Below are 458,365 nucleotides of genomic sequence, written 5' to 3' on the forward strand. Positions count from 1 at the left end.
CAAAAGAAGGAAGAGATGCTCTTGAGTTTACCGACAGTGCAAGCAAGAGAAAGGATCCCTCCTCCCCCCCCCCCAAGTTATCTACACTGGTGCCTTCAGGCACCACTCTGGGAGGACGCAATTTAGGATGAATGGATGCTGGATTGATTGGGAGATAAGACTACTATTGTCACAGAACAAGTGCGTTGAGATTCTGAAGAAAAGTAAAAAAATAAAATTTCGAGCAGATGGATTTCTACTATTTAAAGAAATTTTTTGTCAAAAAGTTTTTTCTGAGCCAAGTGTGAGAAACATATCCACTCGAATTTTTTGGGGGGGGGGGCGAGCCAGCTCTTCTAAAATGTTGGGGGTGGGGGCCTCGGGCCCACGGGCCGGATACAAGTTTACGCCTATATTCTACCCCCACCCCCAGTCAAATTTTGTTGTAAAGGGGCTCGAAAAATGTTTCGACATCGATCCTCAAGATCTGTTATGAATGGGCATTTAGAATGTGCTTTTTTCCCCAATATTTTTCAAAAAAACATTGGGGGGGGGCCTAAATGTTATTGGTCCTCCCGCATATACGGGACTCATGCGTGTACGAAGGAGAGGGAGAATGCATTGCACAATGGTTTTTTTCAGTAATTACTGGGAGGCTCAGTCCCCTTACAAAATTTATTGCGGGGGGGGGGGGCTCAGCCTCTAGGTTCTGGCCCCTATTCTTTATAGAGTGTAATTTATTTCGGTTTCAATATCATTGCTTCCCAATTTTCAACCTCCCCCCTCCCCCCCACCATGCATCTTTGGGCTTATTTTCATGTCGGCGCCATGGCCGTCCTCCGGTCGCAGTGAACAAAAGAAGAGACACTCCATCGAGAGACACTCAGTTTTTGCCACAGGCAAAGAAGAAAGAGCCCCCTCAACACCTCAAAGAATCTTCCTCTCAGCCGTGCCTTCTGGCAGTAAGGATTGCAACCGATGGAGGGTGCAATTGGGGATTGAACGGCAGGGAAGAAATGAGATAAACGTATTGTCATGGAACAAGAAAGCCAAAGACCATCCAGATTTTTTAAAAGAACTAAAATTTTGAGCAGATTGTTTCCATTAACTAATTCATAATTAGGACAACTTTTGGTTAAAAAAAAATTTTCATCATTGCAAAATGAATAAGCCATATTCATACGAATTTTTGGGGGGGCTGAGCCGCGTCTTCAAAAATGTTGGGGAGGCTCGGGCCCATGGGCCCTATAGAAGTTTACGCCTATGCACCTTTTAACTGCTCCTTCTACATTACACGGAGGCACAGAAATGTGAGCTTGTCCTGGCTCAAAAGGTATCTACAGTAGTTACTGCTCTGCATTGGGGTGGGAGTACCAAGATGCTCTCAAAACGGCCCTGCTCTTCACCTCGGATTTGTTTCCCCTCTTAGAGAACTGACAGAAATCGTTTTCCCTAATTTTTCTCTTGATCAATATAATTTTTTTTCGCTCTTTCACCTCTGATTTGGCGTCCTCTTAGAGCGGCACCTCCTGTGGTCGTACGGTTGTGCAACCCAGCGGCCCTTGCATAATTTTTAATTGAAATTTGAATCGTGATTTTTTAATTGAAATTTCACATGTATATATATAATTTGTATTATAATTTCATACTCATAATTTTTTTAGTCGCAATTCCACATATAATTTTCATTGAAATTTCTGTCATTGTCTTCAACTTTCATGCTTAATTATACTTATATTTCACTCAAAATTTTTAAAATTACAGTTTTACACAATATCCCATTTCACCCCTACAATATCTCACATATTTGTTTTTTTTCTATTGAAATTTCCCTCATAACTTGAATTTTACTCCATTTTACAAGTCGTCGAATCATTCAGAATTTGTTTTTACAGTGGATCCCGCTTATAACGTTTTTCAAAAAACCGTCATGAGAAAACGTTGTAAGTGAAGAAACGCTTTAAACAGAAAAAATCTTCACGAGAATTACTTAATGTTGATACCACGAAAATAAGTCGTACGAAGCGGTAGAAAATTGTTGGAATGATATAAGTGGGATCGACTGCACTTTTTTATTTTTCAGGAATTTTTCCGCAGATTCATTCTATGTTTTTATATTCTTATTTTTGTTGGCATTTTTGACCAGTTTCTCCATGAGTGGGTGATATCCCCTTCCCATGAAGTGATGGGGGGGGGGGGTTATGAAACGTATCAGTGGGGCGTTCATAGCTACGAAAACAATATAGCAGTATTTCTCAACCTCTGGTCCGCGATGATGGCATAAGTGGTTAGCATGGACACTCGATAAAATTATTCACCCTTTGAAATAGACGTTAATAATAACAATACGGCTTCAAATAAAATTATACTTTCGTACCGAGGTTCCCCCACATCATCGAGGGAGAATGCAAAAAAATTGCAATCATGAACACGGGATATCACTACATTTAGTCGAAAATTCCAATTCATTGCTTCAAAATGTCGGCTGGTCGGCTGAAGTTGGTTTTCTGTGGTTCCCAACTTCAAGGCGCAAATGCGAGCCGATCTCCCCGTTAAAAAGTCTCGCCACAGAGAGCAACAGTCCTACAACGGTAAATCATTCAACCATAACACTTCACTCATAGTTAGTAAAACTGGGGGCAGATGACAGCACTACACATAACAAGCATTACACAGAAACAAACTTTACGTCAGGTTGCACTACACGTACACGCACATTCCCGCATGTACCGATTCGTTGGGGGGTTCCGCGGGGGGGGGGTGCATGTGTGGTGTAGCAGTAGTAGGTAGGGGCTCGGGGATCCATGATGTTCTTAAGTCAGCCACCTCGTTGGGCAATTTGCCTGTTGTGGCGTTGTATTTGTATTTGTCTTTATTTGTATTTGTATAAATGTAATTTGCTAATTACTGCTAAAATTGCTGAATCGTGTGGAAATAAAGGGCTGCTACAAATCACAGTAAACAAAAATGTATTTCACGAAAAAAATATTCAAATATGACCTGATGATCATATTTCATTGAGAAAAATAAAATTCGGTATAAACTGGCATCTTAAATAATAATCTGTACAAAACGGGACATCATCAATTGCCATCAGAAACATTGTCCGAAGTAGGCATAATCATCGATCGTAATTAAAATTCCAAAAAAATTGCTACAAAAAATTAAACCTGATTTATGTCGGCATTACACTATAAACGTTTTGTAAAAGTGCTTGTATAAAACTTGAAAAATACAACGAATAAGCTGATCGATTACATTCGAGCAAATGCAATCGATCAGTTTATTGGTTGTATGTTTCCAAAAGCACTTTTACAAAACTTTTATAGTGTAATACTGGCCTTTTATGTATAAACCTGACAAATATGTCAGACATGGCCCCCTCAGGGGGGGGGGGGCTGGCAAGGCTCCAGCCCTGGGGCCCGGGATGATTTTCATTATTTTTTTTTGTTTCTCACGCTATAAATCCACCATGAAAGTCTGGTCGGGGGGCCCGCAAAAGATCCCAGCCTAGGGCCCTACTCCAGGATGTGGGGGCCACGATGTCAGAAGATAAATATTTACAAGTTTTTTCCATAATTATCGTAATATAGTTTAATATAATGAAAACACTGTGCGCGTGCGTCCACGACTTCAGTAAATATTAAAAATTCAAATTAGTATCGTTGACAAAAACGGGACAAATGTTTAACGAAAAATCGAAACAAAGAGAATTACAGAGATGTCCCGTAATACGGGACACAATTGGTCCGTAAATTTGTTTCGGACATTTTACTGGTCCTTGTTTTCAGAAAGGTTTAAAAAAACTGCGATGGAGAATATTTTCTGTGGGATCGTTCCAAACGTTTCAGACCTAACCAGAATGAAATTTTGCCTCCCGGTACTGGCCCTTACGGGTCAACTGTGGGCTTACAAATTGTAGCTTCGTGGAGACTACGTGTGAGGAGAAAGGCAAGTGAGTATTTGCGTGTGTGTGTGTGTATTATGTGAGTGCGGTTGTGTAAATGAGAAAAATTTTGTCAAATCCGGGTAACTGTCTGGTACTGTCACTTTTTACACACTTTTGCAGATAAAACGCTCCACAACCTTCTGTTAAAAATGTTTACACTTGGAAGAGAATAAAGAAAAAAATCTGTCGAAAAGACAATTGGAGACAGTTTCCATCATTTACTCACTAATGCGAGCTTCAACAAGTTTTTTTTCTGGTCATTTTCAGGAAATAGAAGAAAAAGTGGGTGGTGGGTGGATATATAGGAGGAAAATTTGGTTAGTTATTGTTAGTGGGGGAAGATGATGTCAAGGGAGGGGGTGAAAATTTTGACAGTGACAAATCAAAAGTAACAAAAAATTATGCGCTTTTGCTTCAAAAATATTTAATGAAGTAGCAATTTATGATATCATGGTTCAATGATGTCGGCCTTTTGGGGCAATATTGTTGTTGACACAATAAAAATTTTTATATACATGTTGAGCAAAGTTCAACAAATTCCTGGGTAAAATAATTTCAATCTTGATTAAGCATATATTTACAATAGGAGAGAACTGTTTCTCATTCTGCAGCGCCCTCTGACGCGGAAGAGTGCTTGAATTGTTGGTCTCGGTGGGACAGCCATCCACGGATGACAACATTACAACTTAAGCCTTTTTACTTAAGCTTTTTTTGGTGCACCGAGGGAAAGCCATCGATACTATTGTTGTACTGTAAACTAAATAATGTTGTATTGTAAACTAATAATAATAAATTTGTCTCTGCGATACGATCATCCGCGCCCTTTGTTGAGAAAGAATTCATGGGCGATGATCCGCTGACAACGAGTGAAGTGTTATATTCTCACAGAGTAATAATACTATAGAGTGCGCGCGAGGGGTTACAATGTGAAGCAAAGATCCGGAGTCAAAGGCTGGTCAGGGAATCTCGCTTGCAATGCTTTCCTTATGGCTACTCGTATGACGATCTACACGCGCTGTCTTATTTTTTGATTAGAATGGTCAACACTTGCGCAGCTTTCGGATGTTCTGAGCGGTTTAGGAAAGGGGGACCAGTATCCTTTCACAACGGAATACTTTTTTGCTTATTCCTCTTCTTATAAATTAAAAATTGGAATATTAAATTGACGATGCAATGGATTTCTGACGTAATCTCAGTTTTTAACGACTCCATTTTGGATTTAATTCAATTAAAGTTCCAAGTTTTGGTAAAATTCAAATGTCATAAATCATTATTAAATGTTTTAATAGAATTTTTGGCAATAAATGATTGAAATTGTGAGTTTTATGAAGTTTTAACTGAAATATACGTCTCCGCAAGATTTGGCGAGATTTGGCGAGCTAATGAGTTCATTCGAGTTTTGCTCAACTTGGAAGAAAATATGCTTTTCAGAAGGAGAAATTTATGAAAAATATTCTATTTAAATAGAATGTGAGGAAAACTCCCCCCCCCCCCTAGACAATTGCAGTTTTGCATAAAAATGCATAACAACCTCTAAAAATAATAGTATTTTTACCCCTCTTCACACCTGAGATGTTTTATCTCAGGTGTGAAGAGGGGTAAAAATACCTCACTTATTACAGAAAAGAAATTTTTTTATTCATTAATTTATGTTTGTTGTATGTGAAATTGCCGCTTCAAACAAGAAAATTAATTATTCAATTGATTTTTTGAGTCAATATCTGTACTAAGACCTGAAGTCATATATTGTGTACCTCAGATGTTATCTTGAAAAAGAATCATTCTAAAAACGATTTAATACCTTAAATTAAGATTAACATATGCATACTTTTGGAGCGAAGAGATTACATATTATATTGTAAATATTATATTATATATATGAAATATTATATCCTAAAATATTATATATATATATATATATACACACACTTTAAATTATTACATATATACTCTACATGGAATTTTAATTCTTATAATTTAGAGAAATTGATGATGAGATTCTGTAATTTTCTTGAGTAAAATCTATTTTAATCCTGAAATATTATGTAAGTGTTTACAGTTTTGTGTGATGAGTTTTGCTCAACTCATCAGGAATGTTTTTCAGGAATGTTAGAAATGAAACTTTTTCTTATTGTTTGAATATTATTTCATGACTGAATATGGTATGAGTGTGAATGTGTTACATTACATAACATAATATGATGCATTATAATTAATTATACATTAATTATGAGTATATAGAGTAATTGTAATGTTCTGGAAAGATATATTTTTGTTTTAATAACCTCTAGTATAAATAAATTTTCGAAATTAAAAGCGACAAAGTGAATGAAGAGAATATTTAAAAATATAAATGAATTAGGCTTTACAACATATACGTTGTTCCGTTTTCCAATATTTGTTTATTTTATAGAATTTATTTTTTCAAATCTGATACTCCCTAAATATTTCACATAAAAATGAGTGAAATTCATTGAAAAAATGAAGAAAAGTTTTCATCAACTTGATCGAATTGAGTCAAATTTCGTTACAGCAACATCCTAGCTTCTGCGAAAACGCGCCAAATGTAATAGCGCAGAACCTGTTCTTTCCCCGACAATACTGCTCATCTTTTCTTCACGTTCGACAAGTTTTATGAATAGCGTGCGCGGTCTATTTATATCTTAAGTCTATGGTTATTCTCCTGTTGTCAGCAAGTGCGTTACTTTTTTGTTATTATTATTTCTTTTAAATGGATTTTTTTTTCAAACATTTCGTATCTTCAGTTGGGGCTTTTTACTTATATATGTAGACAGCTGTTTTTGTTGGCCACCCTCTTTTTGTTAGAGCAGCGTTTCTCAACCGGTGCTCCGCGGTGACTCAAAGAAAATAAAAGAAATCAGTAAATTAGATTGATACATGAAAAAAAGAGGCATAAAGGGTTCCGCCATAAAAAATTATTTATAAATCTGGCTCCTCAAGTCATACAGGGCTTCGCAATAAAAATTATATACTGAGAAGGGCTCCGCAAGTCAAAAAAGGCTGAGCACCCCCTGTGTTAGAGGGTGTGCGATTAAAATAATTGTTTTTGTTTGATTAAAAATGTATTTCTTGGTTGAACACATTTATTTGCAATTTTGTGTTCAGTGGAACTGAATTAGAGTTCGTTCCAAGGGAGGTCCAAAATTTGTTTGGGCCTTCGAAATTTCCAAATCTCATCATGTCGTAGTCCACAACGTCTCTTGAGTTGAAGGCCCGTTCATATGTTGATGTAACGAAGGAACCAAAGTGCTTTTGTTAGCTCTCGAAGGATTTTATTTTGTCTCACTTGCAGGGTTTTTATATTTAGTTTGCATTCGTGGGCGAACACCGATGAGACGTAAAGCATTGTGGGTCGAAAAAATGGAATTGTATAGAATTATTTTTTCGAATAGTGAATTTCGCTCTGTGAGAAGTTTCAGGATCAGTGAGGAAAGTTTTCTCTCTGAGACGAGGGCGGTAAAAGAAAAAACGTGGGGAGACTATGCTGAAGCAATTGACAATCGTACCAACTTACCACGGAAGGAAGTGTAATGTGCGTCACTTATTTTTGATTTTTCAGGTGACTAAAAGAAAAACGAATCATTTGCTTAAGGCAGTGGTTCTCAAAGTGGCCGCCGCGGAAAGCTGGTGTGCTATTGATGTGTACTTGTTAAGTGCTTCGAAGCGATTCTCAGGCTGCTTTGAGAAGTCGCGGATAGACACTGAGTCTAAGGGAGTCGAAGGTGAAAAAAAGCTTTGGAGAACCACTGGCTTAAGGGTTTTATATAGGCGTTGCTTGGATCGCAAAAAGAAATTCTTCAGAAGTTTTCTTTACTGTTTAATTCCACCTTCCCCCCACAAGAATTTCATTGATGACTCCCTTTTAGTCCCCCCCCCCCATGGTCTTTGCCTCCTGCTAAAATCTACTTCGAAATGAAACAGTGACTCACTTGCCACTGTTGCCTACTAGTTGCTTAATATTTTGATTATTTCTAAGTATGCGTGTACTGAGTTGTATTGATTGTATTGATTGTTGTTGATGTAGAATTCTAATATATTCCATCCGTGCTAAATATGAACGTTTAAAGTTAAAATATTACAGTATGTATGTGTTACGGTGAATGTGATAAATTCGCAATAAATGTTTGAACGAAATTTATCAAACTTATCAAAATAGTCGGCGATTATGCATAATCAACGGATAGATGAAATTTACCCTAATAGACACTACATATTGGTTTAATGCATTTTTTTTTACGTAGGGACAGATGAGCTTAAATTTCTGATCAAGACGTTTATATTTTGGGAATTCTCTCGCGACAAGTTAATCGACGCAACCCCTTGGGGAACCGACCAGACTTCAAACTCGAAGCCTTTTTTAAAAATCAAAAACTGGCTTCAAAGAGGGAAAGAGCATAGGAATGGTCCCTGGTACGGAGCCATTGTAAATATTTTCTTTTGTCCTACCTTCAGTAGTTCTTTATCTATCCTATCGAGGTTTTAACATGGGGTGCTTGTCTAGATGCCGACTGAGGGACGCTAGTCTAGACTAATGAAAGGTTCCCAGGGATTTGTTAACTATTGTGATGAGATACTTGACACAGTATATTTAACTACTTATGTGGGGACGAAGAAAATGACATGAAAGCTCTCCGGCTTATTGTGGGAATGTGACGACGCAAAGAAGATGCATATTCATATGGCGAATGAGTGCACAAAAACACGGGTGGCAGGCACAGAAGAGCGGTTTTTTTTTCTTTTTTGACACCATTCCGTTTCCATGCGTCTGGTTTTGTGTCCGAGAAATACCACAATCACATATCCCGCGGTAGATGTAGTGAACAAACAACATCGTTCGTGTATTTCGGGCAATTGAAACTGTTGTTAAGCACTGAATGGTTCTGTTGTTGTCGTGGTGAACTGTAAAAAACCTAACAAAAAACATAAAGACCTGCAAACAAAAAGCTACTCTTTCTTTCTACACTCTATAAGCTACACAAAAGAACTGGTGACGCACTTTTTGTGCGCATGTTATTATATAAAGCAGCGTTTCTCTTTCCTTTTTTTGCCCGTGGCCCCCTTTGAATATTTTTTTTCTCGTGGGTCCCCTGAGTCTTCGACCCTCATCTAGAAGCAAGATCCTTTATACGTATTAAATTGATTTTTTCAGTGAATTTATACTGAATGAAAATTTTTGCAAATGAAATTGGCCTCCAGACCACTGGCCTAGAATTTATTGAGCTGCCCACTAATCCGAATTCTATTCAGGACCGTCTCAACATCATGGGCCCCTCAGGCAAAGTGATGCTATGGTAGTCCTATACTTAGTAGGAAATAAACAGCCTACATATTTCCTACTTATTTTAAAAATTTATTGCACTATACAAAATATCATAATACTTGTGGACATGAGACCCCCGGGCATGACCCCTCACAAGAGTGGGACTGACAGAGCTGCATCCCAGGGCCTGATATGGTTTTCATAATGTTTTGTTTTTCCCACTAAATTTAATATAGACGAGGGGGTCTGTGAAAAATCTAGCCGGGGGCCTGCGAAAAACCCCATCCTAGGGAACCTGCTGCAAAATGTGGGCGGTGAGGCCCGGGTGAGTCCATGCCCTAAGACGGAACTGGTTTCGTTGGATTCTGCAAGTGTATAGTCAATATAAAAGCATTATTTCTTCACCTTAATTTTTCTTCTCAGCTCTCTGCAGCCCTCCAAACCACCTGTCACGGCCCCTTTCTAAATTTATTGCATCTCCGTGATTCCTAAATTTCTACACAAATATTGAGTTTTGAACACCCCTCCCCAACCACTATTTACTGCTCCCGACATTTCCTATTATTTTACGCCTATGATGATGTCGTACTGACTTAAATTCTTCACGGTTGCAATCGCAACAAAATGTATAATGAATAACATGATTCTATTCCGCACACATTATTCGACCTCACTTGGTAATGCATAATTTCTCAAATTATAATATTTTGTTTCGAAATTCATGGGTAAATTTTTTTCAAGTGAGCCAGATTAGTTCGCAAGCAGGGGTTTGTTCCTCCATGTATTTCATTTCATTGTTATGTATTTTTTATTTATGAATTATGTGAAAAAAGTTTGCCGATTGCTCACAACTTCTGTAAATAAATGTATAGAAAAAAAAGGCTATGGAGTGTGTGTGTGTGTTGTGTTTTCGTTCGTGTTCACATTTTTCTAATGATTGACCAATTTTTCATGTACCAAAACAAGACTCAACTTGAAAGATAGAATTGCCGAAAATGTCAAAAAAGTAATAATAATAATGCAGCATAGTATGCAAGGGCGTAGCGAGGGGGGGACTTGGGGGTCTGGTCCCCCCTCCCCGAAATGTGAGAAAATGACCGAAAAAAGGGAAAAAGATGGCCAAATCCATTGTTCTGTCACTTTGGTCCCCTCCCCACGAACGAAATTTCTGGCTACGCCCCTGATAGTATGCTTATTATCTTGGTTTTAACAATGGCTTTCCGCACATTTTATGTCAGTTACATGGTTTTCACATGGTCGTCGCGTTATTGATTTTAAAATTATTATTATTATATATTATAAAAATGATAGCATGATATATTAGGAATTATAAAGGCGTGGTTCATTAAAAACTTTGGCTATTGTAACTTTCCAGGATGCCTGTACTCGTTAACAGGGCCGGCCGTCTTAAGAGCTTCATGGGACCCTGGGCCAAGTGGTTTTTCTGAGGCCCAACATAATTAAGGGGCTCTGGGCAAACCCTCTCGTCAATGCAGAAATCGGCCCAGACCAATAGAAGTTTCACACACGAATTATACGTATTCATCAAATGGGATTCAAAACTGGGAGATTGTAAGTATGAAAAGATTGGGGAAAAAAGGGTGTCAAAAACCATTAATCTGTCTGTCATCATAACCCCCCACCCCAAGGGCGTAGCGAGGGGGGGACTTGGGGGTCTGCCCCCCCCCCCCCGCAATGTGAGAAAATTACCGAAAAAAGGGAAAAAGATAGTCAAACCCATTGTTCTGTCACTTTGGTCCCCCCCCCACGAACGAAATTTCTGGCTACGCCCCCCCCCATCTTGTAGCAAGTCCCCCCCCCCGACCGGGACTTTTCAAGGCCCCTCTATAGTTAATTTATAGTGTTAGAAAGTAGAAAACTAAGAATCAGGGCCGTAACTAGGATTTATGCCGTCCGGGGCAAACATCATTTTCGGTGCCCCACAACGATTTATAATGATAAAATTCGACTATCTTGTAATGATGTTCTTTGTACCCCCGCCTAAAACTACTGCCCCCTAAATTCTGCCGCCCGGGACCGTCACCCTCCACCCTGCCCCCCTCTAGTTACGGTCCTGGTAAGAATAACTGAGAACTCAGCCCTCCCCCAGTGGGGGACTATCGCTCTGATTTTAAATATTTGTTAAACTGATGTGTGACTGCTCATGAGCGGAATACGAACTTTTCGCTCGTATTGCAGGCTCCTTTCAGCTACAAATGAACCGTGACAAGCCGAGAGCCGCAGAAATGAAAGTGAACCGTTGCCTCCTGTAATTGGTCGGAAATGAGCCGTGAATCGCTTCTTTTTTTCGCTTGTGTTGCCTGCTCCTATTGGCTACAAATGAACCGTGAAGAGCCGTGAGCCGCAGAAATGAAAGTGAACCGTTGCCTGTTAAAACGCCTCCTGTAATTGGTCGAAAATGAGCCGTGAATCGCTTCTTTTTTCGTTTGTGTTGCCTGCTCCTATTGGCTACAAATGAACCGTGACGAGCCGCGAGCTGCAGAAATTCAAGTGAGCCGTGTCCTTTTAAAAGGCCTCTGGGAGCCGCTTCGCTTGCCACTGTTCTGGAGAACTTAACAACTAGTCTCTTCCCAAGTTCCCACCCTCCCCTCTAAGAAGACGTTGGCCACGCTTTCTTTTTTTCCCCTTTTGCAAGGTTTTTTTTTGCACAAAAGGCTTTTACAATCCCCCTTTCGCTGCGTTCTTTTTTATTTACTATTATTTTTTGCTCTTTTACCTCGGATTGAATGCATCTCTTGAAGGGGAAGGAATCTCATTCTCGGTGTTATTATTATTGTTATTTGGTCTACTCACCAGTGCAGTGTTACGCATGGGCACGTCCGCGGGGAGGGGAGGTGTAGAAGAGGCAGATCTCCTGAAAATAAGATGTTCAAATTTCCAAGATTCGGAGTACTTTGAATTGATAGGCAGTAATTTTTTGCCAGATAGAGAAAAGCCGCAACTAGGGGGGGGGGGGGGTCTGGGGCTCGGGCGCTAGGGGGGAGGCGAATGCACCTCTTTTAACTGCTCCTTCTACATTATACGGGGCACAGAAATGCAAGTTTGTTCCGGCTTAAAAAGTATCTAGGTGCGTTTCCCTGGATTGGGGTTGGGGGGGGGGGAGGTGCTCTCATTACGGTTCTGCTCTTCAGCTCGGATTTGTTGCTCCTCCTAGAGATGACAGAAATCGTTTTCCCGGATTTTTCTTTTCTTGACCAGTATAAATTTGTTTTAGCTCTTCAACGTCGGATTTGGCTTCCAGCAAAAATCATTTTCCCATATTTTCATAATTTCAGTCGTTATTATAATGAATAAAAGAAGGGGGGGGGGACGATTGTCCACCTCTTCCTTTGCGACTATAACAGTGATTCCCAACGTGGGCGATGGAATGTTCCGGGGGCGGTAGAAGCTACGGGTATAACATAGGATCCTATGGCTTGGATTGCATTGGGGGGGGGGGGGGATGGGAGAACAAAATTTCTGAAGAAGGGGCCGTTGCAGGGGCGTAGCCAGAAATTTCGTTCGGGGGGGGGACCAAAGTGACAGAACAATGGATTTGGCCATCTTTTTCCCTTTTTTCGGTCATTTTCTCACATTTCGGGGGGGGGACCAGACCCCCAAGTCCCCCCCCCCCTGGCTACGCCCTTGGGCCGTTGGGACACAAAAAGGTTGGGAACAGTGGCCTATACCAATACATTTTTTTTGTGAACTGGAGGGGTACTTGTTATCACTCAAGTTTATCAACGTAACCCCTTGGGAACCCAACCCGCACTCTCGAAGTATTTTTTCCTAATGTGTCGTAGTCTACACCTTTATACCTAGCTAGGTATAAAGGTGCTGTATAAAGGCTACATTCCGTACGAGAACCTTTCGCGACTCCTTACAAAATGACTTTAGTGCGAGAGAAAAAAAACGGTGATTGTTTACTTTTATGTGAGATGTCTCGAAAATCTACATCAAAAGCTGTCCGGCGTATCAAAAAAGACGACCATAGGCAGAGATGGACTTGGAAGTCTGGGGGGTGGGCACGATGATGATGATGTCAATTCACATATACATTTATACATTAGATCAGTCGACTCTATCTTTGATGCTGGGGGGCAATGCCCCCCCCCCACACCTCCCGTATCTTCGCCCATGAAGACGACACAGAAGATGAATACAAATCGTTTATCGATTGTTACGTAAATGAGAACATGGATGTTCATGGAAATACAGTAATATGGAGATTTTTTCCTCACCATCTTCAGGGCCATCTTAAGAGCAATATGGGCCCGCGGGCCAAATGACTTTTCTGAGGCCCTTTTTTTCCTGAGACCCCCCCGGGCCATGCCTTAAGACGGCCCTGACCATCTTACGTGTCTGGTTTAGTGCACAAAACCATCTTCTATAAGGGGCCATTCAAGTATTACGTAAGCAGATTTTCGGCCATTTTTGACCCCTCCCCCCCATTTGTCAGCAAAAGTCGCAAAACACTAACCCCCCCCCCCCATATCTTTAGAAACGGGTGGTTGATGACGTAAGCAACCTTCAAAACCCCCTTCCCCCCCCCCTTGTCATCAAAAGTCAGCAAATCCGAACCCCCCCCCCCCCCCCCCCGATGCTTATGTTATACTTGAATGACCCCTAAGGGAAAAAGTTTATTTTTATTATTTTTGGAATGAGAGAGAGAGAGAGAGAGAGAAAAAAGCTTGATTTTTTGCATATTTCTCTGGTTGATTTTTTAATTGAAATGCAACGTATGTCCATCAACTAAAGCGTAAACGCAGTGTGCTGTAATTTGAAAAAAAAAATCTAGATATTGTTTGTGGGGAAGGAGGGGGTAAATCTCACAAGAGTTTACAAAACTCTTCGCTAGATGGCGCTCTTGATCAACTCTTCAAAAGAGCGGAAGAGCCGTGAAAGAGCTGCGGTTCATTTTGGTGAGCGAGCGGTTCAGAGCCGCTCACGGAAAAGAACCGTTTTGCCCATCACTAATGTACAGTCTATTTTCACCATGCGCCGTTGCAGGAGTTGGTCGTAGCTGCTGCATCTGGTCTCTTAGAATGGAGACAAATTCTGTGGGACACGGTATGTTGCTACTACTGTTGGTGATCAGATCGCCAGGCAATCTGAGCTCTGTGCCGTATACGAGTTGTGCTGGTGTGGCTTTGAGGTCTTTCTTCTTTGTAGCAGGATCGTAGCCCTAACAGGACTGTTGGAAGTGTGTTCACCCAGTTCATGTTTGACCTAGCTATCAGAGCTGCTTTCAGTTGTCGATAAACTCTTTCTATCATCCCGTTAGCTTGAGGATGGTAAGGTGTCGTCCTGATGCGCTGAATGTCAAGGATTTTGGTGAGGAAACGGTATGTTTGTGCACCTTTGACTTTTGGCAAGGCACACAACATCGAGTCCAGGTGGTGCAGTCTTTCCGAATTGAAGGCCATACAAAGCGATCGCAGACAAGACGTGTTGGGGCTTTGATGCCTGGGTGACGTAGATTGTGAAGAACATCGAAAACGTATCTTCGAAGAGTATTCAGTATATATGGACGTACTCGATTGCAGGATGTGTCACACCAGAGTGGTTTGTCAATACCAACTAAATTGCAGATATTGAGTTTTAATGAGGAGGAATGCTTGAGAGAATCAAGTTCGCTGTTGGTCGCTTGAGCTTCTGCGATCTTGGAATAGTCTATTGATGGAGGACATGCAATGGCTTGTATTCTAGAAAGAGCATCAGAGACTAGGTTCTGTACGCCTGATACGTGTCGTATGTCGGTGGTATGCTGTCCGATGAAGTCAAGATGTCGTGTTTGTCTGGGAGATGTCTTGTGAGGCTTTTGACGAAACGCAAACGTCAAGGATTTATGGTCGGTGTAGAGGATGAAATGTTTTCCTTCGATCATGTGTTAAAACTGCTTCACTGCCGCATACGCTGCTAATAGCTCTCTGTCGTACGCGCTATAATTCATCTCAGCTTTGATAAGCTTCCTGGAGTAGGAAGCGAGAGGTTGCCAGTGCGAGTTTGAATGAGTTTTTTCTTGCAATCTACGAAAGCTTGATTTGATGTTTCCGTCCACTCGATCTTCGCGTTGCTTTTGGCTTTTTTTTTGAAGATATAAACATAGTGGATCTTGTGTTTCTGCTAACCCGGGAAGGAATCTCCGATAAAAATTCAACATTCCTAGAAAACGTCGAAGTTTTTGGAGGGTTGCCGGTCTTGGGAAATCTTTTATCGCCTTCACTTTATCATGAAGAGGAGAAATTCCCTTTGATGATATCCTGTATCCGAGAAATGTGACTTCATCTTGAAAGAATTTGCACTTCAGAGAGTTGATCTTTAGACCATGTTCGGCCAGTCGTTTGAAAACTATGTCCAGGTGCTGTTTATGCTGTTCAGAGTTCGCTGATGCGATGAGGATGTCATCTATGTATCCTGCTGAAAAACTGAGACCAGCCAACACTTGGTCGATGTACCTCTGGAATGTTTGGGCGGCATTGCAAAGTCCGTAGGGCATGAAAGGAAATTCATAAAGCCCGAAAGGCGTGATGACGGCAGTCTTGGGCCCGTCAGCTTCTGCCACTGGAATTTGTTGATACGCGGAGACGAGGTCGATGGTCGAGTAGATTGCAGTCCTATGAAGCATGTGGGTTAGGTCATGGATATGAGGAATGGGATATCTGTCTGGTGTGGTGATCTTATTTAGCTGACGGTAATTACCGCAGATACGCCACGCACCATTAAGTTTCTTGACCATATGAATTGGACTGGCCCATGCACTGTTTGATGGCCGACATAATCCTTGTTTTTACATGTCCAGAAATTGCTTTTTGGCGCAAGATAACTTTTCTGGAGAGAGACGGCGAGCTTTAGCAAAAATTGGCCTACCTGTTGTCTCGATGATATGCTCACAGCATGGTTTGGAGTTCAGCGAAGATTTGTGCTGAGCAGGCTTTGATAAGTTGCATCACCGTCAAAAAGTTTGATTGAGTGCACTTCTGACTTCTTTAGTTGACAGTTTGCAGTGAGTTTCGTCCTCATGTCGAGGAGACATAGTCGTCGTAAGTCCGGATGCAAATTGAAGTTGTACAAGAAATCAGCTCCAAGAGTCAGTTTCGGTACCGAGGCCAAGAGAAAAGTCCACCGGAAAACTCTGCTGAGTTGAAAATCTAAAGTGACTGTTCGCTCACCATAGACGTTTATTGGAGACGAATTTGCAGCGGAAAGTTGGAGAAGTGGTTGACGTTTGTCAGTGCTGCATGCTGGGAGTATTGAAACGTCAGATCCAGTGTCTACAAGGAATGAAATGTTGGTGCTTCGATCAACTACAAATAAGCGAAGAGATGTCGTTGGCAGGGAGCATGTCGCGACTACTCTCCACCCTCGTCGTTTTTTGTAAACCTGCATGGTGAAGTGCACCTTCTGGCTTGATTGTCAAATGTCTTATGGTACCAACAAAATTGCCTATCCGGCAACGTAGGTGGTGATGTTGATCTCTTTGAACGGGAGAAACGCGAGCGCGAACCACTACGGGAACGCACACGCAAAACTGTTTTCAGTTCGCGGAGTAGTTGGGCAATCTCTTCTTGGAGTTGTGCGATCGTGTCCGACTGTTGACTTTTGTTCACGGCGTCTACATGAGGTGGGCTTGCTTCTTGGATCTTGTCGGCCAGCTCTGCCGTTTTGTCAAGGGTTAGTGGGCTCACGACAGCGAGTATAGATCGAGTAGATTTGGGCAGTTGTTGCAGGAAGAATTCTGTCAATAGTTCGTCCGAAACGCTGAGAGATTCCCCTCTTCGTTTTAATTCACGAAGAATGTCAGACAGTTTCCAATCTCCAATTGGCTCACAAGCGAGAAGTTTCCTAAGCTGTGTAGACGAGGATTCACTACAACGTGTGACTAGTTCGTGCTTTAGTTTTTCGTATGGCTCCGAAGTTGGCGGGTTCATGAGAATGTCTCGTTCTAGAGATGCGTTATCTGGAGGAAGATTTGCAACGATGTAGTTGCATTTTGTTTTTGACTCTGTTATCGGTTTCGGAGCGGCTAACTCAAAAGTGCTTTCACACATCACGAACCATAACGATACATCACGCACGTTGAATGGCGGTGTAACTACGGCACTCACATCTGCCATGGTGTTTTCTTTTGCTTTACGTCCGATGTCGCCAATCTTTCGTTGATCTATGAAATGATTTCGTTCATATATTTACACTTTATTTACAACGGATAATATTTACACAATACAAACGGGACTGCTGGTAGAGGAAAATGTGGCCCGTGCATGGTGAGACACAGACACGCGCGTCGGTGAGTAGGACAACATCAACCATCAACAAACCGAGCCAGCCGCCTTTGACTCCCGATTTCTGTTGTGATGCCACCAGCAGAAAATAGACTAATTAAGCTGAGAAGATACGCCAGCGCCATCGTGTAGGCAGCACTGTCAAGGTGGAAAAGTCATAGCACACTTTTCCCCCTCTTTTGACATATGACAGAGTTTTTGTAATCAAGAGTTATTCATATCATATTTATGTGTAATATTTTTGTGTCAAATAGTAGATATATGACATATGTTTTGTGTTGTAAGAAAATTAGTTTGTTGTCCTTTTTCAGTTGGGAAAACGAGTAGGTTACACACCTATTTTTTTGTACACATAGTATGTGTTTTCAAAATTTTTGATTTTCGATACGATCCCGATATCGTAGATTTTGACCGATTATTCTAAATTAATCCCCTGGAATTTTTGCTCCTTGGTGTCAAGTGTGAGATGATTTTGAGGCATCTTAGTTGGAGAAATTAAGAGTTTGTAAAAATTTAAATTTGCTCCAGGATAGTAAGGCAGGACATGGCCATTTTTTGAACTTTCGTTTCCGATCTCGAAGGTGACGCGGAGAGAATATTTTTTTTTTGTTTATTTTTGCGGATGGACACACAGAAAATTACCGCTTTCCGTGTTTGAAACTTTCTGCCATGTCATCAGAATTTTTCTGGACGATGAGACATACATGCTGAACTATTTTGTGGAGTCATTAATTAAGTAATTCACTAATAATTTCATTTTTATTTAAAGGAAACTTAAACACGTGCCGTTGATATTTGTTAACGTTGAATTTGGATAATAATTCTGATTGGAAAATATTTAGATAATTCAAGAAAGTGTATTCTAAGTGTCATCTTGAATTTAAAATCATGTGTTAATTAATTTTTTTAATTTTCTTTGTCATGTGACGAAATTCTTCCTGTATCATTAATTATGCGTCGAAGTATGTCATGTGACCTATCATTGGAACACGGAATTAATTTCCCATCTAATGGTAAAATTTGATTTGTATTTTTTTAATGATGTGTGTGCGTAACTAAGCGTTTTCCTTTTTGTATAACATTTAGTGCATTGTCCTTGGGATCAGAAGAGTCTCCCCGTAGGAAGAAAGTTTCGTTCAGGGCGTTATTTTTGTCCAGATTTCAGACTTGCCCTTTCTCCTTAATTGGTCAAAAGTGATGTCGTAAAAATTTACGCCACGAATCAAAGTGTGCGCATTTCGAAGCCACGCCCACTTTTCAATTTACTTATATCCTCGAAACATCGGTGGGTTGGTTCAGTCTGGGTTCAGTCTTCCATTTTCTCTCGTTGGAAAAAAAAACGCGGTCCATTCGATGTTAGTAATGTGAAATCGGAAATCGTTCTCGTGAGATGTTGCTGTTCGCTATCGCAGTAGTTTTCCCATGTTTGTTGCCGAGGCGATCCTGAAGCCTGTCACCATGTCCAGAGCAGAGTCTGAGAGCACTCCATGCCAGCTGAGAAGGATCCGGAGAGTTTTGTCCTATCTTGGATAAGCCGCCTGTTTCCCGATGTCCCTCGAACGTGACTCGAGATCCAAGAACTGTGGCAGTTACCTTTAGAGGATATGGAACACTGACCCCTGGGTGGCAGAACGTCAAGTCACTCGGAATTTGTAAGTATGTGGAAGTATTCTCTTAGTTTTCTCTCTCATTCACCATTTCTTTTGAGTTCGTGGCGGTGATCTGGGAATTTGTAAATTTTTTGTTAATATCATGATTCATTGAGGTTAGATCAAACTCCCCCCTGTTGAATTTTTCGGTTAAGTAGAAATTTCTTTAATGTGTCTTAATTCTAATGATCGCTATGACAATGCACATTTTCGGGTTTATTTTGATATGTTTGTTTCGCTGTTTAAGGTAAAGGGTTGTTGATGTTGGAAAAACATTTTTTTTCCGAATGAGAGACTTTTGAATTTGCTCAATGTCAGTTTTGAAGTATTTTAAATGATGCTGCTGTATTGTTAAACTATCTCGTTGAGGAAGAAAAGTAATTAAAATTTAATTATCTTAACTATTATAAATGTGTATGTGTGACTTGTAGTAATTTGGTTCTTTTTACTTGTTTTCATGTGGTAAATCTTAATTAAGATGAAACTTTAGCACTCCCCATTGATAAGGGTTATTTCGTGGTCAAGGTAACCACGCTCTGTATGCCCTATTCGAATCACTGGCCTAGGTGTTTAAAGATAATCATATAAGGAGGAAAATGGTCATAGTTCTGATTTGGTGAAATAGTGTCTCTTTGGGAACTAACATGATATAATATATTGGTGCTGTGATTGTGCAAGTTAAAATTTTCAGAGACTAACTCATGTAAGAGAACATATAACGTATTGATGCGTGTGACGTGTAAAATATAATTTTTTTTTGTGAAGATATAAAAGCGACATAACAGCACTACAAACACTTCAAAATATCAAATCTATCCTTTAGTGCATGAGAGTTTTACAAAATTTAATATTTAACATTACTGCCAATTTTTACGATGCTTTACTTCGATTTCACCATTACTCATCACAAAAAAATAATTAAAATTTTTGTCATTTAGGTGCTATAATTTATTATCAATGAATTGTAGCTTATTAGTTACTTTGTGCATTGAAGAGAGGTTGATCTAAAACACAAATTTTCAATTTTCTTATTTATAAGCGATTATTTATAGCATAGTCATCTCCAAGCACAATTTTTATTGTTCCAACAATATTCAAATTATTTATTTACACATATGTTCAATTTATTTAGACATGATTTTTCTTTTAAAATAATTTATATAGCAAAAAACATAGAATGTAAAATTTCAATTTGATATTATCGTAATTGCAGATTCATGTTTCGTTTGCCACGTAAATATTTTCAATACAATCCAAAATATATATGGCTATTTGATATTTTTCAGCATTATCAAGTGGGATCCACTGCCCTATTGATTGCGTGACATTATGTCCATTTATATTTTTAAACTAGCTGATACCCGGCGACGTTGCCCGCCCCGTAAAAAATTTATATATGTATAGCTTATTAGTTACTTCTTAATCAAAAAAATTTCTGCATCAAGTAAGAGAAAATTACTTTTATATTTAAATATTTTAATTAAAATCTTCAGGCAATCGCTTGAGGATACACTATATTCTTTCTTTTTCCATCTGGTGTGTAGATGTACAAATTTTTGCTATTACCAACACGCGAACAGGTGACGAAAAGGTGTCCGCGTGAAAAACAGGGCTCAAGTAGCTTGATACCTGCCACTGCTAACAACTGGCCTTGCACTTTGTTGATTGTCATGGCAAAAGCTAAACGAATCGGGAACTGTAACCGCTTGAAAGTGAATGGCATTTCTTCGGTGATGAGTGGGATACGTGGAATGAAGACTTCTTTTTCTTTGTAACATCCAGTTAGAATCGTTGCTTCAATGATGCAATTGTGAAATTTCTTCACGCAGAGTCTGTTGCCATAGCAGAGTATCGGTGTCTCCAAATTTCTTAAAAGCATTACAGGTGCTCCGACTTTGAGGGTCAAATTGTGTGGTGGCACACCCGGAATATCCAAAGAGTTCAGAAATTCTGCAGGATACAGAACTGTCTGCGCTGTGTCTGTGACAGTGTCAACCGATTTGTAAGATGTGGAGTCTCCCGGAATAATTTTTAGGATTTTTTCGTTGATCTTGTTCACACTTATTTTTCGGTGCCAGAATCACACTCTCACAAAGCCACTCATGGTTTCGGTGATTTTGTTGAATGTTTGGGAAGACTTTGTCTGCAAGTTCTTGAACTGAGTTTATATATATAATAACTGGCAAAATCCATTTGGGAACGTTATCAGTCCAGTGCTTGGGTCTACGGGAATTCTTCCATTGCCAAGTTTGATCAACTGATGTGAAAATGATAGCAGTGCTGAGTCATTTTGCAGTTGAACTCGCATGTTGGTGGATAATGATAATTTTTTAGCTTCGTGCCAGAGTGTTGATGTCCTAACAAACTCGAGGCGACCACCAATAGACAGAACCTTCACTTCCAACCCATCTCACTAATGGCAGTAAATTGCAATGTAGCGATATGGCCGGAGTTGGTGTTTGGTGAAGTAGAGTGCTGATGATTTGAGGCAAGCATTGAGTTCATCAGCTGGCGTAGAACATTTTTATTCCCTGTTTTATCGTCGTAGTTGTTGTTCTCTGTTGTTAGTGACGTCAGATATCCAGCTTCTGCAGCGAATATTATTCAAACTCCTTTTAAGCACTTTTTAAATTAAAACTATACCTCAACGATGGGTGGTTGATGAGATAAAGGCCACATTATCACTTACAGGACACCCTGTATATAGGCTAGCAGAAATACCCGGCGCTCCCCGGGTTTTCTTGGATTACTGGGAGGATTGGAAAAGTGACAAACCGTTATAAAGGAATAAACTGTTATAATAACAGAATTAAAGGTGTGACAAACCATTTTAAAGGCATATATTCCCGTCTGAAACGCATTGTTGGAAACCACGGTAACCAAAGTAAACGTTCCGAAAGTGATTGTTGAGGCCCCCAAAACCATTGTTGCCCGACAGTTTTTTTGCCCATTTCGGGCATTTGCCCAGCTCTGACGAACTTTTAAAGTAGCCTACGGTTCAATCCCGGACCTGTTTGGTATATATGCAAAATCTGGCGACGATCGGTCTAAAACTGTAGATTTGTATAAAGAGCATGCATACATACATACATACATACATACTTTCACATTTATATATAAGACTAGCTGATACCCGGCGACGTTGCCCGCCCTGTAAAATATTTACATATATATAGCTTATTAATTATTTCTTAATCAAATATTTCTGCATTAAGTAAAAAAAAATTACTTTAATTTTTAAATATTTTAATTAAAAACTTCAGGCAATCGCTTGTGGATACACAATATTTTTGTTTGTCCATCTGGTGTATACATGTACAAATTTTTGAGATTACCAACACGCGAACAGGCGACGTAAAACTGTCCGTGTGAAAAACAGGGCTCATGTAGGTTGATACCTGCCACTACTAACAACTGGCCTTGCGCTTTGTTGATTGTCATGGCAAAAGCTAAACGAATCGGGAACTGTAATCGCTTTAAAGTGAATGGCATTTCTTCAGTGATAATTGGGGTACGTGGAATGAAGACGTCTTCTCCTTTGGCACATCCAGTTAGAATCGTTGCTTCAATGATGTAATTGTGCAATTTCTTCACGCAGAGTCTGTTGCCATTGCAGAGTATCGGTATCTCCAAATTTCTTAAAATCATTATAGGTGCTCCGACTTTGAGGGTCAAATTGTGTGGTGGCACACCCGGAATATCCAAAGAGTTCAGAAATTCTGCAGGATACAGAACTGTCTGCGCTGTGTCTGTGACAGTGTCAACCGATTTGTAAGATGTGGAGTCTCCCGGAATAATTTTTAGGATTTTTCCGTTGATCTTGTTCACACTGTCATTTTTCGGTGCCAGAATCACACTCTCACAAAGCCACTCATGGTTTCAGTGATTTTGTTGAATGTTTGGGAAGACGTGGTCTGCAAGCTCTTGAACTGAGTTTATATATATAATAACTGGCAAAATACATTTGGGAACGTTATCAGTCCAGTGCTTGGGTCTACGAGAATTCTTCCATTGCCAAGTTTGATCAACTGATGTGAAAATGATAGCAGTGCTGAGTCATTTTGCAGTTGAACTCGCATGTTGGTGGATAATGATAATTTTTTAGCTTCGTGCCAGAGTGTTGATGTCCTAACAAACTCGAGGCGACCACCAATAGACAGAACCTTCACTTCCAACCCATCTCACTAATGGCAGTAAATTGCAATGTAGCGATATGGCCGGAGTTGGTGTTTGGTGAAGTAGAGTGCTGATGATTTGAGGCAAGCATTGAGTTCATCAGCTGGCGTAGAACATTTTTATTCCCTGTTTTATCGTCGTAGTTGTTGTTCTCTGTTGTTAGTGACGTCAGATATCCAGCTTCTGCAGCGAATATTATTCAAACTCCTTTTAAGCACTTTTTAAATTGAAACTATACCTCAACGATGGGTGGTTGATGAGATAAAGGCCACATTAGCACTTACAGGACACCCTGTATACATGCAAGCAAAAATATCTGGCGCTTCCCGGGTTTTTTTTTAATTACTGGGAGTATTGGAAAAGAGCCAAACCATTATAAAGGGATAAACTGTAATGATGGCAGCGTTAAAGATGTGACAAACCATTGTAAAGACATATACACGTCTGAAATGCATTGTTGGGAACCACGGTAACCAAAGTAAACGTTCCGAAAGTGATTGTTGAGGCCCCCAAAACCATTGTTGCCCGACAGTTTTTTGCCCATTTCGGGCATTTGCCCAGCTCTGACGAACTTTTAAAGTAGCCTACGGTTCAATCCCGGACCTGTTTGGTATATATGCAAAATCTGGCGACGATCGGTCTAAAACTGTAGATTTGTATAAAGAGCATACATACATACATACATACTTTCACATTTATATATAAGATTAGCTATAATACCCGGCGTTGCCCGGGTTTTCTTCAATGAGGCTTTTTTGGATCACGTGATATCCCCCTCTTTCTTTGAGGGACATGCAAACCGTGTCTAAGTTAACCAATATGGCGACTTCCTGCGCGACTTCATGATATAAACAAATCTAGATTTAAAGGAACATAGAAACGAATAAATATTTTTTTCTTTTTTAAGGGGTGCTAGGTATTTCGATCCCCCCCCCCCCGAACTTTAAGTTCTCCATCTGCCTGTTTCATCTTTCAAAAATGCTTAATTGAAGCTGTGGAATTTCTTCGATGTACTTTACGGGCCCATAATTAATTTTAAAACATCCTAAACTATGAATTTATGCAGTTGAATATCAAAAGACAATACGGAGACATTAATTTTTGCTTGAGAAGATATAAATAAAAAGTTGAAATCAATGTTATTGCATGAATGTCCAACTCAAAAGTAGGTCCGGCTAATCACTTCATATTTGATCTCCTGGGCTTCGTATATCTCTAATCGAACTCAATATTTCAGAAATCTAGAATTCAACACGATTTTTAAAATTATGTATGTGACAGAAAACTCCACAAAATTTCAGCATTTCTACAGTAATATCGGAAATTTTAACACTGATTTCTATGGGGCATCATCCTTTGCCTTACCCTCAAAGTGATGCTGATGATGGTGTCTATTCAAAAAGCTCTCATTACTGGGAGGATTGAATAAAGTGGCAAACCATTATAAAGGCATAAATATTATACATATACGTACAGCATTAAAGAAACGGCAAACCATTGTAAAGGCATATACACGTCTTAAGCATTGCTAGGGAACCACGGTAACCAAAGTAAACGTTCGGAAAGTGATTGTTGAGGCCCAAAAGCCATTGTTGCCCTACGGTTTTTTGCCCATTTGGGGCATTTGCCCTGGTCTGACGAAATTTTAAAGTAGCCTATCGTTCAAGTCGGGTCCCATTTGGTATATATTTTTGGTATATAGATTTGTATAGAGAACATACACACACACACACACAGAAAATCAATTTTATATATATAGATAGATAACGCACATTTACAGAGCAAAAAAATATTAATAATATCTCTAAACACTTTTCTTATATAGTTCGATAGCAATAAAATAATTCTTACCTCAGTAATGAACATGCTAGCACTTCGTCGCGGCTTCGATCACCAATGTCAACATACACGTATACCACATGTTTTGGAGGATATAACGATGAATCACTTCAACTTTGATGACACCGAAGATATATATATATTCTAAGTTTTATCTGTCATTATTATCGTAAAAAAATTTTTAATTCGAAAAAAAAACAGCATATTTCATCGCTAAATATCACAGCGAGAGCTCGCGGCCAGAGGCGAAATTTCCTCTTTTCCAAGATGGCCGCCGTGAACTACTTTTCTTGCTGCTTTAGTCCTTGCAGCGGTCCTAAGTAACTACTAAAAAAAGTCCTTAGCTTAGAGATAGTACCGAAAAGCCGAACTACTGGCCAGCTAAGGACAAACCGGCACTTAACTACTTTTTTTCGGCTAAGGACCGCAGAGATAGTTCACCCCCTGATTACTTGAAAAAGTAAGCAAGACCTAGAAAAATTATGCAATGAAGTGAATACCAATCTGAAAGAACTAGACGCGACTCCCAACAAAAAATATTTACCTCAACTTATTTTTTATAACATTCCTGAGGAAATTGATATGGATTATGCGGAACAAATAATCAAAACTCAAAATTCAGATGTAATTGAAGACAAGACGGGACTTTCAAAGTCAAATATATAAGAACGGTTAGGAAAAGCACCGCTCGGAATCTGGTAGCCGAGGTATCGCCCAACATTAGAAATATTCTGTTAGAAATGGACATCGAACTGAAATGGGGAATATGCAGGTGCACTGACTGTGTGTCGGTCAAGAGATTCTTAGCGGTCGTAATGCACGCGTTGAGCCGCAAGACCGCGTTGTCATTATCCCTTAGCGTGTTCCCATCATTCTGAGATGACAAGTATAATAAATTCAATCATTACGCAAGTGTATGCAATTTTCAAATCAGCTGCCCCTTATGTTCAGGAAACCGCTCGCTGAATGAGTGTAATCAAGAGACAAGCTATGTTGCTCAAACTGCACTAACAACAACATATACATGAGACGGTAGAAAGCACGACACAAAACACGCTGTCCAACTTACATTTTGCGCTTAGAAAGAAAAAGACAAAATATTGACTATGGATATTAGAGATGATTATCCTCACATTAGGTGTCTCCAAATTAATCTCCAGAAATCTCGTAAGGCAACCATCAATATAACTGAGATCATTAGAAAAAATCAGGTGGATATGACAGGATAAAACAGCCCCATTTTCATTCAAAATCCTTACTGTTTGAAAAACAAAGTGGCAGGTTTCCCCAAAAATACAAGGACCTATCAATCAGGGAAAGAACTGAAACGCGCTGCTATTACTGTTCTTAACCAAAACGCTGTATTAATTAGTCAACATTCAAATGAAGATATGGTTTCAGTAGAATTTGTTCACAATAACACACAATTTTATGCTGCTAGCATTTACATGGACCACTCTAGAGATTTAAGTTTCAATATTACAAAAACAGACGCTATTTGTGATTTCTGTAGTAGGAAGCAACTTTTGTTCGCTATGGACACAAATGCGAGATAAACATCTTGGTACGATACCAAAACAAACGCTCGTGAAAGAATTCTTGACTCATTCCTGTTGTTATATGATTTATTTAGATTAACTCTTAGTGCATTAAGTTTACCATTACCTAATTTAAATAGAGGAATGCCGTGATAAGAGGGGGAAAGGGGGTGAATATCCACCCAGCTTCTTTTATAGTTTCTGAGATTATATTATTACCAAAAATAAAAAGGAAAAGCCATCTAAAAAAATGACAGGATACAGTGAATCAAGCAAGACAACATTTCAATAATTAAGAATTTAATTTAAAAAAATGAAACATTGGTTCTAGGGGCCCCTTATGGAACGAATAATATGAATATTACAAAGAGATATTAATTGCTGTACATGGACATACCGCGAACGGCGGCATCCCTGAGAGAAGATCCAGGATTTTGGGCGTTATCCTCAGATGACGGAGCCAACAAAAAGGGGGGGGGGGGATATCCGAAAGATAGGTAAATTTAGGGTACTTTACCGAACTGTCCCTCGGAGGATGAAGACCTCAGCTCGTTCTCGGGTGGAATGCGAATTGTCTCAGGAAGACGGAAGGCACGTGTCACTCACTGGAGCAAACATATAATAATTAATAAGAGTAATTAGTGACTGTTAGTTTGTTTTTACGTGTGGGCCACATATGAATAGGGAGTATTTACGTGTGTGCGTGTGTGTATGAAGAATGAGTATAATAAATAATAATCACAAAAAATAATAACACTACACCTTCCATTTTTCCCATTCTCCATAACACTATCTTCTAGATGTCTATGGATTATTAATGATAATTTAAACACGCCTTCTTTCTGCCCTCCAGACGGACAAAGCCACATAGATTTATTTGACAGTAACGTCATATTCTTCTTGCCTAATATCAATTCCTGGTCGATTGCAGAAGAAAGTTGCTCCGACCCCATAGAAAAATTATCAGTTTCTCAATCTCTATGAAAAGCAGACGTTCCGTTTATCCTTACTTACAGAACCTTCAAATACAATTTTGAAAAAGCAAATTGGACGTTCCACGTGTCGTTACAAAAGAATTTTACGATATTTTGATTCGTTTCAAACCCCATATATCTTTGGAAAATATTCATAATTTAAATCACGATCAAGAGCTAGAAAAAGTAGTCAAAGGGGTTGAGGATCTGAATAATTTTGTCTGTAGCTACATCACGGGCATACAAAACAATCAATGTCTGTCGTAAAACCAAAATATGTTCGACAAAACAAATCAAGAACAGTCGCGTGGTGGAGCAATGAGCTCACCGAAGCTTGCCACCTGAAAACGGCGAATATATCAAAGAACTTACAATAATGTTGAACTCAGAGAGAGCAGGAAAAATTACTATTTCGAATGTAAACGGAATTAAAGCAATAGACTAAAATTCTTTAAGTTTCAATCGTGGAAAGAATATTGCACAGACGCAGGCTCGCAGCCATGGACTATTTTGTATACAATTTCAGCGGGAAAATATAAAGACAACAAGTTTGACAACAGGTAAAACCCTGAACGGGGACTTCACAACAGATTTTAATGAAACTCTTGATACTCTGGCTAACCAGTTTGTACCTTTCGACTACAGCAACAATGATATTTCATATCATAAAAATTTAAGACGACTTCTGGAAACTCCGTTAGACACAGAGAATGATTTGAATTTCTTAGAAAAATAAATTCGTTCTATATGGGGACGTCGACTAGGAGGATGCGACTCTTTTCCGGGAGGTGGCGGAATATCCCTAAACCCTTGATATTGGAGGGGTGTCCAATTAAAGCACGAAACTGAGGAACTTAAAGAAGAAGCCTTTATTTCGAAGCACACTCAAAACAGACAACCTTCCAGGACGGAAGCCACATTCCAACTCGCGTTCTCTTCTCTTGGAAGATAGATTTTCTCTTCTCACCTTATTTTAACAACGTATAAACAAACAAAGCATACTATGTGGTATAAGGCCACAGAGTTAGTAAAAATGTCTATACTGGAAAAATAGATTCGTTACAATCTCCCCCTCTGGCTCCGACGACGTCTCGGCGAGGAGCCAGTAACAGCCATCTTTCCTTTGGGAGTAGTTCCTGACGAACAGAACGGGAAGCTCCGGGCAACTGCTGACACTCTTGTGTCAGGTCGAAGTTCAGTTCTCGAGTCACACCGGTTCTGGAGACGTCGACTAGGGTTCGGATGCACTTTTGAAGAACGCAACTCTCTTGGGGTCCGGGTAATCACGGTTGTGGTCTCAGCATCTCGTAATGGAGGCAACTTCCTTTGGAATCGGTACTGCTTTACGGGATTCAAGACGAGTTCTTGTTTCCTCCCGTTCAGGAAATCTTCAGCTTCCCGAGTAGATTCAACTTTTTCACTTATCTTATCCAAAATATCATTCCCACTTTGGGACTCGCGGAGAGTCCGTGAACTTTTCTCCACTACAATGAAGTTCAACAGCTCACACTGCTTGGCTCCCTCACCAATTGGGCTGGATAGTTTATTAGCGTGGCTGCCTGGACAGTTACGGGCAATATGACCACGATTTTCACACTGATAACACACTATTTGATCCCAACATCTTCGGGCAACGTGTCCACGTCGACCGCAGTTATAGCAAGCATGCCTTCCTCGCAAGGTCGAGCGAGAATTTGAAACACGACACTTTTCGTAGCCTTCTCCAGGACCACCTTTACAGCGGTATACCCTGTCATCACCACTCTTGTTGATCTGGTGCTTGAGGAAAGGTCTTCCTCCCCCTAACTTGGAACATTTATGGGATTCTTCTGAGAAGGAATAAAGTTTTCGCTGCTCGATGAAAGGTATCGGGCCTCCCCCTGGCTTGAAGCATCGCTTAAACTCCGCCGGGGATGAATCAAGATCTCGTTTCTGAGAAATAAGGTGGGTAACTTCATCAGTATGACGTCGATATGGGGATGACTTAGCAGGTAGTGCCAGGAGGGCACTGCTTTCAGATGGGCTTTCGACGAACGGATGTCGCTTCTCAGGAGCTTCAGAGAAGTGCCACTTCCCTTGCTGTGCATCCAGGAAGATTCCAGCATCTCTGAGAAAATTGGTACCGAGAAGGGTTCGGTTTTCTCTGACCTGTGGTAGCACCATCATCTCTGTGGGAATCACTTTACCTTGGACGTTGATGTCCACAGTCGTTGTTAGGACTTCGGCTCTACAAGCATATCCATCGGCTAGTCTCATAACGATAGTCTTGCGGGAAAAGGGCAAACAATGTTCTTGTAAGAGATGATATAGCTTCTCCCCTGCCACCGAATGTGTGGCCCCAGTGTCAGCACACACTGCTCCACGCTTATGACAGATCATGACTTCGATAGCATTTCTTTGACGTCTCTCAGTTGAGAAACTGTAAAAGTCCAAGGTGTCGACACTAACTTCTGGGGTGTTCGTGGCAGGATTGCACGTCCGACATCGGGACTTGACGACACCAGGTTCTCCGCACCCGTAACATCTTAGGACATGACTGCTACTGGCATCTTTCGATTCCGTATTAGGATGGGATGATAAACTGTATAAGTCCAAAGCGTTGACACTGGGTCCTGGTCTATCTGTTGGAGGATTACACGTTCGGCATCGGGACTTGGTAACACCAGGTTCCCCACAACCATAACATCTTAAGACAGGATGACGTCCTGCATCTTCCGATTCCGGATTCGCACGTTTATTAGAATGAAAGTCTCTTTGTCGCACTGGGGACCTAAGGGGTTCATGTTGCTTTGACTGCAACCTCTTCCTCTCACATTGGATCTCGCTCTTTTTGTTTCGAAGGTTATGATAAGCATCCAGCTTCTCCACGATCTCTTCAGGGGTCAGTCCACTCACTCCAAACATCCAGAAAATGTTCTTTAACTTCAGGTGGGATCCTCTTCTTCATCTGATCCGAAATCATCAGATCGTCAAAGTTTCCAATGTTCAGTTCGGACAGCCAGCCTTCAAAGTAACTTTGGATCTCAAAGTGATAGTCCTTCCAGGTACTTCCAGGTGCTTTTCTGTGAGTAGAAAAGAGCTGCCGGAACCTTTCCGCACTCAGCTTGAAACGGCGTAAGAGAACCTCCGGGATGTGGTCGTTATCATGGGCCTTATCTTCAGGTTCTCGAGCAATGAGTTTAGCAACTTCATTCGGCAAAGCTCCCAGCAGATACGCAACCCAGTTCACCTTCTCCACTTTCAAGAATTTTAGCTGTCTTTCAAACAACTTTAGGAATAGCGACATATCATCTTCACACGGATTGAAATTCGGGATCAACCTCTTCACGTCGAACTTGGGCTGATCGATGAGAGCAACGGATGGCTCTTCTGCCGGTTGCGAGAGTCGTTGAAACTCAAGCTGCAACCACATCTTTTCAAGTACAAACGAACGTTCTCTCGTTCCTTTTCTTCGGCGATTCTAGATCGTTCTTTTTCTCTTCCCTCAACTATTCTAGCTCGTTCTTCTTCTCTTTCCTCAACTATTCTAGCTCGTTCTTCTTCTCTTTCCTCAACTATTCTAGCTCGTTCTTCTTCTCTTTCCTCAACTATTCTAGCTCGTTCTTCTTCTCCCTCTCTTTCTGCGATAATAGTAGCCAGCAGGGCTTTCACGAATTCTTCCTCATAACCGGAGGACTTTGTTATTATATGCTTGAGATCTACTACACGCGAATCATTCGGAACTTCCTCTCCTAATTCTAGAGCGAGTAGGATCAAATCACGTTTCTTACCTTTGGCCAAGTACGCCATTTCGATTTTAAGCGGTATCAGGAACCTCACAGTTGAGATCGAATGTCCGTTTCGTACTGCCTTGAGTTCCAGCCACGACGTTGGGCGCCACTTTTATAAGGGGACGTCGACTAGGAGATGCGACTCTTTTCCGGGAGGTGGCGGAATATCCCTAAACCCTTGATACTGGAGGGGTGTCCAATTAAAGCACGAAACTGCGGAACTTAAATAAGAAGCCTTTATTTCGAAGCACACTCAAAACAGACAACCTTCCAGGGCGGAAGCCACATTCCAACTCACGTTCTCTTCTCTTGGAAGATAGATTTTCTCTTCTCACCTTCTTTTAACAACGTATAAACAAACAAAGCATACTATGTGGTATAAGGCCACAGTGTTAGTAAAAATGTCCATACTGGAAAAATAGATTCGTTACAGTTCTATAATCTAGTGTTTCTTAACCTATTTTTGCCCGTGGCTCCTTTTGAAATACATTTTTTTCTCGTGGCTTCCCTGTCTTACCAAGAGTTTTCAACTCTCATCTGGAAGCAAGACACTTTATACGTATTGAAATGATTTTTTTCAGTGAATTTATACTGAACGAAAATTTTGCAAAGAAAATTGGCCTCCAGACCACTAGTCTAGAATTTATTGATCTCCCAGCTAGTCCGAGTTCTATCAGGACCGTCTCAATATCATGGGGCCCTCCCTCCTTAGGCAAAGTGATGCTATGGTAGTCCTATACTTTAGCTGGAAATAAACTGCCTACATATTTCCTATTTATTTTCAAAATTAATTGTACTATACAAAATATCATAAGGTGGAGTGACTTATGGGCATGAGACCCCTCACAAGAGTGGGACTGACAGGGCCTAATACGGTTTTCATCCTTTTTTTTTGTTTTCATACAATAAATTTCATATAGGGAAGGGGGTCTTAAAAGTTTAGCCGGGGACTTGAGAAAAACCCCATCCTAGGGAACTTGTTCATATTCACATACTGTCATATTCTCGTCTATGAACTTGTCATATTCTCGTCTTCGCCGTCGTTGGGAACGGACGTGCTTTTATCGCGCTCCGCTCACCGACGAATAGAAGAAGTTTTATCCGAAACCGTTGCCGGGGGATTACCGAAGGATTATCTGTCACGTCAGCGCGCCATTTTGTGTCTTTGTGTTTTACTTCGTTCTCGTTTTACTTAGCGTGTTGTCTATTTTTGGGTCATATTCTGCGGTGTTCTCTTTTTTTTCTAGCACACGTTGGATTGCGAGATAAGTGGGTTTTTTTTACTATATTGTTTTCAATTTTTTTTAATTTTCGTTGTGTATTTTCGATCCACTTAACTTTTTTTTTTCTCGTTCGCATTTCATTTTCATTGAATTTTTGCCAGGTTTGTGTTTTCTCGCTTCTCTGATATAAATTCGTAGGATTTTTGGACGTTAGGGTTAACAAACAGTGTATACTTTTTCCCAGGTTCCCTCAAGAACTTTGTTTTTCCTTCCACTAGGGCCTATAGTTGTAGTGTAAGTGTGATTTGAGATAGTTTGCTAATTCTAATAAGTAAAAATTGTACTTACAAATACAAATACAACGTCACAACAGGCAAACTGCCCAACGAGGTGGCTGACTTAAGAACATCATGGATCCCCGAGCCCCTACCTACTACACCACACATGCACCCCCCTCCCGCGGAACCCCCCAACGAATCGGTACATGCGGGAATGTGCGTGTACGTGTAGTGCAACCTGACGTAAAGTTTGTTTCGGTGTAATGCTTGTTATGTGTAGTGCTGTCATCTGCCCCCAGTTTTACTAGCTATGAGTGAAGTGTTATGGTTGAATGATTTACCGTTGTAGGACTGTTGCTCTCTGCGGCGAGACTTTTTAACGGGGAGATCGGCTCGCATTTGCGCCTTGAAGTTGGGAACCACAGAAAACCAACTTCAGCCGACCACCACTGTGGGGTTCGAACCCGGATCCTCGCATCACGAGTCCGGCACTATAACCACTCGACCACCACAGCGGCAAATTGTAGCTTAATACTTTTTTTTACAGTGTGTTCTATTCTTTATATACATATTTATTTTATTCTTCGTGATTTAGTGTTGAGCATTCTATTTTACGTAATTTTTTCGTACATTCTATTTTACGTAATTTTTTCGTACAATCTCTTATGTACATTTTGCATAGTAATGTATTTTACATTATTTTAATTTCCTGTTAACGTTTTTCATTTTCCTATTTTTAATTATTATTATTATCTAGCTTTAGCAATAGTGTTAGTATGCCTCGACCTCGACTAGTGTTGTGTAGAGCTTGCGACGGGAGGTTTCCCTGGTCTAGGGGTATAGTAGCTGATAGTTTCAATTGTAAAGGGTGCTTGGATAGGAAAAGGCTAGAACTCGAGGTCGAAGCTTTACGGGAAAAAGTTAGGGTACTAGAGTGCCCGGTTATAACGGAGCCTCTGGTCGTCGAGCCACCTGTTGATGAAGAAGCAATCTCCACGAACAACGAAAGTTTAGAGGGCGAATGGGTGGTCGTGGATGAGGTAGAGGGGGATAGTGATAGGGGTTTAATCATCGGCGATTCTATGGTTAGGGAGCTTGGGAACCGAGTGTGTAGGGATTTTCGGGGTTTCGAGCGCTGTTGTCTTCCTGGGGGGAAGATTGGCAACGTTCGAGACGTTTTTCATCGCCGAAAGTTGCCCTTGCGGGTGATTCGGTGGGTGGGCACAAATCAGGTAGGAGCGAATATTAGTGAGTCTCTATCAGAGTACCGGGATTTACTATTATCCGCTAGGGAGGGGGGTTCAGATGTGGCAGTGATTCCAGTGCTGCCAAGGGGTAGTAGGAGGTATAGAAATAGGATCCACCAATTCAATATAGGCCTGAAGGACATTTGCTTCTCACTTAGGGGTCATGTTCTTGGAGCTTCCCGCATTTACCGATAGGTGGCTTCGTTCGGATGGGATCCATCTAAATAAGAGGGGGTCTGGGAGGTTTACGATAGTCTTAGGTCAGGTTTTTTACTCCCAGACCACGTAGTCAGGAATGCGGGTTAGTTAATGATAATCACAACAGTACTGACGGGGAATTACCCACCTCTGACTTGGATGGCTTCTCGATTGACACTAAATCACCGGGCAAATTAAAATGTGTGTTAATAAATGCCAGGAGCTTGGGTAATAAGAAAGAGTTTTTAGAAACTATAATAGTTGTGGAGGGCTTGGATCTTATAGCTATTACAGAATCTTGGGCAAACGATAGGGATGAATCTTTCTTACACATCTCTGGATACGATACTTTTTTGAGAAATAGATCTGATAGGAAAGGGGGTGGAGTGTTGAACTACGTGAAATCCTGTTTGAAGGCTAGAGAGTGTAACGTGCAGAGAAGTGATATTGAAACCATATGGGTTGAACTTGAGAACAAAAGACGTCATAAACTTATAGTTGGGGTTTGTTACAATCCACCGAATAGGGATCAAAACTGCATCGCCAAATTGCATGATGAAATTTCCTACATGAGTAAGCGAAAGAGGGTTCTCATACTAGGGGATTTCAATTACTCAGGTATTGATTAGGAGAACCTTTCATCTGGAAATCAGTATGAAAGAGACTTTATTATGTTGGTGCTCGAACATTTTTTGTATCAGCATGTATCAGAAGCCACTAGGGGTACTGCTATTTTAGATTTAGTTCTTACTAGTTCTGAGGATCTAGTTGAACATGTTTCGGTGGGGGAAGAGTTTTCTTCCAGTGATCATCGTATCGTCAGATTTCACTGTAACTTTTCCTCGGGTAAGGTTGATAACAAAAGAATGGTTCCTTGTTTTCGGAGAACTAACTTTGATGTTTTGAGAAGAAGGTTAGCGTAAGTTTTCAAAGACCGGTTAGAATCAGTAGGGGTGGTAAGTCAATGGGAAGAATTTAGTACGAAACTGTCCTCTGTTTTGCACGACGTCATACCCTTTGTTCGAAAAAAGCGTGTTTGTACATCGCACCCTCTATGGTTCACGGATAGCGTGCGGAACCTTTATCTTGAAAAGAAAAGAGCATTCAGAGAGTATAAAAGTGGACGAGGTGACCTATCATTGTTTACTGATAAAAGAAGACTGTTGAAGAAAGCGATAAGGGATAGTAAAAAGGAAGTTGAATCTGGGTTGGCAGATAACATTGGCTCTGACCCAAAATCATTTTTTCGATACGTCAATAATGGATGTAAAGGGACAGTTGGCCCCCTCTCGATAGGAGGCTCTAGGGTGGAGAGCAATGTAGGCATGTGTAGTGCTTTCAATGACTTTTTCACATCGGTTTTCAATGTAGATAATGATATTCGATATACGTGTGTTGCATGTGGTAATAAAACCTTCAACGATATTCAAGTAGAAGCCGTGGAGGTCCTAAATCTTCTAAAAAATTTATGTGCAAGCAAAGCACCAGGACCAGATGATATCTATCCCAGGGTCCTCAGGGAATGTGCTAATGAATTGTTGGGGCCAGTCGCACAGATATACAGGAGTAGTGTTGATGAGGGTATCGTCCCAAGAGATTGGAAACTTGCAAACGTTGTTCCGATATTTAAGAAGGGTAGTAGAGAAGCGGGGTCAAATTATCGTCCAGTGAGTTTGACGAGTTCCTTCTCGAAAATTTTGGAAATTATCATCAAAAGGCAGTTTGTGAAATGGATAGGCGAGAATAATGTATTGTCGGATAATCAGCATGGGTTCAGGAAGGGGAAGTCATGTGTAACTAACCTCCTTTGCTTCTATGATCACGTGACTAATGCTTTGGGTAAGAGTAAAAATGTCGACGTTGTTTACCTTGATTTCCAGAAGGCATTCGATCGGGTCCAACATGGCAAACTCTTGAAGCGTTTACACGACATTGGAATTGGGGGCAACTTGCTGAATTGGATAGAATCGGGGTTAAGAGATAGGTCGCAACGAGTTATGGTGAACGGGGAATGTGTTGGACAGATGTCACAAGTGGAGTTCCTCAGCGAAGTGTCCTTGGCCCATACTTTTTTCACTTTTTATCGATAAACTTGATCAGGGTTTCGATGGGATTACTAGCAAATTCGCAGATGATGTGAAGCTAATGGGGGTAATCGATAAGGAAAGCGATAGGGAGTTGCTCCAGACCAACTTAAACAGGATTTCAGCATGGGCAAATGAATGGAGCATGACGTTTAGCGTTGATAAGTGCATGGTCGCTCATTTTGGTTGGAACAACCCACGGTTCTCTTACGAGTTGAATGGTGTCACTATCCGGGATGCAACTAGGGTCACCGATTTGGGAATTCTCATTGACGAGCGACTTGGGTTTTCTGATCATTGTTCAGCGGTGGTCAAAAAAGCGAATAGAATGCTTGGTCTCATTTTCAACAAGGTCTCTTCGCGTTCTCCTAAAGTCATTCTTCCGCTTTTTCGAGGTTTAGTTCGTCCTGGACTGGAGTATGCTGTAAGGTTTTGGAGACCATACCTACAAAGGGACATAGACTTGGTTGAAGGGGTGCAGAGAAGATCTACGCGTGTCCTTATTGGCACACAGGGCTTGAGTTATGAAGAGAGACTTCATTTTTTGAATATTTTTACATTGGATGAACGCAGGCGTCGAGGAGATATGATCGAAGTGTTCAAAATTTTCCATGGGATGGATAGGATGGACCATGAACTTTTAGTACACCGCCAATCGACTGCTTTTACAAGGGGACACCAGTATCGATTAGTGAGAGACAATGCAAGGTTATGGTGTCGCAGGGAATTTTTCTCTGATAGGGTTGTTAGTAAATGGAATAGCTTGCCCCCGGAGGTAGTAAATTGTAACACAATTGACACGTTTAAAAAGAAATACGATAAACATGTTGGGGTAAATCGAGAAGCTACCCATTCTTAGAATAAGACAACCATAAGTATTCTTTATGGGCGTTGTATAATATTTTATCATGTGTATATATTGTTTTAATTTATTGTTTATAATTTGTGTTAATTGCATTTTTAATTGGGTTGCTGTATTTTCGAAATATTTTGGGTTTTGATTTGGAAAATTTGAGCAAAATGCCCTCGTTGGGCATTTTGCCTGTTGTGGCGTTGTATTTGTATTTGTTGCAAAATGTAGGCGGTGAGGCCTGGGTGGGTCCATGCCCTAAAAAAGGGTCCTGTGGTTTTATGGGTGGTTTCGTTGGATTCTCTCTCTCACTGTAAGTGTTAGTCACTAATATAAAATCTTTATTACTTCACACCTTAATTTTTCTTCTCAGCTCTCCAAACCACCTGTCATGGCCCCTTTCTCCATTTTCTTCCGAGGCCACCTTGAAGTATCCCAGTACCACAAGAGGGCCGGTTGAGAACCACTGCTATAATCTACAATATGAACCCAAAAAAGTCGCCAGGAGAAGACGGAATTTCTAGTAAAATAATTCCAGTTGTCTTAAATCAATTCCCAAATTTTGTTACTTGGCACTATACAACGAGTGTCTAACAAGAGGACTGTTTCCACGCGTTTGGAAACACTCGTGTCTTCGTTTCTTCACTAAGTCTGGTAAGGAAACATCATTGGAACCATCAAAATTTCGTCCAATCAGTTTGATTTCAGTAAGTGGAAAGGTGCTCGAAAAATTGTTGATCGAAAGAATAATGCAAGCTGATCCCTCATCAATCTGGATTCTCTTCAGGCAAAAGTACCACACCAAAGTCTCAAACTTCGTGAAAAACAGCTTTTGGAAAAATTCCCAGGTTTTAGCTATAGCTTTGTATGTAAAGGGAGCATTCGATGCTGCCTGGTGGCCAGGTATTGAGTATTATATAGCAACTAAGAGATTTTCATTGTCTAAAGAATCTATTTTATTTAGCAAAGAACTATTTTCGGAGCGGTCAGCTTGTCTATGAATCTTGTCAACTGCATCCAAAAAGAAGTAATGATGGGCTGTCCACAGGGATCTTGCTGTGGTCCAGGATTTTGGAAAATATTTTATGACTCTTCAGTGAGGATAGATCTACCTCCAAATATCGAGATTATGGCTTTTGCAGATGATCTTCTCTTGCTAATCAGAGCTAAAACTGAATTCGAGTTGGAAAAATGTATGGCAACAACTGTATTTTTTGAGAGTTTTAGGTCAAACAGAAACAAAGTACGAATCAACCCTGAAAAATCAAGCGTTTTACTATACCTATACTCCAATAAAAGAAGAGAAGCAATCAATATTTATATGGATGATTATATTTTAGATAATGTGTCTGAACTGCGTTATCTTGGTGTAACGTTTGACCGCAAATCAAACTGGAAAACTCATATTAGCACTTTATGTACGAAAGTCAGCATCGCACTGAACACACTGTCCAAAATGGCAAAAGTCACCTGGGGTATCGGCCCGAAAGCACTGAAAACTATTTACGAAAGAGCAACTCAACCTCTAATGACACATGCCGCGCCAGTTTGGAATGAAGGTTTGGATTATAAGATAAATAGGAGGAAGCTGCAGGCAGCCCAGAGATTAATAGCCTTGCGTATTATAAAGGGTTTTTGCACGATATCCTACGATGCTTCATGTGTTCTTGCAGGCATCACCACCATCTGTCTGAAGATACAAGAAATCGAGATAATATTTTTGAGTAGCAGAGGTGATACCTATAACATTGATCTGGAGCTTTCACCTAAACATTGGTTACATCCAGGGTAACATGTGCGGATAGAAAAATAAATCACAACAGATAATTACCTACAGATATTTACTGACGGCAGTTAGATTGGGAACAATACTGGTTGTGCTTTGGTGGTTTTCCAAAACGATACCGTAATCCTCGAAAAAATGTTCAAACTACATTCCAACTGCTCCAATAACCAGGCAGAGGCTTTCGCAATTTTGCAAGCTTTAACATGGATCTCTTCTGAACTCGATCAGTCAACACATGGTGTCACTATTCATACAGACAGTCAAATTACGATACACAAGATTTTAAATAATAAATGTCATCACGAAATAATAGAAACAATCCGTTTCATGCTGTGTGAACTTTCAACAGATGACATAGAAATCAACATCAAGTGGATCAAGGGCCATTCTGGTATTACCGGAAATGAAAAGGCGGATGAACTGGCTGCCCTGTCAACTCTTCCTTTGAGGTATGGAAAGATCTCCAAATTTTACATCAAGAAAACGAAGCAAGAGGAAACGATGGTAACATGGCAAAATTTGTGGTGTACAACCTCCAAGGGGTAAACAATCAAATTTTTCTTCCCAAATGTGCAACAGAGACTCAAACGGAAGTTCAACCATTCATAAAAACTTACTCACATCCTATCAGGACAAGCCAGAATCAACGAATATTTTTTCAGGTTCAAGCATGCCTCTTCTCCTCTGTGTATCTGTGACTTTAACAAATACAAACTGTGGAGCATATTATTTTCTTCTGGTCTAATTTGGACTCAAACAGATACGAACTTTACAGACATATTACTAAAGGCGATCAGTGGCCGACAGAACTAAGAACTTTCATTTCAGATGAATATTTTTCTGTATTCAATCGTTTTGTGGTGACGCTAGTGCTGGTGGATGTGTGATTATTGAGAAAACATACAGAGTCATGACTCCTTTTCTTTTTTAAGTTGTTTAATAGAAGAGAGAGAGATTTTTACGACATGTTAGATCGACAGTTGGAGCCAGACTGAACACCAACAAGAACTGGTGAGTGGCATAAAAAACATAATAAAAATTGCGCAAGACAAGCAGCGCCACAGTACTCCCCCACGAGTCTGAAGGACGGCATATGGCACAATGTAAAAAAAAAGACAATATAGGTATGACGATTTGACAATATAGTTACGGCAACTAATATCGCATTGACATGTGCAAAAAAAAAATTTGTTCGAAAAATTCAAAAAATACGTAATACGAAAATTTTTTTTCAAAAGTAATGAAATATTCATATGCACAATTGATAGTCGAGCAAAAAATAAATTACAAATGGTTAAAAAAAATTAGTAAATGTACATATATGCAAAAACAATTACTAATATAGATAATAGACATATATGAAAATTGAAAAATTAAAATTTTGCTAAACATAATATTAATTTTCAAAAAACAATAATATTATTCATTTCAAAGAATATGCAAATAAGAATAATATCAAGAAATTCTTATACTAACCGTACGCCCTGATCGAGTTACATAAGGCTGTTTTGGTTCAGTGAACGGTGATTACTCATTCACAGTGCAATCAAGCAAAAATGCTGGTTTCAATCTGTCTATTGAGATTTTCGTTAGTTTGCCTTTCATGTTCACTGTATATATATTTTTGGAGATCGTTCAATCACTTCATATGGCCCCAAATATGGTTGTTGAAGGGGCTTTCGTATCAAGCCGCACGAACACATGGGAAGAAACAGCAAGCCCTTTATGAACGAAAACGTTGTGAGTCCCATGCCTTGAAGTTTGGATCGGACGTAAATTGTTTATGTGATCTCCATAAAGTCCGAATGGGGTAATAACGGCATTTTATTCAACAGATTCAGGATCTAAAAGTATCTGATGATAAGCCTTAACCAAGTCCAATTTAGAAAAAATGCTTTTTCCCTGCAGACCGTAACTGAAATCATGAACATGTGGTATAGGATATCTGTCTGGACACGTTATAGAATTAAGTTTTCTGTAATCCCCACATAAACGGTATTCTCCATTACGTTTAGGAACAATGTGTATCGGGCTTGCCCATGGATTTTTTGAAGGTCTCAGTATGCCCTGATCCATTAGCGTTTGAACTTCAAGCTTTGCAATAGCAAGTTTCTCTGGAGAAAGTCTGCGGGCTTTGGTAAAGATAGGAGAACCTTTAGTAGTAATGCAATGTGTAAAGCAGTGTTTTTTAGAAGTAGCCCCAAGCATAGAAAGATTCGTTAGATTAGAAAATTTAGATAAAAATTTCAAGTAGGGCGAATCTCCACAAATGGTCTTTAAGCCTAATGTAGTGCAACTGGCATTGCTACATTTGATTGAAAGTGAAGTCAAACTGTCAATCAAACGAGACTTTTTTACGTCAACTAATAGACCATAATGTTCTAAGAAATCAGCACCTAATATCGGGCGATTAACATCAGCTATAACGGAGGACCATCTAAACAGTCTGCGTAACCCTAAATCCACTGATAAAGATTTGCAACCATACGTAGAAATTTTAGTATCATTAGCTGCGTATAGCGAAAAGTTTGTATCTGCTGCTCTATGTAACTGTGTATCTTCTGCCTCTTTTGAGGTAACGGAAGTAAGGTGCTTTGCATCAGTCCGGGGCTGTGAGCGGTTCTATCTATCTAACTGTGTATCTCGTGGGAAAACCGGAATGCTAGCACCTGTGTCCACTAAAAAACCAGTACCGGATTTTCGATCATGAACAAAAAGGCGAACTAAACGCCGGTCATCACCTGCTGTCGCCAAAACAGGTGGGCCAGTTAGTTTTCCAACCAATCACAGGGTTTAATGCATTTTGATGCTTTTCTACCGAATTTGAAATGTTACCAACAATAAGGTTTACGTTTGGGTGTACCATCACCACTAGACCTCTCTCTAGACAGAGAATTTGAACGTGCTCTTCCCTTCTTGGTAACATTTTTTCTTTATAACGGGATAAGCGGTCAACAGCAACGATCAAAGTCGAAATTTGACTTTGAAGTGACTGCAAGTTAATGGTTTCGTTACGGCTGACTTCAGAAATAGTCGGTGTGTGCCCAGTGACTTCGGTAATTTTATCTGCCATTTCTGCTAAATCCGGCAATGTATCCTTACTAACAGAAAGTATCTGCTGTGTATAGATAGGCAAACATTGTAACCAAAGGGTTTTAAGCACTTCATCTGAAATTTTCTTGTCAGCTAATGTATGCATCTCATGCAACAACTGAGAAGGTCTCTTATCCCCAAGAGTGAGCTCTTGGAGTAGAACTCGTAAGCGGGAAGTTTCCGACAGTGAAAACTGTCGACAAATGCGTGTTTTTAACTGGTTGTAAGAATCATCTGTAACAGGAGCTCTGATCAAATCGCTAACATATGATAACACTTCGACATCGAGAGCTGTCACAACACAGTGAAATTGCGTTTTAGGATCAGTAATTCCGGCTATTTTAAAGTTCGATTCAATCTGAAGGAACCAAAGATCGACATCGGATTTCCAAATCGAAGGCGCGCGAAGAGAAACACGCGAAAGTTCTAATTCAGAAGACATACCTGTTTCTTCTGTAGCGTTCGGCATATCCAAAAAGAGTTCAGCACAATCCAGGAAGAGAATTGAGGAGATGCCCCCTCAATCAGTCAGCAAACGCACCACACACAGGGGGGGGGGGAAGAAGAAGGCAGCAAGTCACATTACGAAGCGAGAAAGGGTAGCGAGTCAAAATCGGACGGGACATATGCGGACAACATGGAAATAGGGTCAAAATCGGACAAATTTTGCCGCGCCCTCAATGTTGGCACTGTATCTCCCATTTGTTTCTCCAATGTTCTTAAATGGCGTAAAAATGGATACAACAAGAAACTGGGTCAAAATCGGACAAATTTTGCCGAGCCGGCGATGCTGGCGGTTTATCCCTAATTTTTTCACCAAGCTGCTAAGTACCGATTTTTTCTTTGATGGACATTACAAAGACATGTAGAGAAACTTTTGGTTAAATTTGAACAATGAAAGACGTGAGTCGTCTACCAGTCGCCAGAACAAGTTAAAAAAAACCCGTCCTTCTTGAACCACTGACAAGTGATGGATTACTACACGTAAAAAAAAACGAACCGACATAACCAACACTATAATAATATATAGCTTCAGTAGAACTATTGTCATTATTATTACCGGACTCGGCGCGGAGGTGATCATAAGTCTTATCCCGAGGGATTTCTATCCTAGGAAGGGTCTCTACAACTAATCTCGCCTGAGTATTATCAGCACAGTGCATGGACTACGGCATTGTCAAACCAAAGGAAGTTGATTGTTTCATAAGAGGGAAAATTAGTAAAATCATACATAAATTAATGAGCACTTATACGATCATATACATAAACGATATCGATTGATCGTACATGCAAGATATATCGTGGGAAAAGAAAAATAACTACATCAACTGAACTAAATTTAATCAATAAAAATCACGGCAACTTACAGATGCCACACGTGGATAGAAATATGATAATATAGAAAACATGTGAACTAGTTCGACAGAAACATTAAAAAAAGATTTTATTCTAATGAAGTGATCTAAAACTATGCACACACACACTTATTCCGATTACAGTCAATCCCGTTTTTAACGTTCCCGCTTAGTACGACTTATTTCTGTGGTCTCAACTCTAAGTACAGTGGATCCCGCTTATAACATTTTTTCAAAAACCTGTCACAAAAACATTGTAGGCGGGGAAATGCTTTAAATGGAAAATCTAAGAGCGAATTAGTGAGTTGTAAACACCAGAATAAGTCGTACTAAGCGGGAAAACTATATAAGCAGGATCGACTGTAATTGTCATTAAGATCTCCCATTTAAAGCGGTTCTCGCTTACAACGTTTTCCATGACAGTTTTTTGGAAAACGTTATAAGCGGGATCCACTGTATTATTTAATATTTATGCATTTGCATATAATAGGTGGTCTACTAAAAAATCTTTGAGTTGAGCATAATGAATCGAAATGATAGATATCAAGTAGATACATGCGATCTTCATGCTTAATTGATTCAGAATTGAAATTCTATTACTGTCTTATTAAGGATGGGACGAATAGTGATTTGAGCGAATAACCGAATACTCGGCGGCCAAATATGTATTTTCTTAAAATTCAACACAATCATAAATAAAATTTGTGTTTTTAATTGAAAATAAAATTATTTGTAATTTCAAATGATTGACATTGAATTTTAATTATGCAATTTATTTAAATAAATATTGAAAAACTGGTAATTGAAAGATTTTTATTGCCAAGATAATGACAATCAAATTTAACGATGATGTATTGTATTGCAGAATTACTTATGGAATCAATTTTCTTTTCAACACTCGTTACCAGTTTTACGTCTTTAATAAAGAAAATGTCTCAGCCATTATTTACTCCGAACTATATAGTAATGTATCACAAAATTTACGACTTATTTTCTTATTTTTCCTCTCTAGGTGTTCTTTGTCTCATTCAGGAGCTCAAAACGTATCTGGTCTAGGTACAACCTTCAGTTAGTGGAACTTGCGTAATTCATGCTAGCTGGAAACACCTAACTTTTTATCTTTTGCTCCCAACACAAGATGGTGTTGATGTCAACTTTCGCTTTTCTTTTCTTGTGTATTTCTTATTATTATTATGTCTCTCTCCCTCTCGAAGGGGAGAAATGTATAACAGTGTATGTAACAATCCTCCAGTGGGAGGTTGTCTTATGTAATCCCCCAGCGTTTTTCAGTCACGCATTATTGAATCACCCTTCTCACAGAATTAAAATTTGTTGAGTTTAAAAACACAGGTGTGTGTTTGAGTTCATGGTAATGACCACTGGCTTCCACCTTATTGAAGAAAAAAATAAGCGTGACCATACGTCCCACGTTTAACTAAACTTATCCGTTTTGTGGTCCAGGATATTTTTATTGTTCTTGATTATGCTTGATAACTTGATCCACATTGCAGCTCTTATTGATGAACCATCATTAGTTACACTTGTCCGAAAATGGGTAAAGAGCACTAATAGCTACATTTAGAGAGAAATTTATTTAAAATGCTCCAGAGGAGTATGGACCGGAGGAGGAGGCCGGACAAGTGAGAAGCCGAATTTTTCCTTTCCTTATATTCAATCGTTCGAGAAAAATTACTGGGGTTACTGGTCGAAAATCTGGGGTGAATGGCACCGAGACTACCTCAAATTACCAAGGACTAAGATCAGGAGTTTCGGAAGTGTTTCGAACCAGTAGGTACTCATCTTTGTTTTAAACAAATAAATTTGCTTTCTGGTCGATTCTGCAGGTATCGGATGCATGCCAAAAATTACCATGGGTGCTCAGCACCCACAGCACCGACTCGGATTATCCGAAAAACGATAGAAAACGACTCTCGAGGGGGGGGGGCATATTGATTTAAGGGTAAATATAATAAAAAATGTTAAAAAAATACTAGGTTTATCCTGGGTCACAATGCTGGAGCCCCTTCCGCGTTCTACTTGTGTAGCGGCAGTTGAAACATGAGCAGTTAACGGCCATAAGGAACTTACTTCCATTTGATGACATACTGTATAACAATTACATTAAAACAATTATTTTTCTAGTTTCTCTTCTTTGGACCTGCCTATTCAGACCCAATCTCCTCTGCTTTGCTATTAATTTAATAACTTAATTCGTTACAGATCAGGACTGCGAAGACCCATGACACCTTTATAAGGAAGACTGACATGGTTTCCAGATGTATGAATGCTATAGTTTTTTGTTTGATGGCACAGTAAATTAACTATAAAGATGCTTATGAAAAATTTTAGCTAATCATTATAGGTACACGGAAGACCCCAGTTCAGGAGAAGACTCCTTCTGTCCCAGTCCCAGTTCAAACGGGAATTGTAAGTACATTGTGTGTGCAGTGAATTCCATTCAGTAGTGTACGGAAAATTTTCTCATGAGGGCGGGGGGGGGGATAAACCTTTTCTTCGTAGGGTAGATAGGTCTGTTGGTTTCACATGACAGTCTCTGTTTTTGTCCAATTAGGACCCCGCTTATAACGTTTTTGAAAAAGTCATAGAACTTTGAATAAACTGAAAACGAATTCCCTTAGAGAGAGTCAGACTGGGGCAGAGACAAGGAATGTCTAATTTCGTTAGCAGTGTTAAAATATCCTCTGTAACACTACTGAAAACCAAAAAAAAATTCGGTTTACCGAAGAAACTTCAACGGTTTTAGGGTAAAGGTTTTAGGTTTTAGTGGGCTGCTGATTCCAAAACTGGTATTGGTTTTGACGAAAGACTCTAGTTTTGAGATAGTGTGACGGTTGGTGAGGTGTTTACGAAGCGACGAACGTGAAGCATTCCTTTATTTTCCATTAACCTGTGAAACACACAACCCTTCGTCATGAAGGTTAAAATCGAACTTTTAAGCGAAAATAGGTTGTGATTTTGCTGAGCAAAATGCTTTTGAATTCTAACTCGTGAATTAAGAGTTCAGTTGCCTTCCGTTTCTGAGTTCTGTCCGAAAATTATGGATCTTATTGACTATTTAGAAGGACCAAACTATATATCCATTCGCGCACGTTTTGCGCATCAAGTTAAATTTTCTCATGAACGCAAAAGTCAGAGCCATATTTTTCGAATAGGCAGAAAAAAGTTTGACAGCAGCAGAAGAGTTTAAATACATTTATTTTACACGACATTCGATGCAACAAATCAAACTCTGCAGCATATACAGTGGTTTTATGCTGGGCCTATCTGACGCCGTGACAACACTTACATCAATTTTGCACCCAAATTTTGTACTTTGGAAAGCCTCTCCAAGATAATATTTTTTGCAACGTTATGGCATGGTATGAAGTCATTGATAAATAGAATCATACTACTTTCAGTAGTCATCTAAAAGACTTCTGTTGATGGCCATTCACATGTTAAATATAATGAAATTCTACTACCTACTTTGCAAAGGCAGTTATTCAAAGTCTTCACAGTCCCGCTAATAGCAAGAATGCTGACACAGTCAACCTTCGGTTTGCGTAAAATTCGGTTTACCAACAACAAAAATTGATTCGGTTTACGAACACGCAAGCCAGAAAATATTTGACTAAATTCGAAATGATAATGGAGAAATTGAGGTGTCTACGGCCGCATTTCGATTTTTTCAAATGCATTCCTCCGACTTCGACTCCTTTTATACAGCTCATAGATCAGCTTTTCATTTCAAATTTTGGGACGGTTTTCATCAAAGAAATTTTTGAAACACGTTTTGCAATAACCTGTGACACATATATAATTACTACTATCTGATTTCTAGAAACATTTTAATGCCCCACATAAAGTGCTCGTAGAGTTTATTAATGAAGTTTGGCAGCAAGTGACTTATAAAACCATGAATTCGGTTTGGAACGCATTGTAGCCAGATTGCTTTGCAGGCAGAAGTTTCGAGAACTTTGACACTGAGATTAATAGATGAAATTAATCAGACTAGACATGAGTACGGCTCTGCCCTGGTATAGCATATATGCCCGTTTTCTCGTAAAGTCTGGATTTTCTCTGGAAAAAAAGTATTTTTAGTGTCAGTATGATTATTTCAATAGGTTTCGAGTTATTCACTTGAGCGTGAAAAAGTGTAAAAGTTGACACTTTTCGGGGTCTTAGAAACGAATGAATTTATTTTTACATTAATTCCTATGGGCAAATGTGTTTCGGTTTGCCAACCTACCTCAGAAACGAATTTACTTCGTAAACCGAGGATCGAATGTATTATGTACCTATAACGCCGTTACTATTCACAGAGGGAAGTACTATTAAAGAAGGAGATATGGAGAGACTACTGAAATATTAGCTTTTAATTAAGTATTTTATTACTTCGCTTAAAAATGAAACCTGAAAGAAAAATGTATCGTTAGTTTTGTTAATTTTTGCGAATAAATGTAAAATCTCCAATATAGAAAATCATCAGACATTCGTTATTTGTCATGATCTTGAGCTGATGAACCTCTTACTGGGACAACAAAGAAAATATTTTTAGAGAGCCAGCGGTTCATAGACAAAATACATCTCCCAACACTTCATATAAAACTCGGCTTAGTGAAACAATTCGATAAAGGTACTCAATAAATAAAGTGGCGAGTGCTTCCAATTAAATTGTAAAACGTTTCCTGGACTGAACAATGAAAAGCTGTGAGCAGGGATTTTTGATGGTTCTCAAATTCATACATTTCTTAAAGATTCGAAATTTTCATCATTTTTGACGGATATTAAATCTTCAGTTTGATCATGTTTCGTATCGGTTGTTGAGAATTTTTTGAATGATTACAAAGCAGAGAACGATGAAGAATTGCAGTAAAATACGATTAATTTGTAATTTGAATTTAAAAATTTTCAAACGTTTGAAAAATAGGCTGTTAATATGAGCACAAAGGCGCGTTTTCTTCTTGGTTACTTGGTCCAATTTCACAGACAATCTAAGTCATTTTAATGACAAGAGAGGCGGTTAGTTAGTTTTAATCATCAAGATATGAAAGTAATGGAACAGAAGTATCAAGGCAAGCTCGAGCCTCGCGTATGATGGCTGATTACTCTACCGAAGCCTCCTATGAAAGACATTCAAAACCCATAACAGAAAATCATGCAAGTGCTTCTCCTTGAATTAATTTAATATCATTTTGTGTTCATTTTAGTGGACAAAATGCAATATTATAGAGCATATCATTACTGCATTGATCTATTCTGATATCCTAAATATATTCCTTTATTTTCATTCCATATATTATACGATATATAAATGTATACACGATATGTATAATGTATATTGTTTTACTTTTATTCTGAACATAAATGTACCACAAATTTCATGTGACGTGCATTGCTTGCATATTGAAATCGGATAATTGAGTGGTGTGTTTTTAAAGATGTGCATTTATTGATTTACAAATACGCATTACTTCATTATCAACGACGGGCTTAAACATTTTGTGGCCCTCGAAAACTGAGTTTCCTAATCCCTGAGTAACCATGAACACCCTGGAGCAAGCCAGGTTTACATGGGCAGAATGAACATCGAACTACTATTTCATGGTCATAGAAAAAAATCATTCGACAATAAATTTAAACGATATTACCGGCTGCTTCCAGACATTTAAAGGTTTGAGAGCTGTCGGAAAAATCGAACCGATTACCTACCCAGGACCTCAACTTCATACTCTTTCAGCCGGGCAAGTATGTCTGCCTCGTGTAATTTTTTAAATTTTAAAAGAAGAATTTAGCAACCCATCGTCCGAGCACTCTAGATCCATCTCCATCCTTTACTTGACTTGGAGGAAGGGGTTTTGTGAAAACCCTAGGCAAGAGGAATAGGGTTCGATGTCTGAATTTTAAAGATTTTAGACAAAATTTTAAGCTACAGTAAAACCTCGATACAACGACTCTGCAGACCAAGAAAAAATGTCGTTGTAGATTATGTAGGGATTATATATCGTTATGTCGAGAGGTAACAGTTTAACATTAGAGTATAGGCATTTTCAAACAAGGCTTGAAAAAATATCGTTGTAGAGTAATTTATCGTTATATTGAGTATCGTTGTAGCGAGGTTTAAATGCATTCGCTTTGTTGAAAACGAAGTTTTTAAATTAAAATGCAATCAAAGTATTTTCATTCATCACGTTTTTGCGGCTCTAACATTTAACGCCCCGGTTACGGCCAACCTTCATACTTACCCAAGTCCAGCCCTAAGTATTGACTTATCTTCCGATTTATGTATTGATTACTTTTCATGATTAAATTAATTACTTTTCATGATTAAATTAATTACTTTTCATGATTAAATTAATTACTTTTCATGATTAAATTAATTACTTTTCATGATTAAATTAATTACTTTTCATGATTAAATTAATTACTTTTCATGATTAAATTAATTACTTTTCATGATTAAATTAATTACTTTTCATGATTAAATTAATTACTTTTCACAATTAAATTGATTCATTCCATTGATTCAAGCTTTCTAGTGATGTAAACTCCGCTCGCAGATTTAAATGTGATTTGTGTGCTGCTTATGTAGTACTACTGAAATTTAGTTTTCACTTTATGTTAAAAATTAGAGCGTTTGAAGAAAAAATAATGCCAGATTCACACACAGAATCAGCACTCAAAATTACCCTGAAATCACTAAAAAGTTTTTGGCAATAAAATTAGTGTTGAGCAGTCTACGTGTCAAAACATTCGAAATTTCTGCCTGAAAAGCAATCGCTACAATGCGTCCCAAACGGAATTCATGGTTCTGTATGTCTAAAGCCGCCCTTAGAGGTGTGCAGCAGGTGCGGTTGCACCGGGCCCCGCACTCACGGTAACTTATTGGAGGCTTACAAGAATTCTTAAATTATTTCTTGCATTAATTCAGAATTTTCATCAAGTCTAGAATTTTTTCTTCAGTTCATTCTAAAAAAAATCAATTCTGTTATTATTTTTCTAATTAATTCTGAATTTTCATTGGTGTTGAATCCATTTCTTACAGTTATTTTTAATTCCTCAATTCTAAAATTTTCATCAGTTTCTGGAATATAGTTTCCTCTCATTACTTTAAAATTACCTTTAAGTACTGAATTATCATTAATTTTTTTTTTATTTACATTTTATTGTGTATTCAAAATTTTTTGTTAGGATATTTCTCAGCATTCCTGCATATTCTGAAATAATAGCTGATGATCCCCCCCTCCCCACAAAGTATATAAAATCGGGGCTAAGGGGGTCCTAAACATTTTTGATGCCTCGAAATTTTTGAGATGCATTTGACCCCGTGTCTGATAGCGGCATCCCTGTGTAAGCCACTTGCTGCAAAGCTTCATGGATAAAAATTATGAGGAATGTAGTGTATTAGTTTATTAAATTATGTTTGCAGAAGTCAGCGATTGTTAATTCTGAGACAGAGATTATTGCAAAACACCTTCTTAAAAGTCCTTTGATTTAAACCATCTCAAAGTTTTAAAACTACTTTTTTATCCATGGGCTGGATAAGAGTCGTATTTGAAGGTACGGACGGCAATGTTAGAAAACGACGTTTCTCAGAAGAAAACAAGGCGACAATTGACTTTAATCCTCCCAGCTCTCAATCAATTCATTCTTCTGCATAGTACAATCTCCCATGGGGTCGGCAGCCGACATACATTGATTCTTCTTCAAACTTTCCAGGAACTTCTTATTCTCTCCCCCCCCCCCCCTCCCCATTCAACACATTCAGAAAATGTAGCTCGAAAAATCGCCAGAATCATTCGCCAATAAGTGTTAAATTATCGGTAAACATAAAATGCCCGATCGTGACCAGAGAACGTACCTTACAAATCGCCAGAATTACTCGCCATTAATGGTTGATTATTGGTAAACATAAAATGTCCGCATATGTCCGGATTTCCGACATGTCCGCATATGTCTCGTCCGCTTTTAACCCCCAATTCGCGAGAGAAAGAGTACTTTTTTTCGTCTTCTTTCGAGTTCGTGGTCGTCAAACATCTGCTTTATGCGCGTCACCAGTACTGTGGTGACGCTAGTGCTGGTGGATGTCTGATTATTGAGGAAACATACAGAGTCATGACTCCTTTTCTTTTTTAAATTGTTTAATAGAAGAGAGAGAGATTTTTACGACATGTTAGATCGACAGTTGGAGCCAGACTGAACTCCAATACAAGAACTAGTGAGTGGCATAAAAAACATAATAAAAATTGCGCAAGACAAGCAGCGCCACAGTTTCATTGACAGAATATCGCACCTGTGTATGTGTGTGTGTGAGTAACTTTTTCTCCCTAAATATATGTATTTTAATTGTTTTTGTATCTACTTAAATGTTGTTTTCTTTTTTGAGGAAAAAGAAATTCGCACATCTTCTTTTTATTTATTTATTTTTTGTTTTCTTCTGTTAATTTTTTTTTCGTATTCTTAAATGTTTGATTGCTTTTTTTTTGTATATTTATTTATTTATTTTTCATTTTTGTTTTTTTCTTTAATTTGTTTCTTAAATTTTTTTTCCCTTTACTTTTTTATTATTTTTCCGTATCTTCTCTCAGCTTTCTTTTGTATCTTCTTAAATTTTGTTTCCTTTTTTTTTTAATTTTTCGTACCATAGAATTTTCGATAGCACTTTTCTCGCGCTTCAACTGATTGTTCGCACATACAATTTTATTTTTTATTTTTTGTAAATATTGTATATATTTTTATTAATTTCTCATATGTTATATAATCACTATTAATTTTTTCACATATTATATTCAATATATATGTTTACTCGTACTTTATACACTCTATTTGCCAGAGAAAAATATTGTATTTCAATCCGCACAATACATCTTGTCATGGAGCATGTAGAAATAATGATTTTTGTTTAAAAAAAAAACACACACACACACACACACACTCTTCTTTGCAGATACAAGTGGTTTCATTATGTTCTAGAAATACATTTACGGATGAAGAGAAAACGATTTATACGATTTATGGGCAGCAAGCATATAAGCCAACATAGAATTTTAAATACACAATGAATTTTTTTTTTTAACCAGTACTTTCGAATAAATAGGGAGGAAATATCTTCAGTCCGACATTTTACCTGAGTTCTCGATCAATCGATACATCCATTTTTCCGTGAGGTGATTTCAGTATAAGAAGAGGACAATGGAAAAATGTCAATTGGTCATGCGCCTTGCCTGTTTCCTGCTCCTGTTGAGTACAGATTGCGCTTGCGCGGGGATTCTTAGGGAGGCTGCGCAAAAAAATAAGAAGAAAAAAAAATCCAAGGGACGAGAGATGCAGTTGGGATTCGCGAAGCTAAAGAAATAATGATATCAAAACCTCCTAATTAGTGTTACTATTTCGGCCAATTGTTTTTGGATATCTCGGCTTTTCGTTTGAGAATCGTGGTTGGTGGCTCTGAATCTCAGGTAAAAAACAATTTTTTTAAATCGTTTGAATCTCTGAAAGGTGTTTCGTAAATATCCTTCCCCTTTGATAAATTCAAAGTTGCTATTTAGGGAACGTAAAATATTCTTGAAAAATCGTAAAAATCAATAAATGAAGAAAAAACGACTTATCTTTCTCAACAAATTAAAATCAAATAATAAGATAAAACTTTATGATCCTTTCGAAAATCTACAGGTTTTGTTATCAAAGGATAAAAATTGAATAAAACATTCCAGCAATTACAATATATTCTAGTGACTGTAACCAATAGGTTGTTTTTTTTCAAGTTTGCAAAAAAGACCTATTATCAAACTCTTTTGTACTATAATCCCGGCCTAAGATGGAAAAGACCCCAAAAAGCCAGCTATCATGACGAACGCCACAAAAGATTGAAAGATATAAACCAGAGCTGAGACCAAATTCTTTCTGTTCGAGGGCCAACATAATGGTGAGAAGCAGTGTCGCGGGTCGCACCAGGGACAAAGGGACAACACTTTGGTTATAAGCCGCACACACTCACATTATGATTGCTTGCTGTGGCACAGCGGGCCTCAAACATTATGACGGAATTTAACTTAACTAAAATTTTCATTTAATTAAATACTAATTATAAATAATTATTGTTGAATTATTGTTAAGACGTTGTTCATCTCTTACCTTTCAGCAAAATTTTAAATGTTAGCGCTCTCACCAGAGTGGATATTACTAACGCAATATTTTAGTTTATATCAAACGAAAAATAATTTGATATTTTAGAATTTGTTCTTCTGAATTTTATGCAATGCTTTTCTAGTGTGCTTTTTTTTTCTTGCTAAATAAATACTTGAATTATGTTTACCAAAATACGGCAGCATATTACTTTTGAATTTTTATCGAAAAACTTGAAAGGAAAACGTTTGGGGAAATGTTTCTCCTCGAGATTAACATCACTGACCTCCGATGATTGCGCAAGAAAATCTGCTACTGCTACTTCCATAACTGGTTCCTAAAATCAATTATGTGACCTGTGTGTTTAAAGAGGTTTTGTGTTTGTGTGTTGAAAATACAATTGTTTTAGTCAAATCAGAAATAAGTTTTTCTCTACGTTAACCACAATTTCGAAAATCGAAGCTAATATCAAAAGCATAAATTTTTTTTATTTTCTGTTGCTGCTGGCCAAGCAACTATAATCGCTCTACAGGGATGTTTTTTCTAGGTCCCAAAAGTATCGTTATATTGAGATTTCACTGTATATGACAGATTACGATATTTTTATATCGCCTTAGGATCCTCTTAGAGGTGGAAATTTGTTAAGTCCCTCCTTAGTGAGTCTTCACATCATAAAATAAAACAACTGACTAAATTTCATATTTATAGCTTCAGTGATTTCGGCTCGAAGGTGATTGTTCCATGTATATAATCTTTGAAACCCCCCCCCACAGGGGTTGAATTTTGAAAAATCTCTTTTCAGTGAGTATCTGCATCACAAAATAAATATACTAACCAAATTTCAAGAAATTTCATATTTTTCACTTCAGTGGTTTCGGCTTAACGTGATTTCTCTATATAACCTTTAAACCCTCCTTGTGACTCTTTTGTGGATGGAATTTCGTAAATCTCTCTACAGCGAGTCTTTACGTCATGAAATAAAACTACTGACCAAATTTCATATTTGCAGCTTCGGCGATTTCGGCTCGGTGTAATTTCCCTATGTAACCTTTGAATCCCCATACGACATCCTTAGGGATCGAATTTCGAAAACTCCCTCTTAAGTCCCGTTCACATGTGCAAATATTACTGTAGGATTGGGAGTGCACCCGCACCTAGCACCCGCTTGACGACTTTTTTCCTTCATAAGAAAAGAAATTGAGAGCAGTCATTGGTGAAAATTCTTGAAGCGGGTTTTAAACCCGCTTTTTCTATTTCCCATGTGAACGGGGCTTTTGTCTTTATATCATGGAATAAAACTACTGACCAAATTTCATGCTTATAGCTTCAGTGGTATCGGCTTGGCAATGATAAATCAGTTAGAACATGTTATCTTATATGTGTAGATCATGCCCCCCTCCAACAAAGGTAGGGCTGACAGGGCGCGAAATGATTCTCATATTTTTTTTCTTGGTACAAATTCCCTATAAAGGGGCCCATGAAAGTTGGGTTTGATCTTCTAGGTTGGTAACTATACAGTCCGTCTGTAATCCCACCATCAGCCCTCAGGGCTAGGCATATTTTCAGTTAATAATTCATTAAGTTGTTCATTAAAAATAATTTATTCATAATTCATTCATAATTCATTCTAGTTCAATTTATAATTCATTAATAACTATTTATAATTAGTATTTAATTAAATTTCAGTTAATAAATCCATTCAAAATGTAATCAAAATCCAATCCAAAAGATCCCAGCTTAGGGGGCCCTGCTTTAGTATGTGGAGGCCATGGGATAGAGATCAGGGGCAGCCAACTTCTGCCTGTTCGAGGGCCGAAATAATTGTTAGACGCAGTGTCGCGGGCCGTACCAGGAACAAAACTCCGGCATATAAGCCGTATCCAGTTGATTGCTTGCAATGGCATCAGAGACCGCAAACATTTTTAAGGGATTTATTAACTGAAATTTAATTCAATACTAATTATAAATGATTAGTAATGAATTATAAATTGAACTAGAGAATGAATTATAAATTGAACTAGAGAATGAATTATAAATTGAACTAGAGAATGAATTATAAATTGAACTAGAGAATGAATTATAAATTGAACTAGAGAATGAATTATAAATTGAACTAGAGAATGAATTATAAATTGAACTAGAGAATGAATTATAAATTGAACTAGAGAATGAATTATAAATTGAACTAGAGAATGAATTATAAATTGAACTAGAGAATGAATTATAAATTGAACTAGAGAATGAATTATGAATGAACTATTTTTAATGAACAACTTAACTCTTTAACGCCCAGATAGAAAACCTGGGAGGGTCGTGAAAATACCAAGTTTTTTGTGTTCGAAGTGGACTCGTCTCAATTTCGGCCACTTTCCCTCTCCTCACCCTTTCTCCATGAGTTTTTATTCATGCCACCCTTTGCATTGACGTTCACCCTTTCATTTCAATGGATTTTCGGGAGATAATTTGTCTATATATATATATATATCAGGGTTGGCAGGTTTTTGACACTGTCACGTCAAAAACCCTCCGTCAAAAACCTTTGTCAAAAACTGTCAAAAACCTCAAATATTGCTTTTCGATATAAAAATTCCCATTGAAAATGCACACGTTAATTGCATGTAATGTTTAAAGTGACTATGTTATACAAAGAATAAATATTTAATAAGATTCTAAAATAATTTTCTACTCCCGACAGAATTATTTTGGACAATATATGTTTTTTTTTTCTTATAAAATTTGAATAAAGCATAACATGAACATTGAATGGAAAACTGTGGAACGATTCGACATTCTTTGATTCAAGATGATTCTTGACCTTCCAAAATTTCTTCAACTGCTTATATATATGCATTGATATAAACTGTCTGCTGTACTATTTTTACAACAGATAAGTGTTTAAAAAAGTTTATTACATCATGTATGTAATGTTGATTTCTGTTATTATTAAATTATCTAGATAACCACTGATACTTAAAACAATACTCTTATTGCACATAACATTGAAATATATCTAGCGATCAAAATACTAAATTGTAGGACTAAAATGTCATTTAATTTGGTAATGCTAGCTTGTATATGTCAAACTTGGTTTATTCTTACTTTTGCACTATGATATGGTACATTTACTAGTATTTATAATGCAATGGTTTTCCAATTGAAGCTGTATTCAAACGTGCAAAACAAATGCTTTGGGTATCAAGTCTTGTCAGCTCTGCTTTGGTTGAAAATACTCTTTAAAGCTGTGTGAATTTATACACACTGATCTAAGAAATTTTCAGGCGAAAATAAATGAGTTTAGTTAGTGCATTAACAGATGCTGCGTCAGAAATTTTATATGGAATAAAATTTTGGGCAGATCAGAAAATTTAAAATATCAAAATATATATTTTTCCTCAGTAATTATAATTCTGAATATAAAACCCTTTAATCTAAATAAAAGTAAGTATTTTGTTATTTAACATATCTATCAAGTTAACAAAAACTATTTGACATCATTGACAGTAAGATTTTGATAGTTTTAATACCGAGTTAGTTTCTGGGGTCAAAAACCTAACCCTGATGCCCTATCATACATATTTTGAATAAGCAGCTCTAATCCCCTTAACAAATTGAACACAGGTAATGAGTAGCTTAGATAAATAAACCATAAAATTATATTTTATATGTTCTAGACTAGATATGTTGAAAAATTCAAAAGTGCAAATTATAATTAATATTTTGTTTTAATTATTGTAATAAATTAATGTTTAAAAATAAAACATTGTAATATGCCAAAAAGTAAGTTTTTCATCATGTTGTACACCTGTTATGTTCAAAACATTATCAAAAGGCATTCATTTAGGTTTTTGACGGTTTTCGACAGTTTTTGACGGTTTAAACCAGTTTTTGACAGTTTAAACCAGTTTTTGACACTTGTCATGTGGCTTTGTCGTGTGGTCAAACTGGTTTTTGACATGACACTTGTCATGTCAAAAACCCAACCCTGATATATATATATATATATATATATATATATACTGAAAACACCCCTTTCCTCACAGTATTATCTCTTTGTAAAATGCATTGAGTACCCTTAGTCCATTCTCAAGGAACATTCTAGTACATCAGCTTTTAAAATCCCATTGATAAGACGTTGCAGTTGTCTTTTCCGTTCCCGCCTCTGACAAGAGCTTTCATCTTCTTCCCCGTTGGTGACAAAAGCCCACCAAAACATACCCATACCCCCTAGCTGGGCATTATAGAGTTAATGAATTATTAACTGAAAATATGCCTAGCCCTCAGGGCTGATGGTGGGATTACAGATGGACTAGTTGTATATAGTTAACAACCTAGGAAGGCGTATTTACATCAGTATGTATGTATTTGTGCATGAGAAATAATGTCAAAATCAGGAAATTAAAAATTATCAGAATTCCAAAAATAATGAGAAGAAACAATTCTGGGACCCTTTTTAGAAAGGAAAAAGTTCAAGAGTTCAAAGAAACCTGACGAGAATATTCTCGGCTTCAGTGAGGAATTTGTGCAGGACTGTTTTTTTTTATCCCTTTTTGAGTAGCACTTCATAATATCCTTCAGGCAGGACTTTACAAACTCGATCATGTGATGTCGGAATCATCATCCGGCTCTCGGCAACTCACCAGATTCAGGGAAGTCAGTATGAAATAGATCCTTTATGTCGGTCTTAGAAAAATTTCCACTGATGGCTGGATTTTGGACTTGGCTTTCTTCATGGTTGCCAAACTTTTCCCAAGCATTTCACGGTAGAAATGTGGTGTTGGTGATCTTTTCCCTGATTTTTAAAACGTTGGGAACTTAATCTCCTGAAATTTTTGTGGATGAGGGTTTTAATCCTCGAGTTGATTAATCCCCAGTTGTTCGCAGCTCAGCCAAATTTTTTTTATGTGCCTCGCGTATTTGTTTTCAGTTTCAGCCACTGTGGTGGTCGAATGGTTATAGTGACGGACTCGCGATGCGAGGATCCGGGTTCGAACCCCACAGTGGTGGTCGGCTGATGTTGGTTTTCTGTGGTTCCCAACTTCAAGGCGCAAATGCGAGCCGATCTCCCCGTTAAAAAGTCTCGCCACAGAGAGCAACAGTCCTACAACGATAAATCATTCAATCATAACACTTCACCCATAGTTAGAAAAACTGGTGGCAGATAGCAGCACTACACATAACAAGCATTACAGAGAAACAAAAAAACTTCACGTCAGGTTTCACTACACGTACACGCACATTCCCGCATGTACCGATTCGTTGGGGGGGGGGGTGCATGTGTGGTGTAGCAGTAGTAGGTAGGGCCTCCAAAAAATGGCTCGGGGATCCATGATGTTCTTAAGTCAGCCACCTCGTTGGGCAGTTTGCCTGTTGTGGCGTTGTATTTGTATTGTATTTGTTGACTGCAATTTCTTAGTCATCAAGAAAATCTTAATCATCTTTCTTTCAGCAAATTATGAATATTAATGCTCTATGTAACTAGAGTGGAGAATGTTACTTCATGAAAAGTTGAAAGTTTTTCAAAAAAAAAAAATTAATAATTTGATATTTTGAAATTTTTGTTTTCTTTGACTTTCTTGCAATGCTTTTATTCCAGCGAAATACTTGACTGAATGTTTTTATCAATAGGCAACACCACATTAGTTTTGAATTTTTATCGAGAAAAAACTTTATTTTTTGAAAAAAAAGAAGTGTTTTAGGGATATTTTGCTCGTCGAAACATCACGTCGAGATCATCAATGACCTCTGATGATTGCGCAAGAAAATCTGCTACTTCTAGTTCCATAACTCACAGAAGGTTCTGGAAATTGATCATGTGACCTGTGTATTTAAGATATTTTTTCGTTTGTGTGTTGAAAATACAAATTTTTTTTGTCAAATCAGAAATATATTCTTTTCTACATTAGCCACAATTTCGTCATTCGAAACTAATGTAAAAATATTATAGTTTTTGATCTTGTCCCGGCCCAGCTGTTGGCCACCCCTGAGATAAACATTAAGTAAAAAACATACAATAAGGTTCTAGGCGTATATATTTATTCAAAATGTCGGGGGCCTACCCTTAGGCTGAATATAATAGAACCTTATTTATACGACACGTTGCAGAAACGAGGTTTTTGAGCGTTGAGTTGGTCAAAACATCGTATAAATGCGAAAATCGTATAACTGAAACTTTTTGAAATATTTTTTTCGATTACGGACGAAATATTTTGTCCTAACATCAATGGAATAAATTCAACCCAGTCTCTGTGTTTCATTCCTCTCTCCTCACCATCGTGTATGAACCAAAGTTGTTTTTTTTCTTACCGTTTTTTCTGTACTCCTGTTAGTGATTTTTCCCCCACATATAATATATCTATCTACAAAACAATGATACTTCGGCTTATGAATTTATTGGTTAACGAAGATGCACCCTCACTTATCTTCATGTTTTTGAATCATTTTATGTAAAATGAGAGATTCGACTAATAGAAAATGTATTAAAAAAGGGAGAAAATATTTTCAGAGCACACGTTCTTTCTGACTCACCATCGAACTTCACATTCTAGGAGTTTATATTTTCTACCTGCAGATATCAAACACAGAAATGAGCTGAATAAATCATAAATATATGGGGGCACCAACGAACTCTACTGGGTTGTTTTACCCAGCTACGGGCGCGGTAGCCCAGGTCGATAAGATACTCGCCTAAAGTACCAAAGGATGTTTAGAGGTGTCCCAAGTTCGATACCCGGTTCGTCCTTGTCAGAAAACTTTCCTGCACAGGGGTACAACAGAAACGACGACACGACCGCAGAAAAAATTGCTACCGCAGGGAGTCCCCCATCGAGGGGTTAGCGCACCAACCTTTCGATGTATAAAAAACAAGCCTGCCGTTCGGAATCGGTGATAAATTGTAGGTCCCGGTCTAATTAGCCCTCGTGTGCAGAAAATGACCGTGGTGCGACAAAAATGATCGAATGATTTACCCAGCTACAACAACAGCTTTTGTACACTAAACCTGATGATGTTGGTTGTGTGCATAGTGTAATATAAAAAGATCTGTATATCATCTTCCTTTAAATTCGTAAATTCTCATTTGTCCAATTTTGAAGCTGTTCATTTCAGCTCTCGATCAGTTTTCATCTTCTTTATAGGTGTTTTGTAAAACTTTCAAATTTTGGGCAATACCTGTAATTAATACGAATTAAACGATTTTACATAGAAACCTATGGGAAATCGACTTACGAAGATTTTGGCCACGAACGTGATTTTGGAACGCATTATCTTCGTTATCAGAGGTGCACTGTATACATGTAAGAGCTAAAGTGAACACGTAAGGGGAGGATGAAAAGAGAAATCTACTTGTATACTCTTTTATCTACATAGCTACTATATGTTTTATTTTTCTAGTTATTTTAGCTCTACTTTTTTCTTTCCCCTACTTCCTGTAACGTGCTGTTATAGTTAAGACAAGGTTACGAGATTTATCGCTGATTCGTTCAATAGAGATTTGTTGCCTCAAGCACATCGTGAAGGGGTTATAGAACTTCTTTTTTTTTTTAATTTAATGATTTTAATTCCAAAATCATTGGTTTCTATTTCTGAGAAAAAAAAGCGGATATACTGAGTTTATTACCACCGTAACAGGCTTTCAACTTCCGTATCCTTTGCGATGTAGTGTCCGATGAACCGTGCGTTCAGATATCCTTTGAGTCGAGCTTATATGCTGCACTGTTACCAATGCTCTTTTTTTTTTTAGTTAGTCTGGAGACTTTCCGTTCCGCCCGAGCATTCACCAGTCGGTGATGGCCTTAAGTTGCACGTTGAGAAAAAGTTTTTTCCATGACAATCCAGTCTTTAAAGCCACTCAGTCAAGGCAGTCTTAAGAGCGTCATGGGCAACGGGCCAAGTGATTTTTCTGAGGCCGTACCTGGCGAATTCTGGAACAACTCAGCTACTTATTTTTCTGAGGCTCCTCTGCTCTTGAGACCTACGGTCAGTAGTGTATTTACAGGGGGCTAAGCGGGTTATAGCCCAGGGGGACAAATTCAGAGGGGCGGCGAATTTTGGAGTATAGAAAGAAGGGGAGAGAAAAAATATTTTTTTAAATTCACGTTTCGCGATTTTTTTTCGGCGCGATGTATCCAATAATTAATCCGATCCACACTACATTGTGAAAATCATGCTCTCAATCACGAAAAAAGATCTCATCTATCAACGGTTTTCTAAGTGCCGCGGCTATGGGGTGACGTCATTCGGAAGAAAAGAAAGGGGGAGAGAATCAATTATATGCGACAAAATGGCAGTTGGAAGTTTCAAAAAACGCGCTAGGAACAAAGGAAAACAACAATCAGCGCCATCTGACTATTTTTTATCAGAAAGAACATTCTAGACCACCGACAACCCAGCAGGCAACTGCTACGCAGAACAACACAACGTGCCGGTGCTGGCGACTTATCGTCGGAAAAAAGTCGCCAAGTTAGCGTGTTCCTTATATTCAAGCTGTTCCAAAGATTCTTATCACCAATCCGGGTTTTGGTACAAGTTTTTGTGTATATGGATAGCTATCGGCAAAAGTAAATCCCCGACAAAAGCTCTTACGAATTAAATACTGTACATATGTTGAAAACAATTATTCACTTGTTTAAGAATTAAAATCAAAGGCTTCAGGACAGTAATAAGCCTGCATAATTTTTATGATTCATGCAAAACAGGCAGGCAAAAATAGAGGAAAAATACTTGAAATAGACATTGAGGAAAGAGTATTTTTATACACTGCTCAAAACAATTAGGGGAGCATGCAAACAAGTGAAGAAAACCGTGCGAGACAGCCACGTATTGGCATACAATGGATGGTACACGCGTATCAATGCGCAATACAGAAAAAAAGACGTAAAAAAATTTGGAATTAAGCTTTAATTCTTTGAAAATATAGAAAAAACATGAAAAGATGATTTAGGGCAACAATTTGGTTACATGTAAACGATAAAAAAAAGTACTGTTTAGACATGATGCATGAGTTTTAATAGGGCGTGTGGTCTCCTCGAACAGCTAAGACTGCTGCACACCTGTTTGCCATGGATGCGATGAGGTTATCGATCAGACTTTGGGGAATACTGTTCCACTCCTCAAGAAGTGCAATCTGCAAGTCTCGGACAGTAACAGGCGGCCTTGGTCGCGCAGCAATGAGGATTCAGGTCAGGAGAGCACGCTGGCCATTCCATACGCTGTATTGTTTCAGCTTCAAGCATGTTCTCCACCAGACGAGCTCTATGTGGTCGGGCATTATCATCCTGGAAAAAAAAGAAACCTCCAATGGCTCCAGCGTAAGGGATGACATGAGGTCGCAGTATCTCGTCTGCATACCTTCGGGCCGTCAAAGTGTCATTCCGAATGATATGCAGGTCCGTACGTCCGCCTATGCTGATTCCACCCCATACCATCCAACCAGCTCGTCTGTATTGTGACCTTTCACGAACGAATGCGGGGTTATTTCGAGTGCCCCTGTCCCTCCATACCAGAACACGTCGGGTGTCACACTCCAGACTGAATCGGGACCTCGTCTGTAAACAGCACTTGGCTCCCATCATGTTGCTCCCAATCTCGATGTTCAGCAGCCCATCTTCTTCGGGCCGCCCGGTGGCGTGGGGTCAACAGAATGCAGAGCATTGGCCTACGTGCATAGAGCCCTCCCTCATGAAGCCGATTACGTACTGTTTGGCTGGACACCCTTCGTCCTGTTGCCAAGAGCAACCGTCTTTGCAGCTGCGTAGCATTCTCTGTTCTGTTTCGACGGGCTGTTAACCGTATATACCGGTCATCAGTTGCTGTAGTGGCGCGTGGCCGACCTTGCCCTGGTCGACTTCTAACATTTCCTGTTTCTTGGAATCGATTCCACAGCCTTGCAACAACACTTCTGGCGACTCCAACAGCGTCCGCGACACTACGTTGTGTTTGCCCGGATTCCAGTCTGCCTATAACACGCCATGCCATGGATTCCGGTAAATCACGTTGTTGAGACATCCTCAAGTCACCTTGCCTCAAAAAAAAAGTACTGCGCAATCGAATTTCACAGTTACGGCAGTAAAACAGACGTTTCTGCAACATCCCGATTTCTGCCCTTATCTCTTTTTTCTGGTTTTTGACGTCATGAACTTTGATTTGCATATGAAGTCTTCTTCTTCCGTTTCCTGCTAGGTTTTAAATTATGGATGATTCATTTTATGTTACTTATCGGTATACATCTTTGCGTAATTTTGTTAAAACCATGTGCTCCCCTAATTGTTTTGAGCAGTGAAATAACAGAAAAATTGGAAATAACCTAAAACTAAGGGTTTGGAAACCGACAAAAAAAAAATTATCACTCTCATGGCACCTAACTATTAGGTCCGTAGCCAAAAATTTCTTTCAGGAGGTTGCGACCTCCTGAACGGAAGAGGACGTGCAGGCCATGGCCCCCACAAGGGGTGGGCTGACAAGGCTCCAGCCCTGGGGCCCGGGAGGATTTTGATAATTTTTTTTTTCACGTTATAAATCCATCATAAAAAGGGGGCCCCGTGAAAGTATGGTCGGGGGCCGGTAAAAGATCCCAGCCTAGGGACCCTGCTTCAGGATGTGGGGGCCATGGGGCAGGCCCGTCATTTGGAGGGGGGTCAGGGGGACCGTTGCCCCCTTTCTGAAAATACACTAAAAATGGTATATATATAAGTAATTCTGTGGTGTTGATCAGAACATGATAACTCCACAATCACATTTTCGAAATATAAGCATTTTCTCTCTCTCTCTCTCATTTCAAATTCAGAAATAAAGCAAACACACAAATACAAATGAAAATATCATGCGGTTGTTTAGCCGTACACACGTATTTGTGCATTTATCTCACTTCTAATTAGTTATAATTAGCAAGACTTACTACTTGGTAAAAAAGAAATTTTTTGGAGATATGTTCTGACCAAACACCACAGAATTATCACACTTTATCTAGCCTTGCATTGACTGTGTACAACGACCCCGGCTTCAAATTTAGAGGAAACTGTTATCGTTCCCAACCTCTTAGTGATGGTGTTTTTTTCACAAGATGTAATACAATTTATGACATTCGTGATTTTGTAAATAACACACCGACGATAAAAGGAATTAATTTAAATTCCTAACAAATGTATTAACTTATCGAGCATGCGATCGATGTCTTGATATGAATAAATATTTGAACTGAATAAACTTGTAGTCTGTCTCATTTTTTGAATTACGCATGAAGGTTATCACATTTTATTTAAGAAATAAAAAACTTTTAAACGACAAATATAAAGAACTAGCTATATTACCCGGCGTTGCCCGGGTTTTCTTCAATGAGGCTTTTTGGATCACGTGATATATCCCTCTTTCTTTGAGGGACATGCAAACCGTGTTCAAGTTAACCAATATGGCGACTTCCTGCGCGACTCATGAAATAAACAAATCTAGATTTAAAGAAACGTAGAAATAAACATTTTTTTCCTTTTTTCAAGGGAGCTAGGTAGTTCGATTTCTCCCCCCCCCCCCGTCCCTTTTTGAACTTCAAGTTATCCATCTGCCTATTCCAGCCTCCAAAAATGCTTAGTTAAAGCTGTGGAATTTCTCCGATGTACTTTATGGGCCCATAATTAATTTTAAAACAGCCTAAACTATATGAATTTATGCAGTTGAATAATAAAACATTGATTTTCATGCTTGAGAAGATATAAATGAAAAGTTGAAATCAATGTTATTGCATGAATATCCAACTCAAAAGTAGATCCGGCTAATCACTTCGTATTTAATTTTCTGGGCTTCGTATATCTCTAAGCGAACTCAATATTTCAAAAATTGAGAATTCAATACATTTTTTTAAATTATTGATGTGGCGGATAACCCCACCAAATTTCGCACTTATACAGTAGAATCGGCAATTATAACACTGATTTCTATGAGGATCACCCTTTTCCTGACCCTCAAAACGATGCTGAAGATGATTATGACGTCTATTCAAAAAGCCTCATTACTGAGAGTATTGAAAAAGTGGCAAACCATTATAAAGGCATAAACTATTGTAAATATACTGGCAGTGTTAAAGAAGTGACAAACCATTCTAAAGGCATAAACACGTCTGAAATGCACTGCCAGGGAACAACGGTAACCAAAGTAAACGTTCGGAAAGTGATTGTTGAGGCCCAAAAACCATTGTTGTCCGACAGTTTTTTGCCCATTTGGGGCATCTGCCGTACTCTGACGAAATATTAAAGTAGCCTATCGTTCAAGTCGGGTCCCATTTGGTATATATGCAAAATTTGGTGACGATCCATCTAAAATTGTAGATTTGTATAGAGAACATACATACACACACACAGACAGACAGACAGAAAATCAATTTTATATATATAGATAGATAGATAGATAGATTTCAAGTGAATAGAAAAAGAATAATACAATAAACAAAAATTGAATGATTAAAAATATAATACAAATAAAATAACAAAGATAATGAAAAACGATATAGATGAAATAATAAAGAAAATAAAATGTTTACACAAAGGTAATAAAAATCAAATAGAAAAAATTATCATAAAAAAAATCACAAAGAAAAAATTAAAATTTTTGAATAAAAGTTTGAATAATTAATAAAGTAAAATAGGGAATAAGTTGGATAAAATAAAAAATAGAGTGAAATAAATACATTTTCAAGTGTTTGAAGTGAATAAAAAATGAAATTGAATAAAAGTGATAAAATAAAATAAAAGCATGAATAAAGTGACATAATGAAAAACTAAAAATAGGTTTAAATTTAAAAAAATAATATCAATGAAAATAGAATAAGTGAACTAAAAATAAAGTGAATAAGGCCGGTATTACACTATAAAAGTTTAATAAAATTTCTTTTATAAAATTTGACAAAAATCTTTTATAAATTTTATATTTCCAGTTATGTGATATGATAGGGCTTTTCAAAGAGTGCTCCGTGGCTTCTAGGGGCGTGCCGGCGAGATGAAGATATTCATTTTTGTGTCTCTTTTTTTTTTTGAATTGGTGATGTCATGCATGAACAGTCGAGCCCGGATATAACTAAGACGCCTTCATATACGAGCGGAACCATCAAGCATTCTCCTCGCCGAAGGGTTGCTGCACGAAATCGTCGCTTCGGAAATGACCGCCAAACAGAGGGGAAAAAAAATCGCGTCGGTAAATCTGGCATAGCAACCTAACAGAATTCCCCGCGCGCTAAAAATGCTTGGCAAAAGCGTATGGAAAATTCAATTTGTGGGAGAAACGAGGAATTTCAAGGAACGGATTTACTATGGGAAATAAACCATGTTTCACGAAATTATTGGTAAACAACAGGTTGAATTCGTAACAGTTCGTGTGATGACGATCAAGTAATTAATCTTAAACACAAAAGTATATAGCAAAAAAAAAAAAATAATTCTTCACTTTTTTTCAGTTTTTTGGTGAAAATAAAATATTCCTATATATCCCTTACCCCGATCCTTAGTTTCCGGATAAAAGTGGCATACAAAAATATATATAGTCAATTTAGATTACATTAAGAAAATTTCTTCTGGATATTAAATGATTGTGTGAAGTTAAGGATTTGATAAACTACTGCCTCTAGATATTGGAAATTTAGTGAAAACATTCTTAAATATTTTAGGAGCATTTATTTTATCAGAATTTTCTTCAATAAATTACAAATTCTGAATAGCGCACACAGGTTCAATAATGTAAATTGACGAGCTCAATGAGTGAATAAATTTATTTATTAAAAAAAAATTGAAACATAATGTACATAACTGATGAAAGCAAGATTTTACAAATATCATTCACAATTTCACATATTTTTCTACACCATGAAATCAATTATTACGCTGCTTTAGAGTACCAGTAAATTTTGGGAATTACAAAAAAATATGCTTAAATAATAGAAATATAAATGACTTGCAACCGGTTTCCGGGTTATTAGGCCATGGTCTAGCGAGACCATGGCCTGTATATATGTGTATATATGTATATATGTGTATATATGTATATATGTATATATGTGTATATATATGTATATATGTATATATGTGTATATATCTATTCTATAATATAAAATCACAAACAAACTCGAAAAGGGCCTGTTGCTAAGCAACCGAGTGACGGAAACTCTGTTACGGAAGTGGGTTCGATTGATATATCGATATTCACATTCATATATCGATATGATATCATATATCATATATCGATATTGGGTCGATATTCACATATCGGGACCCATTTGACCCATCGGGACCATGTTATGTGCATGTACCAAGAGGCTCCTACATCCTACAGCAGAGCCCTTAGGCTGGAATTTAGATTTCGAGCCCCCAAACCAGCTTTTCAGGGGCCCCCCTGTGATTAATTTATAGTGTGAAAAATCAAAAAGTGAAAAGAATCGTTGTGGCCCCTGTCAGCCCTTCCTTTGTGGGGGGGGGAGGTCCATGCCGAGAGGTATATATATGTGTAATATACACACACAACAGCAGTGCTCCCAACACAGGGTCGGGGTACCCGGGGAAGATTTCAGGTATAAGTAAAAAGTTTTCATTTCCAGGGGCCCTTGATGGATCTCATTGTTTTCTTGCTGCTTTAACGTTGAAAAATTTCGATAGCGGAAGCAAAAGATATATCCAGTCTGGGGCCCCACCAAAAGTATGCGAATTGGTGTCCCGGGTAATTGGTTGGGGGGTCCTGGATTTTATTCGTTGGTAAAACGAATACAAATGAAAATTTTTCATGGTACTCGCTCCGTGGGATGGCCGACAAGCTTCCAAGTCGGGGCCCCATGTTTACAGGTTTCATTTTGGGTGCCCTGGATTTTATTTGTTGGTAAAACGAATACAAATGAAAATTTTTCATAGCACTCGCACCGGGGGATGACCGACAAGCTTCCAAGTCGGGGGCCCCATGTTTACAGGTTTCATTTTGGGGCCCTGGACGAATCTCATTCTTTTCTGTTGTAGAATTCGCAACAGCGGAAGACCGAGATAAAGCCAGTCTGGGGCCCCACCAAAAGTATGCGAATTGGTGTCCCGGGTAATTGGTTGGGGGCCCTGGATTTTATTCGTTGGCAAAACGAATACAAATGGACATTTTTCATGGCACTCGCTCCGGGGGATGACCGACAAGCTTCCAAGTCGGGGACCATGTTTACGGGTTTCATTTTGGGGGCCCTGGACGAATCTCATTCTTTTCTGTTGTAGAATTCGCAACAGCGGAAGCCCGAGATAAAGCCAGTCTGGGGCCCCACCAAAAGTATGCGAATTGGTGTCCCGGGTAATTGTTTGGGGGCCCTGGATTTTATTCGTTCGTAAAACGAATACAAATGAAAATTTTTCATGGCACTCGCTCCGGGGGATGACCGACAAGCTTCCAAGTCGGGGGCCCTATGTTTACAGGTTTCATTTTGGGGGCCCTGGATGAATCTCATTCTTTTCTGTTGTAGAATTTGCAACAGCCGAAGCCCGAGATAAAGCCAGTCTGGGGCCCCACCAAAAGTATGCGAATTTGTGTCCCGGGTAATTGGTTGGGGGCCCTGGATTTTATTCATTGGTAAAACGAATACAAATGGAATTTTTCATGGCACTCGCTCCGGGGTATGACCGACAAGCTTCCAAGTCGGGGACCATGTTTACGGGTTTCATTTTGGGGGCCCTGGATGAATCTCATTCTTTTCTGTTGTAGAATTTGCCACAGCCGAAACCCGAGATATAGCCAGTCTGGGGCCCCACTAAAAATCTGCGTATTGTGTCCCCGCTACTGTATGTGGGGCCCTGGATTTTATTCGTTGTAAAATTGATAAAAATGAAAAATTCTCACAGGGGGGTGTCCGACAAGCTTGCAGGTCAGGGCTTCATGGAAATGTTGGTAGGTTGTAATTCGGTGCCCCTGAATGTATCTCATTGATTTTTGTGGTTTAACATTGTAAAATTTGCAACACATCGGTAGCCCAAGATATATCCAGTGTGGGGCCCCACTGAAATTCAGCGAATTGAATCTGGGGACCCCCATGGGGAAGTTTTCTGGGGATACTTGATGAATCTCATTTGTTTTTTGTTGCTTTATTATTATTTTCATTAAAATTCGCTTTTTCAGTAGGCTGGTGCTTTCACACGTCCCTTTCCCCTTTTCCATAGCACGCTGATGAAGTGGGACGAAATAAACAAGATATGTCCGGGAGAGAAGTGGGGGGGGGGGGGGTTGGCCGCCAAAGGCGGCAGGGGGGCAGAGCCCCCCTAGTGTATATATATATATATATATATATATATACACATATATATATATACACATATACATATATATATACATATATACACACACACACACACAGATTATATATATATATATAATGGCCAATAACAAGCTAATCTTAAAATCCTAATAAATGTATAAAAACATCACCACATTAGGATAGATAATCACCAATAAAATTCACACATTGATTCCATTTAATAAATACATTTATCTGTAGCTAGTATCCTCCGAACCAAGCTTTCTCTCCTCATCTAAAAAGTAAACAAATAAGCAATGACGAGTAAAAATGAAACACAAACTTTTCTTAAAAATATAAAGACACTGAGGCTCTATAACATTATTAGTGTAAGTGCATAATGTAATTTTTTCTGACACCACACAGTAATTCATTGTGTACAATAGATAGATGCCGATATGTGTAGCAAACTATTTTCAGAATTTTACCATTACTCATCCAATAATTTAAAAGAATAATATAGAAATTGCAGGTGACTAAAAGATGAAAAAGACAAATTTATGTAAAGATATTCAGATAAATTTCACTTAGTTTTAGAATCTTTCAAATTTCTTGTATTCAGAGGAATGAATGTGTGAAATGATGTTGGCAGAGTGATAAATAGTTACACCTGCGCACTCACTAAAGTGGGGGAGCCTATTTTATAACTTCAGTACCTAGATTGAGTATATATATAGCTTAGTTACCATATAGCAGGTATTATATTTCTTAAGATAGTTTACTAGACCCAATAATTAAGAATCTGTCTTTCATTATATATTGGTCATATCAACAAAATATGACAAAAATATAAAAAAAAAAAAAATTATCCATATATAGGAGACAGGCATTTGATAAAAACACTCCTCTTTTTTCCTGAGAATGAACCTAGTTAGTTTCTGAATTAATTTACCATTCTAACTGATTTAGAAGGAGATTCAAGTGATGGCTATATTCGTGAAAGGATGACGTCACTCTCGGCTACCATGCGAGTTTTTCTTTTCTTTTCTATCTGGCTGTTGTGAAGATGCATTTTTTTTTTTTTTTTTTTTTTGGAAAGAGAAAATTCAACTGCCTTTGTGGGGAATCTAATGCCCTAGACCACAAAAGCAAAAAAAAAAATATTAAAAAAACCTTTGTATTGTAGTGGAGAGTGACATCATCCTTGCATGTCACCATCTAGTGGCAGCAGTTGTGAGCTTTGGCCTGAATTGTGTCCGACTGTCCATGTATGGTCCCGTTCAATGCACATGAGCCCCAAGGAAAGATGGAGATATTCGTTGCCTCTGTAGTATAGTGCGTTCACCAGGAAAGTAAAAGGACGTGGGTTCGATTCCCTGCAAAGGCAGTTGAATTTTCTCTTTCCAAAATAAAATTCATCTTTGCAACTGCCAGTTGTTAAAAAAAAACACCTGCATATGGCTACATTCTTTGCAACCCTCTCTACACCAAATTTGATGGGTGGCAGCTGGTATTGCAGAACTTGAACCAATCCTTCCCAAATGTCACGATTGGGGGGAAAAAAAACTGGGAAAATTTTCATTTGACTATAAACTATTGACAACAACCATGAGTGAAGTGTGTTTGAATGATTGAATAGTTGTAGGCCTGTTGCTTTCTCTGGCAAGACTTTTTTAACGGGGAAGATGAGCCTGCCGCACCTCAAAGTTGGAAGACGCAAAAAAAAACTTCAGCTGACCACAACTGTGGCGATGGTAGGGTTCGAACCCGGGTCCTCACGATATGAGTCCGTCACAGCAGCCCCATAAGTGTTACTGCAGAATCTTTCAAGCACCAATTATTTGGTGAAGGGGGGAAAATGATTCCAGTTACGAATCCACGCAGCTGTTCATGGGTGTTTTGATCATATGAAACAAAAGAGCATCAGCAACAATCTAAACATGACACAGTGTCCAACTCACGCCACAACATCTAGTAATCATCACTAATCGTAACTAATCAAAACAGATGAACAACATGTGACATGTTAAATTTAGGAGGTCTTTCAGGTCTCAAAGATAATTTAAGGTATGTTTATTGAGCTTCAGAAGTGCAGGATAATGAATGTAGAGGAAACGGTTAAAGAACAGCAGTGTAGGGCGAGCTGTTCAGGATGGGTAATTCTGGTGCAGCATTGTATGATTAATGTTCAAGGAACTGAGGAGCAATTCAGGATTAGCAATGCAAACCAACAGATTCTGAGTAGCAGTGCAAGGCAAGCAATTTGGGTGTGGTTCTGGAAGAGCAGTGCAGGATGCTGGATTTAGAGGAAACTGTTAAAGAGCAGCAGTGCAGGGCGAGCAGTTCAGGACGAGTAATACTGGGGCAGCGTTATATGATGAATGTTGAACAAATTGAGGAGGCATCTAGAATAGCAGTGCAAGGCAAGCAGTTCAGGTGTTCTGGAACAGCAGTGCAAGGCAAGCAATTTGGGTGTGGTTCTGGAACAGCAGTGCAAGGCAAGCAATTTGGGTGTGGTACTGGAACAGCAGTGCAAAGCAAGCAATTTGGGTGTGGTTCTGGAAGAGCAGTGCAGGATGCTGGATTTAGAGGAAACTGTTATCAGCCATCTTGCCTTTTCAACTCATACTGGTTTTCTTCAAAATGTACCTAATTTAAAAAGGGGCAATAACGAAAAATTACCACACAGCTTTTTTCATACCTTAATTCAAAGTAATGTCAGGTAAGTGCATATTGCATCACACATAAGAATGATAAAACAGCATAACATACATATTTTTAAGTGATTAATATGGTACAAATATTAACGTCCAAAACAGTCAAAATTCCTTTTAAGGGATACACATCTGTTTTTCAAAGATGAAAAATTTTGCCCCAATTTCTCAGAATAGGAATTAAAATCTTCATTAACCATCATAATTAATCTCTAAATACTGGACACTCATGGAATTCTTAATACCTATCCTTAAAGTATTTTCTTCAATTACAGTAATGGGGATGTCTGAATCTGCTCTAAAATAACGCATCTGAATTTCCAGTAAACATGGTAAATAGCCTATTGATATCCTAACAGGATCTAAGAAGAAACCTAATCTAAAAGGATTAAAAGGATGCAAGCACCTTTACTTTATCACTAACAAACGTTGCATAGATTTGGACCTCCCGCAGTCTTCCGTACTCTGCCACGAAGCTGGGCTAGAAGAGATCTCATCAAAAGGATAAGTCCAGTGGCAAATTTCTGGTGCTCATTCACTAACAAAACAGTGTAGATTTGAACCTTCCGCTTACAAAATTGCCTAGATGTGTATTAAGTGAGCTGTGTAATATAGAGCTTTTCTATGAATTTGTGAAAAAGAGCTTGAGATGGACGATCTGACTGAAATCTGTAATCCCTATAAAACACTCCCTACTAATCCCTGCCATTCACAATACTTGCTCATGAGTCTTTTTCTTCATTTAGTTAAAGGAAAAAACAGTTACTTGTAGCAGGACTTGACAAATCCCACCAGGGCGCCATGGCGATGAAATGCCATTACAGATTTTATAAAGTAAATCATGTGATAAGTAAATTTGAGTCTTTTAATTTCAAGGCAGCATGTGTCTCTTAAAGTAGGAAAAAGATATAGAAAGTTGAAAAAAAAAAACCATTATTCATTACCATTTTATTTGAGATTAAGATCACCCTTGGCTCCTAAGAAGTTTGACTGGCATTAATTTTTTTTCCCTCTTGATTTGTCAAACCCTGACTTACATTTTTTTTTTGTTTGTTTACATTTTATATTTCGTATATCATTGAATCTATTGTGTACTTTTGTTTTACACATTACCAGTTTATTATTACTTCCATAATTTTTTTCATGCATGGTTATTTGTTTCTTGTTCAACGAAATTATCCTTTAATTAATCAAATTAGCAGTACATCTAAATGGTATGAACAGAGTTTTTGGAACATAACCAAGGTTGTGTGATGATAAAGGAAAAATATCAATGGGGATGTATTCCACATACTAGAAAGATAGGATGCAACAGTTCATATCTTTATCTTTAGTATATATTATCAGTGTGCTTAAAATCTGGTCAATGAACTTAAAACCATTTTCATGAAATGGGGAAAATTCCACAGATGAATAATTATAATAATATCACTTAAAACAATGGAGGCAGCACAAAATTTATATTGACGTGCAGTGTTTTGTGTGATTTGTTGTGAATTTGTGTATTGTGATAACGGACATCAGAAATAAGTGAATGAAAAAAAAAAACTGATTTTCAAAAAGGTTTTTCTTGCTATCATTATAACGTGTTTCGCAATTGCATATCTATGCAATGAGATATGGTGGTGACAATTGACGAAACTTCGTCTACGGAAAATTATGCACACATTGTTGAGCTTAATACTCATTTAAAAAAGTAATTGTTACGCATCTTTTGTATCACACTTACCAGAAAATCTGTTCATGCTAATGTCAATGTAAAAAAATATTAACATTTATAATGCGTTTTGACGGTTATAATGTCAATTTCTATTTTTTTATCTTTCTCACAGTAATTGCTAATTTGCCTCAAATATTACTCTCAGAACATGTTAAATAGATAACAGACTGCAAAATAAATTCAATTGAATTTTTACCTCATCAGTTTTTTAATCTATGGCTTTTTTTAATTTGCTGAGCATCCAGTGTTAGAAGCGGCAGGCTTTTCAAAGCATTAAAGGGATAAATAAAAGTAAGATAGCAATATAAAAAAACAATATGTTATTGAACATTGAAGTTATTTTCATGTGTCTGTATGGTGTTGGGTCTGAGAAAAAAATGTCAGCATTTCTGATTCACAATACTTAAATGCATTTTTCTCAAATTGGTTACTGGCGAATGATTTGACATTGTTATGCAATTTTTCACACTTACTAAGCTATTATAGGGATATAGATAGAATTTTTGAGATTCATTGAAAATTTTGAAAATGTTTAAATTTAAGAAAAATTATAAAAATGTCTAAAATTTAAGAAAAATTATAGAAATGTCTAAAATTAAAAAAAAATAGAAATTTTAAATTCCGAATCAAATTCAAATTTAATGGGATTAAAATTAATTTATTGTTTATTAAATTATTTATTTGATTTTCAGTGAAGATACAATTTTAGCTAATTACTCCCAATCTGCAAGCGATAAGTCGCCAAACCAGCAGAGCTCACTACAGCAAGCAAGGATGATTGAAGAACCGATTTCCAACTGATTTGAAATCACCATGTTCTCTTAGTTGAAAATGCCAAAATTAAAACATTTCTATTTTCCACAGAAATATCACATGAAATTTTGCCTCAAAACATAATAAAATAAATTAAAATTCATTATAACAGTAATTCGTCGTAGTAGCGATAAATCGCCAAACTAAGAGCCGAGAAAGTGAGCATTCCACGATAAATTCATAAATAATTTGAATTTAAATTAGTTCTCTTGGTAAAAATTATGTACCTATGCATCTTTTCTCTTAAATCAAACGGAACAAAAAACCAGGAAAATGATTGAAAATCACCATAACTTTTATATCTAAACACAACATGTGAGCAATCTCGCCAAATATCGTCTGCTACCTCCAAACGATTTATTTTTTCATATAGTTCTCATTTAAAATCATTATCACAAATACGATTTTCAAAAAATAAAATTCACACAGAATAATTAAATTTAACTCACTTCACACAGGCGAGCTCCGTTTCCTGGTATGAAATCGTCTCTCCTGGAGTTCACGATCCACTTCTCGCGTCGTTCTTTTTCCGCCGGAAATCTAAACATTCTAAAACCTTTTTTGTCGGAATTGGAACACTTTGGAGCCGAACAACAAGGCATTTCTGAAGTTATTTCACGAAAAAAATCGATAAAAACAACTAAAAACACAATAAATTTAACTAATATATAGGAGCGTTGAAAGGACCCTACAATGCGATGATAGTAAGTAGTGCTACAAAAAGGACCAGAATGCCGCATGCGCCAGCCTGTGTATTAAGGAGTTCTAGCCATGACCATCACAATGTCTTTTCTTCCTTCCTAGGAGAACGACTGCCATGAGAGCCGGGGGGGGGGGGGCCCTTGTAAAATGTTCTTTTCTTCGTTTCCGGCGGGGGGGGGGGGTGGTTTCGTTTTTTTTCGTTTACTTGTACATGTGCATAGTTAAAACAATTTCAATGAGATCTAAGGTACGTAGTTCAAGATATCCGTCCATAACAGTACAAATTGATATGATTGATATTGAAGAGTCCTGTCTATTTTCCTATGGGAACATATCCGAAAGAAAAAAAAATCAAAAAGATCTTTAAACGGGCCCCCCGACTCCCGCGCCCCAGGACTGGAGCCCTGTCAGCCCCCCCCCCCCATGTGGAGCCATGATTGGAGGGTAGGTAGCGGGTCCCTGGTTCTCTCCATATGAACGTACGGCGAGAATCGGTGCTTAGGCTGAACTCATCACTCGGCACTCATCAGTGAAGAGAACGGTCGCCCATTGATCCATATTCCAATCTCTATGCTCTCTGCACCATGATAAACGGATTCTCCTGTCCGTAGAAGTGAGCGGGACGCAAACAGCAGGTCTTCTTGCATACAACCCTCTCTCATGAAGTGTTGTGGAATCAGTCCCCCTTGATACACGGGTTCCTGTGGCTGCATACAAGTCACGAGAGAGTTGAGAAGCTGTAGCACTCCTGTTACGCCTCGCTATAATCGACAAATGGCGATCTTCTCTGGCCGTCGTGGCTCTTGGACGACCTTGCCCAGGCTTTCTCTCGATGGATCCGGTATCTTGGAACTGTTTCCATAAGTTACACACGACGCTGGGCGTTAAATTGAACTCTCTACAAATCTGGACTTGAGATTGGCCTGCTTCTAGCCTCCCCACAATTCGCCACCTCATTCCATCATCTAAACGTTGGTGGTTACTCATTTTTACTGTTACAATTTGAAATTTACCGATTGCTGCAAAATAACACCAAGAATTTCGCCGAGGTGTGCTAGCGAACGAAATGCATCTTAACTTACGCGCGCTTATAAAGCCTGTTTCTCTACTGGCTCCGCCTACACACACGTGTACGCTTACGTATTTGACGTACAAGATTTGCATTTTTGTCTAGAAGCAGTGGTTTTACATTCAGTTCAGTTCTTTTCATGAAATTCGATAAAATATGCAAATTCTTTTAATTTATTTCACCAGTGTAGTTAAAAGCTTGCTCAAAAACTGAGACCTCTGTTGTAATATGAGCTTAAAGGTTCATTACTTGCGCAGCCACTTAAACCATTTCCCCGAAAATCTAGGCGATACTAGTGAGGAACAAGGTGAGCGACTACACCAGCACATAAAAATGATGGAGGACCGCACCAGGGCAGATGGGATACTCATATGATGGCAGGTTACTGTTGGAATCTGTAAACAGACCGTGTAAACAAAACAAAATTAACTCAAGAATTTTAAACAAAAGAAGATTTCGGAATGGAAGATAATAACTTTTCCTTTTATTTTTATGATTCTTTTGATTTCTGATTTTTAATTAAGCTATTTAGATTTACAGAAGTGTTACTGTGTTTTTTGAATCAACTGAAATGATAGAAATTAATTAAGCAATTTTTTTTAATTTAACGCCTATACCCTAAACCTAATTTAGTGTGTTAGGTGAATAACGCTATTTTTATAACTCAGGAACAAGAGTTGATGGGTGAAAAGTAATTTCATAGTCGTTTTCAGCACATGAAAAACATATAAAATGTGTTAAAAAGGGGCCATTCAAGTATTACGTAAGACGATTTTTAGCCATTTTTGACCCCCCCCCCCCCTTGTCAGCAAAATTTCGTCAGCTGCTTAGAATATTTCATATCTTCAAAAAGGGTGGTTGATGACGTAAGATACCTTCAAACCCCCCCCCCCCTTGTCATCAAAAGTCAGCAAATCCGAAACCCCCTCCCCCCCCCCCCCGATGCTGACGTAATACTTGAATGACCCCAAAGACCCGGCACCAAAATCTGTGTTGCGCAGTGTTATTAATACATATTGTCAATAACTAAATCATCAAAACTACTTTTTTAAAAAAATCTTAAATTAAGTGTACCGAGGGATATGACGGTTGAAAAACGCTGCTATATGGGAATTTGCCCGTACCAAGTTTGAATGTATTTTGATTTCGAAAGTCTCAAGTATGACTTATTTTAGTTACGCTCAACTTTTCAAATCGCCATCTCGATGTACATAAGACGTATTCTTTTCAAAACGGAATAATATTAGTTTCGTTAATGTATAAGTACTTGTCAGTGTTATTATACACTGTTTTTATTCATCAAGTTGTAGTATTGTGTTACGTTGAGTTTTGCACGGTTATATCGTTATTTAACGTTTGAAATACAATTAGTGCAGCTTTTTATTTAAACGTCATACGATATAAATAAAGGTGTTACTTTATCGTGATCTTAAGTTTACGATCGAAGTCAGAGGAAACTCTACGTGCGGCATCTGTGCTAGTCTAAAGAAAGTGGAAATACAGAAGAGCCTTTCATAAAAACCCAGAATGTGTGGTGATAGAGTGACTTTCAAACAACCATGCATTTGTTGAGTAACGAATAATTTTTACGGAACAATAGTTATATTCACAGCTATAAAACAAAACTAGTGTTTTTTCCAACGCATTCGATTACAACAGCCACATACTACTGAATTTATTACGCTTCGTTCAGTTGTTTTTTTTTTTGGACTGCGTCTAGTAATCTTTTGTGAGATGGAGGTATTTCAGAAAAGCGGAAATCAGTGAGTAATTTTAATGTTGAAAATTGGATTAATCACACACACATGCACAAACATCAGATTAGTTCTATGAGTGTACGCAACAAATTATGTTTCGTTTTGATTCATTTCTACACATTAACAGTGAACTACTGCATATGAAAATATGAACAATGAAATATAAACATATAACATAAAATTATGTTTTACTGCAGCAAAATTATGTCTTCATGTGTATGAGTAATTTTTTTTCTTATTCTTCAGCTTTCGAAAAGTAGAAAAGCATTTTTCGAGGCAATGGTCCAGAAAGGTGTCCAAAAGGAGTCAACCATCGTCGAGATGCCTCATGCGTGACAGCTATCCAAAAAATACGAGAAAAATATGCAGAAGGGCAAATCACTTTTGACCTTGTGTTCCATAATAATATGTGGTTTCACGTTCATATTTTTCCACTCAGTGAACGGTAATGAAAACGGGAAAAAGGCATTGGTTACAGGCGATATCATGTTGGGAGGCCTGTTTCCGTTGCATCAAAAGGGGATCAAAACCAAGTGCGGACAGATGAACAAAGACAGGGGTGTCCAACGATTGGAAGCTATGCTTTATGCTCTCGATAAGATTAACAAGGATCCCAACATTTTAGACGGAATCAAACTAGGAGCCATAATTTTGGACACTTGCTCTAGTGAAAGTTACGCCCTGAATCAAAGCCTCGAATTCATCAGAGGCTCTATAAATAGCGCCGAAGAAACGGCTTTCGAGTGTGCGGATGGTTCTGCTCCAAAGCGGAAGTTCACCGCTCAGCCTATTGTCGGAGTTGTTGGTGGTTCGTACAGCGAAGTGTCCCTGCAAGTTGCCAATCTGCTGAGACTTTTCAAAATACCACAAATATCGCCAGCGTCGACAGGTACTTCACTCAGTGACAAAACTAGGTAAGAGAACCGTTTTCTTGATTCCAAATAATTATTTGAAATTAACAATTGTTATTATGCATTTTTTCATGTGCTTGTGTGTGTGTGACATTCATTTAATTATATTGACTCTTTTTAAAAATTTCATTTCTGACATTTTTTTAAATTGCAACGTAAATATTTTGCGGTGGAGTTGACATAAAAAAAATAGCTATAATAAGGGCGTCTTAGGCAGTATACACTGGATCGATACGATAAACGATGCGACCGCGACATCCATTGATTAGAAAACCTGAAGCCTTAATCCAGGCATCTTCCCACATTATAGTTTATTGTTTATTAAACAATAAACTAATGAGGGAGAGGGGAGTACCTTGGAGAACATTATTTTTCAACCTTCGTTTTTTAGTCAGTTTTCGCTATAAAATTTCGCTCAATTCATTTTTGATATCTGTGTTACTGTATAGATCAAATGAAATTTAAATTACCTATCTGTTCTACTATAAGGGGTCATTCAAGTATTACGTCAGCATCGATGGGGAGGAGGGGGTTTCCGATTTGCTGACTTTTTATGACAAGTGGGGAGGGGGTTTTGGATGATGCAAATGTCATCAACCACCCTTTATAAAAATATGAAATATTCTTAATAGCATCCTCAACTGTGGTTTGTGGCACCTGAACTAAACAATCTCTCTATTCATAAGTCTCCTAGAGAGCCACTTTAGTTATCTCGAAATAATTCGTGGATCCTTCAAGTGATCTAGAAATGTGTTTGGAACGCTTAAGTACTCTGGAACTGTGCCACGCATCATTCAAGTGATCCGTAATTATGCCGCGGATCACTTAAGTAATCTGGGAATGCGCCTGGGGTAACTTGAGTGATGTAGAGCTGCACTGGGTGTCGTTTAAGTGCTTTAAAACTCTGCCAACTGTCACTTAAGGGATTTCTAAATGTGCCACTGATCGCTCAAGTGTGTTCTGGAACTGTGTCGCGGGTCACTCAAGTGATCTGTGAATTTGCCACGTGATCTGAAAATGTGCCACGGGCAGCTTAAATGCTCTGGAATTATAAATGTACCGCTTAGTTCATTTTTAAAAAATTAAGATTAAGGGGGCAGGCCACATGAGGTAACCCCCGGGCCATATTTGGCCCATGGGCCAGGGATTTATCATTATATGGCTTAGAGCGTGGGTCACAATGAATTTCTTAAAAGGAAATTTTGAGTTCTTAATATTGAATAGCATTGAAATTAACAGAAATTGTTTATAACATATAAAGGTATTTCCTTTTGAAATTGGGTCGTGGTAGCCCAGGTCGATAAGCTACTCGCCTAAAGTACCTAAGGATGTTTAGAGGTGTCGCGAGTTCGATACCCGGTTCGTCCTTGTCAGAAAACTTTCCTGACACAAGGGCACAACTGAAACGGCAACATGGCCTCAGAAAAAATTGCTACCGCTGAGAGTCCCCCATCGAGGGGTTAGCTCACCAATCTCTCGATGAGTATAAAAAACAAGCCTGACGTTCGGAATCGGCAATAAATTGTAGGTCCCGGTCTAAAATTAGCCCTCGTGTGCAGAAAATGACCGTGGTGCGACAAAAATGATCAATGACCTTTCGAAATTTTGATTTTTTTAAAATATTTTTTGCATTAAAAAATTGTTTTACAGGAGCCCTCCCATTCCCCTTCACACGTACATTCTCTGCTTCCAATATGTGATAGGAAGTAGGGGGCAGAGATGCCTTTGCTGACAAGGGGGGAGGGGGTCAAAAATGGTTGAAAAATTGCTGACGTAATACTTGAATGGCCTTAACTATGAGACGTGGAATTTTATAAAAGGAATGAAAATGTTCCAAGGTGGGGAAATAATGAGTATTTTTAATGCAGTAATGTGACGATTTCTGCGTTTTTGGAGTAACGCGATTTTCTGTGAAAAATAAAAATTTTTGGAACTTGAGCAAATCACGGGATAATTGCTGAGAGCATTGATCTGATATTGATCTGACCACTGAGATAATTGATAGTAATTAATTATCAAGTAAGAATCGTTTTATTCATATACAATTTTAATGTTATTTTGGTGCCCAATATATACAATCAGGCCCGGGCTTAGGAATTTCGCGGCCCCTCTGAAAACATTTTATGTAGTCGCACCCCGACTTATAAACTTTTCGAGTTACGAACATAAGAATTAATTTTGATTAATTTGACAAAATTAATGAACAAAAATTAGCGTTGTTCACCAGCTTACACATCGTCAAGGCATTTCATCTTCATTAAACGTTGCAATTTAATAACTTTGATCATTTTTCAAATTTTTTATTGCTGTTCTTTTTAAATCAATAGAAGTAAATGAATGAAGTGCTGCAATTTACAAAAATAAGGAATAACATTCAGAAACACGTTTGAACTGTGTTTTTAAATGTAGATTAATTTAAAATTAATAGAGCTCTACAATATTATTACTTGTTTAAAAGGGGACACAAGACTTTTGAACAATAAAAAAAAAATCGATTTTTTTATAATTTTCAAAAATTCTACAGATCTTCCTGAACATTTTGATACCTCACTTTTCGTTCTACTAGCAGTAGAAATCGAGATAGATGGGGAATATGTGTGACACGAAATTCTAATTTCACAAGTTTACAGGGACTACGAGCCACGTGCCTCCATGTTTATCTCCTATGTTTCACGTTTAAATATATTTGTTATAGACTTTTTATCTGCTCTATCTACATTAAAAATATCTCATGAATCTTTTTTTCCTTTTTCTTCCTTTAAAAAAACTGTTACTCACACTATGATGTTGTTTTGTTACACTATAATTTAGTTTATAATTGTTTCACAAATATATTTCATGAGTGGTTATTTGTTAGAGTAGTTAATGTTTAGTGAAATTACTCATTAATTAATCATATTAGAATCCGAGAACAGCTTCGGTATAAGGGACAGGTTGGCGATTTTCGGCGACTTTTATTTTTCGGTGCCAAATATGTCCGACGACCATGGAGGAAAGAACAGGAAGTGATGCGACCAGCGCGTCCGTTGTGAAAGCATGGGGAATCTGGGTTGCCAGATGAAGCCAGTGATCGCTCTATTAAAGGGACCAAGTAAGCCCAAACAAATCGTGGCTTCCCATGCTTTCCTATGAGAAACATCCCCGTTTTTAAAAATCATTTAAAAATTTACTATTCACTTTAGAAACTCGTTTTTCCCCCCTCAAATTCTGTGGATATATTTATACAATTGAACGAGAGCTTTTAAAATTTTAGTTGTTATTTGTTTTCGAATAGTAACTTCAACAACATGGAACCTTTTACAAAAATAACCAAAATTTACCCATATCTTGTGACATAAAATTTCTTCTCGGCATTTTAATTTAAAAAAAATTATGCTAAAGCATATAACACCTCAGTGGTGAGAGAAAGACAATGTTTATAGACACTTGAAAAAGCGGTGTTTGAAAAAATCTGACTTTTTTTGCGAAAAACATTATATATGCAAAAAATTAGCATATATAATGCCTTTCAGCTGTTTATATTAAAATATTGTAGAAATATTTCCATTCCAGGCCAAAACTTGAACACAGACGCAATTTTAGATTTCAAATTCAATTCAAAACTTTTTTGTCAAAAATTTTCGTACACATACCACTTTAAAAGCAAAGTAATTGGTACAAAATGAAGAGAAAAAAACAGCCCAGATTATTTTTCTAAATACTATAGGCCAGAGAGATGACATAGCGGCTCGTAAAAAAAGTTTTTTATTTTTTAATATTTTTTCTCAATACTACATCTACATAGCGGAAGGTTCGGATGGGCGGCATATATTTCCAGTAATACGTATTCAAGAATATGAGAGAGTGGAACGGAAAAAGGGTGGCGAAATTTGTACAGCCTACAATCAGCAAAACCATAAATATACAGTGGAGGACGACGCTCGAACACTTCCAGTACTTTGAGGCACGGCGGCGGCAAAATGCTGTTTGGCCCACACGGCTGAATCATGTTTGCCCCGGGTGGCAAAAATCTTAGCTACGGCCCTGTCAGTAGGTGCTCGAGCAATTCAGAATTGATTCAGAACATAGGCGGAGATATATCAGTCGACTCCACATTTGACGCTGGGGGGGGGGGCAATGCCCCACGGGCCCCCCCCCCCCCCGTATCTCCGCCCATGATTCAGAAATCAAAATTGCTCGTGTAAAGCTTAGGACGAGCGCCTACGGGCCTGAAACACTTTCCAAATGTCCCGGATCTATCATAATGATGAACGAAACAAAAATTCAAGATAAACACAGTTAAAAGAAAAAAATTATGAATTTGCATTTTATTGGAGCTTCATATTATTGTAATTAATCATATTCCCATAGACATTAATGCGATGCATCAATTTTTTTAAATAAATTGAAGCACTGAACTAAAAACTTATGACGAGTCGAGAGTGAAAAGTGATCTTTCCCCTTTTTCAAAAATAAATTAAAAATATAACAACCCCTTATAAAAGGATAAGATTTTATTTTTCCCCATTATCGGATAGTGTGGATTACCTGAAGACGCATTAAACAGTCATGGTGCTTAAATTTATTTAGTTATTAATATTTTAAAAGAATTTTTTTGATCCGGCAAAACCCATGTTATGTACATATATAGGGAAAAGAGCGATTTGTTTGGGCTTACTTGTCAGCCCATAGGGTTGCCACAACGACTTCAATTTTCGTTTCTGCTGTCACCTCCTTGTTTTCTTTCCCCCATGTCCGACGACCCCATCAAAAGTCGCCAAGGCCGTTAGACACATTACGGGCGCCGAAAAAAAAAAATCGCCAGCACAGAAAATAATGAAAACAATATGAAAAATATCATGAAACAAGAGAAATGAAAACATAAATAAGATCTGGATTATAAATATGATTTCTGGGTAAATGAATATGATATGAGTCTGTGGGACGCTATTGACGCTCAAACAAGCATAAACATGCTAAAACCAACAACCATAATTATAATAATAAAAATATTTAGAAATTGAAACCGGGACTGTATATTCTATGTATTATTAATTAAAACCAGGACTCTATTTTCGGGAATCGCTAACTTCTATTATTTTTTCCAATGACATCCTCTCTAATCTTCTGGTTACAGTAACAAAGTTTTTGTTGGAAAAGCTCAAATGCAGTTCTTCCATCTACTCTAAATCGAGATATCACACTTACGAGAAGAGGTTAAATAGATGTCGAACTCGCATAAAAACTCTTGATCAGTGTAGTGCATTCTTTCTTAATAGTCAACCAGCAGGCAGACTTTCTAGCTTTCATTACAAAATAGTAATTTTTTCAGCATGCATTTGTTAATCTTAAAGAAACCCCCACGAGAGACGTTTTAGTGATCTCACAGTCAAATAGTGTGATAAGACAAAATATTTTATCCGAATTTATATGATTTCATGAAGTAATAAAAAATTAAAGGTATAATCTTTCAACGAAGAGTCGAGAATCACTTACCAAGGTGGATTCATCGTTTATTGAGACTGCAAAAAAAGTTAGCTTACATCGTTTAATACTAACTTCAACCTTTTACCTGCAAACTTGCGCATTTGTGAACATCGGGGAAAATATAACAGCGATGAAGAAGATGCTATAGAAACAATAAAATCAAAAATATAGTAATACCACAAGAGGCTATGAAATACTTTTAACATATATTTATTTTTATTGATTATTCTAGATAATTTCTTTGAATCGTATCATCTTCCACACAACTCAACATCATCACCATGATTCATTTAGTGGATCTCCACATTTGGATTTGCCCGCAACTTTCCATCCGCAAGAAGTTCTGGGTACAGCTGTGAATCTGATAATATCGGGGATGTCGCCTCTGATGGTGAACTTGAGATGTCGATTAAAAGGACTTCATTGGCTGATTCACGATTATTCGCCCAATTTCGAACACGTTGTTGAGTCTATAAAATGAAACATTTGGGGAAAAAAACCATTTAATTTTAAGAAAATAGATAAATTTAAAGAATAATTTTGCTATTTTTGAGTTATCATACAAAAAATTTCAATTTTAGTGATGAGGATTATATAGACAACCGAAGAAAAGAACTTTTATTTATTTTTTGTTCCCCTATGAGATCACAAAGCAGCTTATGAAACTGACGGTGAATTGAATAAATCATGCAGATCAAAAGACGTGTTGCACTTCGATAGTATGTTTAAAATGCTGATACTAATAGGGAAAACAAAAATATTTTTAGCATCGATTTTTATTTTTCTATTCAGCATAAAAATAGTTTAAACCAAATTAAGTGTCAGGAATATTATGTTTAGTACAACTGACTACGTTCGAGACACTTTTAAAAACAGAGCAGTCTGTACAAAACGTATGGTTTTAATCATAATTCAGAGATATTTTTGAGCTGTTACGCATTATTTCCTCGAAATTAGCTTATTTTTGTACTTACGCTGAACATTGTACACTGAAAAACTAATGTATATAGTCATTTTTATACACTACGTGGCTATAGTAGTTGTCAATGCAATGAACTAGAAGTTCTAAGATATGCTAAATATTTTCTGAAATATGTTAGTTTTTATGAAACAATACATGAACTTTGAAAGAAAAGAAGTTCAATATTTTATATTAAAACAGTTGTAAAATGTAACTGAACGTACAACCAGTTCATTGCACAGTTAGTATCATCTGAAACCACGACTAAAAATTTCATTAAAATATCGAACATACTTTTGAATAAATGAGTTTTGCACGCAGTGGAGTTACGAAAAACACGAATCTTCATGAAACACGTTTAAAAAATAGTTGAGATCTATACTCAGATTGAATTGACTCAACTAGAATTTTTTCAACACTTCATATATATAAGAATAAATTAGTTTGTATTTCTGTGAAAAAGAAAAGAATCGACAACTTCCATGAAATTCGTCATTTGAAGATAGTCTGCAATATAAAATATTGAACTTCTTTTCCTTTCAAAGTTCATGTATTGTTTCATAAAAACTAACATATTTCAGAAAATATTTAGCATATCTTAGAACTTCTAGTTCATTGCATTGACAACTACTATAGCCACGTAGTGTATAAAAATGACTATATACATTAGTTTTTCAGTGTACAATGTTCAGCGTAAGTATAAAAATAAGCTAATTTCGAGGAAATAATGCGTAACGGCTCAAAAATATCTCTGAATTATGATTAAAACCATACGTTTTGTACAGACTGCTCTGTTTTTAAAAGTGTCTCGAACGTAGTCAGTTGTACTAAACATAATATTCCTGACACTTAATTTGGTTTAAACTATTTTTATGCTGAATAGAAAAATAAAAATCGATGCTAAAAATATTTTTGTTTTCCCTATTAGTATCAGCATTTTAAACATACTATCGAAGTGCAACACGTCTTTTGATCTGCATGATTTATTCAATTCACCGTCAGTTTCATAAGCTGTTTTGTGATCTCATAGGGGAACAAAAAATAAATAAAAGTTCTTTTCTTCGGTTGTCTATATAATCCTCATCACTAAAATTGAAATCTTTTGTATGATAACTCAAAAATAGCAAAATTATTCTTTAAATTTATCTATTTTCTTAAAATTAAATGGTTTTTTTCCCCAAATGTTTCATTTTTTAGACTCAACAACGTGTTCGAAATTGGGTGAATAATCGTGAATCAGCCAATGAAGTCCTTTTAATCGACATCTCAAGGCGACCACCATCAGAGGCGACATCCCCGATATTATCAGATTCATAGCTGTACCCAGAACTTCTTGCGGATGGAAAGTTGCGGGCAAATCCAAATGTGGAGATCCACTAAATGAATCATGGTGATGATGTTGAGTTGTGTGGAAGATGATACGATTCAAAGAAATTATCTAGAATAATCAATAAAAATAAATATATGTTAAAAGTATTTCATAGCCTCTTGTGGTATTACTATATTTTTGATTTTATTGTTTCTATAGCATCTTCTTCATCGCTGTTATATTTTCCCCGATGTTCACAAATGCGCAAGTTTGCAGGTAAAAGGTTGAAGTTAGTATTAAACGATGTAAGCTAACTTTTTTTGCAGTCTCAATAAACGATGAATCCACCTTGGTAAGTGATTCTCGACTCTTCGTTGAAAGATTATACCTTTAATTTTTTATTACTTCATGAAATCATATAAATTCGGATAAAATATTTTGTCTTATCACACTATTTGATTGTGAGATCACTAAAACGTCTCTCGTGGAGGTTTCTTTAAGATTAACAAATGCATGCTGAAAAAATTACTATTTTGTAATGAAAGCTAGAAAGTCTGCCTGCTGGTTGACTATTAAGAAAGAATGAACTATACTGATCAAGAGTTTTTATGCTAGTTTGACATCTATTTAACCTCTTCTCGTAAGTGTGATATCTCGATTTAGAGTAGATGGAAGAACTGCATTTGAGCTTTTCCAACAAAAACTTTGTTACTGTAACCAGAAGATTAGAGAGGATGTCATTGGAAAAAATAATAGAAGTTAGCGAAAAAAAAAAAAAAACAATCTAAAGTGATGAACACGAGTTCTACATTACCGATGCTATAGTCGGAAGTTAAAAAAAGTTACGATTTCGTAGGGAAAACTATTTAGTCGTCATGGATGCGCCATGGGTTATCAGCTGGGCACGAATTCCTACAGTTGCATGATAACATAACATATTGCATCTATTACGATCATGTCTTGACTTTCATGACATCGCTAAAATTCCAGTGAAAATCATAACGTCGCGGAAAATTGCTTGATTAATTACGAAAATTTGAAATGCATGATTGAAGAAATTTATTTAAAACATTGAATAAATGAAAACTTGATTTATAGAAAAGACTTTGTAATTCATTTGCTGTAGCTCTTTTATTTTAAAGCTCGGAAAATTCTCTCAGTTAGGTAAAAGAACTCATATTTCAAGAGAAGTTACACGATGGTAAAAACATGTCAGAGCATGAAAAGTTTAACCCAAACGATAATTTAATGACGTGTAAACGATAATTCAAGAACGACCCTTGTGAAAACCTGACGTCATGGGTATGAAATTGATTGGATGTGACGTCAGAGTTGTGACAAATTTCACAAAAAAAAAAGTTTTCCGAGCGATACAATCCTTCTTTGAAAAAAAATCCCATTACGGAGTGTATTAGTGAAAACGATAATTTTGGAAAGACGTATACGAAAATAAAGTGGTGCTATATTCAAATAAATTGTTCCTTAAGAACTTGTTACATGCATTTTTACTACCTGATTTATAAACGAGCTTGTGGAAAATCGCATCACGTCAGATTTGAATATGGGGATAAAAAATTTTCTTTACAAACTATGATTTAGGAATGACCCCTCTTTGAAAAGAATCTCATCGCTTGGGATAGAAAAGAAAATTCCAAACGATAATCTAATGACGATCCCTTTTAGAATAACTACCTCAGAAAATGTGACTTTAAATATATTTCATTTGGGAAAGGTTCCTTGGTATCGTATTTGCTAAACTCGATAATTTTTTTATTTTAAAAAAATAATTGAAGCCCTCATCAAACCTGTTTGAAAAAAAAGTAAGTTGGAGAAAACGATAATTTAAGAACGACCCCTCTTAGAAAATGTGACATCATGCGATAATTTAATGATGTTGGAAACTTTAATTTTCGTCATTAGCTTTAATTTTCTAAAATGATTGGGAAAAAAAAGTAGGACCCAGTTGATCACGTGACTTTCGAGTGCCATAGCCCTCTCTTTCTCGTTAGCTCCGGTATACAGAGGGTGCCGTCATTGTTGAGATTGAAAAACTGACATAAAAAAAGTTTAATTTAGGAAAGGTTAGACATTAAAAGAAAGTAAGAACGGCTTGTGGCCCGATGAGAAAGTTAAAAAACCATAATTCCCTCTTAGCGTTGGAAACTTCGAGGGACTTTGAAAACTTTTTAGTCAGACTTGGGAAAACTGACATAAAAAAAAGTTTAATTTAAGAAAGATCCCTCTATGCAGTGTTGCGTGACATAAAAAAAATTAATTTTGGAAAGAAAACCGTAAAGATCACTGACGTGACATAAAAAATTTTAATTTAATAATGACCCCCTCTTAGACATAAAACAATTTAATTTAGGAAAGATCCCTGGCGTGACATAAAAAATTTTAATTTAATAATGACCCCCAATAAAAATGTGATTTTCTTGCTACAGTTGCCGTTCGAACGCTATTTAGGGTTTTTCACAATGGAGATCACATTCCAATACAAAAAACTTGGTGTTGCCATTTGATATTTTCGAAATTTTCTCACTATAACCGTAATTGTTAGTGACACTGTTGTTTTCCATATCATTTTCGAGCGCATACTTCAAAATACATTATGCCAAAATTTCATTCAGTTTCTGTGAATGGTATGATAGTTAGGGGCCCATAGGTCGGGATAGTTTTTTTTATAATAACCCTGTATATATACTTAAATTATGAGAAATTAGTTGAAAAAACACGAGTCAAAGATTATTTCAGTGGCACAATTTCATGAGGATACAACCCCCTAATAACTTCAGGCCATTTATGGTAGGGAAGAAAAGAGGAAGGTAGCGAGTCGGACGGGACATATGCGGACAACATGGAAATAGGGTCAAAATCGGACAAATTTTGCCGCGCCCTCGATGTTGGCGCTGTATCTCCCATTTGTTTCTGCAACCTGTTAAATGGCGACAAAATGGATACAACAAGAAACCGGGTCAAAATCGGACAAATTTTGCCGAGCCGGCGATGTTGGCGGTTTATCCCTAATTTTTCCACCAAGCTGCTAAGTGCGATTTTCTCTTTGATGAACATTATAAAGACATGCAGAGAAACTTTTGATGAAATTTGAACAATGAAAGACGTGAGTCGTCTACCAGTCGCTAGAACAAGTTAAAAAAAACCCGTCCTCTTTGAACCACTGACAAGTGATGGATTGCTACACGTAAAAAAAAAACGCCGACATAACCAACACTATAATAATATATAGCTTGAGTAGAACTATTGTTATCATTATTACCGGACTCGGCACGGAGGTGATCATAAGTCTTATCCCGAGGGATTTCTATCCTAGGAAGGGTCTCTACAACTAATCTCGCCTGAGTATTATCAGCACAGTGCGTGGACTACGGCATTGTCAAACCAAAGGAAGTTGATTGTTTCATAAGAGGGAAAATTAGTAAAATCATACATAAATTAATGAGCACTTATACGATCATATACATAAACGATATCGATTGATCGTACATGCAAGATATATCGTGGGAAAAGAAAAATAACTACATCAACTGAACTAAATTCAATCAATAAAAATCACGGCAACTCACAGATGCCACACGTGGATAGAAATATGATAATATAGAAAACATGTGAACTAGTTCGACAGAAACATTAAAAAAAGATTTTATTCTAATGAAGTAATCTAAAACTATGCACACACACACTTATTCCGATTACAGTCAATCCCGTTTTTAACGTTCCCGCTTAGTACGAATTATTTCTGTGGTCTCAACTCTAAGTACAGTGGATCCCGCTTATAACATTTTTTCAAAAACCTGTCACAAAAACATTGTAGGCGGGGAAATGCTTTAAATGGAAAATCTAAGAGCGAATTAGTGAGTTGTAAACACCAGAATAAGTCGTACTAAGCGGGAAAACTATATAAGCAGGATCGACTGTAATTGTCATTAAGATTTCCCATTTAAAGCGGTTCTCGCTTACAACGTTTTCCATGACAGTTTTTTGGAAAACGTTATAAGCGGGATCCACTGTATTATTTAATATTTATGCATTTGCATATAATAGGTGGTCTACTAAAAAATCTTTGAGTTGAGCATAATGAATCGGAATGATAGATATCAAGTAGATACATGCGATCTTCATGCTTAATTGATTCAGAATTGAAATTCTATTACTGTCTTATTAAGGATGGGACGAATAGTGATTTGAGCGAATAACCGAATACTCGGCGGCCAAATATGTATTTTCTTAAAATTCAACACAATCATAAATAAAATTGGTGTTTTTAATTGAAAATAAAATTATTTGTAATTTCAAATGATTGACATTGAATTTTAGTTAAACTATTTATTATTTAAATAAATATTGAAAGATTTTTATTGCCAAGATAATGACAATCAAATTTAACGATGACGTATTGTATTTCAATATTACTTATGGAATCAATTTCCTTTTCAACACTCGTTACCAGTTTTACGTCTTTAATCAAGAAAATGTCTCAGCCATTATTTACTCCGAACTATATAGTAATGTATCACAAAATTTACGACTTATTTTCTTATTTTTCCTCTCTAGATGTTCTTTGTCTCATTCGGGAGCTCAATACGTATCTGGTCTAGGTACAACCTTCAGTTAGTGGAACTTGCGTAATTCATGCTAGCTTACACCTTATTGCAGAACAAAATAAGCGTGACCATTCGTCCCACGTTTAAATAAACTTACTCGTTTTGTGGTCCAGGATTTTTTATTGTTCTTGATTATGCTTGATAACTTGATCCACATTGCAGCTCTTATTGATGAACCTATCATTAGTTACACTTGTCCGAAAATGGGTAAAGAGCACGAATAACTACATTTACTGAGAAATTTATTTCAAATGCTCCAGAGGAGTATGGACCGGAGGAGGAGGCCGGACACCCTTTGCTTATATTCAATCGTTCGAGAAAAATTACTGGGGTCACTGGTCGAAAATCTGGGGTGAACGGCACCGAGACTACCTCAAATTACCAAGGACTAAGATCAGGAGTTTCGGAAGTGTTTCGAACCAGTAGGTGTTATGAAGGGTTCATTCGAAATTTCTTTCAACTGTGCATCTCTACCCGAGAAACAAACGCAGTTGTCTTTTGACACGAAGGATGAACTGGATTAAAATATTATTTAATACACATGATACATACTGTACAAATTCTCTAGCACATTCGAAAAAAGACTGCTTCCATTCGAGCCGAAAGCATCGTTTCAACTATATCTTGTACACTACAGACAGAGAGAGAGAAAAAAGCAAAAACAAAACACAGAGGGAGAGGGGTTTCGTTAATGACGTCACAATCGTCTGGGTCAAATCTGACACCACAAAATATATGAGAAAAACATCTTCTCTCTCCCACGCACATACACTCATACACTGATTCGCGACAAGTAGGTATGTGGTGATATTGCCGATGATGTGGAAAAAAGAGATGAACGACTCGCGAACGTATTAAACATTTTAATCCATAATTAAAAACATCACAATTATTAAGGAAAAGAAACATACACAGAGAAAATTGAGAACTAACTATACATGTCGACAATCCAGAGCGAACTGACTGGGGACGCCTCAGCCTCGTGGCTGTAACATAGAAAGAAACTACTCGCTCGATTATACAGGCAAAATTGGCTCATCGGGCCAAAACATGCTTTTTACAAAAATTATAATAATAATAATCCCCACAGGTACTCATCTTTGTTTTAAACAAATAAATTTGCTTTCTGATCGATTCTGCAGGTGTCGGATGCATGCAAAAATTACCATGGGTGCTCAGAACCCACAGCACTGACTCGGATTACCGAAACACGATAGAAAACTACTCTCGAGGGGGGGGGGGTGGATAGATCTGTTGGTTTTACATGACAGTCTCGGTTTTTGTCCAATTCGGATCCCGCTTATAGCGTTTTTCAAAAAAAGTCATAGAGAACTTTGAATAAACTAAACACGAATTCCTTCGGAGAGACACAGCCAGACTGGGGCAGAGACAGGGTATGTCTAATTTCGTTAGAAGTGTTAAAATATCCTCTATAACACTGCTCAAAACAAAAAAAAATCGGTTTACCAAAGAAACTTCAACGGTTTTAGGGTAAAGGTTTTAGGTTTTAGTGGGCTGCTGATTCCAAAACTGGTGTTGGTTTTGACGAAATGACTAGTTTTGAGATAGTACATATTCTCAACATTCCAATGCAGTCTGTAATCACTATTTTTTGCGGCAGATTTTTACTTTTGTGTTTTTTTATTTATTTTCCTAACTTATTCTCAATATTATTGCATTCATATCATCATTAAGGAAGCGTAATTTTCATATTTACGGAATAAATGCGATGAAAGTGAAATTAGCCGATGTAGATGAATAAATACGAAAATTTTAATTTTAATAACTTTTCCTCAAAATTTCGAAGATTTACAATTTTAAGCGAAAATAGGTTGTGATTTTGGTGAGCAAAATGCTTTTGAATTCTAACTCGTGAATTAAAAGTTCAGTTGCTTTCCGTTTCTGAGTTCTATCCGAAAATTATGGACGTTATTGACTATTTATAGAAGGACCAAACTATATATCCATTCGCGCAAGTTTTGCGCATCAAGTTAATTTTCTCATGAACGCTAAAGTCAGAGCCATTTTTTTCGAAAAGACAGAAAAAAGTTTGACAGCAGCAGAAGAGTTTAAATACATTTATTTTACACGATATTCGACGCACAATATTAATATTGCGTCTATAGTTGCTGTATAGTTGCTATTAATATTGCGTCTAGTGTTGTCACGGCGTCAGGCCTATCTGACGCCATGACAACACTTACATCAACTTTGCACCCAAATTTTGTACTTTGGAAAGTTTCTCCAAGATAATATTTTTTGCAACGTTATGGCATGGTATGAAGTCATTGATAAATAGAATCATACTACTTTCAGTAGTCATCTAAAAGACTTCTGTTGATGGCCATGCACATGTTAAATATAATGAAATTCTACTACCTACTTTGCAAAGGCAGTTATTCAAAGTCTTCGCAGTCCCGTAAATAGCAAGAATGCTGACACAGTCAACCTTCGGTTTACGAACGTCTCGGTTTGCGTAAAATTCGGTTTACCAACAACAAAAATTTATTCGGTTTACGAACACGCAAGCCGGAAAATATTTGACTAAATTCGAAATGATAATGGAAAAATTGAGGTGTCTACGGCCGCATTTCGATTTTTTCAAATGCATTCCTCCGAATTCGACTCCTTTTATACAGCTCATAGATCAGCTTTTCATTTCAAATTTTGGGACGGTTTTCATCGGAGAAATTTTTGAAACACGTTTTGCAATAACCTCTGACACATATATAATTACTACTATCTGATTTCTAGAAACATTTTAATGTCCCACATTGCTCGTAGAGTTTATTGATGAAGTTTGGCAGCAAGTGACTTATAAAACCATGAATTCGGTTTGGAACGCATTGTAGCCAGATTGCTTTGCAGGCAGAAGTTTCGAGAACTTTGACACTGAGATTAATAGATGAAATTAATCAGACTAGACATGGGTACAGCTCTGCCCATGTATAGCATATAGTCTGGTTTTTCTCTGGAAAAAAGTGTTGTTGGTGTCAGTATGATTATTTCAATAGGTTTCGACTTATTCACTTGAGCGTGAAAAAGTGTAAAAATTGACACTGCAGGAATCTTCGGGGTCTTAGAAACGAATGAATCTAATTTTACATTAATTCCTATGGGCAAATGTGTTTCGGTTTGCCAACCTACCTCAGGAACGAATTAACTTCGTAAACCGAGAGTCGACTGTATTATGTACCTACAACGCCGTTACTACTCACAGAGGGAAGTACTATTGAAGAAGGAGATATGGAGAGACTAGTGAAGTATTAGCTTTTAAGTACTTTATTACTTCTCTTCAAAATGAAACCTGAAGGAAAAAAGTATCGTTGGTTTTGTTCTTTTTCGCGAATAAATGCAAAATCTCCGATTTAGAAAATTTTACTTTTGCGAAATTTCGAAATTTTATGCGCAAAATTTACGTATCATAAGCATCATCAGACATTCGTTATTTGTGATGATCTTGAGCTGATGAACCTCTTACTGGACAACAAAGAAAATATTTTTACGGAGCCAGCGGTTCTCTCATAGACAAAATACATCTCCCAACACATCATATAAAACTCGGCTTAGTGAAGCAATTCGATAAAGGTACTCAATAAATAAAGTGGCGAGTGCTTCCAATTAATTTGTAAAACGTTTCCTGGACTGAACAATGAAAAGCTGTGAGCAGGGATTTTTGATGGTTCTCAAATTCATAAATTTCCTAAAGATTCGAATTTTTCAGCATTTTTGACGGATATTGATTGTATTAATCAATATCCGTCCAATCCAGTCGATCTTCAGTTTGATCATGTTTCGTATCGGTTGTTGAGAATTTTTTGACAAAGCAGAGAACGATGAAGAATTGCAGTAAAATACGATTAATTTGTAAATTGAATTTAAAAATTTTCAAACGTTTGAAAAATAGACTTAATATATGAGCACAAAGGCGCATTTTTTTCTTAGTTACTTGGTCCAATTTCACAGACAATCTGAATCATTTTAATGACAAGAGAGGCGGTTTCATCAAGATAGATAGATAGATAGAACCGCTCACAACCCCGGACTGATGCAAAGAAGCCGTCTTATTTGCGACCGGAACATTTGCGACTGAAACAAAAACCGTAGTGTTTTCGACCGTAGCCACGGGGGGCATCAAAGGGAGGGTAAGTTGAAGGAAGATGTAGCAAGAGGGGTGATTTACAGCACCCAACTTGTCAGAAGTATCTCAGGGAAAGGATTGCACACTCAATTTAACGGACTAGCAGCGTATAGTTTCTCGTTAAATTCGATTTTTCTTCTGAGACTAAATAGCTGCAATTTTTTACTGTAAAAAAAATAAATATCATCGATAGTAACGGAATAGAATATTTACACTATTTTTGATGTATAGATCTTCTGTATCGTGAATTTTTTGTTCATTATTTCCTAAATTACTATTTTTTGCGTTATCACGATCAGATAGTCAAAAATTGGAAAGTTTATTTATTTTGCATTATCCGGATACAATCCATTCAGTCCGAAGTTGGGTCCGTTGAATCGGGGTGTGTTGTTTCAGATAAACTTGAGGTAGATTACAACACACCTATCGCTAAATTAAAAAGTAAAAGTAAGTTACACGTTAAGTATACGCAAAGAGAAAAGGTTAAACTAGTTTGACAAATTCTTAAAACGAAGTGTAATACTTGCTACAGTCTCTTTCGTATAAACATTTCAAGAAACTTGAATAAAATTTTGAAATGCAGTGTGGAAATAAAATTCAAAAGTCTTACAGGTGAATTAAAAAAAAAAAGGTGACTGGAAAAAAGGAAAGAAAAATGATGTCCATAACAAAAATATGGAATATCATTGAGCAAACAAACGAAGAGAAAAAATTAGTAACAGATTAATTAAAATTTCATAAGTACCCATGATGTGTTCCTGTTACGATGATAGACCGGTAACTGTTTCACGGAACACTAACCGACAACAATTTAATAGCAGTTTAAGGAGACAAATTATTATGCACATACCGAAATATTATTGATATCAAATATACATTAATTATTGAATATTAATAATACTTATTGACTAAAACAGATGCTGTCGAACTCATATGCGTGATGTACGTCAGGGAATTTTCTATCATTTTTTTGTTGTTGGTGAATTTACTAGATATATACCAGCAGACGGATTATTTACTGGATTTATATTTTACCGGATTGTTGCACGGGATTTACTAGATATATACATTCGTGTTTTTGAATGCACCTAAAATTCATCCAGAAATTCTTACTACATTTCCAGGATCCCAGAGAAAAGGAGAAAAAGTTAAAATTTTTTAAGTAATGGACCTTATTGGGCACGTCAAAGAGTTGTTTATCAATAGAAGAATGCGTCTTTTGTGGAAAGCTACAACTATTAATTTTTGAAGAAAATTTAAATGTATGAAAACAAATATTAATTTCTCATTAATGCTTACGAATGGCAGTAGCAAAGTTCGGCACAACTCTAACAACATACCGCATACCAGGCCCGTCATTTACGGGGCTGGCTTTGAAAATACACTAAAAATGGTGTATGTATATATACGAATATATATATATATATACATACATTGAATACATGTGCTTTGCCCCCCCCCCCCCCGGAAAAGGTGGAAATGACGGCTCTGCCTCATACTTACACTCTGGCCTCGTGTTCCAGCATGTACCGATTCGTTATAAATTCCACAGAGGAATGTGCACGAGATGCATGTACAGTTATGTACTAGTATTAACCAACTTCGTCAAAAAGTCAACAATTCTTCAAATTATCATCAGGCTGTAGAGATTAGCGAATTTATGGCATTCGCTGCATCCTTGGGAATGAGATCAGAACTGTCGTATCTCAAAGTGTTCTTATCCGATCTCGAGGGATCGTGGAAGTACTCGAAAATGCCCGGGAACAATGGTTGAAAATCGCAGTATGCCTATATCAATACAGTAGCACTCAATTATCCGAATCAATTGGGACCAGTCCCCATCCGCATGATTGGATAATTCACGAAATGAATGTTATTTCTTAGTGAAAAACGAATTTTGCTTTAGTATGTAAATGTAACTCGCTGACTATTAAAACATTTTTTTTTTCACATTTTATACTTGCGTAGGCCTACTGTATTAAAATGTTTCATTGCCTGAACATATCGGTTCAGTCAGTTATTTCGCTGCCTTCACCTGTTTTAGTGGAGTCGAAGCGATCCGGATAACTGAAGTCACTGCACTTTCAATAAATGCAATTTTATCTCTGAAATATATTTTTTATAAACACTATCGTAGCACTGTACGGCATGGACTTCTAACTGGTGTTTTGCGGAACCCAGAGGTTCCATGAGAATTTTTTTGGGGTTCCACGAAATCAAACGTCACTGATCCCTAAAACATTTTGGAACCCGGAGAAGTTGCAAATTAAAAAAGAAGTTCTTGTTACAGCCCCTGTTCTTTATTTTGCACTTTCACAAAAAAAGTTTCACATATTTTAACAAATTTGGATGACCAAACAACAGTGAAAACGGTAATAGTAGTTTTATCTCCCCCGATCCGGGTAAATTTTCGAGTTCAAGTATGTAAATATGTAAGCTGTTGCTTCCAGCTAAGCATGGGCCACAAAACATCACTTTGCCCAGGGAACCCATGATGAGTCACCCTTAATGTTGAAACAGCCATGCATAAAACAAAAAGAAAACTCATTGAACTCTATCCCAGGGTAGGCATGGACAGAGCCGCAACTAGGGGACGGCAGAGGAAAGGGCTCCCGAGAATAGTTTTTTAGATATTTTCCTATATAAAAGAATCACTTCAAAGCATAAATAGGGACAGAAACCAATATCTCCAGCTTGCCTCTGACAAAGTTTGGCGACGCCCCTAGGAGCCGCGACACACACGTTGCGAAACAATACCATCAAGGGTTCCACGGAAAAGTCTCATACCCATCAAAGGTTCCGCGAAAGCTTTTAGGTTAGAAACCCCTGTTCTACTGCATAAATTTCCAACTGGGGTTCCGCAAGAGCTGGCGTACCGCGGAATCAAACGTCACGGAAAAACCCTAAAAAATTCCGGGATAACAGCTCTATAAATAAAACTATTTTTTTTTTAGTTACCAATATTACAGTTGCTATTAATTTTGATGGAATAGGGGATGTCAACAAACCATTTGGATGACCTAACAACTAACTGAGAAACAGTAATTCCAGTAGCTGCTCGATCAAAAACTGTGAACATTTTAATCATGAAGAGAATTCAAGAATTACATTCTCTGCAAGTTTTTTTCTTCAAACCCTTCTTTTGTTCATTGTTTAAATCTTTTGGATTTTTTTTAAATATTGAATTTTAAAACCAGAAGCTGGTTCCAACTCCATGAGACGGTAAGACGCCATAATAGGCGATATTCCGATTGTATCTGCAAATCAACAGGGTGACCATATAACTCGTCTTTAGGGGCATTTTTCAATGATTTGAATGTTTAATTTAAATTTTTCTGTATGAATATGCATGTTTATGACGTAGATGAATGAACTTGAATTTGAATAAGTCGTAAAAAGGATTGTGTTTTTTGGAAAATTTTCTCTTGGCCAGGAGTGAGGATTCCCGAACCACAAAACTTGAGTGAACTTTACGGCACACCCTGCATGTTAGAGAAATATTAAAATTAACTTTAATATTTCTCTTTAATAGTTCTAATACATTAATTAGCTTTTACTACAAACTAATGTAGTAAAAACGTCAAGATCCATAGAAACGCTGAATGAATTGAATAGCGCACGACAATGAGCTTCTTCAAAAGTGCACCTTTAAACGGTACGAAATGGGCACTGGAAAAACGCAAACTCTATGGTCTATGGTATAACATCTATTCTTTCAGTATTATTTCAATTTTCGCTTATGAAGATTGTTTAAATCAGATTTTTTTTTGTAATCATATTAAACAGATGACCAATCTTAGTGTATTCGAATGGTAGCATAGCTTTCCGGTCAAAACGACCGCTTCCGTCGTTTTAGTGTTAAAGTGGCTTATAAATGTTCAAATAAGTATGTAAAAAATACAATTGTGAATGGAAAAAGAAAAATATATGACACTATTACAAAGTTCTTTTCTTGAGATGTTAAATTAACTTTTCTGTTGGGGAAAATAAGGCTCTTAAAAATACTACGTTATAATTGCTATACATGTCCATGATACAAGCAACTTATTCGAAAAGCACTTGAAAGTTACCTACTCAACAATATATTTGTGGTAAGATATCCAAAGGAATGATGGAAATCATAATTAACCAGAATATGACACCAATATTTGATCATTTAGGTGTTATCCATTATTTAACTTTCATTCTTGCCATCTTTACCCCTTTTTTGTCACTGGCCGAAACCCAATCCTGAAGCATTGAAACCCATCTAGAGTATATACACTAGGGTAGAACATCACTCATATTATTTCTAATTAATTAGTTCAATAATTTGACCTTTTCGTTCCAGAGTTTTAGGAGTTCTTTCTGTTTTAATTGGTTTGTAATGATTCTTTTTTCAAGTGAAGACCTAAGGCACTCATATGTCTACCTAACTCCAATGGTCCTAGTAAGGATATCGACCCCAATTAATTAATTAGGTTTTTAAAAAAAAATATATTTTTAAGGTTCATTTTGACATACAATAAACAAAAACCAAATCTTTTAATAGCCAGTTTTGGCTCACAGGTGAAGAGGTTAACTTGACTGGCGCAGTTGCTGAATATGTTTCAACGGAAATTCAGTGACTTACTCTTAAAAAGAAAAAAGGAGTAAAAAGAAAGAGTGAAAAAATTTCTAAATAAATCAAGTCGCACATCAACTTGGATTTTTTTCTTTAGTTTACATGAATAAAAACAAAAAATAAAAGTTATGAAGAAGCGCTTTAGAGAAGAATTGGACTTTTCCTTGTGAGATAAAATGTACCGTATGTTCCAGCGTATTATAATACGCAGATGCGAATTTCACTACTTTGAGAAAAGATTATAGTATTTCATAATCCACATTTGCGAAAAATAGCGAAATATTAATTTTATGAAGTTGTTATGGGCCACATTCTTGTTAAAAAAAGTCGATTTTTCAATTTGAATTTATGCGCCATCTATATATGTTTGAAAATTTATTTTTGCTAGTCAATTTTTGAAAATACCCAATTAAATCAGAAAAAAAAGCTGTACATTACACGAGAAGTGTAAAATCTGCAGTAAAAAATCAAGATAGGTTTTTTAAATTTATTTTTAGCATGTGTATCCATAAGAGGGAGAGCATCCCTCTTTCCTAGCAAACTTCCCTTTGTACTTTTTTTTAATGAATTTTTAAACTGATTTGAAATACAAAATTTTGAACTTGGGCGCTGTTACACGTTCTGTGATTAAACTTTCTTCATTTCCTGTTCTTGCTGAAAAAGAAAATTCGCAGATGGCCATAGGTCAAAGGTCAACACGAAAATGCCTGAGAACGGAAACAGATGAGAGGACCCTAGATCCCCATCATCGTCCATTAGTTGCCCCCTGTGGTGTCGGTCGCAAACGCTACGTTTTTCGATTCGGTCGCAAATGTCCCGGTCGCAAATAAGACGACACCTCTCGTACAAGAGGGAAGAGTAAGAAAAAAGAAAAAAATTAAAGTTGAAAGAGAAAAAAAAATTGCAACAGATATGAAGCCGGAATCGAACCCGTAATCTCTGGATTACGAGTCCTATGCTTTATGGGACCATAAAAGTATTACGTCAGCAGATTTTTAGTCATTTTTGACCCCCTCCCTACTTGTCAGCAAAATTTCGTCAGATCTGCCCCGTACCTCCTAACCGAGCTGAACTGAACTTTTAATGATTTGCACAATCGCGTGCTTATCAATACACCAGTGGATGGCAAGTACAAATATTAATTAGATTATTGGAGATACATATACAAAACAAACAAATGCATAAGGTTTAAACAAAAAAAAAAATTTATATAGATGTATAATATAGTCTCGGATCCGGATAGATTGAAAAATGAATAAAATGTTTTTCTTACCTGGGTGCATGGGCAGAGAGGGAAGCAAACGGAAACAAAAAGGGGGAGAGCGTCAAAACTACTGCCCCAAAAGAAATATAATTTTTGATATATCCTCGACAAATCGAAAAAAATGTTGACAAATAGAAGGAGAGGGGTTGCTAGAAATTAGATAAAAGTTTGATCGGGTGTAGATATAGCGAAGGTATTTAGAGATATGAGTATGTCTTTGAAGGGCAAAGAATGTGCATTCCTTAAGAAGGTGAAAAAGATCATTGTAGCTATTTAGTTGATTTTTTTTTTTCAAACCGAGCACAACTCAGGTCTATTGCCAGAGGCAATTTACTACCTAGTGAGTTATGCCGGAAGTGTAAGTGCGTGTACCTAACAGTCTGAGTGAGTATCTAGTGTTGTGTATGATTTTTCAGTGCTGCCATCTATATCTCAGAAGTGAAGTGAGTGGTATGCAGTGATTGAATATTTGTACTGTTTGTAGGACTGTTGCTCTCTGTGGCTAGACTTTTTAACGGGGAGATCGGCTCGCATTTGCGCCTTGAAGTTGGGAACCACAGAAAACCAACTTCAGCCGACCACCACTGTGGTGACGGTGGGGCTCGAACCCGGGTTCCCGCGATGCGAGTCCGTCATTATGACCACTCGACCACCACAGCGGTTATTTCGTTGATTGCAATACTGACAAGGTTCGTCAGGGTTAAATTTGTGCAATATAACTTTGTTAGTATAAAGTATAAAAGGGTAAAAGCGAAGCCTGGCCATATTCTTACTGCCCGCCAAGGGAAGATTGAAGAGCAGGTAAGACTGTAGGGACAGCGAAAATTCAAAATTATCGGTGAAATGAAATAATGTTGAAAACCCCCACCAAATTTCCGCATTTCTACGCAAAAATCGGCAATTTTAACACTGATTTCTATGAGGATTACTCTTTACCTGACCCTCAAAGCGATTATGATTAAGACGTCTATTCAAAAAGCCTCATTACTGAGAGCATTGAAAATGCGGCAAACCATTATAAAGGCATAAACCATTATTCATATTCTGGCAGCGTTGAAGAAGTGACAAACCATTGTAAAGGCATATGCACGTCTGAAACACATTGCTAGGGAACCACGGTAACCAAAGTAAACGTTCCGAAAGTGATTGTTGAGGTCCAAAAACCATTGTTGCCCGACAGTTTTTTGCCCGTTTGGGGCATTTGCCCTGCTCTGACGAAATTTTCAAGTAGCCTATCGTTCAAGTCGGGTCCCATTTGGTATATATGCAAAATTTGGCGACGATCGATCTAAAAATGTAGATTTGTATAGAGAACATACACACACACAGACAGACAGAAAATCAATTTTATATATATAGATTTCTCATGTAGCGGGGTTCAGTATACTCAAAAACGCTCATAAAACCACAGTACAGTGGACCACCAGTTAATACGACTTCCGTTCGTATGACTTTCTTATGTACACACGTTTAGTTTCTGTCGCAATTCATTCCTATACATTTTAATGTTAAAATATTTAATTTATTAGAAATTAGATTCACAACATCAACTACATGGAGTCACCGAGTTTCAGGGTTCAAGTCGAACCCTGAAACTCGGCAAAAATTTCATTTCTGTCAATAGAATTTCTATTTTTTTAGGTAGCATAAAGATGTCACCGAAATTAATCTTTTTATGAATACTATCACCAGAAAAGCCATAATTTTTAGTATGGTTGTCAATAGATACATATTTGCATTCAGCAAGCATGACCTTTGCCTCGACGGTCCTCCATATGCTCTTTCACTTTTTATGGGAGCAAAAGATCTAGAGAAGTCCATCTCCGAAGAACTTATCTTTTAAGTTGATCTATATCTTTCCGTTTCCTCAATCAAAAAAAGAAAATTGGTCATAAAAAATCGGCCTCGCAAATTGCGAAAACGTTTTGTTTGAGTTTCTCCTTTGACTCCCATAATATTAGTAGGGTTTGAAGTTGAAGCTGCTCCAACAAAACAAGAAAAGGGCTTTTGCCCCACCAGTGGTCATTTTTTATCTCCACTGTTGGGGCAGATAGAAAGGCCAGTGGGGCAAAATCCCCACCAGTTAACATGTAAAAAAAAGGCTTGGTATAATCTCTAAGAAAAAGGTAATACATTATAAAAGGTAATACTTCTACTATGATATTTTTCTTTGCCTACTTCTGTAGGCGAAGAAAAATATCATAGTAGAGGTATTATCATTTAATCGAAAGTCTTTGACATTAAATGCCGACCATCAGGGTCGCAACTAGATGCTTGATCAGCTGAAGTAAGCACACATTTTGGCACCCCGTTATAATGTTGAACGGGAGGTTAAACGTTTTTTTAAATTTTCACCTACCACTAGTACGGCGTCCGGTGCAAGAGAAACTCTTGTCCCCCTTCTCCTACCACAATTGCGACACTGCCGACCATGGACCACCGGTTAAACATCCGTTTGAATAGTGTCCCACAATTTTACCTGACGGTTTTCAAAACGGGAATAGCAAGAAAACGGTCACAGATATTTTGTCGTTCTTGCGGAATGTAAATGTGCGAAGTCAGGAATTTCAGCTACTTCATTCATGTTTCAAGGGATTGTATTGAAAAAAATTTCCAACATATTTGATATTTGATATATTTCCTTGCGTTTCTAAATGCAATATTCGCAGAGATATCGGAATTCAGAAAGCAGAGAAATGTTGAGAAAGAAGCGATGTCCGTTAGTTTTTGCTGCTTTTTTCAGATCTTTTTCTCCAACTTTCCTCCGAATTCAAATATCTCAGTAAATACTTAGAAACAAGGAAATTCTTATTAAACTGCTTTTGTTCCTTTAATTTTTGTTCTTTTCCCTACGCTACTTTTATATCGAAAGTTACATAATAAAAAAATATAATAACACATACAAAGATTATGCAAAACATTCTTTGAAGAGTTAATTTAGTATTTTAAAGGTTAGAATAATACATATTTTAAAGATTTTCTGTTATACCGAAATCGATTTTTGTGAAAATTTTTTTACATGATAATCAAAAATGAGCCACGTTTAAAATCAATGATGCATCACGAAACTTCATGGTTTTCAAAACTTGGTATGTTCATCAGTTTCCAGACGATTTTTCAAAATTTCAATTCCACAGGGCTAAAAATAATCAAATTTATTATATTAAATTGATTCTAAATACGAATTAATTGGGATTTACTGAGTGGTAATTAATTTTTTTATCAGAATTAAAAACGAAATGAGCAATAACTAATATATATTTTATTGTGGTCTTTTGTTTCTATATTTCAGTACGTATATTTTTTACAGTACTTTAATACAGTACGATATCTTGGAATAATCACCACATGAACATAGGCGTCGCTGTATATGTAGGAAAAAAAGAACCATCAATATATGAATGAAATTTTGTTTACGAACTTGACATAAGGCCCGCATCCACCCAGGGCTACAACTAAGGGGGAGCAGGCGGGTCTGGTGCCCTGGGCGCTGAACCAGAAGGGGGCACTGAATTCACCCTTCGATTGTGTATGATTATTCAGTGCTGCCATATCTCAGAAGTGAAGTGAGTGATGTGTAGTGACTGAATATTTGTATTGTTTGTAGGCCTGTTGCTCTGTGGCGGGACTTTTTAACGGAGAGATCGGCTCGCATTTGCGCCTCGAAGTTGGGAACCACAGAAAACCAACTTCAGCCGACCACCACCGTGGCGACGGTGGGGCTCGAACCTGGGGGGTGCGAGTCCGTCACTATGACCACTCGACCACCACAGCGGATATAACCAATACTGAAGAATGAATAAATTCGAATGTGTTAGATGCCGGGGCAAATCGAATGACGAGACTGAATTTCTGCAGTGCAAAAGGTGTAGAAGGCTCATACATCCTAAATGTCAGGGGATAAAGGAAGCGCCTTTCAGAAAAATGGCAAGTAATAAGAAGGATGAATACAGATGTAAACAATGTGAAAATAAACAAACAGGTCAAGAAATAACAACTGAAGGAACTGCAAGGTTAACTGATCATGATATCACGCTGGAAAAGATGGAAAGTATCGTCAGAAAATTGAAAAATGAGATAGAAGAAGTTTTTTTTTCAACTAACCATAAATGGATTAAATTGGATTACATATCCAAAAGCAGAATCACCTTACAACAGAAATTCAAGAAGTAGTAAGTAGTAGTAGTTCTAAACAAGACTTCGATAAAAAACTAGAAAATATGAGGGAACAGGTCAATGAAGAAAATGAAGAAATAAAGATCGAGAATATGCATCTAAAGCAGGAGATAACAGATCTGAAATACAGAATAAAGATTTGGAAACAAGAAGCAGAAAAAACTGCTGCGATTCCACTGATTTCTATATCAGTGGAATCCCAGAAATGAGGAATGAAAATATTTTTGAAATAATATGTAGAAACAGTATACGAGGCCATCTGAAGATTCAAGAAACAACCGAAATTCAGAGTGCCCACCGGATTCCCACGAGAAGTAACAACAACCCAAGGCCTATAATAGTGCGATTTCAAAAGGAAAAATCCAAGAGCATTTGGATACAAAACGCCAAAAAGCAACATATCACCGCTGAAAAATTGAATCCAGATTTTCCGAATGTCAGAATATATATTAATGAATATTTAACACCAGAAAATAAGAAAAAAAATGGCTTGCATACAAATTCGCCTTGGTGAAGGAAGGCATTCCTATTCTTCCAAAAAGATGAAAACTCCATTGAAGAACAACTCCAAAAGAGCTTGAGTTTAATGTCAACAACAACAGAAACCGAAGACTATGAGAGCTCTACACAGAGCCCGTACCCACTGGAGGAAATTGAAGAAGTAAGGAGAGAGAATTCTCAGTACTCGTAAAGCGGGAAATAAAAAACTGACTTTTCTGATTTTGAATATCCAATGCTTGAAAACTATTTTTGACAATTTTTTGATTTTCCTAAGAACTGTAAATAAACAAAGATGTGATGTGCTTAATTGAAATATGGATAGAAAATGAAGAAAAATTTAATTTTGAAATCACAAATTATAATGGCATAAGTGAATATTATTCATATATTAATTGCAGAACATACAGGTGGTGTAATGATGTATACAAATAATGATATTGTATCAAACAGAAAAGAAAAAGGAGTCAACTTAATTACGGCTGAAGAACTATATATAGTTGTATATATCTGGTTTGCTCTTGTATCGATCAATGAATGATCATTCATTCTTCAATGAATGATCTCATTCATTGAAGAACTGGAACTTGGGAACTCATTACTCAATTCAATGAAGAACTGAAATTATATTTAAAAAAGGTGAACCAAATTTATTAATTGTTGGTGATATTAGCATTGATTTGTTCAACAGAAATAGCATAACATCACAATATCTTGATACATTAGCAACAAATGGATTAGTCCCTTTACATGAAAAAATTACTAGACAAACAGACATAACAAAACATGTATTGATCATGTTTTTTATATATATAAATATGTGCTCATGAATTTACTGTTCTTAAGACCCAAATTACCGATCAGTATCCTATATTGGGATACATAGACTTTCTGCAAAAAAAAAATGAGTAGCATAAATGAGGAAAGTAATTAATAAAAGTATAAATACATAAAAACTTGAATCTCAAGAATGCCACTGAAGATGATAATACTCAAAATAAATATACGCGATTTATGGATATTTTAATGTTGAATTCAAATTTATGGACCAGGACAGTAAAACAAAATCCTAAAAACCGGATCAATGAAGATATATTAAAAAGAATAAATCATAAAGAAAAACTACAAAAAATACAAAGAGAATCCTCAAATAGTCTCGTTTAAATTGGAATGCAAGGACTATGAAGCAAATTTGAAAAAAAAAAACATATTTAAAAAATTAAACAAGAGTATATTAAAAACAGTTTAAAAAAATTGGAGTAGATAAACGCATGCAATGGAAATACATTAACGAAAATATTTTAAACAAAAATATTCGACACATAACGTACTTCCAAACTTTCAAGATCCAACGGATTTTGCCATTAAATTGAATAATATTACGAGGAATTTAAATACTAATGAACAAAATAATTTTTATACCCATTGTTTGGAAGAAAATAATGTTACTAACAATTCGATCAATTCCATTATACTGATATAAAAGAAGAACAATTAAAGCATGTTACTTATATAAGGGATTTAACGGAAAATAAAGCGAGTGGTTATGATGGATTGACACCTAAAATGATTAAAATAATTGCGAAATACCACATATAAGTACAATAAAAAATTTAATCGATCGTTCTGTATTGAACGGAATCTTCTACCATGATTTCAAATACTCTCTAGTACATCCCATTTATAAAACAGGAAAAATCACGAAATCAAGGAAAACAAGTCAAAAGGAATTAATGCATTGAAATAATAAAAGAGGTTTATTAAGTCTCATCATATTGAACATCATTCGAAAATTACGTGAATACTTTATTCATTTGAACAATTTAGTTCTGAAAAACCATTATTCATCTCAACCATACACCATAAACCAAACATCTCTGTATTTGTTTCGTCTATCCATCTTTGATATTGCAATCATTTGTATCCATACTACCTTTTTTAACTTTTCTATTGTCGCTCTTGTTTGGGGGTGGGAGAACAAATCAACTAGTTGACTAGCGTAAAGTTTAGGTTGAATCCTTTGAAACCACTGTGAAAATCTATGAAAAACTATATATATATAGAGCTGAAAAAATCATTTCATTTCGTTAAATCTTGGAGTTTTATGTGAACGTAAAATTGTCTTGTTTCTCTTGCATTTTTCATCATGAATTAAGAATTTTCTTTTATATATTGTGTTTGTATGTGTTTATTTTTTATTTGATATCAGTAATTTTGTCTTGTGTTTTTTTATATTTTTGTTAATTTTATAAATATTTTATTTATCCCTTAATAACAATGTAATTTTTTTAATCGTCGGTACAGGCATTTTTCTCTAGATGGTATATATGTTTCTCATAATTCAATTTTTTTCTGTATATATAAAAATAATACATTTAATTTCATTTGAAATAGAATATGTTAAAATTAGTAAAAGATAGTAAATTGAATGAGAGAAAACAGCTGAGAATTCGTTCATTTCGAGAAATTGAATATGTCGGAATTAAAGATTGGAAACCAAAAACTGATTTTGGAAAGCATTCACTGTGAGAACTTTTATGAAAGAAACAATGTGGATTCACACTGAATAGTTAGGGCGGAATAATGTGCTCAGTTGGTCATTCTAAGCGTGACCTTTGAAAGTAATAAGTGTCACTCACGTAGGTCACGTTCTAAGTCGCGATATAACATGCGATTTAGAAACAGTAAAAAAGGACTTTCATGTTGAAGTCTTGCTGGCTAAAAATTCCTTGTGGATTTTTTTTTTTTGAATCATTTTTATGAGTTTTAACATTTTTATCATTTTTTTATATAATGTTATTTATTCCTTTTTTTATAAAAGTATTATAATTTTATTGAATACGCACACATGCTTCTGAGAAAATTGGTGCGAGAAAGAATAAAGGTTAAAATGTCATGTCCACTCTTTAGTTGACACCCGTCATATCGGAAACAGTAGTTTATTTTTAGCCTTTTCTTATTCTCATCAATATTTAAAAAAACATGCCTCTCGTGGTAACAATGTCTGCTAAGGAACGTAAAATTCATGAGAAAAAAACTCGAATAAACATATAGATATAATATTTTATAGTACGTAAGCCGGAATAACTTCCCGAATTGATAAACATTACAAATCTTTTCAGCAGAAATGTAAGAAATATTGATATTTCATAAAACGGCAAGAAATTAATATTTTCTTAAGTTATGAAAATTTTATTCATTAAGACATGTCAGAGACACGGTTTTCATACCCAATATATATTTAACGTAAATACAATTTAACACTAGAAAGACCACGTCGATTTTTCATAATGAAGCATATTAATTGCTGAAATCCCGCTAACATTTGTCACTTCCAGTGGAGATCGTGATAAGTACAGAGTTGTGCAAGACGTGTCAAAATATAGTGCTGTGACGGCCCAGAGAAAATTTTTTAGCCGTGAAGAGACCGGCAAAGCCTTGATCGGGATCATCGTTGTGTCAGTGATTATGATTATCACTTTATCTAGCCTTGCATTGACTGTGTACGACGACTACGGCTTCAAATTTGGAGGAAACTGTTCTCGTTCCCAACCTCTTGGTGATGGTGTTTTTTTCACGAAATGTAATACAATTTATGACATTCGTGTTTTTGTCAATAACACACCGACGATAAAAGGAATTAATTTAAATTCCAGACAAATGTATAAACTTATCGAGCATGCGATCGATATCTTGATATGAATAAGTAATCGAACTGAATAAATTTGTAGTCTGTCTCATTTTTTGAACTACGCGTGAAATTTATTCACATAACATTTTAATTCATATATATATATATATATCATTTAAGAAATGTAAAATCTTCAAATGACAAAATAAACAATTTTAAGTGAATAAAAATAGAATAATACAATAAATAAAAATCGAATGATTACAAATATAATACAAATAAAATAACAAAGATAATGAAAAAACGATATATAGATGAATAGTAACGATAAAAACATAAAGAAAATAAAATATTGGCACAAAGATAATAAAAATCAAATAGATAAAATAAAGAAAAATTAAAATTTTTGAGTAAAAGTTTGAATAATTAATAAAAGTAAAATATAGAATAAGTTGGAAAGGCTTGAATTTAAAAAATAATATCATAGGAAATAAAGTGAACTAAAACAAGTGAAATAAATAATTTTTAATTGCTTGTGATTGGAATATAAAAATAAACTAAAAATGAATATATAAGCTAACACTGAAAATAAAATTATGACACTAAGATAACAAAATTAAATACAGAATAAGTTGGATAAAGCAAAATAAATTTTTAAGTGTTTGAAGTGAATAAAAAATAAAATTGTTAAAATAAAAGTATGAATAAATTGATATAATGAAAAACTAAAAGTAGGTTTAAATTTAAAAAATAATATTAATGAAAATAACAAAGATAGTGAAAAAACGATATACAGATGAAATAATAACGATAAAAAAATAAGCCACATATAGAATATATTATAAGCCATATAGAAATGAAAATAAAATGTTGACACAAAGATAATAAAATCAAATAAATAATATAATAACGATGAAACATTGAAAAATAAAATTTTGAATGATTAAAAAATAAGCGAAATGAAAACGATAATAAAATAAAGAAAATATTAAAATTTTTGAATAAAAGTTTGAACAATTAATAAAGTAAAACATATAGAATAAGGTGGATAAAATAAAATAAAGTGAAATAAATAAATTTTTAAGTGTTTGAAGTGAATAAAAAAAATAAAATAAAATAAAAGTGATAAAATAAAATAAAAGCCATGAATAAAGTGACATAATGAAAAACTAAAAATAGGTTTAAATTTCAAAAATAATATCAATTAAAATAAAACAATAAATAATTTTTTAAGTGGCTGAATGGAATATAGAAATAAAATAATAAAGTGCGGGAAGACACAATATCTTTCTTATTTATGTGGTATAAGAAGTGATGTCTAAAGAATAAGCTTTTTAAGGGTGTTGTTACAAATCTCGTTTCGTTATGGAAGGAAATATAAAAATGTTGACAAAGAAAAGTGTGTGTGATTTTTTTGTGCATATTTTTGGTGGTATCGCGTCAAATCATCGCCGTGACAAAAACATTGCACGTCAAAACATCACCGTGACAAAAACATCGCACGTCAAAACATCGCCGTGACAAAAACATCGCCGAAAATTAATATACTGTATATATGTTACGGTAAAAGCCAGAAGAAATCCTAGGTTTTACCAAATCGAGTTGGTAAAAGCCCGAAATACGCTTGAAAACGTATGCATTTCGGGCTTTTACCAAGCAGTTCGGTAAAAGCTGACATTTTGTAACTTTCATAGAAATTAGTAAAAATGAGAATTTTCTAATTTTCATAAATTTTAAAGCTTGTTATTTATTAATCACAACGATCCTGATGCTAATTAAGATAATTAATTAACTAATTAATCACTCAAATTCGTTAAAATGAGTAAAAATGAAATTTCTATGATTTTTATAAATCTTGTTAAAGCTTGTTATTCATTAATCACAGCGATCCTGATGCTAATTAAGATACTAATTAATTAACTAATTAGTCACTCAAATTCGTAAAAGTTAGTAAAAATGAAATTTCTATGATTTTCATAAATTTTAAAGCTTGTTAAAATTTATGAATTCAATCCCGATGCTGATTGAAATCATAATTAAGTAATTAGTGATTCAAATTCGTAAAAATTAGTAAAATTGCGAATTTTTTTAAATTTGAACTTGTTTTTGAATCACGTCCATAATTAATATTTGCCAGGAGACGAGCAGAGGGGAGAAGAAAACCAAATGGGAGCCCCAGGGGTAATCTGTCGATTCAGTACAGTTCTGTGGAGTGTAGAGGGTGCTCTTCAGATTACGATGGTATCCCCACTCTGCACCCAATAATCGTCTGAAATGATCCAGCGTATTGGTCGTTTCTTTAAGTAAGTAATGTGCGCGTGCTAAAAAAATTAGCTTGTTTGCGAACCATATTCCTAAAATTTTGAGACCTTTTTTGGCAAACTTATTTCGTTCCCCGTTAATTTTTATAATGGGACTCTTTTTCCTCTTGTTTTCCAGAGAAATTATGATTTGGATTGCTCCACTTGCAGATCATTTTGTTGTAACTATTCGGAGATCCTCTGCCAACGCGGCTGTAAATTCAGTGGGTTCCTTAGCAGAAACCAAGAGAAGGTAGTCATCGGCAAAGGCTTGTGCTGTGACCCTCGGGGCCCATTGGAGTCGAAGTAATGACTCGAATACAGTATTCCAAAAAGCGGTTCCACTACATGAGCTCTGGGGGCAACCTTAAACCTACGTTTTGGATGCTGGTGCTGTACTTGCGTTAAGAGTTATGGTGCGTACCGAGAAAATGTCCTACAAAATTTTTCTTAGCTGAAGAGGAATAGATATATTTCGAAAGTTATTAGCTATGGCTTCATGACGCACATAATTGAAAGCTGTTTTAATGTCGAGGGAGATAACGGCTCTGAGTAAATGTTCCTTCCCCCTATTCTCAATCTGTTCCATTACATGATGAAGGGCATCATTCGTTGAGCGACCCATACAAAAACCAAATTGAAGAGGATGAAGGAGGACGTCCCGCTCAACATAGTAGGAGAATCTTTGTATAAGAAGTTTTCCGAGCACCTTTCCCAAATTGGAAGTCAGCGTAATGGGACGAAGTACTTAAGTCAGAGGCTGCCGAATTGTGACCGAAGTCTTTAAAGTGCGTTCTATCTTTAAGAACTGAGTTTTAATCTTTAAAGAACTGAGAGTAAATTTTTTTGCCTAGAAATCTTTGTGAACCTCTTAAAGTTTCTCCCATCTTTTCTGAATAACCCGGTATTATTCTTAAGACCTCATGTTCCTCAAATAGTGGCTATGCAAGAGGGCTGTCCAGATGGTCGTTTTGGATCGGTATTGATGTACACACCGCTGGGAAAAGGCTTGCTGGATGTTGCTCTGCTATATCTTTTGGTGTGGAGCTGGACTGCACTGGAAGTTGCATCTGCGTTCACCTGGGCCGAAATACTGCCTTATAGGGCATACATATGCCGCAGTAGCTTGCGTGCAGAGCCTATTCCAGGAGCTGGATTTGGTTTGCATTACTGCTCGCTTGAAAAGTGCTCGAGCCCTTCGAAATGAGGCCATAGTGCTACGGATATACTGTCCAGTCCTCTTCATACGGTTTAGTTTTCTCTCGATGGCCCGTACTTGCCTTTTTTGTGATTTTGAGCTCCTCCGTCCTCCGTTTGATACCCTTAGGGTGTGAGTGGGTTATGTTTACAATCTGAAATAGTCTTGCAGTTAATTTTTATTATCTTTCTATTTATCTATCTATAATCTATCTATTTATTTCTTCCATCAGTCTTGTGGCATGCTGCTGTAGCTGTTTTTGATCGGTAATCTGTATCTGCTCCTCCTGAAATATCTCTGAAGTACCGCATGCATACTCCCTTGAAAACAATTTAATCTTCTTTGTGTGGTGTGAAACTTCTATGGTGTGGTTGGTAGAGAGTAAAGCAAATCCTTTCTAATATTGAGACAGATCCTTTCTAATATTGAGACAGATCCTTTCTAATATTGAGTCAGATCCTTTCTAATATTGAGACAGATCCTTTCTAATATTGAGACAGATCCTTTCTAATATTGAGACAGATCCTTTTAAATATTGAGACAGATCCTTTTAAATATTGAGACAAATCCTTTTAAATATTGAGACAGATATTTGTGCGTGCTCACTTATACATTTTAAACCGAGCACGACTCAGGTATATCGCCATGGGCAATTGGGCAATTAGTGAGTGGTGCCGGAAGCCGATCGTCGCCAAATTTTTCACATATACCAAACCGGACCGGGATTGAACCGTAGGCTACTTTAAAAGTTCGTCAGAGTTGGGCAAATACCCGAAATGGGCAAAAAAATCGTAGGGCAACAATGGTTCCTGTCCCAAAAAATGTCCCAAACAGAATTCAAGTCCATAAATTTAAGACTGGCACATTCTAGGAGGGAAAGAGGAGATTTAAAAAACATCACCTAGCTAAGCGTTTATTTTCCTACTTGCAAAGGCTTTCATAATATCGGAAGATGATGTCTTTCTCCGCTATTACTGCGAGGGTTTTGACCGGTGGAAGATAAATCCAGGAAAGAAAAATAAAGTTCGCTTGCGGGGACCCAAATCCTCTCACTTGCCGGGTGAGCGTACTAGACCACAAAGCCAAAGAATCCTGTTTGCTTAGAGCTTGTGTGTGCTGAATGGGGCCGTACATGAACAGCCAGATTTAACTCGGGTTAAAGCTAACAATTTCTGACACTGCCACCAGATGGAAATTCATCCAAAAATGATGTCTCTCTGCTACGAAAGTTTTGACAGTAGTATGGAATTATGGCTGTCCATGTACGGTCGCGTTCAGTGCACACGAGCTGCAAGGAAAGATTGAGATAGTCATTTTTTGTAGTCTACTGGTCCAGGGCGTTCACCCGGAAACTGAAAAGACGTGGGTTCGATTTCCTGCAAGGGCAGATGAATTTCCTTTCTTTCCTAAATACATATATCTTTGTATCAGCCAGCTGTGAAAAAATCCTTCGTATGAATAGCGAAAAAATAACATGATCCTCGGATAAAACAAAACTATCTCACGACGATCCCGGGCGGTGGATAAGCTCGAGCCGCCGCAGGGAGGGGGACAATGCTAATAATATAATGACTCATACGAGGCCTTTCAAAATATCTAGAAGAAAGCAAAGAGCTTCAAAACTTCCCGTGTAGTAGATGACACTGTCCGATTCCTTTTTTTGTAAAAAAGAAGTAAAAAGGTATTCATACAGGATAGTTCAGACAAGTGGTTTTGATATTGAATCTGGCAGGATTTTTTTGATCACACAGGATTTCAGTTCCAAAAATTGCAGAAAATAAAATGGAACAACTCCTACCCACTGTGCTTGGAACCCACGCTGCTTAAGCAATAACAATGATTTAGAGAATAATTATTTGAATTAACTTTGATTGAAAATTCATTTAAGATAATTAATAGGAATAAGATTTTTGGTTATATTTCGAAAAACATTACCTGGCAAAATTACTATAAATTAAATTCAATGAATTTGCCAAGACAATCATAAGCAATGATTTTGAGACTTTGTAAATTACAGTTATTACGATTAATATCACTACTGTATAATAACATATTTTTTTCAAAATTTGTCGATTGGTTTTGGTTGTTGCCGAGGTGAAAAAAACCCGACATTAGCTGTAATTACAGTTTACTGCCAATTACCATTAAAATATCCGGGACATGTGCACTCGATGGCGTGCGGGAAATTAGAAAAATTCATGAACTTGAATGAATAATTAGTTAATTAATTATGATTTTAATCAGCATCGGGATCGTAATGGTTATTAAATGACGAAGTTTCAAATTTATAAAAATAGAAAATTCGCAATTTTACTAATTTTCACAAATTTGAATGACTAATTAGCTAATTATGATTTTAATTAACATTAAGATAATATGATTAATAAATGACAAGTTTTCAAATTTTTGAAAATTTTAAAATTCGCATTTTTACTAATTTTTGCTAACTTGAATGATTAATTAATTAATTAATTATGATCTTAATTAGCATCAGTATCGTTGTGATTAATAAATAACAAGCTTTAAAATTTATGAAAATTTTATAATTTGCACTTTTACTCATTTTTACGAATTTTAGTCAATAATTAGTTGATTAATTATGATCTTAATTAGCATCAGGATCGTTGTGTTTAATGAATAACAAGCTTTAACAAGATTTATAAAAATCATAGAAATTTCATTTTTTCAAATTTTTACGAATTTGAGTGACTAATTAGCTAATTAATTATCTTAATTAGCATCAGGATCGTTGTGATTAATAAATGACAAGCTTCAAAATTTATGAAAATTGGATAATTCGCATTTTTACTAATTTTAACGAATTTTAGTCAATAATTAGCTAATTAATTATGATCTTAATTAGCATCAGGATCGTTGTGATTAATGAATAACAAGCTTTAAAAATTTATGAAAATTAGAAAACTCACATTTTTACTAATTTTAACGAATTTGAGTGACTAATTAGTTAATTAATTATGATGTTAATTAGCATCATGGTCGTTGTGATTAATAAATAACAAGCTTTAAAATTTATGAAAATCATAGAAATTTAATTTTTACTAATTTTTACGAATTTGAGTGACTTATTAGTTAATTAATTAGTATCTTCATTAGCATCAGGATCATTGTGATTAATAAATAACAAGGTTTAAAATTTATGAAAATTATAAAATTCAAATTTTTTCAAATTTTTACGAATTTGAGTGACTAATTAGTTAATTAATTATCTTAATTAGCATCAGGATCGTTGTGATTAATAAATAACAAGCTTCAAAATTTATGAAAATTGGAAAATTCGCATTTTTACGAATTTTAGTCAATAATTAGTTAATTAATTATGATCTTAATTAGCATCAGGATCGTTGTGATTAAATAACAAGCTTTAACAAGATTTATAAAAATCATAGAAATTTCATTTTTACTCATTTTTACGAATTTGAGTGACTAATTAGATAATTAATTAGTATCCTAATTAGCATCAGGATCGTTGTGAATAATAAATAATAAGCTTCAAAATTTATGAAAATTGGATAATTCGCATTGGTATCGCGTCAAAAACATCGCACGTCAAAACATCGCCGTCGAAACATCGCCGTGACAAAAACATCGCACGTTAAAACATCGCCGTGACAAAAACATCGCACGTCAAAACATCGCCGTGACAACAACTTTGAGTTTCAAAAAGACATCGGATATTTTTAATTGCGCTTCATTATTTTATTATTGCTTTATTCCTTAAGATTATACGCTATCGCATATTTTTCTGAGATTTTATTACAGAAATAATAAAGGTACAGGTGAACTTGGCTAGTTCGAACTTGGTTAATTCGAATATCAGGAATTCCCTTTGAGTTTCTTGCAAAAATTTCAATTCAATTTGAAATTACTTGTTTAATTCGATCCCCCCCCCCAAACGTTTTGGATAATTTGATGTTTGATGCAGATAATATGTCATTTGCAAAATGTCTCTTATATATGTGTGTGTTACTGCCAAAGCCCGAAGTTGTCTAGTTCTCGAACTGGCCGGCACAGTTGAAACGGTCATTGTCCGAATTTCGGGCTTTCGTTGAGCTTTGGCCGGTCCCTATATGTCGATCATCCCTCCATATATGTATCACCATAATATTGAATAATTTCTAATAAAAGAATAATTTCTTCTACGAACAATCCTCGTAATGAAAGAGTATCGACAGCTCAATTATTGTAGTAGCAACGAATATTGCAGGTTTGATGAAGAAAACTATAGTGAAAGGTTTATTAATTTAACGGTTTAGCAGAAAATTCGTACCCCTTTTTTTAGAATCTGGAAACCATATTTCCATGGGTGGTGCGAAATGTCTCCCCGGCTGAAAAAGCGTCTAATAACGGCTCTGGGTACAGATAATACAAAATCCGAGGATGATGTCACTCTCCGCTTATCCATGCAAACTTTATTAACAGCTGGCTGATGCGAAGATATATTGTGGAAAGAGAGAAACTTCAACTGCCCTTGCGGGTAATCGAACCCACGACCTTTCACACTCCGGGTAAAAGGGCGTGTTCAATGCACACGAGCTCTTAAGGAACGACTGAGATATTCGTTGCCTCTGTATAGTCTAGGGCGGTGGTTCTCAACCAGGAGCTCCAGGATATTCCAGGGGGCCATGGAGGAAAATATCGTAAAAGGGGAGCCATGACTGCTGATAAGGGGGCCATGAGGAAGAAATTTATTAAAAGAGTGGCCAAAAAAATTTAATTTCAAACAAAATGCATAGAATATTTTTTCGCAATTTTTTCCCTATTTAAGTAAATAAAGATTTAGTAATGAAGATTTGATTGATTTTTGATTGGTGGGCAGAATATTTCAATGCCGAGCATAAGGATTTGAGTAGTTGAAAGATGAAATTTAGCACTTGAAATATCAAAAATTGTATGAGTTTCACAAAAACAACACAATGATTTTTTTGCGTGTGTGTGTAACCAATTTCTCATAAGTAGGGCTCTGATTTTTACCTAAAGATGAAACGTCGTTGCTGATAAATTATTAGCTATTACGTTTCTTCTTTAGGTCATAAAAATCAAAGCCTTTGTCATAAGGTTGTGTTATCAATAATTATAAGGTTTCGAGATGAATGTACTGTATATATGCATACAGTGTCACTTTATTGACAGTAACATTTATTTGAAGACAACCAACCAAAAAACAACGTTAAATGCGGATAAAACGGGGTTTTTTTTGGCGTCAAAAGAGACGGCGCAAGAAAATTGTAATTGGGTTTTTGAGCACACGTGTCCGTATAAAAAGTTAACATTTTAATAACTTTACACCCCCTTGCAACATGAATGACATATCTGAGTACTACACATAATTTTTCTAATTGGAAGTATTCCTGTAGGGTGAACGAGGTTTGCCAGTAAAGTAAAATACCATACGTCTTGTTACCTATGCCCTCTGTACATTACGTATAGTAGTGTCTGTTATGTGAAATATTGTGTTGTGTTTAAGCCAACTCACACGTTACTTCGTTCGCCTGTGGGAGAGAGGTCACATTATGAACCAAAAAGCCACTTGGAGATAGCTTGTCATTCAGCGAGACATCAATAAACCGATAATTTTCTTTTTTGAAATCTTATTTATACTTCCTGATTTGTTTGAAATTTTGATTCACCCAAATTCAAATTTACCCAAGAAAAACTAATTTGTAAATTATTCAAACTTCATCCTGAACAGTAACTTGATGACATTATGCCGTCTTCAAGCGCAATGTTTACATTGATTGAAAATAACTTATTATACATATTTTTTTTACAGTGTTTTAATTTTCATAAATTAAAAATAAATTCAAACACATATTTATACTGCAAACAATATTTGAACAATTGTCATTTAACGGGAAAACGGGAGGGGGGAGGGGGTAGGAAATTGATCATGGCCGCAAGGGGGGCCACAGGAATGAGAAATGGTTGAAAGGGAGCCATGAGCAAAGAAAGGTTGAGAACCGCTGGTCTAGGGCGTTCACTCGATTCGTGAAAGGTAGTGTGGGTTTGATTCCCCGCACACAGGGGCAGTTAAATTTTCTCTCTTTCCAAAATATATCTTCGCATCAGCTAGCTGTTAAAAAAACATTTGTATAATACAGAATTTATAATAACTCTCTCTGTTCATTGTCCATTACTCAAAAAAAAAAGGCCGAATTCGAAGGATTGAGAGAAAATAGGTGTGGAAACAGTCGAACACAGACATACACATGACAGTTTGGCTTTGTAACAACCAAAGCCGCTTGAAAGTTTAATGCACTTTTAGTGCAGCTTTGGTTACCAGTTGAACAAAAAAAAGGGATGAGGTGATTTCCATTACAATTTTTAATTTAAAAATTTTTCATAAAGCGATCTTTTTTTCCAGGGCCATGTTCAGGCGATATTTTGACGTGCGGTATTTTGACGTGCGATGTTTTGACCTGCGATATTTTGACGTGCGATGTTTTGACGTGCGATGTTATGACGTACGATGTTTTTACGTGCGATGTTTTGACGGCGATGTTTTTGTCACAGCGATGTTTTGACAAGCGATGTTTTTGTTCGCGATGTTTTGACGTAGACCCATTCGCATTTTTACTAATTTTTACGAATTTTAGTCAATAATTAGTTAATTAATTATGATCTTAATTAGCATCAGGATCGTTATGATTAATAAATAACAAACTTTAAAATTTATGAAAATTATAAAATTCAAATTTTTTCAAATTTTTACGAATTTGAGTGACTAATTAGTTAATTAATTATGATTTTAATTAGCATCAGGATCGTTGTGATCAATAAATAACAAGCTTTAAAATTTATGAAAATTAGAAAATTCTCATTTTTACTAATTTTTATGAAAGTTACAAAATGTCAGCTTTTACCGAACTGCTTGGTAAAACCTAGGATTTACCGGTAAAACCTAGGTTTTTCCACTCTTCGGGCTTTTACCGTAACATCTTATATATAAATGTGAAAGTATGTTTGTATGTATGTATGTATGTATGTATGCTCTTTATACAAATCTACAGTTTTAGACCGATCGTCGCCAGATTTTGCATATATACTAAACAGGTCCGGGATTGAACCGTAGGCTACTTTAAAAGTTCGTCAGAGCTAGGCAAATGCCCGAAATGGGCGAAAAATTGTCGGGCAACAATGGTTTTGGGGCCCTCAACAATCACTTTCGGAACGTTTACTTTGGTTACCGTGGTTTCCAACAATGCGTTTCAGACGGGAATATATGCCTTTACAATGGTTTGTCACACCTTTATTTCTGTCATTATAACCGTTTATTCCTTTACAACGGTTTGTCACCATTCCAATCCTCCCAGTAATTAAAAAAAACCCAAGAAGCGCCGGGTATTTCTGCTAGCCTATATACAGGGTGGCCTGTAAGTGCTAATGCGGCCTTTATCTCATCAACCGCCCATAGTATAGGTATAGTTTCAATTTAGAAAATGCTTAAAAGGCGTTTGAATAATATTCGCTGGACATGGGACGTCACTAATAGCAGAGAACAACAACTAGGGTGACAAAACTGAGAATAAAAATGTTCAACTCCAGCTGCCAGTCGTTAAATAATTATTAAGGTATACATATATAATTTTTTTACGGGGCGGGCAACGTCGCCGGGTATCAGCTAGTCTTATATATAAATGTGAAAGTATGTATGTATGTATGTATGTATGTATGCTCTTTATACAAATCTACAGTTTTAGACCGATCGTCGCCAGATTTTGCATATATACCAAACAGGACCGGGATTGAGCCGTAGGCTACTTTAAAAGTTCGTCAGAGCTGGGCAAATGCCCGAAATGGGCGAAAAACTGTCGGGCAACAATGGTTTTGGGGGCCTCAACAATCACTTTCGGAACGTTTACTTTGGTTACCGTGGTTCCCAACAATGCGTTTCAGACATGTATATGCCTTTACAATAGTTTGTCACATCTTTAACGCTGCCATCATAACAGTTTATTAATTTACAACGGTTTGCCACTTTTCCAATCCTCCCAGTAATTAAAAAAAACCCGGGAAGCGCCGGGTATTTTTGCTTGCATGTATACAGGGTGTTCTGTAAGTGCGAATGTGGCCTTTATCTCATCACCCATCGTTGAGGTATAGTTTCAATTTAAAAAGTGCTTAAAAGGAGTTTGAATAATATTCGCTGCAGAAGCTGGACATATGACGTCACTAACAACAGAGAACAACAACTACGACGATAAAACAGGGAATAAAAATGTTCAACGCCAGCTGATGAACTCAATGCTTGCCTCAAATCATCAGCACTCTACTTCACCAAACACCAACTCTGGCCAAATCGCTACATTGCAATTTACTGCCATTAGTGAGATGGGTTGGAAGTGAAGGTGCTGTCTATCGGTGGTCGCCTCGAGTTTGTTAGGACATCAACACTCTGGCACGAAGCTAAAAAATTATCATTATCCACCAACATGCGAGTTCAACTGCAAAATGACTCAGCACTGCTATCATTTTCACATCAGTTGATCAAACTTGGCAATGGAAGAATTCCCGTAGACCCAAGCACTGGACTGATAACGTTCCCAAATGGATTTTGCCAGTTATTATATATATAAACTCAGTTCAAGAACTTGCAGACAAAGTCTTCCCAAACATTCAACAAAATGACCAAAACAATGAGTGGCTTTCTGAGAGCGATTCTGGCACCGAAAAATGACAGTGTGAACAAGATCACAGACATTTAGTTCTATATCCTGCAGAATTTCTGAACTCCTTTGGATATTCCGGGTGTGCCACCACACAACTTGAGCCCTGTTTTTCACACGGACAGCTTTACGTCGCCTGTTCGCGTGTTGGTAATCCTAAAAATTTGTACATCTACACACCAGATGGACAAACAAAAATATTGTGTATCCACAAGCGATTGCCTGAAGTTTTTAATTAAAATATTTAAAAATGAAAGTAATTTTCTTTTACTTAATGCAGAAATATTTTAATTAAGAAATAATTAATAAGCTACTTATATATATATATGTAAATCTTTTACAGGGCGGGCAACGTCGCCGGGTATCAGCTAGCTTTAAAATTCATGAAAATTAGAAAATTCTCATTTTTACTAATTTTTATGAAAGTTACAAAATGTCAGCTTTTACCGAACTGCTTGGTAAAACCTAGGATTTACCGGTAAAACCTAGGTTTTTCCACTCTTCGGGCTTTTACCGTAACATATATATATATATATCGTATTTACCTGCATATAATCAGCGGCTTTGAGTTTCAAAAAGACATCGGATATTTTTAATTGCGGTTCATTATTTTATTATTGCTTTATTCCTTAAGATTATACACTATCGCATATTTTTCTGAGATTTTATTACAGAAATAATAAAGGTACAGGTGAACTTGGCTAGTTCGAACTTGGTTAATTCGATTATCAGGAATTCCCGGTGTATCGACAGTTCCGCACGGTGCATTTCCGCGCATGGGGAATTTGGGGACGATTCCACACAGCCCATTCCCGCACTTGCGAAAACAAAGGTCCTTCTTGTCTTTTTTTTTCTGTTTTTATTCCTGTCTCTTCCTCTTTTCTTCCCTACCATAAATGGCCTGAAGTTATAAGGGGGTTGTATCCTCATGAAATTGTGCCACTGAAATAATCTTTGACTCGTGCTTTTTCAACTAATTTCTCATAATTTAAATATATATATATATAAATGAAAGAAAACAACCTTTAATAGGTGAATACATCATCATTGTATATGCTTGCAGAGTAGGCGCAGTAAAATATCTTACCTTTTTTCCTACGCAATGTACTACATGAAATTGATTCTTCAATAAATTCTTCAATACGCAAAAGGGCGTAGGTGAATAATCCACCCCCCCCCCTGTTCACTATATAATCCCCCCTTTCCCGTTCGAAGAGCCTTTACTCACTTACCGCAATATCCATAGCATGTTTTCAAATTTAACACATGGACACATTTCTCTTCAAATCGAGATGAGTTCTATTTGAACCTCTAAAACTGAAAATTTCACTGATATTTTAGGGGTTTTGATTGGTTTGCAAAATTTTTACAATAGACTCCGGCGGTGCGCTAGTCCAACTGGTCCAGTAATCCGGCGTTTTTAGGAGTGGTTTCTTCGTGCACAGATGAGGAAATCATGTCACTGCATGTCTTTGCAAAGAATTTTATATTATTTAAAAATGGATTTTTTCAATTAACTTTCGGTATTCGGGTGATTTCGGTAATCCTACACACTCCGGTTTGATATGTGTCGGATTAGCAAGAGTTCAATCCACAATATACAGTATATACAGGAAATATCTGCAAAAGTTTGAAATACATCCACTAACGAAACTTGAAAGGTTCGATAGTCGAAGACTTGATGCCGCGAGCACAAAGGATCGAGAACTCTTGAGCACCATGACGCTCGCGTGCAAAGATGGCTGCTGTACAGACAGTGTCGCACGCTTCTCACCATCACGCTTGTTGTAGATTTATAGTATTCGCTAGTGACAAAGGCCGAAATGGTCTTTAAAGCTTCAAGAACTTTTTCGCAGATGGGACTTTTAAAAATTGTTGTAAGCAGTTTTATCAGTTGTATACGATTCATGCAGACATAAGTAGGAATGATGAAGAAGTCACAATAGTTCCTATAGTTTTTGCTTTGCCTGAAAAAAAAACCCGGAGGATTCTTATGCAAAGCTATTTACTGTTTTAAAAGAAGCCAGATGGAATCCTCAGTCAGTGACTGTAGATTTTGAAATTGCATCAATAAAGGCTCTGGAAAGACTCTTGCCACTAACCAAAATTTTCGGATGCAATTTCCATTTCAACCAATGACTATGGCGGCAAGTACAGTCCTTAGGGCTGGTAAATTATTACAAGAGCAATGATGAAGTAAGATTACATGTGCGTATGTGTGCAGCATTAGCACATCTACCATTCGAAGATGTAGATAACGGGTGTCTATCCATCCAGGAAAACTCTTCTACAAACCCAAGAATTTTATGATTACTTTGTAAAAGAGTGGTTCGAAAATTTGGAGTTGAAAACAATATTTGGAATTGTAATAAAAAAAAACACAGAACAAACAACGTCTTAGAAGGATGGCATAAGAGATTCAAATCCATTATGGGTAAACCAAATCCAAAGATCAGAATGATGATTCTGGGTATGAAAGAGGAATCTAAATACAATGACTTCTACATGAGTCGAGCAAAAGTGGATTTAGAGGGCAAAAAAGATGCGCAAGGTACGCTAAACTGGACAGACGTATTTCATCACATTCTGCTTAATTATGCAAGCACGAAAGATATCAAAAAATGTTTGGAGTCTCTAGCTTATATTGCCAAATTGGAGTAAACTTTTGCAACAGAAGTTTAGTATGTGTTTTAACATGTATAACCGGGAAATAAAAAAATATTCAAAGAAAAAATGATCACAATACTTCATAGCTAATTAGATTTTATTAACCATGTTTCTCTTTTTCACCCGAAATATTCTTCATGCTTTTTCATTATAGCACAGAATTATTTTTGAATTAATAAATGAAATTTATTGTATATATAAATTTTTTTTCTTAATTACAAAATATAAAATAATTATAAAAATAAAAATTATTTTTATTTCTATAATAAAAAAACACAATATTTATATATATTGTGTTTTTTTTTCTCTTTCTTTCTTAATAAACTATATTTTCTACATAAAAAAATATTTTGCAGGCAAATTCGCACGCGCGCGCGCGTTTATTATTTAATAATTATTTCTTATTTGGAGCTCCGCTTTTTTTCCTGCATGATGTAAATGTGCTTTTGAAAATTTTAAAACAAGGTTTTTTCAAACAAGAAAGTAAAAATTTTGCATTTCACACTATTTTCAATTATAATATTTATGTTGAGGATTCAAATTCATTTTACACGCTAAATCAATAAGTGTGATAAATTTTAGGACGTACACCTCCGAACGATTTTTTCCAGAGGAAATGGGTGGAGGGACAAAACTGTTCATTTGAAGAAAGAAAAGGGTTTAAATATTTTGTAAACAATGATGATTCTTTATCAGCATAAATATTCAGATTTCAAATCGGTAAATTATTGATTTATTTTATGAGTTAATCCTGATGTCCTAAAATGTATATTCAACATGACTGATGTCCAGTTAGACGAAAAACTATTTTAGGAAGATTTGCTCTCTCTCTCCTGCCAACGACTGAGGCATCGTGTGGACTGGATCAAAGAAAGCATAATAATTAACACACACGTGTACAACGTATTATATCTAATATTCATACACAGGTTAAGGTAAAAGTGAAAAATTCGGTAGTTAAACATACAAAGGCCACGACAGGCAAATTGCCCGAAGAGATGGCTGAAAACATTATGCCCATAAAAAATATGGATGTCAAATATAACTAAAATACCCTATATAAAAGCATATGTCACCAAAAAAAAAAATAATAATAATACTGTATATAATATACTGCCCACATAAAAAGATCATGGTTGTCTTATTTAAGTATGAATAGCTTCTCGATCTATCCCACTATGTCTATTGTATTTCTTTTGTGTTAGAATTCGCAACCCCGGAGGCAAGCTATTCCATTGACAACCCTACTAGAGAAAAACTCCCTGTGTCACCACACAATCTGGAATTTTTCCTTAATAAACGATATTGCGTCCCCTTGCCGAAGCAGTTGACTGACGGATTATTAATAACTCAAAATCCATCCTATCCATCCCAATGAAAATTTTATATAAACACTTTGATTATATACTCCCACCAACTGCGTTTCTCCAACGTAAACATATTCAAGAAATTAAGTCTTTTTTCATAGCTCAAGCCTTGTGTGCCAACAAGAGCACGCACAGTACTTCTCTGCACTCCATCAACCAAGTCCGTCTCTCTGTAATTAACCCTGTAGTAGGGGTTAGAAAGAAAAGAAAGAAGATACTTGGGAAGGGGCTTGATTGTGCGGAAATGTGTACAAAATCTCCCCTATGCGGAAATGCACCGTGCGGATCTGCCGCCAGACCGAAATTCCCTTTGAGTTTCTTGCGAAAATTTCAATTCAATTTGAAATTACTTGTTTAATTCGATTCCCCCCACCCCCCCCCCCCAACGTTTTGGATAATTTGATGTTTGATGCAGATAATATGTCATTTGCAAAATGTCTCTTATATATGTGTGTGTGTTAATGCCAAAGCCAAAAGTTGTCTAGCTCTCGAACTGGCCGGCACAGTTGAAACGGCCATTATCCGAATTTCGGGCTTTCGTTGAGCTTTAGCCGGTCCCTATATGTCGATCATTATATATCCCTCCATATATGTATCACCATAACATTGAGTAATTTCTAATAAAATAATAATTTCTCCTACGAACAATCCTCGTAATGAAAGAGTATCGACAGCTCAATTATTGTAGTAGCAACGAATATTGCAGTTTGATGAAGAAAACTATAGTGAAAGGTTTATTAATTTAACGGTTTACCAGAAAATTCGTACCCTTTTTTTTTTGGAATCTGGAAACCATATTTCCATGATGGGATGGTGCGATATGTCTCCCTGGCTGAAAAAGCGCCTAATAACGGCTCTGGGTACAGATAATACAAAATCCGAGGATGATGTCACTCTCCGCTTATCCATACAAACTTTATTAACAGCTGGCTGATGCGAAGATATATTGTGGAAAGAGAGAAACTTCAACTGCCCTTGCGGGTAATCGAACCCACGACCTTTCACACTCCGGGTAAAAGGACGTGTTCAATGCACACGAGCTCTTAAGGAACGACTGAGATATTCGTTGCCTGTGGCGGTGTGGATTCGTAGTCTAAGGCGGTGGTTCTCAACCGGGGGCCCCCAGGATATTCCAGGGGGGGGCCATGGAAGAAAATATCACAAAAGGGGAGCCATAACTGCTGTTAAGGCGGCCATGAGGAAATTTATTAAAAGAGTGGCCAAAAAAATTTAATTTCAAACAAAATGCGTAGAATATTTTTTTTCGCAATTTTTTCCCTATTTAAGTAACCGTAACATAAAGATTTGATTGATTTTTGATTGGTGGGCAGAATATTTCAATGCCGAGCATAAGGATTTGAGTAGTTGAAAGATGAAATTTAGCACTTGAAGTATCAAAAATTTTGAGAGTTTCACAAAAACAAGCACAATGATTTTTTTGCGTGTGTGTAGCCAATTTCTAAAAAGTAGGGCTCTGATTTTTACCTAAAGATGAAACGTCGTTGCCGATGAATTATTAGCTGCTACGTTTCTTCTTTAGGTCATAAAAATTAAAGCCCTTGTCATAAGCTTGTGCTATCAATAATTATAAGGTTTCGAGATGAATGTACTGTATATATGCATACAGTGTCACTTTATTGACAGTAACATTTATTTGAAGACAACCAACCAAAACACAACATTAAATGAGGATAAAACGGTTTTTTTTTTTTTGGCGTCGAAAGAGACGGGGCAAGAACATTGTAATTTGATTTTTGAGCACACGTGTCCATATAAAAAGTTAACATTTTTATTTTAATAATTATACACCCCCTTGCAACATGAATGGCATATCTGAGTACTACACTTAATTTTTCTAATTGATAGTATTCCTGTAGGGTGAACGAGGTTTGCCAGTAAAGTAAAATACCATACGTCTTGTTACCTATGCCCTCTGTACATTACATATAGTAGTGTCTGTTATGTGAAATATTGTGTTGTGTTTAAGCCAACTCACACGTTACTTCGTTCGCCTGTGGGAGAGAGGTCACATTATGAACCAAAAAGCCACTTGGAGATAGCTTGCCATTCAGCGAGACATCAATAAACCGATAATTTTCTTTTTTGAAATCTTATTATTTATACTTCCTGATTTGTTTGAAATTCTGGTTCACCCAAATTCAAATTTACCCAAGAAAAACTAATTTGTAAATAATTCAAACTTCATCCTGAACAGTAACTTGATGACATTATTCCGTCTTCAAGCGCAATGTTTACATTGATTTAAAATAACTTATTATATATATTTTTTTACTGTGTTTTGATTTTCATAAATTAAAAATAAATTCAAACACATATTTATACTGCAAACAAAGGAGGGCCACAGGAATGAGAAATGGTTGAAAGGGAGCCATGAGCAAAAAAAGGTTGAGAACCGCTGGTCTAGGGCGTTCACTCGATTCATGAAAGGTAGTGTGGGTTTGATTCCCTGCAGGGGCAGTTAAATTTTCTCTCTTTCCAAAATATATCTTCGCATCAGCTAGCTGTTAAAAAAACCTTTTTTTTTGTATAATACAGAATTTATAAGAACTCTCTCTGTTCATTGTCCATTACTCAAAAAAAAGGCCGAATTCGAAGGATTGAGAGAAAGCTACTAGGTGTGGAAACAGTCGAACACAGACATACACATGACAGTTTGGCTTTGTCACAACCAAAGCCGCTTGAAAGTTTAATGCACTTTTAGTGCTGCTTTGGTTACCAGTTGAACAAAAAAAAAGGGATGAGGTGATTTCCATTACAATTTTTAATAAAAAAAATTTTCATAAAGCGATCTTTTTTCCAGGGCCATGTTCAAGCGATGTTTTGATCTGCGATATTTTGACGTGCGATGTTTTGACCTGTGATATTTTGACGTGCGATGTTTTGACCTGTGATATTTTGACGTGCGATGTTTTGACGTATTTGGCGATGTTTTTGTCACAGCGATGTTTTGACGTATTTGGCGATGTTTTTGTCACAGCGATGTTTTGACTAGCGATGTTTTAACAAGCGATGTTTTGATGGCGATGTTTTGACCTGTGATATTTTGACGTGCGATGTTTTGACGTATTTGGCGATGTTTTTGTCACAGCGATGTTTTGACTAGCGATGTTTTAACAAGCGATGTTTTGATGGCGATGTTTTGATGGGCGATGTTTTTGTTCGCGATGTTTTGACGTAGATCCCCTCCGTGCAAGATCCCCAAACAAAGAATTAGTTTGTTAAATAGAACCTCACCTAATCAATTTCCTTGTATTTGTCTCTTCCTATTTTTCTGGCAACCTGAGAAGAGGAGCAGTTCCTTTGTTCAGTGCATCCCAAAGGCGATCACCCTTTTCGTCAAACAACTTAGGCCGGGACCTGACTACGTCGTGGTTGCAGGCGGGTCTAGAAAAATGTGCCAGAAAAATGGGGAAGAGACAAATACAAGGAAATTGATAAGGTGAGGTTCTATTTAACAAACTAATTCTTTGTTTGGGGCTCTTGCACGGATGACCAATTAAAAAGAATCTGATAAGGAAAAAAACCTAAATTTTTCTAATATATACATTTTTTTTTGCTTTCCTACATGAGCATACAGTAAAACTCGGTTATAGTGACATTCATAAAATAACGTGATTATGTGTAGAACTTTAGGTCTCTAGGCGCCAATAAACAGGCGCGACAGTAAAGGGCCCTACACACGTTCAGTTATACCTGTGCAGGCGAAGCTTCTGGAACCGGTTCTAGGCAATCTGTGGGGATATTTTCATTCTTCGATCTCTGTCTTCGCGGTCTTTTGATCAGTTCGGATTTTTTCATAGTCTATAAAGTTCGAAATTTTCTAGTATGATTTCCACAGATGATGCTTTGGGTGTCGTTGGATTGGTTACGGCACTGAAAGTTATTAACTCAAAAAAAGAAAAAAAACGGGTAACGCGTGGTACAAAGATTGGTTAAAAAAAGGCAACAATATTCGCTCGTAAAAATTATTACATGAATTGAGATTTGCACCAAAACATTGGCACAATTTTCACAGAATGGATCAAGATACCTCTACTCAAAGCTTCTTTTTTTTCCAATTCCTTTCGGAAATTGCTTCGCAAACTGTTTATTTTTTTAACAACACTGTCTCTTTTCGCTAGAGGATCTATTTCTCTCATTTTCCACACCAATCTCTCATAACTGTCATCTTTCTTAATTTTGTTATGGCAATCTTTAGTTTTCACCTGCCACAAGCATTTCTTATTCCTATACATTTCAATGAATTCTTCCAAACATTCGCGCTGCCCGTTTCGAAGATCGCTTGTCATTATAAACCTCGAGTCGTGAAAACTAAACTCACACAGAAATTCGTACTTGTTTCATCAGAGCTAAAGTGTTTTTTTCTCCCTTTGAATGTGCGCTGTACATTCCAGATGTATTGTAACTGTAAATTGATCGGTAAAGCCTACTGTCACAGATCTCCACACCATCTGGGGTCCTGCATCCCCGGGGGCTGTTTTTACTAATGAATATTGTCATTATTCGAGCCATTTCCCCCCGAATCCCCACAAAGATGGGATTGGGATCAGGATTCTGGTTTCAGAGCCCGAGATGATTCCAATCATTCTTTTTTCCCACGTTGAAAAATTCACTATAGTGGCGGCTCGGCAAAGAGAATAGCCTCTGTGCCCTGCGGCAGGATGTGGGTGGGAAGGGGCAGGGGGGTGATGCTCAAGAGCCGCGACGCACACTTTGAGGAAGACTGCTGTAACGGAAGATGTTTGTTGAATCTACACCATAAGTACAATAATGCATTTTGATGTTACTAAAACCTCTCATAATGACCGATTTTCATGACTTCAGTAAAAGGCACTACTGCCTACTCATGTTTATCAAGAATGCTATCCATATCTACAGTGATTATGACAATACGTATAGGCAATAAAAGAGAAATTTTGGTATTACAATCGACGCCCGATATAACGACCCCTTCGTCTCGTCGAGAATGGACGTTATATTTGGAGCAAGGTCGTAGCGAGGGGGAGACTTGGGGGTGTGGTCGGGCCTGATTGGGACGGTCGTTATATAAGTAAAGCATAAAACATTTGGGACTTACCCTACCAGTCTTTGTCGCTATAACGTGAAGTTCTCATAACGAGCGTCGACTTTATCTTCGAAAACAAGCATCATTTCTCCTCTGAATATACAGATAGGGGGATACATGCTCCTTCAGCATCGTATGATAGTATTTTCTTTTCGCGATAGCGTCGATTTAAAAAAAATAATTTTTTTGACTTGAAAATTTTTACGGTAACTTACGTAGTGTTTTTCCTTGAAAGAAAACTGCATTTTCACGCGACCTCTTACAATTAATTCAACTCAATTAGAAATTGACTTATTATGGAGCATAGTATGTATATTAATAGTATTACTCAATGATATAATTGTATTATCAATTGTATATCTCTCTCAAAGAATTTTTCGATTGTTTTCTTACGTTTAACTAGCGTAATTTCATCTGAATTTTTTTCTTTCAATGTTTGAGCTGAAAGTTGAAATTCGTTGCAATCTGACGAGATGTGTCCAAAAAACAAATTCAATGAGATTCATTAAGAATTACATGTAAAAGAAAATAATAAATTGCAGTGATTTTTGTCCTGTTGATGCTTGCTGGTTTTCGGTCAAGAAAGGAGTAGGAATCCTGCGTTTGAAATTGCAAACATTAACTGACTCGTATAAACACGTGCTTGATTTCTAAAGGAAGTACATGTGAAAGAATACTAAAATAATCTGATGTCACAGGGCCCCTAAAATCTCCAAGAACCCTGGTTAAAAACCTCTTCTCTAAATAATCAATGAACAATTAATAGTTATAGCACATTATTTGAATATAGAGTTTGTGTGTTTCGGTGCATAATTTCGGGCAAATTTATTGAAAAGAGTGATTTCAGAAACAAAATTGCGAATTTTAACAATGGTCGAAATATTTCTAAAATTTTATTTCGATTTTTTTTATTCGATATGAAATTGTAAGAAAATATCGTGAAAATTACACCATTAGAAAAATTCCTTCTAATTAAATGGAATCCCTCTCCAAAACAAGTTATTCAGTTATTATTGTTCTATTACATTATCAGTGAAAAAAGAAGAGGGAAGAAAGAGAGAGAAGGGCGAATACAAGAAAGCGGAGGAAAAAAAACTGCGCAGTTATACCTGATGGCCCATACAAACGCTCAGTTATACCTGCGCAGGCATAACTGCACAGTTATACCGAATCGAAAAACCATTCCCTTCAGGTCGCCTGTGCAGGTCAACTGACGGCCCCTACACACGCTCAGTTATGCCTGCACAGTTGTCCTGTACAGGCATAACTGCGCAGGTATAACTGAGCGTGTGTAGGGGCCTTAACTGATATACTATAGTACAGCAAACAAATAATTGAATAATAGGAACGTAAATAAGAATGGTTGTCTATGGATGGTAGACATGTTTCTTGAGGATTTAAAGTACGTGGCGTCATGTCGACGAAAAAAGAAAGAAGCTTTGTCCAAGTCGGTGGGAACATAGTCCCAATTAAAAGAAATACAATCACAGACCGATGTAAGTAGATGGGTTAGTCCCCATTCAATAGGGAATCTCTTAATTACCGTCACAAAGCATCTGGGGGTCTATTACGCTCATGTCGTTATGCCCGCGTTTCAAACGTGTTTGGGGTTTGCGGTGCATTGTGGGATAGATTTACGTCACCATCGCTAAAGGTTGATTTTTCTCACATCGTTACTAGCGATTTTCGTTATCGACATCGCTACGTAAAACGTTAACTAACGAGAACCGGAGACCACTCGTTATGTTCGCGTTACGGAAATAAACATGGCCGCTCGCGCGTATATTTTTCGATGGTGAGAGCAACGGAGACAAATTAGTTAGAATTGGAAATTATTCATTCATTATTAATTTATCAAGTTGTTCATTATAATGAATAATAATTCTCTGAATTACGTTACTTAATTTAGTAACATGATTCAGAGACAGCATTATCGTTAAAATGTTATCTGCACACATACTGATTGGAAAAAATTATTCATAGTGGTAAATCATTATAAATTATTATACTCGGTACAAAGATAAATCCCCCTACAAAACGTTTTTTTTTTTAAATCTCGCATGGAAATGCCGTTATTCTAATCTTAAATTCATCTGAATATAAGAATATTATTTAACTGGTAAATCTCGATCGCGATGTTTTCAAGACATTTTGAAATTCGCTCAATATTTTTTTTACATCTCGTTCAAAATCGACGTCAATATATATTTAAACGTCTCCAGATTTTCCCCTTCTTAATTCGTTTAATAACACTGATATTTTGTGATATCAATTAAGTATTGCTACTTTCTGCGCAGTACACAGAAGTGTAATGCAGTAAACACCATTACACACACACACACTATACTCTGCGCACACTCTAAATACACTATAAAAAAATCAAAGTAAATTTTATTAATCAACAAATAAATTTTTTTTAATCTTTGAGTGCATTTTCCGATCGGAGTATAAAAGAGATGTCAACAACAGTGTAAATTTGATAGCACTTCATTTTCATGTGTGAAACAAGGAAACCAATTTTCTAATTAATGATGTAAATAAAAGGTTACTTGTTCTTGATTTTGACTTAATATCAAGACGGTAGATAAATGTGTTAAAAACATGGTAAGATATGATGATATTTTTGATAGTCGTTTTGCAAATTCATAACATCATTGAACTTCAATAGAAAATCATTTTTTAAACGTAATAATTTAGAAAATTTCCCCGCGCCAGTATCATGTGCGTGCATAGCCTACCTTTTTCTCAAATATTTGATGAAAATAAAAAGAATCCGGATGAATTTAAAAAAAATGCAGCTTAGAAAATTAGGGACAACAACGTGCACAAATAAATACAATAATAATTACGCACGTGCTGCAGCACTCGTTGATAGTGATGATGATTATCAGCAGCGGAGAAAATTATCCGATTGGTCCATCCCTTTCAGAGCTAACGCAACTGTCGGACCAGGGAGTTTTTCGTAAAATACACTGCTGGCCACCCAAATTGCAACACCGAGAAAGACAAGAGATATCGCAACAATATTTATTTTGTAGATAACATGTTGACCAAGCATCAAATGATTAAATTTATAGACTTCTGTGAAGTGTGGTTCCTGCCAAAATCAGTAGCCAGAGTAGCCGCCATTGTTGGAGATCACCGCTGCCACACGCCTCGGCATTGATTCAAAGAGACTTTGGATGTGTTCTTGGGGTACAGCAGACCAAGCAGCTTCCACGCGTTGCAAAGTTGATCTGGTGTGGCAGCTGGAGCTGGGGATGTAATCTGGGTCAATCGTTGAGCAACCATGGACCACATGTTTTCTATCGGCGAAAGATCCGGAGAGCGAGCTGGCCAGGGAAGCAATTCAATCTGGCGATTGACGAAGAACCTTTGGACAATGCGTGCCACGTGTGGTCGCGCATTATCCTGTTGAAATATGGCTGTGAGCAAGCCCTGAAGGTAAGGAAGGACAACTGGCTCCAACACCTCGGAGGTGTAGCGCTGGCTTTTTAAAGTACCGGCAATGCGTACTAGAGGAGTGCGAGAGTGATATCCAATACCGCCCCATACCATAATACCCGGTGCAGGACCAGTGTGGCGGTGCATAACGCAGCTGTTCAGCATCCTCTCTCCACGGTGTCTCCAGACTCGAATCCGACCATCGTGGTGTTGCAGACAGAAGCGTGACTCGTCAGTAAAGACAATTTCATTCCATTGTGCCGTCCACATTCTTCTTTCATCGCACCATTGGCGGCGGGGACGTCTGTGGTTCTGCGTCAAGGGTAGACGAAGCAATGGACGTCTTGCGGACAGACCGCTCTGCTGTAAACGGCGTCGAATGGTACGCGCAGACACTGGATGATGCGGTACAGACTGAATGTGCTGTGCTATGGTTCGTGATGTGGCTGAGCGATCCGTCACTGCCATACGCACAATACGCCTGTCATCACGTGAAGTGGTGCACTGAGGTGGATGCGATCGAACACGTCGGTCCGTCGTACCCTCCTGCATCCAACGATCACATATCCGCATTACAGTTGTTTGGTTTCGTCCAACACGACTACCGATTTCCCTGAAAGATAATCCACAATCTCGGTAGGCCACTATCCTTCCTCTGTCGAACTCGGATACTTGATCAAAAGATGATCGCTGTTTTCTACGTGGCATAATCGATCGTTTTTTTGAAAAAACCACAAGAAAAACACAATTGCCGTACTTCAAATCGTCGAAATCTCCAAGCCTTAGGCTGGGACCTGACTACGGCGCGGTTGCACGTGGTTGAGGTTGGGGGGGAAGGCATCATCTATAGTTTTATTCTGTCAACGCACAGATACAACTGCAACCGCTGAGCGCGGTTTTTTCAACCGAGAAAATCCACATTTTTTTGGACGGTTGGGGTAACCGGAAAGCTGCCATCATGTATTGCAAAGACTTGAGCTCCCTGATGACGGTTCGGCTGGACCTGCGGTTGCTCTCTTCCATTGTCTATTAAGTGGTTTCACAAGGAGGGTGATGGGATTTCGGATGCACTGGACAAAGGAATTGCTCCCCTTCTCAGGCTGCCATAAAAAAATGAGAGGAGAAGACAAATTCGAGGAACTATATGGTGAAGTTCCATGCGACGGAAACTAATTCTTTGTTTGGCGCTTTTGCACTGATAACAATAAAAAAAACCAATGAAGAAAAAATTAAATTTTTCTAACTAGTGAAATTTTTTTGCTTTCCTACATGAGCATACATTGAAACTCGGTTATAATGACATTCATAAACTAACGTGATTACGCTAAAACCGAGATGTATATTTTAGAACACTTGAATGAAATGCATTGGATCCCGATTATAACGTTTTAGCAAAAAACCAATTAGTTACATCACCCAAAAAAGTACAAATTGCCAAGTTATCAGAAGTAAAAATAATTGGACATCTGAAGGAATAAATTTTTATGTTTGCAAATTTTCCGTATCAAACTTTTGAAACATTTATTAAAAGCCTAAGTATGAACCGGGGAGGAAATACGTCCCTAAGAGCTGCATTGCGTGTGTTTAGCTTTCATTATTCTGTTTTTTTTGGTATTTATTTTTGTATCGTATATGAATGTGGCTGTCTATCTGTTGTTTTTGCAATTAAAAAAAAAACCATCTAGGCCAGCGGTTCTCAACCGGTGCTCCGTGTGAACTCCCAAGGGCTCCGCGGCCCTCGAGGAAAATAAAAAAAGAACCAGTAAATTTGAAAAAAATAATTATTAATATTTTTGAATAAAAATAAATCAGTAACTTTGATGAATAAATAAAAAATAGGCCTACGGGGCTCCGCCATAGAAATTATGTACTGGAAAGTCCTCCGTGGGTCAAAAAAGATTGAGAACCGCTGATTTAGACAAAACGTTGTATGCGGGTAATATCGAAGAGTGCGCTAAGACAATTTTCAAACCTACCGTTCCTTTCAAGCAGTTTTTAATTTACATACACACACAAAGTCGCAACTAGGGAGAGCGGGTCCACTGTATCGAGTGCTGAACTAGAGGGGACGCCGAATTGCCCCTTTAACACCACTCCTTCTAACCTTTCCTTATACGGGGACGCCAAAAGCTTGCTAGCTCCAGTTAAAAAAGTATCCAGCTGCGGCCCTGTATGTACCTTAAACCTTGCAACATACATACTGATGAACAGGGCCACAACGACATGCGTGGTCAGCCGGGGCAAGCACGCATTTTGGCGCCCCCTTTGAATATTGAAGGAGAGATGAAGGGTTAACATTTGCGCTCCTGTCTGGCTCGGAGTTCGGGGGCATCAGTCAGTGCCGTCTTAACGCATGGGCCCACCCGAGCACGGCCCGGGTGCCTCAAGAGAAGAGGGGCCTCCCAAAAATGAGATACGATTGAAATTTTGAAGGATTTACTATGTAGGGCCTCCTAAAAACCACTTGGCCCGGGGGGCCCATAATACTCTTAAGACGACCCTGGCACCAGTCCCACCTGCTCCTCTCTAGTTGCGGCCCTGATGCCGTATGTACAGGGTGTTGAGCGGGCCGGGGTAGCAAGTTCAGAGGGGCGGCAAATTTGAGTAATTCGTGGTCAAGAACTTTAAATTATAACGTGAATGGGGGCAGAGCAATTCGAATAGCCAGCACGTGGCGAAGCCATAAATCTGTGTCTGGAAACAGATTTAGTGTGAATCATGTAAATAATTTCGTATAAATGAATCATCCCCAAATGAAAATTTTTGGGAATTAAAAGGTCTAATGAGTATCATAATGTTTTTAAAAAAAAATTTGATTTTTTACAGTTTTTAAGACATGAAATTCAGAAATTTCATTCCGATTTCCTATCTGAATTTTTTTTTCCTGACCATCAAAAGAAATATATATTTTTTAAATTGGATAGGAATTTCCTTGACTTTTTTTTGGTCATATGGGGTTTCCCAAAATTACAATTATTGTGCTTAATTTCCATTAATTAGAAATTTAATTAATTGGAAATTTACTTTAATTACAAAGAAAAACGTGCTAAATTCATGGCCAATAATTTTCTTCAAGCCAAAACTTCAAAAATATGTTACTTAAATAGTTTTTTAATATATATGTTATTTAAATTAATTATGATGATTCTAGTCATCATATATAAAAAATTTGTGCGATTTGCTCACGAATCGTAAAAGCATCAAAAATGGGTCAACTTGTAGGCTGTCTTTCTTCAACTTTGAATTAATTTCAAATGGCAAATATTGTTATAGAAAATTAAATTTCATTACATGAATATTTTTATTAGTATATACTGTAAAACCCCTCCTTTCTGTGAACACGGACAGGACAAAAAAAATTAAATACATGTAAAATGGGTGACCGTTAAAAAGAGGTTTGAAATTCATACTTTTATATATTATACAACTGTAAATTATTATTTGTCCGTAAAAGAGGGAGTATCCGTTAAGAGGGGGTTTTACTGCAATGCAGCTTATGAGCACAAATTTGCATGCCAACTGGAGCCAACTTCAGCTTGGCGAAAATAATTTAGCCAATCCCGAGATGTCACGTGACATTAAAAAATAAAAAAACCCCGGTTGCTAACAGCAGTGTGTGTTTCACGCGAAATTCCACGGTTGCTGATAAGATCAACCGCGCCAGCCGAACCGTAGTGTGCCGGCAGCCTAAAATAGCGCTTTGAAGTGGCGCCACAGGCGCGCGTGATGTGCGTCTGCGCTGAAATTCTAATCATTTGCATATCTCACCTCCGCTAATGCATGTTGTAAATTTCATATTATTTGCATGCTTCCTTCAGGGTGTTGCATTTACGGTGGCCAGCAGTGTAGATAACGACATACCGCGGGTTGCTGAGAAAAATCAAGTTTTTGACGATGGTCGCTGATATTTGCGTTATGAGGCTCGTTGAGAATTTGCGTTAAGGGCGTGACGTCACTAACGACCTCGTTGTATAACGACGTGAGCGTAATAGACCCCCAGGTCGTTGTATTCCAAGGGTGCCACCGAGGAGTGTTTTCTTGGAGAAAGAGCGGTAAATCGTAGAAAATAAAAGGGCCCAACGAATGAAAGACAAATTTCAAGATTGAGAATAGATGACGGCCATTTAAGTAGAAATAGAATCCCTTTATTTAGGGGGTGCAATTAAAGTGTAACAGAGGATCTAAAATGCAGAGTACGTTAGCCATGGGAAGCTTCAATGAAAGAGAAAGATTGAGGAGGTTCAAGGTTAGGTAATGGTCACTGGGGTTCTTGGGGTCCTGAAGGGAGAGTCACATGGACAAAGAAATTAGGGATGGATCGGCAAGGGCCAATCTTATGAATAAACCTCCAAGAAACGAATAGAAACTTAGAGATGATGGGTAAAATATCGAATCAAATTAAATGGGTGGAGTTTTCCAAGGGATTGGGACATCCGTAATGAAATCTCAAATGGCAAGAGAAAATCTGGATAGAGGGAGTTAGAGAGAAAGATAGTAACAGAGTAGAAATGAAAAAGATGGAAGAGTGAAGACGAGAGTTGTAATCTCGGGAATCGAATGTCCTGGCAGCGATGAGTTTCTAAGGTGCTAAAGACTGCAGAGGGGGCCTCTCAATGAACTTGGTGAGTGATGCACGGATTATATTCTACCTCTCATATGTGACTTATAGGGTAGGTTCTCACCGTTAATTGTTTTGGGAGCCAACAGAAGAATTTGTTAATTATTTTTGAATAGAGTTGTATTAATTTTGTTAATAAGGATGGTAATATGAAGATACAAATGGCATTAATTCAATTAACTACAGTGTAAATATACTAATTTATTTTAGCATCTCGTGCATGATTACTTTGTGTAAACTTTGCCTGGGTTATACTTTATATATACACTACACAACGCAATGGGGGGGGGGGGGAAACGAGAACGGTCTCAAACCCGAACGGGTTAACAGCCCGATAATATTTATCTTGGTCGCACAGTGCACAATTTTTCTTTGGTCGCACAGGGCACGTAACCTCACTTATGGCAAACCTATTTTTTGCTCAAAGATGGATGATGAGTTCACTAATCCTTATAAGGGGTAGGGAGCTCTAAGACGCCTTGATGTATGCCTTGGTACATCAGGGGATTTTATGGGGCATGAATTTGCTTTGGATATGGTGACATCAAAAATTAAATACAATTAGTGCACATCGTAGCGGCTTGCATGTTGAAAATTGGGTTGTTGTGAACGTTGTCGTACCCGTGTTTCTTATAGTGGGCAGTATCAGAGGCGCGGACATGAAGTAGACATTGAGCGGGCTGAAAGTCGAAAGTCATTCAAGGTATATGGGGCTCAAACACATACGCAGGAGGGGATGGGTGCATTGCATTTTACATTCATTAATTATTTGGGAGGGCAGTAAAGCAGTGGAACTCAAACTTTTACTATCTTGTTATAATAACGTTTATCCACGGCTCCCCAAAATAGTTCAAAAATGAATCTATTTAAAGTACTAAACAGGCACACATCAATATAGTCAACTCATTACGAAACCTTTGACAAATTTTACGAATTTAACTTTAATTATTGGCAAAAAGATTTTTAGAAAGGAAGGTAGAGAACCAATACATTTCGAACACTATAATCTAGACCAGATTCTTTAGTGGCCCTGGAATATTCTAAGGAGGCTGATGGATGAAAGCAAAGTAGAAGTAAAGATACAGTAAGTGATTGGGGGGGGGGGGGGGCTCAGAGGCCTGTGAAAAAGCACACATATTAGGCATTTAAGTAAAAATATAAAGAGGAAAAGTATGACTATCTTTAGAATCCAGTCGAACAACCTGCAGAAATCCCACAAGAAGGAAGCAGACGGTCCCCTGGGGGTTCAAATCCACCCTTTCATAAAAAACTTTTGTGCACTATATGCTGATCCCTTGGGGAATACGTGAGAATCACGTTATTAAACAAAAATAATAATAAATAAATATATATATATTCAAAAATCAAGGTAAAGTTTCTTGCTTCTGGATATGGGGAAGGAGGGGGGGGGGGGGGGCAAGAAACACTGTTAAGCACACTTCCCTGGAACGCCTCTGAAATTCCCAGAGAAAAAAAAAAATCAAAACTCTTTGATATCAGCTTCTATTTAGCATTAACTTGATAAATAGATGTATCATATAAAATAGATATAATATAGAGAGATTTATCTATTTAATTTAATTAAAATATTTTATTTATTACCTGAAATTACCAACCTGAATTACACGATCCATTTTGACTCTAACCCCGAAATGAGGTAAAATTATAATTTCTGCCAATCAAATTTTACTTAATTTTTGAAGGTAGTACAAGCACGTCAATGAAATTAATCTCTTGTGAATATTAGCCATAGTTTTTAGTCCGATTGCCAACGATCACTATCAGGACCGTAACTAGGATTTTTGCAGCCCGAGGCAAACATAATTTTGTCACCCCCACAACTTTAAAATTCTGTAATTTTGTAATGGTGTCCTTTGTTCCCACCTAAAACTACTGCCCCCTGAATTTTGTCACTCTCCCTGCCCCCTCTCTAATTCCAGCCTTGGTCACCATACGGAATGTTATTAATTTCGGAGAAAGAGAAAATGCTGCTATTTTCTCTGGAACGCAGCCTGACGAATAATCGCCTGGCAGTCGAGTGGTTAGGGAACTAGCTTCTCACTGTGCAGGTCTGGGTTCGAATCCCGGTTCGGGCATGGATGTTTACTAACACTAACAAATTCCCTGGACGGATCATGCTGATCCCTTGGGAATACGTGAGGATCACGTTATTATTATAATTCTGGATCTATGAAAAAGTGGAACTCGTAACATAATTAAACATTCCCTTGGACGTAAACATGTATCCGGCTCCTGGGCCGGACCCCCCCCCCAACATTTGCCACCATCTCTATACTCTAATCCATGGTTTCCAAAGTGGGCAATATCGCCCCCTGGTGGGCGATGGAATGGTCCAGGGGGGTGATAGAAGCTACGGATTTAGCATAGGATCCTATGGGTTCACTTGAGTTGGGGGGCGATGAGAGAAAAATATTTCTGATGAAGGGGCGGATGGAATGAAAAGTTTGGGAAACTATGCTCTAACCTATGGAAATATTAAGTTTGAGCCCCTTAATAAGTCTGAGCCATCCCCCAATATTTCCAATTACTTTGTACCTATGAATATTCCACGTTATTTTTTGAGACGGTTGTAAAAAGAATCTAATGAAAATAAACCAGTAAATATAAAAGGTATTACTTGCAGAAAATTTAAGAAATTCATTTTTTTTCATTTTTGAAGAAAATATCGTAGAATCCTCAACATTGAAGTAAAGGCAAAGTCATCTTCATTATGATATTTTGAGAAATTTAATTTAATGATTTTCTTCTTAAGTATTCTTTATATTCAGATTATTCTAAAGCATAATCCGAATTCGAGGGAGTTGACTAATTTAAAAACCGATTTTGGTTATGCGTTTTCCATGTTTATGCAAAGTTTTGACTTCGCCTCTTGAAAGTCGTATAAACGGAGCTCTCTCTCTCTCTCTCTCTCTCTCTTCTTCTACTGCATTTCTTTCTTCATTTTCCTCTTTCTGGATCCTGAGACTGGTTTATAGACAGTTCTGCATGGCGCATTTCCGCACATGGGAATTTGGGGACAAATCTGCACAGTCTTTCTTTCTGTTTTTCTTCCTGTCTCGTCCTTCGTTTCTTCTCTACCATAAATGGACTGAAGTTACAAGGGGGCTGAATCCACATGAAATTGTACCTCTGAAATTATCTTTCATGCATGCCATAATTGGTAAACCAAATCCAAAGATTAGAATGCTCATCCTGGATTTGGAAGATGAATTTAAATACAGTGACTTCCTCATGAGTCGAGCAGAGGTGGATTTAGAAACCAAAAACTGATGCAAAAGGTATGCTAAACTTTCCAGACGCTTTTAAATATTCTGCTTAATTACGAAATCATGAAAGAGATTAAAAAATGTTTGGAGTCCCTAACTTATATTGCAAAATTAGAGTAAACTTTTTCAATAGAATTTTAGTATGTGTTTAAACATGTATATAATCAAAAAATGAAAAAACATTCAATGGAAAAATTATTACAATACTTCATAGCTCTAATTAGATTTTACTAACCATGTTTCCCTTTTTCAACCTAAACATTCTTTATGCTTTTTCATTATAGCACCGAATTATATTTGAATTAATAAAGGAAATATTTTGCAGGTAAATTTCTGGTTATTATTTAACCGTTATTTCTTATTTGGAGGCCTGATTTTTTTCCCCTGCATCATCAGGGCCGTCTTAAGAGTATAATGGGCCCCCGGGCCAAGTGGTTTTTCGGAGGCCCTACATGGTAAATCCTAGAAAATTTGGATCTCATTTTTGTGAAGCCTCTTTTCTCTTGAGGCCCATGCGTTAAGACGGCACTGTGCATCATATGCATATGATTTTGAAAACTTTTAAAGCGAAGTCTTTATTTTTTTCAGACGAGAAAGTAAAAATTTTTCATTCACACTGTTTTCAATTATAATATTTATGTTGAGGATTTAAATTCATGTTATACGCCAAATTAATAAGCCTGATAAATTTAAGAACGTACACCTTCAAAAGATTTATTCTATAGAAAAAGGGTGGAATGGCAAAACTGTTCATTTGAAGGAGGGGTGGGGGGAAGAGTTCAAATTTTTGTAAACAATGAAGACTTCTTATCAGCATAAATATTCAGATTTCAAATCGGTAAATTATTGGTTTATTTCATGAGTGCTAAAATGATATACTAAAATGTGCATTCAACATAGCTGGTAGACGACAAGCTAACTTAGGAAGGTGTTTTCATGTGACCTCTCTCTGTCCTGCCAACGACTGCCAACATCATGTGAGCTGTATCAAACAAAGCATTTTATTTAACACACACATGTGGCAACGTATTATATCTTATATTCATACACGAGTTAAGGTAAAAGTGAAAAATTCGATGAATTATGTGTGTGAAGAAAATCTTTTCACACTTATTTTAATTTTTATAACAAAATATGTGTCGTGAAACATGTTTTTGTTCAGCTTTGTTTCCTCAAACAAGGTCATAAAAATCTGCTTGGTATGCTTAAGTTTTATGGTTGAATCCCATCATATTACACTCATGTCCATAAATTAAGGTAATTCAGAATCACACGGAAATCGAAATATAATGTAAAAATTTCACCTGTAGAATTATCACACACATCTGCAAGAATGATATGCAAATTTCAGGAAGCCACCAGATGATGCAGATAGTACGTCACAATGACGAGAGTGTAAGAGGGGGGTATATAAGGAATGGTGGCAAAGAAGTAAAATTGTTCACAAGAGTTCTGTAAGGCGCTCAGTGTCATAAGCGAATAGTTATGACACAGAGGACGCATGTGGATGATTTTTTACGTGGTAGAATTATCGGCCGCCTGGAATGTGGGCGTACTCAGATGGAAGTATCCGAGGAACTTGGAATTGCCCAAAGTGTCATCTCTAGGCTTTGGCAACGATTCCAAGATAACGGAAATGTCAGTAGACGTTACAGTACAGGTCGCCCCCGAGTTACAACGCCGAGTGAAGACCGGTATTTGGCTGTAACTGCCAAAAGAAGCAGACGGAGCACAGCATCCGACCTGTCTCGTCAGCTATCTGCAGCCACGGGTACCACAGTTTCAAGGCAAACCGTGTACAGACGTTTGGGAGATATTGGTCTATATGCTCGCAGGCCTGTCAGATGTGTTCCGCTCACGGCACCTCACTGTCGGCAGCGATTAGACTGGAGTAGAGAACATGCAATGTGGACATCGTCACAGTGGGCTTGTGTGATGTTTTCCGACGAGTCCAGGTTTAGCTTGCAGTCTGATTCACGTCGGACTTTCATATGGAGAACGCCAGATACCCGTTACCACCAAGACAACATCATTGAACGACACCGTTACGGTGGTGCAGCATTGCTCGTTTGGGGTGGAGTTATACTGGGTTCCAGAACAGAACTGCATGTTCAAACCGGAACCATGAAAGCCCAAATTTATCGGGACATCAGTCTAGAACAGGGTCTAGGTCAATTCGTCGCGATCAACTTGTCGCGCGACAATTCGTCGCAATCAATTTGTCGCAGCGTCAATTCGTCGTGCTACAAACTCGTCGCGGTACAAATTTGTCGCAGAGTCAGTTCGTCGCGGTACAAATTTGTCGCAGAGTCAGTTCGTCGCGGTGCAAATATGTCGCAGACTCATTTCGTCGCGGTACAAATTTGTCGCAGAGTCAGTTCGTCGCGGTACAAATTTGTCGCAGAATCAGTTCGTCGCGGTACGAATTTGTCGCAGAATCAGTTCGTCGCGGTACAAATTTGTCGCAGAGTCAGTACGCCGATCAAATAAATTTTCAAAATTCAGGCTTTCTTGCGGTATCTCCATTTCTCGCAGCGAGGGGCGTTGGGCGAACACACGAAGATGATAGATAAGTTATGATAAAGTAAATTTTCAAAATTAAATTTTCACCGTATAAGCCGCACTCCCGCTTTCTGGCGGGATCTCCATTTCTCGCAGCGAGTGGCGTTGGGCGAACACACCAAGATGATAAATTACGATAGAATAAATTTTCAAAATTAAATTTTCACCGTATAAGCCGCACTCCCGCTTTCTGGCGGGAGTGCACCAAGATGATAAATTAGGATCAATGCCCATCCCAAAGCACAATTTGCCTAAGGGGTCATTCAAGTATTACGTCAGGATCGGGGAGGGAGTTTCGGATTTGTTGACTTTTGATGGCGGGGGGGGGGGGGGTTGAAGGTCGTTTACGTCATCAATCCCCCCCCCCCCCGTTTTGAAGATATGAAATATTCTAAGCTGCTGGTGAAATTTTGCTGACGGGGGAGGGGATGGGGGTCAGTGTTTTGCTGATTTTTGCTGACAAGGGGGAGGGGGTCAAAAATGGCTGAAAATCTGCTTACGTAATACTTGAATGGCCCTAATTCACTATTGAATATGTATCTGCCATGTAGGGAATACATCTTTGAGGAATTTTTTACCGACAATATATCTAAGGCTAGCATTACACTATGAAAGTGTTCTAAAAGTCCTTTTATAAAACTTGAAAAATTCAACCAATAAGATTATCGGTTGCATTTGCTCGAATGTAACCTATGAACTTTATTGGCTGGATTTTTTGAGTTTTTAACTTGAGCAACTTATCCGGTGCAAATTAAATTTTGAAAATGTATGTGATCGCAATTTATCATCTCGGTGTGCGGCCCCAACTCCCCTCGCTACGAGTAATGGAAATCTCGAGAGAAAGCGACAAGTGTGGCTTATCCGGTGAAAATGAAATATTAATTAAATTAAATTATTAATTATTTCAGGTTCTTGTGGAGATACTGTAGTGGTTAATGTTGGTGGGAGTCTCGATTCCACATGGGACAGATACAAGTTTACACTTAAAGAGAGCCTCCGCTGTACTGTAATTTGGGGAATATCATAAACACCGACATTTTTTTACAGAATTTTAAAATTTTATCATAGAAAAAATGATTTTTTTAACATTTACAATAATTAAATAATAAAACATTAATATCAATTGTAATTTTAATTTCGATGATTTTTTTCGAAATGACAAAAAAAAAAAAATTTAGTAAACTGTGTGCATTTCTTGATGGAAAAAAACTTTTCTTCATGTTTATTTTTTCACGTATGAGACAAAAAACCTACATACAGATCGCGTGACGAGTTGACTCTGCGATAAATTGACGTCCCGACGAATTGGTTACACGACAAATTGTCACTGCGACGAATTTGTACCGCGACGAATTGGCTCTGCGACGAATTTGTACCGCGACGAATTGGCTCTGCAACGAATTTATACCGCGACGAATTGGCTCTGCGACGAATTTGTATCGCGACGAATTGGCTCTGCGACGAATTTGTACCGCGACGAATTTGTACCGCGTCGAATTTGTATCGCGACGAATTGGCTCTGCGACGAATTTGTACCGCGACGAATTGGCACTGCGACAAATTGATGCGCGACGAGTTGAGCGCGACAAGTTGATTGCGACAAATTGACCGGCTACGGTCTGGAACAACATGTACGTTTGTTTAGGGGTGCCATGGGCGCAAAATTTGTGTTTATGGGTGACAACGCCCGCCCTCACCGAGCAAACATCGTAAACGAATGCCTTGAATCTGAGGATATAACCCGTATGGAATGGCCAGCATTCTCACCTGACTTGAATCCGACAGAGCATGTGTGGGACATGCTTGGCTGACGAGTTGCAGCCCGTCAACCACCTCCTACATGTGTACCGGAACTTCGGAGAGCATTGCTTGCTGAGTGGAGTGATCTTCCCCAAGATCAGATCGATAATTTGATACTCAGCATGTCTAGGCGTTGTACGGACTGTATTTCATCGCATGGGAGACATACAGTGTATTAACCACCATATCAACCATGTAATAGTAAGTTTTTGTAAAGGAGATATTTTTTACAATTGCTCCAGGGAGCAAAAATCGTAGTTTTTATGAATGGTATCATACATACACCATCGTTTTTGTTCTTTATCTTTTGTTTAATAAATGGGCTTTTTGAATAAGTAACGTTTGTTTTGATAAAAATTGTTTTTTCGGGTTCGAAGACCGTCGTCCGTTTGAGTTTGTTCTCAACGTTTCCCCAACACTAGTGGTTGGCATCATCAGGAGAATTGATGATGCATCAATTCTCCTGATGATGCCAACCACTAGTGTTGGGGAAACGTTGAGAACAAACTCAAACGGACGACGGTCTTCGAACCCGAAAAAACAATTTTTATCAAATGATGGCCGCGAAAACCTTATAGACTATTAACGTTTGTTTTGTTTCTGAACCTTTATTTGCCGGAGCTGGCCTTATCCTTAATTTATGGACATGAGTGTAGTAGGGTTTAAAATTGCAGCTGTTTCAGAGAAACAGAAAAAGGGCGTTGCCCCACCAGTGGCCACTTTTTATCTTCACTGGGGGGGGGGGGCAAATAGAAAGGCTAGTGGGGCAAAATCCCCACCGGTTAACATGTAAAAAAAAGGTTTGCTTTTGACACACTTCGCATCGCTAAAACAGTTTCTGGGTTCCATTCCATGCTTGACAGTGGAAGTATTAAGTGTATCTCTTATAACCGAGGCGCATATTTCGCAAGTGCACCGCTATTCCGCGATTGTACGATTTTTTTCATAACTTTTCCATTCAGCCAATCAGCCTCTACGATAATTCGCGTAATAATTTGATAGGTTTTTTTTCGTATCTAATCGCCGAATAGCGGTCCAAAGAAGATATTTCTACCGCTGTTCCGCGACACATTTCAAAAATGAGCAATCACGCCATTTTTTCAATAAAATATAAACTATTTTATTTTTCAAACCAGCATTTATATAAGAGCACAAAGTGGAATATTCAAACAGCTAAAGATCACGATTTAAAGTTTCTGAAAATGTGACATTTTAGTAAAACATTTCTCCAATTTATCAGCGTATTTTTCGATGTCAAATCAAACTGAAATTAAACAGAAGCATTATAGTAGAGATGCCAATGACGCGCAATTCCACGTCAAATACCCGGAATTCCCAGAAGAAAAAAGTAGAGAGGAAAAAACCCTCAACTTTCCCCCCCCCCTTCTTTTTACCGTCTATCATGATCGCGCGACCTTAAAAAAAATGTTTTATTACCGTGTTGCACTGTATTGTATTGATATACATGCAGGTTGTTGAAGAATAAGATAACGGGGTCTCGCCACGTTCGTGGTTGGGGAACGACCCAATTACTGGGGTGAACTGTCTTTGCTGTCCTTCATTGATCATTTTTGCCGCACCACGGTCATTTTCTGCACACGGGGGCTAATTAGACCGGGACCTACAATTTGTTGCCGATTCCGAACGGCTGGCTAGTTTTTTATACTCATCGGGAGGTTGGTGCGTTAACCCCTCGATGGGGGACTCCCGGCGGTAGCAATTTTTTGCTGCGATCAAGTCGCCGTTTTTTTTTATTGTACCCCTGTCTCAGGAAAGTTTTCTGACAAGGATGAACCGGGTATCGAACTTGCGACACCTCTAAACATCCTTTGGTACTTTAGGCGAGCATCTTATCGGCCGGGCTACCGGGCCCCCTTTGCGGTCCTTAACCGAAAAAAGTAGTTGAGCGCCAATTTGTCTTTAGCTGGCTAGTATAGTTCGACTTTTCGATACTATCTGTAAGCTAAGGACTTTTTTTAGTAGTTACTTAGGACCACAGTTAAGGACTGCCTAGCACCAGTCGTTAAGCAGTAGTTCAAGGCGGCCATGTGGCCATGTTGGAAGAGAAGAAAGTTCGCCACTAGCCGCGAGCTCGCACTATCGCATTTAGCGGTAAAATATGATTTTATTTAATGAATCAAACAATTTTATTCAAAAAATTATTTTATTCATCGTTTATATGTTTGGTATCTTCAAAGTTGAAGTACTTCATCATTATATCCTCCAAAACATGGCCGCCCTTCTCGAGCGATCCCATAGGATCCTATAACCACTGTAGTCGGCGCTGACATCGGCGAGTGAAGCCGCGACGAAGTGTGCTATCACGTTCATACTAAGGTAAGAATTATTTTTTTGCTATCGAACTATATAGGAGAGAGAGAAGAGTTTTAAAAGATATTCTTAATATTTTTTACCCGCTAAATGTGTTATTTAAAAAAATAAATGGTCATAATGTCACACAATCGATGGGCAGTGGATCCCATCCCATCCACTGCCATCGATGGCAGTTTGGTGATGCTGAAAAATATCAAATAGCTCATGCCTATTTTGGATTGTTTTGGACATATTTACATGGCAAATAAATCTGCAATCACTGTAATATCAGATTAAAGTTCCACATTCACATGTATCACATGTCGTAGTAGTCACATGTATTGGCTATATTTAATTTTTTTAATGAAAATTTGTGTCTATATAAATTGAGCATGTGGTAAATAAGTAATTTTGAATATTATTGACATGATAAAAATTTGTGTTAGGGGGAATGACTATGCTATATAGAATCGGTTGTAAATAAGGAAATCGCAAATTTGTGTTTTAGATTAATCCCCCTTTAATGCATTAAAAAACTGATAATCTACAATTGATTGATAATAAAATATTGCACCTAATTGACAAAATTTTGAATTTTTTTATGGTAAGTAATGTTAAAATTTTAATAAATTGTGGTAAATTTTTGTAGTAATGTTAAGCGTTAATTTTTCTGAAATTCATGCACTGAAGTATTAAAATCTTGATTTGATTATCAATCTTGAACTATTCAATCATCTATGAACAATATTGTAAGACTTGATGAAAGTTTACTTTGCAGAAAAAAAAATCATAAAAATTAATGACTATATTCTGTAACTCGCTTCAAGATGAAGCATGTTTATTAAAAAATTATTGTGTTGTTTTATTCAGATATATAAAAATGAAATTTTTAGAGATTAAATGAGACTAAAAAACAAAGTTGGAATTTTTGGCACAGTTTTTAGAGTTGAAGTATATGTGGTATCATCATATATGACATCCATATTTTTATGGGCATCTTTTTATCAGCCACCTCGTTGGGAATTTTGCATTTGTATTTGTATAAGAGAAGAATATTACTGTTCGAAACTTATTACTACTTCGGTATTGTGATGTTCAAAAATACTATTTTTTTGCTAAAAATTGTGTTTGATTTTATGTGTATTGGCAAAACATTTTTCTTGAAAACTAATTACCTTTGACTGGACAAAAAAAGTTCAAAATAGAACATTTTTTTAGACTATGAAATTTGAACTTTTTTTCAACAAGCATTTATTTTTTGATCATGCTGTAAGTAAACAGCTGATGCATTTGTATGGTGAGATTTTCTTAACTCTCAAAAAATATTGTTTCCTAGGAACTTGGCTGTGACTAGATGCGAAGGTTTTCATGGAGCAAATAAATACAAATACAACGCCACAACAGGCAAATTGCCCAACGAGGTGGCTGACTTAAGAACATCATGGATCCCCGAGCCCCTACTGCTACACCCCACATGCACCCCCCCCCGGAACCCCCCAACGAATCGGTACATGCGGGAATGTGCGTGTACGTGTAGTGCAACCTGACGTAAAGTTTGTTTCTGTGTAATGCTTGTTATGTGTAGTGCTGTCATCTGCCCCCAGTTTTACTAACTATGAGTGAAGTGTTATGGTTGAATGATTTACCGTTGTAGGACTGTTGCTCTCTGTGGCGAGACTTTTTAACGGGGAGATCGGCTCGCATTTGCGCCTTGAAGTTGGGAACCACAGAAAACCAACTTCAGCCGACCACCACTGTGGGGTTCGAACCCGGATCCTCACATCACGAGTCCGGCACTATAACCACTCGACCACCACAGCGGCAAACAAAGGTAATTTTAATTCTATGTATTTGCCTTTAAGATATAGTTTTCATTATTATTTTCATGGCAAAAAAATATGTCCATGCATGTTTTAATGACACAAATTTAAACATTATATTACCTTATTTTCACTGATTTAATTTGTATAAACAACCCCAGTGGAACAAATATAAATGAGAGGGAGTGCATTAAAAAAACAACCTTGGAAATTTTTTCTAACTGAAAAACAATGGTATCAATTCTTTGAAAAAATTATTATTATATTCTTTGATGAGCATATTTTGTGAATTAAGGCAATTAATATTACTTTACAACAAATAATATCGCACCTTTCAACCACAGCGACCTCATACGACATTGCAAAATTTCTATGTTAACTTAAATGGGGGCCTGCAAGAGATTATTAAGGACGTGTTTTTGAACGAAGCTACAATAATAATAGAGTGAAAATAAAAAGTAAGCTGTGCTGTCTCTCAATAGGGGTTTTCTTCTTCTATCTATGACTAAAACTTTAGGGTAGAAACAGGGTTCGAAAAATTTAAAATCTTTTATGGTGCCAGCCAAATTTCTTGCCAGCCAAGCATATTTTTAAGAAAAATAGTCCAAAGTGAAAAAAAAATTATTTGAGTTTTTCTGTACTTGGTAACCATCGTCATGTTAGAAGATGCACAGACATAAATTCCAAAATTTTGTGATCATGCATAGGAAATTTTAGGTGCCAATATATAAATTATTTTTTCCGTCATGGTGACTTGGCGCCTGATATTTGTCAAGGCCTTGGTAAAACACACTAGACCTGCACATAAACATTCGCATCTGTGTGCAATGCCTGGCTTCCCTTACAAAACAAAGTTGATCCATCTTGGTACCTACTGTGATAAAATGGTGCCGAGTAGCCCCAATGTGGACAAAGTGCAATGTCCAGAAAATTATCCAACAACATATCGACATGCGTGAATGAATGGTTGAGTAAGTGACAAGTGAATGAATGGTTGAGTAAGTGACAAGTGAATGAATGGTTGAGTAAGTGACAAGTGAATGAATGGTTGAGTAAGTGACAAGTGAATGAATGGTTGAGTAAGTGACAAGTGAATGAATGGTTGAGTAAGTGACAAGTGAATGAATGTTACTCACTCAGTCACACAATCAATAACCTGGTCATGCACTTAGTCACTCACTAGATCACTCAGTCTACCACTAGGTTGCTCACTCTGTAACCAACTCTAGTTTGCTTACTCACCAACACTAATTACTCTGTGACTAATGTGTACTTATACAACCAATAACTGTTTCAACTAAAACAGTACAGTATATTTAAAGATTATAAGCATAATAAAAGTTTTTTTCCCTCTCTCTCATTCTAATTTCAGATAAATCAACATTTGAAGAAGCGGATGAAAGTTAATGAATCATAAAAAATGTATTCAATTCTTGAAATGCTGTGATTTAAGAAAAGTGCAACAACTACATTGTGATTATGATAGCTCTCTATGAGTTTGAAATAAAATGTTTTTGTAAGACAAATTATGTGTTCAAGTTCAGTAATTTAATTCATGTTTCTATTAATAATCAACCGAAATGAAGTATATGGTCAAATCTCTCTCAAAGTTATCAGGTGAAGTTATTTGTTGGAAACTAAGTACGAAACAGATAGATTGGTAAAACATCTTTAATATACACACACACACACATATATATATATATATATATTTTCTACATATTGAAGTATTTACTTGCACTATCAGGTAAATGCTTATTTATAAAATTATTATTTTTAATTAAAAATTATCAATTTAAAATGTAGTAGCTACAAAAAGAATTTATAGTTCATTGTTTCAATGAAGTTATTTGAAAGCAATAGAATGAATAATAATAATAATAATAATAAACCGTTTAACGAATTGATCTTTAAGTGGAACTCTATATTAAAAAAAATATTCAGCAGGATGCTTTGGGGTGGGGGGCTCACTCAGTGTCGGTCACGTTAATTTAAAATCTTATACTTTGTTGTGAAAATTAGGTTTTTTTTTCGAATTTCAGTTTCATCAATACGAGACCCACTTTTATGCAGCTGCGGCCCTAAATACTCGTTTCTCCAATTATCCAGAAACACGGGTCTTTGAAAGATTCCGAGTGTGGGGCACTGGGATGAGCACGGGCAAGAAAAACATTTTTACTATAATTATATACTAAATTTTAATTTAAAAAGAAAAATACACAAAAATTAAAAATGCCGCGTCCTCATACATTTACAAGATAAGTAAACAAGCCAGTGATATTGGTGCAGAAAAAAATTTCAAAGCACGGGCGACAAAAATTTATGACGAGAAAAGAAATTCCTTTGAAAAAAGTTTGTTTACAATCAGTTGTAAACATGAAATCACTGCTACCACCAGTGAGGAAAAACGATTGTTAAATAATTGGTAGTGGTTGTAGAGTTCAAACGGTATCCCGATTGGTTGGAGATCTGCTACTCTTGAAACCAAAAATGCTCTCCTCCAACTACTATTTCACGTCACGCAACTACCGGTAGTTGAAGCGGTCCTTAACTTCGGTCCTCCGACCAGTAGTTCATTCGGAGTAGTAGTTACTAAGGACTGCAGAGATATAGTTTACCCCCTGGGTAATAGCCAGGAAAAATAAATCAGAGATCATAGAAAAAGAAAATTAAAAAAAAAAATGAGAAGAGAAAAAAAAAAATTTAACCACCGAGATGAGCTGGAATCAAACCCGTAAACTTCGGATTGCAACGCTCCACCGACTGTACCAGAACAGGTTGACAATTAGCGTTAGATATATAAATAGCGCAAATCTCTGATATGTAGGGAAAACTGGTAGGGAGATCTGACACAAGGCGGTGATGTTTTCTTTGTGCTCCGTCATCCATGGCTTAATCTAAAAATCTCATGCTAAACATTCTGATTTAAAACAAATGATTAATCGTTTCATCTGAATACACAAAATGACAACTAATAGCAGTACCATGCAAAACTGCTATTTTCATTCCAGGTACCTTAGGACTCAAGCCAGTTTCTGGGACAAGTTCATCAAGATGCTAGACGAATATGATGTGAACGCGGACGAGAAGGAGGGACACTGTGAGTTCCTTCGATTATCCGTGGAAGCTGTAATGCGAATGAGATATGCCCGGGACTACGCCCAGGAAATCATGAATCTCCAGTCATCAGGCAAGATCTGCAAAGCTGACTCGAAATTCAGGAAGATGTTCCAGATATACCACGAATGTTCGGGAAAGACGATCGATCCTCTAGAAAATCCAAAACAGAGGCAACTTCTGGGGATAGCGTTCACCATGACTGACTTCGACAGCAGCAGCTCTTGTGTTGGAACCAAGCAGAAAAAGCTGAGGAAGCAGACGGCAAACGCAACTCCTGAAAAACCTCCGGACCCAGTGAAACCACTGTTCCCCCTAGAACCTTTTCTCACTCCAGGAAAATCTCCGGGAAACATCGTACATAATCCAGAAGAAGAGACAACTCCGAAAAATCCCCTCTCCACAAAGCATTGAACTCGAAATCTAGGGAGAAAATTGACCATCACAGGCCACTGACCAAAGAGCCATTCGTGATTCTTCCCTGAGCCGACGGCCAATAAATGCCACAAATCTCTAATTCTGATGAGAGGAATTCATCCTATTTATCTCACAAACCGAGGGAAAAGAAGAGAAACTCCACAAAAACTGCGAAAAGCTGCAAACTCGATGGCGAAAGCCTCGAAGGATAAAAATCACACTTTTTCCACAAACTTCGGATGACTTCAGAAAAGTCCTTAAACTCTGCGCGTCTGAAAAAATGTACTTTCATGCATTAAAAATTGACAACAAAAACATCGCATCAAAGGACTTTATCCGGAAAGTAGTATAGGGAGCGCTTTGGCGTAATTGTTGTTCACGCTCCATCTCCGGGGACCCTCCGTCTCTAGGTATTTACTGAGATATAGTATGATATGGTCTTCCCACTCCGAGGACCCTCCGTCTCTGTGTTTATATGTTTATCCCCACTTTCGGTATCTCGAACGAAATCTCTCTCTTATCTCGTGTTTTTGTCTATTCATAGTTATTTTATTATTTATGTTTCAACTATTACTTTTTATTTCATTCACTAGAAATTTTTTATGTATTTCTATTAAAAGCTACTGTTCGTGGGGGGGGGGGGGATTTTCTTTGTGATGCTGCTTTTCTTTTACTTCCGTTGATGATACTTTCCACTAGTGTACAAATTATGCTGCTTCGCTCTGGGGCTATGCCCATTTACGCCACTAGGTGGCACCAGTGTCGTTTCTCGGTTTTCGCGCGTTTTTTCACCGACTTCCTTTTTTAGCCGGATTTCGCACCTTTTGAGCCAGATTTCCTGTCGCCTGGGAAAATGTCCGATATATTTTCAAAATGGCGGTAGGTACCGACCAATTTTATTCATTTGGAAAAAAACTTTGGGGGAGGGGTGATTTTAAAGAGGATGAAACACTGAGAGGTCTTGGACAAAAAAAAAAGTGGGAACCTGCACTTTTTTTCAAGACCTCTCAGTGTTTCATCCTCTTTAAAATTTGTAATATTTTTTTCTACCATTTTTTTTTTATCATTTTCAATGATTTCTTTTATTTTAAAGTATAATTATTTTACTGAATAAACGCCTTTCTATGATATTTGTGCTTGATGTAATTTCTCTTCCACTATATTGATGATATATGCCGTCTTTTCACCTAAATTTGTACCCGTTCTGAACGACATTCTTGGATTACAAGCCCATCGATTGGTCAAGATTGTGTCGTAATATAGGACATCAGAGTTCTCGAATTAAGAGTGAACGCCCGAATTTATTGACCTAATCGTGTTTTTCAACAGTCTGGTATGGGTAATAAATTTTTTTGTCAGGCGTATACGTTCAAAGTGAATTTAAAGTGACAAATTTTGTCTAAATAAAAGTATTACTCTCAGCATTAACGCTCATATGGGTGAGAAATATTGAGTATTTAATGGTATGGGGGTTTCGTGATCGCGTTGATGTTCAACAATTCGATATGGGAGTTATCAAGTACCGATGTAATTTTGCTGAGACTCGTAAAATTCATGAAAAAACACGAAGAAATATACAGAGATAATATTTTATAACATTAACGCTGGAGTAACTTCACGGCAATAGGTTAATAAACAATAGAAAGATAGCAGGAAGAAACATCGACGAAAAATCTTTTTATCGAAAATGCAAGTTTTATCGGAAAATAACGTCGCGAATGATGAGTCCAAGGAAATGTTTGAATATCGAAATTTGAAGTAATCGAATTCATATTTTATTAGCTCACGGTAATCAAAGTATTTTCTGTTAAAAAAGTTGATGAAAATGATACACCTGTGTCTTTTTTTATCAAACACCGGTAATTTGAAGAGGGGAAAAATCACGAAATCAAAGAAAATATGTCAAAAGGAATTAATGTATTGAAATAATAAAAGAGGTTTATTAAGTCTCATCATATTGAACATCATTCGAAAATTACGTGAATACTTTATCATTTTAAACAATTTAGTTTTGAAAAACCATTATTTATCTCATCCATACACCATAAACCAAACATCTATGTATTTGTTTCGTCTATCCATGTTTGATATTGCAATCATCTATATCCATACTACCTTTTCTAACTTTTCTATTGTCGCTCTTGTTTGGGGGTGGGAGAACAAATCAACTAGTTGACTAGTGTAAAGTTTAGGTTGAATCCTTTGAAACCACTGTGAAAATCTAATTAATTGTCTTGTTTCTCTTGCATTTTTCACCATAAATTAAGAATTTTCACTTATACATATATTGTGTTTGTATGTGTTTATTTTTTATTTGACATCAGTAATTTTGTCTTTTTATATTTTTTTTATATTTTTTGTTAATTTTATAAATATTTTATTTATCCCTTAATAACAATGTAATTTTTTTAATCGTCGGTACAGGCATTTTTCTCTAGATGGTATATATGTTTCTCATAATTCAATTTTTTTCTGTATATATAAAAATAATACATTTAATTTCATTTGAAATAGAATATGTTAAAATTAGTAAAAGATAGTAAATTGAATGAGAGAAAACAGCTGAGAATTCGTTCATTTCGAGAAATTGAATATGTCGGAATTAAAGATTGGAAACCAAAAACTGATTTTGGAAAGCATTCACTGTGAGAACTTTTATGAAAGAAACAATGTGGATTCACACTGAATAGTTAGGGAGGAATAATGTGCTCAGTTGGTCATTCTAAGCGTGACCTTTGAAAGTAATAAGTGTCACTCACGTAGGTCACGTTCTAAGTCGCGATATAACATGCGATTTAGAAACAGTAAAAAAGGGCTTTCATGTTGAAGTCTTGCTGGCTAAAAATTCCTTGTGGATTTTTTTTTTTTGAATCATTTTTATGAGTTTTAACATTTTTATCATTTTTTTATATAATGTTATTTATTCCTTTTTTTATAAAAGTATTATAATTTTATTGAATACACACACATGCTTCTGAGAAAATTGGTGCGAGAAAGAATAAAGGTTAAAATGTCATGTCCACTCTTTAGTTGACACCCGTCATATCGGAAACAGTAGTTTATTTTTAGCCTTTTCTTATTCTCATCAATATTTAAAAAAACATGCCTCTCGTGGTAGCAATGTCTGCTAAGGAACGTAAAATTCATGAGAAAAAAACTCGAATAAACATATAGATATAATATTTTATAGTACGTAAGCCGGAATAACTTCCCGAATTGATAAACATTACAAATCTTTTCAGCAGAAATGTAAGAAATATTGATATTTCATAAAACGGCAAGAAATTAATATTTTCTTAAGTTATGAAAATTTTATTCATTAAGACATGTCAGAGACACGGTTTTCATACCCAATATATATTTAACGTAAATACAATTTAACACTAGAAAGACCACGTCGATTTTTCATAATGAAGCATATTAATTGCTGAAATCCCGCTAACATTTGTCACTTCCAGTGGAGATCGTGATAAGTACAGAGTTATGCAAGACGTGTCAAAATATAGTGCTGTGACGGCCCAGAGAAAATTTTTTAGCCGTGAAGAGACCGGCAAAGCCTTGATCGGGATCATCGTTGTGTCAGTGATTATGATTATCACTTTATCTAGCCTTGCATTGACTGTGTACGACGACTACGGCTTCAAATTTAGAGGAAACTGTTCTCGTTCCCAACCTCTTGGTGATGGTGTTTTTTTCACGAAATGTAATACAATTTATGACATTCGTGTTTTTGTCAATAACACACCGACGATAAAAGGAATTAATTTAAATTCCAGACAAATGTATAAACTTATCGAACATGCGATCGATATCTTGATATGAATAAGTAATCGAACTGAATAAATTTGTAGTCTGTCTCATTTTTTCAACGACGCGTGAAATTTATTCACATAACATTTTAATTCATATATATATATATATATCATTTAAGAAATGTAAAATCTTCAAATGACAAAATAAACAATTTTAAGTGAATAAAAATAGAATAATACAATAAATAAAAATCGAATGATTACAAATATAATACAAATAAAATAACAAATATAATGAAAAAACGATATAGATGAAATAATAACGATAAAAAATAAAGAAAATAAAATGTTGACACAAAAAGGTAATAAAAATCAAATAGATAAAATAAAGAAAAATAAAAATTTTGAATGATTCAAAAATAAACGAATTGAAAATAAAATGATGACACTAAGATAATAAAAGTGAAATAGATAAAATAAATAAAAAATGAAAATTTTTGAATAAAAGTTTGAATAATTAATAAAGTAAAATAGGGAATAAGTAGGAAAGGTTTTTGAATTTAAAAAATAATATCAATGAGAATGAAATAAAGTTAAATATATACATAAAACAAGTGAAACAAATAATTTTTAAGTAGTTGAATGGAATATAGAAATAATGTAAAGTGCGAGAAGACTTAATGTCACAATATGTTTCTTATTTATGTGGTATGAGAAGCATTGTATAAAGCATGCGTTTGTTATGGTTGTTGTTACAAATTTGGTTTCGTTATGGAAGGAAATATCGGTAGTGCTGTCAAAATTAAAAACGTAGTGTCGTCCTCCGATTTTTTTTATTATATTAAAAGCCCTCTGATTGGATGAAACGATAACAAAACGGAATGACACCATATAGTGAAGGGTGAAAACCATTAAGTATTGTTGGTGAAATCAGAATACGAGTGTTATTGTTACATGTTTGAGCATGCGAGCAAAGCGAGATGACAACATTTACATGTCGATGCATGTAAATCAAATAAGAACGAGACAAATTAATCATGAATCAATGAGGTAATTAAACGATTGATTACGTTAGAGGTGTTGCGAATTCGAGTCCGTGGAATTCGAGAGGTGTATGTGTCACAATAACATTGACCGTATCGGGAAGCCGTGTCAATCAGATAAATTAATTTGTGTATCTGTTTCAAATTAAAGAGACAACAAATTAAAAACGTTCAGTGTCGCCCTCTTTTTTTGGATTTAAAAAATTATACCTGAAATAACGAGGCTGATCGCGTGACCATCATAGAACATCGATTTAACAAAAAAGGAAAATAATAATAATAATAATAATAAGACTCTGGAAATTTTTTTTTAAATAGAGCCACGTATTTTTTTTTTATATACGATAACAAGCCTATTTCGTTCAGACATGAAATCGACATCTTGAGAAATCGGGAACAAAATATCTTCACATCAAAAATAGAGCTAGGTATTTTTTTATATACGATGATAAGGTGGTGATTTGGTGAGTTTGTGTGGGTCATTGGTTAGCAAATCAGGCTGGAGATCGGGGTGTTATCAGTTGTCATGTCGGGGTTCGAATCCCGATGCGAAAAAGTTTTTTTCCAAATGAATAAAATTGGTCGGTACCTACCGCCATTTTGAAAATATATCGGACATTTTCCCAGGCGACAGGAAATCTGGCTCAAAAGGTGCGAAATCCGGCTAAAAAAGGAAGTCGGTGAAAAAACGCGCGAAAACCGAGAAACGACACTGGTGCCACCTAGTGGCGTAAATGGGCATAGCCCCAGAGCGAAGCAGCATAATTTGTACACTAGTGGAAAGTATCATCAACGGAAGTAAAAGAAAAGCAGCATCACAAAGAAAATCCCCCCCCCCCCACGAACAGTAGCTTTTAATAGAAATACATAAAAAATTTCTAGTGAATGAAATAAAAAGTAATAGTTGAAACATAAATAATAAAATAACTATGAATAGACAAAAACACGAGATAAGAGAGAGATTTCGTTCGAGATACCGAAAGTGGGGATAAACATATAAACACAGAGACGGAGGGTCCTCGGAGTGGGAAGACCATATCATACTATATCTCAGTAAATACCTAGAGACGGAGGGTCCCCGGAGATGGAGCGTGAAAAACAATTACGCCAAAGCGCTCCCTATACTACTCCAGAATCGGATGACGACATCGAACAATCTCTGCAACAATTCAATTTCGAAGTCGCAAATGTCACCCAGTTGATGAGACGGCAAAAAACTACCTATTTGGCAGGTAGACATGCTAAAATCACCGGAGACACTGGCAATCACAGCAATAAACTTTCTCAAAGTAACCATCCCAGTCAAAAGTACACCTGCTTTCGGTATACAAATTGCCATCAATTCCACTGAGCAAATTATAAGAACTATTCGTTTTTAAAGTACAGCAAGGCCGCCCGTAACGCTGGAAAACAGAAAAGAAAATCACCGGGTTACCCAGAAAATCCCCAGCACCGCAGATCGAAGATGAGACTACTGGCGCCTGCAACGGCAGAAGCACGGCGATCCTGTCCGGCACCGACCGAAGCAACACCGGCAACATCACCATCGGCCACAGCGTCGAGCCCCAACATTTGTGGAGAAAAAAAGAGAATCAGTGCAACGTAGGTGGGAAAAAAAGCCAAGCCAATTCTGTCGACGAGCTCATTGAAACCATTCAAAAGGGCAATTATATACATTATGTGATCTGAAGAGGACAAACTTAGCTTCAATCAAGTGTTCCAGAGCCTTCAAGCGAACATGACCGAAGAAATCTCGGCAGTCCGGTTTACCCTGGTTACGCAATAAAAAAGGACTATTACTCCCGGAACCAGGGCACGGGCGAGAGAAAGAACGTCAATGCTGTAGCTGACGTAAATTCAAATTTTCATTTCTACTGCCTCCTTTTGTGTCACCCTCTATATTTTTGTGATAACTAACATTTTGTTCATTTTAACTAAAACAATTAACCCTGTCAAAAAATTCAAAATTCAAAAAGAAAAAACCTCAAAATTTTGTAAAAAGAAAAAAAAATCTCTATTTCTCTACTATTTTTCCTTTTTCATCTCTGAACTTTAAAATTTCTTATGCCATAAATACCCTCATCTAATAACCATCTTGTCGGCCTTTGACCGCGATTTCGGCGAATACGGAAACGAGGCCAGTATCAACCAATGATGAACCGCCTGCGGAACTTAGCTGTTTTCTCTCAGCAAAACTCAAAAGCAGCTCATCCAAGGACGACTCACTATCAGTCCCGCATTCAAAAGCATAATAGACGCGAGCTCCAGTAAACTTTCCCCCGACTTCTTCTTGTCGACCGTAGGTCCTCGGCTTTATTTCTACTGCAATTTCAGGGCGAAATAACTGGGTTCTAAACTCCCAAAAGAAGAAAACAACACATTTTATTTGATTTATTATTTAACATCCCCAACAAAACTGGTACAAACTGGTTTGTCTCTTCGGCACAAACTTTCACACTACTTACACTTTTTCGAATGGTTCAATTCGTTCTATTTTCTTTCTCTCGCGACTTCTGTTTCTCCCAGGCGTTCTTCCAACTCTTTTGTCCTGAACCATACATGTCCCATCATCGAAAAGCACATCCATCATTTTTTATGCTTCAAGATCGTAACTCGGTTTCTCAACGGTAACTGTGACAAGTCGTTAGCATTACCTTACATACCGCCCTTTCTGGTTCCCTGGGCCAACTCATGACACTATCAGGCAGGCGAGCGTTGTACCGTGCAGCAGCAGCTGCTATGGTGGCGACCATACCACCCTTGAACGGCAAATAACGTATGTTCACCCAAGAGTTCATAGGGGTGGTGGTCGCCACCGGCATAAGCGAAGGATGACCTTTTCATGCCCTGATTCCTGGGCAATCGTTGTTGGCGATTGAAGACTTAGCCGGTTGGCTTCTGGCTTTCTCGGTCTTCGGCTGCCGATTCGGAGCTCTGTTGATTCCGCCAGTTCGATTGCTTGGATGTTTCCTGCCTTGAACCGGTTCGGTGCGTATCTCCTCCTGACTCTTAATGCAGCTTTGTGTTGATAGAATGTCCATCGTCGTATCGTTTCGAGTTCATCTGCTTCAGCTGCGAGGCCTAGCCCTCGGACGCGGACCTGTCCCGATTGGCCTTGTGCACGTCTGAGAGGAGAGGTGCTACCTTGACACCGTTCGCGGCGACGTCACTGCCTTCTTCAACGATCGCTCTCTGGGTGGATTCATGGGCCTTGTACTCGACGAGGGCCTTTTCTTCACCTCCCCGTTGATGTAGAGGCCGCGCTTCGTACAGACATCTGGTATCTTAGATCCTGGATAGACGACTGGGTAGTACCGGACGACCCTCTAGTCCTTGGTGAGGGTCTTGACCTTCCTGAAGGATGAAACCAACCCCAGACTGATGTAGCCCTCCTTGTTCCTCCGAATGCGTTTCAGCAGGAAAATGTTCTTCATGATATTAAAGTCGGTGAAGTAGCTCTCGACTTGGGCCATGATCTTCTCTTCAAGTTCTTCGTTAGGTATGTCGAAATCGCTGTTATTGCTGTCGTTGGACTTCGCCTTCTGTTCGCGATCGGCACCGGAATCGGCAGATGTGGTACACACATCGCCCTTACGGCTTGGCTCATTGATCGGACTTAGAACTTGTAAATTCCCCAAGAGTGCATCGTATGCCGTCGGACATATTAACATTTCATTTATCAAGCGACTCGACACTGCGCAAGTAATTGGCACGTACCCGTGTTTGCCGTCGCTGATCTTCATCATGCATATTTTCAGAGGGGCTATCCGGGGCCTTCGTGATGTTCGTTTCTCCGTTCTTACCGGGCCTGCTTCAAGTGTTTGTGACGTCACACAAGGGATCTGACTGTTCTTTCACTTCGCTCCGTTCGGAAGGGGGAAAATGCCAAGTACACATAGAACGTTCGAATCGCAATTTTTAATACCTTGTAAAAACCTATCAAAAAAAGAAAAATAAACCGAAGCAAATATTTAATATTTGCTAATTTCCACCTTTGTCAAGATGCTCATTTAATTTTTAGAATTTTCAATTTTTTTAAATTGTGCAATAAATTATAAATTTGAGGTTCAATTTCAAACCATTTAAACCAATTTTTCAAAATTTATTTCCTACTAATGACTGACCAATTAAATCTGTAATTCAAATGCATCATTCAAAATAAATTTTTAACAAAATAAAGGGAAATAAATTTCAACACAAAACTACAGGCATGAAAAAAATTTATTTACAAAAACAGACGTTGCACGATCTTCAGTGACAACATAGCCCCGAGAACAGTCACAATTCATTTTAAAAAAGAAATTTTGAATTCAATTAACAATTTTTGGTTAACCAGGATTATCAATATTTAGAATATGGTCATTATATGACAAATAACACATTTCATAAATTGGCAAGTATAGATAATTTCCTTTTGCTCTGTTTGTTAGCTTGTTGTCACTTGTTGTCATTTTTGGCATTTGTGTAGTTATTCATAAGAATGTTTGTAATTACACACAAACACTTTTTAATAACACAATAAAGAGTGCTACTACAACTGCATTGTGTAGCAAAATTGATCCCCAATATTTCCATTTTTTCTGTCGTTAGTTGAATCAGTAGATTTTTTTGTTCAGAAAAATTCAAAAATGCATTTTCATAATTTTTACCAATTAGCTTTTAAAACAATTGGAAAGATGTTACCACGACATGTATTAGTAATTTCTGAGGCCATTTAAGTTGGCCTCTGTCGGTCAACAATAAATATTTAAAGACTTCATCGGAACATTGCAACTCAAGAGTTTTTCTTTAACTAAAACAGATATGCACTGCTCACATTTTAAATTATGCATACTTTGAAGGCTATGTAACCAGAAATATAAATTAGAACGGACATTGTATCTTCTGAAATTTCATCATCATCATAAGTGTTAAAAACATTGTAAACAAATTCTGTTATTTCTAAGCTTTTCGTACAGTTATTAAGTTTTGAACAATTGAGGTCTTTCAATTCAAAATCTCCCTGTTTCTCTGAGTGCAAGCTAATCGTGAGCTCAGAATCCCCAATTTTTTTCCGCCTCCATTACCTGCAAACAAGAGACATTGTAATTCCTTCCACTCATATGGCGATATTGCTTAAAACGTGCTTCAAGACCGTCGGTCTGAAATTTCCTCAGCAATATACACTGCTCAAAACAAGTAGGGGAGCAAGCAAAAAAGTGAAGAAAACCGTGCGAGACAGCCACGTATTGGCATACAATGGATAGTACACGCATATCAATGCGCAATACAGAAAAAAGACGTAAAAAAATTTGGAATTAAGCTTTAATTCTTTGAAAATATGGAAAAAACATGAAAAGATGATTTAGGGCAACAATTTGATTACATGTAAACGATAAAAAAAAGTACTGTTTAGACATGATGCATGAGTTTTAATAGGGCGTGTGGTCTCCTCGAACAGCTAAGACTGCTGCACACCTGTTTGCCATGGATGCGATGAGGTTATCGATCAGACTTTGGGGAAAACTGTTCCACTCCTCAAGAAGTGCAATCTGCAAGTCTCGGACAGTAACAGGCGGCCTTGGTCGCGCAGCAATGCGTCGTCCGACATGCTCGATTGGATTCAGGTCAGGAGAGCACGCTGGCCATTCCATACGCTGTATTTTTTCAGCTTCAAGCATGTTCTCCACCAGACAAGCTCTATGCGGTCGGGCATTATCATCCTGGAAAACAAAGGAATCTCCAATGGCTCCAGCGTAAGGGATGACATGAGGTCGCAGTATCTCGTCTGCATACCTTCGTGCCGTCAAAGTGTCATTCCGAATGATATGCAGGTCCGTACGTCCGCCTATGCTGATTCCACCCCATACCATCCAACCAGCTCGTCTGTATTGTGACCTTTCACGAACGAATGCGGGGTTATTTTGAGTGCCCCTGTCCCTCCATACCAGAACACGTCGGGTGTCACACTCCAGACTGAATCGGGACTCGTCTGTAAACAGCACTTGGCTCCAATCATGTTGCTCCCAATCTCGATGTTCAGCAGCCTATCTTCTTCGGGCCGCACGGTGGCGTGGGGTCAACGGAATGCAGACCATTGGCCTACGTGCATAGAGCCCTCCCTCATGAAGCCGATTACGTACTGTTTGGCTGGACACCCTTCGTCCTGTTGCCAAGAGCAACCGTCTTTGCAGCTGCGTAACATTCTCTGTTCTGTTTCGACGGGCTGTTAAACTTACGGGCCAAACTTAAACTTATTGAGGAGCGCGCTGTAAGAGAGAGAAGAAAAGACCGACCCTCTCCGGAGAGGTCGATCCCCCCACTCTCTTCCAAAGCGCCTCCCTACGGCGAATCACAATACATGGATACGCACGGGCTTTAACATACCGCCCGGCCTTGAAATATTTATATTTCAACATATTCAAATTACGTATCACATTACTCTACACTTGAACTGTACAACATACTAACGATTATCATACGAAAAATACTAACATAATGATTTGCACTCTATACATACTAATGATTTGCATACTATACATAAGTTGCAGATGAATTAAAATTATGTAAACATATGTAAGTGCAATTTAAAGGTAAATACGAATCAATGCGAAGTGCACAATGAATTAAATAAAATGTTTGCAATATTTACACTAATAATTCCAATTGGTCACTGTCTAACAATTGGTGCTGATAACTACGGGAAGAATGCACAGTTTAGAAACAGGTCTTTTGACTGTGCCTTGGGCCGTACGCACGTTAGCTACTCTGATGCAGCCATCGCGTCCAGGGATTACATCTAGTATTCTCCCAAGGATCCAATTGCACTTGGGAAGGTTGTCCTCCTTCAAGATGACCATCATTCCTGGCTTGACATTGTCCTTCACAAATTGCCACTTGTTACGTTGCTGGAAATGACTTAGGTAGTCAGAACTCCACCTTTTCCAGATCAACTGAGTTACCCTTTCCACTCTTTGCCACCTAGAAAGTCTATTCTCGGAAACACCGATAAGCTTAGGTTCGGGCATAGCATTTATTGGGCGCCCAATTAGGAAATGCCCAGGAGTCAAGGCTTCAAAATCATTGATATCCGATGAAATTGGGGTGAGGGGACGAGAGTTGAGGATACCTTCAATTTCGGTAATAACTGTCGTGAATTCCTCATAGGTGAAATGTGAGTTGCTCACTGCCCTCCTCAAATGATGTTTGAATGATTTGACTCCAGCCTCCCATAACCCACCGAAATGTGGGGCCCTGGGTGGGAGGAATCTCCAACGTATTCCATCTGAGACTAGAAAATTTCCCAATGTGTCGTCTGGGTGCTTCACCAGGTTGTGAAGTCTCGTTATTTCTCGTTGGGCGCCGACAAAATTTGTGGCATTGTCCGAAAATAGTGTTTTGCATTTGCCACGTCGGGCAAAGAATCTCTTTAGGGTTGACACAAATGCTTCCGATGTTAGATCACAAACCATCTCAATATGAACAGCCTTGGTGGCCATGCACACAAATATTGCCACATAAACCTTATGAAGAGCACCTTTTCTCTGAAACCTATACTTAACGAAGAAAGGACCACAAAAATCTACGCCGGTGCTGGTGAATGGTGAGCTCATATTAACCCTTTCCGGTGGAGGGTTTCCCATCAACTGCTCTACCACCACTGGTTTCTGTTTTACACACGCAACACAATTGTGAGCGACCTTTCTGGCCAAATTCCTTCCATTAATCGGCCAAAATCTTTGTCTCGCATAATACAGCAATGTTTGCGGCCCGATGTGATGGTACTTCTTACGGAAAAATTCAAAAATTAGAACAGTTAACTTATTCTTCGCTGGAAGAATGATTTGATGCCTTTGATCGAAATTTAATGAAGAATGGAGGAGTCGCCCTCCGACGCGAAGAAGGTTTTTGTCATCAATAAACGGATTAAGGGTTTTCAAACACCCCTTGAGGTGACGAGATTTACTATTTTTCAAACGATTTATTTCTTGCGAGAACTCCTTAAGCTGAATCCCCGTTGTGGAATTCGTTGGTCTCCGCGCTAAAATGTACTCGATGACCACAGCAGTCGCGGAGAAAAAGACCGCAAAGGGGGTAGTTCGCGCAGTGGTTAAAAAACATCTAAAGCACGAGGACTACTTGGCTTGTCTAAGTAGCAAGGCCACCATAAAAAATAACATGATTAAAATTGCATCAAAACATCACCAGCTGCAGACGGTGGTCATGAGGAAGACGACGCTATGCCCCCGTGATGACAAACGATATATTCTCGGTGATGGTATAAATACATATGCATATGGACACTACGCGATCCCCACGACGTAGTGTTTTGTAAATATTTTTTCTTGTAAATATTATCTTTCTTGTAAATTTTTTTTATTACTCAACTATTCAATGTATATATCTTTAATCATGTAAATAAATGAAAACTTGATTCATATAAAATGACTCTGTAATTTATTATCGTTGTGTTTATTTTTCTTTACAGCTAACTTGGAAAAAAAAAATGGGGGGGGGGGATATGTTGAAAACTTTCTAGAAAAGTCATCTTTGAGTAAAAGTGTGTTAAAAAAAAATTACAAACGATAATTTTTGTACGATCCCTATTTAATTTTCTAATGAGTGACGTCATGTGAAAAAAAATTTACAAACGATTATTTATATACATCCCCCTATTTAATTAAGGGGGGGGGGAGGAACGTGTGAGCGCCATCTAGCGGAGGGCTGCGAAATAGGGTAAAGACATCCCCTCGTAAGGTGGGGATTGCCTATTGTCCTGGTTGAGAGTGTGGGGATTGCCTATTGTCCTGATGGGGATTAAGCGGGGATTTAGGGGAAAAATGGGGTTTTCAGGACAATAGGCAATCCCCACTTACTCCCCACCAGGACAATAGGCAATCCCCACACTCTCCACCAGGACAATAGACAATCCCCACCTTACGAGTGGATGTCTCTACCCTATTCCGCAGCCCTCCGATAGATGGCGCTTTACTGTTTTTTTTTTTCGTAAATTAAATTGTTTTATTGGGGGGTCGTTATTAAATTAAAACTTTTTATGCCACGTCAGGGATCTTTCCTAAATTACATTTTTATTGGGGGTCATTATTAAATTAGAATTTTTTATGTCACGCCACAGATCTTTACTGTTTTCTTTCCTAAATTAATTTTTTTAGGTCTAAGAGGGGTTGTTCTTGAATTAAATTTTTTTTATGTCACACAACACTCCATCTTTCTTAAATTAAACTTTTTTATGTCAGTTTTCCAGTCTCAACAATAACGTCACCCTCTGTATACAGGGGCTAACGAGAAAGAGAGGGCTATGGCACTCGAAAGTCACGTGATCAACTGGGTTATACTTTTTCTCCCAATCATCCTAGAAAGTTAAAGCTAATGACGAAAATTAAAGTTTCCAACATCATTAAATTATCGCATGACGTCACATTTTCTAAGAGGGATCGTTCTTAAATTATCATTTTCTCTAACTTACTTTTTTTTTTTTTTTTCAAACAGGTTTGATGAGGGCTTAAATTATTTTTTAAAATAAAAAAATTATCGTGTTTAGCAAATACGATACCAAGGAACCTTTCCCAAATTAAATTTATTTTATGTCACATTTTCTGAGGTAGTTATTCTAAAAGGGATCGTCATTAGATTGTCGTTTGGAATTTTCTTTTCTATCCCAAGTGATGAGATTCTGTTCAAAGAGGGGTCATTCCTAAATCATAGGTTGGATTTTTTTTTTTCCTATCCCCATATTCAAATCTGACGTGATGCGATTTTCCACAAGCTCGTTTATAAATCAGCTAGTAAAAATGCATGTATAACAAGTTCTTAAGGAACAATTTATTTGAATATAGCACCACTTTATTTTCGTATACGTCCTTCCAAAATTATCGTTTTCCCTAATACACTCCGTAATGGGATTTTTTTTTCAAAGAGGGGTTGTATCGCTCGAAAAACTTTTTTTGTGAAATTTGTCACAACTCTGACGTCACATCCAATCAATTTCACATGCCCATGATTTCAGGTCTTCACAAGGGTCGTTCTTGAATTATCGTTTACACGTCATTAAATTATCGTTCGGGTAAACTTTTCATGCTCTGACATGCTTTTACAATCCTGTAACTTTTCTTGAAATATGAGTTCTTTTACCTAACTGAGAGAATTTTCCGAGCTGTAAAATAAAAGAGCTACCGCGCAAATGAATTACAAAGTCTTTTCTACAAATCAAGTTTTCATTTATTCAATATTTTAAATAATTTTCTTCAATCATGCATATCAAATTTTCGTAATTAATCAAGCAATTTTCCGCGACGTTATGATTTTCCTACTGGAATTTTAGCGATGTCATGAAAGTCAAGACATGATCGATGCAATATGTTATGTTATCATGCAACTGTAGGCATTCGTGCCCAGCTGATAACCCATGGCGCATCCATGACGACTAAATATTTTTCCCTGCGAAATCATATCTTTTTTTTTAACTTCCGACTATAGCATCGATAATGTAGAACTCGTGTTCATCACTTCAGATTGGTGTGTGTGTGTGTGTGTGTGTGTTTTTTTCCCCGCTAGCTTCTAATTTAGCGGATTAAAAAAGTTATTTTTTTCAATGACATTCTCTCTAATGTTCTGGTTACAGTAACATAGTTTATGTTGGAAGAGCTCTAATGCTGTTCTTCCATCTACTCTAAATCGAGATATCACACTTAGTACGAGAAGAGGTTAAATAAATGTCGTACTAGCATAAAAAAACTCTTGATCAGTATAGTTCATTCTTTCTTAATAGTCAACCAGCAGGCAGACTTTCTAGCTTTCATACAAAATAGTAATTTTTTTCAACATGCATTTGTTAATCTTAAAGAAACCCCCGCGACGTTTTAGTGGTCTCACAGTCAAATAGTGTGATAAGATAAAATATTTTATCCGAATTTATATGATTTCATGAAGTAACAAAACATTAAAGGTAATCTTTCAACGAAGAGTCGAGAATCACTTACCAAGGTGGATGCTCATTCATCGTTTATTGAGACTGCAAAAAAAAAGTTAGCTTACATCGTTTAATACTAACTTCAACCTTTTACCTGCAAACTTGCGCATTTGTGAACATCGGGGAAAAAATAACAGCGATGAAGAAGATGCTATAGAAACAATAAAATCAAATAGATAGTAATACCATGAGGCTATGAAATACTTTTAACATATATTTATTTTTATTGATTATTCTAGATAATTTCTTTGAATCGTATCATCTTCCACACGGATTTGCCCGCAAGTTTCCATCCGCAAGAAGTTCTGGGTACAGCTGTGAATCTGATAATATCGGGGAAGTTGCCTCTGATGGTGAACTTGAGATGTCGATTAAAAGGACTTCATTGGCTGATTCACGATTATTCGCCCAATCTCGAACACGTTGTTGAGTCTAAAAAATGAAACATTTGGGGAAAAAACCATTTAATTTTAAAAAAATAGTTTAAGTATTAAATAATTTAAAGAATAATTTTGCTCTTTTGAGTTGAATTGAAATTGAGTCAAAAATTGAAATCTTTTGAATGAAAACTCATTTCATTCAAAAGATTTCAATTTTAGTGATGAGGATTATATAGACAATCGAAGAAAAGAACTTTTATTTATTTTTTGTTCCCCTATGAGATCACAAAACAGTTTATGAAACTATGACGGTGAAACTGAATAAATCATGTCGATCAAAAGACGTGTTGCACTTCGATAGTATGTTTAAAATGTTGATACTAATAGGAAAACAAAAATATTTTTTAGCATCGATTTTTATTTTTCTATTCAGCATAAAAATAGTTTAAACCAAATTAAGTGTCAGGAATATTATGTTTATTACAACTGACTACGTTCGAGAAACTTTTAAAAATAGAGCAGTCTATACAAAACGTATGGTTTTAATCATAATTCAGAGATATTTTTGAGCTATTACGCATTATTTCCTCGAAATTAGCTTATTTTTATACTTTCGCTGAACATTGTATACTGAAAAACTAATGTATATAGTCATTTTTATACACTACGTGGCTATAGTAGTTGTCAATGCAATGAACTAGAAGTTCTAAGATATGCTAAATATTTTCTGAAATATGTTAGTTTTTATGAAACAATACATGAACTTTGAAAGAAAAGAAGTTCAATATTTTATATTAAAACAGTTGTAAAATGTAACTGAACGTACAACCAGTTCATTGCACAGTTAGTATCATCTGAAACCACGACTAAAAATTTCATTAAAATATCGAACACACTTTTGAGGAAATGAGTTTTGCGCGCAGTGTAGTTACGAAAAACACGAATCTTCATGAAACACGTTTAAAAATTAGTTGAGATCTATACTCCGATTGAATTGACACAACTAAAATTTTTTTCAACACTTCACATGTATAAGAATAAAATAGTTACGTATTTCTATGAAAAAGAAAAGTGCACCACGATACAGCAAAAAACGCAATGAACCACCATATGCAATGCACCAACATAAGCAATATTGCAAAATAAGTAGTGTACCATGATAAGGAATGCACCACAATACGCGATGCATCGCAATAGGCAAAGTACCATAATATGTTCCACAATACGGTAGCACTACATTAGAATAAGCAATACAGCACAATATGCAATGCACCACAGTACGCAATGTATCGCATTGAACAAAACACAATAATACACAATGCACCACAATATGCAATAAGCACTGCGTTGCAATAAGCAATACAGCACGCGATGCACTACAATATGGAATGCACCACTATTTGCAGTACGGCCCAATATGCAATAAGCACAGATTAAAATAAGCAATAGAGCACACGATGCACTAAAATAAGCAATAGAGCACACGATGCACTAAAATACGCAATGCATTGCAATCAGTAATGCACCACCATTTGCAGTGCACCAGAATAAGCAATACAGTATAATATGCAATCCACCACAATACGCAAACGCGATGTATTGCTTCAAGCAAAGCAGAATAATACGCAATGCACCTCAATACGCACTAAGAACTGAATTACAGTAAGCAATACAGCACGTTATGCACTACAGCACGTTATGCACTACAGTACGTTATGCATAACAGTACAAATCAACAACCAGCAAAAACAGCAATGCACTGCAATCAGCGAAACATCGCAATAAGCATTTTACCACAATACGCAATACAGACTGCATCGGACTGCATTATAATAAGCAATACAGAACAATAGCAATAACTACTGCATTTGATTAAGCAATACAGCACAATAGCAATAACCACTGCATTAGATTAAGCAATACAGAACAATAGCAATAACCACTGCATTTGATTAAGCAATAACCACTGCATTTGATTAAGCAATACAGCACAATAGCAATAACCACTGCATTAGATTAAGCAATACACTACAATACGCAATGCATTACAATAAGCAATACACAATGTACCACAATACAGAATAAACACTGCATTATAATAAGCAATACAGCATGTACTGCACTGCAACACGTGATGCATAACAATACGCAATGCACCATATTGCAGTGCACTACAATAAGGCCTACAGCACAATAAGCAGTAGACACGGCACTATAATAAGCAATACGGAACACGATGTACTACATAATGCATACATTACGCAATGCACCACAATCAGCGGTACACCACAATACGCAATGCACCACAATCAGCGGTGCACCACAATACGCAATGCAACACAATCAGCGGTGCACCAGAATACGTAATATACCATACAATGCGCATACTGCATTGATGCATAACAGTACGCAATGCACCACAATAATCAGTAGGCTCGACATTATAATAAGCAATACGGCACACGATGTACGTACAACACGCAATGTAGCACAAAATGCAATACACCACAATAAGCAATACAGTACGCGATGCACTACAACACATAATGCATAACAATACGCAATACCCACCATAATAAGCAATACAGCTCAATACGCAATACACACCATAATAAGCAATAAAGCACTATACATCGCAATAAGCACCACAATACGCCATAACCACTGAAACACAATAAGCAAGCGATACACTATAATCAGCGATACACAATGCGCCACAATAAGCAATACAGCCCAATACGCACTGCACCACAATTCGCAATAAGCACTGCACCACAATTCGCAATAAGCACTGCATTATAATAAGCAATACAGCATGTACTGCACTGCAACACGTGATGCATAATCAGCAATGCACCATATTGCAGTGCACTACAATAAGGCCTACAGCACAATAAGCAGTAGACACGGCATTATAATAAGCAATACGGAACACGATGTACTACATAATGCATACAATACGCAATGCACCACAATCAGCGGTGCACCACAATACGCAATGCACCACAATACGCAATGCAACACAATCAGCGGTGCACCAGAATACGTAATATACCATACAATGCGCATACTGCATTGATGCATAACAGTACGCAATGCACCACATTCACCATATTGCAGTGCACCACAATAATCAGTAGGCACGACATTATAATAAGCAATACGGCACACGATGTACGTACAACACATAATGCATAACAATACGCAATACACACCATAATAAGCAATACAGCTCAATACGCAATACACACCATAATAAGCAATAAAGCACTATACATCGCAATAAGCACCACAATACGCCATAACCACTGAAACACAATAAGCAAGCGATACACTATAATCAGCGATGCACACCTATTTGCAGTACACCACAACAAGCAATACAGCCCAACACGCAATGCGCCACAATAAGCAATACAGCCCAATACGCACTGCACCACAATTCGCAATAAGCACTGCATTGCAATGAGAAATACAGTACCGATACACTATAATGCATAACAATCAGCAATGCCCCACAATAAGCAATACAACACACGATGCACCACAATACATATAACTATATGCAATACAGTACAATACGCGATGCATCACATAAGCAATGCATTAGAATAAGCAATACAGCACGCGATGCATTACAATACGCAATGCACCAAAAATAGCAATGTACCACTATTTACAGTACCCCGCAATACAGCATAAAACGTAATGCATCACAATACGCGATGTATCCGAATAAGCGAAGCACCATAATATACGCAAAAAGTACTGTATTACAGTAAGCAATATATCACGCGATGCCCTGCAATGCGCAATGCACCACAATAAGCAATACAGCATAATACGCAATGCTACACCATCGGCGATTCGGTGCAATAAGCAATGCACCATTTTAGGCAATGCAGTACAATAAGTAGCGCAGTCTTATATTAAGGGCACCACATTAAGCAATACAGCACAATACTTAATGCACCTCCATCGCCAATACAGGACAGTGCTTATTTTACCACCATTGGCAATGCAGCACAATGCTTATTGCGCCACCATCGGCAATACAGCACAATGATTAGTGCACAACCATATTCAAAGCACTGCAATAAGCAATGCATCACTATATTCAGTGAACCACATTAAGCACAATACGCACACAGCACAACACTACAATGCGTAATTTGACCCTATCGGCAGTACAGCACAATAACAAATACACCGCCACCGTAGGCGATACAACACAATAACAAATACACCGCCACCGTAGGCGATACAGCACAATAACAAATACACCACCACCGTAGGCGATACAGCACAATAATAAATACACCACCGCCGTAGGCAATGCATCACAATGCACCACAATATGCAGTGCACCACAATACACAATGAACCACAATACACCATAAGCACTGCATTAGAATAAGCAATATGGCACGTGATTCACTAAAATACGTAATGCATAACAATGCGCAATTGGCCAATATTTACAGTGCACCACAATACCTCATGCACCGCAATACCGCATAATATGCGATGCATATAATAAGCAAAGCACTATAAAAAGCACTATAGTACTTAATGCACCAAAATACGCATTAAACGCTGCATTACAATGAGCAATACAGCACGCGATGCACTACAGTATGCAATGCACCGCAATCAGTAATGCACCATTATTTTTGCAGTGCCACAATAAGCAATGCAGCACAATGCGCAATGAGAAGCAAGTATTCATCCTCGACTCAAAATGAAACCTGTCAATTTCTCCATAAAGAGATCTGTCCAATGCCCCACCCTGGGTACCCGTACCCTGTGTGTTGGGAGCACTGGTGATGTATACATACCTTTGGGTACATGCACAAAACTTGATCCCTACAGATCAAGCGGTTCCCGATGTCCTCAATGAATACTTGACCCAAAATCGTAACCGACTTCCGTAACACAAAAACGTAACAGATTTCCGTCACTCATTTCCGTAACATAAAATCGTCACTAATTTCGGTTGCTTAGAAACAGGCCCTTTTCGAGTTTGTGATTTTGTATTATAAAGTAGATAATTATAAATATAAATTTATATACATTTCGAACATTTCGTGCTGCTAAGCCTGAAACTTAGTAACTACACAAAGAAAATTTTAGGTGCCAATATAAGCTGTTTTTAGTCGCCATGGTGCAGCTGGGCCCTAAAGACCCTACGATAAATATCATCTGGTCCAGGTGCTTTGCTTGGACATTTTATTAAAAGTATAAGAACTTCCACATCTTCCATTTGATTACTGTTGAGGACTTCAATCACCGCACAACACACACACCCGTACTTTTTATATCCCCTTCTTTATTAAAAACTGACGTGAAATTCATTGAAAGGAACACACATGCCTACATTGCTATTTACACTAGATCCTTCGATCGATCGATCGAGAGGAGGCCTATTGTCTACTTACATCCATTGTTGACATACACTGCTCAAAACAATTAGGGGAGCAAGCAAAAAAGTGAAGAAAACCGTGCGAGACAGCCACGTATTGGCATACAATGGATAGTGCACGCGTATGCAATGCGCAATATATAAAAAAGACGTAAAAAAAATTTGGAATTAAGCTTTAATTCTTTGAAAATATGGAAAAAACATGAAAAGATGATTTAGGGCAACAATTTGGTTACATGTAAACGATAAAAAAAAGTACTGTTTAGACATGATGCATGAGTTTTAATAGGGCGTGTGGTCTCCTCGAACAGCTAAGACTGCTGCACACCTGTTTGCCATGGATGCGATGAGGTTATCGATCAGACTTTGGGGAAAACTGTTCCACTCCTCAAGAAGTGCAATCTGCAAGTCTCGGACAGTAACAGGCGGCCTTGGTCGCGCAGCAATGCGTCGTCCGACATGCTCGATTGGATTCAGGTCAGGAGAGCACGCTGGCCATTCCATACGCTGTATTTTTTCAGCTTCAAGCATGTTCTCCACCAGACAAGCTCTATGCGGTCGGGCATTATCATCCTGGAAAACAAAGGAATCTCCAATGGCTCCAGCGTAAGGGATGACATGAGGTCGCAGTATCTCGTCTGCATACCTTCGTGCCGTCAAAGTGTCATTCCGAATGATATGCAGGTCCGTACGTCCGCCTATGCTGATTCCACCCCATACCATCCAACCAGCTCGTCTGTATTGTGACCTTTCACGAACGAATGCGGGGTTATTTTGAGTGCCCCTGTCCCTCCATACCAGAACACGTCGGGTGTCACACTCCAGACTGAATCGGGACTCGTCTGTAAACAGCACTTGGCTCCAATCATGTTGCTCCCAATCTCGATGTTCAGCAGCCTATCTTCTTCGGGCCGCACGGTGGCGTGGGGTCAACGGAATGCAGACCATTGGCCTACGTGCATAGAGCCCTCCCTCATGAAGCCGATTACGTACTGTTTGGCTGGACACCCTTCGTCCTGTTGCCAAGAGCAACCGTCTTTGCAGCTGCGTAACATTCTCTGTTCTGTTTCGACGGGCTGTTAACCGTACATACCGGTCATCAGTTGCTGTAGTGGCGCGTGGCCGACCTTGCCCTGGTCGACGTATAACATTTCCTGTTTCTTGGAATCGATTCCACAGCCTTGCAACAACACTTCTGGCGACTCCAACAGCGTCCGTGACACTACGTTGTGTTTGCCCGGATTCCAGTCTGCCTATAACATGCCATGGATTCCGGTAAATCACGTTGTTGAGACATCCTCAAGTCACCTTGTTTCAAAAAAAAAATACTGCGCAATCGAATTTCACAGTTACGGCAGTAAAACAGACGTTTCTGCAACATCCCGATTTCTGCCCTTATCTCCTTTTTCTGGTTTTTGACGTCATGAACTTTGATTTGCATATGAAGTTCTCTTCTTCCGTTTCCTGCTAGGCTTTAAATTTCGGATGATTCATTTTATGTTACTTATCGGTATACACCTTTGCGTAATTTTGTTAAAACCATGTGCTCCCCTAATTGTTTTGAGCAGTGTACTTGAAAAATGATTTTGGGTCAGCGCCAATGTTATCTGCCAAACTTGAATCCGTATACCCCACTTTTTTTTGACGATCCGACATTGAAAAAAATGTCGGTTATATCTCTCCAAGATAGAGGAAGATGAGTCTGCCCGATCAAGGCGCCTTAAGCCCCGTTCACATGTGCAATAAAACATCCCGGGAAGTTCCCTTTAACGGGGACTTTCGCTACAAACCATTGACATGACGTTTAGTTTATGCCGGTAATCCCCCTCTTCTTTCCGGAAGTCGTCACTGGTTACGTGGGTTGAACGGAAGTGATTGATTCAAGATGGCTGACGAAGGAACTTAAACTAGTTTTCGCGGCGCAAAGGATTATGGGAGAGAACGTCGGTGTCGACCCCCAATCCAGCCCAAGAAAGATGAGCTTTTTTGATGAGCTTCTCTGCCACCTTTTTCTACCTTTTTTTTCCTACGAGGAGAAAAAACTTGTCATGCCGGTAATTATCACCAAAGCGACCTCCAATCTTGTGAACGGGGATTTAGAGGCCTTTCACACGGAGCGGATGCGGACGCGGGTCCGGACGAAGTTTTAACAATTGGAATATACTGAGCCTTTCAGACGAGCCGAAATTTCCCGCACCTAGGAAATGTTCATGCGGGTCCGGACGTCGTCCGCATGTGTCAAAACCTGAGTGCGGGCTCCGCATCCACACATAGAAGTTTTGACAATTGGGTTATTCGGAGCTATTCGTATGAAGGTCACTGTTCATCAATATATATATAGGATGTACACACACACGTCTATACCTCCGTTTCCTTCTCAAATGGAGATATAACAACTTCAACTGCCTTTTGTCCATACTTTACAATTTTATACAATAAAACTTGTCAACAACGGCCACTGACGGGACTAAAATCATAAGCCGTTTCGTTCATTACGAATATTCAATTGACTACATACTTTAAACTACTACACAACTTTTACATTTAATTTAAAAAATTTAATTTTTTTCTTTTTAAATATTTGAAATTATTTATAGGAGTAAAATTATTTAAAATATTTACTATAATTTCTTAAATTTTTAATCTTAGTTTTTCAAACTTTAAAAAAAATACTTTTATTAAACAATGTTATCCACGTACGGTGTTCACTCAGGGCCGGATTAAGACGTTTGAAGGCCCTAAGCACTTGAATATTTTTGGTGGTTCCCCCGATACCTACAAGTATATTTTACTCGATATTCAGTCTATAAACTAAAAAAAAAAATGAAATTTTATCTTTCAGAAGTGACTAATCTAAGGATGGGATTTCACTCTAAAAGGTTTATGAATGTTATTTTACAAAACTTGAAAAAAAGCAACCAATAAATTTATCGATTGCATTCGAGCAAATGCAACCGATCGGCTTATTGGTTGCATTTTTAAAAGAATTATTATAACATTTTTATAGTGTAATCTGGGCTTAAGGCCGGGATCACACTATAAAGTTTTATAAAAGATATCTTATAAAAGTTGAAAATTTAACCAATAGGCGCATCGGTTTCATTCAAGCAAATGCAACCGGTAATCTTATTGCTTGAATTTTTCACGTTTTATCAAAGAGCTTCTACAAAACTTTTAAATTGTAATCCCGGACTAAGGCTGGTATTACCCCATAAAACTTCGATTAAAAATTCTTTCATAAAATTTGAAAAATGTAGTAAATAAACACATCTGTTACATTCGAGTGAACTTAACTGATCGGCCTATTGGTTGCATTTTTCATGTTTTATAAACGAACTTTTATTAAACTTTTTTATAGTGTAATCCCGGCCTAAGACAGAATTGTGATGTGAATATTTCTAAGAGCACAGACATTTTGAAAGTCTCTCCACCCCTTCTCTTTTAGAAAAAAAGATACTTGCAAATTCTTTGATATCTCCTGAACTTTTTTTTTTTTAAAACATCGAATGTTTTGGATGTTTTTGGATTGGATTTTTCGAACATTGGATGTTTTTGGAATTTTTCTTTCATATTTTTCCGAAAAGACATTTTTTTTTCAAAATGTTTTGAAAATATTTTAAGACATTTTCTCCCATCGACTACTTGTGAGGATCGGAATGAAGACATCTTTATATCCATATTCTATGGGGCTATTGACTAAACCACCAAAGAATGCCTCTAGGCTCTGAATCAGGGTGAAAGTCTTTAGTGCTCGTGTGAACGGGTATGCGGACCGATGTCCGCATCCGCTTCGTGTGAAAGGGGTCTTACCAAAAACAAGGGGGGAGGGTTGTTACGGTACATCCTGTCAACAAGGTATGTATGAGTTTTTTTAATTTACAAGATTAATGCATGGATTAAAAATAGGTCTTAATAGTGTCATGAAAAAATATTGATCTAGAGTCGAGAATAAGTCCACAGCATAATGCGAATGAACGAAGACGCGTGCCTGATGTTGTATAAGTGAAGTGCCCTAACATAACACACGTATATGATGTCAAAATGAAAAACGATATTCATATGACAGAAATCCTATTTCTCAATTTCTAATATTCCACAAATATCCTTAAAGTCTCCCTAAATCCAATCTGAAGACGTGCAGTGTCGTCAAGCGGTGAAGGTATCTGACTCGCATTCCGATGACCGGGGTCCAATACGGTATGTTCAACCCCGTTACTTCTCCAAAACTACCTCTTCAGCAAATCACAAATTGGTATTCGGTGTTCATCAAATGTCAATTGGTGGAGCATCCGGATACTTTCCGGCAATTACTTGAATATAGCCTATGTATTCAAGCCTATATTTTTCTGTTTTTCATGATATTCAGCTGTAATTTTCTCAAAAGTTACTTTTGTATAGTTGGCAACAAAATGTCGAATCTTTCGTTCCATGCATACCTAAAAACTATTTTCTTCAAAGCTCATATCTCATGAAACGATTTCAGTTTAATGTTCAATTCAGTTCAGAAATGCTTCATAGGGTTTTAGTATAATGTGTAACTTTTTACATTGTCAATTTCTCTGTAAGTTTCGTAAAAATTGGTTGAGAGCTCCACCTGTTATAAGCAAAACCCATTCGACAAAAAGTAGAAGTTACAAAAGAAACCTTCATATCTCCGTGAAAATACATGCACAATTTTCACGAAAATGCATACAAATATTGAAAATAGCAAGTAAAATAAGGAAGTTAAAAATTATTTGGCATTTTCTCACGCATAGTTGATTAAAAACATTTTATTCTTATTTAAGTTTTTGCAAGTCCCTCAAATACATTTGTGACTAAATTTCACTAGGAATTGAGAGAACAAGCACAGGGCGTACACGATCATAATTTCAGAACAATCAAGTGTTTTCTAGAAATTCAAAAAAATAAATCTCTGAACTCGTAAGTGTCTACTGACTTATGGTTATGTAGTGTATGCATGTATATTACATACCTTGTTTGATAAGAAGTTCCTGTTAGAAACAACTTTTTCTTTCATTACTCTTAGGTATGACTTCTTTGCCCGTACAGTACCTCCAGATACATTTCAAGCAGTGGCACTCGTTGATCTCATTCAGAGCTTGAATTGGTCTTACGTATCTATAGTATCTTCTGAAGGCCAATATGGTGATTCTGGTTTGACAGCATTTCAAAGAGAAGCCCGCAGCCGTAACATATGCATCGCAGTATCGGAAAAAGTTCCTCATTCGGCTACAGATGATGTGTTCGATGCCATTTACAACAATCTTCTACAAAAAGCCAACGCAAGAGGTGTCGTCTTGTTCGTGCGAGCTGAAGATGCTGCAGGAATACTAAGAGCTGCCTTAAGATCCCCAGAACAATTCAGAAAATCCTTTTCATGGATCGCCAGCGACGGATGGGGTAAACAGGAAAAATTGGTCGAAGGACTCGAGTATGCAGCAGAAGGGGCAATCACCGTCGAGTTGCAGTCTTCCGAAATAGATGATTTCAACAACTATATGAGGGGACTAAATCCTTTGACAAACCGTAGGAACCCATGGTTTGACGAGTATTGGGAAAGCATTTTCGCTTGCAAACTAGCTCATAACATTGGTATTGAAAACGCTACTGGCTTGCCAATATGCTCTCCGAATTTGAAGCTGCATGAAAGTGTTGGTTATCGGCAAGAGTCGAAAGTACAGTTTGTTGTGGATGCAGTCTATGCGTTCGCACATGCTTTAGACAAAGCGTGGAGAAACATATGCCGGGGAGAAATCTTATGTGATGATTTGCGTATGATGGATGGGGGAAGTTTTTACAGAGATTACATACTGAATGTCTCATTCACAGGTAAATATATAATACACAATCATGTTTGATAAAAGAGCTCAGGAGGATACTATATGCTAGACACTGTATAATGAGCTTGAATGATAAAACAGTACAACTATTGTTTCAAATTATTCCATACAGAATATTATTCCTTGACTTTATTTTGGTGGTGGGGGGGGGATGATGGCACATGGTGGAGATCATCTCATCTTCACAACAGTCTGGGAAACACATCAGGTCAAGAGCTCCTGTACTAAACTGTAAAAATTTTATTTCAACGGAATTGCTAGGGGTCTCATTTTTATTAGCTCTTGCCCATGCCAAAACATTAATTCCTCTTCAGAGCGTTTTTCCATTGTGTTTGAAAAACTATTTTCAATTCCTTAAATTTTGGTAAGGGCATAGAGAAAAGCTGTAGAAATCAGTTTTTATATCAGTCATTAAATAATACTAACGACTTAATTTAACCCAAATAAGACCCATTGTCCGACCAGGTCATTGAAGTTAAAGGCGATTCTGAACGGCTCGATCTTTGGCTACACAGGCTCATCTTCTGGTGGTGATCTACAACTAGTCTGTAATTTTCATCACTAGAGAAGAAAGTATACTAATTAAATAGAATTACTCAGATAATTAAAGAATATCTGCCATCTGCTGCTAAAAGTGAAACTTAGAAGAGTAGACCCCCCTATTGATACCGCTTTTATTTTTCTCATATGTATTCCAGTTATCAAAGACATATTAGCCATAATTGTTGCATGCAAACCATTAGGCTGTATGTTTTGCTTATGGCTGCTCTTTGGTCACGTTATCGCATGGGGCGCCAATACAGGATGGGCGCCAAATCCGAAGTGAAAGGGCAAACAAATTTTCTTCAGTTTAAAAAATCAGTGAAAATCATTTCCGTTCGCTCCAGAAAAAATGCTGAATCTCAGGTGAAAGGGCGGAAATTTTTTTTAACACTACAACAATAAGAATTTCAAACTAATTAGAACGGTGGAAGCGATCATGTTGACCGCAATAGGAAAAATTGGACTTAGATTATTTTTCTTTAACGAAACTTCTTAAAACAGCATCTATCTAGTCTCTTTCCCACTTACTTTCTGTATTACAAACCCTTTTTAATGCACCACAATTTGTAATTTTGGACAAAACGGCTTATCACAAAGACTAACCTTGTGTTTTGTTACTGTAAATGAGTTTTGATAGTAATTCTTTTAGTCTTGTGGCTTCATTCTCACTTGGCAGTCCACTCTGACAAGGTTTGTAATACAATACGATTGAGAAATTCGTCAAAACACCAGATACATGGAATAAAAGACCTTGAATTGTTGCTGTGAAATCCCGAACATCGTAGAGTGAGTGGATTATAAAAATAAAATTCTCATTTTTTAAGGGGCACAGCGATATAAAGGTGCTAAATGGTCTCAATATAACATATTGTAATTGTGTATTTTTTTTTTTTTCGATGTTTTTTTTTTCTTTTCGAGGTAATTTTCAGTTATTGCTTCGACCGATCTCAACATTACTTTCTTCAAACATAGACAATGCGTCACGTTGCAGGTGTGAGGGGTGGATGGGTGGGTGAGTCTAGGAAGATCCTAAGCGTGCGTACCATGCCCACATTTCCAGTATACCTATGGCTGCAATTAGGCGAGGCTATGTTGAGCTTGCATATAGAAACGTCCTCTCCACTTGTCAATACAAGATTCATCGAAAGACTGGTTATTTGTGGAGATTATGGGTTATTTGTTTCTTCCTTGTAATCTTCATCTCCACAAATAAGCGAGAGACCGGAGTTCGAGTCCCCGTGGGGGCAGTGATGAATTTTCTTCCTTGTAATCTTCATCTCCACAAATAAGCGAGAGACCGAGGTTCGAGTCCCCGTGGGGGCAGTGATGAATTTTCTTCCTTGTAATCTTCATCTCCACAAATAACCAGTCTTTCGATGAATCTTGTATGTTGAGCTTGTTTGCACAATTTTTATCATTGATCGCACTCGTTATAGAGTGTAAATGTCCATTATTTGGTGATTCAAGTGACAATGCAATATGTCACAAATCTACGAAGATGTAATGAAGTTCTATGAGTGGAATCGTCTCGAGATAAAACGTGATAATGAAACTAATAAAGAACCCACGTACAAAGAAATTGTCGTGGTTAAAATTGAAGGAATATGGTCAAGAGCTGCCATCCTATTGTTCAACATAAAGGAGTGAAAGCGATGTTAGAGGCGTATCATCTGAAATGCAGAAACCTTTCGAAATCAAAAGAGCTTCGCCGTACCAGTAAATTATTGTTTGACATTTCATCCTGCAAGTGTAAGAACATAGATGAGTGTATCTGTCCCAGTCACAAAACATTACCTGTCAGAGAGAAAAGCTTCCTAATCGACTAGGACAGTGGTCGGCAAACCGCTACTCGCGAGTCACATGCGGCTCTTTGGCCCCTTGAGAATGTGAGTCTTCAAAATAGCACGTGCGGGAGCACAAAAATTCCAGATTTTTGCAAAATCATGTTTAGACACGCATTTGGTCATTTTGTTCTCGTTCCCTTCTCCTCCCTTCCCCTCGCGAGTGATAGAGTGACCTATCAAGTGGGTCGAAACTGGGAAGTTGGGGAAAAAGTTGTCGAAAACGAAACTTTTTCTTAAGGTACTCGGGGGTAGCTAGACGCGAAAGACGAGTCTCCTCTCGGAACATAGGGGGTGAACATGCAATGTTTTTCATACTAAGGAACGTCAACCTGTACCCGGCCAGATCATAGAAGACGAAGCTCCTGGGCCACCACCTCTCGTGACAGCTCTCCCCAAGCCTCCTCTCAATCCGCATCCAACATCGGCCAACACTGGTAGGAGCCATCCACCAGGGGCTACACCTCTGAAGACAACGCTCCTGGGCAACTCATGGCGACTCTCCCGTGACCAGCTCTCTCCATCAACATCCAACATCAGCCATCCCTGCTGAAGCGATCCACCAGACGCGACCATCCAAAGACGACGCTCCTGGGGTCTCTGCTCCACAAGACGGCCAGTCTTGGGCTTTCATCGACGACGTCCTCAGGCTAACATCCCGTCGGACAAGCTTGCAATCAATCCGGCTTCGGAGCATTTCCCAGAGAAGGGAGCCAGATATCCGTGAGCCAACAAACTTTTTTTTAATTAACGAGTATCATATCCCGCTAAATATTTAGACCCCCCCCCACCCCGAAACGATTCCTGCCTATTCAAAGGGTTGTATTTTGAGTTCGATTGTCGTGTCTTAAATCTAATTATTTGTATTTTTTCTAATGGGGCCCATCTTCAATTAAATTTCCTCTGTTTCATTAAAAATGTGATTTAAATTGCAATTCTTGTTTTCGTGACTTATTGCGTCAAACATTTGTTGAGATCTATTTATAATATTACTAAATTGTTTGATAAAGTTACCTGTATTTTTCCAACTAGCTGCAAATCCTACAGGTATTTTTTTCATCAATTTAAGAATTGTAATTATTTTGTGTTGGTGACTTTATTATTATAAAATGAAACATTTTTTAGATGCCCTGTTTGACATGGCTACAGGGAAGAAGCAAAGAAAAACGGAAGACGAAAACCGTGAATTTAAAGTTGAATGGACCGAGACTTTCGCGTTTATTCAAAACTTAAATGGCCTTACGACCTGCCTTATTTGTGAGGAAAAATTGGCTCATAACAAGAAATCAAATTTCGAGAGACATTTTACAACTAAACAATTGTCATTTAGTGCTAAATATCTTGTCGGTGATGCAAGGAAGAAAGCAGTTGAGGAACTTCAAAAGAGTCAAGAAAAATCAAATTCTGTATTTAATTACTGGATGCAATCTTCCAACAATATTAATATTGCAAGTTTTGTGGTTAGTCAAAAGATTGCTAAGAGAGGAAAACTATATACAGACGGCGAATACATAAAAAGTTGTTTTATAAATGCATCCGAAGAGCTATTGTGGGATTTTAAGAACAAAACAGTTATTCTAAAAAAAATTAAAGAGTTACCATTGTCTGACTGAAACAGTGAGAGATAGAACAGTCAAAATGTCTTATTATAACCAACGGAAATATATATAATGGATAATTATAACTTATGGAAATGTCGAATAAAACCAACCAGCAAGTCGAAGATCTTAAATTGGTTTTAGCTTTATCGATAGCAGTTGACGAGTCTTATGACATAAATGATACAGCGCAAGCTTCATTTTTTTGTACGATTTTTATTTCATTTACAGGTCCTAAAGAAGAACTTTTAGGATTATTGCCACTCAAAGGTCAAACACGTGGAGAGGATATAGAAAATGCGCTGTAAATGAGTGCGTTGGAAAACATCATATTGCAATTCTCGATAAAATTGTCTCTATTTCAACAGACGGGGCGAAAACTATGACCAAAGTAAGAAACTGGTTTGTTGCTATTTTTTGAAAGAAAAATTAATCACGAGGTACTTACTTACTATTGCATCACTCATCAAGAAGCGATTTGCGCGCAGACATTTCTAGAATAAATTTGCGAAGTCATGGAATTGGTGATTATCACCTCCATTATAGCTAAATCTCTTAATCATTCCCAATTTGAAGAATGTTTAGTTGAAATGAAGAGTGAGTGCGCAGATCTTTTCTGCTGCATAACAAGGTGCGTTGGTTACCAAGAAGAAACGTTTTGAAACGTTTCGCTTCCTTATTAAATTAAAGCATTTCTCCTTGAGAAAGGTGTTCACTATCCAGAACTAACGAACGATCAGTTGGATCGAAAAATTTTATTTCATAGTAGACATTACGTCTCATCTAAATCAGCTTAATCGTAAACTACAGGGGTAAAGAAGCAGTTTTTTCGATGTTAGAAGAAGTTATTTCATTCGAAAACAAATTATCTCTTTTGCTCAAGATTTTTAAAGAAAAACTTTGATTCACTTTCCAAGCCTGTCGAAACATCGCCAAGAAAATAATTCTGATATTGACATTTGCTAATTCAAAAAAAAACACTTTTAAATATTAGGAAAGCTTTTCTCAACAGGTTTCAGGAATTCAGAAACAGCAAAGTGACGTTAAACTTTGTTAAAAAACCTGCTAATGCTACTTAACAGAATTAAATTTTTCTCCCTTTAATATTGACATTAGCAACTTTGAAATGCAATTGCTGGATTTAAAAAACAAAGAATATTGTGGAGCTTGAAATTTGAACGTCTTTGTGCTGATATAGAAATATTGGAGAAAAACAAATGTGTGAACTTAGTTCACAGCAGAAGTGGTCTGCTTTGAAAGACCTGGAAAAGGAAGATATGTTGATTTCTAACACCTGGGAATAGTATTCCTGACTCATGATCAGCTGAAAAAACTAGCGTTTGCTGTTCTTTCCTTATTCGGGTCTACACATTCATGCGAACAATCATTTTCAAGCATGAACCTTATCAAAAGCACATTGAGAAGTCGTCTTATTGATGAAAACCGGGAATCGTTCCTAAAATTAAAAACAACAACATACAAGACATGAATGTCGCTGTCCACTTGTTAATACAAGATATACAGAAGACTGGATGTTGTGAAGATATTTATTATTTGAGATGTTAATTTTTTAAGGAAGGAAAAAACTAATCTCTGCCTCTACCGGGAGTCGAACCCGGGTCCCTCGATTGCCGGACGAGTGCTCTGACCACTAAGCTACAGAGGAGATAGAGATTTTCCTTCGCTGGAGCGTATATATGCCGAACGGAACCGTGCAATGGACGGTGAAACCGATCAGCTAATAGCTCATGGACGACAAGCCACCAGAGGGCTATATACATGACATGAATGTCGCTCTCCACTTGTTAATACAAGATATACAGAAGACTGGATGTTGTGAAGATATTTATTATTTGAGATGTTAATTTTGGCAAAAAAGGTTGGGAAACTATGGTGTAGAGCAATGGTTCTCAACCTTTTTTTCTCCATGGCCCCCTTTCACCCATTTCTCATTCCTGTGGCCCCCCTTGCGAACATGAATAATTTTCTACTCTCCCCCCCCCCCCCCCCCGTTTTCCCATTAGAAGATAGTTATTCAAAAATTGTCTGAAGTATAAATATGTTTGGATTTAATTTGATTTGATTTATTTTTAATTTATGAAAATAATGAAAAAGCAAAACAAACATAATAGAATACAGTAAAAAATAGAATAAATTATTTTCAATCAATCTAACAATGCAACTCTGCGCTTGAAGACGGCACAAGGTCATCAAGTTACTGTACTAGATGAAATTTGTATTATTTCCAAATTAGTTTTTTTTTGTGTAAATGATTATGGTTTCATTGAGAAATGTCAGTTGTAGCTTCCAAAATACGCATTCTTCTAGTGATAAAAATCGCAAAAAGTGGTAGCAAGCAGTTTTATTAATTTTATTCTATTCATGCGAATAAAAGTAGTAATGAGGGAGTAGCCACACAAATGAATCACAATTGAAGTTGAAGTACAACCTTTCGCATCGTTTGCAACAATAATACATGTACAGGGTGATCAGCAAATAAGCCCTTATTTCAAAATTAAATATCTCTACAACAAAGATCAATAGAATTATGCGGTAAACGGTACGTTAATTAGCAAAACTGTAAGAATGTTGTACAGAAATTTCGAAAATTTAGTTTTTTTTTTAAATTTTTTAAAATTAAAAAAAAACAAAAAAACTAGAGATTTTGGTGTTTCGAAAATCCTCATTTGTGTGAAGAGAAACCACTGCATTCGCCTAAAGTTACTGCATGGGCTGCGGTATGCACCATGTGTGCTGACAAATTGTTCCAAAATTGTAACGTAACGTTCAGTAGTAATCGTTTCTCGCACGAAGGGGCCGATAATGCCTCTGGCGCATACCGCAGCCCATGCAGTAACTTTAGGCGAATGCAGTGGTTTCTCTTCACACAAATGAGGATTTTCGGAACCCCAAAATCTCCAGTTTTTAATTTTAAAAAATTAAAAAAAACTAAATTTTCGAAATTTCTGTACAACATTCTTACAGTTTTGCTAATTAACGTACCGTTTACCGCATAATTCTATTGATCCTTGTTGTAGAGATATTTAATTTTGAAATAAGGGCTTATTCGCTGATCACCTTGTATCAAGGATATAGGTTCATGTTGTAGCCCTACTAGGAATTTAAAAAAATGAACTAAAATACGTGTGCAATTTTTTTGAATATTTGTTTGAACCATTCATTCCAGAGAAACCATGTACGCAGTGACAAAGCTGTTCATGTGAACATAATAATGATTCATTATCAGGATTTGAAGCCCATCGGAAAATATAAATAATCAGATTTTCAAATAAGAAAATTATCAGTTTGTTGACTTCAATTTCGATACGGTGAAAATATGATGTTTCGTTGGATGACAAGGACAAGCTACCTTCAAGTGGCCTTTTAGTTCATAATATGGCCGCTCTCTTGCAGGCGGACGAAGCAACGTGCAAGTTGGCTTAAACACAGGGCAATATTTCACATAACAGTCCGTACTATATTTAATATACATAGGTAACGGGGCATATGGCATTTTACTGGCGAACCATTGGTCTTAAAAGCATACTTCCAGTTGGAAAAAAGTACCCAAATGTGTAGTACTAAGATATTTGATTCATGTTGCCAGGGGTTACATGGTTATTAAAATACAAATGTTAACTCTTTATGCGGACACCCTGTGCCCCAAAACCCAATTGGAAAGTTGTTTCCCGGTCTCCAACAAAAAAATTCATCGTTTCTAAATGCAATATTCACTGAGATATTCGAAGAAAGTCTAAAAAAAAACATCATTAAATGCGAGGAAACCATTTTACCCGCATTTAATGCTGTTTTTTTTCCCCAAATTTCCTCAATTTTTCGAATTCGCATATCTCGGTGAATATTACACTTAGAAACGTGAAATTATTTTAGTTGCCATCGGAAAAGACAGAGCAACAACGTCTTAATTGGGTTCTTTGGCACACGGAGACGGTATAAAAAGTTTTACTTTATAACTATACAACCCCTTACGACATGAATGACATATCTGAGTTAGACACGTGATTTGGATACTTTTTCTCGTTGGGTATGTCTCTAAGACTAATGGCTCACCAGTAAAGTGTCATACGCCCTGTTACCCATGAGCCTGCATATATACGTAAAAAAATAGTTTGGGACGAAAAAAGTCGACTCTCGTTTGCAGTAAAGTAATTGAACTTCGGCAATTTTATCTGAAAACAGTCCTTTTTATAATGATTATGTCTTTTTTACTTTTATAAATTTAGGATGGAAACAAAAAGTAAGGGTGGAGAGGAAAAAAAAAAATTACCAAGAGGGGCACGGTTGTGCGTAAATGTTTCGAAATTCCACTTGTGCGCAAGGGGATTCGCGCCCCACTCTCAGTTTTATGACAAAATTTGACATTTATGAAACGTTTGACTACGGTCACGATTAATCTCTATATATACATAGTTTTCAATATTAAAATATTTCATTTATACGAAGAACAATTTCAATTATTACATTTTCATTTTGATTCGAACTCTCCAAATCTTTGGCATTTAGACATCATTTCAAACTATCAAATCCACGCAGTTTTTGCAGATTGTGAAAACGCGTCGCTGAATTGGTTTTGCATGCGTATTATCAACACTAAAAACCATAAATTTTAAGTTGACAGATACAAAGAGATGAATTCAGCCGGTTACGGACATTTCAAAGTGAAGACTTACGTGGGAATTTATTGCACTTTTCTGAGAAATCAGCAGATGCAGTGCGTCTCAAATAAACGGATTTAAATTGCTTTAAATGTGCTCATACGCCATTTTAGAATTTTTTTTTTCTAATGTCCACAACATTGTTCTTGCAGGATAGGAAAAATGCATTGAAATTATTTGGGATGTTGCAGGCCAGTATAGTAGGCGCCTATCGACATTTCGTACTGATGAATGTCTGATCAACTTGTAAAAATTGAGATTATATATATTATACCTAAACAAGGCTATGACCACAGTGTCAAGGGACGCTGTTTAGAGCGCATGGACGCTAGTGTTCATCTTCGGATGGAATCAATAACTTTCGGAAGATTATGATGTAGATTTTATAGTTGATTTTTTTTCCTCCGTATATCATGATCCGTCCATTGACGAACATTGATTATGTGTGAATTTACATGTGCAATCTATATGTAATATTTTTATTTATTATCCTGAAGATATCTAATAAAATTTCCAGACATACCCATCCTCCGGGAACGTTCGATATCTCAATGAGATGGGAAGCGGGGTGTGTTTGGTCTTCAAAGGTCAAAGGCCAGTAGTAGGCCAGCAGCAGGCTTAAGTAGTAGGTCAGTTAATTAATAGGAAGCATTGCAGTATCGATTAAAAAACTTTAAAGGTGTGGTGTCAATCTTACAGGAAGTCCCAATACATTATCTTCTTGGATTGCATATAGACACCAATCAGCAAACCAAATGACGTTAAGACCATCTTAAATATGTTTAAAATTACGTTTTTCCTGTTAAATTGAAAGGAATGGCATATGAACACTTGCGATTGAAACAACAGTAATTTTATACAATTACAGTTTCTTGAGTTATACAGCAATGTAGTTTTAAAAAATTAAATTTCGTTGGTATTTTTTCCCATGTATGATTTGGTCTCTTGGAGTTCGTTATAACTGAATTCGACTTAATTTGTTTTCAGCAGAGGCAATGAATTGGCATCCCCTCAAAATTCATAAAAAAAAATACCCCAGAGCAATCATTCTTTATTCGATTTTTATAAATATATTCCCCATCAGACCACTCAATGCCGGATGAAGATAGCTTTGTGCTAAACTAGATGGCTATCCGTCTGTAATTGCATGAAAACGATGGGTTTTTTTTACAAGCTATCATTTTTCACTCATCGACTTCTTGGATTGCATTTACTACCAGCACTCAAAAAAATGTCAATGAATGGTCAACAAATCTTTGTCTGCTTTCTTTATGGCAACCCTCTTTGAATGAAAAGTCTTAGAAAACACAATTTTCTGTCTTTACAGTTACTCCATTTTGCTTAAACCTCTTCTATAGTTTGTGTCAGGGTCTATTGTCACCCCCAAGTCGTAAAACCACCAAGATTACATGAACCATTTTTTTTTTCCTTCCTCATGTTAATGTTACTTGAATGGGGAAAAATTACGAAAAAGATATTCTATGCATTTTGTTTGAAATTAAATTTTTTTAATCACTAACAAAAAAAATTTAATTTCATAAACTTCTTCGTGGCCCCCGTATCAGTGACCGTGGCTCCCCTTTTGCGAGATTTTCATCCGTGGCCCCCCTGGAGCCATATGGCCCCCGGCTGAGAACCACTGGTGTAGAGGGTGTTCTTCAGATTACGATGGTATCCCCACTCTGCACCCAATAACCGTCTGAAATGATCCAGCGTATTGGTCGTTTTTTTAAGTAAGTAATGTGCGCGTACTAAAAAAATTAGCTTGTTGGCGAATCATATTTCTAAAATTTTGAGACCTTTTTCGGCAAACTTAATTCGTTCCCCGTTAGTTTTCATAGTGGGACTCCTGTTTTGCCAGAGAAATTATGATTTGGATGTTTCCACTTGCAGATCATTTTGTTGTAACCATTCGGAGATCTGTGTCAACGCAGCGTTGACAGAGGCCGTAATTTCAGTGGGTTCCTTAGCACACACACACAAAGAGAAGGAAATCATCGGCAAAGGCTGATGCTGTGACCCCCGGGACCCACTGGAGTCGAAGTAATGAATCGAATGTAGTATTCCAAAAAGCACTACATGATCCCTGGGGGCAACCTCAAACCAGGATGCTGATGCTGTACTTATGTTAAGAGTTAAGGTGCGCACCGAGAAAATGTCCTCCAAAATTTTTCTTAGATGAAGAGGAACAGACATAATTCTCACGACGCACATAATTGAAAGCTGTTTTAATGTCGAGGGAGATAACGGCTGTGAGTAGAATATGTTCCTTCCTGCTATTCTCAATCTGTTCCATTAGGTGATGAAGGGCATCATCCGTTGAGCGACCCATACGAAAACCAAATTGAAGAGGATGAAGGAGGCCTTTCCGCTCAACATAGTAGGAGAATCTTTGTATAAGAGGTTTTAAAAGCACCTTTCCCAAATTGGAAGTCAGCGTAATGTGACAAAGTACTTAAATCATAGGCTGCCGAATTGCGACTGAAAAAAAGTGCGTTCCATATAAACCGGGAGTAAAATATATATATATATTTTTTTTTTGCCTATAACTCTTTGTGAACCTCTTAAAGCTTTTCCCATCTTTTCTGAATCACCCTGTATTATTCGTAAGATCTCATGATCCTTGTAAGACGGCTGTCCAGATGGTCGTTTTGGATCGGTATTGATGTACAAATTTCTGGAAAAGGGCTTGCTAGATGTTTCTCAGCTATATCTTTTAGTGTGGAGCTGGTCTGCGCTGGAAGTTGCATTGAAGAATGCTTGAAAAAAAACCCTTGATGAAGAAAGGGTATTCGAGAGTATTCATCGAAGGAATTCCACCTGTGATAAGTTTTTATTTTTTATATTGTTCGTTATGGAAAAATTAGATTCTCGTGAATGTGAAGTTAAGAACGAAAGAAGTATTGCGCTTGTTTAGACAAGCGTAGACAAGCTGTCATTATGAAAGCAGTTATCGATGAAATAAAAAAAAAATTGTTATATCTTTGATTGGTTTGCCAAATAAAAACTGTGTGACATCTTTGCAAACTATTTTACTTAATGCTGAAAAGTTATGATAAAATAATGACCAAATATGTGATGATGAATTTTCTTATTTATAGTCGTTACTAGCTGATACCCGGCGACGTTGCCGCCCTGTAAAAAATTTATATATGTATAGCTTATTAATTATTTCTTAATCAAAAAAATTTCTGCATCAAGTAAGAAAAAATTACTTTCATTTTTAAATATTTTAATTAAAAACTTTAAGCAATCGCTTGTGTTTGATTTACAATATTTTTTTGTTTTCCCATCTGGTGTGTAGATGTACAAATTTTTGAGATTACCAACACGCGAACAGGCAACGAAAAGCTGTCCGTGAGAAATACAGGGCTCATCAAGTAGGTTGATACCTGTCACTGCTAACGACTGACCTTGCGCTTTGTTGATTGTCATGGCAAAAGTTAAACCAATCGGGAACTGTAATCGCTTGAAAGTGAATGACATTTCTTCAGTGATAATTGGGATACGAGGAATGAAGACGTCTTCTCCTTTGGCACATCCAGTTAGAATCGGTGCTTCAATGATGTAATTGTGCAATCTCTTCACGCAGAGTCTGCTGCCATTGCAGAGTCTCGGTGTCTCCAAATTCCTAAAAGCATTAAAGCTGCTCCGACTTTGAGGGTCAAATTGTGTGGTGGTGGCACACCCGGAATATCCAAAGAGTTCAGAAATTCTGCAGAATAGAAAACTGTCTGCGCCGTGTCTGTGACAGTGTCAACCGATTCGTAAGATGTGGAGTCTCCTGGAATAATTTTTAGGATTTTTTCGTTGATCTTGTTCACACTGTCATTTTTCGATGCCAGAATAGCTCTCTCATAAAGCCACTCATGGTTTCGGTGATTTTGTTCAATGTTTGGGAAGACTTTGTCTGCAAGTTCTTGAACTGAGTTTAACAACTGGCAAAATCCATTTGGGAACGTAATGAGTCCAGTGCTTGGGTCTCATTGCCAAGTTTGATCAACTGACGTGAAAATGATAGCAGTGCTGAGTCATTTTTCAGTTGAACTCGCACGTTGGTGGATAATGATAATTTTTTAACTTCGTGTCAGAGTGTTGATGATTTGAGGCAAGCATTGAGTTCATCAGCTGGCGTTAAACATTTTTATTCCCAATTTTGTCGTCGTAGTTGTTGTTCTCTGTTGTCAGTGACGTCATATGTCCAGCTTGTGCAACGAATATTATTCAAACGCCTTTTATTTTTTAGTTTGAAACTATACCTCTACAATGGGCGGTTGATGAGATAAAGGCCGCATTAGCACTTACAGGACACCATGTATATAGTCTAGAAGAAATACCCGGCGCTCTTCCCGGGTTTTCTTCAATTACTGGAAGGATTGGAAAAGTTACAAACCGTTATAAAGGCATAAACTGCTATAAGGCTGCCGGCACACTACGGTTCGGCTGATGCGGTTGATCTTATCAGCAACCGTAGAATTTCGCGTGAAACACACACTGCTGTTAGCAACCGGGGTTTTTTTTTGTTTTTTTTTTTAATGTCACGTGACATCTTGGGATTGGCTAAATTATTTTCGCCAAGCTGAAGTTGGCTCCAGCTAGCATGCAAATTCGTGCTCATAAGCTGCATTGCAATAAAACCCCATCTTAACGGATTTCCCTCTTTTACGGACAAATAATAATTTACAGTTGTATAATATATAAAAGTATGAATTTCAAACCTCTTTTTAACGGTCACCCATTTTACATGTATTTAATTTTTTTTTCCTGTCCGTGTTCACAAGAAGGAGGGGTTTTACTGTATATACTAATAAAAATATTCACGTAATGGAATTTAATTTTCTGTAACAATATTTGCCGTTTGAAATTAATTCAAAGTCGAAGAAAGACAACATACAAGTTGACCCATTTTTGATGCTTTTACGATTCGTGACCAAATCGTACAAATTTTTTTATATATGATGCCTGGAATCATCATAATTAATTTAAATGACATATATTAAAAAACTATTTAAATAACATATTTTTGAAGTTTAAAAAAAATGGCCATGAATTTAGCACGTTTTTCTTTGTAATTAAAGTGAATTTCCAATTAATTAAATTTCTAATTAATGGAAATTAAGCATAATAATTGTAATTTTGGGAAACCCCATATGACCAAAAAAAAAGCAAGGAAAAAATTATTTTCTCCTATTTAAAAGAAAAAATAAATTTTTTTTTGATGGTCAGGAAAAAAAATTCAGATAGGAAATCGGAATGAAATTTCTGAAAATTTCATGTTTTAAAAACTGTAAAAAATCAAATTTTAAAAAACATTACGATACACATTAGACCTTTTGGTTCCCAAAAATGTTCATGTGGGGTAATTCAAGTATTATGTGAGCATCGAGGGGGAGAGGGGGGTTTCGGATTTGCGGACATTTCATGACAAAGGGGCGAGGGGTGTTTGAAGGTTGCTTACGTGATCAACCACCCCCTTTTTTGACCTGAGCTAAGATCTTTGCCCTGATCCCACCTTCCTCTACACCTGTTATGTGTGTTTGTGTGTATCATATGCATTACTTTATTTCCAGTATGGACTTCGAGACGACAGCTTGTATTGCTTACCTAATCGTGAGAAATCGGAGAAATGAGCGACGCTTTCATAGGTACTGGGTTCATCCTTTAACCAGCCAACGTTTCACGAAAAGTTATTTCTATAAACTTTATTCCGATATGCGTGACTCATTTATTGAAGAAATTGAAGAAAAATCTCTATTGTAAAGAATTACTCAAATTTGCCGCCCCTCTGAAGTTGCTACCCCGGCCCGCTTAACACCCTGTACATTTGGCGTCCCCGTATAAGGAAAGGTTAGAAGGAGTGGCGTTAAAGGGGCAATTCGGCGCCCCCTCTAGTTCAGCACTCGATACAGTGGACCCGCTCTACCTAGTTGCGACTTTGTGTGTGTATGTAAATCAAAAACTGCTTGAAAAGAACGGTAGGTGTGAAAATTGTCTTAGTGCACTCTTCGATATTACCCGCATACAACGTTTTGTCTAGATCAACGGTTCTCAATCTTTTTTGACCCACGGAGCCCTTTCCAGTACATAATTTCTATGGCGGAGCCCCGTAGGCCTATTTTTTATTTATTCATCAAAATTACTGATTTATTTTTATTCAGAAATATTAATAATTATTTTTTTCAAATTTACTGGTTCTTTTTTTATTTTCCTCGAGGGCCGCGGAGCCCTTGGGAGTTCACACGGAGCACCGGTTGAGAACCACTGGCCTAGATGGTTTTTTTTTTAATTGCAAAAACAACAGATAGACAGCCACATTCATATACGATACAAAAATAAATACCAAAAAAACAGAATAATGAAAGCTAAACACACGCAATGCAGCTCTTAGGGACGTATTTCCTCCCCGGTTCATACTTAGGCTTTTAATAAATGTTTCAAAAGTTTGATACGGAAAATTTGCAAACATAAAAATTTATTCCTTCAGATGTCCAATTATTTTTACTTCTGATAATTTTTTATCAATTTATTAGAAATGGTTGGGCCTCCTGGCAATTTGTACTTTTTTGGGTGATGTAACTAATTGGTTTTTTGCTAAAACGTTATAATCGGGATCCAATGCATTTCATTCAAGTGTTCTAAAATATACATCTTGGTTTTAGCGTAATTACGTTAGTTTATGAATGTCATTATAACCGGGTTTTAATGTATGCTCATATAGGAAAGCAAAAAAATTTCACTAGTTAGAAAAATTTAATTTTTTCTTCATTGGTTTTTTTTTATTGTTATCAGTGCAGCCAAACAAAGAATTAGCTTCTGTCGAATAGAACTTCACCATACAGTTCTTCGAATTTGTCTTTTCCCCCTTATTTTTATGGCAACCTGAGAAGGAGAGCAATTCCTTTGTCCAGTGCATCCGAAATCCCGTCACCCTCCTTGTCAAACCACTTAATAGACAATGGAAGACAGCAACCGCAGGTCCAGCCGAACCGTCATCAGGGTGTTCAAACCTTTGCAATACATGATGGCAGCTTTCCGGTTACCCCAACCGTCCAAAAAAATGTGGATTTTCTCGGTTGCAGTTGTATCTGTGCGTTGACAGAATAAAACTATAGATGATGCCTTCCCCCACAACCTCAACCGCCTGCAACCGCGCCGTAGTCAGGTCCCGGCCTAATGGCAGAATTAAAGGTGTGACAAACCATTGTAAGGCTGGGACCTGACTACGGCGCGGTTGCACGCGGTTGAGGTTGGGGGGGAAGGCATCATCTATAGTTTTATTCTGTCAACACACAGATACAACTGCAACCGCTGAGCGCGGTTTTTTCAACCGAGAAAATCCACATTTTTTGGGACGGTTGGGGTAACCGGAAAGCTGCCATCATGTATTGCAAAGGCTTGCGCTCCCTGATGACGGTTCGGCTGGACCTGCGGTTGCTGTCTTCCATTGTCTATTAAGTGGTTTGACAAGGAGGGTGACGGGATTTCGGATGCACTGGACAAAGGAATTGCTCTCCTCAGGTTGCCATAAAAATGAGGGGAAAAGACAAATTCGAAGAACTGTATGGTGAAGTTCTATTCGACAGAAGCTAATTCTTTGTTTGGCTGCACTGATAACAATAAAAAAAACCAATGAAGAAAAAATTAAATTTTTCTAACTAGTGAAATTTTTTTGCTTTCCTACATGAGCATACATTGAAACTCGGATATAATGACATTCATAAACTAACGTGATTACGCTAAAACCGAGATGTATATTTTAGAACACTTGAATGAAATGCATTGGATCCCGATTATAACGTGTTAGCAAAAAACCAATTAGTTACCTCATCCAAAAGGGTACAAATTACCACGGGGCCCAACCATTTATAATAAATTCATAAAAAATTAGAAGTAAAAATAATCAGCCATCTGAAGGAATATATTTTTATATTTGCAAATTCTCCATATCAAACTTTTGAAACATTTATTAAAAGCCTAAGTATGAACCGGGGATGAAATACGTCCCTAAGAGCTGCATTGTGTGTGTTTTGCTTTCATTATTCTGTCTTTTTGGTATTTATTTTTGTATCGTATATGAATGTGGCTGTCTATCAGTTGTTTTTGCAATGAAAAAAAAACCATCTAGTCCAGCGGTTCTCAACCGGTGCTCCGTGTGAACTCCCAAGGGCTCCGCGGCCCTCGAGGAAATTAAAAAAAGAACCAGTAAATTTGAAAAAAATAATTATTAATATTTTTGAATGAAAATAAATCAGTAACTTTGATGAATAAATAAAAAATAAGCCTACGGGGCTCCACCATAGAAATTATATACTGGAAAGTGCTCCGTGGGTCAAAAAAGATTGAGAACCGCTGATCTAGGCAAAACGTTGTATGCGGGTAATATCGAAGAGTGCACTAAGACAATTTTCACACCTACTGTTCTTTTCAAGCAGTTTTTGATTTACAAAGCCGCAACTAGGGAGAGCGGGTCCACTGTATCGAGTGCTGAACTAGAGGGGACGCCGAATTGCCCCTTTAACACCACTCCTTCTAACGTTTCCTTATACGGGGACGCCAAAAGCTTGCTAGCTCCAGTTAAAAAAGTATCCAGCTGCGGCCCTGTATGTACCTTAAACCTTGCAACATACATACTGATGTGCAGGGCCACAACGACATGCGTGGTCAGCCGGGGCAAGCACGCATTTTGGCGCCCCCTTTTAATATTGAAGGAGAGATGAAAGGTTAACATTTGCGCTCCTGTCTGGCTCGGAGTTCGGAGCATCAGTCAGTGCCGTCTTAACGCATGGGCCCACCCGAGCACAGCCCGGGTGCCTCAAGAGAAGAGGGGCCTTCCAAAAATGAGATACGATTGAAATTTTCAAGGATATACCATGTAGGGCCTCCTAAAAACCATTTGGCCCGGGGGCCCCATAATACTCTTAAGACGACCCTGGCACCAGTCCCACCTGCTCCTCTCTAGTTGCGGCCCTGATGTCGTATGTACAGGGTGTAAAGCGGGCCGGGGTAGCAAGTTGAGAGGGGCGGCAAATTTGAGTAATTCGTGGTCAAGAACTTTAAATTATAACGTGAATAGGGGGCAGAGCAATTCGAATAGCCAGCACGTGGCGAAGCCATAAATCTGTGTCTGGAAAGAGATTTAGTGTGAAGCATGTAAATAATTTCGTATAAGGGGGTGGTTGATGATGTAAGTGACCTTCAAACCCCCCTCGCCCCTTTGTCATCAAATGTCCGCAAATCCGAAACCCTGCCCCCGCCCCCCCCCCCTCGATGCTGACGTAATACTTGAATCACACCAAATGAACATTTTTGGGAACTAAAAGGTCTAATGAGTATCAGAATGTTTACATTTTTTTACAGTTTTTAAAACATGAAATTCAGAAATTTCATTCCGATTTCCTATCTGAATTTTTTTTTCCTGACCATCAAAAGAAATATATATTTTTTTTAAACAGGAGAAAATCATTTTTTCCTTGACTTTCTTTTGGTCATATGGGGTTTCCCAAAATCACAATTATTGTGCTTAATTTCCATTAATTAGAAATTTAATTAATTGGAAATTTACTTTAATTACAAAGAAAAACGTGCTAAATTCATGGCCAATAATTTTCTTCAAGCCAAAACTTCAAAAATATGTTACTTAAATAGTTTTTTAATATATATGTTATTTAAATTAATTATGATGATTCCAGTCATGATATATAAAAAAATTTGTGCGATTTGGTCACGAATCGTAAAAGCATCAAAAATGGGTCAACTTGTAGGTTGTCTTTCTTCAACTTTGAATTAATTGCAAACGGCAAATATTGTTACAGAAAATTAAATTTCATCACATGAATATTTTTATTAGTATATACAGTAAAACCCCCTTCTTTTTGTGAACACGGACAGGACAAAAAAATTAAATACATGTAAAATGGGTGACCGTTAAAAAGAGGTTTGAAATTCATACGTTTTTATATTATACATCTGTAAATTATTATTTGTCCGTAAAAGAGGGAGTATCCGTTAAGACGGGGTTTTACTGCAATGCAGCTTATGAGCACGAATTTGCATGCTAACTGGAGCCAACTTCAGCTTGGCGAAAAAAATTTAGCCAATCCCGAGATGTCACGTGACATAAAAAAATAAAAAAACCCGGTTGCTAACAGCAGTGTGTTTTTCACGCAAAATTTCACGGTTGCTGATAAGATCAACCGCGCCAGCCGAACCGTAGTGTGCCGGCAGCCTAAAGGTATATATACACGTCTGAAACGCATTGTTGGAAACCAAGGTAACCAAAGTAAACGTTCCGAAAGTAATTGTTGAGGGCCCCAAAGCCATTGTCACCCGACAGTTTTTCGCACATTTCGGGCATTTGCCCAGCTCTGACGAACTTTTTTTGGTATATATGCAAAATCTGGCGACGATCGGCATAAAACGGTAGATTTATATAAGGAACAGACAGACATACTTTCACATTTATATATAAGATGTGAAAGTATGTCTGTTCTTTACGTAACGTACAAAATGACTTTTGTAACTTTTCCAATCCTTCCAGTAATTGAAGAAAACCCGGGAAGAGCGCCGGGTATTTCTTCTAGACTATATACATGGTGTCCTGTAAGTGCTAATGCGGCCTTTATCTCATCAACCGCCCATTGTAGAGGTATAGTTTCAAACTAAAAAATAAAAGGCGTTTGAATAATATTCGTTGCACAAGCTGGACATATGACGTCACTGACAACAGAGAACAACAACTACGACGACAAAATTGGGAATAAAAATGTTTAACGCCAGCTGATGAACTCAATGCTTGCCTCAAATCATCAACACTCTGACACAAAGTTAAAAAATCATCATTATCCACCAACGTGCGAGTTCAACTGAAAAATGACTCAGCACTGCTATCATTTTCACGTCAGTTGATCAAACTTGGCAATGAGACCCAAGCACTGGACTCATTACGTTCCCAAATGGATTTTGCCAGTTGTTAAACTCAGTTCAAGAACTTGCAGACAAAGTCTTCCCAAACATTGAACAAAATCACCGAAACCATGAGTGGCTTTATGAGAGAGCGATTCTGGCATCGAAAAATGACAGTGTGAACAAGATCAACGAAAAAATCCCAAAAATTATTCCAGGAGACTCCACATCTTACGAATCGGTTGACACTGTCACAGACACGGCGCAGACAGTTTTCTATTCTGCAGAATTTCTGAACTCTTTGGATATTCCGGGTGTGCCACCACCACACAATTTGACCCTCAAAGTCGGAGCAGCTTTAATGCTTTTAGGAATTTGGAGACACCGAGACTCTGCAATGGCAGCAGACTCTGCGTGAAGAAATTGCACAATTACATCATTGAAGCACCGATTCTAACTGGATGTGCCAAAGGAGAAGACGTCTTCATTCAAATACAAATACAAATACAACGCCACAACAGGCAAAATGCCCAACGAGGTGGCTGATAAAAAGATGCCCATAAAAATATGGTTGTCATATGTTTCAAAAATACAGCAACCCAATTAAAAATGCAATTAACACAAATTACAAACAATATATACACATGATAAAATATTATACAATGCCCATAAAGAATACTTATGGTTGTCTTATTCTAAGAATGGATAGCTTCTCGATTTACCCCAACATGTTTATCGTATTTCTTTTTGAACGTGTCAATTGTGTTACAATTTACTACCTCCGGGGGTAAGCTATTCCATTTATTAACAACCCTATTGGAGAAAAATTCCCTGCGACACCATAACCTTGCATTGTCCCTCACCAATCGATACTGGTGTCCCCTTGTAAAAGCAGTCGATTGGCGGTGTACTAAAAGTTCATGGTCCATCCTATCCATCCCATTGAAAATTTTGAACACTTCGATCATATCTCCTCGACACCTGCGTTCATCCAATGTAAACATATTCAAAAAATGAAGTCTTTCTTCATAACTCAAGCCCTGTGTGCCAATAAGGACACGCGTAGCTCTTCTCTGCACCCCTTCAACCAAGTCTATGTCCCTCTGTAGGTATGGTCTCCAAAACCTTACAGCATACTCCAGTCCAGGACGAACTAAGCCTCGAAAAAGCGGAAGAATGACTTTAGGAAAACGCGAAGAGACCTTTTTGAAAATGAGACCAAGCATTCTATTCGATTTTTTGACAACCGCTGAACAATGTTCAGAAAACTTAAGTCGCTCGTCAATGAGAATTCCCAAATCGGTGACTCTAGTAGCATCCGGGATAGTGACACCATTCAACTCGTAAGAGAACCGTGGGTTGTTCGAACCAAAATGAGCGACCATGCACTTATCTACGCTAAACGTCATGCTCCATTCATTTGCCCATGCTGCAATCTTGTTTAAGTTGGTCTGGAGCAACTCCCTATCGCTTTCATTTCCGATTACCCCCATTAGCTTCACATCATCTGCGAATTTGCTAGTAATTCCATCGATACCCTGATCGAGTTTGTCGATAAAAAGTGAAAAAAGTATGGGGCCAACACTTCCCTGAGGAACTCCACTTGTGACGTCTGTCCAACCAGAGAATTCCCCGTTCACCATAACTCGTTGCGACCTATCTCTTAACCACGATTCTATCCAATTCAGCAAGTTGCCCCCTATTCCAATCTCGTGTAAACGCTTCAAGAGTTTGCCATGTTGGACCCGATCGAATGCCTTCTGGAAATCAAGGTAAACAACGTCGACATTTTTACTCTTACCCAAAGCATTAGTCACGTGATCATAGAAGCAAAGGAGGTTAGTTACACATGACTTCCCCTTCCTGAACCCATGCTGATTATCCGACAATACATTATTCTCGCCTATCCATTTCACAAACTGCCTTTTGATGATAATTTCCAAAATTTTCGAGAAGGAACTCGTCAAACTCACTGGACGATAATTTGACCCCGCTTCTCTACTACCCTTCTTAAATATCGGAACAACGTTTGCAAGTTTCCAATCTCTTGGGACGATACCCTCATCAACACTACTCCTGTATATCTGTGCGACTGGCCCCAACAATTCATTAGCACATTCCCTGAGGACCCTGGGATAGATATCATCTGGTCCTAATGCTTTGCTTGCACATAAATTTTTTAGAAGATTTAGGACCTCCACGGCTTCTACTTGAATATCGTTGAAGGTTTTATTACCACATGCAACACACGTATATCGAATATCATTATCTACATTGAAAACCGATGTGAAAAAGTCATTGAAAGCACTACACATGCCTACATTGCTCTCTACTTTTGAGCCTCCTATCGAGAGGGGGCCAACTGTCCCCTTACATCCATTATTGACGTATCGAAAAAATGATTTTGGGTCAGAGCCAATGTTATCTGCCAACCTAGATTCAACTTGCTTTTTACTATCCCTTATCGCTTTCTTCAACAGTCTTCTTTTCCTCCACGTATCCCAATTATCACTGAAGAAATGTCATTCACTTTCAAGCGATTACAGTTCCCGATTGGTTTAACTTTTGCCATGACAATCAACAAAGCGCAAGGTCAGTCGTTAGCAGTGACAGGTATCAACCTACTTGAGCCCTGTATTTCTCACGGACAGCTTTTCGTTGCCTGTTCGCGTGTTGGTAATCTCAAAAATTTGTACATCTACACACCAGATGGGAAAACAAAAAAATATTGTAAATCAAACACAAGCGATTGCTTAAAGTTTTTAATTAAAATATTTAAAAATGAAAGTAATTTTTTCTTACTTGATGCAGAAATTTTTTTGATTAAGAAATAATTAATAAGCTATACATATATAAATTTTTTACGGGGCGGCAACGTCGCCGGGTATCAGCTAGTAACGACTATAAATAAGAAAATTCATCATCACATATTTGGTCATTATTTTATCATAACTTTTCAGCATTAAGTAAAATAGTTTGCAAAGATGTCACACAGTTTTTATTTGGCAAACCAATCAAAGATATAACAATTTTTTTTTTATTTCATCGATAACTGCTTTCATAATGACAGCTTGTCTACGCTTGTCTAAACAAGCGCAATACTTCTTTCGTTCTTAACTTCACATTCACGAGAATCTAATTTTTCCATAACGAACAATATAAAAAATAAAAACTTATCACAGGTGGAATTCCTTCGATGAATACTCTCGAATACCCTTTCTTCATCAAGGGTTTTTTTCAAGCATTCTTCAATGCAACTTCCAGCGCAGACCAGCTCCACACTAAAAGATATAGCTGAGCAACATCTAGCAAGCCCTTTTCCAGAAATTTGTACATCAAATATAAAAAGAAAATATACTCAACGTTTTAATTATCTCCATGAAGTTATCGTCTAAAACAGTGTTTCTCAACCGCCGGGGCGCAGCCCGGTATCGATCCGCGAGAATATATTCATTACCCTTTCATTTTTTAAGCATTTACACGAATAACTAATTGGTTTATTTCACTATTATGGTAAATATTATTTTAATTTTCAGTCTAAAAATCATACAAGGGGAAAGATGAAAAACCCTCCTAGAGTTCCAGAACAAAGGCTTCCAGCCCGAATTGTAATTTATAAGAATTTAGAGGATCACCCCCCCCCCCTCTCTTTCCATGAAAATCCTTATCGTACTAAAAATCCTTCATTTTCTTGCTAGGTGCAAAGGAAGGGAAACATGTCTCTGGTCCTCCCCTCCCCTCGAAACTAGTATTTTTAATTGTGTTTTTTTTTCCTTTCGTATTTTTGAGTATCCGTCTTCATGAGATCCAAACAATACAGCAGGGGTGGGAAATGTTTTTCCGTACTCCCTCCGTTCCTTTTTCTCGAAAATATCCTCTGGTTCAGGGCTCTCTGTTGACAACCAGATGACCCTGCTGTTTGCGTGTTCACGGTTTGCCATTGTCGGCACCACAAAAAATGACCTGAAGACAATAATGCCATGAGAAAACTCGGTATCCCACGTTCCTTGGAGACTAGAAAAACATCTGTGCTACTCGCCAAGCTGCCTAACCTCGAGGTGTCGTGCCTTGTGCGGCCAAGAAGGATATCGTCGTGCCCTGAGCGGGTGTAGGTCGATTGCGCCGAAGATAAACCGTTTATAGGTCGATTGCTCTCACCCCGATTTCCAAAAAACCCAATTTCCAGACTCTGCGCAATCGGCCTGTTGGGGGAATACAAACACTCCCATTTTCGGCGCAATCGACCGAGGCCCCTCTGATCGACCAAATCCTTCCCCATTCTTCAGTTAGACAAATCCTTCTTTTTGTGGTATCTTGGTGAATAGAGTAATTTTTCGATTAGATTTCCTTTCTTCCTTTGTATTGAAACTTCCCCCATATCACCAATATAGGTGGAACAATATGAATACAGTAGATACCACTTATAAGATCTTCTTTATGGAATTTTTATATTTATACGACGCATAGTGGGGTATTTTACCCGAAAACCAGGTTAAAATTATTTTTACATTTTCAGTGCACTATTTTGAGCTGATATGTGAACTAATTTATCATTAAAATACTAAAAGAAATCATTTTGCGGGATAAATTATAAAATATGAACATATGACATTATATTTGGACATAAATTATATAATTCTCCCAATGATGAGGGAAATTCCTCAATAAAGAAGAAAAAATCCTATCGATGTAAATAATTGATGTAAAATTGTTATAAAATGCTAATAATAATTAAGTCGGAAGGGGGGGGGGAGATAGTCATATCTAATGATTTGCATTTATTTGTGTAGAGCGGAATATTTATTTTTTATTAAAATAAAAAATAAATATTCCGCTCTACACAAAATTATCTCTTAAAATTTTGGAGAGGAGTGAAATTACTCTTGAAGATTATTTTTTCTGATAATACTGTCACAATTCCTCCCTGTAGATTTTAATGTTAAAATTTTTCATTTATACGACAAATAACTTCAATTATGTCGACTCTGACTGGAACGCCAACATGGCCGGAGATGCGGGAGGGGGGACGTGGAAATGTTTGAATTCATTGAGCTACGTTAATAATTTAGCGTAGTTTGATTCCTCAACTTCGTGAGCAAAAATAAAAAATAAAAACAATTAAAGCGTGTGAAGCACTACTAAATTCGCGTAGGCTTTCCTGGACGCATCCGCAAATTTGCATGTAAGAGAATCTATTTTAAGTCTTGATTATGTGCAAACATTATTCCTCATTGTTTGAATCCATCTCTTAGTCGAGAAATTCCGTAACCAGTTCTCGGCTAAGTTTAAATTGCATTCGAGATAAAATGAAAAATTTTCACTTAAAAATTCTGATTGTCACTGCTGAAGAAGTTCCATACAATTTTGATAGATTCCATTTGAAATCATATTTTATTAATGTCACAGATTTCAAGGCAGTGCATTTATTAGTAAAAGACAGTGGATTGAAATCAATTCTTCGAGAAAAAATTTCAACATGGCACAAATAGGCCCTTGATACACATGTTACTAAGTAGCATGAAAGTGGCATGCTTTCGTGCTACGTAGTAGCATGAGTATCACGGGATATATGCGAGATGAATATTCTTATTTATAGTCGTAATTATCGTATTATTTATGAGTTAAGAAGGTAGTCTTGATACTTGATTTCAATGAAGAATAAAACTTCAAGTTGGTTTGATTAAAAATCCATAGAAAAAAACGGGTTATTTTCCAAAAAGTTCGGGATTCAGTGTGATGTCCCGTATTTTTCTTTATAAAAAAATTATAATTTTCCGTATTTTTCTAACGAAATATGGCCACCATGCCATGATGAACGATGTTTTTCGTGAAATAATTTTTTTTTACATTGATTTGTAGTAACTCAAAATGTCATTTGATCATTTTTGTCGCACCAGGGTCATTTTCTGCAAACGAGGGCTAATTAGACCAGGACCTACAATTTATTGCCGATTCCGACCGACGGACTCTTTTTTTCCATACTTACTGAATGTTTGCTGCGCTAGCCAATCAATGTGGGACTCTGCGGTAGCAATTTGTCTCGGTGGTCATGTTGCTATTTCTGTAGTACCCTATGTCAGGAAAGTTTCTGACAAGCGAACTCGCGACAACTCAAAACATTAGTTATAAACCGCTACTGTCCGAAAACGGGACGTTTGGCCATCTCTCCTCTCTTTTATGAATCTGTAACCAAAAACTTCTATTTTGCACTGAATGATACGAGCGTTTAAAATGCGGCCAACTCAGTCAGGTATCTGATATTTAATACTTATTCACTCCAAAAATGAAATTCACTTGGCACTTTACGAACGTGCTCGGCATTATTCACGAGCTTCCACAAAATTGAAATGTAGGAACTGGGGGGAGGGGGGGGGGTTCCTTTTTCTGTTATTTTGTCCTTGAAATTTAAAAAAAAATCAATAACGACGCTCACATAGGTAAAAATTGAATAATTTGAATTGAACATACATGTTACTATTGGTTTGATATACTGTCATATTTATGTTAAGTTGTTAAGTTTTCATAAAACTGTAACGACCGTTACTGTTAATTGTAATGAATAATGACTGAGTTTTTTCTATGTTACGTTATTGAATGGCCTGTAGCGAAAGTGTTTGTGAAACACCGAACTTGTCATCGTCTCATCGAAATCGTCAAATATGATATTTTTTTTATAATACCGCAACTGTCTTTGGAGTCTAGTGAGAAAACAGCTTGTCAAACGATATGATGGGCTGAATTTTTTTGGTGTGCGAAAACCCTATGTTATGAAAATAATATCTGAAGAAGTTAGAGATCAGAAAGGGTTGCAGCTAAGTACCCTAACGTGACACACCGTTGGAAACCACTGTCTTAATTGATATTTCAGCCATACTTCGGTATAACGCCCCCCCCCCTCCGGGGCCGAATAAAAATGACTTCATCAGCGGGGTAACATAATAACGAATAAAACTTTTTACAAATTGTACTAGCGGGACCAAAAAAAAAACTGACGCTATAGGCGGGATCACACTAAACGTGGTCAACGTTATACTGAAGTCTTACTGTATAATGTTACTCTCAAGATGATTCGTATCACTCAAAAATGCAGCGGCTCCCTTTTTAAAAACACTGTTCATGTAGACTATTTATTATCAATTGAAAATCCAAGTTTTCGTCTCGATGAACTTAATTAGTTCATCCGATTTGAACGGTATAAAAAAATATAAAAACGATTTTAAATAAACTGAAAAAAAGATTTTTTGCTTCCATCACATACTAACCAAAATGTTACATAATATCTGTACTAGATGGATTACAAAAATAGAATAGCAATTCAATTATAATGCCACAACATGAGAGATGGCCCCTTGTTGTGGAAGTGAACAATAGTAAAGGATTTGGTCGCACAGGGGACGATTTTTCCTTGATCGCACAGTCGCACAGGGCACGTAACCAACCTCGAAGGGGAATGAGCTTCTTTTTTTCCTCGGAACCAGATATTTCTATAGGGAGAGGAAAAAATAGTTTTGCAGACCCATTCAACACATGCGTTCAACTAACAATATTGAAGCTTTCAGTCTTTTTTTCTCTTCAGCGAAAAGAGAGCCGCTTATAGCGTACAATTAGTGAGCAGCTAAAATTCCCTCGCTGTTTTCTTGAATAGATATGCAGTATACCTACCGCACGTTACCTATCGTTTCTGCTGAACAGCAATACGAATTCCTATGCTAGACTCAAGACCGCACTAGATGCTTGGTTACCCGGGGCAAGCGCGCATTTTGACGCCTCCTTGTAATGTTGAAGGCGAAGTTTCAGAATGAAATTTGCGCCCCCTCGGGCCTAGCGCTCGGGGCACAAACCCGTCTGTTCCCCCTAGTTGCTGCCATGGCTGGACTTCCTATTGTGTATTTTTTTTTTCCGCTCAAAATGTCTGTCGGATGACCAGCTGCATGTAGAGAATCGAACCATTCCTTGCCGTTCGTGTAAGATTGAAGTGCACTGCTGGCCACCCAAATTGCAACACCGAGAAAGACAAGAGATATCGCAACAATATTTATTTTGTAGATAACATGTTGACCAAGCATCAAATGATTAAATTTATAGACTTCTGTGAAGTGTGGTTCCTGCCAAAATCAGTAGCCAGAGTAGCCGCCATTGTTGGAGATCACCGCTGCCACACGCCTCGGCATTGATTCAAAGAGACTTTGGATGTGTTCTTGGGGTACAGCAGGCCAAGCAGCTTCCACGCGTTGCCAAAGTTGATCTGGTGTGGCAGCTGGGGATGTAATCTGGGTCAATCGTTGAGCAACCATGGACCACATGTTTTCTATCGGCGAAAGATCCGGAGAGCGAGCTGGCCAGGGAAGCAATTCAATCTGGCGATTGACGAAGAACCTTTGGATAATGCGTACCACGTGCGGTCGCGCATTATCCTGTTGAAATATGGCTGTGGGCAAGTCCTGAAGGTAAGGAAGGACAACTGGCTCCAACACCTCGGAGATGTAGCGCTGGCTTTTTAAAGTACCGGCAATGCGTACTAGAGGAGTGCGAGAGTGATATCCAATACCGCCCCATACCATAATACCCGGTTCAGGACCAGTGTGGCGGTGCAGACGGAAGCGTGACTCGTCAGTGAAGACAATTTCATTCCATTGTGCCGTCCACATCCTTCTTTCATCGCACCATTGGCGGCGGAGACCTCTGTGGTTCTGCGTCAAGGGTAGACGAAGCAATGGACGTCTTGCGGACAGACCACTCTGCTGTAAACGGCGTCGAATGGTACGCGCAGACACTGGATGATGCGGTACAGACTGAATGTGCTGTGCTATGGTTCGTGATGTGGCTGAGAGATCCGTCACTGCCATACGCACAATACGCCTGTCATCACGTGAAGTGGTGCACTGAGGTGGATGCGATCGAACACGTCGGTCCGTCGTACCCTCCTGCATCCAACGATCACATATCCGCATTACAGTTGATACGAAGGCCGGTTGTATCAATTAAAATTAGACAAAATTACGATTAAAATGAAGTACTTAACACCAGATTCATTTTCCTTACATTTATTCCGTATCCATCTCACTGTTCAACAGATTAAAAATTACATGTTCATTTAATTACGCGAGGTGGCAAGTAGCGAAGAGGAGGAAGGAGTCAGTAATTAACTTACCGCCGCCAGGCAGAGGTGTCTACGCACGTCGAAGTTTCTTGTCACTCTGTCTCTGTGTTACGGCTTCTTCCTGAAGGTCTCATCCTATCTCGCCAAACACCTTATTGTGCGCCAACCGACACCCTCTTGTGCGCCAAAACAGCGTAGTGTTCCCACATAACAACTTGCAGTTACGGTTAAATTGAGCAGGGATATTATCACAATTTATTTCCCTCTATCATCCCTCCCCCCTTTGTAAAACTTGCCACCGAGTGATTTTCAACTAAATTTACAGTTCATTGTTTCGTAATGTCCAAGTGTTCGTAATGTCCTATTCTGTCCACCGCTGTGCATGCTGGTGTGTGTCTGGGTGACACTTGGCCTGGTCGACGATGCCTCGATGAAGCCTGGCCGACGATGCCTTGATGAAGCTTGCCAGGGTGCTGCGTTGTGGTGATGGCTTTGCATGCTGGTGTGTGTCTGGGTGACACTTGGCCTGGTCGACGATGCCTTGATGAAGCTTGCAAGGGTGCTGCGGTGTGGCATGGTCATGATGCAGCTCAGCGTTGCTCCAGTATGGATGTGGATGTTACAAAAACAGAAAAAAATATTCTTGGTTATATTGATATGTTACAAAACAACACACCTCTCCTGGCGACCACTCCTTCCCTCTCCACACTTACCACCTGTACACTATTGCTTGCTATACAGATTTGCCAATTTTTTTTTTCTTTTTTTAATATTCAATTTGGAGAGACAATGCATGTGACTATACCAAAACAATCGAGTAGAGAGTGACGCCAGAAAAATAATACACATTCACAAAATTCAAACATATACATCAATACACAAATGTCATTATCAACTCAAAATTCCTGTAAACTGAGAAGAAAAAAAATTTTCCATATCAACAATTGCTTCGCTCTGCAATGATGAAGAAAAAAAAACTTCTTAGACACATTCACCAACTCTAAAAAAAAATTTTGATTTTTGCTCCTTCTCAACCTCTCAACAGCAATCTCAACTCTAGAACAAATTCAAATTCCTAAAAATTCAATCAATTTCCATATTCACTTTTGACATACTGCAATTGAAACAATGTCTGGTTCCAATAATTCAAATTCAACAAACAAAAACAAATTATATTCAAAAATTTCCATCTATACTGACTTTGTATTTACAACAGGAGCTTGTTCGAAATTCATTCAAATTGTGGTGTGATTTTTTTTATACAGTTATCAAAACATTCGAGAACAACCAGGATTAAAATTTGTTATTTCATACAATCATTATCAACAACTATCTTTGAGAACTGCAACATTAAAATTATTGTTAAACTTTAAATTAATCTGATTTCATATATATATGTATGTTGTTTCATATGTCAAACTGCAACTCAACCACGGGATCAGTGTGGAGGTGTTATAGTTCAAGTTATGCATAGACACACTAATCAATGACAATTGTATCACCTCAACACAAGTTATTTTACAATGCCAGCACTGAGAAAATTTATGTTGTAGGCATGGATAGCATATCTCATGAAAGTATATCTCAAAACACTCATATAGTCAATCAGAAGAATTTTGCATCTTGAAAAATTTAAATGGCATCATTTAGAGTTAAATTCTTGGCCTTAGGTCGTACCTGGCTTGAGGTTCTGGGTTGTCATTCGCCTCAAGTTCACCTTCTGGCTCACCAATTGCATTCCCTTCTGTGTTTACCAAGTGCAAGTGTGAAAATCGTTGAGTGTATGGGATCATTCTGTTTACATGCGTGTTAAATGTTTTTCTAGTGTTATGTATATGATGAACTTTATAATTAACTTTTGAAAATCTCTCCAACACTCTAAAAGGACCTTCAAATTTAGGTTTGAGCTTCTGTGACAACCCTGGTTTTAAGTTTGGAGTTTTTATAAAGCATAATGACCCAATTGGATAATCAAATTTTTCATTACTTTTTCCAATTCTACTGTGAGCCATATGTTTAACTTCCTGTTCCTTTAAATTTTGCAAAACTTTTTGAAATACTTCATTTAATGTTTGTACCAAGTGTTGTATGCACCCAAATTTAGACTCGTGTGTTTGTGTTTCTGTGTTCAAAGTGTATGGTAATCTGATATCTCGACCATGTTCCAAAAAGAATGGTGATGTGTGTGGTGCCTCATGTATTGCTGAATTCAATGCTAACATTGTCTGGGGCAGACAAGTGTCCCAATCATCATTACTACACATGGAAGCCAAAATATTAGCAATGGATTGGTTTGGCTTTTCTACTCGTCCATTGACGTGTGCAGAATATGTGGAAATGTGTCTTTTCTGTATACCATGAACTTTAGTGCAGAATTCACTGAATTTTGTAGTGAAATATCTAGCATTGTCTGTAATTAATGTGTGTGTGGACAGCCTCTGTGTACAATGTAATTGTTGAAAAAAGTTTCTGCTATAGTTGTCGACTTAAGGTCTGACAGTGGAACAAGATGTATGTACTTCGAAAAAGCATCTATCATGGATAGAACATAACTGTGACCTGATTTAGTGGTTTTCAAGGGACCAAACACATCCATATGACACCTTTCACCTGGACTCTCACTTTGATCTGAAAGCACTGCGACGAGAAAGACAGGTTGTGCATGAGTTTACAAAATTCTTAGTGTCTGTGTACGTTATTCCAAAAAAAATTCTCTGCTAGATGATAGTATGTCTTGGTGAATCTCAAATGACCTCCTGCTTCTGAATGTACAGACTCCAACACTTTAGCTTTGAGGCAATGAGGGACACAAACTTGTTTTCGCACATCTTGACGAGGGGATTTTGAATGTCGTTTTGACAAATGTACCAATATACCTCTCTCGTCAATCTTGTAGTTTCTATATTTAGGGTCTGTGTTAGATTCTTTAACATTGTCAATTATTACTTTTAATTTATCATCGTTTTGTTGCATTGATGAAAGTTCATCAGGTTCAGGAAAAACTATAGTGAAAGTGTTGACACTGCGAGACAAATGGTCAGCTACTGCGTTTAATGTTCCCTTTACATAACATATGTCATAATTAAATTCTTCTAGTGCCAATTTCCAACGCAATATTTTAGAAGATGGGTTTTTATTGGATAGAAAGCCCTGCAGAGGTTTATGGTCACTGTAGACCTTGAAATTTCTTCCAATTAAAAATGGTCTAAAAAAATTCAGTGCACAATAGATGGCAAAAAATTCCAAAACGGTGGCACTATACTTGGATTGTGACTGATTCAATTTCTTAGAAAAGAAATACAAGGGTTTCACTTCACCATTGGGGTATCTCTGTTCAAGAACTGCACCTACACCTTTACATGATGCATCTGTTGTTATCTGCAGCTCTGCTGAGGGATCTGGCAATGCCAAAACAGGGGGCTTTAATATAGCACTCTTAATGTCCTCAAATGCAGCTTGAGCCTCGTCATTCCATACGAATGGTACATTTTTCTTCAAAAGTGTAGTTAAAGGGTGGGCACGAGAAGAAAAATTCTTGATGTACCGACGATAGAACCCACTACAGCCTAAGAAAGATTTTAGTTGTTTCTGATCAGTGGGGACAGGAAATTCATTAATGGACACTGTCTTATCCTTATCATCATTCCCTGAGGAGTAACTATGTACCCAAGAAATTTACAAGATTTTGTGAGAAACTGACATTTTTCGGGATTGAATTTTAGACGAACATCTTCAAATCTCTGAAGTACCCTTTCTAATAACACCAAGTGTTCATCAATAGTCTTAGTGAACAAAATTATATCATCTATATATACAAGAGCACCGTTGTGTAACAAATCACCAAGAACTTCCTGAGCAATGGACTGAAAAGCCTTAGGTGAATTTTTCAATCCAAAACACAATCTATTAAATTCATATTTGTCACCGTCAGGTGTAGAGAACGCTGTTTTGTGTCTATCATCTGGGTGTAGTGGTATCTGATTAAAAGCAGATTTCATGTCTAATGCTGAAAAATAATTTGAACCAGATATCTCGTGTAAAATATCATCTAGTGTAGGAATGGCAAATTCTTGTGTTACTGTGATTTCATTCAGCCTACGAAAGTCAAGAACTAGGCGCCACTTAGTGCGCTGCTTGACAAAAAGTGCTGGGGTGTTATATTGTGATTGAGATTTCGATACGATTCCAGCTTTTTCTAAGTCACTGACTTGTTTGCGAAACTCAGATCTCAAATTGTAAGGGATTTTATATATAGGACATCTTATGGGGTTTTCGTGTTCTAGTGTGATTTCGTGTGGTTCGGTTAACGCTGCTGATAACTCAATGGTAGAGCGAGCAAAAGCACTCGAATGTTTCAACAAGAGTTTCAACAGTTTGTGTTTGAGATGTGTGTCGACACCATGAAAAGAAAAATCTTTCTCACACAAAGGTAATGGTATTACATCTGAAACGTGAATGTCTGTGGGAATCTCTTCAAAATTGTTGACAGTACAAATTTTCATATTTTTATTTAACATTATTGGCTCCCTAGACAAGTTAGTTATTTTGACACTGGTTTTTTGTTCATCACTGTTTACATTAACAATAGGAGATGTTATCTCTACACCTTTGTGTTGCAGTTTGGGACTGATAACAACTCTCGCTTCTACACTAGAATGTGGCAAAACAGGTACATGGACGTTAACAATGGTGCTTTGGTTAGGGGGCAAGAAGGTTTTATTTTTCAATCTCATAGATATGTCTTCCCTATTCAAATTTGTTGATTTTCCTCCCATCTCAAGATTTACAATTGGTACAGTAATGTCATTAAATTTCAAATAATTATTCTTCATGTCAATAATAGATCGCCTACTTTTCAGAAAGTCATATCCCAAAATAGCCTGATACCCGGTCAGTAATTCAAATTGTGTGACATAGAAATTATGTTCAGTTCGTAAATTGCCTATAGCAATAGGAATTTCGTACGATTCATTGATGGCTACGTCGCCTCCATTTACTGCCCTAATTTGAATACTTGCCTTCAATGGTTTCAATTTACCATGTGAATTTATTTTACCAAAAAGATCTGGAGAAATGAGTGAAACCGATGCTCCTGAATCTATCAATGCAAGAAAATCATGGCCATTTGAGTTGACTTCTACAGCTGGCAAAAAAAATTTAGGACCAAAATTTGAATTTTGGGGAGATCGCACAGTTGGCCCAACACGAGTATTTAATTTTGGCGCCTCCCTTGCCCGTTTAAATTTTGCCTGTTTCCTCTATTGTTTCCTTGAGTGTTGTGTGCAAAATGCACTCTCCTACCTCGTGAATGTGATCGATGGCCCTGTGTACTCTCTCGTTTTCTCCAACAATCTGCTTGTACATGTCCAACACGACCACAAAAAAAACGTGATGTGTGCTCGTGGTATGTGTGTTCGGCTGTTTCTCTGTGTGTACGTATTAACTTGTTGTGAGCTCAGATTGTGTACTTGCATGGTGAGCTCTCGTATCTGGTCGCTCAATTGAGACACGATGTCTCCTTGTGCCTCTTCTCTACTCTGCAGTGAGCACATGTAAAGTTTGTTATTTGCCTCCTCAGTGAGTGCATCAGTTACAGCTTGGTCAAAATTTGGAGGGGCTCTGCTAAGCACATGGCGTTGTATGTCGGGTCTAAGCCCAGCAACAAAACGAGCCTGCAGTAACCTGTCGTTGGCTGCTATGACCTCTGGAGAAATGGCGGCTGTGTTTTGGAAAACCCTGTTGCCAAGGTGTCGCACTCGAGTGGCAAAATCTTCAACTGACTCCTGTTCCTGCTGTACACAGGTTGCCAGGGTGTGCAACTGGGTAGCCAGGGGCACTTGTTTCTCAAATCTCGAGACCAACTTCTGGGAAAACTCCGAAAAACTGGAAATTTGATCGTTTTGTGGGACGGAAAAAAAATATGCCTCGGCGGTTGCAGTCAATTTCAATTTAGCGATGGAAATTTTGTCATCTTCGGACCACCCGCTGAGTCGCGCAACTTCGTTTATTTTATTCAGAAAATTTCTCACGCTGCCTGAACCTTCTCCCGAGAACGGTGGAATTAAATCCACAAGAGAAGCATTGAAATTTGCTGTGGGGACTCGTCTGATTGTGCGTGTAACCACGGGTGCTCGGCGTTGAATGAGTCTATTTATTTTTCCCAAGATGCAATTATAAATACTTTTAAATACACAATGAAATTTTACAACATGAAATATTTTACACACAAGCCACCAATTATTAATTATTTCCGATTAATTCAAGACTTCATTACGAATTTTCACGTCACGTGGTTTCACAAGAGAAAAAAAAACGTGGTCACATTAAAATTATATTTTACCGAACAAAAAAAAAATACTGATGGAATCGTGAATATTTCAATTATTTCGTTAAAATAAAATCATGGATTGAGAGACATTGCACAATAAGAAGTGGATGGATGCGGATTAAACGAGGATTGGTCACGGTACCAGTGATACGAAGGCCGGTTGTATCAATTAAAATTAGACAAAATTACGATTAAAATAAAGTACTTAACACCAGATTCATTTTCCTTACATTTATTCCGTATCCATCTCACTGTTCAACAAATTAAAAATTACATGTTCATTTAATTACGCGAGGTGGCAAGTAGTGAAGAGGAGGAAGGAGTCAGTAATTAACTTACCGCCGCCAGGCAGAGGTGTCTACGCACGTCGAAGTTTCTTGTCACTCTGTCTCTGTGTTACGGCCAAAGCAGCTTTGGTTACGGCTTCTTCCTGAAGGTCTCATCCTATCTCGCCAAACACCTTATTGTGCGCCAACCGACACCCTCTTGTGCGCCAAAACAGCGTAGTGTTCCCACATAACAACTTGCAGTTACGGTTAAATTGAGCAGGGATATTATCACAATTTATTTCCCTCTATCACAGTTGTTTGGTTTCGTCCAACACGACTACCGATTTCCCTGAAAGATAATTCACAATCTCGGAAGCCCACTATCCTTCCTCTGTCGAACTCGGATACTTGATCAAAACATGATCGCTGTTTTCTACGAGGCATAATTGATCGTTTTTTTGAAAAAACCACAAGAAAAACACAATTGCCGTACTTCAAATCGTCGAAATCTCCAAGCCTTAAATAGCGCTTTGAAGTGGCGCCACAGGCGCGCGTGATGTGCGTCTGCGCTGAAATTCTAATCATTTGCGTATCTCACCTCCGCTAATGCATGTTGTAAATTTCATATTATTTGCATGCTTCCTTCAGGGTGTTGCATTTACGGTGATAGTAGTAATCACAAAAATTTTCTCTATTGGAATAATGAAACGCTCCTATGTGAGCAAAAAAAAAAAATGCTTAAGATTTGTTTTTTTTCAAAGTTCAAACGATTTCATTGTGACATATTGATGAACTAGATTCTACTCCACGTAAGTTTTCTTTTATCTGAATTACATTTTTTTTTTTTTTTTTTTTTTGCTTCCTTTTGTGTAATTAACTGTAGGAAAACCATCCGCTGTCGTTTAAACTGGACCCCTTAAATTATAAAAAGTATAACGTTTGGATTTTACGTGACCCAGGGTGTGCGCCTGGTGCGACCGCTCTTGAAACCCCCTCTGCTTGGGCGCCGCCAAAAATCTCAGCCAACAGCAGATATTCACTTACTAGCCAAGCATCTCTTCACCTTAGTCTCGGCACCCCGTTCTCCGATTCTTGCTTTGCCCTCAGTGAAAAAAAACGGTTGAGGCTGTCTAAGAGAAATGAGGAAAAGTTATTTCCGCTGTGAAAGTAAGAGCTGCTCTTAGGAATGTGCGACAGGAGCGGTCGCACTGGGCACCGTGCTTTGTGGGCCCTCGCACTCACGGTAAACTGTTGGAGGCTTTATTGAATTCTGAAATTACTTCTTGCATTAATTCTGGAATTATTTTTTTCAATTATTCTGAAATCCCCCCCCCCCCGTAAATTCTGAATTTTTATTGGTGCAGGAATTATTTCTTTCAATTACTTTTGATTCAGTCCAAAATTTTTATTAGTTTCAGGACTTTATTTTTTCTCATTAGTTTAAAATTACCCTCAGTACTGAATTTTTGCCAGTATTTGTGTTAATTTATTGAATTGTGTATTTAACATTTTTTGTATGGATATTTCAGAGCATTCTTGTATATTTTGAAATAATGGATGCCGATCTCTTCCCCTCCCCCAAATATATAAAATAGCGCAAATATTTTTCGTTTCCGAAACTATTGAGATGCACCGAGCCCTTAGGAAAGGGCAGGAGTGCCGTTAAGAAGAATGGGCTCACCCAGGCACGGCTCGGGAGTACAAGAGAAGAGGAGCCTCACAAAAATTAGGTCTGGTTGAAACTTTCAATAATTTGTCTAATAGGGCCTCAGAAAAATCACTTGGCCTGGGGGCTCGTCAAAGATCCTATACGCTTAGATATTATGTGTCAGGGGTTTGTGAAAATTATGAAACTAATTCCTAGTCAAACACATTGACTGGGCGCAGGGAATCCCGTAATATAAGTTTAATTGTATAGAGAGATAGACAGATACAACCGTACAGCATGGCCGCGTAAACAAGACTGGTAGTTGCCACTCATATCAAAAGTAAATTGTACAAGATAAACAATGCAGAAGAGTTGCCATTCTGTAAACCAGCAGAATATAAAACTTCAACACTCCCACCAATTCTATGGTTTACAGGTAACATATATATAAAACAAACATTGTCAAAAATATATATATATATAATCATGAAATTTTCACATTGAGCATATTTCGCAATTTTTCAAACCTCTCTTTTGGAAGGCGTTTGGTGAAAATATCGGCTATTTGATCAACTGATTTAACATATTTCACACAGATGGATTTATCCTCATATTTTTCTCTTATGAAGTGGTACCTAACGTCTATGTGTTTGGTTCGCTTATGAAATACCGGGTTTTTGATGAGTTTTATGGCACTTTGGTTATCAATGCACAAGGGTACTCCATCGGCATTAATAATTTCACCAAAATCCTTGAGAAGTTGAGTTAACCACAGAGTTTCTTTCACAGCTGTCGAAGCAGAGATGTATTCCGCTTCTGTGGTTGATGTAGACACAACTGACTGTTTTTGGGTAGCCCATGTCACAGCTCCATCGCTAATCTTGAACACATATCCTGATGTCGATTTTCGAGTGTCCACATCATTCGCAAAGTCAGCGTCGGAATAACCAACCAAGGTTGATTCATCAGAGCTCTGTTGTGTATACTCGATTCCGTACGATGATGTACCTTTCAGGTATCTAAAGATTCTTTTGACGGCATTCCAATGACACAATCCAGGATTTTCTTGGTACCGGCTCACGATATTAACGGCAAACATTATGTCGGGACGAGTAGTGATAGCTAGAAACATTAATGTTCCGACTGCTTCACGGTAAGGTACTGAACCTTTCTCAAGTGGTGTTGAGTCTGCAGATATTATAGCATTGGGATCCGCAGGAACACTCACCGGATTTTCATTCTCAAGAGAGAATCGTTTCAGCATTCTATGAATATAACTTTTCGAATGGATGAAGATGGAATTTTTCTTCTCAATGAACTCTGTACCAACGAAAAGTCCCTTTTCACACACCACAGCTTCAAAATTGTTCTTCAGATTATTGACGATTTCGATGAGGATGTCTTCATTTTCACAAAATAGTAAACCGTCATCTACGTAAAGGTATAGTAACACAGTCTTTAATTTGAATGTCCCAAAATGAACTGAAGAATCTGCAACTGATTGTACGAAACCATAACTTTTTAGAAAGTCTGAGAATTTCTTGTTCCAACATCTTGAAGCTTGTTTCAGACCGTACAAAGATTTCTTTAGTTTGCACACCTTGTTGTCATTGCTTGTTAATCCCGGAGGTGACTCAAGATATATTTCTTCCTCTATTTCACCATGGAGAAAAGCGGTCTTTATGTCAAATTGCATTATCTTGAGATTGCGTTGGACAGCAATAGCAAACAGGACCCTTATCGTGTCGTATCTTGAAGTTGGTGAATAGGTTTCTGAGTAATCAATTCCTTCAATCTGCGAAAAGCCTTTCGCACACAGCCTTGCTTTGAACTTCTTAATTTTTCCATCTGGGAAATATTTAATTTTGAATACCCATTTTGAACCTAGTCCTTTTGCCATCTGGTAGATTCACAAAGTCAAAAATTTCATTCCTCTCAAGAGCATCGATTTCTTCTTTAATCGCTTTCTTCCATTCCTGTGACTGAGGAGAACACATCGCCTCTTCATATGAAACAGGTGTTTCGATTTCCGTCACATTCGCTTCGAAGTAAGAATGAGACTTTATTGTAGATCGATCTCGAAGATCGTACCTATGGGTTTTTCTTCCAGGATCAGGATTCTTAGATTCGCGATCAGACATATCATCTTGCATATCTTCATCACAGTTCGGGCTTATATCATTGTTTTCATCCGGAATGACATGTACCTTGGATGTTGAGGGAAGCATCTTCACATCATGGACTTCATCGAACTTGACATTTCTCGACACTTTCACAGTTCTTTTATTCGGATCGAATAATCGATAGTTGTTCGAGTCTCTATCATATCCCACGAAAATCATCTTCTTACTTTTGGGTTCCAGTTTTTTTCTTTGAGAGTCCGGAACATGCATGAACGCTTCGCTTCCAAAAATTTTGAGATGATTCAGGCAATTTTTCTTTCCAGTCCAAAGTTCATATGGGGTAGAATTTGGAGCTTGACTTGTTGGTGTTCTGTTCAGAATATATACTGCAGTATTCACTGCTTCTGCCCACAAGTATTTAGGTAGCTGTTTTGCGTACAGCATTGATCTGGCACTTTCAACAATTGTTCTCATGTCTCTTTCTGCACGACCGTTTTGTTCGGGTGTGTATGGTGCCGTTGTTTCCATCAAGATGCCTTTACGACCAAGGAAATTGTTGAACTCGTTATTGATAAATTCAGTTCCATTGTCAGTTCTGACTGCTTTGACAACATGTTGATATTTGTTTTCACAGAGATGAACAAATTTTCTGAACTGTTCAAACGCATCACTTTTGTGTTTTATGAAAGCAACTGAACGATAGCCTGTGAAATCATCCTTAAAAAGAATGAAATAATTTGATCCTCCCACCGATTGAACAGACATCGGTCCACAAAGATCACAATGAATTAGCTCACCTGGGATAGTCGATTTATGTTCCCTTCTTGTGAAAGATAGCTTATGTTGCTTTCCATACTGACAAGCCTCACAAAAGAATTTTTCGGCATCAGAAAAATTAATGTTTTTTTTCAAAATATTTCGTTCACATAGCTCTTTAAGAGCCTTCATATTTATGTGACCAGTTCTTTCATGCCATAATTGCAAGTCGTTGTTACGTGTAATATTTACCTCATCACTAAATATGACTTTGAAAAGCATTTTATATAAATTATTTGCAGTACGAATACCTTCAGCAATTAATCTATTGTCATTATAAATTTTCACATAGTGATTTTTTTTAATTATCTTCATCTTTTAATTATCTATATTTTTCATAATTATCATCATACAGTACACCTTCCGACAGTAAATTTCTTTTTAGACCAGGGACATATGGACTTCATGGATCTCCCCATTATTCCATGTACCATTCACGAATTTCTTAATCAAAACCTTACCTTTACCAAGAACGGGTAATTCAGTGTTGTTGCCGAGCTTAATTTGACCATCTGCCTCCTGATAATCACTAAGACACTTTTTAATACACGTCATGTGAGCAGATGCGCCACTGTCAAGAATCCATTCATTTTCACCTGATTGAAGAGCACTGGAGACACTTTAAACCAGCAGAATATAAAACTTCAACAGGGTTCTCAAACTTTTTCCACCCGCCGCACATCTTTTCCTAATCAACGCTTATCCGCGGCTCCCCAGAACAGTTTAACAGTCTCTTCGGAAAACTTTTGCAGGGTGCCGTGGCACACAGATCGAAAACCCCTGCATTATGTATTTGTACTTTCTGTTTTCAATGTAAGCTTCCCCAATATTCGGAAACACTATACTCAAATGACCAGCAACGTTACTGTGTGGTGATGGTTGTCAATTTGAATTATCGGAGAACTTGAAACTCGAATTCAACTAAATCATCAACAATCCAATCCAATCATTGATTAAAAACTGTAAAATACATACGATAGAACTATTCGATTTCAGAATACGCATTAGAGAATGGTTTTAAAGAATTAATGATCAAAACTATCATTGATTGATGATTAAACCCATTTCCACCACTTTATCGGTTTATAATAGAATTTCACAGTTTCGTGTGAATATTATGAGGGGGAGGGGGGGAGGGCATCTCTGTCCCAAAGACATTTTGAATTCATTACCTTCAAAAAACATTTTAAATTAACACAAATTCAAAAATACGTATAGCACGTAAAGGTATTTTCTTTCAATATTGTAATTTATCAAAAAACAATTTTAATTTTTGATTGTCTTGGACAGGGCATTATTCTTCAGAGCATCATGAGCCCCAGGGTCAAGTGATTTTTTTGAGATCCCACCTGGAAAATTCTCGAAAATTTTAACTGGTTCTCATTTTTGTGAGGCCCGCATTCTCTTGACGCCCCCGGGTCGTGCCCAAGTGGGCCCATGCATTAAGACGATACTGGTCTTGGCGCAGACACGGGACCCTTATACCCCCTCCTGCATAGGTTTGTTACATTTTACTGTAGTAAAACTCTTACCACTACTACAAAAGTACGAAAATCAAATAGATTAGAAAAAACAAGGGACACTCTACTTCAAAAAGGGACGTATGGTCAGACGAAAATATATGTAAATATTATGGTCTGTACAGAGAAATGACTCGCATATACTTTGAGCAACACAAATCATTTCTGACTTCCGGCGTCCCTGGTGACAACCAATTAGTACTACAGACATTAAGGAAAATCAATAACAAAGATAAAATATACACAACATGAAAATTTTAGCTGAAAAGAACAAAATAGTCTTCCATTGGGTTGAGGCCCATAATCGGAACCTAAGAAATGAGTATGCAGATAAAAAGCTGAGGAGGCAACAGAGAAGACTGAAATAGATGCAATAGTTAAAATCTCATCGATACAATTGAAAAACATGATAAAGATATTCATAATGAAAAACTGGCTGCAACTTGGGACTGTTCATCAAATGGAAGATTTACTCATGGAATGTTTCCAAAAGTGGCACTGAACATTGTGCAGGGTGATTTCTACTTCAATAAAGTTCTAACACAACATGGCGCATTTGGTGGTGTATACCAAAAAATATTTCGTGAAAGATCTCCCAAATGCATCTATTGTGAGAAAGCGACAAATGATGTTAAACACCTAATATATAAATGCGAAGCTTGGAAGAAAAACAGAGAGGATATCAATTTTAGGAATGAAATCATCACTATTCTGTCACTAATAAAAACTGAAAGACAGGATCTCTTATAAAGCAAATAATGGAAAAAGTGTAGAACACTATATGCATAATTCATAGCTACAAACATGTTTCATTGGTAGTAGTGTGCTGACAATATGCTAATATAATAATATGCTGACAATATGCCAATGTAATAAATGCCAATGTAATAAATGCCAATGTAATAAATGCTAATGTAATATATGTTAATGTAATAAATGCTAATATAATATATGCTAATCTTTCTCTTTAATGTAAATTACTTATCGTAAGCTCGAGGGGCACCAAATTGCTGCTCGCGAGATGATAATGGTGCTCCCTGGGGTAGGATGTTTATATTTATGTTTTTTTGTTTTTTTTATACATTGAGGAAAACAAATGCTCCCTCCGGGGAACCCCCGTGTGGCGAACCATATTCACCGATCTGGGGTAAGTTACTCATACACGAGAAGGAAAAATATTTACATGGGGGAAAATATATATATACATATATAAACACATATATGAAAAAAATATTTACATGGGAAAAAATAAATAAATAAACAAGTGTGTGTGTGTGGGTGTAAATAAATACATATGTGAAAAAAAAATATTTACATAGAATATACACTACACTAACGGATCGCATAACGGACATACGCATACGTGCTGATGCCATCATCGCAAATATATCGCTTATCATTACGGGGACACAACATTGTTTTAATCTGAGCAACCGTCTGCAGCTTATGGTTTTCGGAGGATATTTTCATCATTGTGTTTTTCATGGAGGTATGTTTGCGTAGACAAATCAAGTAATTCTGATGTTTAAGCTCTTTTTTATAACAGCGTGAACTACCCCTTTCGCTGTCTTCTTTCAAGTGACTGCATTATCATGCTGTAAATTTTCGATTGCAAACCGACGTATTCAACAACGGGTTCACTTCCGTTCTCATCTTTCATAACACCCACCACTTTTTTGTTTCGCAGGCTGAACAGAGGATGGTCACAGGGGTGATTTGACTTGTCGAATCTGTGGATTTCGTCGAACATGTCTTTGTAAATATCATCGGTTTTAATAAAATATAAAAATGAATCAGTGTATGTAAATAAAATTTTAACACCGGATCCATACCTCTTCATGAAGTTATAATGAAAGTCCATCATTACGTGTTTGGACAGGTCCGAAACCGAAACACCGGTATATATTGGCCTATCCAAGTATATATTTTCATCATTCTAATGATTGCTAGTCCACCGGTTATAATCTTAAAACACTCAAATGCTGCGGATGCGACTAGACTAGCTTCCTCGTTTGTTTTTCATTGCTCATGAGACGGATGTCGACGTGATTCCTTAGATTTTCTAGGGATTTCCCGTACACAGCGTTATTGAGGAGTTTGTAAAAGTCCTTCTTGAATTCGCACCGGGCTTGCTTCCTTTTTTTCTGTGTTGAACGCTATGTACGAACGTATCCAGGGCTCCTGGGTGAACTCCATGGCTCGCTGAACACCCGTCAACTTCATCCCAGCAAAGGGAATCACGTAGGCCAATTTATTCATTAGGTTTGGAGAGAGTATGTGAGTGGTGTTTTTGTTTTCACCGGAATTCTTGATGTAAAAAAAATGGTGGCATTATTTCATCGCTGATCTGGATGTTTTCGGCAGAAAAGGGAAACAATTGTGATTGTCGTGAAGTTCAACCGGGTATTCCAACTCCACTTCCAATATGTACCCTTCATCATGCACTCTCCGTAAAAATTGTTCGCATCATAGTACATAATGTATGTTGTTGGATCACTGGGATTAAAACCGGGTAGTAACTGGTTGTTTGCCCTCGCATACCACCTTGAGATGACCGAGGCCGCTTCTGATACCCATCCCCCCTCTCCAGGAGGAGGTGCATGTCTGGGTCGGTGAATACTTCAGCTTGGCACCGTAGACATGCGTTCCAGGCCAATCCCGAGGATGTGAGCGTATGCACTGGATCGATCTTATAGTTCTTTTCGCAAAGTTTTCTAAAACTCTCGAACACATCCCCGAGAAGTAACACATCGGTCTTCACGTAAAGGTCATGCTAGTTACGGCGGTTGGTGTACCAGAATTCTCTCCAAACGGTATGCGCACTCATCACTGGTAATATGTTGATCCTCCAGAAAGGAGTAAAAGGCCTCTCGTAGGGAGCAGCACCGGGTCGTCAAATTTCTCGAAAGAATCCATATATTCATATGGGTAACACCCTTGCGCAGGAGGAGATGGCTCTTGTTGTCGAAGCATTTCTTCAAGTTAGTAAAATCAAGGGGTGTCATAGATTTCACGAGGCAATCCAAGGGTACATTGAGAAACTGGTTGGAATCGAGGAATCGCAGGCGACCGAGAGAAAAGGAGATACATTTCTCCCGATCACCTGGATCCTGCGATCCGGGTACCGGTTTAGTCCTTGCATCAAGAAATAGTTGAAAGTCATAGTTTGAAAGTTGGGACAAATCACCGGGATATGAGGTCTTAACCTAAGCTGGAGGTTGCACTTCTGGTGCAGCGCCGCTCTAAAATCACCGGTTATGTGACAATGGTCTCTCACTCTGTCGGTTCCGAGAGGTTGGTCACAGACCATACAACTCGTCGCATTTTTAAAATTAGCATCATCTTCTGCAGTCATCTTTATTGGCACCGGACTGTCAATTTTATCCATGATGACTCTCTCTTCATCCATCATACACCGAAAAAAGACATCCACGCATTCTTCACCTCTGCAGACCGTGGGTTCTTTGACATATTTGCCATTGGGTCCCACAAACATAAAAGTGAAGCCGCATGATCGATGTAGTTGTTTCTGCTTCGCTTGGCCTCCTAGACATATCACTATTTAAGTATAGTGATATGTCTAGGTCTCTGTCACCAGAGCCAACGAGAATAACTTATAATCATATTTATTTACATAGACGCCTAAACCAGAGCGTCCGGCATCTCTCATGTCCAAAGTCAACAATCTGTCTTTCTTCGGCTCCATGGCCTTTTCACCCGATCCAATTATTATACATCACTTCACAGACCGGGCTACCAAACACACTCTCTTGCAAGGGCACGCCACTTCTTCACTCCCAAGTGACCACAATGAAGTCGTTCTAGAATGTCTGACTGTTAGACTGGTGGGATCACAAGGTGACTGTTTCGTAGCAGTAAGTCATCTTAGATGAACAGTTCGTCCTTGACGTAAAAGTATGGTAATCCTGCTTGGCTCAATGTCTTCTTATCTGGCCAAGTGCCAACAGCGAAAGAAATTATCTTCGAGATCGTCACATCTTTCTTCTGTCCATCTTTGATCTCTAATAGCCTAGCCTCCGAAGAAGGAAGTGTAGAGATGACAAGTCTCACGTAGGCCTTAGTCTCTTCCTCCAATTCGCCGAAGTTGTCACTCTCAATAGGGGCTCTTGAAAGGGCGTCTGCTGCTAAGAGCTGTTTACCTGGAGTGTATGAGATTGTGAATGAATATCTCATGATCCGTAGCCTGAAGCGTTGTAAACGAGGCGTTAATTCATCCAGTTGCTTCATGGAAAATATGGGCACGAGTGGTTTGTGATCGGTCTCAAGACGCACTTCGAGTCCCATAATGAAGTCTTCAAATTTCTCACAAGCCCAAGTGAGTGCTAGCGCTTCTTTTTTGATTTGAGCATATCTTCTTTCTGCAATAGACATAGTTCTTGACGCGTAGGCCACAGGGTGTACCGTACCGTCCTTGTGTTCTTGAAGCAACACACTTCCCAAGACGATGCAACCGCAGAAACGATGACCGGTAGCTTAGGATCAAACCGTGCTAGGACTGGTGCCGACGTAAGCAAGCGTTTGATTTCCTTGAAGCATCGAGCTTGCTCGGAGTCCCACACAAAGTCATTGGCTGTTTTCAGTAGCGCTTGAATTGGAGCCAAAATTTCGCTCAAATTCCGTATGAACTTGGCCAAATATTTCACCATTCCAATGAAACATTGCGCTTCACGTAGATCTTTTGGTGATTGAAGATTTTCTATGGCTTCTACTGTCATCGGGTCAGGCCGGATTTCTTTGTGGTCTATCAGATGACCTAAGAACCTTACTTCAGTGACGCCGAAGACACACTTGTTGAGGGTGACGATCGCATCATGAAACCATCGAAGAGCTTTTCTGAGACGTATGTCGTGTTTTTCTTGAGTAACTCCCCGCACTAAAGTGTCGTCTGTCAGGCTCGTCACGGCTGGGATCCCTGTAGAAGTTCTGCAATGTCTCGTTGAAAAACTTCTGTAGCTGAAGAAATTCCAAACGGAAGTCTCAAGAAACGGAACCTTCCAAAAGGCGTGATGAAGGTCGTAAACTTTCGAGACCTCTCTGCCAAATTCTTCTGCCAAAACCCTGTTTTGGAGTCCAGCTTGGAAAAGATCCTGGCTTCTGGGGGTATCTGGCCCAACAGATGATCAACTGAAGGTAACGGAAAGTTCTCAACGCTGCTGGTCAGATCGACGCAGAGCCTGATGTCTCCATTCGGTTTTGCTACTAATACAAGCGGAGCACACCATTCACTCGGTTCTGTCACTGATTCGATTATTCCGTCCTTCAACATCGCATCAAGATGTTGTTTTACTTTATCCATTAATGGGATAGGAACTCGCCTTGGAACGTGAACTGCAAATGACACGGCAGCGGGCTTCAGCTTGATTTCATATTCTCCCTTCAGTTCTCCAAGTCCATCGAAAATTCGTAGAAATTCTTTTTCCGGGGTGACTTGAGTTAGTCTGTGTACCGTCACTTCATTGAGTCGTTGAATCAACTTTAGTTGGACGTAATGTTCTCTTGAGAACATTGGACGATGAAGACATTTGAGAAGTGGACGATCGGGTCCCTTGATCACATAGACTTTTGCCGACGTAGAGGCTGACTTGCAAGTTAGCTGGCACTCGAACATTCCCTTGACGTTCAAATTCGATGCACCGGGACTCGAAAGATTCCGGTCAGGAGGCTTGAGTTTCGGAAATCTGCTTTTATTCCATTTGTAGAGATTGTCTGGGATGACTGTCACGTCTGCTCCTGAATCCAACAGAAAGTTGACTCGGACATCTCCGACTAAGACGTCTTCTTCCCAAGTCTCTTTGTGCGATGACACGGATGATACTAAGTAGCCAAGGAATGTTCTCGACGTCTTCACCCCGACTTTACGCACTGACGAAATGTTCGCAGCTACCCTTGACTTGCAAACCCTAGCGAAGTGGGTTTTTCTTACCGCACTTACGGCACGTGGCGTCCTTGGCCGGGCAGGAATTCTTGTCATGAAACTTTGCTCGTCCACACCAAAAGCAAAATGAAGCTTCACTCCTACTGCGAATCTGGCCCTTCCTTTGTTGATTGCTCTTATTGCTTGGACTCAAGAAATGTTCCCGAGACAAACAAATGGATTGAAAAGTGGTAATCGGGAGTACCAAATTCTTGCGCGCGGGTTTGATTCCTGTGACCCTGGCCGGGTTCCTGGCTAGCTCTGAGCTGGTTTAACGTAGGGTTAGTATCTCCTCCTGCTGCTTCTTGACCGATTCGTATTGTCTTGCCATGGTCGTAGCTTTCTCCAGCGTTAGACTTTGCTCCAGCTAAAGCTTTTCGGACAATCTTCGGTCGCTGACATCCACGACGATGCGGTCGCGAATCATCTCTTCTCGGAGATCTTGATACTCGCATGACTCCGCTAGCACACGGAGAGCAAAGATGAACTCCTCCACAAGTTCTCCGGAGTGTTGAACACGGTAGTTGAACTTTGCCCGCTCGTATATGATATTTTTCTTGGGCAAGAAATGTCCGTCGAATGCCGCTATTATCAAATCGTACTTCTCCTGGTCCGTTGATGGCAGGTGAAACGAGGTGAAGATGTCCTCCGCTTGATTACCCAACAGGTAGAGAAGCGTGTTGACCTGGTCTTTCTCGCCCTTCTTCGCTAGCCCCGACGCGTCGCGAAATCTTTCGAAACGTTTCTTCCATTTTGGCTATTCGGATGGCGTTGCAAATGAAAAGGGTTCGGGACATGGCACTTGAAACGTCGAAGATATGTTCTTAGCCCTAACCATAGACTTATGTAAAGCGGCGATTTAGGCTTAGTTATTCGAACGTTAGTAATCAAGCTAAAACTTACTCAACGACGTTCGAAAAGTGGATCGGTGGATCTTTCTGGATCCCGCAGCTGCCACCATGCTTCGCTTGGCCTCCTAGACATATCACTATTTAAGTATACACCAGAGCCAACGAGAATAACTTATAATCATATTTATTTACATAGACGCCTAAACCAGAGCGTCCGGCATCTCTCATGTCCAACAGTCACCAACCTGTCTCTCTTCGGCTCCATGGTCTTTTCACCCGATCCGATTATTATATATCACTTCATTTCACTTCCGACACAGTTTCTGCGTCTTGTGGGAAAGTGATGGATCATGAACCACCCTCTTTAAAATCGCTTCAAAGTCCGCGTAAGTGACGTACGGTACACGAAGCTGGTAGTGATGGTTATTGAAGAGCATGACATTCTCGCCTTCATTAGGGTATGTCACCCGCTGAGGTCCGAGCGTCTGACACAGCGGTTCATGTGCGTTGAGAAGCTCGGGAGGAGAAGCGATGCAAGCAGTAATTGCATCCATGCTCATGTTTACTGGTGTATGATAGCAAGCGAGACATGTTTTCTTGAAACAATAATGGGATGTTGTGTCATTGCTGATCATTAAGAGACCGATCTTTGTCTTTGATTGCTGCTCGCTGATCCTTAGGGGGAAACACCTCTCCTCCCTCCAGTCCAAAAACGTTGATGCGGGATTTGTTTTAAAGTCACCGGGTATACTAGTCCACTGGTATCGAGCTCGTTCTCATATTGGTTCACCCTCTCGGGATGTAGTTCCACCGGGTGTAGGGCAGCCAACACGCACCAGAGAAAACATTTATTGTCTGTGTTCTTTATTACGGCTTCCCTACTGGCTACCCCCTTTGGCAGTGGAATGTATGTGACAGCCGCCAGTGGTTGATATTGTGCCGTGTTGCACTCGAACACCTAACCACTCCCACTGCCTTTGAAATCCTCTGTCGCCTGCTTAACTTTAATGAAGGTGGTCTGCATTTAATCTTCAATTTAATCAACGTTGATCAGCGATGAGCGCTTTGCTGTGAAGGTGCCCGTTGTAGACATCCTATTTGTCGTCGCTTCCTCTTCTGGAGGAAACAGCAGTCGCTAATATGTTTCATTTTAATGACCGATGTATGGTCATATCCTCGCTCAACAGGCGTAAGAGCTCCTTTCTCACACTGTCGATGAAGATGGTCATATCTATCTCGTTGCCGGGTTCTGTGATCAATTCGTGCGATGTGAAGATATTAAGAGCTCGCCTGACTTGCCTATTACGTGCTCCTAGCTGTTGCGACGGTGCTCGTCCTCCATGATGTGCCCCCGCGTGATGGTGTGCTCCTGCGTATGACGGTGTTCTGTGATGATGCGGTGGTACTCCATGCTGCGGCGCTCCGAGATGGGGGTGGGGTGGCCACTGCAGTGCTCCATGCGGCCAATGAGGTGCTTCTCCGTCAGACCACTGCGCTGCTCCTTGGGGGCGTGGCCCATGCTACGTTGATGTTGCATTAGGTTGATCTTAGGGTGAAATTCAGCACCGCAATCCTATCACTCGTGCTGGCGCTCGCCATGCGTCAACCTATGACGACGATTCAGGTTGTGACGCAAGGAAAACTCCTTGCCACACGTCTCGCATAGATGACGCTCCTAAAAAACAAATAAAAACAGACAGTAGCACACGTAAGCACAAGCAGTGGAAGAGAGGTATGGAAACCCACGTCTTCCCGCTAGTTTCGGTGGCGTTTGTGCAATGTTGTACAGGTCAATTAAAAAGCCCTCCCCGCAACAAAACAATAGTGGCTGGTCTGAACAGTCAATTTCTTGGTGGACATGCGTAATCTGTCATCTCACAACGGTGGTTACAGTGGTGTCAACAACGTCATCCAGTGGCGCTACAGAGCGACGAGGGCCGAGAGTTTAAAGCATTACCAGTCCAGCTCTTCCTCAAGCGTCAAGGTGTAAGGATTTTACCATGGAAAACAAGCAGATCAAAGACAGCGTGTTGGAGAGGTGGAACAGATCGCTCAGAAACTGGATGTACAAGTGCTTCACTGCCAAGAACACGTATCGGTATGTCTACATGATCGAAGATCTCGTCTGGAGCTACAATCACATTTCTATAAAAATGGGACTCGTCGATGTGAACCCCGGAAAAGAGTCGGAGGTGTGGAACAGTCTCTATGGAGATACACCCAAGAACAAGAATGCAAGTGTGAAGTGGGCGATCACGTGCGCATCACAAGATCAAGACACGCGTTCGAGAAGAGCTACGAATCCAATTTCACCGAAGAGATATTCTTGGTGAGCGAGTGCGTGAGAAGGGAAATTCCCGTCCTTTTACAGACTCAAAAATCTGATGAGGGAAGAAATCAGGGGCACCCTCTACGCCGAAGAGATGGTCGTGTTAAGATGGGAGAGAAATTCCCGATAGAAAAAGTTTTTTAGAAGAGAAGTATTGGACATAGGAAAAGGTATTGGACATAGTCCAATACCTTTCGTGGGTATCCGAAAAAATTCAACCCGTTGGTAGTGCTATAAAAACCCGGAAACAGCGCACGCATCTGTCATTTTCGAGATGGCTTCTTTCTATCTCACTCTAACCACCGATGCTTCCAGAGACTTTTTTCCAGACAACACATTCTCCAATTTCGTGGTTAAACTCCCAAACACCCTGGAATTCGAATCCGAGATGGAAGTAGCACTGTCAGAGATAATTTATCCCCATTCATTCCACATTACTCAAGAGACAAAAACTTTCGAGTTCGATGTCGGAAACAACATAATGAAAACCGGTCGCATATGCCCGGGTTTCTACGAAACGACCCCTAAACTGATCAAAGCAATATCCACTCAAAATTTTCAAGACAAGATCGGTGTGATGTACAACAAAGTCACGGAAAAGGTGAAGGTGATTCTCAAGAAAGAAGTCAAGCTCAGACTCAGACACGGCATAGCTGAAAACATGGGTTTCGGACCCGGTCTAATAGAGGGCCCGACCGTCGTCAACGGCGCTTTCACAGCGGATCCTAAATTGGACTTTCATTTCTTGTATGTGTACCGCAACCTGGTTGAACCTTAGGTTGTGGGTAACACCTACGCCCCGCTACTGGGAATTGTGAAAACTAAAGGTCAAGATGTGGGGATATCATCAGCGTCTTTCGAACACGCCTATTACGTGCCGCTAGCCAGAAAAAGTTTCGACATCGTTCACGTGTATTTAAGGACGCACATGGGCAAGTTTTTCACATTTCAACGTGGAAAGGTGATAGTGAAACTTCACTTTAGACTACGACATGCATTATAAGCCGCACCGGAGCTGTACACACAGCATCAACGATTACTATCTCACTCAGGCAGGTGAACAGACTCGGATATTATCAGGGTAGCGCACTACAAAGGAGTTATGGCCTCGGATCTATATTTAGCTTGCTCTCTCTTCAGATTAGCCGTACCTCTGTTGAAACGAGGTGCCGAAGCCGTGGGATCTCAACTGTTACGCTCTGGCGTAGATTTCGTCAATGACATCGTTCAAGGACAAGACGTCGAGATCGCACCTCGCGATCGTGCCAAGGAAGCCGGAAGGTCTCTCACGGACAGGGTGGCCAATAAAGTAAAATCCATACTCGGAGGAAAGAATAAAAGGAAGAGACTCGTCAAGAAAACTGTCAGTAAGAAGAGAGCTAGAAAGCTGTCAACACCCGATATATATACACTGCTGGCCACCGTAAATGCAACACCCTGAAGGAAGCATGCAAATAATATGAAATTTACAACATGCATTAGCGGAGGTGAGATATGCAAATGATTAGAATTTCAGCGCAGACGCACATCACGCGCGCCTGTGGCGCCACTTCAAAGCGCTATTTAAGGCTTGGAGATTTCGACGATTTGAAGTACGGCAATTGTGTTTTTCTTGTGGTTTTTTCAAAAACACGATCAATTATGCCTCGTAGAAAACAGCGATCATGTTTTGATCAAGTATCCGAGTTCGACAGAGGAAGGATAGTGGCCTTCCGAGATTGTGAATTATCTTTCAGGGAAATCGGTAGTCGTGTTGGACGAAACCAAACAACTGTGATAGAGGGAAATAAATTGTGATAATATTCCTGCTCAATTTAACCGTAACTGCAAGTTGTTATGTGGGAACACTACGCTGTTTTGGCGCACAAGAGGGTGTCGGTTGGCGCACAATAAGGTGTTTGGCGAGATAGGATGAGACCTTCAGGAAGAAGCCGTAACCAAAGCTGCTTTGGCCGTAACACAGAGACAGAGTGACAAGAAACTTCGACGAGCGTAGACACCTCTGCCTGGCGGCGGTACGTTAATTACTGACTCCTTCCTCCTCTTCACTACTTGCCACCTCGCGTAATTATTCATTTTAATCGTAATTTTGTCTAATTTTAATTGATACAACCGGCCTTCGTATCAACTGTAATGCGGATATGTGATCGTTGGATGCAGGAGGGTACGACGGACCGACGTGTTCGATCGCATCCACCTCAGTGCACCACTTCACGTGATGACAGGCGTATTGTGCGTATGGCAGTGACGGATCGCTCAGCCACATCACGAACCATAGCACAGCACATTCAGTCTGTACCGCATCATCCAGTGTCTGCGCGTACCATTCGACGCCGTTTACAGCAGAGTGGTCTGTCCGCAAGACGTCTATTGCTTCGTCTACCCTTGACGCAGAACCACAGACGTCTCCGCCGCCAATGGTGCGATGAAAGAAGGATGTGGACGGCACAATGGAATGAAATTGTCTTTACTGACGAGTCACGCTTCTGTCTGCAACACCACGATGGTCGGATTCGAGTCTGGAGACACCGTGGAGAGAGGATGCTGAACAGCTGCGTTATGCACCGCCACACTGGTCCTGCACCGGGTATTATGGCATGGGGCGGTATTGGATATCACTCTCGCACTCCTCTAGTACGCATTGCCGGTACTTTAAAAAGCCAGCGCTACATCTCCGAGGTGTTGGAGCCAGTTGTCCTTCCTTACCTTCAGGGCTTGCCCACAGCCATATTTCAACAGGATAATGCGCGACCACACGTGGCACGCATTGTCCAAAGGTTCTTCGTCAATCGCCAGATTGAATTGCTTCCCTGGCCAGCTCGCTCTCCGGATCTTTCACCGATGGAAAACATGTGGTCCATGGTTGCTCAACGATTGACCCAGATTACATCCCCAGCTGCCACACCAGATCAACTTTGGCAACGCGTGGAAGCTGCTTGGTCTGCTGTACCCCAAGAACACATCCAAAGTCTCTTTGAATCAATGCCGAATCGTGTGGCAGCGGTGATCTCCAACAATGGCGGCTACTCTGGCTACTGATTTTGGCAGGAATCACACTTCACAGAAGTCTATAAATTTAATCATTTGATGCTTGGTCAACATGTTATCTACAAAATAAATATTGTTGCGATATCTCTTGTCTTTCTTGGTGTTGCAATTTGGGTGGCCAGCAGTGTATTCAACGATGGCTTTAATATACGAAATTTCTCATGAATGTTTGAAAAGCGAAGCCGATCTGTTCACAGTGCCTCCCACGAAAACCTCAATAGAATCAGCTGAATGGGTCCAGTACCATGCAATATCTCAAGTGCGTGATCCGGGGGGTGCCCCCCCCCCCGAATTTCACGTAGCCGGTAGTGTCGAAGAATACATAGACCTTTCTGCCACTCAGCTGTGTGTCAGAGTAAAGGTAACAAAACCAGAATCCGACGAAGCGGTCTCGACAGCGAATAATTTCCTACATTCCCTCTTCTCCCAGATTGACGTCTCGCTTGAAAGCTCGCAAACTCATCACACACTTATCCGTATCGAGCTTACCTACTTTACCGCACATCAACTCCGGTCATATATCGTCATAAGGCAATTTCCAACCAGTGGAGTTGGGTGGGAAATAAAGGCTCCATCCATCGGTGGTCACCCCAGGCTCGGTAGGTAAAGAACGTTACAAGGGCGTAAAACCTTCATAGTGGAAGACGAGCATCTTATCACTGAAAGCTATACCAACAGCACGCGGTCTTTCCAGGTGGTCACCCTCCCAAGCGGCCGATGCTGCTTAACTTCGGTGATTGGACGAGAACCGGTGTTTTCAGCATGGTATGGCCGTCGGCTATCGAGCTTAACTGGAAACACTGCTTAGCTACGGATCGGATGGAAAGACAGGACCCCTGACAACCGAGGGGTACTACACGGACACTGCAGGTCACATGTCTGACCTCACGAAGAACGAAGGGCCAAGCAAAGAACTAAACTCTCGGAAAATTCTTTTGAAATCATGGGTGTTCCTCACATCTATCTATCATATTCTATCAACCGAAGCTGGTGGCTCTTTCTGGAGGACTGGAAGATGAAACTGGTTCGCTCGAAACCTGAGTTCTTTCTAATCACCGCTGTTCAGAACATTAGCGGAGATACGGGGGGGAGGGGGGATTGCCTCCCCAGCATCAAAGGGGGAATCGACTGATCTAATGTATAAATGTATATATGAATTGTCATTATCATCATCGTGCCCCCCAGAATTCCAAATCTATCTCAGCCTCAGGATTGCAACGTGTTGATCGAGCAAGAGAGTATTTTTTTTTTTATGCTCAAAGTAAGAATGAATCCTTCTGTGGCTGTAGCGCATGCCATGGCGCTTGAGAAAATAACAGTCAAGTATTGCCTTAACCGAGTGATATGCAAGGTCTATTCGATCTCCATAGGAAGCATGAGTTTCATGCAAGATAACGTATTTCATACTCATCGAGAGGTTGGTGCGCTAACCCCTCGATGGGGGACTCCCTGCCGTAGCAATTTTCGCTGCGGTCAAGTCGCCGTTTTTTGTTGTACCCCTGTGTAAGGAAAGTTTTTTGACAAGGACGATCTGGGTATCGAACTCGCGACACCTTTAAACATCCTTTGGTACTTTAGGCGAGTAACTTATCGACCGGGCTACCGCGCCCTCGAAGAGATGTTAGTCTCCAAGTCTCCAACTGTTTCCCTGGACGGATCATGCTGATCCCTTGGGAATACGTGAGGATCAAGTTATTATAAATAAAAAATCAAATTTTTCAACAAGGTGTTCGAGGATGGCACGAAAAAACCGTATTCGTATTTAATGGCTGATTTACGGCACGATATGGAGGGTGAAATGCGCCTGCGCACTAACGTGTAACCGGGGCAGGACGCAATATATCTATAAACCCAGGAAATAAAACTTTTCATTTTCGAAGATAACGGCTGTGAGGTTTCCAGCTAGAACATTTACAATCAAGGAGTTGCCATGGTGCTTCACGCATTCGAGAGAGAATTTTCACTCTGTATACAAACCGCCCTAACATTTTTCAATATTATCTCCTAGAGATAGACACCATTGCCTCTACGTCACCAACAACATACACGAAATATCGTGGTCGGCGGGTAATGTACTTTTTGAAATGCAAATCAGAAAAAGTCGTATATTGTATACGAAGGGCCACGACAAGTGTCGGATGCTACTGCAACAGTACGGATTAAAGTTTATAATCAAGATACCATTCTCTGCCCCGACATTGGGGACTTGCCAGAGGTGAGCCAAACCATCGCCGCTTTGTTCACGAGATAATGGATCATGCACAGAAATTCGCTCTGGTTCCAGAATAATGGTTATCGTGTCATGTGACACAAAAAGAACAACTTTCTGAGTTAGACAACGAGAAAAGTCGTCGAAGGGCCACGACAAGTGTCGGATGCTACTGCAATAGTACAGGTTGAAGTTTATAATCTCGATGCCAACAATGCCAACATTGTGAACTTGCCAGAAGTGAGCGCGAACTGTTATCGCCACGAATGCATGATAAAGCACTGCGCGCTGATGAAGGCTATAGCGGCTAAGAGAACTTTCACACGGAGCGGATGCGGACGCAGGTCCGGAAGAAGTTTTAACAATTGGAATATACTGAGCCTTTCAGACAATCCGAAAGTTCTCCGCGCCTAGGAAATGCTCATGCGGGAAGGAAATGCTCATTTTAATTATATATCTATTCTATAATATAAAATCACAAACTCGAAAAGGGCCTGTTTCTAAGCAACCGAAATTAGTGACGATTTTATGTTACAGGAATAGGTGACGGAAATCTGTTACGCTTTTGTGTTACGGAAGTCGGTTACGTTTTTGGGACAAGTATTCATTTAATTCTAGCATATATCGGGACCCATTTGACCCATCGGGACCATGTTATGTGCATGAACCGAGAGGCTCCCACATCCTACAGCAGGACCTTTGGCTGGAATTTAGATGGCGAGCCCCCAAACCAGCTTTTCAGGGGCCCCTCTGTGGTTAATTTACAGTGTGAAAAATCAAAAAGTGATAAGAATCGTTCCGGCTACTGTCAGCCCTGACCTTGAGGGGGGGGGGGGTCATGCCGAGAGGTATGTATAATATACATATAACACCAGTGCTTCCAAGACACAGGGTCCGGGTACACGCGAGGGATTGCCCGTATAAGTTAAAAGTTTTCATTTCCAAGGGCCCTTGATGGATCTCATTGTTTTCTTGCTGCTTTAACATTGAAAAATTTGCGATAGCGGGAGCCAAAGATACATCCAGTCTGGGGCCCCATAAAATTTGTGAATTCGGTCACGGGTAGTTGCGTGGGTGGGCCTGGATTTTATTCGTTGGTAAAATGAATACAAATGAAAATTTTTCATGGCACTAGCACCGGTAGATGACCGACAAGCTTCCAAGTCGGGGGCACCCATGTTTAAAGATTTCATTTTGGGGGCCCTTGGATTTTATTCGTTGGTAAAGCGAATACAAATGAAAATTTTTCAAGGCACTCGCTGCGGGGGATGACCGACAAGCTTCCAAGTCGGGGGGCCCCATATTTACAGGTTCCGTTTAGGGGGCCCTGGATGAATCTCATTCTTTTCTGTTGTAGAATTTGCAACAGCGGAAGCCCGAGACAAAGCCAGTCTGGGGCCCCACTAAAAGTATGCGAATTGGTGTCCCGGGTAATTGGTTGGGGCCCCGGATTTTATTCGTTGGTAAAACGAATACAAATGAAAATTTTTTATGGCACTCGCACCGGGGGATGACCAACAAGCTTCCAAGTCGGGGGTCCAATATTTACAGGTTTCATTTTGGGGGCCCTGGATGAATCTCATTCTTTTCTATTGTGGAATTTGCAACAGCGGAAGCCCGAGAGAAAGCCAGTCTGTGGCCCCACTGAAAGTATGCGAATTGATGTCCCGGGTAATTGGTTGGGCGCCCCGGATTTTATTCGTTGGTAAAACGAATACAAATGAAAATTTTTCATGGCACTCGCACGTGGGAATGACCGACAAGCTTCCAAGTCGGGGGCCCCATATTTACAGGTTTCATTTTGGGGGCCCTCGATGAATCTGATTTTTTTTTTTTGTTTAACATTGTTCAATTTGCAACAGCGGAAGACCGAGATAAATCCAGTCTGGATTCCCCATCAAAAATCTGAGTATTGGGTCTCCACTACTGGATTGGGGCCCTGGATTTCTTTCGACGAGCCTCCAGGTCGCGGCCCCATGGAAATGTTGACAGGTTTCATTTTGGGTGTCCCTTGATGAATCTCATTGATTTTTGTTGTTTAACATTGTAAAATTTGCAACACATCGGTAGCCTGAGATAAATCCTGTCGGGGCCCCACTAAAATTTTACGAATTGAAATCTGGGGACCCCATGGGCAAGTTTTCTGGGGGTACTTGATGAATCCCATTTGTTTTTTGTTGCTTTATTATTGCAAAATTCGCTTCTTCAGTAAGCTGGTGCTTTCACACGTCCCTTTGCATAGCACGCTGATAAAATTGGACGAAATAAACAAGATATGTTGTGAAGAGAAGTTTGGGGGGGGGGGGGTTGGCCACCAAAGGCGGAAGGGAGGCAGAGGCCCCCTAGTCTACTCTATAATATAAAATCACAAACTCGAAAAGGGCCTGTTTCTAAGCAACCGAAATTAGTGACGATTTTATGTTACGGAAATGGGTGACGTTTTTGTGTTACAGAAGTTGGTTACGATTTTAGATCAAGTTTTCATTTAACTCCTGAGGACATCGGGAACCACTTGACCTGTAGGGATCAAGTTTTGTGCATGTACCCAGAGGTATGTATACATCACCAGTGCCTCCAACACACAGGGTCCGGGTACCCAGGACTGGGCATTGGCCAGATCTCTTTATGGGGAAATTGACAGGTTTCATTTTGAGTCGAGAATGAATACTTGCTTCTCATTGCTTATTGTGGCACTGCAAAAATAATGGTGCATTACTGATTGCGGTGCATTGCATATTGTAGTGCATCGCGTGCCATATTGCTTATTCTAATGCAGTGCTTATGGTGTATTTTGGTTCATTGCGTATTGTGGTGCACTGCATATTGTGCTGTATTGCCTACGGTGGTGGTATATTTGTTATTGTGCTGTATTGCCGATGGGGGCAAATTACGCATAATGTGGTGCACTGAATATAGTGGTGCATTGCGTATTGTTCTTAATGTGGTGCATTGCTTATTGCGGTGCTTTAAATATTGTGGTGCAATAAGCACTGTCCTGTATTGTCCATGGAGGTGCATTAAGTATTGTGCTTAATGTGGTGGCCTGATATAGTGGTACATTGTTTTTTGTGGTGCCCTGATATAGTGGTGCATTGTTTTTTGTGGTGCCCTGATATAGTGGTGCATTGTTTTTTGTGGTGCCCTGATATAGTGGTGCATTGTTTTTTGTGGTGCCCTTAACATAAGGCTGCACTACTTATTGTGCTGCATTGCCTAAAATGGTGCATTGCTTATTGCACCGAATGGCCAATGGTGTAGCATTGCGTATTATGCTGTATTGCTTATTGTGGTGCATTGCGCATTGCAGCGCATCGCGTGATATATTGCTTATTGCTTATTAAGGTGCATCGCGTGTTGCATTGCTTATTGTGTTGCATTGCTTATTGTGGCGCATTGCTTATTGTGGTGCATTGCGTATTGGGCTGTATTGCTTATTGCGGCGCATTGCGTATTGGGCTGTATTGCTTATTGTGGTATACTACAAATAGTTGAGCATCGCTGATTATAGTGTATCGCTTGCTTATTGTGTTTCAGTGGTTATGGCGTATTGTGGTGCTTATTGCGATGTATGGTGCTTTATTGCGTATTGAGCTGTATTGCTTATTTTAATGAATTGCGTATTGTAAATAATGCAGTGTTTATTGTTATTGTGCTGTATTGCTTATTGTGGTGCCCTGCCAATACAATGCTGATTTTGGTGCATCGCATGCTGTATTGCTTATTATAATGCAGTCCGATGCAGTCTGTATTGCGTATTGTGGTAAATTGCTTATTGAGATGTTTGGCTGATTGCAGAGCATTGCTGCTTTTGCTGATTGTTGATTTGTACTGTTATGCATTACGTACTGTAGTGCATAACGAGCTGTATTGCTTATTGTAGTGCAGTTCTTATTGCGTATTGAGGTGCATTGCGTATTATTCTGCTTTGCTTGATGCGATACATCGCGTTTGCGTATTGTGGTGGATTGCATATTATACTGCATATTATATTGCTTATTGTGGCGCACTGCAAATGGTGGTGCATTACTGATTGTAATGCATTGTATTGTAGTGCATTGCGTGCTTTATTGCTTATTTTAATGAGTGCTTATTGCATATTGCTGCGTTTTGCAAATAGTGGTGCATTCCATATTGTAGTGCATCGCGAGCTGTATTGCTTATTGTTGTGCTCTGCAAATGGTGGTGCATTACTGATTGTAATGCATTGCATATTGTAGTGCATCGCGAGCTGTATTGCTTATTTTAATGAGTGCTTATTGCATATTGCTGCGTTTTGCAAATAGTGGTGTATTCCATATTGTAGTGCATCGCGAGCTGTATTGCTTATTGTTGTGCTCTGCAAATGGTGGTGCATTACTGATTGTAATGCATTGCATATTGTAGTGCATCGCGAGCTGTATTGCTTATTTTAATGAGTGCTTATTGCATATTGCTGCGTTTTGCAAATAGTGGTGCAGTGCATATTGTGTATTGTGGTGCATTGCGTATTATTGTGTATTGTGGTGCATTGCGTATTATTGTGTATTGTGGTGCATTGCGTATTATTGTGTATTGTGGTGCATTGCGTATTATTGTGTTTTGTTCAATGCGATGCATTGCGTAATGCAATTAATTTGTTGTATTGCTGATATGGTAGTGCATTGCATATAGTGGTGCATTGCATATAGTGGTGCATTGCATATAGTGGTGCATTGCATATAGTGGTGCATTACTTATTGTGCTGTATCGCCTATCGTGGAGTATCACGTATGTATTGCGGTGCATCGAGTATTCTGTTGTATTTATGATGGCAGTGCATTGCTTATCGAAATCAGAATGGGAAACTGCAATGAATAACTATTTCGCAGGCATTTGCAGTGCCTGAGGAGTATTTTGCTTTATAATTAAAGAAAATGTGACGAGTGGTTAGCTCCATTGGAGGAGTTAGGCGGTTGCCCCCCTAGTATGTATATAAACTTGAGCAATTGAAACTGTAGCATAGAAAGCATCAATATTAATTTTTTTTCAAATATTGGATGAGGAGGCTGACTTTGGTAAAAGAAACTTTGATAAAGAGCGTTTTTTATCAAAGTTTCCCATTACACTATCAAATTTTTTTGTCAAACTTTTTTTATAAATGATCTTTGACAAAGAACTTTTATAGTGTAATACCGGCCAATGCCGGTATTATACTTTAAAAGTTTTGTAGAAGCTCTTTGATAAAACGTGAAAAATTCAAGCAATAAGATCACCGGTTGCATTTGCTTGAATGCGACCGATGCGCCTATTGGTTGAATTTTCAACTTTTATAAAATATATTTTATAACATTTTATAGTGTAATTTCGGTTTCAAGTCCGGATTACACTATAAAAATTTTATAATAATTCTTTTAAAAATGCAACCAATAAGCTGATCGGTTGCGTTTGCTCGGATGCAACTAATAAATTTATTAGTTGCTTTTTACAAGTTTTATAAAATAACTTTCTTAAACCTTCTAGAGTGAAATCCCATTCTTAGATTAGTCACTTCTGAAATATAAAATTTCATTTTTTTTTAGTTTATAGACTGAATATCGAGTAAAATATACTTGTAGGTATCGGGGGAATCACCAAAAATATTCAAGTGCTTAGGGCCTTCAAACGTCAGTGAACAACGTACGTGGATAACATTGTTTAATAAAAGTATTTTTTTTTGTATTAAATTTTACCCTTAAGAAATTAAAAGATTAAAAATTAAAAAAAATCATAAATATTTAAAATAGATTTAAATATTTATATATTTTTTAAATAATTTCAAATATTTAAAAAGAAAAAAGTTAATTTTTTTAATTAAATTTAAAAGTATATGTAGTCAACTGAATATTCGTAATGAACAAAAAAGCTTATAATTTTGGTCCTGCCAGTGGCCGTTGTTCACAAGTTTTATTGTATAAAATTATAAATTATGGACAAAAGGCAGTTAAAGTTGCTATATCTCTATCTCAGAAAGAAACGGAGGGATAGATGTGTGTGGGTACATCCTATTGATGAACAGGGACGTGGTGTATTTATATGGTGTTTTTAAGTGTATTTATGGCAAACAATTGCTCAAGTTTATATACATACTAGGGGCGGAAAGCCCCCCCCCCAACTCCTCCAATGGGGCTAACCACTCGTCACATTTTCTTTAATTATAAAGCAAAATATTCCTCAGGCACTGCAAATGCCTGCGAAATAGTTATTCATTGCAGTTTCCCATTCTGATTTCGATAAGCAATGCACTGCCATCATAAATACAACAGAATACTCGATGCACCGCAACACACAAATCCCCACTACTCAATACTCAATCCATCACAATACTCAATCCACCACAATACAGCACAAAACGCAATGTACCACCATCGGCAATGCAGCAATAAGCAATGCACCACTATATGCAATGCACATCAGCAATACTGCAAAATAAGTAGTGTACCATGATAAGGAATGCACCACTATACGCAATACAGCGCAATACGCGATGCATCGCAATAGGCAAAGTACCATAATATGTACCACAATACACCGTAAGCACTGCATTACAATAAGCAATACAGCACAATATGCAATGCACCACAGTACGCAATGTATCGCATTGAACAAAACACAATAATACGCAATAAGCACTGCATTGCAATAAGCAATACAGCACGCGATGCACGATGCACTACAATATGAAATGCAACCACTATTTGCAGAACGCCGCAATAAGCAATACACCCCAATATGCAATAAGCACTCATTAAAATAAGCAATAAAGCACGCAATGCACTACAATACAATGCATTACAATCAGTAATGCACCACCATTTGCAGTGCGCCACAATAAGCAATATAATATGCAGTATAATATGCAATCCACCACAATACGCAAACGCGATGTATCGCATCAAGCAAAGCAGAATAATACGCAATGCACCTCAATACGCAATAAGAACTGCACTACAATAAGCAATACAGCTCGTTATGCACTACAGTACGTAATGCATAACAGTACAAATCAACAACCAGCAAAAGCAGCAATGCCCTGCAATCAGCGAAACATCGCAATAAGCAATTTACCACAATACGCAATACAGACTGCATCGGACTGCATTATAATAAGCAATACAGCATGCGTTGCACTAAAATCAGCATTGTATTGGCAGTGCACCACGATAAGTAATACAGCACAATACGCGATACAGTGCACCACAATAAGCAATACAGCACAATATGCAATGCACCACAGTAGGCAATGTATCGCATTGAACAAAACACTATAATACGCAATGTACCACAATATACAATAAGCACTGCGTTGCAATAAGCAATACAGCACGCGATGCACTACAGTATGGAATGCACACCTATTTGCAGTACACCACAATAAGCAATGAACCAAAATACACCATAAGCACTGCATTAGAATAAGCAATATGGCACGAGATTCACTAAAATACGTAATACATAACAATGCGCAATTGGCCAATATTTACAGTGCACCACAATAAGCAATGCAGCACAATACCTCATGCACCGCAATACCGCATATTATGTGATGCATTGCACTAAACAAAGCACTATAATACGAAATGACCCACAATAATCCATAAGCACTGCATTACAATAAGCAATACAGCACTCAGTGCACTACAACACTTAAAGCATCACAATCAGTAATGTGTCTAATCAGTGATATTGTACTCCACAAATAAGCAATGCAGCATAGTATGCGATGCACCACAATACGAATTAAACGCGGCATTACAATGAGCAATACAGCACGCGATGCACTACAATATGCAATGCACCGCAATCAGTAATGCACCATTATTTTTGCAGTGCCACAATAAGCAATGAGAAGCAAGTATTCATTCTCGACTCAAAATGAAACCTGTCAATTTCCCTATAAAGAGATCTGTCCAATGCCCCGCCCTGGGTACCCGGACCCTGTGTGTTGGGAGCACTAGTGACGTATACATACCTCTCGGTACATGCACAAAACTTGATCCCTACAGATCAAGCGGTTCCCGATGTCCTCAGGAGTTAAATGAAAACTCGACCTAAAATCGTAACCGACTTCCGACAAAAACGTCACCCATTTCCGTAACACAAAGACGTCACCCATTTCGGTTGCTTAGAAACAGGCCCTTTTCGAGTTTGTGATTTTATATTATAGAGTAGATATCACCGGTGATATTGGTCCGAGATTAGCAATTCACCTTACAAAACTCGGGCAACACCATTAACAACCCGCGAGCAAGAATTTGGTGCTCCCGATTACCACTTTTCAATCTATTTGTTTCTCTCGGGAACATTTCTTGAGTCCAAGCAATAAGAGCAATCAACAAAGGAAGGGCCAGATTCGCAGTAGGAGTGAAGCTTCATCTTGCTTTTGGTGTGGACGAGCAAAGTTTCATGACAAGAATTCCTGCCCGGCCAAGGACGCCACGTGCCGTAAGTGTGGTAAGAAAAACCCACTTCGCTAGGGTTTGCAAGTCAAGGGTAGCTACGAACATTTTGTCAGTGCGTAAAGTCGGGGTGAAGACGTCGAGGACATTCCTCATCTACATAGTATCATCCGTGTCATCGCACAAAGAGACTTGGGAAGAAGACGTCTTAGTTAGAGATGTAAGAATCAACTTTCTGCTAGATACAGGAACAGACGTGACAGTCATCTTAGACAATGTCTACAGACGGAAGAAAAACAGATTTCTCCTAAACTCAAGCCACCTGACTGGCATCTTTCGAGTCCCGGTTCATCGAACTTGAACATCAAGGGAATGTTCGAGTGCCAGCTAACATGCAAGTCAGTCACTACATCGGCAAAAGTCTATGTGATCAAAGGACCCGATCGTCCACTATTGTCAAGAGAACCTTTCGTCCAACTAATGTTGATTCAACGACTCAAAGAAGTGACAGCTCACAGCCTAACTCAAGTCAAAGCGGGAAAATTATTTCGAGAGTTCGGGAAAAAACACTTGGAAAACTGAAGGGAGAATATGAAATCAAGCTGAAGCTTGGTGCCGAATGGCGCCAACCAAATTGTTTACCGCTGTTTATATTCTATATATTTACCGCCAGCTTCCGATTTTCACTTATTTGTCCAACTCGAATCAATCCTTGGAAGTTTTCTTAATGCACATTCTCTTGTCTCTGGAGACTAGAACCTCCCGAGAATCGACTGGAAAAATTTGAAATCACTGTCTGGCAACCACCGAATCAACAATAAAGTTTTGGCCATCTTATATAAGTTTAATCTTGTCCAAAACATTTTAGTACCAACAAGGATTGCTGTTCACTCCAGTTCCACCCTCGATCTTATCGCCACCTCTAACCGAATTCAAATTCTGGATACTTACACCTTTGAAGGTTGTTCTGATCACAATATCCCATTTATTGATTTCTCTCTTCATAACTCTGTTCCTTCTTACAAAACTTGCTACCAAACTAATTTTCACAAAGGTATTTATCCTTTAATGCAGTCCAGACTTCGCTCCAATTTCAATGATTTTCTATCAATATCCCCCTCCAACGATATTCATATCCTATGGTCAACTTTCAACTTATTGTAGTCAAATGCGTAGCTACAGTCCCGACAAAAATAGTTCCAGCTAAGTTTCTCCACAGTCCTTGGACCAACAGAGACATCATTCACCTTAAGAGGAAAATCCGGTGTGCCGCCTTCAAATATAAATTGAACAAATCTAATGCACTCAAATCCTCAATTTCTACCTCCACTCGGAGTCTCAAGAACCTCATCTCTACCCAAAAGTCCAAGTATCTATCGCACTCTTTACCAAATTACTTAAAATCAAATTCTACCAAATTTTGGAACTTCCTCAGACCTAAATCTGTTGGACCCACTTCTCTCAAAATCTCAAACAAAAACGTCTCATCTCCTTCAGATATTGCTACTAATTCAATTTGGCTTTCTGCTCAGTTTTTTCAGTGTGTGTGTGTTTTTTTATTTTTTTTTTCATCCCACTCCACCACAATACTCATTCGTCGATTCTGTCCATAACTCAAATCCGGTCCTTTTCACTAAAGAAGGTATTTTGAAGTTGCTAAAAAAATTGAAACCCCATTCCGTAGGCCCCGATGACATTCTAAACTCCATTCTCAAATATTGCGCGGAAGAAATCTCCGACTATCTTCTAATCTTATTTAACGTCTCACTAAATACCTCGATTCAGGATCATCGTAAAGTTGGCGTATTTGTTTCCTAATAATTTTATAATTAAACTACAAAGCTTTTCCCCTCAGTAGTTGTTTGTGGAAGCTAGACGCACCTGTGTTGTTTTTGTTCTCTTTGGGAATTTTTTCTGATTTTCGTGTGCGATGAATTAATAAACACTTTTCATTACTTTTAGTATAATCAATAAAGTTCAAGTGATACTGTTATATCATTTGAGGCAGTGATAGTGACTGTAACAGGCTACATTTTGGTGTAGTTTGTTTCTTATTTTGCGATTTGATTCCGAGGGTGGAGGCCGCCATGTTTGAGAGTTTGGTTGTTCCCGACATCGCCAACTTGAATGTTCCCATTATCGCCTTAAACGCTATTATGAACACTTTCGAAGTAGGTTTTTTTTTTCTGATGTCACATAGAAAGACGTAGAACAAGAAACCAATCCAGTGGTAATGACGCATATATGGGTCAAACTGTTTCCAACCCTTGAGTGGTGTTGATGAATATATGGGTCATGAAGTATCTATTCCTTCCCCCTTTACCTGTTGTATTTTGACTGACACCTTCAACGCCTCCTAATCCTCACTCATTCAAGTGAATGAAGCACTTGGTCGAAAAGTTACAATGAATTGGCTCTAGAACATCACAATGACTACCTTATAATGTATATAGAACAAGGTGTGACTTTTTTTTACTGGTATCTTGGAAGTAAAAAGGCAAGAAATGGGATTAGGGAGGGGTATGAAGGAGAGAGAAAACTATCTTTCCAAGGAGGAACTGTGTGTGTTTTTCCCCGCTTATATATTCACAATATGCAAAAAGCGAAGCTGTGTGTGTGCACGTCAAAATTCTTCTGAAATTTTTTTTAAATTTTAAATTCAGTGAAATATCGATACGGACCACGAAAAATGTCTTTGTAGAGGGATTATCGTTATATCGAGAGGCAGCAGTTTAATATTAGGCTATAGGCATTGCTAAATAAGACGAAAAAAATCGTTGTAGAGGTATTTATCGTTGTATCGAATATCATTGTAGCGAGGCGAGATTTCACTGTATATAAGCACGTAATATAAATACGTATGTAATTCGCCAAAACCCAAAAAAAATGTTTATTGGCTGGAAGATTAAATTAAATTTTTTTTTCAGAATTTCATTTTTTAGGAATTTATTCCAAGTTATATGTATATAGATGTGGCGGTCGCCAATAACGTGTGCCGGTCGCCAATGCAGACTGGGCAGAGAGAAGATAGAGAGAGCTAGAAAACACACACGCAGTTATGCTCTCCTAGTTGTCATGGTGTAAATATTTCTATATTTTAAGCGGAATAAATTTAATATGATGAAATAATCTGTTGTGTCAAAAAGGTGCGTACAATGTCTAAGACACACAAACATCAAGCAACAGAATTGGTGACCAGTTGATGAAACACGCAACATTTTTCGTCGGCAACGCCTATGCATATAATACGACATAGCTGCTTCCACAGGCCAGATGGGTTAGTCTCATTTCCCTTAAAAGGCCCCTTGTAGTTTCCAACCACCCACGAAATTTATTGCCTTGTTTTTCTCCCTTTTCTTCTTTTTTTTTTTTTTCATTATTATTCCGTTCGCCCCTCTCTATCATTTGTGCGTAGTATTCCTCTCTCCCCTTTTCCCCGACCATCAGTATGGCAGACGAAAAGCCGGAAGGAACCATCGTTACAGTTGCGATGAAAATTCCCCCTTTTTGGTCAAATAATCCACGATTATATTTTGCTCAAATTGAAGCAAATTTCCAAATTTCTCGAATTACGAATGAAAGAACAAAATTCAATTATGTTGTGGCAGCTTTGGATTCTCAAACTCTGACACATATTTCAGATTTGGTTTTCCAACCTCCAATGGAGAATCCATTCACCGTTCTTAAGATTTAACAGAAAATCAAAAAATAAAAACTCTTTTGCAGGATATTGAGTTGGGGGTACTCCAAACCCTCATATCTTCTCAGAAGAATGAAGGAACTAGGGGGGGGATAAAGTGACTGAAGATTTCATCAAAAACATTTGGCTGAGTCGCCCCCCTCCTAACATTCAGACAATCCTAGCTGTCAGTTCAGATACTTTGCCTCAGTTAGCCGTGATGGCAGATAAAATTATAGAGGTTACTGCCACAAGCCAGACAGCAATCTGCGCAACTGAATCCAGTCACACTTCGCGTCTCGAGCAACAAATAGCTGACCTGGCAGAAAAGCTCGAGCGTCTTAGCCGTGGCCACAGCCGCTCAAGAGGTGGATATTATCGTTGACGACGATCTATCTCTTGGCAGCGAAAACGCGACAGTCAGAATAAGAAAGACGACGGAATTTGTTTTTATCATAGAAAATTTCAGGCAAAAGCACAAAAAAGCACAAAACCGTGCACGTTTGAGGGAAACTAATTAAGCCTTCGGTCGACACGGCGGACATCGCAAGGCCTAACAATAGTAGCCGCCTTTTCATTTTCAATCGCGCATCCAATTTGAAATTTTTAATTGATAGTGGATCGGATATTTGCGTCATACCTCCATCTCCTTCCGAGAAACGAAAAGCTCTTTCCTATCAATTAGTAGCAGCAAACAACACGAAAATTCAAACGTATGGTACAAAATTGTTGAATATAAATTTTGATCTCAGACGTTCATTCAAGTGGCTATTCACCGTCGCAGATGTCAACAGACCCATCATCGGTGCCGATTTTCTTCGCCATTTTGGCTTAGTAGTTGATATCAAAAATCGGAAATTGATAGACCCATTGACTAATATTTCAAAACAGGGAAAAATTCTTTCTTGTTCAAACTATGATATTAAAACCATTTCTCAGGAGACCGAATTTCATGCTATTTTGGAAGAATTTCCCGAAATAACGAAACCAAATTATAGGCTCGCTGATGTCAAACATGACACTCTGCATTTCATTCCCACAAATGGTCCTCCCATTTTTGCGAAAGCTAGACGGATGCATCCACAACAGCTCCAAGCTGCTAAGGAAGAATTTAATTACATGCTTGAACAGGGCATCTGTCGTCCTTCAAAAAGCAATTGGGCTAGTCCCTTACATATGGTCCCCAAAGGTACTACCGATTGGTGACCAACAGGGGATTACAGGGCTCTCAACCGAATTACTCAGATGGATAGGTACCCAATTCCTCATATTGAAGATTTTTCCCAGAATCTTTATGGTAAAAACATTTTCTCAAAACTGGATATAATTAGAGCCTATCATCATATACCAGTTAATCCAGATGATGTAAAGAAAACTGCCATTATAACACCTAATTCATCTCTTTCCCTGTCCTTTTCTAGTTGTTCTTCCAGTTCTTCAACAGTCTTTACATAGTTCATATATTCGAAGGAATTTTCCGAGAGAGAAAGATAATCTTCCGTATCGCTGGTATCTTGTCTAATCTCATTTCTCTCCTCTACCTGAGTATGTGTTTGTTTCTTCCTTAATTCATCTGATTCTTTCTTTCCCACGCAAAAAACTCCATTTTCATCCGTGTTGTTTTCTATCCATTCTATAATGTTTAGTAGGATTCTATTAGCTCTTTTTCTTTGGCTGTTGGGTAAGTTGTATCTGATTGATCCTATATTATTATTTGTGGTATTGTAGTTCACTATGTTTTTGACTTTTCTTAATAGATGCGTGATGTTAACCTTTTGCTTCTTAGTCTGTACTTCTTCCTCTTCGCTGAATACCACCTCTTCGTCTAGGCTGCCTATTTCTGTCTGGCTGTCATCGCTAACCTCTGTTTGAAAATTAAAATCGTTTTTATGTATTTCAATTTCAATTTCAATTTATTTTATTAAATAACAGTTACATTCGCAAAAATAACACTACCCAAGAGGCAAATGGCTGCCAATACTGGGGTTATGATCATGAAAAAAAAATTTAAAACTGATACAACGTTTCATGGGAAAAAATATATATATATACATAAATTCAAACACAAAAATAATCATAAATACAAAATCAAGTTAATTAGTAGTACAAGTATTTTGAAATTAATTAGTAAATATTTATAATGTGTTCATTACATTGAAGTAAAAAAGAAAAAGGGGGAGGGAAGAATTGTGTGTGTGTATATACATGTACATATTGTGGCTGGCTTTCGGAGTGCTACTTTAATTACACATAAAAAGGGATTAATAAGATTTGCAGTTATGGAGCTATGTGAAAATAAATTTCAATATCATTTATTGAGTGAAGATATTCTTTAAGTTTTCTTTTGAAATGAGGCAGATTTGTAATTGTTTGCATTTCATAAGGTATTGAATTGAAGAACATTGGCGCTATGAAAATGAAGTGTTTTTGCAAAATATCTTTGTGTGCATGTGGAATAGAAAAAATACAATTTGGTCTACGTGGATTTACTGTAGTGCGCATGGGCAAATGGTATTGTTTTTTGTACAGAGTAATTGCAACTTTTAGCAAGTACAGCTGACGAACAGTTAAGACGTCAGCATTACGGAAAAGAATATTAGATTGGGTGTTATAGTCATTATATATTAGTCGAATTACTTTTTTTTGTAGATTAATTATAGGACGAATATTACTATTGTAATCTCCACCATATATACAAAGACCGTAATATATGTGTGATTGAAACCACGAAAAATACAAATTTCTGATGAACACTTTATTAACCTGACTTCTGAGATGAAAAAACTTGAAAATCATGTACCTCAATTTATTTTGTAGAAAGTTTACGTGTGATTTCCATTTTAAATTATTATCGAAATAGAGGCCGAGATATTTAATACTCTTGACAGCTTTAAGACAGTTACATGAACATGAAGTGAGATTACATTGGTTAGTATGGTATATCAATTGAATAGGGTCAGGAGAATTATCTCGTAGGGAAAATTTCATGTATTTGCTCTTTTCAATATTAATTTCCAGATCATTAATAAGAAACCAATTCCGAATTTTTAAAAGATCTTCATTTATTTTTTGGTTCAATACCTCTAGTGGATCATGACTTGCATACATGACCACCGTATCATCAGCGAAGCAGATAATTTTACCAAAAATATCAATGTCGCAAAAGTCATTTATGAATATTTGAAACAAAAAGGGACCTAAAACTGAGCCCTGAGGGACTCCCCTTTTAATTATTAAAGGAGAACTGTAGAAACTTGAACATCTGACTCTTTGGATTCTATTTTCCAAGTATGATTTCATCAAATCGTGTGTACCACCCCTGATGCCAATTGAATACATTTTCGAAAGGAGAATATCGTGATTTATTGAATCAAAAGCTTTTCTTATATCCAAGAATATTGCTATTACTTTGTGGGATTTATCAACGTTTTCATAGACAAATTGAGTAAAAGTTAATAATGCTGTTTCAGTATTTTTTTTAGGTAGAAACCCATGCTGATTATCAGAAAAGAATTTTGTTTTGTTAAGGAAGTCAAATACTCGGATTTTTATGATGGTCTCAAACACTTTCGAAAATGTTGGAAGAACAGATATTGCTCTATAGTTGTTAAAAACATTCACATCTCCTGATTTGTAAACTGGTGTAACATTTGCAATTTTTAAAACATCAGGAAAAATAGAGTATTTAATGCAGTCATTAAAAAGTTGGGTCATATAAGAAACCACATTATTTGGAAGCACTCTTAGTATCTTTGAATTAATAATGTTAGAACAATTTTTACCTCGAGATATATCAAATATAATATTCGAGACCTCAGTATAACTTATTTCAGAAAAAAACATTGATTGAGAGTTATTGTTAATTGAATAGGCAGGAACATAATTTTGATATGAAGAGTTATTTCCACCCGACATCGTGATGAAATGGGTATTAATATTATTTAAAGTTAAAATTGGATCCCTTCCCATAGGCAAAGATTGTTTTGGCCCATCGGTACCTAATATTTTATTTACAAATTTCCATTGTTGTTGTGATGTATGGCATTTATTAAATTCATGAAGAAAAAATTTATTTTTTGCTTCAGTAACTTTCATTTTAACACAAGAAGTAACCGATTTATATGCAATGTTCACCAAGACATCAAATGGAAATTTTTTACATTTCAAATAGAGACTTTGTTTTAGTTTTACAAGATCCAAAACCTCCTTTGTAACCCAACTATTTTTTTTTCTGTTTTTCGGTTTATTAAAGCATTTAGTATGATTCATAGTGATAATTTCAAGAGTTTTGAGAAAAGAGTCAAATGAAATATTGGGATCACTTTCTACATATGCAAATTCATAATTGTTTAAGTAATCAGTAATATTTTGGTAATCAACAGACATAAATTTCTTTCTCAATTTATTGGAATTGTAAGTATTGTTAATAAAATTTAATTTACAACCAATTGCATAATGATCAGTTAAACTAGATTGGAAAACAAATGAATTAACACATTCCATGTTTCTGCTCATTCTGATGAAAACGTGGTCAATACATGATCCACTGCCATTAGAATATGATCTGGTTATGTTATTGATGAAACATTGGAAACCAATACCATAGAGAAAATCAAGATAATCAATGACAACGTTATCATTAACATTCAATAAATCTATATTTATATCACCAATCAGAACAACATTCCGATATTTAAGTGTTTGTAAAATCGGACTAATTTCAGATACAAAACAGTCAGAGGAGAACGCATGAGATCTATATGCACTAAAAACCAACAATTCCAAGAGATCACTATAAATTACAACATATTCAGCGGTTTGCATAGTTACAAAGGTGATCTGATTGAAATTGAGTGATGTGATTTTTTTGCAAAAACCATAACCCCTCCAGATCTATTTTCATTACGACACTGAAAAAATTTTGAAAAATTGGGGATATTGTACAAAGCAATCTCATTTTCATAAACCCATATTTCACTTAAAACCAAGACATCTATATATTTCAACACAGGTGTTAAAGTTAAAATTAATTCGTCAAAATTTGTTCGTAGGCTACGTATATTGTAATGGAGTATGTTAAATTGTAGTTTTGGGCAAGATAAATCACATTTCGGGTATAAAAAATTTCGGAGATCATCCAGAGTGCACAGTACAAGACAATCTATTTCTCTATCAATGAACGATATTATTTAAATCCTCAATAGTACTTATCCTGTACACCCCGGAACCCTCCGATTGACGTAAAAATATCTTACCTCCTTTTGCCCAACAAAACTTGTAATCATGCTCCGTTTTGAATTGTTTAGCGTGATACAATACCTGTTTTAAATAAGGAGCCAAATGTTCATTGAAATAAACAGTATTCGGTCTCAGCCTAGAATCAATTTTCGAAGCACATAATTTCAGTTCACGAGCCGCAGCTAAACACATATCACGGGTTTTTTTTGAGTCAAATTGGATTATGATAGGCTTAATCTTGTCCTTTCTTGAAGTTGGTACTCTATGAATGGCTGTAACTCTCTCAGCTATATCTAATTTTAGGTGTTGGAACAAAGCTGTCTTGATCGTTTCTATGTTTTCATCAGCTGTCTCTGGCAGACCCAAAACCTCAACATTACACCTCCTAGAATATTGTTGAAGTTCAACAACTTCGGAATGCAATCGTTTTATTTCATTTTTTAAGCTTGAATTTTCCTCTGTCAAGAGAAGCTGTTTCTCTTTGCATTCCCTCAGTTCATTACAATTTTGTTCAAGCAACAATTTCAATGAATCTACAGATTGTGAATAAGTTGTAAATTGGTTGGTGATATAGACCATCAGAGATTGAAACTGCTTTTCGAATATTGCGATAACGTTTTTTATGACACTGGTAGATTCCGGCGATGAATCGGTTATAATTTCACCAATTTCTTTAGCGAGATTTTCATTTATACGCGGCACCAATTCAGCGACACTTGTTGATTCTGTATTAATAGTCACATCACTTGCCACTGATTTTACCGTCGAAACACCAGAAGTTGTAGGAGCACCATAAACACACCTGCCACATTTCCATGCCGATTTACGCGACACTGTTAATTTTCTGAAATTTTTTTCTGCAAGTCCAGCACAGTAAAAGTGAAACATTGCCTTACAATTCAAACACACAATTTTGTCTTCATCAGATTGAATAGATGTACTGCATGGTAAACACATCTGAATGTTGTTGTACGCCATGATTAGTGTAGCAACCCCAACAAGCTTTACTAATTATAGTATATTGACTAGAATTTAATTGTTTGAATATATAATTTTAACTTTTTGTTATTGTTTTAATTTACGAGCATCAACGGGATGCGTATGACTGTTTGTAAATCATTTTTTTTGTTTTCTAGTTTTTGTGTTGATGGTAACTCTAGATCACCCTGTTTAGAATTTTTATTATTCCCTTTATTATCTTCTAATACTCTTTTCTTTTTCTTCTTTTTGTTCTTTTCCCTGCTTTCATGTCCACGTGTTTGTAAAGATCCCCTGGCTCTTTTCTAAGTCCTTGGATATCATTTTGCTGCACCCCTTCTTTTGAGTTTTCCATCTTCTCATGTTCTTGATCCTGGTCTCTTTTCTCTACCGTTGCTCACAGTCGTCCTGATTCCTTCGTTGGTGTGTCCTCCTTGTCCTTACTATTTCCATTATCTTCGTTTCTGCATATTGGTAGACACTGATGTTCTTGACTTCTTTTTTCAGGTCCCTGGTGATCATTCTGCTGCACACCTTCCTCTAGTTTTTGCATTTTTTTTTCATGTTCCTGATCTTGAGTTTGATTTCCTATCTCATCCGTTGACCGCAGTTGTTCGATTTCCTCTGTTTGTGTGTCCTTTTGGTTATTGTTTTTCCCATTATCTTCGTGACTACATGTTTGTAGGCAATCCGATGCTCTTAGCTTCTTCTCATTTCCAAGTCCTTGAGAATCTTTGTGTTGCACTCTTCCTTCTGAATTTGACATCTTCTGATTACATTGGTCTTGATTGACTTTCTGTGCCGTATCCCACAGTCGTGTTGATTCCTCCATCATCTGATGTCTAAATTGTATTCTTTTGCTCCTCCTTATCTTGGTACTTGATGGTGGTGTCCTGATATTTATGAAATTAATCGTATTCTCTGAGCTTGGTGTGTCTCCCTCAGTACAACACTCTTTTCTAAATCTCCCTCAGTAGTACTATCTTCTGAATTTCCCTCAGTAGCACCATCTTCTGAATTTCCCTCAGTAGCCCACTCTTCTGACTTTTCTTCAAGATCGCACCAATGATCTTCCTCTCTATCCTTTGTCACCGAAGCATCACTCTGAAGCTCAAAATTAGGTATGTTTTTTTTTTACTTGTCCCCTGTAAGCTATTGTCAGGTTTTTCAATTATCGTTTGGTTTAAAATAATTGTTTTCAAATTATGCAATAAAACTTTGTTGTAATCAATAAGACTCCAAATTATGACTGAACGCAACAAACAGTACAGAAATCTCTATTATAGTGATGATCTGACAACGTTATGGGCGAAATTCTACGATTCTCCAAAAATAGAATACAGAATATGGTCTAAAATGAAAAAACGGGACATTGAACGTTTATAATGGATATCTCGCAACACTGCAAGAAAAACATGCCCCGAAAAAAGAAATCAAAATATGGTCTATGACAAAACGGCACTATACATTTTTTAGAGCTCAAAAAATAAATATAAACTGATTGACCATTACGCCAAGTACCGGTATAAATGTGTTAGTAAAGGGTACTTTGTTTACACTCTTCTTCTGTTCAGATTGAAATTTCAAAAAATTATATCAATTAAGCTATTGAAGATAGAATTCCAAGATAAGCGGCGGAGCAAAATTGAAGATAGAATTCCAAGATAAGCGGCGGAGCAAAATATATAAATCAATCTTGCTAATATTCAATAACACTAATTTTAGAATAATAAAAACATTTCGAAATGAAATTTCAAAATTTCACATGTTAATTTTGCATAGACTCCTATGGGAATTAAAATGTCCATAATAATTAATATGCAACTCCAAATTTCAAAATATTGATGGTGGAGCACTATGTATAGGCTACAGAATGTATATGCATTTAAATTGGCATCTTAACGGCATTGTTTACACAATATTTTTACAATGTTTGCTCCATAGGCATAACATTGAAGATTCAAAAATTCGTAACGGCTAAAATTTTCCATCAATATTAGTTTGAAATATTGTTTTACATAGAAAACCACACGAAGAATTCGAATATGAACTCAAGTTCTGGATTTGCTCACTGCTTATATGAGAAAAATCTTTACCAAGTCCGGTCGTTAAGTAGTACACAAACGCCGTAGACAGCCATGCTGTTCATAACATCACGATTAGTTTTGCAACCACTCATTGTAGACTCACGCAGTAAAAATCACTTCATACACGGTTTGTTCACTCACAGTTTATGATATATCGCGACACTTCATGCTTATTTAAAAATATTTTATAACGTCATAAAGATAGAGCGAAAAATAGTGAGCTGTACGACTGATTGTTCGATGGGCGGAAATTTTTTGGGTGTATACCAAATGGGACCCGACTTGAACTACTTTAAAAGTTCGTCAGAGCTGGACAAATGCCTGAAATGGGCAAAAAAACTGTCGGGCAACAATGATTACTGGGCTTCAACAATCAGTTTCGAAATATTTAATTTGGTTACCGTGGTTCTCAAACAATGCGTTTCAGACAAACATATGCCTTTGTAATGGTTTGCAACTTTTTCAATCTTCCCAGAAATCCCGGGCAGCACCGGGTATTATAGATAGTCCATAATAAGAAAGAAATTAAATTTCAGACAATTTAGACACTGGATACTTGAACAGAAAAAAAAACATTGTTATGTAATCTTAATAATCCGTTACAATGTTGCTTTATGGAGCCAATAAACGATTCTTTTCACCAATAAAATAAATGAGTGAGAAAAGTACAATATATATGCAGTGAAACCTCAATATAACAATACTCTGCGGAACAAGGAAAAATATCGTTGTAGAGGGTTTATCGAGAAGCAACAGTTGAACATTAGAGTGTAAACATTTCCAAACAATACCTGAAAAAATATCGTTATAGAAGGATTTATTGTTTTATCGAGTGTCGCATTAGCGAGGTTTCACTGAAATAAGAAAAATGAACTTTTCTAAATGTGTTCTGTGAGCAGGACAAGGAGAAAAAAATAGCCAATACTGTAACAAAAGAAAAGGTACTGATGAGTGCGCAGGAAGGAATGAAGACTGGGCCTCCATGTGAGCAGAAATAGATAACTGATAAAAATTGAAAATATTTAAGAAAATTTTAATTAAAATATCATATATATGGGTATTTTCTCTAATTCTTTCATCTTAAAATGCTAATTTTTAAGGTTAGTACCGCAAGATTTTTCGGAAGCTATTCCTTGTACCCTCCCGCAGCAGAGCCTCAGACTAAACTTTTCATGTGCTCTTCTATAGTTAATTTGCAATGTGCAAAACAAAAAATGATAAGAGACTCGTCCCGGGCCCCAGGACTGAAACCCTGTTAGCGAACTGCTCCTGCCCAATATAGTCTTTTGCTATACATTAATGTAACGAACGAAGTTTTTCTACGTAAACAAATTTAGATATCAGTGGTTCTAAAAAGTGCACGGTTCCTAGTGGGTTCACTGTGACTTTGCAACATTGATGCGTGCCGGTTCCGTGCTCTGAATTGATTTCTTTCATCACTTCTAAAAGGCGGAGGAGAAACGATGGCTAGGACCAGGGCCCCCACAAGGGTGAGGCTGACAAGGCTCCATCCCTGGACTCGGGACAATTCTCGTCATTTTTTTGCTTTTCACGCTATAAATTCATTATAAAGGGACCCGTAAATGTCAGGTTGCGGCCCCCCGCAAAAGATACCATTGGCCTGGCATCTTTTGAGCCCTCACAATCTCATGGCCTCCACATCTTGGAGGAGCCGTTGTTGGCAAACACTTGAGAACCACTTGATATTGTATAAGTGTCATGTCATATAAGTGGAACTATTGCTAACCTAGCTGCTTCAAATGAAAGAAGGTCCAAACACTCAGAGAACTTGCCTTGATGAGCAGTCTAAAGCAGCGGATCTTAACCTTTATCTACTCGTGCAGCCCTTTTTAGTATATAATTTCTATGACAGAGCTCCGTAGATTCGTCTCTTTTATTTATTTATCATTTACTGATTTATTTTATTTTCTTCGAGTGACTGCGGAGCCCTTCCCGAAGTGCACATGGAGCACCAATTGAGAACCGCTGGTCTAAGGAAATAAATGCACGCACAATTGTACCACTGTCAAGACTTGTAAGCAAATTTTCCCATATCTGCCGGCATAGGCGTACGCTGAATTTTCTCGAGGGGGGGGGGGGTTCAGATTTTTTTTCCTTCGGGGGGGGGATTTACGTTTTTTCCTGCAAAATAACACTATAATCTTGGCTCAAGGGATGGGGGGTTAGAACCCCAACTCCCCCCCCCCCTCTCTTTTGCGTACGCCAATGTCTGCCGGTATCAGTCATAAACAAGGAGACAAATTTTCCTTTAAAAATCTTTGACGGCATTAATTTATTCGAGTGAAATGTGTGTCTGCATCACCCCATTAATGCAGAATTTCATTTATTGTAAAATACTTTTACCATGAGATAATGGAAGGACGCCTGCGTGCAGGGCCCCTACTAGATACTTGAGATTGGGGGGGGGGGGAAGGCATCATCTATAGTTTTATTCTGTCAACGCACAGATACAACTGCAACCGCTGAGCGCGGTTTTTTCAACCGAGAAAATCCACATTTTTTTGGACGGTTGGGGTAACCGGAAAGCTGCCATCATGTATTGCAAAGGCTTGCGCTCCCTGATGACGGTTCGGCTGGACCTGCGGTTGCTGTCTTCCATTGTCTATTAAGTGGTTTGACAAGGAGGGTGACGGGATTTCGGATGCACTGGACAAAGGAATTGCTCTCCTCAGGTTGCCATAAAAATGAGGGGAAAAGACAAATTCGAAGAACTGTATGGTGAAGTTCTATTCGACAGAAGCTAATTCTTTGTTTGGCTGCACTGATAACAATAAAAAAAACCAATGAAGAAAAAATTAAATTTTTCTAACTAGTGAAATTTTTTTGCTTTCCTACATGAGCATACATTGAAACTCGGATATAATGACATTCATAAACTAACGTGATTACGCTAAAACCGAGATGTATATTTTAGAACACTTGAATGAAATGCATTGGATCCCGATTATAACGTGTTAGCAAAAAACCAATTAGTTACCTCATCCAAAAGGGTACAAATTACCACGGGGCCCAACCATTTATAATAAATTCATAAAAAATTATCAGAAATAAAAATAATTAGAAATCTGAAGGAATTAATTTTTTATATTTGCAAATTTTCCGTATCAAACTTTTGAAACATTTATTAAAAGCCTAAATATGAACCGGGAAGGGGAAATATGCCCCTTAAAGAGCTGCATTGCGTGTGTTTTGCTTTCATTATTCTGTTTTTTTTGGTATTTATTTTTGTATCGTATATGAATGTGGCTGTCTATCTGTTGTTTTTGCAATTAAAAAAAACTATCTAGGCCAGCGGTTTTCGACCGGTGCTCCGTGTGAACTCCCAAGGGCTCCGCGGCCCTCGAGGAAAATAAAAAAAGAACCAGTAAATTTGAAAAAAAATAATTATTAATACTTTTGAATAAAAATAAACCAGTAACTTTGATGAATAAATAAAAAATAGACCTACGGGGCTGCGCCATAGAAATTATGTACTGGAAAGGGCTCCGTGGGTCAAAAAAGATTGAGAACCGCTGATCTAGACAAAACGTTGTATGCGGGTAATATCGAAGAGTGCACTAAAACAATTTTCACACCTACCGTTCTTTTCAAGCAGTTTTTAATTTACATACACACACAAAGTCGCAACTAGGGAGAGCGGGTCCACTGTATCGAGTGCTGAACTAGAGGGGGCGCCGAATTGCCCCTTTAACACCACTCCTTCTAACCTTTCCTTATACGGGGACGCCAAAAGCTTGCTAGCTCCAGTTAAAAAAAGTATCCAACTGCGGCCCTGTATGTGCCTTAAACCTTGCAACATATATACTGATGAACAGGGCCACAACGACATGCGTGGTCAGCCGGGGCAGGCACGCATTTTGGCGCCCCCTTTGAATATTGAAGGAGAGATGAAGGGTTAACATTTGCGCTCCTGTCTGGCTCGGAGTTCGGGGGCATCAGTCAGTGCCGTCTTAACGCATGGGCCCACCCGAGCACGGCCCGGGTGCCTCAAGAGAAGAGGGGCCTCCCAAAAATGAGATACGATTGAAATTTTGAAGGATTTACTATGTAGGGCCTCCTAAAAACCACTTGGCCCGGGGGGCCCATAATACTCTTAAGACGACCCTGGCACCAGTCCCACCTGCTCCTCTCTAGTTGCGGCCCTGATGCCGTATGTACAGGGTGTTAAGCGGGCCGGGGTAGCAAGTTCAGAGGGGCGGCAAATTTGAGTAATTCGTGGTCAAGAACTTTAAATTATAACGTGAATGGGAGCAGAGCAATTCGAATAGCCAGCACGTGGCGAAGCCATAAATCTGTGTCTGGAAACGGATTTATTGTGAAGCATGTAAATAATTTCGTATAAGGACATTACGTTCCCTTCGTGTCATCGCATCATCTGGAAAAAATCATCTGATAACTGATCGGGAGAAATGATAAACGAAGAAGTTTTTATGACGTTTTTCGTTACCACGGTTCTTCGTGTTCATCACAATGAATTTACTAATCCTCCGTTGATGGATGTTCTTAGTATTATTATATAGCGTTATACTGTATCATGCGTGATTGAATAAATTTAAAAAAAAATTACATTAAACGAAAATATCTTATGTTCCAGTGGTTGCCAAATTTTTTGTGAGCTAATGGCCCTTTGTACCGTATTTCCTTCTCGTGCTGCCCCCCCCCATCTTTCCCCAGGACCTTCTACCCCGGGTGAGGGGGGGGGGCACTGTTTCACTTGTTGGTTGAAAATTGAACTGCAGCTTAATCCCATTATAGCAAACTTCCAAGAGACCGGAGAAATCACTTCGTTACAACGAAATTTCCTTGTAAAGGAATTCCAGGTTGTTGCCGTTGTGCCTATGTAAACTGTTGTGGGAGGTTAGAAAAGTTTTCGTTAGAACGAGATTTTCACTGTAACGGTATTCTTTAAAACGGGGTTAGACTGTATTTGTTTTACTTCATAAATCTCCCCATGGTCTCATTGAGATATCCTGAAAATTTGGATGTACTCGGTTAAGCAGTTTTTGAGGAAAAACTACTCGAAGTACGAGAACTTAAACTGTAATCACCCATTATGTAATTATTTACACTCTAAACCGGAGGTTCTCAACCTTTTTCTAGTTGTGAGCACTGGCTGTACCCATAATCGAAAGGAGAGCACCCTTACAAGTTTGATCATACGTATGCATGAAAAATTAGGATGATTTTAATCCTCGAATGCAATTTGAACGAGGTAATTTGATTGAAACGTCGATCGAATTCTAGCAAGCAATTATTGGACAGGAGCTTCGAGAACTCCAGTTGCTTCAGGTAGCACCGTGGTGCTCGCGAGCAACAGGTTGAAGATGCCTGCTCTAAACCATTATACTACATCTGGTCATGTAGGCCCTATGTGAACAAGAAGCCCAGGGTCACGCGAATATGGGTGGCTTTAAGATGGCCTTGGTCCCACGAACAGCTTTTCTGAGTTCGCAAAGTAGTCCCTTCCCCCCCCCCCTCTTTCTGATGTACACCCCAAACCCAAAACAGAAGTTCTCGAGGTGTGGGTCGCTTTTTCTGGGAATGTTCGGCATTATCGCTCGGAAGGACGCCACGACGACTTTGCATTGCCGCGAACCCCTGCAGTGCTTTGGAATGGCTCTTGCTATTCTTACGAGCAGGCCGAAGAAGCCGCGAGTGGCAAAAGTTTCAAGAACCCCTGCCAAGGTCTTCCAAACGGGTATACCAGTCGGTAACTGTTTTTCAGTTTGTTTGCCTTCATCCGGATTTCTGAGAATTATAAGAAAAACCATTATCTATTTTAAGGGCAATAGACCTGTTGGGAAAAGTAATAAAATTTAGATACTGTACTTCCATTTAAGCCCAATTGACTAGCCTTCCATGCACGCCCTTGGGAAAACGAATGGTCTTTTAAAAAAAGGCACTTCGCGAAACATAAAACAAATTTCGTGGAACCTGTCAACTCGGACATCTCCTACATGGGGCAACTTTGAAAGGCACCGTCATAATCCTACAACACAGAATGTCGGCAATATCGAACGGCTTAATTTAATTGTAATGGAACTGTATAGGTGTCCACTTCAGAAAGGTTTTGGTATCAGTAAGCCAATCTTAAGCCGTAGCTACGATTATTATTGGAACGCGTGAGGGCGCTTGCACAGTGTTGCAGTACATTACAAACCATATTTTATCCATCTCATTTCTTATTTACCAGTTCCATTAGTTAGCTGTGTCAACGAAATTTTTTTGTGCCACCATGTCTTCAGCAGATTCTGATTCGTTAATGGCTAGCGATAGTTATTCCGAAAAAATCATAAGCGCGGTTGAAAAAAGACCAGCTTTATATGACAAAAATATATTATTTAAATAGTTTTTTATAATATATGTTATTTAAATAAATTATGATGATTCCAGTCATGATATATAAAAAAATTTGTGCGATTTGGTCACGAATCGTAAAAGCATCAAAAATGGGTCAACTTGTAGGTTGTCTTTCTTCAACTTTGAATTAATTTCAAACGGCAAATATTGTTACAGAAAATTAAATTCCATTACATGAATATTTTTATTAGTATATACAGTAAAACCCCTCCTTCTTGTGAACACGGACAGGACAAAAAAAATTAAATCCATGTAAAATGGGTGACCGTTAAAAAGAGGTTTGAAATTCATACTTTTATATATTATACAACTGTAAATTATTATTTGTCCGTAAAAGAGGGAGTATCCGTTAAGAGGGAGTATCCGTTAAGAGGGGGTTTTACTGCAATGCAGCTTATGAGCACAAATTTGCATGCCAACTGGAGCCAACTTCAGCTTGGCGAAAATAATTTAGCCAATCCCGAGATGCGACGTGACATTAAAAAATAAAAAAAAAAACCCTGGTTGCTAACAGCAGTGTGTGTTTCACGAAAAATTCCACGGTTGCTGATAAGATCAACCGCACCAGCCAAACCGTAGTGTGCCGGCAGCCTGAGTGCTCAAGAAGCAGCAGCAGCACCCCCCGGGTTCTGACGCCACACCAAAACATATGCATCTGGATACCCTCCATCCCTTAGGCAAAACAGGGAAAAGGGGCACAAGCAGAAATGTGAGAAAGCGGGGGGGGGGGGGGTGAGGGAACACTGCAGTAAAATGTTTACTGTATCAGCGCCTAAAGGCTCTATCAATTGTGATGGCAGTGGGGACTCCAGCAAGATTCAAGACTCATAGAGAGGAAAAACAGGCAGTTTTTCCTTTAATTTTTTTTTTTTTTTTCGTGTTCGATATTTACGGGGGAAAAAAAATCAAATCTATATAGGAGGTTTTTATTCCTGAATCAATTCTGTGGGTGCTCGAGCACCCACAGCACCCCCGGCTCCGACGCCACTGCTTGGAGATAAGAAGCTTCGCCATCCCAGAAGAGTGAGAGTTGAAAACTTCCACCACTCAATCGGTTAAAATGAAAGAGGTGTAATAGCGGTAAAAAGTAAAGAGATGAAACTATTAAAAGAGAGAAACGTGGGCATAACGACATCAGCGTAATAAACCCCCAGTTCTATTTTGCTTAGTACATTAAACACAGGTAATGTGAGTAGTTTGGGTGTGGGTCATAATCCCGACAGACGAATTCCCGACAAGTCACAATCCCGACAGACGAAATCCCGACAGGTCAAAATCCCGACAGGGTCGAAATCCCGACAAGTCAAAATCCCGACACGGTCAGAATCCCGACAGGGTCGAAATCCCGACAGGTCAAAATCCCGACAAGTCGAAATCCCGACAGGGTCAAATTCCCGACACGGTCGAATTTAAAAATTCAATTTCGCCGTATAAGCCGCACTTCGCGATTTCTGTCGGGATTTGAATTTCTCGCGGCGAGGGGCGTTGGGGCGCCGATGAGAATGATAAATTGCGATCAAATAAATTTTTCAAATTTTAATTTCGCCGTATAAGCCGCACTTCGCGATTTCTGTCGGGATTTGAATTTCTTGCGGCAAGGGGCCTTGGGGTGACGATGAGAATGATAAATTGCGATCAAATAAATTTTTTAAATTTTAATTTCGCCGTATAAGCCGCACTTCGCGATTTCTGTCGGGATTTGAATTTCTTGCGGCAAGGGGCCTTGGGGTGACGATGAGAATGATAAATTGCGATCAAATAAATTTTTTAAATTTTAATTTCGCCGTATAAGCCGCACTTCGCGATTTCTGTCGGGATTTGAATTTCTCGCGGTGAGGGGCGTGGGGGCGCCGATAAGAATGATAAATTGCGATCAAATAAAATTTTCAAATTTTAATTTTGTCGTATAAGCCGCACTTCGTGATTTCTGTCGGGATTTGAATTTCTCTCGGCGAGGGGCGTTGGGGCGACGATGAGAATGATGAATTGCGATCAAATAAAATTTTCACATTTTAATTTTGTCGTATAAGCCGCACTTCGCGATTTCTGTCGGGATTTGAATTTCTTGCGGCAAGGGGCGTTGGGGCGCCGATGAGAATGATAAATTGCGATCAAATAAATTTTTTAAACTTTAATTTCGCCGTATAAGCCGCACTTCGTGATTTCTGTCGGGATTTGAATTTCTCTCGGCGAGGGGCGTTGGGGCGACGATGTGAATGGTGAATTGCGTTCAAATAAAATTTCCAAATTTTAATTTCGCCGTATAAGCCGCACTTCGCGATTTCTGTCGGGATTTCCATTTGTCGCTGCAAGTGGTTTGTGGCGCATACCATGATCAATGGAGATCAATAATTTGGAAATTCATTTACTTTTCCAACTTGGCGAAAAGCAAAGGATTCAGGGTTGCCTTTTTCTGGCATTTATCGATTTTTCTATCCTCTACAAATACTGCTATTCCTTATTATTTTCTTTGAGAATTTTTCGAAATTCTTTCTCGCTCAAGTTTGAAATAGATTTAAAATGTCAAATGATATTGCACAAAGTTAGACCGTATCATGAAGATCTTAATTTAAAATTTTCAAGGTTTTCGAAAGCAATGTAATAGTAGAGAAATATTTTTATTCATATGTATAAAATTACATGTCTTGACAGCTTAATTCACTGATTCATCGCCGAGCCGCAACCACTGAAGGTCAGGCCCGTATCTAGAAATTCCATTCGGAGGGGGGGGGGGGGGGGACAAGGTGGTCAAATCATATATTTTGGCCATGTTTTACCTTATTTCAATCATTTTCTCTCATTTCGAAGGGACTGGATCCCCAATGCCCCCCTTCTGACTACGAAGCTATAAACATAAAATTATGTCAGTAGTTTTATTTTATACTGTTGAGACTCCCAAAAAAATTTCTTAAAATTCTATCTCTAAGTTGGTCTTAAGGCTTTGAAGAGAGTATGCAAATTGTGTGGTAGTGTAGTTGCCTACAGGGTGTCCTTTAAGAGTTAGTACGGCCATTGTCTTCTCAACCATCCGTGGTAGAGATGATTTCAGTTTGAAAAAATGCTCAAAAGGCGTTCAAAAATTACCCTGTACCAGTTTTGAGAGTGAAAACACAGAGTGTAACAAAATAAAAAAATATAAATTTTTAAAACTTCTAATTATAAAGTGACTGCCCCGTATCTCCTGAGACCATAAAAAAAAATCTAAGTTTACAAGTACAATGTTCGCTGAGATATTTGAATTCAAAATTCGAAGGAAAGATGGAAAGGACAGCATAAATTTTGGGAAGGAGCGTTGTCGATTAGTTTTTGCTGTCTTTTCATAACTTTTCTCCAGTTTTCGAATTCAAATATCTTAGCGAATATTGCACTGAGAAACATGCAATTTTTCTGTTGGCATCAGGAGAGACAATGCAACAACTTTCTAATTGGAAGTTAAAGGACGGGAAATCAAAGAAAAATTTAGATTTTTTTGTTTTGAGCCACACACACTGTATTTTCCGAGGATGATATCACTTTCCGCTATCCATACGAAGGTTTCAACGGTTGGCTGATGCGAGATGAAGTTAGGAAGGAAAAATTCAGCTGTGCTCTTGCTAGGAATCGAACCCATGTTCTCGAGCTTTCTGGGTGAGCCCACTAGACTACAAAGGCAAAGAATATCAATTTTTCCTTGGAACTTGTATGCGATGAACGGTCGGACCTAACTCAGGCCTCTGGAATCACGAAGTGCGGCTTATACGGCGAAATTAAAATTTGAAAAATTTATTTGATCGCAATTTATCATTCTCATCGTCACCCCAACGCCCCTCACCGCGAGAAATTCAAATCCCGACAGAAATCGCGAAGTGTGGCTTATACGGCGAAATTGAAATTTGAAAATTTATTTGATAGCAATTTGTCATTCTCATCGTCACCCCAACGCCCCTCACCGCGAGAAATTCAAATCCCGACAGAAATCGCGAAGTGCGGCTTATACGGCGAAATTAAAATTTGAAAAAATTATTTGATCGCAATTTATCATTCTCATCGGCGCCCGCACGCCCCTCACCGCGAGAAATTCAAATCCCGACAGAAATCGCGAAGTGCGGCTTATACGGCGAAATTAAAATTTGAAAAATTTATTTGATCGCAATTTATCATTCTCATCGTCACCCCAACGCCCCTCACCGCGAGAAATTCAAATCCCGACAGAAATCGCGAAGTGTGGCTTATACGGCGAAATTGAAATTTGAAAATTTATTTGATAGCAATTTGTCATTCTCATCGTCACCCCAACGCCCCTCACCGCGAGAAATTCAAATCCCGACAGAAATCGCGAAGTGCGGCTTATACGGCGAAATTAAAATTTGAAAAAATTATTTGATCGCAATTTATCATTCTCATCGGCGCCCGCACGCCCCTCACCGCGAGAAATTCAAATCCCGACAGAAATCGCGAAGTGCGGCTTATACGGCGAAATTGAAATTTGAAAATTTATTTGATCGCAATTTATCATTCTCATCGGCGCCCCAACGCCCCTTGCCGCAAGAAATTCAAATCCCGACAGAAATCGCGAAGTGCGGCTTATACGGCGAAATTGAAATTTGAAAAATTATTTGATCGCAATTTATCATTCTCATCGGCGCCCCAACGCCCCTTGCCGCAAGAAATTCAAATCCCGACAGAAATCGCGAAGTGCGGCTTATACGGCGAAATTGAAATTTGAAAATTTATTTGATCGCAATTTATCATTCTCATCGGCGCCCCAACGCCCCTTGCCGCAAGAAATTCAAATACCGACAGAAATCGCGAAGTGCGGCTTATACGGCGAAATTAAAATTGGAAAAATTTATTTGATCGCAATTTATCATTCTTATCGGCGCCCCCACGCCCCTCACCGCGAGAAATTCAAATCCCGACAGAAATCGCGAAGTGCGGCTTATACGGCGAAATTAAAATTTGAAAAATTTATTTGATCGCAATTTATCATTCTCATCGGCGCCCGCACGCCCCTCACCGCGAGAAATTCAAATCCCGACAGAAATCGCGAAGTGCGGCTTATACGGCGAAATTGAATTTTTAAATTCGACAGTGTCGGGATTTTGACCTGTCGGGATTTCGACCCTGTCGGGATTCTGACCGTGTCGGGATTTTGACTTGTCGGGATTTCGACCCTGTCGGGATTTTGACCTGTCGGGATTTCGTCTGTCGGGATTGTGAACGGAACCCGAGTAGTTTAGATAATATAAACCCTAAAATTATGTTTTATATGTTCTAGACCATAGTTTTCTAATCTATTTTGTCCCATCGCCCCCTTCTTCAGAAATGTTTTTCTCCCATCGCCCCCAAAGAAATCCAACCCATAGGATCCTATGTTGTACCCGTAGCTTCTACCACCCCTCTGGAACATTCCATCGCCCCCAGGGGGCGTTAACGCCTGGGGACGTTGGGAATCACTGTTCTAGACGGACTCTTTTTATGTTGAAAAACTCAAAATTGCAAATTATAAATATTTTTTTGTTATTGTAATAAATTGTTAATGTTTAAAAAATAAAACATGTAATATGCAAAAAAGTAAGTTTTTCATAATGTTATATACCTATTGTATTCAAAATATTATCCAAAGTATTCATGTTTAAGTGTTTGCCATTTTAAATCACTTTTGATGTTTGTCACGTCAAAAAGTCAACCCTGATTAAAAGCTAGATTTAGCAACATTATTTTTATGCAATTTGTTTGACTCAATATATTTTTTTTATCGTTTCCAGATCTCAGCGGTAATCAAGTGAAATTCGATGACCAGGGAGACGGCATTGGAAGATATACTATTTACAACTACCAGCGACACGAAAATTCGAGTTTACGTTATTACTATAAAGTTGTAGGGAAGTGGATTGACGGACTCCGTCTGAATATAAAGGAACTTAAATGGCCAAATGAGCAGAAAGATATTCCCAGGTCAGTGTGTTCTCTACCCTGTAGCGTGGGAGAAGTAAAAATCATGCAGGCAGGCGACGTTTGTTGTTGGATCTGCCATCGATGCGAGCCGTGGGAATACATGATCAGCGAATACAGTTGCAGAGACTGTGGTCACGGTCGATGGCCGCTTCCGAACAAAATGAATTGCTATAACCTGGAACAGCAATACACGAAATGGAATTCCATTTTTGCAATTGTGCCAATAGTAATAGCTGCAATGGGTGTATTGGTCACAGTTTTCGTGATAATAATATTTGTAAGAAACAATGATACGCCTATTGTGAAAGCTTCAGGACGTGAACTCAGCTACCTGTTGCTCGTGGGAGTACTCTGTTGCTACCTCATGACGTTCGTGATGATAAGCAAACCTACTCCAATCACATGTGGTCTGCAGAGGTTTGGAATAGGTTTCTCTTTCGCAGTGATGTATGCTTCCTTGCTGACAAAAACAAACAGGATATCACGCATCTTTGAGAGTGCCAGAAGATCGGCCAGAAGGCCAGGTTTCATAAGTCCAAAATCTCAGCTGGCAATCGCCTCAGTACTCATTTCCGTCCAAGTCATTGCAACTGCTGTATGGTTCCTTTTGGAGCCTCCAGGTGTGAGACAATACTATCCGGATGGAAGGCGTGACCAGGTCATCTTAAAGTGCAGCATTCGCGATTCCTCGTTCCTCCTTTCCCTCATATACAACATGCTCTTGATAATCATTTGCACTATCTATGCCATCAAGACTAGAAAAATACCCGAAAACTTCAATGAGTCCAAATTCATCGGATTTACCATGTATACGACTTGCATAATATGGCTGGCTTTCGTGCCAATATACTTTGGTACAGGAAACTCCTTCGAGGTGAGTTTAAATAATTATAGTATGCTTTGGGGAATGTGTGTCATAAGAAAATGTTCATCCCCACGTTACAGCAGAGATGGCGGAATATATGCGCTCATGGAGTTGAAGCAATACCAATAATTTGAATGGTATTGCTCAGCAACACCAATCATCATTCAAACATCAATCATATATTGCACCGAAAGATTTTTTTTAAGTACAGTAGAACCTTGTTCATCCGAACATCAATTTTCTGAAAAACTCGATCAACCGAACACCTTTTCAGCTTTCTATAGTCAATGATGCTCAACAGTTGGTATTTAATTGGAATTTCGATCCTCTTATCTCCCAACTCGATAGCTTCCTTCTATTGTACAACAATCCACTTCCAAACAATTGTACATACCGTACCGGTAAACTATAGATGTAATCAGGGGCGAATCCGGGTACAGTTTATGTTGTTATAAACTATTGACAATCAAATTAAGCAAGTGCGTGAATAGGAGCATATTTAGCTGCCATTCTTTTTCCATCTGACAAATTCATCTTAATCCTAATGCATCAACAAAAAGTTCTTATCACGGTTTTGCCGGGTGAGGGGAGGGGTATCATTTGTTGCTGAATTTCAATGCATTTAAATTCAATGCAATTAATTTCAATTTCCTTTGCGTTATCGAATTACGTAGTTTCGAAATCTATTTTCCGAACTTTTCACTTTTCCAAACGCCCTTCAGTCCCGATGTGTTCGGATAATCGAGGTATCTAATGTATGCTGAAAAAAGAGGAGTTTATTAAATGGCTATTTATTTTGATTTACGTGTTTTTTTTCCTACTCCTTTTTCGCACTGCCAACAGTAAAAGCCACCATTCGTCCTTAGCTTGCACACTATTCCTATCCAAAAGTGATTGCTCATTAGCCCTGTGGAAAAAACAGGATTTTGCTTAACCCTAGAATGTAGTGTTGTTGACTACCAATACCTCGTTTAATTATGTTTCTTTCCTGTTGTCAATTGGCAACTTCACGTTTGAGACATTCATTATTCCCATTTTCGAACAGAAGCTATTCATAGATAGCAGTAAAACTCCTCAATTAAAAACAGAAATGTAAATCTTTTGTGACTTGTTAAAAAAGAAAATCATGCACTGTAGGATTGAAATGATTTGTTTTTTCATTTCGATTTTTTTTAGGGTGAAGAACTCAACCCAAATTTTTTTTCTTTCTATAGTTAAATCACAGAGAAGGTAGTTATTTATATATTTGTAAAGTAATAACACTTCAATATATTTATTTTACATGAAATTTTTACGTCCATTTTAAGACGCAGTACAATTCTAAAGATTTTTAAAAATATTTTTCCCCGCTTTCTGTACACTTCATTAATTATGGAAAAAGTTATCAGCTCAAAAAAAAAAAAATCACGCACTGTAGGTTTAAAAAGGAACACCCTCTGAACTGAATGTCATTGTCACTTTCATACCATTTTTTTGCATTCATCCCTGCCCTTATAATTTGCGTCGTGTTCTTGAAATTCTAGGTGGTCAATGTGATGCTCTCAGGCACCATGGCACTTGAAATAAGGATTACAAACGGAATATTGTTAGCAACTTATTACCCTTTTTTTTTCCAAAAGCAAACGTGTTTATATGGAAAAAGAATAGTTTTGTAGGCTCGCAAAGCTGGTTAAAAAGTAAGTACTCTTTAACCAGCTTCGGACTGCACATACTGAACATGTGCATTCAGTTAACAATAATTGAATCTGTTGGTCCAGTGTTTCCCAAAGTGGGCAATAGGACTATTCAAGCTGGCGATACCAGCTACAGATACGATTGGGGGGGCTACGAATGAACATAAGGGGGGCGATGGGAGAACGAGAGAAAAAAATAAGTTTTCGAAAACTCCGACCCTTTTCCCAAGGGAAACTTCGTAAATATCCGTGCCTATGGGAGGGAAGAAAAAGCCAAGAACATTGTACACAGTAGTTGTGAGAGCTAAAGTGTTTTTCCCCTTTGAATATGCGCTGTTCATTCCAGGGGGTGAACTATCTCTGCAGTCCTTAGTAACTACTAGTCCTAATGAACTACCGGTCGGAGGACTGAAGCTAAGGACCGCTTCAACTACTAGTAGTTAAGAGGTACTATGTACTACCAGTCCTTAAGGTCACGTGACGTGAAACAGTAGTTAGAGGGGGAGAAAATTTTTGGTTTCGAGAGTAACAGGTCTCTAACCAATCGGGATGCCGTTTGAAGCCTACAACTACTACTAATTATTTAACAATCGTTTTTCCGCAGTGGGTTGTGGCAGCGATTTCATGTTTACAAACAAACATGTTGTAAACAAACTTTTTTTTTCCGAAGGACTCGCCATACATTTTTTTGTCACCCGTGTTTTGCAATTTTTTTTACTCTAATATCGCTGGCTAGTTTAATTACACTGCTGGCCACCCAAATTGCAACACCAAGAAAGACAAGAGATATCGCAACAATATTTATTTTGTAGATAACATGTTCACCAAGCATCAAATGATTAAATTTATAGACTTCTGTGAAGTGTGGTTCCTGCCAAAATCAGTAGCCAGAGTAGCCGCCATTGTTGGAGATCACCGCTACCACACGCCTCGGCATTGATTCAAAGAGACTTTGGATGTGTTCTTGGGGTACAGCAGACCAAGCAGCTTCCACGCGTTGCCAAAGTTGATCTGGTGTGGCAGCTGGGGATGTAATTTGGGTCAATCGTTGAGCAACCATGGACCACATGTTTTCTATCGGCGAAAGATCCGGAGAGCGAGCTGGCCAGGGAAGCAATTCAATCTGGCGATTGACGAAGAACCTTTGGACAATGCGTGCCACGTGTGGTCGCGCATTATCCTGTTGAAATATGGCTGTGGGCAAGCCCTGAAGGTAAGGAAGGACAACTGGCTCCAACACCTCGGAGATGTAGCTCTGGCTTTTTAAAGTACCGGCAATGCGTACTAGAGGAGTGAGAGAGTGATATCCAATACCGCCACATACCATAATACCCGGTGCAGGACCAGTGTGGCGGTGCATAACGCAGCTGTTCAGCATCCTCTCTCCACGGTGTCTCCAGACTCGAATCCGACCATCGTGGTGTTGCAGACAGAAGCGTGACTCGTCAGTAAAGACAATTTCATTCCATTGTGCCGTCCACATCCTTCTTTCATCGCACCATTGGCGGCGGAGACGTCTGTGGTTCTGCGTCAAGGGTAGACGAAACAATGGACGTCTTGCGGACAGACCACTCTGCTGTAAACGGCGTCGAATGGTACGCGCAGACACTGGATGATGAGGTACAGACTGAATGTGCTGTGCTATGGTTCGTGATGTGGCTGAGCGATCCGTCACTGCCATACGCACAATAAGCATGTCATCACGTGAAGTGGTGCACTGAGGTGGATGCGATCGAACACGTCGGTCCGTCGTACCCTCCTGCATCCAACGATCACATATCCGCATTACAGTTGTTTGGTTTCGTCCAACACGACTACCGATTTCCCTGAAAGATAATCCACAATCTCGGTAGGCCACTATCCTTCCTCTGTCGAACTCGGATACTTGATCAAAAGATGATCGCTGTTTTCTACGAGGCATAATTGATCATTTTTTTGAAAAAACCACAAGAAAAACACAATTGCCGTACTTCAAATCGTCAAAATCTCCAAGCCTTAAATAGCGCTTTGAAGTGGCGCCACAGGCTCGCGTGATGTGCGTCTGCGCTGAAATTCTAATAATTTGCATATCTCACCTCCGCTAATGCATGTTGTAAATTTCATATTATTTGCATGCTTCCTTCAGGGTGTTGCATTTACGGTGGCCAGCAGTGTATTTTGTAACCGTATGAGGACGTTGCATTTTTCATCTTGGGACTCTTTTTTAGAATAAGATTCAGTATATAATAATAGTCAAAGTATTTTTCTTGTCCGAGCTCATGGACCCCACTTTTGGATGCTTGAAGAAGCGAGTATCTGGGACCCCAGCTGCATATAAGTGGGTCGCATACTGATGAAATCAAAATTTGAAAAAAAAATTCTTACAACCAAATGTAAGATTTTAAATTAAGGTTACCGGCACTAGTTGAGCCTATGGCCGTACTTTCCCTTTCTTTTTGAGGGGGGGGGGGGCTCTTCTTGAAAGGGTTATTATGCAAAATAATTATAGATTTTTGGGCCCCCTATTCACCTCGGGAGCCGTACTTGAGGCCCCAGCTGAATACCGTTTTTAATATTGAGTGCTACTTTTTTTTAAAAACCAATTTGTTAAATGATATTTTATTATCCATTTTTATTCCTTTTAAATTCATTGAAACAACGAATTGCAAATTCTTTCTGGAGCAATTAAAATAATAAATTATTGATAATTTATAATTAAAATAATTAACTGCTGCGTATTGTAGTTCTGTATTTTAAACTATGGGTTTCTCCTCAGTATTAAAAAATATTATCAGAACATGATTTTCTATGAATGAGCACTTACCTGTTAATGCAAGTGAATACTTCAATATTTAAAATATATATACTTCTATATTAAAGATCTTTCATCAATTTATCTGTTTCATATTTATCTTCCAACAAATAACTTCACCATATAACTTTCATTTGATCGTATATTTCATTTCAGTTGATTAGAAGATGAATGATTGATTGAAGTTGATTAATAGAAACATGAATTGAATAACAACTTGCACACATGATTTGTCATACAAAAACATTTTATTTCAAACATATGTTCATAGAGAGTTATCATAATCACAATTTATTGGTTGTACTTTTCTTAGAAATCGCACCTTTCAAGAATATAATTTTTTGAGATTCATTAATTTTCATTTGCATCTTCAAATGTTGATTTACCTGAAATTAGAAAGAGGAAGTAGAAAGAGAGAGGAAATGTACTGCATATTTGATTTCAAATTATAACAGTCTTTATTTGCATAAGTAGAGATAATTCGTGCACAATAGCACTTTGTCGACTCGCCACCATTTTATCACAGTAGGATCCAAAATGCATCAACTGTGTTTTACAAGGGAGGCCTGGCATTGCACACAGATGCACTTGTTCATGTCTAGATGTATTTACCTAGGGCTTCACAAATCTTAGGAGCCAACATTGCAAAAAAGAAAATCATACTGACACCTAAAATTTTCTATGCAGATCACAAAATATTTGGAGTTTATGTCTGCATCTTCCGATATGTGAAGATCATCACCAAGTGCTAAAAAAGTTGAATATAATTTGTTTTTACTTTGGATTACTTCTCCTAAAAATATGCTTGGCTGCCAAGAAATTTGGCCGGCACCTAAAATGTTTTTCAATTTTTCGAGCCATGGTTCTAACCTAAAATTTTGGTCAGACAGATGAAGTGATAAAACCTATTGGCACGCAGCTAACTTCAAATTTTCACTTTACTTTCAGCTTCGCTCTAAAACACATCCTTAGCAACCTCTTGTGGATCAGGGAACCATATTTAAATTAACATAGAAATTTTGCAGTGTTGTATGGTCTTACTAGTTAAAAAGTATGATATTATTTGTCATCAATTATATTAATTGTTTTAATATTTCCATTCACAAAATTTGCTAATCAGTGAATATGATAATAACATTTTCAAAGAATTAATATTGCTTTTCAGTTAGCAAAGTTTCTAAAGGTTTTTTTTAATGTCCTCCCTCTCATTTATATAGCCAAGACAGGTTTTTCAACAGTATACATGTTTTTACTTGCACTGGTCAAATTTTGAGTGGTACAGGTAGCCATTAAGAAATCTATCTTAATTTGCTCAATTCAATTATGTCAAAAAGAATTGTTCTTTCAATAGTATCTGAAAAAATTATGATTATAAAGAAAATTACTCATAGCAAGATATTTCTCGAGAAAAACCAATATGGTATGGACTAAAAACAATGCCACCTTTCCCCCCCCCCCTTGCTTATTTTGTTTTTGCACATATAAAATGTGTTGCTGAAATTACAATAATTTCAGAGGGAAGTATGTTTTATATTGAGAAATATTCCAGTGATTTTACAGTTTACAATTTTTTATGAATTTTCTCAACTTAAAATTGAATGTGTATAAAATAGGTTATTTTATTCATCATGCAACATAAATGAGACACTGAAATACATTTCTTAATAAACGTGTGAATTTATGTAATACAGCCTCTCCGAAACGCTATTATGTCTGCGATCTGATATAACGCCAAAATTCTTTGGGTGGGATGGTGCCATCAAATCGGGGGTTTGACTGTATTTGTTCCACTAGGGTTGTTGATACAAATGAAATCAGTGAAAATGATGCGACACAATGTTAAAATTTATGTCATTAAATCATGCATGGAAATATTTTATTTTACATGAAAATAATAATGGAAACTGTTGCTCAAAGTCAAATACAAAGAATTAAAATTACCTTTGTTTGCTCTGGTAGAATTGTTTGGTAACTTTGAAAACCTTCACATAACTTCGTAGCTACCTACAGCCAATTTCCTGGGAAACAAAATTTTTAAAGAGTTAGAAAAGTCTCACAAATGTATATACAATATATATATATATATATATCAGCTGTTTACTAACAACATCGTTAAAAAATAAATGCTTGTTAAAAGTTTAAATGTTAAATGTTTCAGTTCCATAACATCTCAAAATGTTATATTTTAAAGTTCTTAAGTATTCGACATGGAAATTTTTTTTCTGTCGTTACCCATACACACAAAATCAAAAACAATTTTTGGCAAAAAATTCAATTTGATCACACACAGCAAGGCCACAACCCAAATACTGAAGTAGTAATATGTTTCAAACACTAATCTGCTTCCTTTCATTATAATATATATATACCTCAACACTAAAAACTGTGCGTGAGATTAAAACTTTGTTTTTTAGTCCCATTGTACGAACTTCATTTTTTATATCAACAAAACAATATAATGATTCCTTATTAAATATTCATCTCGGAGCGAGTTACAGAGTGCAATTTTTAAAGTAGTAGCGTATGATTTTTTTCTGAAAATTTAACTTTCACTAAGTATTACAATATTGTTAATTTGAACAGTTCAAAATATCAAATCTATAGTTTAATCCTTTACACTAAATTTAGTGCATGAGTTTTACAAAATTTAATATTTAACATTACTGCCAATTTTTACCATGCTTTATTTCAATTTCACCATTACTCATCACAAAAAAATTAATTAAAATTTTTGTCATTTAGGTGCTATAATTTATTATCAATGAATTGTATTTGTAATTATTTATTTACGCATGTGCTCAATTCATTTAGACATAATTTTTCATTTAAAAAAATTAATGTAGCAAAAAACCTAGAATGTAAAATTTCAATTTGATATTATCGTAATTGAAGATTCATCTTTCATTCGCCATGTAAATATTTTTAATACAACCCAAAATATACATGGGCTATTTGATATTTTTCCAGCATTACCAAGTGGGATCCACTGCCCTATTGATTGCGTGACATTATGTCCATTTATATTTTTAAATAACGCATTTACCGAGCAAAAAAATATTAATAATATCTCTAACACTTTTCTTATATAGTTCGATAGCAATAAAATAATTCTTACCTCAGTAATGAACATGCTAGCACTTCGTCGTGGCTTCGATCGCCGATGTCAACAGAAACGTATACGACAGCAGGTTTTTGAGGATATAACGATGAATCACTTTAACTTTGATGACACCGAAGATATAATCCAAGTTTTATCTGTCATTATTATCGTAAAAAAATTTTTAATTCGAAAAAAAACAGCATATTTCATCGCTAAATATCACAGCGAGAGCTCGCGGCCAGAGGCAAAATTTCCTCTTTTCCAAGATGGCCGCCGTGAACTACTTTTCTTGCTGCTTTAGGACTGGTGCTAGGCAGTCCTTAGCAGCGGTCCTAAGTAACTACTAAAAAAAAGTCCTTAGCTTAGAGATAGTATCGAAAAGTCGAACTACTGGCCATCTAAGGACAAATCGGGGCTTAACTACTTTTTTTCGGCTAAGGACCGCAGAGATAGTTCACCCCCAGGGGGTCTATTCACGACCTCCTATATAACTTATCTAGGTGGTCGTGGTCTATTACGCTCACGTCGTTATACAGCGAGGCCGTTAGTGACGTCACGCCCTTAACGCAAATTCTCAACGAGCCTCATAACGCAAATCTCAGCGACCATCGTCAAAAACTTGATTTTTCTCAGCAACCCGCGGTATGTCGTTATCTATTATACAAAAAACTCCCTGGTCCGAGAGTTGCGTTAGCCCCGAAAGGGATGGACCAATCGGATAATTTTCTCCGCTGCTGATAATCATCATCACTATCAACGAGTGCTGCAGCACGTGCGTTATTATTATTTTATTTATTTGTGCGCGTTGGTTGTCCCTAATTTTCTAAGCTACGTTTTTTTTTAATTCATCCGGATTCTTTTTATTTTTATCAAATATTTGAGAAAAAGGTAGGTTATACACGCACGATATTGGCGCGGGGAAATTTTCTAAATTATAACGTTTAAAAAATGATTTTCTATTGAAGTTCAATGATATGAATTTCCAAAACGACTATCAAAAATATCATCATCATATATTACCATGTTTTTAACACATTTATCTACCGTCTTGATATTAAGTCAAAATCAAGAACAAGTAACCTTTTATTTACATCATTAATTAGAAAATTGGTTTCCTTGTTTCACACATGAAAATGAAGTTCCACCAAATTTACACTGTTGTTGGCATCTTTTTTTATACTCCGATCAGAAAATGCACTCAAGGATTAGAAAAAATTTATTTGTTGATTAATAAAATTTACTTTGATTTTTTATAGTGTACTTAGTGCGCAGAATATAGTGTGTGTGTGTGTGTGTGTGTAATGGTGTTTACTGCATTACACTTCTGTGTACTGCACAGAAAGTAGCAATACTTAATTGATATTACAAAATATCAATGTTATTAAACGAATAAGAAGGGGAAAATCTGGAGACGTTTAAATATATATGGATGTCGATTTTGAACGAGATGTAAAAAAAATATTGAGCGAATTTCAAAATGTCTTGAAAACATCGCGATAGATTTAGCAGTTAAATAATATTCTTATATTGAGATGAGTTTAACTTAAGAATAAAGGCATTCCTATGCAAGATTTGAAAAAATAAATAACGTTGTGTAGAGTGATTTATCTTTGTACCGAGTATAATAATTTATAACGATTTACCACTATGAATAATTTTTTCCAATCAGTATGTGTACAGATAACATTTTAAACGATAATACTGTCTCTGAATCATGTTACTAAATTAAGGAACGTAATTCAGAGAATTATTATTCATTATAATGAACTTGATAAATTAATAAAGAATGAATAATTTCCAATTCTAACTAATTTGTCTCCGTTGCTCTCACCATCGAAAAATGTACGCGCGAGCGGCCATGTTTATTTCCGTAACGCGAACATAACGAGTAGTCTCCGGTCTCGTTAGTTAACGTTTCACGTAACGATGGCGATAACGAAAATCGCTAGTAACGATGTGAGAAAAATCCACCTTTAGCGATGGTGACGTAAATCTATCCCACAATGCACCGCAAACCCCAAACACGTTAGAAACGCGGGCATAACGACATGAGCGACATAATAGACCCCCTGATGTATTGTAACTGTAATTGATCGATAAAGCCTACTGTCGTAGATGGTGTTGAAATCTGGGGATAAAAGGTCCAGCATCCCACCATGGGACTGGTTTTGCTAATGACTAGTTCATTATAGCGGGGATCCCACGATTCGTGGTTCGCGACGCAGGGTGAGATAATTAAAGTAGAAGGTAATAAAAAGGCTTTGTTGTGGACACATAAACCGCAAAATGCTATCGGCAACCGCAGCCGGCGTGAGGAAAATCCCGTACTTTTTCGGAAATTTCAAAGGGAGACGCTTGGTGGGGAGAAAAAAATTCAGGGAGTGATAATATGCCCCCGTCCCACAAGAGTGGGCTAGGGGACCATTGGTAAGATAATTAAAGTTAAAGATAACAAAAGTCTTTGTCAGGATTCGCGGTCGTCTCGGGCCTCGGGGAAGCAATAATTTTTATGACTTTCAATACAAAGGCAGTGGAACGAGCGTCTTCCTTTGTGAATAACCGAAAAAGTAGCGATGCATTCACGCCGGGGTTGACACCGGCTGTGATTTTTGCGGTTTTGTTCAACAAAGACTTTTATTATCTTTAGACTTTTATTTACTTTAATTATCTTACCAATGGTCCCCTAGCCCACTCTTGTGGGACGCTCGCTATAGGTTCCGTGTGTTAGCTGTAGGACAATGTCTTTTATATCTTCCCTCTTTTTTTGATACCTTATTTTTTGTTTTTGGAACTTTTTACCCATATTTTTAGTTGCACTTATACTTTTGTCAGGTGACCGTGCGGACCAGTTTGCTGTAGGTCAGTACATATTTATTAATAAGTATATCGTCGTTATATATTACTGCGTGCATACTTATTTTCATGCATTTCTGTTCTAATTGCCGCATTACTATAACCGTAATAGTATTATTATTCAAATTATTACTGTAAATAACTAATTACATTTATCGCGAACTTAATCTTAATTAATGATGGGTTTCTCATTAAATTGTAATTGGTTTTCTCGCAATGATTAAAGCATTCAACTTATAAAATACAATTTGATGAGATGATTTCACGCAGTCATTTCTTTGTTAAATTACAGTTGTTAAACTTACACTAAATTAAATTATTTACATGAAAAGTGATGTTTAATTTTGAATTTTAATTACTTGCTGCGGTTCTTATTGACTGACGTTATCCACCATCGTCTTTTGCTCTGCACTTTTCTTCCTCGCACACGTTTTAATTCTTCGCCGCATACTAGGGCATAATACGCAGCAGCGCAAACTAGCAGTCTTTCTTCCCTATCCATTTCGAAATGTCTGAACGTTCCCTGTTGTGGGTTGGATGTTCCTCCTGTTTGTGGCCTTTGTATTGAAAGCCATAAAAATTATTGCCTCCCCGAGGCCAGAAGACGACCTCGGATCCTGACAAAGACTTTCATTATCTTTTACCTTAATTGTCTTATCTGCGTCGCGAACCACGAATCGTGGGATCCCCACTTTATGTGCGTCTTCCAGGAAAAGTATAGTAGAGCTATTGTACATTCACAAAAGAACCGCTTGGGAACAGACGCAAACATGAATGGTCAACAGCTCGTCTCGACACCCCTAGGAGCCGCGACGCTCACTTTGAAGATTGCTGCCGTAGTGGAAACATTTTGTAATGTATTCGTGCAAGTTTGTGAATTACTTAAACCCAAAGATAACATGTGTGGAAGTGCCAAAATATGAATTACAGACGAGCAGAGTATTGAATTTCCGTGCTACAAAAGTCACATATCGAAAGTGTTTGATACACAACGGATGCAACTCCATTTGGTTGAAACATACAGATCAGTTTCAGCCATCTCGTTGGGCAATTTGCGTGTTGTTCCATTTGTATTTGTAATTTCGATGGTGTCCGAAAAGAAATAAAACTAATGCGGCAGAAGATGTGTTTGTTGAATCCAATACAACAAGCAATACAATATGTTGAGTACAATATTGGTTTTTTTTCATCAAAATTTTGATGTTTCTAAATCCTTTTATATTGACCGTTTTTCGTGATGTAAGCAAGGCACTTGGGCGTTACTATCCGGGGATTGGGGCTGAAAGTTGCTTATCGTTCTCTATATACGGGACTCAAGTGTGTACACAGGAGGGAGATGGTTCTTTGCATTGATTTTTTTTTGTTAAAAAATTAATTGAGGGGAAGGCTCAGCACCCCCTTAAAAACATTATTGGAAGGAGGGGCTCAAAGGAACTCAGCTCCTAGGTTTCGGTGCCTATCTATTCATGCTTATCAAGAACGCTATCCACAGTGATTATGACAATATAAGGATTAAAGGAAAATTTTGTTACTCTTATCTCCGAAAACAAGCATCGTTTCTCCTTCAAATATTCCTAAGAATTTACGGAGGAGGGATACACGCTCCTTTTCTTGTTCAGCATCGAATGATAGCAATTTCTTCTCGCTATGGTGTTGGTTTAGTAAAAAAATTATTAAAATTTATTTTTTTGACTTGTATTTTCACACGATCTTTCTAGATTAATTCAACTCAATTCGAAATTGACTCATTCTTAAGTATCGTAGTATATTAACAGTATAATGGAATTACTTTTTTGCGTTCTATATTAATAGTATTAATGAATGATATAATTTACGCAGTAAAAAGCTGTCTTCAACGGAATCTGTATTAAGCGGAAACCTGTCTTTAACGGGAAAAAAATCATGGTGCGTGATTTCAATGCCAAAACACACATTAAAAAACCTGGATTAAACGGAGCCTGTCTAAGGCCGGAATTACAATATAAAAGTTCATTTATAAAACGTTAAAAACGCAACCAATAAAGTTACTGGCTGCATTTGCTCGAATGTATCCGTTCACTTTAATGGTTGATTTTTCAAGTTTTATAAATGAACTTTTATCAAAATTTTATAGTGTACTCCCGGCCTAACGCGGAAACGGAAAGGTAAATTTTATTCTTTAACTGGAAATTTCACACAAGCACTTCGATTGTTTCGCCACCAATTGACCAAAGGAGCATACAAAATATTAGTGCTTCTTTCGAAATTTTTAATGCAATAACTGCTTGCCAAAATGCGAATTCTACTTCCCCCACCCTTACATTTGTGAAAACCGTTACCGTAGTTGATACTGTGGTTTTTGAAAAGCCAGATGTAGTGAAGCAGTTTTTCCTGTGAAATTGTAACGAACTTTTTCGGTAAGGCAGGCTTTTCTACGGGAGAAATTAGTGTAATGGTTAGATTTCCAAATGACAAGTGCCGAGCAGGGCCGAATTAGAGTGAGGAGGGGGGAATTGCTCGGGCAGCAAAATTTAGGAGGTGGCAAATTTTTTGTGGGAAAATCATCGAGTTTTTCACAGTGGTCAGGACAGCGAAATCATGTTGCCTGTTGCCCCTCCCCCCAAACAAAAATCCTAGTTACGGTCTTGGTGCTGAAGATTACATAAACATAAAGGACAATGTACAAACTGAAGCTGACACGACAGATATTGACACCTTCATTGGCAATTTCAGAGAAAATCAAAAAGAACGTAAAGTTCAAAGTCATTTCAGATGAAGAACAGTGTGAAGTTTCATACAGATGCTGTGAAAACCTAAATACGTGTATTTAGTAATTGTAGAGTAAATAATGTACATTTCAATTTATTACTTTATTTTCAAGTGATTTATTTTTATTATACTGTACTTCAATTACATACGAGATCGTTGCATAATTTTACACATTATGTCAATTCAACCTCTATTAAGCGGAAACCTATGTTCAACGGAAAAATATCTCGGTCCCTTGCGATTCCGTTGAAGACAGGTTTTACTGTATTATGAGTCATATCTCTTTCAAAGGATTTTTTTATCGTATTTTTACGTTTAATTAGTGTGGTTTCATCTGAACTTTTTTTTAATGTTTGAGCTGAAAGTTGAAATTCTTTGCAATCTATCAAGATTTTTGATAAGTTCATAAAACAATGGTGAATAATCAATGCGATTCATTCAGAATTATATGTAGAAGAAAACAATCAATTGCACTGTTTCTTTCCCCTCCCCCCCCCCCCTCCCGTTGATGCTTGCCAGTTTCAATCACGAAAGAAGTGAGACCTGTATTTGAAATAATGTGTAAAACTGCATTTTCTTAAGACATGGACCAATATAATATCATTGTAACACTGGTGGTTTGAAAAATAAATGACAGATAGCTGGAGCCCGACTTAGACACGAAGATGTTCTAGGGAAGGCAGGAATTTAGGCCCAAATATTTTGGTTATCCAGTGATGCCGGGATGTTTTTTATAGGAAATCAACAAAATAAAATATCAGATGTCTTTTTTTTATTCGTCCATCATCTTGCTTGTCGAAACTCCATTTTCTCCCACGGAACCGAAATAGCATGACAGAAAATAAAGTAATATAATAAGAAAATACTTGCGTTCGAATTCGTTTCAGAATTTCCTTTGAAGACGTCATCCATAGTCTATCGAAATGCTGTAGGAATTTATTTCTTTTCCTTCCTTATTTGCCTTTATCGTTGGTTCTTTCTTTGATTTACCAGGGAAAGGATTATTACAATTCTAAATTGTAAACACATTTAATTGCAAATGTACAAGATTGGTAAAAATCCAATCGACAATTCAAAGACAAAACTATAATACATTTTTTGGCAGTATTCTAGAGTTTGAAATAAAAACAAAAAAGCTGAGACTCGTGTCCCATATCCGATCACTTCGAAGGGGGAGAAATCATAAAGCAATAGATTGTCAGGTAAATTTAGTTGCCGACTCATGCTTCAGAGAGTGTGAATACGATTGCGTATTTAGTACGTTACTACAACACTAATTCTAATTGGATAGCCATGTGCTCGTATTTCTAAGACGGTCACTATAAAATCGAAACCGACGAGTAGTTTGCAGCAATTCCATCAAAAGTAGTTATGTATATATTTCTAATGAAGCCGGGGGTGCAAGTGACTTTATTTGAACTTGAATAATAAGAATTGGCTGAATTCTATCATCAATAGAGAGGTTTATGCACTCACTGGAGAACTTGACTCAACAATACCTTATTTTATGCTCCATGTCAAAGTAGGACACTCAAATCCAACATGCACTCGTGGGAATAATTTCGTGTAAAATAAATTTTCCGGATATGCGATTTCATAGGAGTACGTAACACACGTTAAATCTAGTTTAAATTGTTTCAGGCATGTGTAAGGTGCAGTTGACAATAGAGGTGGGCTTGGAGGAAGGTTAATATTTATTTTTTATATAACGAGACCATCACGTATTCCCAAGAGATCCTTACAATCTGTAATGAAATAAATAACCTGTACTGAATAAAAATAGCAATTTTAAATTTATTTTTATCTCCAAAAATAACAATAATCTCCAACAATGACAATTATCACATTTACAAGAAAATATAGAAATAGCATTAAAAGAGGGCCACTAGTTCAAATTTGAAGAGGGCTATTAATTGTTCTGGTTGCAAAAGCAAATACTGCATCTGGACTTTACGGGGTAATACAGCGGAACCTCCCATGACGGACACCTCCCGTTACCGAACACTTTTGAATTACCATAACGGGACTCCGGATATGCTTTGATTATTCTACTATACATTAGCTGACACTTCTTCGTTGGCGGAGAAAATTTTCGGTCCCGTGAGCGTCAGTTATTGAGAGGTAGAGAGCTCATCATGATGAAGGAAATGACCGGGGATACGGACATTCAAGCCATTATTGACAGACTGGCCGGGGACCTCAATCAAAAGAAAGAGGATGTAATGTACAAATTCCAACTAAGATCAAGGATAAAAGACCGCAGTCATCTCATCTTTGAGGCAAATGCCAATAGAAAACTTATAGACATCCTCAGGGCAGGGTCAATACGACTGCAGGGTGAAAATATTAAGGTCAAAAAGTTCACCCCTTCTCCAAGATGCTTCAACTGCCAGGCCATGGATCATCACATGAGGAGATGCAGTAGCCATGAACCAATATGCGCGAGATGCGCGGAGAGACACACCACAACAAGCTGCCAGAATTCAAGGCTCTCGTGCATCAACTGCATTAGGCACAACATAGACTATGGAACCAGACTATCTGTGAGACATAGCGCGTCGAATATATCGTGCCCAATCTACAATAGATACACCAAACAAATGACTAGGACCACAAATGACAGAACATGGCGAGAAGAAGCTATCAAGAAACAGGCCCCGAATACTGGAAATGAAAAGACCCACCCCCCGAGGATACAATCAAGGGCACAAAGACCTGGAGGAAACCACCCAAGGTGGCGATGGAGGGGAGACCAGCTCGTGGAAAATGAGAACTACAGGAAGGGACCAAAGACGATGGCAAACCAGAAGGCAACATCAACACAGAGACCGAGTTACGAAAATAACAGACAAGTTACATGGAACAAATCCAAGAGCTCTGGGACAAGCGAACCCACCATCACTGTCCACCTCTCAGGGCAAAATAGGAGGGAAAGAGAACACCAGGGAAGAATTTACCACACCCGAATAGTCTCTTTCAGGAAGAAAAACTGATCTAGCGGAATCGACCCCTTAACAGGCGCATCGGACCCTCTGCAAGAAACAACTCAGAAATTAAAAGCAACTCAAAATGAGAACGCAAAAACTGAATATACTTCAGTTTAACAGTGATAAGGGTAAGGCTGCTACAAACCTAATTGAAACAGCCGTCAAAAAATATAAAATTGACATAGTCCTGCTTCAGGAACCATATGTGTACAATAACCAAGTAAGAGGAATTCCAGGTGACTGGGTACAGTGGCTGTCGAAAAGTGGCAAAGCAGCCATCCTTATCACCAGCAAAAACACCCAAGGAGCAACAGTAAACGTCAAACAAAATAGCGTAACTATAAGAACAGCCCTTAACAACAGCGAAATCCTAATCACGACAGCTTATTCCTCGCCATATGAAAATCTCCGGCATACCATAGATGAAATTAGAGAGACAACCAGAAGAGCAGGGAAGACCCCACTTCTAATAGGAGGCGATTTTAACGGACCACACACTGCCTTCGGATATAAATTTATAAAACCGAGAGGATCCAAACTTCTGGACTTTTTCAGATCAGAAAACCTCTCGATACTTAATAATGGTGAACCAACGTTTAAGTTCGAACGAGCAGAAGGCTGCCCAGACGTAACAGTCATCAATGAAGAGGTACCTCCCAACAATGTAGAATGGAATGTCAGAGACGAAGAGACACTAAGCAAACACAGGTACATAACAATCACAATAGACGACGCCCCGAAAATTCTCCATACAGTAAGATACTCGAACTCGACAAGGAGAATCAACAATTTCCTTAAATGGTTCCAACCCTACGCCAGAGCCCTCACGCAGGGCTTCAAATGCGACATTAATGAAGAGGAACTAGAACAACTGGTGAACGAAATGTTTGATAACATTAAAAACATAGGGGACAGAACACTTAGGATCATAGGCGCAACGAAAAAAAGACACCACCCCATGGTGGAATGAAGATCTGGAAATTATGCGAAAAAAAGTGAGGGCCCACAAGATAAGGGCAAGAAAGGCCTCAGATGAGGACAAGATAAAAAAGTGGGAAGTCTTCAGGAAAAACAGAGCACTCTACACTAAAGCGATTAAAAAAGCGAGAAGGGACAGCTGGAGGAGGTTCTGCACCGAAGCATCAGACCCCTTCGGCATCTTTTACAAATCCACAGTGAAGAGAGGAACGCCAACCCCACAGATCATCATAGATCCTGCAACCAACGACTCCATCACCAAGGCAGCTAAAAAACAACTTGAACAACTCTTCCCAGAGGATCAAAGCACCAATACTCCCACAGTCCAACTCCTCAACCCCCAGCAGAAAAGTAACAACTGGGTCGAAAAAGAAATCACAATACCAGAGATATCCAGAGTGATCTCAAGGCTTAAAGACAGAAAATCGTCTGGCTTTGACAACATCAGCAACAAGCTTCTAAAAGCAGTCTTCAAAAAATTCCCCAACCTCTTCCACAGCATGTTCAACAGATGTCTGGAGCTTGGGGTCTTTCCTGAACACTTCAAGACTGGGAAAGTAGTCCTGATCCTGAAAGAAAACAAAGACCCCACAGACATCAAGTCCTACCGTCCAATACAACTCCTACCGACAGTAGGGAAAGCCTTAGAAAGAATTCTAATGCAGAGGATGTCGTATCACACAGAGAACAATAAATGGTGGAGCGACGAACAATACGGCTTCAGACCAGGGCGCTCTACAGAATTAGCGTTGCTGAATATCAAAGAATACATACAGCACAAAAAGGCAGATAATTATGACACAATCCTTCTCTCGTTGGACATCCAAGGAGCTTTTGATAACATCCAGCATAACACCATAGTTGAAAGAATCAAGGAAATGCCGATCTCCGCTAAGCTAGCCAAAATAACCTGTAACATCCTAAAGAACAGGAAAGCAGCACTGCTGACAGCAGATGGTCTTGTCTTTCATCGAATGACAAGAGGATGCCCACAGGGTTCCTGCTCCGGCCCGACAATGTGGAATGCAGCCCTGGACCCTCTCCTGAAAATGCAATGGCCAGAAAATACCAAAGTCCAGGCGTTTGCAGACGACATTGCTGTGGTTATATCTGGGCAGACTATCAGAAGTACAAGAGAACGAGCAGAAGAAGCCCTCAAAATAATCGACACATGGCTAGTGACACGTAACCTGAAACTTGCTGCTGAAAAATCAAATTACATGTGGATCACACACAAGTCACCAAGTGAATCCCCCAAGCTCAACGGAGCAACTATCAAACGGGTCAAACACATGAAATTCCTAGGAGTCTACCTGGATACAGCATTTTCCTTTGCCGAGCACGTCAGCAGACAGGTAATAAAGACAAACTTGATCCTACCCAAACTACTGGCAAGCACAGGAAGAAATTGGGGCATAAACAACAGAATGAGACGAACTCTATACATCACAGTGATACAACGAATTTTTGCTTATGCAGCTCCGGTATGGGGTGGCAAACTCACGAAAGCAATCCAAGCGAAACTCGACTCGGCACAGAGGGGGTTTCTGTTATACATCACAAAGGCCTACAGCACATCCCCCACGAACGCCCTACAAGTCATCACCGGACTCCCACCACTCAGCCTATGGATTGAGTATGAGGCCAAGGTGGGACTACTAACTAGAATGAAACGGGACGTGGATAACCTACAGGCTTCAACCATGCAACAGAATAAATCAGGATGGTCAGACCACCCTGCCAACACGCCAAAGGAAAACCAGATATCCTTGACACAAACCAAAAAACCAGAAGGCATAGAGATCTTCACCGACGGCTCTAAAATGGAAGATGGTATTGCAGCAGCATACGTAGTCTTAAAACACAACACAATAACTGACAAATGGTCTGCGAAGATTAACAATGAGTCTACAGTCTTCCAAGCCGAACTCCACGCCATACAGGAAGCAGTCAAGAAAGTAACCACACTCAGAGATGACGCAGTCAGGATACAGACTGACTCTCTTTCCTCACTGTATGCCATACTGAACCCACTGACCAAATCAGCAGTAGCAAGAGAGATAAGAGCACTTTGTGACCACCACGAGATCAGATTATCTTGGGTCAAAGCCCATGACGGAACTCGGGGAAACGAGGAGGCCGACATGCTGGCTAAACAAACCACAAAGCGCCAGGCAATAGATGTCTACCTCCCGTTCCCCAACTCCTGGGTAAAAGCTAGGTTCAAGAGGGAAATGGTGCAGAAATGGCAAGGCAGATGGGACCGGGGGAAAACAGGGAGGAAAATCCATCAGCTCCTCCCGAAGGTGAAAATAGAAAACCAGAACTGGTCCAGGGGAATGACCCTCTTCTTCACAGAACATGGGCCATTCCCAACCTACCTGGAAAGGTTTAAGATCATTGGCATCACATCCTGCAAATGTGGAAAAATAGGATCTCCAATACATTACGCAACCGAATGCCCGCTCATAAATATCCCCCACTTTGGAGCCCCCTCAGAGACAAACCTGCTAATATGGAGGAAGAAACTGCTGGAATCCACAGCCTGCACCAAGAAAATCAACCTAATGGTAGACAGGCTTGAACAACAACAAGAACTATTCATTCCAAGCGAGCGAAGACGGCAACTAATAAGAACAAGAAGATCCCCATCGATGGACTCAGACGATCCAGAACATGAACCATCCCTGACTGCTCCACCCCCACGGAGAGGAAGAACGCTTCAAATGGTGACCCGCAGTTGTACGCGAAACAATGTAGACTAACACCCCACAGCAAAGAGGAACATGGCGGGCAGCTACTGAGCCTCTGACAGCACTGACGTACAGTCGCAAACAAAACCAATGTATACACAAAACAAATGTATATAGTAATGGCTCTGCCCTGCACCATGCACAGAGAAATCCTTCACAAAGCCTCGAACTAATTGTTCCTCTTGCAACTGGGGAGTATTTCAGACATCTCATCCGAAAGGTCTAAGACAGAGCATCATATAAACGTAAACATGGCGGCCAAGTATCTGGTCTAGTCATGTCATATCACCATCTGCAGAACATCAGAGCCAGCTATCTGAATGCAGTGTGGCCCAGCGCTTGGTCGGACCACGACATATCAGCAGGACATCAGAGACATCTAACTCAACGAAGTGTGGCCCAGCATAGGCTGGCCCCACACCAATGGACACCAGAGACTTCAGCTGAGAATCAAGCGGCCCAGCTCATGAACTGACCACATATCAACGAACTCCAGAGACACTCTCCGAAAGTGAAGTAGCCCAGCCTCTGGGCTAGTCACATATTAGAGGTATCGAAATCCACATAAACTCTCTTTCGATGGCAGATCAACTACAATGTCAAAACTGCGCCCAACAAGGGCGAATGTCGCGATGAGCGGTCCAAATTTGTGTTCTTTCTCGGATCAGTGGCTGCACTCTGTAAAAAGTCCGCGCCCACTTGGGCAAATGTCGCGATGAGCAGTCCAAACTTTGTATTTTGTCTCGGACCAGTGGATGCACTCTGTAAACCATAGACTTAAGATATAAATAGACCGCGCACGCTATTCATAAAACTTGTCGAACGTGAAGAAAAGATGAGCAGTATTGTCGGGGAAAGAACAGGTTCTGCGCTATTACTATTGGCGCGTTTTCGCAGAAGCTAGGATGTTGCTGTAACGAAATTTGACTCAATTCGATCAAGTTGATGAAAACTTTCCTTCATTTTTTCAATGAATTTCACTCATTTTTATGTGAAATATTTAGGGAGTATCAGATTTGAAAAAATAAATTCTATAAAATAAACAAATATTGGAAAACGGAACAACGTATATGTTGTAAAGCCTAATTCATTTATATTTTTAAATATTCTCTTCATTCACTTTGTCGCTTTTAATTTCGAAAATTTATTTATACGAGGGGTTATTAAAACAAAAATATATCTTTCCAGAACATTACAATTACTCTATATACTCATAATTAATGTATAATTAATTATAATGCATCATATTATGTTATGTAATGTAACACATTCACACTCATACCATATTCAGTCATGAAATAATATTCAAACAATAAGAAAAAGTTTCATTTCTGACATTCCTGAAAAACCTTTTATAACCTCATCACACAAAACTGTAAACACTTACATAATATTTCAGGATTAAAATAGATTTTACTCAAGAAAATTTCAGAATCTCATCATCAATTTCTCTAAATTATAAGAATTAAAATTCCATGTAGAGTATATATATGTAATAATTTAAAGTGTGTATATATATATATATATATATATATAATATTTTAGGATATAATATTTCATATATATAATATAATATTTACACATGTCACATATATATATATATGTGACATATATATATGTCATATATATATGTATATATATGTCATATATATATGTATATATATATATGTCATATATATATGTATATATATATACATGACATATGTAATCTCTTCGCTCCAAAAGTATGCATATGTTAATCTTAATTTAAGGTATTAAATCGTTTTTAGAATGATTCTTTTTCAAGATAACATCTGAGGTACACAATATATGACTTCAGGTCTTAGTACAGATATTGACTCAAAAAATCAATTGAATAATTAATTTTCTTGTTTGAAGCGGCAATTTCACATACAACAAACATAAATTAATGAATAAAAAAATTTCTTTTCTGTAATAGTTTTATCTCAGGTGTGAATAATATTTTTAGAGGTTGTTATGCACTTTTATGCAAAACTGCAATTGTCTAGAGGGGGGGGGGGGGGGAGTTTTCCTCACATTCTATTTAAATAGAATATTTTTCATAAATTTCTCCTCCTGAAAAGCATATTTTCTTCCAAGTTGAGCAAAAGTCGAATGAACTCACTAGCTCGCCAAATCTCGCCAAATCTTGCGGAGACGTATATTTCAGTTAAAACTTCATAAAACTCACAATTTCAATCATTTATTGCCAAAAATTCTATTAAAACATTTAATAATGATTCATGACATTTGAATTTTACCAAAACTTGGAACTTTAATTGAATTAAATCCAAAATGGAGTCGTTAAAAACTGAGATTACGTCAGAAATCCATTGCATCGTCAATTTAATATTCCAATTTTTAATTTATAAGAAGGGGAATAAGCAAAAAAGTATTCCCTTGTGAAAGGATACTGGTCCCCCTTTCCTAAACCGCTCAGAACATCCGAAAGCTGCGCAAGTGTTGGCCATTCTAATCAAAAATAAGACAGCGCGTGTAGATCGTCATACGAGTAGCCATAAGGAAAGCATTGCCAGCGAGATTCCCTGACCAGCCTTTCGACCGGAGTCACGTGACTCCGGATCTTTGCTTCACATTGTAACCCCTCGCGCGCACTCTATAGTATTATTACTCTGTGCTGTAAACAGACCGCGCCCACTTGGGCACCTGTCGCGCTGCGAGCGGTCTGCCAAGTGTAGAAGAGAACGTGTACATTTGTATATCCTGTATATTTTTTAAATAAGGAAAAATAAAACCCTTCTGGGGGTTTTTGGCTCGGGTCGCCGGGGGTGTGGGTGGGGGGGTCGTCGACGGCTGCTGGGTTTGTGGGGTCCTCCGGGGTGTGCCCGGGAGGGGGGAGCTGTGGGATAAGACTGCTCCAGGCAATGGGTGAAAGAGGGAGAGGCCTCTTGGCCTGCTTACGGCCTGGAGCACCAACCTTAGAAATCGAGGGTCGGAGACGCCGGGCCGGGGGGCTTGGTTTCCGGGCCCTCCGGCCCGGCGTGGCTGGCCCTCCTCCAGCGTGGTCCAACCCTTCTGGGTAAATGGCTTACATCCCATCAGGGACAGAGCCTGGATCGCGACTGGCCTTTAAGTCTTTAAGTTATTGAGAGGTTCTCATGTAGCACAAAATTTTTCATGTGCGAGACATTTCAATGCAGTCACAAATCTTTCGGCACACACAAAAATCAACATTATCCTTACGTGTGATCAAATTTATGCTATTGTAATTTTTTTTTATTGGCATTGTTATTATCATCGGAAAATGCGCTTTTATGTATTTATTCGTTAAAAAAAATTGTGATTGATTAGTTTATTTATAAAATTCACTTAGATGTGTATTGTCCCTGTAAAGAAGTTTACCACATAGCGCTTTTGTGTCGCACAGAGTGTAGCAATACAAATAACTTTAGCTTTCGGTGATCATTTAGTGCAAAATATTGATGTTATTAGACGCCTTCAGAAGAACAAGAACAAGTGGCGAAGTTAAAATTAAATTCAAAACGATTTTGAACAAAATATAAAAAATATTGAAGCAATTTCGAAAATCTCCTAAAAATATCGTTATAGAGGGGTTTATCTTAGTAGAGGATGTCGTTGTACCGAGAATTTAACATTAAGCCAGGCAATTGCAAACAAGATTTGAAAAAAATATCATTGTAGATGACTAGATGTATTTATTATCGATTATCGTTGTAGCGATATATTGCTGCATGTACAAATATGCCGTACTGTATCGTATGCAGGATTTCCTCATGGGGGGGGGGGGTCCATTCAACATTTTTTTCTTCCCGAAAGGGATTTCTTTTTTTTACTGAAAAATACACCATAATCTTTTGTCTTTCCCATAAACTCTGCACAAAATTTTTCGGAGGGGGGGTAGGGGGCCCAGAAAAATCCTGGCCTGGGGTCCCGGCACTAGCATGTGGGGGCCATGGACAAGTCACAGACAAAGCACTGGTCTAACCAGGACATGTCGACGCGCCCTTGCCTGTTTCTGAGAGAATTTTTTACCTGCGTCAACTCATCCTTGCCGTTTTTGAGGGAATTTTTTGAACGCGTCAATGTGTTTTCAACGATCGAAGGGTTAAGGACTCGTATGAAGAAGAGTGAACTCATCATCCATCTTTGAGCAAAAGTGATGTCGCGGAAATCATTGAAAAGAAGCAGGATAGGGGAACAGCATAGCGATAATACTGATGTCACACTTTTGCTCAAAAATGGCAGATGAAACAGGCTGGTATTTCAAGGAGCTCTAAGGCAAATATTTGAAACCTCAAAAGGGTTTCATATTATTATTTATCCTAATTTTTTTAATGTTTGTAACCAAATTAATCTATGGAATTAAATCAACTGCCCAACTATAGACATTAACTTAATGATTTTAACAATTTATAGGTGTATGTCCTAAAAATATGTCGGGAAAGGGAGTGCTTTTAACCTCTTTCTTACCCATGCTGACGGGTATCTAGCGTCGAGGGAACAGGGATTCAACAATTAATGGAAATAGTTTTTTTTTTTTTTTTTTTGAACATTGATAATATGTATTTACTTAAATACATGAGTGCTGAAAAATGAAAGTTGAATTCATAAATTGACATTTGGGCCAGATATTCACATTTTTACGAACACACGATTTTCCGAGTCGGGCGTACACAGGATTGAACTTTGGAAGGAGGCACACTGGATTCAAATTGGGAGGTGCCACAAGTAATCTCTCAAAAATTTTGAGTTTCTAACCTTAAGAAAGTATAGTATTGTAGCAACCCGCCGTTTGGAATGTAATTTATTTAAGGAAAACACAAATTACATCAAAGAGGTAACAGTTCCTACAATACAAACATGGCATGGATGCCATATATGACAACAATTTCTTTCTCAAACACTCTCGACTACTCTGCTCACGAGAGCGAATCTTGGGCACCACCTATAATTCCTGGTACTGGTTGGCCTTGACCGTTATAGACTCTTTCTCTGGTTTCATATACCGTCTCGGTATTTAACCAAGAACAATCTTCGAACATAAACAAAGCGGTGCATATATATATATACACTCATTGCCATAAAAATTTGCGCACCAAGAAATAATTGTAATAATTGTAATAAAACAAAAGTTGGCCTGAAGGTACATGTCGGGCAGATATGCAAATGATTAGAAATGCAGCGTGATTACACATTGCGTAATGCCACTAGAGGGCGTTGAACTTCGTTCTCCTTGGAGTATAAAACGGGTAAGCGGAGCTTGCTGGAGTGCATTTAATCGTTTGCAAAGGAAATGCTGAGGTAGGCATGCCGTTACGCCGCCGTCAAAGACCATATGAGCAGTTGTCAGAGTTCGATAGGGGAAGAATCATCGGGATGATGGAAGCTGGGTGGTCAGCTCGGCGAGTAGCTCGTCAACTAGGCCGTTCTGATTTTACTGTGAGGAGGTGTTGCGACCAGTGGACAGAAGAGACGTCATTTACACGGCGACCAGGTTCAGGACGCCCTCGACAGACCAGTCATCGAGAAGACCGTCACATCATCCGAAACTCACGCGTAGAGCCAACTGCCTCATTGGCCGCTATCCAGACACAGGCAGCAGCTTCACTACGGGCCCCTGTGTATTCCCGAACCATCGCAAGGCGCCTGGCTGAAGGACATCTGGTATCGCGGCGCCCATTACTTGTGCTGCCAATGACACCCACCCACCAACACCTCCGTTTGGAGCGGTGTCGAGCACGACGGGATTGGACTGCAACGGAATGGAACCAGGTCGTCTTCAGCGACGAATCGAGATTCAACTTGAGCAGTGATGACAATCGTGTTTGTGTGTGGAGGTCCCGTGGTGAACGCTTCAATCCTGCCTTCGCTTTACAGCGACACACCGCTCCCACAGCTGGTGTCATGGTATGGGGTGCCATTGCTTACGATACACGGTCACCCCTAATATTGATCCATGGCACAGTGACAGCCCAGCGGTACGTCCCTAACATCCTTCAGCCACATGTGTTGCCACTCATGGCAGGGCTCCCAGGAGCCATTTTTCAACAAGACAATGCTAGGCCACACACAGCAAGGATGTCACAAGACTGCCTCCGCCACATTACCACCCTTCCCTGGCCTGCTCTATCCCCAGATTTGTCACCAATCGAGCATATCTGGGATCATTTGGGACGGCAAGTTGGACACCCTACGAGGTTGGTCGAACTAGAGGCGCATTTACAGCAACTGTGGAACGAGATGTCTCAGGACATCATACGGAACTTGTATGCGTCAATGCCCGCTCGTATCGCATCGTGCATTCGCGCTAGAGGGGGTCCAACAGAGTACTAAAACTTCAGTTCATCTGTACTTTTTTCTGCAATAAATGATCCTTTTTCTTGGATTTTCTAATCACTTACTTATATCAACGTAGTACTTACATGTGTAAAATTTCGTTTCATTTTGACGACTTCTTCTGGGTGCGTAAATTTTTATGGCAATGAGTGTATATATATAAACAATAATCAAATATCTAACAAATACATTTCAATAATGGAAGCCAATAAATTGAGAAAAAAAAATTCACACATATTCAAAAAATGTTTTTTAATTCTTCACACTAGCACGATGATTTGGGCGCAGATCAATCTGCGACTTTTTCGGAGGACGTCCTCTCCGAAGCATAGGCACACGACCACAACTAGATGTTTGGTCACCCGGGGCAAGTGTGCATTTTGGCGCCCCCTTGTAATGTTGAAGGAGAGGTTTGAAAATAAAATTTGAGCCCCCCTCTGGTCCAGTACCCGGGCCATGAAACCCGCCTGCTCAACCCCTAGTTGCTGCCCTGCATAGGCATCATCAGTGTTCCTACAATGTTGTTGCAAGGTCGAAGTGCTGACATGATTAACTCCAAGCGGTACTTGAGGTTGACATGACTTAGCCACAGCACGTCTACATGGGGATCTCTGGGACATCTCAGACTTTTGGAGCCCTGGAGATGAGCGTCTACAGTTTTCGTCTTTTCTTTTGTCTTGTGGAACTCTACATGTTTCTGGAAGATGGATTCATTCTCGAAGGTCATCTCACAGTACTGGCAGACACCCGGATGCGAACCGGCTGATTCTGGCGATGTCGGTCATGAGTTGCGTTATCATCTGCAATTTCCAACTGAATGTGGACTAGCGGATTCCGCAAGCTTAGGCAGCCTGCAAGTGACTGGCGGACACGACCCTGCCGTTGCTTGAAGTTGGTGACATTGTGGAAAAAATACGGAATGGCTCATCAACATGCCTCTGAAACTGACTCTTGTGGGTGAAAACAAACTGGTAGACGTGACATCTGAATGAGTTTCTGGCGTCGAGCGGACGATTTGCTGCGACCCTTTGTTTTTGTCTACTGACCGGTGTCGACTGTTCAAGCTTATGGCTCACCAAATACTACTTATCTGAGACCATCTTGTTGCAGACGTGCGTTGCACTCGAAGAACACTTTTTCGTCCTCATTCCACTCGAAGGACTCCTGGTCGTCCGTGTTCCTGGTCTTCCTGGTGAAGTACCTCGTCGGGGTTTTCGAGACCTCCTTCAATCTGTGCGTCTTCATGTAGTCAACAAAGGTGACCGTCGTTGGCAAGAGGGTGTGACGCTCGTCGCACTCGAAGATCTGGACGAGCTCTTTCGACGACCGGTTGTCACTTTTCCTCCTTGCAGCATCGGCATGCCTATCTTCATCGGTGATCTGGTCGGAAACGTTCATCAGCGAGCTGCACACGACCCCATCAGACTTCCTGTCCTTCGCGAGATTCGGTGCAAACGGGTTCTGGTGTAAGTCCACTTTCAACTAAGGTTTAGAGCTGGACCCTTGTTTCTTCGCATCGTCCTTTCCGGAGCCTCGGCCTCTTTGCGTCCCCTTGCTCTCTGGTTTCGGATGTCCACGAGTCTCGCCTTGACAGACTTGCGACCTTTCTTAGTTTTCGCTGGAGATATTCGGTACGGAGAAACAGCTGTTGGCGAACTGTAACTGGCATTGATGTGATGTTGAACGACTGGAGTAGATTCTCCCCCCCCCCCCTGGTTTGAGGACATTTTGATCTTTGATTAGTAGAGTGCCAAGTACAGCGCACTCAACCGTTGGAATCTGTGGGGATGAGAATCGGCGATGTGAAGTGTCACTGAAAAACCAACATCTTTTCTTGAGATCTACTGCGATGCCTGCTGCTGTCAGGAAGTCCAATCCCAGTAGTGCTCGGTTACCCTTTGCTTCCGGCAAGAAGTTGGTCTCGACAGTTCGATTTCCAAAGAGTACAAGTACTTGGACTTCACAGATCTTGCTGACAGACCGGGTACTATCAGCCAAATTTTTACTTAGGAAAAGCTTGTATAACAGTTACTCTGCAACCGAGTGCGTCGCACCTGTGTCGATGCATATGAGACCACAATCTTGACGTACTTGAATTTTCATCAGTGGTAGCGATACCTGAGCGTCTGTGGGTTGGCAGCAGTACAAAATAGCGTGGTTTGAAGATTTCACATCTGTCACAGTCGATGGAGAGCAATTTGAATAGTTTGACCTAATGAACCATGGCATGCGACATCAGTAGCAGACAACAGAAGACTCATCGTGAAATGGTGTAAATTGATGAGGTTGCGCAGTTTTACGAAATTGTTCGGGTTTATTCGAAAAATTGTTTCGGTTGAAAACCGGTCCATTTATTAACAGCCCTATTAGAGAAAAATTCCCTGCGACACCATAACCAAATGGTGTCATGTCGGTTGACACAGTAAACCCTAACTCTTCAGCTAATACGATGAGATCGTGTTTTTTACCTTTAGCTAAGTAAGCCATATTGCTAATATACAGTATATAAATCAAAGTTTCAATAATAATATAAAAATTTACACTTTTCAGACGGACAAGTGGCATTAAAAAAAAACGAGAGCATCGGAAGTACATTTTCACAATCCAAACGAAACACTCGTGATCGAACAAAACACTTTCCAGTTGACAAAACGCTTTAACAAATGAAATACTAAACACTTAACGAATGAAACACTTTCGAAATTTACGAACATTTTCACACTTGACGAAACACTTTCGCGACTGTCGAAACATTTTCACACTTCACGAAACACTTCGATTTACGAAACACTTTCGCGATTTACGAAACCTTTTCACGTTTCACGAAAATACTTCCACGATTCCCGAAACCGCTTCCACGAAACTCACACCGCACATTCACATTAAACGGTGATAAAAGGTCTCGATGAACCGTTCAGGTTGAACGTTGACGATTATTTCATTGGACGCGATGAATTATTTTCAGGGTGAAAACGAAAATTTTCAGATTCTTTTCTTTCAATTTTCTTTCACGTGCCAATTTGTAGATACATTCGGGTTGAACGTCGACGATCATTTTGAGATAGAAAAAATAACTCATCTTTTATGATGGGTGCCAATTTGTAGGCACACGCTGTTTAGAAAAGCAATTTATTTATTTACACACACACACACACATAGGTGTAAAGTTATTCAAGATGTTGGGAGGGGGGCTCAGTTTCAATATAACGAAACCTCGTTTATACGACGGTCGTATAAACGAGGTCTATACGCTTGTACGGGTCAAAACGTCGTATAAATGCGAAAGTCGTTTTACTGAAATTTTTTGAAAATGACCCCTCTTCTTCTCCAGCCATAGCCCTTTTTTAAAGAATTTAATGGTTTTAATTCAAAATGATTGGTTTCTATTTCTGTGGGAAAAAAATGTTGTAGGCTGTGTTGTGGATAAGGCCGCAAGTTTCGATATGAGCACTTTCTTTGTGCCTTGAACCTCGTTGTCGGTACTTTCTTTCTTTCAAAAAGAACATGCGGACCAGGCTCTATCGGATTTAGCCAATTTCAGCCATTGCTCCTGTGAAGGGGCGGGACCGTGTCAGAGAACTTTTATAAACAATACACAACGTTGTTGCTACTGACATAATGATATTGGTATCATCGGATTTGTCTTTGAAATAGCTAATAGACGATACCAATATCGTCTATTTACGTTGCAAACTCCTTGCGAGATAAAGCGCAAAATAATTTCGCTACGAAAGCGGGACGCGAGGCTGGTGTCCAGATCGGGAAAGCTATTTAAACCAGAGTAGTACCCAGGGCAGCCAATAGACGCTTGGTCAGCCGGGGCAAGCACGCTCCCCGGATATTTTGACGCCCCTTTATAATGCTGAAGAAGAGGCTAGATGATAAAATTTGTGCCCTCTCTGGCCTGCTCTCCCTAGTTGTGGCCCTGGTAGTACCATTAGATTTGTCTTAAAAATGCCTATCATTGGCTTATATTTGCATTGCGAAGCCGGGCCTTTCGCTTACACAAAAGAGATTTACCAGGCCACGGGCTTCCAAATGTTTAGAACGGCTGACCTATACTACGAAGGCCGCAACTAGATAGGTACTTGGTCAGCACGGGGCAAGCCACGACCTCCTATATAACCGGCCTTTGCGTAGCGTTGTGACGTCACTGGAAGTAGTGCTAAACCTCCACCTCCTTAAGACTAACGATCTGATCAGATACGGCGACGATATTTTTTGAAGTTTTTTTCTCCCTGAAGAATTTAAATCACGTAACCAGTCAGAAAATTTTCTTAAAAGACATCGATATTTTTCAACAATAAACACATTAGACTCATTTTAAAAACATTCGTTTGCCCTTTCCTATCAGTTATGCACTGCACTATTTACTTTCTTTTTCAATTAAACAATGATTTCATAGATCTTCACACACTTTGTAGAGAGTCATCTTAATTCCTTAATTTTTTTCTATTTGAAAAAAAAAAAAAACAATCACTCTGTACAGATATTTCTATAAGTATGAGACTTTTTTAAAAAAAATCGAGTGTTCCTAAAATTCAACCTTTGCAGAAATATCTTGAAAACTTCGGATTTTTGAACAGATAAATGAGAAAAAAAAAGCCTTTATCTTTTTTACTTCTAAATACTATTTGATAGCAATAAAAGACACCATAATAATGTCAAATTGGAAAAGTTTATTTACATTTTTCGAAAAATGTTGACAACTTTATTTTACATGAATATAAAATCCTTTCATTGATGTAGGAAAAACAAATCTGTCCACACATGAAATAAATTCAAAAATACACATTTGATAAATGATTTCAATAATTTGATTTCAATGATTTTCAGTAATTTGATTTCAATGATTTTCAGTAATTTGATTTCAATGATTTTCAGTAATTTGATTTCAATGATTTTCAGTAATTTCAGATATATTGATTTCAAAAATACGCAAATTTGATTTTAATGTAAGTTGGTGGTTTTGAGTAAACAGTACAGTTAAAAATATATTTTTTGTGATCATCTGTGGCGTGTATCAAGTAACATACTATGGAACCCCAATAACTTGAAACCCAAAGACTATCGAAAAATAATTATGTTGATATAAACAGATGTCAAGTTAGAGAATTTTATTTCATTTTCCTTTAAACAGTTTTTAAATTTTTTTTATGTATGTATATTGTTGAACACACACACACAATTCTAGATATCATTCACAGATTCATAAAAACAAATGTTCTTATCTGCAATTTCCTACGAAAAGTTTTCGTATTGGGAATAATATCAAATTTTAGGTGGAAAAGGGGCATATATTTTGATTGTTGGAAGATGTTATTTGTGAATGAGCATATTGCAATGGACAAAAAACAGATGAATTTCCTCCGCTCATTTAAAACACATCAATTTAGTTTTCTCGTGTCGTCTCTCACACTCAAAAATTTCAAAAATCATTCACACCTGTGGCTTTCATATTAAACGGGTTGAGTTTTCAGGTTCCAAACAGAGAAATAACGGGAAGTAACCTTACTGTGAAAGGAGTAGAGAGAATTTGACGTATATTAATCAACAAATAGCAGAAACAATGAAAATACAACTTTCCTCACACGAGAGTAATGTCGCGAAATTTTGTGAACTGATCAACGCATGGGCGATTTCTGAGTACGAGTTATGGTAATGCAGTTTAAATCATAGTCGACTTAAGTGGGATATGGTACTCATGTGTCAAGTTGAAATATTTTCCCCAATGAATCGAATATTGTGGCAACCATATAAATAATAAAAGGCGAGTTATCAAGGTTGTATTATAATTTAACATTTCAAAATACTCATTTTGAGATACAAAAAAAAAGTTAATGAATAAATTTGGAGGTTGTTGTCTCCTTTCCAAATCACAGTAATGTTACATGAAGACATGTTCTCATTTAACGATTATGCTTTTATCATTTTTATGTTATAGCAGGCTGTTTCGAATTATACCTGCACCATATTACAAAAAAAAACCCTTTGTGGAAAGTATGAACAAGTAATAATTATTTGCCTGATAGGCATAATTGAAAAAGAAACCAACGATGATAAAGGCAAATCTATGATTCAAGCAAACGGGGGGGGGGGGGGGGAGAGATGTCGCGATTTTTCTTACTCTGAAATAGTTTCTCACTCAAAATTTGAAAATTTTCAAAAAACCATTAGAAATTCATGGCTTTTCCTTATTCTTTATTTTTATCGTTGGTGACCTCTTCGAATATTTAGAAAGTTTCGCAGTTTTCTATTACCTTTCACTTGGCATTTTTTCCTTTTTGTTTCAAATTCATCACAAGTCATTTTTTTTATAGAAAGTATTTGAGAATGCATCAGTAATAAAACATACACTCATATACGTGACCTCATAGTGTGTGTACGTGTTATCCATAAATGTTTTTCACATCTGATTGAAAGGGAAATTTTTCTATCAATAAATTGCATGTTATTTCATGTGCTATTCTTACGCGACATGGAGTTAATTGATGTTAGCGGTGATTAAGGATATGCTACATACCTTCCAAATTACCACTACTAGCAGAAAATTTAAATCGTTGTCACTAGCAGCAGATGATTTCATCATCTTTGGATTGGGAATCTACTATATGAAGAAACATACCACAGTCTTTGTTATTTACTAGTGTCCAATAATCTCGAATATCAAGGAAGTTCATTATATTAAATATTATATAAGCTTGTTGTTTACACATTTAAAATACTCCTACCGGTTTCATATTCTTTTTCTCTCTGGCTTGTTTTGAAGTGTGGAACGGTGAAACACAAGAGTCCCAGTGTACAAAAACACATGGAAGAATCATCTGAATTGACCATAAGTAAAAAAAATTTGTGACCTGTCTCGATGGATATGAAAGAGCAACTCCCTGGCAACCTAGCAATCACGAACATACTCCTGCCCTGTAATAATTGTTGTAATTATGCGTGCAAAGTTACAAGGGAACCTAATTCTTAAGTCTGCTTCTTGGAAGTCTTCATAGTGTGACTACACAACTATCTCTGGCAGATTGGCAGAAGCCGAGCAAACTGTCAGAGTATAACACTTGATCTTTGAAAGGCACCACCGAAGGTCGAAGTGGTACATCATTGAGACAGTTTCTCGAGACCTTACTGTATCCGTAGATTTGCTGATCAGGAAGCTTGTTGAATTTGTTGATGGAGGATAGATGTCGTTGAATCACGACCGTCTTTGGTGCTGAGCAGATATGAAATCAGGAACGCTTCCTCAGGGTTCATAAATAGCTTGTTGAGAATCTGGCTCGAAATGTGGTTTACATACCTGTAAGATGAGAGAAAAGAGCCCTTATAAAAATTTATGACGTTAAATCAGTTTATTTTGAAAATAATATAATTTTATTATGATTACAAATTTTTTCTCTCTCTACTATCACAAGATTTCCTACTTGTAGGTACATCTTGCAACACTAAGTTTTCCAAAAAATATTTTTGAAAATATGTAAGCATAAAAAATTAAAACTGTTTCATAATATTCACAATGTTGAAAGTATACGACAAATTTTCATAATGATTAAGTTCTTTAAAAAAAATTGAAAATTAAGAAAGGAAAAAAAATTGTCAAGTTGAACAATTCTCATTTATTAATACATGCCTAATTTTCATTGAGTTCATTGCCAGTAAGAAATTGAACTAACTCTTTAAAATTATGTAAAGATAAAATAAGAAAATTTTTTTCAAATGGACAAAAAATTGAGTAATATGTGAAACATGTAATCTAAACACAAATGCTGTACCTCATCCGTTCAATTTTGAACAATGATCAGGTTTTAATTATTGGAGTTAGATTAATAAAACAACAACAGAAAAAAAGTTAAACTTTCATTTGTATCAAAGTTTGTTGTTGTGGAAAAAAATATATTATATATAAGCTGACCATATTTCCTCCAGAGAAATACGGGACATTGCCAATTATTGCCAAAACTAAACAAAGTTGCCAAATATTGTTGAAATTACGGAAAAATCACAATGGCGGGAAATGATGCATTACTGCAAATTGCAGTGGATTAAAATGTATTCCACGGAAAAAAAACGTTCACCAAGGGAAATGTGGGAGATTAGTATTATCATATATATAGATGTAATTATCATAATAATTTATGAGTTGAAAAATAGTGTCAATCTTTGACTTCAATAAAGAATAAAAATTCAAGTAGGCTTCGTGTAAAATACGGGAAAAACCGGGACATTTTTGCCAAAAAGTCGGGACGGCCAAAAAACAGGAAATTATGAATCTGAGGTTGCTCCTTGCAACAAACCGCTTTTCCGAGTCTGACATCATTTCATCATCAGTCAGACCTCGGTATAACGTCACACCTGAGGACCGAATAAATGTGACTTAATTAACGTGGTGATTTACTAACGAGTAAATGTTTTGCCAGTTAAGCTAGCAGGACTTTAAGAAACTGACATTATAGGCGTGTTGACGTTAAGAGTGGTTGAAGTTATACCTCATATATGAATGATTCCCAGAGGTCCCATGAAGGAAGGTCCCACAGAGCTCCTGACGGAAGTCTCGGGAGGAATTTTTTTCCAGTTTTTACCATATAAATTCACAACAGATGGGGGGGATTGGGAAATCCTACCCTGATACCCACAAAACATCTCAATCCAGAAAAGCCTTGTTCGATGACGTGGGGCCCATTGCTGAGAGATACTTTGCAGATAAATTATATTGAATGTACAGTATATTGTACTGTAAAATTTTTATAGGGCTGTGATTCCCAATCTGTTTGTCGCATCACTTTCTGGGTGCTGCGGACAGGGCCGTAACTAAGAGCGTAAATTATTGCTGTCGAGTTGGGGGGGGGGGGGAGGAGGCTGAAATAAATGTAGTTTTACATCACCTCCACAGTGTAAAAGTAAAAATAGATGACTTTGAAAGATAGCTTTTCTTTCCCCTAAAATTTGCCGTCTTCTCAAAATTGCAGCCCAGGGCCAAAAGTTTTTGTGGAAACATCACAGTGTTTTACACACCGCACTTAATTAATTTTTTGTAATGACTCATGAAATACTGATATTCAAATAAGACTTAATTCCTTTGAAATTTATATTTCCTGTTCCGTGGGCCGACAGAGCCATTTGAGGCCCTCCCAATAAATTTTATGAGGGAACTGAGCCCCTCCCCCTCCCCCCAATAATTTCTGAAAAACAATGCAATGCAACCTCCATGGCTCCCACATGGGTTGACATCACTTTCATTAATTCTGGAATTATCAATTTCATCAATGCTGAAAGCATCGTTTTTATTAATTTTGGAATTATCTTTCATTAATGCTAAAATTATCTTTGGTTAAAATTTCGAAATTTTTTTAAGTTATTAATCTGCCTGTTTTTGCTTCAAAAAATGCTTGATTAAAACTGCAGAATTTCTTCAATTAATTTATTAATTGAAATAATTAATAATTGCCTATAATTAATTTCAAAACATCCTAAACTATATGGATTGATGCAAGTGGATAATATAAGACAATACGGAGACATTAATTTTCATTTTCGTGCTTGAGAAGATATAAATAAAAAGCTGAAATTAATGTTATTGCATGAATATCCACCTCAAAAGTGGCTCTGGCTTATTATTTTATATTTAATTTTCTGGGCTTCGACCTCTAAGCGAACTCAATATTTCGAAAATCAAAAATTCAATTCAATTCAATTTTTAAAATGATTGATGTGGCGGAAAACCCTACTAAATTTCCGCATTTCTATGATAAAAACGGCAATTTTAACATTGATCTCTATGGGGGGGGGGGTGTTGTTTGCACCGAGTCACGTGGTATCCTTGCATTAGATGTAGACGACGTCGCGGCGGCTGGATGCTCCCTCCAGTCTGTCATATTTGGCAAGAAATCATACTTTTTCATCATTGAAACAAGTCGCCAAGATGACATTGTGCTGCTATCTTTTAAGACAAAACTCTGTCGGGAAACCTCGTGACCATGTACTCTGTATTTTACGGGACAAAATTGCATAGAACTCTGAGAAACTTTAAAATTTCCCGTTATTTCTAGTAAAAGTACGCATTTTGTGGATTTTCGTTTATGAGAGAGATTTTTATCGAATTGTGAATTTTTAATTCTAGTGAAAATTTCACACCTTGCTTTGAGATATTGGGTGCATTCATTGAGAAGAAATATAAGAAATTAGAAATATATTTTACCTTTATTTCTCCTCTAAGCGTGCATTCCATGGACGGAGATACGGGGGAAATTGCTCCCCCCCCCCCCCAGCGTCAAAGGTGAAGTTGACTGATCTAATTTATATATGCATATATGAATTGACATCATCATCATCATCGTGTCCCCCCCCCCCAGACTTCCGAGTCTATCTCCGCCTATGGTGCATTCAATACCACTGTGCTGTTGTTACATTACGCATGCTCAACCCATGGCCCGCGGGCCAAATGTGGCACTCAGAGTGATCTGATGTGACCCGTGACTTCAAACTTAATTTTGTAATAATTAACAGATCACTTGAGTGACTCGCCGTACAGTTCCAGTGCACACTTAAACGGTCGGTGGCACAGTATTTAAGTGACTCGTGGGACATTTACAGAGCACTTGAATGACTCTTGGCACAGTTTAACATCACTCAAGTGACCAGCGACATATACACAGTTCACTTGAGCGACCTGCGACATAGTTCTAGAACCCTTGGGTGAACCTGACATATTTCAAGATCATTTAATTAATCCGCGACACATTTTATATCACTTTAGTGGCCCGTGGTACAATTCCACAACACTCAAGTGGCCCGCGACACATTTATAAACCACTCAAGTAACCCACGACGTATTTACAGGTCAATTAAGTGATGTGCGGCACAGTTTCACATCACTCAAGTTACCCGTGGCCTAGCTCTAGATCACTCGAGTGGCCTCCGAGGCAGATTTTGACATGAACTAAGTGGCTCGCGACACATTTTCAAATAAAGTTTCTTTCACTCTTCCCCCAAAGGTTGAGCACCATTGCGTAAGGGTGGAACATAGTGACGCGAAGGGATCCATGGAAAAATTCCAGTTGGTCCGTGTCTTGATGTTAAGCACTTGCTGTCATTTCTGTTCAGTGCTTGCATGTGCCATGTATGTATGTTTTCTTTCAGGTGGTAGAGGAGCTGAAGCGAGTGATTGGCAACCAAGATCCCACGGGTCCATCTGCGGATTTATTGGTTGGGACGGGTGCGGGCTGCCGGAGGGGGACGGACGTTTGGTTCCGTTCTGTTGCTCCTTTGGGCGATGAGTGGCGGACGGGGTTGTTCTTTCGTGGACTAGTGGAGCCGAGGGCCGTCGGAATGTTTTTGCTGGGTCGGAGATCCAGGTTTCCGGGAGCTTCCCGGAGTGTGGCTGCTTGGGATAGAGTGGGGTCCCGGCGGGACGGACCCGGTGGCTTGTGAGTCGGGTGATGTTCGCCGGGCCCGGATGTCGGAAGAGTCCGTTCAGCATGGCCTAACCGCAAGGTAATCCGCTTATATCCTGCAAGGGAAAGAGCGGGGGCCATGTTTGGTGTTATAGTTGGTCCGTGTAAGCTTGGAAGTGAAAACATTTTCGTCATTATTCTTATCACTGACGTTACACTTTCACAAGTCACCTTCGTCAAGCTACCATTTTTGCAATCTTCTTTGAAGTTTATTACACGTGACTGTGTTTCGATGAGATTTTAAAATAACTCAAAAAATATTGTCCTGTTTCATTGATCAATATGTAATCTGATTAAAACGACAGTGTATAAAAACGATCGCGTAGTAAACACAACGCACTGTATGCACCTTCCCCCAAAAATGTTGACTTGATAGTGAAGGAGAACAAATTACCGCATTTTGGCAAAAAGTATTGATTTGGTTAAAAAAAATTTAAAAATCTGGTGATAAATTTGCCAATTTAGTGGATGAAACTAATACGTAATTACACGTAACAACAAGGTTATATTATCACACTGGATTGAGAGTAAAAGCGCCAATAGTGAAGGAAGAAGGCCGAACATGGCTTCTAATGAGATTGAATATTTCAGTTCATTTTAAGAAGTGACAACCCGCTGCTTGCGGAGAAATGCACTTCGCTTCGGTGTTTGGCATATAACTGACCGTTAGAAAAATGACACGTCACAAAATTTTATAAAGTTATAACTCACTTAATATTCGCCCGATCGAAAAACAAAAAACACTTTTCTGTATTAGTTTTTCACAAGGAAACACGTGTGTAATTATTGAGCGGTCGATAGTTACCACCCTGTATATATAAAATAAGAACTACATGCAATGGTTATTATTAAACCATTCGTGTCCTCCCTCCTAGCACCCCCGCTAGAATAGCGGAATGAAGGACACTTGTGGTTATCATATTTACATCATTGTAACGGGAATGTCATAAAAATTCTTGTTCGGGTCCCGTTAGTACATGCTATATCTTGTACATGTAATGGTTATGTATTAGTAGTGGCAGTCATGTGGATATGATTTTTCTTTTGTTGATTTTATCTATTTCGGTTTTATTTCTTTTCGGTTTTATTTTCGCAAAACTTAAAAAAAATTATTTTATAAATCTGGTGGACAGATTTTTTGTTTTTCGTTGTCGTGTATATATTTGACAAGGCTTGTAATCCTTGCTGTTGTGTTTTTGATTATTTGAGTGAACCATTGTTTTCTATTGTTTTTGGAATATTTGTACATGTGTAGATGCTTTGTAAATTTTCACCCTGCATCATAGTGAACTGGAGTGTCCACCATACCGCAGGCACATCTGTCTGTTCGGCGGCGTTTCCGTTCGTGTAGATATATAGGGAATGGGCCGTGTCCTGTTATGAAGATAGTCACCTCCCTATTCCAGTTTAGTGTGTTGTCGTGCTCTTTCCTAGCTGTTGTTCTTTGGTTTCAAATTTGCTGCTATTTCTGGAGGGTTGCTTGTTTAAGTTGTCGCTTCAGGAGCGTTAGTGGGAAAGGGTTGTCAAGTTTATTGTCACAGTTTATTGCATGATTGCAGCTTTGGCTAGAAAAGTCTGCTGTCTCGTTTCCAAGATTACCGACATGGGCCTTGGTCTAACCTAGGAAAATTTTTGGATAATTTAATAGACGCTACCTCAATACACGTACTATTGTGTTTCTATTTGTTGGATGTAGAAGTGCTTGAAGGGAGGAGTGGCTATCAGTTAATATCAAAACTCGTTCTTCTGTTCCCGTTGCGTATTGTGTAGCCGCTTCTATCGCTAACAATTCTGCTTGGAAGTTACTATCGTTTTTATCTAGCGCTGTTTGCCACGTTTGCGTTTCTGTATTGTTTGTGTATACACAATAGGCTGCCCCGATGCCTTCATCGGTTTTGGAGCCATCTGTGTATATGTGGGTGTTTGCTGGTTTTATATCGTGGCCGTCAATCGAAATTTTATTGGGGATAGTTGAGCAGGAGGGGTGGTGGTGCCAGCTGTGCTTCCGTGCTTCGAAGTTATTGGGGTCAAAGTCTAGAAATTCTGGTTTAATGTTTTTCCTAAACCTAAGTGCGTTTGTATAGACTGCTTCCATTTGGAGCTTTAGGTGTAGTGGGCAGTTGCCTGTGATTACCTGGAGTCCGAGCATAGCTGTTGTGTCATAGGGCCCAGTGATTGTTAAAAGAAATTTCCTCTGTGCGCTATCTAAGGTCTGTTGTGTTTTTTTGGTTGGATGCTTATACCAAGCTGAGGCGTCATGGGCCAAGAATCTCTCGACTACCATCTTGTAGATGGTGTTCCTAATGCTTTGTGAGATTGCTATTTTAGTTAGTTTAAACTGGAAGCGAGAGTTACTTTTTGTTTGCGTTCATTGATGTGTGATTCCCAGCCGAGGTCTTCTGGATGGTTACGCCTAAGTATTTGAGATTTTTTTACACATTTAATATTTTTACCGTTAATTTTGATCCTAGTGGGATATTTATTTTTTTGTGAAACAGAGAAATTGTGTTTTTTGTGTTGAGATTTTGAGGTTATGTTCATTAAGCCAATTCGAAAAATCGTTAAGAATTTTAGATGCCTTTGTTGCTAGCTGTGATACATTAAATGACCCTATCACAAAGGCAAAGTCATCAGCAAAGGCTTAGATATGGGCATCTTCCGGGAGGGGGATTTTTAGGACTTGATTGGCCACAAGATTCCACAAAGCTGGCCCGCTACACGAACCCTGTGGCAAACCAATATCATTTTTTCTAACCGCCAGGCTTTCCGGTGTTGTGATTAAGACATGTCTATTTTCTAGGAGGTCCGGTCCTTTGACCTTTGAAGACCGGGCACACCCCGCTTCCCATCTCAGAGAGATATTGAAGCGTTCCCAAAGGATAGGTGTGTCCGGAAAGTTCTATTAAAAACAACATAACATGACCACCTCAGGCGAAGGCAGCAAAATAAAATAATTTACATAAAAATTGATCGTCAACTCCTGCAGTCATATAACAAATAAATAAAATCGAAACAATCAACGCCAATGGGCAATCAAAATTATAAACGGGATTATAAGATGGTGTATAGCCGTCCATCCCATAAGAATAAAGTAATCGTCAATTGATAGAATGATTGCCGATAATCTTGGAATATAAAATTTCGAATCACGGTGAATTAGTCGCAGATCATCATATCGTCTAGGCCGCAGGTCGTTACCGGAATCGTCACCGGGTGAACTAAGATCAGCACAATTCACTATGTAGCCGAGTAAATAACACATAATTCGCCCTTGCCATCAATGACTTGATTTATCTCATTGCAGGTGAACTTGCTTCTGTTTTCCATTTATCGCTTACTTTTGTTGACGCCGACGTGGTCGAAGATCATATTTCCTCTTAAGATCTATCACTGGGGCTCTCGCCGGTTTGAACTCGGCATCGCTCCCACCACTCAGACGCGCACTTCCAGTCTTCTTAGTATGTATGCGGTGTAAGTTGTTATCGAGGAACAATATAATCCACCGCACCCGAGCAAGGCTCATAGGGCTCTTCAAAACTCTTCTTTTGAAACACAGTCGACCGTTTTCGGGAATAGCACCAAAATGAAATTTTTTTGTACATGGGCAAGATGTCAGGTAATGCCATAAAGATCCAATCTCACCACAAGCACACATGGCGTTGTCCGACTTCTTGAAACGTTCTAGATACGTCGGTAATGGGCCGTGCTCAGTTATCATAATAACTTTCTCTCTAGACCAAATGGTACCATTCCACCGGACGCGTTTCTGTATCTTGTAGGCATCTTTATGTGCATTCCTGTTGCCGCTTTTGTAACAGGGCACTTTTTAGCTCCTGTTTGATGTGACTGCGTGGTAGCAAGAGTTGTTCTTCCGTTTGGAGATTAAGAGCATCTTTGGCCAATCTGGCCGCAATTTCATTCTCCGCTATTCCTGCATGGCCTTTGACCCATTTGATACTGATAGACGGATGGTTATATAAATGCTTGCGTATTCGCCGAGTATTTTCATGTGGAGTGCGCTGATCACGAATCGCATTAATACTAGACGCGCTGTCAGTATATATCGCCGTCTGTTGATTTTGCTTAATCGCCCATTCTATTGCAGCTAGTATGGCCAGAACCTCCGCCTGAAAGATACTGTTCCCTTGACGCAACCGTCGACTCCAAGCCTCTTCGACAGATCCTTCTGCATTCATAACTACGTATGCACAGGCCGTGGATGTCTCTGTTTTTGAGCCGTCAGTGAATATACTAATAGCTTCATCCGATGAGCATTGTTCCGCACAAGCCAGCGGAACTTTATTCTGGAACAAGTCCACACTGGGATGATGAAGCCAACTCCTATAGTTCCCTTCGTAGGCATCACGTGTTATTAGAATTCCGTCCATCCAAACCTCCTTACCCAAATGCAGGATTGTAGATCGACGAGCGTCATATTCAACATATAGGCTGAGCGGAGGGTTTCCCGTAGCAGTATACAGAACATCATTGGCCGTAGTTCTGTATGCACCAGTTACATATAATAAGAACGGACGTTGGGCAACATCTAGTAATTTACGGAGTCTCTGTGTCGGGTTGTTATACCAGATGGCGCTTGAGTATGAAATTTGCCGTTGTACAACCGATCTGTACAAAATGTTCCTAAATTTTTGGCGTATACCCCACTTTGGACCTGCTGTGCGTCTCAATCTTTGCATGGTGTCTTGAGTCTTATCAATTTGTTTCGCCACATGCGTCGTGAATTTGAACTGATGGTCAATATGCACTCCAAGATATTTCATACATTCAGATATTTGCAGTCGAACACCATTGATTCTTATGCAGGGACGCTTTTTCTTGGGGTGTGGCCATAGTAATTTAGTTTCAGTCACCTCCATGCTGAGACGATGATCTTCTAGCCATTTTGACAGTTCGTTAAGCTTCCCCAATATTCTGAAACACGATACTCAAATGTCCCGCAACTTTACTGTGTGGTGATGGTTGTCAATTTAAATTATCGGAGAACTTGAAACGCGAATCCAACTAAATAATCAACAATCCAATCATTGATTGTATGTAAACTGTATTGGATGTTACCCGATTGGAAAAACCGTAAAATACATACGGTAGAATTATTCGATTTCAGTATATGCATTACAATATGGTTTTAAAGAATTGATGGTCAAAATGATCATTGACTGATGATTAAACGCATTTTCCACACAACTTTATCGGTTTATAATAGAATTTCACAGTTTTATGCGAATATTATGAGGCGGGGGCTCAGGACATCTGTCCCAGAAATATTTTGAATTCATTACCTTCGAAAAACATTTTAAATTAACAGAAATTGTGAAAAATATAGCCCATAAAGATATTTTCTTTCAATATTTTAATTTATTCAAAAATAATTTCAATTTTCGATTGTCTTAGGTCAGACGCGGGACCCCCTATACCCCCTCCTGCATAGGTTTGTTACATTTTACTGTGGTAAAAATCTTGCCACTACTTCAAAAGTAGGTTGAAGAACGGGTCATCGCTGAAATCAAATAGATTCAGGGGAGGAAACGGGACATTCTACTACAAAAAAGGACGTATGGTCAGCGGAAAATATATGTAAATATTATGGCCTGTACAGAGAAATAACTCGCATACTTTGAGCAACACCAATCATTTTTGACTTCCGACGTCCCTGAAGAGGAACGTTAAATACCTTCACTGGGGGGGGGGGGGGGAATCAAAAAATAAAATTTACACGGAAAGGATATACCTATTTTGAGTTGAAAAGCTGAAAAAAAAAAAAAAAAAACATTTATCGAATATACACATACGGATGAATTTTTATTTGTGCACATTGTTTTGTCTGGTTGACTGTGAGCCTTAATTTTTGTCAAGCGAAGGAGAATGAAGTAGGATTCTAGGAATATTTTAAAATAGTAATTCTTCATATGCTTTTCATATTCTGCTCCCTTTTCATCTACAAAGTTTTCATTTATTTGTACAATTGCACTTGATACTGTTAATAAACTATATAATATGATGCTGGTAATGTCCATCAGAATTCCTTACAATGTTTATAAATATAATATAAACATTAAATAAAATATAACACATAATATATTAGGTTTGCCCCTCAAACATTCTTTTGCGTACGATTTTTTTTGCGAGGGTAGGCGGTGCAAATGTTCAAATTTATTGTCAAAAACAGCTAATTGATTTGCATAAGTTGTTGCAAAAAATATTTTTAAATAAGTGTGTTGCTTATTGAAGAAATATAATTTTATGAATATAAATGTTAATTCAGTTTTAATCTTTAACTATTTTCAATTTTTAATTAATTGCAATTAATTTTAATTTTTAATTAATTTTAATTTTTAATTAAGTTTAATTTTTAATAAAAATTTCGTCTTAATTAATTTTAATGTTTAATAAATTTTTATTTTAAATAATTTTAATTCTTAATTTTTTTTCGTATTAATTTATACATTTTAAGTACGTTTGGGTGCCTGCGAACTCAAGGTTGGGCTTCACCGATCGACACCTTCACTGTAAAAAATCGCCCTCCCCTACACATCACACTGGATCCGCGCCTGTTTGCACTAGACCCAGAATCCGGAGTCTCATGTCCTTATATGAACAGATCCAGCTTCTTTTTCAAGAGAACTCGATGCTTTTCTAGCTGCTACTACAGCTTTAGTCCTGCGACATCAATGTAATTGAATAAAAATTGGTTCAAAATAAAGGAAACTGTTCAGTTCATAAAAGATTTGAGATCCATGCATAAATACTTGGGTTACAACAGAATAAAATTATTTTAATTTTAAAATTTAAAATTCAATTTTAAATTAGATTGTGTCCATGACATCTCAATCTTCATTGTTTTATGAATTTAACAGTTTTCTTCATTTTGGATCAATTTTTTGATGTCATGCTATTTTATAATGCGCGAAAGTTGTTGAAAATGATTTTGAAAATTTTCAAAAAATCAAGCGTTTTAGATATGTAATCTTTCGCACTGACACAGGTTGACATATACAATCAAAAATGCGTGTACCAAATTTGAAATAAATAAATGGTTAAATAATATTTTTACTGATTTTTCCAGTAGAGCACAATTTTCCCCATATTAAAAAATAGGGGACCCCCATAATAAATATTCACTTGAGGTGTGGAATCTCAGTGACAATATTTTGGGATGAAATTTGGTTCTAGCCAGCTTGGCACCGTTTAATGACTCAGGCAATATTAATTTACATTAATCATACCTGCAATTGATGAGAAACCAGTATTTTGTACTTTGTCTAAAACTAATTCATCCTATAGAGTGCCACATTCATAATCATGTCGAAACTATGTCATACTTCGCCTGTGTAACACATATAACGTATTTATATAAAGGTTTACATTTGTTTGAATATAGTGTTGTCCTCTTTAAAGAATCCATTTGAATTCAACTGTTTTGGTCAACGTTTCATTTGCTTCTTATTTTCATGATTACAGGTGCAAATAACTACTTTATGCATTTCAACTTCACTCAGTGCATACGTCACACTGTTTTGCTTATTCTCTCCGAAAGTTTACATAATATTACTCCATCCGGACAAGAATGTGCGTAAACTCACCATGAACAGTGCGACGTACAAGAGAGCTCCAACCAGTAGCACAACGTGTGCAACTTCTTTCAATCAAGGCAGTGGAAAAGGTAGAAGAATTTTAACATTTTATTATTGTTGTATTTTTCATTTTGAGTAGAAAAATTTACAAGTCATAGAAATGCCTTGTAATTAAACTACTGACCAAGTTCCATCAACACTACACTAGTGGGGTATTGGCTGTATGTACGTAGAGGCAGGGCCTTAACTAAAGGTCAGGATCATCTCTGTCGGGAATGGTTCTCTTGTGGGCAGGCCCATTGTGATGTGTGCAGACTTGCTGACCTCTAAAGCCGCTGCACATGCTCAGGTATACTCGCTCAAGTGAACCTGAACGTGTGTACAAGACATCTGGTATACCCGTTTTTCCCTCTTTCGCGCTAATAACGAAGTTGAGCAATGGCAACTAATTCATTAACTTGTAGGAGAAGGAATTACCTGTTAAAAAGTCTAACCACAGAAAGCAACAGGCCTTACAACCATAGGCGTACGCAGAATTTTCTCAAGGGGGGGGGGGGTTACTTGTTTTTTCCTGCAAAATAACAATATAATCTCGGCTTGAGAGGGGGGGGGGTTAGAACCCCAACAATGCTTACGACAGTACAAATATCCAATTGTTACATTTTCCTCAATTTTCTCAAATATAGATGGAAGCACCAAAAAATCAGATACAATACTATATATACGCATTCAGACTGTTGGGTACGCACACTTAAGGCCTCCCCCCACTTATACATACGCTTTTGCGCGTGCGATAGCTGTAAACAACTCCAGAACCGCCTTCAAGAGTGTGCGTGTAAAGGCGAAAAAAAGTGTACGGTTAGGAGTGTGGGCTGGAACTAGCCATTCAAGCGTTCAATCGCGAACTCAAAATCATGCGTCTAAACTCAAATCAACCCTACAGGCAAAAACGGAACGAATCCCTCGTCTCTACGTCGTCTTTCTTCTTCTAAAAAAAGAGATTTATACTATATAAATGATTTTTTCAGCGATAATATTACTTGAATTTCTTTTTCAGTCTAATTGACGATTTTTCTTCCTTTTTTCAACAATTTTTTTTTAAAGAAATAATAAATTAGTTCAATGGGAACCCGGTTAATCAAAGGGCCAAAATAATTGAAGTCATTTAATTAGTTTGAAATTATTTCTTCAATTTAAGAGTCAATTTTGAAATAATTTTTTCGGTACGTAAATATCATAAAAATGAGAGAATTTTCATCATTCACCAATTTTATAATGTAAAAAATATATATATTCAAAACATGAGGCCACAAGTCTGGTGCATTATCCTTCTCATGTAAGGACTATTCATGTAGTCAGGGATGGCGCCCACTAGAACACGACCCGGAGATCTCAAGTGCAAAAAGATACTCATGACAATGAGATCTGGTCAAAATTTTCGACATTCAGAATGTAAATTGGTTATCGTGTGATTCCAATCAAGTTGGGACCAAAAAGGACCCCCACAAAACCCCATCCAAATTGCCAAAAGTGCTCCATCCAATCCTGATCCTTCTGTTAATTTCAGTAATGATTCCGTTGTCCATGGTAATTTCTTGTCCCAGGTATACATAGCTTTCTACTTCTTCTATCTCTGTGTTGTTGAGCAAGATTGTCCTCTTCAACGCAAAGGGGTTGAAAATAATTTTAGTCTTTTGCATATTCATTTTCAAGCCCACCTGAATACTTGCCTTCGCCAGTTCTTGTATCATTTCTTCTAGTTCGTCTGGATTACTGCTGATAACAACAATGTCGTCTGCAAAACGCAAATGGTTTTGAAATTCTCCATTTATTTTAATTCCTTTTTTATCCTAGTCCAGTTTTGTTTTCTGAATACTTCTTCTAAAACAGCGGTAAAGAGTTTTGGTGAGATAGTACACCCTGTCTGACTCCGTTTCGAAGTTTAATCTTTGCTTTTCTTTTATCCAAACGAATCGTTTCAGTTGCTTTGTCATATTATATTTTCTTTGTGATATTGATGCTGTTAAAGAGAGAGGTGCGATCGAGTCGATGTCAGGAAGAAGACTATTTACAAGAGAGGACACACACATCTAGCAAATAACTAGAAACGACCGGTTCATGGACATGCAGTGTCATCTATACACATACATATATAACATATAAACTAGTGCGATTACATTTCTAACACCCGCCCTTAATCGCTTATTTTCAGACAACACAAATGCATAAGTTCACACAATACAAATTTGGCAATGCTTTCGTGAGCATATCAGCAATTTGCACTTTAGTACAAACATATTCAATTTGAATATTATTTTCTTTGATAACATCACGTAAAAACTTGAGCTTAGTGTCCAAGTGCTTTAGCCTACCATGACTATTCTCATTTGTAACACATTTAATGCAAGATTGATTATCTTCATATACAACAAAATTTTCAACATTAATTATTTCAGAAGATACGTTCTTAAACCACAAAATATCTTGAATTGCTTTTACCATAGCAATAACTTCTGCTTCGGTAGAAGACAAAGCAATACAGTTTTGTTTCTTGCACGACCATGATATAGGACAGTCATTTATCATAATAATATTACCTGAGACTGATTTTCTATCATTGGGATTTGCTCCCCAATCTGCATCGACATACACAGACAATTTCGAAACAGGGGAATCATTTCGTTTATATTTCATTTTCATGTCAACCGTTGCCTTTAAATATCTAAGGACCCTTTTCAAGGCACTAAAGGCAACGTCAGTTGGATGCTCTTGGAGCTGACTCAAACAATTGACAGCAAACAGAATATCGGGTCAAGTAACGTGAGCCAGGTACAACAGAGAACCTATGAGCTCCCTGTACGGTCCTTCGAACAAATTCCCACTCATAATATTAGCAGATGTTGATTTCGGTTCCATTGGAACAGCTCTAGGTTTACATTCATTCATATTAAATTTCTGTAACGACCTTAAAATATAGGATTTCTGATCAGGGTCATTCAAGTATTACGTCAGCATCAAGGGAGGTTTCCGATTTGCTGACTTTTGATGACAAGGGGGGAAGGGGGGCTTGGATGATGCTTATGTAATCAACCACCCTTTATGAAGATATGAAATATTCTTAATGGCATCTTATTCGGAGCGCCAAAATTGGAAAAAATCTTTCGATAGTTATTGGGCACCTGAACTAACATTCTACCTATTGATAAGTCCCCTGCAGCAGGGTTTTCCAACCGGTGTTCCGCGGGTTCCATGAGAGCTTCTGTGGGGTTCCGCGGAACCAAAACGGACGGAACCCCAAAATCCCGGAACCCTGGTTGCTTGAAAAATTTTCTTGTTACTGTTTCACCTGAAGCAATTTTTTATTTTTATTTATATTAAGAACGGGTACTCTAAAATAATTTAGAGAAAATATTGGATAATCGACCAGTAGAAGACAAAAAATATTCTTGTTAGCTCCTTTCTTTCTTTCTTCCTATTCTCGCACACAAGTCCTTCAGACAACAACAGTCAAGATGACTTCCTGGGAATTGGTATTCCCAAAACTCTCAAGACCTACATGAGGATTTTTAGAGGGTCTTCCTTCAAAGATTCGGAAGTATTAAATTGTTCCTTTGCATTCTGTGCCCCCACCAGCCTGCCTCTCTTCCTTAGAATAGCCAATTTAGATTCATGACGTCAGGTTCTTATCACTTTTCTGACTATCAAATCCTAAATAGCAATCCTAAGACAGAGAAAAAGAAAAAGCTTTACTTTCTAACTTGCCTGAGGTTATATTCTCCCATGCTACAGATTCGTTACCATAAATGGAACCTCGTTTACACAATGTTCAAGAGGCCACGTCAAAACGTCGTATAAGGGTGAAAATCGTACAATTGAAACTTCTTACAGAATGACCCCCCCATCCCACAGACCATCCCATAGAAAATATCACAAAAATTCAATGGTTTCAATGGCATTTTGTTTGTTATATAATAGTAATTCTTGAGAAAAATTAGCCAGAATATTAAATTTTTCAAAACAATATTATAAATTACTCAAATAACTAATTCACATTTCATCACCGTTGCCTAAATCCTGAGTATTCTTCTTATATTGCTCTGAAGACTTGAAAAAAAAAACGTAACTTTTCACTTTTTTTTAAAAAGTTTTGTTTTCCATATGTAAGCAAAGCAGATAACACTTGTACATCGAGTCCAACTCTCTAAAAGTTATCTAAAAGAGAAGAACCGAAATACTGGATATCAGTGTTTTCAAAGTATCAGGGACATCACCAACCTTTGTCAAGGGCGTCGCGGTAAGCTGTCGACATTGCTGATTGCCTATTCAGTGCTTTAAAGGGGGTGTTTTTTTTTTTAAACTATTCTCAGTAGGACTGTAACCAGACAGGAACTTGGGGGTTCTGGTGACCCGGGCGCCGGACCACAGGAGGCGAAAATTTCACTCTTTAACTTCTCCCCAACATTAAAAGGGGACCCTCTTAATGCGTGTTTGCCCCGGCTGACCAAGCATCTGGTTGCGGTCTCTGATACCGTACCTCTGTCAACAATCAGTCAATTCAAGATATACGGAAACCTGGATGTTGTGAAGATATTTATTATTTGAGATGTTAAAAAAAAAAAAAAAAAAAAAAAAATTAAGGAAGGAAAAAACTCATCTCTGCCTCTACCGTTAGTCGAACCCGGGTCCCTCGATTGCCGGACGAGTGCTCTGACCACTAAGCTACAGAGGAGATAGAGATTTTCCTTCACTAGAGCGTATATATGTCGAACGGAACCGTGCAATGGACGACGAGCCACCAGATGGCTATATATATGACATGAATGTCGCTCTCCACTTGTTAATACAAGATATACGGAAGACTGGATGTTGTGAAGATATTTAACTTAAAAAATTAACATCTCAAATAATAAATATCTTCACAACATCCAGTCTTCCGTATATCTTGTATTAACAAGTGGAGAGCGACATTCATGTCATAATCAGTCAATTATTCTATCAAAGTTTAGGGCTTTTGAGGTTACAATATGCAATGAAAAACAATTATAGTGATACATTTTTGTAATTCACAATAATTACATCGATTCAATGTGTAGAAATGATCATTCTCGGAAGAAGGTCTCGAGAAAGGCATTGACATGCGTTTTTTTTCTTTCAATTATTCTTTTGTTTAATATTGAAAGAAAAGCGTAAGGGAAATTTCCCACGAGTGACCATCATTGTATGTGAGTGAGTTCACCGAAAATGTCAATATTCCCACCCCTAGTAATAACACATAACCGCTCTCAATGTCTAATCAGTGTTGGTCATGTAACATCCCATGACAAGCAAACATTTAGCATGCTCCAGGAAAACAAAATGGTCAATTGCTAAAAACTGACCGTCCTTTCACTTTCGTGTTTTTGCTCAAGTTGGAATTTTTCGCTCCTCTGAGGCCACGATATCAGTTTGCGCTCTCTTTTATCACAAGGGAAGTGATCCAGCGATTTGGCTGTGGTTTCGTTGTGTTCTCATTTGTTTGAAGCCTCAGCTCAACTTGTTTGAAGCTTAAGAATAAACAGTTTTGGTTCATATTCACTATAGCTGGTGCTGGTTTGTCACCCTGGACGACCGGGGCAGGGGGGGGGGGGTTATACTCACCCTTTCTCTTACTTTGACCACTCGTTCCACATTTCGGATGAGAATGGTGTATGCCAAAATTCACACTCAACCCATGACCTAGTACAGTGAGTAGTAATTCTTTCCTCTTGTTCTGTATTTTGTTATCAATATTATATATCGTTAACGACAATTTCATCCAAAGTAGTGACTACGATTTTTATGAGGAGGGGCAAATATGATTTTGTCACCCTCTCCACTTAAATTCTGATGATTTTATAACGGTATTTTTGTTCTTCACTGATATTTGCCGTCCCTCTAAAGTTTGGCGCCCGAGGCAGTTGTCCCCTCCCCAGTTCCGGTCTTGATTTCATCTATTTTTTTTTACTAGTTTCTTGTTCTTTTGGCAGTTTCTTGCATTTCGTGAATTTTAATGTGAATACTTAACGAGAAATCAGTGATAGTGTGTACTAGTTGTCAAGATTAAAAAACCGTGGGTATTTGTGGAATACTAATTACATAGCAGTGAAATATAGTAGCCCAGGTCGATAAGATACTCGTGAACTGTGCCACAAGATGCTCAGAGATGTCATGTGTTCAATACCCTCTTTTGTCCTTCACAGTGCTTTTTCTGATACAAGGAACTATTGCGAAAACAGCGCCATGATGATCAAACAGCATATTGCTATTGAAGAAAATCTGCACACCAAACGTTTGGTATTCAAACCCCTCTCGGTGAGAAACAAAAAAGCCGTTCGGAATCGGCTGTGAACTGTATAAGTAACGGCCTAATTAGTTTATTGAAAATGAGAAAAATGAATGTGGAGGGGAAAAAAAGATAAAAAAGGACATGTTTTTCGTTATCCTAAAGTTATGTGCATAACTAGGATGACCATACGAAAAAAAAAAACCCGGACATTTCCATTGATCCATAGCTCATGTTAAAATAACGAATTCACGATTCAAAAATTCAAAGTGAGTTTTTTAGAAAGCTTGACAAAATTAACATTTTTATTAAAACGATGAAATAACTGAATATTATCAGAAATAATTCTGCCCCGTAAAATGTGGATCATATGGTCACACTATGTGTAACTCACAAATATATATATTTTTTCACACTTTTATCTACTGCAAGTGAGGATTCTTGTTTCGCAGAGCGAATGCGGACTTTTAGGACACCCTGTATATAGAAGAAATATTCAAAATTTGTTAAGGGTTCCGCGGAATAGCCTCGTTACCATCAAGGTTTCCGCGCGGGCTTTCCCGTTGGAAAACCCTGCCCTACAGACAGGGCCGGTCTTAGACCTGGTGGCGCCCGGTGCAAAAACAGTAGCCAGCGCCCCTCTCCCCCCCCCCAAGCGCGAATCCAGAGCGATGTGTCAGACGCGCAAATTTTGGCTAGTCGTTACTGTCCCGTATGACCATTGACCGCCCAAAGAGTCCATCTTGGGATGGTTTACGCGAAAAAAAAAAATACGGGACAGATTCATTCTACCATATTATCAGATTCTTGGTGTGGTGATCGTCCCCATCGCACCCCACTCTTAGTTGGATATTAAGGGACGAAGAAGTCGGAAAAAAAGCTTCTTCTAGAGAATGGGATTACTATTTAACTTGTAAACAAGCATAAAAAACCAACTTGTTTGATTTAATTAAGAGATTTAAAAACATTAAAAAAGCAAAACGTCACACATTCATGTAGGATACTCATCACACAAAGGATCTATCTTCGTCGTACTTATTTTAATTGAATTTTATGTTAAAATTCGTGTAGTGCACGCATCACGTACGAGCTAAGATGATAATAAAGGTGGTTAAATTAAAGTGACATTTTCGCACTATTTCTTTCACATTTATAAAACTCATGTGAACTTGATTATCCCTTTCAGACCCAGTACTAAGAAACAGAAGGGGCAAGCAAAAACCAGCTAAAGCACCGGGCTCTGAAACTTGGGAGGTTCCCCAAGCCGAATTGGGGGGGGGGGCGCTTGTAACTCCTTTTTCTGAGCATAACCATTTGAAGGAGACTCAAAGAAAAGACTGCCTCTGAGAAAGGCCCTCACTACGGCCCTGGGAAGGGGCACGGCCGTCTTAAGAGCATCATGGGGCGCCCCCGGGCCAAGTGGGTTTTCTGAGGCCCTACCTAGTAAATTCTAGAAAATTTTAACTAGATCTCATTTTCGTGAGGCCCTTCTACTCTTGAGGCTTCCGGGCCGCGCCCGGTTGTGCCCATGCGTTAAGACGACATCTCTGCAGAAGAAAAGTTATCTCTTAAAACGAAATCTACAGAAGACTCCCTGTAGATTTTTTTTTAACCTCAGGGACTTCGGCTTTAATCTCAATGATAACGCACAATTCTTGAAGTTTAGGCTGAACATCCCTGAGGTTAAAAAAAGAATATGTAAAGTGAAAAGAAGCAACCAACACATTTGTGCATACAAGGTCTAAAAGGATTATGCATAATCACCGGTAAAAGTGATAAATGTTGCAAAATTTATCAAACTTACCGAGATGATTGGTGTTTGGGAGATTTGTACAGAGCGAGCTGTTCTAAAAAGTAGTTCGATCTATGGTTCTATTGTTTCGAATTTGCTCAGCTAATTGTAACTTCCAACTGAAGTTACTGTTAGTTACAACTGTTCTTTCTACATGTCCTTTTAATGACAACGAAAGACCACTCAATCTGTACGGTTCACACACATATACGATGCACTCAGGGGCAGCTCGAGACAAAACCCCCAGGCTCTACCTTAGCGGGGCCTATTTTTGCCGACCTCTCCAATTAAAAAAAAACGTTTGTTTCAATCGCTTCGTTTTGATGCGTTCAAAGGAACAGCGATATTTTATGTCATAACATGTCGAATTTTTTTTTTGCCCTTGGCACTCCTCCTAGAGCGGGCAGAAATAATTTTCCCATTTTACCTCGGACTTGACGCCCCTCCAAACTTTTTTTTTGCCCTTTCACCTCGGACTTGACGCCCCTCCAAACTTTTTTTTTGCCCTTTCACCTCAGATTTGACGCTGACACACCCAGTGCCACCGAGCTGCCCCTGGTTGAACTAATAGAATCTGGCCAGTGATCGGGGGCTCCAAAGTGCATGGGTTTTCTCGTGAGAGCACATTTTTTTTTCCTCGTGTGACAAGTAGGAACGAGGCCCAAGTACAGGATCCCTATTTAAAATGGGGTCAGCAAAAATTAAGTTCTAGTTCATTCGTTTTTTTTTCAAATATTTATTCAATATTGTTTTTACGAAATACTGTACTGCATTGGCTATTCGATTGTGCGTTTTTAATAAAAGTAATGCAAGTCGGGAAGAAAGAGGTATGAAAGGCCTCTGGCTCAAAATCTTTCCCACATCAGAAGACACCTTCAATTCCTGTAATACTCCTCACAACACAGGAAAACACTTTTGCTCTCGGTGGTAGAAAAATTGTGAGACCGAGGGCGATTCCTCTATTGTTCTCTTCTCAGTTATTTTTCATGTATATTTTACAGTTATTTTTTCAAACACGTATCTTCAAGATATCTCTCTAGTCATGTATATCTAACGCGTTTCAGCACCTCTTCTCATTTAACGCCCGGTGCAATTGCACCGGTCGCACTGCCCTAAGACCGCCCTGCCTACAGAGCCACTTTAATGATCTCTAAATTTTTCTTTATTTTCACGGATCCTTCAAGTGCTCTGGAAATGTTTCCGGGCCGCTTAAGTGCTCTGGAACTGTGCCACGCATCACTCAAGTGATTCTTAATTATGCCACGGATCACTTAAGTAATCTGCGAATGCTCCGCGGGTAACAAGGAAACAGTTATTTTCCGGATATTATGCTGAGGTGAGCTCGGAAAGAAAAGTCATCACGTCTCCGCCGGGACTCGAACCCAGGCCCTCTTGCATACCGGGCAAGCATGCTACCATCTACACCACTGGAGACACATGAATCTGCCTTCCTAATTTCACGCACTGTGTCGTGAGGCGCTGAAGTAGAGGCATTAGTAGCCTCTCTTAACTTCAGGAAATGGCCCCCGGGTGGGACGGTTTTAGAGAGATTTAGATGGCTTTTTTTCTCAGCCAGAGATATCAAGGAAACAGCATGCTTGCCCGGTATGCAAGAGGGCCTGGGTTCGAGTCCCGGCGGAGACGTGATGACTTTTCTTTCCGAGCTCACCTCAGCATAATATCCGGAAAATAACTGTTTCCTTGATATCTCTGGCTGAGAAAAAAAAGCCATCTAAATCTTCCGCGGGTAACTTGAGAGATATGTAGAACCGTACTGGGAGCCGCTTAAGTGTTCTTAAACTGTGCCACATACCACTCGAGGGATCTCTAAATGTGCCACCAAGTGTTCTGCAACTGTGTCACGGGTTACATAGGTGATCTTTGAATGTGAAAGAAAGTGATCACTGAGACCTACCTCAGTGATCTGAAAATGTGCCACGGGCCAATTAAATGCTCTGGAATTTCGCCACTGGTCATTTAAGCGATTTGTAAATGTGCCGCTTATTTCATTTTTACAAAACTAGGTTTGAGGGGGGGCAAGCCATATCAGATAAACTTTAGGGCCACATTTGGTCAGTGGGTCAAGGGTTTACCATATATGGCTTAAAGGGTGGGTCGCAATGAGTTTTTAAAGATAAATTTTGAGTTCTTACCCTTCAAATGGCACTGAAATTAAAAAAAATCGATTATATAATAACATATAAAGGTGTTTTCTTTCGAAATTTAAATGTTCTTTTAAATACTTTTTTGCATTAGAAAATAATTTTTTTTCGTCTGGGGAAGGAAGGCGCACGAGTCCCCTATGCCCCCCCCCCCCTCTCGCGTGCGTTTCTGATCCCACCAATATGCGTTAGGAGGTAGGGGGCAGTGATGACGAAATTTTGCTGATGGGGGGGGGGGAGGAAGGAGGTTGGAGTTTTGCTTACTTTTGCTGACGGGGGGGGAGGGTCAAAAATGGCCAAAAATTTGCTTGCTTATACTTGAACGGCCCCTCAAGATATAAACAATCAGAATAGAACTCAATATGAATACCTAAGAATTCTGTTGCTAATTCGTATTTTGACATTTCGAAGTCTTTAGACAACATATCAATAATTATTTTAAGCTCCTTATCATCTGAGCCGGTAATTAACAAATCATCTACATACAAAGCAATGATAATTCTCTTAGCATCATTAAAATTTCGCATAAAAATACACGGTTCAGAAATACATTGAATGAAACCTACTTTGACCACGAAGTTGACAAATTTCTGATATCATTGGCGTGGGCTCTGTTTCAATTTGTAGAGACTTTTCTTCAGCTTGCACGTCCGGCAACTCTCGTCGTCATATCTCCGAGGTTGATCTATGTAGATCACTTCATTTAAGTCGCCGTTCAAGAACGCGGCTTTCACACACATCTAACACAAACACTTGCAAATTCTCTTGAAGTGTCACTACGAGTGCAAGTCACAAAGCCGAGATATCGATGACTGGTGAATGTGTTTCGTTGTAATCCAGTCCTTTCTGCATGAAGCCGCGAACTACAAGCCGAGCTTTGTGCTTGCCATCGCGTTTCTTTCTGCAGACCCACTTGCATGAGATTGCCTGCTTTCCTCTAGGAATTCCCTCCCGAGTCTACACGTCGTTCTTGATCATGTATTTCATCTCTTCGTCCATGGCTTGCTTCTAGGGTCGCTGTTCCTCTTTCAAAAGCGATTGAATATCGTTGTAGTCAAGAGTTTCTTGACAGGCAACCATTGCCATATAGGTTTCAGGATCAGGATACCGGATCAGCTGTTTCGTTTCTTTTTCGGATCTCCTTCGTTCTGGTGTGGTATGGCCGTTTTCGTCACTTTCCTTCTTCGTTGGATCGCCATCACTGTCCTGAGAAGAGAAATTATCTTTCACGGTTGCATCATCAATCGGGTCATCTATGTTGTCATGATGACGTCCTTCTTTTCTTCATTGAATTTTAAATTTCTTGAGACTATGATACGTTTCGTCTCTATATCCATGAGTCCGTATCCCATTGAAGAGTATCCGACGAAGATAATTTTCTTCGATCTTTCATCCAGTTTCTTTCTGAGAGCTGCAGGAGTTAGCACGTACGCACTGTTTCCAAAAACTCGAATATTGCTTAGATCTGGATCAGATCCAAGCTTCAGTTTGTACGGTGTACAGTTCTTTACGGTATTGCTTGGAATTCGATTATGCTCGAATCGCTTCACCCCACATTTGTTTCGCAAGTTGGCTTCGAATATCTTGAAAATAAAAGAGCATTCAGAGAGTATAAAAGTGGACGAGGTGACCTATCATTGTTTACTGATAAAAGAAGAGTGTTGAAGAAAGCGATAAGGGATTTAAAAAAGAAGTTGAATCTAGGTTGGCAGATAACATTGTTTCTGACCCAAAATCATTTTTTTGATATGTCAATAATGGATGTAAGGGCACAGTTGGCCCCCTCTTGATAGGAGGGTCTAGGTTAGAGAGCAATGTAGACATGTGTAGTGCTTTCAATGACTTTTCGCGTCGGTTTTTAATGGAGATAATGACGTTCAATATACGGGTGTTGTATGGGGTAATACCACGACATTCAAGTGGAAGATGTGGAGGTCCTGAATTTTCTAAACAAATGTATGTGCAAGCAAGGCATCAGGACCGCATGATATCTATCCGAGAGTCCTCAGGGAATGTGCTAATGAATTGCTAGGGCCAGTCGCACAGATATATAGGAGCAGTGTTGCTGAGGGTATCGTCCCAAAGCATTGGAAACTTGCTAATATTGTTCCGATATTTAAGAAGGGTAGTAGAGAACCGGTGTCCAATTACAGTCCAGTGAGTTTGACGAGCTCCATCTCGAAAATTTTGGAAATTATCATCAAAAGGCAGTTTGTGAAGTGGATAGACTAGAATAATCAGCATGGGTTCAGGAAGGGGAAGTCAGTTAGGGGAACTAACCTCTTTTGCTTCTATGATCACGTGACTAAGACTTTGGGTAAGAGCAAAAATGTAGATGCTGTTTACCTTGATTTCCAGAAGACATTCGATCGGGTCCAACATGGTAAACTCTTGACGAGTTTACATGAGACTGGGATTGGGGGCAACTTTGCTGAATTGGATAGAATTGTGGTTAAGAGATAGGTCTCAACGAGTTATGGCGAACGGGGAATTCTCTGGTTGGACAGGCGTCACAAGTGGAGTTCCTCAAGGAAGTGTTCTTGGCCCCATACCTTTTTCACTTTTTTGTCGATAAACTTGCCGATCAGGGTATCGATGGGATTGTTAGCGAATTCGCAGATGACATGAAGATAATGGGGGTAATCGGGAACCAAAGCGATAGGGAGTTGATGCAGACCAACTTAAACAGGATGGCTGCATGGGTAAATGAATGGAGCATGACGTTTAGCGTTGATAAGTGCATGGTTGCTCTTTTTGGTTCGAACAACCCACGGTTCTCTTACGAGTTGAATGCAGCTAGGGTCACCGATTTGGGAATTCTCATTGACGAGCGGTGCGTGCGTGTGCGTGTGTGTGTCAGAGAGAGACAGACAGAGATATCTCATTTTCAAAAAGGTCTCTTCGCGTTCCCCTAAAGTCATTCTTCCACTTTTTCGAGGCTTAGTTCGTCCACCAAACATGGCCCCCGCTCTGTACCTTGTGGGATATAAGCAGGCTACCTTGCGGGTGGGCCATGCTGAAAAAAAGAAAAAGCCCCGCTAGCCACCAAGACCACGAGCCGACCTCCGATCCCCGCAAAGGACTACAAACACTAACACCAAACCACGGGCAGGCATCCCCGGCCCATAAGCCACAGGACCCACCCCCGCCGAGGCCCCCATCGCCCCTGACTCACGGCTATCACGTCCCCAAAGTCCCCGGAAACCCCCCGCCAGGGAGCCCGGGCGGATCGCCCGCAAGAGGCCAAGGAAAACATCCCAAACCATCCGCCTTCATCACTGTACTCTGTTCCCAACCATCAGCCAATATCTGCAACACCAACTTTTCTCATCTTGTCTTCTGTTGGAAGGGTTTTTTTCATAGGTCCAAATCTGAAAATAGAACATGAAAAACAGGATACATGTACAAATTCAGGTCCAATGAACTATAAATATGTAAGTGGGAATTATCGGTATTGATCAACTGCTGGTATTAATAATGTCACAAGACTGAAGGAGCCGGGAGGACTTTCCATTGCCAGTTAGAGACATATTTAGATATGTATATTATAGACCTAATGATGAGATCAAGTCTGGAGAAATTACAAAGTTCACTTGAACATACAAAGTTCGGTTGCGCACTACTGGATTCACCGGCGGTATACATTCGAACACATGAATATATTGATGAATAACAATAATTATGCCGTTTCGTACAGCAGTTGAGAAAGTATATATGTTACGGTAAAAGCCGGAAGAGTGGTAAAACCTAGGTTTTACCAAGTCGAGTTGGTAAAAGCCCGAAATACTCTTGAAAACGTATACATTTCGCGCTTTTACCAAGCACTTTGGTAAAAGCTGACATTTAGTAACTTTCATGAAAATTAGTAAGAATGCGGATTTTCTAATTTTCATAAATTTGAAAGCTTGTCATTTATCAATCACAACGATCCCGATGCTAATTAAAATCTTAATTAATTAACTAATTAGTCTTTCAATTTCGTGAAAATTCGAGATTAGCCAAAAATCTTATATTTCTATAAATTATCTTTAAACTAATTTCCAAATCAAAGTTGGTTCAAAGAATTATTCTCTAAATCAGTGGTTATCAAACTTTTTTTATCCATGGCCCCCTTTCAACCATTTTTCGTTCCTGTGGCCCCCTTGCGAACATGAATAATTTTCTACTCCCCCCTCCCCCGTTTTCCAATTAGAAGATAGTTATTCAAAAACTGTCTGAAGTAAATATGTTTGAATTTAATTTGATTAATTTTTAATTGATGAAAATAATGGAAAAGCAAAATGAACATAATAAAATATAGTAAAAAAATAGAATGGGCCTACATTATTTTTAATCAATGTAAACTCTGCGCTTGAAGACGTCTCAATGTCATCAAGTTACTGTACTAGATGAAATTTGTATTATTTCCAAATTAATTATTTTTTTGTGTGTAAATAATTATGGTTTCATCGAGAAATGTCAGTTGTAGCTTCCAAAATACGCATTCTTATAATGATAAAAATCACAAAAAGTGTTAGCAAGCAGTTTTATTAATTTTATTCTCTTCATGCGGATAAAAGTAGTAATGAGTAAAAGTAGTAATGCCACACAAATGAATCACAGTTGAAAAGTTCAACTTTCACATCGTTTTCAACAATAATAGATGTATCAAGGATATAGGTTCATGTTGTAGCCGTACTATAAATTTAAAAAACTGAACTAAAATACGTGTGAAAAATTTTTAAATATTTGTTTGAACCATTCGCTCCACAGAAATCATGTACGCAGTGACAAAACTGTTCATGTCAACATAATAATGATTCATTATCAGGATTTCAAGCCCATAGGAAAATACAAATAATCAAATTTTCAATTAAGAAAATTATCAGTTTGGTGACTTCAATTTCGATACGGTGAAAATCTGATACTTCGTTGGATGACAAGCTGCCTTCAAGTGGCTTTTTGGTTAATAATGTGGCTGTTCTCTCGCAGGCGAACAAAGCAACGTGCGAGTTGGCTTAAACACAACACAGTATTTCACATAGCAGTCTGCACTATATTTAATATACAGGGCGCATAGGTAACGGAGCATATGGCATTATACTGACTAACCATTGGTCGTAAAGCCATACTTCCAGCTGGAAAAAGTACCCGAATAATGTGTAGTACTCAGATATTTGATTCATGTTGCCAGAGGTTACATAGTTATTAAAATAAAAATGTTAACTTTTTATGCGGACACCCTGTGCCCCAAAACCCAATTGGAAAGTTGTTTCCCGGTCTCCAACAGAAAAATTCAACTTTCTTAAATACAATATTCACTGAGATATTCGAAGAAAGTTAGAAAAAAAAAACAGCATTAAATGCAGGAAAACCATTTTACCCGCATTCAATGCTGTTTTTCCCCAAATTTCCTCATTTTTACCTTTAATACCCTTAATCATGAATACAACTAGATCTCTCTCGTAAACCTGCATTGATCATATCTTTATTCGAAACTCTAATAAAATTAATGAAATTTCATCATCTATTTACAATACAGAAATAACAGATCATTTCCCTATTATTTGCAAAATAAACTTTAATTATCATGCTTTAAAATCAGATGATAAGATGGAGAAATACATTAGAAAAACAGATTTTATAACACTAACATCTTACTTAGAAAACTATAATTTTTTTTTTAAGAGCCACACCCCTGGATTCATCTTTGATGAATTTATCTTAAAACTACAATCTCTAATACACAATCATTCTAAATACTACCATAAAACTCCTAACAAGAAATCCTACAAACCTTGGATAAATTCAGACTTAGTCCACTTAATTGAGATTAAACAAAAATTATATTTAAAAACTAAAAAATATCCATACGATATAATGTTCAAGCATGCTTACAAAAATGTTGCAAAGCTTGTCAAAGACAAAATAAAAATAGCTAAGCAAAACTATTACACAGTACAATTTTTAAATTGCCAAACGTCAACTGAACGCTGGAAACTAACGAATAAAATACTAGGATCCGACTTCAAAAATCGCATACTACCCACTGAAACAAATTTACGCCTCCTTGCTAATAACTTTAACACTCATTTCATAAATATCACACAACAAACAATGGTACAAAATAACTTTCTACAATTCGTATGTTCCAATGAAAACTCTATTTTTCTTGCTCCGACAGATATTGGTGAAATTACAAAAATGGTAAGGTCCTTGCGCAATTCGGCAACTTGTTTTGATATCATAACTGCTAAGGCTTTAAAAAGTCTTCCTTCCTGCACTTTACAAATTCTTACAGATCTTACAAATAATTGTATTGAAAATGGGGAATATCCTAAGTCTCTCAAATCAGCAGTTGTGATCCCTATTTACAAAAATGGAGATTCAAATTGTTTGCATAACTATAGACCTATTTCTATCTTATCTCAAACCTCTAAAATTTTTGAAACAGTTATTAAATCCAGAATTTACTGTTTTTTATCTACTATTAATTTTTTTTCGAAAAATCAACATGGTTTTTTACCTGTCAGTAATACAGAAACTGCTCTATTGACATTCACTGAATTTGTTTATAAGAATATAGATCATTCTAAAAAAACAATAGGAGTATTTCTAGACATCAAGAAAGCATTTGACAGTGTTAATCATAGTATACTACTCTCGAAATTATATTCTTACGGAATTTGCATTTAGTATCATCAAATCTTATCTTGACAATAGAACCCAGATGGTAAAATGCAATAGCTTTCTGAGTAATGTCATGCAAATAAAAAAGGGAGTCCCTCAAGGATCGGTTATGGGCCCGCTGCTATTCATAATCTTTATTAACGATCTTTGTAACCTCGACATAGTAGATAAAATTATAATCTTTGCTGATGACAGAGTCATACTTTATTCAGGCACGGAATATTTGGCACTCACTAACATTATTAACAACGACCTCATCAAAATTAGAAATTAGTTTCAATACAATGATTTACAAATAAATGTAACAAAAAGTAAATTTATAAATTTTTCTCTTCAATCCATTCCTCAAATCAACCATAATATAACTTTCCATGTATGTTCACACTTCACCTCGTGCCAATGTCTTGAACAAGTAACATCCATTAAATACCTTGGCGTTCATATTGACCAAAATTTGAAATGGAAATCGCATATTAAATACCTTCAAACTCGGCTCCGTTTCATTTTATATAAGCGCTATCATCTGAAACCGTACATTAATAACCATTTCCTTATAACATTCTATTATTCAATGTTTCATTCATATTTAATGTATGGTCTCTCAGTTTGGGGAGGAGATTATCTAACTAATATTAAGCCTATTATTTCTCTCCAAAATAAAGCTATCAGATGCATCACTAATGATTATGTTACCCCTCTAATTGATCAATTTCATCGATTAAGAATTCTCCCAGTGCGTTAGCTCTACTTTTATAAATCCTTATTAATAATAAAAAAAACACCAATACTCCTTACCTCTTAACGTATCCCGTACTTCTGCTCGTCTAAATGCCATCTACTCACTGCCATTAGTTCATAAAAATATTCTTGAAAAACACTTTTGCTTTCTGATTCCAAAATTCTATAATAATCTACCCAGAGAAATCACTGACACTACTGCATTTACTTCCTTTAAAAAACGCCTCAAACTTTACCTACTCGAACTCATTAACATTAAGTCCCATTTCTGATTACATCCTCGAACATTATGCTTAATTAAATCATATCTTTAAATCACCTCCCATAATCCTGTACAAATTCATGTGTTGGCTCCATATTTATTATGTATATCGTTAACATGATATTCATATTTTTTTTCCTTTTGTGTATTTTGGGTAAATATTAAGTCTATATTAAGAACTCATGTTATTATTCATGTAATTTTTATAGCACATCCGCCGTTGCATGAGAATATTCTTTATTGTTTATATTGCAATTTTTAACATATTCATTTTTTATTAATTATACTATTTTTATCTGTAACTACTATCTTTTTTAATAATATCACTGTACTATATTTTTTAAACCTATTCATTGTAACAACCAGTATGGGACATCTGTCTCCTTGGTTGCCAATAATATCATATAACATGTATTCACACAAATTTTAAAATAAATTTGAATTGAATTGAAAAAAAAAATTGAATTGAAAATTTAATTTTTTTAATTCGCATATCTCGGTGAATATTGCACTTGGAAACGTGAAATTATTTTAGTTGGCATCGGGAAAGACAGAGCAACAACTTCTTAATTTGGTTCTTTGGCACACAAGGACGGTATAAAAAGTTTTTTTTATTTTATAACTATACAACCCCTTACAACATGAATGACATCTGAGTTGCACACGTGATTTGGATACTTTTTCTGGTTGGGTATGTCTCTAAAGGCGGATACACACTACAATGACGTGACGTGCAACCACGTGACGTCAGATGGCGCGGGATCATATCAGACATTACGCGGTGTGCACACTGGTGTGATGCATTAAGACCGAAACACACTACGATGTCGAATTTGTGAAATCTTATTCGTGGAAGTTCTGTGACGTGGAATTCCCACGTCACAGAATTTCCACGAATCTGAATTCACAACGTCTCTGACATACAACTTTATTGCGCTAGGCGTTTGTGCTCTCCAAGCGAGACCCATCCAACACCTTCTAGAGCAAGAAGCCTTCGCCCGCGATTTTTCGATGCTGTGACGTCATCTCACTTCAGCCTGTTTTTCCCCCATCGGTAGTGTTCGTCTCCCTGATCGCCATATTGACAGTATTAGCGTGCACGTGCGCGCATTTTTTTAATGATATATAATTTATATTTTAAACATTTATTTTATTCGTTTCTTCATAAGGCAATAAATAATATTGTTGTACAAGTCCTTTAAAAAGAATAGTTGAAGAAAACAACAGCTAATCCGGCCACCAGCGAGCTTTGTTTTCGGTGAAGAAGTATAAGTCTATATCTGTGCATCTGCATATAAAATCAGGTGAGTTCAGTTTTTACTATTACATGAAATGCATTGATGAATGGGGCTGAACTTTCCCCTTGTCCTTAAAAACCGCTCGTTAAGTTGTTGTCCTTAACTAAGGAGCTGCGCTATGGATAGCGTGGAGGACAATGTCCCAAGATGCACTCTCCCCTTCTCCTTAGGTGACGGGTTACAGAGATAAATCCGGTCTTTCGGTTCGTTCAATTCGGCTCTTCGGTTCAGTTCATCCATTGACCAATCAGCGTAAAGCAAAAATTTTACAACTACTACTAAGCATCAAAAAAAATATTTCTTCCACATTAATGGCAACAATTGCTTTATTTACATTATTTTCCCGCAAATATTTTCATTTTTCTGTTTTTATATTAGCATGCGCAGATGCTCTTACATCTGTATTAATTTGTACGTTTTATCTGCATGTGTAGGTTTTTTTTCAGAGACTGTTTTTTTTTTTTTTATTAAATATCTTAAATTTCAACAACTTTTGTTTCTGAAAATCATATATTTTTAAATTTTAACTAGGTTATGTAAGAAAAATTAAATGTCCACGGAAATACCTAAATTTTTAAATTATTCGATTTTTTTTTATAAAAATTTTTTGATATAGAGATTGTTTGGGTAAATAGCTCAATTACTTGGATTTTTTTAATATCAGAATGCTGGGTTTCTTTATGATGCAAAAACCTTAGAGGCGGCATGAGGTAATTATTAAAAAGGTGTAATAACGGAGGGGTATGATATATCTCTAAATATGATAAAATTCCTCTTATATAAAACTAAAAAATCCAAAAAATAAAGCTCATATGTTACATTCGAGCAGAACATGTGCTTATTGGTTGAGTTTTTCGTGTTTTATATAAAATGACTTTTATAAAACTTGAAAAATGCAACCAATAGTCCCATTGGTTGTATTTTTGAAGTTTTGTAAAATATCTTTTAGTATAATCTTTTATCATAATTTTAAATATATTTTATCATAATTTTAAATATCTTTTATCATAATTTAAAATATCTTTTATCATAATTTAAAATATCTTTTATCATAATTATATTGATAAAAAAAGAGTTACATAGATGCTTCGTGGCATTATAACTGAGAGGTTGATGCAACATTTGCTATGCTCAATGACAGGGGGAAGATATGTTGAACATTTTCCAAGTCTATGAATTTAATGTCGATGTTAGAGATATATTCGGACTTACTTCTCATATTCCTAAACAAATGCCAAGTACATTGGATCCCACTTAATAGGTTTATCAATTAGAGCCCTTGCAATATTCAGTTGGGGAAAAACTATATTCTTCGGTGAGTGATCTCTCACTCAGGGAAATGTATTTCGCAGCGATTTCTTAGGAAGGATCTCACTGTACTGCAACATAGCAAACAAGTTGTCAACTATGTAATTACATATATTATAATGTAGTATTTGCGCACAGGTTATTACAATAAGGTTATGAATTTTCTATCCAACTGATTCTCACTCCAAATTCACTACAACAAAAAAATTCAATAATGTAACATCCACACACATTGTTTTTAATTACAGATTGCAATCGCAAACAAAGAACACCCATTTACTGCTCATGAATAAATTTATTAGATACATGTGTGTACCGTATTATCAAAAGCATTTCACATGCACAATTGCACATACATGATCGCGCTGTATATGAATATAAGCCTACGTGCTGATCAATAAGATCATTCAAAATGGACAACTTTGAGTCAGCACTGATAGGTCATCACTTGTCATTTCATTCAGCAATTTAACCTGAAATAGGGAGGGGGGATGTAAATTGAAAAAAATTAATGAATATTGTGAACTTTGTGTGTGTGTCATAAAAATGCCATAACTGAAAATGAAAAAGGTTCAACTTGCTCGAGACCTCTTTAATAAGACAAATATAAGATGTAGCATTATGATAGGCCAGACATAATATATTTTTACTGTAATACATGTTATTCCTATTATGAGGGAATTTATTATTTACGATTATATAGCTTAGGCCCCTTTAACACGGAGCGGATGCGGACTCGGGTCCGCATACCCTTTCAAACGAGCATCTTTAGTTCGAAATTCGTGCATATAAACTGTTTTTTCGCAATTTTTGTAATTATTTTTCTCCTTCACCCCTGATTCAGTGGCTATAGGCAGCCTAGAGGCATTCTTTGGTGGTTTAATCTAGAGCCACATAGAATATGGGAATAAAGATGTCTTCATTCCGATCCTCACAAGTAGTCGATGGGAGAAAATGTCTTCAAATATTTTAAAAATATTTTGAAAAAAAAAAATCCGTCTTTTCGGAAAAATATCGAAGAAAAATTCCAAAAACATCCAATGTTCGAAAAATCAAATCCAAAAACATCCAAAACTTTCGATGTTCCAAAAAAAAGAAAAAAAAATTCAAGAGATATCAAAGAATTTGCAAGTAGTAAAAAAGGTAAGGGGTAGAGACTTTCAAAATGCCTGTGCTTAGAAATATTCACATCACAATTCTGTCTTAGGCCGGGTAGGCCGGGATTACACTATAAAAGTTCGTTTATAAAACTTGAAAAATGCAACCAATAGGCGGATCAGTTAAGTTCTCTCGAATGTAACAGATGTGTTTATTGGTTACATTTTTCAAGTTTTATAAAATAACTTTCATAAACCTTTTAGAGTGAAATCCCATCCTTAGATTAGTCTCACTTCTGAAATATAAAATTTCATTTTTTCAGTTTATAGACTCAATATCGAGTAAAATAAACTTGTAGGTATCGGGGGAACCACCAAAAATATTCAAGTGCTAGGGTCTTCAAACGTCTTAATCCGGCCCTGAGTGAACACGTACGTGGATAACGTTGTTTAATAAAAGTATTTTTTTTAAAGTTTAAAAAAATTAACAGTTAAAAAATTTTTAAAAATAACAAATATTTAAAATAATATTTCAGATATTTATATTTTTTAAATAATTTAAAAAATTTAAAAAGAAAAAAATTAAAATTTTTAAATTAAATTTAAAAGTTATTAAAGTATGTAGTCAATTAAATATTCGTAATGAACAGAACGGCTTATAATTTTGGTCCCGTCAGTGGCCGTTGTTGACAGGTTTTATTGTATAAAATTGTGAAATATGGACAAAAGGCAGTTGAAGTTGCTATATCTCCATCTCAGAAGGAAACGGAGGGATAGACGTATGTAGGTACATTATATTAATGAGCAGGGACCATCATATGGTGTTTTTAAGGGTATTTATGGCAAATAATTAAAAAAATTCCGTGAAAAATCACCTTCAAAAAGTAGCCAAAGATGCGGACGAATTCGCTCCGCATCCGCATCGTGTGAATAGCTCCGAATAAACCTATTGTCAAAACTTCCATGTGCGGATGCGGAGCCCGCACTTAGGTTTTGACACATGCGGACGACGTCCGGACCCGCATGAACATTTCCTAGCTGCGGAGATTTTTCGGCTCGTCTGAAAGGCGCAGTATATTCCAATTGTTAAAACTTCTCCCGGACCCGCATCCGCTCCGTGTGAAAGGGCCCTTATATACACTGCTCAAAACAATTAGGGGAGCAAGCAAAAAAGTGAAGAAAACCGTGCGAGACAGCCACGTATTGGCATACAATGGATAGTACACGCGTATCAATGCGCAATACAGAAAAAAGACGTAAAAAAATTTGGAATTAAGCTTTAATTCTTTGAAAATATGGAAAAAAGATGATTTAGGGCAACAATTTGGTTACATGTAAACGATAAAAAAAAGTACTGTTTAGACATGATGCATGAGTTTTAATAGGGCTTGTGGTCTCCACGAACAGCTAAGACTGCTGCACACCTGTTTGCCATGGATGCGATGAGGTTATCGATCAGACTTTGGGGAATACTGTTCCACTCCTCAAGAAGTGCAATCTGCAAGTCTCGGACAGTAACAGGCGGCCTTGGTCGCGCAGCAATGCGTCGTCCTTCCTCGATTGGATTCAGGTCAGGAGAGCACGCTGGCCATTCCATACGCTGTATTGTTTCAGCTTCAAGCATGTTCTCCACCAGACGAGCTCTATGCGGTCGGGCATTATCATCCTGGAAAACAAAGGAATCTCCAATGGCTCCAGCGTAAGGGATGACATGAGGTCGCAGTATCTCGTCTGCATACCTTCGGGCCGTCAAAGTGTCATTCCGAATGATATGCAGGTCCGTACGTCCGCTTATGCTGATTCCACCCCATACCATCCAACCAGCTCGTCTGTATTGTGACCTTTCACGAACGAATGCGGGGTTATTTCGAGTGCCCCTGTCCCTCCATACCAGAACACGTCGGGTGTCACACTCCAGACTGAATCGGGACTCGTCTGTAAACAGCACTTGGCTCCAATCATGTTGCTCCCAATCTCGATGTTCAGCAGCCCATCTTCTTCGGGCCGCACGGTGGCGTGGGGCCAACGGAATGCAGACCATTGGCCTACGTGCATAGAGCCCTCCCTCATGAAGCCGATTACGTACTGTTTGGCTGGACACCCTTCGTCCTGTTGCCAAGAGCAACCGTCTTTGCAGCTGCGTAACATTCTCTGTTCTGTTTCGACGGGCTGTTAACCGTACATACCGGTCATCAGTTGCTGTAGTGGCGCGTGCCCGACCTTCCCCTGGTCGACGTCTAACATTTCCTGTTTCTTGGAATCGATTCCACAGCCTTGCAACAACACTTCTGGCGACTCCAACAGCGTCCGGGACACTACGTTGTGTTTGCCCGGATTCCAGTCTGCCTATAACACGCCATGCCATGGATTCCGGTAAATCACATTGTTGAGACATCCTCAAGTCACCTTGTCTCAAAAAAAAAATACTGCGCAATCGAATTTCACAGTTACGGCAGTAAAACAGACGTTTCTGCAACATCCCGATTTCTGCCCTTATATCCTTTTTCTGGTTTTTGACGTCATGAACTTTGATTTGCATATGAAGTTTTCTTCTTCCGTTTCCTGCTAGGCTTTAAATTATGGATGATTCATTTTATGTTACTTATCGGTATACATCTTTGCGTAATTTCGTTAAAACCATGTGCTCCCCTAATTCTTTTGAGCATTGTACATAGATCATCTTGCGATCAGCAGGATTTCTTTTTCTCCCGAAAATCTCGACTTATTTAATGCACATTAACATGCAAAGTGCGTGAAATTTCATGTTAAGAAAAAAAAAATTCGGTTTCATCACGTTAACTTACCTTCTGCTCAACAGCAAGTCTTGTCTTGATCTCGGTTTCAACTCCTCGCATGGCTGCCTTACTGTACTTTTTCGTTAACCTAAATTCCTTTCAGCATCTTAAATGCATATATCAAGCATTAATAGAATCGGAAAACGCGAAAATAGTTTTTTGAATCGACGATATCGTCCATCGGAGCGCACATCGTCGCTGCCATTACGGAAAATGTGGTTGTCCTCAAGCTTAACGAGCGTAGCCGGTCAATTCGTCGCACTCAACTCGTCGCGACACAAATTTGTCACACCGTCAATTCGTCGCGGTACAAATTTGTCGCAGCTCCAATTCGTAGCTGTACAAGTTTGCCGCCGTGTCTATTCGTCTTGACGTTAATTTATATATTACAGCGCAGAATCAATTCGTCGAACCGTCGATTCTTCACTGTACATGTTCCACGCGAGCTTGTATGTAGGTTTTTGTCTTACACGTGAAATAAAAACATGAACAAAAGTGTACACGCAGTTAACTGAAAATAATTATTTTTTGTCAATGGGGAAAGGCTATCGAAAATAAAATTAAAATATCAATTACATTTAAAAATTTAACTGCATATAAAAGTTTAATTATATTTGAAAATTCAGTTATAAAAATTTGAAATGTTAAATAATTGATTTTTGCTGTGATAAAATTTCAATATATGTAGAAAAATTTCGGTTTGTATGATATTCCCCTAATTACAGTGAGCCTATCTTTAACGGTAAATTTCTATCTGCCCCATGGGCTCGAGAGTTTTTCCCCATCCCTCCTTTGAGAGTCATCAACATTTACCATTACAGTACTTCCATAAGAACCTGTAATATTTAATTAATTAATAATTCAATTAAATTAATATTTAATTTTCACCGTATAAGCCGCACTTCCCGCTTTTGTTGGGATTTCTATTTCTCACAGCGAAGGCAGTGGAGCGCAGATCAAGGGTAGAAATGTACAGTGTTTATGAATGACGATTCGATGAAGTTTTCATATTGCCCACAGGATGAGCACCGACAAAGACCATGTAATCACCAATAAGAATAATATAATCACAAATAAGTGTATGGGTCAGTCGCATAGATATAATATAACCATTAATCTTATGTTTATAATCAGTCGCATATCTTTGGCTGGACTGTTTGAATATTTTCAAATAATTTTTATTTGCGTCTAAGCTTTTGGTACAAGGTTGGTGTGCTTGGTCTACATATTTCTGTTGGCAAAAACATGGAATATTGCAAAACCGAACGTGGAAATTATATGTTGGTTTGCGTGTGTGTTTAAAAGTTTTTCCCCCATAATTCATGTTCCGAAATTAGAAAAACTTTTAATGCAATTCAATGAGTTATGTGAGTAATGATATTCCTGCATATTTTGAAAGTACAGTTGAACCCTGTTATAGCATCTGCTGTTGTAGTGCCAACCCTGTTTGCCACCAGAAATTTTCAGTGAACACATCTTCAATTGGGATTATAATGTAAAAAACTTAGGGATTATAATATAATGTAGAACTAAAATAATTTCAAAGGTAAAGTGTATATCAAGAAATATTCACAAGTAATGTTGTACAGTTTTTAAAAATTTCATGAATTTTCTCTTAAAATTGAATGAGTTGAAATATTTATAGAATAGCAACTAATAAGACAAAGATAGTGTTTCATTATAAACGTGTGAATTTATGTAATGAAACCTCTCTGAAGCATTATTCCAACCATTACCTGATATAACGCCAAAATTCTTTGGGACAGGTGGTGGCATTATAACTGGGATAGACGTTATCAGGTTAAAAAAATGTCAGTTTATTTTTCCATACAAATTAACAAATTTCTCAACACATAACACAATTTAAAATATTCAAGTGATTATTATATTGTTGATACCAACGTGGGAGTAGTGTATAATCGTAGAGTATTAAATATAATTTTTCCCCATGTCTATAAATTTGGTCAGATGCATATTTTACCTGTCTTAAACACATATGGCTCATTGCTTCCTAATGTAATTCTCAAAATTGATCCACTTTGGAGGTTATTGGCTTTATTGTTATAGCCATCGCAACTGATAATTGCATTAATAACAAAATAGTGGGTTTGTCTATTAGTCCCCCATATAAATTTCTTTGTTCATCCTCGCCCTTCAACATACAGTGTCAGACCATTTTTTCCCTGATAGTGCATCTGATTAAAAATATCAGAAAAGCTGGCTGTATTAAAAAGGTTTTTTTTCCCCCAAATAATTTTGTCCCGCCTATAAATTTCGCGAGGTTCATGTTTTGCCCTTCTTGAACATAAGATCACACGTTGCTTCATAATATAATTCTCAAAATTAATCTATGTTTGTCAGTGATTGGTACAAAAAGTGCGTTTTCGAAATAGGCTTGCAATGCGTTAGGATAAACAACTTTGGGTTCTTTAGAAATTACAAAATACTGTGTTTTATATATATATAAACTGGAAAATATATACAAATACTTATTCTTAAAAGCCAGGTTTAGGAAATATAGAAAGGTACTAATAATATTTCTTTGAGGTAAGTTTTAATATTTGAGAGGGGGTAATTCTGTGTATTTAATCAAATTAAATCAAAGGTGATTGATAAAGGAAGCTATTCTTATACAATCACTTTCATTCTAAGAAGATACAGAACTGTTTTCTTCAATGCACATACATTTTTAATTCTGTATTACTCACATTTCTTTAAAAGTTGTGCAATTCAGCCCTGTTGGTTCAATTTTCTTGCTTTCAAACTTTAATATTGTAGTTTACAAACTTCAATCTTCTCATCTTCTTGGCGGAAAGAGACGGGGACAGAGAATATTCTCTCAAAGGACTACTATTATAAATTACTAGAGAATATTCTTATCAAATAATTATTCTCGTTATTTATCGAGATTATTTATTATAATACATGTTATTACATATATTCTTGATAATACTCTCTGGAAAGATTTTGGTAACTGAAGAATATTCTCTGCAAGCACTATTATTAACTTCAGAATAATTATTTTCTATATGAATATTCACCAGTAATTTATGATACCCTTGAGAACATTCTCTGGAAGGACTATTATATGTAACTACACTCATTGCCATAAAAATTTGCGCGCCCAGAAATAATTATGGGATCGAAACGAAAGTTGGCCTGAAGGTACATGTCGGGCAGATATGCAAATGATTAGAAATGCAGCGTGATTGCGCATTGCGTAATGCCCCTAGAGGGCGTTGAACTTCGTTCTCCTTGGAGTATAAAACAGGTAAGCAGAGCTTGCTGGAGTGTATTTAATCGTTTGCAAAGAAAATGCTGAGGTAGACATGCCGTTACGCCGCCGTCGAAGACCATGTGAGCAGTTGTCAGAGTTCGATAGGGAAAGAATCATCGAGATGATGGAAGCTGGGTGCTCAGCTCGTCAACTAGGCCGTTCTGATTTTACTGTGAGGAGGTGTTGGGACCAGTGGACAGAAGAGACGTCATTTACACGGCGACCAGGTTCAGGACGCCCTCGACAGACCAGTCGTCGAGAAGACCGTCACATCATCCGAAACTCACGCGTAGAGCCAACTGCCTCATTGGCCGCTATCCAGACACAGGCAGCAGCTTCACTACGGGCCCCTGTGTATTCCCGAACCATCGCAAGGCGCCTGGCTGAAGGACATCTGGTATCGCGGCGCCCATTACTTGTGATGCCAATGACACCCACCCACCAACACCTCCGTTTGGAGTGGTGTCGAGCACGACGGGATTGGACTGCAACGGAATGGAACCAGGTCGTCTTCAGCGACGAATCGAGATTCAACTTGAGCAGTGATGACAATCGTGTTCGTGTGTGGAGGCCCCGTGGTGAACGCTTCAATCCTGCCTTCGCTTTACAGCGACACACCGCTCCCACAGCTGGTGTCATGGTATGGGGTGCCATTGCTTACGATACACGGTCACCCCTAATATTGATCCATGGCACAGTGACAGCCCAGCGGTACGTCCATAACATCCTTCAGCCACATGTGTTGCCACTCATGGCAGGGCTCCCAGGAGCCATTTTTCAACAAGACAATGCTAGGCCACACACAGCAAGGATGTCACAAGACTGCCCTCGCCACATTACCACCCTCCCCTGGCCTGCTCTATCCCCTGATTTGTCACCAATCGAGCATATCTGGGATCATTTGGGACGGCAAGTTGGACACCCTACGAGGTTGGTCGAACTAGAGGCGCATTTACAGCAACTGTGGAACGAGATGTCTCAGGACATCATACGGAACTTGTATGCCTCAATGCCTGCTCGTATCGCATCGTGCATTCGCGCTAGAGGGGGTACAACAGAGTACTAAAACTTCAGTTCATCTGTACTTTTTTCTGCAATAAATTATCCTTTTTCTTGGATTTTCTAATCACTTACTTATATCAACGTAATACTTACATGTGTAAAATTTCGTTTCATTTTGACGACTTCTGGGTGCGCAAATTTTTATGGCAATATATATTATTATAAATAAATAACAGAAGAATATTTTCATCAATAAGAACTTATAAGAATTCTCAAGTTATTTATATTGGTCCTACCACAGTAGTCCATTCATATCCAATCCATAGTGGAAGGAGCAAAGCAACGTATATTTATTTCATAAAGGTTCCTTTTACATATTTATTTTTTTAATGACTGAAAATATGTATTGTATGTGATGAAAAATAAAGGATATTATATAGTCGAATTTCGTCTCTTTTTTTTTTTTTGTATTCAATGGATACTTTTTTGGTTAAAATCAACAGAAATTGAAGTTCTGAAAAATTAATGCTCTTGGGGAAGTTTTGAGGTCAAAAGGTAATTTTTCAAATATTAAGTTTTTATTAAAACTCTAATTGATACTTGAAAGTAATGAATTATAAGTATAAACTTGTCTATTCTATTGCTCAAGTCTACTAATTCGGCCTCTTTTTCTATAACATTGAGAAAAAATATAGCGACGTGTGTTAAGTATATAACATATCGGCGTTAGTGTGTTTTGCTACTGGAAAACGATCTTGCAGGGAAGTGGGTTTCGTAGGACGGAATGAGATGACGTCACGAATCTCGGGGTCAGGTTTTCTGCTTTAGAAGGTGTCGACCCATCTCAGCTATTCTGGCAGCTGCATTCTTCAATCTGTGCTCTTCGGCCGAAATCATACTTTGGACGCCATTTTGTACTCTAAAAAAGGGGAAACAGAGAAATTTTAAACACACTCAAAGACGAATTTTGCCCATTTCTTTTGGGGAAGAAGCTTATTTCCGTCCTTGTTTTGGTCGATTTAATGATATTTATTGTTCGTTATATTGCAGCGTTTCTCAACCTTTTTGATATCACCGACCTCTTGTGTTGAAGTTCAATTTCGAGATGCAAACCCCAAATAAAATTTAAAATCATAGACGCTGGAAGGTGGGGACTGCAGCTGTATGAGATCTCAAATAAATTTTATGAGGAGGCTCAGCCTCCCTTTCCCCCCCCCCCAAATAATTAATGTACAATGCAGCATTTCGATTTTTCACGTATGGGGTATATTATACATACAGGAAGAAAAATGATTTTCATCTCCTCTCAATGTTTTCTACATGTCGGCGCCTTGGTCCAAAATGTCAGACCCGTCATTTGGGGGGGGGGGGGCGTTCCCCCCCCCGGCTTTTGAAATGCACTAAAAATGGTATATATATATATATACAAATATATATATACAGGGTGATCAGCGAATAAGCCCTTATTTCAAAATTAAATATCTCTACAACAAAGATCAATAGAATTATGCTATAAACGGTACGTTTATTAGCAAAACTGTAAGAATGTTGTACAGAAATTTCGAAAATTTAGTTTTTTTTAATTTTTTAAAATTAAAAACAAAAAAAACTGGAGATTTTGGGGTTCCGAAAATCCTCATTTATGTGAAGAGAAACCACTGCATTCGCCTGAAGTTACTCCTTGGCTGCGGTATGCTCCAGAGGCATTATCGGCCCCTTCTTCGTGCGAGAAACGATTACTACTGAACGTTACGTCACGATTTTGGAACAATTTGTCAGCACACATGGCGCATACCGCAGCCCATGCAGTAACTTTAGGTGAATGCAGTGGTTTCTCTTCACACATGAGGATAAAAACATTTAATAATGGCTCATGACATTTGAATTTTACCAAAACTTGGAACTTTAATTGAATTGAATCCAAAATGGAATCGTTAAAAACTGAGACTACGTCAGAAATCCATTGAATCGTCAATTTAATATTCCAATTTTTAATTTATAAGAAGGGGAATAAGCAAAAAAGTATTCCCTTGTGAAAGGATACTGGCCCCCCCTTTCCTAAACCGTTCAGAACATCCGAAAGCTGCGCAAGTGTTGGCCATTCTAATCAAAAATAAGACAGCGCGTGTAGATCGTCATACGAATAGCCATAAGGAAAGCGTTGAAAGCGAGATTCCCTGACCAGTCTTTTGACTGGAGTCACGTGACTCCGGATCTTTGCTTCACATTGCAACCCCTCGCGCGCTCTATATTATTCTTACTCTGTGGGTATGCCCTATAAGGCAGTATTTCGGCCCAGGCGAACGCAGATGCAACTTCCAGTGCAGTTCAGCTCCACACCAAAAGATATAACAGAGAAACATCTGGCAAGCCTTTTTTCCAGAGGTGTGTACATCAATGCCGATCCAAAACGACCATCTGAACAGCCCTCTTGCATAGCCACCATTTGAGGAACATGAGGTCTTACGAATAACACAGGGTGATGCAGAAAAGATGGGAAAAACTTTTAGAAGTGGTAGTTCACACCAATACAAACAATTGCCATCAAAGAATGCATGATCTAACATGAAACGAAAACGCGTTAGTGCCTTTCGAAACGGCCGCTTCGCAAACGTTAAAACGGCATTCCTGTTGAAATTTATCGCAATAAAAAGAACACCATGCATGCATGCAAATGTAACCTGGGGAAGAAGAAGAAACCGTATGGAAATCTGCGTAACAGTGAATAAAAGGCGCGGACTCAGTATTACTAAAGTGCATCATTATCCCGTACGTTACAACTGTTAGAACGGTTGCATGCTGACATAAATTTGCAAGGCTGGAGTCCGCGGTTTTTATTCACTGTGACGCAGATTTGTGTACTGTTTCTTCTTCTTCCCCAAGTTACATTTGCATGCATGATGTTCTTTTTCTCCAGATAAATTTCAACAAGTACGCCGTTTTAATGTTTGCGGAGCGGCCGTTTCATGTTAGACCATACATTCTTTCATGACAATTGTTTGTATTGGTGTGTACTACCACCTCTGAAAGTTTCCCATCATTTCTGAATCACCCAGTAGAATTGTAGACGGACTTAACCCGAAAAAAGCAGCAGGGCCAGGCAATCTCACCAATCGCATAATACAAGTCATTGTACGTGTCAATATTAACTATTTCAAAAATTTCTTCAGTCACTGCTTACAACTCTGTACTTTACCCACAGCATTCAAACCCAGAAGGCTGGTTCTTCTTTCTAAGAGGGGAATTGACGTAACCAACTCGATTCGCCCATTACGCTGACTTCCAATTTAGGAAAGGTGCTCAAAAAAATTTCTTATACAAAGATTCTCCTACTATGTTAAGCAATTTGGCTTTCGTATGGCTCGCTCAACAGATGATGACATCCATCATCTAATGGGTCTACGTCAAAACATCGCGAACAAAAACATCGCCCGTCAAAACATCGCCGTCAAAACATCGCTTGTCAAAACATCGCCGTGACAAAAACATCGCTTGTCCAAACATCGCTGTGACAAAAACATCACGGTCAAAAACATCGGCAAATACGTCAAAACATCGCACGTGAATATATCGCAGGTCAAAACATCACCTGAACATGGCCCTGGAAAAAAGATCGCCTTATGAAAAATTTTTAAACTAAAAATTGTAATGGAAATCACCTCATCCCTTTTTTTGTTCAACTGGTAACTAAAGCTGCACTAAAAGTGCATTAAACTTTCAAGCGGCGTTGGTTGTGACACAGCCAAACTGTCATGTGTATGTCTGTGTTCGACTGTTTCCACTCATATTAGGTTTCTCTCAATCTCGGCCTTTTTTTTGAGTAATGGACAATGAACAGAGAGAGTTCTTATAAATTCTGTATTATACAAAAAAAAGGTTTTTTTAACAGCTAGCTGATGCGAAGATATATTTTGGAAAGAGAGAAAATTTAACTGCCCCTGTGTGCGGGGAATCAAACCCACACTTCCTTTCACTAATCGAGTGAACGCCCTAGACCAGCGGTTCTCAACCATTTTTTTGTTCATGGCCCGCTTTCAACCATTTTTCATTCCTGTGGCCCCCCTTGTGACCATGATCAATTTCCTACTCCCCCCCCCCGTTTTCATGTTAAATGACAATTGTTCAAATATTGTTTGCAGTATAAATATGTGTTTGAATTTATTTTTAATTTTTGAAAATTGAAACAGTAAAAAAAAATATATGATAAGTTATTTTCAATCAATGTAAACATTGCGCTTGAAGACGGCATAATGTCATCAAGTTACTGTTCAGGATGAAGTTTGAATTATTTACAAATTAGTTTTTCTTGGGTAAATTTGAATTTGGGTGAATCAAAATTTCAAACAAATCAGGAAGTATAAATAAGATTTCAAAAAAGAAAATTATCGGTTTATTGATGTCTCGCTGAATGACAAGCTATCTCCAAGTGGCTTTTTGGTTCATAATGTGACCTCTCTCCCACAGGCGAACGAAGTAACGTGTGAGTTGGCTTAAACACAACACAATATTTCACATAACAGACACTACTATATGTAATGTACAGCGGGCATAGGTAACAAGACGTATGGTATTTTACTTTACTGGCAAACCTCGTTCACCCTACAGGAATACTTCCAATTAGAAAAATTATGTGCAGTACTCAGATATGTCATTCATGTTGCAAGGGGGTGTGTAGTTATTAAAATGAAAATGTTAACTTTTTATACGGACACGTGTGCTCAAAAACCCAATTACAATGTTCTTGCCCCGTCTCTTTTGACGCCAAAAAAAAAAAAAACCGTTTTATCCGCATTTAACGTTGTTTTTTGGTTGGTTGTCTTCAAATAAATGTTACTGTCAATAAAGTGACACTGTATGCATATATACAGTACATTCATCTCGAAACCTTATAATTATTGATAACACAAGCTTATGACAAGGGCTTTGATTTTTATGACCTAAAAAAGAAACGTAGCAGCTAATAATTTATCAGCAACGACGTTTCATCTTTAGGTAAAAATCAGAGCCCTACTTATGAGAAATTGGTTACACACACACGCAAAAAAATCATTGTGCTTGTTTTTGTGAAACTCAAAATTTTTGATACTTCAAGTGCTAAATTTCATCTTTCAACTACTCAAATCCTTATGCTCGGCATTGAAATATTCTGCCCACCAATCAAAAATCAATCAAATCTTTATGTTACGGTTACTTAAATAGGGAAAAAATTTCGAAAAAAAATATTCTATGCATTTTGTTTGAAATTAAATTTTTTTGGCCACTCTTTTCATAAATTTCCTCATGGACCTCGTATCAGCAGTCCTGGCTCCCCTTTTGCGATATTTTCCTCCATGGCCCCCCTGGAATATCCTGGGGGCCCCGATCGAGAACCACCTCCCTAGACTATACAGAGGCAACGAATATCTCAGTCTTTCCTTGGAGCTCATGTGCACTGAACACGTCCTTTTACCCGGAAAGTTAAAGGTCGTGGGTTCGATTTACCACAAGGGCAGTTGAAGTTTCTCTCTTTGCACTATATATCTTCGCATCAGCCAGCTGTTAATAAAGTTTGTATGGATAAGCGGAAAGTGACATCATCCTCGGATTTTGTATTATCTGTACCCAGAGCCGTTATTAGGCGCTTTTTCAGCCGGGGAGACATTTCGCACCACCCCATCATGGAAATATGGTTTCCAGATTCCAAAAAAAATGGTACGAATTTTCTGGTAAACCGTTAAATTAATAAACCTTTTACTATAGTTTTCTTCATCAAACTGCAATATTCGTTGCTACTACAATAATTGAGCTGTCGATACTCTTTCACTACGGGGATTGTTCGTAGAAGAAATTATTCTTTTATTAGAAATTATTCAATATTATGGTGATACATATATGGAGGGATATATAATGATCGACATATAGGGACCGGCCAAAGTTCAACGAAAGCCCGAAATTCGGACAATGGCCGTTTCAACTATGCCGGCCAGTTCGAGAACTAGACAACTTCGGGCTTTAGCAGTAACACACACATATATAAGAGACATTTTGCAAATGACATATTATCTGCATCAAACATCGAATTCTCCAAAACGTTGGGGGGGGGGGGAATCGAATTAAACAAGTAATTTCAAATTGAATTGAAATTTTTGCAAGAAACTCAAAGGGAATTCCTGATATTCGAATATATATATATATATTTTAATTTTCGGCGATGTTTTTGTGACGGCGATATTTTTGACGTGCGATGTTTTTGTGACTGCGATGTTTTGACGTGCGATGTTTTTGTCACGGCGATGTTTTGACAGCGATGTTTTTGTCACGGCGATGTTTTGACAGCGATGTTTTGACGTGCGATGTTTTTGTTGGCGATGTTTTGATAGCGATGTTTTTGTTGGCGATGATTTGCCGCGATACCCATCTAATGGAACAGATTGACAATAGGAGGAAGGAACATCTACTCACAGCTGTTATCTCCCTCGACATTGAGAGAGCTTTCAATTGTGTGCGTCATGAGTTAATAGCTAATAATATTCGAATTATGTCTATTCCTCTTCAGCCAAGAAAAATTTTGGAGGACATTTTCTCGGGACGCACCATCACTCTTAACATAAGTACAGCACTAGCATACAAACCGTTGGTGTGAGGTTGCCCCTAGGGCTCATGTAGTGGACCCGCTTTTTGGAATACTACATTCGATTCATTACTTCGACTCCAGTGGGCCCCGGGAGTCACAGCATAAGCCTTTGCCAATGACTTCCTTCTCTTGGTGTCTGCTAAGGAACCCACTGAAATTACCGCCTCTGTCAACGCTGTGTTGACGCGAATCTCCGAATGGTTACAATAAAATGATCTGCAAGTGGAACCATCCAAATCATCATTTCTCTGGAAAAACAAGAGTAAAAAGTGTCCCACTATGAAAACTAACGGGAAAAGAATTAAGTTTACCGAAAATGTTCGCAAAATTTTAGGAATATGGTTCGCCAACAAGAACTTACTTAGTTTACTGTTTACTTAGAAAAACGACAAATACTTTGGATCATTTCAGACGATTATTGGGTGCAGGGTGGGATACCATCGTAATCTGAAGAACACACTCTACAGAACTGTATACTCTATCGACAAATTGCCCTTGGGGCTCCCATTTGGTTTTCTTCCCCCTCCGCTCGGCACCTGGAAAAGATGGACGTGATTCGAAGACAAACTCTAATTTATATCACGCGAGCATATCGAACCACGGTTTTACCGTGTCCCTCCCCCCCCCCCCGCCCGGGACTAGCTATAAAATCTTTTCAAATTTATGACAATTGGAAAATTAGCAATTATACTCATTTTCACGAATTTGAATGACTCATCAATTATGATTTCAATTAGCATCGGGATCGTTGTGATTAATAAACGACAAGATTTCAGATTTATAAAAATCATAAAATTGGCATTTTTAGTAATTTTTGTAAATTCTCAAATTTTTAGTAATTTCACAAATTTGAACGACTAATTAGTCAATTAGTTATGATCTTAATTAGTATCAGGATCGTTGTGACTGATAGATGACAAGCTTTCAAATTTATGAAAATTTGTAAATTCTCAATTTTTTAGTAATTTTCATGAATTTGAACGCTTAATTCGTTAATTAATTATGATCTTAATTAGCATCGGGATCATTGTGATTGATGAATGAAAAGCTTTCAAATTTATGAAAATTAGTAAATTCGCAATTTTAGTCATTTTCATGAATTTGAATGACTAATTAGTTAATTATGATTTTATTTACCATCGGGATCCTTGTGATTGATAAATTAAAAGCTTTCAAATTTACGAAAATTCGTAAACTCGCAATTTTTTAGTAATTTTCACGATTTTGAACGCCTAATTAGTTAATTGATTATAATCATAATCGTCACAGCAAGAGATACGGAAACTTCTCACTGGGGAGCAACTCGGTGAACGTCGTCCAAGTGAACTTTTGCGCGTCATGCGGAGTCGCGCGGACTCACACAGCGTTCCAGACGAGCTCATGCTGGAACTGTTTCTTCAGCATTTGCCAACATCTGTGCAATCCATCCTGGCTGCGGTCACACCACTAACATTGGACAAAGCGGCCGAAATCGCCGATCGCGTCATGGACGTAGCACCACAAGCAGTAAGTGCCTGTTCTAACTCTTCCGCGAATTCCATCGAGGAACGTTTGTTGTCGGAAATCGAAAAGCTCCATCTGCGAATCGACGAGATTTCCCGAGGGCGAAGTCGTAGCCCGTACCGAAATCGCTACCCACGACAGCGTAGCAGATCGAAAAATCGCGACGAGTGTTGGTATCATCGACGATAAGGCACCGATGCCAAGAAATGTGTCTTTCCCTGCAAATATTCGGGAAACGAACTCAGCAAAGAGTAGAGGCGACTTGCTCTTTGCCATCTACGTCACGTCGCCTGTTTGTGAAAGACATGAAAACGAATCTATCTTTCCTCGTTGATACGGGCAGTGATGTTTCGATCTTGCCGGCAAGCCTTTCTCAGCGCAAACAACGGCCTGTTCAAGCGTTCGCAGCCGCGAATTCATCATCCATCGAGGTGTACGGCCAACGTATTCTTTCCGCGGATTTCGGCTTGAGACGAAATTTTTCCTGGCCATTTTACATCGCCAATGTGTCAACTCCTATACTGGGTGCGGACTTCCTTCATTATTTCGACTTAGTCCCGGACTTTCGCAACAAGTTCCTACGTGACTTGAAAACTAAATTGAAACGTCCCGGACGCGTCTCAAACGCAACGTGCATTCATTCGGTGAAAACGATTACCGGTGACTCAGCGTATCACAAGCTGATTTCTGAATTCCCGGAGATCACTAAACTTCCTAATCCAAATGCACCAGTAAAGCACAACACCATCCATCATATATCCACAAAAGGACCGCCTGTGGTGGCGAAACCTCGTAGGTTAGCTCCAGACAGATTAAAAATAGCGAAATCGGAATTTCACAACATGCTGCAACTGGGGCATTTGAGACCTTCGAGGAGTAATTACGCCTCACCACTTCATATGGTACCAAAAAAGGGTACCTTGGAATTTCGACCGGTCGGAGATTTCCGTGCTTTAAATGCACAAACATTAAAAGACAAATACCCCATTCCTTGCATTGCTGATTTCACAGCTGAACTGCATGGTACTAAAATTTTCAGCCATGTGGATCTCATAAAAGTCTACCATCAGATCCCAATAAATCCTGATGACATCCATAAAACAGCAATATGCACACCTTTCGGATTGTTTGAGAGCACCAGGATGCAATTCGGATTGTGCAATGCTTCTGCAACCTTCCAGCGATTCATCGATGAAGTGACCAGAGGACTTCCTGGAGTTTAGACATTCGTCGACGACATCCTGATTGCATCAAAAGATCCTGATGAACACATCCATCATCTCAAGACTCTGCGTCAACGTCTCCAATTGCAACTTCGGTAAAGAAACCATCGACTTCCTTGGATTTCGGCTATCTACAAGCGGCATCGAACCTCTGACAGATCGAGTTCAGTGTATCTTGGATTATCCACAGCCAACGACCTTGACACAACTTCGAAGATTTCTCGGTATGTACAATTTTTATCGACGTTTCATTCCGAAAGCTGCCGATTTGTTACATCCGTTAATAAAATTTCTCGAAGGTCATAAAAATAAAAAATCACCTCGTTCTGCTCGTGCCAACGACAAACTCACGTGGACCGATGAAGCAAAAAAGTCGTTCACTTTGGCCAAAGATGCCATGGCAAATGCCACACTACTGAGACATCCACTTCCTGTAGCTAAATTAAGTGTTTGGGTAGATGCTTCAGGTGTCGCAGTGGGTGGTGCTCTCATGCAATTAGCCGACAAATGGGAACCCATCGCATTTTTCTCTATGAAATTGTCCAAAAGTCAAAACAAATGGTCCGCATACGACCGAGAACTATTTGCAATTTATTCTTCTATAAAAAAATTCAAACACATGCTCGAAGGCAGAGAATTCATTATCTACACAGATCAGAGGCCCCTGATTTATGTCTTCAAGCAGAATCCAAACAAATGTTCGTCGCGACAGCTTCGTCATTTGAACTTAATATCCCAGTATTCAACCGATATCCGTCACGTCCAAGGCTCTCAAAATTATGTCGCAGATGCACTGTCAAGAATCGAAATCGACGCAATAACTGGTTCTAAGGACATTAATTTCAAAGAATTTGGGGAATTTCAATCAAGCGACCCGGAACTGAAAGAAATTTTGAAGGGTAACAACACATCTCTACAGCTGGAACTGAAGCCATGTCATCTAACAGATGGTGAATTATGGTGTGACATTTCAACTGGCTCACCCAGACCTTTCGTTCCAGACTCGTATCGAAAGCTGATTTTTGACCACCTTCACAATCTATCGCATCCCGGAATCGCTGTAACAAAAAACCTCATTTGCTCACGATATGTGTGGCCAAACATGAACAAAAACATCACAGCTTGGGTACGCTGTTGCCAATCATGCCAGCGATCGAAAATCCAGAGGCACACAAAAGCACCTCTGAGCACCTTCGCACTTCCCGACGCTCGTTTTTCACATGTGCACATTGACATTATAGGCCCTTATCCACCATCAAACGGGAACATCTACTGTCTTACCATGATAGACAGATTTATAACATGGCCCGAAGTAACACCGATACCGGAAATACGCGCCGAAACCATCTGCAAAGCATTCTTTGATTCATGGATCAGTCGTTTTGGTTGTCCCTCAACAGTGACCACAGATCGTGGAAGTCAATTTGAATCTCATCTCTTCCAGCAGCTCGCAGCACTACTAGGAACAGATCGCATACGAACCACTGCATATCATCCAATTGCCAATGGTCTGGTCGAGCGATTTCATCACACCCTAAAAAGTGCCATCATTGCTCACGACAATACCAAATGGTCAGAATCGCTTCCAATAGTCCTCCTGGGTCTACGATCCGCTTTCAAGGAGGATCTTCAAGCTACCTGTGCCGAACTGGTGTATGGAACCACTATTAGATTGCCATCTGACCTATAAGACCTATCTGACCTTGTACTTTCAGATGAGGTGTCCAAATCTACACCAGACGCTACCTATGCATCAATGCTGTCTTCGCTCATGAGGAGTTTATCACCCGTGTCTCCATAAGAATACTTTCAAGATTTATGTTCATCCTTCCTTAAAATCTTGTTCTTATGTGTTCTTACGCGTAGGCAAAGTTCGACCTGCATTAAGCGCACCCTACACTGGACCATATCCTGTAGTGCAAAGGACCGACAAAGTTTTTGTAATCAAAGTAAATGGTAAATCTATCTCAGTGTCTATTGACAGAGTGAAACCTGCATTCACCATGGATGACAGAGTGAAACCTGCATTCACCATGGATGACAGAGAACCACCTGCAGTCACCGAACTACCAAATGAGATCGGTTCTAAACAGGACTCCAAAAGTCAACGACAGAAAAAACAGTAACAACTCGTTATGGACGAAGAGTTCATTTTCCAGAACGATTTGTTTCGTATTTTTGATTGCATATGTTTTTACACCCATTTATATTCTTGTGTTATGCCTTTACATTTCCGCATATGTGTTTATATTATTTTCGCATTTCTCGCATAAGTGTTAATTTACATTTTTTTTTTTCAAATCATTGCAAATAAGTTAACATCGTATACATTCGTATTTTTCATTCGTCTTTGCAAAATATTGAATTCTCAGCTGTCGCAAATATTTATACACACATGCACATTGCTTATTATTTGTTATAATTTTGTATCATCAATATGTGAATGTCAATCTTGTATTTCCTACATTTGCGTTCGCTCGCTCACTGGGGAAGGGGGGGGGGGGGAATAGTCTGTGGCGTCGCCGCCGACACGTGTGGGAAAAGAAAGCCACTTTCTCAGAGCGATGATTGATGTACGCGCTCAAAGCGCCATCATGTGATTATTCTAATTATTGCCCAGTTACTTTCTCGTCCTGTATATAGTATGTCGTGTAAAATAAAGTCCGTCCCTTGTGTAAGATATAAATGCATGTCTCTGTCTTGTAACTACACGCAACCGATGCCTCTCATAATTCCCGATAGATTGATGAATGAAAAGCTTTCAAATTTATGAAAATTAGAAAATTCGAGATTTACTAATTTTCACGAATTAGAACGACTAATTAATTAAGTAATTAATATTTTAATTAGCCTCGGGATCGTTGTGATTAGTAAACGACAAGTTTTCAGATTTATAAAAATCATAAAATTGGCATTTTTAGTCATTTTTGTAAGTTCTCAATTTTTTAGTAATTTTCACAAATTTGAACGACTAATTAGTTAATTAGTTATGATCTTAATTAGCATCAGGTTCGTTGTGATTGATAAATTAGAAGCTTTCAAATTTATAAAAATTATAAAATTGGCATTTTTAGTCATTTTCACGAGATTGAATAACTAATTAGTTAATTAATTATGATCTTAATTAGCATCAGGATCGTTGTGATTGATAAATGACAAGCTTTCAAATTTATGAAAATTATAAAATTGGCATTTTTAGTAATTTTTGTAAATTCTCAATTTTTTAGTAATTTTCACAAATTTGAACGACTAAAATTAGTTAATCAGTTATGATCTTAATTAGCATCAGGATCATTGTGATTGATAAATTAAAAGCATTCAAATTTATGAAAATTTGTAAATTCGCAATTTTTTTTACTTCTTTTCACGATTTTGAACGCCTAATTATTTAATTGATTATGATCTTAATTAGTATCAGGATTGTTGTGATTGATAAATAACAATCTTTCAAATTTATGAAAATTATAAAATTGGCATTTTTAGTAATTTTTCTAAATTCTCAATTTTTTAGTAATTTTCACAAATTTGAACGACTAATTAGTCAATTAATTATGATCTTAATTAGTATTAGGATCGTTGTGATTGATAAACGACAAGCTTTGAAATTTATAAAAATCAGACAATTCACCATTTTACTAATACTCACGAATTTGAACGACTAATTAGTTAATTATGATCTTAATTATCATCACGATCGTTGTGATTGATAAATTAAACGCTTTTAAATTTATGAAAATTCGTAAATTCTCAATTTTTTAGTAATTTTCACAAATTTGAACGACTAATTAGTTAATTAGTTATGATCTTAATTAGCATCAGGATCGTTGTGATTTAAAAATTAGAAAATTCAATCGAGGGACCCGGGTTCGACTCCCGGTAGAGGCAGAGATGAGTTTTTTCCTTCCTTAAAAAATTAACATCTCAAATAATAAATATCTTCACAACATCCAGTCTTCTGTATATCTTGTATTAACAAGTGGAGAGCGACATTCATGTCATATATATAGCCCTCTGTTGGCTCGTCGTCCATGAGCTATTAGCTGATCGGTTTCACCGTCCATTGCACGGTTCCGTTCGGCATATATACGCTCTAGCGAAGGAAAATCTCTACCTTGATTGGTAAATGACAAGCTTTCAAATTTATGAAAATTATAAAATTGGCATTTTTAGTAATTTTTGTAAATTCTCAATTTTTTAGTAATTTTCACAAATTTGAACGACTAAAATTAGTTAATCAGTTATGATCTTAATTAGCATCAGGATCATTGTGATTGATAAATTAAAAGCTTTCAAATTTATGAAAATTTGTAAATTAGCAATTTTTTTACTTCTTTTCACGATTTTGAACGCCTAATTATTTAATTGATTATGATCTTAATTAGTATCAGGATTGTTGTGATTGATAAATAACAATCTTTCAAATTTGTGAAAATTAGTAAATTCGCAATTTTAGTAATTTTCATGAATTTGAACGACTAATTATTTAATTACTTATGATCTTAATTAGCACCAGGATCGTTGTGATTGATAAACGACAAGCTTTGAAATTTATAAAAATCAGACAATTCACCATTTTACTAATACTCACGAATTTGAACGACTAATTAGTTAATTAATTATGATCTTAATTAGCATCAGGATCGTTGTGATTGATAAATTAAAAGCTTTCAAATTTATGAAAATTAGTAAATTCGGAATTTTAGTAATTTTCATGAATTTGAATGGCCAATTAGTTAATTATGATTTTAACCACCATCAGGATCCTCGTGATTGATAAATTTAAAGCTTTCAAATTTATAAAAATTTGTAAATTCGCAATTTTTTTAGTAATTTTCACGATTTTGAACGCCCAATTAGTTAATTGATTATGATGTTAATTATTGTTTTTATTGTTTATTGTTTTAATTTTTTACATAAATACAAGATGAAACAAAAAAATCAGCCAAGGGGTCTAGAAACAGTATCGCATCAAATCATCGCCAACAAAAACATCGCCCGTCAAAACATCGCCGTGACAAAAACATCGCACATCAAAACATTGCTGTCAAAACATCGCAGTCACAAAAACATCGCACGTCAAAACATCGCCGTGACAAAAACATCGCACGTCAAAACATCGCCGTCACAAAAACATCGCACGTCAAAACATCGCCGTCACAAAAACATCGCCGAAAATTAATATATAAATATATTTACCTGCATATAATCAGCGGCTTTGAGTTTCAAAAAGACATCGGATATTTTTAATTGCGCTTCATTATTTTATTATTGCTTTATTCCTTAAGATTATACGCTATCGCATATTTTTCTGAGATTTTATTACAGAAATAATAAAGGTACAGGTGAACTTGGCTAGTTCGAACTTGGTTAATTCGAATATCAGGAATTCCCTTTGAGTTTCTTGCAAAAATTTCAATTCAATTTGAAATTACTTGTTTAATTCGATCCCCCCCCCCCAAACGTTTTGGATAATTTGATGTTTGATGCAGATAATATGTCATTTGCAAAATGTCTCATATATGTGTGTGTTACTGCCAAAGCCCGAAGTTGTCTAGTTCTCGAACTGGCCGGCACAGTTGAAACGGTCATTGTCCGAATTTCGGGCTTTCGTTGAGCTTTGGCCGGTCCCTATATGTCGATCATCCCTCCATATATGTATCACCATAATATTGAATAATTTCTAATAAAAGAATAATTTCTTCTACGAACAATCCTCGTAATGAAAGAGTATCGACAGCTCAATTATTGTAGTAGCAACGAATATTGCAGGTTTGATGAAGAAAACTATAGTGAATGGTTTATTAATTTAACGGTTTAGCAGAAAATTCGTACCCCTTTTTTTGGAATCTGGAAACCATATTTCCATGATGGGGTGGTGCGAAATGTCTCCCCGGCTCAAAAAGCGCCTAATAACGGCTCTGGGTACAGATAATACAAAATCCGAGGATGATGTCATTTTCCGCTTATCCATACAAAACTTTATTAGCAGCTGGCTGATTCGAAGATATATTGTGGAAAGAGAGAAACTTCAACTGCCCTTGCGGGGAATCGAACTCACGACCTTTCACTCTCCGGGTAAAAGGACGTGTTCAGTGCACAGGAGCTCTTAAGGAAAGACTGAGATATTCGTTGCCTCTGTATAGTCTAGGGCGGTGGTTCTCAACCGGGGGCCCCAGGATATGCCAGGGGGCCATGGAGGAAAATATCGCAAAAGGGGAGCCATGACTGCTTATAAGGGGGCCATAAGGAAATTTATTAAAAGAGTGGGCAAAAAAATTTAATTTCAAACAAAATGCATAGAATATTTTTTTTCGCAATTTTTTCCTTATTTAAGTAAATAAAGATTTAGTAATAAAGATTTGATTGATTTTTGATTGGTGGGCAGAATATTTCAATGCCGAGCATAAGGATTTGAGTAGTTGAAAGATGAAATTTAGCACTTGAAATATCAAAAATTATAAGGTTTCGAGATGAATGTACTGTATATATGCTAACAGTGTCACTTGTCCGTATAAAAAGTTAACATTTTCATTTTAATAACTACACACCCCCTTGCAACATGAATGACATATCTGAGTACTACACATAATTTTTCTAATTGAAAGTATTCCTGTAGGGTGAACGAGGTTTGCCAGTAAAGTAAAATACCATACGTCTTGTTACCTATGCCCTCTGTACATTACATATAGTAGTGTCTGTTATGTGAAATATTGTGTTATGTTTAAGCCAACTCACACGTTACTTCGTTCGCCTGTGGGAGAGAGGTCACATTATGAACCAAAAAGCCACTTGGAGATAGCTTGTCATTTAGCGAGACATCAATAAACCGATAATTTTCTTTTTTGAAATATGATTATTTGTACTTCCTGATTTGTTTGAAATTCTGATTCACCAAAATTCAAATTTACCCAAGAAAAACTAATTTGTAAATAATTCAAACTTCATCCTCAACAGTAACTTGATGACATTATGCCGTCTTCAAGCGCAATGTTTACATTGATTGAAAATAACTTATTATACATATTTTTTTTACTGTGTTTTAATTTTCATAAATTAAAAATAAATGCAAACACATATTTATACTGCAAACAATATTTGAACAATTCGATCTCGATCAATCATTTGGTGCATCATTTTTAAATTGGTATGATAAATCGCCTTGATTATTCAAGAATTGTTTAGCCGCTGTGGTGTTCGAGTGGTTATAGTGCCGGACTCGCGATGCGAGGATCCGGGTTTGAACCCCACAGTGGTGGTCGGCTGAAGTTGGTTTTCTGTGGTTCCCAACTTCAAGGCGCAAATGCGAGCCGATCTCCCCGTTAAAAAGTCTCGCCACAGAGAACAACAGTCCTACAACGATAAATCATTCAATCATAATACTTCACTCATAGTTAGAAGAAGAAAAAAAAACTGATGGCAGCACTACACATAACAAACATTACACAGAAACAAACTTTACGTCAGGTTTCACTACACGTACACGCACATTCCCGCATGTACCGATTCGGTGGGGGGTGCATTTGGGGTGCAGTAGTAGTAGGTAGGGGCCTCCAAAAAATGGCTCGAGGATCCATGATGTTCTTAAGTCAGCCACCTCGTTGGGCAATTTGCCTGTTGTGGCGTTGTATTTGTATAATTTTCATTTAACGGGAAAACGGAGGGGGGGTAGGAAATTGATCATGGTCACAAGGGGGCCACAGGAATGAGAAATGGTTGAAAGGGAGCCATGAGCAAAAGAAGGTTGAGAACCGCTGGTCTAGGGCGTTCACTCGATTCGTGAAAGGTAGTGTGGGTTTGATTCCCCGCACACAGGGGCAGTTAAATTTTTTCTCTTTCCAAAATATATCTTCGCATCAGCTAGCTGTTTAAAAAACATTTTTATAATACAGAATTTATAATAACTCTCTCTGTTCATTGTCCATTACTCAAAAAAAAAGGCCAAATTCGAAGGATTGAGAGAAAATATGTGTGGAAACAGTCGAACACAGACATACACATGACAGTTTGGCTTTGTAACAACCAAAGCCGCTTGAAAGTTTAATGCACTTTTAGTGCAGCTTTGGTTACCAGTTGAACAAAAAAAAAGGGATGAGGTGATTTCCATTACAATTTTTAATTTAAAAATTTTTCATAAAGCGATCTTTTTTCCAGGGCCATGTTCAGGCGATATTTTGACGTGCGATGTTTTGACCTGCGATATTTTGACGTGCGATGTTTTGACGTATTTGGCGATGTTTTTGTCACAGCGATGTTTTGACAAGCGATGTTTTTGTCACAGCGATGTTTTGACAAGCGATGTTTTTGTCACGGCGATGTTTTGATAAGCGATGTTTTGACGGGCGATGATTTTGTTCGCGATGTTTTGACGTAGACCCCTAGAAACCCATACTGGATGATACATTGCAAATTTATAATGAATAATAAGGAACACAGTTACTTATTAGTAAACAACATCAACAAACTAAAACGGAAAAACGAAATATTAGAAAAACACACACACACACGCACACATAAAATGGGGAGGGGGTTTCAAAAAAAAAATAATAATAATAAATAAATAAATGAAATAAATCAAATGTCAAAACAAAACTTTCACATAATTTGTAGTATTTTTGGCAACAGCAAGGAGTGCAATTTTATGGAATACGCATTGCATGATTTTCAGGTAAGTATATGCAAATATAAATCAATATAATGTTGCAATGCTTAAGATCAAATAGATTCATAATTTAACTGATTGAGGAGCATAGCCAAATCAAAAGAAACTCTCGATGTCACTCATTGAAAAAAGATATTGCTTCATGTGTCTTTTGAAAGGTAATAAGTTAGTAATGTTAAGGATAGCAGGTGGTAAAGAGTTGCATTTTACTTACCTCATCCCGAAATTTTGCTTCTTCAGATGAGTTTTGTGGATAAGTGGTAGAGAGTATATATTGTTCAATCTATTTGAGAAACGGGAACTGTTCAGAGGTAAAGCAAATTGTCGTTTAAAAATAATTATAGTAGATTTGTAGAAATAGAGCTGACGTAGGGGAAGGATTCCAAGACTGTGAAAAAGTTGTTTTGAAGAAGTCAAATGGTCACTTGTGATAAGTCTTATTGCTCTTTTTTGGAGTTTTATTATTGGTGTAAGATTTGAAATGAAGTCGCCACCCCAGATAGCTAAACCATATAACAGAAGGGAGTGAAATAATGAGTAATAAAGTGTTAACATGAACGAGTGATCTATATATGGTTTTAGGTAATATAGTTTGTAAATTACATAGCGAAGTTTACTTTGCAAATATTTTACGTGAGTTTTCCATCTGAGGTTATGATCAATGTGAATACCTAAGTATTTAATCGTGAAAACCTGTTCGAGACTCTGGCAATTACAAGTTGAAATGTTTTGGCAATTATTATTGTGGAATATCAGATTATGGTTGAAGTTTATATTAGTCATAGAAGAGAAGTACATAAACTTCGTTTTTGTTACATTTATTTGTAAGTCGTTACTGATAAACCAATTACGAATTATTAATAAATCGGCCTTTATCGAAATTGCAAGTGAATGATTGTCATCAGTTGAATAAAGCCATACTATGTCATCTGCAAATGTTATGATTTTACCAGTTAATTCAATGTTACAAAGATCATTTATGAATATGTTAAATAATAATGGTCCCAGAACAGAGCCCTGAGGTACGCCTTTGATTGTTTCTAATGAATTACTAAGATTATATACAACTTTAACTATTTGAGATCTATGACTAAGATAAGAAGCAATTAATTTATGTGCATTACCTCTGATACAAAAAATATGTAATTTATTGAGTAAGATACGACGGTCGACTCAAATGCTTTTTTTTATGTCCAGGAAAATGGCAATAGTCTTTTTGGATGTATCAATTTTTTCTACAATATACTTAGTGAATGTTAAAAGGGCAGTCTCTGTTTGGAAGAAAACCATATTGATTGATAGAAAAAAAATTTACATGCGAGAGGAAAGAAAACATTCTATTCTTAATGATAATTTCAAAAAGCTTTGAAAGTGACGACAAAATTGAAATCGGTCTAAAGTTGTTGAGATCATTCGGATCACCATTTTTAGGAATTGGGGTTACAACTGCTAACTTTAATGATTCGGGAAATTCGCCATTTGTAATACAATTATTTATTAAGTCGGAGAGTACGTATAAGATGTTATTAGGAAGTATTTTTAGAACTTTCGAGTTCAACGTATCTGAGGAAGACCCGGTAGCAGGTAAAGTCTTAATAATTTTTGAAATTTCTTCCGGAAAAGTTGGAGTGAGGTATATTGAGTTGACTATGTGTGACTGGATATAGTGTTTATAATCATCATTTATATTATTAATATTGAGTGGTGAAATGTTAACGAAGTGGTCATTGAAATTTTGGGCGAGGGCGTTGTTGTCACAGTTTGTTGGTAATGAATTTTGATTATTATCTTTGAATATTATTTCATCCAATAACTTCCAGCGTTTTTTAGATGTGTTACATTTTGAAAATTGTTCGGAGTAATAATTATTTTTAGCAATCCTAATTTGGGACTTCACCATACGAGCAACATTTTTATAAGCTATATTTATAGAAACATCAAAAGGGTATTTTCGAGATTTTTTGTATAGATTTTGTTTTATTTTTATAAGATGTTTTAGTTCGTGTGAGATCCAAGGTTTCTGTTTGATTTTATATCTTGTGTGGTTGACGTTTCTAGTATGGTTTTGGACAATCGTTTGAAGTTTGGATACGAATTCTTCGAACAAGTCACAGGGGTCAGTAGCATTTGATGAAAATGTATAGTTTTGCAAATACCTAATTAGCTTGTTGTAGTCAATTATTTTAGCAGTACATTTTAGTTTGCGACCATTACTAATTACATTAATATTACTGAATAACAATTTACAGAGTATAGGGTTATGATCTGTGATATCAGTGGAAAATACAGATGAATAAATATTAGTAATTATTGGGGAATGGCGCAAGAAAATATGATCGAGACATGTTCCCGACTGAGGTCTGGTTATATTTTGAATCAAAGGTTGAAAACCCAAACTACATAGATAATCCATATATTCAATACAAATATTCGATTCGGTATTCAAGAGGTCAATATTGATATCACCAATGATCATGATATTTTTACATTTGGTATTATTTAAAATAAGTTTCAATTCATTGAAAAATTCTGTTACTGGGAATAAGTGGGACCTGTAGATAGAAAAAATGGTCATGTTTAAAGATGGTTCAACTAGGGCTATTATTTCAGCAGTATGCATAGTTATAGAATAATATATTTCATTAAAATTGAGGAATTCGTTTATGTATACCAATATACCTCCTGAACTATTATATTGGCGACAACATGAAAAGAGTTTAAATCCAGGAATATTAAAAAATGTGGTTTCATAATCGAAGATCCAAACCTCAGACAAAACAATGATATTTATATTTTCAATGTTGTCGCCCAAAGTAGACAATAATTGATCAAAATTTGCTCTAACACTACGAATGTTGGTGTGGAATATATTTAATGAAGAGTATGGAACATTATTATTGCTGGGAGAGAGGAATTTATTTAATTCGTCCAGGGTGCTCAGTTCAGTGTAGTTAGAATTAAAATTAATAACATCATTCAAATCATCAATATGAATGATTCTGAACACCCTGGAGTCATCATGTTGTCTTAAGAAAATCTTACCATCTCTGATCCAGCAATGCTTGAAATTATTCTGTTCTTTAAATTGTTTGCAATGGAAAAAAACCTTTTTCATGTATGGGCATAAATGAGCATTTAAATAAATAGATGTGGGTCTAAGTCTATATGAGATGCTTGTAGTTTCTTCGATCTTGCAGCCTTGAGAAATCTGTCTGTTTGATTTATTGTCAAACTGCATCACAATAGGCTTTATTTTATCCTTAATTTTGGTAGGTACACGGTGAAAGGCTGTAACACTATCAATCATTTCAGGAACAACTTTTGATATTATGCTTGATTTGAGAGATTCTATATCTTCGTCCGATGACTCGGGAAGTCCCTGGATTTCGATGTTGCAGCGGCGGGAATATTGTTGAAGTTCTCTTACTTCACTTTGCAGTGTTTTGAGTTCGGATTTCAATATGGAATTTTCAGATGCAAGATGTTTGTTTCGAAGATTGGTTATTTCGAGTTGATACTGACGATTTTGATCGGAGATTTTAGAAAATTCTGCTGCAATATATGATTGAAAGTTTTGAAATTGCGATTCAAGTGATTCATTGATAGCACAAATTATTTGTTTGAGATCGGTGGGTTACTTCATACAATGTTGGAGATTAATGGCCGGAGATGAAAATTGGGGGGGGGGGGCTTGATGTTGAGGCGATAGAAAATTCATAGTATTTGTTGCAGGTATCGATCCGATCGTGGGTGACGAAGCTGTGGAAATCAAGGAATCTGATGATACTGTAGGTATCGAAGATGTAGTTATTGATGGTGCGGAAGTTACAATCAAAGTCGCCGATATAGAGTTTTGCTCGGCAACAGCACGACACTTGTTACATTTTTACGTTTGCAGACCATTACGTTTTTGTAATCGGAATGATCGCTCACTAATGCCAGCACAGTAAAAGTGAATAATATTTCCACAAATCTAGCAGTTCATGCCATCCTCCATTGAGATTAGAACTACTGAGCACAAGAAACACTTGGAATCAGTCATGATAGAGCACATTTTCAGAGAGATTACTTGATAGCTCCAATTAAAAGTAATTAAATTGTAGTAGAGTCAGGACTGCACATTAAAAAAATTACATAAAAAATATAGGTGATATTAAAATTTTACATTATATGGGGAGTTTTTTTTAAAATAAATTTAATAATAATAAAAATTCAGACTTTGCGAGGTCGCACGAGACAGAAATTCAGCGACCAACACCCACTGTTGCCAGATTCAGTATGTATAATTAGTATCAGGACCGTTGTGATTGATAAATGACAAGCTTTCAAATTTATGAAAATTATAATATTGGCATTTTTAGTAATTTTCACAAATTTGAACGCCTAATTAGTTGATTGATTATGATCTTAATTAGCATCAGGATCGTTGTGATTGTAAGTTAAAAGCTTTCAAATTTATGAAAATTTGTGAATTCTCAATTTTTTAGTAATTTTCACAAATTTGAACGACTAATTAGTTAATTGATTATGATCTTAATGGGTCTACGTCAAAACATCGCGAACAAAAATATCGCACGTCAAAACATCGCCTGAACATGGCCCTCGAAAAAAGATCGCTTTATGAAAATTTTTTAAATTAAAAATTGTAATGGAAATCACCTCATCCCTTTTTTTTGTTTAACTGGTAACCAAAGCTGCACTAAAAGTGCATTAAACTTTCAAGCGGCTTTGGTTGTGACAAAGCCAAACTGTCATGTGTATGTCTGTGTTCGACTGTTTCCACACATATTAGTTTTCTCTCAATCCTTCGAATTCGGCCTTTTTTTTTAGTAATGGACAATGAAGAGAGAGAGTTCTTATAAATTCTGTATTATACAAAAAAAAAGTTTTTTTTAACAGCTAGCTGATGCGAAGATATATTTTGGAAAGAGAAAATTTGACTGCCCCTGCGGGGAATCAAACCCACACTATCTTTCGTGAACGCCCTAGACCAGAGGTTCTCAACCTTTTTTTGCTCATGGCTCCCTTTCAACCATTTCTCATTCTTGTGGCCGACCATGATCAATTTCCTACCCCCCCCCCGTTTTCCCGTTAAATGACAACTGTTCAAATATTGTTTGCAGTATAAATATGTGTTTGAATTTAATTTATTTTTAATTTATGAAAATTAAAACATTAAAAAAAATATACAATAATTTATTTTCGATAACATTGCGCTTGAAGACGGCATAATGTCATCAAGTTACTGTTCAGGATGAAGTTTGAATAATTTACAAATTAGTTTTTCTTGGGTAAATTTGAATTTTGGTGAATCAGAATTTCAAACACATCAGGAAGTATAAATAATCATATTTCAAAAAAGAAAATTATCGGTTTATTGATGTCTCGCTGAATGACAAGCTATCTCCAAGTGGCTTTTTGGTTCATAATGTGACCTCTCTCCCACAGGCGAACGAAGCAACGTGTGAGTTGGCTTAAACACAACACAATATTTCACATAACAGACACAAATATAAGTGTAATGTACAGAGGACATAGGTAACAAGACGTATAGTATTTCACTTTACTGGCAAACCGCGTTCATCCTACAGGAATACTTTCAATTAGAAAAATTATCCAAATAACGTGTATAGTACTCAGATATGTCATTCATGTTGCAAGGGGGTGTGTAGTTATTAAAATGAAAATGTTAACTTTTTATACGGACACGTGTGCTCAAAAACCCAATTACAATGTTCTTGCCCCGCCTTTTTTGATGCCAAAAAAAAAACCCGTTTTATCCGCATTTAACGTTGTTTTTTGGTTGGTTGTCTTCAAATAAATGTTACTGTCAATAAAGTGACACTGTATGCATATATACAGTACATTCACCTCGAAACCTTATAATTATTGATAACACAAGCTTATGACAAGGGCTTTGATTTTTGTGACCTAAAAAAGAAACGTAGCAGCTAATAATTTACCAGCAACGACGTTTCATCTTTAGGTAAAAATCAGAGCCCTACTTATGAGAAATTGGTTACACACACACGCAAAAAAATCATTGTGCTTGTTTTTGTGAAACTCATAAAATTTTTGATATTTCAAGCGCTAAATTTCATCTTTCAACTACTCAAATCCTTATGCTCGGCATTGAAATATTCTGCCCACCAATAAAAAATCAATCAAATCTTTGTTACGGTTACTTAAATAGGGAAAAAATTGCGAAAAAAAAAATATTCTATGCATTTGTTTAAAATCAAATTATTTTGGCCACTCTTTTAATGAATTTCCTCATGGCCCCCTTATCAGCAGTCATGACTCACCTTTTGCGATATTTTCCTCCATGGCCCCCTGGGGTCCCCAGTTGAGAACCACCACCCTAGACTATACAGAGGCAACGAATATTTGTCTTTCCTTGGAGCTCGTGTGCACTGAACACGTCCTTTTACCCGGAGAGTGAAAGGTCGTGGGTTCGATTCCCCGCATAGAAAGTTGAAGCTTCTCTCTTTCCACAATATATCTTCGCATCAGCAAGCTGTTAATAACCTTTGTATGGATAAGCGGAGAGTGACATCATCCTCGAATTTTGTATTATCTGTACCCAGAGCCGTTATTAGGCGCTTTTTGAGCCGGGGAGACATTTCGCACCACCCCATCATGGAAATATGGTTTCCAGATTCCAAAAAAAGGGGTACGAATTTTCTGGTAAACCGTTAAATTAATAAACCATTCACTATAGTTTTCTTCATCAAACTGCAAACAAAAGGCTAAATTTCTCCTGAACCAGAACACCAATATTGTTTATTGTAGGCTCTTTCGAAAGCTGGTATAGTGGACAAGTTTTTGATAAATTTAACCAATTGTAGTAGGTACAAGAGTGTTTGCGGAATTGGTGATTAAAAATTTTGGCGACAATTCGATTCTGAACTTCGCCAATCTTTTAACGCGCTCGCAACTTAATCAAGACATTTCGATGAAATTAGTGTCACTTTATAGGATTTTTGTGTTTTTCCCAAACATGCGCTTAATTTGCGTGTAGGTCTTTTTTTTGTTCAGGTATTTTTTTTCCATAATCGATTATCTACCATAACTCGAAACGGTTCAAAATAGGACAGGGTTGTAAGGGTGTTTCATGTTCCACTTGGATTTTTCTATCACCCCCTCCCACCTTTCATTTGGCAGAATAGGATTCACTCGGTATATATGCATATACATGTTATTGCCGAAGTTCTCCAGTTGATCCGGCCAATGTCCAAAGTTCGGGCTTTCGTCGGGCTTTGAATTGTCCCTATATATCGATTCCTATGATTCGGGGTCATCCTCACGTATTTTTTGTGATAATTATGACCACTTATGATTATCCAAAGCTGACCGTATAATAATGGCAACCTTAACTATCAAAGAAATCAGAATATCAATATTATGGTGATGGGATATATGGAGGGATATATAATGATCGACATATAGGGACTGGCCAAAGCTTAACGAAAGTCCGAAATTCGCATAATGGCCGTTTCAACTGTGCCGGCCAGTTCGAGAACTAGACAACTTCGGGCTTTGGCAGTAACACACACATATATAAGAGACATTTTGCAAATGACATTATCTGCATCAAACATCAAATTATCCAAAACGTTTGGGGGGGGGGGATCGAATTAAACAAGTAATTTCAAATTGAATTGAAATTTTTGCAAGAAACTCAAAGGGAATTCCTGATATTCGAATTAACCAAGTTCGAACTAGCCAAGTTCACCTGTACCTTTATTATTTCTGTAATAAAATCTCAGAAAAATATGCGATAGCGTATAATCTTAAGGAATAAACCAATAATAAAATAATGAACCGCAATTAAAAATATCCGATGTCTTTTTGAATTTCAAAGCCGCTGATTATATGCAGGTAAATATATTTATATATTAATTTTCGGCGATGTTTTTGTGACGGCGATGTTTTGACGTGCGATGTTTTTGTGACTGCGATGTTTTTGTCACGGTGATGTTTTGACGCGATACCGATCTTAATTAGTATCAGGATCGTTGTGATTGATAAATGACAAGCTTTCAAATTTATGAAAATGAGTAAATTCGCAATTTCAGTAATTTTCACGAATTTGAACGACTAATTAGTTAATTAATTATGATCTTAATCAGCATCAGGATCGTTGTGATTGATAAATTAAAAGCTTTCAAATTTATGAAAATTTGTAAATTCTCAATTTTAGTAATTTTCGTAAATTTTAAATTTGCAAATTCTAAATTTTAGTAACTTTAGTAATTGTGATTGATAAATGAAAAACTTTCAAATTTAAGAAAATTAGAAAATTCGCATTTTTACTAATTTTCATGAAAGTTACTAGCTTTGTAAAAACCCGAAATGCATTCGCTTTCAAGCGTATTTCGGGGATTTACCGTAACATATAGGCCTATAATGTGATTATAAGCAGGTGTCTGAGTACAACGTCAGAGTTTTTATAACAGATGGGCTCTAGGAATGATCTAGAAAAAAAGCGATTCCACGAAACGTAAGGCCCCTTTCACACGGAGCGGATGCGGGTCCGCATACGAGCACTGAAGTGCATATTCGCAAGCAAAGTGCATATTCTGTGAGCAAATTCGTGCATAAAAACTGTTTTTTCGCCATTTTTGTAATTATTTTTCTCCTTCACCCCTGATTCAGTGCCTAGAGGCATTCTTTGGTGGTTTAATCTAGAGCCACATAGAATATGGGAATAAAGATGTCTTCATTCCGATCCTCACAAGTAGTCGATGGGAGAAAATGTCTTCAAATACTTTCAAAATATTTCCAAAAAAAAAATCCGTCTTTTCGGAAAAGTATGGAAGAAAAATTCCAAAAACATCCAATTCTTTGAGAAATCTAAAAACATCCAAAGCATTCGATGTCATGAATAGTCATGAGCGGAGGGGAAGACAAATCAAAGAAAACCTTAAAACAATAATTCACAAGGGAAAATTCAGAGCTTAAGACGTTTTAATGTTTCAAATATTCCAGGTATTCATAATGGGTACATATTCAGAAATATTAGCTATTTCAGGTCACTTTAGAATGGCGTCGCCTTGAAGCCGACTTAAAGCTGTGCTTCAAACTTGTACACAACTTAGTATATACGGGTCAGTCAACTCCATTTTTTGAAATCAATCCCAGACCATCACTGAGAAGACATTCATTACAAATAAAAATTCCAACTGCCAGGAACAATGCTAAATTTTATAACTTCCGATGCCGAGTTGGAAGAGTATGGAACAAATTACCACCAGATCTCGTGTGTTCATCTACATATCACAGATTCTGTCTCTCTCTCAACGCTTCTGATCTTTCAACATTTTTAATGTGCTATGCATTTTAGTTCATGTCGGGTTTTATTGGTGCATATATGCTTGTTTTATTTATATAACTTTTTTTTCCCATCAGTTCTATTGATTATTTCAATTTGGAATTACATGTGATGATTTTTTATTTGTTTGTTTTTTTTTTTTTGTGTTTTTTTAAATATATTTATATATACATGTATTTTATTCTGATTTATATATTGAATTTTATTGTGTAAACATGTTTATTTTATTGTTGTTTTGTGTTCGGGGATTTTTTTATTTTTATTTTTATTGGCGTCATCTTTTATGCATTTTTCTCTTTGTATATATTCGTGTATATGAATGTGTACTGATGTTCCCTGCCGTCTCTTTCCAATTTTATTGATTGTTTGAATAGTGCACCTGTGGAGTTAGAGCCTACTGGCCTTGCACAGGTTTGTATATAATAAATAAATAAATAAATAAAATAATTAAAAACTATTTGTTATGCATGGGAATCGAAATTAAGAGCTCTTAGAAATTTAAATTAACATTTCACGTACCAGATCTGGTTGTAAATATCAGTCGGTTACATCGCTGAAGCCAGAGAAGATCCGGAGTGGTGATACTAAGAAAAGTCCCGGGGCACGGAAGACTCCAAGTACGTCATACTTTTTGAGGAAGGACCCACGGATGACGAGGTTCGGGTAGATCGTGGTCGCACCGTTGGGACGTCATCGGCTCGGAACCAGTGGACGGACCGCCTGGTGGTAGTCATCTCTTTCCATCGTGACGCTTATGGGCTCACCGTACAACTCAACGTAATTCAGTCCATTAGAATTTGGTGTTCATCCATTTCCATACTTTATTTCTTGCCTTACGGTAGCTTTAAACCCGGTTTTTACATTTTTTTATTGTAACGCATGCTTCTCTTATCACTCATTGTACATCGTCTCAATTACCAGAGCCGGGGTAAAGACAACCTCGCTCGATAGCCGTTCGAACCAGAAGAACGAAAAACTTGTATTTCCTCTTTTCCTTCCTGCCCGTTTTCCGGAACAGGTTTTTCTTTACGCCAAACAGCCTCTTGGCGACGGTGCGCAGGTCGTTGGCGGGAAAGTTGAGTGACTTCACAACAATGTTCCAAAAAAAAATAAGAAAAAATTCAGGAGATATCAAAGAATTTGGAAGTAGTAAAAAAGGGGAGGGGTAGAGACTTTCAAAACGCCTGTGCTTAGAAATATGCACATCACAATTCTGTCTTAGGCTGGGATTACACTATAAAAGTTCGTTTATAAAACTTGAAAAATGCAACCAATAGGCGGATCAGTTAAGTTCTCTCGAATGTAACAGATGTGTTTATTGGTTACATTTTTCAAGTTTTATAAAATAACTTTCATAAACCTTTTAGAGTGAAATCCCATCCTTAGATTAGTCTCACTTCTGAAATATAAAATTTCATTTTTTTAAGTTTATAGACTAAATATTGAGTAAAATATCCTTGTAGGTATCGAGGGAACCACCAAAAATATTCAAGCGCTAGGGTCTTCAAACGTCTTAATCCGGCCCTGAGTGAACACCGTACGTGGATAACGTTGTTTAATAAAAGTATTTTTTTTAAAGTTTAAAAAAATTAACAGATTAAAAATTTAAAAACATAACAAATATTTAAAATAATATTTCAGATATTCATATTTTTAAATAATTTTAAAAATTTAAAAAGAAAAAAATTAAAATTTTTAAATTAAATTTAAAAGTTATTAAAGTATGTAGTCAATTAAATATTCGTAATGAACAGAACGGCTTATCATTTTGGTCCCGTCAGTGGCCGTTGTTGGCAGGTTTTATTGTATAAAATTGTGAAATATGGACAAAAGGCAGTTGAAGTTGCTATATCTCAATCTCAGAAGGAAACGAAGGGATGCACGTATGTAGGTACATTATATTAATGAGCAGGGACCATCATATGGTGTTTTTAAGGGTATTTATGGCAAATAATTAAAAAAATTCCGTGAAAAATCACCTTCAAAAAGTAGCCAAAGATGCGGACGAATTCGCTCCGCATCCGCATCGTCTGAATAGCTCCGAATAAACCTATTGTCAAAACTTCTATGTGCGGATGCGGAGCCCGCACTTAGGTTTTGACACATGCGGACGACGTCCGGACCCGCATGAACATTTCCTAGGTACGGAGATTTTTCGGCTCGTCTGAAAGGCGCAGTATATTCCAATTGTTAAAACTTCTTCCGGACCCGCATCCGCTCCGTGTGAAAGGCCTCTGAGATATATAGCGTACATACGTACATGATGATACGATGCAAACATTGTAAAGTATATAACATATGCGTAGTAAATATACATGAAATGAGATAAAATTTAATTATATGCGTATAGGACAACATCCACAAACTATGCATGATTGAATAATAAAAATTCAGTCAACAATTCAATCAAAAATAAAAATTCAATCGACAATGCAATCAATAATAAAATTCAATTATTAATAAAATTCAATCAACAATTGCGCTCAGCCCATCAAAGCAGAGTAGCAAAATTCAAACAGGATATTATGAAACATTGAATCTGAAGTATATGCTTTGGATAAAAATATATATATATTATGTATGAACATGGAAAGAATACATATTGGCAAGACAATGAGAATGATAAATTTCATCAAAATATCACTATATATATTTTATAGCATATGGGGTTAGGAAAGATGTCGCAATTAAGGTACATAGTCTGAGTCCGAATCAGAGTCCAAGGAATCTTCTCTGTCTTGATATGCCATTGGTCTCGGGAAGATGTATAATTCTTGATTATTTTCCATAAAATTGATAAGATTTTCAATCTTATAACTACCACAGGATTTTGGAAGACCTTCAACTTCCAAGACTGTGTATCAGCAACAGGGATTTATAAGTGGAAGTCTTTGGTCAACGGGCAGGCTGTAGCGTAGTGGATGGCCGTGCCCTCCCCGGGGCTTGAGTTATTCAAACACCAAACATGGCCCTTGCTCTGTCCCTTGTGGGATACAAACAGGTCACCTTACGGCTGGGCCGTGTTGGAAAAATGAAACCCCGCCAGCCACCAAGACCACCAGTCGAACGCCGGTCGGCATCGCATCACCGGACTTCCGACCCACGCAAAGGAACGGTAAGAACACCCCGGCAGCCCAAGGTCCCGCCGGACCTACAGCAGGACGACACCATCCGTCGCTCCCCGTCCATCGGATCAACGGGGAAGAACCGCACGTCCGTTCCTCATCCAGCGGCACATATTAAACCATTATCATCTCATTGCACTCAATCCCTAGTTGCTGATCAAGTAACCAGTCTAATCCTATTCTGGAATCTCTCCACATCGAGCAGTTGACGCATCGAACATTCGCGTTTCTTTTTCATGTGGCAGCGAGCCTTTTTCGACATAAAATCTGACTCACCGTCCCATCCTTTGTATACGTGGATTTCAGCTTGTTCCACATCTGCAGGGCTGATCGTTGTTCACTCATGGACATCAACATCTTGTCGTTGATAAAAGTCATCAGCAATTCGTATGCTTACTTGGCTTCCTTGACCTCCCTTGGTTTCGCCTCATCCACTTCACGTAGTAAGTAAGCATCCAACTCTTTCGCAGCAAAAACAGCCTCCGCCTTTCTACTCCACAACGGATAATTTCCTCCGTTGAAAGGTTCCACTACATATTGAAGTTTCCCTTCCGCCATGATGAAACTTATGAGACGATCGCTTACGAAACTAACGTAAACCGCGAAAACATAAACCTAAACCACGCTCTGCTGTTAAAGAGAGAGGTGTGAACGAGTCGATGTCAGGAAGAAGACTATTTATTATACAAGAGAGGACACAATGTACAAGCACTAACACACCTACGCAAATAACTAGAAATGACCAGTTCATGGACTTGCAGCGTCATCTATACACATACATATATAACATAAACTAGTGCGATTACATTTCTAACAGATGTAAGTCTTCTCTACCCCAGTTACATCTAGAGTTTTAACAACAGCAGATGTGAAGATAGAATCAAACGCTTTCTCAAAATTAATGAAGCCCATACACAATGGTAATGCGTATTTCTTGTCCCCTGTAAGTTCCCTGATTGTTTGGATGTGATCCATTGTACGGAATCCACTTCCACCTGCTTGCTCCTTTGGTTGAGCTTCGTCCAATTTGGATTCGAGCCTGTATGTCAGCACTTTAGTGAAGATTTTATAAATTACTGATAGGAGACTAATTGGTCGATAGTTCTTGATATCCTATTTTTCACTCTTTTTGTAAAAAAGAGACATCATTGCGTTATTTCAATCTCCAGGCACATCCAATTTTGTGAGACAATTTTGGAAAAAATGCAGCTAGCATACTCAAAAATTCTTCTCCTGCTTCTTTAATAATGTCTATTGAAATCCATCTTCACCATTTCAATTTTTTGATACATCTTATAGCCTTGTAGACTTCTTCTTTCAGCACAGGTGGTACTTGTACAAATTCTGCTTCATTTTCTTTTCTTCTCGCTCCCTTTCCTTTGCCCCGATCCTGTTCATGTTTCTATAGAGTATTATAGAATTCCTCAACAATACTAATGATTTTTTCCATCTAATAATGAACATTTCCCATCTTTTGTGATAGTTCCATCTTTCCTTTTTAGTGAAAAAATTCCTTTCTCCCAACACACAGTTTTCGTTTTGCTGATTGTAAGCTCCTATTATCTTCCAGTGATTTATTTTCAATATCGCAATTAAACTTCCTGATATCTTCTGTAATCCGCTTTCGTACTGTCTTACAAAGTGCTGCATATTCCCCTTTTGATTTAAGCCGCGTTCACATGTACAATAAAACATCCCGGGAAGTTCAGCTACAAACCGTTCACATGTCGTTAAGTTTATGCCGGTAATCCCCCCCCCCCTCTTTCCGGAAGTCGTCACTGGTTACGTAGGTTGAACGGAAGTGATTGATTCAAGATGGTTGACGAAGGAGCTTATAGCAGTTTTCGCGGCGCAAAGGATTATGGGAGAGAAGGTCGGTGTCGACCTCCAATCCACCCCAAGAAAGATGGGCTTTTTTTGATGAGCTTCTCTCCCACCAGTGATGGTAACTCGTGGGAAATTTCCCATATTCGTGGGAAAAATCGGCCAAAATTGGTCCATATGGGAAATTTCTTGGCGTTTGTGGGAAATTTTGAAATTTGGTCAAACAAAAGAATTTCTGTTGAAAAAAAATATATAAATGCCAAATAATGCTTTTCTAGTGTAAAATAATTGACTACATATTTCCACCGATAGATGGCAGCAAAAACTTCGGAATTTGTGGGAAAAATTTAGTCAAAAGGGAAATTTTTGAGGGAAATTTTGCTTGACGAGGTTACCATCACTGTCTCCCACCTTTTTCTTCCCTACGAGGGGAAAAAAGTTGTCATGCCGGTAATTACCACCAAAGCGACCCCCAATCTTGCACATGTGAACAGGGCTCAAGAGTCATTCTTCTTAATTTGAAATTCTCTCCGGTCTTTTATAAGTTTATTTGTTTCTTCTGTTATTTTCTGCACTGGTTTGATGTCTTTTCCTCCAGCGACTTCTTTTGCTACTTCTTTTAAGGTAGTGGTTAAAGTTTTGTTCATCGTGGTGACATCTTGTAGATAAGATACTCGCCTAAAGTATCAAAGGATGTTTAGAGGTGTCGCGAGTTCGATACCCGGTTCGTCCTTGTCAGAAAACTTTCCTGACACGGGGGTACAACAAAAAACGGCGACTTAACCGCAGCAAAATATTGCTACCGCAGGGAGTCCCCCATCGAGGGGTTAGCGCACCAACCTCTCGATGAGTATAAAAAGCAAGCCTGCCGTTCGGAGTCGGCAAAAAATTGTAGGTCCCGGTCTAATTAGCCCTCGTGTGCAGAAAATGACCGTGGTGCGACAAAAATGATCAAATGATCAAATGACATCTTGTCCATCCTCAGTGGTGTTACATAGCAAATCAAATCAGTTCTTCATCTCTAACTGGAATTTATATCGATGTTCTTGAAGCTTTACCTTATCGATGACAGTTTTTGTATTTTTGATAAGTTTCGCTCTTTTCATCCTCCTTTTAAGCCTTATTCTACATCTCACCAGTCGATGATCAATTCTGTTTTGAATTTGTTGAGAACACTGCAGTCTTTGATCATATGCTTCTTATTAGATAGGATGAAGTCGATTTCACTTGTTGTTCCAGTTTGGCTTCTCCTGGTCCACTTTCTTTGGGGTTTCTTCTTAAAAAATGAATTCATGCGTAATTGTTCGCTCCCTGCAAATTCGACGAGTCGGTTTCTATTATCGTTTCGTACACCGTAGCCATGACTTCCAACTGAGCTTCCACCATTTCTTCTCTCCCCAATTCTGGCATTGAACTATGCAGCTCGTCTAATTCTTCATAAAAATCTTCTACTTCTTTCTCAGAATAGCTTGTTGTTTGTGCATAGACTTGTATAATCTGTATCCGTTATCTGCTTTATATTTGCATAACCAACTTTGCAACTCTATCAGATGTACTATATAACTCAAGGATGTGATTTTTCCACCTTTTATGAAGGAGAATTCCAACTCCACTGGTTCTTCCATTATCTGTTCCTCTGTAGTAAAATACATGTCCACTGGCAAGTTTTATTTTCTCCTCTCCTTTTTTTCTAATTTCACAGATGCCTAATGTCCCAATTTATTTTTTTTTCCAGTTCTTCCAACTCCTGCAAACGATTTTCTGAAGAAAGAGATCGTCCATTATACGGGGCCAAGGTCATCTTATGGCCGCCTGGTCCAGCTTAGAGTTTCATAGCACCCTCTGCCTTCATGTCTTGCTGGTTGCTGCCGTAACCAGAGACACTCATGCTGCTGGGGATTGAAGGAGCCTTAGTTTATAGACAGAGTTCATATTTCTTTTTAGAGGGTTTTTGGCCGTAATCCTCCACGCTGATCCTTGGCTAATCCTCTTTGGCTAATCCTCCCAGTACGGGTTGGAGGAAGCCCATCCGCGTCCGTTCACCACGTGTTACACATGGCTACTTACAAGCTGCACCACGACAAACTTTAAGCCTCTGCTCCTGATCGATTCCTTCAAGTTCTCATAATGAACAATTAAAAGGTTAAGTCTCCTAGTTAACAAGTAAAGACTAATTAACAGCCCGATGATCATATACATATATATATATATGTATATATATATTTACATATGTTACTGTCAAAGCCCGAAGTTGGCCACTTCGCGAACTGGCCAGCCCAGTTGACCCGGCCAACGTCCGAATTACGGGCTTTCGCCGGGCCCTAAATGTCGATCCCTATACATCCTATAAATGGATCACTAAGATATCGATATTCAGATTCCTTTGACTGCCGCTGTGGTGGTCGAGTGGTCATAGTGACGGACTCGCATCGCGGGGACCCGGGTTCGAGCCTCACCACAGTGGTGGTCGGCTGAAGGTGGTTTTCTGTGGTTCCCAACTTCAAGGCGCAAATGGGAGCCGATCTCCCCGTTAAGAAGTCTCGCCACAGCGAGTAACAGTAAACAGTACAAATATTCATTCATTACACTTCACTTCTGAGATATAGATGGCAGCATTAAAAATCATCACTAGATACGCACTCAGACTGTTAGGTACACATACTTACACTTCCGGCACAACTCACTGGGTAGTAAATTGCCCATGGCGATAGACCTGAGTTGTGCTCGGCTTGAAAAAAAAAAATTCCTTTGACTGTTAGAGTTGCCATAGCTAACCATAATAATTATTACTAGCTATGGCTAATTATAAATGACCATAATTGTCACACACACAAAAAAAAAATACTCCAACGCTGCGATAGCCTCGAATCATAGGGATCGATATGCAGAGGCCGACAAAAGCCCTTATTTAGGACATTGAAAGGGTCAACTGGGCTAGTCAGTTCGCGAAGTGGCCAATTTCGGGCTTTGGCAGTAATATGCACCGTTATTCTCCTCTCTGGGCTAAATCCCCCCCCAGCTCCCACTATGGGGCCATAGGAGCTGGGCCCCCCCCCCCCCCAGAACAACACTTTGCCGTGTATCTGGGTTGAAAGGGTTCTATAGTGAAGTACAAAATGATTCAGAAATGGGGAATATCCATGAATAACGAATTGACCGCGGCTTCACTAACGTGGATTTGGTAATCTGCAAATTTTTCCTTAAGACCCTCTTAGGGGTTGAATTTTGAGAAATCTTTTTTTGGTGAGTCTTAAAGTATAAAATAAAATTGCTGACAGAATTTCATGCTTATAGCTTCAGAAAGGCCGTAGGGGCAGGGACCTGGCCCTTTGAAATGTGAGAAAATGACTGAGAAAAGGGGGAAAGATGGCCAAATATATTGCTCAAGCACCTTGTCCCGGCGAAATTAAAATTTTGAAATTTATTTGATCGCAATTTATTATTGTTATCGGCGCCTCAACGCCCCTCTCCGCGAAAAATGCAAATTCTGACAGCAAGCGCAAAGTGCGGCTTATATGGCGAAATTTATTTTTTCAATTTGACCGTGTCGAGATTTCGACCGCGTCGGGATTGTGGCTTGTCGAGATTTCGTCTGTCGCTATTATGAACGGAACCGATGCACATGTACTCGCAACATTTTTTTTTTTCTTTTAATTTACTTTCTTTTGCCAATGAAATTGGAATATTTTTCTTAATCTTTTTTAGTCTCTCTACACAGACAAAAAAAAAATTCTATCTCAATCTATGATACAGCATCATCACCGTGATATAAATTGATAATTTTTCCTTTTTCAGGCGCATCAACAGAACAAGTGAAGTTGAGTGTCCACATTACTCCTGGAAGAGAAGCTGTAGAAACCGACAAAGATAGCCTGGCATCATTGTAATTCAAATATCTTTTGTATATTTTATTTGAACAGAGTTGTTGAATTGAAGTTTTCCGATTCATGGATAGAGGCACATGGAGGGAGTAATCAGGAGACCCCCGTCCCCTTCCCCCAAAACCGACCAAAAATTAGAAAAAAATTTAATATTTTGGTGAAAAAAATTTAAATATCTAAAGAAAATACCCTTTATATATTCTATATAAACCAATTTCTGTTAATTTAAATACTTTTTGGAGGTTGGTAGCTCAAAATTTCTGGGGAGGAAAATTTTTGTGCCCCCTTTTCAAAGGTTGTTCCTGCGTACGCCCCTGTTCATGGGAATAACGATAAAGCGTTTTATTGGTTGGTCATATTGGCATGAAAGTCGGTACAACAGAGGCTTTAAATCATCTAGATTGAAATAAACTACGACAAGATTACTACTACAAGATAATACTACTCAAGATTAAAGTAAAAATCAGTTCTCGAAGTCCCTGACATTGAAGAGCGATGAGTCGTTCTACCGATGTTCTAAAGCCCCTTACACACGGAGCGGATGCGGATGCTTTTTCACACGAACACATACTTGCGGCCGTTTCGCCCGCATCTTTAGACTCATTTTGTTTTCACCCGGTGAACACTGTACGTGAATAGCGCGTTGTTTTTTATAGTATTCAATTTTTTTAAAGTTTTATTTTATTATTTAAGAATAAAATTGTGAAGTATGGACAAAAGTAAGGTTATACCTGTATTAAAAATATTCTTTAAATATTTTAATATAAATTGCTGGCAGGCATTACACATGCTAATGTTTTTCACTAAAATGCTTTTTTCTCAGAACTAAGTTTTTTGTTAGATAAGGAGCATTTTTTCCAACATCACTCATTCAATTGTCTTGAGACCTTGTGTCTCTCTCAACACGATGGATACCGTAAACTGGGATGACTTTGTGCCAGGGTTCCGACTATATGCCATTCACGGATTTTAGGACGCAAGCGCTTCCTTGGAGTGTATGGATGAACAATCGGTTTCAAAATTTTTCATGCCGATTCAGGAGCTGTCGGTGAGTCATTTATTGCATCATCTGCTGTCAGCTGTTGTCTAGAGAATGTTTATTGTGATTTACACGAAATTTTTCGAGTGCGTGTAAACCTCTCCTGATGCAGACAGTGTGTTTCATGGACACTAGGTAATTTAATATTTCTATGTAGAAGTTACAAACGATCAGAAATACCTATTTGAATTTTAAAAATACTCCATTTTGACAGAAATATGACGCATAAACAAAAAAATAAGGATTCAGGTGGTGACTTTGTGCCACCTGTTTTTTCGGGGTTTTTGCCCTTTTTTCACTAGTTTGTTATTGTCCCAGCAATGGTTCACAAGTACGTGTATAAGCTGGGTAGTCAGTCGACCCTACCGCAATTACTCAAATAAACACTTGAAGAGGCTCTTTGTGTAATGAGAAACAAATAGCTGTTCACCATCTTTGATCATATTGGGGAGGCGTATGTAAGTAAGGGCCATGAAGAAAGTTGGCAAATTTTACTCATGTCCAGACCCATCTGACGAAATTTGGTATCCGAGGTGCCGAATCATAATGAAAATCAAGAAACCTATTGTCAGGAACAACAACTTTGTAGCGGATTCGAAGAAATGTGAATGTTATATTTATAGTGTGTTATTTTTTTAAGAGCCTTATATTTTCGAGTTTAAATTTTCTTTTTTTTTCTTAATGTTTCAGGAATTAAAATTTTCCAAAAAAATAAACTAAATGCTTTCTTTACTTAAAAATGTCAATAAACTGATTTTTTAGGTTTCAGAGATTGTTTTATTTAAAAATTCAAAAATAATTTTCTCAAAGGGTTCCAAGTTAACAACCGGAATTCAATAAAAATGAGTGTGACAGGCGAGAAAAAGTGATGGCACATAGTCGCCACCACCCTCCGGGGGGTTATGGGCATCTATTTCTCAACTACCTCGTTGGACATTTTGCCTGTTGTGGCCTTGTATTTGTATTTTTGCTTGCAGTAACCCATCACCGACGTGCTAATGCTTACTGTATTACTAAGAAAGTAGTGATTGTAATAACGCAACCAGGGCATCTCCGGCAAAACTAAAATTTATTGAAACGTCAAAGATCACATATAGTGCAAGGTAATTAAAAATTATATAAATCTAAGAATCAAATCAATCAAGTTAAAGTCAAAGTGCAACAGGCACCGATAATAAACAATCATAGAAAGTTGTATAAAATCATATCGCAAAAGGTGCAATCAGAAGTTTGATTGATCAAGGATTGCATGACAAAAGGGCGGAGCACCCCATTGCGCTCGACAGTTCAATACATCCACTCTAAGTCAGTTTTGATCACTGTTGAAGATCTTTAAAATTTCTCTGGGACTTCATTAGGTTTGGGATTCATTCTGATCTTCGCTTGCAAACAGTGCTTGCTACCAGCGCGCTGTCAGGGTGATAGTGATAGGAACCGAGAGACACCCAGGCTCTTTCACACTCGGTGATATAAGCACATTGTCCCTGGGGACTCGAGTGCCTCCGGGAAACCTAACCATTTATTCAGCTTGAGAAAGATATGTTACATATATGGGCAAGTGCCATTACGCACCTCGCCAGTAAACAAGTATAAAATTTATGATCGAAAAATGGTGATTCATGTAAATAAATCACAGGTTATAAATCACGAAATCATCATAATAATCGTCATAATAGAGAATAGTTCTTGATAAAATTTGATTTGTTTCTCTTCAGGGATTTTTATTGAATCAGTAACTATCACATCAATGAAAGCTGTCAATCTCCTGCTGGGTTGATCTAATCGCTGCACCGTGTGGTTTGATTTGGTCCAAAGACATTCGTCAGTAATTGCTGCCTGTATCCAGCTTTTCGATAAGCCCGCGTGGATCAAACTATTCTCAGGCTCCTCATCTCTAAACAGATTTACGAGATCGCTGTCTGGGTGTAGTTGACGTCGTAGTCTAGTGGATCTCCTAACTGGCATAGGTGGCTCTCTATCTGGTTCTGGCTCCGGGACTGTAGCTCTAATATCCTCAGGGTGCTGCTCTAAAAAGCGGACCAGTTTTCGTATTTTACTTTCGAATCTTCCCGCTTCAGGATGCACTCAATCCAAGGTATTCACAGATGTTCAGCTGGCTCTCTGAAGTGGAAAGCCGTTGTCTTGGGGCATAGAGTTGGGTAGCGAAGAGGCGTGCCTATGGCCGAAGTTGCACATTTATCACTGGGGATTGATTTGAAACTATGAAGGTTAGCTGGAAACGGACCATGGCCAGTTACGAACATTATCATCTCACGTGACCATATATGGTTCCGAGACATTACATGTCGCAGGATGCTATAGGTGGATCGATCGGGCTCTGTGTTGTCATCCCACCTCTGTTGCCATTTATTCATTAGATCCTTCCATAGGATTGCTTTGGTGTGTGATGTTGGGAAGCAGCAGATCACCTGTAATGATTCCGCCTTCGGTAGCTTCCTTCGCCGTAATATCAGCCAATTCATTGCCCCATTGAGGCTTATTCTGGTATGATTGCAGAGAAGCTTTCTTATTGTCCTAGCCATTTCATGACTTGACTGTGGATTAGAAACCGCCAGTATGCTGGAGCGACTGTCAGATCGAATTAGGTCTTGATCTAAAGAAGCATCTAAGACTGCGTTGCAGATGGCAAAAAGCTCAGCCTGAAACACTGAGTTATAATCCTTTAGCTTGACCGACCATAGGGCTATTACTTTTTTACCTTTAGTCTTAACATATGCTGCTCCAGTCCCTTTTTCCGACTTTGATCCATCCGTGTAGTATATAAGTGTGGATGACTGAAGCAGCTCACCTTCGTTTTTCTAGTACGTCAAAACGTATTTGGCTATTCCGCTGCCCGACTGACGGGTGGGATGACCAGCCTATTATTTTGCGTTCATATGCCTGAAGATCCAATGTATTTTCCGCCGTTGAGATTGTCTTGAGGAGCTGGAGTAGGCGAGCCGACTTAGCTAGGAGCTCAACTATCTTGGGAGGCCCAAGATAGTCTAGAGAGCATTTGTCAGGGTGGTACTATAAGCTCCTGAGGTGTACAGCAGGTATCCTCTCTGAATTGAGTTCAATCTGTTTGAAAGCTATACCTGAGGTGATGCACACCAGATTGACGCTCCGTGAGCCATAGTTCGCTCTGCCACCGTGAAATAGAGGATTCTGCGCATTTCTTGATTAATGCCCACTTTGATCCGGCCATAAGTCGCATCTTCGGCAGGGTAGCAGCATCCCGGTTCGGGCATGGATGTTTACTAACACTAACAAATTCCCTGGACGGATCATGCCGATCCCTTGGGAATACGTGAGGATCACGTTATTATTTAAAAAAAAAAAAACTTTATCCTTCATTTTCTGGATATGGGACTCCCGTTTGAGGTCTTGGCTAATGGAAACTCCTAGATCTTTCCCATCATCCAAATCGATGGGGGACGCTTCTTTGAAATCCAGAGAAATCTCGCTTTGCTCGCCGACAGGCAAAGGCTATGGAATGATAACTAATTTGTGATGGATTGGAGCGCCTTTTCCGCTAGCTCTGCAATTAATTTGATCGTCGATTGAGACGCAATAACAAGTATATCATCGGCAAATTCCTGGACACGGATATTGGCTGGCCACTCCATTTTCAACAGCTCATCGAGAACTAGATTCCATAAAAGAGGACCCGAACACGACCCTTTTGCAGATATCGATTTAGTAGTCGATCCCGCATCAGTCATAATCGCAGCTTGTCGATCGTCCACAATGTCACATAAAATTGCCTTGAGCTATGGAGGTACAGGCATTTCCGCTATTCGGCGAAGGATAGATTCGTACCTTATGTTATCAAAGGCACTTTCAATGTTCAGAGATATGACGGCTAAATCGTTACCTTTGTCTCGCTGAGACTTAATTTCTACCATCATATCTTTCAAAGCCATCTCAGCTGATTTGCCTTGTCGGAACCTATACTGATGAATGTGCCACCAGTCAACCCTTTCCGTGTAATACATGATCCGCTGAATTATTATTCGCTCCAATACTTTACCACCAGTGGAGAGTGACGATATTGGCCTATATGACCTGAAATCATTGGGGTTACGGCCTCTTTTCAGAAATAAGAGGAGCTTTCCGATTTTAAAATGACTTGGGAAACATTCGATTGAAAGGCACTTGTTGAATAAAGTGTGTAGTAGATCTGGAAAGGATCTGTTGATTGCCTTGACCATTCGATTATTCATTCTATCCAATCCAGGCGCCTCGTTATTGTCTAAATTGTCTATAATCCTTCTGATTTCTGATTTGGAAATTGAACTGTCATGATATCTCGGAGAGTCAGGATATGCTGCTACCTCATGAGAATCTTGTGTGGATTGGGTTGAAGAGACTGGGACATCTGGATATTGTTACGAACTTTCGACGATAGATGACGCGATTTGTTCGATGGCGTTCAGAAATATCGATGATACCGGTTTCGGTTAAGCGCACGAAGACACGATTGGTGGAGAACTGGCAGGGCGTGTAGAGAAAAATCTAGAAAGTCCCGCCCCCTCCATACGGTAGCGCCGCCGACTAGGAAACTGTGAAATAGAATTTGGTGGAATGTTCTTTTTCTCGAAGTTTCTATCCGGGTTATAAATACCGTGGCGCTCACAAGATGGCAGACTGAGAGAGGCTCAAGCAGGCTAGACAGGCACAAGGAGATTCAGTCAGATGTGTTTGAACGTTGAGAGAAAGTTGTTAGCTCTCTGATTAGCCTGTAAATACGTGTAAATTGCTGTTCTGTAAATAAATCTGAGTTTGTCCGTCGAACCGCTTCTTGTTTTGTAAACTCGAAGTCTTGTAGAAAATTATCCGGAACAATATATTGTTTGAAGTTGTCGGGTGGCAGCTTCTAGGATTGTCTCGTTACCTTCTTCTCCATCATGACTTGGGGAAAAGATTCACTTTTCATTGTTGCTCGATAGTTGGTGCCGTAAACCACCGTTGCATCTTCACATGACTCCAAGACGCAATCTTAGTTTTACGTACCATTTTTGTATACATCACCCGTTGTTTACAAAACATCGCCCGCAACCTGTTTTTGTTCTCTTCTGAGGCCTTCTGGAAACGCCTCTTCAAGGCTCTTGAATGTTTCCTTTCAATTTCTAACTCTCTGTTCCACCACTCCGACTGATTCTTTTTGTCATTGACTCTGTCATTGGTCTCGGTTGCAAGGGGTGTCCAGTCACTCGCCGTCGTCAGTACTTGGAACAAGGATTCCGTCGCTTTCTCCAGGTCTTGTGAAATATAACATCTCTTAATATTATCTATTTGGGCTGAAATGCAATTTTTAAGATATCTTGTAAAGTTTTGTAGCCTTCTTTGGGTGGTGCGATAATTTTTTCTTGTCATAGTCATGTTTGTCGTTTTTATAGACATATGGATATAAGAATGACTACTCTGTGTCGTCTCCTCCCCTACGTACCACCAGGGCCGTCTTAAGAGCACCATGGGCCCCCGGACCAAGTGGTTTTTCTGAGGCCCTACCAGATAAATTATAGAAAATTTCAACCAAATCTCATTTTTGTGAGGCTCCTTTTCTCGAGGCCCCTGGGCCGTGCCCGGGTAGGCCCATGCGTTAAGACGGCACTGCGTACCACTCTATATTTTGTGCCAGCACTGAAGAGTTAGTGAGGGTTAAGTCGGGCCATCCATAGCTTCCTGTGTGGCCATATATGTGGGTGTCTTATTATCGGCGATCAACAAAATTAAATCTTTCGCCAAAATGAGATCTAGTATCATCTGACCTCTTTCATTATTATCATCATAACCCCATAGACTATTATGACCATTCCAATCAGAAGATATAATCTATATACGGGGTGATTATAAAAAAACTATCCCGACATATCGGCCCCTAACTATCATACCATTCACAGAAACTGAATGAAATTTTGGCATAAGGTATTTTGAGGTATGCGCTCAAGAATGATATGGAAAACAACAGTGTCACTCTAACAGTTACGGTTACAGTGAGAAAATTTCGAAAATATCAAATGGTAACACCAAGTTTTTTGTATTGGAATGTGATCTCATACTGAAAAACACGAAATAGCGTTGGAATGGCACCTGTAGCACGAAAATCCCCGGAGCTAGGCAAGGAAAAAGTAAAAAGGACTTTGCCGTGCACCAGAGCATTAATGTTCGTTTCATTCGTCACACCGTTTCTTCGGCTGAGATCCCAGCCTGATTAGTCCTCCACAAGGTCATGTGGAAAATTTGTGAAACACAATAAAATGCTTTATTTTATGCTGCTTCTCTGTCCTTATTGGTTGTCCTCACTTTTAGCCTATCTACCGCCGGTGATTTTCATGCTACAGTTGCCGTTCGAACGCTATTTAGGGTTTTTCACAATGGAGATCACATTCCAATACAAAAAACTTGGTGTTGCCATTTGATATTTTCGAAATTTTCTCACTGTAACCGTAACTGTTAGAGTGACACTGTTGTTTTCCATATCATTCTTGAGCGCATATATCAAAATACCTTATGCCAAAATTTCATTCAGTTTCTGTGAATGGTATGATAGTTAGGGGCCCATATGTCGGGATAGTTTTTTTATAATCACCCTGTATATAAAATTGATTTTCTGTCTGTGTGTGTGTATATTCTTTATGCAAATCTACAATTTTAGATCGATCGTCGTCAAATTTAGCATATATACCAAATGGGACCTGGCTTAAACAATAGGCTACTTTAAAATTTCGCCAAAGCAGGGCATGTGCCCCAAATGGGCAAAAAACCGTAGGGCAACAATGGTTTTTGAACCTCAACAATCACTTTCGGAACGTTTACTTTGGTTACCGTGGTTCCCTAGCAATGCGTTTAACACGTGTATATGCCTTTACAATGGTTTGTCATTTCTTCAACGCTGTCAGTAAGTGTATAATATTTATGCCTTTATAATGGTTTGCCACATTTTCAATACTCCCTGTAATGAGGTTTTTTGAATGACGTCGTAATCATCATCAGCATCGCTTTGATGGTCAGGAAAAGGGTAATCCTCATAGAAATCAGTATTAAAATTGCCGATTTTAATGTAGAAATGCGGAAATTTGGTGGGGTTTTCTGTCACATCAATAATTTTAAAAATTGTATAGAATTATCGATTTTTGAAATATTGAGTTCGCTTAGAGATATACGAAGCCCAGGAGATTAAATATGAAGTAATTACCCTCGGATCTGCTTTCGAGTTGGATATCCAGGCAATAACATTGATTTCAAACGTTTATTTATACCTTCTCAAGCATGAAAATTAATGTCTCCGTATTGTCTTTTAATATTCAACTGCATAAATTCATATAGTTTAGGTTGTTTTAAAATTAATTATGGGCCCGTAAAAAGTACATCGAAAAAATTCCACAGCTTTAATTAAGCATTTTTTGAAGCAGACACAGGCAGATGAATAACTAGAACTTCAGGGGGGGGGGGGGGATCGAAATACCTAGCACCCTTTAAAAAAAGAAAAAAATATATATTTATTTTCACGTTTCTTTAAATCTAGATCTATTTCTTTCATGAGTCGCGCAGGAATTGACCATATTGGTGAACTTAGACACGGTTTGCATGTCCCTCAAAGAAAGAGGGAAATATCACGTGATCCAAAAAAGCCTCATTGAAGAAAACCCGGGCAACGCCGGGTATTATATAGCTAGTGATTCTATATTTTGATTTCTTCGTGATCATATCCTCCATTTCTTGTATGGCCTCGTATAAGTTCTTGTAAGGTATGAGTAAGAAATTTATTAGGATAAGTTCTTCTCAATCCACATGTAATTGGATTGCTACTGAATTTTCTTTATTTTCCGAAAAAGCCCCATGGATACAGGTATTCCTAATGACAATTGCAGCCTTACCATTATGCGATAACCACCGCGACCAGCTTGTCGGAAGACCCTTTAACTCATAGCCATGCTCCGTGCGCCAAACCCATGGTTCTTGTATCATCATAATGTCGACATTTTGACCATTTGCTTACTTTGAGTAAGTAGCTGGCCGCCTTGGCTCGATTAAGATTTATTTGAATGATATTGATGTCTGTTAGCAGCATCAAAAGTGTTTTACTTGGTATTATAAGTCTTATGAGTGACACTGTTTTTCACATTTAGCACCTCCGGCTCCAGACCACGCCGGCCACACACTAACAGGTTTAAGGAGCATTTTAGGCCCATTACCTTATGATTGATGTCCATTGCCGTCTGATGTGCCATGTTCATCATCCAACAGTTGATACACCGCCTTTCCTTGCATCCCGTCTGCCCATATTCAGTGGAAATATGTAGGTTGGAATGGCGCCACTGGTTTTCTACCGCCAGTGTGCCTCTCTCTGAATGCAGCTGAATCTAGTCTGTACCACCCTACGATCTGACATTACATTGGTAGACCCACAAAAATTATTTTTCTGTTCCTGCCATTCGTCTGCTCCGTTAGTCGCTTCACCCTCGAATATGGCATTCATGTTTCTTCTTACGCGCTCACTGCCTCTTCGCGGAAAAGAGCCACCTCCTCCCTTTCGCACATTTGAATTATTATGGTAATTTAGCTTATAATTATCACCGCGTACCTCATTGTGTGCTTTTTCAGCACCGTAGCGCATCCTCATTCTGTTATACTCAACTTAGTGATGACTTAGGCAAGCAGAGGATCATTTATATTGTGGTATGGGTCGTAATCAGTGTGTTATTCATGAAACAATTCACTTATTTTCGGATACGGTGACAGTGACTGTTTTATATGATATAGTTAAGGCCATTGTCCTTATCTACGCTATCATAACGGTATCGATGATTCTTGGGTGGCTTTGTTTTTGCCATAGTCCTATTAGCATAGTGACTCTCGCTTCGAGGTTTGGTGGATAACTACCTTCGACTACTGGTGAGAGCATCATTTAACCTAGTGAATGATTTGTCGTTGTATACTATTTTCTCACTCTCAGGATGAAGTCGCGGCGATCTCCTTAACGTTGGCGCTGGTACCGGAGTTACAGAAGCTGGAGGAGACGGATTCCTTATCTTCTCAGGATGTTTTTCATGGAAGTTTCCCATTTTTCTTATCTTTTCTTTCGATTCCTCTCGACGTAGTAAGCCAAGCATCCATGGTCTGTGCAGATGAGCAGCCAGCGAACGGTAGTGAAAGGCGTCGTTTCTGGTCAGCATGTGGCGTAGTGCATGGGCGTGCCAGGCTCAAGACAAGAGCATTTATCGCTGGCAATCGCTTTAAAGCAATGTAAACCTGCCGGGAAAAGCCCATGACCGACGACAAATAACCTGTGTGTTTCACGAAGGACCCCTAACTTTGAAAATAAATAACTCGGAAACGGTGATAGATAGAAGCATGGAACCAGTGGCTGGTATGTTTATTAAAAAACCATAAGAATCTGATACAGAAACCTCAAATGTTTAGTTAAAAATTTTGCCGACAGATGGCGCATTGCCATAAGTAGGCTGTATAATTGTAGTATTGCCATAAATAGGGTAGGTCGAAAAAAATGAAATTTTTATTTTGAAATCGCTATAGTGCGGAAAAGTTGCCTCCTATTATAAGAAGAAAAACGACGTAAAAAATGTTAAAATCGGTTGATATCTTCCGGTCGCGCATCGGACTTGAGGTTTATGGAAATTGAACATTTTTCTGAAATTTTTTAATATTACTTGAAATTCTAGGATCGGCACGCTATTGTTTGTCATGCTCATTTTATGGTCCAATAAAGTAAAATAAATTAAAACATCATTAATATTTCAATGTTCATTGGTCGCGAAACGTGTTCGAAAAACAGGAATTCACCAAATTTTTGCAAGTTTCGTTGTGCAGCTCTTCGCCCGTTTTGTTAGAACAAAACGACCCAGAATTCATCACAAGGAGGTGGTTGCATGTCCAGTTTCACCCACACGCAACCCAATCAACCATCCGAAATAGTCGTGTGCGTATAATTTATATTATATATCAAAGCTAGTCATAAAAATTAACACGTTCAAAATCTAACTTTTGGGATAAATCATTCATAAAACTGATCTTGATAATAGCGTAGATCCGATGTACCACTTGAGCTTCTCATGTCTATATACGTCAGGCCTCGATAACAAGTTTGATACATCTTTCGACTGCCTGAGTCCGTCGATAAAGCCTTTCGATGCCTCTGATCTCGGAATTGATGAATGATATATCATCATCACATACTTCCCGTAGCGTTGGGGGAAGGATACAACAAGCAAGTATTCCGGTTAATAATTCCAGTGTATTCGGTAGCTTTAAAGTTTTTCTTACGTAGCATGAAGTATCTAATGGTTTTTCCTTTAGAGACGGATTGTCTTGCTTTAACCCTTTATATCCGACATTGTGAAAAGTAGAATAAGTAGAAAGTAAGAGGAAAATTATAATAAATTAAAATAAAAGCATAAATGTGATGTCAATAACAAATAAATATCATGTAAATTATTTGGTAAGTCATTTCAGTTCTAATTAAAGAGAAACTAAAAAAAATTAGTCAGTTCGAAACAAATTTACTTACCCTGGTACTTTAAAGTACCGTCTGAGTATAAAAAAGTTAAAGTTCTTCTATATCCCAGTTCTCTCGAATTTCATCAACAATCATAGCCAACAGTAAATTTTCAGGGTGTCCGAAGAACGCATTGGGTTCAACTACTGGATTAAAACACTCTCTCTCATCAAATAAATACCGCAATTTTTGAACTGCTGGAAAAACATGTTTAGCGCGTCATTGAAATACTTGTTCTTTTTGATGTGGAACCACACAGGCTCGTACGATTTCAAGATGAAGAGAACTTCCGGTTCCCAAAAGGATTTGGCTAACTTAAGTAGTCCTACAACCTTAGCACTCTATTGGCCGCATTTAGCCATCTAGAATGTGACAGACGGCGAGCAGGACCTCGAATTGACAAATCCCCTGATTTTATTGTTTTGGATATGTCTAACAAATACAGTACTGCTGGTCTTTTCTCAGCATCTTTCTGTCTACTTCTAGAAACCAACAATCTACAGATTCATACTCCAACACAGAGAGCTTCCACATCCAGTAAGCTGTTATCTAGTGGACCCAGAAAAAGATTCTGGCACTGTGTGTGTGGATGCACCATCTATATCTGTGGTTCCCCACTTCGAGGCGCGAATGCGAGCCGATTCCCCTGTTAAAAAATCTTAACATAAAGAACAACAGGCCTACAACGGTACAAATATTCAATCATTTCACTTCACTCACAATTTCAAATTTAGATGATAGCACTAAACATTCCCGCACCACACTACATGCGGCTCAGATTGTCAGGTGCACATACTTTGTTCCAGACTCCATAACGAAGCTGGGCTGGAAGAGATCACGGCAGCAGGAAAATTCCGGTGGCAGAGTCCTGACGTTCATTAATTCATTAAATCATGTATGGTATATGAGGAAAAATATGACGGAGAGGAATTTCGTTGAGAAATGGAGTAGATACACGATCCACTGTAGTGGTCTTTCCACTTGCAGTTCACACGTGCTCCAGTCAGACTCGGACAGTTGAGAGATATGCTTAAATTGTTACAGAGGCCTCAACTAAAGGATGTGACATGGAGATAGAGATAGCTACATCATAGATCTACGCTATTATCAAAATCAGTCATGCTTGATTTCTTCCAAAAGTCAGACTTCAAACGTGTGCACTTGGAAAAGAAAAAGTAGAAGAAACTGTAAAGCACCGAATTTTTTTGTAGTAACTATTTTTCAAATACAATGTGAATAACACACGCATACGCCTAGTTTGGATGTTTGATTGGGTTGCGTGTGGGTGGAACTCGACGTGCAAACCATTTGCTGGTGATGAATTCTGGGTGGTTTGTTTTGACAAAACGGACGAAAAGCTGCACAATGAAACCTGCAAAAATTTGGTTAATTCCCATTTTTCGAACGCGTTGCTCGACCAATAAACATTGAAATATTAATGATGTTTTAATTTATTTTACTTTATTGAACCATGAAATAAGCGCAACAAACTTTTGCGTGTCGATCATAGAATTTTATCTAATATTAAAAAATTTCAGAAAAATGTTCGATTTCGTCAATTTCCATAAGCTTCAAGCCCGATGCGCGACCGGAAGATATCAACCGATTTTAAAAATTTTTACGTCGTTTTTCTTCTTATTAATGGAGGCAACTTTTCCGCACTATAACGATTTCAAAATAAGAATTTCATTTTTTTCGACCCACCCTACTGTACAGTGTACATAGTGGGTAATGCAAGCAACCCTAGTTGCATTCACATGGAGAGCGATTCAAAACGTGCACCTTTCACACAACACACGATCTCACAAACGAAGAATGAAATTGTCAGTGACTCTCTGTAGTGCATGGAAATTGACACACAAGCTTGACAAATAGCCTCCTCCAGCTCGTCCGTCAAAGGATTATTGCTTTAAACAATGTCCTTCAGTGTGCCCCACAGAAAGTAGTCGCAGGGGGTGAGGTCAGATGAATACGGATGGCAGTCCATGCCCTTAACTGTGGAATAGTTCAACGTAATAACTGTATCATCTAAGTATTCGTCCAAAAAAGTCAAAACGGCTTGTGTACGGTGTGGGCGAGCCCCATCCTCCATGAACCACGCCGGACCTGGTCGATCGTCCAACGCTGTTGAGTGGCGACAAATTGTTTCAAAAGCGCAATATACCGGTCAGTCGTCACCGTTTCTCGCAAGAAAAAGAGGGCACAATGATACCTTTGCAGGAGATTGTAGCCCAAACGGCAATTTTTGGGCAATGGAGTGGTTGTACGTGAGACAAATGTGGGTTTTCAGTACCCCCAAATCGCCAATTGTGTCTGTTAACGATACCATCCAGAAAATGCGCCTCGTTTGTAAACAATATTCGGGCGACATCGAAACCAGAACCGTCAATCATTTTGAGCATCTCGTTAGCGAAATCCTCTCGTTGTCGTTCAGCACGAACTGGTACGGCGTGCCGGCATTGAATCTTGTACGGAAACATATGCAATATCTTGCACATGTGAACCTGCAGGATTCTGTACGTGCTGGATGGCGTGATTACGGATTCAGTTGCAAGTCTGCGGACAGATTTATTCGGATGACGCTCAATAACTGCAGCAAGTGTCTTTTCAGGTGTAATGATGGAATGGGTGGGACCCACATTTCCGACTAACGCATCGGCCACATTGCCTGTCTGTTGAAATTTTTCGAATAGCTCACGAACCATCTGGGCCTCTTTCGACTTGAAATCGCGTTTGAAAACTTCTCCTTGTGGCAGTAAGGCTGTCATTTAATCGGTGGTACAACAACACAATAAACACACCTCCATGGAATACATCACTTCCGGAATTTCTCTCACTATACGCTAATAGCGGTCACGTTTCAACAGCGAAATCTTCGACGACTGATCGTTTTCGGCGTCTGAGCTCTCTTTATAGGGATCTGTAATGCCATCTGAGGCGCCATCTATCAGCGCAATTTGTAACTAAAAATTTTGAGGTTTCTGTATCAGATTCTAGCAGTTTCTTTTAATAAACGTACCACTGGTTTCATGCTTCTAATCTATTACCGTTTCCGAATTATTCATTTTCAAAGTTAGGGATCCTTCGTGAAACACCCGGATGAGCTTGCGTGACCTTAGTATCTACTTTCTTTATAACTTCATGAGTTTATCTTCCTGACGCCTCCGGCATATTCCAATCCAGTTGCCAATTTGCTATCATGTCCATCCAGAGGAGTGATTTGATGTAAGAATCTGGATATAAGAGTTCGTTGCAAAAGACTCCGGTAATGGTCGCTTCTTTGGCCACAGCATCCGCTAGCTCGTTTCCCCACTGGCTGTTGTGAGCTTTTACCCAGGAGATGCGTATTTATGGGTGAGATACAACTATACTCCTGATCCTTCTGGCCATTGCGTTTTCAGAACCCGGTTTAGAATGACCTGGATACTCGAACGGCTATCCGATCTTATTACATTCTGCGTCCTTTTTGAGCTGCATCCAGAGCTGCTGTAAATATAGCGAACATCTCAGCTTGATATACTGAGTTATTTTCTTTTAGTTTAGTAACCCATTTATCCACGATCTCCGTTCCCACGATTTTTATACACGCAGCTCCTGTACCTGATTCCAGTTTAGAGCCATCAGTGTAGTCAGTGCAGTCATACGACGGATTTCTCCTTAGGTGTACCGAAGAATCTAGAATTACTTGATTGGCCTGCAGAGATTCTACAGGTTGTGAGGTCCAGTCTATAATTTTCTGCTCGAAGGGTGTCCGGGATACGTAATTACAATCCCTACTCTCTTGGTAACACAGGAAGCATTAGCACGCCGGTGATTGGTTACTGCGAGCAAAAAAGCTAGCAAGACGTCACGAGAGGCGGAGTTTTGGGCGAAACTGAATTTAAAAGTTCATTAACGAAGAATGAAAGCGTTTCTTATTGAATCAGTAAATGATAGCTGGGCCCAACATCGCGAGCCGTTATTATCGTCTTCTCGATGCACGTGAACAGCATTTGATTAAATCAAATTCCATTGAAACAAAAATGGAAACATTTTTAGTAAATCAGTAAATTACAGCAAAGATGGAAGGATGAAAAAAAAATTTGGATAGGTTTCAGGCGGAATCGAACACAAAACCTTCGGTATGTGAGCCTCATACTATGTATAACCAATAATCCAACAGTGGATGTCGCAATCAAGCATGATTGAATGTATCTACTGTTTAATGTCGCCAGCAAAAATTTCACCATGAGTAGTGGTTCATCACTCATTTCGGCTAATCACGATGCGCTAAATTTCTACAATGTAGCTAGAAATGTAGGGATCGCTTATATGCTTCCGGGACCAATGTTCCCTCTAGCAATGCACATAACATGTAAAGCTTTAGAGAAGACGCGTGGCTCTTGTCAGGAGTTCTATCTTCAGGGATAACGACGGAAGCCCCAGAATCACCTGAAGAACATTCCTAGGTGTAGTTCTGTACGCACCAGAGATATATATGAGGAAGAGTCTTTCTATTGAATTGAGCCGTCTGAACATCTGGACCTTGGCAAAATGTCATATTGAAGCTCCATAAGCAATCATAGGCTCAACCACAGTCAAGTAGAGTGATTTCCTCAGAGCCCGTTTCAGTCCCCACTGTGGTCCGGCCATCAGGCGCATCTTCTGAAGAACACCTGACGCCTTTCTCTTCTGTGCTTTGATGTAATCTTCCCAGTTAAGTTGCTTATCGATAAAAACACCTAAATAACTTAGCACGTCCGTTTTCTTGATGGTTTTTCCTTGGAACCAGATAGTGGGAAGCCTCTTCTTTGATATCCATATCATATATCCTTCTTTGATATAAGAATTTTGTCTTAGCCATAGCGAGAATGGGCTTATGCATGTGCAGCCAATTTGACACTATTATTGGCTTCCTCTGCTAGATCACCTGATCCTTTGACAGTAGGGGCAGATTCAATCACCAAAAGGTCGTCAGTATAAGCCTGAACTTTGACGTTTGAGGGCTACTTAATTTTCAACAGCTCATCCAGAACACGATTCCATAACAAAGGGGCAGGAACATCAGCCCTGAGGAGCAGCACCCTTCAGAAGTTCTTTCTCAGCTTTTCCTGCATCCCTCACCACTCGGCGGTGGTTCAAAAGGTCCGATCATTTGACCTTGAGCTCTTGTCGTATGGGCACTGGTGCTACAGTGCAGGGGGTGCCCTAAAACCGGTTTTCTAGCTACTCTTTTCGAAAAATCAAGTGACGTCACCCGACCGTTGGAACATTGAGTAAAATTACTGTTTGTTGATAATCTTTTTTGCATAGTTCCAATTCACAAAACTCTATCCTTTTTTCTGAGTAGATGCCCCAAATACTGCTGATTATCAATGTATGTATATGTGTGTGTGTGTATATACATATATATATATATATATTTTTTTTTTTTTTGAAAGTTTTTTTTATTTTTGACAGATTTTTTTTTCGACCCATGTATGCTATGTTAAATCAATGGAAAGTATGCACGTTTGTAAAATCAAAAAGAGAAACGGAAAAGAAATTATCACAATGGGGAAAAAAAATTTCCCACCCATAAAAGATGGCCTTTTGATATTCAACGTTCAGTGGGAATGTATAAGTTGTTTTCATTTTTTTCTTATACCTCAGCCTTACATTCAGAGCCGCAACTAGGGGAGAGCAGGCGGGTCTGGTCCGGGAGGGGGCAAATTTCACCCTTTCACCTCTCCTTCAATCAACATTACGACCCTGATTACAAGGGGACGCCAGAATATGTACTTACTTAGCTGACCAAGCATCTGGTTGCGGCCCTGCCCACATTACTTGTTGAACATAGAACAGGGCCTGATTTCCGCATGGGGAAGTGAAACATTTTCCCTGGGACAGGACCGCAAATAGATGCTTGGTCAAGCAAGTATTTCGGCACCCCCTTGTAATGAAAGGTTAGAGGATAAAATTTAGCCCCGGAGCACCAGACCCGCCCGTTCCACTCCGGGTTACGGCCCTGCCCAGGAGCTCCAACATTTAAACAACATGCGTTCACTGATTAACAAAATGTCTTTGATCCAAGTCACGGATACCCCCCCCCCCCCCGATATCTGATTTGGGCCCCGACATGGATGTTCAGACTCTTCGGTTTGCGAATGAAAACAGGGATAAAATTAATTTCAAAATGTTTAATTGATGCTGAATAATTTTTGCATAGTTACTACTGCACCACATAATCATTAGTGCATTATATAATACTAGCTGGAATACCCGACGCTGCCCGGGTTTTCTTTAATGAGGCTTTTTGGATCACGTGATATCTCGCTCTCTCTTTCTTTGAGGGACATACAAACCGTGTCTTTAACCAATATGGCGACTTCCTGCGCGACTCATGAAATAAACAAATCTAGATTTAAAGAAACGTAGAAATGAATATATTTTTTTTTCCTTTTTTAAGGGGCGTTAAGTATTTCGATCCCGCTCTGAACTTCAAGTTATCCATCTGCCTGTTTCAGCTTTCAAAAAGGCTTAATTAAAGCTGTGAAATTTCTTTGATGTACTTTACGGGCCCATAATTAATTTTAAAACATTCTAAAGTATATGAATTTATGCAGTTGAATATCAAAAGACAATACAGAGACATTAATTTTCATGCTTGAGAAGATATAAATAAAAAGTTGAAATCAATGTCATTGCATGGATATCCAACTCAAAAGTAAGTGTTGTATATCCCGCCAAGCTGCCGATGTTTGGTAAGATTTGATCTCGCTTGACGAGAAACACACTTCCGCTGGCAGTAACCGCGGAATGAACACGCAATAACAACCGTCCTGAATTTTGTTAAGTTTATAAATTATATAGTAATAAATATTTTATTTAATTGGCATAACCATGATTTTTCTCAACACCTCCATCACTCACCAACAGGATAATGGTGACCAAGACTACTTATAGCCTTTTAGGTATGTGAAGGATTTCTTCATCGTTTCTCATTCGCCTCGTGGTTTCACGGGATCGTTTTCCTTTTTCGACATGGCAGAAGCGTCTGCGATAAGGATATCAATTTTTACCACGTCGGATCCCGCCTTGTGGTTTGAAATGTGCGAAGCTACCTTCGAACTCGCAACACCGAAGACGATAACGGACTCAAAAACTATGTACAACCACTGCGTTTCTCACCTGCCACCGGAAATAGCTACAATGGTACGCGATTTAATCATGCAGCGCGGGAAAGTCAGCCCGTATGAAGAACTGAAAGCGGTCATCATCGAACGATGCGGCGAATCGAAAACGCAAGAAATTCGATGTCTCCTCTCCGGGGAACAGTTAGGTGATAGGAAACCGTCCGAACTTTCCGAATCATGCAGCGTCATGCGGAAAATCACAACATTACCGACTCCCTTCTCTTGGAACTGTTCCTACAGCAGCTTCTGCCGAATGTTACTTCGATTCTAGCAGCCATACAGCCACTCACACCACAGAAAGCAGCTGAAGTCGCGGATCGCATCCTGGAGTCAACGCCGATCGAAATCAAGGAAATTACGAAGCCATCAATCCCTCAAGCTAGTGCAGCTTCCTTGAATTCTGAACTGATGGAGGGAATACAACAACTGCAGAGAGAAGTTGCTGTCTTGAGACGAGCCAGGCGTCATTCTCGTGATCGAAACCAGTCCCGTTTTCGACGGAAAAGCCCCGCGAGTGTTTCTGACGTATGTTGGTATCATCGCAAGTTCCGTTCCAACGCGAGGAAGTGTACAAAGCCATGCTCCTATCAGGGAAACGACAACGGCCAGGGGTAGTGGCGACATGCCACTTGCCGGTAAGTTCCCGTCGCCTATTCATTCACGATCGTAAAACGAACATTCGCTTTCTCGTTGATACTAGTAGTGACTGTTCTCTTATACCGACAACCAAAAATGATTTCAAATTAGCACCGATTCAAAATTTCAAAGCTGCAAACTGCACCGGAATTAAAGTATATGGCCGCAAATTACTCACCTTAAATTTAGGCCTTAGGAAACCGTTTGTGTTTTCGTTTTTCATTTGTGATGTGTCATGTGCGATCATTGGAGCCGACTTACTTCATTATTTCAACTTATTACCCGATCGTAGAAGTAGGAAATTAGTTGATTTAAATACCAAATTGGAAGTTTCGGGACATTTAAATAACACAGATCTTCTCTGTTAAAGTGGTATCGGAAGATAGCATCTATCACAAATTTGAGGTGACTCAACGGTACATGTAGTCTATCCGTAATGTACGTGTGGCGAACTCTTGCCCCTGCTTCTTTCTTGCACCTGGTTCTCGCTGGCACCTGCCTAGTCCAGCAAGCGACAAAAGATAAGGACACACACACACTCTCTCTTAACTGTCTCGAGACCAGTCGGTCACATTAACCAGCTCATTATCATATTTAAAAATGTTTAATATTCCTGTGAAATAAATTAAATTTCAACTTCAAAGTACGCTATACAAATAATGCGTCAGTGGTGACCCTAAGGGTTTAAACTCATGCAACCTAAAAGCTAGCTGAACTAACAAGCCATGGGTGCTTCGAAATTTTAACCTTGGATTATTTAAGAAAGTTCAAAATCTACCAAGCAAAATGTCTATCGCTAGCGGAACCAAGAAAATGTCTCATCATAAATTTGTGCATTTATTTCCTCTCTGGATTGAAAGCTAAAGAAGGCAACGAACTCTGCTCTGACGAATACAAAGATACAAGAACGTATACGAGGTTAGTGTGTTATATTTCTTCTTTTCGCGAGCATCCGCACTCATATTTTTCATAAACATGTCGGTAGATAACGCTGATCCTCCGCAAGTCAATCGTGTCGCGTTACGAATCCTCCATCCCCCCCCCTTTTGGAAACAAAACATAAGATTATGGTTTTTTTCAGGTCGAATCAGCTTTCCTTATGTCAGGCATCACACAAGACGAAACAAAATTTGCTAGTTTAGTTGCGTCGGTTGATTCAGACACTCTTAGTTACGTGAGTGATTTACTCTATCGGCCCCCTGAGACAAACAAATATGAAGCTCTGAAAGAACGGCTCATAGCCGAGTTCGCTGACTCCGAAAGTCGGGAAATAAAAAAATTGCTCAGTGACCTATAATTAGGGGATAAAAAACCATCATTTTTACTGCGGCAAATGCGGGAACTGGCAAAAGATAAATTAAACGATGATTTTTTGGAAAATCTTTGGCTACAAAGACTACCGTCTGAAATTCAAACCATCCTTTCGGCTCCGAGAGAGGAATTATCCCAATTAGCCATTATAGCTGACAAAATCCATGAGGTATCCGCAGAACATACGGTTTATTCAATAAATCCGTCAGAGTCAGAACTGACCGCTGTGTCGTCACCTAATTTGGGTTCCTTGCAAAAACAAATCGAAAACTTAAGCTTGCAAGTAGAGCGACTGTCTAGGGACAGAAACCGACCTCGCTTCAAAAATAAACGTCATTGGTCTCGCAACCGAAACCGCAGTGGTTCAGGCCACCGATTTCCTCATGCTAATAACCCAAACAATGGCCTCTGTTATTACCATAACCGTTTCGGTGCTGCTTCTTTCAAATGCAAACAAGCGTGTTCTTTCTCTCAGGGAAACGAGTAGCGGCCACTGCCTGTACGGATACAGGTGGTCGCGAAAATAAGGGTTAGAGTATCAGCCATCGGTTAAAGGTATACGACAGACAAACAAATTGTAGTTACTTGATTGATACAGGAAGTGATGTTTCGTATATACCACCACGAAAAGGTGCTCATGGAGCCACCGATCTGGTACTTTTTGCAGCCAACCATTCCAAAATAAAAACATATGGCACAACCGTTTTACACCTTTCCTTGGGCTTGCGTAGATCATTCAAATGGAATTCTGTGATTGCTGAGGTATCTGTAACCAAAATAGGCGCTGATTTCCTACAACACTTCGGTCTATTAGTGGACCTAAAAAGGAAACGGCTCATAGATTCTACTACTAATCTCAGCATTGCAGGTGATTCCAAGCCTTGCTCTCAAGCCGCGGTGAAAACAATAGACGGATTTTCTCCATATCATGACCTCCTGAGAAAATACCCAGATATCACAAATCCGGCATTGAATTTTAAAGAAGTTAAACATTCTACGGAGCATCATATCCAGACGACAGGACCACCTGTTCATTGCAAAGTCCGACGACTGCATCCTAAAACATTTGATCTAGTCAAAAAAGAATTTGAATACATGTTAGAAACAGGCATTTTTAGGCCATCAAAGAGCCCCTGGGCATCGCCCTTACACGTCGTAGATAAGCCAGCTGGTGGTATACGTCCGGTGGGAGATTATAGGAAGCTAAATGCTCAGTCAGTCCCTGATAGATACCCTATACCCCACTTACAAGATATTTCTCACGCGCTTTATGACAAGAAAATATTTTCTAAACTAGATATTTTTCGAGCTTACCACGCAATTCCAGTACGTGAAGAAGATATTCCTAAAACTGCAGTTATCACACCATTTGGGCTGTACGAGTTCCCATTCCTAAATTTTGGACTCTGCAATGCAGCTCAGATGTTCCAAAGATTCATGGATGAGGTTTTAAGAGACCTATAAGGGGACGTCGCGTCGAAGGTGCGTCTCTTTTCCGTGAGGTGGCGGAATATCCCTTAGCACTTAATATTGGAGGGGTGTCCAATTTATACACGAAACTACGGAGCTTAACGAAGAAGACTTTATTTCGAAGCACACTCAAAACAGACAACCTTACAGAACGGAAGCCACATTCCAACTCACGTTGTCTTCTCTTGGAAGATAGATTTTCTCTTCTCAACTTCTTTTAACAACGTATAAACAAACAAAGCATATTATGTGGTATAAGGCCACAGGGTTAGTAAAAATGTCCATATTGGAAAAATAGATTTGTTACAGACCTAGATTTTTGCTTTGTTTATATTGATGACATTCTAGTTTTTTCTAAGGACGCTGACGAACATCTTCGTCACTTGGAGTTGCTATTCAATCGCTTAAACAAATATGGTATCAAATTTAATGCCTCTAAATGCGAGTTAGGCCTTAAAGAATTGACATTCTTGGGTCATGCAATAAATGAAAAGGGTATCAAGATAAGCGAGGGTTGCTGAAAAGGTCCCTTTCCTGAAAAGGTCCAGTCCATTTTTGAATACCATAAACCTAGCAACTTGAAAGAATTGAGGCGGTTCTTAGGACTAGTAAATTTTTACAGAAGGTTCCTGCCACGAGCAGCAGAAAAACAAAATGTCTTGACAGAATTTTTAAAGGGCTCAACTAAAAATTCTAATCACAAAATTGATTGGTCCGACGAGGCTTCTACAGCTTTCGAGGACTGTAAACATTAATTAGCCGAAGCTGTACTTTTAGTGCACCCATCTCCAACAGCTCAATTGGTCTTGAGCGTTGATGCTTCAGATGTAGCCATGGGGGAGCCTTGAATCAAGTGGGACAGACATTAGAACCCTTTGGTTTTTTCTCTCGGAAACTTTCCTCGACCGAAAAGAACTATAGCGCTTATGATAGAGAATTGCTTGCTATATTTGCCAGCATAAAATATTTTAGATATATGTTGGAAGGTCGACAATTTAGCATCCTAACTGATCACAAACCGTTAATATATGAATTTCGCCAAAAATCGGAAAAATTATCACCGAGGCAAAACAGACAGTTAGAATACATTTCCCAATTTACGACTGACATACATCATATTAAGGGATCAGAAAATTCGGTTGCGGATGCTCTATCGCGAATTGAAGAAATTACAACACCATGTTTTATCAATTACACTAAAAAAAATGACAAATACATGTTTCTCAAAATTAAGGGAAAAGAAGAAGGGGTATCGCTAGATCGCATTAAGCCTGCCTTTTTTGTCGCCGAAGAGGACAGTCAACATAATATTGAAGCCCCTGAGTCACCCGTGACCACAACAACTCGCTCCGGAAGACGCGTGCGTTTCCCAAGACATCTCGTGTCCTACGACACTGGACGGGGAGTACTGAGGTGACTCAACGGTACATGTAGTCTATCCATAATGTACGTGTGGCGAACTCTTGCACCTGCTTCTTGCTTGCATCTGCTTCTCGCTGGCACCTGCCTAGTCCAGCAAGCGACAAAAGATAAGGACACACACACTCTCTCTCTCTTAACTGTCTCGAGACCAGTCGGTCACATTAACCAGCTCATTATCATATTTAAAAATGTTTAATATTCCTGTGAAATAAATTGTATTAAATTTCAACTTAAAAGTACGCTATACAAATAATGCGTCAAATTACTACTTGAATTTCCCGATATCACGAAGCCACCACGTCCCGACCAGCCCATTAAGCACAATACCATGCATTACATTGAAACATCTGGTGCACCAGTCTCTGCTAAAGCTCACAGGCTGGATCCAGCTAAAATGAAACCGGCCAAATCAGCTTTTCAAGAAATGCTCAATCTCGGTCATATTCAACCTTCCAAGAGCAGTTTCTCTTCTCCTCTACACATGGTCCCGAAGAAAAATTCTTTGGATTGGCGACCAGTAGGAGACTACAGAGCCCTAAATGTTCGTACCATCAAGGATAAATACAGCGTCCCGAACATTCAAGACTTCACTGCGGAACTTCACGGGAAAAATATTTTTCTCACGTGGATTTAGTTTCCGCATATCACCAAATTCCAATTTTTCCCGCCCACATACACAAAACGGCCATCACAACACCATTTGGTCTCTTCGAGTACACACGAATGCCTTTTGGTCTGTGCAATGCGGCATCTACTTTCCAACGTTTTATCGATGAATTGTAGCGCGATCTTCCATTCACGTATGCTTTTGTTGATGACATTCTCATTGCATCGTCATCATCTGAAGAGCACCTTCATCATCTAAGAGCACTCTTTCAACGACTCAGCGACTATGGTCTCTCGCCGAAGCCTTCCAAATGTGTGTTTGGACTTTCCACAGTTGACTTTCTTGGAGTAAAGGTTTCGCCGACTGGCATCAAGCATCTTCCAGATCGAGTGGAAGCCATCGCAAAATATCCTGCGCCATCCACTCTCACACAACTCTGAAAATTCTTGGGACTTTCAACTTCTACCGTCGATTCATTCCGAAGGCTGCTCATATCTTGGCACCTTTAGTAAAATTGTTAGAAGGCCGACAAAACTGCAAAAAGCCGCAACGCAAAAAGTGTGAAGAACCTCTTCCGTGGGATGAGACATGCCTGGATGCATTCGACAAAGCGAAATCTGCATTGGCTGAAGCAACTCTACTTCACCATCCAAATCCAGATGCTCCAATCAGTTTGTGGACTAATGCGTCTGACGTTGCCATCGGTGGATCTCTCATGCAACATCATGACAATCGATGGAATCCCATTGCATTTTTGTCGATGAAGCTGACAACAAGTCAGAAAAAGTGGTCAACCTACGACCGAGAGTTGTTAGCCATCTACACATGTGTCCGTCGATTCAGGCACATGCTTGAAGGACGAGAGTTCGCCATATATACCGATCAAAAGCCTCTCATTTTTGCATTTCAGCAGAAATCTGATAAATGTTCTCCTAGACAGCTCAGGCAATCATCTCGCAATTCACACGGACATTCAGCATATCCAGGGAAAAGATAATATTGTCGCAGATGGTCTCTCCAGGATCGAGATCAACGCTCTATCTAAACTACCACCATTGAATTACAAGGAACTCTCTGACGCTCAAACCCAAGACGAGGAATTGCAAATCATTTTGTCATCAACCGATTCATCTTTGTAAATCGTAAAACAATATTTTCCTATCGAGAATGTTCATTTATATTGCGATGTGTCGAAGACCAGTCCTCGACCATTTGTACCGCAATGTCTTCGAACAACAGTATTTCATCACCTACATGATGTGTCACATCCAGGAGCCTTAGCAACTACACAACTTATTTCTTCAAGACTTGTTTGGCCTGGCATGAAAAGATCTATAAAAGAAGCCGTCAGCAGCTGCGTAAAATGCCAGAAATGCAAAATTTTCCGCCATACGAAATCTCCTCTGGGAACATTGGCTATGCCAGACACTCGCTTTGCCCACATCCATATCGACTTCATTGGACCTTTGCCACCATCCGAAGGGTACCAATACTGTATGACCATCATCGATCGCTTTACCAGATGGACAGAATGTATACCAACGCAAGACACGACAGCTGAAACTACAGCTAAAGCTCTCATTCATGGATGGGTGTCAAGATTCGGAACTCCTGTTACCATCACAACCGATCAAAGACGAAACTTTGAATCCACCCTTTTTCGTGAACGCAATCATCAGCACTCACAGAATACATATAACTGAATACCATCCTCAATCAAATGGTATGATCGAAAGATTTCATCGTACTCTGAACAGTGCCCTCGAAACCCACAACAACACTCGATGGACAGAATCATTACCAATAGTTCTGCTAGTATTGCGAGTTGCTTACAAAAACGACATTCAAGCCACGAGCGCCGAGCTTGTTTACGGTACAACACTTCGTCTTCCAGCTGACCTACTTTCTCCCGAGGCACATAGGGAAACAGCTGACTCAAACTAGGTTTCGCGTTTGTGTGAGATTATGCGTAAAAGCTATCACCTCTCCCTTCTTCTGGTCGCAACACAAGAAGTGTGTTTATTCACAAGGATTTATCGTCTTGTTCGCATGTCTTTCTTCGCGCAGGGGCGTCGGAAGTGTTTCGAACCTGTGGGTGCCCGTCTTGAGATTCATGTAGGAAATTTCGATTTTTGAATCAATTCTGTGGGTGCTCGAACCCGTTCTACATACTTCCGTGGGTGCTCGAGCACCCACAGCACCCCCGGCTCCGACGCCACTGCGCGTGGACAACATCCGTCCCTCTCTAACGTCTCCCTACTCAGGACCGTATGAGGTAATGGAACGCGACAAGAAGTTCGTTATCAAGATAAGTGATAAACCTGTGACAGTGTCAATCGCCAGAGTGAAAACCGCTTACGTTATTGACGAGAATATTCGACCACCGACTCTGCCTAGTCCCTCCATGGTTGTTCCCAAAACAACTGACACCAATATTGTAAAACCCAAAAACACCGTGTCAAGATCAGGAAGAAAAGTTCATTTTCCTGAAAGACTCGCTTACTACTACTAAGATTTAGTGAATATGTTTTGTATGCTTTCAATTTTTCAACTCATTCATTATATCTATTTTTTGCATTCAGTATACATATTTTTGCATTCAGTATACATATTTTTGCATTCAGTATACATATTTTTGCATTCAGTATACATATTTTTGCATTCAGTAAACATATTTTTGCATTCGCTAATCATATGTCTGTATTCGTATTTTTTTTTCCTCTGCTAATTCAGACATTTTAAATTTATTATTGATTTGCAAATTCATTCTCAAACGCTACGAATATCATTATGTATAGCATTTCATGCACAGATTTTGTTTATACCGCATATCTCATACATTATTTGCGCTGTATCATATATATTGTTTTTATATAATGTTTCTCTTATCGCGACTAAGGCCGAACACATACTGGGGATGTGAGCGGAGAGGTACGAAATAGCGGCGAAAACAAATGTACTGTTTTGTTCTGCGCCTCACATACTCGGGCAGCGAGACGAGGAGGAGAAAGAGGCGGCTCAAGAGGTACGCGATTCTTTCAAGCCGGTTTGTTTTCATCGCGAGGTAAAATCAGACGCTATTTGGGGACTGGTCAGTTTTCTCCCCCTTTTTTTTTTCCTCACTCTCTTGGAAAAAAAAAGAGAACTTCTGAGGGGGGGATCATCATCATCACACCATTTGGTTTGGGGGGAGTGCTTCGGATTTTTTTTCACTTTTGGCGCTCTCTCTTCTTTTCGATTCCCATTTTTTGTGCTTAATTTAAATCCTAATTAATTTTGTCCTTAATTTTGATCCTTAATTTTGTATCCTAATTTAAAAGTTTGACGATTGTTGTGGTAGCATTTTACGGATTAATTCCCCCCGTCATTTTTTTAGACGTGAATATTTTTCAAAATTTTACTGGACTAACGAGATAGATATTTCTCAAATTTCCGCCCATCCCATTGCGCTTTTTGCATGGAAAACTACACTATGTGCAAGAGAACTTCCTTCTGATGAACGGACAGTGCTGCAACTAGGGGGTGGGGTTGGTCTGGTTTCCTGGGCGTAGTATCAGGAGGGGCGCAAATTCCATCCTTCAAATTTCATCTTTTCAATTGTCTCTGAATAGCTTTTAATAAGAAACGTACTGCCGTACTGCCATGGGACGTAGGCACCAAAACATGGCGGGGGGGGGACTATTTCAACCCCCCCCAATAAATTTTGTGTTGGGGGGCTGAGAACCCCCTTCCCCAATTGATGAATAAATAGAGCGGGGCACTGCATCCTTCTACATACGGGCTCGAGGCTCGTCACGGGACGACTGGAAACTTTCAGCCCTCTCAATGTTTTTTCATGCCCACGCCTTTGCTCTGGGCTGCAAAATGTAAAGGGTGGCAAATTTCTGTCGGAAACTGGAAAACCACTATAAAATCATAAGTTATATATCACTATACATCATTATGCAGTCGCTGGGGCGGAAAAAACCTGTCCTCCCCACAAACACATAAAAAATCTTTTAGAAAGAAAACTTTATCTATGTACTGTCTACACCAGCGGTTCTCAACCAGTGCTCCACGTGCACTGGTTGAGGGTGCTCCACGTTCACTCAATTGAAGTAAAGTGAATCAGTAAATTTTATGACCAAATGAAAAAAAAAACCGTGGCGTACGGGGCTCCGTCGTAGAAATTATATTCTAAAAAGGGCTCCGTGACGCAGAAAAAAGGTTGAGAATTGCTAGTCGACATTAATTTTCTACTCAATACTGAACATGTTCTTAGAATTTCAACGAAAATTTGTAGAGATTTTTCCAGGAACGTCATTTCAACGTTTTCCAGGGAAGGGGGCAGGCAAAGAACATGAACTCAATTTATGTATATCTACTCTATAATATAAAATCACAAACTCGAAAAGGGCCTGTTTCTAAGCAACCGAAATTAGTGACGATTTTATGTTACGGAAGTGAGTGATGTTTTTTGAGTGATGGAAATCGGTTACGATTTTAGGTCAAGTATTCATTTAACTCTAGCATATTCGGGACAAATTTAACCCATCGGGACCGAGTTACGTGCATGTACTGAGAGGCTCCCACATCCTACAGCAAGGCCCCTAGACTGGAATAGATGGCGAGCCCCCAAACCAGCTTTTCGGGGGCCCTCTGTGGTTAATTTATAGTGTGAAAAATCAAAAAGTGATAAGAATCGTTCCGGCCCCTGTCAGCCCTGCCCTTGTGGGGGAAGGGGGGGGTCATGCTGAGAGGTATGTATATGTATCATATACATATAACACCAGTGCTCCCAACACACAGGGTCGGGGTACCCGGGGGGATTGCACATATACCTTAATGGGGAAGTTAAAAGGTTTGATTTCCAGGGCCCTTGATGGATCTCGTTGTTTTCTTGCTGCTTTAACATTGAAAAATTTGCGATAGCGGAAGCTCAAGCTATATCCAGTCTGGGGACCCCATAAAATTTGCGAATTCGGTCACGGGTAATTGAGGGGGGGGGGCTGGAATTTATTCGTTGGTAAAATGAATACAAATGAACATTTGCCGTGGCACTCACAGGGGGGATGTCGGATATTCGGTCCCTGCTGCTGAATGGGGGCCCTGGATTTCATTCGTTGTAAAATTGATAAAAATTTAAAATTTTCGTAGCTCCTCACCGGGGAGATGTCCGACAAGTCTCCAGGTCGGGGCCCCATGGAAATGTTGACAGGTTTCATTTTGGGTGTCCCTTGATGAATCTCATTGATTTTTGTTGTTTAACAATGTAAAATTTGCAACACATCGGTAGCCCGAGATAAATCCAGTCTGGGCCCCACTAAAATTCAGCGAATTGGAGTCTGGGGACCCCCATGAGCAAGTTTTCTGGGGGTACTTGATGAATCACATTTGTTTTTTGTTGTTTTCTTATTATAAAATTCGCTTCTTCAGTAAGCTGGTGCTTTCACATGTCCCTTTCCATAGTACGCTGATGAAGTGGGACGAAATAAACAAGATATGTTGTGATGAGAAAAGGGGGGTGGGGGTTGGTTGCCAAAGGCGACAGGGGGGGGCAGAGCCCCCCTAGTTTATATATATATATTTGTATGTATATATACCATTTTTAGTGTATTTTCCAAAGCCCCCCCCTCCCTCGAATGACGGCCCCGTATTTGTCAACACGTTGATGGATTAGCAGGGGTTCTCAAACTGTGCACGCCAACCTTCGTCAGGGGTGCAGCTTCGCAGTGGTCCTGACAAAGGTTTTTCAAAGAAATGCTTTGCTTACAACTGTTCTTCACATAGGCGTACGTACGGCAGAATTTTCTCGGGGGGTGGGGGTTCAGATTTGTTTTTCCTTCTGGGGGGGGGGTTTACGTTTTTTCGGCAAAATAACACTATAATCTTGGCTTAAGGGGGGGCAGTATTAGAACCCCAAATCCCCCCTTTGCGTACGCCAATGGCTCTTCATAAGAGAAATGGGCGGCGCGGGTGGAAAATGTTTGAGATTGAGAACCCGTTTTTTAGGAAAACGGATAAACACCGTGATGATTGCTCATCGCTTACTAACATTGTCGAAACACGGTTTCTGTTTTTTTCTCTTTTATTTTATTGTACTGAATATCTGTTATTTCTGTGGATTTGAATTGGAATGCCGTTTGTTATGAAAGAGACACGAGATTTTTTTTCTGATACAAATAATGAACATCTCACACACAATACATATTTCTGTATTTCTTAAAAAATCGAAACCAGTTGATTGCTGCATCCGTGCGTTCATTGAAATTGGTTATGCACAGAACATGGCGGTTATAAGCAGTGCCGTCGTAAGGCATGAGCCCACCAGGGCAAGGACCGTGGGACCTAAAGATAAAAAAGGCTTCACAAAAGTGAGATGTGGTTGAGATTTTCGGGAATTTGCCTGGTAGGGCCTCAGAAAAATCATTTGGCTCTTGGGCCCATGATGCTCTTAAGACGGCCCTGCATATAGGAGGAATCTGTAATTCTGGGATTTCATAAATAATGGATCCACACTGATAATTTGTGCTTAACGACCACGTATACATTTATCGCTAATAACAATCATTTTCATAATGATACGGTGGCCATAAAAAAATTACGGTTTCATCATCGAGGGGTGTATGGATAACTTCTCACTTCATCTCATTAACGGTGATATTTTGTTTAGAAAGTATCGAAATTATCTTCTGTGGATTATAGGCATGTATTTTTATTCAATGTCTAACTAATTGTATTGTCTCTCTATCTTGATTGAAGTATAATTATTTCAATCTTTATACATATTGTGCAATAATATTCGAAACAACGGTTTGATACAAGAAGTCATTAAAAACATATATAAACAGGACTTGTAGTCTTTTGAGGATTAATGGGTTTATTGCAGCGCTTCTCAACCTTTTTTGACCCACGGAGCCCTTTTCCGGTATGTAATTTCTATGGCGGAGCCCCAGACGCCTATTTTTTGTATTTATTCATCAAAGTTTCTGACTTATTTTTATTATTCAAAAATATTAATTTTTTTCAAATTTACTGTTTTTTTTTATTTATTTTCCTTGAGTGGCCACGGAGCCCCTGGGAGTTCACACGAGGCCATAAGGGCTCTACGGAGCACTGGTTGAGAACCGCTGGTTTATTGGAATCCTCCAATATTGCCAAACTGATTGATTTGCCATGAACAGGCTGGTAGGGTTACTAGTTGGCGAGATGTCACTTTTCCCGCTCAAAGGCTTCTCTTCTTTACCCTTCGGAACGCCTGCGGTCATTTTCGCTCTCTCCGCCTCGTCAGTATGTGAGGGGACATCGAGATAAGCATCGATGTATTTTCTCTTTTGAAATCGCTCTCTTTGTCGTCTCCCCAGTATGTGTTCGGCCTTAGGCCGAACACATACTGGGGATGTGGGCGAAGAGGTACGAAATAGCGGCGAAAACAAATGTACTGTTTTGTTCTGCGCCTCACATACTCGGGCAGCGAGACGAGGAGGAGAAAGAGGCGGCTCAAGAGGTACGCGACTCTTTCAAGCCGGTTTGTTTTCATCGCGAGGTAAAATCAGACGCTATTTGGGGATTGGTCAGTTTTCTCCCCTTTTTTTTTCTCCTCACTCTCTTGGAAAAAAAAAGAGAACTTCTGAGGGGGGGATCATCATCATCACCACCCATTTGGAAGGAAGGGGTTTTCGGATGTTTTTCCACTTTTGGCGCTCTCTCTTCTTTTCGATTCCCATTGTGCTTAACTCAATCTATCCTAATTTAAAAGTTTGACGATTGTTGTGGTAGCATTTTACGCATTAATTACCCCGTCATTTTTTTAGACGTGAATATTTTTCAAAATCTTACTGGGACTACGAGATAGATATTTCGCAAATTTCTGCCCATCCCATTGCGCTTTTTGCATGGGAAACTACACTATGTGCAAGAGAACTTCCTTCTGACGAACGAACAGTTCTGCAACTAGGAAGGGAGCAGGGGGGGGGGGGGTATGGTTTCCCGGGCGTAGTATCAGAAGGGGCGCAAATTCCATCCCTTAAATTTCATCTTTTCAATTGTCCCTGAATAGTTTTTAATAACAAACGTACTGCCATGGGACGTAGGCACCAGAACATGGCGGGGGGGAAGGGCTATTTCAACCCCCCCCCCAATAAATTTTGTGTTAGGGGGCTGAGAACCCCCTTCCCCAATTAATGAATAAATAATGCGGGGCACTGCACCCTTCTACATACGGGCTCGAGGCTCACCACGGAACGACTGGCAACTTTCAGCCCTCTCAATGTTTTTCATGCCCACGCCTTTGCCCTGGGCTGCAAAATGTAAAGGGTGGCAAATTTTTGTCGGAAACTGGAAAACCACTAAAAGATCATAAGTTATATACCATTATAAATCATTATGCAGTCGCTGGGGGCGGAAAAATCATTTCTTCCCCACAAAGACATCAAAAATCTTTTACAAAGAAAACTATCTATGTATTGTCTATACCAGCGGTTCTCAACCAGTGCTCCACGTGCACTGGTTGAGGGGGCTCCGCGTTCACTCGATGAAAGTAAAATGAACCAGTAAATTTTATGACCAAATGAAAAAAAAAAACGTAGCGTACGGGGCTCCGTCGTAGAAATGATATACTAAAAAGGGCTCCGTGACTCAGAAAAAAGGTTGAGAATTGCTGGTCGACACTAATTTTCTACTCAATACTGAACATGTTCTTAGAATTTCAACAAAAAAATTTGTAGAGATTTTTCCAGGAACGTCATTTCAGCGTTTTCCAGGGTAGGGGGGAAGGCAGAGAGAGAAAACACACATGAACTCAATGTATGTATATCTACTCTATAATATAAAACACAAACTCGAAAAGTGCCTGTTTCTAAGCAACCGAAATTAGTGACGATTTTATGTTACGGAAGTGGGTGACGTTTTTTGAGTGGCGGAAATCTGTTACGTTTTTCTGTTACGGAAATCGGTTACGATTTTGGGTCAAGTATTCATTTAACTCTAGCATATTCGGGACCCATTTGACCCATCGGGACCAAGTTACGTCCATTTACGGAGAGGCTCCCACATCCTACAGCATTGCCCCCAAACCAGCTTTTCAGGGGCCCTCTATGGTTAATTTATAGTGTGAAAAATCAAAAATTGATAAGAATCGTTCCGGCCCCTGTCAGCCCTGCCCTTGTGGGGGGGGGGCATGTCGAGAGGTATAATATACATCTAACACCAGTGCTCCCAACACACAGGGTCGGGGGATTGCACGTATACCTTAAGTTAAGGAAGATAAAAGGTTTGATTTCCAGGGCCCTTTATGGATCTCGTTGTTTTCTTGCTGCTTTAACATTGAAAAATTTGCGATAGCAGAAGCCCAAGATATATCCAGTCTGGGGACCCCATAAAATTTGCGAATTCGGTCACGGGTAACTGAGGGGGGGGGGCTGGAATTTATTCGTTGGTAAAATGAATACAAATGAACATTTGCCGTGGCACTCACAGTGGGGATGTATGACAAGCTCCGAGTCAGAGGACCGTTTCATTTTGGGAGCCTGGATGAATCTCATTTTTTTCTGTTATTTAACATTTTAGAATTTGCAACAGCGAAAGCCCGAGATAAAGCCAATCTGGGGGCCCCCACTAAAAGTATGCGAACTGGTGGTATTGCCGCTGTGGTGGTCGAGTGGTTATAGTGCCGGACTCGTGATGCGAGGATCCGGGTTCGAACCCCACAGTGGTGGTCGGCTGAAGTTGGTTTTCTGTGGTTCCCAACTTCAAGGCGCAAATGCAAGCCGATCTCCCCGTTAAAAAGTCTCGCCACACAGAGCAACAGTCCTACAACGGTAAATCATTCAACCATAACACTTCACTCATAGTTAGTAAAACTGGGGGCAGATGACAGCACTACACGTAACAAGCATTACACAGAAACAAACTTTACGTCAGGTTGCACTACACGTACACGCACATTCCCGCATGTACCGATTCGTTGGGGGGGTTCCGCGGGGGGGGGGTGCATGTGTGGTGTAGCAGTAGTAGGTAGGGGCTCGGGGATCCATGATGTTCTTAAGTCAGCCACCTCGTTGGGCAATTTGCCTGTTGTGGCGTTGTATTTGTATTTGTATTTGGTGTCCCAGGTGGGGGCCTTGGGGCCTTGGTTGGGGCCTTGGACTTTATTCGTTGGTAAAATGAATACAAATGAAAATTTTTCATGGCACTTGCAGCGGGGAATGACCAACAAGCTTCCAAGTCGGGGCCCCATGTTTACAGGTTTCATTTTGGGGGCCCTGGATGAATCTCATTCTTTTCTGTCGTTTAACATTGTGAAATTTGCAACACATCGATAGCCCGAGATAAATCCAGTCTGGGCCCCGCTAAAATTCAGCGAATTGGAGTCTGGGGACCCCATAGGCAAGTTTTCTGGGGGTACATGATGAATCACATTTGTTTTATGTTGTTTTATTATTGTAAAATTCGCTTCTTCAGTAAGCTGGTGCTTTCACATGTCCCTTTCCATAACGCTGATGAAGTGGGACGAAATAAACAAGACATGTTGTGATGAGAAGGGGGGGGGGGGGGGGTTGGCCGCCAAAGGCTGCAGGGGCACAGAGCCCCTAGTATATATATATTTTAGATTATATATATATTTGTATGTACATATACCATTTTTATTGTATTTTCAAAAGCTCCCCTCCCTCGAATGGCGCCCCTTGATTTGTCAATACGTTGATGGATTAGCAGGGGTTCTCAAACTGTGCGCGCCAACCTTCGTCAGGGGTGCAGCTTCGCAGTGGTCCTGACAAAGGTTTTTCAAAGAAATGCTTTGCTTACAACTGTTCTTCACATAGGCGTACGTACGGCAGAATTTTCTCGGGGAGGGGGGATCAAATTTGTTTTTCCTTCTGGGGGTTTTACGTTTTTTCCGGCAAAATAACACTATAATCTTGGCTTGGGGGGGGGGGCAGGGGCGTAGCCAGAAATTTCGTTCGGGGGGGACCACTTTCATTTCGGGGGGGGGGGGACCAAAGTGACAGAACAATAGATTTGGCCATCTTTTTCCCTTTTTTCGGTCATTTTATCACATTTCGGGGGGGGACCAGACCCCCAAGTCCCCCCCCCCTGGCTACGCCCTTGGGGGGGGGGGTTAGAACCCCAAATCCTCCCTTTGCGTACGCCAATGGCTCTTCATAAGGGAAATAGGTGGCGCGGGTGGAAAATGTTTGAGATCCCGTTTTTTAGGAAAACGAATAAACACCGTGATGATTGCTCATCGCTTACCAACATTGTCGAAACATGGTTTCTGTTTTTTCTCTTTTATTTTATTGTACTGAATATCTATTATTTCCGTGGATTTGAATTGGAATGTCGTGTGTTATGAAAGAGGCACAAGATTTTTCTCTGATGCAAATAATGAACATCTCACACACAATACATATCTCTGTATTTCTTAAAAAATCGAAACCAGTTGATTGCAGCATCCGTGCGTTCATTGAAATTGGTTATGCACAGAACATGCCGGTTATAAGCAGTGCCGTCGTAAGGCATGGGCCCACCAGGGCAAGGACCGTGTGACCTCAAGATAAAAAAGGCTTCACAAAAGTGAGATGTGGTTGAGATTTTCGGGAATTTGCCTTGCAGGGCCTCAGAAAAATCCTTTGGCCCATGGGCCCATGATGCTCTTAAGACGGCCCTGCATATAGGAGGAATCTGTAATTCTGGGATTTCATAAATAATGGATCCACACTGATAATGTGTGCTTAACCACCACGTATACATTTATCGCTAATAACAATCATTTTCATAATGATACGCTGGACATAAAAAAATTACGGTTTCATCATCGAGGTGTATAGATAACTTCTCACTTCATCTCATTAACGGTGATATTTTCTTTTGAAAGTACCGAAATTAGCTCCTGCGGATTGTAGGCATGTAGTGTCTAACTAATTGTATTGTCTCTCTATCTTGATTGAAGTATAATTATTTCAATCTTTATACATATTGTGCAATAATATTCGAAACAACGGTTTGATACAAGAAGTCATTAAAAACATATATAAACAGGACTTGTAGTCTTTTGAGGATTAACGCGTTTATTGCAGCGCTTCTCAACCTTTTTTGACCCACGGAGCCCTTTTCCGGTATGTAATTTCTATGGCGGAGCCCGAGACGCCTATTTTTTTTATTTATTCATCAAAGTTTCTGACTTATTTTTATTATTCAAAAATATTAATTATTTTTTTCAAATTTACTGTTTTTTTTAATTTATTTTCCTCGAGTGGCCACGGAACCCCTGGCAGTTTGCACGGAGCCCTAAGGGATCTGCGGGGCACTGGTTGAGAACCGCTGGTTTATCGGAATCCTCCAATATTGCCAAACTGATTGATTTGGCATGAACAGGCTGGTAGGGTTACTAGTTGGCGAGATGTCATGTTTCCCGCTCAAAGGCTTTTCTTCTTTACCCTTCAGAACGCCTGCGGTCATTCTCGCTCTCCTCTGCCTCCTCAGTATGTTACGGGACATCGATGCTGATCTCGATGTATTTTCTCTTTTGAAATCGCTCTCTTTGTCGTCTCCCCAGTATGTGTTCGGCCTAAGTCGCTGGGGGGATACTCTGTTGTATATCCCGCCAATCCGCCGATGTTTGGCAAGATTTGATCTCAATCGGCGAGAAACACACTTCCGCTGGCAGTAACCGCGGAATGAACAGGCAATAACAACCGTCCTGAATTTTGTTAAGTTTATAAATTACTAGGGGCCACCCCCCCCCCACTTCTCTTCACAACATATCTTGTTTATTTCGTCCCCCTTCATCAGCGTGCTATGGAAAGAGACGTGTGAAAGCACCAGCTTACTGAAGAAGCGAATTTTAATAAAAATAATGATAAAGCACCAAAAAACAAATGAGATTCATCAAGCACCCCCAGAAACTGGGGCCCCAGATTCAATTCGCTGAATTTTAGTGGGGCCCACATGGGATATATCTCTGGCTACCGATGTGTTGCAAATTTTACAATGTTAAACAACAAAAATCAATGAGATACATCCAGGGGCCCCGAATTAGAACCTATCAACATTCCCATGGAGCACTGACCTGGAAGCTTGTCGGACACACCCCTGTAAGGGGCCACGAAAATTTTTAATTTTTTTCAATTTTGCAACGAATAAAATCCAGGGCCCCACATCCAGTAGCGGGAACAAAATACGCAGATTTTTAGTGGGGAATCCAGACTGGATTTATCTCGGTCTTCCGCTGTTGCAAATTGTATAATGTTAAAAAACAAAAAGAATCAGATTCATCCAGAGCCCCAAAATGAAACCTGTAAACATGGGGCCCCCGATTTGGAAGCTTGTCGGTCATCCCCCACTGCGAGTGCGATGAAAAATTTTCATTTGTATTCGTTTTACCAACGAATAAAATCCAGGGCCTCCAACCTATTACCCGGGACACCAATTCGCATACTTTTAGTGGAGCCCAGACTGGCTTTATCTCGGGCATCCGCTGTTGCAAATTCTACAACAAAAAAGAATGAGATTCATCCAGGGCCCCCCAAAATGAAACCTGTACACATGGGGCCCCGACTTGGAAGCTTGTCGGTTATCCCCCGGTGAGAATGCCATGAAAAATTTTCATTTGTGTTCGTTTTACCAACGAAAAAAATCCAGGGCCCCCTACCAATTACCCGGGACACCAATTCGCATACTGTTAGTGGGGCCCCAGACTGTCTTTATCTCGGGCATCCGCTACTGCAAATTCTGAAACAGAAAATAATGAGATTCATTCAGGGCCCCCAAAATGAAACCTGTAAACATGGGGCCCCCGACTTGGAAGCATGTCGGTCATCCCCCTCTGCGATTGCCGTGAAACATTTTCATTTGTATTCGTTTTACCAACGAATAAAATCCAGGGCCCCCCAACTTATTACCCGGGACACCGATTCGCATACTTTTAGTGGGGCCCCAGACTGGCTTTATCTCGGGCTTCCGCTGTTGCAAATTCTACAACAGAAAAGAATGAGATTCATCCAGGGGCCCCAAAATGAAACCTGTACACATGGGGCCCCGACTTGGAAGCTTGTCGGTCATCCCCCACTGCGAGTGCCATGAAAAATTTTCATTTGTATTCGTTTTACCAATGAATAAAAGCTAGGGCCCCAATCAGTTGCCCGTTGTATTCGCATACTTTTAGTGGGGCCCCAGACTGTCTTTATCTCGGGCATCCGCTATTGCAAATTCTACAACAGGAAATAATGAGATTCATCCAGGGCCCCCAAAATGAAACCTGTAAACATGGGGCCCCCGATTTGGAAGCTTGTCGGTCATCCCCCACTGCGAGTGCGATGAAAAATTTTCATTTGTATTCGTTTTACCAACGAATAAAATCCAGGGCCTCCAACCTATTACCCGGGACACCAATTCGCATACTTTTAGTGGAGCCCAGACTGGCTTTATCTCGGGCATCCGCTGTTGCAAATTCTACAACAAAAAAGAATGAGATTCATCCAGGGCCCCCCAAAATGAAACCTGTACACATGGGGCCCCGACTTGGAAGCTTGTCGGTCATCCCCCGGTGCGAATGCCATGAAAACTCTCGGCATGACACACCCCCTCCCCCCCCCCCACAAGGGCAGGGCTGACAGGACCAGAACGATTCTTATCACTTTTTGATTTTTCACACTATAAATTAACCACAGAGGGGCCCTGAAAAGCTGGTTTGGGGGCTCGCCATCTAAATTCGGCCTAAGGGCCCTGCTGTAGGATATGGGAGCGTCTCGGTACATGCACATAACATGGTCCCGATGGGTCAAATGGGTCCCAATATGTGCTAGAGTTAAATGAATACTTGACCCAAAATCGTAACCGACTTCCATAACACAAAAACGTAACAGATTTCCGTCACTCAAAAACTTCACCCACTTCCGTCACTCGGTTGCTTAGCAACAGGCCCTTTTCGAGTTTGTGATTTTATATTATAAAGTAGATATAGTAATAAATATTTTACTTAACTGGCATAACTATGATTTTTCTCAACTCCTCCATCACTCACCAACAAGATATAAGTATGGCTAATTATTTTATGTTTAATCTCCTGAGCTTCGTATATCTCCAAGCGAACTCAATATTTCAAAAATCGAGAATTCAATACAATTTTTAAAATTATTGATGTGACAGAACACCACACTCTAAATTTCCGCATTCCTACAGTAAAATCAGCAATTTTAACACAGATTTCTATGGAGATCATCCTTTGCCTGACCCTCAAAGCGATGCTGACGATGATTATGACGTCTATTCAAAAAGCCTCATTACTGGAAGTATTTAAAAAGTGGCAAACCATTATAAAGGCATAAACTATTATGCATATACTACATATACTAACAGGATTAGAGAAGTGACAAACCATTGTAAAGGCATAAACACGTCTGAAACTCATTGCTAAGGAACCACGGTAACCAAAGTAAACGTTCGGAAAGTGATTGTTGAGGTTCAAAAACCACTGTTGCCCGCCATGTTTTTGCCCATTTGGGGCACTTGCCCCGCTCTGACGAAATTTTAAAGTAACCTATCGTTCAAGTCGGGTCCCATTTAGTATATATGCAAAATTTGACGACGATCAATCTAAAATTGTAGATTTGTATAGAGAACACACACACACACAGACAGATAGACATACATAGAAAATCAATTTTATATATATAGACTAGCCATAATACTAGGCGCTGCCCGGGTTTTCTTCAGTAAGGCTTTTTAGATCACGTGATATCTACCTCTTTTTTCTTTGAGGGACATACAAACCGTGTCTAAGTTAACCAGTATGGCGACTTCCTGCGCGATTCATGAAATAAACAAATTAGATTTAAAGAAACGTAGAAATGAATTTTTTTACCCTTTTTAAGGGGCGCTACCTATTTCGATGCCCCCCCCCCCGTGAACTTCAAGGTATCCATCTGCCTGTTTCAGTTTTCAAAAATGCTTAATTAAAGCTGTGGAATCTTGTCGATGTACTTTTTACGGGCCCATAATTAATTTTAAAATATCCTAAACTATATGAATTTATGCAGTTGAATATTAAAAGACAATACGGAGACATTTATTTTCATGCTTGAGGAGATATAAATAAAAAGTTGAAATAAATGTTGTTGCATGACATTTATCCAACTCCTTAGCCGGACCCAAGTAGGTCCGGCTAATTAATTACTTCCTATTTAAACTCCTGGGCTTCGTATATCTCTAAGCGAACTCAATATATTTCAGAAATCGAGAATTCAATACAATTTTTAAAATTATTGATGTGGTGGAAAACCCCCCACACAATTTCAGCATTTCTGCAGTAAAATCGGCAATTTTAACACTGATTTCTATGAGGATCACCCTTTTCCTGACCCTCAAAGCTAGGCTCATGATAATAATGACGTCTATTCAGAATGCCTCATTACTGAGAGTATTGAAAATGTGGCAAAACCATTATAATGGCATAAACTATCATACATATACTAACAGGATTAAAGAAGTGACAAACCATTGTAAAGGCATATACACGTCTGAAACGCATTGCTAGGGAACCACGGTAACCAAAGTAAACGTTCGGAAAGTGATTGTTGAGGCCCAAAAACCATTGTTGCCCGACAGTTTTTTGCCCATTTGGGACGCTTGCCCTGTTCTGACGAAATTTTAAAGTAACCTATCGTTCAAGTCGGGTCCCATTTGGTATATATGCAAAATTTGGCGACGATCGATCTGAAATTGTAGATTTGTCTAAAATTGTAGATTTTTATAGAGAACATACACACAGACAGACATATAGAAAATCAATTTTATATATATAGACTATACTCTGTTCGCTCTAACTTGGGTCCTGATGTAAATAAGCCGTTGTACCAATTTTTGATATCACTCCGCATCCTTTATCTCTATTGGTTGTAATTTTACCCGCCCCTTCATTACGTGTTCCGAACACGTCCGTTTTTTCCTCAAACGCGAGATTGTAAATTCATTATGAAGAATTTTCCTGGAAATTTTGTTCACTGTTCTCCAAATTTTGTTGAAAAAAAAACTGTTGATAACACTAATTTAAATAGAAAGAGGTATATATCTCCAAAAAAAAAAATTCGATAAGGTATTCTGTCGTTATCATGGCACACTCCTCAAGAGTTGGGATGACAGGGCTCCAGCCCAGACTTTGCCCGCGACAATTCTTGTCATTTTTTTTATTTTTTTACGCTAAAAGTTTACTATATAGAAGGGCTGTTGAAAGGTTGGTCTGAGGGCCCGCCAAAGATCACAGCCTGGGGAGCGGGGGGGGGTCTTACGGCAGGATGTGGGGCCATGGTCGTTACAAAAGCTTGTGCGAGTGGTTTATTATTTTACGGCAGATAGTGAGAAAAAAATAATCATTTTTTCTTATTACTTTTTTTTCTTCAGAATTTTAAAATTTTATTTCTGAGCTAATTTACGCCATATGATTTTCCTGGGTGGGATATGCTACCAATTATAACGTGAAACAAATTATGAACAACTTACCGTTGTGTTGCCCCTTTTTTTTTCTTGCGGGTCTGTATAATTAAATATTTCATAATAATTCACGGGCTGTAGAAGTTCCAATTTGATGAAAGAGTCATCCACATTATTTCGAATCTTTACTTCAACCTGTTGTTGATATCCTGTTTTTTGTCAAGACAATTTCGGTTTTTTATCCGTGCGTAGGTTGCGAAGCATGATCCTAACATCCAGCAGCAGGAGCCCCTGGGCTGGGATCTTTAATGGGCCCCCAGGCCAGGCCTTCTCACCGGATCTATAGTGTTTGTCATAATGAGGCTAACTGAATCAAAAATGAGCATTACTCTTTCGAACCAGAGTTTCAAAACGTTACCTTCACGTCTACGTGATAATCCTCAGACTTCTTCGGCTCGCCGCCTTCGACGAAACCAATATTACTTTTTCCCAACAAGCTGCTCAAGCAGAAGTGAGAATTCTTTTGATGCGTATATTCACCACGAACGATAAGTGACCCCCCCCCCCACACCTTCAGCGTACGTCACAGCGTGTGGATGAGAAAAAAAATCTTGTTGACAGAAACTTTGTTTATAGGAGTCCAGAGCAGCTGCAAAGAAATGCATTTTCAAATGGCTCTGCAAAAAAGATAGACACGCATATTTCATTTCATTTATGTCATCAAACGATAAAGAAGAAAACTCTTTTTCTTGCAAGAACTCTTGAAGAAGCGTATACAATTGTATATCAAATCTGTTTGCGAATAAGAATAATAATAATGAAATGAAACTTCCGTTTAAAAAGGGGACGGTAATATTTGAGTGAGAAAGGCGTATCCTGTCAATACCCACCCTGAAGACATAGCAGCAAAAACGCTTTGACCGATCTTTAAAAAATATTTTTTCCCGTCTTCCAGATAACTTTGAGATAATATGGAATAAATATAAACGACGAAGGACTATATTTTTGGCGGTGTTGCACAGTAAGAAAGGTGAAATTGGTAAATTGGTTCAACCAATCATTTTGGGCATCGCACACGTGCTTTTATTTACTTCAGGACCCAAGTTAGAACGAACAGAGTATAGCTGATACCCGGCGACGTTGCCCGCCCGGTAAAAAATTTATATACATATATAGAGCTTATTAATTCTTAATCAAAAAAATTTCTGCATCAAGTAAGAAAAAATTACTTTTATTTTTAAATAGTTTAATTAAAAACCTGAAGCAATCGCTTGTGGATACACAATATTTTTTGTTTTTCCATCTGGTGTGTAGATGTACAAATTTTTGAGATTACCAACACGCGAACAGGCAACGAAAAGCTGTCCGTGAGAAATACAGGGCTCAAGTAGGTTGATACCTGTCACTGCTAACGACTGACCTTGCGCTTTGTTGATTGTCATGGCAAAAGCTAAACGGATCGGGAACTGTAATCGCTTGAAAGTTAATGACATTTCTTCAGTTATAATTGGGATACGTGGAATGAAGACGTCTTCTCCTTTGGCACATCCAGTTAGAATCGGTGTTCGATGATGTAATTGTGCAATTTCTTCACGCAGAGCTGCTGCCATTGCAGAGTCTCGGTGTCTCCAAATTTCTTAAAAGCATTATAGGTGCTCCGACTTTGAGGGTCAAATTGTGTGGTGCCACACCCAGAATATCCAAACTGTCTGCTCTGTGTCTGTGACAGTGTCAACCGATTTGTAAGATGTGGAGTCTCCTGGAATAATTTTTAGGATTTTTTCGTTGATCTTGTTCACACTGTCATTTTTTGATGCCAGAATCGCTCTCCCACAAAGCCACTCATGGTTTCGGCGATTTTGTTCAATGTTTGGGAAGACTTTGTCTGCAAGTTCTTGAACTGAGTTTAACAACTGGCAAAATCCATTTGGGAACGTAATGAGTCCAGTGCTTGGGTCTCTACGGGAATTCTTTCATTGCCAAGTTTGATCAACTGACATGAAAATGATAGCAGCGCTGAGTCATTTTTCAGTTGAACTCGCATGTTAGTGGATAATGATAATTTTTTAACTTCGTGCCAGAGTGTTGATGATTTGAGGCAAGTATTGAGTTCATCAGCTGGCGTTAAACATTTTTATTCCCAATTTTGTCGTCGTAGTTGTTGTGCTCTGTTGTTAGCGACGTCATACGTCCAGCTTGTGCAGCGAATATTATTCAAACGCCTTTTAAGCATTTTTTAGTTTGAAACTATACCTCTACGATGGGCGGTTGATGAGATGAAGGCCGCATTAGCACTAACAGGATACCCTGTATATAGGCTAGCAAAAATACCCAGTGCTCTTCCCAGGTTTTCTTCAATTACTGGGAGGATTGGAAAAGTTACAAACCGTTATAAAGGCATAAACTGTTATAATGGCAGAATTAAAGGTGTGACAAACCATTGTAAAGGCATATATACACGTCTGAAACGCATTGTTGGAAACCAAGGTAACCAAAGTAAACGTTCCGAAAGTAATTGTTGAGGCCCCAAAACCATTGTTGCCCGACAGTTTTTCGCCTAGTTCGGGCATTTACCCAGCTCTGACGAACTTTTAAAGTAGCCTACGGTTCAATCCCGGTCCTGTTTGGTATATATGCAAAATCTGGCGACGATCGGCCTAAAACTGCAGATTTGTATAAGGAACAGACAGACATACTTTCACAATTATATATAAGATATTTCGATTTCGTATACGTGTTACCCAGGCGTGTACTTTTTAAGTCTGCAGGCCACAAAGTGATACAATTATCGTGTTGTAAGCACTCGGTACTTACTTAACAACACTTTGATGGAGCCGGATGGTATCTCTTGTCCCACTGCCCCTCCTGCATAAGGGCTAGAGTCCCGCATGTACGGGACTCTAGCCCTTATGCAGGAGGGGCAGTGGTACGTTGCATTATATATTTATTAATTATTGGGGGCTCAGCCCCCTCGCACAATTTATTAGGGAGGGGCTCAACCATCAACCCAGGATGCAGTGCCTATGGTCCGGGGACAGGGACGGGTTTAGTAATTCAGCGGCACGGTGCAAGAACAGGTTTGTGGTTCTGGTGATAGGGGTTAGGCCCTGAGGTTATAATTTTTGCTCTATAAATCCACCGAAATTTCTTTTTGGGGCGGGGTGGGGGTCTTCGAATTCGGATCCGTAAAACATTTTTCCGAGGAGGAGGCCCCAGTAAGTAGGGCCGTTCTAGCGCATGGGTAGACTGGGTATGGGCAATGCAGGTGGTTACAAAGCTTCACGTTAACGAGAAATATGTAAAACAATATAATATCTAACAGGGCCGCAACTAGGGGGTGCAGGCGGAACTGGTGCCCCGGGCGCTGTACTAGAGGGGGGCGCAAATTTCACTCTTTAATCTCTCCTTCAACATTATGAGGGGGCGCCAAAATGCATGATTCTCCGGCTGACCAAGCATCTAGTTGCGGCCCTGATGTCTAATACTGTGAAATAAGACTTTGAATCGGGAAATCCTGCGTACGCCTATACTCGAACGATATCTCATTATCATGAGGGCCACCTCTGCGTGAAACCCCCGGGCCATGTCCGGGTGGGCCCATACGTTAAGACTACACTAGGAAAGAGCGCGATTAATTTTTTTTTTGATGCAATTAAAAAACGAACGAAAACCCCTTCCTCTTGTTATTGCCCCTTACTCACGGTTCCGTGGCATACTGTTTGAAAATCAATTTCACTACATTATAACTGTTTAACAAGTTCAGGTGTAGGCGAGTTCAAAATAATAATAGTAAATAATAATAAATAACTAGTAATAAATAATAATTAATAACTGTTATTTTACCAAGAATTTTTTTTTAAATCAATCAAAATTATTAAACACTTTCAAATGTATCTAATATTTTTCTTTCCCTGTATGTTTTTTTCTCCGTAAAGACGCATTCCTGATAATTTCCCTCTCGTGGAAGAGAAGCTGCTTTCATTGACTTAACATTGCATACATGAGTTGGGAAAAAATTCATTAAAAATCAAATAAATTTTTTAAAAATTAAAAAAAAAATATCTTGACAATAAGCGGTTTTTGTGGCAGCCGTTCAAAAAAATGATGAAGTTCTGAGCGTGAAGACTATGCGAAAAAATTCATGAAAACCAACAATTTTAAATTATGCTCCCGTTTGAGTTGAGATGGAAAAATTTCGTGAAAATACGACAAGTTCAATCATCCGAGGATGACGTCACTCTCCGCTATCCATACAGCTGGCTGATGCGAAGATACATTTTTGGAAAGAGAGAAAATTCTACTGCCCCTGCGGGGAATCGAACCCACATCCTTTCCCTTTTCGGATGAACGCCCTGGACCACTAGACTACAGAGGCAACGAATATCTCAATCTTTCCTTAGAGCTCGTGTGCACTGAACTACGTTCATTAGGAAAGTGAAAGGACGTGGGTTCGATTCCCACGGGGGCAGTTGAATTTTCTCTCTTTCCAAAAATATATCTTCGCATCAGCCAGCTGTTAAAAACCTTTGTAAGTTTAATAATGTCAATGGAAAGTTGAATGGAATTTTGTCAGTTGAATGGAAAGAGCTGAAGATTTCCCCGCTACGGCTTTGTCATTTAGAATCCTTTAAATTATTGTATATTGAATATATTGCATATAAATTCAGAAAATATGTACTTATAGTAATTGATGTTGCGTTTCTTTGCAGAACCTAACACTGTTCATTTTGTGCCCGAGGAGAAACACTATATTCATTCCCTAGCAGCCGGCCAGTAAAAAGAAATGATGCCACATAGCCATCGGAGTCGTCATAACAAACGAGTAGCACCAGAAAAACTTTCCGAGTAACGCTTGTTTACTTTCCCTCGCATCCATCGGATAGAACCAAAGCCTCCTAGTAGTATCTAGGAGGCTTTGGTAGAACTCGCGCACACTACATCAAATCGTGATCGGGGCGATGCTGCTTCGTCTACGGCGGGCTTAGTGAGTTTGAGTTTAGATTCACTACTACTCTATTCGAACACACGTACTTCACGTACATGTTTTGCATTAAAATTGGTCTTCCCATCATTGATGTTTGTCACTATCTACAACGTCACTGAATATTTCAACCGTTCAAATGATGTAAATAATTGAATACACACATACGTTTTTCCATGGAAAAAAAACTATTTTTTTTCTTCCTCCGTTTCATTTCGACTGTAAAGAGTGAAAAGTAGGGTTCCTTGGAAAAGAAAGCCCAAGTACAACTGTGTGACGTGAGCATTTTTAGAGAAACTTTTACATTGTTGTTAATTATAGTTTTACTTTGCATATTCATGTGGTGAATTTATGTATCGTATTTTGTGATCATAATTCATGACTATAAAAACAATATTTTTCTTTGATAAAAATATACCATGAAGATAAAATGTATGTATATATATATATATAATATACATACACATCTTTTAAACTAAAAATAAAATAAATTGCGTGGAAAAGAGAACGATGGGAGATGAAACGCATTTTACACAACTAAGTTTTACAGTCTCGAAACGTATCGAAGTTTTTCCGCAAAAAAAATTGGCCGATCTCAAAATATGATCAATGGGGAATGGGAAAGAGCAGGGGACTATAAATTGGGATTAAATAATTCAACAATTGTTCAAAGGTACTTGATTTTGATTCGAAGTGAAGTGTTCACATAATTTCTTCATTTATCGTTATTGCGATAAATAAAAATCATGCTTTAAATTTTTTGGGGAAAACTCCACGAATCTGATCACGATTACCAAATAGGAACTGTCGGTAAGGGGGAAATCAGTAATTGCGCTCTCCAGCTGTGGAATGTCTATCCGGACTATTCAAACAAGCAATTTTTCAAAAAGAAAAAAAGAAAACGAAATGATATGGAAGGATAGGGGGATTTTCTTTTCATCACAAAATATTGGATAAATTGATGCATGTTAGAACTCCTTCAAACCCCAGGGTGACTCATCTATCATCTTTGAGTGAAATGTCACGTAAGTATTATTGCTATAGTTAATTGCTGTTCCCTACCCTGATTGTTTTCTTTAATTTAACGATTAGACGTCACGGGAAGCGGCAAAAATATACTTTATGTTCGAACACCCTGTGACGCGAATGCTAGACACACTAGACCAGTCATATTTCGCGCAAAGTTAAGACCTGTACGCACACTTTCAAGCTGATTCTAAACAGCAGTGATTTCACCTTTTCTGACGGCACACTTGAAAATATACACACACACTCTAGGACTGACGTTGACTTGATGGGGCTCTGGTCAAATGCCCATATTGCCCATGCAGAAATCAGGCCCTGCACGCACTATCAACATAAGGCCCAAATTGTTTAAGGCCAGGTTTACACAATAAAATTGTACTATAAACAACTTATTGGTTGTTTTTTTAAGTTTTGTGAAAAATCTCTTATCAAACTTTTATAAGTTAATAAAAATGAAAGTTCTTTTATAAAACTTAAATAATGCAACCAATAAGCTTACCGGTTACATTCGAGTGAATGCAATCAATAAGATTATTGGTTCCATTTTTTCCAAGTTTTGTAAAAAATCTTTTATTAAATGTATGGCCAATATGGATTATCCATGTATGGCCAATATGAATATTAAGGCCATACATGGGATGGCAACACACACCAATTCTCTGTAATAACTATCGTGCCAAATATCAAGATAAGAGTAGTTGTTTAAGTAGATAAGTAGCGTTACCAGACGTACTTCTTTTTGATACCATTTCGAGCGTCCTCCAAAGTTTTAGAAAATTTGTCTTTTTGTCCTCCTTTTCAGGCATTCGGAATTATTTTTCTTTTTTTTCCACTAAGAAACATATATGTTTTTCTTTTGTTTTTTCCTTCCAAATATTTTTACCCCTTTTATCTATCATCGTTGAAATTCCAAGGGTACGAGAACCCCAAGTTGCCTCCAAGCAGGGCAGATGCTATAATCCAACCACAACCAAGCTTACTCCAGAATAATGTGAAAAAGTCCAAAGAACAACTCTGGACGACCAAAACCTCCGACATCCATTTTAGAAATTCCATTGTACTGAACTGTATGTGTGTGTGTGTGTGTGTAGCGGGGGGGGGGGGGGAGGGTTACCTCTTCCACATTCAGAAATAAAGAAAATAGCAAACTAAAATCAATGCCGATTCCTGTGGCAAATTTGCCTCCTGTAAAAATGCAACAGTAGAGAACCTACCTTCCAAGGGTAGAGAAAAACATCTCGTCTTGCTTCAGGCAAAGTAATAAAACTGACCAGACTCAAAACAATTCTTTATAAATAGGGAAGACGGGTCGTTATTTGCTCCTTTTTTTTTTCTTTTTGCTTTTTTAGCGGTTTAGTTCCGCTGTGAGAAATCATTCTGATGGCGAGTTATTTGTCCGTATTGTGGCGCCATCTGTTGAGGAAATTAGGAAAAGTGACGTCACCGGGAAGTCCTCTTTTCTCAGTTTTCCCATCTGGTAACCCTGTCAGGGACTCTCCGATCGTCGCCTTAACACTATATCCTTTTCAGTTCAGATTGATTTACAATTACGCACTGTAAAATGGTACACCTTTGTTACACTTTTTGAGGTTTTTGAAGAGTATCTCATTCAATTATGCACTTATTTTTCTGAATGCTTTACTCATTTCACCAACATAACTCACCTATTGATTGATGTGTTAGAAAAAAAATCTATGTCTGATAGGAGGGGAGGGAGAATGATTTTCATGCGGCACAATCTTGTACCCATCGGCGTACGCAAAGGGGATTTTAGGGTTCTACCCCCCCCCCCCCCGCAATAGTGGGGGCTAGAACCAGTCTTCAAATAAGACCATGTAGACCACTCACTCTTTATTATGTTATAGTGAGTTCTAGGTGGTTCACCTTCCCTCCATTCTGGGTACACATTTTTACCCTTGAATGTGACGTCAATTGGGGCCAACTCTCCAGCCCCATCATAATAGAAGTTGAGGCTTTTGTAGAGTTTTTGATGATTTATGGGTGGCCCGTCTTCTCACAATCACTCGTGTTACCCCAGGGTCATCGGTCAAATTTGTTTCGTCGTAATGCCAGGTTCATTCTGGGGAGATCCTATCAAGTTCTAGATTCTTTTCAAGATCGTCAAAATATTCGTTGACAGTGGCTCTGTTTACTCCTGCTCGATAACGTGAAACACTTTGTGACATCCTCACTCTCAACTTGTTTTTATGCCTATTTAAAAACGGCTTTACTGATTGTTCTCCTGGCATTTGCCTTTAAACATAGAAATCGTTTTACCCACTCGTGATAGACAGGCGTTGACCAGGAAGTGCAATTATAGTTTATATGGAACCCATACCGTCGCAACGGCTATGACGTGAGCACAAATTACTTTTTGCTCTTCACCAGAAAGAACTGTTTGCCTCCATGTGTTATTAAGTCGTCTAGATAAGGATCTCTCAGCTTCATCTCTTTTTGATCATGAATGAAAGGGAATTTCGATAAATGACATACCTCATTTGCGCCTCACGTCTAGAAATTTTCTTCTCCATGATCTCTGTCAACAATTTCTCCAACAGTTCATCTGTATACTGTCGATACGGACGTCAACCAACTTTTCTTCGGTTTTTATACGTGACATATCTGCTGGAAGAAAACGAAGAAAAAGAGATAAAAATTTGGTAACACAAAAAGTTGTAACACATTACTGATAACAAGTGATACACGGGTAAACAAAAACAAAAAAAAACCCACTTGGAAACAATTAATACATCAATAAATAGAAGATAACATTGAAATAAACATGTATACTTACCAAGGGTTTGCGGGCGAGAATTCCCGCCCGCCCGTTCTCGGGCATTTTTTACGATTTCCCGTTCTCGAAATCCAGAGAAAAATTCCCGAGAATTCGAGGAAAATGCTGTTCCAACACAGTAATACATGCAATAGATTATAAAAAAAATTCCAAACAAAAAATGGGGAATATTCATTGAAAAATTAATTTTCTCTAGCATTGCTTGGAAAAGAAAGATACATAAAAGTGGGGTGTAGGGCTTCCAGTTTCTAATTTTAAAAACTGTACAAGTAACATTGTGCTTACTACAAAATCTTAATATAGTCGAATCTAGTTATAACGAACTCCAAGTGACCGAAGAAATCCCTTGGCTATAACGAAATTTCGTTATAAAAGAATTTTCAACATGCTTGAAAATAAAAATTTATAGCGGCATTTGATTCTAAGGAAAAAAATTACTTATTTGCGTTCTCTCTAGATAATAAAAAGAATAAAGTTGAATTTTAAAAATAACTTAAAGCAACTTAAATCAATAAGGCATCGAAGTTTTTTCCATAAGTTTTACTTACTTAAGGGCGCGGTAGTCCAGGTCGATAAGATACTCGCCTAAAGTACCAAAGGATGGTCAGAAAACTTTTCTGACGCAGGAGTACAACAGAAACAGCGACATGACATTGCCACCGTGACTCACGGTGGCGTCACGGTGGCAATGGACATGACCGCAGAAAAAATTGCTACCGCAGGGAGTCCCCCATCAAGGGGTTAGCGCCATGGAGGAAAGAATAACAGGAGGTGACAGGAACGAAAATTGAAGCCGTTGTGGCAACCCTATGGGCTGACGAGTAAGCCCAAACAAACCGCTCTTTTCCCTATACTTAACATGTGTTTTGCCGGATCGAATTCTTTTAAAATATTAATAACTAAATAAATTTAAGCACCATGACCATTTAATGCGTCTTCAGGTAATCTACATGATCCTATAAAGGGAAAAGATAAAATCTTATCCTTATAAAAGGGGTTGTTATATTTTTATTTTATTTTTGAAAAAGGGGAAGATCACTTTTCACTCTCGACTCGTCATAAGTTTTTAGTTCAGTGCTTCAATTTATTTTAAAAATTTGATACATCACATTAATGTCTATGAGAATATGATTAATTAAAATAATATGAAGCTGCAATAAAATGCAATTTCATAATTTTTTTCTTTTAACTGTTTATCATGCTTTTTTGTTTCGTTCATCATTATGATAGATCCGGGACATTTGGAAAGTGTTTCAGGCCCGTGTGGGCACTCGTCTTAAGCTTTACATGAGGAATTTTGATTTCTGAATCAGTTCTGAGATGCTCGAGCACCTTCTGACAGGGCCGTAGCTAGGATTTTTGCCACCCGGGCAAACAGCATTTTGCTGTTTGCCCGGGCCCCCGTGCCTCAAAGTACTGGAAGTGCTCGAACGTCGTCCGCCACTGTGTATTTATGGTTTTGCTGCCTGTAGGCTGTACAAATTTCGCCACCCTTCTTCCGTTCCACTCTCATATTTTTGAATACGTATTACTGGAAATATATGCCGCCCATCCGAACTTTCCGCTATGTAGATGTATTGAGAAAAAAATATTAGAAAATAAAAAACTTTTTTTACGAGCCGCGATAAGTCATCTCTCTGGCCTATAGTATTTAGAAAAATAATCTGGGCTGTTTTTTTTTTCTCTTCATTTTGTACCAATTACTTCGCTTTTAAAGTGACATGTGTACGAAAATTTGACAAAAAAGTTTCGAATTGAATTTGAAATCTAAAATTGTGTCTGTGTTCGAGTTTTTGCCTGGAATCTAGAAATATTTCTACAGTATTTTAATATAAACAGCTGAAAGGCATTATATATGCTAATGTTTTGCATATATAATGTTTTTCGCAAAAAGAGTCAGATTTTTTCAAACACCGCTTGTTCAAGCGTCTTTAAACATTGTATTTCTCTCAGCACTGAGGTGTTACATACTTTGGCAAGTAGGGGGAAATTAGCGGTTCGGGGACAATGGGTGCTGCCCTTTGCTGCCCACCTGCTGCCCTTTGCTGCCACGCGATAAGGGAGGCTGCTGCCCCGCGATAAGAGAATGAGGGACACTAGATGGCGCTTTACTGTTTTTATTGGGGGTCATTAATAAATTAAAATTGTTAATGTCAGGGATCTTTCCTAAATTAAATTTTTTATGTCACATTTTCTAAGGTTCCAAGTTGTTATTCTAAAAGGGCTCGTCATATATTAAATTATCTTTTGGAATTTCTTATTTCTATCTCAAGTGATGAGATTTTTTTTTTTTCAAAGAGGGTGCAATTCCTAAATTATCGTTTGGAATTTTTTTTTTATCCCCATGTTCAAATCTGACTTTCAACCAAATAATGCGATTTTTCACAAGAGGGGACTCGTTCATAAATCAGCTAGTAAAAATGCATGTAAAAAGACTTTAAATCTTACGCAACAAAATATTTGAATAGTAATATATATATATATAATCACCACTTTATATTTTTGTATACGTCCTTCCAAATTAACGTTTTCACTAATACCATGATATCACAACACTCCGTGATGGGGTATTTTTCAAAGAGGGGTTGTATCGTTTGGAAATTTTTTTTTTTTTTTGTGAAATTCGTCACAACTCTGACCTCACATCCGTCCCTAATGTTCTATACCTTTTTTCTTTTTTTTTTAAATTTCATGCCCATGACGTCGTCAGGTCATTATTCTGAAATATTTTTTTTTCACAGGGGTCGTTCTTGAATTATCGTTTACGCGTCGTTAAATTATCGTTTGGAAAACTTTTCATTCTGACATGTTTTTTACCATCGTGTAACTTCTCTTGAAATACGAGTTCGTTTACTTATCTGAGAAAATTTTCCGAGCTGTAAAATAAAAGAGTTACTACAAATGAATTGCAAAGTCTTTTTTACAAATCAAGTTTTCAATTATTCAATATTTTAAATAATTTTCTTCAATCATACATTTCAAATTTTCATAATTAATCAAATAATTCTCCGTGGCGTTATGATTTTCCACTAGAATTTCAGCGATGTCATGAAAGTCAAGGCATGATCGTAATATTTGTAATAATGTTAAGTTATCAAGCAACTGCGTGCCCAGCTGATAGCCCATGGCGCATCCACGACAACTAGATATTTTTTCCCCTACGAAATCATAACTTCTTTTAAACTTCCGACTATAGCAACGGTAATGTAGAACTTGTGTTCATCACTTTAGCTTGATTTTTTCTTTTACGCTAACTCTTCTACTATTTTTTCCAATGACATCCTCTCTAATGTTCTGGGTACAGTAACATAAAGTTAATTTTTGTTGGAAAAACTATAAATTGCGAAAGAAGGAGGGAAAGCTCCAATACAATTCTTCCATCTACCGAGATATCACACTTAGTACGAGAAGAGGTCAAAGAGAAATCGAACTAGCGCAAAAACACTCTTGATCGCTATAGTTCATTCTTTCTTAACAGTCAACCAACAGGTAGACACTTTTTGCTTTCATAAAAAATAATATATATTTTTCACATGCATTTGTTAATCTTGAAGAAACCCCCGCGACGTTTTAGTGATCTCACAGTCAAATAGTGTGATAAGACAAAATATTTTATCCGAATGTATATGATTTCCTGAAGTAACAAAAAAAAATTAAAGGTCATCTTTCAACGAAGAGTCAAGAATCACTTACCATGGTGGATACTCATTCATCGTTTATTGAGAGCATGCAAAAGAGTTAGCTTACAGTGTTTAGTACTAGCTTCAATCTTTTACCTGCAAACTTACGCATTTGTCAACATCGGGAAAAAATAACAGCGAAGAAGAAGATGCTATAGAAACAATAAAATCAAAAATATAGTAATACCAAGAGGCTTTGAAATACTTTTAACATATATTTATTTTTATTGATTATTCTAGATAATTTCTTTGAATCGTATCATCTCCCACCCAACTCAGCATTATCATCACCGCGATTCATTACTGGATCTCCATTTGGATTTACCCACATGTTTCCTCATTCGTAAAACGTTCTGGGTGCAGCTGTGAATCTGATAATATCGGGGTGGTCGCCTTTGATGGCGAACTTGAGATGTCGATTAAAAGAAAGTCATTGGCTGATTCACGATTATTCGCCCAATCTCGAACCCGTTGTTGAGTCTAAAAATGAAACATTTGGGGGAAAAAAAAACCTTTTATTTTAAAAATAGATAAATTTAAAGAATAATTTTGCTATTTTTTGAGTTTTCCTACAAAAAAAAATTTCAATTTTAGTGATGAGGATTATATAGACAACCGAAGAAAAAACTTTTATTTTGTTTTATTTTTTTATGTCCTCCTAGTATCACAAAACAGTTTGTGAAACTATGACGTTGAAATTGGATAAATCGTGTCGATCAAAAGACGTCTCGCACTTCGATAGTATGTTTAAAATGTTGATACTAATAGGAAAGCAATATTTTGTAGCATCGATTTTATTTTTCTATTGAGCATAAAAAATAGTTTAAACAAAATAATTGAAGAATTGTGTCAGGAATATTATGTTTATTACAACTGACTACATTCGAGACACTTTTAAAAATAGAGCAGTCTGTACAAAACGTATGTTTTTAACTATAATTCAGAGATATTTTTTAGCTGTTACACATTATTTCATCGAAATTAGCTTATTTTTATACTTACGCTGAACATTTTACACTGAAAAACTAATGTATATAGTCATTTTTATACACTACGGGGCTATAGCAGTTGTCAATTCAATGAATTAGAAGTTCTAAGATATTATAAATATTTTCGGAAATATGTTAATTTTTATGAAACAATACATGAAGTTTCAAAGAAAAGAAATTCAATATTTTATATTTAAACACTTGTAAAATACAACTGAGTATATAGCCAGTTCATTGCAGTTAGTATCACCTGAAAACCACGACTAAAAAATTTCATTAAAATATCGAACATACTTTTGAGAAGATGAGTTTTGCACGCAGTGAAGTAACGAAAAACACGAATCTTCATGAACACGTTTAAAAATTAATTGAGACCTATACTCTGGTTGAATTGACTCAGCTAGAATTTTTTTCATCACTTCATATGTATAAGAATAAAATAGTTGTGTATTTCTATGAAAAAAAAAAAAAAAGAATCGCTAATTTCCATGATATTCGTCATTTGAAGATAGTCACAACCTTAAGTTCACATCGAGAAACGTTCATAACGTTATATAGATCGCTAATAAATGAGAGATGCACATCACACACTCCTTATTTTTACCTTTAAAATCGAAAACGATGTTAACTCTGTTGGATAATTTTAACCGCTTGATGGGCGTACATATTTAAAATGCAGGTTAAACACAACCCGATAAAACCGACACCACCGATAATTCTTTTCATACTCTTTTAAATTTTCAAGACAAGAGAGGACGGAACTTTTTATAATTAAAGACTAATACAATGTTGTTAGAAAGAAAGTCAAAATTAACAGGAGAACCATATAAAACAATTGTTTTATTTCACAGTAAGAATCGATAAAACGGAATAAATTGAAAACTATATCAATTTTCCTTTTTTTTCTTCGTTAATGAATTTCCCTCCTCAGGAGACCTTTTCATAGATGACTGGGCATTCCCTTCCAAGGTATCACATATCTCATGTTATGCTCTCATTCTATGCTCATTTCAAACTGAGCGAAGTCATTAAGTAAATCACACTCATGCTGCATATTGTAGAAAAGCCTAGAAAAATTCAGCTGAAATGTGAAGAAGAAAATCGCTGTCAAATTGAGGTGAGTATCCCGACACGCTCTCGCTGTTTAAACTCCCAATGACAAGTAACGCGGATAAAAAATGAATACGTACGGAAAATCGTGACGTGGAATACAACAATTTCAATTAGAGTGAAATTGATTCGAAGTATATTTTTGATAACAAAGTTGCTGTCTTTTGAAAATGTCACTATCTTCATAAATCCGTAATTGTAATAGTTCAACCTCTCATAAGAAAGTCGCAAGCAGACGTGAAAAAAATTCTTCACCTCCATTCTTCAATTGGCATATATGAAGTAGTTGCATATCACACGACACCTGCGAGAACACTATGTATCGATCACATATTCAGAGACCCTCGCGAAGAATGGTAATGAAAATTTTTACAACGTTGAACCTCAGCGTGAAGAAAATTCCTCTTCCGTGCGTCATTCAGATCACTGTATAGACTTTTTTCCCCTTCACATCTCTGCTTCTACACTCCACAAACCAATATAGCACACATTTTTTTAAATTAATTTTTTTTTCTGTTTAAAACATTTTTGTTTTTTCAATTTTTTAATATTTTAAACTCTTCCCCAGATCTAGTTCTTACATTTTAACCACTCCCGGAACGCTAAAACTTTAGCTAAAGCACAATGGCCCTGCTGCTTTGGGTGATATGAACATGAAACCAGACTTTTCGAAACATTCATCGGGGAATCCAATAGTATATAGGATGGAAGACCGAATTGTCGCTGCAAAATTTTCGCTTTTTCTTCGAATTTCACGAAAATCGTATGATAATTTTCATTTATTCGGACCAAGTCTGCTACAACCATCTCGTACGGGTTAAAACCCAAGTACCACCCAAGTTTGCGTATGTTTCCATACACCCATGAAACCTGGGAGAATTCTCCATCACTTAAATCGTGAACACTAAATGATGCCTTATAAATGTTATGATATGTCTCATCTGTTTCCAAGTTAGAAAAACTTTATTCCTTAACAATAAATTCTCGCGATCTTAACCTATAACACTCAACATCTGACACGCATGCCACAGCAAACAGGAAGAAATTTACTTACTCATAGAGTGTAGAAACAGAGATGGAAAATCTAAATACACTAGCTGGAATCGAACGAAAGAAACAAGGTGATTACAGTTTATTACACACTCGATCAAATATACTTAGATTAGGCTAAGCTGACGAGTTCCGCTTGTATAGAATTATGCTAAAATATCAAACTTCAACTAATTTGGGGGGGGGGGGGTGTTATGCCGCCATTGTAGCCGTAGTTAACATTTCAACCCTAAGTGGCTAAGAATAGAGGCATTAGTTAGTCAGTCACACGAGTGTTTGTCCATCCTTACGTCTCTTTTTTGATTCATATACCAATGTGTGTGATAATCAAGTGAAACCAACAGATCCGTAATATGCAACCCCTGATACGAGTTCATGAAGTGAGGGGTGCTAAACTGAGATAGTTGTAAATAGTCAAAAAAGTGGGTGATAAGAGGATCGAATGATAAGAGTGAGTTGTTATCTCGAACGTACTCATGCAAACTCATGCAACCTTCTCCTCAGATTCCATCACACATGATGTGTAGTATGTGTAGAGACAGATACATAAGCTCACTGCGAACAACCGAGAGTGCGTGATGAATTAAGTTACAAGTGTTTTTACAGAGGGGAAGGCTGGTGCGTCAATACCAAATCATTACCCCATGATAATGATAATCAGAAGAAAAAAAAAATAGTAAGAATTGTAATCGAAATCACATCAGACACTAATCAACAGTGGACACTTTTAATCGCAATATGATAGAGCACAACTTTTTTTTATTGCAATAAAAAAAGTTAAGTAAATGAAACCAAGGAAGCAAAAAAATAAATAAATAAATCTCTCTTCACACCAATTCCTTATACACTGTATTGCCTTCGCCTCATATACACGCAAGCTAGCAAAAAAAAAAAAAGGAATTCATTAAAATTCATACAATGCATTACGTCTCCATCAATCAATCAAATGATTGATCTACGTACACCTTTCAACGTTGTTTCACACAAAGAAAAGTAAAAAAAAAATCAGTTTCCTACGAACAAACTCTAGCTGTGGGGGAAAAAAAAGAATCAGCATGCATCCCTCTCTCAATTTTACTCTGCTGAATTTTGCTGAAATCACCGTTCTTTCAAAAACTTACAAATTTTACGCTAAATTCCCGAATTTTACGTAGCATTATTTTCAAATTTTTGTTAAATGTTTTGTTTGTCAAATTTTTGTTCAGCGACGTTGTACCATTAGTGCTTCTCAACGCGGAAGCCAATGGCGGAGGGGGGGCGACACCAACTAACAATCAAAGAACCGTTCTTTGATTGTTAGTTGGTGTCGCCCCCCCTCCGCCATTGGCTTCCGCGTTGAGAAGCACTAATGGTACAACGTCGCTGAACAAAAATTTGACAAACAAAACATTTAACAAAAATTTGAAAATAATGCTACGTAAAATTCGGGAATTTAGCGTAAAATTTGTAAGTTTTTGAAAGAACGGTGATTTCAGCAAAATTCAGCAGAGTAAAATTGAGAGAGGGATGCATGCTGATTCTTTTTTTTCCCCCACAGCTAGAGTTTGTTCGTAGGAAACTGATTTTTTTTTTACTTTTCTTTGTGTGAAACAACGTTGAAAGGTGTACGTAGATCAATCATTTGATTGATTGATGGAGACGTAATGCATTGTATGAATTTTAATGAATTCCTTTTTTTTTTTTGCTAGCTTGCGTGTATATGAGGCGAAGGCAATACAGTGTATAAGGAATTGGTGTGAAGAGAGATTTATTTATTTATTTTTTTGCTTCCTTGGTTTCATTTACTTAACTTTTTTTATTGCAATAAAAAAAAGTTGTGCTCTATCATATTGCGATTAAAAGTGTCCACTGTTGATTAGTGTCTGATGTGATTTCGATTACAATTCTTACTATTTTTTTTTTCTTCTGATTATCATTATCATGGGGTAATGATTTGGTATTGACGCACCAGCCTTCCCCTCTGTAAAAACACTTGTAACTTAATTCATCACGCACTCTCGGTTGTTCGCAGTGAGCTTATGTATCTGTCTCTACACATACTACACATCATGTGTGATGGAATCTGAGGAGAAGGTTGCATGAGTTTGCATGAGTACGTTCGAGATAACAACTCACTCTTATCATTCGATCCTCTTATCACCCACTTTTTTGACTATTTACAACTATCTCAGTTTAGCACCCCTCACTTCATGAACTCGTATCAGGGGTTGCATATTACGGATCTGTTGGTTTCACTTGATTATCACACACATTGGTATATGAATCAAAAAAGAGACGTAAGGATGGACAAACACTCGTGTGACTGACTAACTAATGCCTCTATTCTTAGCCACTTAGGGTTGAAATGTTAACTACGGCTACAATGGCGGCATAACACCCCCCCCCCCCCCAAATTAGTTGAAGTTTGATATTTTAGCATAATTCTATACAAGCGGAACTCGTCAGCTTAGCCTAATCTAAGTATATTTGATCGAGTGTGTAATAAACTGTAATCACCTTGTTTCTTTCGTTCGATTCCAGCTAGTGTATTTAGATTTTCCATCTCTGTTTCTACACTCTATGAGTAAGTAAATTTCTTCCTGTTTGCTGTGGCATGCGTGTCAGATGTTGAGTGTTATAGGTTAAGATCGCGAGAATTTATTGTTAAGGAATAAAGTTTTTCTAACTTGGAAACAGATGAGACATATCATAACATTTATAAGGCATCATTTAGTGTTCACGATTTAAGTGATGGAGAATTCTCCCAGGTTTCATGGGTGTATGGAAACATACGCAAACTTGGGTGGTACTTGGGTTTTAACCCGTACGAGATGGTTGTAGCAGACTTGGTCCGAATAAATGAAAATTATCATACGATTTTCGTGAAATTCGAAGAAAAAGCGAAAATTTTGCAGCGACAATTCGGTCTTCCATCCTATATACTATTGGATTCCCCGATGAATGTTTCGAAAAGTCTGGTTTCATGTTCATATCACCCAAAGCAGCAGGGCCATTGTGCTTTAGCTAAAGTTTTAGCGTTCCGGGAGTGGTTAAAATGTAAGAACTAGATCTGGGGAAGAGTTTAAAATATTAAAAAATTGAAAAAACAAAAATGTTTTAAACAGAAAAAAAAATTAATTTAAAAAAATGTGTGCTATATTGGTTTGTGGAGTGTAGAAGCAGAGATGTGAAGGGGAAAAAAGTCTATACAGTGATCTGAATGACGCACGGAAGAGGAATTTTCTTCACGCTGAGGTTCAACGTTGTAAAAATTTTCATTACCATTCTTCGCGAGGGTCTCTGAATATGTGATCGATACATAGTGTTCTCGCAGGTGTCGTGTGATATGCAACTACTTCATATATGCCAATTGAAGAATGGAGGTGAAGAATTTTTTTCACGTCTGCTTGCGACTTTCTTATGAGAGGTTGAACTATTACAATTACGGATTTATGAAGATAGTGACATTTTCAAAAGACAGCAACTTTGTTATCAAAAATATACTTCGAATCAATTTCACTCTAATTGAAATTGTTGTATTCCACGTCACGATTTTCCGTACGTATTCATTTTTTATCCGCGTTACTTGTCATTGGGAGTTTAAACAGCGAGAGCGTGTCGGGATACTCACCTCAATTTGACAGCGATTTTCTTCTTCACATTTCAGCTGAATTTTTCTAGGCTTTTCTACAATATGCAGCATGAGTGTGATTTACTTAATGACTTCGCTCAGTTTGAAATGAGCATAGAATGAGAGCATAACATGAGATATGTGATACCTTGGAAGGGAATGCCCAGTCATCTATGAAAAGGTCTCCTGAGGAGGGAAATTCATTAACGAAGAAAAAAAAGGAAAATTGATATAGTTTTCAATTTATTCCGTTTTATCGATTCTTACTGTGAAATAAAACAATTGTTTTATATGGTTCTCCTGTTAATTTTGACTTTCTTTCTAACAACATTGTATTAGTCTTTAATTATAAAAAGTTCCGTCCTCTCTTGTCTTGAAAATTTAAAAGAGTATGAAAAGAATTATCGGTGGTGTCGGTTTTATCGGGTTGTGTTTAACCTGCATTTTAAATATGTGCGCCCATCAAGCGGTTAAAATTATCCAACAGAGTTAACATCGTTTTCGATTTTAAAGGTAAAAATAAGGAGTGTGTGATGTGCATCTCTCATTTATTAGCGATCTATATAACGTTATGAACGTTTCTCGATGTGAACTTAAGGTTGTGACTATCTTCAAATGACGAATATCATGGAAATTAGCGATTCTTTTTTTTTTTTTTTCATAGAAATACACAACTATTTTATTCTTATACATATGAAGTGATGAAAAAAATTCTAGCTGAGTCAATTCAACCAGAGTATAGGTCTCAATTAATTTTTAAACGTGTTCATGAAGATTCGTGTTTTTCGTTACTTCACTGCGTGCAAAACTCATCTTCTCAAAAGTATGTTCGATATTTTAATGAAATTTTTTAGTCGTGGTTTTCAGGTGATACTAACTGCAATGAACTGGCTATATACTCAGTTGTATTTTACAAGTGTTTAAATATAAAATATTGAATTTCTTTTCTTTGAAACTTCATGTATTGTTTCATAAAAATTAACATATTTCCGAAAATATTTATAATATCTTAGAACTTCTAATTCATTGAATTGACAACTGCTATAGCCCCGTAGTGTATAAAAATGACTATATACATTAGTTTTTCAGTGTAAAATGTTCAGCGTAAGTATAAAAATAAGCTAATTTCGATGAAATAATGTGTAACAGCTAAAAAATATCTCTGAATTATAGTTAAAAACATACGTTTTGTACAGACTGCTCTATTTTTAAAAGTGTCTCGAATGTAGTCAGTTGTAATAAACATAATATTCCTGACACAATTCTTCAATTATTTTGTTTAAACTATTTTTTATGCTCAATAGAAAAATAAAATCGATGCTACAAAATATTGCTTTCCTATTAGTATCAACATTTTAAACATACTATCGAAGTGCGAGACGTCTTTTGATCGACACGATTTATCCAATTTCAACGTCATAGTTTCACAAACTGTTTTGTGATACTAGGAGGACATAAAAAAATAAAACAAAATAAAAGTTTTTTCTTCGGTTGTCTATATAATCCTCATCACTAAAATTGAAATTTTTTTTTGTAGGAAAACTCAAAAAATAGCAAAATTATTCTTTAAATTTATCTATTTTTAAAATAAAAGGTTTTTTTTTCCCCCAAATGTTTCATTTTTAGACTCAACAACGGGTTCGAGATTGGGCGAATAATCGTGAATCAGCCAATGACTTTCTTTTAATCGACATCTCAAGTTCGCCATCAAAGGCGACCACCCCGATATTATCAGATTCACAGCTGCACCCAGAACGTTTTACGAATGAGGAAACATGTGGGTAAATCCAAATGGAGATCCAGTAATGAATCGCGGTGATGATAATGCTGAGTTGGGTGGGAGATGATACGATTCAAAGAAATTATCTAGAATAATCAATAAAAATAAATATATGTTAAAAGTATTTCAAAGCCTCTTGGTATTACTATATTTTTGATTTTATTGTTTCTATAGCATCTTCTTCTTCGCTGTTATTTTTTCCCGATGTTGACAAATGCGTAAGTTTGCAGGTAAAAGATTGAAGCTAGTACTAAACACTGTAAGCTAACTCTTTTGCATGCTCTCAATAAACGATGAATGAGTATCCACCATGGTAAGTGATTCTTGACTCTTCGTTGAAAGATGACCTTTAATTTTTTTTTGTTACTTCAGGAAATCATATACATTCGGATAAAATATTTTGTCTTATCACACTATTTGACTGTGAGATCACTAAAACGTCGCGGGGGTTTCTTCAAGATTAACAAATGCATGTGAAAAATATATATTATTTTTTATGAAAGCAAAAAGTGTCTACCTGTTGGTTGACTGTTAAGAAAGAATGAACTATAGCGATCAAGAGTGTTTTTGCGCTAGTTCGATTTCTCTTTGACCTCTTCTCGTACTAAGTGTGATATCTCGGTAGATGGAAGAATTGTATTGGAGCTTTCCCTCCTTCTTTCGCAATTTATAGTTTTTCCAACAAAAATTAACTTTATGTTACTGTACCCAGAACATTAGAGAGGATGTCATTGGAAAAAATAGTAGAAGAGTTAGCGTAAAAGAAAAAATCAAGCTAAAGTGATGAACACAAGTTCTACATTACCGTTGCTATAGTCGGAAGTTTAAAAGAAGTTATGATTTCGTAGGGGAAAAAATATCTAGTTGTCGTGGATGCGCCATGGGCTATCAGCTGGGCACGCAGTTGCTTGATAACTTAACATTATTACAAATATTACGATCATGCCTTGACTTTCATGACATCGCTGAAATTCTAGTGGAAAATCATAACGCCACGGAGAATTATTTGATTAATTATGAAAATTTGAAATGTATGATTGAAGAAAATTATTTAAAATATTGAATAATTGAAAACTTGATTTGTAAAAAAGACTTTGCAATTCATTTGTAGTAACTCTTTTATTTTACAGCTCGGAAAATTTTCTCAGATAAGTAAACGAACTCGTATTTCAAGAGAAGTTACACGATGGTAAAAAACATGTCAGAATGAAAAGTTTTCCAAACGATAATTTAACGACGCGTAAACGATAATTCAAGAACGACCCCTGTGAAAAAAAAATATTTCAGAATAATGACCTGACGACGTCATGGGCATGAAATTTAAAAAAAAAAGAAAAAAGGTATAGAACATTAGGGACGGATGTGAGGTCAGAGTTGTGACGAATTTCACAAAAAAAAAAAAAAATTTCCAAACGATACAACCCCTCTTTGAAAAATACCCCATCACGGAGTGTTGTGATATCATGGTATTAGTGAAAACGTTAATTTGGAAGGACGTATACAAAAATATAAAGTGGTGATTATATATATATATATTACTATTCAAATATTTTGTTGCGTAAGATTTAAAGTCTTTTTACATGCATTTTTACTAGCTGATTTATGAACGAGTCCCCTCTTGTGAAAAATCGCATTATTTGGTTGAAAGTCAGATTTGAACATGGGGATAAAAAAAAAATTCCAAACGATAATTTAGGAATTGCACCCTCTTTGAAAAAAAAAAAATCTCATCACTTGAGATAGAAATAAGAAATTCCAAAAGATAATTTAATATATGACGAGCCCTTTTAGAATAACAACTTGGAACCTTAGAAAATGTGACATAAAAAATTTAATTTAGGAAAGATCCCTGACATTAACAATTTTAATTTATTAATGACCCCCAATAAAAACAGTAAAGCGCCATCTAGTGTCCCTCATTCTCTTATCGCGGGGCAGCAGCCTCCCTTATCGCGTGGCAGCAAAGGGCAGCAGGTGGGCAGCAAAGGGCAGCACCCATTGTCCCCGAACCGCTAATTTCCCCCTACTTTGGCATAATTTTTTTTTAATTAAAATGCCGAGAAGAAATTTTGTGGCACAAGATATGTGTAAATTTTGGTTATTTTTGTAAAAGGTTCCATGTTGTTGAAGTTAATAATCGAAAACAAATAACTAAAATTGTAAAAGCTCTCATTCAATTGTATAAATATATCCAAAGAATATGCGGAAGCCAAGGAAACAACAAATTCCTCTAAAGAATACGCGTGCTCAAACAAATGATCTGGAAGCTTCTCTTGAGCTGATAAATATCGTTTTAGAGTTTCCAAAAAATCGAGTTCCTAAAGTGAATAGTAAATTTTTAAATGATTTTTAAAAACGGGGATGTTTCTCATAAGAAAACATGGGAAGCCACGGTTTGTTTGGGCTTACTTGGTCCCTTTAATAGAGCGATCACTGGCTTCACCTGGCAACCCAGATTCCCCGTGCTTTCTCAACGGAGGCGCTGGTCGCGTCACCTCCTGTTATTCTTTCCTCCATGGGTTAGCGCAGAGGCAAATAATCCGTAATTTTCTTTTGCACAAGCATTGCGGAAGCCAAGGAAACAACAAATTCCTCTAAAGAATACGCGTGCTCAAACAAATGATCTGGAAGCTTCTCTTAAGCTGATAAATATCGTTTTAGAGTTTCCAAGCCAGCAAAGGCTTGATGCTGTAGGTACCGAAACACATCTTGTTAAAGCCCTTCTTCATCACTGCTGTCTGCAATGGATTGTTCTTTGTTTTCTTGTATCATACGAACGACATCTTTGTCCATTAACGGTTCCGAAGTGAAGACGTCATCGTCGGAGGAAAAAACTGTCCAGCGTCACTCCATTCGGAACGAACATTTCTTTTGTGATGTGTTCCCACAAAGCCTGCAAATCGGTGGGTTCACTTTTATCAGCGTTATTCAGTGTTTCACAGAACTCTGCTGCCATGAAATTCGCTTTCATCCATCCATTACAAATAACTTTTTGAGTGATATCTTTCCAGGCTCCAGCAATCAAATTCATAGCTTGCTTGACGTCAGGCTTCACTATAATTTCTTTATTATCAAGCTGCTGAAGAATACGTCTCAACAGTTACGTACGGTACTTTCCTTTCACGGAATACATCGGAAGGATCGGACTCTTCTTATAACTTTCACTATTTCCCCAGCTTTCCACTCATTCACATTTTTCATGTCAACTGAATTTGCTTCCCCGCACCAATCTGCTTTGCTACTACACCATACCTTTCTTTGAAGCGATTCAGCCAGCCGACACTTGCTTGAAAGTTTTCGCATCCAAAAGCACGTGGGAACTCCAAAGCTTTTTCTCGTATGAGTGTATCGGCTATTGGCACATTTCGAGAACGAATGTCTTGAAACCAGGTAAAGACAGCTGCATCCACATCTTGAAAATTCGATCTGATTTGAATTTGAAATTCATCTGATCTTCCTATGGGATCCTATAACTGCTGTTTGAATTTGAAATTCCAATTTTGTCCGATTTTTCAGAAACGTTGACAGAGTAGATAGAGTTATGTCGTTTTTTGATGCCACATTGTTTTTCTTTACACCAGCATCAACTTCACAAATTATGTTAAGTTTTTCTTCAATTGAAAACTGTTTCCTTGAGGAATTTTTCACTCATTTCGAAACAGAAAAAATATCAAACATTCGCCACTCGTAGCACTGATTTGATTTCCTTTTCACGTACTGTATCGGCACCTCCTAGAGATAGAAGGCCGTACGCTGCTTGTGACGTCAGAAAATAGCCCATTTTCCCTCAGAATATTCAGGGGAAAAAATTCCCTGCTCCTGCCAGTATCATCGTTGTGCGGAAAAAGAAATGATCGGGCTCAGAATTGGCGATTTCTATGCTACACACCCAATGACTATGCGGTATTTGTGAGCCGATCAGGAAGATTCTACGACAAAATAAGAAGAAACGAAATAGGATGCTGCGGTTCAAAATGTGGCAAACTTTCTAGGTACTCCGAATGACGTTTATGGCAACCCGTGCGGAGACCATCTATATCTAGGAGGGGCTGACTGTATTCGTTTAAATTTCTTTCCGCAACCCCACAAGCCACAGAACAACTTTTTCCCCAACAGTACAGCACAAGCACCATTTACATCGGAGGGGGGGGGGGGGCAATAGAAAAAAAACTCAAAAGATTAGGGGAAATTGGCATGACACAAAATATCTTCTAAGGAAGATGGCGCAAAACTTTCTTTTTTCCCCTATGAGCAGGGCCGTCGTTTCAACTTTTTCCAGGGGGGGGGGGGGGGAGCAAAGAGCATGTACTAAAGGTACGCATATATATATATACCATTTGTAGTGTATTTTCAAAAGCCGGGGAGGCAACGGCCCCCCCCTGCCCCCTCCCAAATGACGGGCCTGCCTATAAGGAGCCGTTCAAGTATTACGTAAGCAGATTTTCAGCCATTTTTGACCCCCTCCCCCCCCCCTCTTGTCAGCAAAAGTCAGCAAAACACTGACCCCCCCCCCCCAGCAAAATTTCGTCAGCAGCTTAGAATATTTCATATCTTAAAAAAGGGGTGGTTGATGACGTAAACAACCTTCAAACCCCCTCTCCCCCCTCGTCATCAAAAGTTCGGCAAATCCGAAACCCCCTCCCTCCCCCACTCGATGCTGACGTAGTACTTGAATGGCCCCTAAGAGAAAAAGTTGCCGAACAGAACTATATTCATTCTTTTGATGATTTTGCGATACTTGTTTTCGAGTTCGTTATAACGGATTTTTCATTTCGTAATATCGGAATCACGCATTACATTGTTCTTATGTAAACTGATTTGAGGGATCGGAAAAGTTTTCGTTATAACGGTATTCGTTATGACGGGATCCGACTGTACTGAGAGAACTATATACAAAGGGCCTGAAGCAAAAAAAAGTCCCTCTTTCCTCTTCCATTTTATGACCCTGTTTGGGGGAACACTACAGATGAACACGAGAGATAATTAGATCTGAAGAGAAACGTCGTGTTTTATAAGTAGAAAGTGTTCGGTAGACACTCTCCTAGAAAGCACATTGATTTTGTAGTTTCTTCGATTAATTTTACTTTCCCGTCCGCATCACAATGACAGGCTATAAGTAGAAGCCAAAAATTTGAATAAAACAGGAAGACTCCCAGGGGTCCTGATCTAATTATATTATGTTAGATTATATAGCCGATATACCAACACCCTGTTTTTTAAAAAATGGTAATATAAGCCGTACAGATAAAGATCCAGCGGGATGAAAATGCACAGCTGGGCAAGGGTCCGAAATAACACCCCCCCCCCCCTGCCACCACTTTAGGGGAGAAAAGTGATTCAGGTATTTTTCATTTCCTTTTTTTTTAAAGTGGGGTGACCCTTACCCACTTTTTACCAAAAGTGAATATAATTGCCCTTAAGCAGGGATGTACCTAGGATCGACCTATGGGGGGGGGGGGAGCACAAGAAATGTTTTCCTGAAAAAAAATTGTGAGTTGCTATCAACTTTCCAAAAACTCAATTAACAAATATTTATTTAATTGTTGGGGGAGGGGCATACGCTTTTGCCCTTGATCCCCCTTCTATAGTTTAGTCAAGGTCCAAGTAAAAACAGTCATTCATTCGTTCAAACTGAGTAAAACTCCAGTCTATCGCCATAGGCAATTTACTGCCGATTGAGTTGTGCCTGCGGTGTGAGTGTGTGTGTCCTCCCACACAGGAGGAATAATTTGTTCATGGTTGTGTACAACTCTCACACGTTTGCGAAGAGAGTAGGGGAGGGTGCTCTCTGTCTTTGCGGGGATATTTTGGGGAGAGCTACACTTTTTATGGCCAATAGTCTTTAATGGTCACAAATCAACACTTTCAAAATTTTTTTATAATGTCATGAAAAAAAAAGTCAACGCCTTTGGGGTGGATCCAGGGGTGAATATGATGCAAAATGAAAATTCAAAAATGAAATCTGGAGAAGTTATCTAGTTATTGCTTTGTGCAAAAAACGTATGAATAATTATTTTTATCAAAAGGATATGTAAAAATTTGATTCGTCTAGTTATGAAAATATTATAGTGGCAAGTATGAATATGGAATTAAAGCTATAGAAAAGTAAAGATACATATACATATTTATGTACACATATCATATATGTTTTTCTTTGCTCAGTCTGAATTTTTATATGCCAGAGGTAAAGGTACCATGTCACAAAAGGAAAATTTTACAGGAGAGTCGTTTAACTCCCCTGTTTTAGGTGCAAACAAACTTTTTTTTTAGTACAGTATGTCTCTCTACAGAGCTCATTTGTTTTGATATATCTGTGTTATTTATTTTTTCAAAAGGATTTAGTGTCCAAACTAAATACCCATACGATATACCTATGTGCAGTGCGACGAAAGCACTGCAAATTAATAGCGTTATCCCAATATTGACGAAAATTAACATAGTGCCCATACAACAGATTTAGAATATTCAAAATAAGAAAAATAAAAAAAGAATAGTAAAATGTCATTTGATAGCTGTAGGAAAATTAGAGAATATTCTCTCCCAAAGAAATTTTAAATTACTGACCTTGAAAAAACATTTTAAATCAATAGAAAAGGTATTTATATCAATATGAAGGTATCCGACTATATATATATATATACATACATTTAAAACCTCATTTTGGAAGAAAATACTGTTTTGTTTTTTTTTTCTCACGAAAGCCCTATTTTTGTGATTCTAAACCAGGCCGTGTTTTGTTTATATACGCTTACAACCGAAGTGAAGTCCACTTTAGAGTGGCGTTTTTGCATCAAGTATTCTGTGAATGAAAATTTTAAAAGTGTTTTATGAAGAATGTTATTTCTGACATTTTACTTTGAGTTTGGAGTACGATTTCTCAAAATCTATTGACTGTATTATTGCAAAATTTTAACATAATATTTTGTCATTTATTGTTAATGGTTATAAATCAAAACCTAAGGTGTATTAAATGTATTTGTCTGATTGCAGTATTTTACATACACGATATGTTAAGTGACATTTCAAGAAATTCCCACGCACATCAATTGAGTGAAATGATTCTTCTGCCAAAATTTCGGATTCGAGTAGGATTGAAAACGTCGTGAAGTTGTGTTGCATAAATGAAATATTTAAAATTAAAAAGTATAGAGAGAATAATTGAGGCCAAACATAAACGTCGTATAAATAAGAAGTATTATTAATGAGAGTCGTATAAACGGGGTTCTGCTGAAAATAAGCGATTTCCCGTTCCCGATCGCTCCAAAATGTCGGGAATTTGAAAACCCTACAGATCTCTCAGGAAACTCTAAATGGTCTAACCAAAGGAGACATTTAAATTTTTCATGAATATCAAAAACTTGCAAATCATCAATAATTTTCTGATAAACACGCGGAATAATTGGGAAGGTTATTTTTACCCAAAATTACCCCTCTACATTCGTATACCTTCCTATCAGTATTTTTCCAAACTTCTACTTTCGCAGCCGTTCACCACTAGAACGTTTTGACGTTTGAAATCGTGTGTGACACAATGTTGTAACCTTGACACAAAGTTGTACCATTTTTTACGGTATATTTTGTATTGTTGTTATAGTAATTAAATGAATGTGTGAAATTAAATGTATATTAAATTCGGTCGAGCTTCATTCTCATGAGACCGAATCATCATCTTCATCAAAACAATGGTGACTACGGACGAGTACGTTTAGATTTCAGCGTAGCGACACGCGGCACAAACTGTGGATTGTCTCTTCAAGGAACTTTTGGAATTTGGGTTCTATTTACACCGACCTTCCCAGGATTTCACCATGACTGAAGTAAGTGTGTTGTACCTTTCCTCCAGAAATATGATCCAACGCTCTGGTTTCACATGTGTGAAAGTATTTTCACGCTGGCAGTTCCGAAACCGATCATCGAATGTGGCTAAATATAATTAAATTGTCACGAATCTGCCTCCGGAAGACGCGGTTCCCATTCGAAACATTCTCGTAAATCATCCGACCCAGGGTCGGAGGCCCTATGCGCTTGAATGGTTTTGTTGTCACCCCCCCCCCCGGTCCCTACAAGTATATTTCACTCGATGTTGAATCTATAAATGAAAAAGAAGCTAAAGCGTACGTAAGTCGAAGATAATCCTAATCTTCTGTTTATTAACAATTAATTAACACATAATAATAATACTACTATTTTACACAATTCTAGATTAGGGGCCGTTCGAGTATTACGTAAGCAAATTTTTAGCCATTTTTGACCCCCTTGGCAGCAAAATTTCGTCATCAGTTCTGCCCCTCTGAATCTTAACGCATATATATTGGTGGGATGACAGACGTACACCGGGGGGGGGGGGGGGCGTAGGGGGATCTCTCTCTCATGCCCCCTCCCACGATCAAAAATATATTTTTTTAATGCAAAAAAATAATTTTTAAAATACCTTTATACAGGGTGATCAGCGAATAAGCCCTTATTTCAAAATTAAATATCTCTACAACAAAGATCAATAGAATTATGCGGTAAACGATACGTTTATTAGCAAAACTGTAAGAATGTTGTACAGAAATTTCGAAAATTTAGTTACAAAATCTGTTAACAGATGGCGCTCTGCGGTGAAAACTCTTTCTCTGAAAGGAGTCTAAAACAAAAAAAATAATAAAGTCAAGCAGTCTTTGCAATCAGGACACAATTAAATTTTTTCTGAATTTTTTCCATTCTCGAGTGAGACACGAGAGAGCAAGCACGCTCCGATCGAGCTCCTGAAAAATTCTCATGTTAGGGGAAAACTAAAATGCTGAAAAGTTCAGCATAGGATTAGGCACGAATCCGTACTCAGTCGGATCTCTTAATCAATGAACAATAAATAATTAAGAATTGAAATATATAGGAAAATGGCAGATAGAAAACTTCTAGCCCAACAACCAGTATGCTTTCTGCATGAAGTGATCCTGGATGATGACAACGAAAACGAAGCATGGCACCAGCTGTCAGCGAAATACAGCCGGAAGAAGGCGAGGAATGCCGACCTGAACCGGGTTACCATTGCTTTCCTTGACACCATCAGAGATCACTTCAATTGCTGGGACATGTCACACCCAAGGAACAGACGCCCAGACACTGAAGTCTTCTACTGCACGGGAGATGAATTCCTGCGCAAAGCCATGGAAAACTACCAAGCCATCACTGACAGACCAGATGACCCGGAGGTTCCCCTCTTCAAGCAGAAGCTAAGGTGGAATATTAGCCAAGCCTTCGTCCGACTACGTGAAAACGTGCCGACTACGTTGGCATCTGGTCCGACTACGTGAATGAAATTAACAAACACATCTGGAAAAGGGCCAGGAAATGGGACGAAATCCCAGTGTACATGAGGAAAACGACCGTCCCGGATCCTGAAGTCCAGCATGAACAAGAAACCCCACCACCAATTCCGGAGAACGCGGACCCTTCAAAAGAGGAAAGCGGAAACCGTGAAGATGAACAACCCAGCCAAGATCCCGAAAAGCCGGATCTTCCTGATAAAATCCAGGAAGAAGTGAAGGACGGCGAGGGCGAAAAGACCCAAGATGATCAGCCACCGAGGAAGCCATCCCGGAGTGTCCCGCCTCAGCAGACGAGCCAGCAGAGAGGAACCTATCCCGCGCAAGCGACGAGGACCAAGCCCCGCCCCTGCAAATGACGGACGGACACGATCCAGGCAGGGAAGGGCCGGCAGTAACTGGACTCCTTGGCGGCAGCGACGCGAACACCGACGGGATCGCCGACGAAGGCGGCGATCATGAACAGATTAATGAACAGATCATGCCCACACCAAAAGAGCACGGCAGCGAACAGCCGGCACTAAACCGTGAAAGTAGCGGCATCTGTTCGATCGTGGTGCGGGCCGATCATTACTGACGGGCCACGGCCCGAAAAATTCGCGAAATCTGCCGCGAACAAGTGCGAGTGAAACTGTCAAATGGCGAGTATAAAATTAACTTTCACAACGCGAGTGATTACGAACAGGTCTTAAATTATCTTGAAAGCACCAATGTTGAAATTACAAGGCGAGCCACACCGGAAGCCCCAGCCCTTAGCGTGGTCTTAAGAGGGCTTGATTCAACGATGCCTGTTGATGATATCAAGTTAGAACTCAGCGATGAAGGGTTCATACCGATTTCAATAGCGCAAATGCGCTCCCGAAGGGAAAAAACAAGAGGCAAGATTTTACCTCTCTGGAAAATTGACCAGCCGGCCAGTGAAGAATCGAAGCGAATTTTCGATTTACAAAAACTTTTCTTGATCGATATTTCGATCGAAAGGTACCGGAGAAACCCCAGCCGACCAATACTAAGCATCTGCTACCGATGCCAGGAATGGGCCACAGCGGAGACGCGTGCGAGCGCCCCCAAAAATGTATGGTTTGTACGGGCCCGCACGACGTTAAGCAATGCGGCAACATAAAAGGAGTGGATACTCCGACCTGTTGTAATTGCAAAACTAGCATTTACCGCGGTTGTGAAACTTACAAAAAAGAACTAGCCAAACTTCGGAATATTCCACCAACACCGGAACAAGTACAGGAGAAAATTCTACCAACAGAATTCAGAAAATCCCGTAAAAAATATACGAACTACACTTTTATTCCTAGAAGTGTCTGGAAACGATTCTACGAAAGGAAAAAAAGAATTTCGCTTGAAAGCACGGAAACAGCACAAACGAACGCGATTGGTCAATCCAGCCCTACGGACCTCCCTGCGGAAAAGTGCAAACAGCCGAAAAAGTCCAAGCCTACGGACTTTAAGCACCCAGCCGAGCCGAAGTAAAGCATGGGGAAAAAGTGCAGCGACGCAAACAACCAGCCCCGAGCGACCAAGGGCCAGCCAAAGCACACGCGTAACCCAGAGCAAACCGTAGGAGCTCCCGCAGAAGCAACCGCCCGTGCTCCGGTTAAGGTCACTAGGAAGTCCGAGTCACAGCCGCGCGTAGAAACGGCCGAGGACACCGGCTCCGACGGATCTACCGACAGCTCCGGCGCAGCAGCTGAACTTTATTCGATCGCCAAAATTTATATGAAAAATATCATGAAAGCTACTTCTCGGAAAGATAAGCGAGAACTCCTACAAGAATTTCAGAAGGAGGCTGGGCTATTTCTTGCCCACTAAATAATCTTCAGAATAGCTTGCGAGAAGAAGCAAGTGTTATACTGTAAAGGAATTAGCTAAGTTAAATAATAGTATCGTTCGAGGAATAATGGTATGAAAGGATGGACTTTGAAATTATGTATTTCAAAGCCATACCAGCCAGGTGTTATCCAGGTGTTAGGAGTTAGAGTCTCAAAGAATATGGATCATGAAAGAAACCTATAAATTTGGCGCTTAGCACGTAAGGAATACAGAATCGAAGAAGTAGTATAAAAAGTAGCGATAAGCAGATCTATAAATATGGGGACTGAAATGAATCGCATAAAGGGTGCAGGACACTATGAAAGAAATCGGTATAAGTTGTATAAGAAGAATATGGTAATAAAATTCAGCGGCCGCGCTCAATATTTCAATGATATTTGCAGCTGGTCAGAATTTTGTATACAGGTAAAAGCGTGAGAAAGTCCAGGGTTAGAGCAGATGGTATTAGGTGAAAGGAGATTTGCGAATTCCGGGAATAGTTCCCACAGGAACGTCAACCGAACCAAAGGGATAGCAGTAGCCAATGAAACGCATGTCCATAGGAAAATGTTATCCAATAATGTAAAGTGAAGAGAAGTTCGGTAAAGAAAATTTAGGAAAGGAAATCGGAATTAGCGAATGAAATGAAGTTTATGGAATATAGGTAGGAGTAGGCGGATAGCCAAAGAAAAATATATATATGAAGTTTGAGAAGAGTGGGGGGATATAGATACTCAGAGAGGGAGAGAGACTGAGTGAGTGAGATAGAGAGAGGTTGTGAAAGTCCACAAGATAAGTGTGAGATGGGCAGCTACGCCGTAGTGAAGTTGATCTTCACCGGATTTGGGGTAAGTCACACTTCCGACTTTACGAACCATTTATCACTCTCCATGTAAATTGAAATTATGTAATGCACTATCCTAGCTTCTATTTGTAAATCGTATATTTAATGCCCTTATTTATAGTAGCCTAATAATTAAAGATTAATTAACTGTTTTATCTTTGTTTCCTTGGACTTGTCATTTACACGGGCCTGTGGTTATTGACTTAGATTCACTGCGCAATGAATATCTATGGAGCACAAAATTCGTAAGATTATGAATAAAATTCGATCACGGCATTTTGGGATGTTTACATTAGTGGGATGATTAGAATCTATGTTGCAGTAGGGTCACACCCGTTTACAATAAAAACAATGAGACCGTTAACACAAGCATTTAAAATGAGCAATTAAAGCTCATAACTAGCCGAAATTTTAAAATCGGTATTTTTTTTTCTATCTTTTTCTCCATTTCCTTTACCCTTCTATCCAAGAACATTTCTACAAAATCCAAAAAAATAAAATATGAGGCATTTCTAATAATTATCAGAAATGGCTCTGTAAATAAAATAAAAATATTCTCCCTATATTTTCCTTGCTTTTTTAAAAATACTAACACCATTTCTCTTTATTCTTCCCCTTAAAACTAATATTTTATTAATAAATTGTATTTTGTATCATATGACTATTTTCAGCCAACCAAAAACAGGCACGCAACCAGCGAATCAGGTGCGACCATGACGAAGAGTAGCCGACGTCACGAAGCAGATCACTTTTCCTGCCCAAAATATTAACAAGTAATATAACTAACAGACCAGATCTGGTCTGGTCTAATATAACTAACAATTTCATCCAGACATGTTGAGTTTGAAAATTCCTGGTTAATTAAATGAAATATTTTAATTAACAGTGGGCTCCCCACTTAGACAGTGCTCCCTATTTCTGACCAACTTACACGCATTTTTCACAAACACACACATTTGCTCTCTTGCCTTTCATCTTCACATTGGCCCCCCGCGGGCCTGTTATGAGGGCAGCTAATGTCGTCAAACCGACAGGTACTGACAGAAATCCCGCTATCTATCTATCAGAACACAATTTTTTCAAAATGTTCACCGTTCGTAACAATGAGGTGGCGTAAACGAACAATGAAATTTGACATCACGTCTTGCAATGTCTCAACGGAAATGGAATCACATGCAACAACAATCAACGATTCAAGCTCATCCAGAGTAGCGGGATTGTTTCGATAGACAGTGTCTTTGAATGCGCCCCACAGAAAGAAGTCACAAGGAGTCAGATCGGGAGAATATGGAGCCTCCATAATGGAGGCCAATCTATTCCTGTGTCAGTAAATTTCGGATAATCTAACGCAATTACTCTATTCCCAAAGTATTCATGAAGAAAGCGAAAAACTATATCTGTTCGATGTGGTCGAGCCCCATCTTGCATGAACCAGTTGATACCTGGTCGATCCTCCAACGCTAGATGTGTGCTGACAAATTGTTCCAAAATTGTAACGTAACGTTCAGTAGTAATCGTTTCTCGCACGAAGAAGGGGCCGATAATGCCTCTGGCGCATACCGCAGCCCATGCAGCAACTTTAGGCGAATGCAGTGGTTTCTCTTCACACAAATGAGGATTTTCGGAACCCCAAAATCTCCAGTTTTGTTTATTTACGAATCCATTCAAGTGAAAATGTGCTTCATCTGTGAACCAGATGCAGCCCACATCAAATCCTTCGTTGTCGATCATTGTGAGAATCTGATTCGCAAAGTCAACCCTTTGTCGAACAACTTTCATGGGTATGGCCTGATGACTTTGGATTTTGTATGGAAACATCCGTAGGCTATTTCTCAATATTTTTTGCGTGCTCGTGTACTTCAAACCAGTCTCTGATGCAATTCTTCGGATGCTTTTCCTAGGATTTTGCTGAACAATTCCAGAAACTTTGGCTACATTTTCAGGAGTGACTACAGTTTGCCTAGGCCCAACATTTCCCTATCATCCACGCTGCCAGTCCGTTCGAATTTGGCGAAGAGCATGCGAATGGTTTTCGCATCGGGTCCAACTGGA

General features: G+C 38.2%; 4 protein-coding genes and 1 pseudogene across 4 annotated transcripts; 2 read left to right on the top strand and 3 right to left on the bottom strand.

Moving 5' to 3' along the window:
* Nucleotides 1-14,290: 14,290 nt before the first annotated feature.
* LOC149084295 (uncharacterized) lies at nucleotides 14,291-15,096 on the bottom strand. The gene is made up of 2 exons (XM_089235297.1): nucleotides 14,768-15,096; nucleotides 14,291-14,675 (listed from the first exon to the last, which is right to left on the bottom strand). The coding sequence occupies exons 1-2, from the start codon at nucleotides 15,094-15,096 to the stop codon at nucleotides 14,291-14,293; spliced, it is 714 nt and encodes a 237-aa protein (XP_089091423.1).
* Nucleotides 15,097-16,561: 1,465 nt separating this feature from the next.
* Nucleotides 16,562-17,326, bottom strand: LOC149084296 (uncharacterized). The gene has a single exon (XM_089235298.1). It carries the CDS (start codon nucleotides 17,324-17,326, stop codon nucleotides 16,562-16,564), a length of 765 nt encoding a protein of 254 aa, XP_089091424.1.
* Nucleotides 17,327-52,801: 35,475 nt separating this feature from the next.
* Nucleotides 52,802-428,630, top strand: mGluR (metabotropic Glutamate Receptor). Its single transcript, XM_089234664.1, has 7 exons — nucleotides 52,802-53,012; nucleotides 78,923-79,590; nucleotides 181,534-182,336; nucleotides 270,587-271,650; nucleotides 316,772-316,973; nucleotides 381,662-381,749; nucleotides 428,024-428,630. The coding sequence occupies exons 2-7, from the start codon at nucleotides 79,040-79,042 to the stop codon at nucleotides 428,028-428,030; spliced, it is 2,715 nt and encodes a 904-aa protein (XP_089090790.1). The 5' UTR covers nucleotides 52,802-53,012; nucleotides 78,923-79,039; the 3' UTR covers nucleotides 428,031-428,630.
* LOC149084298 (THAP domain-containing protein 2-like) lies at nucleotides 72,493-75,845 on the bottom strand. The gene is made up of 2 exons (XM_089235463.1): nucleotides 75,598-75,845; nucleotides 72,493-72,550 (listed from the first exon to the last, which is right to left on the bottom strand). Exons 1-2 carry the CDS (start codon nucleotides 75,748-75,750, stop codon nucleotides 72,503-72,505), a joined length of 201 nt encoding a protein of 66 aa, XP_089091589.1. The 5' UTR covers nucleotides 75,751-75,845; the 3' UTR covers nucleotides 72,493-72,502.
* Nucleotides 400,299-401,145, top strand: LOC149084299 (uncharacterized; annotated as a pseudogene).
* Nucleotides 428,631-458,365: the final 29,735 nt, after the last annotated feature.

This window comes from Pholcus phalangioides, unplaced genomic scaffold (genome assembly GCF_987345545.1).
Source record: "Pholcus phalangioides strain wild (caught in Gottingen) unplaced genomic scaffold, Ppha-v1.0 ptg000008l_1, whole genome shotgun sequence".
NCBI classification, from domain to species: domain Eukaryota; kingdom Metazoa; phylum Arthropoda; class Arachnida; order Araneae; family Pholcidae; genus Pholcus; species Pholcus phalangioides.

What these genes read in the sequence shown, in the direction of transcription:
- mGluR (XM_089234664.1), top strand. Translation starts at nt 79,040, where the DNA reads ATGCAGAAGGGCAAATCACTTTTGACCTTGTGTTCCATAATAATATGT. An exon ending in TCACTCAGTGACAAAACTAG is followed by an intron (nt 79,591 to 181,533) that starts GTAAGAGAACCG and finishes CATTACTCTTAG; the next exon opens with GTATGACTTCTTTGCCCGTA. An exon ending in GTACAGGAAACTCCTTCGAG is followed by an intron (nt 271,651 to 316,771) that starts GTGAGTTTAAAT and finishes TCATGATTACAG; the next exon opens with GTGCAAATAACTACTTTATG.
- LOC149084296 (XM_089235298.1), bottom strand. Translation starts at nt 17,326, where the DNA reads ATGGCAGATGTGAGTGCCGTAGTTACACCGCCATTCAACGTGCGTGAT.
- LOC149084295 (XM_089235297.1), bottom strand. Translation starts at nt 15,096, where the DNA reads ATGATCGAAGGAAAACATTTCATCCTCTACACCGACCATAAATCCTTG. An exon ending in GGTATTGACAAACCACTCTG is followed by an intron (nt 14,676 to 14,767) that starts GTGTGACACATC and finishes TACGTCACCCAG; the next exon opens with GCATCAAAGCCCCAACACGT.
- LOC149084298 (XM_089235463.1), bottom strand. Translation starts at nt 75,750, where the DNA reads ATGCCTTGTTGTTCGGCTCCAAAGTGTTCCAATTCCGACAAAAAAGGT. An exon ending in ACGGAGCTCGCCTGTGTGAA is followed by an intron (nt 72,551 to 75,597) that starts GTGAGTTAAATT and finishes TTTTTAAATTAG; the next exon opens with GTACATTTTGAAGAAAACCA.